We start from the raw sequence: 576,716 nt of genomic DNA, 5'->3' as shown, positions 1-576,716 counted from the left end.
GGCTTTCCAATTGTGAGTAGAATTAATTGCTTGGGTGACTTCATGTTGCAAAATTGTCACTTCAGGCATTTGTGGTATCATCTTGTATGTGTCTGTTTCTGCTGGTATCCACCATGCATGCCTGTTATGTTGTACCGGGTTTGACCATATGTTGCTCCAGAAGTGTTCCATGTCTGTTATGTTTGGTGGATTGTTTATTTCAATGTGTGTGTTATCTATTGTCTGGTAAAATTTCTTTTGGTTTGTGTTGAATGTTTGGTTTTGTTTCCTTCTATTTTCACTTTTTTGTATCTTCTGAGTCGTTTGGCGAATGCTTGTAATTTCTGCTTCTTTTCGTCTAATTGCTCTGTCGCTTCTTGTTGTGAGATTTTACCTAACCTTTTTCGTTTTTTTTCCAAGATTTCATTTCTTATAAATTGTGTTAGCTGTCCGATGTCTTCTCAGTTTTTCTATTTTGATCTGTAGCCTGTGTTGCCATGCTGGTTTTGTGGGTTTCTTCTGTGTGTTGGTTGGTTCTAATCTCTGCCTAGTGTGTATATTTAGTGTAGTGAGTGCTCCTATATATACCAGTAGTTGTAACTCTTCCATAGTTGTGTTTTCATTTATTTTGTTGTGTATGATTGTGTTGATAGTTTTTATTGTTGTTTCTACTTGTGGGTTATTTGGTGGTCTATGCAAGAATGGTCTAATGTCTGTATTTGTGTCTTTGTATTCTATATATGTTAGCTGAAATTTTTCTTCTATATCTAATATCTGTATCACTTTGTGTTCTATTTGTGCTTGTTCTGGTGGCTGCCTTAAGATTTCGTTTTCCTCTGATTGTTTAATTGGTGCGTGTTGTTCTTTGTTTGTTTGCTCTGGGATGTTAGAGTCCATTACTGTATTTTCTTCTTCTGATTGCACATTATTTTGTTCCAGTATTTGTTGTACTTGTTGTTTGATGTTATCTAATTCTGACTGGGGTATCCTGTTATTTTTTATTATTACACGGAACTGATCAGCTAGTCGTTGTTCTGTTAAAAATTTTAATTCTGGGTATCTGGTAATAAATGTTGTGTATACTTGTGATCTGTATCCAGTTGTGTTGGTTCCTAGGTTTGTTGCTTGGTAATAACAGAACATGAGGTGTCGATTAACTTCATCTGACCATCTCATCCTCTGTCTTTGTTTTCCTTCTAGGGTGGTTGCAGGAAGCATATCCTGCAAAACACCTCTTTTTGGATTTAAATCATTTTCCAGTTGGCTAGCAGTGTCGTTACCATTGTGGGCGGGCATAGGGTTCAAGCGTCGTCCCCGACCATGACGGCGCTTGTCCGAGGCTTCATTAGTTCTGGCCTGAACCAACTAATTACACTAAAAGGGGGGTTAGCCCTATTAGTGGTTTGTTCTTTTCGTCGCCTTTTACGACTGGCAGAACATACCGGAGGCCTATTCTTTTCCCGGGCCTCCACGGGATTTATTATTATTATTATTATTATTATTATTATTATTAGGGTTGAGGGGGCGCTCGACACTGTCAGTATACAAGACACACACAGCCACAATACGCTGAACTGAAAGCGGCACGCCCACAAACTTCACCGAATGGTGGATCCTTCTGCCAGAGGAGGAAGCCATGTGTGAGGGGGCTATGTCCGATACATGGTCTGGTAAGCAAAACCACCTTTAGCGGCGAGGCTGACACGATGTCCACCAAGCCTTTGTGGTCGATTTGAGAGACCGCAGTTCGTTGTCTGACACCTGCAACCATTCTGTCTCCCACTGACGCATGTGCATCTGTCAGATAATGAAGTAATGGTGTGCAACGGGATTGGACACTGACATCATCCAAACATGCTTCCTTGGCAGCTTTGTCAGCCATGTCGTTACCCTATATCCCAACATGCCCTGTTACCCAGCAAAAGATCACGTCCTTGCCACAGCATTGAAAACGCTGTGAAGAGTCATGGATCAGCTGAATCAGCGGGTCTGACCGATACATTTGGTGAAGTGCTTGCAATGCACTGAAAGAACAGACCAGAAAACTGGTACAGTAATGTCTGAACCCTCTCCAGTGCCATATAACCTCGCATCATAATTTGTAAATTGTTCTGTAACATGCACTTTAAAAACCCTGTCAGGTAAAATCATAGAACTGAGAGCATTCCCCTGCTGGGATCCAGCTGTATAAATAACGATAGAACCATGGTACATACTTAAAACAGCCAAAAACCAAGCTGTAAAAACCATAACTGGAGTACAACTTTTCGTGTACTGTATCAAGAGTAAAATCACTTTGGTCTTCTGAAGACACCTGGGCGGCGTGCGTTCCATCCTTGGGTGTGTATTTTCATGCTGAAGAGATCCAGATCTTTGAGACAGTCCATAGCACGTATGCCAAATGGCTGGGTCACCAGAAATTCAGATGGACGGACTTTTCAGTGGAAAAGCAGAAGCCATTGTCGATCCTCCAGGAGTAAAGACGATCAAGACGGTGCTGAAGGTGCCGTTTAGTGAGACAGGCCCATGAAGTGCAATAGATGGGAAAATCGTCAACAAAAAGAGAGCTGGAAATGCTCGGCGGGAGACAGGCCATTATAGGGTTAATGGCGATAGTAAAGAGGACGACGATCAGGTCTGAACCCTGAGGCACACAATTTTCCAGGATAAAGGTGTGACACGGCAGAACCCACACACACCCTGAAAACTCAGTCTTGTAAAAATGCCCAAAGGAAACAAGGCATATGGCCACAGAAACCCCACTTGAGTGTACGGAGGATACCACTTCTCCAGCAGGTGTCTTACACCTTCTACAAATCGAAAAAACACGGCCACAGTCTAGGATTTACACAGGCAGAAGAGGTTAAGTTGATTAAGAAGGTCAGCCAAGACGGCAGCTCTGTGACGGGTCCTGGGAAACCTCCAAAGCGGATAATGCACATTGAAGTCACCATGTAGTAAAAATGGGAGAGGTAGCTGCCCAATAAGCTGAAATACGTCTGGCCTGGTGACATTGAATGACGGAGGGACATACATGGTACAGTGGGATAAAGTCAGCTAGGGAAGGAAAAGGCGAACTGCAACAGCTTGAAGATGGGCACTCAGGGAGATGGGTCGACTATGAATGTCATCCCATATGAGCATGGCGCCCCATGAGATGGAATGCAGACCTCAGGAGGTCAAAACGAATCAATAAGTAATGTGAAAGCTCAAAGCAAGATGAGGGTGCAATTTCGTTCCCTGAAGGCAGATTACAATGGGATGCTCTGATGCTAAAAGCAGCCATAAATGCTCTTAGTGTGACCAAAGACCGCAAACGTTCCATTGGAGGACAGTCATGATGAACAGATATATGAGGTTGTCAACTCAGTGGCTGCCTAGTGACAGCCGGTGTGAAGTCGCTAATACATGGCACAGAAGCAAGAGGATCCTGCTCCATGGGGTCTGGACATTGGCTTGCTTATGCAGTCTGTCCGAGTGTAACGCTGAAAAACGGTTGGTGGTGCACACCAGTAATACAGAGGCCAGCCGGGCTAAACTACCGTGGAGCGACACCTTTTAACAGGATCTTGGAGTTGGTCAAGGAACAGACAGACTGCCTTTGTTGAGCATCATCGTGACTTTCTGGTTAGAGTAAGACTCGGCTGTTTTGCTACAGGGATGGAGGATGTCAACGCAGGAGTATTTTTCCTGTCTTTTCCGGCCCACCGGTTGTGTAGCTGGTGGCTTCGCCCTTTGAGGAGATAGTTTGACGGTTTGTTACACAGCTGCATGGGGGGTGGCGATACTACCTTTCACAACCTCAGAGCTGAATTTGAGGTCGCATATCTGTGTGGCCATGTCCTTCATGGAGTGAGGAGTAGCAAGAACGGAGCTACCGATGGCAGATAGGGGAACACAGGGTGACTAGCCAGTAGCTTGCTCGCTAGCTGGCTACTGAGTAAGGCACATTTCCCTTTATCACCATCTCTTGGAGAGCCTGTTAATCAAGATACACAGGACAATCCCGTGAAGAGGCAGAATGGCCGCCACCGCAGCTGATACAGCAGAGAGAAGGCGGCGGACAATCACCCTTGTGTACACCCCTACCACAAGTAACATTTGGCTGGGTTTCGTTAAGACGTTCTCGTGTGGTGTGAAATGATGACACTGGTAGCAGCGCATCGGGTTCGGAATGTATGGCTAGACTGTGATATTTTCGTAGCCTGTTTTGATTTTTGACGGCAGCACCACTGTATCAAAGGTGAGGAAAGGATTGCAGGTGGACACTAAGGAAGAATTTACCTTTTTCATTACAAAATGGATGGCAATGACACCCTGTTGTGAGAGGTAAGATCGGATTTCGGCCTAAGACAGTCGAGCAGCTAGGTGTAAATCACATCATGGGTAGAATTCAAAGTTCTATGGGCCTCGACACGAACAGGGTAGCCGTGAGGAAGCGAGGCAGCAAGCAGTTGTGCTTGAGAAATAGAAGCAGTCGTCAAAAGCAAAGTGCCGTTCCCTAAACGAGAGCAGGATTTCACAGGGCCGGCAATTGCATAAACACCTTTCTGGACAATAAACAGATTGACCATGGCAAAGGACTGTTTTCAGTACGTGACACCACGAGGAACTGTGGTGCAGCAGGAATGGTCTTTGAATCATTAGCCTCATTACGTCTACGTTTCGTAGACGTTGATGGGGAAGATGAGTGACTCACTGCGAGAAAATCCTCATGATTGCCAGCATCTCGAATGGCGCACTCCTTCCAACTGGGGGCTCCCTCACAAGGGGGCGCACCTGCCTTAGGTGATTGTTAACACCTCATTTCACACCTGCTGAACACATGACGAAGGTACCAATCGGAAGTTTCGGACGGTTGTAGCTCAGCCAATCACCCCTCCGTGGGTCTGGCCTGTACCACAGGTACGTGGAAACTCTACCTGTCGATCCAGGGCTGGGAATTCCACGTTACCCAGTCACCTGTTACGTACTGGATGCATGGGCTGGCCTCCAGTTGTGCACAGTGAGGAAGAAGAGAAAAAGAAAAACACTAAAGCGGAGGAACGAGAGGACAAGGGAAAGAGGAGAAGAGAGCGAAAAGAAAGGTAAGACTGTTCTGATATCAGCGATAGACAATGCAGAACATTCATATTAACATCCCAGACATGTTCTCCAAGGGAGGAGAAATAAAAATATCAAGAGGATAGACATGTAGCACGGAAGGGGGAAAATGCTGCAAAAGTTGGTCACCCATGCTAGCCAAGCACGAACCCACCAAAGAGTGGCTAGCCACCTGGGAGGGGATTGAGAATGGTGTTCTGTGGATTTGACACAGGAAGGTTGTTCACGTGGATTACATTCATGGAGTGATGGTCCAGAGGTAACGCATTTTGGGTTTAGTGTGCAACAAGATGATATATGACAAAAGCATAGGCAACAGAAGAACCTTAGGGGTGGTGTAACACGAGGTTTCACGTCACGTCTGTACACGATGACTAACTTTGTGGGAGGAGATACCCTTCAAAGGCTGAGATAAATGTGCCTGCATCTATTTAGTTAACCTTTTGACTTTGTAAGGTGTGTGAAAAAATGAATGCCTCAGCACCCAAGACTGCCCATACATCCTTATTCAGAGTTTAAGGTCTTTGAGGAAGACGATTCTTCAGACCATATTCAAAGACTTGTGTGGGGGCCATTTTCACTTTTGTCACACATTACTGAATAGCTGTAGACAGTGTGGCAGAGGCGGCTTTAATCCTTCAGTATCCAGGACACGTTTTTCCTGTAGACTTCTTTGCATTTATCTTCTGTACATTATTCTTATCAGTCCGACTATCTACTAATTACTTAAAAAATTAGTTGTCTCCTAGCTGTCTGGCATGCCCTCTTCCCATGGGGTAGCCAATCTGGGGAAACATTTTGGTTGCAGATATCTGCACTGATATCTGATAGGATGGCTACATCTAAACAGCCGTTGTTTTGACACGATTTAAAATATTTCATGTGCGGAACATCCTCTCTGATGGCAACTTCTCAGAAGGCTCTTCCCATGGGCTACACCCAGCTGCAGCAAAGAATCTGGCACAATGACCACGCCAGGGATTTTTTTTTTTTTTTGGTAGGGTTTAAGGGCGCTCAACTGCTGAGGTCATTAGCGCCCAGTCACTGGTGTCAGAGCACAAGGAACCTGCTAAAACTCAAGGGGATGGGGGGACATCAAAAGGACCGGACAAAGATGCAGATGGAATAAGTAAAAGGTTAAATGTCTTTGGTCAAGCCAGTTAAAGTTATAAAACGCAGAAGACGAGCAGCTGCTCGAGCGTCATCAGCTAAAACATCCGGTAAGGTAGATGGCAGGGACAGGACAACACGAAATTGACTAAAACGGGGACACGACAATAAAACATGGCGCACCGTTAATGCCTGACCACAAGGGCACTGTGGGGCTGGGTCACCAGAGAGTAGGTAGCGGTGGCTAAACCGGCAATGCCCAATCCGCAACCTGGTCAGAAGGACCTCCTCGCGCCGAGATGGTCGGGAGGAAGTTGTCCAAGCAGTTGGGAGCGGTTTTACTGCCCGGAGCTTGTTTCCTTGGAGGGATGACCAAGCATCCCACCACAAGGACACAAGCCTCTTACAGACATCCCCACAAACGTCAGATGACGGGACACGATGGGAGGCTGGGCGAGGCTGGAGGACTGCAGCCTTGGCTGCAGCATCCGCAGCCTCATTCCCAGGCACTCCCACATGTCCGGGGACCCACAGAAGGCTGACAGAACCGCCATTATCAGCGAAACTATGGAGGGACTGCTGTATTCGGTGAATCAAGGGATGGACCGGATAGGGAGCCCCAAGGCTCTGAAGAGCACTGAGTGAGTCAGTGCAGAGGACATACGATGAATGGCGGTGGCGGCGGGCATACTGAATGGCCTGATGGAGAGCAAAAAGCTCGGCCGTAAAGCTGGAACATTGGTCAAGGAGCCGGTATTTAAAGGTGGCGGTCCCGACGACAAAGGCACAGCCGACACCATCGTCAGTTTTGGAGCCATCGGTGTAAATAAAGGTGTGACCAGCAAGTCGAGCACGAAGTTCGACAAACCGTGAGCAATACACAGCAGCCGGAGTACCCTCCTTCGGGAGTGAGCTGAGGTCGAGATAAATACGAACCGGAGCCTGGAGCCAAGGTGGTGTCGGGCTCTCACCCTCTCTGAAGGTGGTAGGGAGGGCAAAATCCAATTGTCGAAGCAGGCGACGGAAGCGGACTCCGGGGGGCAGCAGGGCAGACACATATAACCCGTACTGACGGTCGAGAGAATCAGCGAAGAAGGACTTGTAAGAGGGGTGGTCGGGCATAGACAACAGCCGGCAGGCATACCGACACAGCAGTATGTCGCGCCGGTAGGTCAACGGTAACTCGGCAGCTTCAGCGTAAAGACTCTCGACAGGACTAGTGTAGAAGGCTCCGGTCGCAAGACGTATCCCCCGATGGTGGATGGAGTTGAGCCGGCGTAAGAGGGATGGCCGAGCGGACGAGTAGACGAAGCTCCCATAATCCAGCTTCGATCGGACTATGGACCGATACAAGCGAAGCAGGACAGTGCGATCCGCTCCCCAAGATGAACCGCTAAGAACTCTGAGGACATTAAGGGAACGTGTACAACGGGCCGCCAAATAAGAGACATGTGGAGACCAACACAGTTTCCGGTCCAACGTGAGCCCTAGAAACTTAGTTGTGTCCACGAATGGGAGAACAACGGGACCAAGATGTAAGGATGGCGGAAGGAACGCTTTATATCGCCAAAAGTTGATACAAACCGTCTTCTCTTCAGAGAACCGGAAGCCATTTGCCACGCTCCATGAGTAGAGGCTGTCTAGACAACGCTGGAGGCAGCGCTCCAGGAGGCATGTTCTCTGGGCACTGCAGTAGATCGCGAAGTCATCGACAAAGAGAGAGCCTGAGACATTAGGTGGAATGCAATCCATAATTGGATTGATCGCGATGGCAAAAAGGGCTACGCTCAAGACGGAGCCCTGAGGCACTCCGTTCTCCTGGAGGAAGACGTCGGACAATACGGAACCCACACGTACCCTAAACTTTCGATCCGTTAAAAAGGAATCAATAAAAAGGGGCAGACGACCGCGTAGGCCCCACTTGTGCATAGTGCGGAGGATACCTCCTCTCCAACAGGTATCATAAGCCTTCTCCAAGTCGAAGAACACGGCGACCGTTTGGCGCCTTCGCAAAAAGTTGTTCATGATGAATGTCGACAAGGTCACAAGGTGGTCAACAGCGGAGCGGCGGCGACGAAAGCCGCATTGGACATTAGTAAGTAGTCGTCGAGATTCAAGAATCCAAACTAACCGAGCATTAACCATGCGCTCCATCACCTTACAGACACAGCTTGTAAGAGAAATGGGGCGGTAACTAGAAGGAAGGTGTCTATCCTTCCCGGGTTTGGGTATAGGAACAACGACGGCGTCACGCCAACGCATGGGGACCTGACCTTCGGTCCAGACGCGATTGTAGGTACGAAGAAGGAAGCTTTTGCCCGCCGGAGAAAGGTGGGCCAGCATCTGAACGTGAATGGCATCTGGCCCCGGAGCAGAGGACCGGGACAGTGCAAGCGCACGTTCGAGTTCCCGCATGGTAAAGGGGGCATTGTAAGTCTCCAGATTCAGCGAGTGGAAGGAAGGTCGCCGAGCCTCGTCTGCCTCTTTCCTGGGAAGGAAGGCAGGATGGTAATGGGCGGAGCTTGAAACCTCCGCGAAAAAGCGACCAAAGGCGTTGGAGACAGCCACAGGATCAACAAGGACCTCATTACCTGAGGTCAGACCAGGTACCGAGGAGTGGGCCTTAATGCCCGACAGCCGGCGCAGGCTACCCCAAACTACGGAAGAGGGAGTAAAACTGGTAAAGGAGCTCGTGAAAGAGGCCCAGCAAGCTTTTTTGCTGTCTTTGATGACTCTACGGCATTGCGCTCGGAGTCGTTTGTATTCAATACAATTCGCCAACGTAGGATGGCGGCGAAAGGTGCGTAAAGCACGTCGTCGAGCACGGATAGCGTCCCTACAAGCCTCGTTCCACCAGGGGACGGAAACGCGACGGGAAGAAGAAGTAGTACGAGGTATGGAACGTTCGGCAGCATTGATGATAACAGCCGTGAGGTATTCGACCTGACTGTCACAACTGGAAAAATCGCGGTCCGGAAAGGTCGCCAGGGAGGAGTAAAGTCCCCAGTCAGCTTTCAGTATGTTCCAGCGCGAAGGACGTGGGGATGGGGTGTGGTGCAGGAGACGAACGACACAGGGGAAGTGGTCGCTCGAATAGGTGTCAGAAAGGACATACCACTCGAACCGACGGGCAAGAGTGGTAGAACAGATCGAGAGGTCCAAGTGGGAGTAGGTATGAGTAGAGTCCGAGAGGAAAGTCGGGGCGCCGGTATTGAGGCAGACAAGATTGAGATGGTTGAAGACATCCGCCAAGAGTGAGCCTCTTTGACAGGATGCAGGAGAGCCCCAAAGGGGATGATGGGCATTGAAGTCGCCAAACAATAAGAACGGCGGGGGAAGCTGATCGATCAGGTGCATCAGGTCAGCCCGACTAACAGCAGATGACGGTGGAGTGTAGACGGTACAAACGGAAAAAGTAAAAGCAGAAAGAGTAATGCGGATAGCTATTGCTTGGAGTGGGGTGGTCAATGGGATGGGATGGTAATATACATCGTCCCGAACGAGCAACATGACCCCACCATGAGCTGGGATACCGTCCACAGGGGCGAGGTCATACCGCTCCGAGGTATAGTGGGAAAAGGCAATACGGTCAGTCGGGCGCAACTTGGTTTCCTGGAGACCAAGGACGAACGGACAGTGCAGGCGGAGCAGCAGTTGTAATTCCTCCCGATTAGATCGAATACCCCTTATGTTCCAATGAAACAACGCCATTGCTAGTCAAAAAGTTGGGGGAACGAGACGGGGAAGAGCTGGTCACCTCGATGGCCGCGGAGGGCCAGGTTGCGAGGCAACAACGCTACAACTGACGGCAGGCGGATCCGGTTCCATCGACTCGTCGCCAGCTGCGGCCGCTGTCCCTGATTGTGTAGGAGGGGCCGCATCATTTGCCGACAAAAGGCCGGCGGAACGCCTGGCAGCAGAGCGTCCCGGCGAAACTGAGGACGGCCGGGAGCAGCGACTCACGGATGAAGCGTCAGATGAAACGCGCCGGGGTGGAGAGGGGGATAGAGATTTCTTCTTGGAGGCCTTCTTGGAAGGCCGAGGAGGTACAGGGATGGTGGGCTGGACCCGAAGAAGGTCCTCACGCGCGGGGTCCGTTTTGGAACGCCGGACCTCGGAAGCCGGGGTCCGGAACGTTTCCCCGATGGACGCCTGAGAAGAGGATCGCTTCTCAGGTGGCGTGGGGGGAGGAGGAGGAGGAAGGGTGGCCCCTGGAGCAGGGGGGGTGGGGGCCGCGGGGGAGGAGGATTTGGAAGGGAGGGATTTGGGAGGCGGAGGCAGAGCCCCCTGACGGGCAGAGGAGGCGGAGGGGGGACAGGATAGAGGTGAGGATACAGCGGAAGGAGTGGACACAACGGAGGCAAACGAAGTGGCCAGTGACACGGGATGAAGGCGGTCATACTTCTTCCTGGCCTCAGAATAAGAGAGCCGATCCAAAGTTTTGAGTTCCTGTATCTTTTTCTCCTTCTGATAGGCTGGGCAGTCCGGGGACCTAGGCGAGTGGACGCCAGGACAATTAGGGCACCGAGGTGGTGGGGTGCAAGTATGTTCCTCACGAAGAGGACGTCCACAGTCGCCACAAAGGGGCTCAGCCTCACACCGGGACGACATGTGCCCAAAGCGCAAACACCTAAAACAGCGCATAGGAGGCGGGACGTAAGGTCGCACGTCGCACCGGTAGCACATCACCTTTACCTTCTCCGGGAGAACGTCCCCCTCGAAGGCGAGGATAAAGGACCCGGTGTCGATGCGACGGTCCTTGGGGCCGCGCTGGACTCGCCGGACGAAATGCACGCCGCGGCGCTCCAGGTTGGCCCTGAGCTCCTCATCAGATTGTAGCAGGAGGTCACGATGAAAAATGACCCCCTGCGTCCTATTGAGTGCCAGATGTGGGACAATGGAGACTGGGATGTCCCCTAGGCGGTCGCACGCCTGGAGTGCCGCCGATTGTGTGGCAGAGGTGGTCTTGATAAGAACAGACCCCGATCTCATCTTGCTGAGAGCCTCGATTTCCCCGAAGACGTCCTCAATGTGTTGAACAAAGAACATGGGCTTGGAGATGGCGAACGTCCCCCCATCTGTTCGAGAACAGACCAAATAGCGGGGGAAGTACTTCGCCCCAAGCCGGCGGGCCTGTCCCTCCTCCCATGGAGTGGCCAAGGGGGAAAGGGCAGGAGAACCAGAACTAGAAACCGTACCTTTTCTTTTGGAAGACTCGGCCGCAGAGCGACCTGATACATGCTGACGTTTCATGTGCGAAACGTCCGCCCCGATACCACCCACTCCGACCAGGGGCTCTCCCCACGGGCGCCACCCAGCCGCAGCAAGGGCCACCTGGCAGGATGACCATTGCCGGGAGTCCTGATGCCCCAAGGAGACGGGCATCTACTCCTTGGCCAACGTGGGGAGGGTGTAGCTCAGGTATCGGCAGTACGATCCCTGTGTTGTCAGGGGGCTACAACCTAGAGGGTACATGACGACCCCACCACAACGGGCTGGCTACCGTGCTGGATTTCTGGTGCCATGGAAAGTCCATCATGATCGCTGGTGCAGATGGAGAGGCACTATGGGCGTAACGTGGACAACCCATCAGGCGTTTAGGCCCAATTTGAGGAATAAGGGGTATGGTGACAACGCCGGTGCAATGCTGAGTGCCAAGGTCTTAGTGCACTTAGGACCAGTGGTACACCATGTAAGGTGTCCTTCCCCAAAAGGCTCGTACTTCTGTAAAATTTTGAAAAATGGAGGTCAAACCCCAAGGGGGACCATCACATTAAGGCCAAAACATTTGAGACTCCTTTTAGTCGCCTCTTACGACAGGCAGGAATACCGCGGGCCTATTCTAATCCCCGGACCCGCAGGGGGACGCCAGGGATTCCCAGTGCCCCATCAAGACAAATCTATTCCTTGGCTTGCATGGGGAGCTATCAATGTGATCTCTGTTGTCACATGACTCAGCTGATAGGCTAAATAACACCACTGCATCGGACTGGCTATTGCGTTGTCTGAAGTGTAAATAAGAACTATATAGGCATTGTGTGCAGATGTTTCACACTGCATGCAGTAGCTACTTTTTAAGGTGATGTTCCCCAGTCAGCCGACACTATACGAGACTTTGGAAAATTGAAGTCTGACTGAGAAAAAGACCACAAATCACTTCAGCCAAAAGAGGAGTTTAAAAATATTGCAAGGAAAGAAGGCAGAACCTAGATACTAGCATGGTCGACATCAATGGCTACCAGCATGACAAAGAAAGCAAGCAAGAGAAGGAAGGACAGAGATGAGAGTTTCCAGCACAACGAAGTAGTGCTGGAGTAGCTTGGGGCCCCATGCTCACCTTACACACACTCACCGGAGGGGTTTAAACTGTGGAAGAGCTCTGCAGGAGCACGTGAAATGTTTAAGCAACCCTTTGGAGACACTGCTGTAGGTTATCCGTATCTATGACTAAGTGTTTCAAAATAAATGTATTGACGACGACTCCATTCTGGAAGAATATCATTCTCCAAAAAATCTTAAGAGCATCTAAGATTTCTTCAGTATCTTGGGGCAAGTTGTTGTGCATATGCACACTATATGCCAGAAGAATTGTTCATGATGAGGACTGCAGTGAAGTATGTCCCATGATTCCAAGACCATCATAACCAACATCACGTTGAAATCTGCAAAGAACTATGTACTAAAGATGATCTAAACTCGTAGAAGCCTTTACTGGTGAAGAAATTTTATATTGTCTTAGAACCTTGAAACTACGAAGCAATTATCGTAACGCAAAATTCTTCCACCTGACAAACTCGAGATGGAAGTCCTTTATTCGTTTTTCATACTGTCAAAATGTTCATAAGGAGGTCACCCCCCCCCCCCCCCCCCTGCAGACTGTCCAATAGTTCCTTCTATGTCAATATTAAAGACGATTCAGGGGTGATAGGAGGAAACGTCCGTACATGTCGGAACGACTGGGTACTGCACCCCGACTGGGTTACCACAGGCGGTCTACATTGTTCAGTAGACTTTACACTGTGGCACCTCTTCCCTAAAATGAATCAAGGTGAAGGGACGAAGCACTGATGCAGTAGAGCAAAGTGCAGTTGACATCTGAGGATAACAAGAACCGCACCAAAGAGACTCATGATGCAAATAAAATGGTAGGAACGTTGGGATCGTCGTATTCGTTTGTAGTGGACTAGTTTCTACGTTATTTTACTCTCATCTGACAACGATGTGTGGCAAATCTATGTACACATTTGGAGGCAGCAGTTCTTTGTGTTACGTCTGCTGATCGGTTACTGAGGAGCGTGTTGCTGCACTATACCCAGTGTATCCGCTCTTTCAAGCACTGGTTGGCCTAGCCGTTTATTGGCGGCTGTTGTCTCCCTCTAATCAAGGTATGGTGCAACCATGGCGATTGTGTGTGAATACCTCGTTGCCTGTATGCCATTAGCCATGTAGCTACGGCCTCGCCATGAACAAATGCGCTACCATCTTGCGCATTGTGATTCCTGCGCTATACTCTTACGCCGACGGTCAGTTCAAGATCTGACAACCCTTGTCTTGTTACTTGCTAAACTCTTGCCATCTAAGTAACGACAGAAACGCCCTCCTACCACCAGTTTAGTTGCCCACGGATGGAACTGTAGTTACGATATTTGACCTTTTTAGACTGAACGTGTCCATTTTGCACTACACAGCGCCTGTAGAAGAAATTAGTCCACATAGAAAATATAGCATTTTTGCAACTAGAATGAAAACTTTGTAGCCGGCAGAGAGCCTCCGGTTATTCAGGGTGCAGAATAGTACTAACGTTGTGTTCCAGGTAAATGTTACACAACCATTAGTAATACGCAGTGATTTAGGGTGCAATATCAGTTGCCATTCCTGCATTTTCATAGATTCAGACTATCATGACATGGTTTACAGATCTTAACAGTATCCAGACTGATGCACAGTGGCAATTATCTTCAGATACGCAGAATATTTCGGCAATTTATGGAATTTAGTCATTCAGTAGAGGAAAAAATGACTTCAGTCATGTAATAGGAAGGTTCGAGTGTGAGTGCCAAAATCGTGGTTTAGTCATCTGTTGCACAGCCAAATATCTAGGTTACCGTTTCTATAATTCTGTTCCTGCGAAATAGACTTCAGAGTGAAACGTGAGCCATACAGTGTAACAGGTTCAGTTATTTCTTATTTTGGGAAACCATTTCTGCCCTCATTCACTTGGTATTGGATACATATAATAAACAATGCAACCAATTACAAGCGCAGATATTGCAAGAAATATAGGACGAGTATTTCAGTGGATTTTATTTAAGTCATATGAAAAATACGACGGGAGTAACTGATCAAATAGTGTGAACGGAGGATCCATCAAGGAGGCTTCTGGGAAACTGCCGCTCGCCTATTAATATTTTTACGAAACTATTTCCACTAATACTGAACTACTGCTGTTGGGACTTCTATTAGGAGTAGAATGAGCGTATACACGGAAGTGTAGTATATATACTCGATGGTTCGACTTGGATAGCCTAGCTAATATTTAAATATTTACTGTAAGACAGTAAGGCATGTATCGGCTTGTTATAACTGAAGCTCATCTACTCGCCGAGGTCCAGTGTGGGCTATAATTTCCTTACGTCAGTGAAACTTCAAAGATATTCTAACTCTTAAATGAGGAACCGATGTACGCTGTAAAAAGATTATTTCCAATTAGGCCCATGGCCACCCAAACGCAAATATGGCGTTTTGAATGGAACAAAGACATATAGAAATGTTTCGATATGTAATGGATTAGAAACGGGACGTGAGAATAAAAGGTCGAACAAGAAGAGAGGCAAAATGTTTTATTATTAACCGTCGTTTACACAATTTGTTCAGTAGTGGCACCTCAGACAGGATGCTGCACAGCGCCCGACTTGCATTTTTCGGCCAAAATCTGAACTAATTTTTTCCAGGAAAAATTGTTTCCGTATTAACGCATTAGCATATATACTAAGTTTCTCTGTCGTAACAATTACGGCCCACACTGAACTTCCGTAAGTAGCTGCACTTTATTACCACCTTGCAATATGTACCTCGTGGTTATTACTAAATCCTGCTTTCTAAAGTAACTACGAACATTCTTCATTTCCTACGGATCACTTCCGTGGAGCTCCTGAAATTAAAATGTCAATATCAAAAGTGCGCTATGGGACGCAAGCGACCATTCTTATATTTCGACTCAAGCCACTAACTTAATTCTGAAATTGGGAACCTCGTAATGGGGTATTATCCAGTTACTGCCTCGTTAACTGGCGTTCAGGATTAGGCCTACTACTGTATTTCCGCTATGATGACACGCCGATTAAGTCAGATGTCAATCGATCCTACAAAATAAGCAGCTACAATATTTGGTGGAAAGGAATAATGTGATCAGCGATGTGTCTAATTTCTCACCAATTTAAAGACAGGTGAAGGAGCCCTATATTACCATTGTTTCACTGTTCTAAATCTCTAGGAGTAAAAGCTGTAGCTTAAGACTAATACATCCCGCAAATACTTGACGTAGGTTGCAACTACAACTGAGATGAAATTATTGGCGCAGGAAAGTAGTACGTTGCGGGTCGCAATGGAACCAGTCTGGACATTAATTACTAAAAAGAAAGCAAGATGTGACGAACGAGACAACGTTGAGGCATTTGGAATACAGGTTTCTGTGCTTCTGTAAAATACGAAGCCATATTTCCTCAGACAGTATTTTCATACTTTCATCCTAAATTAGAATCGAGCAAAAAATTATGAAGCTGCCTAAACACTAAGGTAACATTTTTAATAAATCAAAACTATTGTCTTAAGAGTTATCTGACACTGGGTTTGCAACTCTACTTTTCTGTTAGTAAACAGTGATCGCGAATTTTCATCTAATAATTTTAGTCAACATTACTTACTACACTGATTACTGCGTTTTTAGTAGTGAACCAGTGAACACATGATTCACTAAGAAATCCAACTCCCGACCATCTAACAGCTTCAGACATCTGTTTACTTTACAAATCAGTTACTGACTATTGTCGGACTAAGCATGTACGCTACAAAAAAATTTAGATAGGTTTGAAATTATGCCTGAAGTTTGTATGAAGTCGTTAAGGGCTGTTATTCTCAAATGCTGGATAGATATTCTTATGATCTGGGTATTTGCACGCCGTCAGTTACACTGCCTCAAATGGTTTAAAATGGATCTGAGCACTATCGGACTTAACATCTTAGGTCATCAGTCCCGTAGAGCGTAGAACTACTTAAACCGAACTAACCTAAGGACATCACACAAATCCATACCCGAGCCAGGATTCGAACCTGCGACCGTAGCGGTCGCACGGTTCCAGACAAGCGCCTAGAACCGCTCGGTCACAGCGGCCGGCTACGCTGCCTCAAACAGGCGGTTTCTGTCCATTACTTACTGCATTGTGTTGAATTTGTAACATACGATTAAGCTACTAACTGAACTGATAGCAGCATCTTAAATTTTAAAATTCTGTCAATAATTATGCGAAAACTGTAAATTAAATATCTGTTGTCCTTTGAAGATGTAAAAACCTGCAACTGGTATGTCCGAGATAGTGATTTAGTAATACAGATGAGCATCCAGTGGACAAATTTAAAAGTGGCAACTTTTCTTAGTAGTACTTTTAGTATTTATTCTGTAAGGCGCTCGGTATAGGTTTTATATCGGTTGTTTTTGATAAAGTCCAAGCCAACATTATAATAATTTGTCTGCACTCCGGTATAATCAAACTGCAGTAGGTGCTTGCCTGGATATTTTATAAAAATAGAAATTCTCACCACCTCTTATTATTTCTCCTAAAATAGCCCCATAAGCGAAGCAGAAAATACTTTTGCTGTTAAGTAGTTAAAGTTAAGTTTTTAAAATTACTAGGATTTACCAAAACATCTTAGTTCTGTGCAAGGAATCAGGGGAATTACATAATACAAGCTACGAACTCACTATGCATGCCCCAGTGTTTCGGTACACTCCGTTCAGCGCACATTGCTGAATATGGGACTTCCCAGCAGACGACTCATACGTTGAATCGACATCGCAAACTACAACTGTAGTTGGCACGGTCTCCTCGCGATTGGATCGTGGATCAAAGTATCACCTGGTCGAATGATGCACGCTTCTTGTTAAACCAGGTCGATGGTCGTGTCCAAATACGCCGTCAGCTAGGCGAACAACTGCTCGAAACAACCACCGCGCCATGGACTTAAGCCGGCTGGAACAGTATTATACAGTGGTATAATTCACCTGGGCTTCCATGGTGTCTGGGATCCGTGGTAGTAATCTCTACAAGGGGATTGTGCCTATTTCTCACGGATTTCTCTTAAATTTATTGTACATGCAGGGCTTGGGCATAAAAGAAAGTGACAGAAGTGGAGCTCCAGATGCCCAAGCCTTTAGATAAAACGATTTTTTTTGGCGTGAGTAGGGTGAGGCATGAACTATTAATGTTACGGTACCGTAGTTTCCATGCACAGTTGGGCAGCGGTAAGAGTTCAGGACGGTCGTCCAGAGGCCGAGTCGATCTGTGGAACCTTGTTTGTTTTCTGTTTTTACATTACACTACAAGTAACCTGAAATAAAGGTTCAATTTATTGTATTTATTAAAATGTTCATACAAAACATGAAAAAGGCGAACGAAAATTTGGAACTGGAAATAAATTTTCAGGAAGGGATAAAGTGAATACTAGAAATTCGTTTATAAAATGACATGTGCTGGTGTGATGTATAGTAAAAAGCAGAGCAATCATCTTCCACGTGTTATAAACGCCGCACGTTTACAAGTGCATAGCTCTTTCGAAGACTGTTCCCTCTCATGGCACATTCTGGCAGTAAACTGCAAGTACCTCATTTCTGTAAATATTGGTGAGGATAGTTGGTGGTGTAAAATGGACTTCAGTTTGATGTAGTCTTCTCGGTATGTGATTTTTTCTCTTATGTAATAAGAGCAGTTTTGAAGTTATTTGGTCGAACTCTATGCCTGACGATAAAAGTACACATCGCAGAGTTTCTGTACCTGAGTGCATTTGGTAGGAATCATCTTAATACCACATGACGGCAATCCATCGTTAAAAACTTCAAATAATTGTGGACTTCTCTACCCTACGAGTTTTAACGGAAGAACTAGTTTAACATGACGTTTTGCAGTTTCTGGCGAAGTAATAACATTCCTATATTTTACTGCGCAAGCATCCAGTGTTTTTTGAATCTTCAGTCCAAAAGCGCCAGCACTCTTGCAGGCATATGTAGACCCTTTGCAGTCTTCCAGGAAAGGTTACAGAATATATAATATATATTACACACATTTTGCTACTATTTGTTTTTCCCTGTGTAAGTAACGGTAACGCAATAATTGAAAGCATAGATATTGTAAAAATTTATGTTCCACATCTAAAACAACGGACCGATTTCAACCAAACACACTACACCTTTCACTTATTGTCTAATGAATCTGTTACTCCCACTTCTGTCTTTAATTTGTTGCCAAGCCCTCCCTCCACTATAATTTCGGACAAAATCGGCGATGAGGAAGCGCGTTCTCCTTGTAAGGCAACGTGAGCGCTGTAGACTATGAACACTGTGGTCCACTTGCATTCATTTCTGTCTCATGCCTTCCCGGACGGGGTTGGCGTAGTTCAGTAGGATAACTTTTCGTGTCTATGGCTATGATCATGCTGTAGTAGTTTGAGGAACATGATACTTAACTCACGTTTGTATTCGCCACTACATGTACCTGAATCTAAACCGATGGAACACAGCTGGGACGTTATCGGGCAACAACTTCGTGCCCATATATACAGATCCGTCACGCAACTTGTGACCTGTGCGTAGACATTAGTATCATACCTCCGCGAACCTGACGATTTATCGAATCCGTATCACGCAGAATTGGTGGTGCATTGCTTTGGGGGTTTGATCTGTACGCTTTTGAACAGTTAGAATGTTTTGCTGCATCAGTATCTAGCAAAGTTCTCCAGCATTGCTTTAAGTTTTTAAGTCAATTACTTTATCACATCTGTAATGGATTATGAACTCAAGGAACTGACCGTGACAAATATGGCATAGAATTATTCTTAAACTTTAACCACTATATACCTAAAGCAAGTTCGGATTTAAGCATTGTCATTTAACAGGCTATTTTTAATTGCGAAACAAGTTCATTACAACAGTGCGCATATGAATTTTGTAACACCCGAAAGCATTGCACTATTACCCACAAAACTTATGGCTAATTCTATTTACCTTTAAGAAAAAGTAGTTCTAAGCAGTTCGGATTCAATACCAGCCGACTGTTTCCTACATTTTTCTACGAAACCTTCCACCTAATTTTAAAATGTTTTCGATGTTGCTGAGCGAGTCCTGTAACACTTTTTAAAAGAACACACCGCCAGTTAACTATTTCTGTATTTCTGTACTACCTAGATTTCGACTTTTATGCCGTTATGAAGTACAATGCTGAAAGTTGTTAGAGAATAATAATGTTCAAAAACTTTTAGCACTGTACCTGATAATAGCATAAAATCCGAAATTCAGAGGGTACAGAACATAAATGCAGTTACAAATGGCGGTTTACTATTTTAAAAAGACTAGTTTCGCGGTGAGCTACAGAACAGGTTTGAGATTTCGTGACCAATGACTCGAGGTGCAATGTCTTGCATTTTCTGAAAGCGCGCGCAGGTGCACAAATAGCTGGATACGACTAAACTTTCAACAGCCAAAACCAATCTAATTAGTGTGGCAGTATTCAACTACGGACTACTATATTTATACTGTGCGCTTTAACGCAGCGACGGCTTGTAAAGATGATTTCGTTGAAAAGGGCTTAGTAGGTTTGACCTTACCGAAAGATAGGCACAAATATAATTCGATTTGAATTACTCTGGTGAAATTTCGCTTCGTCCTGCGTACCTAGGTGAAAATAAAAATCTTCAAATGCTATAGAAACATTTCCTTTTTTATATTGAGACCACAAACACACGGAGGCTTTGCGGGATAGCAATCTAATCCCATAAAAAGCACCAATAGCTTCACTATCTGCCAATTAATTGTAGTCGTTATGAAAAAGATTTGGGAAAGTGAAAACTACAAATATAGTTTTCTTAAAAGTTATCAAATAGCTTCCCTTTTCGCTTTCCGTAATTTATATACAATACTTTTACATAATACGAATCAACAGATTTTTCCATTATCTGATATAGGTTTGAGTCTAACTTGCAGTTTTAGTTTATTACTATGAAGAGCGGCAAATATAGCGCGAACTTAGATATTAGGCTAAGCTAGAGATTGGTGTGTTACCGCATGATTCACATTAGTTAACTTTGCCAACTCACAACTATACCATCGCCTTCCAACCTAAACTAATATTTGCTGAAGGCTATGGATCAGTTTTACCGCACCAAAGATTACCAGGGCGATCCACTTTCACTTTCGAGGCATCCCGTTGTACAACAGCAAACATAACTATTTTAGTCAAAATATTACTTTGATGCAGCTCTCCACTCTAATATATCTCATACAAACCTTGATCTTCGATTAACTACCGCAACCTATATCAATTTGAACTTACGGTATTCATCTCTTTGTTTCCCTCTACACTTTTTACCCCCACACTTCCCTCCCATTCCAAATTAACAAATTCTTGATGTTAGTGTGTTATTAATCGATCTCTTCTGAGACAGAAGTCTGACAGTTTCTCCTCTCCTCAGTCCGTCTCAGTATCATTCGTTATGCGATCTACCCATCTAATCTTAAACATTTTTCTGCAGTACCGTATTTTAAAACCTATTCCTTTTTTGTGCCAGTTATCAGTCACATTGCTCTTCCGGGCAAGGCCACGCTCCAGACAAATGCCTTCAAAAAAGTGTCTAAAAAGTTTACATTTGGTGTTAACCAAATCCTGTTTCAGGTTTTATTTTTTGCTACTCTTAGTCTACATTTTATATCCTCTACTTCAATTTTTTTACTCCAGAAGTAGCAAAACTCTTAGTGTCATATCCTAATATTCTCAGCAGCTCCCAATTTAACTACATTTCATTAGCATTGTTTTATTTTGGTTGACGTCTCTTTTTCAAGACACTATCCATTTCGTTCAACTACTCTTCCAAATCACCCACCGCCTCTGAATTTCAATGTCATCGGCAAACAATTTTTTTTGTCTCCCTGAACCTTAATTCCCTTTCGAAATTTCTCCGTAGTTTCCTTTACTGCATTCTCAACGTTCAGGTTGAAGGAAATCGGAGAGACTACAGCCGTGCCTCACTCCCTTCTCAATTACCGCATCCCTTTCATATCGTTTGACTTTTATAACTATAGTTCCGTTTCTATACGTGATTTATACACACGACGATAATTGACGCTTTTACTGTAACCACGGCAATCACTAAACATTTTTACATTAAATCCAAATCCTTTCACGACACAGCCAAATCCAGTTTTCATATTTACTACGTAGCGAACATACGTGCATATAAATATCGTTAGCTGCTCATATTAATCTTCAATTGTTTCCAGTTAAAGTTTAATATTGTATGAATATTTCGAAATTATCACGTTGGATCGATTGCCAATGTACAAACCAAATATGATTATTTATTGCCCGCACGAATAAATATTCCGTACGACTTAAATATACAAAGTTAACGAAAATAGTAGCAAGGCATTAGCTTTAGTAACATCGGGGCTCACCAGCAACAGGAAAACAGCAAAAACAGCCATATCGCCGCCACCCGTTCGACAGAGCAACACAGACGGCCACCTGATGCCCACTCGGCCTCTCGCGACGTGCCGATACTCACAGATATTACTAAACCCCGCCACACAACCAGCGTTGCATCCTTGAACACAAACATATAGCAGTTAAGCGAGTTTATGGCATATTCACGACCTTCTGCATAAGATGATTGTAGCTAAGGGTTTTAGTTTTACATCTTGAGAATCATAACTCAAAAAGCATGGACATCTTTAGCAGCAGCTGTTAAAGAAATTATTATTAGTTTCCCCGTCTTAAGCTTACTGCAATTTAATGAAATAGAATTTTATTCCAGACACGCTTCGCTTTTATTTATAAATAATCTTCTGTGGTTGTTCTGCCAACTGGATGCATACATTTGTACATTTTTGGTTGTTTTGGATCAAACAAAATACTGTTTTTAATTTAAAACAACCAAAAAATGTACAGACGTATGTACCCAGTTTCAGACTAAGCACAGAGGACGCTTTATCATTAAAAGCGAAATGCGTCTGGTGTAAAATTCTCTTTAATTAAATTATAGTAAGCTTAAGACAGAGAAACAAAGCAAGTACTCCTTCTTCTCTCTGTTCAGGTGCGTGTTATTTTCGATACTCGTTCCGAAGTGCGTAGTTTAGTTTTATTTTTTTATCTCTAAGGTTTCTCTCCTCGTATTCGCCTTCACTATTGTTTAATACTTTTCCTGGTTACATAAATCAGTTCCACATAAAATACATAATACAGTACGCTGGACGTTGCCTTTCATCTGAAATATGGGGCGACACGCGCAGGAGGCAAAAACAGCTTTAATGCAGAATTAATTTTAGGTGTGCAGCGGAGACTGAGCTGACCTGAAACTTCTTGGCAGATTAAAATTGTGTGCCAGAGCGGAAATCCAACACGTGACTTTTGGCGTTTGCAAAACGGCTCTGAGCACTATGGGACTTAACTTCTGAGGTCATCAGTCCCCTAGAACTTAGAACTACTTAAACCTAACTAACCTAAGGACATCACACACATCCATGCCCGAGGCAGGATTCGAACCTCCGACCGTAGCGGTCTCGCGGTTCCAGACTGAAGCGCCTAGAACCGCACGGCCACACCGGCCGGCTGGCGTTTGCAGCCAAGTGCTCTACCGGCTGAGTCATCCAGCCTTGGAAAGTAGCAGACGGGCTGCTGGTGGAAGTAAGGCTGTGAAGTAGTGACCTAAGTCGTGTTTGTACACTCAGCTGGTAGAGCACCTGACCTCGAAAAGCAAGTCCGAGAGCCAGTCCAGCACTCGGTATTAATCTGCCAGGAAGTTTCATATAAAATTTGTTGATCTGCTATTACATATGCGGTCCTCTCTGTTACAGCGATCGGAATCTTCTAATAAGGGGAGGCGACGACGTTGGGATCATGGATTTACTTCAAACTTCGTACACCTTTAGAACGCCATTAAAACAACATACTGTGCAAGAAGTAAGGTCCACTATTCTGGCCATTTTTTCGTCACTGGTCACTTTATTTAATTTATATTACATTTGAGAGGTAACATAATCAAAAAAACCACGTGCATTTTCATGATGTTGTAGTGAATTTCACATGTTTTTTTTTCTTATTTACTATTTGTAATTAAATTTTCAAGGACGAGGGACAAGCTTGGGAAGCCCAACTCAAACCTCGATAAATAACGATGTGAATAACATTGTTCCCCATTAGTAATATTGTATGTCACAATGTGCCAGACCACAAGAGTAATGTAAAATTACTCGTCGGATGTGCTCTCAACATCACACGTTGCAGCATGGTATTTGTCATACAGACATGGAAAACATAAATTGAAACTTCACGCAGATAAAAGTTGTGCTTTTGCATTATATTGCCTCTCAAATGTCATGTTGTTGTTGTTGTTGTTGTGGTCTTCAGTCCTGAGACTGGTTTGATGCAGCTCTCCATGCTACTCTATCCTGTGCAAGCTTTTTCATCTCCCAGTAACTACTGCAACCTACATCCTTCTGAATCTGCTTAGTGTATTCATCTCTTGGTCTCCCTCTACGATTTTTACCCTCCACGCTGCCCTCCAATACTAAATTGGTGATCCCTTGATGCCTCAGAACATGTCCTACCAACCGATCCCTTCTTCTGGTCAAGTTGTGCCACAAACTTCTCCTCTCCCCAATCCTATTCAATACTTCCTCATTAGTTATGTGATCTACCCATCTAATCTTCAGCATTCTTCTGTAGTACCACATTTCGAAAGCTTCTATTCTCTTCTTGTCCAAACTATTTATCGTCCATGTTTCACTTCCATACATGGCTACACTCCATACGAATACTTTCAGAAATGACTTCCTGACACTTAAATCAATACTGGATGTTAACAAATTTCTCTTCTTCAGAAACGCTTTCCTTGCCATTGCCAGCCTACATTTTATATCCTCTCTACTTCGACCATCATCAGTTATTTTGCTCCCCAAATAGCAAAACTCCTTTACTACTTTAAGCGCCTCATTTCCTAATCTAATTCCCTCAGCATCACCCGACTTAATTAGACTACATTCCATTATCCTTGTTTTGCTTTTGTTGATGTTCATCTTATATCCTCCTTTCAAGACACTGTCCATTCCATTCAACTGCTCTTCCAAGTCCTTTGCTGTCTCTGACAGAATTACAATGTCATCGGCGAACCTCAAAGTTTTTATTTCTTCTCCATGAATTTTAATACCTACTCCGAATTTTTCTTTTGTTTCCTTTACTGCTTGCTCAATATACAGATTGAACAACATCGGGGAGAGGCTACAACCCTGTCTTACTCCCTTCCCAACCACTGCTTCCCTTTCATGTCCCTCGACTCTTATAACTGCCATCTGGTTTCTGTACAAATTGTAAATAGCCTTTCGCTCCCTGTATTTTACCCCTGCCACCTTTAGAATTTGAAAGAGAGTATTCCAGTCAACGTTGTCAAAAGCTTTCTCTAAGTCTACAAATGCTAGAAATGTAGGTTTGGCTTTCCTTAATCTTTCTTCTAAGATAAGTCGTAAGGTCAGTATTGCCTCACGTGTTCCAGTGTTTCTACGGAATCCAAACTGATCTTCCTCGAGGTTGTCATATAAATTAAATAATGTGACCAGTGACGAAAAAAACTAGATTAATAATTAAGTGTAAGTGGCAGTGAACTGTCTCCTGATAGACATTCGTCTTATGAAGCTCGAACGCTAATCATTTGACCACTATGAACTACAACGTCTGTTACCTACGCAGGGATACATAACTCACATTGTAGACGCGTTATACTTTTCTTGCGATTTTTTTTTTCGGAATCGCTAGAGTAGTGCACCTTATTCCCTGCACATTATGATGTTTTAGTGGCCTACTAAAGGTGTACAACGTTTGAAATAAATGTCATCCCAGCGTCGTGGCCTCCCCTTGTGAGTGTGATAACAAAAATAAAATTTAGAGAACCACACAGAGAAATACTACGGTCTTCTTTACCTTTTCATAGTCCGGAGGGCTATCGTTTTCTCTATGGGATACTTAGAAATCCTCTGCGCCCCATTTCAATCGAATGGACACTGTACGTCCAATCGGGAGAAAAGCTGTTCAGACATTTATCTGGCTACCCAAGCTCCGATTTTAAGTGGTTTCCCGAAGCCGCTTAAGGCATATACTGGGGATGTCCATTTTAAACAAGATATGGCCGATTTTCTTCCCCAATTCGAGATGGTGTTCGATCTCTATCGACCTCGTCGTTGACAGGAGCTTAAACATTAATCTTCTTTCCTTCTTTACTGCTCCTGGCAGTGTGATTCAGTATTGGCTACCGCTTCGGCGTGCCACTGGCAGCGCCCAAATTTCTAGTTTAACTGACAGTAATACAAAAAAATAGTGTTTATTAACCGTATTATCATTTTAAGTATTATAAGGCGATGACTAAGTGATTTATACAAAAATATGAACGTATGTGCTCGCGCCACGACAATAATGTGTTTGTATGTATACGTCTGAAAATCTACTCATTCGAGCGTAAAGTGCCGTCCCACCGTCTAATATTACGACGTCAGTACCATTGAGTCAGCGGTGAAATATGATTACGTATTTTCTTTCCTTGATATCGTATGGGATAATATCATGGGCAACTAATGTAAGGCATAATGAATGATTTTAACCCAAAAGGAGCTACACGTGCCATATGAGGTGTTTTTCACAAAGCTCTGAGTATTCATTTACTTACCGAGCTGGGTATTCTTACAGAGATGTCACATCGCATCTGCTTGTTTATGACATACGTGATTGACTACATGAACGTGTTTAAAAGGAACACTACCACGTATTTACTGCTTTCACAAAATCTGAAGATCGTTAATGACGTGGGGCAGAATTTCAGTCCTAGATTGAAGTATTTCATTTTGGCAGACTTTTGCTCTCCGCAGGAACACTTGAGTTTCACTTAATTGTATTCTCGTTATTCTATCTCACAGAAACGGGCTGAAACCTAGGAAATTACAATTCATTTGTGAGTATCATCGGCCTGCAAGATCGCATTATGAATAAATCCTGTCGATGAAGTCTTTGGAAACTTCAGTATTCAAACAAATCTGACACGCTGTGTAAACATTTATCTAAGATTGTCACCATGAAAATTTACTTTAGCTGACCGCCAACATTCCACTGAGTAAAGTCTTGGATTGGTTGATTTGGGGGAGGAGACCAAGCACCGAGATCATCGGTCCTATCGGATTATGGAATGATGGGGAATGAAGTCGGCCGTGCTCTTGCACAGGAATCTGAAGCGATTTAGGGAAATCACAGAAAACCTGAATCAGGGTGGCCGGAAGCGGATTTGAACCGCAAAGTCGTGGAGCAATGAGAGGTTGGTGAAATGGTGGCAACAGGTCGTTAATTTTTGTCAATTTTGGTTTTCGTAAATTTTAACTGAAGTTTCTCAGTCACTCCCTTTTGCTTAACGAAATTAATTTTCTTCCTTTTAATGGCGACGACAACATTTTTTCTTCGGTTTGTGTCAGGGCCTTGTCGTACACGACCAAAATGTCTAACCGGTTCAAAATTGCTCTGAGCACTATGGGACTTAACTTCTGGGGTCATCAGTCCCCTAGAACCTAGAACTAATTAAACCGAACTAAGCTAAGGACATAACACACATCCATGCCCTAATCAGGATTCGAACCTGCGACCGTAGCGGTCTCGCGGTTCCAGACTGCAGCGCCTAGAACCGCACGGCCACTTCGACTGGCGATTCAGTTCCGTTCAGAATTAACGCAAGTACTTATAACAAACGATATAAATCAAAATAAAATAAAGTACAGAGCGTAATCTTACAAAGAACCATCCCAGCAACCTCTTGGAATGATTTAGTAATTCACAAAAGGCCTAAATCTAGATAACTGGGTAGAAATTTAAACCCTGTTGCTGTTTAGTATTAATTCAGTATACCAGTCTTCTTGTTGAACATTACTGGAAATGTACGCATTACGAAAGGCATACGCGATTTCATTTGTAGATAGCAGAGCTGCTGAATCGATCACTTATTGAGTTGTTGCATCAATTGTTGATCTGTTTACAATTACAACGTTTCTGAAGTACACATATAATCACAACGTTTCTCTACAACTGAACGCTGTTGCACCTTAATGTGTGTAGCAACCTCTCATTTATGCTTACGTAGCTAGTTATTCAATACCATACATTAAAAAGGTAACTACACTTCAGTTTTATCAAAATGCGTCAAATGAAAAGTTGTTCAGAGTATTATTTTCTTAATTGTATTCGCGAATAGAGGCTTTGCTTAAGTAAGTTAGTTAGAAGTCGTCTGCGAGACACGCAATCGCCATTATGTGATCTGAATCGGGCCAATCGGATTGAAGCACAGTGGCTTGACAGAAAAGTCGCCGTAACCGGTGTAATCTAACAGCTCGTATTATGGATATCCCTGTAACGGTTATTCTGCGAAGGAATAGGTGAAATAAAACATCGGAAAATTGCTAAGGGAGGAAGAAAGAAATATTCCATCCCATTACAAGAAAATTACCACACTCAAAAAGACACAACAGAAACATATGAATGGTTAGACATAGACATGAGAAAATACTTTTCACGGTTGTAAACTCTACGCAACAATTAACGTGGATGTGCAGTTTTTATTCTGCGCTGAAAACTGTTTTCAGCTTTGCAAGTGGAACAACAGCATCAGTACAGCAAGAGCACATGTAGAGCTTATCAACACACGTAGCCTCTGATGATGCCGCCTATATGTGTCTGCCAATAAAAATTCGTTGAACCTATGGTCGAGAGTCATCACTATGAGCATTTACAGTTGCTATAACAGTGTGCTTCCTTAATATTATTTGGTTTTCATTTATGATTGTCTCCTTGAAACACGCTTATTTTCAAGCTCACTGCAGGGAGCAAGATACGTCATTTTTTCTAAGAGACAAGGCTCATCTGTTCATATAAAAACTGTAATAATTTAAATTCTCAGAACTATATCATGGATGCAGAGAGCGTCATTGGGCTCCGTGAGTCTGCTACAGCACATTTGTAGCGTGTGTGTTGGTCGGGAGAATAGTGGTATCTATGGCTGTGTTCTCATCATCTCTCCTCTTGTGAGTCTGAATTAACTGTACCAATTATCATTGTTCTCTAGCAGATCACTCATCTGATGACCTTCTGTCCCAGGCGTCGGATTTCATTTCTTACAGCAGGTGTTCCGTCTCCTAGTAAAGGATTGATTAAAGGGATAGGAAGGAAGCTACAGACTAATGAAAGTCTGACAACGCGTCTATTCAGAACTGGACACATAAATGAGAGGTAGACCTGTCACACGTTTCCTAAAGTGACACTGACAAGACGAGTGAAGAATTTGCTGTAGTACAAGTAAAAAGAAGAAAAATTCATACAAACAAATAATTTCTTCAGTATAAAGGCCAGTTTCTGGACAGAGTGCCAAACGAATTAACATAAATCACTATAACAAAGAAGCTAGCCATGTGCCAAGAATGCCGTCACTGCAGCAGGGGTCGGAAAATAGAACTACGCCCCGTTGCATGTCGATTTTCATCGCCGGTATGTCGCGGTGCAAACATAACGAGAGTACAGACGCAACCATCGTAGTTGCACCGAGATTCGCAACTATAAACATCACGAGCAACTGGCTAACGCGAGGCTGCTCCCAAGGTAGCGAAATGAATGCGATTTCTATTGCGCCTGCATGGCAGTCGAGTGCCTTAACCACTGTATCACATATCACCTCTCTCTCAGTTCTGCGTCGAGATTATAATGGAGATTACTGCTGCATGACGAACCTCTCCATGTCGACACATTTAGTAAGTGTAACAGAATGTGATCTGCTCTCCGAACTATTTAAGGACTTATAAAATATATCCGCAGTAGCGAATATGGACAACAGTCAGCTGTATAACGGAATGACGACAATGAAACTTTGTGCCGGACCAGGACTCAAACCCAGATATCCCGCTTATTACAGTTTATCCCCATTATATTCGCCACGCAAACCCGAGAGAGAGGTGATACGTGGTATAGTGATTAAGACACCCGACTGCTATGGAGGCGATATGAAAATAATATTCATTTCACAGTTAAATTTCCGATTCCTTATGTTTCCTCCAAGCCGCTCTAGGTGAACATCAAAACAGTTTTTTTCGTAAGGTAAGTTGCCATTTTTATTTCTTACCTTACGTTCGACTCAAGTTTGTTACCGACTATACCGGCCTCATCGTCAACGCCATCTCAGAAACTAATTTCTTTCCTTCCTTCGTTCATCACGACAGCAGTGTTGCAAGAAATGGCTGCTTATACTCCTCTTCTGTGCCTTCTGCAGTCACTGCAGCTGTATCTTCAAGAAGGAGGAGTGACCCGTTTCCTCGAGGGATCGCTTTGAAGATGCTAAACATATTCCAGTGGTAAACGCTGCGAGAGGGGTATTGTGTATCATGGAGAAGTTTACTGATGCAAATATCAGAGGGAATACGTTACGGGTATTACGTCCGCTCACATACGTTCCACGAAATGACTGTAATGAAAAATTTGTGCCAATACGGCGGATTACAGATTGACATTCTTTCCATCCTCGTTGCAAAGTCACGTGGATGTGACAAGTAAGGAAGGTTGATTGTAGAAATGGTGACGATTCAAGCAATGTGTCGTTTATCTACAATGTACGAGAAATCATGGTTTGTGCACAAGCATATAGATAGTAATTTTTTCGCTCTCGTCATTAGCAAGTGGCTGATTTTAAATGATAGTAGATACTCCGTCATAAGGGCTATTTCTAAGTAATCGGTGTTGCCGAAATTAATTGTTTTCCTTTCTACCGATGTTCGTGATATGTCTTTCGTCTGAAAGACAAATCCAATACTAGTGACCTCCAGTAGGCGTCTAGATGCATTTAACCAGACAAAAAAATGTGTGTGAAATCTTATGGGACTTAACTGCTAAGGTCATCAGTCCCTAAGCTTACACACTACTTATCCTAAATTATCCCAAGGACAAACACAAACACCCATGCCCGAGGAAGGACTCGAACCTCCACCGGGATCAGCTGCACGGTCCATGACTGCAGCACCTAAGACCGCTCAGCTAATCCCGCGCGGCTTTAACCAGACAGCGTGATGTAATGGTATTAACGCTTTTTTGTTCAGGGAATATTCCTATTCCTATTACTCGTATCACAGGCGGTTACGTCGATACGTGCCACAGAGTTGTGCCCACATCTAGATTCCACTGCATGTGTGTAGGCGTAACTTCTTGCCATTTTAAAAACCAGGAAGGTTTATAAACCATGGACACTGCCACATGCGTCTCGGGGGTTGACCTTGGCGCGTGTTACAGAGGTATGTTCACATCTAGTTTCTCTGTGTAAGCATAACTTCCCAACGTTTTAGGATACCAATAAGACATCATTATTCTGGCTACTTTGTATTAGGTGTGTAAGTTGTGTGGGCAGCCAGTGTGCGTACCGGTCACAAACTGCCTGTAATCATATGCATGGGTTGCTGTTTCCGCTCACTGGAGGAAGTGACAATACTTGAGTAAGTTGCAGGCGCAAAGACGCGTCGCAAAGTTGCATCTCCCCAGAAGCGCAGCTGCCACAGACGTGAGTACGACCTTGTGGAGTGTGCAGCACGGCAGCGGCGATGACAACGGGCTAGAAAGACGTGAAATTTGGCTTATTCTGCAGAAGTCTCATGACACACTGGGCGACGTTGGCAGCATTCGCTGGTCGCTGTGAATGTTTTTAATAATGAATACATCGATATTGCTCCTGTCTTATGTGTTATTTACTGAGTGTGTAAATACCTGTCTGCAGTAAATGTGCCTGTAGTAAATGATCCTAGTAGCATTCTCCGCTGTTTTTCCATCACAGTAACTTCATGGTGTTAAGACTCGTCTTAGGCGCCCTGATAGAGATGTCACTGCTTTTGTAATGCAATAATCATGCAAGGGGGGAGTTCCTTACAGTTAAGCCCGCATCTCGTGGTCGTGTGGTAGCGTTCTCGCTTCCCACGCTCGGGTTCCCGGGTTCGATTCCCGGCGGGGTCAGGGATTTTCTCTGCCTCGTGATGGCTGGGTGTTGTGTGCTGTCCTTAGGTTAGTTAGGTTTAAGTAGTTCTAAGTTCTAGGGGACTGATGACCATAGATGTCAAGTCCCATAGTGCTCAGAGCCATTTGAACCATTTGAGCCTTACAGTTAAACATAGAATTAGTATGCACTATTTCTTAAAATAATACTCTGTGGTATTGTTAAACATTAAACTACTGGGATGTCAATGTACTTGATTCAATATTCCACTATATTGTTAACTGGTAAACAATTAAATCTCGCCTTTCTGTCTGTTTTTCGATGATGATACTGTAAAGTGGGAATTTTTGGCATACTGTGAAGAAATCGGTTAAATTGTTGCAAATTGTCCCAAAACTTGAAATAGCAATTACAGCTGGTCATATGTTGCAAAAAATTCTATTGTCCAAACTACTCTGCTGCAAACTGCGAAATCGAGATTGCAAATATCACATCATCTGTAGTGTTAAAGCATATGATGTAATTTTTGTGTTATAAATTATCTTAATTACAAATATTCAGCACACAACCTAGATGACTATGCCTCACCAACCTGTTTTCTTTTCCCGACCAATTTTGGGTCATACAATTGCCCCAGAGCCGTGGGTGTGGTCTTGCCATGTGCCAGTTTCGTTTTCCCGCCAATTTGAGGTCATACAATTACCGCCGAGGTATGGGCGTGACCTTGGCACATGCCAGCTTCATTTTCTTGTTATTCTCAAGTTATACTACAACCCTACAGGCAGTGACCTCGCCACATGCCATTTCATTTTTCCACCAAATTCATATGCTAAGAGGTCGTGCTAAAAGTGATGGCGCCAAAGTTTTCATGTGAAATTCTTAAAGATTTTAAAATAAAACAAACTGTAATAACACTCTACATATTTATTCTTCATGTCTACGTATTTATTTCTCAACATAGTCATCCTGGGGACGAGTACATTTCTCCAAACGAGAGACCAATTTGTTGATACTCTCTCTGTGGAATGTTTGACTTCGTCGAAAGAGCCAAGACCTTAACTAATAGTACCCTGGTAAGTATAATTAACATTTAAAATAATAGGTATCTAATCCTAGTTTATTATTCAAATTTCACAGATTCATAAAAAGAGCCATAAATAAATTTTAACATTTCATCTTACAAGTGATGGGACCAAATGGTATCGAGGATGATCAATGACAGTATAACCAAGGCGTCAGATTGTTGCATATGTCACAGCACTCTTGTGAAGTCTGGTATTGTCATGTTGAAGCAGAGGGTGCTCCATGTGTGGATGAACTCTTCGAATCCGAAATTCTATTACAGCAAGCTGTGTATGACGCACCGGCATAGTTATGTTGCGCACCACCATATTACACGATACATTTTGGAGCCCTCTGGTGGAAAATGACTGCAAAGAAGTAGAAATAAGAAGTAAAGATTTACTATGTTAATAACTTATATTTAATTTAAAAAATCCTTAAAAGTTTTCACATAAAAATTTCGGAGGAATTACTTTCCAGCACGCCTTCATACAATTGCTCCAGCAGTGTGGGCGTGTCCTTCTTGAAGGCCAGCTTCGTTTTCGTACGAATTTTAAGTCACACAATTTCCATACAGTCAGTGACCTTGACAAGTTTCACTTTTCGGTGACCCTTATTTTCCAGCCATTTTTAAGTGATACAGTTGCAGCGCAGATAACTTGACACGCCCTAGGGGAAGAGACGAGGGTCTTGTATTTTCAGTGAGCTTGAGATAAAATCGTTGTCTTTTGAGTAGAACCAGCACTTCTCCACTAGTCACAGGGTAGCACACTGTCAAAGGTTTCCTTCCCTAATCACGGAAGGTTATGTTCGGTTGAATCACCCTTCCGAAATCTGAACTGCTCATCAGGTAGTATCGCCTCTGAAGCAGCGTGAAGTTAAAGCCTCTTCAGAGACATCCTCTTGAAGACTTTGGATTGGGCTGCTAATAAGTTTATAGCTCTATAATCCAGGGTTAGACGTAGATCTTTGCTAATCTTAGGTATGGCCCCTATTTTTATATGTTCGAATGCTTATGGATAGTGATTAGCCTCGAAAATCTAATTGAATGTGCTGATTACAGATGCAACAACAGCTGGTGGAAGCTGGTACATGAGGGCATTTTTGACGTCATCGTGGTTTCCGATCTTCGTGATTTTGAGGTTGTGGACTACCTACATGACCAGTACAGCTGATACGATATGTTATCAAAAGTATCCGGACACCTGGCTGAAAATGACATACAAGTTCGTGGCGCCTTCCATCGGTAGTGCTGGAATTCAGTATGGTGTTGGCCCACCCTTGGCCTTGATGACAGCTTCCACTCTCGCAGGCATACATTCAGTCAGAAGCTGGAAGGTTTCTTGGGGAATGGCCTAAAGATAACGCATTGCGTGTTAAGGAGTGAATCTGTTGTGGTATACCTTCAATGATAACGACATCCATGGCATAAAGTTGCCCTCTATTGGAAAATGTGTTGGAGCGTAGGACCCCACCACTAAAGCCCTATGTCGTTCCGTTCGCTGGAATTTGTAAGTATTAGAGTGCCATGCCACATGCTTGAAGTTTAGGTCGTCTGTGATTAGAATCCTTCCACATAGGTTCAGAAAGGCTTGGAAATCAGTTGAGATGCAGGCGAAGAGGCAACGGCCCGTACGTTGCGATAAACGTTACACGTCCCATTCACATATGATCGATGATGCTCATGGCTTCCAGCTCTGTCAGTGGCGACTCCAGATGCTGGCACACACGTATACTGCTGTACCACCATCTGCCGTGTGACTGTCCATGCGTATAATTGTTGTTCCACGCAGCTATTGTCAGGCCATTCATGCTATCCGCCGGTCGGAGTGGCCGTGCGGTTCTAGGCGCAACAGTCTGGAGCCGAGCGAGCGACCGCTACGGTCGCAGGTTCGAATCCTGCCTCGGGCATGGATGTATGTGATGTCCTTAGGTTAGTTAGGTTTAAGTAGTTCTAAGTTCTAGGCGACTGATGACCTCAGAAGTTAAGTCGCATAGTGCTCAGAGCCATCATGCTATCCATAGTGCGGCTTTTGTGGTTGAAATATGGTGGCTGCTTGCATAGCTGACATCACTGCAACAGTAATCTGCAGCGCAAAAAGCTCTATCAGGTATTTTATGCTGTTCACCAGAGCAGCAACATGCCAAATTAAGGTGCTGAGATCATCGTCTGGGGCAGCTGCTATGACACTCGTGTTGGGTCCAGCTCCCTGCTCTGCTTCAATCGGAGTTGCTTCAATGGCGGTGCTCGTGTATGGGTTTACTTCAGTTTTGTGTTGATTCAGGTCTTCATCCTTCTTTCAGTCCCAGTTACGTTGTGACGTAGCGCTCGGCCACATCGGTTGAGTATCAAAAGTAAACTGCTGAACCGTTTAGAGTGGCTGCTGCAAAGAGGTGTCAGCATCTTTATTCCTGTGTGTGGTTTCTGTGGTGTTTCCCTCCTGCGTCGTTCTTCGACGGATGCTTCTCCCTGGCTGGCTCAGTCAACGTGACAGCTGCGGTGTAGGATACGCCACGGTATGCCGTGGTCGTCTTCCTTTGCTGCAGCTCGTTGGTTTGATCACGCTGGCGAGCTCTAGCGCACATCCAAATGGTGCAGCCGCAGTGGCCAGCCACATTTCCCTCCTTGCCACAATATGTACATGTCAGCCTCGAACCACGGGAGAGAGTGCAGGCACGACTTGTGTGGTTACCAGCACACTTCACACTTATCTGTCAAGGAAAAGTGCCGTGCAGTTTGACTGATGCCCTAACAGCAGTAGAATTGTGATGGAACATTTTATCACTTAAAGTTTCCGCTCGAACATTGAAGTTTTCGATGCGAATTAGTTGAAAACTCCGTTTGTTTTCCGGATTATCAGTTGCAATAGCCAAGAATATGTTGTAGTGTTCCGACAATTTTAGCTTTATGACCGCCCTTACGGTGAATTCATGAGCTTCAGTTCTTCCTTTATTCGATCAGGGTACATACTGAAGGGCAGATCACGGAGAACCAATTTGATTACTTTATTAGGTGTCGACGTGTGATTATAGTTTGGCAGCTTTCCTTCTAACTGTTCCTGTGTCACTTGTTGGAAATCTTCAGCGGTAAACAGTGATACACTGCATAGTTCTCTGTCAGGTTTCTTCACTTTCGGCACAGCGGTTGTCCGCTTTGTACAAGTTACTGTAGGGACCTGCAATTCTCTTGAAACAGAAGTACCAGCGATGGAGATGGTGGATCAGCTTTTGGCGCTGTTGAAGTGTGCTCTGAACCTTCCTGAAGTTTTGAGAACAGTGCAAATGAATTAAAATTTCTGTTGGGGTAGTGGTTAATAATTGTCCTCGCTGTGCAGTTCTTTTGGCCTGTGCAAAGCAGTTGCTCATCTTCCGAACCTGGGAGCGGTACTGTCAAGGCGGCCCTGTCTTAGTCGTAAACCATTGCAGTAACCGTTATCAGAGCTTAGTTCGTCCTGGTTGAAGCGGTCAGTTGGGACACTGGAGGGGCAAGCCCCGACAGTCAGTAATCGGCGACTGCACTACCACTAAATTCCGCATGCTTTCACTTCGCTAACTCCAGTCAATTATGATTTCCCGATCGTCTTTTCTGACGGTGAAATTTTCTTCTGCATTGCAATGCGCTACTGAATTATTTGTTTACCGGGTGACAACTGCAACAGTTAATATGTAAATAAATAATAAGTAATAGTACGAAGTTTCTTTGCAACTAAACGCTATTGTAAGTTGGAACCTATAGTGAGTTTTCTCTTTAAAAAAATTCGCTCCTCAGGCCAAATATTCGAATGGAAGGTATTCAGTTTCTTTTTTTACGTGGAAAGATCATAACCTTATAGCGAGGCATAAATCGTGAAATAATCGTGGACTTGCGGCATCTTATTTCAGCATATCTACGTAATTCGGGAACATGATCCCATGACGCAACTGCCAGCAAAATATGCGATATGCTGAAATGTAAAACGTGTTGCATGGGGAGATAGTTGTGGTAATTTAAGTTTAAGGGTTGGCTGCAACAAGGAATTTTATGATGTCAAGAACTGGTGATCGGTACATAGATTCCTGTAGGCGTCAAAATTTTTGTTTGGAACACATTAACCAGGGAAAAAGTTTTCGGCAGCACGCGCTGTGGGATGACGTGACGGTGCTTCATGTTATCCATTACACTTACTTTTTCAATTTATTTACCTAAATATTGATTTCATGTATGTCTTTATTATTGTTTATCACTTTGGCGTAATGAACTTCGAACAACATTACATAGTAGAGCTGGTCGTGTCCATCTTCAGACTTGCTCATTAAGCTGACAGCCGCCGTGTACAACCATGAAATTCAGTGGGGTAGGAGACGGCAATAAAAATTTGACGATGCAAGCCTGCGAGCTCCCGCTGCAGTTGTAAGACTCGTGAGGTTCGTAGACTGGCCTACTGGAGTACCGTTTGTCACAGTGCTACGACGACGAAAGGATACCTTCTACGAATGTGAGCAGATGAGACGTACGTTCTATTCGACAGACTCGGAATAAGCTGGATTATTTCCGCATGGGATAATTTCAAGCGACTAGTTATTTAATTTTACTAGGGATTTGCCTCCTTTCTTGTTAAATGAGCTAGATGCCCAAGACTTGGTTATTCAGTTTTCCTGTATTTTCCCTTTTTTACTCTTACAGCCATTTTAAAGTAGAGTTTTTAATTTTTATTTTCATAACTACTTTAGTTTCTGAACAGTGGTGGATTAAAAGTACAAAAACTGATGCCTTTCTTTCGCTCATCTAGTTTAAGTTAACTCGGTGCCACATAAAGCTCAAAAGATGAGTCACGTGGAGTATCATCTGTCGCAGTGCTATGACGACGAAGAAACACCTTCTGCGAATGTTAGCAGATGAGACGTACGTTCTGTTAGACAGACCCGGAATAAGCCAGAATATTTCCATATGGGATACTTTCAAGCGACTAGTTATTTAGTTTTCTTAGGGGTCTGCCTCATTTCATTTTAGGTGAACGAGATGTCCGAGACTTTGTTTTTCAGTTTTCTCTTACCAGCATTTGAAAGACGAGTTCTTCATTTTTATTCTAATATCTATTTTAGTTTCTGCACAGGGGTATATTAAAAGTCTAAAAACTAATGAATTTCATTCGCTCGTCTAATTAAAGATATCTTGGTGCCACATAAAGCTGAAAAGATCAGTCATGGGCGAAGGTTCAGGAATATCATCACATGTCCCACTTTATAACAGTTTTAACTAAAAAAAAAGAAAAAAGGAAACAAATTAGAAACAGTGTTCCTTCGAGTTAGAATTATACTTCATATTTGCTAAAAGAACTGCCCACTACTATCAGCGTGAAAACAGTGTGAAAATAATAATCGTAATATTTTCTGCTTTGTTTTCTTCTTGCTCTCTAATCTCGTAAACTTGCGTCCATTACTTTGAGGTGGGAAAAGAAAAACACAGATGTGTTCGACAGAACAAATGCTTATTGTTGCTATTTATAATTTCACATATTGCCTGAAAGGTATACTTCTGGTCCTCTGGGTTACGTTCAGTGCCAAAGAGAGGGATGCGAAGTGTTACTCATACAGTGGGATCACCACGAGCATGAAAGGACGTAAGTGCAAAATATCATATATTCGATACGGTAACAGTTTAAAAGAGCGATAAAGACACAATAAATGGCAAGGGCGTGATAATGTGTGCGTTGGTCTTTCATAAGAATTTAATCTGATTGGTGCCAAGCACGGCACAGTGACCGTTAAGGAGATTTTACCGTCTACAAGGACTGTGTGTGAACATATTCCAGATATAGCGAATGAAGTGCGATGTGAGATCTTGCCTAAACAAAAGAAGCCATTGACCAGAACTAAAGTATTATGACGGGTGGGTGATTATCGGACTGACAATTATTGGAAAACACATTACCTTATTGTCCCATCCCTTATTATTGTAAATTCTGAGGACGCAAGTGAAATGACAACAGTTTGTTCCTCACAGCATTGTTTCTAGATGTAACAAAAGGAAGTGAAAATATTCTTGTGAAATTACACGAAGAACTATCTGAGACAGATAAATCTCAAATGGAACCAAGCAGAGATATTTGTGACAGAGCAACGGCCGAGCATAAAGAAAGCTCTTGAACACAACAATCAGTGCAGTGCATGAACACAGCATTACGGCGCAGTCTGGATGAAAAGTTCCTCAGTGAATAATTGCCAGAGAGTTATAGTTTAATCCAGACGGATAGATATATGAAACACTGGTTTTATCGGAAAATTAGAAGGCACATTAGATAAAATTGTTGAAACCTTATGGAGTAGTATTTGCATAATGTTTAATTCACCTTATTCGCAAAAAACTGACATTCAAAAGTTCCTGTTGCATAAAATTAAACAGGAAATGACACCTTCATATCATCCTGATTAATTCCTATTTTTTTAAAGTAACCACAAACGACGTGGAGGATAAAACAGATCCAAGTCTGCCGTTTGTAGTGGCATGGTCATTTAGCTTGCTATATTAATGCTAAAGTGAAGACGACAATGCAGTACTTAAATAGCTGATAGAACATACAGAAAACGTGCTAAAATAGAAAGTTATTAACGTAATACAGGACTCTCATTACACTGTTACATTTCTTCACCCAATTTCGAGGAACACTTAGTCCTCGGTGAAAAAAAAAAAAAAAAAAAAAAAAAAAAAAAAAAAAAAAACAGAGAAAATACAAATGGTTCAAATGGCTCTGAGAACTTTGGGACTTAACTTCTGAGGTCATCAGTCCCCTAGAACTTAGAACTACTTAAACCTAACTAACCTAAGGACATCACACACATCCATGCCCGAGGCAGGATTCGAACCTGCGACCGTAGCAGTCGCGCGGTTCCAGACTGTAGCGCCTAGAACCGCTCGGCCACCCCGACCGGCCAGAGAAAATACATATCAAACTCTTCGTCACAAGTTAGGCAGCATAGATGTCGGTGACGAGAAAAAAGATCCGTAAGAGAAGCCCCGGAGCGGGTGATCATCAAAATCTAGAGGTAAAGATGAACCTGAGAGATACATGAACATCGATGGCAGAGGTGATGACTTCGGGGGGAGGAGTGTATCGTCTTGGTGGGAGGCCAATGTCTGTGCCTTCTCCAAACTCTCCGGAAGTGGCGAAACAAGACCAATGAATTACAGACAAAATTTTAGTAGGGGTAGTTTAGTTGTATCAGAGAATCGCCGTAACATCGTTCCATATACTGTCAATGAAATTATGTGAATTCATAACAATAAGATGGCGAAGAAAAGTATTTTGTGACGACTATCATGCTAGATGTAACACAAAGAGTCTTTGTGAATAGTCTCTGTTTATATATATACTTGAAATACACAGTTTTGTATTCTGAAGTTACTGTTACAAATAATCCCTTGCATTAGAGACATATAGCTGTCATACACTGAAGAGCCAAAGAAACATCTGCCTAATTTCGTGCAGGCCCCCGCAAGAACGCAGAAGTACCGCAAAACGACGTGGCATGAACTCGACTGTCTGAAGTAGTGCGAGAGGGAACGGACACCATGAATGCGTAAGAGTACGAGGGGTGGAGATCTCCTCTGAACAGTAGTTGCAAGGCATCCCAGATATGCTCAATAATGTTCATGTTTGCAGAGTCTGGTGGCCATTGATAGCATTTAAACTCGAAAGAGTGATCCTGGAGCCACTCTGTGGCAATTCTGGACGTATGGGGTGTTACATTCTCTTGCTAGAATTGCCCAAGTCCGCCGTAAGGCACAATGGACATGAATGGATGCTGGTGATCAGATCCTTATGATCATGTTACCTATCAGAGTCGTGTCTGGACGTATCAGGAGTCCCATATCTCTAACTGCACACGCCCCACATTATTACAGAGCCTCCACCAGCTTGAACAGTCCCCTGCTGACATCCAGGGTCCATGGATTCGTGAGGTTGTCTCCATACCCGTACACGTCCATCCGCTTGGTACAATTTGAAACGAGACTCGTCCTACCAAGCAACATATTTCCAGTGACCAACAGCCCAGTGTCGGTGTTCACAGGCCCAGGCGAGTCGTCAAGCTTTGTGTCGTGCAGTCATCAAGGGTACACGAGTAGTCCTTCGGCTCCGAAAGCCCATACTGATGAAGTTTCGTTGAATGGTTCACATGCTGACACTTATTGGTGGCCCAACATTGAAATCTGCAGCAATTTGCGGAAGGGTCGCACTTCAGTCATGTTGAACGATTCTCTTTAGTTGTCGTTGGTCCCGTTCTTGCGGGATCTGTTTCTGGCCACATCGATGTCGTAAATTTGATATTTTACCGGATTCCTGATATTCACGGTACACTCGTGAAACGGTCATACGGGAGGATCACCACTTCATCGCCACCTTGGAGATGGTGTGTCCCATCACTTGTGCGCCGACTATAACACTACGTTCAAACTCACTTAAACGTTGATAATCTGCCATTGCAGCAGCAATAACCCATCTAACAACTGCGCCAAACAATTGTTGTCTTCTATAGGCGTTGCCGACCGCTTGGCATATTCTGCCGGTTTACGTGTCTCTGTATTTGAATACGCATGCTTATACGAATTTCTTTGGCGCTTCACTGAACTCTTCGTTACGATGTCTTCGAACTCTACTGCATTAAAATAACTAGTACTACTTTATGAGCAATTTATCTGGTATTTTCAATGTTATTTTTATTTAAATATAATAAAAAATTTTGTCTTTCTCTGAACAGTCATCAAGTGACTTCATAACAACAGCAGACAGGATTTTGGAGTTTCGTTCCTGACTTTGCTCGTAAGTATGGTTTCGTCCTAGGCTGTATGTTGTATATGATCCCTACTATTTACTTCTTTGGCCTCTGTGTTTCCTTTGGAATCACCTGCTATGCGATACCATAGGTTGTAATCGTCTGGTTACTGTAGCCGGCGGACAGTAGTAATACACTAAGGTGACAAATGTTATAGGACAGCGATATACCCATATACTGATCAACCATTACATTAAGGCCACCTACCTAATAGCTGGTATGTCCACCTTTGGCACAGATAACAGCGGCGTCACGTCAAGGCATGGAAGCAATGAGGCCTTGGTGCGTCGATGGAGGGAGCTGGACCATATCTGCACACAAAAGTTAGCTAATTCTCGTAAATTCCCAGGGGGGGGGGGGGCTATGAGCTCTGAGGTCATGTTCAATCACATCCCAGATGTGTTCGGTCAGATTCAGTTCTGATGAGTTGGGAGTCAAGCAGATCAATTGGAACTGGTCACTGTGTTCCTGGAACCACTCCATCACACTCCTGGCCTTGTGACATTGCGCATTATCTTGTTGAAAAATACCACTGCCGTCGGGAAACATGATCGTATGAAGGAGTATGCGTGGTCTGCAGCTAGCGTACGATATTCCCTGGACGTCATGGTGCCTTGTACGAGTTCCACTGCACCCATGCATGCCTACGTGAATGTTCCCCAGAGCCGCCGCCAGCTTGTCTCCGTCTCACAGTACAGATTTCAAGGACCTGTTCCCTCGAAGACGACTGATTCGCGCCGTCCCATTGGCATGATGAAGAAGGTATCAAGATTCATGAGACTATGCAACGCTCTGCCACTGCGCCAACGTACAGTGCCAATGGTCACATATCCATTTAGTTGTTGTTGCCAATGTCATGGTGTTAACACTGGCACATTCCTGGGTCGTCAGTTGCGGAAGTCCATCGTTAGGAGTGCTTGGTGCATTGTGTGTTCAGACACACTTGCACTCTGCCCAGCATTAAGGTCTGATGTTAGTTCCTCCACAGTTCGGCACCTGCCCTGTTTTACCAGTCTTTCCAGCCTACGACGCCCGATATGTGTAATGAGGGCTGTCCGCCCAACCCCCGGCGTCTGGACGTGCTTTCACCTTGGTTTCGCTACGTGCTGTAGATGCTCACCACAGCACTCCTCGAACACCCTACAAGCCTTGCAGTTTCCGAAATGCTAGTGTCGAGCCTCCCGGCCGGCACAGTCCGAACTCAGACAGACCGCGCCATCGACATTCTACACATTAATAGCACGCTCACTGATAACTGCATGCACCGTGCTTGTGCTTGATTAGCAGTCACTCCTCGCCAGGTTCCACTGCTATCGCCTGGACTGGTTTATATCGGTAGTGGGTCGGTGGTCATACTGTTCTGGCTGATTCAGTGTATACGGATGGCGCATGGCGGTAGTATCGTGTGCACAAGGCATAAAAGGGCAGTACGTTGGTGGAGCTGTCATTTGTACTCAGGTGATTCATGTGAAAAGGTTTCAGAGGTGATTATGCCTGCACGACAGGAGTTAGCATACTTTGATTGCAGAATTGTAGTTGGAGCTAGACGCATGGGACATTCTATTTCGGATATCGTTAGGGAATTCAATATTGCGAGATCCGCAGTGTCAAGACTGTGTCGATAATACCATATTTCAGGCATTATCTCTCACCACGGACGACGGTCTTCACTTAACGACCGCGAGTACCAGCGTAGAGTTACCGCTGCTAAAAGACAAGCAACACTGAGTGAAATAACCACAGAAATCAATGTTGAACATACGACGAATGTGTCCGTTAGGACAGTGGAGCGAAATTCGGTGTTATTGGGCTTTGGCTGTAGACCGATGCAAGTGGATTTGTTAACAGTACATTGCCTGCAGCGCCTTTCCCAGGCTCGTGACCATATTGGTTGAACTCTAGGCGACAGTAAAACCATGGCCTGGTCGGACGAGACCCATTTTCAGTTGTTAAGAGCTGATGGTAGGGTTCGAGTGTGGTGCAGACCCCACGAAACCATTGAACCAAGTTTACAAGGCACTGTGCAAGCTGGTGGTGGCTCCATAATGGTGTGGGCTGTGTTCGCATGGGATGGACTGCGTCCTCTCGTCCAACTGAATGACCCCTGACTGGAAATGGTTACGTTCTGACACTTGGAGGGCATTTGCCGCGATTCGTGCACTACATGTTCTCAAACAACGATGTCATGTCACGGGGCCACGATTGCTCGCGATTGGTTTGCAGCTCATTCTGGGCAGTTCGAGCGAATAATTTGACGCCCAAAACGCCCAACTGCAGTTCCATATAACATTTATGGAGCGTAAGCGAGAGGTCAGTTCGTGCACAACATCCTGCGCCGGCAACACTTCCGCAATTATGGACAGCTATAGAGGCAGCATGGCTGAATATTTCTGCATTGGACGTCCAGTGACTTGTTGAGTCCATGCCACATCGAGTTGCTGAACTACACTGGGTGAAAGGAGGTTCGACACGATACTATGGGGTATATTACGAGTGCACCGGCAGACGCCGAGCCGAGCGAACGCGTCAGCAGCGGTAGCAGCAGCAGCGATTGCCTGTTACACAGTAATTTAGTTTACTTGCTGTTTTTTTTAATGTGCTTATGAAAATTAGTGAACTGTACCTGTGTATTAGCAGATTAATGCAAGTTTTTGTTTTTGCGTGCATATCCTTGTGCAAAGCGGCTTCCTAGTGTAATTTTCCCGCCGTCACACCGTCACGACAAGCCAATAAGTTTAAATCTCGTGCTGGTACATAACATACAGTTTAGATCAGTGTATTTTAGTTTGCATACTTATCTCCTGCAGTAGCTTTGGGGTAAGCAGAGTTTCTAGTAACAGGTAACTGTAGATACATCCACTTCAGTAGAGATACGAGGTTTGGAACTTAGATAGTGGCAGCTATTCATTCACAGCCAATACAAAACAGTTACATATTTTCACCTGTTGCTGTCCTTCAGCCGGCCGGAGTGGCCGAGCCGTTCTAGGCGCTTCAGTCTGGAACCGCGCGACCGCTACGGTCGCAGGTTCGAATCCTGCCTCGGGCATGGATGTGTGTGATGTCCTTAGGTTAGTTAGGTTTAAGTAGTTCTAAGTTCTAGGGGACTGATGACCTCCCATAGTGCTCAGAGCCATTTGAACCATTTTTGAGCTGTCCTTCAGAGTAGGCACCAGCGTTGTGTAGAACCCGCTGCCAGCAATGTGGAAGGCGTAGTATACCTTTAGCAGAGTCTGTTCTGTAGAAGGTGCGAATGGAGCTGTTTGCTGCCTGTCGAATCTCCAGAACAGTTCTGAAGCGAATGTTACGAAGTGGTTCCTTCATCTTCGGAATCAAATCAAAGTCACAAGGACTTAAGTCCGGGGAGTATGGTGGATGGTACAGTACTTCCCAGTCCCATCGACCGAACAGAGTAGCCAAAGCTTGCGCTGTATCGCCCACGCATTGTCGTGCAAAATGAAGGGTGGGTTGCGCAGAAAATTGTCGCCACTTCTTTCGCAAAGCTGATGATTGATGACACTGTCGTGCTGTACGACCTCTGGCACATTCAATCTTGATCCAGCTCCGTTGTTCCTGCTTTGAAAACATAGTGACACCGTTACGTTAGACTACTCGCTCACAAGTGTTTTCCTCGATTGTGAACATGCCGGTGACGTGGGACGGGCGAGTCCATTTGCTCGAAGGTAAAGTAGGTATGTCAACAACGTGTGCTATCTGCGACAATAGTAGATTCCATTGCATAGTGTCCCCACAGCAGTGTTGCCACTATTAAGTTCCAACCTACGCATTTACCTCTGTTTAATAATTTGCCGTCTCAGAGCAGTTTTTAGCGTTTGTTTATTCTCCTCGTTATGTTTTGCGTACATTTCAAACTCAGTAGTGCCATTTGAGGTCTTATATCTATTTTTACACACTAAGATATGCCTAAGGCGTGCTTGTTGTGAGCTGACACAAGAAGAATTGACTGCTGTCCGCAGACAGCTGGAAGCAGCGTTGGCTACCGTCGAAATGCTTCATGGCTAATGTTCAAAGTTACGGTGGCATTGGGGTGCCGGGGACGAGACCTGATGTTGATCTTTGGTGCCTTTGGAGTCCCCTGGTGATCTGGATGTCGCTGCATCTTCTGGTTCGCAACATCTGACCGGTCCGCCCTCACTAGAGAGTGGGTGACAGACAGTAGTGGGTTGGCATGCCACTTTACAGAAGGCGAAAGAGGGAGCAGGTCACACAGCTGGCTCCCCTACGCCTTAGCAAAAGGTATGACGTGCATTGATGATAACTCTGAGCCAGCACGGGATGCATCTCTTTTTGGGCCAGCGGACGATTTTCTTGCCCAGTCCGAACAAGTGCAGAGGGTGAGTGTACTGGTCATTGGGAGATTCAGTGTTAGGCGGGTGAGGGAGCCCCTCAGGGAAATAGGCGGCAAGGCGGGAAAGAATACCAGCGGGCACTCGGCATGTTCTCTGGGGGTTTCGTCTGTGATGTTGAAGAGGCCTTGCCGGCAGCTGTCAAGCGCACTGTCTGCAGCTGGCTGCATATAGTGGCACGTGTCAGAGCGAATTGCGGCCCTCTCACGGACGCTCCTAACCGCGCGACTGAGCGCGGCGGATCTGCGCGCGCGCCTGAACGCGCGCACAACTGTGGTGCTCAGTTGCGTGGAGGGAAGTTCAAGGACACGCTCTTGCGCGCGCTCAAGTCGACGTTCAGGAGTGCCCCGCGCAGGCGTCTGCGTGTAAACTGTGAAACCCGCGCGCAAGTACGCGCGCAAGCGTGGCGCGTGGAGTTTCGTCAGTTCTAAAATCTTGCGTGGTGCGTGCGCAGCGAGTGCTCTAGTTGCAGCCATGTTTCGTGCGAAAGAGGAACGAAGAAGTATTGTTCTCGCTACTACAGCTGTAGGTATTGCAGCTATGCGCATGACCACCAATAAAAAAAAGACGTGGTACTTGGGTTAAGGAATACAGGTACAGTCACAATCGCACTTCTTTGATTAAGGTACTACGAGAGAATTATCCAGATGACTTTCGAAACTATTTAAGACTGGATAGTGAATCATTTGATGCATTGCTGGACAACGTCAAGGAGAAAATCAGCCGGAGGGACACTGATGAGAAAAAGCATTTTTGTAGAGGAACGCCTTACAGCTACTCTCCGATTTGCCACAGGAATTTCTGCACCGTCGTTGTCAAATATAATTCCAGAGACATGCAAAGCACTTTATGAAACACTCTGGCCAGAGGTCATGAAGGTAAGCAATTAAAAATATTGACGATGTGTTAGTAATTATTATTTCAGAAGTACCCGTAGCTCATTATTACATGGTACAAAACTCACAAAAACATACTGGAACCATTATTTAAAAAATTAGAAAAAAACCGCCACTGTTACTAATCTTTGGTCATATAATGACCATATTGATCATAATAAGTGTTAATGGAAACAGTGCCTTGATCTGTAACAGAAGTTTGAGACCCTGCTGATGTAGAAGGAGATGAAGGAGAAATAGGTGTAGAAGCTTGGGATGGTGCTGACAACAGCCTGACTTTACAGATGTCATTATCACACAAATCAGTGTGTGGAGTTAAAGTTTTCAGCAAACCTCGTGTTAGCACTACATTAATTAATGATTCAGCATATATTTCTTGTATGGGCTCCATCCGTTCTAATTTCTTCGCCACGTTGATACCTGTAGCTTCATGTTCCTTCAGATCATCTCTTCTTATCTGCTGTAAAGCACTGGTGCACGTTTGCTTCATCTCAAATGTAGCCGATGCTATATTACTCTTCTGTTTCTTTTATTTTTTATTTTTCTTTGGCATTTCCGGCAAAGACATACATGTAGGTTGTGTTTGTTCTTGTTCTCCCTGTAAGAGGAGAAATATTAAATTCCTGTTTTTTGTTTTGCTTCAGTTTCCTACAACAAAAGAAGAATGGATAGACATAGCGAAAGGATTTGAAGAAAAGTGGCAATTTATAAGCTGCGGAGGAGCAATAGGTGGAAAACACATACGCATTGTGCCACCACCTCACTCTGGAGCACATTACTTTAACTACAAGAACTTCTAGAGTTTCGTTTTATTCCCTTTGGTAAATGCACATTACGAATTCGTATTTGTTGATGTGGGGGAAAATGGAAGAATGTCTGATGGAGGAATTCTTGAATACACAGAATTCTTTCATGCACTGCAGAACGAACATTTGAATTTGCCAGGTAATGATGAAATTATAAAGAATTTAAATTTTGTGTTTTTGGGTGATGAAGCTTTTTCGTTGAAAAATAACTTCTTAGAACCTTATTCTCAAAGAGAATTAGATCACGACAGAAGAATTTTTAATTAAAGATTATGACGTGCTCGCAGTGTTGTAGAAAATGTTTTTGGTATAATAACATCACGATTTAGAATTCTCTATGAACCAATCAACATGAAGATCGAAAAGATAAATTACGTTATTTTGGCCATACGTGCATTACACAATTTTTCACGCAGACGAAGTAAAGGATAAATTACATTTGCAGCATTGGACACGGAAGATTTGGTAGACTGTACAGTCGTGGACAAAACGAGCGAGACCCCTCGCCTTTTCGTTACGCTGATCCGCACGGCTTTAAAGTCTGCTACACAGCATAACAGGCAAGGCGACTAAGTGCTACCAACATACTATGCACAGATGTGAAATTGACAAACTATCTGAACTATTTTAGACTGTTTTCAATAATTTGTAAGACTATATTAATGCTGATTAGTGTGTTAAATACAACACGTAAATATAAGACAGAACTGAAAGAAGAAACACTAATTGGTATGAAACGGACCAATAAAAATGAATTTCAACTTATCCAGATAACATAACTGTTTCAGTAAGACAAAGAACCCCAGACCGTTACGAATTAGCAAAATATTATCCGCACTCGGCCGGGAAACGGTCTGTGTCAACGTTCAGACCACTCATACTGGATTACCGTTGCTGACCTACCATGAAAGTGTGCAAATTTAGCAATGCGTGGAGATTCATAACGAAATTCACTTAAAAATCATTCAGTGCCTCACTTCAGTCAATTCCATTATTGATAGAAGCGGAAAAAGGAGGCAGTAACATGTATGAAATTCTACAAGAGTGTCATATTGACATCCACAGGGCGCCAGTACAGAATAAAGGTAGCGATAAAACGTATTGGGGGCGCGAGAATTTCTTAAAATTGCTTTACTGATATTCTACCTGCCTCCATCGACATTAGAACCGAAAACAAACCAGACCTTCCTTTCACCATGCTAGCAGACAACCCAGGCAAACAGCCCTCTATTATTACCCCAGACATGAACAAGCCGGCAATTTGGCAATGAAAATCTGCAGTTTCTATTGCATAGAGGTTTCTGGACTCAAAAACATGAATTTTCTTCCTTTATGTCACCGCTTATGTGACAATCATTCGGGATGTTTATCGAAATAACAAAATACTGTTATTAGAGAGTAAATTTTGTAGGATAATTCTGCACCACCCCAGGAAATAAACGGCTACATAGCTGCCAAACGTATTCTACACTGTTTAGAAATATCCACTAAACTCGCCACAGCCAGAAAACGTTCATTAGCCGAAGTGTTTCTTAAGCTAGCTAGCAATGGGAATGTTCGCACTTCTAAAACGCGGTGGCATTAATACTGGGATGTGAATTACCACGTGTATAGGCAAATGGATTCTGTTTGCATTCCTGTAAACGTGATTTCGATCGAAAGCGTAGCTATGATTAATATGCTGATGTATCGACTGCAACTAGAACATTTCGAATAAAGAGTAGCGGGTGTTATTTATGCGGTCCTCATCTTCAGCAGCTGTCGTAGCTGTTTTCGTTGTTAGGATTTCGTCACCTAAACCGGTAAAAAAAGGAACCCTACTAGTCTCACTTTCTTGACCGTCTATCGGTCTACCCAACCCTTAAAACCCGTTTACCTCCAGAACGGGTGGACATAATAAGCGGAAATGTATCGCACTTCTTGCGGTAACCGGCCCCTTGGTAGTGTAAAAAAGTGAGCTTCTATGTCAACGCAATCTAAACATATGACCGTTTATGTAAAGAAAATTTACGCGAAAGGTCAAAAAATGGCTTCAAGAACTATGCGACCTAACTTTTACGAACCTACATTCAAACTTTGTTCGAAGTCCTCTGCAATATCCATTTATAAACACCCTAGGAACGTCGTATGCGATATCCACTCCTGAAGACGCTGGCAGATACTGCAGTACTATAACAAGTAGGTAAGAATTTATTGTTATAGGTCCATGTATGACGCTTTATTTCAATATCAATTTAACGCGCCTAGGTGTTGATCGTATATGGCTGAAATTAATGAACAAAAAGTAAATAAACAGCAAACAACTTCTATGTTCAAATCAAATGAAAGTCACATGTCGTAATTACAGCATAATTTCGTTGTTACATCTACATGACTACATGAACAGGATTTCTTTGCAATCCGGACTTACGTGCCTGGCAGAAGGTTCGGATTATTTCTCTACCGTCCCATTCATTAACAGTATGCGGGAAAAAGGACCACTTCAATCTTTTACATTATTACTGTGGTTTCTTCCTGTGTAAGTTCCCTAGGAAATAATGTTTTGGCATTCAGAACCGATGGTGGTGATTGAAATTTCGTGAAAAGATCTCGTGGCAACGAAAAACGCTTATGTTTTCATGAATGTTACCCCAACTCGATTATCAAATCTGGGATCTTCTCTCCCCTATTTCGTGACATTACAAATCGTGCTACCGTTCTTTGGACGTTTTTGCGTGCACAGTCAATCACGTCTGTCAAGGATATCATAGCAGTGGACGGACAAACGAAGTGTAGGCAGTGTTTTCAGTTGGCCTGTTGCGTATTCTTAATGTGCGGCCAATAAAACGCAGTCATTCGTTAGCCTTCCCCACAAAAGTATGTTTTCGATCGTTCCAGTTTAAGTTTCACTGGGTACTGAGATGAACTGACAGTGCTTCGACTTATGTTTTGTCATGTAACCGAAAGTTAATTATTGTTATTGGACGCAGCTTTCGTGTTTAATGTATTCCTCATTCAACAGAGTACACTCCTCGTACACCACACATAACTGTTTCAAAGTATTAAATTGTTACTGATCTTACCAAGTTGCAGTGGTCATCTTAACTTGGCGTTTTGAAACAAAGGAAAATATTTTAGCAAAATGTAGCAACTAAGAAGCGGAGTATCCAAACAAACAAACATTTCCGGTTTAAGTAGTTGCAGTAGGTCTACTACACAGTAACGTAAATTAGGAGCAAAGTCCATAAGTAGATCGTTATCAGGAAAACCAGCCCTCATAATGCAAAGTGCCACTACAAGAAAAACAGTTTCCAAACATGTCAATGAGTAGTCGAGGAAAGTGGACGCATTCTGTCTACTGAATCCCAACGCACGCCACTTACGAGGGGACACGGCAAGTGTCACACCCCGATCTTGTTGAAACTTCGCTCAGTGAAAGAGGGGACAAAATAAGTGAACACGTGTCTCGCCTTATCTGCTTACACTCTACCGCTTCTGAGAAAACGACGGTCAAAGTTTTCAATGCGTTGTTGCTATAGTGTAGATACCTCTTAGCGGTTAAGGATTCAACCGAAGCGGTGGCTCTGCGGCTACCATAGCGACTTCGGAACTTTGCGCTGCGAGTTCGAAACCCAGTTTTTCCTTTTTTCCCCCCTCACTCTCTGAATTATCTACGAATGTTTATTCCAATTTATGTTGAAACCTTGTTGTCGTTATTCGTCAGTTAATTTACCGTGTGAAGTAAAAAGTTAAAAAGGGAACACACAGTGCGTAGTGGGGAAATCACTCTGTTGTAGAAATAATTCAGAAGGCAAGATCGCTTAAATACTGTCTACTGGAAGGTGCCATCATCGGAACTGAATGTAGATTAACATTTATAAACCATTTGGATATAACGATACATGAGGCAGACCAGATGATTTTAGATCAGCTTGTCTTACTCGTTTATTATTTTTCTAATTCATTAATTACACATAAAGTTAATTGGCGAATAATGACAACATTATTTCAACATAAATTAGAAAAAAACATTCGTAGATAATTCTGATAGAGAGGCAGGAAAAAAAAATAAAAAAACCCAATATGTTCTCGAACACGGGAATCAAAGTTAAGAAGGAACGACGGTAGCCACTGAGCCACCGCTTCAATTGCGTTCTCGGCTGCAGAAGTTATCTAAACTAGGGCAGCAGCGCAGCGCGTTGATAACTTTGACCGTCGTTTTCTCGGAAACGGTCGAGTGTCTGCACATAAGCCGAAACACATGTTCGCTTATTTTTTCCTCTCCTTCACTGAGCAAAGTTTCCGGACAATCAGCCTATGACACCTGGCGAGTTCCCCTCGTTAGTCGAGTCGCTTCTTACGCCCGGCGAGAATTATATATGCCTCAGAGTAAACTGCGCCACTTGGAAACACGGCGAGCGGGGATAAACACGTTTTCCTTCTTATAAGGCAACCTTCTACAGATAAAATTCACGAAGTGTTCTTCAGGTTGCCTCAGATATTTCAGAAATGTTTCTTGCGTTAGGCCTGCCCCATATGCAAAACGTAAACATTTCATTTCATGTAATATTTGTCAGTATAAGACATGAGAAGAGTGGACCAGTCCCTTATGAGAAAAATTACAGATTCTAAGTTGCTCCACTATGTAATGATACGGGTACGGGCTTGCGATCTCTCGTTTATGCCATCGATTTCCGTGTTACACATACTTGGCACTTGGCCACTGCGTTGTGGCTGCCATCGTGGAGGAGGCAGTCTGTTTCCTGCCAGCGCTGTTTCCGCAGCCGATATTAACCGCGACGAATCATTCAGTCAACGCTAAACGGTCCATCTGGCTGAGGCAGACAAGGGCGCTATAATAGCACTTCATGCACAGGGATTTTCAAATGGCTATATAGCAAGAACTATGGGTCTTCACAAGTCGACGGTAGCCAGTGGATCAGACGAAAGGACGAGAGTGGTAACCTGAATGGGAGGCCTCATGGCCGTCGCCGCGAAACAACAGCAGCTCAGGATCAGCAGATCGCCGTTTCAGTGAGAACCACCCATTTATCAACGCACGACAAATTCAGCAAACTTTGGGTCTCAGTGTTAGCAGTAAGACCGTCACTCGTCGTGTAAGGGAAGGTGGACTGAGAGCAAGAAGCGCTGCTGTGAAAGAGACCTTGACTGTTTCCCAAAGAGAAGCTTGCCTTGCTTTTACTACTGAAAATGGCGACAAACCTCGCCAGTTTTGGAGGCGAGTGTTTTTCACGCACGAAAAAGTTTTCACTACGGCATCAACCGAAAAAGTACTTGTTTGCCGGCCTAAAGGTGCTAGGTATAATCGAAAATATATTTACAGTTGTCGAGGGAGTGGCAGGCAGTCGGTGACGGTATGGGCATGGATATCGGCCGAAGTGTGTGGGCTCCTGTGGGAAATGGAAGGAAGTTCCGATGCGCGCAATCACACATCAATTCTGGAGAACGTGATGTTGCCTTCTGTGGCAGCAAGATTTGGCGATGATCAGATCATGTTCCAACAAGATCGCTCGCCTATTCATATGGCACGTGTGGTTAAGAGGTGGTTCGACGACCATAGTAATATTACTATAATGGAATGGCCACCTAAAGGAGCTGACATGAAGCCCATTGAGAATATTTGGGCAGAATTGGTAAGAGTAATACGAGAAAAGAGGCAGTCACCGTCGACTCGCCGACAGCTTTCTGATGTGATTCATGGCGCTTGGAATGAGTTACTTGAATCTCCTAGTTATGTGGCTCGAGTTGTGGGCTCAATGCCCAACAGACTTCCAGGTGTTGAGGAACCCAAAGGAGGCTGGCTATACGCGGTACTAAGCAGCATCAGCAGAGGTGGTTTTTTTTTCAGCTCTTCACCAATCAGCTGCATCAGCTGTTTCTAGCTTTTTTTTCTTTTCTTTTACTTACAGACGTATATTTTATATAATTTCAAGGAAACGCAGTAAGTGGAATGTGGACTGATTTTGGAGGCTTCATTTTGTGACGCCTAAACAGTGCTGCATCATGGGACGCGCTATTTGTCCACATATGGCTGAAGATCAGAGGTGTAAAAAATTTTGAGAGGTGCCGAAGTTCTCTGGAAGAGTAACGTGTTTTAGACAAGGAGATGGTTTTTAGTTCATTTCATTTTAACCATTCACACTATGCTTTGACATTCTAATCTTTGATTTCATTTTATTATTATGTATCTTTTCTCCAGTGAAGGTCAACGGTAGTAAGTTTCAAGACATGAAGAATAACTGGAAGTTTTTAATTTGTGGAATAGCGTATTTGGCCGGCTGCGGTGGTCTAGCGGTTCTAGGCGCTCAGTCCGGAACCGCGGGACTGCTACGGTCGCAGGTTCGAATCCGGCCTCGGGCATGGATGTGTGTGTTGTCCTTAGGTTAGTTAGGGTTAAGTAGTTCTAAGTTCTAGGGGACTGATGACCACAGATGTTAAGTCCCATAGTGCTCAGAGCCATTTGAGCATTTGAATAGCGTATTTAACAGTTAATATTTTCAACAAATCTGTAGTTATAGGACATATTAAGAAGCAAGTCAAAAATGGCATTGTGGAAAGATCAGGTTTGTCTCTAAAGGGTAACAACGGTAAAATAGCAAATACGAAACTATGGGTAACAACTATTGTTGATGGTGAGTAGCCGTAATCGATATGCCACTTTTCTGTAATTGTATTTCTGAAGTTTATCGTCAGTCCTATGACTGAAACCGATACTCTGTTTTACGTAAAGAATATAACCTTCAAAATTTATTTAGCAGCGCAGAATATTAAATCACAATTTATAGATCAGGAACCTAGTCGAATTGCCTTTAATTTTATTTTCACGGATGACATTGAGACAGTAAATAACAAGAGAAATAACAAAACTCTCAGAATCAATATAGAGAATTCAAGTGTCAAGTGGATTCAAAAGTTTGCTATAATAGCGAATAATTGCTTTTACAGATTCCTTCATGCCTACGTTTCCTGTCAGACAATGTTTGAAACTAGGACTAACGAGGTAAACAATTTTTCCACAAATTGTCAAATTGGAAGTCGGAGAGCCAGTTACATAAATTACTATGACAACAAACGTTTTTCAAGTAAACTGATCACAGGAGGCATCCAACGCATTTATTGTGAGTTACATGCACATTATGTAAACTGGCAACGCCACCAACACACAATACCACTAACAGGGGAACATCCCCATCGCACCGCCCTCAGATTTAGTTATAAGTTGGCACAGTAGATAGGCCTTGAAAAACTGAACACAGATCAATCGAGAAAACAGGAAGAAGTCGTATGGAACTATGAAAAAAATAAGAAAAATATACAAACTGAGTAGTCCATGCGCAAGATAAGCAACATCAGGGATAGGGTGAGCTCAGGAGCGCCGTGATCCCGTGGTTAGCGTGAACAGCTACGGAACGAGAGGTCCTTCATTCAAATCTTCCCTGGAGTGAAAAGTTTAATTTTTTATTTTCAGACAATTATTATCTGTCCGTCCGTCCGTCCGATGCGAGGTAACTGCGCCGTAGTATGATGACGCTACACCTAAGAAAACATCGAAACACATGACGTCAGTCGACTACAGCGCACGGAAGAGAGAGTATTCCTGCTAACGAGGCTCCCTGGATGGCAGTTGACTGTTCGCTACTTTAGACGAGAGTGCATTAAATACGTGAGATGCATTGCGTGGGCAATATGAATCCAGCAAATATAGCTCGCAACTTCAATAACAATGTCAATGAATATTTTCCGAACTGTAAGGCATCGGAAAGTTCCTTAAGGGATCGAACGATTGTCGAACATTTGTATGATTATTTCCTACATTTGTTGATAAACAGTACGTGTGGTGATGATTGTCTGAAAATAAAAAATCAAACTACTCACTCGAGGGAAGACTTGAACCAAGGACCTCTCGTTCGGCAGCTGATCACTCTAACCACGCGACCACAGCACTCCCGAGCGCACACTGTCCTTGATGTTGCTTATCATGGACTACTCAGTTTGTATATTTTGCTTATTTTTTTCATAGTTCCACACAACTTCTTCCTGTTTTCTCGATTGATCTGTGTTCAGTTTTTCAAGGCCTATCCACTGTGCCAACTTATAACTAAATCTGAGGAGGATGCGATGGGGAGGTTCCCTTGTTAGCTATGAAACAACTGTAGCAAAACGGAGCATCCTCGTTATCCATGTGATGGATAAGACGACTAATTCGCAACATAAATGTCAATGTAAGCATCAGTTTCTGTTGGAACATGCTTCCTGGATTAAATAACATACATTTCCTACGTCTTCAATGCGAATCATGTAGCAAATGTAATTTAAACGACATAAAAATACCGAGTGAATTTACTAACATAATTATGAACCACTTACAAACATAAATCGATGGTCACATAGTTGTCAAAAGTGTTCTACAGTATTGCCATTGTCCACTAGACTAGCAGCAGGAAGAAAACGTTCGCTCAGATGTGCTGAGATATCTTGCACTGACGAAGCTCGCGCTTCGAAGACGCCACAGCATCGTCTGCCACCATTTCATGGGAAACGCAATATTCCAACTGTACAGTCTTAGACATAAAAGCTGACCGCCAGCCGGCCACCACAGAGACTAAGTCCGAGTCGTTCACTCAACGTGGCCAATAAAACTGACCGCCCCTGACAACTCTAAGTCCGGCCATCTGCACAATCTGGCAACACTGTTAGATGCGGAAGTCTTAGGAGGAATTGTTGTTTACTTCCGAGATGTTCTCGGATTGTGTGAGCCCATGGTCTAGTGACAGAGCGGGCGCCCTATTTGTGAGCACATTAGTCAAACTATGGCACCGCCGTCCGGACAGTCTGACGAGTTTGTTAATAGAAGAACTAGCACCGCCCTCCCTGTTGCCACCTGTGCCGATACACCACGTCCCCTCCTCGCTCTTCTACATCTGTGTCTTTTACCTCGAACTCAGTTACGTTCGACTTGCCTTACCAGCGACCCAACTGGCGATGGCAAGGACGGTTTATCGGGTCCTGCAACGTGGACGACCCGATAACGTCGTGGAGAGGAAGCACCCGAACATCAACTGGCGAGTAGTGTGGAGGCAATTCACCACGTAACACTTGACAATGACGTAAAGGCGATGTGGTATATCACTGTCAACGGTAAGCAGGTGACCAGATCAAGGCTACATGCGATCCACGTGGTAGACTCACCCACGTGCACGAGCTGTGGCGTTCAAGACGACGATGAACACCGTCTTAGCTGTGGTGAGTCGGCGGCAGTGTGACACTTAGTGAGGCAAATGTCAGCATACTACCTTCGAGTAACGCCGAATCATATCGACCCCAAGACTATCTTATTCCCGGATAAGACGTATTACCCATGCACTAAAACTAATGCAATGACGTGGCTTCGTGGACATGCACTGCATTAATTGTTTCAAGATGGCACTAAGGGTACTTTAGACTTTTGGAAATATTTGCAGGAACGACATTTAAAGAATCTTCGTAACCCAAAGTACCGACAATATTTTTCCAATTATTTGTGGAGTGCGTTCCACGACCCTCTACGTAGCTGGAACATCGCGGGTAAGAGAAGCTAAAATTACAAGACGATGATAGAACACTACACGGTACAACGTGGGATCTACCTTTGTCATTACGAGAAGTCATACCTGGATGATACAGCAGATGGAGAGTTTCGTCGTGAACCCTCACACTATGTAGCAGTATTTGCTCCATTTCCTCTTTTTGTCCCCGGCGTGATAAAGGTTTTCGCAGTTTTTGTTTCCCATGCGGTGCAAGATTTAGCACTGGTTAATGGTGGTATGGATTCCACCCTTCAGTTTTGTTTCATGGTTTCCTTAGCCCCGCACTTTGTTCTCTTTCTTTATGCCTTTTTCTCCAACCATTAGCATGTTTTTAGTTATGTGCGTCCCCAACTCGACGCAACGAGTGCACTTACTACTTTTCAGTTCCTTGCTGTTAAAAAAAAAAAGAAGAAAAAAAGTGGTAATCTTCTTGCATTCTAAACTTACGGTCGCCTGTTCGCGTCCAACTGTTTTTTTTTTTTTGTTTTTTTTTTTTTTACCACACTTCGGTCTAAAGTTATGAGTCTGATTGAGCATCGAAGATAATTCGCTAAACATTCTACCCTCCAGCAATAACAAGTATTCCAGAAACAGCTCCGCAGAACAGCTCGTGGATGCGTTGCGATCATAACAGATTACGCTCGAGCGTTTCCTCGCGCTGCAGCGGCTACCGGCCACCGGCCAGACGCCACCCGCCGCCTGAAATCCGGGGCCGCCCATGTGAACGCGGCGCCACGCTGTCGGTGTATGTATCAACTGTCATTTTCGAATTTGAAGTTCTAGCTATCGACTTGCAGTTAAGCACTGGATTCTGCATACTTGACAATCATGAAATACAGTTAAGCATTGTAAAACTGAGTCGCAAGTGGAAGTAGGTGTAACATCTGCAACACAACGTTTACTTTTGGTATAACAGAGGGGTGAATGCAGAGGAGGCAGCTTGAAAGATTTGAACTGTGTTTGGAGCGAGTGGTTTGGGAAAAATACGACAGAAAAAGATATTCGTGTTTTAACAAAGATCGTTCTGGCATGAATGATTTTCCACATTAAGGAAGTCTCGACTACTGATATATGTGATAGATTACCATTTTACCATCATGCGACATTTGTATTCAACAGGCAAAGTTCAGAAGTCTGGTGTAGGAGTACTGCATGCTCTAATTCGAAACAACAAAAATCAACGGAGTGACTATTATTGAACGTCATCAGGTCACTCATCGAGCATTCCTATGCAGTACTGTTACTGGTGACGTGTTATGATGCCTTTATCGTTAACTTCCTAAGAAGAAATGAAAGGCTGAGGCCCACCAAAAGACGTAAACTCGAGGAAAGAGTAGTGTGAACATAATATCTTACATCTGATAGATCCAAAACGGTGTTTTTGCTACGAATTCTACCCCCAGGGTGTGTGCAACACAGCTGGAATTTGTTGCCAACAACTGAGACACCTTTCGGTCGCAGTGTAAGAAAATCGAGAAACAAAACTACATCACCTGTGCTACTGCATGATAACGCACTATGTTGATTTGAGAAACAATACTATCCAGGAGATTGATAGGAAAGTCATCTCTCAGGCACTTGTATTGATAGAGAAGTCCTCTCTCAAGAACTTGTCCCTCTCGTCACATATTTGTTAAATTTTACCTTTCTTACTCTTGATCGATCAACCGTCAAGGCAATTCATTTCTAGACGAAAATACTCTTAAAACTATTCTGGTTTAATGACATCGTTAGAACCAGTAGGTTTCTACAGGCGTAGAATTTGTAAACAACTTTAGCATTGTCATATCGTTTTAGATATCGTGAAAGAAAATTCTGCTGCTGATTAATTTCTCTTTGATAATTACTGTTGCCTTTAGTAAACTAATGGAAAATGCAATTAAAATATTCACTGTACTAATACAAATTAAATTCAGCTTACTACAGAAACATCACGACGGCAGTCTATCTTAATAAAGCATTAAGTTTCTGTGAGACGATTGAGCCTATTTTAACACGAATTAGTAGGATATTACCGACTTTTGACTTCGAAAAGATCTGTATTTATTTCTTTTCCTGTACCATTCGTAAGTATTGTGAAAATGTGACATTTCATAGATAAAATTATGTATTCACAACAACAACAAAAATGTCGGCAGAAAACAAAAGTGGCATTATGAATCTGGCAGTACCGTAAGGTTTTCACTCTCACACTAAGAGTTACTGAAAGTAGCAAGACGAATTTTGCTCTAGCGTTGTCTTACGATTACTTTATTAAGTTTTTATCTGCGTGCTTGTAGCTGTGCTACAAAAGAATTAGAAATCTGGCTTTCAGCAAGTCTCGAAAGGAAAGGAGAACGAAAGCAGCTTGCACCTGGTTACTAAGCATGTTACCAGGGAACTGGTTTTTTCCTAAAGTGGGAAGATATCCTTTTGTGGTTCAATTGGCAAATGTCAGTCAGACGTGTGCCGTTAGTCTAACCGTTCTGGTGTGTTGAATTTGTACCAATAATTTTTCTACAGGTTTTATCAGAGAGATGAAGTCTCCCATTATTATTTTCATGTCGTCTTTTGAATTTTGCTCATCGTATTTTCGAGTGTGTTCCAGAATTTTCCGACATTTTCGGTGTTTTTCTTATTTTCGATGTTGGTGGGGACACGTGCATTGATGAGTGTATATTTTTCACTTGGGCTCTGAATGACCATAGTCATAAGTCGCTTGTTGACGGGCCGGCCGCGGTGGCCGTGCGGTTCTGGCGCTGCAGTCCGGAACCGCGAGGCTGCTACGGTCGCAGGCTCGAATCCAGCCTCGGGCATGAATGTGTGAGATGTCCTTAGGTTAGTTAAGTATAAATAGTTCTAAGTTCTAGGTGACTGATGACCTCCACTGTTAAGTCCCATAGTGCTCAGAGCCATTGGAACCTTTTGATTGTTGATGGGTGTGATTTATTTAACAGAGTTAATAGATCTGTGTTCGAGAAATGCAGTGCCGAAGATTGGTACGCCTTTCGCTACCTTTTGTTGTATTTTGCTCTTGAAGATGCAATGGTTTCTCTAATGCAAGGTTTCATTGTCAGTTAGTCGTGGTTCTTGAAGAGCAAGGATGAGAATATTTTGTCGGTCGATTTCTTTTGTGAGATTATTTAGTTTTCGTGTTTGGATCAAGGTATCGATGTTTACTTTTAAATACATGTTTTCTGTTTGTAGGGAAATTTACCAGAGATCTTCGATATTCTCTGTCGTGCTAATCTGGACTCCCCAGAATCCGAAAATGCAACTGCCGCTTCTCGACAGCCGGTTTGTGTACCACCTGGGACAAAATTGACTTTGCTTGCATAGTTCATGTTTGCTTGTGTTTCATTGTTTGTGCTTGGGTGATACCAGGACCGGACAGGACCAGAGGAAGTTGAAGCCTTTGAAAGCAAATATTTTCAGCCAAGTTCATTGAGCTAACAGACGGCGAATAGAGTAGTGGTGATTTTCACTCAGACGTATCTGGATTTTGGGTTCAACGGATTGAGTAGCCGTTCAGGATTGTGTTAGTATTTGGTTCACCCCTAGTATTTGATATCCTCAGTACCACCCATATGGGGGAGGGTTTCCCCTATCCGTCACACGCGATTATTATTATTATTATTATTATTATTATTATTATTATTATTATTATTATTGTCATTATGTCTCAGCAAATCCGATATGGTGTATCTCCCCATCACTGAAATGGATGTGTATTGTTCGATTCAGTATTTCCATCACATAAATGTGGGTTATAATTACATTACATTGCTACTAGTAGACATATTTGTCACTTTTTCTTAGACTGTTGCTACCTGTTACTCCATGATAGGAATTTATGTACGGAGCATTGTTGCAATACAGACGTTCAAATTATCCGATTTCTGTAATTTCATTTCGATACCAGATCGTTCTAATCGGATTCAGCCCGGTAGTCTTAATGTGGATATCTGACTACGACTCTAATCCTATGATAGACTGTGTAAACCACATTCTTAATCGGACTGTTAAATATAGATCACTTATCTATGACAGGGCCTGAATTCTTAAACACTGTGGAAAATAATAATCCAATGTGCTTATTACAAATACGTTATTTCAATATAAATATATGAACTAACGAGATAACAGTTTATTTACAGGAGCAGAACAAATGTTCAAATGTTCAAATGTGTGTGAAATCGTATGGGACTTAACTGCTAAGGTCATCAGTACCTAAGCTTACACACTACTTAACCTAAATTATGCTAAGGGCAAACACACACTCCCATGCCCGAGGGAGGACTCGAACCTAAGCCCGGATCAGCCACGCAGCCCATGACTGCAACGCCCCTGACCTCTCGGCTAATCCCGCGCGGCTACTAAAAGTATACTTGTCCACAAAACCCATGTGGACAATTATCTGATAATCGGTCAAGCTTTGCTTTGTCGCAGCTCTTTAGGATACAAGTCGATTTACTTTCAGGCTCCTCCTTACAATTCTTGCATTGCAAGGAAATTAAAAAAACTCGTCCACTCGACGCCAACTGAGGAACTGACTGGTGCATGTGTTGTTCAACACACAATAGTTGTCACCCTCACTGGAATCAATGATTGTGTGTGTGTGTGTGAGTTTTCGTGTTCATGCACAATCTGAATCAATACTATTAACATTAGAGAGACAACCGGCAATAAATATTGCATGAAATATGACTGTAAAGTATGTTAATGCGATGGGAAGTTACAAACTGAATTTTCAGCCAACCCACGTCCTGCATATTACGTTAAGTAAGATGTATTAACTCCATAGTATCGTTAGCAGAGACAGTGCGCTCTCGTTGTCGAGGCCTGCGACAAGCGCAGCGATCAGCAGTGCCCAATGCCGCCGCGATTTGTTTATGTTGGCTGAGCGTGGACACTGCAGCAGACGCTTCACCATAAACAGAAAGAAATCACCTTGGCTCTGACTGCAGTGAGCGGATATCACTGCCTGCGTGTTCTTATAATAACCAACGTGGGACTCTACTCTCAGGTGCCATGGAGCTCTTGCAACGTGTATCATGTCATTAGTCATCAGAATATTAACCAGTGAAGAAATGTCCACTCTATTTGAATCCCAAGAAAATAGGAACCTTCTCACAAAGGAATGTGAGGTGATATCAAAATTTATCCTACATACAAAAATTATAAGCTGAAGAAGAATAACAAATATAAGCAATGGTTTAAAATTTTTTTATCTATTGCCTTATGTGGGCTACAAAGAGGTGGACAGTTTTATTGATTAGAAGCAGAATACTATTCTTCCACTTTTTTTCATTCCTGGAATATTCTTTTACGTTGGTTCTAAAATCAGAACTGTTCTAATTTGGCATAACCCCTCCGGTTCAAAAACTTCTTACGTTTGTTGGAAAATAAATGGCTTCGTTACAGACCTCATATGCATCCATTGCATAATAACTTAAATTTTGAATATATTTCTGAATGAATGTTTGTTATTTATTTTTCCGTCACCCTGTTCACTGTTATAAGTTATGTTCCACAAGGAACGCACGCCACTGGAGGCGACAATCTGTAATTTATTTTACCTTAATTACTACCTCAATTTTGTTCTACAATTTAAAGGAATATATGAGTTGCAAACATGGAATACATGTGAATAATGCAGCTGCTCAGTGACAGGTATGGGGGAGGCATTGTGGCCAGGCCTCGGATTTTCGATCCCTGCCCTCTTTGCCTCCGCCTACCTGGTGCTGAAAGTCTTCTCAAACTTTAAAAAAAAAAATAATAATGCAGTGGTCAGCACGTCTGTCTAGTAAGCAGGAGGTCTAGGTTCGAAGCTCAGTCGGTCACAAATTTTCATCTGCCGTCGTTGCTGTATTTCAACGCGCTGTGACAGTGTGGACGTCGGTCCTTCGGTATTTTTTGAGGCGATAGAGGTGATTTGCGAACATTCGTCGTGCCATCAAAATAACGGGACTCCAACGGCATCCAATCCTTAGTCATACCTTCGTGCCGGCGCTAACCCATGTCATATACATGCGAATTAGATTGTAGTTCATATTTAGTCAAATAACGAATGGTCAGTATACAAGTATGCCGGCCAGGGTGGCCGAGTGGTCCTAGGCGCTACAGTCTGGAACCGCGCGACAGCTACGGTCTCAGGCTCGACTCCAGTCTCGGGCATGGATGTGACTGATGTCCTTAGGTTAGCTAGGTTTAAGTAGTTCTAAGTTCTAGCGGACTGATGACCTCAGACGTTAAGTCCCATAGCGGCCAGAGCCATTTGAACCATTTTTGAAGTATACTAGTATTTACAAACAGTAGAAGCAGGTTTGCAGCGAACTGATCACTTAACCAAGTGCAACATAGAGTACCTGTGTAATGAGTCATTCCAGCTGCATAGCTGAAGGTAATATTTTTTAAGCAATTCATTGCAGAATTAATGTAATACCCGCACGATGATCTCTGTAGTCATACTGTATCATTAGCAGCTCGCGAATGTAGTACAATGTTCGTTAAGTCGGATTACTCAAGCTGAGGCCAAATAAAGACAAGCGACGACGCCACAACACTATCTTTACTTAAGTAGGTAGTCAGCGCTAAATTATGTGCGCCACCATTAACGTTGCTGTAAGCAGTTTGACAGCATAACACCACCACAACTACTGACAACCTGAACCATTATCATCACGCAGTTGTAACTCGCAGTGATTACAAGTTTGTCATGTTTGTCAAGAATAACGGAAAGCGCCTCTGAAGTTCCATTTCCATTACGCCTAGGACGGAGAGAATCCTAAATATCAGTAATAGGTCACCTAGCGAAGAGAAGAGTCCACGTATTGTCTCAAGTTCTTACAGTTTGATGTTAATGCAGTTCCAGATGGTTTCACACTAACGGTTTCTTTTGGCTATCGGAATACTCATATGGGAATTATAGAAGTGTAATTGCTGGAACGTTCAACTGCCTTAATAAAACCTCATTCTGGGCTGAATACGACTCGGAAAGCAACGTTAATCTGACGTTTCCAACCATCTCCTGACGTCTTACTGAATGAAGTCTGAAGTGCACGCACAGTTATGTTGCCTGCCGCAAGGATTCTGTGAAGTGTTGTGGCAGCTGGCAGTCATTGCTGAATACAGACATGTGCAAATATCCTCACTGCTCTAGGGGAACTCGTCTTTGTTGCATTTTTTCCATACCGTAATTAGCACAATAACATAAGGCTTGTTCTGCTGAAGAACTTGATGCCCACAAGTCCTTATATAAGAATCTCCTAGCGTGAGTAATGTATGAAAGGAAACAGACTTTTGGACAAATGAATGGACAGCTCCCTGATTTTTGCGTTTCCGATAGCACCTACGATATTATGTTTCAGAACCCTAAACTGTTTATTTTTTTACCTCATACTAAAACAAAAGCAATGATATGAGAACAGGAAATGCCTTATATGCTTCTCAGGAACTTAAGTTTGTCGTGTTAATTTTCTCACTTCATTCTAAAACAAGGGCGTTAATATGAGAAGAGGAAATGAAATATACGCTTCCAAGACATAATATTTCCTTGTGTGCTACAACTGCATACATGAATGCCCTGCAGTTAATTTTTGTATGTTGGATAAATTTTGATATCACCTCACATTCCTTTGTGAGAAGGTTCCTATTTTCTTGGGATTCAAATAGAGTGGACATTTCATCACTGGTTAATATTCTGATGACTAATGGCATGATACCCGTTGCAATTGCTCCATGGCACCTGTGAGTAGAGTCTCACGTTGGTTATTATAAGAACACGCAGGCAGTGATATCCGCTCACTGCAGTAAGAGCCGAATGATTTCTTTCTGTTTATGGCGAAGTGTCTGCTGCAGTGTCCACGCTCAGCCAACATAAACAATTCGCGGCGGCATTGGGCACTGCTGATCGCTGCGCTTGTCGCAGGCCTCGACAACGAGAGCGCACTGTCTCTGCTAACGATACTATGGAGTTAATACATCTTACTTAACGTAATATGCAGGACGTGGGTTGGCTGAAAATTCAGTTTGTAACTTCCCATTGCATTAACATACTTTACAGTCATATTTCATGCAATATTTATTGCCGGTTGTCTCTCTAATGTTAATAGTATTGATTCAGATTGTGCAAGAACACGAAAACTCACACACACACACACACACACACACACACACACACACACACACACACACACACACACACACACACACACACAATCGCACACAGTCATTGATTCCAGTGAGGGTGACAACTACTGTGTGTTGAACAACACATGCACCAGTCAGTTCCTCAGTTGGCGTCGAGTGGATGAGTTTTTTCAATTACCTTGCAATGCAAGAATTGTAAGGAGGAGCCTGAAAGTAAATCGACTTGTATCCTAAAGAGCTGTGACAAAGCAAAGCTTGACCGATTATCAGATAATTGTCCACATGGGTTTTGTGGACGAGTATACTTTTAGTAGCCGCGCGGGATTAGCCGAGAGGTCAGGGGCGTTGTAGTCATGGGCTGCGTGGCTCATCCCGGCGGAGGTTCGAGTCCTCCCTCGGGCATGGGTGTGTGTGTTTGTCCTTAGGATAATTTAGGTTAAGTAGTGTGTAAGGTTAGGTACTGATGACCTTAGCAGTTAAGTCCCATAAGATTTCACACACATTTGAACATTTGTTCTGCTCCTGTAAATAAACTGTTATCTCGTTAGCTCATATATTTATATTGAAATAACGTATTTGTAATAAGCACATTGGATTATTATTTTCCACAGTGTTTAGGAATTCAGGCCCTGTCATAGATACGTGATTTATATTCAACAGTCCGATTAAGAATGTGGTTTACACAGTCTATCATAGGATTATAGTCGTAGTCGGATATCCACATCAAGACTGCCTGGCTGAATCCGACTAGAACGATCTGGTATCGAAATGAAATTACAGAAATCGGATAATTTGAACGTCTGTATTGCAACAATGCTCCGCACATAAATTCCTATGATGGAGTAACAGGTAGCAACAGTCTAAGAAAAAGTGACAAATATGTCTAATAGTAGCAATGTAACGTAATTATAACCCACATTTATGTGATGGAAATACTGAATCGAACAATACACATCTATTTCAGTGATGGGGAGATACACCATATCGGATTTGCTGACACATAATGACAATAATAATAATAATAATCGCGTGTGGCGGATAGGGGAAACCCTCCCCCATATGGGTGGTACCGAGGAAATTAAATACTGTGGGTGAACCAAATACTAACACAATCCTGAACGGCTACTCAATCCGTTGAACCCAAAATCCAGATACGTCTGAGTGAAAATCACCACTTCTCTGGTCACCGTCTGTTAGCTCAATGAACTTGTCTGAAAATATTTGCTTTCAAAGGCTTCAACATCCCCTGGTCCTGTCCGGTCCTGGTATCACCCAAGCACAAACAATGAAACACAAGCAAACATGAACTATGCAAGCAAAGTCAACTTTACCCCAGGTGGTACCAACCCGGCTGTCGACAAGCGGCAGTTGCATTTTCGGATTCTGGGGAGTCCAGGTTAGCACGACAGAGAATATCGAAGATCTCTGGTAAATTTCCCTACAAACAGAAAACATGTATTTAAAAGTAAACATCGATACCTTGATCCAAACACGAAAACTAAATAATCTCACAAAAGAAATCGACCGACAAAATATTCTCATCCTTGCTCTTCAAGAACCACGACTAACTGACAATGAAACCTTGCATTAGAGAAACCATTGCATCTTCAAGAGCAAAATACAACAAAAGGAAGCGAAAGGCGTACCAATCTTCGGCATTGCATTTCTCGAACAGAGATCTATCAACTCTGTTAAAGAAATCACACCCATCAACAATCAAAAGGTTCCAATGGCTCTGAGCACTATGGGACTTAACAGTGGAGGTCATCAGTCCCCTAGAAATTAGAACTATTTACACCTAACTAACCTAAGGACATCCCACACATTCATGCCCGAGGCTGGATTCGAACCTGCGACCGTAGCAGTCGCGCGGTTCCGGACTGAAGAACCGCGCGGCCACCGAGGCCGGCCCATCAACAAGCGACTTATGACTATGGTCATTCAGAGCCCAAGTAAAAAATATACACTCATCAATGCACGTGTCCCCACCAACATCGAAAATAAGTAAAACACCGAAAATGTCGGAAAATTCTGAACCCACTCGAAAATACGAAGAGCAAAATTCACCAAGATGACGTGAAAATACTAATGGGAGACTTAAGCTCTCTATTTGGGACAGATAAAACCTGTAGAAAAATCATTGGTACAAATTAAACACACCGAAACGGTTAGACTAACGGCACACGTCTGACTGACATTTGCCAATTGAACCACAAAAGGATATCTTCCCACTTTAGGAAAAGACCGGTTCCCTGGTAACATGCTCAGTAACCAGGTGCAAGCTGCTTTCGTTCTCCTTTCCTTTCGAGACTTGCTGAAAGCCAGATTTATAATTCTTTTGTAGCACAGCTACAAGCAAGCAGATAAAAACTTAATAAGGGAGTCGTAAGACAACGCTGGAGCAAAATTCGTCTTGCTTCTTTCAGTAACTCTTAGTGTGAAAGTGAAAACCTTACGGTACTGCCAGATTCATAACGCCACTTTTGTTTTCTGCCGACATTTTTGTTGTTGTTGTGAATACATAATTTTATCTATGAAATGTCACATTTTCATAATACTTACGAATGGTACAGGAAATCAAATAAATACAGATCTTTTCGAAGTCAAAAGTCGGTAATATCCTACTAATTCGTGTTAAAATAGGCTCAATCGTCTCACAGAAACTTAATGCTTTATTAAGATAGACTGCCGTCGTGATGTTTCTGTAGTAAGCTGAATTTAATTTGTATTAGTACAGTGAATATTTTAATTGCATTTTCCATTAGTTTACTAAAGGCAACAGTAATTATCAAAGAGAAATTAATCAGCAGCAGAATTTTCTTTCACGATATCTAAAACGATATGACAATGCTAAAGTTGTTTACAAATTCTACGCCTGTAGAAACCTACTGGTTCTAACGATGTCATTAAACCAGAGTAGTTTTAAGAGTATTTTCGTCTAGAAATGAATTGCCTTGACGGTTGATCGATCAAGAGTAAGAAAGGTAAAATTTAACAAATATGTGACGAGAGGGACAAGTTCTTGAGAGAGGACTTCTCTATCAATACAAGTGCCTGAGAGATGACTTTCCTATCAATCTCCTGGATAGTATTGTTTCTCAAATCAACATAGTGCGTTATCATGCAGTAGCACAGGTGATGTAGTTTTGTTTCTCGATTTTCTTACACTGCGACCGAAAGGTGTCTCAGTTGTTGGCAACAAATTCCAGCTGTGTTGCACACACCCTGGGGGCAGGATTCGTAGCCAAAAACACCGTTTTGGATTTATCAGATGTAAGATATTATGTTCACACTACTCTTTCCTCGAGTTTACGTCTTTTGGTGGGCCTCAGCCTTTCATTTCTTCTTAGGAAGTTAACGATAAAGGCATCATAACACGTCACCAGTAACAGTACTGCATAGGAATGCTCGATGAGTGACCTGATGACGTTCAATAATAGTCACTCCGTTGATTTTTGTTGTTTCGAATTAGAGCATGCAGTACTCCTACACCAGACTTCTGAACTTTGCCTGTTGAATGCAAATTCAAGTGGTTCATAATTATGTCCTTTAAATTACATTTGCTACATGATTCGCATTGAAGACGTAGGAAATGTACGTTATTTGGTCCAGGAAGCATGTTCCAACAGAAATTGATGCTTACATTGACATTTATGTTGCGAATTAGTCGTCTTATCCATCACATGGATAACGAGGATGCTCCGTTTTGCTACAGTTGTTTCATAGCTAACAAGGGAACCTCCCCATCGCATCCTCCTCAGATTTAGTTGTAACTTGGCACAGTGGATAGGCCTTGAAAAACTGAATACATATCAATCGAGAAAACAGGAAGAAGTTGTGTGGAACTATGAAGAAAATAAGCAAATTAAACAAACTGAGTAGTCCATGCGCATGATAAGTAACATAAAGGATTGTTTGAGCTCGGGAGCGCCGTGGTCGCGTGGTTAGAGTGAACAGCTGCCGAACGAGAGGTCCTTGGTTCAAGTCTTCCCTCGAGTCAGTAGTTTGATTTTTTATTTTCAGACAATCATCACCATACGTACTGTTTATCAACAAATGTAGGAAATAATCATACAAATGTTCGACAATCGTTCGATCCCTTAAGGAATTTTCCGATGCCTTACAGTTCGGAAAATATTCATTGACATTGTTATTGAAGTTGCGAGCTATATTTGCTGGATTCATTTTTCCCACGCAATGCATCTCACGTATTTAATGCACTCTCGTCTAAAGTAGCGAACAGTCAACTGCTAGCCAGGGAGCCTCGTTAGCAGGAATACTCTCTCTTCCATGCGCTGTAGTCGACTGACGTCATGTGTTTCGATGTTTGCTTAGGTGTAGCGTCATCATATTACGGCGCAGTTACCTCGCATCGGACGGACGGACGGACAGATAATAATTGTCTGAAAATAATAATTAAACACTCGAGGGAAAATTTGAAGGAAGGACCTCTCGTTCCGCAGCCGCCTACGCTAACCACGGGATCACGGCGCTCCTGAGCTCACCCAATCCTTGATGTTGCTTATCTTGCGCATGGACTACTCAGTTTGTATATTTTGCTTATTTTTTTCATAGTTCCACACAACTTCTTCCTGTTTCCTCGATTGAGCTGTGTTCAGTTTTCAAGGCCTATCCACTGTACCAACTTATAACTAAATCTGAGGGCGGTGCGATGGGGATGTTCCCTTGTTAGTGGTATTGTGTGTTGGTGGCGTTGTCAGTTTACATACTGTGCATGTAACTCACAATAAAGGCGTTGGATGCCTCCTGTGATCAGTTTACTTGAATAACGTTTGTTGTCAACGTAATTTATGTAACTGGCTCTCCGACTTCCAATTTGACAATTTGTGGTAAAATTGTTTACCTTGTTAGTCCTAGTTTCAAACATTGTCTGACAGAAAATGTTGGCATGAAGGAGTCTGTAAAAGCAATTATTCGCTATTATAGCAAACTTTTGAATCCACTGGACACATGAATTCTCTATATTGATTCTGAGAGTTTTGTTATTTCTCTTGTTATTTAATGTCTCAATGTCATCCGTGAGAATAAAATTAAAGGCAGTTGGATTAGGTTCCTGATCTATAAACCGTGATTTAATATTCTGCGCTGCTAAATAAATTTTGAAGGTTATATTCTTTACGTAAAACAGAGTACCGGTGTCAGTCCTAGGATTGACGATAAACTTCAGAAATACAATTACAGAATAGTGGCATATCGATTACGGCTCCTCACCACAAACAATAGTTGTTACTCATAGTTTCGTATTTGCTATTTTACCAACGTTACCCTTTAGAGACGAACCTGATCTTTTCACAATGCCATTTTTGACTTGCTTCTTAATATGCCCTATAACTACAGATTTGTTGAAAATATTATCTGTTAAATACGAGTACGTTATTCCACAAATTAAAAATTTCCAGTTATTCTTCGTCCGCAGCTCGTGGTCGTGCGGTAGCGTTCTCGCTTCCCACGCCCGGGTTCCCGGGTTCGATTCCTGGCAGGGTCAGGGATTTCCTCTGCCTCGTGATGACTGGCTGTTGTGTGATGTCCTTAGGTTAGTTAGGTTTAAGTAGTTCTAAGTTCTAGGGGACTGATGACCATAGCTGTTAAGTCCCATAGTGCTCAGAGCCATTTGAACCAGTTATTCTTCATATTTTGAAACTTACTAACGTTGACTTTCACTGAAGAAAATGAAATCAAAGCTTAGAATGTCGAAGCATAGTGTGAATGGTTAAAATGAAATGAACTAAAAATCATCTTCTTGTCTAAAACACGTTACTCTTCCAGAGAACTTTGGCACCTCTCAAAATTTTTTACACCTCTGATGTTTAGCCACATGAGGACAAATACCGTGTTTCATGATGCAGCACTGTTTAACCTATCAAAATGAAGCCTCAAAAATCAGTAAATAAAACTATTCTTCTACTGTTGCTCCGAATCGCATATACGAACCGCCCTTTGCTGCGACAACGACTCAAAGTCTATTGGGTATTTGATTTTTTTCTGCTTTTTCGGGCCTCCTTACCTCTCCTTCTAGCCCTATCTTTGTTCTCCAATTACGCCTTCATCGGCGAACTTCTCAATATTTTTAATTTGTGCTGCATTGTTTTGTACCCTTCTTGCATATACACGTGTCTCATGTATTTTATAGAGACTGCATGAATATATAAGGTGAGTATTTCTTCTCTTATCAAATTAAATATTACATATCTTGCTGTGAATTAATTTGTTTGTCCACATTCCACTTACTGCGTTTCCTTGATATTATATAAAATATACATCTGTAAAAAAAAAATAAATAAATAAATAAATAAAATAAAACTTGAAACAGCTTTTGCAGCTGATTGGTGATGCTGCTTAGTATCGCGTATAGCCTCCTTTGGCTTCCACAACACCTGGAAGTCTGTTGGGCATTGAGCCCACAACTCGAGCCACATAACTAGGAGATTCAAGTAACTCATTCCAAGCGTCATGAATTTGCTGAATTTGTCGTGCGTTGACAAATGGATGATTCTCACTGAAACGGCGTATCTGCTGATCCTGAGATGCTGTTGTTTCGCGGCGTCCCATTCAGGTTACCACTCTCTTCCTTTCGTCTGATCCATCTGTGTACTGTCGACTTGTGAAGACCCATAGTTCTTGCTATGTCGGCATTTGAAGATCCCTCTGCATGGAGTGCTATTATAGCGCCCTTGTCTGCCTCAGCCAGATGGACCGTTTAGCGTTGACTGAATGATTCGTCGCGGTTAATATCGGCTGCGGAAACAGCGCTGGCAGGAAACAGACTGCCTCCTCCACGATGGCAGCCACAACGCAGTGGCCAAGTGCCAAGTATGTGTAACACGGATATCGATGGCATAAACGAGAGATCGCAAGCCCGTACCCGTGTCATTACATAGTGGAGCAACTTAGAATCTGTAATTTTTCTCATAAGGGACTGGTCCACTCTTCTCATGTCTTATACTGACAAATATTACATGAAATGAAATGTTTACGTTTTGCATATGGGGCAGGCCTAACGCAAGAAACATTTCTGAAATATCTGAGGCAACCTGAAGAACACTTCGTGAATTTTATCTGTAGAAGGTTGCCCTATAAGAAGGAAAACATGTTTATCCCTGCTCGCCGTGTTTCCAAGTGGCGCAGTTTACTCTGAGGCATACATAATTCTCGCCGGGCGTAAGAAGCGACTCGACTAACGAGGGGAACTCGCCAAGTGTCATAGGCTGATTGTCCGGAAACTTTGCTCAGTGAAGGAGAGGAAAAAATAAGCGAACATGTGCTTCGGCTTATGTGCAGACACTCGACCGTTTCCGAGAAAACGACGGTCAAAGTTATCAACGCGCTGCGCTGCTACCCTAGTGTAGATACCTTCTGCATCCGGGAACGCAATTGAAGCGGTGGCTCAGTGGCTACCGTCGTTCCTTCTTAACTTTGATTCCCGTGTTCGAGAACATATTGGGTTTTTTTATTTTTTTTTCCTGCCCCTCTATCAGAATTATCTACGAATGTTTTTTTTCTAATTTATGTTGAAATAATGTTGTCATTATTCGTCAATTAACTTCATGTGTAATTAATGAATTAAAAAAATAATAAACGAATGAGACAAGCTGATCTAAAATCATCTGGTCTGCCTCATGTATCGTTATATCCAAATGGTTTATAAATGTTAACCTACATTCAGTTCCGATGATGGCACCTTTAGTTTGTTGAAACCGGCTATCCAGTAAACAGTATTTAAGCGATCTTGGCTTCTGAATTATTTCTACAACAAAGTGATCGCCCCACTACGCACTATGTGTTCCCTTTTTAACTTATTTCTTTACACAGGTAATTAACTTACGAATAACGACAACAAGGTTTCAACATAAATTGGAATAAACATTCGTAGATAATTCAGAGAGTGAGGGGGAAAAAAAGGAAAAACCGGGTTTCGAACTCGCAGCGCAAAGTTCCGTAGTCGCTATGGTAGCCGCAGAGCCACCGCTTCAGTTGAATGCTTACCCGCTAAGAGGTATCTACACTATAGCAACAGCGCATTGAAAACTTTGACCGTCGTTTTCTCAGAAGCGGTAGAGTGTAAGCAGATAAGGCGAGACACGTGTTCACTTATTTTGTCCCCTCTTTCACTGAGCGAAGTTTCAGCAAGATCAGGATATATCCTCGGGAACTTACACAGGATGAAACCATAGTAATAATGTAATTCAAGGCTCGCAAGAAAAGATTTTAGTGGTCCTTTTTCCCGCACACTGTTAATGAGTGGGACGGTAGAGAAATAATCCGAACCTATTGCCAGGCACGTGAGTCCGGATTGCAAAGAAATCCTGTTCATATAGTCATGTAGATGTAAAAACGAAATTATATTGTAATTACGACATGTGACTTGAACGGAAGAGGTACGCTCCACTAACCGGAGGCTATAGAGTGAGAACAATTATTTCTTTCATTTGAGACTTATTTCCACTAACCGGAGGCTATAGAGTGAGAACAATTATTTCTTTCATTTGAGACTTATTTTATTAAATTCTGATAAGTATTTAATAAGTTATGCATGAGAATGTGAAACGTGAAGTGTGTAAACCAGTATCGGACGGGATTCAGCTTGTGAAAAAAAAAAATTTAAAAAAATTTAAAAACACTTTTAAATGAATGGCAGACAATTATTACACACGGGGTTGCAGGGGTTGTTACCCCTGGGGAGGTGGGTGGGTGTTATTTCATTGTCATGATCAGATATCATGAAGAGACTTCACTGCTGCTGCACAAGTGTCTGCCGCTGGCGCGCGCGTGGTCTAGAGATCCTACCACGCGCGGACGGGATTCGCGCCAGCAAGTTGCTTTCGCTAAAAAACATTGAACGGAAGAGGTACGCTCCACTAACCGGAGGCTATAGAGTGAGAACAATTATTTCTTTCATTTGAGACTTATTTTATTAAATTCTGATAAGTATTTAATAAGTTATGTATGAGAATGTGAAACGTGAAGTGTGTAAACCAGTATCGTACGGGATTCAGCTTTTGAAATCCTAATTCCTGAATCATAATATATTTTATTTTGTCATGATCAGATATCATGAAGAGACTTCACTGCTGCTGCACAAGTGTCTGTCGCTGGCGCGCGCGTGGTCTAGAGATCCTACCACGCGCGGACGGGATTCGCGCCAGCAAGTTACTTTCGCTAAAAAACATTGAACGGAAGAGGTACGCTCCACTAATTGTGGACGCGCTTCCTAGATCCTAATTTCATTGTCATGACCAGATATCATGAAGAGACTTCACTGCTGCTGCACAAGTGTCTGCCGCTGGCGCGCGCGTCGTCTAGAGATCCTACCACGCGCGGACGGGATTCGCGCCAGCAAGTTGCTTTCGCTAAAAAACATTGAACGGAAGAGGTACGCTCCACTAACCGGAGGCTATAGAGTGAGAACAATTATTTCTTTCATTTGAGACTTATTTTATTAAATTCTGATAAGTATCATTGTCATGATCAGATATCATGAAGAGACTTCACTGCTGCTGCACAAGTGTCTGCCGCTGGCGCGCGCGTCGTCTAGAGATCCTACCACGCGCGGACGGGATTCGCGCCAGCAAGTTGCTTTCGCTAAAAAACATTGAACGGAAGAGGTACGCTCCACTAACCGGAGGCTATAGAGTGAGATCGCACTTGGCACCTCTTGATCTACAGTAAATAAAAGCAAGTCGTAGTACCACAAAGTTGGTACATAAATGTCATCGAGAGAACTGCCACTACGCTTACTGTCACAAACTTTCTTCAGCTCCTTTCTAAATGAGCTCCCTAAAGCTTTGTATTTTTCTTGCAACAAAGTCGTGGTTCGCTTCAGGAAAAACTGGTTTGCAAAATGCAACCAATTTATCATTAGCTTCGTTCTTTAAATTCTTACTTATGTAGTCTTTTGATCTCACTTTCCACAAGCACTGTTGCCCTTTGTAGATGTTTATAAATTCCGTCAAAAAGTCCTTCGTCAAGCAACGCGACGAGTACTGTCGGTTACTGACAACAACCAGCGGGAGAGCGCACAATAATTCACGTCGCTGTAGGCAACGCAGTGGAGCAGAAGCAGCACACGTGAGAACGCCACACGCCAGGCGTGTAAGTTTGAATGCGCTGGCGGGCAAGAGCGGGGTGCATCTAACCGCCGGCTTGACCGCGCACCTGCGTCTTGAATTTACCTGGAATCACGCGCGAGAGCGGTCTGAGCTGGCGAGGCGAGCGCATCGCTGCCGTTGCGCGCTTCGCTTACTCGGCCGTTGAGAGCTCGTGAAGAGGTTTTCTGTGCTGTGGGCGCCGCGGAGAGCAAATTGTCGTACGTTGTTTTTACAACGCGTGCAAATTGTCGTGTTCCGCGCCTCGCAGCATGGGAAAGAAGGGTGCGCAGAGGAAACCTGCCGCTACGAAGGGTCCTTCGGTTGTGCAACTCACCGAGTCTGCCGACCGTGCAAGGAACTCCCGAGAAGACGAGTCGCGGCCTGTCCCCCCTTTGTACATCAAGTGCAAAGGCGGGTGGACAGCGCTGTTCGACACCATGACGAATTGCGCTCGGAACGAGGCGGTCTACGAGTCTGTCGATACAGACTCGCTGATCTGCGTTCGAGCCGCAAACGTGGCCGACCACAGGGCGATCAAGGTCGCAGTGGCCGGCGCGTGAGAAGGCACCTTCCGGAGGAAGGATGAAGACGACTAAGGCACTTCTCAGGGGGTTACCTTGGTGCTGTGATGAGGCAGCGGTCCGGGAAGGGCTGCTGCGAGCCGGGTTTAGTAATGCAGCCGCAAGGTTGCACAACCGGACCAACAGGAAGAGGTCGACGGCGGGAGCGACATCTTCGACTTGCGGAAGTTGCTGGGCTTCCCGGTTACGACGGAGGCTCTCCCAACCGCCATGGACCCTCAGCCCCAGTGCTTCAGGTGCCAGGGCGAGGGCCATGTTGCGAAGTATTGCCGCAACGCGGCGCGGTGCGTCAAGTGCTCAGGTGAGCACGACAGCCGCGCCTGCGACCGCGGCAGCAACGCTCTGCCGACTTGTGTCCGGTGTGGCGGCCCGCACGTCGCCAGTTGGCGCGGTTGTGCGGCTTTCTCAAGCCGCAACCGTGCCGGGGGCGGCGAAGCGGCCGCGGCCGCACCGACGCAACAGCAGAAGAGAAGACGACGTCAGAAACGGCGTAGGGCGCAGAACAGCCCGGTGCAGCTGAGGGACGGCGCAGCAGCAGATCCACCTGCCAGGGGCGGGGACGGCCGCTCGGAAACGGGCTGCCAGGACGCAGCTCGCCCTCCCGTGAAGAGATGTGACCTCGAACTCGGCACCGCCGTGGAGGAGGCCACAGCAGCCCTCAAAGCCGTCATGGCGGCGGAGAGGGCTGCCTTCGCAGCCGCCTTGGCCGCAGAGAAGGAAGAGGCCTTGAGGCAACTGCGAGCAGTCTTCGCCCAAGGCCTCAGTGCAGTCGTACCTGCGAACACTCCTGCGACCTCGCAGAAGGACGTTCGCGCCCCTATCCCAGCTTTTGTTCCAGCAGCACCGCAGGTGAGAGGCGCAAAGAAGACAACCGCCGCCCCAGAGGAGCCGGTGGCGACGCCGCCCGCTGCGGGAGTGGCCCCCCCAAGGGACCGAGAAGACAGAAAGGCAGCCGTCATCGCGCAAGCGCGAGCGAACGGCGTGCATCTCTCCGACGCTGAAGCGGCGCAGATCACTGGACAAGCGGAGCAGCTCACAGCTGCAATGCAGAAGGGCTGCGCCGTGCAGTAGAGGAGGACGCTGTATGGTAGCCGTTCGCCGTCGTTCTGCGCCAGCCTGATGAAGCTGCACCAAGTCACTGACGACAAGGCGCAGCAGAGGACCTAACAGCAGCGCATGCGTTGCCGCGCCGAACTTTTATGTTACAGGGAGGAAGTCACTGCGGCCGGCCCAGGAGACTACAAGCGAGCCCAGCCGCAGCACCGGACTGGCCCAGCTAACGACCACGCAGTACATAGGTAACGTCGCACGATACCTCACGCTAACCACCCCTCACCTTGCATGCTCTGTCGCAGCTAGCAAGCCGCTACTGCCCTTACTGCCCGTCCTACTGTCGCAGAGGTTTTTTTCCCTTGGCGCTGGCCTTGGCACTTTTTTTCCTCTGCCCTTACAACCGCTACCCTTCAATCGTTTTCGACCACTTCTATCTCCTGATGGACCATGTTAATGAGTAATCCTACCCAGACGCATGGACAACATCACAGCCTGCATCCTGTGACGCCTGATTCAAAATCTAACATGTTTACGGAGGTGACAGTAGAACTTTTATGTTGGTCACCACGTTGGTGTGGGCGTGGAGGGGCCCCATCCTTTATTATTATACCTGCAATCACACGGACGCTCTTGCGTGCGGAACTGCGTGGCGCATCCTAAATCGCGCTGTTAGGAGCGTCTGTGTGAGGGCCGCTAATGACGCCTACTGCTTGGCTTCTGAGGGCATCCTGATTTGGTGAAGGCAAATATCATCGCACGCGGGCTGCAGGCTGAACTGTCTATTCCAGGGTTCCTGTCGTTCCCAGCGTTGATCGCGGTCCTCTGGTTTGGAGTCGAGTGGAAGGTCTAAACCAGACGCTCAGACGACTATAGGACGGTGCCGGATGTGAATTTCTCGACCACCGCTATCAGGTACAGAGTTCCAGGGTTCCTCCTAATAGGTCAGGCGTGCACCACACGCAGGAAGACACTACTAGGGTAGCGGAGTATATGTGGCGACACATGGGGCATTTTTTTAGGTTAGAGAAATCCTCCCTTCGGATCAAAGATGATTTGCCTGATAAATGAGCCACAGTGTCCTCAGAGAACTTTCGTCGTCGTAGATCAGTGTTAGAAAAGGTTAATGATTTTAACAAACTGCAGGAGCATCTAAGGAAAGGTCCCAGAATTAGTTTCGCTTTCCGAAGGTTATAACGCACAAACAGTATTAGGAACAGAAATTTGGTTGAAACCGGACGTTAATGACGAAGAAACCCTAAGTTCAGATTGGAATATTGGTCATAAGGGCAGGTTAGTCGCCAATGGTGGCGGCGTATTTATTGCAGTAAAGAGTTCGATAAAATCTAGTAAGTTTATCATAGATTTCGATTGTTAATTAATCTGGTTGAAGTTAATAAAGATCGGTCAAAAATAGTAATCGGAAGCATTTCTACACCGCTTTGGTCAGGAGCTCCAGTGGTAGAGCACTTCAGACATAACTTGCAGGATATCGTTAGTAATTTTCCTGATCATGCCGTTGTAACAGGGAATGACTTCATCTTGCCAGGTATATATTGTAAGTGTCATGCTTTCAAAACTGGTGGCTGAGACAGGGGACCATGTGACATTGTTCTGGATGTCTTGTCCGAAAATTACTTTGAGCAGATAGAGAACAAACACATGAGGGTAGCGTCTTAGACCTCCTGGCAACAAACAGATATGACCTAATCGCAGCAGTTAACGTAGATGACAGTATCAGTGATCATAAGGCTGTGATAGCATCTGTGACACCGGGTCTGACATAGCATGTTAGGAAAGGTAGGAAAATATTTTTACTTATCAAAAGTGACAGGATACAAATTTCATAGTATCTGAGCAGTGAGCATCAAATATTCGGTGATGAGGACGAAGATGTGGGAAATCAATGGAAAAAATTCAAAGGAATCGTTCCATATTCCCTAGACAAATATGTTCCGAGTGAGGTCTTGAGGGCCCGCCCGGTTAGCCAAGCGGTCTAACGCACTGCTTTCCGGGCGGGAAGGCGTGCCAGTCCCCGGCACGAATCCGCCCGGCAGATTAGTGTCGAGGTTTGGTATGCTGGTTAGTCTGTGGATGGTTTTTAAGGCGGTTTTCCATCTGGCTCGTCGAATGCGGGCTGGTTCCCCTTATTCCGCCTCAGTTACAATACGTCGGCAATTCCTGCGCAAACACTTTCTCCACGTGCGCGTACACCCTAATTACTCTACCACGCAACATCGGGTTACACTCGTCTGGTATGAGACGTTCCCGGGAGGGGGTCAACTGGAGGCCGAACCGCACAATAACCCTAGGTTTGGTTTGGAGCGGCGGTGGTGTGAGTGGATTGCTGTTGCCTGTTGCGGGGTTATGTATCACTGTGGGCTACGGTGGGGACGAAGCCTCTCCGTCGTTTCTAGGTCCCCAGTTCAATGCCATACAATACAATACAAGGTCTTGAGGGATGGGAAAGACCATGTTATAATAGCCGTATTAGAAAACTGCTACAAAAACAAAGAGAACTTTGCTTCACATTCAAGAGAAGTAAAATGGTTCAAATGGCTCGGAGCACTATGGGTCTCAACTGCTGTGGTCACAAGTCCCCTAGAACGTAGTTAACTACTTAAACCTAACTAACCTAAGGACAGCACACAACACCCAGCCATCACGAGGCAGAGAAAATCCCTGACCCCGCCGGGAATCGAACCCGGGAACTCGGGCGTGGGAAGCGAGAACGCTACCGCACGACCACGAGATGCGGGCAAGAGAAGTAAAAACCTAGCTGACAAACAAAAACTGAAGGTAGCGAAAATGAGCGCAAGGACAGCATAGAGTCAAGCGTTCAATGACTTTAAGTAAAACTTTGTCAACTCATCTGAGTAAAACCCTAAGAGATTTTGGTCGTATGTAAAATCAGTGAACGGGTCAAAATCATCTACTCATTCACTCAGTGACCATACTATCGCAGAAACACAAGATGACAGAGAGAAGGCCGAAATACTGAATTCCGTCTTCCACAACTGTTTCACCACGGAAGATCGTAACATGGTCCCTCCTTTCAATCGTCGTACGAACGTCAAAACGGCAGATATTGAGATAACCGATCGCGGAATAGGAAAACAACTACACTCGTTTAGTAGCGGAAAGGCGTCATGATCAGATGAGACACCTGTAAGATTCTACAAAGTTTATGCGAAGTAACTTGTTCCCCTTCTAGCAGTAACTAATCGTAGATCGCTTGAGCAACGATTAGTACCTGGAACCGACTGGAAGAAAGCGCAGATCACTCCCGTTTTTAAGAAGGGTCGTAGGACAGATGCACACTATTGTATAGGCACATATCCTTGACGTTAATCTGTTGTAGAATTGTGGAATTAGGTTTATGCTCAACAATTATGACGTTCTTGGAGAAGGTTCAAATAGCTCTGTGCACTATGGGACTTAACATCTGTGGTCATCAGTCCCCTAGAACTCAGAACTACTTAAACCTAACTAACTTAAGGACATCACACACATCCATGCCCGAGGCAGGATTCGAACCTGTGACCGTAGCAATCGTGCGGTTCCGGACTGAGCGCCTAGAACCGCTAGACCACCGCGGTCGGCTCTTGGAGAAGGAATACCTCTTCCATAAAAATCAACATGGATTCCGCAGACAGAGATCCTGCGAAATTCAGCTCGCTCTGGGCCTCCTTGAGATCCACAGAGCCGGTTGATACCGTGTTCCCTGAATTCAGGAAGCCATTTGACACCGTACCGCACTGCCGTTTAGTGAAAAGATACGATCTTATCGAGTATCGGAGCAGATTTTCAACTGGATTCAAGACTCCCTTGCAGAAAGAACTCAATACGTCGCTATTAACGGAACAAAATCGATATATGTAAAGGTTATTTCCGGTGTACCTTATGAAATGTGGTAGGACCATTACTATTTATAATATATATAAATGATCTAGTAGAAAGGGACGGATGCTCTCTAAGGCTGTTCGCAGATGATGAGGTTGTCTATAACAAAGTAGCAACGCCAGAAGATAGTAACAATTTGCAGAATGACCTCCAGGGAACTGATGAATGGTGCAGGCTCTGGCAGTTGACCGTTAACGTAAATAAATGTAACATATTGCGCATACATAGGAAAAGGAAGCCTCTACTGTATAGCTCACTATTAATGACAAACCGCTGGAAAGAGTATCTGCCGTAAAATATCTACGACCAACTATCCGGACCTACCCTAATGACCATGTAAAGCAAATAGTGAGAAAAGCAGATGCGAGACTCCTATTCATAGGAAGAATCTTAAGGTTCAAATGGTTCAAACGGCTCTGAGCACTATGTGACTTAACTGCTGAGGTTATCAGTCGCCTAGAACTTAGAAGTAATTAAACCTAACTAACCTAAGGACAGCACACACATCCATGCCAGAGGCAGGATTCGAACCTGCGACCGTAGCGGTCGCTCGGTTCGAGACTGTAGCGCCTAGAACCGCACGGCCACTCTGGCAGGTGAATCTTAAGGAAACGTAACTCAGCCAAGAAAGAAGTTCCTTGTAAGGCGCTTGTTCCACCCATTTTTGAGTATTGTTCATCCATGTGGGATCCCTACCAGATAGGACTGATAGAGAAGTTAGAAACGATCCGACGAAGAGCGTATGGAACTGCTCAACCAACTCGATTGGCAGACGTTACAAGAGAGGCAGTGGATATCACGGAGGGTTCTACTATTCAAAGTTCGGAGAGAGTACTTTCCGGGAAGAGTCGGAGAACATATTACTTCCCCCTACATGCGTCTAGCGTAATGAACATGAGGAGAAAATTCGAGAAATTTAGAGTAGATACAGGGGCTTACCGACAATCATTCTTTCCACGCGGTTTTCGCTTGTGTAACAGGATTGGAGGGCTCAGTGCTGCAAAAAGGACCCAACACCTCACACCATCATGAGGCTTGCGGAGTATGATGTAGATGTAAATCACAATACTTTTGTGACGTTACTGTACTACGTGAAGACTATTCACAAGAAACAGGGCTCTTCAGCAGAGTTAGTTGGAACAGTTGTAAAGCTGACCCTGTCGTAATAATGGCAGTAACAAAATATACGTTTCACAGGCGACTGACTAGCGAAGAACGCCAGCACATTGCGATAGCAGCGTCTACCGTGTAGACTGCGCGGAGTGCTGACTCAGTGGCAGGGAGGTGGGGCTGCCTTATCTGCTGCGCCGTTGGCTGGGCTGGCGCTACGGCGCGTTAACGGCGGCCATTTCCGTCCCTCAGCAAACCTGGAACGCTCCATAGCACGGCCTGATAGCGTGCCTGCTGATCACAGGTGCCTGGCCTCGCGCAGCCAGCGAATACACATAACGACCTTCAACAAGCCACTTCGTTCTTCCGCGTTACCAGGTAAAGATACTAGCAAGCAGAATACAATCAGTATGCAATACCTCCACAGTCCCATCATCAATGCGAAGGGTCACAATCCTAATTATATACTATTCATATATGCACTAAATGCTTAGCTGTTGAATCGTGTTTTTTTTTCCCCTTGAGAACAAAGGCATAAATTATGAATACATAAACTGCAGGAAGGGGCCTGGAGAATACGTAATAACCAAAAACAGCACTCTTGCTCATAGTAAATATCTATAGGAAATATTGAAGTTGTAGCTACTACGTCTGAGAACATTTATCGCTCAGTTATGCACTTAAAAACCAGTGGTGACAATTATCGTAAAAAGCAAGTCTATCCAACGCCGTGGAGCAAAATTAAAACTCAGTTTAGGTCTGTCAGCAAAGAGTAAACAGAAAACTTAAGAATATCGTTTTCTACCTTTCAATAATGTCGTACAGTCAACTTAAAAATATCATTTTCTACATTTTAATAATTTCGTACAGTCAATGAATTACTTACGAAGATTAGAGAGATTACTACATCAAATTAATTAGAAACGCATTAAGAAGTACCTGCTGAACAATGTAGTCTACACAGTGAAGAAATATTTAGATAACAAAGAGTATGTATTTGTTGGGAAATGTAACACAACTAAATAATATTAAAATACCAGAATAAATCATTCACTGGGTAGTGGAGTATGATATACTTTGAAGCTTCTTGCCTGGATGAAAGTATATGCTGAACCGAAGCAAGGTTCTACGTTCATGTTCGGTTCTGGCACACAGTTATAGTCTGCCAGGATGTTTCCACAATAAAACCCATCTGCCATTTCACAACACAGTTCCAAGCCCCTATGTTTTATTCTGCGAAAAATTACACCAAAGCTTAGCAGTGGATAATACTAATACCTGACACACTTAACGAGCTGATCAGATCACTTATTATTGAGAAAAACATACCCAGTTTTACAGGAGAGCAAATGCAAAGTCGCTCTGCACAAGATAGAACAATAAGATTCGACGATTAAGAGAGAATTGCTCTGAAAAAAAGTTCGTAAAGCATTGACACAGTCTAGTTCTACGGCTGTTCGGCCTGTGTATCGAAGATTCAGTGATGGTACGGCAAGAAAAAGGAATAAATGTGAGATAGTGTTAATACTTACATCCTTCTTTACCTCCTCTGCGATACTGCAGATGACGTGTCACTGAGCACATTTGTACTGTGCATGCAGTACATGTGAGGTGCCTAGTTGTTTCCATTGCCCTGTGTGGAATACATAAGTTCTTTTACACTTCACTAACCTGCTGTCTTCATGATGATGATGTCCCCAGCGCAGAAAACAGCACGCAGGTTGTGGATTCTTTTTCTTGAGGCTGAAATTAACTTCGCAAGGAACTGCTGCTACAAATAAACTATAACTCGTTTTGGATGCCACTCGCGTTTTTATTGATATAGACACGAGAAATTATTCTTGATCACAACGTATTGAACATATCTTTCCACAGTCATTATATCTGGCTAAAATAACATGAAATACATCCTGCCACGCCGGCCGAAGTGGCCGTGCGGTTCTAGGCGCTACAGTCTGGAGCCGAGCGACCGCAACGGTCGCAGTTTCGAATCCCGCCTCGGGCATGGATGTGTGTGATGTCCTTAGGTTAGTTAGGTTTAATTAGTTCAAAGTTCTAGGCGACTGATGACCTCAGAAGTTAAGTCGCATAGTGCTCAGAGCCATTTGAACCATCCTGCCACAGACAACATGTCTGTCTACTGGAACCGTCAGAACTGGAGAATAAAACTAAATGAATCAAATACTACTATTACAGACAAAATGTCTGTACCTAGCGACGGACGGAACTGTAGTAAATAAAATTGCATGAAACAAATACTGCTATAACAGACAACATGTCTGTCTACTGCAACGGTCAGAACTGGAAAGCCGGACTGCCCGACACACCTCGCGCGCCAAGCCAGCAAGGCGTGACCCGAACGCCACCGAAGTGCATCGGCAGTAATATCGTCAGTATTTTGTTTTAGTAATACTTTGATTTTAATAATTTTGAAATGACTGATTGATAGCTGGCTGTTGAGAGATGTTTATTTAAAAAAATGAAGTAATTTGGAAGACAGGTTTAATTAATAATAGCAACTAAAGTTTAACGTTTTGGCGCCCTACCGCCGAACACAGCAACCAATCACAGAGCAGCAGCATCATGCAGGCGGTCTTTCTCACGGGAATGGTACCGCATCTAACGTCTGTCACCGGTACCTCATATCCCACATTGCGTCATCTCTATGCTTCTTGCATCTCCACTGCCCTGGGAATAGCTTCCTGGAGCCTAATATGATGGCTGAATAAGCCAGAAATATTACACATCCCCTTCCTTCTGAGATTTCCAAAAACTGGGGTGTTCTCGAAGACAACACTCAATTTTGGAAATATATCAAAAAATAGAACCAAATTTTGATAAAACTGTGAACCAATAGGTAATCTCTCAAGAGCCAAGCTATCCACTGTCCCTACTTTAAAAAATCAACCTGTATACAAGAAGCTTGCTTTAACCAATCTGCCCTAATGTCATTATTAAAATTCCAAAATCTGAGAAGAAGGAAATGATGTGATGCCTGTCATAAATTCCAAAACAGTAACACCCTACACCACAAACATTGTCAACATAAAGTTACATCTTCAGCTCCTAACACAATAATATGAAGAATAAGTAAACATTTTAAAAATAGTATATCATCATGTGATTACACAAAACATGTGAGAAATAAACGAAGTTTCAAAGTAAACCACATAGTTATCTGAAACACAAGAAAAAATCAGCTTATATCTGTCGTTTAAATTTACCCAAAAAGATTATGAAGTTATCTAAAAAACATTAACAGCACACAAATGTTCACATTATTATCGGCTCATTGCCGTCCATTGAAACTGAAAAGAAATTACAGCATTACATAAATTGTATTAAAATAGAGACACCTTTTCGGCTCATTGCCGTCTTTTTCAAAATCACTATTCACACTTTCGAAAATAAATGACTGAAAATCTTTTACGTACACTTTCACTATTACAGGAACAAACGCATGTGACTCACAAGAGCAACAGGGGCTTCCATTGTCCATTAAGTGGTCTTGCACTGCGTAGTCCATCTCAAATGGTGTTGGATTTGACAAGTGACCGTCCATTTTCAGTCTCCAACTACAGCATGCAGGACCGGTACATTTTATGTAACAATACAAAATGCCTTATATTAGATTTTTAATAAAACCTAACTAATCCCTGAAATAACCTTTGAATTATACAATACAATGAATATGTACATGAATAGACGTAAAAAGTAAACTTCATTCTGTTTGAATGCAGTGCCACTGTTTATAAACAGGGACTGCTATCATATGGCTAGGGCGTTGCCCGCAGCGTATGATGGGTCGATGTCCATTCACAACATGTGACGTCCAGTACTAGCGCCGTGACTCATTCATGCAGACGCCAGCTGTTGCCTTACGCCTTAACTCTGACAGACAGCTCTGCGCCGTATAACTGTTTTATTACGCAGACTTATATGACTGCACCTCCAACTCATTCTCATACGTTATTTCTACATTTTTCAATACAGTATCATTTTTGATATTACGTAAACAGTTTTCTTAATCATTAATAAGCACACAGTTGTGATTGACAGATTGAGAGAACACTTCAGAATAACTCTCTTAATGAAAATTTTGGCTGTCAAAAACGTTGCGTCACTCAACAGTAAAAGTTACCATACCTTTCTCTTCTCATGTAAGCGTTGTTACTATTTCTATAACCAGTGAAACTGTATTAATGTGTTCATATGTGTACACTTCTGTTATCATTCCTGTGTCAAAAGTCGTATGTAAGTATTATGTGACTTCATGCAGGGGCTGTCTGAACTATTCATTGCTAGCATTGTAGTTTTCATTCTTCTTATTATAAACCAGTGAGCTATTCTCTATATCTTATATAATGTGGCCTTACCTTTAAATCGTAGTTGTATTGTGTCTGCGTCCCTTGGGATGTTCGTGCTGGTATTGTGTCTTGCTCATGTCAATAACAATACGTCTATTCTCTCGTACTTCATAACCGGTTGGTGGAACCATTTCGCCAATAAATACCTCCTTAATAATGGGCCAACTCACGCATCGCCTTGTACCTCCACTTCCTCATACATCATAAATAATGGGCAGACTTACACGTCGCCGAATAATTCTCATCTTCTCACTTCTTCATTTACATTTGGACGACTTACCTGTCGCCTAATAATATTTCTCCACAACATAAACCTCTTTGGCAGAACCATCCCTTGTCTACAAATACATACTCCTTTGCCTCAGCGGGAATTGCGTCACTGGCAATTCATACTTAAGAATATAATATATTTATTTCCACAAAACTTAACACAACTTTTGCACTAATAATCTCCTGACATCGTTTTCTGCCACCAAATCTCGTTCTTTCGTCATGTTCACTTACCTGGTTTAGCGTCGTCCTCTTCTTCAGCAACTGCTAGTTTAGGTCTGTAATAAGAGCCCATATTTCACTTATTTGCTACTTTTTCCAGATTTTTCAAACATAATGTGTGATGTGTAATACTTACTAGTTCTTAAAATTCAAAAATAAATCGTTCCACTGTATACTTTGTGATAGATGTAATGTCATTAAAAGCTTATACTGATGTTTCTTAAGGCAATGTAATACTGTGTCCTCTAGCTTGTGTATCTGTGATGCTATACTTTGGTGTTATAAAACTCGCTGTTCACATATTTTCCGACAATTCCTGTTTTACACCCATACAATGCAGATGTTAATACTGCTGGGTTACTATGCTGTCACTAATTACGTTTGTTGTCACAAATCGGGTAAAAAATTGTCATAGCCATGGATAGAGAAGAATGTAAAGAAGACAGAATATAGCTCAGAATGAAAGAAGAGGAAGAACGAACAGCATGAAAGAAAATGAAGTAATGCTGTCAGTTAACTTGGGTACCTGGTAGCCGTCATCTACCTAGCAATGCAAAGAACGCTATTGCCCCCTGAGGGCTACTAATGTTCATCGTATTTGTTGATGTCTACAATATTGTAGAGTCCTTTGCTTACACCCGTTTTTATGTTAGCTACTTCCACAGCATTGGGGTGTGGTATCCTAATTATTTTGTATGACCTTTCATACAATTCATGAAACTTCTTAATTTCTGAATTTATCTTAGAAGACCTGTTTCTTGCCTTTATCAATACCAATTCGTCAATTTGATACTTCCTTCTCTTAACCTGCTTGTTGTATTTACTCTGTCTTTTATCAGCTTTCTCTTTAATCCTGCTTAAAGCTAAGTCCCTTTTTTCATTAATTGGGAGATCATCTCTCGGTGGAAAACTTACCTGTTGTTCAATAATACTGGGTACTTTCTCAACTGTCAATAGTTCTTGTCGAGGTATTTCTGTGGTAGAGTGAGGCAACTCATTTATAACTCTCTCGAACTCTTCCACATAATCTACCCACATGTGATGCTTATTAGAACAGTATGCCCTAAACCGGGGCTTCACAACATACGTGCTCGCGGAGCAAGCTGTGAGCAGCAAGGCGCGAGCACGCACGGAGCAGCGCGAGCACGCTACCCCCACTACCGGACCAGAGCTGAAAGTGGGGAGAGTCACGTGGGGCACACAACAGCGGCCGCCAGTCAATGTAAATACTCGGCCACCAGCACGGATATCATTCACGAATTATTACTGCGACAAATGAAACAAATAAAGGAGACTGTACACGTGCCACATAATTTTATTAGCTTAGTGTATGCCTCTACATTCGTATTAATTTGTGAACTGTTACACAATAAAAGGTGTCACTGAAGTGTGAGATTCTCGGTTATCTTGTACTTTTTGTCCTTTACAATTGCGTTTATGTTCGGAGTAATTGTTCTGGTGCATTGTAGGCGCAGCGTGCAGTTTAAATTTCGATCAGACAATGCGTTTCTCAGGCGCGTCTTGTTACATTTCATTGCAGAGAAAAGTTGTCCAAAAACATACTTGGAACCGAACATTGATATTATTGTAGCCGCCAGTTTGTGCAAACGAGGAAATCTATCCTGAGGGAAGTGTCTGTAGAATTACAAAATGTTTTTCTTGTTCTGAAATTTGTCTCTATTCTCTGTCACACTGCCGGTCAATAATTTCTAGTTGCAGCTCAGGACGAATCTTTTCAATATTCGCTGAATATGGAGAGGCGAACAGATCAAAATCTCAGTCTAGTGCTGTCAGATCTTGAAAGTGTTGACCAAATTCTTCCTTAAAGGCAACTAAACTATGTGAATGACGTTCACAGTCTTTGTGAACATCTGCCATGGAAGATAATTTAGGAAAATGAGCTAGATTTCCTGTTTCCAACTGACTCACACAAAGTGTCAATTTCATTTTAAAAGCTCGTATTCGATCTATGAAATGAGTAATTAGCAGATCTTTACCTTGTAGTGAAATGTTCAAAGCATTTAGATGGCTAGTTAAATCTGCTAACAACGCGAGATCACATTTCCATGAAGGTTCTTTCAATTCAGGAACACACATGTTATTTATTTCCATGAACACATTTATCTCATCTAATAGGCAAAAAATTCGATTTAATAATTCGCCACGACTAAGCCAGCGGACCTCGCTGTAATAAGGCTTTCTACACCCTCAAGAAAGCTTTTAAATTGCCTGTGTTGTAGTCCATGCTTCCTTATATAATTGGTTGTACGAACAACAACAACCATCACATTTTTTAGAGTGATACTCTTTGCACATAAGTTTTCCTGGTGGATCACACAGGTTTTTGCATTTTCTCCTTCAACAGCGCAACGAAACCTGATTTCTTCCCTGCATTCGGCATGGTCAGTTTTTGCATTTTCTCCTTCAACAGCGCACGAAACCTGATATTTTCTCTGGCATCGCTGGTGCACCGTTTGTAGACACTGAAACTAACGAATTCCACGACGATCCTATATTTTCAACACTTTCTTCAACACTACTTAATATATCACCTTCGGTTGTAGTGTTCTTCATGGCTACTACATCGAGGAGCTCTTCCCTCACCTGAAGATCTCTATTAACACCTCTAATAAAAATGGCAAGCTGCGCTGTTCCAGTGATAACAACACTTTCGTCGAGAGCTAGAGAATACGCCATAAAATATTTGCAAGCTGGCTCTGTACGTCGTCTGCCATGTCCGGTATGTGACGCATAATGGTCATGTTGCATAATGGCACAATCCGAAACTGTTCAACTTGAGATGGACACATATGTTCCGCTGCAACTCCAAACATTCTTTTATTAAATCGCCATCACTGAAGGGGCGCTGGGATTTTGCTAAAAGCAAAGCAATTTTGTAACTCACACTGAGAGCTGCCTCAGTTGATTTTTCTTCGTCGTCCAGATCTTCTTCAGGTAGCTTCCTTTTAAGTTTAATAACTTCCTGTGCACGATCTGGTCCATCACATTTTTCACTTCCGTAGTCTTTCGCGTGGTACGACATATAATGTCGCTGCAAATTAAATTTCCTGAAAGAATTCAGCGTTTTGTGACATACTAAACATTTTGCAACACCATCTTTTTCTGTGAACAGATACAATTCCTCCCAATGGGGGTTGAACTGCGAAAGCATGGTTGGGGTTACACAACGGCGACTTGACATGATTCTTAACCAGCGCAATGACTGTTAGAGCTGATCGTACAGTCGGCGCGAATTCAATAGGCAAGCTGCGGTCCTATTCATATGTGCGCGCGCATTTCCCTTCCCCCCCCTCACTCCCTACTCCGCGACCTTGCACCAGCTCGCGAGCACGTCCCTGAGCAGACGCGAGTACTCGCGCTCAAAACCGGCCAGTTGTTAAGCCCTGCCCTAAACAGACTGTTTAGTTCTCTCATAATCCGCTCACTCATATTTGACTGGGGATGGTATTTGAATATGTAAATAGGCTCTAGTCGAGATCACGCAACATATTTTTCCAACACTCTGATGTAAATTGTGAGCCATTATCACTAATTATCCTCTCTGGTTTTCCCACCTTTATTACATGATCGTTCCTGATTTTGTCTGAGACTGAATTACCTGTTGCTCTTCTTAGTGCATACAGTTTTACGTGTTTTGACAACATATCCAACACAACAAACAAATATTTATAACCTCCTTTTGAAGTGGGGAGGTGACCATACAGATCGACACATATTTTCTCTAACACCTTGGTAGGGATCATACTATGCATCTCTGCTTTGTTACTAGAATTTGGTGATTTAGTTTTCTGACACAAAGTGCAGGATCTAAGAATTTTGTACACCCTCTTTTCTAAGTTATTAAAGTAGCAACTCTCCTTAATTGTGTCTGCACATTTCGTAGCACCAAAATGAGCATACATAAAATGCATAAACCAAACAAGCCTCTCAATCTCATGCTCTGGCCAATAGTTTTTCCACTGTTGTTTCTGTGGATCAGCCCTATGGTATAGTAATCCCTTGTGTATGATATAGTATTTCCTCACTTTGTCACTAGTTTTCCTACTCCATTCAGCTTTGATCATTTTTATGATGTTATCTCTATTCTGTTCCCTTCTCAAATTTTTCAGTCTATCCTTTATTTTATCTTCATGCTTTACTTTGGTTAGGTACAGTATGGAAACCTCTTTGTGCCCTGAATCATTGAAATCTGCATTATCCATACCCAATGGAAATCTGGATAATACATCTGCTACAGTGTTATTTTCCCCAGGTAGGTATTCTATTGAGAAATCATACTCTTGCAGCGCTAAAGCCCATCGTGTTAGCCGATTATGACTTAGCCCACAATCCATCAGAAATGAAAATGCCTTATGGTCTGTTAACACTTTAAGCATCCTTCCCATGACATAATATCTGAATTTCTTAAATGCCCATACCACAGCGAGCGCCTCTTTTTCCGTTACAGAATACCTTCTTTCCCATTTATTCAGTACACGACCAGCAAATCCAATAGACCTTCTTTCTATTGTGTCCCCGTTTTCTACAAATTGACAAAGATGAGCCCCGAGTCCATATTCTGAGCTGTCAGTGAAAATACAGAAAGGTAAATTTAAATCAGGATGTGACAAAACAATAGCATTACATAACTCATCTTTGATAGCTTGAAATTCTTGCTCACACTCCTTTGTCCAAATCCATGTGGCATTTTTCTTAGTTAATTCTAGCGGAGTTTTCGCATAAAGTGCTTGATTCTTCGCAAATTTGCGACAGAATCCGGTGAGACCGAAAAAGGCTTTCATTTGCTTCTTGTTCTTGGGTCTTGGAAAATTTCTGATAGCTTCTACTTTTTCTGGATCTGGTTTGATGCCTTCAGCAGATATTACATGCCCTAAAAATTTGATCTCTCTCTTTCCGAATTCGGACTTATCCAGGTCTGCACTTATATTGTTCCTCTCAAATTTCGATAGAACCTATTTTAAAATGTCATTGTGTTCCTTCCAACCTTTTGGAGCAATCAAAATGTCATCAATGTACACTGTAATTCTGTCCAACAACTTCTCACCAAGAACCTTGTCTAACATGCATATAAAAACAGAAATAGATATCTTCAGACCAAAAGGTAACACTCTAAATTCCTAGCTTCGTCCACCATAAACAAATGCAGAATATTTTCCACAATCTTCTACTAGAGGCACCTGCCAAAAGCTGGCGGTCAAGTCAATGCTTGTTAATACGAGGCCTGTTCAGAAAGTAAGCTCCGATTGATTGCCAAATTGAAACCACAGTGAACATCAGAAATGTTTTACTTGTAACAATTAGCTACACCTTTCAGCTACTTCTCTACGTAGTCGCCGTTCTGACTTAGACTTTTGTCATAGCGTTGTACCAACGTTTCAATAGCCTCATCATAGAAGGCAGCCGCCAGTGCTTTCCGCCAATTCTCCACGCTGGCCTACACCTCGTTGTCTGTGTCAAGATGTTGTCTTCAAAGACAGCAGTTCATGTGACCAGAGATGAAACTCAGGGGGAGACAATTGCGGACTGTATTGTGGGTAATCTCACATTTCCATATGAAAACGATGCAGGAGCATCTTCATTGCCCCTGCAGAATGCGGCTGAGAATTGTCTTGAAGAAGAAACAGCACAACAGTTATGTAATGTTAGCTGCATAGCTTCAGGCGAAATTTCTCACCAGGCCCTCGTACTTGGCGGCAGACACTATTTTCTAGACATCTTTACGCACTCACTGCGAGCTCAGAAATGAGAAGAGCGACGTGATGCTAACTGGGGTTATACTAGAGACACTGCCCAACACATCTGTGCAAAGCTTTATCGGATTTTCTTAGTCGTTTCCATTTCGCGACCGATCGGAGCTTACTTTCTGAACGCCCCTCGTATCTTGACGCCATAAAACTTCTGTACAAGCTCCTCTAGTACCTCAGGCCTATCCAGCTGTGGTAAAATAACTTTATTTCGTGCTCTGGCATCTAATGTTATCTGCACCGATTTATCTTTCTTGGGGACAATGACGAGAGGGCTACAATTACACTGAGAGCGCTCAATAATCTTGCACTCTAAAATTTTCTTCATTTCTTTATCTACTGCTTCCCTTTTTGCAAGTGGCATGGAATAAGGCTTAAATCTAAACAGATCATGTGGCTTCACCTTGAAACCATATTCGTAATCCTTCATGCACCCAGGTTTCTTTGAAAAGGCTTTTCTATGCTGCAACAATACATCTTCCAGTTCATTTGCCTCTATTTCATTTAACCCTTCAATATTTACGACCCTTTCGCGGATTCTGACCTAAATATCTACCTCGTCATTTGATGTTACTCCCAAAAACAAACATATGCTCTCTTCTGGTTCTACACTCCTGGAAATTGAAATAAGAACACCGTGAATTCATTGTCCCAGGAAGGGGAAACTTTATTGACACATTCCTGGGGTCAGATACATCACATGATCACACTGACAGAACCACAGGCACATAGACACAGGCAACAGAGCATGCACAATGTCGGCACTAGTACAGTGTATATCCACCTTTCGCAGCAATGTAGGCTGCTATTCTCCCATGGAGACGATCGTAGAGATGCTGGATGTAGTCCTGTGGAATGGCTTGCCATGCCATTTCCACCTGGCGCCTCAGTTGGACCAGCGTTCGTGCTGGACGTGCAGACCGCGTGAGACGACGCTTCATCCAGTCCCAAACATGCTCAATGGGGGACAGATCCGGAGATCTTGCTAGCCAGGGTAGTTGACTTACACCTTCTAAAGCACGTTGGGTGGCACGGGATACATGCGGACGTGCATTGTCCTGTTGGAACAGCAAGTTCCCTTGCCGGTCTAGGAATGGTAGAACGATGGGTTCGATGACGGTTTGGATGTACCGTGCACTATTCAGTGTTCCCTCGACGATCACCAGTGGTGTACGGCCAGTGTAGGAGATCGCTCCCCACACCATGATGCCGGGTGTTGGCCCTGTGTGCCTCAGTCGTATGCAGTCCTGATTGTGGCGCTCACCTGCACGGCGCCAAACACGCATACGACCATCATTGGCACCAAGGCAGAAGCGTATCTCATCGCTGAAGACGACACGTCTCCATTCGTCCCTCCATTCACGCCTGTCGCGACACCACTGGAGGCGGGCTGCACGATGTTGGGGCGTGAGCGGAAGACGGCCTAACGGTGTGCGGGACCGTAGCCCAACTTCATGGAGACGGTTGCGAATGGTCCTCGCCGATACCCCAGGAGCAACAGTGTCCCTAATTTGCTGGGAAGTGGCGGTGCGGTTACCTACGGCACTGCGTAGGATCCTACGGTCTTGGCGTGCATCCGTGCGTCGCTGCGGTCCCTTCCCAGGTCGACGGGCACGTGCACCTCCCGCCGACCACTGGCGACAACATCGATGTACTGTGGAGACCTCACGCCCCACGTGTTGAGCAATTCGGCGGTACATCCACCCGGCCTCCCGCATGCCCACTATACGCCCTCGCTCAAAGTCCGTCAACTGCACATACGGTTCACGTCCACGCTGTCGCGGCATGCTACCAGTGTTAAAGACTGCGATGGAGCTCCGTATGCCACGGCAAACTGGCTGACACTGACGGCGGCGGTGCACAAATGCTGCGCAGCTAGCGCCATTCGACGGCCAACACCGCGGTTCCTGGCGTGTCCGCTGTGCCGTGCGTGTGATCATTGCTTGTACAGCCCTCTCGCAGTGTCCGGAGCAAGTATGGTGGGTCTGACACAACGGTGTCAATGTGTTCTTTTTTCCATTTCCAGGAGTGTATATTCCAATACATCTGTTCCCTCATAATTGGCAGTCTAGCATCATTACAGCTACTTTGTGTGGCCTTATTTCCCTCGAACTTAAATTCTTGTTCCTCCTCTTCTTCTTTTATCCTCATCACACCTTTTGCAAAATCTAGCATTACTCTATTAGCAATTAACCATTCTGTTCCCAAAATTAAATTGACACAGAGCCTGGGAGCAACCATTGCACTCACTGAAAACTTCCTTGCATGGTAAACTCTAATAAAATTTGCTTCTTTATAACTTTACTTCTAGACCCACACGCTGTAACTACTTTGACCCCTCGAACTGATAACTCTGGGACATCAGTGTTTTTCTTTATCCTTCCATACAAATTACTTGAGGCAGCATTGATCTCACTACCAGAATCTTTAATCGCAACTGTTTTCATGCTCTGAATTTCAATTTCTATAGCTGGTTGGTAAACCTCCTTTATTTCCTGCCTATCTTCGTCCATGAGTGCATTTTTTATCTCATCCCTTTCGTCATAGCCCAAGAACCTTACTAGTGGTCCGTTACATTCTGCCGTTCGCGACTGGATCAGGTCCGAACCACCCACTAGTTTTCCGGCTACTCCTGATTCCTGTCTCTTTCAAGAGCATGATCCCTTCCATTGTTATGATCTTCTCTATTTCTACCATAATATCCTCCTCTATTCATACCTCTCTGAAAAGCACCTCTCCCTCTTCTCGAAGGACTGCGACTGTAATGAGGCGGCCTATTTTCCTCTCGATCGCGACGCTCGTCGCTTTTGTTTGTGCCTCTGCTTCGGCTTGACTCACGATCATTACGGCGGTCTGCACACCACCTGTTCCTTCTCCAGCCTTCCTGCACTTGCTTGTTGCTTGACAACGCATCTAACTGCTCGAGGACGTGCAGTAGGTTATTGACATCGTTTTTGTATACATTGATTAACTTCTCTAGTACAGACACTGATTATTTCTAAGAGGTCTGATTCTCTTAAAGGTTCAGTTAAGTGTAGATTCTTTTCCCAGTAGTGTTGAAAAAACTCTTTGTGGCTGTTACAACCACTACTAGCGAAACTCCTTCCCTCAAAAATTTCACTCCTGACGCTATTTTGTGTGATAGTAGACCAGTATTGATTTAAAAATGCTTGTACAAATTCCTTGTATGTGGTACATGTGTTACTGACACCGGTTCCCCATGATATTACGTCTCCCTGAAATCTACTTGCCACAGCTTTTATTTTTTGTTGTTCTGTTAGATTTTCAGGAAGTGTACCCTCAAACTGTTTAATAAAATCGACTTGATGTATGTTACCTCTACTAGAGAAAGGATGCTAAACAATAGTGGGATTTGTTACATCACTAGCATGTACACCCATTCTGTCCTTACTTTTGTCAGGAAATTGCTTAATTGCTTGCTCAAATTCCTTCAATTTATCTTGAATCGCATCTGTGGTACCTTTACAATGAGCACCTATTTGTGAAACCTTACGACTAAGTACCTGCTGCTCATCTTTAATGTTTTCTAACTCACTTAACTGCTGTTCATGTTTATCATTACATTCTTTAGCAGCCTTGCTTTGCTCGTTTATTATTTGGCTAACATTACTACTTATTGTTGGTATTACACAATCCGGAGCCCCCATATCATCATTCAGCTTTTTAAATTTACAATCAAACTTCTGATTTATCTCAAGCTTACATAATTCTAATTTCTGACTCCATTCTTTTGTTTCTCGATCTATTTTACTGGAATAAGCCTCAGTTTTAGCTTCAAGTTTTGATACCTTTTGTTCTAAAGCCTTAAAATTGCTATTGATTTGAGTCATTACTGCATATGCTTTCCGGACATCACCTTTTGTTTCTCTTAACTCGGCTTTTATTACTTCTTTAGTGCCATTTTGTCCTTTATCTATTTTTTCATTAGTTTCTTTTAAAAGTAATAATAACATAGATAACGTATTTTGCTCCTTGCTGATTTCTATCTCCCCATTATCTACTGTTGGCCATGTTTCAGCTGAAGCAGTGCCATGACTTCATCTGTGTGACTCCACTGTTAGCTCATTTACAATGTTGACGTCAGATTCAGTGTGTCTGACGTAGCTCATTTACAATGTTGACGTCAGATTCAATGTGTGTGATGTCATCATCTTTATCTACTACGTCGTTGTGGTCAGGAGCGACAGTGTCTACATTTTCAGTGCGATCATTTAACACAGAATCAGCATTTTCCGAAACATTTTCAGTTTCATTATCTAAACTTTGCAAATTATCTGATGGATCAAAAAAATGGTTCAAATGGCTCTGAGCACTATGGGACTTAACATCTGTGGTCATCAGTCCTCTAGAACTTAGAACTACTTAAACCTAACTAACCTAAGGACATCACACACATCCATGCCCGAGGCAGGATTCCAACCTGTGACCGTAGCAGTCGCGCGGCTCCGGACTGAGCGCCTAGAACCGCGAGACCACAGCGGCCGGCTCTGATGGATCATCAACAATGTTATCTATTTGCAAGTTTTGTGGCTGATCTGAAGAATCATTGCCATCAATATCTACTTGATCCCTTTCCCTACTTCTAAGAGGCTATCTTCTTTCAATTTTGTCAGACATTTTACACCTAATATAATTTACAAATTTTAGCCAAATATGATTAAAGCGATCAGTTTTAGACTTGGAAGTTACAAATATTCTACTGTCCGTTACAGAGATTAGCTATTAGCGCCAGAGTAACACTTACTCTTCGATGCTATTCTGCGTGCTGTCGTCGAGAAGCTCTTTCTTTGCTCTGGCTGCTGAAGCTGAAGTGTCGTACCGCTGCCTGGACTGCTAGAACACCATGTTCAGCGGCTGCTACTGATCTCGCCCGCTGCTGGCTGCCGATCCTCGCACCTGACGCGGAGAAATGCGGCCGCTGGCTCTGCCTCCCCGCGCTCCGTTGCGTCGCCTCGTAGCACGTCGAAATCTCGATGAAAATTAAACGTAATCCCATGGACCGCGCACGCGTATTTGATTTTCTGACAATTGCACTTTAACACTTTCAGCATCTACTATTCACGGACGTTATGTTCTCGTGAATAAAAAAAACTTGTCTGTGGCATCAAAAATCGAAGTTCAAAAATCATTTAAAACAGTTCCTACACATTTCTATTGTCATGAAGTAGCAGAACAGTCACTTTAGGTGTTATGAATTTTTCCAAGAATTCCTCACATTTCACAGTCCTCGCTAATAATCAAGCCTCATATCTTCAAAGCACTCAAACATTGAAGTTTTCTCCCCGCAAGGGATGCCATGTACGGCAAGGTTCAAATGGCTCTGAGCACTATGGGACTTAACATCTGTGGTCATCAGTCCCCTAGAACTTAGAACTACTTAAACCTAACTAACCTAAGGACATCACACACATCCATGCCCGAGGCAGGATTCGAACCTGCGACCGTAGCATGTACGGCAAGAAAAAGGAATAAAAGTGAGATAGTGTTAATACTTTCATCCTTCTTTACCTCCTCAGCATTACTGCAGATGACGTGTCACTGAGCACATTTGTACTGTGCATGCAGTACACGTGAGGTGCCTAGTTGTTTCCATTGCCCTGTGTGGAATACGTAAGTTCTTGTACACTTCACTAACCTGCTGTCTTCATGATGATGATGTCCCCAGCGCAGAAAACAGCACGCAGGTCGTGGATTCTTTTTCTTGAGGCTGAAATTAACTTCGCAACGAACTGCTGCTATGAATAAACTATAACTCATTTTGGATGCCACTCGCGTTTTTATTGATATAGACACGAGAAGCTATTCTTGATTACAACGTATTGAACATATCTTTCCACAGTCATTATATCTGGCTAAAATAACATTAAATACATTCTGCCACAGACAACATGTCTGTCTACTGGAACCGTCAGAACTGGAGAATAAAATTACATGAATCAAATACTACTATTATAGACAACATGTCTGTACCTAGCGACGGTCGGAACTGTAGTAAATAAATTTGCATGAAACAGATACTGCTATAACAGACAACATGTCTGTCTACCGGAACGGTCAGAACTAGAGAGCCGGACTGCGCGAGACACTTCTCGCGCCAAGCCAGCAAGTCGTGACGCGAACGCCACCGAAGTGCATCGGCAGTAATATCGTCAGTCTTTTGTTTTAGTAATTCTCTGATTTTAATAATTTTGAAATGACTGATTGATAGCTGGCTGTTGAGAGATGTTTGTTTAAAAAAAATGAAGTAATTTGGAAGACAGGTTTAATTAATAATAGCAACTAAAGTTTAACGTTTTGGCGCCCTACCGCCGAACACAGCGACCACTCACAGAGCAGCAGCATCATGCAGGCGGTCTTTCTCACGGGAATGGTACCGCATCTAACATGTCACCGGTACCTCATCCCACATTGAGTCATCTCTATGCTTCTTGGATCTCCACTGCCCTGGGAATAGCTTCCTGGAGCCTAATATGATGGCTGAATAAGCCAGAAATATTACAATGGACATCGATGAGAAGAGTCGTTGATGACATTACTACCCTCAGTGAAAGTGAAGGGGAATTGCAGGTCTTGTTGAATGGAATGAACATTCTACTCAGAGCAGAATCTGGATTCAGTGTAAACCAAAGAAAGATGAAATTAATTAGAAGTATTACATATGAGATAAGCGATAAGCTTCACATCAAAATTGGGAACCATATGGCAGATGATGTGAAGAAATTTTGATATCTCGGAAGCAAGGAGAATATAAGCAGCAGACTACCATAGGCCGTGGAGGCAACCGACGCCAAAGGAAATCCACTAGTACCAAATGTACGTCTTAATGCGAGAAAGAAATTTCTGAGATACTACGTCTGGAGCATATCATTGTTTGAAAGAGAATCACGGACAATGTAAAAACAAGGAAAAAAGAATCGTAGGATTTAAGATGTGGTGTTAGAGGAGGATGCACAGATGTGATGATATAATGAGGTTCTCCACAGAGTCGATGAGGGGAGGCATACATGGGAAAAGTGGCTAGAGGAAGGGACACAATTACAACGGCTTCTTTAAGATATCAGGGATTAACTATTGTTTAACTACAGATAGCCGCAGAGAGCAAAAATTCCAGTAGAAGTCAGAAATTGGAATATACCCAACAAACAGCCTAACTGCGAATGTTCGTGTAGATCCTACTTCGAGATCTCTGATGATGCAGGAGGGGTGTTCAATAAGTAAGGCAACACATTTTTGTCTCTGCCAATATCGGTGTCTACTATAATGCTGCATCGTGGTATATTCTTGCTTCAGCCCCCATAATTTCATGGAGTTCGTGGTGGCGCTATATCATGCCTTCAAAATCGCGTCTGAAACGGAGATTCTTGTGGTGAAAAACCAGAGCGTCGCATTCATTCATAGAAGCTTACAAAATATCTACGGAGGTCTGGCAGTGAACAAAAGCACTGTGAGACACTGGACGAGATGTCTGTCATGGTCACGTAAACCTTTCCAATAACCCACAAGCCGGCCAGACACACACAGCTGTAGGTCCTGGAATGTTGGAATATGCGATAGCTCTCATTCGACGTGATCGACGTATCACCAGTAAACACTTCGATGCACAGCTGGATGTTACTGTTGGTAGCGCTGGCATCCTCGTTCATCATTTGGGGTACTCAAAAGTGTGTACCCAATGAGTTCCTCGCCAACTAAAAGAAGACCATAAAGAACAACGATGGACGATCTGTGCGGAACTGCTTACACTTTACGAGGCTGGTCGTGGCAATTTTTTGTCGAACTTCGAGGCCACCAAACAATCACCGATCTTGATCGCTGATCTCCTGGCTAATTGCACATAGTATATCACAGATATGAATCAAACCATTATGACTGGCCATAGAAAAGGCTCCTCTCAGAGCCAACAGACGAGGCCCCTGGGACCTATCTTCAAGATTTGCCATATCAGTATAGAAGGAGGAAGCTGGGCAAAATGCCAAGTACTAAGTAAAATTTTATGTGGTGACAACATTGATCTCGTTGCAGTTCAGAAAACTCATGTTGAAGACGAAGACCAACTTAAATGGAGAGGTATGATTCCAGGCTTCAACTTAGTTGGCACATCGTATCATCGTGCATATGGCGTGCCTACGTATGTGCGATCATCGAATGGATGTGCACTTGTGCTCAGCAACAATGAATGGTGATATACATGAAGTTGTTGTCAAGACAGGAGATCTGGCAGTGAGCAATGTGTACAAACCACCAACCATCCCCTGGCCTCAGGATGTCCTGCCATACCTGCCACACCCAGCAATATACGTGGGGGGATTTTAATACCCTCTGTGGAAATATAGAACAGCTAATGGAAATGGCGAGGGTCTTACTAACTGGGCAGAGAGTAACAACCTGTTCTTAGTTTTCTACCCAAAGGACCAAGGAATATTTAGGTCAGCAGCTTTGAGAAAGGAATATAATCCAGATTTACGCTTCATGATGACTGGCGATAACCATACACCACTATGAACTACAAGACGTGTATTAACAGACTTCCCTCATAGCCAACACCACCCTGTCTTGATTAAAACTGTAATCAATATCCTAATAATAACAACCATACAACGCCCAAGGTGGTATTTCGGAAAGGCAAAGTGGGATATCTGTGTGGAAAAATTGGCTAAGTGCTTGGGATGGATTCACCCAAAAGTGAGTAATTATGACAGACTCATAGGTGCATTTAAAAGCGCAGCGCTAGCTGCTGTCCCAAGGGAGTTCCATAAGCAATATGTACCAGGATGGGACAAAGAGTGCGAAAATAAGGATCAGAGATTCCTTGAGAGTGGAGATCCTGAGACTGCAGACAACCTGCTGCACAGCCTAGACAACGCACGGCGAGAGAAATAGATTGAACCTGTTGAGTCGCTTGATTTCAAGATATCTAGTATCAGGCCTGGTCTCTCCTCCAAAAACTAGGTGGAGCTAACAAACTACATCATAACTCAACAGATATTTCTGCAAATAAGATTTCAGCTCATATACAGGTAACACCTAGAGCGCCAAAGAACAAGAAACACACAAGAATAATATCACATGAACTTAGTGTTCTTAAGAAAAACAGCACGCCTTTGTACCAGTATTCCTCGAAATTTACCACCAATGAAGTCAGAGAAGCGCTGAAGAGTGTCAGGGTGGGAAGGGCATCTGGACTGGATGGAACACACCCAGAATTCCTTCTTCACTATGGGGAATATGCCAAAAACTGGCTTGCAGAGTATTAGTCAACTATAATAACCACAGAAAACGAAGAACTTAAAGATCATTGTACTTTTTAAATCAGGAAAACCAAGCGATCAACTGAAGAGTTATAGGCCAATCGCATTGCTCAGTGTCATATACCAGCTGCTTGAGAGACTCCAGTATAACAGACTGAGCCCGAAAATACTAGAATCAATTCCAGACGAACAATCAGGACTTCGACCTAATAGAAGCTGCACTGATCAAGTACTGGGTGATCAAAAAGTCAGTATAAATTTGAAAACTGAATAAATCACGGAATAATGTAGATAGAGAGGTACAAATTGACACACATGCTAGGAATGACATGGGGTTTTATTAGAACCAAAAAAATACAAAAAGTTAAAAAAATGTCCGACAGATGGCACTTCATCTGATCAGGATAGCAATAATTAGCATAACAAAGTAAGACAAAGCAAAGATGATTTTCTTTACAGGAAATTCTCAATATGTCCACCATCATTCCTAAACAATAGCTGTAGTCGAGGAATAATGTTGTGAACAGCACTGCAAATCATGTCTGGAGTTATGGTGAGGCATTGGCGTCAGATGTTGTCATTCAGCATCCCTAGATATGTCGGTCGATCATGATACACTTGCAACTTCAGGTAACCCAAAGTCCAATAATCGCACGGACTGAGGTCTGGACACCTGGGAGGCCAAGCATGACGAAAGTGGCGGTTGAGCACACGATCATCACCAAACGACGCGCAAGAGATCTTTCATGTGTCTAGCAACACTTTGTTTTTATGTCATTTCAAGCATGTGTGTCAGTTTTTACCTCTCTATCTACATTATTCTGTGGTTTATTAAGTTTTCAAATTTATACTGGCTTTTTGATCACCCGGTACTTTCCCTGACAACACATATAGAGGCAGGCTACCAGAAAAAGCAAAAAACATCAGTTCCATTCATAGACCTGAGCGCAGCGTATGACACTGTCTGGGGACAAGGCAAGCAGCAATATAATCAGACTCGTCGATAACATATCTGCCAGGAGAGATTTTCAAGTGATAACTGGAGAACAAATGAGCTCTACCAAAATTCTCAACAATGGGCTACCACAAGGCTCAGTCCTTGCTCCATTGTTATTCAATCTTTATAATTCTGAGATCCCAAACACACAATCTAGAAAGTTTGGCTATGCAGAAGATTGGGCTATAGCTGCGCGACATGAATTATACGAGGCTACTGAAGATACCTTGTGCTCCGATTTGAAGCTGCTGAGTGAATATTTCCGCAAATGGAGACTGCAGCGAAATCCGACTAAGACTGAAGTATCATGCTTCCACCTTCGCAACCACTCAGTAAGAAGAGAGCTTAATGTCATCTTTGAAGGGAAACGCCTTAGCCATAACAGTTACCCCAAATATCTAGGAGTCACATTGGACAGGACGATCTCTTAAAAGGAGCACCTGACGACGACTGCAGATAAAATGAGGACAAGAAACAACATCACCTATAAACTGTGCAGCGCCACTTGGGGCTCCACAGCAAGCACATTCCACCCGCACATCAGCAGTTGGGCTTGTCTACTCAGACGCAGAATACTGAGCTCCTGTGTCGATTAACTACCCGCATACAAGAAGAATTGATGTGGTACTAAATGACACCTTGAGCATTATCAGTGGCACAATAAAATTTACGCCCACTGTATGGCTGCCAACCCTGAGCCATATACCATCCCCAGAAATTCGACGAAAAAACGCTATTATCAGTGAGTTCAACAAGATAACTAATAGCACACAGCTGCCCACACACAGCGATATAGCCGACTTGGAGTGCAGAAGACTTAAATCGAGAAGACAAGCATTACTCTCTGCTAAAAAGTTGACAAACTCCAACTTTGACGTCGACAATCTGTGGAAACAACACTGGTAAGAACACTGCCCACCAAAATGCCAAAGTTTCATTAACTATGTAGTATGTGCAGTGATAGCACTAACTTTGTACATTATGAACTTACTTCTTTGCAAGAATGTGTAAACAAACGCGGTATGTACACCAGATACAAATGAATTAATTTCTCACACTGTAAACTGGTTTACTTTGTATTTATGAAAGTAAAAGCTGTAATCCCATCTGGCCATCTTGAATTAGGGTTTTCGCTGTCGCTGTATATTACTTCCGGAAAATGCGATGGTGTCTAGTATAACGCTACAGCTGACTACCTGTTCCATTCACTTCCAACTAAGTCACGCAAAGTGTGGAAAACTGTAAACCGCATACGTACTGGCCACGGAAGATTTGCTGACGCCCTCTACAAATGGGAAACAATACCAACACCAAATTGCGACTGTGGCACTGAAAAACAAACAGTCCGGCACATAGTGGAAGAATGTCCGGTTCGAGCCTACAAGGGAACCTTTAAAGATTTCCTCGCTGCAACAGGGGAGGCAATTGATTATATTAAATGTCTTGATGTCAATCTGTAGTTAACTTACATATAAAATGTCTAAGGATTGTGACGTATACCATACGATAAATAATAGTAATCTGTCGATCTTCGTCACAGACGATGAAACTTGGGTTCATCACTTCGAACAGCAAACAAAATCTCAATTCATGGAGTGGCGCCATACCACCTCTCCTCCGAAGAAAAAGTTCAAAGCCACAGCCTCAGCCGCTAAAGTCGCGGCGATGGTCTTCTCCGACTCTGAAGGCGTTATTTTGTTTCATGTCCTCCCTCACGCAGCAACGATCAACTCTGAAAAATGTTGTACTATCCTCAGGAAATTGAAGAAACAACTTCATCATGTTCGTGACCACAAAAATACAAACGAAGTTCTCCTTCTCCATGACAACACAAGGCCTCACACAAGTCTGTGCATCGGAGAGGAGCTCACAAAACTTTATTGTATTGTTCTTCCTCACCCTCCCTACATCCCAGGGACGCGCACCTTCCGACTTCCATCCGTTGGCCCAATGAAGGTTGCACTCCACAGCAAGCAATGCGTGGATGATCGGGAGTTTACTGATGATGCAAGACGTTGGCTCCTAAGCTGACCAGTAGAGAGGTTACACACGGGCATACAGGCCCTCCCATTAAGGCGGAGTAAGACCGTCGTTTCAACGGAAATTAAATTGAAAACCAGGCTCTCGTAGCCATAACAGTAGGAAACAATATGGTGTATTGTATTCCTGAATGAAATCAACCTGCTTTCAGAAGAAAATGTGTTGCATTACTTACTGAAAGCCCTCATATGTAGTATGTGCAGTGATAGCAATAACGTTTTACATTATGAAGTTACTTCTTTGCAAGAATGTGTAAACAAACGCGGTATGTACACCAGATACAAATGAATTAATTTGTCATACTGTAAACAGGTTTACTTTGCATTTATGAAAGTAAAAGCTGTAATCGCATCTGGCCATCTTGAATTAGGGTTTTCGCTGTCGCTGTATATTATTTGAGGAAAATGCGACGGTGTCTAGTATAACGCTACAGCTGACTACTTTTTCCATCCACTTCCAACTAAATCCCTAAGTAGATATATACACTACGTCTTTACGTCTTATATTCTTAATCTCTAAGACCATGTCATGTCCAATTTCCTTGTACAAGTGATGAATGGGTGAATAAAGCTGCTGGTGCTGGTGCTGGTGCTGCTACTACTACTATTACTAACACTATTACGGCAGTAACTAAAACGACTGTTAACACTTCCAAATGTACCATTTTAATTAAAAGAATGGACAGATTTACTGATGTTCTATCTATACACACGAAATTCAGAACAGAACGAGCTATAGTCACCAACAGATGTTGCAATGAGAAAAGTTTCCACATTTTGAACATGTTGCACCCGCTTTTGTAGTAATGCAGTCAGAAAAACACTACCGTCTCTGGTACCAGCATAACCTCACTGTGGGCATCCTTATTCTACAGAACATAATCACTTGGGTTATCGAATATATATGTTTCATGTCTGTGTCCAGCAACATTAGATCCTTTCATGTTTAACTTCAGATCTTCATAGTGATGTCTTTGCGAAAGAGAATTTACAACACTGTCATAGGCTACACTCTTGAAAAATGGCACACCTGCCTAATATCGTGTAGGGCCCTCGCGAATACGCAGAAATGCCGCAGCATGACGTGGCATTGACTCGACTAATATCTGAAGTAGTGTTGGAGGGATTTAACACCACGAATCCTGCAGCGCTGTCCATAAATCGTTAAGTGCACAAGGGGGTGGAGGCCTCTTCTGAACAGTAGTTTTAACGCGTCCCTGATTTGCTCAATAATGTTCATGTCTGAGGAACTTGATGGGCATCGGAAGTGTTTAAACTCAGAAGAGTGTTCTTGGGGCCACTCTGTAGCAATTCTGGACGTGTGGGGTGTCGTTTTGTCCTGCTGGAATTGCCCAAGTCCGTCGGGGTGCTCAATGGGTATGAATGGATGCAAGTGATCAGACAGGATGCTTACGATCGGGTCACCTGTCAGAGTCGTATCTAGGTGCATTAGGGGTCCCATATCACTCCAACTGCACACGCCCCACACCATTGACAGACCGAGACTCGAACTCGGGACCTTCACATCTTGCGAGCAAGTGCCGATGCTGAAGTGTGGTATATGCAGCGTAATGGAATATATAGATAGGAAGACGACAGATGAGTATGACTCATTTCACATTACTATTGACAGTCATATGTTTGGTCATAAAGCGTTTATAGTAGGTCTTAATGGTGAAATGATGCTACAATTAACCTCATGTGACATGCATATACATTTAAAACAGTCTTGTGTTGCTAAACTAGAACGCCTATATTGTGTATTATCATTTGCTATTAATAGATTGTGGTATTGGCGTCAGGATGTGAGGGGAGTGTACCATGAATTTGTGTATTTGTGCAATAACAGTGTAAATACTAATCACATGGAGCAGAGTATGAATGCCTGTATTCTTCCTGTTCAAATGGTTCAAATGGCTCTGAGCACTATGGGACTTAACATCTGTGGTCATCAGTCCCCTAGAACTTAGAACTACTTAAACCTAACTAACCTAAGGACATCCATGCCGGAGGCAGGATTCGAACCTGCGACCGTAGCAGTCGTGCGGCTCCGGACTGAGCGCCAAGAACCACTAGACCACCGCGGCTGGCGTATTCTTCCTGTGCCAAAGCGTCTAAGTGTAGAGCCTGTAACTATAAAATCAGTGGAGGCTGACATCCTTGAAGGAATATCCATGTAAGTAATTGCACCTATAGGCTTCAATAGAGCAGAATGGGGCTAATTGAATAGAGGGGCTATATGGATAAATGTAAGTTTTTGCGCACAAGCCATGACAGCAGCAAAAAGGAAATGCCGTTAAGTGACTGATCGTTGTTGTCAGAAGTCTTGTGTGTCCAGTGAACACGTCTATTTTATTATTTTTATTTTTATTTACACGTCTAGTTCCGTAGCATCAAATTGAGGAGCAAATCTCCAATGTCGTGTAGGGTGTCAGTACATGAAATTACAACATAAAAATAATAACAGATAAAATAACATCTTTGTGAACCCAAAAAAGTCGAGCCACAAGTTAAAGTAAACGAAATCAACAATGTAACATAGGAATCAGCTTAACTTTTCAAGGAACTCCTCAAGAGAATACAAGGAGTGAGCCATGAAGAAACAGTTTAGTTGCAGTTTGAAAGCGCGTGGGTTATTCGTAAAGTTTCTGAATTCTTGTGGTAACTTATTGAAAATGGTTGTAGCAGTATACTGCACACCTTTCAACACAAAACTTAAGGAAGTGCGATTAGATTTCTGCCCAGTATTAACTGAATGAAAGCTGTAACTCTTCAGGCTTTCCCGGCGATCTAATGACATCTTGGGTTGTCGGGTGTTCTGCCAGGCAGAACACCCGACAACCCAAGATGAGTGAAAGCTGCTAACTCTTGGGAATAAGCTGATATTGTAACAAGAAATTACAGTGAAGAACGTACATATTGAGAGGCCACTGTCAGAATACACAGACTAGTGAACAGGGGCCAACAAGAGCCCCGTGAACTATACACCACTTATTGCCCAAACTGCCCGTTTATGAGCCAAAAATATTCTTTTAGAATGGGAAGAGTTACCCCAAAATATAATACCATACAACATAAGTGAATGAAAATTAGCAAAGTAGACAAATTTTCGTGTTGAACGATCACTTATCTCAGATACTGTTCGAATAATAAAAATGGCAGCATTATTTTCTGAACAAGATCCTGAACAGGGGCTTTCCACGACAGTTTGCTATCGATCTGAACACCTACAAATCTGAACTGTTCAGTTTAATGAATCATATGCCTAATCTCTGAAATTAAAACGTCGGGTGGTGTTGAATTGTGTGTTAGAAACTGTAAAAACTGAGCCTTACTATGATTTAGCGTTAGTTTATTTTCTACAAGCGATGAACTAATGTCATGAAATGTACTGTTTGAAACAGGGCCATTGTTGCACACAAAATTCTTTACTACCAAGCTAGTGTCTTCAGCCAAGAGAAACATCCTAGAAATAACTGTAATGCAAGAGGGCATATCATTTATATTCCCAATCGACGCGCAAGTCACCGAAGTGGCGTCAAATCGAAAGACTTGCACCAGACGAACGGTCTACCCGACGGGAGGCCGTCGTCACACGACATTTCATTTCATCATTTATATAAATAAGGAACAGGATGGCCCCAACACTGATCCCTGGGGCACCCTTCATTTGACCATACCCCACTCAGACCCCACGTCATAGCCATTGTCAACACTGTGAATAACGACCTTTTGCTGTCAGTTGTTAAAGTAAGAGGTGAACCAATTGTGAGCTACTCCCCGTATTCCATAATGATCCAACTTCTGGAGCAATATTTTGTGATCAACACAACCAAACGCCTTAGTTAAATAAAAAACCTTACCTATCATTCGAAACGTTTTGTTTACCCTATCCAGTACCTCACAGAGAGAAGAGAATATAGCATTTTCAGTTGCAAAACGACTTCTGAAGCCGAACTGTATATCTGATAGCAAGTTATATGACATAAAATGATCAAATATCGCTACATACACAGCTTTTTCAATAACTTGAGCAAACACTGATGACATAGAAATAGGTCTAAAAATGAATACATTATCCCTTTCTCCCTTTGATAAAGCGGCTTTACAACTGAGTACTTTACTAGTTCAGAAAACTGACCATTCTTGAAGGAAAAATTACAAATATGACTAAGTACAGTGCTAACATGTGCAGCACAGTACTTTAATATTCTACTAGGCACTCCATCGTATCCATGAGAGTCCTTAGTCTTCAGTGATTTCATTATTGACTCAATCTCCCTGTTGTCAGTATCACAGAGGAGTATTTCAGACATCAATCTTGAAAAAGCATTTCCTAAGAGAGTTATATGATTCCCTGTAGAAAGTAAGTTCTTTTTAATTTACCAGCAGTGCTCAGAAAATGATTGCTAAATACTGTACATTTATCTGACTTATCACTAACAGAAATATTTTTACTATAAACTGTCTTCATATCTTCGACCTTGTGCTGCGGACCAGACACTTCCTTCACACCTAACAATATAGTTTTATTTTATCCTGTGAATTAGCTATTCTATTTGCATACATCATACTGTTTGCCTTCCAAATAACATTTTTAAGCATCTTACAATACTGTCTGTAATGGGCTATTGTAGCTTGATTGTGGCTACTTCTAACATTTTGATATAATTCCTGCATTGTTCTAATGATATCCTTATCCCACTAGTCTGCCACTCAGACTGCCTTTTACTGCTAGTAAAGTACTGTATGAGAAATGTGTTGAGGAAAGCATTATATTTGTCATCTATGTTATTGGCAATATAAAAATCCTGCCACTCTTGCTCCTTATGGAGGTTTAAATAATTCTCTATTGCTATTGGATTAGCTTTCCTACATAGTTTGTAATCATTGCACGGTTTGTAAAACTGACATGGTATTCGCTAAGGATTTCTTGCACTTTCTAAGAAATGAAAGCCGTGACGTAAGTTGAGTCATGGTACTGGTTCCTTCCTGTGCTACATTAGTAAATGGTGCTGCCAGCTGTTGGTGTGCTGAGGCACTACTTCGCAACTGCGTTCAAATGTACTTTGGGGCTAAACGAATATCTAAGAACGGGACTTTAAGAATAAATAGGAACCAGCTGATTGAATATTAAGTACAGTGTATTTACAAAATATTTTCCGTTTGGTAATACTATTGTAATTATTCCGCCATCTTCTTCAGATGGTGAGGACGTATAAATGGAAAGGAGACAAAATGGAATGGATCGAGGGGTCGGTCGATGAAGCGTGCAGTTGAAGTGGTAATGAAATTGACATCACTATTAGAAACCAGTAAAACATATGGAGTGCCATTTACAAGTTTGTATCTAGATTATGTAAAGAACAACTATAATATTATGGGTGTTAGGAATTTTAAAAAAAATGTGGTAACCCTGTTGGACATCCAAACATTTTTTTCTATTGATTTGGAAACCTCTCCTGTCAACAGAATAATATATTTGGGAAAAAGATAATTTGGACTGATACTGAAAGTTGTGCGTACTGCAGCCTTCAAACTAATTGTCAGGGACAACGTTAAACACCCCTGGAAAGACTTAGCTGGTGAGGACTTGTGTGGTACATTCTGTAAAAGAAACAGTCTTTCGTTGAGGAAACCAGAAGATCTCTCAAAAGAAAGAGCAGCCGCACCATGGGGAGAGACTGTCAAACAGCACTTTGAACACAACATTGATGAAACAAGATTGTCATCCAACAATAGACCTCAGAAGGTAATTGCAGAGAAAGGAACAAAAGAAATCCTTTTTTCAATCAGTGCTGAAAGAGGAGAGAACATTACGACTATTGCTTGTTGCAACGCAGCAGGTGCATTTTTACCACCGTTTGTTACACTCAAGGGTCAAAGATACAGATCAGACTGTCAGTTAACTTGCCCGATTGGTCCATTTCATGCATGTGTGAAAGTGGATAGACAAATGAGGAAATATTTCTGAAATGGCTCAAATGTTTTCAAGAAAACAGAGTGCCAGGAAAAGTGATAATTTTTTTGGACGGGCATCTGCCACATTCTTCACTATTAGTACTGGCATTCTGCTAGGAGAAAGAGATCGAAATGTTCTGTTTACTGACACACACTAGCCAAGTGCAACAGCCCTTGGACAGATGTGTTTTCAAGACACTTGAAACAATATGGCAGCAAAGAAATCCCAACACAAAAATGGCGAAGTTCATTTCAGTGACATATTCAGCGAAGCATGGATGTCAACTGCGTCAGTCCGCTTCGCTGTAAATGGATATTCCTGTACAGAGATCTACCAATTTAACGCAGATGCTATTCAGCATTGGCGGTTTGCTTCTTCTGAAGCCCTAAGAACAAACACAGAAACAACCACAGAGAATGGTGCATCAAACGATAATATGTCCACAGGTACCCCAGAAGACTCGACTTGGGATATTCTTCCATCTCCACAAACGCTTGTCACGCAGCATCTCGAGAAAACATTGCTCTAGTGAGGGCAAAGAAAGTGTGGCCTGCTGATGTAGAAAGTAGCAAAAAAGAAAGTTTCTGAACCCAATGGTGGAGGAAAAATAAGTGCCAGTACCGGAAAAAATGGTTCAAATGGCTCTGAGCACTATGTAACTTAACAGTTGCGGTCATCAGTCCCTTAGAACTTAGAACTACTTAAACCTAACCAAACTAAGGACATCACACACATCCATGCCCGAGGCAGGATTCGAACCTGCAGTCATAGCGGTCGCGCGGTACCAGACTAAAGCGCCTAGAACCTCTCGATCACTGTGGCAGTACCGGAAACACAACTACTGTTGGCCCATTCAAGGAGACAGCTAACAAAAAGAAAAGGAAAGTTTGCAGACACAGATTCAGACTGCAGTGTCGACGATCTTGTGCCCCTAAATAATTCTGAAGACGAGGTGATGGAATGTGATTGCGGATTTTGCCAGGGGAAATGGTCACGTGTTTCAGATGAAGATAAACGTGAATAGATACAACGCCAAAAAATGTACACCTGGTATCATGAATACTGTGTTGGTGAAAAAGCTCGTAAGCAATTTTTCTGTGGACTCTGTAGATGATTTACAAGAACAGTAACACTTCACAAAGGCTACATTCCATTAGTTTGAAACTTGTATTACAATTATTAAGGCATTATTAGTGGTAATGAGTATTACGTAGACATTAACGTATTTTCAGCTACCCTTCCATGTAATTTAATTGTGTATCAGCCTATGATTTACCTCAGTCATTAGCCCCAACCACTACCCGAATAACCGCACTGATATGCACTTTTGTGCAGTTTGAAGGGTGAATCAAACACCAGTAAAACATAAATGTTTGACACTCGTGTACAGCTAACTTTCATCAATAGGATAGATATACCCGTAGAAGTAATACTACGTGCCTAAAACGATAATTCAGTGAATAACTTCCTGGAAAACTTTGATTAAAGTTGAAATTATTCTTATAGCCCGACTGCGCCTTACACATTTGGCTGAATTCAAAACATATAAAAATAATTATTTAGATCTTTCTGTAAATCTGAATAATTGTGTGTACAATAAAGAAATCTACACACATGAAATAAAGTTTTGTATCACCTCGGTTCCGAGACTTCCGGAACCTGTACAGAAAATAGGAATAGAGATCAACATAAACATCATTTCCGCCATTTTAATTGCTCATGAGAGCCACACATTGCAAGTTGTACCACGAAACACCGAGACCTTCAGAGGTGACGGTCGAGACTGCCGTACACACCGGTACCTCTAATACCCAGTACCACGTCCTCTTGCATTGATGCATGCCTGTATTCGTCGTTTCATACTATACACAAGTTCATGAACGTACTGTTGGTCCAGATTGTGCCACTTCTCAACGGTGATTCGGCGTAGGTCCCTCAGAGAGGTTGGTGGGTCATATCATCCATACATAGCCATTTTCAATCTATCCCAGGCATGATCGATCGGATTCATGTCTGGAGAACATGCTGGCCGCTCTAGTCGCGCATTGTCGTCCATGAAGACGAATGCCTCCCCGCCAATATGCGGCCAGTGTGGTTGCACTATCAGTCGGAGTGTAGGGAAGCAGCATACTCACGCCTTATAAAATTCACATCAGTCTTTCCATTGTGTGCCAGCCTAGTCCCTGTAACTAGCTCTGACGTCATAAATATTGCGCAATACTTTAAAGTTAAGTAAATAACCTGAAACGTTTCTAGCGTGTCAGGAGTAATACAAAATCAATATGTGTTGGATATCAGTTCAATAACTTCAACCATTTTCGAAATTTGGATGTTTTTCTGTAAAAATCATTGGCGCAACAGAAAAGAGCTAGAAACTTAAAAATTTATATTTAGATTCCTTTTGCATAATAATTTAGTAGAAACAGTATTATGGATCCCACAAAATAAAATTTTAGTTGAAATCCATGATTTTCTGGTTTTTATCTTAAAATTTAAGGAAGCAAGATAGATTAAGTAGGAGAATAAATAAAGCTAAGATGTTTAAATTTAAGTAGAAGGGAGATCCGCTATAATCATAAAGATGTGAGAAGTTTCAACTGAATAACTATAAAACTATAGCGATAGCGTATCTCCAAAGGGCAAGTTCAGAGCTCATCTACTGCGTGTAGTGTAATTAAATTAATTATCTCGCCCCAAATATTTGACTTAGCCACGTCAGACTTTTATTAGGATTACTTACCTGTGTGCTGATTGCACATTTAAATTGAGAGCTTCATCGGCCATCAGCAAAGGAAGCAATGATTTATTCGATAACTTAAAGTGGTGTGTTACTAGCCCAGCGGCTAGTCGGGAGAGCGGATTTGATCAGGCGTTCCCTTAGCCGTCCGCACCACGGCTTTATATGTAAGAACGCTGCGCGAGAAAAGGAAGGCCCCAGTTCTCTCCAGACGCTGATTAGCGCACCATCTGTGCTGGGAGTCGCGTCGCGTCGGTATCGTTGATATAAACAGCCTCAGATGCAGTAACTCGGGATACGCGTAACCATGAAATCGTTTTCGAGTGAAGTGTTAATTTTGGGATGACGTTAATGATCTATCTTTAGTTCGCGTATGTCGTATTTTCACGTGCCGCCGCAGTACAGACATTCTACCATTATTTAGCGTGGCGTTTGATGAACATTATAATCAAATTACGGCGAGCATTCACTTAAACATTGAATTTGAGCAGTTATAGTTGCATCAGCGCGTTAGACTCTGAACTGCTCTGGTAGTTGGATTGTGTGGATTCTTTTTGGTCTGTGACTTTCAGAATATAATGAACATTTTAGAGAGAATGGTTTTTGATTATGAATCCCAGACAATCTCCCAATTCCTCAGAGCTATAAGCTGTAGCTATAAATGTATTTCTTGGATGAAGTGGGCACTAGGAATTCTAATTACAGGCTTCACGTTTTGCTAATCACTTTCTGGTTGCCAATATTGTGGTTGGAGAGCCAGTGTTGAGAACGGTAAACAACAGCATTAAATAAATAATAGGAACATTAACAATTATTCCACCCACCACCGCACAGGAGGATGGCATTCATGTATCGTACAGCCGTTACGGCGCCTTCCATGACCACAAGCGGCGTACATCGGCCCCACATGATACCACCCCAAAACAGCAGGGAGCCTCCACCTTCCTGCACTCGCTGGACAGTGTGTCTAAGGCCTTAAGCCTGACCGAGTTGCCGCCAAACACGTCTCCGACGATTGTCTGGTTGAAGACATATACTCATCAGTGAAGAGAACGTGATGCTAATCCCGAGCGGTCCATTCGGCATGTTGTTGGGCCCATCTGTACTCCGCAGCATGGTGTAGTGGTTCGAAAGATGGACCTCGCCATGGGCGTTGTGTGTGAAGCTGCTCATCATGCAGCCTATTGCGCACAAAAATGGTTCAAATGGCTCTGAGCACTGTGGGACTTAACATCTGAGGTCATCAGCCCCCTAGAACTTAGAACTACTTAAGATTAACTAACCTAAGGACATCACATATCCATGCTCGAGGCAGGATTGGAACCTGCGACTGTAGCAGTCGCGCGCACAGTTTTAGTTGTAACACGACGTCCTGTGGCTGCACGAAAAGCATTATTCAACATGGTGGAGTTGCTGTCAGGGTTCCTCCGAGCCCTAACCCGTAGGTAGCGGTTATCCACTGCAGTGGTAGCCCTTGGGCGGCTTGAGCGAGGCATGTCATCAACAGTTCCTGTCTCTCTGTATCTCCTCCATGTCTGAACAACATCGCCTTGGTTCACTCCGAGACACTTGGACACTTCCCTTGTTGAGAATCCGTCCTGGTACGAAGTAACAATGCGGGAGCGATCGAACCACGGTATTGACCGTCTAGGCGTGGTTGAACTACAGACAACACGTGCTGAGTACCTCCTTCCTGTTGTAATGACTGCAACTGATCGGCTGTCGGACCCCCTCTGTCTAATAGGCGCTGCTCATGCACGGTTGTTTACATCTTTGCGCGGGTTTAGTGACATCTACATCTCTACATCTACATCCATACTCCGCAAGCCACCTGACGGTGTGTGGCGGAGGGTACCTTGAGTACCTCTATCGGTTCTCCCTTCTATTCCAGTCTCGTATTGTTCGTGGAGAGAAGGATTGTCGGTATGCTTCTGTGTGGGCTCTAATCTCTTTGATTTTATACTCATGGTCTCTTCGCGAGATATACGTAGGAGGCAGCAATATACTGCTTGACTCTTCATTCTCCATTGAGAATGACATGCTGCGTTCTATTCTGTTCCTAGATAACAGAACGCAGCATGTCATTCTCAATGGAGAGAAGTCTTCCGAAGTAAGAGTGATTTCAGGTGTGCCGCAGGGGAGTGTCGCAGGACCGTTGCTATTCACAATATACATAAATGACCTTGTGGATGACATCGGAAGTTCACTGAGGCTTTTTGCGGATGATGCTGTGGTATATCGAGAGGTTGTAACAATTGAAACAAACAATCCAAACTACTGTGTCTGTGATACAATATCTACAGTCAACGCCCATCTTCAGGAATTCTGGGAACCAGGGTGATGCAAAACTTTTCTTGATGAGTGTATGAAACTTCTTATTTACTTCCACCCTAAAATAATTAAAATGGGGAAAAGATAAAATAATAATAATAATAACACAGATTTGACGAATTAACTCATGGTTTATTACCAGGAACATTTTTTTTCAATAAAGAGATTGCATGAATGCACAATGATTATATTTTTACATAACAGCTACTGGTTATCTGTAGAAAATTTCACAGAAGCAGAAATACATTATAACAGTAACAACAGTTTCTTTTCAAAAAGAGATTGCATTAATGAACAATGATTTTATTGTACACGTAATGATATGTAGAATTCATCTGCGTAGACACAGATACAGACACATACACATACACACACACACACACACACCCACACACACACGCACACGTATTCACTCAAGTGAATAGACTGACAACAGGAGGGTTCAAATCCCATCTGCATAGATGAAGTTGAGCCCTAGAATCTCCACAGTCTGTGTGCCATTCGCTTCTTCTTTCATCAGGCCGATAACCTCCTTGTTCAGATATGTTATGCTGCAAGAATTATCGGTCGCAAATCCAGATGTGTCCAATTCCTAAGGAGTGCACCTAACTACTTCATATGCATGTAGAATTTATGCCTGCTTATTCTCTAGCGTTGTCAGTCAATTTTGGGATAGAACCATTTCGCAGAACTAGGCAGGTCACTGTGCATGTCATGGAAGTCAGTAAGATATTTCAGATCTGCCTCCAGGATATATCCCCTACCAGCATCAGCAGCCAACCTGATTCAAGATGTGCCTCCAAGACATATCCCCTACCAGCATCAGTAGTCACGCTGAGGATCTTATCCTTCAATCTCATGATTTCATCTTTCGACAGCTAGCGTCAGATGGCCTGTACTCCTCATTCAGTCGCTTTCGAATACCTGGCAGAGTCCCCAGCGAATCCCACATTCGAAAAAAAAGCAACATATCAACATCAGTCAACAGTTCGAATTTGGTATGTAACTGTTTTAACATTGCGTCCCACAAAAACCCCAGTGCGGTGTAACAAAAGTTATGAGCCAGACTGTATGTGCCCAGGCATACAATCTTAAATATTCTCCATATACAATTTATTACAATCCTCCAAATCAAAGCTGTGAAACTCCTGTCAAACATTCACCGCATTTCCGTACTCGGCATCTGTTATGGCAGTCCCTGTAAGTTTGCTGGTGAATGTAGTTATATCTGGTAACGTGGCCTCGCAGATTCTCTCCATAGAATCGGGTATTCATGTGGAAAGACCCCTTCTTCGTTACAAGCTGAAACTTGGCATCCCTGGGAAACACAACTCGAGTGATATGCATATCATCTCGATGCACTGTTTCAGCACGTTTCTGAAGAGGTGCCTGCATAAATCTTAATGAATCCATGAAGCAGATCGACATTCTTGTCGTCACTCACTTGGAGAATGAAATGTGTTTTTCTGCACTGTCAGATATGATATTGGCCCTACCATTCAACCCAAAAGTACCCAAGTGCTCAACAAGAAAGTGAGTAACATACCCACTCAAATTATGGAAGAAGAGGAGCATTCGTCATGACGGATTGTACTTCAGGTGACATGCACAGTGAGCTGCACTGCGGAACTTCCCTGTTAGATGACAGTGTTATCTACGTGGAGTTACAACTTTTCTGTCCAAAGGCAGATCACAAATATGACAATCAACTGCCTGCTTGTATAGGGCATCGTTCTTCTGAGAGTTGGTCATTTGAATGTTTCTGCTCTAAAGGCCATCAAAATTCCACATAAGTTTCTCGAGCTCAGAAAGCAACCATCTCCCAGGATTATGCCTGACATACAAGTCAAACTTGTGATTGGAATCATAAGAGCATACATTCTGATACACTGTCACACTCGGTATGTGTAGTTTTGAAAAAGTGGTATGACAAGCTTTGGGTTCATCTTCACACAAGTCACGGAAACTAGTAAGAGTCAAAATAAGTGTACACAACAAAGGGGCATCATGGCTGTTGGTAAGCATTCTTAAACTTTAAGAACATTTTATCCCCAGTGGGAATTTCCACACATACCACTATCGGATGTCTTTCTGAATACTCATGCTTAGTTAAAGAGATGAGAAAACGGGGATCTGCAGTTCGCTTGAGATAAATCTGAAGAAGGCTTTGATATTATGCAACCACGAAAGACATGGTGTGCTGTGAATATGATCCCGTTGTGACAGTTCTGAACCTGGTGGTGCTGTATGTCTGTAAGTGATGAATATAATTTAAATTCATATTTAATCTTGTACATCTAAAACATAAAACAGTAAGCCAAGTGCACTAAAATATCATCATGCTAGGTCCCCTGTCAGTTTTATGTCAATCAGTGAAAACATAGAAAACAGTGGGTATATTAGGCGAGAAATACCACACACTTGACCACAGTAATATCGTATAGGTTGTTATATCATGGGAGGGGGGTGGGGGGTGGGAAGGGGGGTGGAACCTATAAAGTTATTAAATTTACATGTAGAGAGAAAATACACAAGATATACTTTGGGAATAATTAGAAAGTCAACAACCATGGAAGCAATTATAAGTGCTAGTTCGAACCATCCACAAGAACAGAAAATGGTGTCTTCCTATGTTCTGCCTAATTCTGAAATTGCATATAGCTAATCAAGGCAAAACGAAGGTCTACATTTTGAAGCTAATTGCGAAGACTAACTATTGGGGCAACTAAACGCCTATATAAAAGCATGGAAAATAAGATTAACCAAGAGTTAGGTGAAAAAAAGTAATTTAAAATAAACGTGACTTATATGGGAGGTATCTCTGATTAAACAGCAAGATTGTTTTCGGAAGGAAAAGAATGAAACAACCTTCATAACTAAGAGCTCATTGTGTAACATGCAGGGAAAAATCGCCGGATTCAGGTGTTAACAAAATTCCCTGTAACGAGTGTAACAGTTACTACTGGACAAGCGGGGCACAGCTTTCTGACAAGGTTTAAAGAACACACCGTAGAGACAACTAAAGAAAAATCGACCTTTCGTAATCATCTTATTCAAAATCAAAATACGATACAAGACTTAGAAATTCATCTTGAAATTCTGAATATTGCCCCCAAGGCCCACTGATGAAGACCTTGAAGGGGGTGTAAATCTATAGCCACAATGAAAAGGAGAACATATAAGCTACTGAACGATCAAACACACCTGAGGTAAAAGCATATATTAGTGCTTGTATTATGTCGACATTTGCTTAATTTAAAAATGTACGGTCACATCGATGTTTTATAGTGGCATAAACAGTATACAACGATAAATGTAAACTTGACTAAACAGATTTCCTAATTTGCTTCTAATCTTTTATTACAGCGGAGACTATTTCGTTAGGCATTCCTTAATTTCAGTTGATATGCTGTTTTTGAATATATTTTCAGTGTCTTTTTAAGAAGTAAAAAAAGTGAATCTTTCTACATAGGAGACACACTTACCACTGCTGGCCACAATTCACTTTTATTTAAAACTCAACATTGGACTTACATTTTAGCATTTGATACACCAACTTGGGAAGAGAGCGTGACGACTTCGTGCCAAGGTTAAGGTGCTACACATAAATTTGAAGGCTGTGAATCGAAGGACAGACAGACGACGGTTGCTAGTAGGCACTGAAATAAAACAATGGAGAAAGTCAAAAATTTATGCTTATCTGGGACTAGGACCCGTATTTACCACTTCTCAAGAGCGGCTGCCTTAGCTGCATCGGACATACGGACATGCCCTTTATCGATGCAAATTTCCAACTCGTCCTCACACTACTGACGTAGGGTCGCTGCCCTTTAAGGCTGTATTATCGCACCATTCGCTGATTCCCTTATGAGTTGGAGCGTTTGTGTACATCTACACAGAAGAACATATTAGAGCCGTCGAGCCACATACATATATATATTGTCACCTAGAGGAAGGTGTAAGTAGATGAATGACGAACACTAACTTCACCTAACGAAGGTTTATTCAGCACTTAGACATACAAGAGCGCGGAGCGAACTGCCTCCGGACAGAACACATACGGTATATATACAGCTACAAATGGTTAAAATGGCTGTGAGCACTATGGGACTTAACTTCTGAGGTCATCAGTCCCCCAGAACTTAGAACTACTTAAACCTAACTAACCTAAGGACATCACACACATCTATGCCAGAGGCAGGATTCGAACCTGCGACCGTGGCGGTCGCGCGGTTCCAGACTGAAGCGCCTAGAACCGCTCGGTCACTCCGGCCAGCATACAGCTACAGACCATTCCAGTACAATGATTCTTGCCATTTGTGGATACTTCTATAATGTACTCGAACGGAATATAGAAATTAAAATGCTACAGTGCACATGAGTTTCGAACTCACGACCCTCCACGCAACAATCCAGTATCATAACCATTATACTACGGCGACTGCGCTACTCTGCTGCTTCTGCGGCATTGCTCCCTGCTTAAGAGAACAGCGTCTCGGTGTTGCGTCCTCCTAGTTCGGGAACGAGTCATCGGTCCTGCATACTCCGATTCCCGATGACTGACGTTCGCCCTGGCGGTGATCTTCTTAGAACTTCTCTTGCCGCTAAGTTCTTCGGTACCTTTTCGCTTCTTGCCTGTCGCTGGAGCTTCGAATTTACCCTGGGTCGCAGGATCCTTATAGGGCTTCATTCGAACGACGTGGACCGTATCTCTGATCTTTCGTCGTCTTGTGTCGGGGTCTAAATCTTCAGCTTCATAAGTAACATCAGACAACTGTCTTACAACCTTATAAGGTCCAAAGAATCGCCTGAGTAGCTTCTCAGAGAGACCAACCTTCCCAACAGGAGTGAAGATCCAGACGAGTTCACCAGGTTGTTAGACAACAGGGCGGTGGCTCGCGTCATACCTTCGGCGATCGTTTTCTTGAGCCTGCAGTGTGCGGAGTCGAGCTAAGTGCCAAGCTTCCTCAGCTCTGGTTAAAACCTGGCCGATGTAGTCGTCGTCCACGTCATCAGGATGTAACGGAAACACAGTGTCCATCGTCTAGTCGCCTCACGCCCATGCACAAGGAAAAATGGCGTAAATCCTGTGGTGCCTTGTTTGGCGGTGTTGTAGGCAAACGTCACGAAAGGTATCATCTCATCCCAGTTGCTCTGCTCAACACTGACGAACATTGATAGCATGTCGGTCAAGGTCTTATTAAGGTGTTCAGTACGCCCGTTAGTTTGCGGATGGTAGGCAGTCGTCATGTGATGAGTAATGTTGCACCGACGGTTTATCTCTCTCTCAAGATTCGATTGAAAAACTTTCGCTCGATTAGTAATTAACAGCCTTGGGGCACCGTGTTTTAATACAACGTCTTCTACGATGAATTTGGCTACCTCGAATGCTTCGGCTGTTTTCACAGTTTTTGTAATGGCATAGCGCGTCAGATAATCAGTGCAAACAATAATTCATTTATTGCCACTACCAGACGCTGGATATCGTCCGAAGAGGTCAATCCCAACACGCTGAAAAGTCGTTTAGGCTGGTGGAATTGGCATGAGTCAGCCAGGTGGTTTCTGAGGAACTGCCTTTCTCCTCTGGCACTCTTGACAGTGCGACACATAGTGACGAACACTCCTAAATAAACCTGGCCAGAAAAATCTCTTGCAGACCCTATCGTACGTCTTAATAAATGCTAAACGTCCGACCTCAGGTGTGTCATGGAATTTCTGTAGAACATATAAGCGCATGTGTTTAGAAATCACTGGTAGCCACCTCTTTCCAAACGGATCAAAGTTTTTCTTGCAATGTAATCCATTAACTACCTTAAATTGTCCTTTCACATCTTCTGACTGATTTAAGTTTTCCGAAATTCCTACACCAGGGAAGACGAATGGAATATTCCAGAATTTGAAACACGAACAGCTGCGAGCATGAGTTTCTTAGAAGTAGATGCGTTAGGGGTTTGGAAGCAACTCAAATCGCTAGATACGGGGAAGTCTTCAGGTCCAGATTGTATACCGATTAGGTTCCTTTCAGATTACGCTGATACAATAGCTCCCTACTTAGCAATCATATACAACGGCTCGCTCACCGATAGATCTGTACCTACAGATTGGAAAATTGCGCAGGTTGCACCAGTGTTTAAGAAGGGTAGTAGGAGTAATCCATCGAACTACAGACCTATATCATTGACGTCGGTTTGCAGTAGGGTTTTGGAGCATATACTGTATTTAAACATTATGAATCACCTCGAAGGGAACGATCTATTGATACGTAATCAGCATGGTTTCAGAAAACATCGTTCTTGTGCAGCGCAGCTAGCTCCTTATTCGCACGAAGTAATGGCCGCTATCGACAGGGGATCTGATTTCCGGAAATCTTTTGACACCGTTTCTCACAAGCGACTTCTAATCAAGCTGCGGGCCTATGGGGTATCGTCTCAATTGTGCGACAGGATTCGTGATTTCCTGTCAGGAAGGTCGCAGTTCGTAGTAATAGACGGCAAATCATCGAGTAAAACTGAAGTGATATCAGGTGTTCCCGAGGTAAGCGTCCTGGGACCTCTGCTGTTCCTGATCTATGTAAATGACCTGGGTGACAATCTGAGCAGTTCTCTTAGGTTGTTCGCAGATGATGCTGTAAATTACCGTCTAGTAAGGTCATCCGAAGACCAATATCGGTTGCAAAGTGATTTAGAAAACATTGCTGTTTGTGTGTGGCAGGTGGCAGTTGACGCTGAATAACGAAAAGTGTGAGGTGATCCACGTGAGTTCCAAAAGAAATCCGTTGGAATTCGATTACTCCATAAATAGTACAATTCTCAAGGCTGTCAATTCAACTAAGTACCTGGGTGTAAAAATTACGAACAACTTCAGTTGGAAAGACCACATAGATAATATTGTGGGGAAGGCGAGCCAAACGTTGCGTTTCATTGGCAGGACGCTTAGAAGATGCAACAAGTCCACTAAAGAGACAGCTTACACTACACTCGTTCGTCCTCTGATAGAATATTGTTGCGCGGTGTGGGATCCTTACCAGGTGGGATTGATGGAGGACATCGAAAGGGTGCAAAAAAGGGCAGCTCGTTTTGTATTATCACGTAACAGGGGAGAGAGTGTGGCAGATATCATACGCGAGTTGGGATGGAAGTCATTAAAGCAAAGACGTTTTTCGTCGCGACGAGATCTATTTACGAAATTTCCGGCACCAATTTTCTCCTCCGAATGCGAAAATATTTTGTTGAGCCCAACCTACATAGGTAGGAACGATCATCAAAATAAAATAAGAGAAATCGGAGCTCGAACAGAAAGGTTTAGGTGTTCGTTTTTCCCGCGCGCTCTTCGGGAGTGGAATGGTAGGGAGATAGTATGATTGTGGTGCGATGAACCCTCTGCCAAGCACTTGTGAATTGCAGAGTAATCATGTAGATGTAGATGTAAGGCAAGCAAAATTTGAGATGGCTTTGCGTCCTTCTTCTGCTCAGTAAAGAGATCCTGGAGTTCAGCGAGACAGTCACCCTCTTCATCAAAGTTTTGATGGTCTTGCGCAGGGTTTTTTGAGAGACAGTGGGCATCTTGGTGTTTTCTTCCACTTTTATACACTATGGTAATGTCATACTCTTGAAGACGTAGTGCCCACCTGGCGAGTCGTCCTGTTGGATCCTTAAGACCTGTCAACCAACAAAGTGAATGATGGTCTGTAACAACTGTGAATGGCCTTCCATAGAGATACTATTGAAATTTGCACATGGCCCATATCACAGCAAGACATGCTCTTTATGTAGTTGAGTAGTTTCTCTCGGCTTTTGTAAGTGTCCTAGAAGCATAGGCTATAATATTCTCTTTTCCATCCTAAATCTGCACCAGAACAGCACCGATCCCATACCCACTGGCATCTGTGTGTAATTCTGTAGGTGCTCTCTCATCATACAGACCAAGTACAGGGTCAGTCGTCAGAGCCTTTCGCAGCAAATCGAATGAATATTGTTCAGCTCCACCCCAGATAAAATTAGCATCGGCTTTTAACAATTCTTTGAGTAGTCTGGCTTTGATACAAAAGTCTTTGATAAAACGACGGTAATAAGAACACAATCCGAGGAAGCTTCTCACATCTCTGATACTTTTAGGAATAGGAAATTCCGTTATAGATCTCACCTTTTCTGGGCCTGGCCGCCCACCTTCGTTTGACACAAGGTGCCCAAGTATTTTGATTTCTTTCGCTCCAAAGAGACACTTCCTTGGATTACGTTTCAGTCCGGCTTGTTGGAGACACTTAAGAACGGCCCTCAGTCTTTTTATGTATTCATCAAATGCCTCTGAGACCACTATAATGTCATCTAAATAACAAAGACACCTAGTCCACTTCAGGTGCCTTAGAAGATTATCCATCATTCGCTCAAAAGTTGCTGGTGCATTACACAAACCAAACGGCATTACCTTAAACTCATACAGGCCCTCAGGGGTGATGAATACAGTTTTCTCACGATCAGCCTCATCTACATCGATTTGCCAGTATCCTGAGTACATTTCTGTGGTAGAGAAAAACTTATCCCCCATCAGACAATATAGTGTATAGTCAATTAGTGGAAGAGGGTAAACGTCCTTTTTAGTTATCTTGTTAAGTTTCCTGTAATCAACACAAAAACGCCAACTACCATCCTTCTTCCTGACGAGAATCACTGGTGACGAACATGGGCTCTGCGAAGGCTGAATGATGTCATTCTCCATCATTTTCTCTAGCTCATCGCAAATTATTCTACGTGCCATTGCTGACACACGGTTGCTCTCTGACTTATTGGTTGATGGTCTCCAGTGCTAAGGCAATGCTTCAACATCGATTTGTCTAATTTGCCCTTCACCTGTCGATTGCAGCATTCAGAGAACTCTTTAAGAATGGCAGGTAGTTTCTTCTCTTGTTCCTTAGTGAGATCTGGTGATAGTCGAGCTAGAAGATCTTGTCTCGACGTGGTAGCATTAATTTCGCCCACAGACTCATGGGAGGTTTCTGTGACGCCCAGCTTTTCTTCAATTAACGGGTCAGTGTTTGCTACACTCATGCGTCGTGGAAGGATCTGCGGTTCTCGGTGACAGTTAACTATCCACAATTCGCCGAATCCGTTCTGAAACGAGACAACAAAGGCTGGGATGACCAAGCTATTCTTCAGCGGTATGCTTCTCTTACATTCCATTACAAGATCCATGGGTTGATGCATGGTGTGACACATGACTGCTACATTTCTAGCGCTGACTGCAGGAATGATCACTTCATCCAGCACACATAGTCTCCATACACTCGAATGCGAATCTTCCTGCCCACTGTACCTCATCTCGTCTAGCATAATCTTCGAGGGACCGCAATCTATAACTGCTTGAGAAGCTTTCAAAAAGTACCATCCGAGAATGACGTCATGACTACACTCTTGTAAGACGATGCACTCTAAGGGCTGTGTATGGCCACTTATACCCACACGAATGACACGCTTCCTGTAGGTTTTACGTATTTCCCATTAGCCACCTTCAGAACAGGTTTTCTGCAACTTGCCACGGTACTTCTCCGAAATGACTGAAGATGATGCTCCAGAGTCCACAAGAGCTTGGGCTGGTCGGCCACCCATGAGGATATCGACGTAGTTTCCTATCATTTTTGTAGTGATCGTCGGCGGAGGATTTTTCTCTTCGGCGGCCTCACCTCCAAGGAACGTCGCACCCTTTAGTTTTCCAGGTTTCGGCGGCTAGATAATTGGCTGGAGTTTCTACACCGCGATGGAGACCTGCATTGGCGTGTTGGGGAGCGTCCTCTCCAGCGGCTAGCTTGCGGTGATGGTGACCTACATCGTCCTGTACCCACATCTTGTTCATCTTCGTCGTCCCGGAGTTGACGTCGGCTAAGATCGGTCTGCTGTCTTCTAGCGGGGGCGTCATCAAATATCCGCCGCCTTTCCCGACAATAGCGCACCATATGTCCCGGTCGTCCGCAGTGGAAACATACTGGTTGATTATCCTGGGTCCTCCACACATCAGTCTTCCTTGGTGCCCAAACAGGTTCCTCATGCAGCATTGTAGGAACGTAACTTCGCCTGAGTCTCGACTTTTTCACCGTTTTAAAGGGAAATGAAGGACGAAAGATTGGATTCAATGTCTGTTCCACTTCCTCCCTTATGACCTCTTGCAGCGTCTCGGTTTATTTCTCGCAGTGCAATCCAAGTGCCTTCTGAACTTCCTCTCTCACTATCTGACGAAGAACACTTGTGAAATCAGTTTCTTCCTCCATCACAGACATCGATACGACTTTTGGAAGCCGTTCAAACTTCTTGCGTGTAATAATTTTTTGATGCATTTCACAATATACTGGCACCATTTTATGAAGTTGTCTGCTGTCGAAACGTCCTTCAGAAGTAGGGAATGATACATGTCGTCAGCAACGCCCTTCATGAGATGTGCAACCTTATCTTCCTCCTTCATTCGAGGATCCATTATTTTACACAGTTCCAAGACGTCTTGAATGTAGGATGCTATAGTTTCTCCTGGACTCTGTGCCCTGCACTTTAATTTATTTTCAGCCTTGCACTTCTGTCGTTGAGTGTCGCCGAAATACTTGCGCAGTTCCGCCTGGAATACTTCCCAGCTTGTGACCTCCTCCTCGTTGCTCTCATACCATTGCTTGGCAATGCTCTCCAAATAGAAAAATAAGTTAGCCAAACCCATGATGTCATCCCATTTGTTAAATTTGGCTGTATGCTCATATACCTTCAGCCGCTTGTTTGGATCTTGGCCATCGTCACTAGAGAACCCGGAAGGATGTCTCATGTGGTGGCACACAGTTGCTGTCATCGTAACGTCTTCTTCTTCATCTGTCTCCGATAGATTGCGATCTGTTGAAACTGGCTCGAACCCGCGTTTCTCGCCACGTAAACGGCGGCTCTGTCGTGACCTGATGGGAGCCACTGTGTCGTCGATAATGTGCGTTATCACAAGTTCCAATACCAAGCGCCTCCACCAGAATAATATCACGTAGAGGAAGGTGTAAGTAGATGAATGACGAACACTAACTTCACTTAACGAAGGTTTATTCAGCACTTGCACAAACAAGAGCGCGGAGCGAACTGCCTCCGGCCAGAGCACATACGGTATATACACAGCTACAGAATATTCCAGTACAATGATTCTTGCCGTTTGTGGATACTTCTAGAATGTACTCGAACCGCATATAGAAATTAAAATGTTCCAGTAAGTTTTGAACTCGCGACCCTCCCTGCAACAATCCAGTATCATAACCACTTTACTACGGCGCTTCCGCTATTTGGTTTCTTCTGCGGCAATATAGTGACGATTCTTTCGTATATGACCGAAAGAACGGTCATCATGTCTACAACGTATGTTGACTGTCATAGAGGATAAGATTTTGTAAATTTCTCATGCATTATTATTGTAACTATGAGACAGAATTTTTTGTCATAGGATGGCCTGAGGTTGGTACTGAGTACCGAAACTTGTAATCAGTAATAAAACTAAATACATTGCGACTGTAGACTAAAAGCATGTACTTTCTCAGAAAATGTATCGTTCGTTGTGCCACTTAGAGTATGTCGGGAATATGTCGTAACTTTCTTGGCAAATTGTGGTGTCACCGCCAGACACCACACTTGCTAGGTGATAGCCTTTAAATCGGCCGCGGTCCGTTAGTATACGTCGGACCCGCGTGTCGCCACTATCAGTGATTGCAGACCGAGCGCCGCCACACGGCAGGTCTAGAGAGACTTCCTAGCACTCGCCCCAGTTGTACAGCCGACTTTGCTAGCGATGGTTCACTGACAAATTACGCTCTCATTTCCCGAGACGATAGTTAGCATAAACTTCAGCTACGTCATTTGCTACGACCTAGCAAGGCGCCATTATCATTTGCTATTTATCTTGTGACGCATGTACCGTCAGACCGATGTTTACCAATTATGGATTAAAGTTAAGTATTCCAGAAGCTATGTACTTTTTTTACTAGACTCAACTCCTTTAACTGTTCCAGACCTCACGCCAGCCTGCGTGAGCTTAAACGCGTGCCTTTCGGCTATCTCATAGTGGCTTGGCTGTCTTGCCAAGTCACAACACAAATGATGTAAAGAAAGTCATCCAAGAGCTACACACATATTCCGATTTCTAATTCATGCAGAAGCTGTTATGTCCACTTGAAAAACTATTGTATTGTATAAGATGTGGAAATCTATTAATAATAGTTGTAGTTTGCACGTTTTGGGGTTTACTGAACTTTCGGTTTTGTGGACTGATTCATTGTTGTGTAGTTCGTAGCCTTGAGGAAACGGCAGGAATCTGAAACACTATAAAAATAGAAACAGATTTCGAACTTCTTAGAACACTGATAGCGTGGGTACCATACAAAACACTCAAGTCAAGAAGACAGAAGAGGTGTAGAACTATGCGTAACTGAACTGTCAAGTGTAGCTTTTCTGAGTATTTCAGTTTATAACATTATGACTGTCGTTCCAAGGACATGTGGAGATAACCGGAGATGTAACGTCTTCCCCAGTTGCTACTGGATATATGGTTGTGGCTGCAATCGACACCTGCTGTAAAGTCCCTACTAAATTCAATAATTGTCTCCCATGGGGACTGGGTGTTTGTGTTGTCCTCATCATTTCATAATCATCATCATCATTCGTGACAGATGCTATATTCAATTGAGTTAAAAATTGGACTGTGTAAAAATGGGGACTTTGTACCAGCGCTGATGACCGAGTAGTTGAGCTCTCCCCATACTAAACATCTTCATCATCATCACAACTGTCTCCAGGATAACGCAACATTAACCACGCTGCCCACATTTCATACTACAACGAAGACACATTGTAGTTAGCAGTACAACAGCCCTCTGCGCTTCATCAGACTCAGATCCAATCAGCGTAGCCTCCACAGCTTCTACAATTTCGACATCTAAAACAGTCTCAGCACACATACTTTCAACAGGTCAGAGAGCTTCAACAGTGGCTACAGCAACAATACCAGAAACAACTTAATCCTACATGTGCTGCTGCCTCGTGACAGAACAGTTCTTAGAAGCAGAAAATGGAGAAGCACGAGCTGATAAACTGAATTACTTACACTATCTGATCAAGTTTCAGAATACACATACTGACATAGAGAGCTTTTTGAACTAAGTTGTAATTCACTTTATTATTATTTAAGTAACAAATTTCGTCATTCGAGGTGTCAGCAGAGACCAGACACCACCGACACCACCCTTAGGTAGAATAAGACGACGACATGGAAATAATCTCATAATTAATTGCTATTTTCAGTCAATTTGTTGCAATTTTTACCGATTTTCTTCCAAGAACCTACATGTCTAGCACAAATAATACGATGACATGTTACCTAATTTGCATAATTTAATTACAAATACAATAATTAACTGCAGTAACTGTTTGTAGTGATGTGTCATAAGTGTACGTTTATCATCCAGAAAATTATGACCACCGACTTGCTATCGATATAATCCCATTCAGGCGACAGCAGCGTCACCTAATGAGGAATGACTGCCAGTCAGGCACACTCATGGTGCAAGTAGTATCAATGAACGAGCTGTCCGTATGTAGAATGGGGAAGGTGTGAAATCTATCTGAATTTGACTGAGAGCAGATTGTGATGGCCTGGAGGCTGAGCATTTCAAAAACTGCACAACTCATCAAGTGGTCGAGGAGTACTATGCTGTGCGTCTTCAACACATGGTGAAAACAAGATGAAATACACACCCATGCCCGAGGGAGGACTCGAAACTCCTCCGGGAGACTGGTAAAAAAGGACAGGTGGCGAACTGTGGTGGAATTAACCTCAGCCTTTACTTCTGGGCAGAGTACAAGTGTGTCTGAACACACAGTGCACCAAACACTCCTAATGGAGGGCCTCCGCAGCCAATGACTCATGCATATGCCAGTGTTAACACCCTTCGCAACTACAACCAGGATGGGTACGTGACCATCAGCAATGGACGCTGGCGTAGTGGTAGACAATTGCATGTTCTGATAAATTCTGATACCTTCTTCATGCTGATGTGAGGGCGGAATCCATCAAGTTCCAGGGATAATAGCTCCTTGACACCTGTACTGCAGGATGGAGGTAAGCTGGTGGCGGCTCCATTATGCTCTGGGAAACATTCACGTGGCTATTCATCGGTCCAGTGGAACTGTTGCAAGGCACCATGATGGCCAAGGAGTATCATACAGTGGTTGCATACCACGTACATCCGTTCATGATTATCACGTTTTCTGATGGCAATGGCATTTGCAACAAAATAATGGACCATGTCACAAGGCCAGTAGTGTACAGAACACAGTGACGAGTTCCAACTGATGTGCGCCCCCTCCCCCCCCCCCCCCTCCCGTGCAGTGTCATTTTGCCTGTAATAAGAGGTCACTAATAGTAGTCTTTCTGTTTGGTTACGTTTTTCCCTTGCTCTTTTGACTATACTTAGGAATTCTGATGGTTCTCGCTCCTTTTGCTTCTTTAACGCTTTTTCGCTCACCTTTTTGGGATTTTTGAATTCTGGTCTCCATTATGGGTTTGACCTCCGCTTTCCAGAATTTTAGAGAAATGCTGGCCTTCGGGGAAAGATGCCTCACTGTGATGCATTAACTCTCCACTGTGTACTGTTATATTTTGCACCTACCAATCAAGTTGATCTACCTCTGCACCCAAACTCCAGTGTGGTAGCTAGACCATCATGGTGGGGTTGTCATGTACATTCTAGGAGGTAGCTACCTGGCAATGCAGGGATCACACTGCCGATGCCTGAGCTGTAACCTCTCTTTGTCAGCCAAGGAGTAGGTGCTTATCAACTTCAAGATACTGGGACTCTGGGCGACATCTATTGTGCTAGGTGGCCTTAGCGTCAGTGGGGTGGCGCCCATGGGAATACCTTCCAATCAGAGTGAGTAGCACTGGGTCAGATGGTCCGTATGAATTAGATCAAACTTAACGGTGGCTGTGCCTACATGACCGTTTCAATGGTCAGGATAATGATTTTAATGCAGAGATTTACAATCCTATGGCATTTCCTTCTTTGACCATGCATCAAGGCGAGATTCAGGTAAGGAGAAATCGAAGTGGACAGTTTTCTGAGTTCTTGGCTTGTACCTGAAATTATGGTGGATCATACACCACAATTAAGCCACTGTTTTTATTTGAAATTATTGAAGATCGATTTGGGGAGGTTGTGGCAATAGAAAAGATGAGAAATTGATCTTTACTGATCAAAACATCGCACGCCAACCAATCGTGGGCACTTCATACCTGTATAAATATGGGAGATATACCAGTCACCATTTCTCCTCAGAACATGCTCAACAGAATTCAAGGTGTTATCTTCAGCTGGGATGTAATGCTAAAAACCAATGAAGACCTGTGTACTATTCTGGCACGGTGTGGGGTCCCTTTTGTTTGCTGCATCCGGTATGGATCCAAAGATAATAGCTGGCCGAAGTGGCCGAGCGGTTCTAGGCGCTGCAGTCTGGAACCGCGCGACGGCTACCGTCGCAGGTTCGAATCCTGCGTCGGGCATGGATGTGTGTGATGTCCTTTGGTTAGTGAGGTTTAAGTAGTTCTACGTTCTAAGGGACTGATGACCTCAGAAGTTAAGTCCTATAGTGTTCAGAGCCATTTGAACCAAAGATAATTGATTGGACACTGGAACTTTTATCCTGGCCTTTGACAGTAACATTTTAAATCAGAAGGTTAAGGTTGTGGTTTATAGGTGTGATGTCAGATCTTATTTCCCTTCTCTGATGAAGTGTTTCAGGTTACTGAGGTTTGGACACATGCCTGCCACTATTCTAGTGAGGCTATCTTTTGGGCACATGAACAGACATCCCATGATGTCAGCCCTCGAACCCGACCCCCTCAATGTGTCAACTACCTGGAACCGTACCCTCCTCGTTCACTACAATACTCAGTGTTCAAGAGAGAGAAGAAAATTCAAGAGTATGAAATACCTGAGCACCTGTCTGATCAAGATGCAAAGAAAAAGTCTGAAAGACTTCATCCGACTGATATGGTCTCAAATTTTGCGACTGTTGTGTCACAGTCCATACCTCACGCGATGACAAGGTCTCGCATGACATCCCCTGGCCCTGGTCGTATTCCATGGCCTGTCCCATAGTTGGAGGAGGGAATGTTAGCTCCCACGCCCCCTACCCCTGTAGCACTGGTGGTTGCCACACAATTAGTGAGGCCAGAGATGTTTAGTCATCCTCTGGCACCATCAGGTATGAGGACACCTGTCAAGGTGTGCCCTCTGTAGACAAATACCAGCAGCCACAGGCTGTGGGCTAAAGAAAAGCATGGTTCTCTTCGACCCTGGAAGATAAAATGGGGAAATCTTCACAGAAACTGAAGTCTCAAAAGGATAAGATGGATGGGCAAAAAGATAAACTACTTTCTGAGGCTTTGGATGTTCTGCTCCCCACCCCCACAAAGGTCGAGCCTATGCAGCCTGATGATGAATAACACAACAGGGTGCATTGCGAAATGGTAGCAAAGTAATCACGAACATCTATTCCATTTGTCACTTTCTGAGATGTGACTTAAACGCTCCTTCAATGGAACTGTAGTGGCTACTATAGCCATCTAACCAAACTCTGTCACTTACTAGTTACTAATTGGCATAGCACTTCAGAAAACCTCATCTCCCTGCTCTGAAAAACTACAAACCCTACTGTATCAATCGCATTAATGTTGAGAGGGCGTCCGGTGTTGTTTGTATCCTCATAAGCTCTGATATTTTCAGTGAGGAGGTGCCCCTTACTCCTGAAGTAGAGGCTGTGGTCGTTAGTGTCTACCTGTCAATTTGGATGACAATCTACCCCTAGACAGATCTTGCCATTATTGCGAGCTGTTAGAGTTAGTGAAACAGCTACCACCCCTCTTTCTCTTACTGGGGGATTTTAATGTCCACAATCCTCTGGGGGTAGCGACACTCTGTCTTCCAGAGGCAGGGTACTCTAACATAACCTTTCAGATGTGGATGTCTGCCTATTCAACACATTTCAGTGCGACTCACAGAACGTACTCAACCATTGATCTCACAGTTCCCAGCCCCAACATCTTACCCCTGATTAAGCGCCACGTCCATGGCAATCCTTGTAACAGCGACCATTTTCCTATCGTTCTCTCCCTCTCCACTCACAGATATCTGCAACATGTTCCACATTGGTCACTTCGGAAAGCTGATTGGCAGGCATTCTCCAGTAAAGCCACTTTTGCAGCCTGTCATGTAACAGATATTGACAAAGTGGTGCAGAATATATTCATAGTATTATGTATGCTGCCACAGTAATGATACCCCACTCCTCCACCTCATTCTGAAGATCGTCGATGCCATGTTTGTTACAGCATAAAGTCAAGCGCCGGCACGTCAGTCGGGAACGATATAGCGGAGATGGCTGTGACAAGACGTCAGCAAAACTGCACGCTGACTGACCCCTCTCCAGGATGACAACGCGACAGCAGTGGCCACTATGCAAAGAGATCATAAGCGCCACATCAGACTGGTTGCAGCTCAGTTCTACAGAAGCCTCAAGACTAGCGACCTGAATTTAGGAATTGTATGTACTGAAGAAGCTTATTTATTTTGCATGTCTCCCTTTCCTCTCGTGACACACCTATGTAATTCTCAAAGTTAAGTATTCGTAATAAAACTCATTAACACGATGTGTTTGAACTGTTTGTCTTGCGATCCGAGAAAGCAGGTTCCCTTGATACCCTATGTTCAACGGTGGGCGTTGCAGAAATTTTCTTTGCTCGTGTACTTATTTTTATTGTTTGCTTTGTCTGTTTATTGCATTTGCATAGTCCAAAATGACCAACCCACCTCTACCGCCCATTGCTCAGGCGCCACAGCTGCAGGTGATAGATGCAAAGCAGCTAACACAGATGTTTCGGTTTCAGACCCAGCAAATCGGTACACTGCTAAACAAAGTACAGAAGCTCGTCACCACTCAAGCAGCCACCGCAGCCCAAATACAACTATGGCTCCAAGTGCCTACCACCTTTCCTCCAGTTTAATGACAAACAAGAGGAGTGGCTCAAGTGCTTGCAACAGTTTGAAACCCATGTAATTGCTCACAGTGTACCAGGTACTGTGAAACTACATTACTTTTTGTCAGCAGCAGGAAGTGTAGTGTTTCACCTCATTCAGAAATTGTTCCCCAACTGAACTCTGAGTGAACTTTCCTATGATCAGGTTGAAGATTCGCTCACTAACTATTTTGACCAACAAGGGACTTTGGTAGCAGCTAGGCATCAATTCTTTCATTGCAAGAGAAGGTCAGATCAAACTTATCGCAAGTGGGTAACAGATTTGCAGGGTATGATGAGGAAATGAAACTTCAAATGTGCTTGAGGTGCTATAATTCAGATGTTATATTGCATGATACAATCGAGTACAGTTCAACTGATTTCAAACTTAGAGAACAAATTTTGAAACAGTAAGAACCACCATTTCAACACGTAGTGCAACTACTAGATCAGTACGATTCAGGTGCCATGTCGGCTGATGAATTTGAGCAGCCACCAATTTGTTGGGTCGAGTTGGTCGTTGATCGCGACTGGCCCTGCAGGCAGCGGCAGCTTGCATGCGCCATGCTGCGTAAACAGTTCTCTCCGCCATGTAAACAGCTCTTTAAACAGGCAAACGGACTTAAGTCATGCCCTCGATGATATTCATAGCACAAACGCCAAGACTGCCCGTCCAGACAATCACAGTGTTACGCTCGTGGCCAGAAAGGTCAAGTACAATCCGTATGTTTGCAATGGAACACACATAACAATTCTGTCCACTCACAAAAATCTAGTCACAAGGCCCATGTAATCAATGCAGTGTATTCAAAGCCTGCAACATGCATCAGCAGAAATAGCAAGCAAACAGTTACTTCAGTGCTACACCAGTCCAACAAACTTTTTGTACATTTGCATATTAGTGGAAAACGTGGAAAATTTCAGTTTGACACGGGTGCCTCTGTTACATTGCTGAATTGTAACACGGAGGAGCTGTTAGGCTCCCCACCCTTGTCTAAGTTCAAATCCGCGTCCCGCCATCCTGATTTAGGTTTTCCGTGATTTCCCTAAATCGCTTCAGTCAAATGCCGGGATGGTTCCTTTGAAAGGGCACGACCGACTTCCTTCCCCGTCCTTCCCTAATCCGAAGAGACCGATGACCTCGCTGTCTGGTCTCCTCCCCCACAAAACCCAACCCAACCCTTGTCCAAAACTAGCACTCACCTGACGGCTTATGATGGACAAAAGATTCCCGTTCTCAGAAAATGTACTTTGCCTGCCATGTATCGCTTGTATACGGGACCCGTAACTTTCACTGTGCTACAATCAAGCGATTGTGAGAACATATTTTGCCTTCATTCGTTTGATTTGTTTGGCTTTCAAATTCTGGTCAATGTGTTGTCAGTGACTGCATTCAATGCCAAAGATAGCGCAGAATTCCCTGAACTTTTTTCTGAATGTTTAGGCAAGGCTAACAATTTAGTTGCACTTATTACTATGAAAGACAATGCTCAGCCGAAATTATCCGGGGCCAGACCAGTTCCTATTGCATTACGGGACAAAGTCGTTGCTGAACTTAAAGAACTGCAATATAGTAGAGCTATTTCACCCATACAAGCTAGTCAATGGGCAAGTCCACTGGTTTTGCTCCGAAAGCCTTCACGTCGCATTCACCTCTTTGCTGAGTTTTAAGTCTACAGTCAACCCACAAACCGTGACTGATACTTATCCACTGCCACGCCAAGAGGATCACATGGACAGATTAGGCGCTGGTCGCTACTTTTCAGAAATTCATTTGCACGACAAATATCTTCAAATACCTCTAGATGAAGACTCTCAAACCGTGAGTGCTGTGAACAATCATTTGGGCCTGTTTAAATATTTGGGTTTGCCGTTTGGCAGTCTTTCCGCACCCACCATTTTGCAATGGTATTTGGAACAGCTGACTACTCAAGTACCAAACTGTTCAGACTATTTTGACGATACTGTCGTAGCAGGTAGCACACCTGAAGAACATACTGAAAATTTCCATGTCTTGTTTCGTGTGCTTTTTGACGAAGTGTGATTTTTTTAATCCTGAGTGGCAGTATCTTGGTCATGTCATAAACAGTCAACGTGTACATCCTCTTCAGTCCCTTTAGCCATATGCGATCTGCCATATCCTCGCAATGTCACAGAATTTTAGTCAGTCTTAGGGAAGCTGTGTACATCCCTTTCAGTCACATTTGTTAGCCATACGTGATCTGCCTCGTCCTCGCAATGTCACAAAATTGTAGTCAGTCTTAGAGAAACTGAACTATTATATTCGGTTCATACCGTATGCTGCACAAATCGCAGCTCTATTGCATCGCTTGCGTCGCAAGTACGTCCTTTTTGTTTCGACAGATGAGTGCCAAGAAGTTTTTTAGAAACTTAAAGATGCATTGCTCAGTGATCGATGATTGGTCCATTTTGATCCTGACAAACCAGTTGTGTTACAAGTTGATGCTTCCTCTTACGGAATCGGTGCAATGCTTTCGCATAGATTTGGTAATAAAAGACAGGATTATTACTTTCGCATCGAGTGTGTTGTCCAAAGCTCATTGTAACTATTCACAAATAGAGAAAGAGGCATTGGCTATTGTGTATAGTGTCACCAAATTCCACCACTATTTGAATGGCAGAAAATTTTACTTAGTAACGGATCACATGCCATTGCAGTTCTTGTTTCATCCAATGAAACCGGTTTCTGTACGAAATGCCCAAAATTGCCGCGATCGGCTTTGTTGTTGTCTCAATACCAGTACGAAATTATGTATCGTCCGACAGCTGAACATGGTAATGCGGAGGCACTTTCAAGTCTTCCGATCGGCCCTGATACGGACTTCGACTCTTGTGCTGCATCTTGTTGTCACATCGATGTTCAGAATTCTGAATTTCTTCAGTCCTTTCCTCTGAAGTACAGGGTGCTGCAGAACCGACTAAGCAGTTTTAAGGAGCAATAAAAAGTAAATCTTCTGGATATATAGAGAAAAAATGTTTTTTTTCTAAAGTAGTACAATTTACCATTATACATTCATTTAATTTTGAAAATAATCTCCTCAACATAGCGGCCGCTAGCATCAATACATTTTGTAGACGATTCCTGAAGTTTCGAACAGCTCTTGCACATATATCGCGGGATATGGCATTCACTTCGTCAATAATCCGCTCTTTTAAATATGGTAGGGAGTGGCGGCGGCTTTTGAAAACCTTTTCCTTCAGATATCCTCAAAGAAAGTCGTCACAAATGCTCAAATCTGGTGACCGCGCCGGCCACCCGACATCACCCCTCAAAGAGACGAGGCGTCCCGGAAACATTTCTCTCAAAACATAAGTGAAATTCGAGATGTGTGAGCAGCAGCTCCATCGTGTTAGAACCACATGTCCCCCAGTCCATGTTCTTCAACAATCTGGTCCATTATGGGTTACAGAAAATGTTGCAACACTGAAATACAATGTGTGGAATTCACTGTCACGGTCACTCCTTCCTCCTCAAAAAAGTAGAGGCCTACCACGCCTAATTGTGATATGGCACACCACACTGTCACTTTATGAGAATGTTACGGCCTAACATGAATAATTCGGGGGCTATTTTCAGCCCAGTGGCGAAAGTTTTGTTTATTCGCGCACCCACTAAGATGAAAATGTGCCTCATCACTACTGAAGAAAGTTGCATTCGGAGAGATCTGAGCAAGCATTTGTTCTCACAGATTTTGACGGTTGGCGTAGTCTGCTGGGCGTAATTCGTGAGCAATCATTATTTTTAAGGGATGGAACTTCAAATCGCATTGCAGAATCCTTCTCAAACTGCGGTCTGAAACCCCCAATGCAACAGCATGTCGTGGAGCAGAACGTTGCGGCGATTGTTGAACTGCTGTGCTCACCCGCTGCACACTTTCTGGCGTTGTGATGGACCTGCGACGGCCATGTGCATCTATTGCTAGTGTGCTGTCAGTTTCCTGGAACTGCCGAACCCAGGACCGAATTGTGTTTGCATTAGGAACTGCATTGTTACGTGGAATGTTGCACTGTCGCCGAAAAGCTCGTTGTGTAGCGATCACAGAGCTGTTGTTATCATAATATGCGCGAACGGCAAAATCACGGTGTGCACCGGTCCATACCATTTTGGCTACTGAAATGGAGTCAGTGACTGATCAAAGGCTTATCACGTGATACTGCCTACCCCCCAGCACAGTCCCAGGGGTAATCGATAGAAAATGCTTAGTCGGTTCTGCCGCACCCATATGAAAGTTGCACAGGCCACGGAAGGACATTGAGATTTGAACATTTTGCTAAGGTACCAGGTGCATTCAAGTTCTAAGGCCTCCGATTTTTTTTCTAATTAACTACTCACCCGAAATCGATGAAACTGATGTTACTTCTCGACGTAATCGCCCTGCAGACGTACACATTTTTCACAACGCTGACGCCATGATTCCATGGCAGCGGCGAAGGCTTCTTTAGTAGTCTGTTTTGACCACTGGAAAATCGTTGAGGCAACAGCAGCACGGCTGGTGAATGTGCGGCCACGGAGAGTGTCTTTCATTGTTGGAAAAAGCCAAAAGTCACTAGGAGCCAGGTCAGGTGAGTAGGGAGCGTGAGGAATCACTTCAAAGTTATCACGAAGAAACTGTTGCGTAACGTTAGCTCGATGTGCGGGTGCGTTGTCTTGGTGAAACAGCACACGCGTAGCCCTTCCCGGACGTTTTTGTTGCAGTGCAGGAAGGAATTTGTTCTTCAAAACATTTTCGTAGGATGCACCTATTACCGTAGTGCCCTTTGGAACGCAATGGGTAAGGAATACGCCCTCGCTGTCCCAGAACATGGACACCATCATTTTTTCAGCACTGGCGGTTACCCGAAATTTTTTTGGTGGCGGTGAATCTGTGTGCTTCCATTGAGCTGACTGGCGCTTTGTTTCTGGATTGAAAAATGGCATCCACGTCTCATCCATTGTCACAACCGACGAAAAGAAAGTCCCATTCGTGCTGTCGTAGCGCGTCAACATTGCTTGGCAACATGCCACACGGGCAGCCATGTGGTCGTCCGTCAGCAATCGTGGCACCCACCAGGATGACACTTTTCGCATTTTCAGGTCGTCATGCAGGATTGTGTGCACAGAACCCACAGAAATGCCAACTCTCGAGGCTATCTGTTCAACTGTCATTCGGCGATCCCCCAAAACAATTCTCTCCACTTTCTCGATCATGTCGTCAGACCAGCTTGTGTGAGCCCGAGGTTGTTTCGGTTTGTTGTCACATGATGTTCTGCCTTCATAACTGTCGCACCCACGAACGCACTTTCGACACATCCATAACTCCATCACCACATGTCTCCTTCAAGTGTCGATGAATTTCAATTGGTTTCACACCACACAAATTCAGAAAACGAATGACTGCACGCTGTTAAAGTAAGGAAAACGTCGCCATTTTAAGTATTTAAAACAGTTCTCATTCTCGCCGCTGGCGGTAAAATTCCATCTGCCGTACGGTGCTGCTATCTCTGGGACGTATTGACAATGAACGCGGCCTCATTTTAAAACAATGCGCATGTTTCTATCTCTTTCCAGTCGGGAGAAAAAAAATCGGAGGCCTTAGAACTTGAATGCATCTCGTACATTCGCACATCTTGGCATTGCTCATTGCATAGCATAGTGCACTCTGTAGTGCGCCGGTACTTTGCACGTCGGCATAGCTTCGCTATACAGCAAGGTATGATTCTTGTTCACAGTGACAGTGGACAGTCACGTGTGTTGATCCCAAAAGCTTTGCAAAAAGAAGTGTTACAGTTACTTCACCAAGGACATTGGGGGATTGTTCGTATGAAACAGTTAGCACGTCAACACTGTACTTGGCAGGGTATAGACACTCATATAGAACAGATGATGTCACAGTGTCATTCATCTGCAGAAAATCAGTCCGCTCCATCACAAAAACTCTCAGCTTGGTCTAAGTCATAATCACCATGGCAACGTGTGCACATAGACCTTTTTGGAACACCCGTTGCGTGATTGTGATCGGCTCTTATAGCAAGTTTCCTTTTGCTGTGCCAATGAACTCGACACCGTCACGTAGCACGTTTCATGCGTTGTCCTCTATTTTTTGCCTCGAAAGTTTGTCTGAAGTCATAGTGCCAGACAATGGCCCTCAGTTCACGTCAAATGAATTTGAACCATTCTGTGAACGCAATGGCGTATAGCATCTAACTAGTGCACCGTTCCATCCACAGTCCAATGGCGAAGCGGAACGTTTTGTCAGAACATTAAAGCAGCAGATAACCAAACTTCGCGCCACAAACATCAGGGATCAAGCACTGCAACTGTTTCTTGCCTCCTATAATTCGCATCCACGAGATGGACCATCGCCGACGACATTGCTTCACGGCCGCCGCCATCGGACACTGCTCCACCTGCTCTTCCCTCCTCAGCATCCGGCGCTGAAGGAAGGCCGCAACTATCGCTTCGCACCGCATCTTACTGTCTTTTAAAGGGTTTTTAGCGGCAGCAGAAGGTGGGCGTGAGGCGAGATCCTTCGTCGACTTGGCGCACGTATGTATCTCATTTCAAGTCCAAACTGATTGCAGGGCCGACATCGCAGTCAAATTCGCCACTGTCATGTGCACGGTGATCCTTCTGTCTCTCATCCCCCAGATTCACGGATATCGAGGACAGCGCTGCCACAGCAGCGTGGCAGAGGGTGTCATCGCGACACCGTGGGACGACCCCATGAGGACGGAGCCTTCGCGTCCTCCGCCTTCTGTTGTCCTACCGATGGAGCTGGATACGCCCACGCAGCAGCAGCCGACGCCTTCTACATCTTTTTATGGGCCTTAGGAGATGGACACGTACCCTCCTGGTCGTTTTACGTGGGACGTTTCCACCAGAGCGCAGGTCAGATGGTGGGGTACGACTGAAAGTTAGTCGATCACAGCATCAACGCTCCTGCCTCTCCCGCCGTTGTCGTGCTTCCTATACAACGGCCGTCCGTCGCTTTCACGGGAGGGTGGCGCGGGGTGGGTGGGGGAGGAATGTTACGGTGTAAAGTGAATTGCCGGCACGCCAGTCAGGAGCGATAGAGCGGAGAGGGCTGTGACAAGACGTCAGCGAATTGCATGCTGTTCGACCCCTCTCCAGGATGGCAACGCGACTGCAATGGCCTCTATTCGAAGAAAACATAAGCGCCGCGCCTGACTAGTCGCGGCCCAGTTCTACAGAAGCCTCAAGGCTAGAGACCTGAACACAAGCGTCAACTGTATTACTTCACTTCTATTAGGAATTTTATGTACTGAAAAAGCCTATTTATTCTGCATGTCGCCCTTTGCTCGCGACACATCTATGTAATTGTCGAAGTTAAGTATTGTCATTTACTTTTCATAATAAAATTCATTAATACCATTTGTCTGAAATGTTTGTCAACTGATCCGAGAAATCAGGTTTCTTAGACACCCCATATTCGACGACTTGGCAGAATTCAACAATGGTGCTCTGAAAATACAGCCACAGCAATCGCAGTGGGCGCTTCAGCGGCACAAGCGCCTTCCATGTATGGATTATTTATTTGCATTCAAGAAACTACAGGCGAAAGCGTGATTTTTAATAGAGAAAAGGAAGCAGGAGCGTTGGGAGCAACATGTATCATCTGTGCGATCCCACACCTCATCGTCCCAAGTATGGACTAAACTCCATTGCATTTGCAGTCATCCACCACTCACGGCAGTCCTGGAATCCTTGTCAATGGTAACATCTGCTCTGATCCTATGGTACTTGCCGAATGTTTTGCAGCATACTACGCTGAAGTGTCCGCTTGCAGTAATTACTATCCTGATTCCCTGACCCAAAAGCACCTCATCAAGTGCCGCTCGCTGTCCTTCCATGCACACGCTTCTCTGTCGTGTAGCGTCCCTTTTAGTGAATGGGAGTTTCGTAGTGCTTTGGTAGAGTGTCGAGATATGACCCCTAGACCCGACAAAATCCACAACCAAATGCTGAAACATCTTTGTGTTGTCAGCATAAAACATATCCTCACACTTTATAGTCGTATCTGGCCGGAAGATATTATCATTCCATTCCTGAAACTGGGAAACGATTCACATATTTTAACTACTTACTGGCCATTCTCTCTGACAGCTGTTTACGCTATTCGAATGCATGGTCAGCTGCCGTCATTGTGTCTTTGTTGATGCCTTGGAGCTAGGGGGTGGGGGTGGGGGGAGGGGTTTATATCACATTTCCAAAGTATCTTTCGTGCTTTCCGGTCCACCATAGATCATGTAGTTCGTCTGTAATCTGTAGTGCGTCCCCTAGAACTTAGATCTTCTTTAAACCTAACTAACGTAGCGGTCGCGCGGTTCCAGACTGAAGAGTGAAGAAATTAGTGAACCTATATCGAGTTTGGAGGGAGCTGCAAAAAAATGCACAAAAAACCCAAAAGGTATTTGGGCAGCGCCTACAAGAATTTGTCAACAAGCTAAATGATTTGTTCAACGTTGCCCACGCCGATGCACTTCAGTTAATGAAAATAAATGAAGATACATTTTTTTTACAGTGACAGAGAGAGCCAGGTCGGCCTGGTCACTTAGCTGGAGTTGACAAGAAACTGGCTAATAAAGAGGAAAGGTCGCGCATCAGAACTATTGAGGAAGAAAACCGACGTGCTAAACATTTTTCCACGTCAGCTCCTTCGACAGCATCTAATGAAGCATTACAAAATGACTCATCTTCAGATTGTAATGAAAATGAGATGTGTTTTCTGCAAGAAAATTTCCCATCTGTAATTGAGAACATAAAATCTGTAACCAGTAAAACAACTATGCGGATAATTTTCATTACTCCAAAATTAGTGACAGCGCTAGATAGGTGTTAGTTGAGTGTGAGAGATTCGGTGTATATTCTTGAAGCTACCATTGAGGCTCTTGGATATAATACTGAAGACTTACCTATAAGTAAGTCTTCGATTCAAAGAATTCGTACAGAGAAATAGAAAGAGCGTGCGGAAGCTATAAAAGTTAATTTTCAAAACGAGGTACCAGATGTTGTGACTGTTCATTGGGATGGCAAACTGTTGCCTGCTACACATGACCGGGAATTAAAAGAAGAACGTCTTCCGATAGTTATTTCATATAGAAATAAAGAGCAACTTATTGCTGTGCCAAGGTTGGAAAACTTTTCAGGATGTGAACAGGAGAAAGCTGTTTGGAACGCGATTGTGGACTGGAATCTCGAAGACAAAGTGAAGTATCTTTTATGTAGTACTACGGCTTCAGGTACAGGTCATAGCAATGGTGCCTGAGTGCTACTTGAGCAAAAACTTAACAGAAGTGTCATTCTTTTTCCTTGCCGCCATCAATTGTATGAACTAGTGCTAAAAAACGTGTTCCATGTAAAAATCAGTTCAGTGACAACAAGTCCTGATATTCCACTCTTCAAAAAGTTCCGAGATAACTGGAAAAGTGTAGATCCAGATAACATAAAGTGCTACAAAGAAAAGGTCACAATGCACCTGACTGTTTCAGAAATTGACAATATGCTTTAGTTTTACAGCACTGAACTGACAAAAGAAATAATCAGAGATGATTACCGAGAGTTGATAGAGCTTTCTGTTACATTTCTAAGTGGATATACTGACAGAAAATTCAAGATACGGCTTCCAGGTGCCATACACCTAGCTAGATGGATGGTGAAAGCTATATATTCTCTAAAATATCATTACTTTGTGCTCAGTTAAAAATTTCGAGCAAGGAGAAGGTAGCGCTGTTTGACGTTTGCCTGTTCATCGTGACATCCTACGTCAAGTCACGGCTCCAGTGTATTTTGGCAGTAAAGGCACCCTACCAAGATTTGTGCTTTTTAAAGTCAATGAAGGCATACGAAAAAATAGATAAAGACATCTCAAAAGCAGCTCTACAGAAGATAAGCCAGCATTTATGGTATTTGACTGATGAAGTTTCTGTCTTGTCACTATTTGACGATGATGTGGATCTAGAAACGAAAGTAAAAATGGTTGAAAATTTAACCAAAGATAATTTATCAGCTCATGGTAACCGTTACATCCCTTCGAAGGAAGAACTTTGTAGTCCATTGTATGGTGAGTTAAATAAATGAATAGAGACGTTGTTTCCTTAGTTTTCTGTTTACATCACAATTTTGTTAACTGGTTTGCTCTCTCTTAATTACAGAGAAAAACATCTACGACTTCATTCCAGTCAGAAGCAAGTCATTGTTACATCGTCTTAAAATGGATGACAGTTTTCTTCACGTATTTCCTGCCATATGGTCAAACAATGCTTCCTTTCAAGAAACCAAAAAGAAGGTTTCGGTAATGAGAGCAGTGAATGATACAGCTGAAAGAACGGTCAAGTTGATGCCACACATTCATGGTTTAATCTCGGTTGAGGAGGAGCAAAAACTATTTTTGTTACGTTGCGTACAAGAACACCGAAAGATTTATCCTGACTGCAGAAAACAAACTTTGAAACGAAAATTTAGAGAATGATGTTTTTACTTGTTAAATAGTGAATAAACACGATTTAGGCGATTTGGTGTTTTATTTACCAAACAACCATTAAGTTGTGATTACGTAGGCTTTCCCGGCATAATAAGTCATGAAAGTCTCTTCGGGTTTGCTGCCGGATCCTAAATTCAACTTGACTCGATATTTCGGTGATCCAACTGGTCGCCATCTTCAGGAAAATGCTGCTTCTGCTGATGAGTCCCGCTGAGAACTGACGCCTGGTTGCAGATCGATGTCCTATATAGGCCACCGTACAGTACACGGCGCATGCGCCGCCCATCACGGTTTCTGCCTTCCAAAACAGGGAGGTGGCGCCGCCCTTAGTGAAACACTGCTGGCAACGATATATCGCAATCAAGGCCGCACCGAAGAACGTTCAGTTTTGATGCGAGATAATACAGGATTCCACGTTTTGCTAAAAGGAAACACATTGTCTCTGTTGATTAAATTATCAGCCAACCTAATCTCAATCGCCTCTTTATACACACTGTTCCAGAAACCGGAAATGTTGGCAACCACAACAGTTTCGTCAAATTTAATTTTGTGTCCCTCATTTAGGCAGTATTTCCGGTTTCTGGAACAGTGTGTATAAAGAGGTGATTGAAATTAGGTTGGCTGATAATTTAATCAACAGAGACGGGTTTCCTCTTAGCAAAACGTGGAATCCTGTATTATCTCGCATCAAAACTGAACGTTCTTCGGTGCGGCCTTGATTGCGATATATCGTTGCCATCAGTGTTTCACTAAGGGCGGCGCCACCTCCCTGTTTTGGAAGGCAGAAACCATGATGGGTGGCGCATGCGCCGTGTACTGTACGGTGGCCTATATAGGACGTCGATCTGCAACCTGGCGTCAGGTGTCAGCGGGACTCATCAGCAGAAGCAGCATTTTCCTGAAGATGGCGACCAGTTGGATCGCCGAAATATCGGGTCAGGTTGAATTTAGGATCCGGCAGCAAACCCGAAGGGACTTTCATAACCATTAAGTTCCAGAATCCCTCCATTCCCTCATAGTAAACGTTTTCAAGTCTCATATTTAGCGTCAAGTCGGCACATGTTATAATAATTTAATTGTAATAATATTTAGTATGTGAGTTACTGAGGTCAAATAGAAAAAAACAGAGGGTATGCGTTTTCAATTTCACGAAAAAATCCCCGTTATATCTTGGGACACCCTACTGTGCACCCACACCCAGAAATTTATCTTTGTGACCAGTTACTTGAAGTCGTTGAAACTTGTCAATTCTTAGATATTTTACTTAACAACAAGCTAACTTGGCTGCCACACGACCGCTGCCTGAAGGCAACTAGCATGAGGAGGCTAAATGCTCTGTTTTCTTATTAATTACTTGTGGAGTGCGAACCGCATATTTCGTCTATGATTTTACAAAGCTGTGATTTTATCCATCTTGGAATATGAATGTGTTGCCTATGGGTCGGCTGCACCGTCAGTACTGAGCTTGCTGGATCCTGTCCACTACTCTGGCGTGCGGTTGGCCATGGGGGCTTTCTGCATGATCCCTGTTGTCAGCCTCCTGGTGGAAGCTGGCGTCCCACCACTCCTGGTTAGACGACAGCAGCTACTGGCTAATTACACAGTCACAGTCTGTCAGGCGCCTATTCTCCGATGTCACTCAATTGTGTTCCACAACCAGCAGTTCAGACCGTTTGTAAATGGCCCAAAACTGCATAGACCAGCTAGGATCCGACTTAATACTCTACTGAATCACCTCCAACAGCCTCCTTTAGTATGTGCTCCTAGCGCTCCCTCTAGACACCCCCTGTGGTCTGTACGCTGCCCTGTGATACAGATGGACCTCTTTTGCGGCCCCAAGAAGGACGCTAATCCTCCCCTTCTGCGACTCATGTTTCGTTCGATACTCCACGATTATTCTAATTCAGCATGCATCTTCATGGATGGATAGAAAGTCAACGACACGGTTGGATACGCTTTTGCTCATGCTAGGGGTCATAGAAGAACTCTCTGCCAAGTGCCTGCAGTGTATACACTGCAAAGTTGGTCGTCATGTCTCAGGCTTTGCAGTAAGTCAAATCCCTAGCCGCGACGAACTTTCTGATACATAGCGATTCCTTGAGTTCCTTAAAGGGCATATACCTGTGTTATCCCAAAAATTTTTTGATCCCCAACATCTAGGACCTGTTGGTTGACCTCTAAATCTCTGGAAAGTCAGCGACCTTAATCTCAACACCGACCCGTATAGATATTCCAGGAAATGGACTTGCCGAGTGGCTATCCAAAGACATAACTACAGGAGATAATTCGACATAGGAATGCCGGGTACAGACTTGCGGCTTCAACTCTGATGCAATATTTTGAGGCTCTGAGAACTAGAATGGCAGGTTATCACGACCGAAAACACCTTTAGAGCGATTAAGTGGTCCACTAACGAGTGGCATACATCTTTCCAGGCACCTCGGGAAGATGCCATTATCTTGTGCCAACTACGCATCAGCCACACGAAAATCTCTCCCAAGATCTTTCTGTGTCAGGAGGATTCTCCTCATTGCAGCAGCGGTAGTCTACTGACGATAGCTCATGTTCTTGAGTGCACCCTGAAAGCCGATCTGCAGCACAGTGTCAGCTTGCCTACCTCACTGTCTCAGATGCTTGCGGATGTAGAGACAGTCACTACCAAAGTGTTGCATTTCCTGAGAGAGAGCGGATTTTGCACTAAACTCTAATACTCAATCACTTTCAGTGTTAGCGGTGGTTGTGTAGGGTGGGAGAGGGAACCTCCATGTGTGCGGAACCCCACATGCGACTGCAGATAACTTTCTTCCACCTCACCTTGTTGTACCTTTAGACCTTCTGTTGCACAATGCTGACTGTGTTATCCCAATTTTTTGTGTGTGTTACAGCTACTGTCACGCTCTTTTTTAAACTCTTCAACTTGCCTCTATAGCTGGAGCAGCCAAGTCCTCACTCTTTTGCGTTTTTACCTTTTTACGTGTTTTTCTCATGAAATGTAGTGACTAATGAACCAGTACTTTAGTCTTTTTAAACACATAATCATCATCATCATCCAACTGAAGTGCTGGTCCCCAAACTAACCAGATTTTAATCCAGTCGATCATATAGGGGATGTGATTGAATGTGGCATCAGAGGTCTTAGCCCCCTCACCGGAATTTACGGGAACTGTGTGATTTGCGTGTGTAGATGTGGTGTCATCTCCCTTCAACGACCTACCAAGGCCTCATTGATTCAAAGTCATGATGCGTTGCCACTGTTATCCATGTCAAACGTGGACATACCGGCTATTAGGTAAGTGGTCATAATGTTCTGGCTGATCAGTGTATGTACTCTGATTTATCTATGGTTTTTTATGAATCTTTTAGTGACACCACAGGCTAATAATGTACCTGTGTAGCAAGAGGTGTTTGAGTAAATGTTGTGTTGTGGCAGGTTAATTGATTTTATGTTTATTTTTGTTCTGCTTGGGAGTGCTGGCTGACAAAAACTATTGATGCCCATGCATAAGCTATAGTATTAAAGGCAGCTGGTGACTGCATAGGCACCAGTGGGTTATGACAGGTTTGCTGTTGTTAACATGGCTGGCATACCACTCTCTTAGTGCTTTGTATACTAGTAGTATCTTTTCTGGTACCAACCAGGTTGGCCACATTGGAAACATTTACACACATTTCGTTTAAATAATGCAAGTTTCCCAGGCATTCCTGGGGAGATTGGCTGGTGATGCTGATACTGGTCACTTCTTTAGGAGCATATTTTTAGCATTATGTTAATTCTTATACACTATGTGATCAAAAGTACCCGGAAACCCCCAAAAACCAACGTTTTTCATATTAGGTGCATTGTGCTGCCACCTACTGCCAGGTACTCCATAGTAGTCATTAGTCAGTAGACATCGTGAGAGAGCAGAATGGGGCGCTCCGCGGAATTCACGGACTTCGAACGTGGTTAGGTGATTGGGTGTCATTTGTGTCATACGTCTGTACGCTAGATTTCCACACTCCTAAAAATCCCTAGGCCCACTGTTTCCGATGTGATAGTGAAGTGTAAACGAAAAGGGACACGTATGCCACAAAAGCGTACAGGCCGACTTCGTCTGTTGACTGGCTGAGACCACCGACAGTTGAAGGGGTCGTAATGTGTACTAGGCAGACATCTATCCAGACCACAACACAAGAATTTCAAACTGCATCAGGATCCACTGCAAGTACTATGACACTTACGCGGTAGGTGAGAAAGCTTGGATTTCATGGTCGAGCGGCTGCTCATAAGCCACACATCACGCCAGTAAATACCAAACGACGCCTCGCTTGGTGTAAGAAGCACTAACATTGGACGATTGAACAGTTGAAAAACGTTGTGTTGATTGACGAATCACGGTACACAAGGTGGCGGTTCGATCGCAGGATGTAGGTATGGCGAATGCCCAGTGAACATCGTCTGCCGGCGCGTGTAGTGCCAACAGTAAAATTCGAAGGCGGTGGTGTTATGGTCTGGTCGTGTTTTTCATGGAGGGGGTTTGCACCCCTTGTTGCTTTGCGTGGCACTATCACAGCACAGGCCTACATTGATGTTTTAAGAACCTCCTTGCTTCCCACTATTGAAGAGCAATTCGGGGATGGCGATTGCATCTTTCAACACGATCGAGCACCTGTTCATAATGCACGACCTCTGGCGGAGTGGTTACACGAAAATAACATCCGTGTAATGGAATGACCTGTACAGAGTCTTGACCTGAATCCTACACAACACCTTTGGGGTGTTTTGGAACGCCGAATTCGTGCCAGGCCTCATCCACCAACATCGATACCTTTCCTCAGTGCAGTACTCCGTAAAGAATGAGCTGACATTGCCCAAGAACCCTCCCAGCACCCGACTCAACGAATGCCTGCGAGAGTGAAAGCTGCCATTAAGGGTAAGGGTGGGCCAACACCATATTGGATTCCAGCATTACCGAAGGAGGGCGCCACCAACTTGTAAGTCATTTTCAGCCAGGTGTCCAGATACGTTTGGTCACATAGTGTACACATTTTACTTATATTTGTCTCTCACTGACAATCTTGGAAACTGGTAAAACTACAGTGCTTACAGAATTTTGCTATGACTTCTCACGCTATGTCTAACATCATACATCTTCTTAATATTTAATGATATTTTTCAGAATATAGTCTGACATTATTTCTACCAACAGGGGAATGAGCTCATTTAACACATACATTATGAGATTCACGCATACTAATAATGAAGGGATGGTTTAGCAAGAGTTTATTTGTTTATCTGTCACACTGTGATCCATCTCCAACATTTAAAGACTTTGCAAGAGCATATTTCTTATTAAATTATGCACTGCAGTAATTTGTTGCCATTGTATTTAGGATAGAAAAGTTGGTAGTTGAATAAAAATAGGTAAAAACTACAACAAATAAATTCAATAAAGCAATTAATTATAAGATTACTCTCATGTCATCTTCTTCTTCTGCCTGGGGGTAATGGCTGGTCACTGATGGCTTCTCGAATGACTAAAATCGTGTGATTAGAGTAATAATACAATTAATGTGTTAATTATAACGATTACCCACACTGATCATCTGCCGGCCTGTGTGGCCGAGCGGCTTTAGGTGCTTCAGTCTGGAACCTCGCGACCGCTACACATGCAGGTTCGAATCCTGCCTCAGGCATGGATGTGTGTGATGTCCTTAGGTTAGTTAGGTTTAAGTAGTTCTAAGTTCTGGAGGACTGATGACCTCAGATATTAAGTCCCATAGTGCTCAGAGCCATTTGAACCATTTGAACTGATCCTCTCACTACCGAGCACATTCTTTACATGGCGAGGAGCAGATCATGACTGGTAAATAATTCAGATTTTTCCATAGCTTTGGGTACAGTTTGCAGTGTGACTGACTGAGAGCATCGTGATGTTGACATAACATTGCGTTGACATGATGTCAAGAGCAGTGGGATAAACCTCATTTAATTGTAATAAAAAATTAACTAATTATTTATAGCAATTACCCACATCCTTACTCCAAACAACCCTGGACCTCTGCCTATGGTACACAGGACAAGACTGCCATTGCCCAATCAATTGCTCAAGTTATAAAGGATGCGGAGGAGGGAGGGGGTTGAATTTTATTGGTCCAGGAGGGAGAAGGTAGGGCTGGGGTATGTGGACAGGATGATAATTCTATAGGGTGACTTCACATAACTGCCTGAGGTGTGTGGGCTGGAAGGCGGTTCCCCAGGTGAAGGGAAATGTGGGGCGATCTCACTCAACTACCTCTGGTTCAATCTGACACTGGAAATCATTATCAGTGACCTTGAGATAAGGTCATTATCGAGATCATAACTTGAAAGGAGAGACAGCATTGGTCGTATATTTTTGTTTACTATCGCAAAATCGATTTTCGGTCACTTAGTGACCATCTTCAGCGCTAGAAGTTAAAATTTTTTTCACATTACGATCAGAGAGTATAAAACAGAAAATCACAATTACATCTGCATATGAACATAACACTTGTTAGGAACATACCTGTAATATATAACTTAAATTAGTAAGCACTGGTGTCAATAAGCTTACGGCAATCACATAGACTGAGGTCGCTGTTTACATGCACTTGTTCAGCAGACCTCGGTGTGACGGGGCTTGACACGCCCTCTATGTGACATGTGTCAAGTGAAGACATAGTATTACAGGTTGTGCGAGATATTAACACTAAATAACACTTGTGCATTTGTGAATCGTGCAGTAATTCAAATTTAAAATGTACGTACAACACATAACAGACGAAGTGGGAAGGAAATATCTAAAATACATTGGCGTATTGTTTTTTTAAAAAAAACAATCTTATAAAACATGAAACAGATCGATGATAAGTTGTCAGAGTGCAGGACATATAAAAGAGCAAAAGATAATGAAAAAAAAAAATCTAGAGGGTTGGATCCCCTCATTCGAAGGCGTCCGATTGCAAAGCCTGGGCTACTCTCAGGTTGGAATCTCCGTCTTCGAAGTTTGTGTCTGTCTGCCCGTCTGCCCGCTGCTTACTGCTGTAGCTGTTCGTTCGTCCGTCCGTCCGTCCGTCCGCCTGCCTGCCTGCCTGCCTGCCTGCTCGCTGTCCGTCGCCGCCGCTACCGCTGCTTCCTGCAGTCCGTCCGTCCGTCCGTCTGTTTGCCGCCGCCGCCAGCCGGTGCTCGCCGCCAGCCGGTGCTCGCCGCCGTCGCCGCCAGCCGGTTCTCGCCGCCGCCGACGCCTGGTCGCCTCCGCCGCCGCCGCCGCCGCCGCCGTCGCCGACAGCCGGTGCTCGCCGCCGTCGCCGCCAGCCGGTTCTCGCCGCCGCCGACGCCTGGTCGCCTCCGCCGCCGCCGCCGCCGCCGCCGTCGCCGACAGCCGGTTCTCGCCGCCGTCGCCGCCAGCCGGTTCTCGCCGCCGCCGACGCCTGGTCGCCGCCGCCGCCGCCGCCGCCGCCGCCGTCTTCGTCTTCCTCCGTCCTCGTCTTCCTCCGTCTTTGTCTTCGTCTTCGTCTGTCCCCTGTCTGTGTCCTTTCCTTCTGTGCGTTCTTTCTCCCTGACGTCATGTCCACCGCCACCGCTACCACCACCGCCACCGCTACCACCACCGCCATAGTTTACACTTCCCCTTCCGCCGCCTCCACCACTATAACGTGGTGTGCCCAGTCCCACCCCCCTCCTTCCATCCCACCTCTTCTCACTCTCCCTTCGCCCTCGCTCTTTGTCGCCCCCTCTCCAGCTTCTTCCTCCCGCTCCTCTCGATGTGATCCTTTCCCCCCACTCCCCCAGCCTGTCACTGCAGCTCCGGCTAGGGCGGTGGCCCGTCGGGCCACTGTCCATGCCCAGCTCTCCCCGTCGCCTTCGCCATCACCGCCGCCACCGCCACCGTCATCGTCATCGTCACCGTCACCATCTCCGGCGCCGACTCCAGCCCCGGGACCTGCCACTCCCCGTCACATTCCTGTTGTTCCCATCCACCACACCTCCTCCGCCGCCGTCAAGCGCCCCAGTGGCACCCCTGCCTCGTCTGCTCCAAAAATGGCTCCGCCTCGTCCCCCTTCCCCCTCCCCTGATGCCATGGATGTATCCCCACCCGTCCCTGCCCCCTCCTCCTCATCCTCTACCCCCTCCTCCTACCGCTACCTTCTCTCCCGTCCGGATCCCTCCCTCCTTGAAGCCCGGAACCTCACCCTCTTCCTTCGCCAGAATTGTCCTGGTGCCCCCATCTCCCTCCTCACTCCTCGCCGTGATTCGGTACTCATCTCCTCCCCCAGCCCTACCCTCCACACAGACCTCCTTTCTTGCATCCCTGTCACCCGCTTTGGCCCTCATGCCTCTCTCACACCTGCTCCCTCGCCACCTCCCTCCCGCCAACCCCAGCCTCCGCATCACCCGCCGACCCTCACCGCCGTGATCACTCGGCTCAGTCCAGTGATCACGGAGGAGGAGGTGTTGGCGGAGCTTCAGGCCCATCCCCTTCTGGAGGAGCATGCGGTTCGCCGGATCCATAACGCTGCCGGCCCCACCTGCCTTATGCGGCTTTTTCTGAGCACGCCCCCTCCATAGACCTTCTCCTGAAGGAGTGTGCCCTACTTTTTAACCAGCGTTATAAGGTTGACCCCTCCCGTTCCCCTACTCAATCCCTGCGCTGCCAGAGGTGTCTGCACTATAACGCGCACCCCACAGCTGAGTGCCGCGAGGCCCCCACCTGCCCGCATTGCAAGCAAGCGCACTTCCTCAGGCAGTGCCCTAACCTCCAATCCCCTCCTTCCTGCAATACCTGCAATCTCCCCCATCCCACCTACTCCCAAAAGTGTAAAGCCCGACCCCCTCCAACCACTCCTGAACTCACTGTCCCTGTCCGTCCCCTGGACGCCCCCACCCCTCCTGGCAATTCCCTTCGTCCCCCCCCCCACCGCTGAGGACATCATCAGGTTCATCACCATCATCCTTCAAAATGTTCACCCCTTTCAGCGCCCCCACACCCTCCAGCAGATCTCCCTTGCCGCCCGTTCCATATTCCAACTCAAGATGTACGCCACCTACTCCAACAACCAGGCCCATTTCACCTTCTCCCGTCTTGACACCCTCTTCTAAATCCCTGTCATGGCGCGACAGCAACGTATTCTTTTCAACAATATCCGCTCCCTCTCCGCCAACAAGAACCTCTTCCTGCACACCCACCACGTGGATGCCTTCCTCCTCAATAAAACCTTCCTCCAACCCCACCACTCCATCCACACCTCACCCTATCTCCTCCACCGCTCCGATAACCCCCTCCCAATTGCACATGGCGGAGTTGCCATTGGTCACCACCGCCAGATCCCCGTTCGGCTCCAACCTCTCCTTCCCGACCCCACCGGACACCTGATCCTTAGTCTCTTCTTCCCCGGCCTTACCGTTACCTGCGCCACCATCTATGTCCGCCCTAACGCCCCTCTTCCCTTCGACTTCCTCTCCCACATTGACCGTACCTTCTCCTCCTACGTGATCACCACTGACCTCAACATCCATAGTCGTTCCGCCGCCCAGTTACGGCGGTGGCATCGGTTCCTCTCGCCCCTTCAAGGCGACCTCATCCCAATCCCCCAGCACACCCGTCCCGAATCCAACTCCACTCTTGATGTTATCCTCTCCTCCCCCAACCTCCTTGGCCGCATAACGGTGGATGTCCTGGAGCCTATTGGTAGCGACCATCTCCCTGTCCTCCTCACCGTTTCAGACGATCGTCGCCATCGCCCCGACCCTTGTACTGACCCTCCCCCTAAGTATGTCCACAACTATTCCCGTGCCGACTGGAATGCCAACCGGGATACCCTTTCCACCCAGGTCGATAGCCACCCCTTCACCTACCACCACCCTGACGATGTCACCCATGCTGCCCCCTTTCTCCAGCAGACCTTGTCTGAGGCCGTGGAGGCCCACGTCCCTACTGTCGCCATCCATCCCCACCGTCCTACCTTACCCCCACAGGCCGTTCTCCTCCTCCGTGAATCCCGTCGTCTCTACCGTGCCTTCCTCCGCACGCGTGACCCGGACACACTACGACGCCACCGGCAACTCCAGCGACACATTCGTAATTTGCTCGCGGCTAAGAAACGCCTGGACTGGCGACAGACATGCACCCGTTTAAATGCTACCCTACCAATCAACTCGTCCAAGTTCTGATCGGCCTTCCGTCGCCTTACTGGAACTAAACCCTCCCCCTATTATCCTCTTCTCCATGATGATCACCCTTTCCCTGACACCCTTAGTAAGGCCAATCACTTTGCCTCCTACCTCTCCGATGTGTTTTCCATCCCCGATGATCCCCAGTTCGATTACTCCCTCTTACCAGATGTCCGCGATCGAACTGACACCTCCGTCCCTCCCCTCACTCCTGGTTTCCAGTACTTGGACAACATTGCACGCACGGAACTCAATGCCCCTATCACTACACTGGATCTCACTGCTACACTACGCACAAAACGCAACACCGCTCCTGGTCACGATCGTGTCACCTACCGTCACCTTCGTGAAGCTCCTGCCTCTTTCCTCTCCACCCTGGCCAGGCTCTACAATGTAGTCCTGTCCACCGGTTACTACCCCGACCTGTGGAAGACCTCATGTATCCTCAAGTTCCTTAAACCTGGCAAACCGCCGTCCGCCATCTCCTCCTACCGTCCCATCAGCCTTACCTCGGTCTTCAGCAAGGTCCTGGAATCTATCCTCACCTGACGCATCCACCAGCATCTCCGCCAGCACCGCCTCCTTCCCGTTACCCAGTGTGGCCGCCACCGCCGCCGTCGCCGTCGCTGTCGCCTTCATCGTCACCATCTCCGGCGCCGACTGCTGCGTCCACGCCGGGACCTGTCCCTTCCCACCACCTCCCTATAGCTCCCGTCCCTCATAGCACCACCCGCCCTTCTGCCGCCATTAAACGCCCTAGTGGCTTCAACATCTCCTCCGATACAAAAAAGGCCCCGCCCCGTCCTCTTTCCCCCCCCAGGATGCCATGGATGTCTCCCCACCTGGCCCTGCTCCCTCCGCCTCCCCCTCCTCCTCCTCTCCCCTCCTTATACAAATACCTCCTCTCCCATCCCGATCCTTCCCTTCTCGAGGCCCGGAATCTCTCCCTCCTCCTCCGCCAACACTTCCCTGGTGCCCCCATCTCCCTCCTCACTCCCAGACAGGATTCTGTTCTCATCTCCTCCCCAGGCCCAACCCTCCATACTGACATCCTCTCCCCCCTCCCCGTCACCCGTTTTGGCCCCAACGCCTCCTTCACCCCTACTCCTTTTCAATCTCCTACCCGCCAACCCCAACTCCCACGTCGCCCGCCGACCCTCACCGCTGTGATCACTCGGCTCAGTCCGTCGATCACGGAGGAGGAGGTGTTGGCGGAGCTCAAGGCGCATCCCACGCTGGAGGTGCGGGCGGTCCGCCGCATTTTCAACTCGGCGGGCCCCACCCGCCTTTTGCGGGTTTTCTCCGAGGATGCCCCCTCCATTGACCGTCTCCTGAAGGAGGGTGCCCTCCTCTTCAACCAGCGCTACAAGATCGACCCCTCCCGTTCCCCTCCTCAATCCCTGCGCTGCCAGAAGTGTCTGTGCTATAACGCACACCCAACAGCTGAGTGCCGCGAGGCCGCCACCTGCCCGCATTGTAGGCAAGCGCACTTCCTCCGGGAGTGCCCTAACCTTCAATCCCCTCCCTCCTGCAATACCTGCAATCTCCTCCATCCCACCTACTCCCAAAAGTGTAAAGCCCGACCCCCTCCGACCACTCCTGAACTCACCGTCCCTGTCCGTCCTCTGGACGCCCCCACCCCTCCTGGCAACTCCCTTCGTCCCCCCCCCCCCCCCCACCGCTGAGGACATCATCAGGTTCATCACCATGGTCCTTCAGAATGTCCATCCCTTTCAGCGCCCCACACCCTCCAACAGATCTCCCTCACTGCCCGTTCCATTTTCCAACTCAAAATGTACGCCACCTACTCCCACAACCAGGCCCATTTCATCTTCTCCCGTCTTGACACCCTCGTATAAATCCCTGTCATTGCGCGACAGCAACGTATCCTTTTCAACAATATCTGCTCCCTTCCCACCAACAAGAACCTCTTCCTGCATACCTATGCCACCCACCGCATGGAAGCCTTCCTCCTCAATGAAACCGTCCTCCACCACCACCACTCCATCCACACCTCACCCGATCTCTTCCACTGCTCCGATAATCCCCTCCCAATTGCGCGTGACGGAGTTGCCATTGGTCACCGCCGCCAGATCCCAGTTCGGCTCCAACCTCTCCTTCCCGACCCCACCGAACACCTGATCCTTAGTCTCTTCTTCCCCAGCCTTACCATTACCTGCGCCACCATCTATGTCCGCCCCAACGCCCCTATTCCTTTCGACTTCGTCTCCCACATCGACCCCACCTTCTCCTCCTACGTGATCGCCGCCGACCTCAATATCCATAGTCATTCCGCTGCCCAGATACGGCGGTGGCATCGGTTCCTCTCCTCCCTTCAAGGCGACCTCATCCCCATCCCCCAGCACACCTGTCCCGAATCCTACTCCACTCCTGATGTTATCCTCTCCTCCCCCAACCTCCTTGGCCGCATATCGGTGGATGTCCTGGTGCCTATTGGTAGTGGCCATCTCCCTGTCCTCCTCACCGTTTCCGACGGTCGTCGCCCCCGCCCCGATCCTCGTAATGATCCTCCCTCCACATACGTCCATGTCTATTCCCGTGCCAACTGGAATGCCAACCGGGATACCCTTACCACCCAGGTCGATAGCCACCCCTTCACCTATCACCACCCTGACGATGTTACCCATGCCGCCTCCTTTCTCCAGCAGACCGTATCTGATGCCGTGGAGGCCCACATCCCTACTCTCGCCGTCCAGCCCCACCGTTCTACCCTACCCCCACAAGCCATCTTCCTCCTCCATGAATCCCGTCGTCTCTACCGTGCCTTCCTCCACACGCGTGACCCGGACACACTACGACGCCACCGGCAACTACAGTGACACATTCGTAATTTGCTCGTGGCTAAGAAACGCCAGGACTGGCGACAGACATGCACCCGTTTAAATGCTACCCTCCCAATAAACTCGTCCAAGTTCTGCTCGGCCTTCCGTCACCTTACCAGAAGTAAACCTTCCCCCTATTATCCTCTTCTCCATGATGATCACCCTTTCCCTGACACCCTTAGTAAGGCCAATCACTTTGCCTCCTACCTCTCTGAAGTATTTTCCATCCCCGATGATCCCCACTTCGATTACTCCCTCTTCCCGGATGTCCGCGATCGAACTGACACCTCTGTCCCTCCCCTCGCTCCTGGATTCCAGTACTTGGACAACATTGCACACACGGAACTCAATGCCCCTATCACTACTCAGGATCTCATTGATACACTCCGCACCAAACGCAACACCGCTCCTGGTCACGATCGTGTCACCTACCGTCACCTTCGTGAAGCTCCTGTCTCTTTCCTCTCCACCCTGGCCAGGCTCTACAATGTAGTCCTGTCCACCGGTTACTACCCCGACCTGTGGAACACCTCCCGTATCCTCATGTTCCTTAAACCTGGCAAACCGCCGTCCGCCGTCTCCTCCTACCGTCCCATCAGCCTTACCTCGGTCTTCAGGAAGGTCCTGGAATGTATCCTCACCCGACGCATCCACCAGCATCTCCGCCAGCACCGCCTCCTTCCCGTTACCAGGTGTGGCTTTCGGCCGTCCTTCTCTTCCGATGACCTTATCCTTGACCTCACTCATCTCCTTTCCGAACCGCTTAATTCCCGTCGCTCCGCAATCTTCCTCTCCCTGGTCCTCGAACGTGCTTCTGACTGCGTATGGCCTTCCGGTCTCCTCTTCAAGCTCCAAACCTTCGCCCTTCCCATTAACTACGTCCGTCTGATCGGCTCCTTTCTCTCCCGCCGTCCTTCCTACGTCACCGTCCATAACACAGATTCCTACACCTTATTCCCCCTCTGCCGGTGTGCCCCAAGGCTCCATCCTCTCCCCCCTTCTGTACATTTTGTACACGGCGGACATGCCTCTGCCGTCAGCCCCCGTCCACCTTCTCCAGTTTTCTGATGACACCGCCTTCCTTGCCCTTGCCCCCACCCTACAGCGCTCCCAACATCTTCTCCAATCCCATCTTGACCGGTTCACCACTTGGTGCAACCAGTGGTTGCTCAAGTTCAATCCCTCCAAAACCCAGGCGATCATTGTAGGTAAAACCACCCCTTCCTTCCGCCTCCTTGATTTCTACATCACCATCTATGGCCGTCCTATCGCCCTCACTCCCACCCTTAAGTACCTTGGCGTCACCATCGACCGTCGCCTCTCCTGGACTCCCCACCTCCGGACAATCCAAGCCAAGGCAAGCTCCCGACTCAGTCTCCTCAAGCTCATCTCTGGCCGTACGTGGGGTCTGGACTCCTCCACCATTCTCCACACCTATAAATCCCCCATCCGCCCTATCCTTTGTTATGCCCATCCGGCTTGGATTTCTGCCCTCCCTACTTTTTACAAATCCCTCCAAATCCTTGAACGCCATGCTCTCCGCCTCGCCTATCGCATCTGTCTCCCCTCCCCCACGCGGATCCTGTACAATCTCATCCCCTTCCCCACCTCCTCCTTTTCCTTGAAAGGATACGGATCCTGTACACCTCCCGCAAGCTTGATCCTCCTCACCCGCTCGTCTCCCCAATCCTCTCCCACCCCCGCCCGCTGCCGCGCCTATATTCCCACGTCCCACCCGGTCTCCATCTCTCCACCCTCCTTACCCTCTCCCAAGGTGGCTTCCGCCAGCTCCCCCTCCCTGAAGATGTCCTCCTCCCCTCCATCTACCCCTCCTATCAACTTTGACCCTGCCCCACCCCCCCACTTCCGGTGTCCTTTCCTTTAGGCACCCTCCCTCCCTTCTCTTCCCTTCCCTTCTCTGTCCTTTTCCCACGTCCCCTCCCTCCGCCCCTCTTCCCCCGGGTTTCCCCTCCCCCTTCCTCCCTCCCCCCTATCTCCCCTGCCCCTGGCATCTCTGCTCTCCCCTCTCGCTCTCCCACTCCCCTTCCTCCTCCTCCTCTCTTGGCAGGTCCCCGGACTCGCACACGCATAGTTAACATTCGCGCGCCAGAGATCATCGCCGTCAGTGTCTCGTGTGTGTGCTTCGTTTTGTGTTTCGTGTTCTTTCGCAGTTACAACTCTACTGTTCACATGTGCCGTCGCCGTTCTCCGTGTTTTGTGCGACGTGTCAACAAGTGTCAGTGTTTTTATCGTCCAGCGTGAACGGCTTCATGTTTATTGTTTTTTGTCTCTACTTTTTTTGCCCGCCATTTTCATTGTATTGTCTATCTCGCCTCTTTGTCATATGAATGTACCACTGGATATCCTGCATAGCCTGTGTTTAATTTCTCTAAAGTACGATGTATATTTTTGGTATAAGTGGCACTATTACCTGCCCTTCCGCATGATGGTTTCTCGATGTTTGATGTATACTACCTGTTCGCGCCTTATATTTTCAAATGTATTTCAAATACACAATTAGAATTATAGGTACTTCTTAAGTCTGCTTGTATTTCATATGGGTCCCACTACTACTATAAGTATGTAAAATCAAATTAGTTTATTAATTTTCAAAACTGGTTGCTTGGCAACTTCATTACTGTTTTATCAACCTGTGAATGTACATATGGATTCTGACCCAGTGCTTATGTGGAAGCGTACAACCAGTGATGGGACGAATGATATGTACATTATCACGCCGTCAAATATGATAACAATATTGATACTCTACACCCTCGAAACTTTTTTTAATATTATTTAATGGCATATGAATTGTTACTTAGTGGCTTTTTCGGACCATTACTATTTTATAAATTTGACTTCTCAGTTTTAACGTAATATTTACGTAAATCAAGAACCATGTACTTCTAACCTCCCACGCCAAATGATGGGGCTATGTTTTACAGTAAGCAACCGTGTATATTTGATGTCATGTATGTATGGGTTCTGACCCAGTGCTTATGCGGAAGCCTATAATCACTGTTATAACACTGCTAGCTTGCCCAAAGGGACGAACGAGACGTGCATCAGCATGTCGGTTAAATATGATAACAAAATTGTTTATCCACACCTACAAACATTTTTGTAATGAACATTGTGTTTCACGGCATTTTAGTTATTAAGTAATGGCAGTTTCGTACTGTTATTATTTTTTATATATTTGACTCCTTAGTCTTCACGTAACATTTTACGTAATCACGAACGTTGTACTTCTAACTTTCCACGCCAGATGGTGGGTATAATGTTTTTTTTTTAAACCTGTGTTACACCTCATTTCATGTTATTCATTTATTATTATTTTTTCATTATCTTTTGCTCTTTTATATGTCCTGCACTCTGACAACTTATCGTCGATCTGTTTTATGTTTTATAAGTTTGTTTTTATAAAAAAAACAATACGCCAATGTGTTTTAGATATTTCCTTCCACCTTCGTCTGCTATGTGTTGTACGTACATTTTAAATTTGAATTACTGCACGATTCACAAATGCACAAGAGTTATTTAGTGTTAATATCTCGCAAAACCTGTAATACTATGTCTTCACGTGACACATGTCACATAGAGGGCGTGTCAAGCCCCGTCACACTGAGGTCTGCTGAACAAGTGCATGTAAACAGCGACCTCAGTCTATGTGATCGCCGTAAGCTTATTGACACCAGTGCTTACTAATTTAAGTTATATATTACAGGTATGTTCCTAACAAGTGTTATGTTCATTTTCTGTTTTATACTCTCTGATCGTAATGTGAAAAATTTTTTAACTTCTAGCACTGAAGATGGTCACTAAGTGACCGAAAATCGATTTTGCGATAATAAACAAAAATATACGACCAATGCTGTCTCTCCTTTCAAGTATACCCATTATATGGTCGTAGTGCACAGGACACTATGGAGTCGCCAATCAATAAGACCATAACTGGTACTAGGTAAGTACTACTTATCAGTAATAGCACTATCTTATCATGGGAAGTACTTATTGATCAATGACTCTTTCTTTAGTACTATTGAAGTGTTTTGTGATCCAGAAACTACTTTACTACGCTACTAACAATAGCTGTTCATTAATTCCCAGTCTTGGGTTGTGCTTTGTATTTAATAAGTCATCTGTGTACTATCCAAATATTGGTGTAGCACTATTTAACTTCGCAGTGCAGTTTCAGATTGCCAAAGAGTCAAATCCACTTGACTCGATACGAATTAGTGGCTGTTGCTTATCGTCAGTATCACTCAAGATATTCACAAGTGAATGATACTTAGAAACGGAAAAGGGATAATTAAGAAAACATCAGTGGTGTGGCAATATGGTAAGAAAACAGAGGGGGTTAAAACATAACTAGAGGCCGGTCGCAGCTGTTCATCAATGCTGAAGTGCAGAATGGCTCAAAAAACAGCTGCAATTCTCCTTTTCAGTAGTGGAAGGAAGCACACCATTAAACATTCTGCTTTCCACTAGTTCCAGACTTGCTGTACGAGGAAGAAAGGCAGAAAGTTAAAATATGGACTCAGAATTGAGTCACCAGTGAGTGTGATAACTCCCCATTAATTACGATTACATCAACAGCCAATGATCAAATCCAGCAGAGATGCAATGTGAGTAGCATGAAATGCAGTGGCATTTGCGGCAGAGATCATAAACACTTCTTTGCTGTGGAATGAACGACATGGAATTTAACTGTCTCTTTTAACTTAGCTCAAAGAGAAGTTAATCTCTCTTAACACACATTAGCGTTCTCGCTATGGTTGCATGGAGAGTACACTTATTTTTTCGGCATCAAAACTACTGACTAAATATTGAATAGTAACTCTTAGGTTCAAATTCCTTTCAATGTATCATTCACCTTCAATGAGAAACTCAGAGTACTAAACGTAAGTGCTATCTCCAAAAATTGAGTGAAAGGTAAATTGTAGAAAAAATGTTCATTACTTGAAACAGATCTACTAAGAAAAGAAACGAAATAATGAGAAGCATCGCTTTAAATATTTTATAACGGGAAGGCAAGAATATATCCAGTTTCGAAGGAGTACTTGAAGGTATAAAGTGCTACATTCTGTAAAAAGCATATAACGCCGCGGCGTGAGAATTTACGCTCAGCTGGGAACTGTTAGACGTCATTTCAAATCACATGTCAAGAGAGATCACATGGAAATAAGAGGCAGAGAACTGTGGTTAGCCACTACTTCATGACAGTTGCCAGATAGGTAAGAGGAGAAGGTAACTCATCCTAGCAGTGTGCTACATCCCTGTGGGAGGGAAAGACTGCATGGTGCATAAGGTGGGTGACAGGAGGCACAAGTCACGGTGCTTTTAGCAGTAGCTGCATTCATGTTCTCAGGGAATCATCTTGAAGAACTGTGCGCATTTAGCAACACGTGATGGCTGCCTGGCATGGTCCACGCTTGAGATAGTGTAGTGCAATGACCATCCTGTAGCTGTAGATTGACAAACGTCCCTCCATGCACGAATACCAATGCCATTACAAAATGTTCACCATCCAGGAATATTTTCTGATACCATAGCAGTTTAGCATTTGAACTGAAAACTCTTCACTGCAAACATCTGAATTTTTTCTTGCGAACTTGTTGAGTTTCTACGTGAAGTCGCAGCAAATACGAAATTCAAAATACACTCCTGGAAATTGAAATAAGAACACCGTGAATTCATTGTCCCAGGAAGGGGAAACTTTATTGACACATTCCTGGGGTCAGATACATCACATGATCACACTGACAGAACCACAGGCACATAGACACAGGCAACAGAGCATGCACAATGTCGGCACTAGTACAGTGTATATCCACCTTTCGCAGCAATGCAGGCTGCTATTCTCCCATGGAGACGATCGTAGAGATGCTGGATGTAGTCCTGTGGAACGGCTTGCCATGCCATTTCCACCTGGCGCCTCAGTTGGACCGGCGTTCATGCTGGACGTGCAGTCCGCGTGAGACGACGCTTCATCCAGTCCCAAACATGCTCAATGGGGGACAGATCCGGAGATCTTGCTGGCCAGGGTAGTTGACTTACATCTTCTAGAGCACGTTGGGTGGCACGGGATACATGCGGACGTGAATTATCCTGTTGGAACAGCAAGTTCCCTTGCCGGTCTAGGAATGGTAGAACGATGGGTTCGATGACGGTTTGGATGTACCGTGCACTATTCAGTGTCCCCTCGACGATCACCAGTGGTGTACGGCCAGTGTAGGAGATCGCTCCCCACACCATGATGCCGGGTGTTGGCCCTGTGTGCCTCGGTCGTATGCAGTCCTGATTGTGGCGCTCACCTGCACGGCGCCAAACACGCATACGACCATCATTGGCACCAAGGCAGAAGCGACTCTCATCGCTGGAGACGACACGTCTCCATTCGTCCCTCCATTCACGCCTGTCGCGACACCACTGGAGGCGGGCTGCACGATGTTGGGGCGTGAGCGGAAGACGGCCTAACGGTGTGCGGGACCGTAGCCCAGCTTCATGGAGACGGTTGCGAATGGTCCTCGCCGATACCCCAGGAGCAACAGTGTCCCTAATTTGCTGGGAAGTGGCGGTGCGGTCCCCTACGGCACTGCGTAGGATCCTACGGTCTTGGCGTGCATCCGTGCGTCGCTGCGGTCCGGTCCCAGGTCGACGAGCACGTGCACCTTCCGCCGACCACTGGCGACAACATCGATGTACTGTGGAGACCTCACGCCCCACGTGTTGAGCAATTCGGCGGTACATCCACCCGGCGTCCCGCATGCCCACTATACGCCCTCGCTCAAAGTCCGTCAACTGTACATACGGTTCACGTCCACGCTGTCGCGGCATGCTACCAGTGTTAAAGACTGCGATGGAGCTCCGTATGCCACGGCAAACTGGCTGACACTGACGGCGGCGGTGCACAAATGCTGCGCAGCTAGCGCCATTCGACGGCCAACACCGCGGTTCCTGGTGTGTCCGCTGTGCCGTGCGTGTGATCATTGCTTGTACAGCCCTCTCGCAGTGTCCGGAGCAAGTATGGTGGGTCTGACACATCGGTGTCAATGTGTTCTTTTTTCCATTTCCAGGTGTGTATTTAGGCCAATATCGTCGGAACTCTGCGTCTTCAGTGGAAACACAGCAGAGGCGCATCAAGATGACACATCTGTTAAACAGTAAAGTACTGGGATGTGCTATAAAACACTGCAGCTTGGATTTCAGGTAGCACATCACATGCACAAATGTACAAAGACCGAGTGCGTGATAACTTCATTGAACAGAAGTGCAGTAAAGTTTACCACAATGGTTCAAAAAGTTCTGAGCACTATGGGACTTAACGTCTGAGATCATCAGTACCCTATAACTTAGAACTACTTAAAATTAACTAACCTAAGGACATCACACACGTCCAGGCCCGAGGCAGGATTCGAACCTGCGACCGTAGCAGTCGCGCGGTTCCGGACTGAAGCGCCTAGAACCGCTCAACCATAACGGCCGGAAGTAAAGTTTACCCTGACATAAAAATTACAAAGAAATGCAGAAGGGTAACAGTCCATTCGAAAGTCGTAAGGGACGTGAAAATCAATATTTTGAATTTTTGTAACACCTCGAAAGAAAGAGGGGAAATACTTGCTTCAAAACAGAGACAAACCTAACTACAGAAAAATGCAACATTAGCTACAGAGAAATCGTTGAGAATTACATGTGTAATTATTCACGTAAAATATTTAAATGGAGTTTATTCTAGAACGGGCAGTGAAATGAAAACGAACCAGACCATAAAAAAGTAAGTAAGTTGTTTATTTCAAAAGTAATCGCCATAACTGTTAATACGCTTATCCCACTGTGAGACAAAACGGTCAATGTCTTCATTGAAAAATGTTTTCCGTTGCCTATGGAAGCATGATTGTATCCAGACAAACATCTCTTCACCCGAAGCAAATCAACGGTCATTGTTTTCCGTCAGAGCTCCACAAACATGAGAAACGTATGGGGAGAGGTTAGGTCTGTATCGAGGATGTGTATAAGCTTCCGAGAGAGCTTTCTGCAGTGCAGCCCAAACAACCTTGGAAATATGCGGACGGGCATTGTTATATACCGTAATGATACCGTCCATCAGTATCTGTGGACATTTGGACTTGATGATGTTCTTCAATTTTTGCAAAGTGTCCAAGTAGTGTGATGCCGTCCATTAACATTACAGGGCTTTTTTTACGTGGACACTTTGCAAAAGCTGAAGCACTCCATCAAGCAAAAACGCCCAGAAATGTTGACAGATGGCATAATTCTGTTGCAGGACAGTGCCCACCCACATACTACCATGGTTTTTACCACTACGGTGCAGACGTTTCTCTGGGAAGCCCTCACAGGCACTCTGTACAGTCCCGTTCTCTCCGCATCCGGTTTCATATTTTTTGAGCCCTGAAGGTAGACATTTGTGGCCATCGATTTTCTTCAAATGAAGAGTTCCATGAGTGGGTGCTATCCTGGTTCCGTAGCAAACTACCTATACATCACAGATGAAATTGGAAGACATTTTGATTTACAATTATACGACGGAAAAGGGATACACATTGTCGATAGTCAACAAACCGATCGAGGTATCGACTGCACTGTCAGCAATAGCCCATTCATACTTAAACCAAGACCACTATTGCATATGTTGGCCATACTTTAGCTCAGTTGTTTTGTTAATCAGTTCAGTTCTTACTTGCAGCTGAATGTGATGTACGTACTGCCGTTTATTGCTTTTGTTCTGTGTGTTGTTGTGATAGTTTTTAATTACAAGTAAGTTTGTAACGAGAAAGAAGAGGAGAAGCAATCTTGATTCGTCCACTAGAGTTACGGTAAAATAAAAATATGTATGTGCTAATAGCCTAATTATCTCTCTATAGGAATTTAATGCTAGCACTGAAGACGTTATATGGAGACTGGTAGCACTTTGGGGTTGCAATATTTCAGCATTTAAAATGGCCGCAGGGCGGTAAACATAACGAGAAATAACATTAAATTAAAATTAGTGGTTGGTAATACTCTTGGATTTGCCTGTTTCGCCAAAACATCACGTTTATCAACAAAAATATCGCCCAAACAGCAATGGTTGCTTAGCTTTAAAAAAATTGCTCAAAATTCTATCATTAGTTTCACTAATGGCAAAATATCGCGCAATATCTTCTTCTGTGAAATGTATTACTCGTAATATCATTGCAACAGTGAGTCTAACCGTCACAATTCAATGTGTTTGTAAATAAACTTCGTATTAGCGGTAACCAGCGGCACAAGAGCAGGTGAACACTGTAATTTTCGACACCTTGCGGATTTATTAGTTAGTTCTCTTTCATTGCTGTTAAACATAACATAGATGCGGCAATCTGAAAGATACAGCAGTTAAATGTACTGCGCTACAGCTCTTTTAGACTCTGTGAAACTTGGCATCAGGGTCGCCAGCACACCTCCAGTTGTGCACGTTTTAAGGAGCTTTTGCGCATGCGCAATTGGGGTGACGTAATTGCCTTAGGGGCCAAATACATACGGATTTGATAAAGAACTTGCACCGTTCACGATGTGCACAGCTTGCCCTTACCACTCAACTGCAAGTTTACATCAGTGCCACCAGGTATTGCATTACCCATTTGATATCCTCATATACTTTATATCCTCATCTTCAGCCTGCGACGTTGGCATGTGTACAAAAATTATCATTGCACACTGCGGCAGCCTTGTACCCCTTTCGCTCGGTATAAACCACGCTAGGTGATAGCACACTCCTCAGATATGCCAATTCACTCACTATATAGTAAAATTAGATCGGACGTCAGTGTATGCTAAGTTATACTGAGAGAAAAACCTATTTTGTGGGTTTCTGAATCAGTTATAATACATTACGTTCTTAATTTTATCATACAGTAATCCACTTGAGTCGCTGAGAATCATAACAGCCTAAATCATATCACTGTTGATTATGAGACTGTATCATTTATTCATGCCTCTCAAATCTGTTGATCTTATGGTGGGCCAGGTTTATCTGTGCTGCAGGAGGCCCACATCGTAAATATGAACATTGACAAAAAGCTGTCTCACTGGTTTCCTTGATATTCACTTAAATGTGGGATCGACGACGGTGTGCTTAAGATCCTAATGATTCTCAGCTCCTCATTTGTATTCTAGTCAAGTGACCATGTTGATAGACATTACTACTTGAATTAATCATTTCCACAAACGGCAGTTTGTGTTTGGAATCGCTGTGTACTGTTCAAGGACTGGCCTTCATGTGCAGAGTAAACATGAACTATGTTGAATCTATTTTAAATGCTAACAGAAAAGTCCGGCACGGTAGTTCAGCGTGTTCGGTCAGAGGTCTGCGTGCTCTCTGTAATAAAAAAAGGAAAAAAAATTGGCATCAACGATCAAGTTCAACGGATGACTTGTGACGTCCGCCCAGACCAAACGCAACGAACTATATCGAACAAAACAAAAAAAAAAAACATCGGTAGAGCACTTTCCCGCGAAAGGCAAAGGACCCGAGTTCGAGCCTAGGTCTGGCAGACAGTTTTCATCTGCCAGAAAGTTGTATATCAGCGTAAACTCCGTTGCAGAGTGAATATCTCAGTGATACCGTGCGGACAGGTTCGGTGCCACGGGCAGCGCTCTGCAGGTGTTGTTACCCGCTAGCTCGCGGTTGCGTCGTTGTATTGCCTTATAGTACCGATACAGACCCGCCATGGCGTTCTCATATCGATAAACTACAATCAAACTAACGTTCAACGCATCGTACAGGATACCGAAGGCCCATGAAACTGAACTGTTTCTTCGAGTCATAATGCACATAGAACCACGAGAACTGATAGGCATTCATTTGTCTATTGTATCCAGCACAGTGTACCTCAAATAGATTGACGAAGCGGCTTGCGACAGACTCCTCCAACTATCTGCAAATGGCTTTCGCTACTGTCACTCTGTCGGTAATGTGAGCGTGATAGGAGTTGACCATGCTGGTCTGGGGGTGCGTATGGTGCACATCTTTGAACTACCATTCGAAGTTCCTGCCAACCTTGTCGCTGTCCTTGTGGCCATACTGCACAGTTCTGAGCCACACAGGGTAGAAATGGAACACATTCGTAACGTACCCTATCCTTAACGGGGTACGACAAGTGAGCATAGAACTTAAGAAGCACGTTGCATCATGTTTTCGTTGGTGGCTGCCGCGCAATGGCCGAGGCTTTGTCGAGCCCCGCCCTCCAGTGGATGTCAAATCTCAGACCCGCAGGCATAAATCACCCAAGCGACACAAGAAGAGGCGATTGTCTGTTTAAGAATGGAACAGGGATGTGAAGCTGGCGGAAGACATCGACTTCGTTGACGCGTCTACAGCTGCAACGAACTCCAGTGGCCTCATTCACCTGAAGGCGCCTGAAGATAAGGAACACTCTCCTACATCTGGTGGCCCTGAAAACGAGGTGCATCGCGTCGACGCTGTGACGTCCCTTCCCTCCTTCTGCACTCGTCGGGAGGAGACGCGACTCGTAATGATGGTCGTCCCCGTCAGTATGACGTGGAACAGCACCTGTAACACTCGTAAAACATAGCTCCTCGCGTAGTTAAGAAATATTCTATTGTTCGTCCGTAACAGTCTTATCAGTTTGTGTTAACTGACCAGTTGTTTATCTTTTACCTTATGCCCGCTTAGTTTCGTTGAGCAGTGAAATCTTGGTTCTTAATCCTATCATTACGGTCGTTTTTCCCATCATCCTTAGCGTAATTCCGTTGCTATGCCTTTGCTACGTAAAATTATTAACAACGGTCCAACGTAACTCCAGAGATCACTTACGTTGAAGTAACATCCTTGTAACACGCCGTAATGCTGATTTTTATGTTATTCACCTCTCACTGTCTGTTATTCCTGTCTACACGCAGTCATTTAATATGTTTAAAAGACTCAATCACTAGCATGAACATACGTAATATTATTCCTTGAATCATGTAGGCGACACATCTGATTTATCTCTTGACTAATAGTTTATTAATCTTTTTGTAATTAATTGTTTGTCCCTATTACGCACACACACCGATATGTCATTCAAGCTTAACTTCTCATCAGTCCAGTAATAGTGCCGATGACAACAACTTTTGATTGAACGGCGTATTGGTTTTTCTTCATGACTTTGTATTATTGTGTCCTACTCAAGACTACGAATAAATTTCGCGTCACTGATTCATTACTATCAAGTTCGCAACTGTTCTTCCGTCCGAAGGTTAAGTCCAGTAAATTAGTATCACTGAATTAAAATTACCGTTGCGTTGATAACGGTAAAGATTACTTTATGCAGTCGAATGACTGAGTAAGGCTTTAGTCTCTCTCTCTCACGAACTGTCGAACTTTCACAACTGGAACAATGTAATAGCGTTTGCTTCCACAAGACTATCGCAATAGTACTCAAGAGCAACTAAGTAGACATTTCCATATCCGAGTTGCCTTATAGGCGCATTGAATTTTCTTTTCAAAAAAAATATTCAAATGGCTCTGAGCACTATGGGACTTAACATCTGTGGTCATCAGTCCCCTAGAACTTCGAACTACTTAAACCTAACTAACCTAAGGACATCACACACATCCATGCCCGAGGCCGGATTCGAACCTGCGACCGTAGCAGTCGCGCGGTGAATTTTCTTTTCGATGCGGCTACAGCTCTCTTCCATGGTAAATGTTATCTTTGACTGAATTACCTCCTTGGATTTTACCTTCGTTCATATGAATTTAAAATTATTCTATAGGTGTTTAAAAGATAATGCATGACGACCCTTTCCTTTTATCTCCTCTTCTGTATGTTACTCTCAGAATTTGAGTGTTATAGTTGTTAATCAAAACATTATGAGTGTAACTTTTTTTATCACCAATAGTTGTTGTCACTGTCAAGATGACTCACTTCCCGACTTTAAGTTTTCACAAAGTTTGTTAATTAGGGTTTTCTGTCTTTCGGGCGTTACAACTGCCAAAATGTGGGCTCCTGTGAAAGCGACCAGCCACCACTGACCTCACAATACTCTCTTGGTGTTTGGGATGGAGGATGTGGAGACCGATGGTGCACAGCACACATCGATACCTCCACCAGGCCCATGGCTGACATTGAGCCCGAAGGGCTCTGCCAGTCAGGGGATTATACGGCACAGTAATGCACGGCATGCGGCTGGATGGCTGTGTGGTGTGCGAGAGCACCGTGCGCTTACACCAGCACACTGCCTCCACCACTTGATATGTCTCAGCCATACCGTGTGGGAACAGTCAATGTCAATGGTGTCCACTCCGCTGTCAAGACCCGCATGTTACACGACATGATCAGAGCGGCAGACTTGGACATTGCCATTCTACAGGAGGTCCGTCCCGAACTGCATTTACACCTACAGCCTACCCTCTGGTGGTGGCGCAGGAGAAACGGGCGTCCTTCTCCGAGATGGCATAGAAGCGACGGACGTGACATACTTGCCGAACGGGCGAGGCATCGCTCTCACACTTTGCGCAGTCCGCCTTGTTAAAGTCTACGCTCCTTCCAGTAATTCGCACCACGGTGACAGGCACGTCTTCTATTCGGAGGAGGTACGCCCCCCCCCCCCCTTTTGGAAGGAAATATACATCATTACATAGTGGGTGGCGATTTTAACAGTGTTCTGCGGCCCGAGGACCAGATACTGCATTACGTCCCATATCCGGCTCTACAAGCACTGATACGTCTCCTCGAGCCCCACGATACTTGGCTCCTACAACATGGGTACCAGCGTTGGTATACGCATTTTACCAGCCACTCTGCCAGTCGTCTGGACCGGATATACGTCTCGAGTGCTCTCCGCACAGCAACCCGTGATGCAGAACTCTGGCCGACGACCTTCAAGGATCATCTCGCGTATATCTGCACTATCACCTTACCTCGACAATTCACAAGACGCAGCAGAGGCCCGTGAACGCTGAACGTCTCCCTCATTCGCGAGGAAGCGTGTCGGCAAGCAGTTACTGACACGTGGCGTCGTTGTTTCAGGCGCCTGCCCATGCATGCTTCCACGTTGCTGTGGTGGCTGCGATGTGTCAAACCTGCACTCCGAAAGACCCTGATGGCCTACGGGTGTGACAGATCGAACTCGCAAAGGACAACATCGGAATTTTACTATACAGCGTTACGTAAGCTGAAGACGCAACTGCCGTCTCCCGAACGTCAGATGCCCGTACAACGCATCATAGCTCGTCTACTTCGTATCAGGGCAGAGCAGCTAGAAGGTGTCCGCATCCGTGCGCGAGTGCATGACCGCATCCCCAATGAAACAGCATCAGTCTATCACATAGTGCGCGAGAGGCGCCACCAGAGACGTCAGCCCGACACTATGGGACCGTGTACATGGAAGATGGACGAAACGTAGGTGATAATGACGAGCTGTTGCACGATTTTCCCGACCCTAGGGACGTGGCACTCGATGATACTCTGCTGTTACCCGTTCCATCCGACGAGCTGACATCGGCCTTGGCACGTGGTGCACCGAACAAATCGCCTGGGCCAGACGGTTTACCCGTGGAATTATACCGCACTTTTTATGACCTTATTGGCGACAAGTGGCTCCAAATGTTCCAAGAACTGATCCGCCCTGATTTCACTGTCCCCACAGAATAAACAGACGGCATCTTGATCCGAGTACCGAAACCGAATTGTGGTTGTAGGCTGCAGGACTTTCGCCGACTAACACTCCTCAACAACGACTACTACAAGAGCTTCGCCCGCATCCTCCACGAGCGTCTCCACACCGCTATCGGGAAAACCATCCTCACCGATCAAACATGTTTAGGTGGTGTCAGCAACATGCATACAGCGTTAGGATCATACCGCGACGTAATTGCTTTGACGGCGGCCTGCAAAACTCGAGGCGCCCTTGTCGCCGTAGATTTTGACCACGCATTCGATCGCGTCGACCTCGGCTTCCTACGCGCAATTTTGCAACACATGGACCTCTCTCCAGAGTCTGCACAGGTGGGCCTTCGACTGGTCCACGGAGCGCGCTCCCCCTTGATGGTCAACAGTTACCAGTCGGGTCACATTGTTGTTGGACGGTCAGTGCGACAAGGGTGCCCCTTGTCGGGTATATTATTTGCAGCAGCGCTTGAACCAGCTTTACGCGGTCTACGGCAGTAATTAACAGGCATTTCCATGCGGGACGTGACCTTTAGTTGTGGTGCATTCGCCGATGACGTGGTGTTCCTGGCAGATCAGAGGATGAAATGCATATGGCGCTTCAGTGGCTACGCCACTACGGGGCGGTCTCTGGGAGCGTTATCAACGTGAAGAAGACAAAATACATGGATCTGGACGAGGGCTTTTCCACGCAACGGCGGTGCGCTTTGATAAAGTGTCCGTACTCAAATGTTTAGGAGAGCGGTTCTATAGCAATGTTTACGGCACGGCGACCTCGTACCGCCGGCTCCTACACCAGACACGTGCTCTGCTGCAGGACGACAAATTGTGTCGCATGGATATGCTCATCAGACCACGTTATGTCAACACCTATCTTGTCTCCATACTGAACTATTTTGCGCATGTCCTTCCCTTGACGGCTACGATGGCTGACAAATTTCAAGCAGCATGTGGACATTTCGTAAGCGCCGGCCTTGTTTTTAAAGTCCGATACGCCACCCTGACACTGCCGCAGCGGGCGGGCCGTATCGGTTTAATTCATGTATATAACCGTGCGCGATCGCTTTTTTCTCAACACTATGCGTCACACGTGAGCCTCTGCCCACGCCACTCTGACAGGCACCCTGATAGCGGAAGTGGCACCACACTCTCTGCATCCCCCTGTTTCTATAGGACACATTTCACCGGCACTCGCCCACATTAGAGAGTTCTTGATTGACTACAGCTACTTACGGTCAGACCTTCCGACAACATGGATGCCCAGCACGAAAGACTATTATCGCCTCTATTAACAGCAGCAATCTATAAATACGGTCGCCCAGAGACATCCTGAAATTGCCTGGAACACGGTGTGGCGAGTGGTACACACACCTTTTCTACCTACGACGGTGCGTTCATTGTGGTACGTGGTTGTGAATGGGAAGTTCGCTACTCGTCAGAGACTACATTCTATTCATCTGACAGACGACCCCCTTGTGTCCGACATACTCAGTCATTGACTCGGATGCACACCGCCTGACTTGTGCCCTGACAGGCAAGTGCTGGCTACTGACGCAGCGCATGCTGGCATTACTCTTGCGATGATTGCCAGAGTCTGTCTCCCCTGATGATATATTGCGCCCCGACGGCGTATACTTTCCATCGGCCAGGACGAACGCCGTTAACTAGCAGAAACGCATAGCCCCTTACAACATATTTTGCGATGCTCATAAAGGTACACTGGACTTTTGGTCCCTACTGATGACGACATATGCAGCTTTCAGCCGCCACCCGAAGTACAGAACCCGTTTCGCAAATTCCTTAGGTTCATTATTTGCGGATCCTCCCACTCACTGGGGCGTTCCGGGTATGAGAGCTGAAAGTGAAGAAGAATCCTGGAGCATATTGATCCTCTACGGACGGAATAGGGGGGAACCCCTCCCAACAAACGAAGAGACGACTCGGACGATCAGCTACGGGAGTTGTAGGACCTTTTTTTGTAATGAAACAAAAATAATTCAGTAAATACAAGACAAGAAACTTCCTGGGAGATTAAAACTGTGTGCCCGACCGAGACTCGAACTCGAGACCTTTGCCTTTCGCGGGCAAGTGCTCTACCATCTGAGCTACCGAAGCACGACTCACGTGCGGTACTCACAGCTTTACTTCTCATTCTGGAAATACAATACAAAATAAAAATAAAAATGTTATAAAAATTAAATAAATAAATAAAAGAACATAGACAATCCGCTACATCCTCTTCCAGATCCTTCGATCCTCGAACACGTTTCTTGGGCATGGCGGCGGGATGGCCAGGCCTCGGGTGTCGACCCCTGCTCTACCCGTCGTCCTGCACCTGCAGCGGTTCCTTACATGAAGAGAAAAAAAAAAATTGGTAGTGCACTTTCCCGCGAAAGGCAAAGGACCCGAGTTCGAGTCTAGGTCTGGCAGATATTTTAATCTGCCAGAAAGTACACTCCGTTGCAGAGTGAAAATCTCATTCTGGGAACAGATAAGTAAATTACCAGGAAAAGTTAGCCGAAAAGGAACTATAACCTCCCAGATGACATTCGTTGATTGAAAGACTGACGAAACCAAGTAAGTGTGACTACAAACGGACATTTAATTAGGAAGTGTACATTTAGAGTGAATTGTGTGAGTGTAACGTAGGAATATCTGATTTTCAGCCCGGAGGTAAATTCGTGGACTAATACATCTGTTACGGATCTTGTACATCTGTCCGGAAAAAATGAAAAGGCATTAAAACTTCCACTTCCACAAAAATGACTAACGCTGAGTTGCGAAAGTTTAAACATTATTTCGGTCTTGCCCTAAACTGTATTTAATTCTGTACAAAACAACAGAATCCCAGAAAAATTGCTTCTTTTGTCAGATAAGTTATGCATATTATTGGCTGTAGTTTCATAAACTTGTTGATAAGCATAACTATTATACAGCAGATGCTACTAATTTCACACTCTCAAATTTATCTGAATTTGTGAAGACCCAGAATGCATACTCACGAGCAGCCATTGACTATAACGTATGATGTACATCGCAGAGCAGTTTATCAGCATAAAGAGTGTGTAATCATATTATCATGGATAAACGGAAACTCATTAGCAACGTCACATAGCGCATACGTTAAAAGTTTATTTGAATTCAGTGCGTGAATCAATGTTAAGATCCCAAAACTGTAGCTCATAATATTTGTGTTATAAATATATTTGGTTGTTGTAGTTTCAAGTTGACTATTGAAGTAATAATTTAAAAAGAACTTCTTGATCGCTTAAGGAAACTGAAGGATTTTAATGCATTGAAAGATATTTAAAGTCAGAATAAATTCAGAAACTTGGAATGCTTTGATGTGTTGAGGGAATTCTGACGTGGTTTCAGATAACTTGGAAATTTAAATACTAGATTGTAGTACGAGAAACATACCTGCTCTCAAAAGAGCTTCAAGCCCTTTAGCATCATACATTATTCAGTCCAACGTTAAGATTCTTCTGCTCTGTGTTAGTGAACCTCGTATTAGAAAATTACTAAGGTGACGGAAGTCATTTGATAACAATATGCACATATACAGATGGCGGTAGTATCGTGCACAAAAGATATAAAAGACATGTATTGTTGGAACTATCATTTGTACTCAGGTGGTACATTTGAAAAGGTTTCTGACGTGATTATGGCCACATGAAGGGAATAAACAGACTTTGAATGCAAAATGATAGTTGGAAGTAGGCGCATGGGACATTCCATTTCCAAACCGGTAGGAAATTCAGTATTCCGAGATCCACAGTGTGACGAGTGTGCGAAGAATACCAAATTGCAGTTATCACCTCTCACCACTGCCAACGCAGTGGTGGACGTCCTTCACTTTATGAGCGAGAGCACTGGCGTTTGCGTAGAAGTGTTAGCGCTAGCTTACAAGCGCGCAGTAAGAGCAAAATCGGTATGGGACGTACGAAGAACATATTCGTTAGGCGATATTTGGCGTTAATGGGCTATGGTAACAGACGACCAACGCCAGTGCCTTTGCCAACACCATAACATCGCCTCCAGTGCCCCATCTGGGTTCGAGACCATACTGGTTGGACTCCAGACGACGGGAAAACCGTGGACTGGTCTGATGAGTCTCGATTTCAGTTGGTAAGAGCTGATTGTAGAGTCCGAGTATTGCGCAGACATTACGAAACCTTTGGCCCAGGTTGTCAGCTTGGCACTGTGTAAGCTGATGGCTCCATAATGATGTGAGCTGTATATTACACACATCAAAAAAAAAGTTTTGTATCGCCCCAGTTCCTAGAACTCCTGAAGACAGACGTTCACTGTGGATATTATATCACAGAGACATTCCCTTTGACTGTTCAGAAATGTCACTAAACCCACCAAAAGTTGTGAACAATCATGCATGAGTAGCGCCTATAAGACGGAGGGGCTCGACAGCCTACCAGTTCCAGTCTTTTCACCAGGAAGGAGGTACATCGTTATGGTTGTCTGTAGTTCAAACATGCCTAGACGGTCAATATCACGGTTCGATCGCGTCCGCATTATTACTTTGTGCTGGGAAGGGCTCTCAACAAGGGAAGTGTCCAAGCGTCTCGGACTGAACCAAACTGATGTTGATTGGACATGGAGGAGGTACAGAGAGACAGGAACTGTAGATAAAATGCCTCGCTCAGGTCGCCCAAGGGCTACTACTGCAGTGGATGACTGCTACCTACGAATTATGGGTCGGAGGAACCCTGACAGCATCGCCACCATGTTGAATAATGCTTTTCGTGCAGGCACAGGACGTCGGGTTACGACTCAAAATATGCGCAATAGCCTCCATGATGCGCAACTTCACTCCCGACGTCCATGGCGAGGTCCATAGGTCCATCTTTGCAACCACGACACCGTGCAGTGCGGTACAGATGGGCTCAACAACACGCCGATTGGACTGCACAGGATTGGCATCACATTCTTTTCAGTGATGAATGTCGTACATGCCTTCTACCAGACAATCGTGCTTGGAGACAACCCAGTCAGGCCAAACCCCTTAGACACACTGTCCAGCGAGTGCAGCAAGGTGGAGGTTTCCTGCTGTTTTGGGGTGGAATTATGTGGGGCCGATGTACGCCGATGGTGGTAATGGAAGGCGCTGTAATGACTGTACGATACATGAATGCCATCCTCCAACTGACAGTGCAACCATATCGGCTGCATATTGGCGAGGCATTCGTCTTCATGGACGACAATTCGCGTCCCCATCGTGCACATCTTGTGAGTGACTTCCTTCAGGATAACGACATCGCTCGACTAGAGTGGCCAGCATGTTCTCCAGATATTAGCCCTGTCGATCATCATGGGATAGATTGAAAAGAGCTGTTTATGGACGACGTGACCAACCAAACACTCTGGGGGATCTACGCCCAATCGCCATTGAGGAGTGGGACAGTCTGGACCAACAGTGCTTTGATGAACTTGTGGATAGTATGCCATGACGAAACAGGCATGCATCAATGCAAGAGGTCGTGCTACTGGGTATGAGAGGTACCGATATGTACAGCAATCTGGACCAACAACTCCGAAGGTATTGTTGTATGGTGGTACAACATGCCATGTGTGGTTATAATGAGCAACAAAAATGGTGGAAATTTTGTTTATGTTGTTCTCTGTTCCAATTCTCTGTACAGGCTCTGGAACTCTTGGAACTGAGGTGATTCAAAACTTTTTTTGATGTGTGTTCATGGAATAGACTGGATCCTCTGTTCAAACTAAAACGATCATTGAGCAGAAATGGTTATGTTTGGCTACTTGGATATCATCTGGAGCAATTCGTGGACTTCACGTTCCCAAACAACGACAGAATTTTTATGGATGACAGTACGCCAATGTACGAGGCCACAGTTGTTTGTGATTGATTTTAAGAACATTCTGTACATTTCGAGCGAATCATTTGGGCACCCACATCACCTGACATGAATCCCATCAAACATCTATTGAGCATAACTGAAAGGTCAGTTCGTGCACAAAATCCTGCACCGGCAACACTTTCGCAATTGTGGATGGCTATTGAGGCAGCATGGCTTAATATTTCTGCAGGGAACTTCCAATGAGTTGTTGAATCCATGCCAAATCGAGCTGCTTCACAACGCTGGGAAAAAGGAGGTCCGACACGATATGAGGAGGTATCCCATGACTTTCGTCACTTTGGTATATTAAGTCGTTTGGCAACAAAGTGAAGTTATCATACTGTCAAATAAAAATATATTTATTTGTGCATTTTGGTATTTCTTATATATTGTTGAGAATGTGTGTTACACAGGCTGGGGCAAATAAATGTGGTCCGGAGAACAGTGTTCCAGGGTAGAAAGAAACACAGCAGAGGAAAGGAAATACACTACTAACCTGAATATAGCAGATGTTGAAAGTCGCCACCATTCATCTCTTGGTACTTTTGAGCACTTGTCAGAAAGTTGTTGAAGGCAGATCGACGCTAGATTGCTGGAACTGCTGCAGTCTCTTCCGAAATGTTCTGCTGCAGTTCTTGAAAGCGCTATGGGAGATGTTGCGATACACCTTAGACTCGAAGGCTCCCCACAAAAAATAATCGCATACTGGAAGATCAGGTGACCTTGCTACCCAGCTAGGACTGTGACGAGCCTTACCTCTGCTAACGACTCTGTCAGGTGTGAAGATTTTGTAAATGTGCACCAGGGTTCGGCTGGCTGTATAGGCAGTTTCTCCAACCTTTTGGAAGTAACTGTAGGTCTTTTCCTCCTCCATTAATGCTGCCACAAAATAATGGTTTCAATATGTTGGCAATGTAATGCCCCAAAGTCAGTGTCTAATGAAAGAAGATGGGAGCAATAATGTGGCATGCAGACACTGCACACCAAACCCCTATCTTCCCATCATGCAGTGGCGTTTTGTGCAAGTTATGTCGATTCTCCAGTACCCAGAGCATGTAATTCTGTAAATCAACGTAACCACTCAGGTGAAACCACGCTTCATCAGACATAAAAAACAGATTGAAGCCATTCATTGTTATCTCAGTGAACAGCCACTCACAAAACTGGAGGCGCTGAGGAGCGTCTGCTGGTTTTAAAGCATAAACAATAGACACTAGGTTGATTTGCTAGAGCTCTGAAGCAGTTTCTGATGAACTGCACCCACAGTTTTTGGTATGCCGTCACGTTTCGGAATGTTTTTTGATTTGTTCAAACAAATCCAGTCTGACGCCATTTTCGGACTAAGCGCTGCATGCCACTCTTTGCTGGCACTTTCAAACCATTAAACTTCTCAGCAAACAACTGAACAGACCATTTCCACGATTTTGTTGGCACATAACTTTCCACAACGAACACATGATACTTCACTGTGAGGTTCATCGTCCCCCTTGCATTGCTCCACTCACACTGACACAGCCTTCACTGTGCTCTGAACCAGTGTGGATTATTTGGTAACTATACATGTGGTATGCGTGTCACGGGCGTGGTTACATGCAAACCTTCACGTCCAATCATATCCACTCCTCTAGGACACTTTCATTTGCTCCACACTGTACTTATTTAAGAAAAGTTTTCTTGCTTAATTTTATAGACTAATACTATTTGTATGGAGGTCTCCCAAAGGCAAATTGTGTACATAAAAGTTAAAAAGTAAATAAATTTGCTTTCAGAATAAATAAAAACGTGAGCGTTTTTAAGATCCTCTTTGACAAACCAGAAAACTCGCCTTTTGAAAAAATCCGGGGTACATCCTTGGAATTGCATGTCAATTTGGGACCAACACGTCTCTGACCTAGCTTAGGTAGCAGTCGGCTCAACCTGAGTTTCTTAAGCATCACTGACGGCTCTCTGGCTCTTCATGTGGCGACTTTGACGGAACATTTCTCTAAACTCACCGCTGAAAGCGGTTTTGAATTTCCGACATTAATTTTGTGCACCATGAATTCAACCTATTCGTTCCCTGATCTGGCAGATTACTCAGGATCCTAGTGATTTCAACAACTGCAAGTGTGTGATGCAGCTTTAGAGGTGTGTGCACCTGAGACCTACAGTCACTTACTTCCCACGTGTAATCTGATAGACTATACCAAGATTGCAGTAATTAGTGGTATTGGAGATTCTAACTACGAAGGTATGCGAATTTTCTTTTGGTGCCTTGATACTTGCATTGCATTTGTTTTGGTGCTGAAACGAAAACTCGCTTCCAGCACAGTTTAACACGTCTTGGGCAGTTCTTGAAAGGAAGAAACGTCAAAACCTAGTCAGGTATTCGTGTCCGTCAGTGCAAGTACACACATGAGTGAGCTTCTGGATGTCATATAAAATATAATACCCTTGTTCAACGACTTTGCATCTCTGACACATGGACTTGGCAAATCATCACCCGTAAAGTGGCGTTTTAGTGACACAAACCTCAGTTATGTCATGTATTGATGTTGTCGAAATTGCATGGATAAGCCCAGGTGAGCCGGCCGGAGTGGCCGAGCGGTTCTAGGCGCTTCAGTCTGGAACCCCGCGACCGCTACCGTCGCCGGTTCGAATCCTGCCTCGGGCATGGATATGTGTGATGTCCTTAGGTTACTTAGTTTTAAGTAGTTCTAAGTTCTAGCGGACTGATGACCTCAGCTTTTAAGTTCCATAGTGTTCAGAGACATTTGAACCATAAGCCCAGGTGACAAACAGCAAATTCTGGTGGCAGCTGTCATATAATGTGAATGTTACAACAGGCAAGGTGGCCCAGACAGCATGCAGTGATGAGACGAGGCAGGAAAGTGGTGCATTCTGTGGCAAGGCAGGCATTCAGTGGCCTCATGACTGGTAAGGAATTCGGCAATACAGTGGGCACAACACGGAAACGAGGTGTTGGCAACGCTGGATCAATGACTGGCGAGGAGTTACAGGTGGCTTCATAGTGAGTGTTGTAAAAAGTCGATTTGTTCGCTGTGTGTGGAAACAGTGTAGCTACCCTCCCTTCTGTTGGCGTCAGTTGGCTTCAGACATGACTGTTATAGCAACGATTTTTAAATGTATAGTCTCCCTTTGGACCAAAAGGTGATCCCACTTCTGACAGCAGTGTATACAGGTATAGAGAGAATCGTGCTCTCATATGCCAGTTGGGCGGGGGACACGGGTGTGTAGCCACATTTTAAAAAAGCTAAAAAGCACATGTAACACGAGGGCGTGCTGGAAAGTAATGCCTCAACATTTTTAATATGAAAAAATCTTCAAGCATTTTAAATAAAACAAACGTTACTAAAATTCTACATCTTTATTCTTCGTGTCTATATAGTTATTCCTCGACATAGTCACCCTGCCGATGAAAACATTTCTTCCAATGAGAGACCAGTTTATAGATACTGCTACGCCCCAAGATAGTATCCCTGGCGGACACTAAAAATTCGTCCAAGTTCTGCCTTGGCAGCTCTCACAAAGCCGAACTGCCTACGTCGGCTAACAGTATTAGGGGAAAATGCTGAGCGAGTTACTGCAGACAAGGAAGCTATTGAAGCACGTGGGAATGACCGAGCTCCCAAGTCGTCAAGCGAAGCGTGACATCATGGAAGCCAAGAGATATCATCCTCCTAATGACAACGCAGAGTGTCGTGAGGAGGCCTAGCAGCAACGCAACTATAAGTATTCAGGTGTCAATCCAGCGGGCCTCTTAAGGGTGCAGGACAGACATAGCGAAGAAGACCAAAAACAATCAGTACTAAAGTTGTAAATTGTTGTAGCTGTGTTGGGAAAAAACCAGAGCTCTCACTGAAGCTCAAATCGCTATAGGTATCAAAATCTGGCTAAAGCTGGAGATAAGTTCAGCCGAAATTTTTACAAATTACCCTAACAATGCTAAGAAAGGGTAGATTTAATACAGTTGGTGGTGCAGTGTTTATTGCTGTCTGAACCAGTTTAACTTGTAGCGAAATCGAAGTAGATAGATCCTGTGATTTAGTATGGGTAGAGGTTATACTTAACAACCCCCTCCCCCTAACTCACATGATACAGTTGCCGAACATTTTAAAGAAAACTTGAGTCTCATGTCAAATAGGTACCGCACTCATACAATTATAGTTGGTGGTGACTTGAATCTACCCTCGATATATTGGCGAAAATACCTGTTTCAAGTCGGAAGTAGGCCTAAAACGTGGTCCGAAATCGTTTTGAATGCGTTTTTAGAGAATTGTTTTGAACAGTTGGTCCAGGAGATAACTACTTGAAATGTAAATGGTTGCGAAAACATACTTGACCTCATAGGGACAAATAATCCTGAGCAGATAGGGAGCATCGTGATGGATACAAGAATTAGTGACCATTAGGCTGTTGTAGCGAAACTGAATGCCATAACATCCAAACTCACCAAAAGTAAACTCAAAATACATGTGTTTAAAACGCCGGATTAAAATTCGCTTGCCACCATCTTAAGAGACAGTCTCCATCCTTTCAATCTGAATATGCAAGCGTCTGCCAGGTGCGGTTTAAATTCAAAGAAATAGTATCGACAGCTATTGAGAGACATATACCAAATAATTTAATAGGAGATGGCACTGATTCCCGACGATACATTAAACAGATCAGAACACTGTTGCAGAAGCAACGAAAAAGGCGTACCAAATTTAAAAGAACGCGAAACTCTCAGTAATGCCAAAGTTTCACTGAAGTTCGAAATATAACGCAAACTTCAATGCGAGAAGCTTTTACTACTTGCCACAACGAAACCCTGCCTCAGAATGGGCAGAAAACCCAAAAAGATTCTGGTCATATGTAAAGTACACCACCGGCAAGACGCAATCAATACCTTCACTGCTCAATAACAATGACGATGTTACTGATGACAGTCGAACTAATTAAACACGATTTTCCGAAATTCCTTTGCCAAAGAAGATGAAGTAAATATCACAGAATTTGAAAGGAGAACAACTGCCAAATTAGAAGCAGATATCCACGGTGTAGCAAAGCAGCTTAAATCACGTAATAAAGACAGGGCATCTCATTTTGCGTCCTTTATTGTATAATTATATGTATAATGAAAAAAAACAAATTTTGAATTGGCTATATTATCTTTTATTGATTTTAATATAACTACAAGCTCTGAACCTACATTGTGTGTCAGTCGTCTGAGCACAAAACATTTAATGAAAACAAAATATAAACAAAGAGTGAAAACTTTACTTTTCTAGCCTTTTCTCAGCAAACTCTCTATAAGCTTAGCAAAATCTAAGTTTTCTGCAACTTCGTTTTCATCGGACAGTCATGCCAAATTGGTCAGTCTTGTTTGAAACATTATAGGCCGCAAGTACGTATTTATCGACTTCAGTTTGGAAAAACTGCATTGGCTTACAGTCACTGGTATTGTTAACAGAGGACGTAACGTTATCCAGACGTTGGGATATAACTTTTGACGATTATGCTTTTTGATAAAATTTAAGGCTTCAATAGGCGTTTTCTGTCTTCGAGATAATTTTACAGGCTTTAAATTTCGTCGCACAACTAATCGCCATCAATCTCTGATCTCATGCTGCCAGTTAACTTTTCTCGTAATTTAGAACAACGTTATATTATTTCTTCTTTATTTTTATTCTTTATGTTAAACAAGAAATTCCATGTCGCTGAAAAATCTTGCATCTGTTCAAATATTTATTTCATAGCACATTGTCCAAAAGAGCATTAAAAACTGTACTTCAAATTTCTTTTTTGGGTCAATTATTTGATCATCAACAGCCTCTTCACCTAATCTATGGTTAATACGACTTAGTCGGTATTTGTGGTTTAAATAATGGCTGTGTATCGAGATGCGACTCTAATTCAGTTGCTGTTACGATAACTTGTTCGAAACCTGTTTGTCTATATGTTTCCAAGTAAGACCAAGATTTATAAAGGATTTCGATAAACTCAACAAAAGTTGGTTGTGGGTGAGTGACTTGCTTTACTCATAACGTTAATTTCAAACAGAACATAATACCGTGTCACTAGAGAAACAAGGAAGCTGAAGTTTTTTAATTAATCTCTTAGTGATGTCGCTTTGTGTGACGTCACAACATTGCTTTGTTTGGTAACATGGCCAAGGAAACCAAGGCATTATAAATTTCACATAATTGATAACTAACCGCTTTGATGCTTTCAATTCGACCTTCCCAGCACGTTTCACTTAAATTTTTCAGCGTCTGTATTTTCAAATGTTCGGTCAAAATTTTCCATGGCGTCCACATGGCACCAAAAACCTAGCGGATTTAACTTCGAAATTCTGTTCTGAACGCTTTTATTTTTCCCCCGCCATCCTCTGTTATGCCAGCGCATCTTAAAGTTATTGCAAGTTGTTCTTTATACTTTATATCGCAAGTAGAATCAAATATGATTGCATAATACTTTGAACCCTTCATGCAGTATGATATTGGAGACATAACCTTTGATATCATGAGTTCTATTAGTTCATTTTGAATATTTTTGCAGCAATTATGGTCAGCCAAATCACCATTCACTGCCAATCTGACATGCCCAACCGTGATGGGATCAAACTTTGCCAATAATTGTACAAGGCCAGAGAATTATTCTCCATTATTTGGAGTAAATAATTTATCTGATAAACTTCTGAATGCAATACTATTTTCAGCCAAAGACAAAGTTTTTGCATCGTCTTTGAAGCACATTGTTCCATCGTAAATATTTTTTGAAGTTAGCTTTCGTTTTTCCTTGTCAATGGTTATTCCAGCATTAGACTTAATTTCAGCCCAGTCCATTGAGTAAATGGTTTTGTGGTTAGGACTATTTTCATGTATTATGAAAGCTGCACTTAAATGTTCCCAATTTTTGAAACCCTCAGTGGTAGTCAAATTAGCAGCTGACTTTATGCCACACAGTCGACAACAACAACAAAACACACTGTCGTTTGATACTGACTAAACTAGCCACCATCGTCTGATAATTTCTTCATTTGATAGTTTTCTTGTGCAATGTGTTAAAGAGAAATGACGCCCATTTTCATCTTTTGGAAAATTATTTAGATATACTTGTGAGGGTCCACATAGTATAATATGTTCTATCTCTCTCGCATTAAGTACTTTTGGCCACATACCTACATTAGAAACATTTTGTTCTGTTATTCCATGTACGTTGATACTTTCATCAACCACATGAGTCATACATTAATTTTTACTAGGAGAAATCTCAAGAGGATTCATGCAAGAATTTACTGGGGTGGTCAGTTTGACCATCTTTAATAAATGATTGTATATTTTTAGTGCCTAATTGTTCAGAATGTCATGAAATATTGGCTGATACATGGACTTCTGACTCAATATCTGATGTACAGATACAGACTAAATATGTATTAAGATGAGTTAGAGAGGAAAAAATTCTTTTTTCACATTTTCGGATTTTTGTCTCATTATAAAGTCTGCAATTTCTGAATAAAATTATGTATATATATATATATACATAATTTATATATATATATATATATATATATATATATATATATATATATATATATATATATATATATATATATATAATCACTTATAAACTCACATGCGAAATATTTTATTTTATTTTTCAAATATAATCTACACTGGTTGAAAATGTTAAAATTTTTACGTGCATTACTTCAAGATCTAATAAAATCGGTTATTTTTTATACAAAAGGCTTTGGATTGATGTATTGTAAAGGTTAAATTACGTGTTTGTATTGGTAGCACTGTCAAAAACCGTATCGCAATATTTCGTAGTATATACATGAGTTGTATATCTAAGTGCTAACATTTTCCCAAGGAAAAGTGATGAATAGATTGTTAAATCTTTAAAAAAGTAAAGTATGACGCCAAAACGTAGTGTTTTTAACAAACGTGGGCTTCATGGTAATAGATTTTTGAATAAAGGGAAATATTGTGTTCAACATGTGGCATGTGAAGTTGCAGACAATGAAATAAAGGCAGACTCGTCAGTGTCTAGAGAACCACCAATTAGTGCTGCAAAGATTAAAATAAAAAATTGTGATACCCTTGTTAGGAAGTTTTCTCAAAACAAAAGTGATGGAAATTGTAGGTCAGATTATATTCTGATAGAATTACACTTCCTAACAAGGGTGTTAGGTGAATTTGTCTATTGTAAAATATGTGCAAGGTCAGTTAGTTTACATGAAGACAGGGAGGTATCAAATGGACAAGCCAGGAAACTTATCATTAATTGTGCCAGTTATAAATGTACTTATTCATTTTGGAATTCTGATTAGTATAATGATAATTATTTTGAAGTAAATGTTATGTGGCTTTATGGATTGAGATGTATTGGCAAAAAACACACTACGTCAGAAACAATGTGTGCCATGATGAATATGCCATGCCCACCTTGTAAAATTGACAAGTATACAGGATTTATTGGAGGTGCTGTGGAATCTGTTGGCTGTGAGTCAATGAAGGGTGCTGCAAACGAAGCTGTTGAAATAAATGATAGTGAGACTGACATACTAGTAGCTTTTGATGAAACTTTGCAGAAGCGCTGTTTCTATTGTCGAAGCTAATAGATTTCCAGATTTTAACCAAACATTGTTATAAGTGTAAATCATGGAAAGAAGAGGGGCACATCTGTGACAGAAATTATGATGGAACAAGTGATGATATGGAGGCCTTTGCATGTATTGAAATTTTTAGTCGATCTGTGAACGAAAGGGGAGTGTGTTACATTGATGGTGATGGAGACTCAAACGTATATAACAATGTAGTCGCCCCTCAGCATTATGGTAAGAAGATTATCACAAAACAGGAATGTGTTCATCATGTCTAAAAGAGAATGGGCACCAGGTTGGGGAAGTTGAAGCAAAGTTTGAGAGACAAGAAACTTTCTGATGGTTAAACCGTAAGAAGCAGGCTGACAGACAAAAGATTGATGAACTACAGCAGTATTATGGGATGGCCATTAGAAATAATAGTGAGGATTTGTTGAAAATGAAGCAGGCAGCATAGGCTACCTTCTTCCACAGACTGTCAATTGATGAAAAACTAGTATACTACCTTTGCCCTAGTGGACCTGGTGCAGTTACCACAATGCCCAGTACTCAAACAGTTCATACTGCCATAAACATTCCATCCCAAAAGCAGTCATGGATATCATAAAACCTATTTACAGAGACCTGGCAAATCCTGAATTATTGAAGAAGTGTCTACATGGTCAGCTTCAAAATCCCAATGAGTCGTTCAATAATCTTATATGGACTCACTTACCAAAAATGTTTTTGTTGGAATGAAGGCACTAAAGTGGGGGGGGGGGGGGGGGTGTCAGTGATTCTGTTATTGCTTTTAATGATGGCAACATTGGTAGGGTGAAAGTGGTACAGCATCTGAGAGGTAATCCAGGAGCAAACTGCATCAGAGAACTTGAACAGATGGACAAGGTTCACATTGATAAAGCAAAGTATACAGCACAATTGGCCACTAAGGAGTCCAGAAAAATTAAAAGAAGAGAAAACTTGGAAAGAGATCAAGAGGATGATATACAGTATGGTGCAGCGTGTTTCTGAGTGACTAAGAATAAAAACTTAAGGATATACTAAGTGAGTTACAGTCTTTTGAAGCTTTAGAAGGCATTCCTGGAAATTTACATTTTCTGTTGCATTTTTCCCTAAATCTCAGAAACAACTTTGAGTAGAGTATTCAAATTTCCAGGGAGTAATAATATACGTATTCTGAGTCTATTGAACCAAAAGAAGAACATAATGCTATGTATAATTAAAATTATCAAGGTTAACGTACAAAAAAGTACACAAAATTTTAACTGTGTAGTTAAAAAATTGTATTTCCGAAAGCAGTGGCTGAAATGCAATAAAATTATTGTAGTTCAGTAGACTCAGAATACACAGTTTAATGTCCTGTAAAAGTTTCATGTCAATGGCTATAGTGGTTCCTGAAATACAGGGATGTCAAGTCACTAAATTTAACATTGTTGAGATAGGGCGTTCCAATTCCCCTTAATAATTTCAGATCAAAGGGTTGTGGAGCTCTAATGTTGTTAGAAGACCTACAGAGATGCCAGAATGGAATTGTTACGATATGTTTGTGCATAGAGATACAGGTTGGTATTCAGGTATGGAAGGTCCAATTATTCTTGGTAAAAGCCGAAGTTAATGAATGTCACTGGGAAGTGTTAACGCCATATCCACATTTTCTGAGAGTAGTCACACACTAGGTCTAGTCAGTTTTTTCACCAGAAGTCGTCACAGTCAACTGTTGTGAACACGAGAAACAAGATGTATGAATAGGGCAGAAATACGGCTTAGCAGAACAATAACAAACGGTATGACCTGTTTCTTCGCGGGTGTCACATTACATCTGCCAGCTCCGATCGCTATTATGACCACACTTAAGTGGGAACAACCTCTGTTGTACTGGCCCAATAAACCGCTACAGGTGCTGCCTATGCAAAACTTAACCTCTCTAAATTATAACTTGAATCCAAATATTTTGGGCTCGTTGGATGAACTAGTAATAACGCAAAAAGGAGGAATTGCAGCCAAAAAATGTTCCTGCACTTACAGGAATACTAAGGCAGACAACATCACAGTATCACAACTATAAGAGATATCTATGATTGCTGTGAGTAATTGTGTTAGTGTGTAAGAAACGATTTCTGCGGAGACCTTCGTGTTCGATTCGATGTATCAGCAGTAGAGAATCATGTAAATTAGCTGTATGGTAATGAAAGCATAACTAAAGATTTATAATATATGACTATTGGTGCAAAATAAGTAGGATCTGGTTATGAAGAGTACTTCAAACTGAAAAATTTGAGATGAATTTTCTAAAGGAAGGGAGAGATGTTATGCCTGCAGAAAGCATCGCAGAATGACATAAACAATTCGTCCAAGTTGTAAATAGGCAACTCTGCAAGATAAACTGCTTGTGTCAATACCATTAGACTGCCAGAGGGGGACATGCTGAGCTAGTTATGGCAGACATGGTGGCTATTGCAGCATGTGGGAACGACTGAGCGACAAAGTCAGGAAACACGCATAATGACATCATGGAGGCCGAGAGGTACCATCAAACTAGTTACAAGCAGAGTGTTGTTCGGGTGCCAAACCAGCAGAAAAGAACCTCTGAAAGGTCAAGTTGCGAAAGTCTCAAGTTACTAGGAGAGCTGACAGCAGGGGTTAACCTGGACACATGATGTCATTGCCATCCCCACAGCCGCAGAGCACCATGGGAAGACGGGAAACACCAATACAAAAAACTCATCCTTCTTAATATATGTCTAATTGTTGAGTGCTGATTGCTGACTTCCTAGTATGTAGTCTCAGTCATTGTGGCAGTTGCTGCTATCCAGTGAGAGGGGAGGCAATGGAGGTCATGAGTCTGGCTGGAAGGACGCTGCTGCCGCCAGCTGCACTGTCAGCTTCTGAGGCAACACAGATGGGGCCTGGAACCTGAGAGCCGATCCCTGTTAGCCAGCAATTAGTCCAGGCGGATCTGAGGGCAGCACCCCTGAGTGCATATCTTCATGAGAGCACTTTGGGGATCGATACATAGAGCTGGAGGCCACTGGCGTCAATGGCCCAATGGCTACCATATGATGTAACAGCCACCACCTGACGCTTCGCTGCACTGCTGAAACTGCAACTGCGGCACATGCCGGCCTTCTCTGTTGATGATCCTACTGTTCTGCTTGCCCAGCTGTGGCACAGCACTTTGGAAGACAACCCTGTATTACTGCCTAATAAATATGTTTGTTATTGCTATTGATATTTTCTTGGTGCTTTCAAGCATAGCTAGGTCTTCACCAGTGCACCATTCCTGGCTTTCTGCTGATGACTGTAGCAGTCTGGGACTAGACTCCTATATCACTGTCACTGTAGAATGTTTGACTTCGATGATGGAGCCACTGGTTTATCTGTTTTTGCACAACATCATTACACCTTAAAAGTGGCTTTAAGTTTTAATAACAGATGAAAATCAGATGGGGACAATATGAGACTTCAAATGGTTCAAATGGCTCTGAGCACCATGGGACTTAACATCTGAGGTCATGAGTCCCCTATAACTTAGAACTACTTAAACCTAACTAACCTAAGGACATCAGACACATCCATGCCCGAGGCAGGATTGGAACCTGCGACCATAGCAGTCTCTTGGTTCTGGACTGCAGCATCTAGAACCGCTTGGCCACCGCGGCCGGCCGAAGATGAGACTGTATGGAGGATGATCGATGACAGTGAACCCATGCATCAGATCGTTTCAGATGTTGCAGCATTCATGTGTGATCTGGCATTGTTGTGCTAAAGGAGAGGATCCACTGTGTATGGACAAGCTCTTCAAATTAGAAACTCGATTACAGTACACTGTTTCTCATGCAGCGACTCTTAATTTACACTCCATCATGTTGCACGCTATAATTAGGAGCCCTCTGCTGTCAGATGGCTGCAAATATACAGCTATGAAGAAGAAAGATGGATAATGTTAATAACGTTTCTTTTATTTAAGAGTTTTCACATAAAAAATTCTTAGGTATAAGTTTTCAGCACACTTCATATTTCAGGTCGAATGTGGGATAGCGGGGATGGGCTCTGTACTGCCCTTGAACTTTGATCTGTCAATGCAGTACACATATAGTGACATGTGTATCTGATTGCAAAGACTAGGTACTGAATGTAAAATATTACTGAGACAGAAAGAAAATTAAAATTACTAATTTCTTGGAGTCCACGTCATGATTGATAACTGGTGTGGAATGTTCTAATGCTGGAGTTGTGTCTTTACCATACACAAATTGAAATTATCATCTACTTAAAGAAAAATTGTACAGCTATGGTAAACAGTATTAGGGCTATATACAGAATCCAGATGTTGGGATGCGTACTATATTGAGTTGATTCATGTTCAGTTCATTGGAAATGGTTCCATAAATGTTGGGCACATTCTGTATTAAGGTGTACCACACAGAATAAGGACAGGAAAAATATATACATCTAGAAATAACTTAAGGCTTACTTAATCAGATCCTATCTACATAATGTAATACAATATGCGTAAAATTGACATTTTAGAGTGCCATTTTTGAAATGAGAACATCCTCAGATACTACAGTGTACATGCATTCATATGTGTATATTGTCTAAATGTTACAGTACTTTATAATAGGTGATTCTAGTCATTCTGCTCTCGTCTTGTTTTCCCCAGTTATCTTGAAAACACATAGCATACTGAAAGTAACTATGAAAAGGAAGAAGGATGGTGAATGCACTAAATTAAAATAAGTGGTGTGAGTGAAGTCGTGTTAATAAAGTGGAATTGTATGTATTGTGTTTGTGTGTGTGTGTTTGTGAGAGAGAGAGTGAAAGAGTGAGAGAGAGAGATTAAATTAGACCCGTATTATAATCTGTGTTCATCTTATGCATTTCTATATCATTGACATTTTTGTAAAATGTTCTAATGTATTGTAAACTGTGTACAAAGTTATTGTTCCATAATTCGCAACAAGTGTTTCTATGCACTAACATCTAGAGTAATCCTCAGTCTAGGACAGCTTTCCATGTAATGAAAGGTAACACAATTTTATGAGTAGTTATAAGAGAAAACATATGAAAGTAATTACACGCAATGTGGAACAAATGAGTTACTTTATTGTGGGTGGTCTGCATTACTTTTATGATTAATTATGTGCAAATAATTTGAATTAAATTTGGCCTAGATGTTGTCTAAACATTTGTACCAGAATTTTTAAGTATAACAGCTGAAGACGCAAATGACAGTAGTAACAAGAGTCATTAATTCGCAATAAGATGGGTTAGATATGCTTCCCATTATCCTCTCTCTTTACAGTGGCCAAAGGAAAAAACTGAAGCTCCCCATAGGACATGATTAGATGTCAATGCAACTGCAGGCATGTACACAACATTGGTTGATGGTTAAATGATTAGAGTTGTAATTCTTTCTGACAGGTAAAACAGCCACCAGAATGCATTAGGTTTGTTCAGGTTTACTTTGTTACCTGGCCTGATAGGATAAATAAAGGATGTTAATGGTATCAGATGCAGAGTGATTACCATGAAAGATATGTATTCGTGTGAGACAGATTTATCAGCTCCTGACAGAGTTTGAAAGTGGTCTTATTGTGGGTCTCTATTAAGGTAGCTGATCGTCTCATTCAGTATCCAGAATTATGTGAAATCTGGGAGTGACAGTGGCCTGATTTTGTACTGCATGGGAATGTGAGCGGAGTCATACTCATCATCAAGATCCCAGTCAATCGTAACCCCTTCACATATGCACCTGTCATCTGAGAAAAAGTAATTGACTCCATGTAACACTATACGTTATACGTCATACCATACTTTTTGTCAAAGAGTAGAAGCAGGTAAACTAAGGATGTACCATCCCATTCGTAGGCTGCCATTAATACTACAGCATAAACACATGTATCTGAAGTTGTGCTGTGAGCATGATACATTGCCTGCTAATGAATTGTGCTGTATTATGTTGAGTGATGAATTGCAGTTCTGCACTATGATAGTTGGTCATCATTGGTGAATATGGTGGTGACAGGAGAGGTCCGTTCTTTGTTCTTACAACATTTGAGAGAGACACAATGGTATTGTCCCATTCTTCAAATGTTACAGGGAGACACGATGGTGTTGCTCCTGACATCATGGTGTGGGGAGCCACTGGGTATGGCTTCTACTGATAGCTGGAAGTGATAGAAGGATCTCTGACAGTACAATGGTGTGTCACAAAAACCCTCTTACCTGTGACGTCACAATATTGCAGCACCATTTTTCAGCATGATGATGCTTGCCCATACAGGGCAGGAGTCTTTATGAACTGTGGGTGTTGTGTTGAGATACTCCTGTGGCCAACAAGAACCCCAAGTCTCTCCCCAATGCAACAGGTGTGGGACCGGCTCAGACATCAGCTCTGTTCCAGTGCCAGTATCCAGGATATCAACGACCGGTTTCAACAGCTGTTGGCCCTCTTGTCTCAGTAGAGGATACAACAGTTTACAAATGATTCAGTGTATCTATCTGGGTTAGAGGGGCTGCAACTTCATATTGTTAGATGAGCACATACTACCAAGTTCTTTGTAAATATGACTCAGTTTTGTAATCATTGCAGTAACACCACATAACCCCGAACCAGTTACGCTGTATTTGATACAATCCTCCCATTCTGAGAGCTTCACCTTTTTGTCAGGCAGTGTATTTCATTAGCCCATTCAGTCATACGCAGTATGATGTACCAGGCGATACTGGAGTTTATAAGAATTTAGTGTTTGCAATGAAAAATAATAATGTTCATATGTACCTATATTAAAGTTCCAGTATTCACTTACCAGATCTTTTAAATGCAGTTACATTTAATATACTCACATCAAAAAAGCTTTTGCATCACCTCGGTTCCGAGAGTTCCGGAACCAGTACAGAAAATTGGAATAGAGATCAACATAAAATCCATTTCTGCCCTTTTTATTGCTCATGAAAACCACACATTGCATGTTGTACCACCATACAGCAAGACCTTCAGAGTTGGTGGTCCAGATTGCTGTACATACCGGTACCTCTGATACCCTGTAGCACGACCTCTTGCACTGATGCATGACAGTATTCGTCATAGCATACTATCCACAAGTCCACCAAGGCACTTTTGGTCCAGATTGTCCCACCCCTCAATGGCGATTCGTTGTAGATCCCTCAGAGTGGTTGGTGGGTAACATCATCCATAAACAGCCCTTTTTGATCTATCCCAGGCATGTTCGAGAGACTTCATGTCTGGAGAACATGCTGGCCACTCTAGTCGAGCGATATCGATATCCAAAAGCAAGCCCTTCACAAGATGTGCATGATGGGGAAGCGAATTGTCGTCCATGAAGATGAATGCCTTGCTGATGTACTGCCAATAAGGTTGCACTGTCACTTGGAGGTTGGCATTCTCATATCGTATAGCCATTATGGCGCCTTCCATGACCATTAGCAGTGTACGCTGGCCCCACATAATGCCACGCCAAAACAGCAGGGAACCTCCACCTTGGTGCACTCGCTGGACAGTGTGTCTAAGGCGTTCAGCCTGACTGGGTTGCCTCCAAACACGTGTTCGATGATAGGTTAAAGGCATACACAACACTCATTGGTGAAGAGAACGTGATGCCATTCCTGAGCACTCCCTTTGGCATGTTGTTGAGCCCATTTGTATTGCACTGCATGGTGTCGTAGTTGCAAAGATGGACATCGCCATGGACGTCGGGAATGAAGTTGTGCATCATGCAGCCTATTGCGTACAGTTTGAGTCATGACACGACTTCTTGTGGCTGCATGGAAAGCTTTATTCAACATGGTGGAATTGCTGTCAGGGTGCCTGCGAGGCATAATCCGTAGGTAGCGGTCATTCACTGCAGTGGTAGCCCTTGGGCGGCCTGAACGAGTCATGTCATCGAGAGTTCCTGTCTCTCTGTATCTCCTCTATGTCCGAACATCACTTTGGTTCACTTAGAGACACCTGGACACTTCCCTTGTTGAGAGCCCTTTCTGGCACAAAGTAATGATGCAGAAGCGATAGAACCGCGGTATTGACCATCTAGACATTGTTGAACTTCAGATAACACTAGCTGTGTACCTCCTTCCTGGTTGAATGACGAACTGATCAACTGTCGAACCCCCTCCGGCTGAAAGGTTCTGCTCAAGCATGGTTGTCTACATCTTTCAGGAGGTTTTGTGACATCTCTGTACAGTCAAAGGAGCTGTGTCTGTGATACAACATCTACAGTCAACGTCTATCTTCAAGTGTTCTGGGAACCGGGGTGATGCAAAACTTCTTTTGATGTGTGAATGTTTCGAATCATCGGGCAACATGTAGAACAGTTTTATTCCCATATTGCTTGCACGATTCTAGCATAAACACATATTAGTTGAGATTACATGCCTATCTCATTTTAATCCTGAATTGTTAGTGTGTATGTCATAATCGTGTCTCATGCAACTATTTGTGCCAGTTACATTTTTAAATATTCGTTAGTTTGTCTGTAACATTCATGCATGGTAACAACAGCGCTTGCAATGTTTTAAACAATCGTTTATACAGCTGTCTATCTCTGCTTCCTATAACAACACTACCCAACAGCCATTTTACATCTGCCATGTGATACATCAACTAGTATATACTCTAGTATGTAGAATCCGAATATACTTTTCAAAATGTTCTAGCATGTACTGTTTTTGAGTTTTTAAAGATTTTTTTTTATTTTTTGTATTCAGTACTTCGCTTTTTGCTCCTCTTCTGTTTTGATGTTTAATTGTTCGTTTTTGATTTGCGCAGGAGAGGTAGAAGACCTACAGATCGTCAGTATATGGTTGGTATGGTAATTCAAGGGTGTGGAAGAGATCCTCAGAGACTGTTTCCTGTGAAAGATAGTGCAAACTTTTTGTGTTAGAAACTTGCACCAAGAAAATGGCAACTAGCAAATCTTATTGCTGTCCAAACCACCCTAACAACTTTTGTTATGTGTGTGGGAAATTCACTCCAAAACTCAAAGAAAACCAATCACTGATATGGTTAAGAAGGCTTACAAAATGTACGTTGATTGTCCTGTTGGTGATCAGAAAGTATTGAATATATAGAAGAGTACTGCACTCAATATCATGACACCTCTCCTCAGCTCTTTAATCAAAAGGAATTGAACGATTTGGTTCGCGATCTAAAACTTTCGAAACACCAAGCTGATCTCTTGGGGTCGAGACTGCAACAACGGAATCTTCTAGTTCTGGGGACCACAATTTCCTGTTCCAGATTAAGAGGTGCTTCCTTCGCTCAATATTTCGATATGCAGAATTTCGTGTGTGTATGTAGAGATGTCAATGGTGTGATGATGCAGCTAGGTGTACAACAAAACCCACATGAGTGGCGACTACTTATTGACTTCAGTAAAACCAGCTTGAAAGCAGTACTACTGTATTATGGCAATGCATTTCCATCGGTACTGGAAAATGGGGTGAAGTGATACAGTTCGCAAATTAAGAATATATTAACACACATAATTTTTAAAAAAAATCTATTTATACCAGTGGCTGGTTAGATCTATGTTTGGAGTATCTGTCCATGTAATCCTTTTTAATTTTCTTATTTCCTTTACCTATTTTTTTTAAAGAAAACCCTTGTACTTCACCCCAGGTAAAGGGGTGAAGTGATACAATATATGAAATGGCTGCTGTATCATGTACTGACAGTGCTGGGGTGAACTGAAACAAATAGTATGTTTTTAAAAAACTATTTATTCACAAAGAAATTAGAAAACATTTTTTGGAAATTGAAGGTAACCATAGTGAAGAGTCGCTGGCTTTGGAATACATGAAATAACTTCATGATGGTATACAATACTTGACTCCTTGATTTCTGGCCATGCAAAAGTGTCTCTATAGCATCTATACTGTTTTAGAAAACTTACTTCTATAACCCTGTTACTACCACTACTGGTTTCTGACACACCTGAGACTTGCGAACAATATAACTTATCCTTTTTTGTTATTTGGTCTTTTAGTTTTACAAGCAAAAAGTTTCCTACAGTGAGGGTCATGCAATCAACTTCTGTGGTGGGCTCAACTACTTCACAGTTTCTTTCTGACTTTCTTCTGGGGCTGCCATATGGTATGCTTCGTCTTTGTCATTGCTGTCATGAGACGTCTCCAGTTCTTCTTCTGATTCTGGTTCATCTTTTCCAACGTTCTTGACACTTCTTTCTGGTTCAACGTGGAGTTTTCTGTCCACCTGGTTCTTGGTCTAGGTTTTTGTTTCCCATAGTGTAGCTCCCGAAGCAGACTTTTTACAGATTCATCCAGGTTTTCTTCAATATCAACAGGATTTGCATGCACAACTTTTACAAGAAATTCAGCTTTATTGAAATGTAGGGTATGTGTTAGTTGAGTAAAGTTTCCAGTATTCTAAAAAAAAAGCACAACATAACCTGTCGCAGTAAACAATTCAACTGACCTGAAAAATTGCCACGAAAAAACAGTTGACTGTCACAGGGATTAGGACAGACCTAGATGGTCGAGAAACATCATTGTAGCCAACATTTACTTTCAGTTGCTAATACAGAAATATATTATAGCAAACGTTGCATTTTGTCTCAATTCACCCCATTGTATCACTTCACCCCAGATTATGGTACCTTTGGCTCACGCAGTAGACATGAAAGAAACTTGTGAAACCATGGCTTTGCTGCTAGAGGCAATCAAACTTAAGGATCGTGAATGGCAGCTTTGCTATGATTTGAAAGTTGTTGCACTCTTTACAGGTTTACAGGCTCGATTCACGAAATATTGCTGCTTTTTGTGCCTTTGGGACAGCCATGACACCATGAACCGCTATACAGTCCAGGAATGGCCTATAAGGAAGTCATATGTTCCTGGAAACGTAAATGTGAACAATACCCCATTGGTTGAACCTGATAAAATCATTTTGTCTCCCCTTCATACCAAGTTGAGCCTTATCAAGAACTTTGTCAAAGCTCTGAATAAAGATCGTGAGGCCTTCAATCCCTTAAAAGAAAAGTTTCCCAAAGTAAGTGAGGTAAAGCTGAAAGAGGGTATATTTGTTGGACCACAAATAAGAAAATTTCTGAAAGATCCAACCTTTGATACCAAACGCACACAAATCCAATTAGGTGCTTGGTCTTCTTTTAAAGCAATTGTGACAGGCTTTTTGGATAACAGAAAAGAGAAAACTATGTTACCATTATGAAAGAACTGTTAGAAAATTATAAGAATGTTGCTTTTTACATTCTCACCTCGATTTCTTCCTGGAAAATTTGGGAGCCGTAAGCGATGAGCATGGAGAACGCTTTCACCGAGACATTCTTACCATGGAATACTGTCACCAAGGCCACTGGAGCCCTTTGATGATGGGTGACTACTGCTGAGGTCTTGTTAGGGAGAGTGATGAAACAGCAAACAAAAGGAGAGCTCTGGCATCGAATTTTTCAAAAACCAAAGACTATTAAAGGTGAAAATATGTGCTGAACTAATTGGGACCTTTTATTGGCATCATGCCCATATATACATACCAAATAGTATTCATTTCAAACGTTCTGAATGTGTATTTTTGTTTGACTTAATTGTGTCTATTTTTGCTATTACCAATTTTTATCCTGCTGTGTATCTAGGAAATGTGACACCATAGAGAAAAACTGATTCTACCAGTGTATTCAGCACCCAAAAATTAGGTAAATTTACAAACCAGATACAGGTAAGCACACATTAGTATTTGTTTGTTCCTAGATCCCTTTAGACACATTAAAATTTACTAGTCTGTTCACATACTGGAATTGATGTATTTAATGTGCTTATCCCTTTATGGCCACATTCTATCTAAATACCAAGACCCTTACTGCTTCTTTATTTACAATGGGTTGACTGTTGATGATGACGGCAGGTTAATGCAGAATACTGTTTTGACTACTATGGAAATTTATTAATATTATTTTCTCAGGGTTTGTAGTGAATTGATATATTGTTAACAATTTACTGAGCTGACGTATAAAAGAGCTAACTACATATAGGGTATCTGCATTTTGAACTGCTTTTGTTAATAATATTGTTTTATGTAAATCAGTATGGACGTTCGAGTCACTGATATGGATCAGGAGAAGTACAATTTCCATTAATGATCCTTGAGGTGCCTGAAAGCTGACTGACCACTCTTCTGAGAAATATCTTGTGATCTTTAAACAGTAACAAATTTTGTGACTCTACTTGTCTTGCCTTATACCTATTTTTTGTGTGTGACTGAAAAAAAAACAAATTAATCCATTAATCTACATCCAGCATTGGTGAAACCGATCTTTTTATGGCTATACCCATCCATTAATTAAAAAATTGTGTCACAAAATATGGATAAGGAGAGAACCATTAGCGAATAGAGTTCAGAATACAGTTTATTTCACTTCAAACATTTTACATGCTATTGGTAGAAATATTTATATATAAGGCTAAGAGAAATGAGGTACATAAAATTTCATGATATTTGCATCAGTGGAACATCATTACCTATCATGTGAAAATTGTATATGCAATAACCTTTTAAGCAATGATTTCTTACAACTTTGTCTGACAGTAATTAGTTAGAACTTTGAGTCACTTAAGTCTGATTCCTCATACTCTGTTATGGAGCAGCATGCTGTCCTCTCAATCCAATCTTCTAAAACAGTTTTGAATGTACTGTAGCTAAGACAATGGATAGCTTTTGAAAGTCTATTGAAAAATCTGGGTCCTAGATATTTGTGGCTATTGTGAACCTTAACTAGCTTACTGTGAGTGTATCAACTGATTGTCCAGTTCTTGTGTTGTGTTCGAGACCAGACATCCTAAGGTTAAAATCATAAAATTTATCTTTAACATTGAGAAGGCAAATTTACATATAGAGGCTAGGAATTACAATTACACTACGATCTTTGAAGTAATCTTTACAAAATTCTCTTGTGGTAAGTGCTGCTATACATCTGGCACCCTTTTCTTGCCATCTGAATACAATTTTGAGCTGGGGGAGTTACCACGTAGAAGAGCTCCTTTTGTAAGGCAACAGTGGAAAAATGTGAAATGTCCATACACTAATAGGTTTATGCTTAATTATTCCTCAGTTTGTACAACAGATGAATCACTCAAGATAATTTCGAGCACAGTTTTTCTATGTGACTCATCCAGCTGAGTTTCTGGTACATGTAGAAACCCAACAGGTTAATTATTTTGTAATCTTTATTGGAGACACTAAAACTGAAAACAATGACTTCTCTTTTATTATAATTTGTAAACACCTTATCTCAAACCAATAATAAATTTGTCCATTGCTCCTCCAGATCATCAACTTGCATAATTAGAGTTGTATCACCTGCGTCTAATAAGAACTCAAATGGTAAAAATGAGGGTAAATCATTCATACACACAGTTAATAAGAAAGTACAGAGTACTGAGCCATGTGGGGTTCCTTTTGTAGCAGATCAGCATTCTGATCTTTGAGTAAAGTTACTGACTGTTCTCCCTTGCTTTGCTGTGACTCAGCAACATGAAGAGGATTCTCTCCAATTCTGTAGTATTGGCACTTTATGCTGTGGGAGTCAGTATCAAACATTTTTCTCAAATCCAGAAGAGTTTCAGAGGTTATTTCTTTAAACTTAAAAGAAACCACGTTGTTAAGAGCTAAGTATGGTATTCTCATTCAAATGCTGGTCCATCTGTTTGTACATATAATATTCTATTGTCTTTGGTATTATTGGTGTGAGTGAGATGACATGGCAGTTATCAGGGGATGCTTTATCACCTCTGATATGAGTAGGTATTAAAATAGTAATTTTTGACCATCTGGAGACATCCTGTCATGAAGTATTTGGTTGATGATTTGAGTTAGTGGCTGTAAAATTTCTTTATTAATGTTTGTATTACATAGTTTGAGAGCCCATAGAAGCTTTTGGTTTTTGAGTTGCTAAGTTTGACAACTGCTTCACATACTGTTCTGTAAGTTACACAAGACCAGCAGAAATTGTCAATAGCTTGCTGTCTAGAGCTGGGACCAAAGATTTGGCATTATTTACATCTTCAGCGAGATTTTTTATTTGTGCCAGGACTGGTAAATTGTGCATTTAGGTGCCTAATTAGATTCAAATGTTGTGTTGAATTTCAGATATTACTTTTGTTTTAATAACTTTCCATCCTACTTCACACTTTGAGTTGAGTATACAGTTGTCATTAAGTATCCTCTGACTGTTCTCATTTCTAATCTATACATCCTTCTTGTTTCTGTCTAAGCTTCCTTCTCAGCTGGATTCTGCTGCAATCTGTCGCAGTGTTCAGTCATTTCCTCACTAAGTTGGCTCAGGTGTGGCATGTCCCAGTCCCTCAGTTCTTGAGGTTTATTACACTGGTTCTGTTTTGTGTGTTTTTTGTTATAGATGGGACATGTGACAATGTTTTCTACAAGTAATTTTAAAAATTTCTGTGTTGATTCGTAGGCAAACATAACATTAGCGACTACTGTACCCCAGTTGATGAAGCTAAGATGATTTTTTAACTGATTCAATTCATGTTCATTGCCTGGTCTGATTTCCCTTCCAAGTTAAGGTGAAGAACTGTCTATTTTTTTGCTTAGAGGGTGGCCTAAGCCATGGTTCAGCATGGTCAGAAATCGTGAGGTCTGTAGTATTAAATACAATTTTATTTGGTTGAAAGTTGCAGATTATATTATCTAAGCTTGCATTGAGCCTGATGGGATTATCATACAGACAGTAGTAGTCTAGTGATCTTAATATGTCTAATAGGTACAACATATGTTTAGTCTTATACCTAATGTCTATGTTAATATTACTAAATATTATAACTCTGCCATTATTATGCACCAGGAAAGAATTACCCAAATAGGATGGATATCGATAGATGTGATTTGCATTTACAGAGAAGTAAATTATTACAATTTCGGGAAAACTGAATGAGTTATTTGAGAGACAGAGCCTTACAAATTGAGGAAATCAGAAATTCATTGGTTCACCTTTAGCCCTTCTGTAAGCAGTTATTTAGTTTGGCATTGATTGACAGAATTGTCTGTCCTCCTGAGGAATATTGTGGCAAATTCTGTCCAACTGGTGCATTAGATCACCGAAATCCTGAGCTGGATAGAAGGGACTGTTCATAATGCTCGAAACATTCAATACTTGTAAGAGATCCAGCGTCCTTGCTGGCCAACGTATGGTTTGGAAGCATGAAGACCAGCGATAGAAACTCTCATTGTATGCATATAGGTATTATCTCGCCAGAATGTAAGCTCAGGATGGCTTACACTGAAGGGCAACAAAATGGCGCATAGAATTTAGTTGATGTACTACTGTGCTTTGAGGATTCCACAGATGGGAACCAAAGGGTGGCTGCTATGAAATGAAGTGGCACCCCTAGCCCGTCATACCCACTTGTCAGGCCATATGGTGGATGACAGTCCAGTTGATATCCTGCTGCTGTCCAGGTTGTCTCCACACATGTATTTGCTGCCCTTTGGGCATCAGTTCAAAGTGTTACTCATCCCTGAAGACAATTCTACTCCATTCATTGCGATTCCTGGCTGAATGTACCCGACACTGCTGCAAATGGGCTTGCTGGTGTACAGAGGTCAATGGCATTTGGGGCAAGGCACACCATGACCTCAGCCCCTTTTCGGTGAACTACCTATTAATAGTTGTTGTGGTCACTGAAAAAGCGGTTGTATGTCTGATCAATGATAATGTTGCATCCAGGGCTCTGAGTGCCTCTAAGAATTGTTCAGTCTTCACTTTCTGTCATCTCCTTAGCTCGACCACTTCCTTATTGATACTATGTTTGACTATGGTTGACCCATTCCTGCTGAAATTGTCAAATAATCTCATTGCCACTATTCAAATGTTGAGCATTTCACCAATAACTCCAACCAATTTCTTTGAGCCCAACAACATACCCTCTCTGAAATGCTAACATCTGCATGTATTGTTTGTGCACCTGTCTGTGAGGCATAGTTACTGTCCACTTGATTACACAGTATGAAATTCACGAAGACTTTATGCCCTGATACTGGCATGTCCTGAGTTTACTATACTTGCCAGCTGCAGGGTGAAATTGTGGTGCAGCATCATATATTCATCCACTGGCTGCCAAAGTTTACGATTTTGTATTTTCCGTCAATACCTGTACGAATTTCAATTGTGACCAATTTACATAGCTCCTTCCTGGTGTATCATTTTTTTTAAATTTTTATAGTATTTTAAGAGAATTCTAATCATTTTTTCAAGGTCTTCTAGAAATAATTCCATGTTATTACTAGGAGAGCGTTATGTTGATACAGCTATTAGTTCCTGACTTAGAATCAGCATTTTTGAATCTTCAAAAACTGCTTCTACACTTCATATTCTAAATTAGTGGGTTGTTTGATAAAGATTGAAACACCATAATACTTCAGATTTCCTCTACAATAACATGTGGCTAATTAGCACTGATAAGGTACACTTAATCCATGTTCACTATGAATTAGCCAGTATCCCTTTACTGAATAAACATCACAATTTAATTCTTGTAACCAGTACACCATTTCTGTAAGTTTATTTTTAAGTCATTTACATTAAAAGGGATAAAAAATAAAGTTTTTGCATTGATATCTGGTATTGGCAATTAGCATATACTGGGTTGATGAATAAATTCGAACAGAGTTTTTGGTTATCTCTAATGTATGCTCCTTCACTATTTACAACAGTCTGCCAATGCTGTGATAACTCTTTGATTCTGCGACTATAGAAATTATGTGATTTTTAGTTGAAGAACTCATCAAACCATTTTCATAGCATATCTTCATGCAGAAAGGACGTTTCCTGAAGGCTGTTCAACAGAGAGTGGTAAAGGTGAAAATCCGAGGTCGCAAGACCTGTGTGGTGTTTTTTGTCAGTCTAGCAGAATGCTGGCGGGCGTTACTGTGAAGCAGCATCAGTTCACGTGGTCTTCCTTATCACTGTGCATGGATTGTGTCTGCAAGACATCTCAGCTGTTGGCAATAAATGTCAACAGTGATGGTTACACCTTGGGGAAGCAATTCCTAGAACATCACACCATCGCTGTCTTACCGGATGCATAACATTGTCTTCTGTGGATGCACTTAGGTCTTTGTGCAGGGATTTGGTGCTTTGTTTGGGCTCAGTCATTCCTTTCTTTTCTCTATGTTAGCATAAAGACAACATTTCTCATCACCAGTAATGATACAGGATAGGAATGGTTGGTGTTGTTCATGACCCAACTGATGACGAGGGAGCAGAGATGACCACTCACTGATTTTTGTGATTTTGGCTTAGAGCATGCAGTACCCATACACTTGATTTTGAACCATCCCCATTCTTTGGAAATGTCTCAACATGGTGGAATCATAACAGTTCATCAAATTTGCTAGTTCTCAAGTACACTGATGTGGGTGACTGTAGATTAACATGTTTAAATGAATGTGGGGTGTCACTAATGTCAAAACAATTGTCCTTAAAATGGGAAAAACATTTTTTAGCCGTACTTTGTCCAATGGCACTATCCCCATACACAGCACAAATGTTTTTGGCTGCCTCCACTGCTGTCATCCCTCTCTTTGAACTCAAAAAAGAAGAATATGTCAGAAATGTTCCCACATGGCATTCCATTTTCTAGTGTCCACAGCTCCACTCACTACCTCCAATTGAAAATATTACAATATGTAAACTCAAATAGTAACAGTGAACTACAAATAAAAAATGGCAATCAATAGAGACATCCATAGTATCTGGAATACCATCATAAGAAACAAAAATGTTACAAACTGAAGCAATGTCCTTATATGTTCAAGACAGATAGGTATCCACACATTTTTGAACGGATAAGATTCTGACAGCTATACTGACTTTAGACAGAATTGCAATGACCTTTATTCATTTCACTGGACTGAGCTGCTAGAGAATATTAATTTCTTTGTTTATAATTCTTGTCATGTTCCATATAATTTTTCCTGTGTCATTGCTCACAGCTATAATTAAGACGCACAACTTACCATTGAACCTGGTCAACATTTTGATACTGAAGATAAGGAGAGCAGTTCAAGATGTGTTCAGTGAACTCAAAAGCAAACTTTTATTATTCCAACTGACCAAGTATCTGAATTAGTTTTGGTCTTTCACAAATTCAGTAAGTGGTTCAAAGTTACGTACTCAACTGCTCAGTAACGATATTGGGGTGAAGGTGGCAGATGATAGATATAAAGCTGAAGTATCAAATTTGGTCTTTCAAATTTTTTTCACTGTGGAACTTTGTAATACAGTTCTTCATTTACTCCTTGCATGAAAACCACAATGCCAGATAATGATGTAGTCATCACAGAATAGACACGCACCTACATTGTTCTCTTGTGTCAAGAAATTGGGGAGTGATAAGTACTGTTAATATTCTATACAGTTCATGCAAATGAAGTTGCCCCCTTCTATCAACAGATCATTTCAGGTTACTGGAAAAACTAATGATGCTGTGTTAAGCAATTAGACAATTGCTAGCCGCTAACAGTTTTAAGAAAAAGTTTATTGGAGGATGAAGATATTAACAGGCTCATATTATCTGATGCAGAACTATGGAATTTATTTTTCGATCATCGATTATGACCTACTTGTAGAAAAAATCTCATCTACGGCAAACAACACAGATTCTTCATACAGAGATCCTTGAAACTTAATTTTGGTGTCTTCTTTTTTTTCTTTCCTATGATAATATAGTATACACTATATTTTAAACCATATATATCCTGCAACTATAATATTTTAATTATGAGCATAGGAATCATAATAATAGTAATAATATTAAACAAAAATTATCTGTAATAGGACAAAAATAATTTCAAAAGTTAAACATACAAACTACATTCAGCATAAACTGCAAGGTGAAATACATTAGCAGTCTGCTAAGATAGTACAAATACACTATCACAACACCATGTCTTTGATGAAACATACACTGCCTTCAAAGCAGATTCTCATAGTATAATATATGATAAAGAAGATAATGATTATCTTCAGAAGCTTATTATAACTCATATTTGAGATTTCTGAATGTGGAGTAAATTTTTTAGGATAATGTTATTTTGAAAGACTTTAATATCAACTGCTCAAAGTGGCCCCCTTGCATTTTCCAAACATTTAGTAACTCACTGAATCACGCTATTCTGAAATATTTCAGACATACTTGCATACACAGTTACATGAGCAGTTGGATGTTCTTTACTAGTTCTTGTACATTCTTTGTCAATTGAATAAATGTGCACACAAGGACAAGTGCCTCTGGAGGAACAAATATACAGGAATTTGGCAAATACAGAGGCTATGAAACTGGACTTATGTAACTAACCCATTTCCAGGAATGGCTGTACATATTCCTTCCAGATTGCGCAAGTGCACCATTATGTTGTAACTACAACCTCCTCTGAATGTAAAATGGAATACTTCCAGCACTTCAGGCAAATTGTTTATGAGAAATGGGTGATGGTTCAAATGGCTCTGAGCACTGTGCGACTTAACTTCTGAGGTCATCAGTCACCTAGAACTTAGAACTAATTAAACCTAACTAACCTAAGGACATCACACACATCCATGCCCAAGGCAGGATTCGAACCTATGACCGTAGCGGTCGCTCAGCTCCAGACTGTAGCACCTACAACCGCACGAAATGGGTGATGCAGTCAACTGATTTAGGAAGTGGGGACCTGAAATACAACTTCCTATACATTCAGACTAAAGCAAATCTGATATACATGATTTTAGGAGATGTGCAAGCTGTCTGCACACCAATAGTGGCATTATGCATATTGAAGTTATCGTCACCTATTGCTACTGCTTCATCAGACCATATTAAAACTTTTAAGAAGTTATCACCCGGTTAATATGATGGTTGAATCCATCCACAAACTGCATCTGTAGAAGGTAATCTTCTGGATGCAGGTGTTGAATTATCAAATAGTGATTCATGTGGATCTCTTCACCATGCAACATGTCAATTACTATTCTTTGCAAGATATGCTACTGTGTTACGTCATGTGTACTTAGCTGGGTCCTTCATGTATATCTTCAAAAATGGCACCTCTTGTAACTGTGCTATGGCTAGTGTATATGTGGCATCTGTTCAGTGATAGTCAACTAAAACAATTGGTCTCTCAAAGGCAAAAACCATATGACAAAATCAATTTTTGTGTGGATAACATTGACCAGGATACCTAATAGCATATTGACAAGCAGGAACTTTAGCCATATAATCTGATGCACCAAGGCCCAAAAGCTTATCAAAATATTTGGCATTTTTTTATGCCATAAATGGAACTGAAATGAGCATTTGGTGTCATTGGCTGGGAGGCCCCTTGCGGGGCAGGTCCAGCCGCCTTGGTGCAGGTCTTCTTACATTCGACGCCACCACCTGCGTGCTGGATGGGGATGAAATGATGATGAAGACAACGCAACACCCAGTCCCTGAGCAGAGAAGATCTCTGGCTGTCAGGTAAAGAACCTGGGCCCGTAGGATGGCAATCCGTCATGCTGACCATTCAGCTATCGGGTCAAACTTTATACTATATAACTCTCTATACTGTTCTGTAATAAACACAAGGGCAAAGTACAGCATGTACTAATCCCCATCTATGGAACAGAACATGTATACACTTCATTCATCAAAGGGGGCCACTGCCCTTAAGAAACATCAACACTGGTACAGCTTGTTCTTTGTGACATACAGAGTTACAAATATCAACATAGGTTTTTTTTTTTTAATGTAACTCATATCCTGACAATATCCACTATGTACAGAGTTTTCAAAACAATTTTGCATCAATGGTTCTCAAAAGGAGTCACATAGCTATCTAGGTCATGATGTCAACAATGTATTCACGAAAGGCTTAAGATTCCAATTACATTGTTTTCTTGACAGTAATAGGCAAAATAGGTCAAGATTTCCATCAATGTAACTAATAATAACAATGACTGGACACCCATACAAAAATGGTCTGCAATTATTAGACTGAATAGTTAAATGTATAATTAGTTGTTATTCAGTGTTGATGATTGTGATGATAAAAATAGGAAGAAAGTTTGGCAATTATCTGTAAAATGGCTTATTTACCCTATGGACAATGCACTATCCTAATGAACATAATGTGTAGGAGACATGAAAGTGGCATGCATTATAGTTGTTACTAATCAATGGAAGAAAGGTTTGAATGTATTAGGTGAACATACACACTTAGATAGTGTGGTTATAGGAGGTGGACAATAACATGGAAACACAAAAATACAAGACATTATTTCACCTAATACAGTGTAGGAAAACTGCTGGTACTGAAAAAGCTACTAATCATATCAAAATGGCTAAATACAGGTGGTCCTGCACAGTTTTCAAGTGAAGCTTAAGTAATGTTGAGTGATTAGCTGAGAAAAGTATGTAGTCTATAAAAAAAATTAGTGTGAGAGTGGAATGAATTTAATGGCAGCCCAATCTATAACATTTATTATATCACTGAAGTGGGTAATGGAATAAGAAGAATCATTCATACATAAAACAATAAAAGTTTTCCTGTTTTATTTTAAACTTTAGATAATACTTGAGTGACTAGGTGCTATTTTGTTGCAAACATAATTGAGTGCAATGAATGAATAATTTCTTAAGTCTTAAATATATGTGCCATATTTCATACAATAGTTGTTTCATCATTACAACATTGAATACTTAACAAATTACATATTCTGAGTGTTCATTGACATACAGAAGACAAACAGATTAAAATTTAAAAAATGTCTTACATATGGCAAGTGAAGAGCCAACTAATGTGACAAGGCAAAATATTTTTACTACATATTTGATGATCCAGTGGTAAAAACTGTTACTAATATGGTAAAGACATTAACGCATTTCAGTATAGAATTTTTCCTAAAATTAACACTTTTGTGGCTGGCCTACAAGGAACAAGCAGCTAAAACATAATTAAAACCTTTCTGATAAACATTGTATCAAGCAAACTCATGTGAACACACATGATGAAATGTGGAGGCATATGGAACAATAAAATGTAAGCTTTCTACTGAATGATGAATAAAAGTTTTCCATCAATTAGTAAACTACACAAAATCAAAGAAATATTACTGCTACACTCATTGTGATGCTGGCTTCACTCCAAGTGTGTGTTTTGGGTTTCTCTATACTCAAGAAACTGTATCTGTTATTAGACTGCACTCATGCTTCAGCTCCACACCTTATTCTGTGCCCTTTGTACAACACCCTCCAGGCACTGCATTAACCTGAAACAGAGTGTCCATAGTAGTTCAGTACCAAGTATAATCAAAAACTAAAGGATGGAGACAATTTGCTTCTGCCTTTAAAAAAAACTCATCATTTCTTACAATAATTCTGTAGTATTTGGTTGTGTTGGTAATTTCCTCACTTTGGTTATGGAGATATCTACAGCTTCCATATAACTGCTGTAATTTCATTTTACGTAATGGTAGATGGTCCTGGGCAGAGATTAATTTGTTAATTGTGACAGGGAATTGGTCTTATTGGGTTTTTAAATGCAGACATAATGATCTGTCTATGACAGATTATTGTACTATTAACCAGCATGCATTAACGAGTATCCAGTGCTTGTTGTTTACTACCCTGGAAAGGTGACCCACAAATCTGCAGTATTTTCATTATTTTCATTTCAGTGAGACAAATTTCTATTGAATTTGTTGTATTTTATGACAAGAAAGAGCTACCAATGATTATTATGTGACATGTTTTTAAGTCCTGTACGACATCACAACTCTTTATCAAAATATTATATGGTTGTCATTGTGTACTACAGAATAACAGGTCTTTCCATTTTCCTTTTTTATCTTAGTTGTTGAGCAGTTACAGAAGTTTATGGTAAAAGAGGATTTTTCTCAAGATTCTTTTGATTTTGTATTTGAAACTGACCTTTTAAATTCCCCAGATGATTCTTTTTAAGAATACCATATTGTAGTTGCATAAATTATGGTGTACAAATGCAGTGGTATGTATCAGAGTAATAAATCAGCACAACAAACAATTTTTGCTATTTTAATAACAGATCACCATCATCTCATTTTATGTACCGCATTCATGGATGCTATTAACCCACCAGTATCATACTTCATCAGCAGGTGTCAATATTCCCAGTGTTTATATCTGCTGGTGAATCTCAGAATATTATTGTATTGGTTGTGGTTGATCCACACTTTAATCAGATCATCCAAAGGGCAATGAACTATCAGAAGGAATGATGGGTTCTGTACTACCAAGTGGCCATCTAGATTTTAGTTTTCAATTATTGCCCTTTATTAACTAAGACAAAGGCTGTCATGATTGGTTTTCAAAGAACGCAAGTGATTTTCTTACTCATTTTTACCCTATTCAGGTTTTGCCCCATCTCTAATGACTTTACTGTAAATAGTCATTAAATCATAATGTTCCTTCCTATTTCCCTAAGATCAAAATACAACAGTTTAAGAATATCTTATTTCATGACTTCATATTACCATCAACAGTTGCAAGAACTTCAGAGTGGTGTGTTATTCAGCCCAACACAATAATAGTAGTAACTGCCTATTTTAAATGCATTTTACTCTGTTACTTTCCAGATCAAAAAATATTTATATCAAATAACCTACCTCATCAATAGCTCAAAATCTTAAACATGGCTGTGAAACAGCAACTGTGTAATTCGGAACAGATCGAAAATTCAGCCAAAAGCAGTGCCCTCTGTAGACCAGTTTTTCCTGCTCGCTTGAGCCTGTATATTTCTAGCAATTGAATTAGTCTCTGGCATAAAGTATATGTAATTTATGCATATATTTTATTTTGAGACACCTATTCTGTTTATATGATAACAAGAGCCTCTACCTGTGGGCATTTGCTGAGTAGTCTTTCTACAGTACGATACATGTAATCTCACGCTATCTAAAGCTATGGCTTGTGGTAACTCTTGTTTCACCAATTTCATTTATGACAAGAGGAGCTCAGCTTCATCTAATCAATTGGTGCAACATGTGATGTAATAAATGAGTACATTTACTTCAGAAATGTTTTTCTATTAATATTTCTTTGCTGTTAGTAAAAATCATTTTGTAACTGCTGTATACATTTTTAGTGCCAATGCTTCTGAAGAAGATATTTTTACAAATATTGAAACCATGATCAAGGGATAATAAACCTTTATTTTCAATTGGTTGGCTGATTTTTCGCATCAATATATACTGTTCTGGAGCCAAAGTACAACATAGCACAATTTAAAATAAGAGAGTTGACTGTTGTATCTCTTCAAGGCTGTTAACACCGCATAATCTGCCCTATCACCCATAGCAACTTTTGTCTGAAGCATTTTTGTCAATCACTAAAAATGCTCATGTTAATCTTGCTATCTGTTTTACATGCTTCACTCAATGTTTAAAAATCAGACAAAAAAGTAAGAATAGTGAAAGTGACCAACTCGGTTAACAAATATACCAACTTAATGTCCAAAACTGGAAAATTACAGTTTGGCATACATTATTATATGCAGCTTAGGTAGTAACAATTGGAAGGCAGCACTTACGCAAACTGCATGAAGAAGAGAGCAAAATGCAAACGATGACATCTATTAAACTGAAATAAAAGTAGCAAAGAGAATTTTAAGAGACAGGCTATGAACACTACGGGATCAAAAACCGATTCTGATAAGCAAACAACAAAGGCATGACCTTACTGAATCTTTTTGTGTTCCGTAAATAAAGAGAGCCAAAAACCAAACAGGACTTACAGTAAGATCAGCAATACCACTTCAAATGCTTTTTTTCCTCACTATTTATGGTCTGGAAAGAAACCACTGTACAATGCACAAAATTCATGTAAGCAAATGGGGCAAATGACTACTCAGCCAGAATACCAAAGTGTTAGTGAAAAATGTTTTCTCTAGAATTCAGAAATGTTACACAATTTATTGACCAACTACAAAGGAGACCTACAACTTATTATTCCTACTTACTTATTTAGGTGCAGCAGCAGTATCACACAAAGAAACATTGATTACACAAGAAAGTGTTCAGAGAGGAGCAGCTGTAATAACAATTACAGGAGGTGAAACAACACAGCCAGAAATTGATAAAAAATGAAACAGTGAGAGTGACAGCATATTCAGCTAATGAAAGATCTACATCATCAGATGATCTACCCACAAAGAGAATGCAAGTTGCTTAAAAAAAAAAAAACTACTCATTGAGGAAAATGTATATGTGAGAAAGATGGTATCAACAACTGTTGCTTAGAATCTTTTAAAAAGTTAAAAAAACAACCCGACTTTGAAATTTGTCCTATAGAACGAACATCATTACAAATATTCATTGCATGCCTCTTCAGTAGGCCAAATTCAAACATAAATATATTCATTACAATGAAATGAATACCCCTAGCTGTATACAGGCGTTGATATAAGTCAACATGGACAGTTGAAAATCTGTGCCCCGACTGGGAATCAAACCCAGGGTCTCCTGCTTACATGGCAGATGCCCTATCCATCTGAGCCACCAAGGACACAGAGGATAGTGCAATGGCAGGGACTTATCTCTGGTATGCCTCCTGTGAGACCCACATTCCCAACTTCTTGTCCCACACTATATTCATAGCACCCCTGCCCATTATACTCATTACTCACAGTTTTTTGCTGATTCCTGGAAGAGTTCTGGCACTGTTTGTGCATCCCCACGAAAGAAGAAGATGGTCAAGTGGCCGGTGACCTTTAACAATATATATATATATATATATATATATATATATATATATATATATATATATATATATATATATGTCCAAAAGAACAGATACCATCTTCATACATATAAATACCTTTGTTCACAAACTTGAAGGTAGTCTTGAAGGTGTCTTGAACAAAACAAGGGCTCCTACTGGTGGAAGCAAAGCTGTGAGGACAGGGCGTGAGTTGTGCTTGGGTAGCTCAGTTGGTAGAGCACTTGCCCATGAAAAGCAAAGGTCCAAGTTTGAGTCTCGGTCCGGCACACAGTTTTAATCTGCCAGGAAGTTTCATGTCAGTGCACATTCTACTGCAGAGTGAAAATCTCAGTCAGTGTTACAATTGTTTCAACAACCACCAAACCAGGGCATTGTTACCTCTCACCAAACAGATGAACACTCTAAATCACAGATCAAGTACTATGTTAGCACTGAAGATCATGATATGAAGCCTGCCACCCCCTTAATTAACTGTGCTACATCAACAGGTGTGCACTGTGTAAAATGGCTGCCTGCTGCCATCTCCACCTCCCACCTAACCAGTGCTAGTAATATACTGATCAGTGACACTGTTAATGAACTACAACCCATTCACTTTCATTCTAATGATTCAGTGCATACTGACATTATGGACAGACATACTCCAGAGTACTGCAACTGTTGACCAACAATCGCCACCATATATGACCACTTTTCACTGCAGAGAACTGATATTTGCAGGTTATTGCAGACAAATCCATCCTACAAATGACCTACCTATGCCAGACCATGCTCTTCCATGGCCTACACCTGAACTTTACATTCTATGTGATACCATAGATCACCCGGGTGACGTCACACTTGGTAAGTTTGTACTGTGCCCCACGTCACGTCATCACGACGACGTCACATTGACAACAGCCGTATCTTGCTCTGGGCCACACCTGCCACATGAAGTCACTCAAATAGCAGGCATACCGTGTCTACCTGCAACTGCACAGAGTTTTCACACCTCGTGAGAACAGCATATCAGTATGGCGAGCCTGACTGCAACTACGAATCACACACTGTGTGAACACAAGGACTACCTTCAACAGCTGCCGAGTTGGGTGATCTACACTGATGTGCCATCTGCCACCCTGTCCACCGCACTGTACTCCTTGCTTCCCCACTACTACACCATCCTTCATGACGCCGATGCACCAGCTGTGGCACCTGTGCCACATTCTGTGATAACTGGTCACGACTCTCTCATTACAAATACACCTACCGCAACTACCATGCTGCACCTCCAGCCGCCGCCTTTATCAGTGCCACCATAAGGTCTTCATGAATCTTCACCATGTACTTCACATGATTACAACCTCGTACAGGTCCTGGTCACTCGCCACCAGGCAGATTACCACCGGCCACACACTAAGTTACATCTGCCACCGCTACAAGTTGATTCCCTGGAAGAATGGTTCACACTCCGTGAGTGCATGATGCAGTTGGCCAGGATCACAGACGACTGTGACAAGTTTTTGGTGCTATTGAACCACCTCCCTACCAACATCAATCTTATCAGTGATGTCCTACTGCATGCACCAACCACTGGCAGATATGAGACAGTGAAGATGCTCATACTGAAATGCCTATCGCATTCACCTGCCCAACAACTCCATAGCTGAGAATTAATACTACCCTAGGTCCACTGGTCCGACACCAGCCCCACCACCTTGTCCCTCATAAACTAAAGGTGGCCGAGGCCATGATCAAGGAACTGTCAGTGCATGCGCCTCACTGACTACAATGAGAATGGAAAAAGATAAAATGTGGTGCGTGTGCAGAGACTACAGACATTTGAACACGCACACCATCATTGATAATTAGCCCATGTCCAATATTCACTACTTCCTCCGGCAACTGGCTAGTGCAACCATACTTAGCATGATCGACTCTAAAAGAGATAGTTGGCAGATCCCAATGGCCATGAAGGACATCACAAAGACTGCAATAATTACACCCTTTGGCCTAAATGTTCCTCTTTATGCACTTCAGACTAAAAAACGCAGCCCAGACTGGCCAGTGGTTCATTGACGGGTTGTTTTTTTACCATGCTCTTTTGCTATTGTTACTTGGATGATGTACATATATTCTTAGAAACAACTCGAGGTCATGAGAAACACCTGCAAGTGGTATTCAACAAACTAGCAGAGCAGGGTGTTGTTGTCAATGAGGACAAATGCCAATTCTGGCAAAAATGTGTTACATTCATAGGCCAGCTCGCCAACACTTCGAGCATCCACCCCACCCCAGAAGAGATAGACCAAGTACGGACCTACCACCAAGAACGGACTATCACAAGTTGCGCCTTTTCTTAGGGGTAATTAATTTTTAATACAACACCTCCCCCATGTCGCAGAGATACTCGTCCTGCTCACAGAGTCACTCCGTGGCAAGAACACATCAGCAAACATAAGCTCACTTGTATTCCTGATTTGCAAGGAACTTTCGAGAACATCAAAACAGAGCTTGCTCAGATCACTGCCCTGGCACTTTCATCCATGGACACTCATATGGTTATGATAGCCGACACCAACGACCGAGCGATTTGGGCAGTGCTACAATAGGAAGTCCCCAGTGCAACACAACCCCTATGGCTTTTCTTGTGGAAACTTTCTGACTCCCAGAAGATGTGGTCAACTTTTGACTGTGAGCTTTTGGCGATATACAAAGTGATTTGATACTTCCCACACGACATCCATGGCTGGCAGCTTACTATCTACACAGACACTGTTAAATACCTGCCACTCAATACCTCCTCTTGACAATTCTGCCACCTGAACTTGATTTCAGAATATACCAATATACTACAGACTTACGCTATGTATGAGGGAGCTGACAACACGGTGGCTGACTTCGTCTCATGACTCACTGCCACATCGGCACACCATTACTTTGACCAACTATTGGAGGCACAAGCAACTGACACCAACTTTCAAAACCTACTATCTGGACACACAACAGGCCTCCCGCTCAAGAAGTGCACCATTGCAGGCACAACAAAACTAGTTTGATGCAACGTATCCCATGGTAGGCAATGACCTGTCATCCCACAGAACTTCAGGAAGACAGTTTTTGATCACCTCTACAACTTGTCTCACCCCGGAGTACGCCCGACACTAAAACTGGTAACAGATAGTTTCTTTTGGATTAACATTAACTGGGACAGTACTGCATGGACGAGAGCCCGCAACCAATGCCAATGGGCCAAGACAGAACGTCATGCCCAGCCACGCTTCGGGAAATTCTCCAGCCTGAAGGGCTGTTTGCAACATGTCCACATAGACCCGGTGGGTCTCCTCCCACATTCAGACAGATACAAGTACATGTTCCATAGACAGGACAACTTGATGGGTGGAGGCCACACTCTGACTGATACCTTAGTCGACACCGTCGCCCGAACTTTCATCACATTATGGACTGCACACTTTGGCTTCCCAGAGTCCCTGACAACTGACCAAGGCCAGCAGTTTTAGTTGACCCTGTTCTCTGAGCTCTGTCACCTCTGTGGGTGCCACCAGTTCCACACAACGGCCTCCCATCCCCAATCCAACAAACATGTGGAACAGTGGCACTGCACCCTCAACACATAACTCATACACCACAACCAGGAGTGGACGGAGGCTCTCCCCTGGGTGCTGCTGGGCATATGAGCTGTCTACAAAGATGATCTGGGTGCCCCTCTTTAAGAGGTGCTCTATGGGGAACCGATCACCCTCCCAACAGAGTTTGTACCACAAACCACCGGCCCTGTGGATGACAACCTAGTAAAACATGTCAGGAACCACATCCACCACATCCACATCCCATCGCCATCCCACCACAACAAACCAACCATCTTTGAGAACAAGGACCTCCAATCATGTACACATGTCATGCTCAGGTGCAAATTAAACAATAGACAGTCAGGCTATAGTATGGTCTTGAGGTCATTAGAGCACTGCATGCCCCTTCCACCTACGACTGACACAGCAGGTCTGAAATCTACTCTTTCTTTGGAGGGCTACCTGCTCATGTCGGCCCCAGAGAATTTTATAATACTGGATGGCGCACTAACAGCCACCAACACCTCAATGGGCATCACCACTGTGCCAATGGCACCACTGCTTGACATCACAGGCCAGCCACACTTTACGGGCACCCAAATACCTGGCAGACTACAATATGTTGGCATTACCCATCGCCAGCAGGACAACACATTATGATGTACACTAGTCACCGTGCTGCACTCTTGTGATTTGAGGGGGGGGGGGGTCCTCTGGGGGGATTTAGAAGCACTCTATCCCCCAATAACATCGCTGCCCTACCACAGCAAGAACAACTGTATCTTTGTCAGATCAGTTTTCTGTAGTACATGCTCTATGCTAACCGCATTGTGTATATGTTGCAAGAATAAAAGTACTCACATTAAGTGCTGGGAATGCGAGTGATCACATCATTGTAATTACAACAACTGCTCCCCATTACCTACACAGTTATTAAAAAACCAGTTTTCAATGACAGTATGAAACTTACGAATAGCCTTAGGAGATAGAAATTGTTTTTAATGACAAGGTTGGAACAAAATCAGAGTCAAGACAAAGGAGCAGTAGGCAGGAATGTTAGTAGTGCTTGCGGTCCATCCCGAAGTTTCGGTCACAGAGGATTATCAGGGGGAATTATTAGTATAGTTTGTTACTAACCAAGCTTTTTGAAGAAAAACTAGAAAAATGCAACAGGGAACTGAATAGAAATTGCGGAAGGGGGGGGGGGTAGAATTGAGGCATTAAAAAGCAAACTAAATGAAGATTTGATTGGTAAGATTAAAACAATAAAAATGTGATAGGGGTGGTAAAATCACTGCTAAAAATGACAAGTTAAAGGAGTTGAAGGATGAAATTTGGAGACTAGCATTCAAGTGCCTGAAACAATAGGGAATCCTAATAAATATAAATTAGTTGCACACTCAGGGGACAAATGAATCAATGAACAGATTGATTCTGTTATATGTGAAGTGACTGAATTTAAAACAAAATTGTCCTGATAAAGTTGAGAAAATTGGAAAACTTTTGAAATAATGCACAATGTGATGAAACAAGAAGGCCAGGTATTAAGATCAGAAATGGATCAAAATGACAATAATCTTGAATGTAAAATTAATAGCTTGAAAAGTAGGTAGTTAATGATAAAGTTATTGCACTAGAGAAAGTTGTAATGTAATTCCATGTAATTGTAAAGTAGTTAATATTCTTAGAAAACTATCTGAATTGGAGGAAAATTTTGTAACTAGAAGTAACAGTAGTGGGATGAGCACCAATGTGCCAATTAAAAGTTTTAGAGGAAATAATAACCTTAACCCAGTTGATTTTAACAACATTTTTGTCATAATTTTGATAGTTGTTTGACTGATTTGCTTAAGATAAATTTTGTAAAAGAGTCTTTGGATGAGGAAGCACTCTCTTGGACTAACCAATATATTCATGCAGAAATGACATATTGTGCTTTTGAAAACAGCTTTCTGAATAAATTGTCAGAAACTGAACAAGCTAGTATCAAAAGTTAATTCATAAAAGGACCAATTAGTGAGAAGTGAATGGTAACATGAAAGATTTTTGAGAGAAGCACCTGAGAAAATTAATAATCCTAGATCAATCATTTGATGAGCTCACACAAAAAGGTGTATGAAAGAACAGATTACCAAGGAAAGTGCAACAGGGTTTAGTTTATGGGGCAGACGATTCTATTTTGATTTCTGAAATAGTGTGACTCAGCGCAAGAGTGGGGAATTACAGAAGGAAACGGGGAAGAAATTATCGGTATAATTATGAGGGAAGACGTCAGGAAAGTGATCCACAGTCGAATGACAGAAATATTAATGAGAAAGAATACAAGAAAATTTAAACAGATCATTGGAAGGAAACGCCAGACCATTTAACTACAGTAGATATGAATATAGGGGTACTGATGAAGTGCATTAGGGATCCTCCAACTGAGATCTAGCCACTTTGGTGTGGGAAAAAATAGAAGAAATCAGGCTAATTATCACAAAGGAATTATAAGAGAAGGATAAACTTTGAACCATACAAGCAACAAGATAAAGACAGGAATAGATATCACATGAATAGATTAAATTTTGATAGGAAATTCTGGGAAACAATGGGCATTGGTATATGTGGGGAAAATCAGGACTAGGTTGCATAGAAGAGTGCAGTGGTATCCCATTACAAACTGACTTCAGGATCATACGGAGCAACAGAAATCGGAGATGTCACCAGCACAAGTCACTGGGTCATAAACCTTCGATGGAGCAATATGGATGAGGAGATGAGGCAGGAGATGCTGTATGCATGTCCACACCTGAGTGTAGACCATGAACAAGCTCCTAAGCAGTCAGTTCATCAGTGCATCTAATGATCGCAATGTGGTTGCTCACTGAAATACTGTGCTCACTGGACACTGATGTCTGGCCATTCACCTGTAAACTACATAAGATAAAGTTGAAGATCCACAAGTAATGGACTATCTGCAACATTCTATGTCATCCTGTACCACTGGTCAGAGGAAAGCAACAGCTTGAGTAGGGATATGCTGTCCTTTGTGTGGACTGCTAAAACACCACAACACAAACAGTTGTGTCAGGAGTGGTGCTGTACCAGGTAGCTTTGACTGCTGATGAAAGCTGTCACATTATGTTCAGTGATGAATCGTGGTTCTGCACTACCCTAGATGACCATTGTCAGCAAGTACCTGAGGAATTCTTCCAATTTCTTAGAGAGGCACAGTGGTGTTCCTCCTGGTGTGTGACGTGTGGGACATATGCAGTTGGAGTGATATAGCACCCCTAATGTGTCTAGATATCACTCTGACAGGTGACATGTACATAAGCATCCTGCCTGACCACCTGCATCCACTCATGACCATTGTGCATTCTTACAGACTTGGTCAATTCCAGCAGAACAATACAGCACACCACATAAAAAGAATTGCTACAGAGTGTCTCCAAGAACATTCTTCTGATTTCAAACACTTGCGCTGATCACTAAACTCCCCAGACATGAACAGTCTTGAGTGTATCTGGGATGCCTCGCAATGTGCTGTCCAGATGAGATCTCCACCCCTTAGTCCCCTTAGAGATTTATGGGCAGCCCAACAGGATTCATGGTGTCAGTTCCTTCCATCACCACTTCAGACATTAGTCGAGTCCAGGCCACATTGTGTTGTGGCACTTGTGCATTCTCGCTGGTGCCCTACATGATATTAGGCAGATGTACCAGTTTCTTTGACTCTGCAGTGTTTAATCAGTGTGTGTGTGTGTGTTACTACTTTTCTATATATTACTGAGCAAGGTGGCGCACTACATAGCACACTGGACTCCCATTCAGGAGGATGATGGTTAAAACCAATGTCCGACCGTCCAGATTTAGATTTTCCATTATTTCCATAAATTGCTCCAGACAAATGCTGGGATGATTCCTTTGAAATGGCACAGCCGATTTCCTTCCCATCCTGAATGCAGGCCAAGCTTGTGCTCTGTCTCCAATAAACGTGATGCCAACAGGATGTTAAACTCAATCTTTCTCCTTTTCTACAGAAAAGCGGAAAGATTGGGTTTAAGCTAGTCTACAGATTAGCTTGAAAGTAAGATATCTGCATAAGTTTCTAGGTCTCAAATAGGTCCCTTAAAATTCTGTTCCATGGCAAATCAGTCATGACATTAGTGCATAAATTAACAAATAAAATTATTTTTATATCTTCCTTATGGAATGAGCTTTGCACAGTGTCAATTGAAGAGTAATAAAGGATTTTTTTTCTTCTAGTATGACATCTATGAACATCGTACTCATCTCAAATCCTGATTGAATTTTTATGATGAAGTTCATGGGCTAATAGACATATTGTGAAACAGTTAATATGAAAAATTCCTTGAAAAGGTATTTACAAGATACTCTTGATAAACATGACATATTATAGAGTAGGATATTGATAACCTGATGTGAATCAATTGAAACAGTGATTATATGAAAGGGTTTCAGTCAATAAATTTAAATTTGTACATCATACTTTTCCGCTAGTGACCACTAGTTCTTACCTGAACTCAATCCTCTAATCATCATCCATGAGTGGCATTTTAGCCTTCACTTGAAATATGTTGTAGTTATACTGTTCACAACAGTTAACAAATGTAAATGAGTTGTTCTCAATATTTCCAATAAACTTAAAATATTTGGCCAACTGAGGAATGGTGCTAGTGGATCAAGCTTAGCTAGGGTATATGGCATGCCACAAGAATGGATATTAAAAAGAATGTAACGCTATTACAAAATTTGCCAAGTGACTTGGCAGTGAAGATGGAATCTTACACAGAAAAATGATGAAAATGGCAGAAAATCAGAATATAGACACTGCAGTGTACACTTGGTTCACGCAGGTACAGTCCATAAGTGGCCCTTTGAGTTATGAAAAAGTGCTTCACTGAATAAGAAACTTGGGGATAATACTGACTTTAAAGTGACTACTGGCTGGCTTGTTGCTTGTTGTTGTGGTCTTCAGTCCAAAGACTGGCTGGATGCAGCTCTCCATGCTACTCTATCCTGTTCTTCCCTCTTCATCTCTGAGTAAATACTGCAACCTACATCCTTCTGAACTTGCTTAGTATATTCGTCTCTCGTTCTCTCTCTATGATTTACTTCCCTTCAATACTAAATTGGTCATCCCTTGATGCCTCAGAATGTGCCCTACCAACTGACAACGGATCCTTTCTTCTAGTCACATTGTACCACAAACTGCTCTTCTGCCCACTTCTATTCGGTACATCCTCATTAGTTACATGATCTACCTATCTAAACTTAAGCATTTTTCTGTAGCACCACATTTCAAAAGCTGCTATTTCCTTTGTGCCCATGTTTCACTTCCATACATGGCTACACTCTGTACAAATACTTTCAGAAAAGAATTCCTGAAACTTAAATCTATACTTGATGTTAACAAATATCTCTTCTTCAGAAATGCTTTCCTTGCCATCACCAGCCGACATTTTATATCCTCTCTATTTCAAACATCATCAGTTATTTTATTGCCCAAATAGCAAAACTCATCTACTTCTTTAAGTGTCTCACTTCCCAGTCTAATTACGGATTTAATTCTACTACATTCTATTATCCTCATTTTGTTTCTGTTGGTGTTCATCTTATATCCTCCTTTCAAGACACTATCCATTCTGTTCAACTTCTCTACTAACTCCTTTTCTGTCTCTGATAGAATTACAATGTCTTCATCAAACCTCAAGGGTTTCATTTCTGCTTCCTGGATTTTAATTCCTATTCCAAATTTTTCTTTTGTTTGTTTTACTACTTGCTCAGTACACAGATTGAATGACATCAGGGATAGTGTACAACACTGTCTCCCCTGCTTCTCAACCACTGCTTCCCATTTGTGCCGCTCAAATCTTTTACTGCTTTTTGCTTCCTGTATTTTATTCCTGTCACCTTCAGAATTTGAAAGAGAGTATTCCAATCAACATTGTCAAAAGCTTCCTCAAAGTCTACAAATAATGTAAATAAGATAGGTCTTAGAGTCACTATTGCCTCAAGTCTTCCTACATTTCCTTGGAATCCAAACTGATCTTCCCTTAGGTCAGATTATATTAGTTTTGGCATTTGTTTATACAGAAATCGAGTTATAATTTTGAAACTGTGCCTCGTTAAACTGATAGTTCATGTTATAACTTCAAGTTGAACAAATATATTTCAAGGACAATGCAATACATGAAAGTCACAGATCAAGTAAACAGAGTAAGATGTGTGTCACTTTTAACAGTTAAATCATAACTGAGTCCAAGTCTCGCGGCCGCTGGCTGGCTGGCCGCTTAGGTGGCGCTGCTGCTGCATGGCTGGCAGACAGCGCCACACATAGAGGATGCATGTAACTGCACAGCGGAACTTTGAAAGATTGGCGAGTCACAACAGTTCACTAATTTTCACACCAGTCAGCACCTTCTTTCTTAGGAAGTGGAGTTGTTACATTCTTCTTAAAGTCTGAGGGTTTTTTTCCTGTCTCTTACATCTTGCTCACCAGATGGAAGAGTTTCGTGCATGGCTGGCTCTCCCAACGTTATCAGTAGTTCTAATGGAATGTTGTCTACTCCCAGGAACTTGTTTCAACTTAAGACTTTCAGTGCTCTGTCAGATTTTTTATGCAGTAACATACTGCCCATCTCATCTTCGTCTACGTCCTCTTCCATGGACATTATATTGCCCTCAAGTGCATGGCACTTGTATAGACTCTCTATATAATCCTTCAAACTTCCTGCTTTCCCTTCTTTGCATAGAACTGGTTTTCAATCTGAGCGCTTGATATTCATACAGGTGGTTCTCTTTTCTCCAAAGGTCTCTTTAATTTTCCTGTAGGCCGCATCTATATTAATCCCAGTGATATATGCCTCTACATCCTCACATTTGTCCTCCAGCCATTCCTGTTAGCCATTTTGCACTTCCTGTTGATCTCATTTTTGAGATGTTTCTATTCCTTTTCACCTCCTTCATTCACAGCATCTTAATATTTTCTCCTTTCATCAGTTAAATTCAATATCTCTTGTGTTACCCAAGGATTTCTACTAGTCATCATCTTTTTACCTACTTCATCCTCTGTTGCCTTCACTATTTCAATTCTCAAAGCTACCCATTATTCTCCTGGCTGGATTACGCACTTTATATCTAGGCATTGAATTGGGGAATTGGACACTCAAGGTGAAGCACTGTTTGCTGACACTGAAGCAGCAGATTGTTTCAAAGAGACTTTAAATAAATTTATCACCAAGTGCTATAGCAAAAAAATATCTACAAATAGATGAAATCTCTGTGTATCGGAAGAAAATGCCAACAGAATCACTAGTTTCCTAGAAAGAAGTGTCAGTCCCTGGTTATAAGGCAAGAAAACCTTGCATCATTTCTATGGTGTGCAGAAATGTTACCAGAACACATAAGCTACCCTTTCTGTTCATAGGGAAATCCAAGACTTGACACTGTTTTATGGGAGTAAAAAATAGTTGGTCACCTACAAGAATCAAAAGAATGCAAGGACAGATGCAAGCATTTTTACAGAATAATACCACCCTGTATTTATTTCTGAAGTGTAAAAGCAACGGAATGCAATTGGTAATTCTGAAAATGTTTTGTTGTCCCCAAGTCATCCCTCAAACTGTTCAATGCAAAGACAAAATGGAAAGTCTAAAGTTATTTTCTTGCCTCAGAACATTACTCCAGTCCTCTGGCATTAACCTGTAGGACACTTCGCACACAGCAGTAGACATTCAGACTGCTGTTGAGGACACTACTCTAGCAAAATATTGGAACAAACAACATCCATCAGATGAGCCCCTCACTGGAACTGTAGAACCACCAACCAGACATCTGTATTGCAACAGCATGGGCTGGTTAAAGGATCTTCAAGATTTGGAGATTATGAACAGAAAAACATTCAAGACTGGTTCAAATGGGATGCCAATGCTCCTGGTTATCGATTACTGACAGATGATGAGGTCATTGGCAACGTCACCAATGACCAAGACGCTTGCAGTGACAAGATAGAGGCTAGTGATGACTGTACCATAAAAGAACCACACAGTGAGGAAGTTTTTCACTGTCTTGCAAACTTGTAGAGTGTGATGTCGTGCAGCTGTTGTGTTTAAGATGTGCGTGAGATTTAGGACAATAAAAGCATGTTTCAGGTCTGGAGAAAATGTTAATTTAGAACTCCTTTTCATAGATGGTAGGGATGCTTTAATAGAAAATGAGTAATTTATGTAAGCTAGGTACAGTATTTGTAATACATACAAAAAACGTGCACTTTTGTATTTAATACACAAATCTGTTTCTTCATTTCATATTCCTCCAATGATAGTAGTACTTTTTTTTCTAAAAAATGATTAGTTATGTAAAAAATCAGTTATCTGAACACCCCCAGCCCCAAATTGTTTTGGATAATTGATGCTCTACTTTACTCACTACTTGCTTTTATGCAAAAATACTACCCTTATAAATGATCGTTTACCACAGAAAATTATGTCATAAATATGAAGAATATGTTATGATTTTTGTCTGTTTCTTTCAAACATTCGTAATTATGTGAATGACAATGCTTCCTAAACTTGTTGTTTGAGCAACTCAGTTATACATTTCTTCCACTTCCAGGTTTTCATCATTACATTCACCAAAAAATTAGAAATATTTACTAACTGCCATTCTGGGATTAAAATGCATATACCTACACCTTCTTTGGAAATATTTTAATTTTTCCTGTCTTGAGACAAAAATAACCTAGACAGTATTCATCTATATAGATCTAAAAATGGATGCAAAATACCCAATTTTTTAGTGTTTCTTCTTTGTATTCTTGATTATTACTGGCTAAAGTGCAAAGCTCAAAACAGAAGTAAGAAATGCTTGTAATGCATTCACACCATCAAAACTACTGTATATGATTTAGGGACCTTGCCAGACATGCAAATGGAAGATATGAACATGTCAATTTGTGTGACATTGCCTACATCCAGCAAGGGAGCCTGCAGCCACCAGTACAATAGGTTGGTCAAATAAACTTCTGTAAATGGCAAACATAAGATCAACCACTGGCTAGATTGCTCTCAGTTGCTATAATCCAACTTTTCCTAAGCAAGTGAACTATGACCACCACTGACGTTTATGTGGACAAATTTACAACTGTGTTGTATAGTGCTTTGACAGCTGAGCGATTGGTTTCCAGCCCCTCTAGTCATAGGTGGAACTTTGCTTCATGTTATAATTTCAATACACATGCATCATAAAGAAGTAGTGCTTGGATTTATATTATATTCAAACAGAAACTTTTGCACTTTCATTTCTATCAGGAACTAAGGCTTATATTAATTATCACCAAGTATTATTGTTTGATTTCATGGACTAATAGACAATTGAAACCGATTGTTACAGAAAGTTTATTTGTGTTTAACAAACTGTGATGACACTATATTTGAGCTTATAGTATGTGACCCACAAGGATTTCATAGTTCAGTTAAATTTCTGTGGCTGCCTTTCTTCATAACCAGGATAAATAAGTAACAATTTGCAGCCAGTATTTCAGCAATATGCCTTGGGTGAGGTGGTATTTTCATTTAATTTTTGTTTTGTAATCTTGCTTATTTTTTGAAATTTCATTTTTGAGCCTTACATATATAATCTGTGCTAATAAAATAACTGCAAGTATCATTATAACCTTCTTCATCTCTTTCACAGTCTAACTTTGAATCACAGTGATATTATTCTCTACTGTCTAATGCATCTTCCTCACTGCATAATTAATGTAATATACAAGGTGTTTCTCATCACCATTTAAAAATTTCCAAAGTGATACAACTAAAACATACAATATTCCATCACAAGTAAATGGGTATAAGCTTCCATACTGCATTGTTACCAGTAAATGATTTATGTTTTCTTTACTACATAATTTCTGTAAACAGAAAAAAGGAGGAAAAAGGAAAGAAGCACAAAATAAAAACAGCTTTTACTTGGTTACAGAAAGGACCATAAATTTACAAATTCAACATTTACAACAGACCACATTCACAAAAGATGTCTGAAATTTGCACTGTTTGCTTTAGTGCAAGTACTACATCACTCAATAATCTCTATATGCCCTAGGCCAACCGCTGCATGTGCAATGAGGTATGCCATCTGGTGATGTCAGATGTTCAGTATTTCTCATTCCTTTTTGGGGTATTTCCTGACTTTTGTAACTCCATGTGCCTTATATTAAATTACTTGTCTCATCATCATCTATGGCACTTCTGGGGCTTTTAAATGCTGATAAGAATCACCCGGCATTCAGTGTAGTTTTCAGATATTATTCTTATAAACGTATGAAAACATGGTGATCATAACACTTTGATCATAACCAACAAAAGGAATCACAATTTGAACTGAGTAGCACTTCTGGTAAAATAATAATAACTTGAAATTAAATTATTTATGTGATGAAACTCATGGGATTGATCACATCAGAGTATTGTAGTATACCATGCAATAGCATGGATGAAAGAGAATATGACTTACTCTATTCAGTGTTTAGGGAAATATTGAGTACATCAAAGGTGCAAATGTCAAGTACTGTTGGATGGCAAAAAGTGGAATACTTCAAACCCCCTGATTCAAAATTTAATTACCACGGGTTCAGAATTAGAGAACCTTAAGAAATGTTGGTATAAAGCACATCTAGGATGCAATGCAAGGCAGACTGCCACCCATCAGCAAACATCTCTCTTCCAGATCCACAAAACCAAAATCTCAGGACTGGAATCAATTGCCAATAGTACTTCTGAACTAATTTATTGCAAGTATGATTGGTAGCTGGGAGAAACTATTTTGTCTGCTGAACTTTTGTTGTTGTTTAAGATAGTTTCCAGGTTTTTACTTCTTTTTAAATGGGTAGTTTTTCAAAATACATGGAGTCGGCTCTGTTCAGTTTCTCGAGTCGACTCGGTTCAGTTTCATACATTTTCTGATTAATGGCTTATCTTGTTCTGTGAACTTTCAAATACTCTTTTCAAGTTATGCACATTAATTATTTGAGGTTTTTTTATACACTAGTATAGTAATAGCATGTCAGATGCCTAATGTTTCTGTCTACTGTGGAAATGATTTTAGAAACTCACAGTAACAACTTACCTCTTCCAGTTGGGGATTCCTCTGATGTATCTGCATCTGTATGTATTGCAGTAGCAACTCCCAGTGAGCTACTACTACTAGCATATAATGGAAGACCAATGTAGTACTCAACATCCTGTGGTGTTGGGAGAGGCCATTGTAGCAACTCTTCCTCAGATCTCCGCAGGATGCTAAGAGGTGGCAGTGGTGAAGGCTGCTGGGCACTGCTTACTTCTGCCTGCTTGTCTCTGTATCATACAAAGCAGATCAAGATCAGAGGGCAGCAGATTTGTTTGAAAGGAAGAAAGGAATGAAATAGAGGTGAGTGTCTAATGTTTAGTTGAGAGTAAAATCACTAGGTACAGGACTCTAGCTTATGGTGGATGAATGACAAGGATGGAGAGGCTGGATGTGGTCTTATCAAAAGACTCAACCAAATATTTTTGTTGCATGATCAATAGAAACTAAGGAAAACCTACATTGTGATGGAGAGGCAAAAATAGAAACCACTTGTTGCATGTGTGAATCTAATACCCCATGTGCATGCTCTCCTTTAGTCCTGTATGAAATTTGACAGACTGCCCAAGGATCTCTGAGTATTTACAAACATACTGGCCCTTATCAATCATGGGCCAGAGAACTAAGAACCACAGCTATGCTGGAGAGAGGACAGAGCTATTGCCACAGCTAATGTAACAGCTGGTATTCCATGCAATCAGGAAGTCATCCGGCCATTGCCATGAAAGATAAGCACAACATGGGAAAGATGCAGTATAACAACAAACCCCATCAAAGCCAAACTGTGTGACACAATGGCATAGTACACACCATCATGGAGGTTGTGCAGACAGCAGGTGAATAACAAACTAGGATTACCTCAATTCAGGAAAATTTGTTATCCACAGAATGAGCTACCATTGGTAACACTGTGTTGATAATAATGGTTACAACTAAAAATAGTGAGCAAACTTAAAGGAGAGGAAGAGTGGGCCAGTGTCTGATTAAGTGAGATAATATGGAGGTAGCACATGTTAATTCTTTCACAAGATGAAATCGTTAGTTGTAAGGAATAAAATGATTTTGTCAACATTTTATAAAATTTTAATATACAAGACAGGCACAGAGTCTAAATATTTTAACATTCTCAAAAGAGACAATGACAGAAAAAAAACATGGTAAGGCTCTACACATCAAGTGGCACAGTTGGTCTAAAAAATGTGCCTGGGTGAACAGCTAAGCATTTGGTGAATGACCTTCTAGCAATGGTGAAAGTGCAATGAAGCAGTCTGGTAGTGGCAGGGACTCACAGTGGCAGTGACATAGATGTAAAGTATGCTGCAGTAAGGTATTGAGGGGTTAATGCAAGCAAACACACTTCACCTACAATAATTACTGTTCTGCTAGAAGCCTTAACAGCAGCATTATTTGTGAATTTCCTGTTGCATACATTTCAGAGGAAACACTGCTTTGACCTTCATTCTGTTGTATTATACTGCATTTATTGTATTGTATAAAATCTGAGTTTGCCATGGACAGTTACAGAATACAGAAATGAAGATAAGTACAGTCATATACACGGTGCTTATAATTAAACTTTCCCTAGTTGAGAGATCCCCCACGAAAAACTAGTGAGCATACAACAATTAAACTTAGTGGGAACATTTTTAAGGATTTGTGGAAGATGAATAATTTGTAAACCATTGAAAGAAAGACATTTAATTTCCACATTAGAGAGGAACATCTGTTAATTACATACCATTTTTATGTTCCAGGTTACAAACGTTTCTCAATACTGCGACTTTTTGCTACCAATACAGCCTGGAACTGTATTAGGGATACCAATTCATAATTTTTCATATTACTTTTCAAACGGTGGACCATGAAATGTTCAGCTGTTGTGACACAGCCTGTGAACTGATTGAAGATTGCACATTGCATCCACAATTCTCAGCCACATAACAGTAACTTGTTCTGGACCACAATTGTCCATCAGCCTCTCCCAGGAGCAATTTCCAAAACACCAGTTAATACGAACTTCCTAATAACATTCTTCAAGAAAGAGGACCTGACCATATTCCTTTAATGAGTCAATATTCATGAAGAATATGCTGCTTATTTTGATAAAACAGCTTTATGAATGAAGCCTTGCTCACCTAGTCCAAGCTCATGTTGACTGACTGCCACTGAAGTGCAAACTGATGGTTGTGTTTCAGTCCTGCTTCACCATACCAGTATCAACACCTAACAACAAGTCATTACACTAGCACTACAAACAATGCAAATCTTGCAGCACAGAGCCTGAACATCATACTTATAAAACTGGATACCTCTACACTAAATAGTTTTCCTTCTACACTGGCTTGTCATCCTCAGCCCACAGGCATCACTGAATGCAGATATGAAAGAGCATGTGGTCAGCACCCTGCTCTCCTGGCCACTGTCAGTTTTCATGACCAAAAATGCTGCTTCTCAACAAAGTATCTCCTCAATTGACCTCAAAAGGGCTGAGTGCACCCCACTTGCCAACAGATAGTCACCAGTTCAAGTGTTAACCAACGCTAACAGCATTTCACTTCAGTGATATGACTGGAACTGATGTTCCCACTGCAGCACGGCCACTGATAGATAATTATACACGAAAATAATTAATTAAATGATTAATAAATTCTTGTAATTTATCCTAAATTTCATTATGGCATTCAGACATAGATAGAAGTGGATTCACATTGCATAAGGAGAATGGTGTACATGTATTTTTCTACATTTCTATCAAGCAATATTTTCTATCAGGCAAAATCTCATTCTTTTAATTGATCCATCTGTGGTTTCTTGGTAAATACTGTATATCATACTAAGTAAATGAAAGACTCTTTTAGTCTTGCTTCAAAAACTTCATTCTTACTGTATGACATAGGTTTCAGGAAAATAGGTTTATAACCTGAAACCTAGGTCATACAGTAATACTGAAGTTTGTGAAACAAGGTTAAAAAAGTGTTTCACTTGGTTAATACAAAATCACATTAGTTCTTGTTGTAATCAAAAACAGTGAAAGTATTCCTAGCTAAACTGTAAAACATTGTATGGTTTTCAGAGTAACAGTTTGTTGTTATGCCTATCTATAAGTAGTCAAACTTCACTCAAAATTGTCAGTTTGCAGTTAGATAGCTCACAAGTAAGAACTCAAGAACTTTAACAATTAATAGCTTTTGAATGATTTCTGGAACCTAAATTAATTAACATTTCACTCAACCTGTACTGTGATAAGCAAGAGTGAAGAATGTTACTTACATCAAAACTAGTCACAATTGCACATGGTGTTTCCCATTATAGACTTGCTTAAAAGAACCATCAAAGCGTAACCTTTTTCTAGTGAATTACTACAGAAGAATGCTAAGTGCAAGTTTTGGCATGTGTAAATGTGAAATGTTCTTTGTGCTGCAATATAACTTCACTAACATAATTGTAGAGCAGATGTGGTTCAATAAGCTAGCAAATTTCTGTAATTGAGAAATTAGTCACTGTTTCTAATACCAAACTTAGTGAAGAACAAATGAGTGTGTTAGTTCAATGTAAACAAGGGTGTTGTGTACATCTTTGAGTAAGTACCATCTTGCACTCATTTATACTTTTCAGCTTTGTGCCGATCAAAAGGGGTGCTACTGAGGAGAGACTATGAGAACCAGGTTAATATTGGTAGAGCTACAGAAGATGGTACACCTTCCATACCAGTTCCTCCAAGAAACATGTACTGAAGTCAATAAACATCTTAACTACTTATTTCACCTCAGATAACTATTTACATAACTAAAATTACGAAAGTGAACATAATTACTGTATACCTGTTCACCTGTAATTAACTTGAAAACACCAATACATCAGAAAAAGTAACTCAATATGTGTTTATATTTAGACATTAATGAGGATAAACTTTCTCTCCTTCTGATTGCTTCTCGGTACATTCAGTTGGTGTCCTGCCTGGCATTGTGTCATTAAAGGTGGATGCAGATACTGTTTCAGCCATAGCTGACACAGACACTCCCATTATCCTCTGTTCTGAAAACCTAGAACCATGAATAAGCATGAGACAATCTGGGCCACAGTGTGTGTAGGAGATTGTTTTCTTACCCTTTATGTTGCTTATTCATTTATATTCTACACCAGTTAAAAATATAAAGATACTTGGATACCTGTTTCTACATATGTAAAATATAAAAAATGGTATTTTGTGTAGGAGGGATAATACAAGTTCAGGTTAATGGCAACTCTTAGCCTCATCTTTCATAAACAACAGAAATTTTACAAAAATCATCAAAGTATGTCAGTGCTTCTCTCATGCAATGACAAACACTTACATATTTCAAAACACAATTGGCAGTACTAACATTATTATGGAGAGGATAGTAAAACAAGCGAGAGCTCATTGGAGGTAAGAGTTGAGGTGGCAGTGATGACCATGTGCTGCTTAGATAGAGGCTAGTCTAGGTCCTGCAACCAAACTGCACAACCCTTTCTTCGTGTTGCGATTTTTTTTCTGTCAGTGTATTTTAATCACGGTATCATAATATTAAACCAAGTTTAAGAACTGCTTATGGCTTAAGAAAAGTAGTTTTTACTTCTTTAGAAGATGTTACAACTCAATCCATTTGGACAATCAATAAAAACTTAGTGTTCCCAGTTGTTTTCAAAGATTGTTTATACTGTTCCCAGTTGTTTTCAAAGATTGTTTATACACTGCAATGTGCAACAGAAGCCAGATGTATCTGTAAATACAGAAGTTGCATGTCAGTACACACATTCCATTGGAAATTAAGAGCTAATTTTGTAGACCTTCAGTCAACTTGCAGTTTCTGTTATAGGCCTTCATCATTGCAGTAAGGCATCTGTGCAGGCCTGTGGCCTGTTATAGTAAGGAACAGACATAAATACATGTTAACTAACAAGGGAACGTTCTCAAGTGCCACTAAATGATCTTGATGAAACTTGGCAGGTATGCTGAGGGTGAAAAATGATGCAATTCTTCACGGTTTCACTTTTAACAAGTTAAACACACCCCACAAGGGAATTCGGTAATTAGGTTTTGAGGTACTTTCATCAAACTGATGATATGTAAAAAATGTTTCTCACATGAAAGGTAATATGTAGTTAACCTTCTTGAGAAGTTTATAATTAAATTTTACAAAAATTTGAAGTTTTTCAGAATACCCCACCATCATTAATTAATTTTCAAAAGTGGAAACTTTTGTTAACACATAAATCAAAGACGTTTTGAAGCTACAAACATCCATGTGTAATAATGCTGGTTTTTAGCATACAGTTTTTGGAAAGTAAGTAATACACAATGTGCTGTCAGAGCATTTTCAGCAAATATAATTGAAACATGTAAACATTCATTATTAGTCTAGTTACTTATTTCACTTACATTTCATGCAGCACAACAAATAATATGTCAGGATAACCAAAACATTGATGCTCTAACTGAAACTAAATTTCCTTTGATTCATATTCAAGAAAATCTTACAGGGAGCTCTCATAGTACATCCCTAAATGCAAAACTAGCCAAAATTAGCTATGTAGTAAGATTGTTTTGCAATAACACCAGTGCAGAATTAGTTTGGGCTATATACTTTGCTCATGTACACTCATCAGTGAACTGCAGTATCATTTTCTGGAGAATGTGAATCAAACCAAGACAGTTTTCAGGAAACAGAAGCCAATTATAGGAATAATTAAACAAGCAAGCAGCAGAAAATCATGCAAAACTAACTTAGAAGATCTAAAAATTTTACACATTTCCTGCATTTATATATTTAAAGTAGTATTGCAAGTTAAAAAAGTTTAATGAGAAAAGAAAACACTTTTATGCAAAACATAATTGACCATGATTACAGTAACAGATAGCACAGTAATATACATATTAACCATGTTGTTGTTGTGATCTTCAGTCCTGAGACTGGTTTGATGCAGCTCTCCATGCTACTCTATCCTGTGCAAGCTTTTTCATCTCCCAGTACCTACTGCAACCTACATCCTTCTGAATCTGCTTTGTGTATTCATCTCTTGGTCTCCCTCTACGATTTTTACCCTCCACGCTGCCCTCCAATACTAAATTGGTGATCCCTTGATGCCTCAGAACATGTCCTACCAGCCGATCCCTTCTTCTGGTCAAGTTGTGCCACAAACTTCTCTTCTCCCCAATCCTATTCAATACTTCCTCATTAGTTATGTGATCTACCCATCTAATCTTCAGCATTCTTCTGTAGCACCACATTTCGAAAGCTTCTATTCTCTTCTTGTCCAAACTATTTATCGTCCATGTTTCACTTCCATACATGGCTACACTCCATACGAATACTTTCAGAAATGACTTCCTGACACTTAAATCAATACTGGATGTTAACAAATTTCTCTTCATATTAACCATTGCAACACATTTTTTTTCCAAAAAAAGGCTTATACCATGCAAGAGAAAAAACTAAGTCACAAATATCCAAGACAAATAAACCTCATCTTGAAGAAAAAATTTAAGTCTGTGACAGCTTACCTACTGCAAAACTGCTTTTATTCAATCTTGTGCTATTCTATGCACAAAACCATGTAATTCATGCTTTTAACTGTAGAAATAAGTTGTAAATGTACAATATGTAGTCTGATTTGTTACTATTCGCTTTAGGGATCCAATATGTTATAAAAATTAATAAGATATGTTTGACATTTGCAAAACAACATCTACAAAAGTTATTTTTGTCAATTACCTGAACTGGAGATTCTGGCAGGGTTAGTGAAGTTAATCAGGGAATGTTACAGAATTAGTGATGACAAGATTGTTTGTTAGATCGAGGAAGGAGAAGAAATGGGGACATTACACAAATTATATGGAAGATAATGATGATTCCATATTTATATAAAAATTCCGTACCAATACTTTTCGATCTCATGCTTGAGAAGCTGGAGCATGTAATTGAAATGTGATACAATTTTCCTAAAATAAAACTTTTTTCCTGTAACAAGCGTTATAGACATTAGATATTGGTACTTCGAGAAATACATTCTGTTGTGTTATTTATGTAAATGAGGTAGATAGAAAGGCCATTTATGCCAATACAGTCTGGCTTATAGATTCTTTCGCAGAAAGTAAAGGACAGTGTGTAAAGCCTTAGCTACATTAGAGAGGAAAAAATGCTGGGACCTAAGGACTGAAGAAATATATATGTCATAGTTGTCTCTTGCCTTTACTGGTTTTATGTTTCCTATATTTATTTTTCTGTTACACAAAGAGAAAGTTATTAGCTATAAAGCAATAAAGAGTGCAAATTTTCTGAAGAGTTCTTATTCTCCCGGTCGTATATAATACCAACCAGTATTAATTGTTGTTTTTTTTATTTATTTATTTATTTTTTTAAAGGGATTTATGATGTCAAACTGGCTGACTGGGAATAGGATAGGCACCACAGGATATTTTAATTCCCACTGTCCCTGAATATAAGTCTGACAGCTTCCATTACAAAATATTGACTTTTTAATCCCACAGACTGAAATACAGTGATGTGTGATAGAAGAGTGATGTGTGAATATGCCTGGCACCTCACTTTGTCACACTTAAGACCAAACAACTTGTTTTACATTTTCTGGAACATGTATGTTTTACATATCAGACTCTTGAGAGAGATGTGCACTACAAAATGAACATAATTTTCAAAAACCATTTTTTTTTAATTTTTTACTTCCTAAGTCAAATGCTCAAAGACATTTTTGCCCCGGCTCAGACTATCCTAGATTTGGGGCTGACTCCATTAATCCTACCTGGTAAGCATCCCAGACTGCTCAGCAGTACTCCAAAAGATGAAAGACAAGTGTAGAGTACGCAATTTCTTTAACAGTCTGTTACACTTTCGATGTGTTCTGCTAATAAAATGTAGTATTAGGTTTGCCTTCCCCACAACATTTTCTATGTGTTCTTTCCAATTAAAGTTGTTCGTAATTTTAATTCCTAGGTATTTAGTTGAGTTTCCAGCCATTAGATTTGACTGATTTATCGTGTTAACAAAGTTTAATGGATTCCTTTTAGCACTCATATTTGGATGACCTCATACTTTTCATTATTTAGCGTTAGTTGCCAATTTTGGCAATATACAGATATATTTTCTAAATAGTTTTGTAATTTGTTTTGATCTTCTGGCAATTTTACTAGATCATAAACGACAGCACGATCTGCAAACAACCTAAGATGGCTGAGCGGATTGTCTCCTAAATCATGTATATACATAAGGAACAGCAGAGGGTCTGTAACACTACCTTGGGGAACGCCAGAAACAACTTCTCTTTCACTTGACGACTTTCCATCCATTACTATGAACTGTGACCTCCCTGGCAGTAAATCACGGATCCCGTCATGTAACTGAGACAATATTCCATAAGCACGCAGTTTCAGTACAAGTCACTTGTGTGGTACAGTGTCAAAAGCCTTCTGGAAATATAGAAATACTGAATAAATTTGAAATCCCTTGTCAATAACATTCAAAAATTTGCATGTGTAAAGAGGTGGTTGTGTTTCAGAAGAACAATGTTTTCTAAATCTTTGCAGCATATCGACGTTAATGATATGGGCCTATAATTTAGTGGATTACTCCTACTAACTTTCTTGAGTATTGATATGACCTGTGCAACTATCCAGCATGTGTATTGCACATAAATAGGAAAAGAAATCCACCACTGTATAACTACACCACTGATTACAAACTATGTGAAACAGTATCTGCCATAAAGTATATACGAGTAGCTATCTTTATTTTGTTTTATTTAAACGTCAAGTTCCATAGGACCAAATTGAGGATCAAATCTCCAAGGTCATGGAACATGTCACAACATGAAATTACAACTTAAAGGTAATAAAAGATAAAAATAAAATGTTTATGAAGAAAAAAAACGGTCAAGCAATAAGTATCAGGAAACTCAGTCAAAAATATAACATAAAAATCAGCTTAATATTTCAGGGAACTCCTGAAGAGAATAGGAGTGACCCATGAGGAAATTCTGCTGTTTCAATTTGAAAGCGAGAAAATTACTACTAAGAGTTTTGAATTATTGTGGTAGCTTATTGAAAATGGACGTAACAGTATATTGCACTCCTTTCTGCACAAGTGTTAAGGAAGTCCGATCCAAATGCAGGTCGGATTTCTGCTGAGTGTTCACTGACAGAAAGTTGATTGTTCTTGGAAATAAGCTGATATTGTTAACAAGAAACAACAGTAAAGAATACATATACTGAGAGGCCAATGTCAAAATTCCCAGATTAATGAACATGGGCCGACAAGAGTTCTGCAAACTTACACCACTTACTGCACAAGCCGCCCATTCCTGAGCCAAAAATATCCTTTTAGAATGGGAAGAGTTTCCCCAAAATATAATACCATGCAACACAATTGAATGAAAATAAGCAAAGAAGACTAATTTTCATGTTGATACCGTTGAATAGTAAAAATGGCAGCATTAAGTCTTTGAACAAGATCCTGAATGTGGCCTTTCTACAACAGTGTACTATCTACATGAACACCAAGAAATTTGAACTGTACAGTTTCACTAATCATATGCCTATTCTGTGAAATTAAAACATTGAGTTTTGTTGAATTAAACTGTAAAAAACTGGGTCTTTCTGCGATTCAGTGTTAGTTTATTTTCTACAAGCCATGAATTTATGTCATCAACTGCACTGTTTGAAACAGAGCCAATGTTGCACGAAACATCCTTTACTATCAAGTTAGTGTCATCAGCGAACAGAAATATTTAGGAGTTACCCACAATACCAGAGGGCATAACATTTATACAAATAAGGAACAGGAGTGGCCCAAACACTGATCCCTTGGCACCTTCACTTGACTGTACCCCACTCAAGACCCCACATCATAGTCATTCTCAACACTGCGAACAATGACTTTCTGCTGTCTGTTCAATTATCCTCACATAAAAAGCCTTTTCAATAACTTTAGCAAACACTGATGGCATAAAAATAGATCTAAAATTCTCTGTATTATCCCTTTCTCCCATTTTATAAAATGGCTTTGCTACTGAGTACTTAAACCGTTTAGGAAACTGACCTTTCCTTAAGGAAAAATTACAAATATGACTAATTACAGTGCTAACATGTGCAGCACAGTACTTTGATATTCTGCTACCCACTCCATCATATCCATGAGAGTCCTTAGCCTTCTGTGATTCAATTACTGATGCAATCTCCCTCATGTCAGTTTCACAGAGGAGTATTTCAGGCATCAGTCTCGGAAATGCATTTTCCAAGAGAGCTGTATGATCCCCTGTAGAAACTAAATTTTTATTTAATTCACCAGAAATGCTCATAAAAGTATTGTTAAATATTGTAAATATATCTGGTTTATCAGTAACAGAAATATTTTTACTACGAACTGACTTTATGTCATTGACCTTGTGCTGCTGACCAGATTCACAAGTGACCGTATGGTTTTAACATTATTCTGTGAATTAACTATTTCATTTGCTCACCACATACTCTTTGCCCTCCTAATAACATTTTCAAGCATCTTACAATACTGTGTGTAATGGGCAACTGTAACTTGATTGTGACTACTTCTAACATTTTCATATAATTCCCTCTTTGTTCTGCACAATATCCTTATCCCACTGGTCAGCCACCCAGGCTGCCTCTTACCCCATTTGGAATGTTATAATTGAAAGTAACTCACATAGAGCATGAGAAATGGGTTAAGGACAGCAGTATATTTGTTATCTATGTTATCAGCTGTATAAACACCGTGCCACTCTTCTTCTTTGATGAGTTTCAGAAAACTCTCTATTGCCATTGTATTAACTTTCCTACATAGTTTGTAATTATATGTGACATTTGTTTGAGAATAAAAGCCTCTTAATGTTAAAAATTGTGCATCATGGTCTGAAAGACCATAACTCTTTTACTAACACAGTGCCTATCTAGTAACGAAGAATGAATATAAAGATTGTCTATGGCTGTGTTACTGTTCCTCTGCACACTGACAGGAAAAAACACCGTCCACATAAGACCATATAAATTTAGGAGATCTACCAGCATCCTTTTTCTGGAACAATCATATTTGAAATGAATATTGAAGTTGCCACATATAACTAATTTCTATCACTTCCTAAAGTGAATCAAGAACCGTCTCTAACTTGAGCATAATTGCTCTAAAATCAGAGTTAGGGGACCTATAATCAACAAAAATTAGAAGTTTAGTTTCATTAAATTCAACTGCCTATGCTCAACATTCAAATATCTGTTCAGTGCAGTGCTGTGGTATGTCTAGGGTCTCAAATGGAATATTAATTTTTACGTACATGGCCACTCCGCCACCCCACAAGGAACTCCTTGATAAACAGCCAGCTAATCTGTACCCTGGTCTGAAGCAACCATAAGTAGAATAACCACATAAAACAAATTGTAAGAAAAACAGATGCCAGACTCAATTCGTAGGCAGAATCTTAAGAAATGTAACTCATCCACAAAGTAAGGGCCTCGTAAGGCACATATTCCACCGATTCTTGAGTATCGTTCAGTATGGGATCATTACCAGGTAGACAGATAGAAGAGATCAACAAGACCATTGAAGGGGGGCATATTTTGTCATGGAATCATTTATTTGGTGCATGAGTGTTACAGAAACGCTCAGCAGACTCCATTGGCAAGCATTAAAAGTGAGATTTACTGTTGAAATTTTGAGAGAATACTTTCCGGGAAAAGTTGGATGACATATTACTTCCTCCCATATAAATCTCATGAAATGACACTGATGAGAAATTTCAAGAAATATTATCTAATACAGAGGCTTATTGACAATCATTCTTCCGATGCACCATTAGGGAGTGGAACAGGGAAGGGGGGATCAGTTATTGGTGTGAGAAGTACCCTCTGCCACACACCATTAGGTGGCTTGAGGAGCATAATGTAGATGCAGATGTATATTTTCCCTTATGAACACTGATACTGCAATCCTAAAGGAACAAAAAGACAGGCAAAGTCTGATTAATTATCTGTAAGCCCAGTACATAGTACAATATTTTTCAGGTGACCTAACTTGTTCTGTGTCATTGCTGCCTATTAAAGGACAAACTGAAATGTTGTCCCAGACTAATTCATGTTTATAGGTATTCTGAATATAGAGGAACATGAGTGATTATGTATGTAGCAGCTGACTCCCAATTCCTGTGATACTACATCCCAATCGCCATTGATTAAACGTGCCAAGAAACGAATGAGAGAAGGGTAAGTTGTTTTTCAAATTTTCAGGCAATAAACAGAGGACTTGTAATCATTTTAAGTTACCTGTGTGACTCCTAAAAAAAGTAGAGAGTTATAGGCACACCCTTTTACGTTTACTTTTATGATTTTATAAAGTGTTTCTGTGAACTTAACAACTTGGTAGAGTAATTATGGAAGAGTTATTAACTTCCCATGCAACATTTATCAGTTTAATAGTCATCCATTTCAGAAAATCTTTCATTCTAACCTATCTACAGGGAAGAAAGGATAGCTGAGGTACATTAACTGCTAGTGATTTATCACTGTTTACTAATATAAAATACAGATGTATTCTATTTAATGTCGAGTGTTCATTTTTTCTAAATTTCAACATAGGCAGTACATATTATTTTCCATAATTCCTGAACATGTTTAGGAATAATTTTGTATGGTAGCTTCAGTTACAGATGACAAAGTAGATTATTATTTTCCTAAGCCTTACGGAGGATCTCAAATCTCCAGTATTGAAAGAAGGCAGTTTAGGTTGCACAGGTTTCCTAGTGTGATCAGATTTATTTAATCTCCTTCACAGTAGATATATTCATTCTCTGGTCAGGCATTATAACGTATTTGTACAACACGTATGCCAAGAATAGAATTTAAGTGGCTGCCAACCATCGACTGTACTACTGGCCCTAGTATTGTGGCATCCTGGCAAAAATTTTGTGTCAAAATCTCATTTTCTTGGTTACACTGAGGAGGAAATAGGTAAACTTTCTTAGCTGTTATTCCTGTTAGTCGTTTTTTCCACTCTGGCAGCTTGAATCTCTGGATTTCACTAATAGTTATAACAACGCCCATCACTGGCACACTCAGTCAACCACATAAACAAACAGCGATTGCATTCACCCATTCGGGTTTATTCACCTCAGCTCATATAGCCCCATGATCTTTTGTCTACAGAAATTTTTTACTTCTTGATGTGACAGAGATTCTCCTGGCAGAGGCATCACATACGCTACGCACGCATTAAAAAATAAACTTATGATTAGTTCAAAAATCAACTTAGAATGTGTTCAAAAACCAAAGGAGTGTATAGAGAAAGTTCAAAGAAGCGCAGCACATTTTGTATCATCGTGAAATAAGGGACAGAGTGTCACTGTCATAAAACACGATTTGGGGTGGACATAATTAAAACAAAGGTATTTTTCATTGCGGTGGTGTCTTATCACGATATTTCAGTCACCAACATTCTGCTCCGAATGCAAAAATATATTGTTGACGTCAGCCTACATAAGAAGAAATGATCATCATAACAAAATTAGTCAAATCAGAGCTCTCACGGAAGGATATAGCTGTTTGCTTTTTTTTCCCCCCCCACGCAGTGTTCAAAATTGGAATAACAGAATTATTGTGAAGGTGGTTCGATTAACACTCTGCCAGGCACCTAAGTGTGATTTTCAGAGTATCCATGTATATGTAATTGCAAATGAATATGTTACATTTATTAGATCATTTATTCACACTGTAAACAGAAATGGCCCTATCACATTTCCCTGGGGTACACTGGAAATTACTTTTACATCTGTTAATTTTGTTCTGTTAAGGGTGACATGCTGAGTTCAGTCCACAAGGAAGGCTTGAATCCAGTCACAAATCTGTTTTGATACTAAATAAGCTCATAATGTCAGATGCCTTCCAGAGGTCAACAAACATGGCATTAATCTGTGTGCCATTGTCTGCAGCACTATGTATCTCATGGAGGAACAGAGTGAGCTGAATTTTGGAAGATCTCTGTTTGACAATCCATGTTGATTTTTATAGAGGAGAGCTTCATTCAACAAAAATGTCATAACTCTTGAGCATAAAACTTGTTGCATAATTATGCAACAGATACATCTGCCCTATGGGCCTTCCTCAAAATATGGATAACCTGTGCTTTTTTCCAGTCTTTAGGTATTGTTCTTTGGTCCAGTGAACTATGATAAACAGCTTCTAGAAGGGATGTATGGTTTTTTGGCATAACATTTGTAGAATCCTATAGCTATCTTATCTGGTCATAATGCCTGTCCACTACTAAGCAGTTGTAGTTATTTTTCTGTTCCATGCTCAGTTATGTCAATATCTGCCATTTCGACATTTGTACAATGATTGAAAGGAGAAACCAAGTTGGTTATCTAAGTATCTGCTCCAAGTAATTTTCAGACAGGACATTCTGAGTGATGTCGCATGAATTCATCTCTAGCACAAATTTTGATCACATGACCCTCTGTATCTGTACCTGGCAAGTTGAAGTTAACCCCTTAACCCCCCCCCCCCCCCCGCCCATTACAACAGCATGATCAGGGTATCCAGCAAGTTCCCACTCAAGTGCTCTACAGCTCCTGACCCATGATGTTTATAAAAGCAAGTGATTGGCGTTTTGGACCTATCTTTGTTGCTTAACTTATCCCAGATTAATTCACATTCAGTGATACCATTGCTAGATATTATTGAGTTCCTTACTGCAATAAACATGCTGCCACCATTGGTGACTAGCCTATCTTAAGAATAAATATTCCAATCTGAATTTAGGAATTCGCTGCTGTTCACTTTCCTGCTTCCAGTAATAACCTTCAATAAGCAATACTAATTCTTGGACAAGGACCTATCCTTTGATGCTCCTGCTGCTTATTAATATTATATCAACCTGATCCATGAGAACAAGCATTTTCTAAGAACATAGTGGCTGTTGTAACTTCAATTTTGGAAGGCAATACATCTCTTATCCAAAGGGGAGATGCGTTTCTCTAACATAAAAAAACCCATATGTATGCCACACACACTCTGGTACCCTAGTAACCATTTCCTGCATTTAGTTCATGACTATCCTGTTAAGGGGAGCCCTACAATTCTGTACTCATAGTGGAGGCTGAGAAATGTGCATCCAATATCATCACAGAGACATCCGAACCTCTGTTTTAGAACTTCCCCTCTGCTCCAAACCAGAGGATTGTGATCAACCATGAGTATGATGCAACAAATAGTCAGCTCAACGTGCATTCTGTGTGATGCACCAAATTAGCTGTACACTGAGAGAAACCAAGGACAGACTCAGCATCCAAGTGGCAGTCATCATTCATGCCAACATGTGCCACTGTTTGCAGCCGGTTGTACCTGAGATCCCACAGCAAACATACTGAGTGCACACTGGCATTCTTTCCTACCTTGCATGCTATTTCTATGAGGAACTCTGTTACACAACTGCCATTGGAGCTCCATATGCTGAACCAACAAGTGGGGCAAATTGTGTAGCCTCAGAAGTGTCACAAACACAGGTATGTTCTCCTGTGAAACTTGCAGAACTAGCACTCCTGGAAGAAAGGATATTGTTGAGATACAGCTTAGCCACACCCTGGAGGATGTTCCCACAGTGATTTTTCACTCTGCAGTGGACTGTGTGCTGGTATGAAACTTCCTGGCAGATTACGAATGTCTGCTGAACTGAAACTCAAACTCAGGACCTTCGTATTTCACAGGCAAGTGCTCTACTGACTGAGAATTCCAAGCATGACTCATGACCCATCATCACATTTTTACTTCCACCAGGACCTCATCCCCTCTATTCCAAACTACTGGCAACATGCACAAACTGGGCTACAGCATGTCTCCACAACATCCTTTGTTCCAGGCCTGCTAGCCCTGCAAGTTTTGCAGTAGTAATTCTGTGAAGTTTGGAAGTTAGGAGATGAGGTAGTGGTGGAAGTAAAGCTGAGATGACAGATCATGAGTCATGATTGGGTAGCTCATTTGGTAGAGCACTTGCTCACAAAAGGCAAAGTTCCCAAGTTTGAGTCTTGGTCTGACAGACAGTTTCAGTCTGCGTTTAAGTTTCATATCAGCACACACTACTGCAGAGTGAAAAATTATTCTAGAAAGTTCCAAAAATTAATGTAAGTTCACTATCTGGTATTGTACATGTATGTAGAGCAACTTGTCCTTCTGCCATTTGTTTCTCAGTATATTCAGTTAATGATCCCCCAGGTATTTCGTCAAAGCAACTGACACATTTCTTCTGCGTTTTGGGAACTTATAAGCATTAACAGTCATCAGACAACCTGTCCATGAGTGCATGCTGTACACTTAATGTCAACATTAGTACTTGAATAGGTAATAAGGCTAACACAAAATAGTAGGCTTCCAAGTGTGGTGCTAATGCAGAATGCTCAACAGAGTGAAGGCAAGGAAGCTATGTCCTTCAAAGCTTAACCTACACACAAGAGATGCATAAATTGGCCATATACTGAGATATGATACTATCATTGAGGCGACAGTATAGCAGAAGAACACAAGAAGTACACTGAGACTTCTTACAACACACACCAGCCGACCACTTTTACCTTAGGTGACTTAGTGGTGGCCCAAATTAATTACTCACAAATAGAGTGAAAGTATTAGTGATAGCATATGGGATTATGATATTTCACATATATCTGTAAGGAACACAATGTTACATAATTCGAGATGATAAGCCACTCATAGCTGTTATAAGCCTCCAGTCTAAGTTCCCACAAAAGTAATTACAATAATCGCAGTAATGGGGCTTATTCCCAAGCGCAGAACTGCTTGACATTCATTATAGGCCCGGCTAATGAAAATTCTCCATCCCATGAAACTTCATGGACCAAGTTTCATAAGTACAAGGCAATGCATTTACAAATAAATAACAATGTGTAATCTATTCTAGTAGCACTTCCTGTTACTTCTCACCACATAGACCCATGTACTCAGGGAACCACGCTACCCTGCAGAGTCGCATCATCAGTTAAGTATGGGTTGCCATATCAGCTACAGAAAAGATTACTGCCAGCTTTTATAACATACTTCCCACTACAACATAGGGTCAACACAACTAGTTTCATAATGTTGCTGGTTATGCGGATGGCAACTGTAGTTTTATCGTCTTGCCTACATCCCAGCCATTGCTACTCCAGTTACTGGAAACGTCACTTTGGGGAATTATACACATGACAGCATCACATCATGTTTGTTGGACAGGCATTGACACTGAGACTCAAAAAATGGTGCAAGCCTACAGTGCATGTCCTCAGACTCTGGTTGTGTTGTGCAGCATATTTCCCCCTGACTCAGATGTGACCACTCTTCGGAGTAGGTTCACACTCATTCAAGGGAACTATATGGTTACTGGTCGTGGAAGCCATCTCAAATTTCCTATATGTGATTCAGATGACTATCATCACCAGTAGTTTTACAATCTTGGGTGTGGGAAAAGTATTTTCCATGAAGAGAACACACCATATGATGGTTTCTGATGACTACCCACAATTACCTTCCTCACACTATTGGAGCTCCTGTAAATGCAGCAACAGTTATAGTCAGCATCTTATTACCATTTTGTTCCATGCAGTATTTAATTCCAAAATGTGACAAATTGTCCAAAGAAAAATTATGGTATCAACAGTGACTCAGGAAGACCTAACAGTCTTCTTTGCAACATAGTATCCCATCTCCATTAATTGTGACAGGCCTGTAGATCAGTTGCACATGCTTAGGTTTTTATTTTGTTCAAAGTGCCATATCCAACCCAGCATGCCCATAGCCCACTGTCACAAAAATATGAGGACATGAGCTCACATATCTCTATGTGGATGTGAAATCAGGGTGTTATCATTGGCTATTGATGGTACCAAAGTGTCTGAAGGCAGAGTCAGCTTATCCTCCATCATAATCAACAGTTATAATGACACAAATGGGTGACTGACAGACTGGCCAGCACTGGCCAATAAGTAGAGGCCTTGTTCACCACCTCTGACTCCATGATCAGATCAGTATAAGGATAGCGTTGCATAGCTATATCAATGTCTCACCAGAGCTAGAGATACTCTCTCACCACAAGGCAGATCACTGCTGACCATGGAAGTGTAAGCCATACCAATAGTTACTGTCACTGTGACATCATGAGACTGTTAAAAGTTGCCGTCATAGACTGCATACTTCACATGATGTTCAATACTCATTACACTGCTTACTCAAGCTGCCTGCCTGACTACTCTATGGATGATGGCCCTGAGCTACCTGGGCTGCATTTCTGGATGTTATTTGGATTGACTGTGACTATGCTACTGACGTCTTGCTCTGCACTGGTTTAAAGAGTCCTACTATGGACTGGTAACTGAACAAATGTGTTATCATTTGTTGTGATGTTCATGGCTGCAATGGCTTTTATGGATTTAAAAAGAATAATGAGCCAGGGTAAATAACTGTTTAGTGACAAGCTGCATGAGACATTACGTGTGGACTGATAAATAACAGCTCAGATGTTGATATTTTAAATACTTGGCAAAGATAAAAGTCATTGCAGGGACAGCAATTAAAGCATCTACAAGAGCTACTCATTGTTGTAATGTGGGAATATAATGATTTATCTCACATCCAAAAGGGCATGATCATTGGTTTTTAGATCAAGAGTGGAAGCATTTCCATAATGGCTAATTTTGTAAACTGTTTGCATGTTGCTGGCATTAAAGTACACCAGAATGGCAAGATGGTACTATAAGAAACCTGTGCTAAGGCAGCTCTGGTACACCATGAGCCATAGATGAAATGGGTGAATGATGGTTGCAGAGATGTGTATAGGTAAACAGATATGCAATTTTTGAGCAGCAAACTACCCAGATGAACCAATGGGATACCAACAGTCTCTCTTCAATGACAGTTCATCAAACATTTCTGCATGTGGGCCTTTGCAAAAGGCACCTGGTTTATGCAACTATACTGACTGCTATTTATCAGCAAAGAAAGGTAGAATTTTCACATGAGTACCACAACTAGATGTCCACTAAGTGGCAACAAATGGCCATTCCAGAAGAATCACATTTTGTGCTGACTGAGACAGATGGTCATTGACGTAAACAGGATGAAACATCTGAAATCAAACACCCTGCAACACATAGGATGGGTGTGAGCTGAAGGAGGGAGCGTTATGGTCTGGGGAACGATCTTGTGGCATTCCCTGGGTGATCTATTCACTATGGAAGGCACAATAGATACATGTATGCTTTGGGACCATTTACACCACTACATGCAGTTTTTTCCCCTCAGAAAGATGGCATCTACCAGCAGGACAAAGTAATGTACCACACAGCGTGCAGTGTACACTGAGCAGCCAAAACATTATGACCACTGCCCACCATAACGCTGGATGGCGTTGCAGGCACGTGATGAGGTAACAAATGTATGTAAGCAGAGAAGACATGCAAGGGGGATCACCCTAGTGAAGATATAGGCTGAAAATGGGGAAACCCACTGACATAAGCGACTTTGACAAAAGAAAAATTATTACTTAGCAGAGACTGTGAAGGAGTATCTTGAAAACAGCGACGCTGGTCAAATGTTGACGTGCAAATGTCATGAGCATCTACAACCACAGACTGTGGGGTTTGGAGGCTCATCTGCTCTATAAAATAGGATGTATTGTGATTTGTGGCACCTCTGCCAAAAGATCACTGGTGTGCACACTGGTGTGCACAGAAGAGTTTTGGAGCACACTATTCATCATACACTGTTAAATGTGGAGTTCCACAGCAAGCCATCCCTACATGTTTATATGTTGTGCCAATGGCATCATCAGTTATGATTGCCATGCCCATGGGACCATTGGGATTGATAAATAGAAATTATTGTCTGTTTGGGTGAATCACACTTTTGCTATATTAGGTTGCTGGTCATCTCCACAGACACTATTAAGGTGAAGGTGGCTGGAAACATGCAGCAGGCCACAGATGAAGGCTGGTAGGAGCAGTATTATGGTATGGGAGACATTATTCTAAGCTTTTGTGGGGCCTGTGGTAGTAATCAAAGACACGCTGATAGCTGAAAATCACCTGAATCTCTTCAAACCTGATGTCTTCCCTGACGGCGATGCCATCTTTCAGCAGTATAATTGTCCATTTCTCAGTGCCAAAACCTTGATACAGAAGTGTTGTTGCGAACTCATGCTGATGTCTCAGCAACCAAATTCACCTGATGTAAATCCTGTGGGACCCACCTGTGTCGCAATCAGCGGCATCACTGCATACACAAATCAGTGGCCCATTACTAGCATGAATTACATGGACTATGAATAGACGTCTAAAGCCATATACCAGCACAAACCTACCAAAAAAGTGTCAGATCCCTGATACACAGAATCAGTGATGTATTTCATTCCAGACTCATCAGTGTATGTGCTTGGTTTGAAAAGCACAGCTGATTTAAGCCGAACCGAGAATCAGTAGGACCACATTGATCAGGCTGTTTGCGCTGTGGATCCTCAACCCAGAACCATAGTACAGCTGGCCACAGTGCTGGAGTTGATTATAGTTCCACATTCTTACCAGTACCTTCCAAAATCTCATCGGCATATTTCATAGACAGCCAAAAGGGAAGAGGTAGTTATATGGGCTTTTGACAGGTATTCACATTAGTGTGACTGAACAGTGTAGTTGATGCAAGAGTAGAAATTCTGAGTTACAACTTACAAACGCAAAAATCTCCTTTAGCATAGATAACATCCACTGCACTGCCACCATATTTGGTAGCCACATATGGCTTGAAGTCTTAATATGTAAATAACAGCAACAGAATTTTACAGTTTTTGAGGTGTCAGACAGTGTCAGTCAAAAAGCCTACTTTTTGTTATGGACTGGACGTTATGTGTTTTATTCACTACATGTGCTAGTCCCAGTAGCCGGCCCAGAAACATTGTCATTTGTATAAACGTGATTGTCACTAGCAGCATACTATCATCACTAACAGACTGAGAGAAATTAGTATATAAATATCCCTTTAGATGTCAATAATCTTATCCACCATATATGGGCGCTTTTTTTCATAACAGACTCATGCAGTATGAGCCAAATGGAAGAGGTATGACACAATTCCTTAAAATTACAATTGAGCAAGGACTTGATATCTAAGCAGCAAGCATTTTAAGCAATTAATAAGCCATTCTGAACAGAAGTAGCCTTCTTGCACACAGTGCTTTATTGAATATGAATGCAAACATTGCTTTATTGTAATACACTCTACCAGTATTGCAGCATTGCAGCATGTTTCAATACTGCTGAAGGCCTGGATTGATTTTCTTTATTTATGGTACGTTTGCAGAGCCTACCAAGTCGATTAGTGTTTGCTGCATCTTCAGTTCAGTATGCTCTGCAATATGTCTGCGTGAAAAGCTTGTCAAAATCAATTACTGAGCTTTGACAATAAAGTGAAAATGAAACCAGAATATAGTGTATATCATTTCATTAATTAGAGTGCTACATTTATGTCCCTTTATGCATGATGAATCAACTGGGAATACAAAGCAGTGATGGAAGATAATAAACAATGGAGCAAATTTAGTTAAGTAGCTTTCTACTACAAACAGACCCAACGTTTTCTAATATTCATCAAACATCACTTAGAAGCCAAAATACAAAATTTGAAAATTTTCATCAATACCTAAAATTTTGTAGTAGAATGTTATACATCATATAAAATGTAAATGATATCAGTAAACAGCCATTATCATTTCAACTAGACACAAGTCCAACAGTAACATTATGTAACATGGTAATATACTACAGAACAGGTTTACCACCATTGTCACTAGCTGACAACCGTATAACTTTATGTTACAAGAAAAGAATACGAGTCAAGCTTATGTTCAGAACAGAAGCCAGTCAGAAGCAAGTGTGAAGAGTTAACCAGGTAATTTTCCTCAGAATGTAGGTTCACGTGTTTGGGCATATAACTTTCTCAGGTGTGGAGTGTGCCAGTTCCTCATTTCTTGAAGTTTTTTACAACATTTCAATTTTCTGTGTTTTTTGTGTTATTTGGGACAATATGAGTAATCTTTTCTACCAATAACCATAAAAATTAGTTAGTTGACTTATAATTTGTAAATCATCACAAACAGTAGCAAATTATGCAAATTTGCTACCTATTTCATTTGTATGGCATCAAGCTTTTGGTGAAACATGTGTTACAGTAAAAACAGTTGTGTAAGGAAGAGGAGGTATAACTGATGTTAAAGCCAGAGAGGAAAAATATCTTTCTCATTCTTCACATGCACACTCATTATGATGCCACCCCCACACCTGAACCAAACAATAATCAAACTGGTACCTTCCCTCAACTTTTCTGTCACTGTACTGGCTAATAACCCCTGTAGATCTGTACATTGAATGGGTGAGATTTAGATCCCTGTCTTGACATCTAGAGTTTGATATTCTGTGGATTCCCTACATCACAACAAGCAATTACTAGAATGTCTTCACAAAAGGATTTGTTCTCTAGCCTAGTAAACTCTACATCTCAAATTATCTATGTACTCTTCAAATCATCATACAGTTTGTAGTGGATACAGTACCAGTATCATTTTACTCCCTTCTTGCTCCATTTCCAATTAATGTGTGAGAAGAATGACTTTCAATATGCCATTTAGTAGGAAGGAATTTATCTAATTGTGCAGTAATGGTTACTATGCTAAGTATTTTTACAACATTTAAAACTTTTCTAGGTTCATTTCAGAACTCTGAATTTTAAAACTTGTGAGACCCTGATGAAGGATAATAATAATGTTAGTGATGAGCTCTTGCAGACTACTCAGGCTTATGAGTGTTTCAAAACTTTTCCTTCAATATTCTGCATCTTCTACATAATTCAGTTTGAACAAACTACAAATGACAAAACATACAGTGCCACTGAATGTGCATGTAAACTGTACTCCTCCAATAGCTTTGACATTGATAGAACATGACTAGTTTTTGGGGTGTTTTACACAAACACTGAATCCACTGCAGTGTAATCAATCTCTTCAATGACTATACACAATTATTCAAATCATCTACTATCTCCTAAAGTCAGTTTTCCATTACAAGTAACATAAAATTCCAAGTGCTGCATCATTCAGTACTCTGCAAGCAAAATAGAATATTTCAGTTTGAGAGCATTCTTACTCCACAGCTCCACACAAAATAATGAAGTTGACACCTTTGTCTCAGAGGTTAATAATCTGACAGAAACACACTGAATATTATGTAGAGAGCCCTTTTGTCATTATTATTGCTAGTGAATTTACCTATCACATACCAAAAAACATTTGAAATGATAGTCTTAAAATGTAGCCAGTGTTTCAAGATAGAAGCTGAATCCTATTATTCTAATAGCGTCCATATTATGGGACAAAGGTAGCGAATGCTGAGATAATCCTGTTACATAAGTTGCACAATATATGGACAGGTCCACAGGTAACAAGAACCCATTTCCTGCCGTCCACTGATGAGATAGGTTTTCCTTCAGGGTGCCTTTACTGTACTTTGATTATCTATTGTATCCTTACATTACTACAGGAAAATTTTGTTACGGTTCCTCTCAAAGGAAAATAGCCAATGGCCTTCCCCATCCATTTCCTACAAGAGTTTATAATCTGTTTCATTGTCAATACATCTTTAAATGCTAGTGCACCTCCTTTCCTTTCTTATTTTGTAAATGATGTTTCAGGTATTTAACAACTTTTTAATTGAGCCATACGGTAAAATCAAGTTCTGTTTCCTTCTAATAAAAATCAGGGGCAGATGCTGTTCTGGGGGGGGGGGGGGGGGAGGTTTAAGGGGGACTAAACAGCGAAGGTCATCAGTCCCAGGTGCTGTTCTGATTCAACACATATAAATGATGCAATGTTATGTAATGTATCAGGTAATTAGTGATTTGTGGGATCTTCAAGTAGCTGGATGTCTGTTAGAGATGAAATGTTGCGGGGTTGTACTTCAACTTATAAAACAGCCAAGAAGGGGGATAAAATCTGTTATGTCACTTCATGTGACTATTTCAGAATGACTGATGAACTGAATGAACTGACTGAAAAATCCTGCCTTTAATCCCAAAACAATTTACTGGAGATACATAGATGAATGGTGTGGTAGCAAAATTCTTTCTGCTTGTGCTTTAATGTGAATAGAGAACCACCCATGTGTGAGCATGTGCCACAATTTAGAAGAAGAGTTAGTAATCGCATCAGAATTCTATCAAAAATCATTTTCTGCTCTGAGTCATTATTTTATACATATAACTCTTAAAATGAAGAACAAGTGTGTGAGTGGAAGACTGGCATCTCAACCCACGTTAAGTAAGCAAAACTGGAAAGAACCTACATGTGAGCAATATTGTTGTGTTTCCTTTGTTTCTGATGTTAAGGGGATTTATTCGCTATCAATTTATTGCCCAAGATACCACAATTAAAGAGCATTAACACATTCAAATGGTTAAACAGTGGAGGCTTAATTTTGACAATAAAAATTATGATCCTACACCAAATCAATGCTCCTGGCTACACAGTGGTGACAGGTAGCACTTAGCAAAAAAGGGAATAGAGGTTCCTTTTTTATTTTCATTGCTGTACAAAATTATATAACCCTACCACAAAGGAGCATTTTTTATATTAAATAGCTGAAGCACAACTCATTGGAGACACTATTCAGCAAGAATATAGATAACTACTACTGCCACTGGGAGTTATTTTTGTGATAACCAGACACAAAACTTGCTACCATATGGGTACACTACTATGATGCATGAAGACACTCTGACAACTTTCATATTTTCTAACGGTGGTGGACATGCAAATAAGATAATAACTGTAACAGATGGCATTACTACACAGAAACTAATCACTTCTGGTCTAATTGTAATTTATATATTTCTTCTTATTTCTGCACAGATAATATTACAGGAAAGACTGACCCAGTATTTGGTGCATGTCCCATACCATAAACAGAGCTAACATAAAATCTAAGGTGTAGCATCCAGTAATTTTAATACACTTACTGGACGATTTCCAGAGGAATGAACTTGTATATTGGTCTTGCATCTTGCACACAATTAGGGAGGAGCTTCTGTTTGGTTGTGGTACCTTACCCCGTACTGGATCCATACTCGTGGGTAGAACTAATTGTAGCTGCACCCTCTATTGAGCCACCATCATGTGATGTACTGCTGCTCTTGCACACAGATGATAGCATATACATGGCTTTCCGTGGGATGGGGAGAGGCCCTAGCTGTGGAGGCAATGAGGGGGCCACCTGGAATGGGGGTATAGGTTGCCTAACACCAGCTAGCGAAGGCCCTGCTTGCTCCTCCCTGCAACAGCACAAACACATCCATGCCACTCTGCCACTTAAATAAGTGTCACATCCAGTAATTTTAATACACTCTCTGCACAATTTCCACAAATGAGTTTCCGTTGTGATATTGCATCTTGCACAAAATTAGGAAGGAGCACCTGTTTGGTTGTGGTGCCTTAACCTTTACTGGATCCATGCTCGTGGGTAGAACCAATTGTAGCTGCACCCACTGTTGAGCCACCATCACGTGATGCCCTGCTACTCTTGCACACATTTGATACTGTATACACAGCTTTCCGCAGGTTGGGGAGAGGCCCTCGCTGTGGAGGCAGTGAGGGGGCCAACTGGGATGAGGGTACAGGTTGCTTAACACCAGCTGGCCACAACCCTGCTTGCTCCTCCCTGCAACAATACAAACACATCCATGCCACTCTGCAGTTCTGCCACTTCAATAAGTGTCACATCCAGTAATCTTAATACACTCCTTGCACAATTTCTACAAATGAGTTTGTGTTGTGATATTGCATCCTGCACAAAACCAGGAAGGAGCTTCTGTTTGGTTGTTGTGCCTTACCCTGTATTGGATCTATGGTAGTGGGTGGAACCAATTATAGCTGCACCCTCTGTTGCGCTGTTGCACACAGATGATACCGTATACATGACTTTCCGTGGGATGGGGAGACGCCCTAGCTGTGGAGGCAGTGAGGGGGCCAACTTGGATGGGGGTACAGGTTGCTTAACACCAGCTGGCCACAGCCCTGCTTGCCCCTCCCTGCAACAGCACAAGCACATCCATGCCGCTCTGCAGCTCTGCCACTTACATAAGTGTTGCATCCAGTAATTTTAATACACTCTCTCCACAATTTCCAGAAATGAGTTTGTGTTGTGATATTGCATCTTGCACAAAAAAAGGAAGGAGCTTCTGTTTGGTTGTAGTGCCTTACCCCATACATGATTTTGGCTGGTGGCTAGAACCAATTGTAACTGCACCCTTCTCTGAGCCAAAGTCATGTGATGTACTGGTACTGTTTCATAGAAAAACTAGTTTATACATGTCATTTTGTGGGATGGTGGGAGGCCCCACCCACAGAGGCAGTGAGAGGGTCAACTTGGATGGTGATAGAGGCTGCCTAACACCAGCTAGCCACAGCCCTCCTATCTCCTCCCTTCAATACTACAAACACATCTATGCCTCTTTACAGCTGTGCTCGTTATTTGAAGTTTTACAAGCAGTAATTTTAATACATTCTCGGCACAAGTTATGGAAGAATAGAATCACCACTTTGTGTTTTGGATTTTCACCTTGCACAATATTATCAAGGAGCTTCTGTTTAGTTGCAGTGTCTTACCCTGTACATTAGCTTTTCTGGTGGGGAGAGCCAATTATAGCTGGAGACTTTTCTGACCCTTCTTCATATGACCAACTGGCTGTGTTATGTAGGGACACTTTAGTAGACGTGTCTTCAGATGCAGTGGGGACAGGTCCCAACCGCCTACCCAGTGAGAGGCCCAATGGGATTAGAGGTGGAGGCTGCTTAACAGTAGCATGCCGCAGCTCTGCTTGCACCTCCCTGCAACAGCAGAATCACATCTATGGCACTCAAAAGTCCTCAGCTTAAGTGCCCCATTCAGTAATTTTGATGTGTTTTGGTATTCCATCTCACATAAAACTAGCAAGGAATTCTGTTCAGTTGTGGTGCCTTACCTTGTACAGGACCTTTTCTTGTGGGGAGACCCAATTATAGCTGCAGACTTTTCTGACCCTTCTTCATATGATGACCTAACACTGTTGTGTTGGGACACTGTAGTACATCTGACTTCTGATGCAGTGGGGATACGTCCCAACCGCTTACCCAGTGAGAGGCCCAATGGGATTAGAGGTGGAGGCTGCCTAACACCAGCCTGCCGCAACCCAGCTTGCTCCTCCCTGCAACAGAACAAACACATCTGTGCCATTTGGCAGCTCCAGACCTTAGTTAAAGTGTCACATCAAATAATTATGACGTGTCTGGGTATTTCATCTTGCATGAAGTAATCAAGGAGTTCTGTTTGGATGTGATGCCTTACCTTGTACAGGGGCTTTGTTGGTGGATAGACCTCATTGTAGTTGGATGCTTATCTGAGTCACCTTCTTGTAATGCAAAGCTGCTGTTGCACACAGACACTGAAGTATACAAGGGTTTTGGTGCATTGGGGACAGGCAGTGTCAGCTATCACATTATGCGGGCTGACTGAGGTTTGGGTAGAGGCTGAAAATTATCAAGGTGTTCATTTCAGTTGCGGTGCCCTACCTTGTACTGGAGCTTTGCTTGTGGGTAAATTGAATTGTAGCTGCATGCTTTTCTGAGCCATGTTCATGTGATGTAATGCTGCTGTTGCACAGGGACATCTCAGTATATGGGGCTTTTAGTGGGCTGGGGAAAGGCCCCAGTAGGAGAGGCAGTGAGGGGGCCAACTGGGAAGGAGACATAGGAGGTCTAACACCAGCTGGACACAGGCCTGCTACCTTCTCCTTGTGACAGCACAAATACATCTATGCTACTCTGCAGGTCTGGTCCTTTGGAGTGAATAATAAATCTCACTAAAATTATTTACCTGTCTAAATTTCCTTCTCCTACATAATTTCAGAAGAATGGAATTCAGTTTAATGCTAACTATGAAGGACAGTTATTAAATTTTTAACTTCACCTCAAAAAATAAGTTTTCATAATTATTTTTCTGTTTATTTGCAGGTGCATGTCCACAGACTCAGTACACACTGAAAACCACACACTACAATAATCCCTATCATAGCACACTTCTTGAAGAGAGAAAACAAAAGGGTATAGACCATAAATAAAGTGGAGCATCATGCAATGATTTGTTGATTTCTTTTGTACATTTGAACAGAAGAAACATGGCGACAATCTATATAGAGTTCACATAATCAAGGCAATAGTGGATAAATTGGATATAAGTCAATGATCTGTTTTTAGTATCTTATACAATGAAATATTGAATATGAAAAATATTGCTACCTGTTGGTTCCACAGCTATTCACACCATAACAAAAAGCATGCCAAACTGAAACCACAGCAGAAATACTGCAGCAGTCATGGTCATCCAATTGCCATCTCTAGTCACCCAGTCACCTGGATAAGTGTATGGTATATCACTGTGACCATGAAACAAAGGTGTCTTGGTGTGGTACAAGCAGCAAACTGGTGAACTGTCAAATGAGCATATTACCAAAATCTCCTGTTGAGGTAGGGGGGCTGGCAAATGAAGAATCATGGGAAGCAATCTGAGTGTGTGTTTTTACACACACTGCTTCTTTGGGCTATCAAACATTGCCATGTACTGTCTTGACATGTCAGCCTGTGAGATTTTCCATTTCTTTGGATGAAGAAATCATTGTGAGCATTTCCAGAAAGACCTGTTTTCAAGGTGAAATGTTTCCTGAAAAGCCAAACACAGAATTATACAGAATATTCAGAGAATTTCAAACACAATCAAATTGCTGCAAATCATACATTGACTTGTTCTAAATAATCCAATTTACACTTACACTACACTAGTCACCAAATCTCAGTCATAAGTAGGGTGAGAGAAAAATGGAAATGTGCACTGTCACTGAAAATTATTGTATCTTTTAGATAGGAGTACATCATACTTCCTATATGTACATGATTCATCAGTGATATAAATGATTGCATGAGACCTACAGTAGCTTAGCCATTATTTGCTTGTTCTTCGTAGGCACTGTGTTGACTCCCAATGAAGTTTGGAAGATACCATTACACATACGTCATCTGCTCACCACTCCATGTGGTAGAATCTTTGGAAAGCTTGAAGTAGGTGAGATACGCACTGTAGTCTTAGTAACATTTAATGTTGTACAAAGGTTTCTGAATTTAATTTTCTGAAAAACTGGAAATGTTAATTTTGGGACAGTGCAAGGTTGACTCATCAACATAATTTATGTCTGTTGTTTGTGTAGGATGTAATCCAATGATTTCTGTTATCTTGGGCTATGCTGAAAAAAATGAAATGACACAAATTCGATAAATTGGAGCTGGTTTCATAAATGAATTGCTCATTTCCCCATTTGTTTATTGATTCATTCATTGTACTTTCTCAGTGTTGCTGACGCCATGTTTCTAGGATACAAACTGTTGGGTGTGTAGTATATGGATCAACTAATATGAGCCTTCAGGAGGAGTTCACTTGCAAATTCAATGCCTGCAGCAAGTTCTTACTCTTTATTGACCTTGTTATGGCGTGTGAGGAAGACTTCCTCTCTCCCAGAAGTGTTGCCCAAGGTTTTAACAGTATCTGTGGATGCACTCTGTGACACACTAAGCAGTGATTAGTTTTCACTTTGCCAATGGGTAGCTTTGTAGGATTATGATTTTTTTCTGTAAACAATATGAATTGTATGCACATTGTCAACACATAAATGTACGCAATACAGATACATAAATGTATAGACAAACACATGTAATTTAATGCTTTTTATTTGTGCAGCATATTATATTCAATAATTGTAGAATGTCTCTTAACCGTAACAGTTAATAATTAGCAGAATTGTCACCATAATCTATGTGCCAGTTCAGGCAATCTTTGAAGGTACCTGTAGATACAATTTTCTAGTAGGTTTTTAGGGTATTCCTGAATGAACGTGTTTTTCTCTTAAGTCTCTGATCACTTGTAAAAGTTTGTTGTAGTACGTAATTCCACTGTGTAAGAAACCATGTTGTATTTTTGCTTTGTTTTTCCTACTGAGAAATAAGCAGTCGCTGGATTTGGTTCCATATCCATCCTTTAGTGTCCCTGGGAAGCGGCCTGTCTTGAAAGAATCATTTATGATTTGCACTAAAGAGTTTTTCACACTGACTGTACAGTTCTTCTGTATGCACAGAGGCCCTTCATTTTTTAGACTGTGCTTAAAAGCGCATAGTTGTACTGTAGTGTTGGGTCACAGAATTATTGTATTTGGTGAGTTTTTGTTCAGACTGTGTTTTGTCAAATGTCTGTTGTATGTAGCTTGGTACCTATGTTTCAGAAGTATTGAACTGCAATGTGTGCTCCATTCCTGGGATCATATATTGTGGTACCATGATACTTCAATGGTATGTTTCTTGTGTTTTCTTCTATTTGTCTCCTCTTTGGTGATTTCCAGACTGCACTGATTTTGTTTTCTGATAGTTTTTCGAGATAACTTTTTAATAATTACACATCAAAATATTCAATCAATCGAAAACAAACTCTTAAACTCACAAGTAGATATAGAAAGCAGTGGTATAAAAACTACTGTTCTCTGTGTAACTGAGCATTGGCTAAAAAACAATGACATTACTTGTATAAACTTAGACAGTTATAAGTTAGTATCATACTTTTGCAGAGAGAATTTTAAAAATGGTGGTAGCTGCATATTTGTTAGAGATTGTATCTCCTGCCCTGTAACTGCAATTCCATTCGAAAGGTATGCAATTGAAAAACATTTTGAGTGTAGTGGTATAAGTATTGAACTGCAAAATGCAACCCATGTAATAATGTCTTTAAACAGAGCTCCCAGTGGTGATATCAGTGTGATAGGCAGCTATCACAATTTTGGGAGAACAAGTTAATTTTATGTGGAGACTTGAATACTAACTCTCTGAATCAAAATATAAAACGGAGCTAGAGAACTTACTTATAATGTATGGTTTACATAACACAATACAAACTTATACCAGAATAGGTATGAACACTCAAACTGCCATTGATTACATAATTACAAATATTCAGTCTGGCAGACATAATTGCCTTATAGAAGACATGAATTTATCAGATCACCACTCACAGACAGTAACAATAAAAGAAGTAGGGAAATTAGATATACTCAGCTTTATCCCATACAGAGATATGAGAAGTTCTAACACAACAGACCTAAAGTAGAACTACAAAATGGGAAGTGGCCAGAAATGTACTTAAGTAATAGTGTTAATGATAAATATAACAGTTTCCTAGATATCTATTTAAAAATCATTGAAGAATGTTTGCCAACCAAAACTAAACCAATAAAGAAAAAGAGAGGAAATCTGCCATGGCTAACAAAAGATCTATTAGTATCCTGTAAAAAGTTGAAACTTCTTCACACAATTTTGAAAGCTCCAGATAGGCCTATTCATTTTGTTGAATATTATAGAGCCGATAAGTAGATTTACAATAAAACTTAAATAGCTGCAAAAAACTGTATAATGGAAATGTTATTACACAAGCTCCCAACAAAGTCAGAAACACTTGGAAGATAATAAACAGAGAAACAGGAAAGTCATCAGGAAATAACAATAAAAGCTTAAGCCGAAAAATCAATAATGTTGTAACAGAAGATGCAATAACCACTAGTAACACTTCCAACCAATATTTTACCAGCATCTGCCAACAACTTACACAGGGTAACAATAGCGATTCTCTGCAAGCCCAAAAACTAGTTGAGAATAAACAAAAGTCACCCAGTAACTCATGTTACCTGTACCCGGCAACTGAACAAGAGATAAGAAAAGTAATAGAGAAACTGAAAAATAAAGCATCCACAGACATAAATGACCTGTCAAAAAAAAAAAAATTGAAGCTAACCATTTGGAAAATTGCTAAACCCCTCTGCCACTCAGTAAATTCATGTCTCAAAACAGCAATCTTCCCAGATAGAATGAAGATCGCCAGAGCACTATCACTATTCAAAAAATTATGATCACATGTGCCCAAATAATTAGAGACCAGTTAGCCTCCTTCCCACTTATCGAAGATCATAGAAAGAATAATATTTGTTAGGTTAATGGCATCTTTTGATAAAAACTCTATCATAAATGGTAGACAGTTTGGGTTCCAGAAGGGAAAATCTACAGTGTCAGCTGCATTTCAACTTATTAATATAATCTCTGCAGGCCTAGATCAAGGTCAAATCCCAGTTGGTGTTTTTCTAAAGCTTTTGATCTTGTCAGTCACCACATATTAATAATGAAGCTACAGCACTATGGAATTAGAGGAAGTGCTCTTGATATCATAAAGTCATTCTGCAGAACAGAAAACAAGCAGTGGAAGTGTCAATCAAGGGAAACAGCTATCAGAACTACAAGATATAAAACATGGGGTGCCATGCCACAAGGTACTATACTTGGACCCCTCCTTTTCTTTATATATGTAAATGATTTACCTTGTAACATAGACAGTGAATTGATACTATTTGCAGATGACACAACAAGAATAACTGTGAGACCGAGCTTACAGGAGGCCATAAGTGAAAGTAATCAAACAGTTGAAATAATCACCCACTGGCTTGAGGTGAATAGGTTAATTCTCAATTATGAGAAAACTAATGCAATCCTATTTAGGAACAACAAAAGAAAAACAAGTTAACCATCAAATTTGCAAGAGCTAGATGTAAGAGTAGTTGAAAGAGCTAAATTTCTAGGGATCACTGAGGACAGTTGGTTAAGATGTAAAGATCATATTTCCAATATAAGCAATAAAATTAGCAGTGCTGTTATTGCTCTGAGATAAATTAAGCCACTAATAACTGAAGATGATGTGTGCATGGTGTATTTTTCATACTTCAATGTTATAATGAGCTATGGTATAGAAATCTGGGGCCACTCAACTCAGCCAATTAAAATATTCAAATTACAAAAGAGAGCAATTAGAATAATGGGAAACAAAAGATCAAGAGATAGTTGCAAGCTTCTTTTCCAAAAATATAAGATTCGTACATTCTACAGCTTGTATATATATAAAATTCTGCTCCTTGCTTGGGATCATAATGATAAATTCAACAAAAATGAAGATGTACACCACCACCACACCACCAACACCAAGAAATTAAGAATTCCACAGCAGAACACAACTCAATATGAGAGAAGCAGTGGTTACAGGGTAGTAAAGTTGTACAACTCTTTATCACCACACATCACTAATGACAAATCAAAGGAGAAGTTTAAACAGTCAATCAAACAACTGCTATTAGAAACCCCTTGATATTCAATCAGAGAAATTCTTTCAAATGAAAATAACTGAAGCAAACAAACATAGTACACGAAAAGAAAAATGTACACAGGTACAGAGAAAAAGAAAAAGTAAAGTGTATTAACTTCTTAACAGCATTGTTTTATCCAAAGATTTTGTTTTTCTACAGTATTATTGCTGTTAAATTTTTTTTATGAATGTAAACAAAACAGGATATAGAATATGTATGTGCTATGTGACTGTATTATACCGTATATATAAGATGATGGACCCATAGCATAAAATAATTGAAATTCAATGTTCTGTAATTTAGGTACATAGATTATGTATGTCTCATAAAATCTGTTCAGTTTATAGTATCTAAAATTTTGTAATGATGTTTTTAATTTCCAGAAATGTTGTGGCTAAAATTTATTACTTATCTTAGCAAAACTACAGTTAGAATCAGTAAAAGTAATGTATTTTATTGGAAAACTGACAAATCAAATATGTACTTGGACTTACTCCATAAATGTACACCATAAGCTGTTAAATAAATAAATAAGTTTCTTTTTGTATGAATGGTATTGGTTACAAAATGCAGCATTGTTATTGTTGTTTTTGATACTGCTAAGATGGTTGATGATTACAGCCTTCAATATCCCATTAGTTACCCAGTTATTTTTATTTTGTGTTTTAATAGCTCTTAGTACTTCTTCAAAACTGAAATTCAAAACTGAATTTAAATATTGAAATGAACTTCGAAAATAGCCCATTCATGCTAATCTCCATGTACAAGTGTTTCCAAGTTTAAATGTTCATCTTTCTGACAGATCTGACTCTTTTTGGCATAAAGAATACCATTATGTATGTGAGTATTTTAGTTTTGTTTTTTACACCTATGTTAAATTTTAAGATCTGATGCAAGTGATTTGAAAGTTCAGAGTTATCTACAATGACATCACATCTTAATTTCTCTATATCATTTACTTTATGTTCAATGATTGATGCAGAATGCTTGGTTATGCCTGTGACAGTGTCAATCAGTGGTCATAGTCCATAGCTGTACGTAATATTAACTTCACCAAGAAGTTTAGTCCTATTTATGATGAAAGTGCAAACAAGAGTGAGACAATCATCTTTCCAAATAATGATAAATGTTTACTGTATTTGTAAGTAACTTAGATGCCCCAAAAAAATTATGCAATCCCATAAATATCCAAATTACTGACATTAGGTCACAGAAATATTTTTGGGAATCATATAGAAAAATCCAAGGTAATATCAGTGTTCTATGGTTCCCTAATTTAATAGAAAACATATAAAACTTCAAAAATATTTCGTGCTCTCTTTTAGGTTTCACAGAGGTTTCAGATAGAATTTACCCTTCTCATGCTTCTTTATTGGAATATTCAATCATTGGTTGTGATGGTGTGTCCAAATAGGTGGAAAAGTCTCTTAGATCAACTGCTGCTGCCAATGTCAACGGAGCATCTACCACAGCTTTTAGTCCCAAAACCAGTAAGTAAGAATTAGCTTCTGACCAGTTGGTAATAATTACAAACTGCCACAATTTCTACTTTAGCACAAGACAATGTCATTGAGCAACTAAGGCTACATAATGATTTTTGTAACTTTCAAGTCTTACTTGTCACACATTTCAGATCATGAACTCCAGCAGCATTGTAATAGTTACAAACATAATTTGTTTTGCAAATTAACATTAATTGTATGACCTTTCTCATATCTGCTACTGTCAGCTGGCACCACACAAGGAACAGTTCACTGTGATGAGTACAAAATACATGTCCAAGGATGGGTGAAATGTAGTGAAAGACTGATAGAACCATCCCTTTCCTGGAGGATTTTTCCTGGCTGATGTATAACACAATGATATTGTCTTTCTTTCTCACTTGAATTACAATATCTCTTGCAGTGCCCTGAGCCACCATTGGTTGGCACTCATTGTAGTTTCTGGTGCCTCTTAGTTGATACATCTGTGACAAAATTCACAAACGCACTAGATGTACAATACGTGATCAAAAGTATCTGGACATTCCCAAAAAGGTACGTTATTGATATTAGGTGCATTTTGCTGCCACCTACTGCTAAGTACTCCGTATCAGCGACCTCAGTAGACATTAGGCATTGTGAGAGACCAATGCACTTCAAACGTGTTCAGGTCTTTGGATGTCACTTCTGTCATATGTCTGTACAAGAGATTTCCACACTCCTAAACATCCCTAGTTCCACTGTTCCCAATGTAATCGTAAAGTGAAAACATGAAGGGACACGTACAGCACAAAAGCATACAGGCCAACCTTGTCCGTTGAGTCATAGAGACGGCTGATGGTTGAAGAGGGGCGTAATTGTAATAGGCAGTTATCTATCCAGACCATCACACAGGAATTCCAAACTGCATCATGATCCACTGCAAGTACTATGACAGTTAGGCATGAAGTGAGAAAACTTGGATTTCATTGTCAAGCAGCTGCTCATAAGCCACACTTTGCACCGGTACAAAACAAAACAACACCACACTTGGCGTAAGGACGATTGAACAGTGGAAAAACATTGTGTGGAGTGATGAATCACAGTACACAATGTGGTGATCTTATGGCAGGGTGTGGGTATGGCGTACACCCTGTGAACGTCATCCGCCAGTGCATGTAGTGCCAACAGTAAAATTTGGAGGCGGTGCTGTTATGGTGTGGCCATGTTTTTCATGGAGGGGGCTTGCACCCCTTGTTGTTTTGCATGGCACTATCACAGCACATGTCAACACAGATGTTTTAAGCACCTTCTAGCTTCCCATTGTTGAAGAGCAATTTGGGGAGGGTAACTGCATCTTTCAACACAATTGAGCACCTGTTCATAATGCAAGGCCTGTTGTGGAGTGGTTACATGACAATAACATCCTTGTAATGGGCTGGCCAGCACAGAGTCCTGACCTGAATTCTATAGAACAGCTTTGAGATGTTTTGGAAAGCCGACTTTGTGCCGGCCTCACTGACCAACATTGATACCCTTCCTTAGTGCAACATTCTGTGAAGAATTGGCTGGCATTCCCCAAGAAACTTTCCAGCACCTGATTGAACGTATGTCTGTGAGAGTGCATCTGTCATCAAAGATAGGGGTCAGCTAACACCATATTGAATTTCACCATTACCAACAGAGGGTGCCACGAACATGTAAGTCATTTTCAGTCAGGTGTCCGGATGCTTCTGGTCACATAGTGTACATGGAGGTAATGTATCTAGCGGCATCATTGCATACAGAGGTCATCAGAAATCTTTGTCTCATAAACATAACTCTGAAGGAGACACTTAACTCTCTGACAGAGGCAGGAGTCCATTGAAGAAGATTGCTACCATTCATAAAAGTCAGTTATCATGAAAGAAACTGTTGAACTTAGAAAACATTCAGAGAAAATAGTGTCAATGAAAGCTATACTAGGGCAACAGTATCAGTAAAATGATTATTGTATTACTTTTGTGTCGGAGATTTCTTATACAGTGTGAATGCAAGGAAGAGTCTTCAATGGGATAAGAAGCACAAACCATGCAGTACCTACCACGGAAACACAGTATGCTATTAAACATGATTCTCTTCACAGTTCTGCCTGCAGCAGAATGTGCTTGATTTTGAAGAACGTCATCAAGACCAAACTAGCAGAGGTTTTGCAATGGCTTGAGGAATCGTATCATTTGACATGTTATGGCAAACAAACACACAGTCTAATGATGAAATACAAGATTAATAATTATCCTCAGTATTTGCAACATGCAGTCTTTCATAGTTAATGAGAGATTAATCTGTGAAACAGAACATGCTGCAAGCAGAGTCCACAAGCTCCGACTATGTGGAAACCTGTATCATCCTTAACAAAAATGAAAAACTATTATGAAATATCAGGTGTAGACCATAAGACAATCAGTTGTAGACCAAAAGACAGACAGTGAAACGAATTTGGGAGCGTGCAAAAATTTTTCCAAGATAGTGCAAGATTCAAAACTGCTAGTTTCAACATAATTGATTAAGTGATTGTGAAAATTATGCCCCATGAACTAAATTTGACAAAAAGTACACAAAACTTGCTGTACCTTGAAAGATGGACATTTGGATATTTATTTCCTTAGTATTTTGAAGGCAGATTATTTTTGTACCTAAACAATAAATATATTCAAAAATATCTACTTATATTACTAAGATGAATATATATGTGATATTATGATTCAACTACTATATCTGAAATTACATTCTCATATCATTAAATGTAGAACATCCAACACATTATGAACTAAAACTAGAAAATATTCACAAAAATGATTTATTTTAACTTGCATAATGTTAGGTGGAATTGGAAAATTAAAAATCTGAAATAAGAAAAAAGTCAGAATGAGAGAGAAAATCCTGTTGGATGACAACAGAAATGTCACATTAATATCCATAAAAGTGGAGGAACAGGAAATAAACTTTTACAAAAGTTTATTCTAATCTGTTATTGCTTGTAAGACTTTGTCTATTTACGAGACTTCACATCTGTTCACATTAATGGACTTACTGCATTATTTTCATAATTCCTATTTTTTAGTGTTGGATGGAATAACTGAATTTGAAGAAAATGTGTTTTCAATCTGTATTTTTTTATTAAAATTGTAGCCTAGGGCGAGCCAGTATATGACTAGATGAATGTGGGAAACCTCCAAAAACAATTGTCAAATTGGCAGGTAGAATCAACTTTTAGCAACATAGGACAGCGCCAAGGTAATCCTTATCCCTCCTGTTTGTCACATTATTGTGAAGGATGCTAACTGGAATTTATAATTCATAGCTGCATATGAGGCTGTATTTCACCAACAGACAAAAGGTCCCAATCCTGGAGAGCATATTTTGATGACCTTGGAATTTCACAATTTTCTCAACTAAAATTTTGTGGATGAAGTATCAATTTAAGCATACACAAGTTAGCGTAACTGTGTTCTTCTTACTGTACTATGATAGGTCTGTTTGTAAAACTGAATGGAGAAGCAGTAGACCATCATGGGTTTTATTTTCCAATAGATACATGGTAAACTACTATCGTGCACCAGATGACTAGATGGAGGGGTGTCATTACAGGAAATGCGAGTAGATGACAGGCACATATACTGCTGCCAAGCTTATGTGGTGAGAACTGGAGAGAGAATCCATGCACCATGGTGTTAGACTAGCTCCTTTCTGCAACTCAGTGAGTGCTGAATGAGGAAATGACAGAAGAAGACTGAAGACATTATCCTGGCAAATTACAGCTACCTCAAAGAAGTGGTATGCTTATCTGTAAAAAGAGTGACAAATGAGAAAACCCAAAAAACGTAGTGATTATGTACCTGTTGTTGTGGTTGGCATTGTTAAATCTGCAGTTTGGGGGTGTTGCAGGCAATGACTGCTATAAATCCGGTATGAATAAAAAATTGGTACCTATTTCCAGGAGGGTGCATGCCTATGGACATGGATAACAAAATTTTCTGTTAAGTAAGATAGAGGGAACTTGTGGATTATGGTGAAACATCACTAAAGTATGTAATGGATAAAGATTGAAAAACAACACAGATTATAAGTCCTCTTGAAACCTTGGTGTGACACAGGAACAGGTTTTATCTTACATGTTTCAGCTTGTATATTGGCGTTTGCCAGTAAGAAGAGTTGTCCCAGTTACTTGGTATGGCCACTGGAGTGGATAATGCTGCTGTCACATCCTCTGTGTTCCCAAAACCTAAACTCAACTATTAGGCACAGATTTCCTATCCTACAGTGGCTTACTGTTGTACTTCAATAGGTGATAATGCCACAGAACATGTGAGGCTGTCAGATGATTTGTGTTGTGTTCCTTACATATGAATTTCATAAAAACAATGTTTTTTCAAAAGTCTGCAACTGTGTCAGTATGAATTTAAACAACAAAATATAGTGTGACTTATTGGTACATTTTTTCAAGTGCTGTAAATTACCAAAACACATGAAAATGCGAAGAAATTCCTGATCTACATGATGATATGCATGATAAAATGTAGCTAGAGCACTGTTCTATTGTTTGAATCTCTTTGAGCGTTGGTGACTGTATTATTATCAGCCATCCATAAGGCTTGTTGGCTTTGGTAAATTAGGTACTGAGGATTGGCTACTCACAAAGGGAATAGTGTAGTGGGCTTCATGTGTCTGTGATGAGTGACATGAATATCAGCTTCAACATACTGGTATTAAAACCTCATTTCTGTTTTTTTCGATCCCTTGGTCCAATGATCATGTTTTCTCTCTTATTTTTCCTCTGAATTAAGCAATCTCTGGAAGAATCCAGAGCTACCATATGTCTATGTATTTTGTGCTGATGTGTTGATCAACAGTCACCTAAAACTTTACACAAATGTTGCTAGTAGTTTGTGATGTTGTGTTGATGTACAGTCACTGAAGACTTTATAGCCCTCAATAAGTTGAAATCACCTTTGAAAACAGTCAAAAACCTACAAGGAGCACCTGTATATACCACACACATCATTCTACCCTTTCTAATTGTTTGAAAAGCTTTATTAAACTTTATCAGCTTTGTAAGCTTTCACATCCTCCTTAAGAAGATATATACTTAGCGTAATAATCCAAAGAAACAATTTGTTTCTGTTTCCTGCTGTTATGATACTGTTTCTTCATCTATACTAAAATTTAAGCTCCAAATCACTCATCTTGCTGCATCTTAACATTTTGGTTAGTAGCTTGTGATAGATCCAATACACTGAAATAGTTTGATGTGTTATTTCTATGATTTCAATGCTAATTTCATTTGAAATACAGCAGTGCTTAAAATTGTAACATGTTATCAGCACTTGTACACATAAAAAATAACTGTAAAGGGTAAACACTGACAGCCAACTTTGCAAGTGAAGCCACCATAGTTATTTCTTTTTAATGATTTTCTTTTAGTTATGTCATGCTGTAATTCGTTTAGGGCATCAAACAACTTGTCAATATGATGCACTTAAACAGACAAATGGAAATATGTGGGAAATAATATCAAAGGAATAGTATTTACTACTTGACACTGAAGTCAGCGCAGCACTGGCAGCATGTTCATATCCTTTAAATTTCTATTGAATGTAGCAGTACTGAAAGAATGTGGTGATGTTCTAGGCTGCTTCTTACTTTTTTTGCCAGACGACGTACATTTGAAAAATCTCTCATGAGCATTGAACCCATGTTTTGGACACAGGCATAGCCAATACAATAGATATCAGTAACACACATTTTAGCTGTCAATTTAACTGGTATCTAACAGACTAACAGAATGTCAGCTGTAAGTAATCCACGTGTCCAGCACATAGTGCCTTATCAGCGTAAGATAAGATTATTCTGACTCTACAATATTCATGTGTGAGAGATGTAGTGAACTGTAAGTGGACATTTTGTATTTGTGTTTGTATTGTTCACAATGAGGACTGATGCAAACAAGATATTATGAGGTTTTATACCAATTTAATTACCATCTTTATCATGTGAAGTACTTGAAGAGGAAAGAGACAATGCAAACACTATTTTGGTTTCATCAAGAAACTTGAAAATGTCACTATCACTGAAATCACAGAGAATGAAGAACTGGTGCAAATGCCTTCCAAGGCCATTACTGATGTTGAATCAATTTATAACACTTTTAGTGATGATTGCAGCAAAAAATAAAGAGTGGTCATTTAAAAGAATTATGCATCACTTCAGAAAAGTCAAGGATGGCGACTATCTGTCTCATTATCAGAGATAATAGGAACAACAGAGAAAAACGTGAAAAACTGTAGTTCAAATCACGTGTACTTTCCAAGAGGCAAGGGCCAATTCCACGACTGTGCATGATGTTGATATAAGGCTGTTGGCATACACAAAAGCTAGAGTGATTGGATTGACACATTCCAAAGCTTAACCTAACTGAGTGTGGAATTTTGAGGCAGTTCACAAGATTCTGTGCCACAGATTTATGCAGTATATAAACTGCAAACATGTTCAGGTACAAGAAGAGATGGAGAATTCTGTAATTGCCATTGGTATTAAATTCACGGATGTGTTATTGTTGTACAGTCAATACCATTACTGAGGACTCCAAAGTTGGCAGATCAAGTGCAGTTGCCATTCACCAGCAGTCACCACTGCAGTGATTGCTGTCCAGCCCCAAGCACCAACCGGCTCGTATCCCCTGCGGAGCCACTTAGCAGCACAGTGATGTACATTGGTATTCAGTGTTTACTTCATCTCAGAGATGTCAACTGATGGCTGGGGCAGTTATTTTTATGAAACTCTTGACTTCAGTCAGCACAACTGAACTATTGTACAGAGATTTACAATTGTACATGTCAACACCATCCGTAAAGAAAGGACTGCACCCCACACCAGTCTTTAATTTATAAACTGACTACTCTCAATATAACTACTTTCAAATGTTCAAATGTGTGTGAATTTGTAAGGGACCAAACTGCTTAGATCATTGGGCTCTAGACTTACACACTACTTAAATTAACTTATGCTACGAACAACACACACTCATGGCCAAGGGAGGACTCGAACCTCCAGCAGGAGGGGCCACGCAGTCAATGAAATGACGCCTCTGACTGCACGGCCCCTCCGCATGGCATAACTGCTTTAAATGATGTTTGTTATTCATTCTCTGTTTGAGTTATGCTTCAATTCCTGTGCACCTTCCTGAACAGAATTGTAATTTCTATGCATGTCTACCACTAAGAAACAAATTGTTCAATGCTGACACTAAGAGCTACAACATCTGGCGACAAGGAAAAATAAGGTTTAGAAAGTGCTGCTGAAATTTTGGAAAATTTGTGTCTGTTTGAGATCTGGCTGTTGCCCACCAGTATTTAGGTGTACTAACGTGTTCTTTCTACAGAGTTCTGGCTGAAGACTGCTTCCGGTATATATACTGTATTTTATTGTTGTTCAGTACTCTTATTTTACTTGTGCTTGGAATTAGTCATTGCTTGCACCTTTACACCTAAATTTTTGTATGCCATTCTATTCCAGAAATGTCACTTAAACATGTCGCTCCATCTCAGGCACTACAGATCCAGCAACTTAGAAATAGTATGAATAGACTTTTGGAGTTTCAATCAAACATAACAGCATGGCGTCCTGCTACTAAGGCCACACTGCAGAAATCTAAATCTGCCTGTGGATCTAAGTTCTGAGAATTTTATGTACAGCAGGAAGACTTGATGGGTATTTTTTACAGCTGCAGGCACACTTTTCAGTCTATCACATACAATGTACAAAGTAGTTTTCTCCTTTTCTTTCAACAGTTGGTGTTGACACTCACCAGCATTGTTGTAAACTGTTTCCTGCACCTTGCACTGAGAATGTTGCTTATGACAATTTAGTAACTGCTTTAGAGAAGCATTTTGATGAATAGATTTGTGTAGCAGCTGCAAAGTATAAATTTTTTTACACTGCTAAGGAAGCAAGAGCAAAGTAACAAACAATAGGTTGTATATTTCATTCTTAACCAGCCAGTGCAAATTTAAATGTGAATGTGGTTAATATTATATTGACGAGATGTGGCATGATGCCATTACCCAAAATGTGGCAGACAATTCTCTTAGAGCTCAAATTATCATATTCAAATATCCTACTCTCAAGCGGGTTGCTGATTTGTTGGATCACCAAGACATATTTGGTAGACTGACGTTCAAGCTAGTGGCAGTAGTAAACAGTGTATGCATGCAGGTTATGCACCATGGCCCAGTGAGGAATGTTCAAGACCAGCCTGGCCCGTGCTACGTAGTGGAAGTAGTAAACACCTGCCTCACACTAAGCAAGCAGTAAACAAAGTAAAGTCATGTCCATAATGTCTCAAAGTACATAAATGGCTAGCTTGTCCTTGTAGAAAGGTGCAATGTTTTAAATGTGGCAAACATGGAAACATTCAATCATTTTGCGTGCAAAACAATTTCAGAACAAGTCAAATGTTTGTTCATTAAAAAAGAAAGGTAAGAGTGTGAATGTGATTGTGTCAAAGCCAGTTCCTGAGGCAAACATTGTTAAGTCTGTCAGTTCCAAGTCTGTAGCGAAGTCAGTCACAAAGTCATAGAATTGGTCCTCAATGCAGAGAAAAGCTAAGTTATTCATGCCTTTGAACATTTCTCAGCAAATTTTGTATCTGCAACTAGACACAGTAATATCAGTCACTGTGTTAAACAGGCTTACATATGAACATTTACATTAGCCAAAACTTTCAGAGTCACAAATGGTACTGTCCATTAACAATGGAGGTGACATTCTGATTCTTGGCATGTCTAGTTTACATGTCACTTTTAAGAAATAACTAAAACAATGTCATTTGTGCTGCTATACACAAAAGACAGCATCGAAATATTTTTGGCATTGGCACTTTTGACTTGTCTGGCTTACATATTTAGGAAAATTCTTCATCTGTCAACACATTTGTACCTAATGACATTTTATCTCAACTGTGCAAAGAATTTCAGGATGTCTTTCAAGACTCTTTAGGTAAGGCCAACGATTTTGAAGCTCTTATTACTCTGAAAGCAAATGCACAATCAATAATCTCCCAGGCATAGCCAGTTCCATATGCCATAGATAGAGAGATGAAAAATGAAGTGTATTTGGCTGTCGAGATGGCAGTGAATGAGGCTGTCAATGACTACCAAAACCCAAAGAAACTCAAGTTATATGAAGACCATCAACAACACCAGTGTTAGTGTTCACACACCCATGGATAACCAAAGAACTGAAAGCAGAAATACTGAACTGAATGTTCAAATGACTAAGGAATTTACAACTGAATTAGATCTCATTTTCACTATAATATATCACATATCCCTTAACTTTAAACTAGGCCTATGACTAAAAAAGAGCACAGTTCACACCTGCGTACATGAATGATAACAGAAGCAATCCAGAAAACTACCATTCAGTCTCACTGACGGCCATCTATTGTGGAATCCTTCATCATATCCTGAGCTCGATCATTACAAGTTACCTGAAACAAAATGACCTCCTCCATCTCAACCAGCATGGATTCCAACAACATTGTGCATGCAAAACCCACCTGAGCATTTTTCATGTGACATCCTAAAAGTCATGAATCAAGGAAATCAGATGAATGCAGTATTTACAGACTTCAGAAAAGCATTAGACTCAGTACCGCACCAAGGTTGACTAATTATGAATATACTGAGTATCAAACAAAATTATTGACACAGTTGAAGATATCTTGGTAGACAGGAAATAGTATGTTATCTTGGATGAATGGTCTTCAACAGAGGTCCTAGTACTTCAGATGGGCCCATGCTAGAAACAGAACCTCAGACGTACCCCGAGTGGTACAGTTATCTGTGTGAAGTATTCTTTGAAAAAAGCTACAAGAACATTAGTCAAACCTTAATAAAATTTCGAGATGGTGCAAAGATTAGCAACTTGCTTTAAATGTACAGAAATGTAAAGTCATGCTCTTCACAAAATGAAACAAAGTCATAATTCTCTGTGGTTACAATATCAGAGAATTGCACTTAATATCAATTGACTCATACAAATACCTAGGCGTGACTATTGGTAGGGTTACAAAATTAGTTAACAGTAAATATGGCTTTTGTGGGACGAACAAATGACAAGGATGGTAGGGTTATGAAATTAGTTAACAGTAAATATGAATTCGGTGCAATGAACAAATTACAAGGAAGCACCACAGAAAACAATATCACCATCTAATACAAGTGCAGAAGAAGAGATACCAGGTTGGACAGAAGATAAAAACAGCAGATCACAATGAACCACCAGGCACAGGACAGCACCCGAACAACACATGAATGATTTTTTTATGGTCCAATTCACTGCAGAAGGATACAACCAAGGAGAACTGCAGGACTCCCAGGAGATGAAAATCAAGACAAATGAAAAGAAGACCAGCGTCTACTCTTCAAAGAATTAACCTAGCAAGAAATGTACCTCTCATAGAATTGAATGATTTGGTAACTCTCCCATATCACAATTTACACGGCCTAACCAGTAACTTATATGAGCTACAGGTACTTTTGAATGATAACCTAAAGGAGATTTCAGTCTTGTGTGTAACTGAACACTGGCTGCAAGAAATACAAAAGTGTGCAGCTGGAATTACAGACTTTGCAGGGAAACATACAGAGTGGGTGGAACATGTACATATGTAAAAATGGATATTAAACCAAAAGAAATTAAGTTTAAAAATATCTACTGTATTGAAAAACATTTTGAATATGGTTTATGTTAACTAACAGAAAGCAAAATTATAATTGCATCTATAAATAGGCAATTTTGAATTGTTCTCTGAAAGTCTGGAAAACCTTCTGAACTGTCTAGATAGTCAGTCAAAGTACATAATTATGCTTATGGATTTCAATGTTAATATCAAGGACAACTGGAAAAAACGGCAGAAACTGCTTAATGTACTAAAATGATACAATATGGACACATGTGCAGAAGATATCACCAGATATGGCAGCAGTAGTGAAGTTGCTATTGACCAAAAATTCATTGATAAAACAAAATGCGGCTTTAAATGTGAGGTATTGGATACAGGTTTCTGTGATCATCAAGCAATTAAATTAACTTAGATACCTCATGTGAAAAGTGTCAACAAGAGATATTCTGAGAGAAGATTAATTAATGATCACTGCACTACTACTGTCACAACTATATAGTTATGGTGTCCATGGTGTTTCCTATCAGTGGTTCAAGTCATATTTAACTGATAGAAAACAAAGAGTGCAAATATCTCAGGATGGTAACGTGAATCATTCTGAATATAATAAGAGTTAATTATGGGGTGTCCCAGAGCTTGATAATAGGACCACTGTTATTCTTGGTTCTTATTAATGACCTACCACAAAGATTTTCAACAGCTGATACACTATATTGTTTGCTGATAAAACCAGATTCTTTATAAAATGGAAGAATGGTTATGAATGCAGAAAGAAATCGAAAAAACAGCAGGAGTGGCTGAAAATGGTTTAAAGGTAATTATCTAGGTATCAGTGACAAGAAAACTGTAAGGATGATCTTCAACCGTATAAGAAACAAAAATAGGACAAATGTAAAATTCAAATTATCAAATAGCCAAACTCAGCAAAAGAATCACATAAAATTTTTAGTATTACAGATGGGTGAGCATCTGAGATGGGAAAACATGTATAAATGCTCAACAAGAAATTAAGCAAGCAATGTTACATTTGAAGAGTTCTTAAAGATTGCTGCAATACTGAAACAGTGTTAAGTGCTTATTACACATTCATGCATAGTCTACTGAGGTATGGTATAGTATTCTGGGCAAAAGCCCCTGTGTGCAAAGCCATATTTTAAACTTCAAAAGAGAACTGTAAGATTAATAAGTGATATTGCTTGCAGAGAATCATGTAGAAGTATCTTTAAGGAACTAAAAATTATGACCTTACCATCTATATTTATATATGAATTCATCTGCTTCATTAAAAACCAAGCATTCTTTACAGTGTATTGCCTGATAACATCAAAAAATACCAAGCTTTAATACATTTAAAAATTATATAAAAATGCATAAAAATCTACTAATAAACAATAGCTTCAACAGCATTAATGAATACCTGTAATTCTGCTCAAATCTGTAGGTCTGCTCATAATCTATCTGAGCAAAAATTCATAGCTATGAAAATATTCTTGTATAAATCTAAACTTCTTTTGTCAATGTATGTATCTGATTATGCACCTAACTTTAGTGCCATATGTTACTATGCCTATTTCAGTAAAGTAGTCATATTTAATAGTTTTAGTAAAATCAATCAAGGTGATTCACTAGCTTTTATCAGTATGTACATATATAATTTTATAATCTAATGAAACAGAATAATGTTTCTGTTATAAAGATTTGTTGATAAGATTTTATAAGTGATGAAAACATATAGTATTTTATACTGTTTTGTACTTTGAAACGTCCAATATCATGCACATGATAATAAGAGTGCTAAATAAATAAAGGCTTACATATGCTCAGCTGTAGGTGACACAGGTGGCAGAATACTGGGAAAATGCAGTCAATGTCAAAGGAGAATGCTTATATGTCACCTGTGCATCGAATCTTAGAATATTGCTCAAGTATATGGGACCCACACCAAATAGGACGAACAGGTGATTTTCAGTGTATGCAAAAAGGTAGTGTGAATGGTCACAGGCTTGTTTGACTCACGAGAGAGCAGAAACAAATGTAAAAAAAACCTGAATTGACCGACACATTCAGATATACTGAAAGTATTAGACAAAAGATTACACGCTAAATTTTAGGAATATGTATTAAGTGGATAATCTAGAGATATTCACCTTCCCCTATGTATCACTTATGTAGGGGATGTAAAAACAAAATCACACTAATTATAGCACACAAAAAAGCATATGAGCAGCCGTTTTCCCGTTCTCCATACTCAACTGGAGCCAGAAGAAACCTTAACCTGTTGCCTACTATTCTCTGTATCCACTTCCATGCGCTTTGCAGAGGTCTGCAGAGTATATGTATAGATATGGCAGTTACTTGAGTGTTATAATTATCGTGCATTATACAGAAGCTGAATGCCTTCACAATCTGTGCCTGTTCTATACAAAACTCCAGCAGAATGGTCTAAAACGTAATTTAGATAAACATGAATTCTTCCAACCTTGAGTGGAATACCTATGCCACATCCTTATCAGTAGAGGCACAGGACTGATTCAAAACATGTTGAAGCTGTCACTTACTTACCATTGGCAACAAACCAGAGGGAACTCTAAGGCTTCTTAGGAAAAGTAAATTATTACTCCAAATCCACATTATACACATGTGAGTTTGGAACTGGTGATAACCCTATACTTTTACAGGTACAGCACTTTATTACCAATGGCTGACCTGCAAACCTACCTTCCACATCAGCATTGGAACTCTGCATAAATCAGTCTCTCTAGCATCAATTACAGGATATACCTGAAACCATCAGACATCGGTAATGGTCCTACGAGATCCACATGTATGTGACGGAAGTGGCCTTTCATGATGTCGAATTTACCTAGACAGGGCTGTGTGTGCCTGCCAACTTTGCTGCACTGGCACTGTAAATAAGCACTAGTAGTGCAGCGGAGTTGTAACTTGTCATTATTCATCTTGACTCCGTTATGTGTCAATAAGTCCTGTATCATGGCCAGATGGAGTTCATGTTCCCTGTCAGAGGGGGAGAAAATTAGTATGTTGTCGAGGTATGTGTAGCAATATGTGTAGTTAAAAAGAAGTGAGTCTATAAAACGTTGCCAAGTTTGGGCCGCATTTTTGAGACCATAAGGCATGTAACAAAATTCGTACGGACCGAAAGGTGTGATCAATGCTGTCTTTGGTATGTCACTCTGTTCCATTGCTATCAGTAAATATGCCTTGCGGCAGTCCAAGACACTCAAGATGCATGCTCCGCTAAGTACTTGTGCAAAAGTATTGTATGTGAGGTATCGGGTAATTGTCTAATACCGTCCGCGCATTGAGGTGATGACAGTCGCCACAGAGGCGCACAGTGGTGTCCTTTTTGGGGATTAAATGTATCGGCGAGCACCAGTTACTGTCCAATGGGCGAACAATACCTACCAATAGAAGTCTCTCCACTGCGGCTTTAGCAATGCATAGTTTATGTGGTAATAGTCGGCGAGTTTTATGGCGCACTGGAGGCCCATCTGTCATGACAATTTTGTGTGTTGTGCCATTCATGATAGCGTACAGCTCAGCTGGTGAACTCGATCGGGGGTGTCGTGAACGGGAATCAGTAGCACATAAGAGTCACTAACCTGATGTGCCGGGGAAGCTGTCTGCATTGGTGGCGACAAAGTTCCACGAGGTGCATCTCCGGTGTTGGATGGTGGCAGTGTTGACAGGCATTGTACGAGGCATCGTGCCTCGGTGAGGGCTTGTGTAGCCGACAATATGGCACGGTTTAGTTCGGTGTTGTGAGCACAGAGACCGGCGATTGCAGGGCGTTCAGGCTGGAGCTGGGCAATGGAAGTTGTGAGGCTGTCCGCCAATGAAGAGCACTCAATGGGAGCTGTGCCGGAGTCATCGGGCAGCTGACAGGGAAGGGGGGCCGAAGAAGTGACTGAACATGCAAAATGAGTGGACGAGGCGTGGTGCAATAATGCAGCTGACTAAAGATCAGGAGACAGTCCGAAGTGGAAAACGAAGTCAATGCCTAATACTGGATCTTCGACATCAGCCACGTAGAAGGACCAAGTGAACTGTTTGTCAGGTATCAGTTCAATAGGTAACTTGGCCAAACCCTCGACACGAAGTATCAACTTATTTGCTGATCGTAGGGACAGTTTGGTTGGTGTCGTGTCCTCTACAGAAAATGTGGGAGGTATGACACTAATCTCTGCTCCGGTATCAGTGAGAAAATACCGGTGCGAACCTAAATCCAAGGCGTACAGATGTCCTCGTGGGATGGGGGATCTCATAGAATGCAATGTCTGTGGGTGCCCCTGCATGTATCCGCGGGCTGTGGGCCTACTGCAGCCCATGTGCGGCGTTTGGGAACGAGCAGGGTGGACGGCAGTTGCGAGCAGCGTCCCTGAAAGTGGTGTGAAACCAGCATATGTATGAGTCAGCTGTACCTGGCCCACCAGCCGAAGCGTCAGGTGGGGCGGGCCGGCCCTAGCCCAGTTGGGGTGGGGAGAGGCTGTTGCCGACCTGCTGGCAGTTCCAGGTCTTGGCGGCTAGATGGCTGCTGTTCCGTGTGCTGTCCGCAATACGCACGCGCCTGGTTTCTACCGCCAGACGGTGGAATTTATAACCCCAGGATTACCAACCTTGGTGGTATTATGCACTGTGCTGCGCAGAGGGAGGTGGCTATGTCGAATAATGGTGTATACCTGGTCTGCCAGCCATAGTTTATCCTCGAGTGACACTGCGGTATGTGGAAGCAAATGTAACTGTAGTTCTTGCGGCAGCTTCACCAACCACGATGCCCAGAGCACTAAGTTCGAAGAAGATCTCGGTACTGACCTGTGCACACAAGCATCCCCACAGCTGTGAGGGTGTTCTGTCACCTAAAATCTCGTCGTAAATTATGTTGTGAATTGTATCGGCCAGCAGACGAGAGAGGCACTTGATGAGTAATGCACGAGCAGAGACATATTTGTTGCTCTGAGGTAGGTTCCGCAATAAGTCACTGATGAGATCAGGTTGGTCATGCAGGTGGATCACTAAACACACAAAACGAGTGCTGTCACCCGCAATACCGTGTATGTCCAACATGTAGTCCACCAAGGTAAACCACGTCACTGGGTTTTCCGGTTCTAATGGCGGCAGCTTCGGAAAATGGCTGGGGACCAGTGCTTGCGGGGCTGTAGGAAAGGCACAAAACATACGGGGATTCTGCACGGTGTTCACTGGTGCAAACTGTGCCCCATTGGCAGGCGATGTGTTGCGATGAACATCCGTTAGCTGTTTAGGCGAGACATGGTATCCAGTCCTTGTTGTTGTTGTTGTGGTCTTCTGTCCTGAGACTGGGTTGATGCAGCTCTCCATGCTACTCTATCCTGTGCAAGCTTCTTCATCTCCCAGTAGCTACTGCAACCTGCAGGCATGGAATCTGTATGGCCACACGATGAGCACAGTGCAGCAGGTGCAGGCTGATCAACTGCTAATGCAGCCAAAATCTCAAGCAGAGGTGCGAGATCGCGATTGAGCGCCGAGTGACAGGGCGGAACCATGGCAGGTGCGTCGCCCGAGGTGTGTGCGGGGCAGCAGGATGGATAGGCGCATAAATGGCTCGACACTGTTGGACTGAGTGTCCATTTGACCAGCGCTGAGGGGGTCACGTTAAACGGCGGTCGTGCGTGTGGACCCATAAACTAGACAGCAGCATGGTCCATGTTGTGCGGTAGAAACTTGGGACTTCCGTGGTCCTGTGCTGGAGGAGCATTCTGTCAAGTGTAGAATGCCGTAGAAGGTATCCACAATTATGTGTACAGTGCCCGGTGTGGTATGCCGTCAGAGGTTAGGGTCGTCTGGCCAGGTGAGGCAAACACGGGTGATTTGAACATTCCCAATGTATTAGTAGCAAACGAGGTAAACCGTTGCGCTTCACAGTCGAATGTCCATTCTGCGGTCGTGGCGTCATGCACTGCCGTAAAAACTGGAGGCTACGACATTGTCTATTGGTGCGAAACTGGTGATACACAGCGAGTGACTGCAACGTATTTTCGCGACTCGGGGTCACCAATGTGGGTTTTTTTGGCTATAGTGACGGACCACGCACCGAAAACTCCAACTTATTACGATAAGACACTTTTATTAATGTTCCTATAATTACAGAAACACAAGAAAAACAATGCAGAATTTCACGACATGTGTATCACTCAGTCAAGTAGCAGACGGGACTGGCAAAGAATCTCGAGTCTCCAAAGACCGTTTACTCTGCGCTTCGCCAGTGAAGTTACTGGCGGTCGACAGCAGCCACACTCTCATGAAACTCTGACATTGCAGAATTTACAAAATACTGTTAGCTTATCAGGAACACATAAACCACCGATTTCAAATTCTCTTATCCTTTTGTCAGCGGTTACTGTAGGCTTCGTCAATGTGATGTGTTTGTGATAGATTTTCATTATGCCATTGCTTTGAAACGTTATACTGTGGCTCATACACTGAAAAAGAAATAATCGAAATTCGCACAGTGGTCATTCGTTTGCGCTCGCAAAAGTCGATAGTCGAAAGGCCACTAGTGACGTCACAACTACAAAAAGTAGTACGACGATGGAACATGGATCATTTCAACGTTAAATATGTTTCTGACATCATTAGATTTACGAAACTTCTTACGAGGACACAGAAAAATATTGTTGAAAAACGCTGATTTTGCGTTACTTCTTTAACAAATGCCGAATTCGCGTTACTTCCTTAAAAACTGCCGAATTCGCATTACTTCCTTAAAAACTGCTGAATTCACGTTATTCGTCGTGTTATCGTTTGAATGAACTTTTCCTGTCCGTACTCATGGTAAAATTATCAGTTTTTTTCTACAAATTTTCATATTTATGGTTAATATTGCTAATTATAAGGAGATGGATGAGCTGCTCACATTTCATTTTTCAAAGGACACTTGCTCATTTATGTTAGCGAGTTAGGTTGACAATGCTTACAAAACCAAAGTGATTGTTATATGATACTCACACAACCTGTCAGTCTTCCCTGCTAATTTCATAACAAACATTTATAGTTGTTAATAGATTCCTTGATTACGCACAGATAGTGTTTTGTATTTAATATTCTGAAATAGTACTTAGTCATTATGCGTGAATATTTCTCTACTTCAGTAAAAATCGTTGACAATGCTCAATAAGTTTATTTAGTTTTGTAAAGCACTGATGAAAGGCACTCTCCTCTCTTTTATTTGTGGATGTATTCAATTGACAGCTTGCGAAATGGTGTTTGGTGGATGTTACATGCAGCCACTGGACAGACTGCTTCTCCTTTGGCCAATTTCATTACTTCTGCTTTTTGTTGTGGGAACCTATAAGCATGAAGTAGACTGAGAAACCTGGCAAAGATTGTGTGCAGCTGAATGTCGTTATTCTATTACTACTATGTTATGACAGCATAGAAAAAGTAAGCTTCTTGTCTGATTAATGTGATGTTCTAGGCTTACGTGAGTCTTTGGTTAAGCTCTTTGAATCCTCACAATGGTTATGTTACTGTCCATTAAGCATAATTCACAATGTAATGAACCCAGTTTTGAGCTTTTTAGTGTGAACTGAATCTATCACCACCACCTTCTCTCATGAATGTTCCAAGGCCTCTTTTGGCCGACTTTGCACGAGTCTTAGATTTTACAGGGAGCTTGGTATATTAATATACTTCTCTGCTGTTCCAATTTATTTTTCTTTTTGAAGCTAATAAAAATATCTTGCAACTGTGTTTCGAGTGCAGGAATATGAAAACTCTACAAAATTATCCATTCTGATACTTTTATGAGTAGTGTAAGTGAAAGTAAGTAAAATCATAAATTTTAAGAGATGGAATAATTTTGCACCCCACATTGATACACGAGTACTATTTTTATTGTACACAGTGAGTAACACAGTTTATATTTCTATGTTCATAATTCATCTACCGTATGTCAATATCCTAGGTTATGTCACTGCACCAAAATAGGCAGACATGTTGTACACAATTAGTCGAATGCTGATCATTGTATTTGTTGGGAGTTTGAATTTGGAACGGAATGCAATATTTGTTGACCTTTTGGTGTGATTCAGAACAGACATGTCAACATAGCTTTGGATGACAAATCATAATAGATTGAAAAGTTAACAGCAGAAGGAATACTTACACCATTCGCCAAAATCTAGGCCTCAGTAATGGAAATCCCAAATGGATTGTTGCAGCCCTTTTATGACTGCTGTCAGTGAATGATAAGTAATTCACCTTCTCCCTATAAGAAGACTACTCAGAAAATTGTCTACATAAATGCAACATTAGTGGTTTACACTATGATTGCATGGTACCTTAATACCTTTCATTTATTGATTTCCTTGTCTAACTAACACATGGTAGCTGTGTTGGAATTTGGTGCTGCTGCCAGGGTCTGAAAATCATAGACTTAAATTCTAATTATTATTGTGTTTGTCAGCAGCATATATAAAACAATTTCCAAAATGTGTACAAAACAGTACAAGATCACTACAGAAGAATAATGTGCATAGAACATGAAAAATTCAGACAAACTGAGCTAGAATAGACTCACATTGTCGAAAACAGTTAGTAAACTGTCCTTCAGCAGGAAAGATAAGAGACTTTACACTTTTTTTAACTATTTTACACTTCTTTACACTTTATTTTGGACTATCAATAACCGTAACAAAAATGGATCGTGAGAGAAATTTAATTATAGTGGGGTGCACGAAGAAGAAAGGAAAATCAGGGTTTAACATCCCATCGACAACGAGGTCATTAGAGATGAAGCACAAGCTTGTGCTATGAAAGGATGAAGAGGTAAATTGGCTGCGCCCTTCTCAAAGAAACCATGCTGGCATTTCCCTCAGGCAATTTAGGGGAATCATGAAAAACTTGAATCAGGATGAGTGGACAAGGATTTGAACTATCATCCAAATGTGAGTCCAGTGTGCCAACAACTGTGCCACCTTGCTTGGTAGGATGCCAGGAAATATATTACATCAGCCTGGTTCAGAAGAAGTCAATACCCCTGATTCAACAAAAGTGTTGAGTGGATTTGCAGTTCGGCAGAGTAAGTTGGATGCAAGCAATAACAAAAGCCTACACCCAGTTGAATTCGAGAGTTTTACAAATTTCAAAGCAGAAGCAGCGAACAGGTTTGATCTTTCAAAGTAGAGAACAATGCTAAGTGAACACTTAGATGCAAAACTTCATGAAAAAAGTGAGAAGCTAGATGCACGATTAACACAAAGCAACAGTGGACACTCTTAGGCTTTTAAATGAACTTAGTAGGTGACAAATTCGATGAAATTGAAGGTAAAATTCTGACAATACCCTACCAAAGACAAAAATCTTTCTTATACTAGTTTATATGGGATCAATTCCAGAGTACCTACCATAGAAAATAAATTAATCGTTTTAGAAACTGAGTTTGTTAAAGAAAGTATTAAATGGGATAAAAGTTTTATAAAATCAGTTCTATTATTAAACAGGAATGATAAGGTAAAAGGAGAGCAGTGCAGGGTCAAAGGTACCTTAGAAAACAAAAGGAGTAGCTTAATTATTGAAACAGAGAAAAATCTTAGTGATTTAGATGCACATTTAGGTGATGTCAAAAACAATGTATAACTAAAGTTGTGATTGTGACAGGAAATGAGTTGCGTAATGTTAGCGAACATCTAGTACAATTTCCAGAGGGTACACTGCCTAAACATCTGTGTGCTAACATTAGTGTTATATGGGCCAATATTCCAGAGAAAAGTTTTCATTGTAATGTCTTACGCCCTATAGTCTTATCTTCAACATTGTAAACATAACTTTGTGACTGGTCTGAAAGACAGTTCAAAAATTAAATCTGTTAAGAAGTTTTTTGAAGTGGAAGATTTATCTTGGCAAACCAAAGTTTTGGTCAGAGAGTAACTTTTGCTGAATCTGACATGGGGTTTTTAAATAAGTCTTTGTCAGAGTTTGAACAACTCAGAACCTAGAGTAAATTTTAAAATGGACCTAACTACAGAGGAAGAAATGAGAATGAAGGAATTTTGCAAAAACTGGTTAAAAAGGTTAGTACATTTAGACAGGTCGTTTGACGAAATGACACACAATGGTAGATTCAAAACGAAACTATACCACACAGGATACAATGGGATTTAATTTATGGACCTTATGACCCAATGGAACAATTTTTAAGGTATGTGGACAAGCTCGATAGTGTTTTGGAGAGGGGTAATAGATAAAATACCAATCACAGATATCATCAGTGCCGGATGGAATTCAGACTTTAATGGGGGGAAGCCAAGGGAGTAGAGAATATGAAAGTCTAAGGAATGAATATCATAATGGTGGAATTAATAGAGATTATAATGGGACTGGTACAGATAGGAACTATGGAAGGGATTTTGACAATAGAAACCAGGGACAGACTGCAAACACATGAAATGCCAGTTAACAGAAGAAATACATCAGTCAGTTGAGGATCACTTCAATCAGGGTCTATAATTTTGAGCAAGTGGAGTAGATAAAACTTGGATCACTGAATTTAGTTGGAATGTTAAAAAATTTTCAGGGCAGATTTGTTGAAACACAATGTGTTGGAGTCATTATCCAGCCAGAATGTACCTGGAACATGTACTGAGAACAAAGCGAGAGTGGTGCAACTAATGTTAATTTCACTGTGAATGCCATTTCAAGACAAACAGTCCTAGGCACAACCTTATACTAATCTATACCCATTACATACCCTAGATTTCTTAATACTGGCACTTAATTGATATGTCTATCTGTGTAATGGAGCAGGATGCAAATTAGGACTGCAAAGATCTTTATCTAGGGGGAAGGGGATGGGGGAGGGGAGTGCCACTCATACAGTAAGTGTTTTCTACAAAGCATAACGCTGGAAGACATAAAAAGTGATTTCCATCAATGGGTATAACTTTGACAGAGGGTAAGTGCAGTATATCTGATAAACACTATATTTTAAACCATGCATTGTTGTAAATGGCGTGTGAAATACAAAAAATAATAACTTACTAATTGTAATTTCTTTTGGATCCCCAATCTTATTTCATTGAGGTAGCTGCCCAGCACTGTGTGAGCTTTGTTGAAGACAACTGCTGTAAAGTGTCCATGCTTCGAAGCTCTTGCTCTGTTACACCTGACTGGAAGCTCCACATAGACAAGCTACAGCTGACCGGATGGCAAATTGCATGTCTATTGTCTGTTCTCAGTAACAGAATCTGCATTTATTTATTTATTTTTCGACTAACCAGATCCACTGGTCTTGGTACAATTTCTAGAGGAACGAACTTGAGACTCTATTTTGGTACCATATTTAACACAAAATAACATGGAGTTTCAGTTTAGTTGTGTCCCTTACCTTGCACATGCGCTTTCCTGGTGAGTAGTCCCCATTGTAGTTAAAGATTGTAGAGCGTTTCCTGGGTCATGTTCATGTGACATACTGCCACTGTTGCACAAGGACAGCTTGGTATACACTGCCTTGGATGGAATGGGAAGAGGCCACGGCAGCAATGTGGACGTGTTATCTGGCACAGCTGGACGTTGTCGCCCACCAGCTAGCCACAGTGCTGCTTGCTTCTCCCTACGACAACAAAAACACATCTGTCCCACTCCGCAGCTCTGTTCCCTGGCTAATCCTTAGCTGTGGACCATTATTCTCCCAGCAGTTATTTACATATTTTCTCCTCTGCTTGCTTCTCCATTTCTAGAGAAGTGGAATGCAGTTTGGAGGTAACTAGGAGGTACCAGTATAACATAAAGTTTTAATTATGACATGAAAAATACAGTTTGTTTACATGTAACATGTCTGCAGTCCCGGTACACTGACAGACACTGTTATAAATTCGCAAGAATTCTGTAACGAATAAGAAACCTATCCTCAGATACTAGAACGGGGTAAGTGTCGCCTCTCGCCACCCTTGGCAGATACCTGTGTAAATGAGTTTCAGTAGCACACCATCTCACTGTGAAGAACAGCAATCACAAGAAAAGTGTAGGCCCTGGTCTTCGAAGACCAGCATGTGTCAATCAAAGCAGTAGTGGGAGAGTTGAAAATCTGACAAAGATCAGTCTTAAATATCTCACACGCCTTTTGATCACTACGTAGTTCAACACCTGTTCGTCTCCATGACTGTTTACGACAGTTGCAAAACCACATCAAAACAATAGGGCTTACAGCAGCTATCTCAGAATAGTCCAGATGACTTCTTCAGCTAAATAATCACATGTACAAATGCTCTGCATATTACTATGACCCCAAAACAAAGAAGAAGAGGAAGCAATGGAAACATGTGAATTCGCCATTCCCAAAATAACGTCAAGACTGAACAATAATCAAGAAGTTGCTGAATTTTTTTTTTTTTTTGGGGGGGGGGGGAGAGGGGGCTTACATAGTGTGGTGCAAACTGATTACACTCAGAACGGACAATCGTCACTGAAGCATACTTTCAAAATGTCCTGACAAAGTTACTGGAGGCTGTTAGCACAAGCAAGGGAAGCTGTCCATGGGGTTAATCTGTTCCATATCAGTGTCGTAGCTCATTCTAGGCACGACACAGTCACACATGCAGCTTCTTTGTGTCATCAAATTTTGTCTCACCCCCAATGTCCTCTTGTTATGACACTCAGTGACGTCTTCCCCTTTCCTCAGATAAAGAAACTACTGTGGGACTAGCACTTCCAGAATGACAAGGAGGTGCTTTGCGAGGTACAACATTGCTTGAACAGCCAAAAATCAGGCTTCAGACAAGGTCTTCGCTTTTCCAGGTATTATGGGTACCCCTTATGTTTTTCTATAAGAAATGTATCATCGTATCTTGTTATACTGTTTTAAATTCATACAAGACATTGATTTACCTTTTCACAATAACCTGAGCTACGCTAGTGAATAAGCTTTAAGGGTAATAGAGATAGGAAAAAATGAAAAGGACTGCACCAGAATGTACCAGTCAATATTTTCACTATCTTTGTAAGCACAGTGTTGCTGCCTGATGAAGTTTCTGGAGACAGTGTTACGAACACGCTATCTGCACATCTCTTTGCATGGTAGAATCTTCAGACGAATTTTATTTTGCTGAATGACAGGAAATGTTGGTTGAGACACTACAAGGCTGATTCAACGTCACAACTGGTGTCCCTTTAACTGTGTAATGTTATCTAATGATATCTGTTTACCTCGATGTCTACTGTCGAGAGAAGAATTCTACAACATGATCTGAATAGCCCTTTCCTTCCTTCAGTCATTGTACTATATATATGTTACACGTACATTGCTGCGTGTGTCGGGTACGTATCAGTTACTCTGAGCCTCAAGCACACATTTGTAATGCATTTCTTAATTTCGTCGTGATTACAGGTAGTACCGGTACCACGGAGTTCTTCCTCTTGGTCGACCTTGTTATGGCCTATGAGGAACACTTCTTGTCGGTCGAAAATGTCACTCAAGGTTTAAAATGGAGTTTTGAGGGATATTCAACATTACTGAGACCGTAATCTTTTTTATTTTTATTTTATTTATTTTTTGATCTATGTCGAAGCGCCTAAGCGATCGCCCCTACTAAACAGAGTCCACATGACGTGACTGTAATGGATTACTTGTGAAATTCACCTAGAGGCTACACTGTTCATAACTGGGGTAGTAATACGTGCGATGCATTTTTGAGTCTCTCTTCCTTGCGTTACGTTCGAATTTCGTGTTTACCCCTTTCCTGTACAGATCCCATACTTCAGATATGGTGTGAAACTGCAGTTATTGTTTAACTTACGGTTCGATATTTTCATTTTCTATGATACTTGTCTTTCCGTTTTCATTTTTTCCCATTACGGTAGGAATTTTTTGACACTAACAGTGGAAAACACAAATTCCTATAGGATATGGAGCATAAAGTGCAGCGCATTTCGGTGTAGGTGCTCGAATACGCACTTAACTAAACTGCCTAATAGCAAAATTCTATGGTGCAATAAACATGTGTAAATTTGTATTGAAAATTTTTGGACACTATCAGCAGAAAACTCGTATTTGTATCGATGCTGGTGACTTAGAGCATAAAATATACACATTTCGGTGTAGGTGCTCGAATACCCACTGAACTACCGTATGCTGCCAAACAGCCGAATTATATAGTGCCACTAAAATACGTAAATTTGTATTTCCAATCAACAATACGTAAAAACTCGTGAAGTAAGTGCAATGGCAGTTGTTTATAAGCAGCCAACAAAAGTTGAAATCTATCTAGAAAATACATGAACAGCCAAATCACGTATTACAGGCACACTGCGGATGCTACTAAACCAAAGTAGGGCGAAATGCTAAAGGTAATCACTTAAAAAATAATTATTTAGCTACTCACATGCGCGGTTGTCCAGTTTGTTCCAGATATTATGTAAACGACATCACCCACACGAACTGACTCATAACGTATTTATTCATTGAGTAATGGAAGGAGCAATGATAAAAGAAATGGATGTATGTACTTACCTAAGAAGCAGAGTAAGTCATATATGACAGATGCTTAGATTCTGTATTAAAATTATTTTCAAAAGAGGCGAAAAGTGTACCGTACTATATTTTATTGGCGCAAACGAAGTTATCACTCGACGCAGTGGCTGATGGGAGTGATCGTAAAAGAGAAATGCCTTTAAGGTCTCTCCCATCAGCCACCACACCGAGTGTCAACTTCGTTTGGGCGTGTAATACAAAGCCAAGATTGTAATTTGCACACGCAACGGACTGATTGGCTATCTTCAATGTTAATTAACTGAGAAACGGCGCAACGCATCGAATTTTTATCTTAATAATTATTTCTCAGCACAGCATACCCTGCAACACCCTGACAAGCTTTCCAGCCTGTTAATGACCACTGTGTATAAATTGTTGTCTGTATTTATGTTCTACACCTCCTCCTAAACCACTGGACTGATTTCAACCAAACATGGTACACGTATCACTTACCATTTGGAAAGAATCACTGTGAGGATAAGAACCAGCTACCTATAAAACAGATAGAGATGGGGGTGAAAAGTAGTATAGTCCATGACTAACAAATACTCATATTTTACTGATCCAGTATCTGACAATAAGACCACTTTGTGACCTGCGACAAACTTTACACATAATTTCAAATCTTTTTGAATCTGTTTCCGCTGACAACACCCACAAAACGACGAAAGGGAAAATTTTATCACATTCTACATTTTCGCCGTTCACATATAAAAACTACCGCATGAAGCATGACGTTTTAAGTTCTTACTTCTTTATTACTAACTGCATTCGCAACACATTTTGCAGACAGTATTTACGTGTGCAACTTAATGTACGACAAAAATTGTGTCATTGTACGATTGACACTTCAGGACATACGACGTCATAAACACTGAGATGCGTGAAAAACTGCGGCATCATGCATGACGTTTTAATTTGTTAATTCTTTACAAGTAACTCTAGTCACAACACGATTCGCAAACAGTATCCACATGTACCACTGGACTTACCTGCAAAATTACATCATTGTATGACTCACAGTCCAGGTTATATATCGTCATAAACACAGAGTTGTGTGGAAATGAAACTATAGGGTGAAATTCGCTAGAGAGACAGGTGAAATATGTGTAACAACACATGTGAAATATGTGTGAAATATACTTGACATGTGTGTACACAGGAAAAGTCAGGGGTAAAACATTCGTCTTAAAGCTGTGGAACAATTTCAACCACATATTAGCAATGATCTGTAGAGAAATACTGTGGGGGTAAGAACCATCAGCCTTGTGTTGTGTTGGGAGTTATAACATGGAGAGAGTAGGTGGGAGGAGGAGGTGACCAGACAGAAAGGGGGAAGGAGGAGATGGACAGACACAGGGGCGAGAGAAGATGGACAGGGAGAGGGGGAGGAGATGGGCAAAGAATGGAAAGAAGAGGAGATAAACAGCAAGATGGGGAGGCGGAGATGTACAGAGAGATGGGGAGGAGAACGTGGACAGAGAGGGGGGAGGGACAAAAACGAGGAAGAGGAGATGGTGTCAGACAGGCGGGAGAAGATGGACAGAGGAAGACGTAGCTGATGGACAGAGGTAGGGTTGAGGAGGAGGTACAGAATGACAGGAATAGATGCGCTGAGAGTGGTTGGAGGGGGTGGGGGAATTGGATAGAGGTAGGGGATGAAGAAGATGATGAGAGAGAAGGTAAAGGAAGAGATTGACATAGAGGTGAATGCGAGAGATGGACTAATACAAGACTGGAATAATTATATATGCAGCCAGCACTTGGTACTCAGCTCAAACCAATGAAATTTGTTGCGTCAGTCCAGGTATGAATGCCTAGGAAGAGCAAAAACTTAATAAGAACACATGAAATACATGTGCAAGGAAACACATGCAATATCCTGAAAAGAAGCAAAAGTGGTTTTTTCAGCAGTCTTCCTGACATCTATGATTCATAAGCAAGCCCACAATCAATTGTTAACAAAAGATCCTAAAAGGTTACATAGGAAGAAAGAAATGCACAGTAATGTATTATATGCCTTGCGTTTCTTAAGAATGTTAATAAAACTTTAAAAGGTAAGACTGTCGTTTTTTAGGCTTGTTGATTTAGTTACTTAATATATCCATCATGTAACTTCATTCATCTGTTTATATTCACTGTGTTTCGAAACAGATGCATATTAGGCGCATTACTTAAAACGTAGTATTTCTACAGACAACGAATTGAGAACGTTGACAAGGCATTCTGCACACATACAAAAGGCACCTGTTTTTCGCGTTTTGTTTCTCATTGCAAACGAAAGCGCACGAAACTAAAGCAATACAGGTTCAAAAGACGTCCTCTGCCGTGGAATGGAAGTACTGTGTGGCGCAACAAGCTAACTCGCAATCGGCCATTTGACGAGAGTGGTGATGCGTGTCGGTAATAACATAACAGTGGCAGCGCACGATTGAGTGTTTTAGAAATGTACAGTTCGAGAATGTGCTGGGGAGTTTCTCTACATCACTGGCTGACTGCGGCGTCCTGGCTCACTATATTCTAACTTTACTGGTTATCACAATCAAGGAGCTAAGAACCTCATTTTGTAACTTTTCATGTGCTCGAGAAACTTGGAAGTGAATGTGGACTACATTTAGAACTGATAGTAGTGCCCTGAAGTCGGGGCACCTGCCACTCCTCATAAGGCTTCGGCGGGACTTGCTCATGACACTCACAAAATTTGGACATTCTGCGACAGTTCTTACATCTGCTAACACTGGTCCGTTACTGTCCGTTTTGCATAATCAACTAACAGACAGCATTAACAGTAACCTCAGACTTTTTACAGATGATACAGTCGTGCATAATGAAGGACTAGCCGAAACAATTTGCATAAATGGCTCAAATGGCTCTGAGCACTATGAGACTCAACATCTGTGGTCATCAGTCCCCTAGAACTTAGAACTACTTAAACGCAACTAACCTAAGGACATCACACACACCCATGCCCGAGGCAGGATTCGAACCTGCGACTGTAGCGGTCACGCAGTTCCATACTGACGTGCCTAGAACTACACGACCACACTGGCCGGCTTGCATAAATGTCCACACAGTTCCTGATAAGATTTCAAAATGGTGCAGAGTCTGGCAACGTGTTTTAAACGATCGTAAATGTAAAACTGTGCCCTTCAAAACATGCAAAAACGTTGTATCCATTGACTAAAATATCATTGAGTTACAACTGGAAATAGTCAACTCATTCAGGTACCTGACTGTTACAAACTATGGAGATAGTTTCAGCCTTAGTTGTACCTGAAAGCTGACTTCAGTTCAGTAATAGGATAATGCAAATTTGTCACATTAGGAGATGGTTAAAGCAGTGGCAGATGCAGAAAAACATCAAGGTGGGTGCGCTAAAGATACCTTTAGGCTACTTTTACTGCAATAAAAAATAATCAAGTCACATGCAAAGTTTAAGAAAGCATTTTTTAAAATGATTACACACATATGCAAGACAATGGCATCTTATGATATAAAATAGTTACAATTGTGGTTCTCTCCCTTAAATGATGAATTCTATGCTCCTATTCTTCCTGGCAAATTGGATAATTACATCATCAATAGGACAATCAATGTCAGGTTGAGTGTTCAACAGAGCTAAGCCATTAAGGCGATTCTCCCTCATTGTCAATCTCAGCCATGTATTTGTATGCCACAGTGTTTAAAAACTTCTTTCTACTGTAGGAATAGATGCAGCTAGACAAGCAAATATTTTGTACAGCATGTACAAAGTAGGATAGTCAGATCAAGGACAAACAGACAACACTTGCATAACAGAATCAGTATATGTTAGCTATCTATGTGCCAGAGAGAAACGTATAAAATATGATGGCATGGATGCGCGTGCTACATAGGAAAGTACAACTACTCGACTCAGTCGAGTTGATTGACGAAAGAAATGAATGAACAGCATGTGGGCTGACTGGCATGGGTGGCAATGTGGTTGCCTCCGCAAGGGGGGGGGGGGATGAGGGGGGCGCCACGTGCCCTGCGCGCCCCCAAATATATCCACCACTGGGTTAGAGATCATGGCTCCTATGTTACACAAATTGTTGATGATGTACAGTAGCCACCCTAAAATGCTGGTTACTGTACACCATCAAAAATTTATTCATAGTATTCTTGGAAAATGCATTCAATCTACATAGGAGACTGCTCATAGAATACTTGAATGATCCATCCTACGATATTACTCAAGTGACTGGGATCCACATCAGGCATTATATCAAACGTGCAAAAAGAAAGGCAGCATGAATAGTGAAAAGTTTGTTCGATTCATGGGATAGTGTCAAGCAGGATTACCAGAACTGGTAGTACTTGAAGGTCCTGCGAAAGCCTACATACAAAGTTTCAAAACAAATACATGAATTTACATGATTTTAGCACTAACTACTAACACTGGGTCTATGTTTTGGTATCAGTGGGCTAAACAAAATTTATAAATGTACATTCTGACATTTGCACAGACTCACTCACACAAGTGTCTACACATTATTTAAATTTTGTTTTCCATGTACTGACTGACTCAGTCTTTGTGTACAACACTTGTTTCTAGGAATGCATAATATCATAAATTACATTTTATTGAACCATAGGCTGATTGCATTTCTGAAACAATGACACAAAACACAGGACAACTGAATAACACAAAATCGCAATGTACTGTGAGGTAAAGGTGCTTAGCTAATTTGGTATAGCTAGAAAATGGCTAAAAAGATACCAGAATGGTCAGCTGTCATTTATTATATTAAACAGTTGTTTAGTTTCATTACATGTCGAGACACAACAATTAAATTTTATAGGTGACACAAATAACTTACTGTATCCAAGAGATATGGTCATCCGCTACCTACCAGGAAATCTGAGCATGTTAAAGCACTGCTTCGAGGATGAGTGGTGCACTGGTCCTGGATAGAGCTGGTCAGGAGGTTTAACAATGAGTGTCAGTGTGCTGGTCAGTCTGGAAGTGATTTTTAGGCAATTTTCCACATCCCAGTAGGTAAGTCCCACCTCAGTTATGTGAGTCATAAATATTTGGAAAATTTCCATTCATTTTCATGTGAATAGCACTAGACACAGACAGTTAAGATACATTAATTCCATCTCAGTGGATGGCAACAGAAAGAGTATCCAGGAATACCCTAAAATAAACTTGCCCAATCTGCTAATAACCATGCCAATCCTGTGCACATGCAGGACAAAGGCACAAGGAAAAAGTCAAAGCTTTAATTATACACTCATTTCTAGAAGTTAATGTGAATTTTGTAAGGAATAAAAATTCTGTACTCCAGATTACATACAATTATAGCATGCATTTATACAAAATGCTTAATAAAGTATCAGAATCAGATCCTTACCAGTTTGGCTGTTTTCTATGACTTTCTAGATATCTCTTTTTCGTTCTGAACATAGTTTAATAGTTTTAGTGACCCAAAGTTTCCTTGATTTATTTACTTTCACAGGAAAATGATTTTGAAAATGGTTAAAAACTTAATAAGATGAACATTGAATTTGGAGCTGGTATTAGGCTCTTTGTAAGCTTCACTCCAGTCAATATGTTCTTATGTTTTCCCTTAAAATCTTCATTGGTTTGTCATTGGTCATCTTTACTGCCTCCATTGAGTTTTTATGGACTTTAATGTAGCTACGTTATGTAATGTATCTATCACAGGGAAGATTTGTGTTTCTTTAACTTCAGCTCATTGTCTGAATACATTATCTGTCAGTGTACTATTATCATGAGCCATGCAAGTAGGTAAACTTAGATGTGACAGTAAACTGACTAAGTTTAATAACATCAAACCTGTAAGATCCCTTTAAGAGATTTGCATTAAACTCACTACAAATCAATAATTCCATCCTTCAGTCTGACAGACAGCACATTAGGATATCTCAATTTTTTATGAAACTGTACAAATTACCCTGTGGTCACCTGTATACTGTAACAATAATATTGTTATTATATTGTTCAGTATTAACTGACGAGCACTTGCAACTATATCATTGTCTACAGAAAGTTCAATTATTTCTGTGCTTTTGAATTTACAAGCATTTTTGTGAAACTCCTCCTTTCTCCATAGACAATCGACATGAATAGGCAGGTAATATGTAGCCACCTACTACAAATATCTCTCTCTCAGTGGTTACATTGTGTTCAGAGAGACAAATGATATAATTTTCTTACCAAATGCTGAAATCTTTGAAACAAACTAACAACTCATTTATTTTATTTCTTACCCCCCTAATATTCGCATGAATCACACTAATTTCCTGATTCACTCTACTCTTATGTGACAAAGTGAAAGTGTGCACATTTTTATTTTCTTGAATGCAGTCTGATTTTTTAATTTAACTGAAGTACATTTGTCTCACCTGACCCCAATGGCCCCAGAGAATTCACTCTGTATGTTTGTGAATTCACTTGCTAAACTCCCTAAGGCACACATTTATTTTCTGTAACTTGGCTAAGACTAGCATTTGGTTGCACAAACCTTGTGACTATATACCCTGAATGTAAATTTATCTGTAGCTGCTGAACTGCATCTCTCATAGTAAAATAGGGTGATATTAAATTCAATTTGCTTTCACAAGAGAGTACACTTCAACATTGATTCCTTACTTAGCTTGTGTTTATCATGAACATCTTATCTATCACAAAGTCTCAGGCAATGGAAAAAAGTAAAGGTGATTACATACATGACCAGGACATAATTATGAACCAACTATATTAGAGACAATTTCCTTAACATTAGTTTGCTGCAGAATTCTGGAGCTTATTCTAACTCTGAATGTAGTAAATTTCCTGAGAGAGAAAACCCTCTACCCACAAATCTGCATGGATTTTGAATGCATCGGTCTCCCTAAAATTACCTTGCCCTTTTCTCACACAATATTCTGTGAACCATGGATGAAGGGCAGTAAGAAGATTCCAAATTCCTGGGTTTCTGGAAAGTATTTGACACAGTGCTCTACTACTGATTATTAAGAAAGGTCCAAGCATATGGGATCAGTTCTCAGGTATGTTAGTGGTTTGAAGACTTTTTAAGTAGCAGAACAAGGTACTTGGTATTGGACAGTGAGTGTTCATCAGAGACAAGCACATCACCTGGAATGTCCCAGGGAAGTATGATCTGACAGATAAGGTGAGCAGGCAATGTGTGACTGTTAGCTGATGTTGTAGTGTACAGGAAAGAGTCGTCACTGAGTGACTACAGTAGGATATAGGATGAACAAAGGAAGCCTGTTAACACTGATGTAACGGCTGTGTCTTGATCTGTGAAACATACAACCCAAAGATTAGATTCATATTCACTCTGTTTCTGATCTCTACTAGTCATTCCTTTCCTGCTATGCTCACAAATGGAACAGACAAAAAGAATGTATATATGCCTCAGAATGTGTCCTAATTTCTCCTAGCTTCTTTTTTTGGTCCTTGTGCATGATGTGCAGTCAGTCACAAATAGTGTTCCTCCAAACTTTCTTCAATAATTTTTCATGAAAACAGCATTGTTTTCCCTTCCGGGCTTTCTGTTCGAGTACACAGAGAATTTCCGTAATGCCCATGTGTTAAACAATCCTACCAGTAACAAATCTACCAGTGTTTCTCAGAATTGCTTCAATATCATTCTTTAGTCTTACCTAGTGGGGATCCCAAATGCTTAAGCAGAACTCAAGAAAGGGTTGCATGAGTGTTCTATATGTTGTTTCCTTTGTAGATGAGCTACACTTTCCTAGAATTCTCCCAGTAAACTGGAGTCAACCTTTCATCTATCCTACAACTGACCTTGTTTGGTTGTACCAGATCATATCACTTAGCAAATGTACCCCCTGATACTTAATCAATGTGACTGTGCCATGAAGTACATTAGTAAAACTATATCCGAACAATGCAGGATTGTTTCTCCTACTAATGTGTATTAACTATATTTTACACAGTTACAGCAAGTTGTCATTTATCACACCAAAGAGGAATTCTTTCTGAGTCAGTATATGTAATCATTTGGTCATGAGAACTTAAGTTTTTGGGCAAATAGTAACTCGTGTAGCTTAGAATTAATTTCTTTAATTCATTTTAATAACTAATCACCATTTAGAGATGACACTTCAACCTCATGCCAATCTTCTGGTACTGTACTTACTGGCTTGTTAATGCCTCAAAAGTATGCCTATGTTAACATAAATATCAGGCATTCTCTGAATAAACAGTAAATATTAAAATTAATTTACAGCAGCCTTCGGAAACGTTTTTTCTATACATATGTATGTATAAAAACAGCATTCATTGCTAACCTGTCAGCTGTTACACTGGTATGTAACTTGCTTGATCATTTAGGCTGGTCGGACATTCGGAGACATTTAAACCTGCACTTGGGCTGAAATCACAATTGTCTGAAATAAATGAGTAATAATTTACAGTGCAATGTAGTACCACTAAACTGATATCTTACCACTCTCTGACTGTATTAACTATTATTTGTTTTGGACATGTGTTCATGAGAGGCATGTCAGTCACATTATGCTATAAATCGGATTTTTTCTTCAAAAATCCCACGCCATTTTATTTTCCCATCACAATTAACCATATTTTATAGCTGTATAAACACTCTTCAAGTCATGTACTTTCAAAACTGTTAGCCCTCTATTGTCTGTTTCATACATACCTCTGTTTAAGTTAATAAATCTTTCAAATTATTCTGTCATTTAAACTCTATAGTTACCATTTTATATCTAACCAACTCAAATTCCTTCACAGAAAAAGCTCCAAAGCTAATACAAAACGAAATATATGCTAGGCACGTTTAGGCCTTATCTAAGTTATCAAAATGTGCGTAAAAAGTTCAAAAATGAAACTTCCTGACAGATTAAAACTATATGGTGGAGCAAGACTCAATCATGAGACCTTTGCATTTTGTAGGAGGGGCTCTGCCAGCTGAGCCACCCAGTCATGACTCACAACCATTCATCACAGTTTTAACGCAGCTGCTTCGTCACCTCCTACTTTACTAACACCGCTGAAATTCTGTGAAACTTGCAGAACTGGCACTCCTGGAAGAAAGGATATTGTGGAGACATGGCTTAGCCACAGTTTGGAGGATGTTTCCAGAATGATTTTTCATTGTGCAGTGGAGTGTGTGCTGATATGAAACTTCCTGGCAGATTAAGGCTGTGAGCTGAACCGAGTCTTAAACTCAGGACCTTTGCATTTCACAGGCAATTGCTTGACTGACTCAGAAACCCAAGCATGACTCATGACCCATAATCAAATTTTTACTTCTGCCAGGACCTCATCTCCTACATTCCAAACTTCTGGAAACATGCACAAACTTTGGCTAAGGCATGTCTCCACAACATCCTTTCTCTTCCAGACCCGCTTGCCCTGCAAGTTTTGCCAGAGAACTTCTGAGAAGTTTGGAAGGTACAGATGAGGTAGTGGTGGAAGTAAAGCTGAGATTATAGATAATGAGTCATATTTAGCTGGTAGAGCACTTGCCCACAAAAGGTAATGCACATACAAATAAATAACAATGTGTATTTTATTATAGTGGAATTCCCTTTTACTACTAACAATATAGACCCATGTACAGGGGTAACCATGCTACTCTCCAGAGCCGCATAATCAGTTAAGTATGGGTTGCCAGTTCACCTGCCAAAACAATTACTGCCATCTTTTATAACATACTTCCCACTAGAACATAGGGTCATTGCAACTAGTTTCATAATGTTGTTGGTTATGGAGTATGACAACTGTAGGATTATTGCCCTGCCTTGATCCCAGCCATTCGTACTCCAATTATTGAGAAGGTTACATAGGGGAATTATACACATGAGAGCATGACGTCATGTTTGTTGGACAGGGAGTGACACTGAGACTCAAAAAATGGTGCAAGCCTACATGCATGTGCTCAGACTCTGGCTGCCCTGTGCCACATATTTCCCCCTGGCTCAGATTTGACCACCTGTGGGAGCACGTGCACTCTCATTCAAGGGAACTATATGGTTACTAGTAATGGAAGCCATCTCATATTTTCTGTATGTGGTTCAGATGACTGCCATGACTAATAGCATTACAATCTTTGGTGTGAGAAATATATTTTCCATGAAAAGAAAACGCCATATTATGGTTTCTGATAACTTCCCACAACTGCCTTCGTTAGACTTTTCGAGGTCCTCTAAATGCAACCACAGTTACAGTCAGCATCTTATTACCATTCTGTTCTATGCAGTTTCTAATTAAAAATGTAACAAATTGTCTAAAGAAGAAAAATGTTACTATCAACTGTGTTTCTGTGGCTGAAGAAGACTTAACAATCTTCTTTGCAACATATCATTTCATCTCCATTAATTGTGACAGGCTGTAGATCAGTTGCATGTGCTTAGGTTTTTATTTTGTTTCAGTTGCCATATCCTACCCAACAAGCCCATGGCCCACTGTCACAAAAATATTACTTACCACATGAGCTCACATATCTGCATGCATTTATGAAAGCAGGGTGTTTTCAGTGGCCACTGATGGTACCAAAATGTTTGAAGACAGAGTCAGCTCATCTTTCATCATAATCAACAGTTGTAATAACAGAATCATAATTCTGAATCCCCTATAATACAAAAATGGATGACCAACAGATACCAGACAAGGCCTGCCTTCCTCCAACTACTGGCCAGCACTGGCCAACAAGCAGAATCCTTGTTCACCACTCTGACTCCATAATAAAATCAGTACAATAATACTGTTGCATAATGATATCAATGTCTCACCAGAGCTAGAGACACTCTCTCACCAGAAGGCAGATCTTTGCTGACCCTGGAAGCGTAAGCCATAGCAATAGTTGGTGTCACTGTGACATCATGACACTGTTAAAAGTTCCCATTAGAGAGTGATCACTTCACATGATGTTCAGCACTCACTCACACTGCTTACTCAAGCTGCCTGCCTGACTACTCTACGGATTATGGCACTGAACTACCTAGGCTACATTTGTGGATGTTATTTGGAGTGACTGTGACCATGCTACTAACAACCTGCTCTGCAATGGTTTACAGACCCTTACTTTGGCCTAGTAACTGAATGAACACGTTAAAATTTGTTGTGATATTCTAGCCTGCAATGGCTTTCATCTGTTTAAAGAGAATCATGAGCCAAGGTAAATAACTGCTTGGTGATGAAATGCATCAGACGCTATATGTGGACTGACCACTAACAGTGCAGATGCTGGTATTTTACGGACTTGTAGTCATTGCAGGAACAGCAACTGAAGCAGCTACAAGATCCACTGCAAGAACAACAAGAATAACAGAACAAATACATGGTCCATTCACATTAATATGGCTACCTCCCGTATTTGACATCAATAAGCAATAACCACCCACAGGTGGCAGGTGCAAGCACAAGCAGTGGAGGGTACATAAAGAATGGTGGGGGATGTGGAAAACAGTGAACTCAGTGTAGTAATGTGGAAATGTAACAATTTATCTGACATCCAAAAGGTCAAGATCATTGGTTTTCTGTTTGCATGCTGCAGACATTGAAGTACACCAGCATGGCAAAATGGTGCTATACAAAACTGGTTCCAAGGCAGCTGTGGCACAACATGGGCCATAGGTGAAGAGAGTGAATGATGGCTGCAGAGACATGTATGGTTAAACAGACATGCAACAACTGAGCAGCAAACTACTCAGATGAACCACGGAGCTACCAACAGTGTCTCTTCAAAGACCATTCATTGAATATTTTTGATGTGGGCCTCTGCAAAAAGGGTCCCAGTTTATGCACCCACACTGACTGCTGTATATCAGAAAAGAAAGCTAGAATTGACACACCAGTACCACAGCTGGATGTCTCCTAAGTGGCAACAAATGGCCGTTTCAGAAGAATTACGTTTTGTGTTCCATCAGACAGATGGTCACTGACGTGTACAACATTAAAAGTCTGAAAGCAAACACCCTCGAACAATCATAGGATGGATCCAAGCTGAAGGAGAGAGCGTTATGGTCTACGGAATGTTTTTGTGGCATTCCCTGGGTGATCTCATCATTAAGGAAGGCACAATAGATGCATGTATCCTTTGGGATGTCCATCCCTATATGCAGTTTCTTTTTCCCTAAGAATGATGGAATCTACCAGCAGGACAATGCAATGTGTCACACAGCATGCAGTGTACACTGAGCAGCCAAAGCATTATGACCGCTGCCCACCATGATATCTGATGCCATCTGATGGCATTGCAGGCATGTGATGCAGAAACAAAAGTACGTAAGTGGAAAAGACATGAATGGGCAATCAACCTAGTGAAGGTATGGGCTGCAAATGGGGGAACCCACTTAGATAAGCGGCTTTGAAAAATGGCAGATTATTATTATGCATAGCCTGTGAACAAGTATCCTGAAAACATCAAAGCTGGTAAAATGTTCACGTGGTACTGTTGTGAGAATCTATGGAAAGAGGCAGAAGGACAGTGAAACTACCACCAGGCACAAAATGGTAGGATGTCCATGACTTCCACTAAATGTGGGGTTTGGAGGCTTGTCTGCTCTGTGTAATAGGATACATGGTGATCTGTGGCACCTCTGCCAAAAGAGCACAATGCTGGTGTGCACACAAGTGTTTTGGAGCACATTGTTCATCATACATTGTTAAATATGGAGTTCCACAGCAGACAATCCCTATGCATTCACTTGTTGAGCCGGTGCCATCATCAATTACGAAACCAGTGGCCATGGGACCATAGGGATTGAACTGTTGGTCAATGGAAATGTGTGAGCTCTTTGGGTGAATCACATGTTTGCTACACTAGGCTACTCGTCATCTCCAAAAACGCCATCGTCAAAGTGAAAGGTGGATCTAAACATGCTGCAAGCCACAAATGCAAGCTGGTGGGAATAGTATTATGCTATGGGAGACATTATTCTGAGCTAGCATGGGACCTGTGGTAGGAATCGAAGACATGCTGACAGCTGCAAATCACCTGGATCTCTTTATGCTTGATGTCTTCCCTGACGGTGATGTCGTCTTTCAGCAGTACAGCTGTCCATTTCTCAGAGCCAGAGCAATGCTACATGGTTTTAGGAGCGTTATAGTGAACTCATGTTGATGTATCATCAACCAAATTTGCCTGATGTAAGTTCTGTGGAACCAATCTGTGATGTTATCAGCTGCATCACTGTGTACACAGACAATCGGCCCATTATTAATGCGAATTAGATGACCTGTGAAGAGACATCTAATACCACATATCATCACAAACCTACCAACAAAGTGTTAGATCCCTGATACACAGAATCAGTAATGTATTTCATTCCAAATAAGGACAAACAAGCTATTAAGTATATGGTCATAATTCTTTGGCTCATCAGAGTATGTGCCTGGTATGAAGAGCACACCAAATTTAAACACAATTGAAAATTGGTAGGACCATGTTGATCAGGCTGTTTGCACTGTGGATCCTCAACTAAGAAACTTAGTACAGTTGCCAGCAGTGCTGGAGTCTGCATGGCTCCACATTCTTATCAGTACCTTCCAAAACCTCATTGACTCTGTTGCAGCATGTTTCACAGATGGCCACACTTGAAAAGGTGGTTATTCGGGCTTTTCACAGGGTGTAACATTAATGTGACTGGATAGTGTAGTTGACAGAAGAGTAGATATTCCTGAGCTACATCTTATAAATGCAGAAATCTCCTTTAGCTTAGGTATTATTCATTGCACTGCCACTGCAACAGAATTTTCCAGTTTGTGAGGTATGAGGCAGTGTCAGTCAAATAGCCTGCTTTTTGTTGTGGACTGGACAAGAAGTGTTTAATTCACTACATATGCTAGCCCCAGTGGCAGACCCAGAAACATTGTCGTTTGTATAAATGTGTGTGTCACTAGCAGCATACTATCATTACCAACAGATTGACAGAAATTAAGACATAAATATTTCTTTAGATGCCAATAATCTCAGACAACATATATGGGTTCTTTTATTCATAATAGACTCGTGCAGTATGAGACAAATGGAGGAGATATGACACAATTCCTTAAAATTACAGTCCCCTTTACTACATCAAGTATTACCAATAACCACAACTAGAAATAGTGCTAATGTGCAGATTACATAAATGTACTGCAGATACTTGGCACATCAGACAAGAGCTGAGACTGGCAGCTGCAGCAAACATGCCCCAGGCATGCACCACACTAACTAAAGAATTGAGTGTGGACTTGGTATTGGAGCAGCAAGCATTTTAAACAATTAATAAACCACTCTGAACAGCAGTTGCCTTCTTGCTCATGAACCACAGTTGCCTTCTTGCATGCAGTGCTTTATTTAGCGTGAATGCAAACATTGGTTTATGTAATGCAATCTACCAGCATTGCAGCTGTCTCTAACCAAAATAAAGCATGTTTAAATATTGCTAAAGGTCAGGATTGATTAACTTTATTTATGGTAAGTTTGAAAAGCCTGCCAAGTCAGTTAGTGTTTGTTGAATCTTCATTTCAGTGTACTCTGCAATCTGTCTGCATTAAAAGCTTGTCCAAATCAATTAAGTAGCTTCGGCAGTAAAGTGATGATGAAACCAGTGCGTAGCATACGTCATTTCATTAATAAGAGTGCTACATTTATGTTCCTTCATGGAACGCAAAGTAGTGAAGGAAGATCATAAACAAGCACCTCTGCAACAATGGAGAAAATTTAGTTAAGTAGCTTTCTACTTCAAACAGATGCAATGTTTTCTAATATGCCTCAAACAAAATACAAAATTTGAAATTTTTCATCAATATATAAAATTTTGTACTACACTGTTGTACACCATATGAAATTTCAATTACATCAGTAAACAGCTATTATCATTTCAAGTAGACACAAGTCCAACAGTAACGTTATTTAACGCGATAAAAAACAGGTTTACCACCACTGTCACTAGGCGACAACTGTATAACTTCTCTTAACAAGAAAAGAATACCACTCAGGCTTATGCTCAGAGCAAAAGCCAGTCAAAAGCAAGTGATAAAAAGTATCCAGTACTTTAAGGTGTAATGTGGTATAAGATATTCATTTTCTCAATTTGGAGGAACTTTGTGAAGGCCTTTGAGATCTACCTTGGATGTTCTGATGATTTCAAAGCCCATATTACATTTAAACCAACAGCAAATACTCAGCCTTTTGGAATAGTCTTTGTACTAATTTCTCTTGAACCAATAGTAAAAAAGGAGTCAGAGTAACTCCAGAATCTCTGTGTTGTCAAATCTGTAAATGTGAGATAATGGGCCACACATATCATATGCACAACAAATAAAGGGAAGTATTGTGGCTTTGTGCACATTTTAACACTGTAATCAATGAATAGCTCTTAGTACAGGCTTATCTCATTATGTAGGCAGAAGATAGCCTAGCAAGGTGATTTCTGTAATGTAATGAAAGGCTTTAAGTAAGTTGAATGCTACTCCACGATAAGTGTTACATTGAAATTTGGCCCACCGTCATCTGCAGAGCTATAGTCCATATACCTGGATGCAGTGAAATTATGTAAGGGAAGGGAGGAAGTCTTTGATCTTGCATTGGAAAAAAAGTCACAGACTGAGAGCAGCTCTATGGTTTAATGTTGACTAGTAAAAATAATTAGAACTACTGACGGCCTTGGGAGAGCCAGTCCTGACAAAACTGTACCATCTGGTGAGCAAGATATATGATACAGGCGAAATACCCTCAGACTTCAAGAAGAATATAATAATTCCAGTCCCAAAGAAAGCAGGTGTTGACAGATGTGAAAATTACCCCACTATCAGTTTTATAAGTCACAGCTGCAAAATACTAATGCGAATTCTTTACAGATGAATGGAAAAACTGGTAGAAGCCAACCTTGGTGAAGATCGGTTTGGATTCCGCAGAAATGTTGGAACACGTGAGGCAATACTGACCCTAAGACTTATCTTAGAAGCTAGATTAAGGAAAGGTAAACCTACGTTTCTAACATTTGTAGACTTAGAGAAAGCTTTTGACAACGTTGACTGGAATACTCTCTTTCAAATTCTAAAGGTGGCAGGGGTAAAATACAGGGAGCGAAAGGCTATTTACAATTTGTACAGAAACCAGATGGCAGTTATAAGAGTCGAGGGGCATGAAAGGGAAGCAGAGGTTGGGAAGGAGGTGAGACAGGGTTGTAGCCTCTCCCCAATGTTGTTCAATCTGTATATTGAGCAAGCAGTAAAGAAAACAAAAGAAAAACTCGGAGTAGGTATTAAAGTCCATGGAGAAGAAAGAAAAAGTTTGAGGTTCACCGATGACATTTTAATTCTGTCAGAGACAGCACAGGACTTGGAAGAGCAGTTGAACAGAATGGACAGTGTCTTGAAAGGGGGATATAAGATGAACATCAACAAAATCATAACAAGGATCAGGGAATGTAGTCGAATTGAGTTGGCTGATGCTGAGGGAATTAGATTAGGAAATGAGACACTTAAAGTAGTAAAGCAGTTTTGCTATTTGGGGAGTAAAATAACTGATGATGGTCAAAGTAGAGAGGATATAAAATGTTGACTAGCAATGTCAAGGAAAGCGTTTGTGAAGAAGATAAATTTGTTAACATCGAGTATAGATTTAAGTGTCAGGAAGTTGTTTCTGAAAGTATTTGTACGGAGTGTAGCCATGTATGGAAGTGAAACATGGACGACAATAGTTTGGACAAGAAGAGAATAGAAGCTTTCGAAATGTGGTGCTATAGAAGAATGCTGAAGATTAGATGGGTAGATCACATAACTAATGAGGAGGTATTGAATAGAATTGGGGAGAAGAGGAGTTTGTGGCACAAATTGACAAGAAGAAGGGACCGGTTGGTAGGACATGTTCTGAGGCATCAGGGGATCACAAATTTAGCATTGGAGGACAGCGTGGAGGGTAAAAATCGTAGAGGGAGACCAAGAGATGAATACACTAAACAGATTCAGAAGGATGTAGGTTGCAGTAAGTACTGGGAGATGAAGAAGCTTGCACAGGATAGAGTAGCATGGAGAGCTGCATCAAACCAGTCTCAGGACTGAAGACAACAACAACAACAGTAAAAATATGCTCCACAGTGAAAGCACATGGCTTTTATGTACAAGATGTGTTTTACCAGTTTGCAGACTCGCCTTTTGGTTTTTGTTTTAGCATTTGTGTCTTCATAAGTGGATGGTGTCAGGTACTAAAAGATGACTTACTGTTCAAACTAGCAGTGTATATGGGTGATATCCTGACTGCAAGTCTCATTTGGAAAGAGCGCAGTCAATCTACCAAGGAAGCCTTTTAGAAGCAGAAAAGCAAAGAGGCATGAGAATATATTTAAAAATGTACAAAATTTGTCAGTAAGGTTTGAAAGGTCAGTCATAAATGGACTAGTAATTGTGAAAGATAATTTGAAGTTGCATCCTGTATCTACTTCATGTGGAACATTACAGATCTCTGTGAAGGACAAATTGTTGATGTCTGCTCAGCTGATGTTTTTATGACTTTGAGCTCTAATCTATAAGAGGCATGTAATTTTATCTGTATCTGGTGTGATCACATATCTCAAAATGAATGATAAATCTTTACCTGCTAAGCACAATAGTGGAGGGAAATCTGAGCACCTTAATAAAAACAGGCCATAAATTACGATTCCTATCAATAACAAGATAACAAGTAAAATATAAGAGAGTACTGAGATCAAAATTTATCTACAGAGCAGGTTGTGCAATATGGATTTATGATGGGAAATATTTGCAAAATTATTGTGGTGTTTCTGCCAGCACACAGGTCCTACTCTAGTGGCATATGGAAGCATTTAATTTTATTCAATGAATCTGACACTTGAGACATTAGGAACTGATAACATACAAAAAACACCAGTGAGTGTGCCCACTATAAACTGTGTTCTTCTTCTTCTGAAGCGTGGTGGAGGATCTGTGATGGTTGTTGTTAATGTTGTTGTTGTGGTCTTCAGTCCTGATACTGGTTTTATGCAGCTCTCCATGCTGCTCTATCCTGTGCAAGCTTCTTCATCTCCCAGTACCTACTGCAACCTACATCCTTCTGTATCTGGTTAGTGTATTCATCTCTTGGTCTCCCTCTACAATTTCTACCCTCCACGCTGCCCTCCAATACCAAATTGGTGATTCCTTGATGCCTCAGAACATGTCCTACCAACCGATCCCTTCTTCTAGTCAAGTTGTGCCACTAACTTCTCTTCTCCCCAATCCTATTCAATACCTCCTCATTAGTTATGTGATCTACCCATCTAATCTTCAGCATTCTTCTGTAGCACCACATTTCAAAAGCCTGGTATGAGTATGCTATGTTAAATTACTTGAGCAATAAAAAATTAAAATAAGAGTTCAAAAAGTATCAGAAATACTATGTAGACCACCTAATTTTGGAGAAACAGAAATATTTTGAAATTGCCATTCAGAACTCAAATAATATCTCTGAAACATCATGGTCACCAGCAAATAGAGAAATAGGTAAATCTAGGAAACATGCAACCACTTGCTAATAAATGGCACAATAGAAACTGATCAGAATAAGATAGCAGATCTATTTAACAATTACTTTGCTTCTTTTGGCTCAAGCGTAAACAATCGTGTTAAAAATCATAAATACAAATTCAGAGGAACACCAGTGTCAGGAAGTATATTTTTGACACCAACAAGTAAAGAAGAATTAATTAAAATAGTGATTAACTTAAAGAATTCCCATGCTGCAGGCTATGATGGTCTTAGTCTGGACACTCTTAAGAAATGTATACATGAAATTGTATCACCTTTATCCACAGTTATCAACTCTCATACGGAAAATGGTCTATTTCCAGATGAATTGAAAATTGGTAGGGTTGTCACTATTTTTAAAAAAGGAAACAGAAATTGAGTAGAAAACCTTTGACCCATTTCTGAATATCCAAAATCTTTGAAAAAGTAATATACATAAGAATCTGGAACTTCCTGGTATGCAAAAAAGTGATTTCTCAGGGGCAGTATGGGTTTGCCAAGGGATCATCCACCATTACAGCAGCATCCAACTGAATCAAAGGTGTCACTCAAGCAATAGATAACAAAGAACATGTATGTGGCATCTTTCTAGACTTACAAAAAGCATTTGACTGTGTTGATACGACCATATTGCAGGAAAAACTGAGGAACTATGTCATTCGAGGCACAGCTCATAATTTGGTGAGGTCCTACTTGACAAATAGGAAGCAGTTTGTGTCTTTACGTTCCTAAACACAATATTGGAAGAAAACTGAGTATACATTACCAACAGAAGGGAAACGATTAGGATTTTCATGTTTAAAGGAGGTACATGGCTACAAGGGACTACTTGGCTTAAAATCTCTCTAGAGAATAAGCCCCATCTATACACAAAGAGTGTCAGTATGCAGGTACAGAAAAAACTGCCTTCTTACCATTTGGTACCATGATGCAGGATCTGACATGGTTAGGGAAAAAATTAAGTCTTCTATGTGTCTTTGATTACAAAAGACCACAAAGCATCTTCTAAATTATCTGGAACAATTAAAAATTTTTAATAAATATTGAAAAGGAAAAAAAACTGCTCATACATCCATGAACTGAATCTAATTAAATATAATCCGCCTAATTTTTATTAGACCCCAATATGGAAGATCTTGCAGCTGGTTTTCACCAATGTGGGCAACACCAGTACAAGATTCAGCTTGTGCTCCCATTATTTCCACTGGAAAACCTCACGGGTAGTGGTTTGAAGAAAAGAAAGAAAAGTCCTTTGGCATATATAAATTAAGTGTAATGATCAGCCTTTAGCAGTTACAAAGACACAAATCATAGTCCAGTGTCCAATGAAAATGTGTAATGGTGTCTGATGAATTTGTTTGCGCATTGTTTTCAATACTAATAGCAGTTTACACCAAGATAACAGCAGTAAGTGTTCATCTTATGGGCTGCCATCTCCTAATTATGGTGAGCAAGAGGAGTCTGGTTTGTCAGTGACATGCTGATATGTATTAAATCACAAATATTAATGTAGTTAATATGAAGAACAGGTCTACAAGTTCCTGTATTGAAGGCATGAGTACTTAGCAATGACAACTAAACTGGCACAGAAGAGAATCAATGAACAAAACCAAAGTTTGAAACCACTAATCACAGCAACAATCCATAGAATATTTTATTTAAAGTCCATAGTGGAAATGAGTTGACATTAATAGTAGAAGACTGGTGGGTACTTCACATGAGCATAGCAACAAGCTTATGGTTACTGTTCAATTTGGGTGTCATATGTTGGTGTCAGTCGATGCATGTCCCAGTAATATGAAGTTGGCTGATCAAGCCATGGTGGTTTCATGGCCTGAGGTGCCCTCTTGTTGTTAGTTACCTCCAGGTCTAGTGGCAGCTGTGATACAGCATTATTGTGAATAACGTTATCTGACATGAAAACCCTCACCCAAACGGAAAGCAAATAGGCCTAGAATCAACTTGACTGATAGTGACTCCGACAGATTATTAATGTGCTAAGTATGTGGATGTTCAGTGTTGGAGCACTGTTCTGACAGTCTGTGTTTATAGGCATGGAGATATCAGGGTAGTTAGACTGGTAATTGGCAGAACCTGCCAATAGACCACCCTCCACTGGATCTCCCTAAAAGAATCTTTCTGAGAAATACTGTTTTACTTGAAGGTGCCACCTGTATGGGGTGCTGTCCTTGGTTGTGGTGAAGCTGTTGGTCCAGTATCACATATCATCTGTGATGTCTGGTGAAATTTTTCATGGGATATTATTTGATGGTGTTGTTGTTCTTCATTTGTTAGTGGTTAGTTGGCAAGACCACCATAGACAGAGATAGTTTTGGTGGTGCCACAGACATCTATCCCAGGTGGCTGCATTGAACATGATCTGGCCATGGGTGTTCTCTACTGCTGCCAGAATGAAGGTCTTTGGGTGCAGGATGGAGATCGCTGAATGTGGAGGAGGTGTAGTAACATTTATTGGTTTCCACCATAAAATATCTCTGTTGGGATTTTCAGGTTATTTGTGTTGTGTGGTATGTGAGTAGGCTTACCTCAAACATGAGCAATTCCTGGCCAGGTTGGATATTTCCTCTGCCCGGGGACTAGGTGTTTGGGTTGTCCTCATCATTTCATCATCATTTGTAACAGTGGTTAGATTGGATGATGTAAAAATTGGACTGTGAAAAAATTAGGACTTTGTATGTGTGCTGATGGCCATGCAGTTGAGTGCCCCACAAACTAAACATCATCATCATCAAATATGAGAAAATTACTTAGGCCTCAGATTATATGATCTGTAGCAACTGACTGCATGTTGGTGATGTATGGGTAACTAGACACTGTGCCTGCCACCACCAACCATATATACTTTAAAAACAGTTCCAAATTGTCCAGGTGAGTGTGCCAGGGATAACAGATACTGACCATAATTCAAATTTCCACAGATATTTGCTGTGGAATAACTATCTGACATTCTTCTGGATTCAGTGAGACTATCAACATTCCATTAGCTAATGATAACTGGTGATGCTGCACAAGTTGTGATGCACTCTCGGTGAATGTTTGAGCCACACCTGTTGGGCCCTTTGAATCACTACCACTAGGATGTGATTCTTGTTAGTAGCTAGAGCTACATTTGTGTCTACTGGAAGTTTGAATAGAGCATTAGAGGTGGTACTGTGGATGACTATCTTATAAAAAATCTTATGTTCGTATGCTTCTAGAAATATAGTCCATCTTTGTTATTGTTCAGGTGTCTGCTTTGGTACCATATTACATGGGACAAATATGGTTATTAATGCTCGATTACAAGATCCATTAGATGGAAAAACTTGTTGTCATGGAAATAGACATGGAACTTCTGGGTTGTATATACTACTGCCGATGTCTCTGTGCCTAACTGTAATTACATTATACTTCTTTGAGTGAATTAGATTCAAATACAATAGTGCTCAAGGCTACATGCTGGTAAGCCATACACTCAGTGAAATGTATATATCTGTGTTATTCATATTTGCTAGAGGGTGGAAAACCACTGGCAGGGTAGTATATGAAGATGCTAACACACTCTGTTGTTACATATTGCACTGAGACAGAGTACATCATTTTTTTGCTTTAGTATGGCAAGCCACAGCCAAGATGATGACTCACAGAGGAAACAGTGTGACTTGTTTGCATGAAAAAAATGTACTAAGGACTGATACAGAAGCCAACCATTTTGACAGCGAATCCTCTTGCGATGAGTGTTGTAGATGTAGCTTATCGACAAAATCCATGTGATTAGAGGTAAGCAACAACAAAATATAATTATGTGGCATGCTATACTGAAGCATGTGACAATGTGGGTTACCATGACAGTGGAGAAAGCTCTCAGTACTTAGAAATTAATGGAATTGTGATGTATGGGACATTTCCAAGATATCTATATGGAGCCTATTAACCATGAACAGTTTTACACTGGTTATGAACATCTCTAGGTGCCTGCTATAGGGGTTATTATGGATTTCCATTAAATAGCTGTTAAAATGTTAAACTGATCTAGTAATGTCACAATATAGATGTTAAATTGCACTATTTTTCATTGTAGGTTCATAGGTTGATTCTCTTCATTATTTTTAATTTTTTTCCTTCCACAAAGAGGGAGACTCAGCATTTGTTGTTAGAGAGCTGGCCATCTCACCCGTTAAGGATTGAAGGTGTTGATGATGGCAGCGAATGCCTGAATTGAGAGAAGGGCTACTGACCACAGTTGAAGAGCGTTAAAAATGATATCATTTTACTGAAACAACACCAATTATTAACATTATTAATTAGGAGAGCCAGAACAGAATAATACTGTATTAGTACTGTTATTACTTGCAACATAATTTTTTTCATAAACATGTTATAACACAAATGTTATTTTCCTTTTTAAGAGTCAGAATTACACAATGATGCTATAAAAATGAAATTAGCTGCAAAAGAAATGGGATATCCATGTCCCTGCCATCAGAAATGGATGATGAAGACAGCAGAACCAGATTTCACAATATTACATGGAGTCTGGGACTTAGTGAATGTTGATACACAAAACAACTACTCCTCTTTGTGTATCTCAAATGGCACCTGCTAAACACTCCTATGAGAAAAAATCTGGTAAGCCTTCCTGGAAGATCACAACTATCTGCACCGTTAAGGTGCAAGGTGAAGATATCAAAATCTGTAAGCCTGTGAATAGAGAGAAATGCTTTTCTCTCCATTCACAGGCTACACAAATTGAGAAGAAGAGTGGAAAATGTTGCAAAGAAAGTCAGTAGTATTAAAGAGTTTGTAAAGACATGACTCCCATGAGGTACCGCCTTATCATAGCACTGTCCATGTAGGCGGGAGAATTTATGTGCTCCAAGGAAGCTGAGAGCTATATTGGTGATAGCGTAGCTACTGGCAGGTCAAACCTAGCCGGGCAGGTCTCAGCAGAGGAGCCAGACAAAGTGTGCCTCACAATGACCTGTCTCATATCCTATATCCTATATGTCCTATTCCCTACCCTCTCCTCAGTTACCATTCCTTTTCTTTCTCTAATTACCTTAACACACCACCGCCTTGTGGTTACTCTCAGGAGGGATGAAGGCTAAGGGAGAAAACCCTGAAAGAAAATCTGGAGTGGGCCCCCAAAGGCAGTTGGAAGACACACTACGTCCCCTTCCGGCAGCTCCTGCAACCGAAGTGATACCAGACGTATTGGTTTGCCTTTCCTCTGGATATTATCATTTAGGTCGAGAGGGAGACTGTGATGATTGGGCAACTCACGAGTCTTCATATTTATCGCTCAGGCTTGTAGCACCCTGGAGAGGACACTGCAGTAATGTCCAAGAACTTCAGCACAACACGGGAAGAGGCAGTTACCAGTTATAAGCTCTGTCTGATTGGCGTAAGACTCGAGTGCCAGGAGCAACTTCCGACGGTGGTAGACATCATTGCATCTCATTGGACAGCTGCCATCCGCTTCAAGCTGGGCAGCCCCCAGACAATAAGGTGCTGTCCCGCCACTATCCGCCTGCTTCACGGGGTTTGTGGAGCTTAGAAGTAATCTTTGACAAGCGGGTTGGTATAGTACACCTACCAACAACAAAAATGAAATAATAAAGAAATCACTATTTCGTATTGCCACCTGGAATGTTAGGGCCATGTGTCCAAGGTACATTGACGATGCCCAAGAGGTTGATTTCAACCGTAAGACTGCCGTAATTGACAGAGAGCTCCATCGTTTGAATATTGACATCGCAGGACTGCAGGAGACGCGGCTTCCAGGACGTGGGCTCTATCAGGGAGGATAATTACACATTCTTCTGGCAGGGGAAGTCTCAAGACGAGCCAAGACTTCATGATGTAGGAATTGCTGTTGAAAACACCCTCCTGGATTGTACTGTGCCACCATCCGGTGGAACAGAGAGAATTATTGCTTTGAAAATATGCTCCTCAAGTGGCACTGTCAACATCCTAAATGTGTACACTCCCACCTTATCATCCAGCATGGAAGAGAAGGATCTGTTTTATGATTTACTCAGCGACAGAATAGCCAAGGTACCTAGCACCGAGACACTATGTATTCTAGGGGACTTAAATGCTAGAGTTGGATCAGATATTGACATATGGCCAAATTGCCTGGAACATCATGGGGTGGGAAAAATTAATGAAAATGGCCAGAGACTGCTTGAAGTTTGCTGCTTTTGTGACCTCTGTATTACAAACACATATTTCCAGCTTAAGGATCAGCACAAGGTGTCTTGGAGACACCCACACTCTCATCACTGGCATCAAATTGACTTAGTCATAGCTAGGCGTACTGGTCTCAAAAATGTGATACTGACACGAAGTTATCATAGTGCTGATTGCATCAATGACCACGCCCTGGTGGCATGCACATTGAGGCTCACTCCTAAGAAATGTCACCATGCTAAACCGAGAGGTCATTCCCGTATCAACACAGATCATGTTCATGACACACAAAGAAAGCAGGATTTTGCCAGTAATTTTGAAAGTGCTTTCCCAGGAAACGTGCAAGCAGAAAGGAATGTTGATAAGAAATGGGCAAAACTCTCAGGTGCAATCTACAACTCAGCAGTATTGGCCTATGGAATAAAAGGAAAAAGAAATAAGGACTGGTATGAGCAAAATTTGGAAGAAATGGAACCAGTCACTGAGGCTAAACGGAAAGCCCTGCTTGCTTACAAAAGAAACCCAAATGAAAGAACTCGAGATAACCTATGAGAAGCAAAGAACAGGGCACAGCAAACATCCATGAGATGCGCAAATAACTACTGGCTGAATTTATGTACAGGTATACAGAAAGCGGCCAATTCTGGGGATGCTAAGGCAATGTACGATGGTATTAAGAAAGCAATTGGACCAACTGTCAGAAAAACAGTTCCTCTGAAGTCCAAGACAAGTGAAGTCATTACTGATGAAGGCAAAAAAATGGAATGCTGGGTTGAACACTACCTCAAGTTGTATGGAGCCTAGAATGAAGTTAGCAAGGATGCATGTAACGCCATCAAACAAATGCCAGTTTTGAAGGAACTAGATGCAATGCCTACTATGGAATGACTTAGTAGAGAAATAGATTCTCTTGCTAATCGAAAGGTCCCAGGTGAAGATGGGATCCCTGCAGAGGTTATTAAGTATAACAAGTCTGTTCTTCTCAAACATTTATATTCACTTATTACAACCAGCTGGGAAGAAGATTATGCAGAATTCAAGGATAGTTACTCTATATAAACAGAAAGGGAACAGAAACAACTGTAGCAATGACCGAGGCATTTCATTACTAAGTGTAGCCGGGAAAGCTTATGCAAGAGTCATCCTAATGCGATTACAAATCTTAGCTTCCAGAATCTATCCAGAACCTCAGTATGGCTTCAGGCCCGGCCGATCAACCGTAGATATGATCTTCTCCTTAAGACAGCTACAAGAGAAATGTCATGAGCAGCAGAGGCCACTTTATATTGCTTTCATTGACCTTGTTAAAGCATTTGATTTAGTGAGCAGAAATGAGCTTTTCAAACTGTTGCAGAAGATTGGATGCGCACCTAAACTACTACAGATAATTGTCTCTTTCCATCAGAAAACACAAGCAACAATCTGCTTCAACGGTAAAACAGCAGAAGCATTCCCTGTTAATAGCGGTGTGAAACAGGGGTGTGTGTTAGCTCCAATATTATTTGGGATTTTCTTTTCCCTTCTGCTCAGATTTGCCTTTGAATTCTGTGAGGAGGGAGTGTATCTACATACAACACCTGATGGAAATCTTTTCAACATCGCTCGCCTCAAGGTCAAGACCAAAGTAAATACAGTTCATATCCGTGAGTTGTTATATGTGTATGATGCAGCTCTAGTATCGAACATAGAAGATGAGCTGCAGTATATAATCAACAAATTATCAAATGCCTTTGAAAAATTTGGTCTACTCATCGACCTTCAAAAGACTAAGATCATGGCGCAGAGCACTACCAACTTTCCATCCATCAGCATTGATGGCAATCCTCTCCAGGTAGTTGATAAGTTTACCTACTTGGAATCCACAATATGTAGCAACTTGTCCATGGACACTGAAATTACTAACAGAATCGCAAAGGCATCGTCTGTCATGGCTAGATTGAAAAACAGAGTATGGAACAACGGACTGCTTACCACAAAAACTAAATTAAAAATCTACAACGCTTGTGTTATAAGCACCCTTCTCTATAGCTGTGAGACATGGACAACTCTTTCTAGGCAAGAATCTCGACTCAACAGCTTCCATCTTCGCTGTCTCCGGAAGATCCTTCAGATCTCCTGGGGAGATAGAGTACCCAACACCAAAGTCTTTCATCATGCAAGCACAACCAGCATCTTTGCACTCCTGAGTCATCGACGTCTTCGATGGTTGGGACACGTCAGGTGCATGGATCCTGAACGGATACTGAAACAACTGCTGTGCGGAGAACTTTAGGAGGGTGTGAGGCAAGTGGGACGACCGCATCTTCGTTTCAAGGATGTCTGCAAGAGAGACCTGACCAAGACCAGAATCAATCCAAGTCACTGGGAAAGCATTGCAGATGACCATATCAAGTGGCGAGTAACTGTGCGCAATGGCGTCAAGCTCTCAGAGGACGAACGCACACAGGAACAAATCGGGAAGAGAACAAAACGAAGAGACAGAGCGGCTTCTGTTCGAAGTCCCTCAAATATCACATGCCCAAACTGCAGTAGGGACTGCCACTCTTGAGTGGGACTTTTTAGCCACAGCAGACGCTGCAGACTCTGAACCAAGCATGCTACACCATCATCCCTCAAGGATGGACGGATGCCATTATGTAAAGACAGACCAGAGTTGGCACCATAAAAAGCATCAGAAATATCCACCTGAAGTGACAGAAGGAGTTCACAAGCACATTCAAAGCATTCTGACCTACCAAGGTCACTAAAGCAATTATGAGAATCCCAAAAAGGTCTATCTTCATTGGGAGATGACAATCAGTACTTTATACTGGAATCACTTTGTACCCTACTGTGAGGGATAAAAACAGCCATTATTAAAGAGGTTAAGTAGAAACTGATTCAATATTGTGATCATCTCAACTGGTTTGTTGGAGTGCTCTTTACAAATGAAAACAACAGGTGTACAACATGTATAAATATGACTGTCAAGCAGGCACTGGACTCATGTACATGTGGACTGAGCATGTTCCAAGAACCAGCAGTGATACGATATGGAGCTATATATTTAAATTTCTATGGCCAAACAACAGTGCTTCCAAAATAATATACTATTCAGGCAACTGTGCTGGACAAAAAGAGAATTGGACTCTTATGTGCATGTCATCATCACTACTATGTAAAGACATATGCAAAGAAACTAAAAACAGGTTTTGATTTCTGGTCACACACAACTCCTGTGATATAGAAATTTTGCGAACATTGAGTAATACTGAAGAAGACATGCAAGCCAAGTTTCCTCGCCCACTGAGTAGTTTGATATTGCCAATAAAAGCAGAGCAGAAAAGAAATTAGCCATGACAGTTATAACACAAGATGATTATCTAGAGTTCAGCAAAATTCCTCATCAGCACATAACATTAAAAAATACAGCAAAAAATAGACAGTATATTATAGTAACTAATCAGAAGCTACTGTAATCAAATTTTTGGTCTCAGATCCTGATTCAGTTTTCCTGAAACACACTGTTCAAAGAGACTTTCATGACATTAATGTTGAGAAGCATAGATGTCCAATATAGATTTCACAGATTATGACCAGATTACTGTCGGCCTATTCTTATGCAGCATGAGAAATTGTCTATCATCATGGACCTGCTTCCCTATATACCTGTAGTGCATCACAGATATTATTTATCCCTTACTCAGTACAAAGCCACAGAACAGGTTATTCAATCAACATTAACTGATGGCCGTATTTCATATTACACTTAATACCAATTGGTAAAGCCAAATTTTGGCACTGAATCTTTTGTGATATACTATCACAAGCCAGAGATCTGTATCTATTCCTTATACTTAATATTGTTTTTCATAGCATGCAGTAGTTAAAAATGTTTTATTTCATGTGAGAAGAACACTGTAACATATGTAGAATCTTACATTATAAGAAATACACCTGTTATGTCCATTACCTGATTTATGAACTTTATGAACATTCAAATGACTGTCCTGCAGAATTAACTTAATATGGCTTACCATTATCTTGCCCTAAGTGCCTCAGTTTGTTGTATGGAATTGTGTGCACTGGTGTGAAAGAGCTGTGCATGTTCCATATTGATGTGCACCTCCTTATACTGTCAAGGGCTTTCCACACACATTATGTGATCAAAAGTATCCAGACACTCCCAAAAACTTACATAGGTGCGGTGTGCTGCCACCCACTGCCAGGTAGTCATTACACATCATGAGAGAGCAGAATGGGGTGCTCTGCAGAACTCAAGGACTTTGTTCGTGCTTAGGTGATTGGGTGTCACTTGTGTCATACATATCTTCATGAGATTTCCACACTCCTTAACATTCCTAGGTCCAGTGTTTCCAATGTGATATACCAAGCAAAGTGGCACAGTGGTTAACACACTGGACTCACATCTGAGAGGATGATGGTTCAATTACACATCTGACCATTCTGATTTAGGTTTTCCATGATTTCCCTAAATCGCTTCAGGCAAATGACAGGATGATTCCTTTGAAAGGGCATGGCCAACTTCCTTCCCCATCCTTCCCTAATCTGATGAGACCGATGACCTTGCAGTTTTGTCTCCTCCCCAAAATTAACCCTCAACCTTCAATCTGATAGTGTAGTGGAAACGTGAAGGGGCACATACAGCACAAAGGCATACAGTCCTACCTTGTCTGTTGACTGTCAGAGGCTGCTGACAGTTGAAGAGGGCCGTAATGTGTAATAACCAGGCTTCTATCCACACCATCAAACAGGAGTTCCAAACTGCATCAGGATCCACTGCAAGTACTATGACAGTTACAAGGGTGGTGAGAAAATTTGGATTTCATGGTCGAGCGGCTGCTCATAAGCCACACATCACACAGGTAAATGCCAAATGACACCTCGCTTGATGTAAGGAATGTAAACATTGGACGATGGAACAGTGGAAAAACGTTGTGTGGACTGACAAATCATGGTACACAATGTGGTGATCCGATGGCAGGATGTGGGTATGGTGAATGCCTGATGAATGTCACCTGCCAGTGTGTGAAGTGTCAACAGTAAAATTCAGAGGTGATGGTGTTACGGACGGTGTGGCCATGTTTTTGATGGAGGGGGCTTGCACCCCTTGTTGTTTTGCAATGCACTATCACAGCACAGGCCTACATTGACGTTTTAGATACCTTCTTGCTTCCCACTGTTGAAGAGCAATGTGGGGATGGCGGCTGAATCTTTCAACACGATTGAGCACCTGTTCTTAATGCGTGGCCTGTGGCAGAGTGGTTATATGACAATAACATCCCTGTAATGGACTGGCCTGAACGGAGTCCTGACCTGAATCCTATAGAAAACCTTTGGGATGTATTGGAATGCTGACTTTGTGCAAGGCCTCACTGACCCACATCGATACCTCTCCTCAGTGCAGCACTCCATGAAGAATGGGCTGCCATTCCACAAGAAACCCTTCAGCACCTGACTGAGTGTATACCTGTGACAATGTAAGCTGTCAGCAAGGCTAAAGGTGGGCCAAAACCATATTGAATTCCAGCATTACTGACAGAGGGCACCACAAACTTGAAAATCATTTTCAGCCAGGTGTCAGGATACTTTTGATCACATAGTGTATGTAGTTTGCCAAATAGAGAGCCAAGTGAAACTTGCTCGTGACTGTTAAGAACGCTTGATTCTTTAAATAAGACCATCCAAATTGTACGGTTTACATATTAATAAATAAAGAGGCCTCAATCTCTTCACAGCTCTGGAGATACAGTATTCATTTCCTAATAATGTAATATTGGTGAGGTAAGGAAGGGTGTCAATTGCTGATAAATGTTGCTTAGATGGTGCAATGCTAATTTCAATACATACGTGCCTTAAATATGTGACTTATTTTAGTATGGAGCTGTTTTTGTTGGGCCAGCACTTTATTCATGCACACTGGAGGCAGGACAGGATCATGCTGCCATTTATTTGAAATATTGCTAATGCATATGTGATAGTATGACTAAAGGGTGTGTTAAATATTATTATTCATTTGTCGGTCTCTTATCCAATGGTGACTGTAAATATTTAATTTTGAGATACAATTTTTAAAAACATTGTTCTCTTGCTCATATTGACAGAAACTCTTCTGAACTAGTTATTGAGTGCGTTTATATTACTGACTACGAATTTGTAGTTGCCTTAAAGTCTCTACAAAGCATTTGAGATCCCTTGGGTCACTTAACTGTCATCAGTTCCATGTCCCACATAAGTATCAAATTATTGCTTACTTTTGTCCTTGAGCATGAGCTATATGCTATCTGTCTTCTCTGTATAATGTCCATAAAGTCATATGTGTCCACAAAGATGGAGGAGAGGACACAAAAGAGGGGCACTTGCTCTCCCCCCCCCCCCCCCCCATGAGATCTGGAATACAGATTTTTAATTTCCTACTGAATTCTCTGAAATTCAAATGATTTCACTATAACTCTCATTTAACCAGTTGTAGCATTATGTGGCTGGTCATACTGGATAACACTACAGCTTTTACAATTGCTGTATATCTTATGATTGTTTGGATGTCACTACGTCACAATTTCAGACCATGAGATTAAAAATGTGCCACTTCCATAATAATTATAATAATACAGAGAGGTGTACTTTGAAGACAGTTTGAAAGAATGCATATCTTTTAAGTATCAAAGTAGTCTACCTGGAATAAATGTTGAACGAATGACAAGAAATTATTTGGTATACAATGAATTGTGTGTGTGTGTGTGTGTGTGTGTGTGTGTGTGTGTGTGTGTGTGTGTGTGTGCGTGTGTGTGTGTTTGTGTGTGTATGTGTGTGTGTTTTTGTGGGTGTGGGTGTGTCATCTATAAATTTATTTTTTGTAGCATAACATGTCTTGAAACTGGCCAACATTTTTATACCAAAAAGAAAATTTTTGTCTTGTCCCCCTACTTCTATGGGTAAATTTTTGCAAATACCCACCCACGCATGTTGCTTTTTGGTTTAACTTAATATAATATTCAAAATTGTCAAAAAGTACTAGGACTGGTACAAAAAGTGTGGGGAATTCACTGCATGATCTGTCTTAGGTTTCTGTGAAATAAGGCCTGCTGTATCTTTAGTATCTCCATCAGACTGTAATATGAAGCTCATAATTATTCATATGCCCCAAAGATGCTACACATGTGAGACTTCAGACACCACCTCAAATGGTACACTGATCACAACTTGGAGGCAGCAGCCATGTTTGTGGTATGTGCATGAAGCAAGTACCTCTACAGTCTGCAACCAGTGTTCACTGAGAATTTGTGTATGCCTTGTCACTGCAGCAGCTATCAGATCATTGCTATGGACTTGTTGTCTCTTGGACTTCACTTCTGTTACTTACTTGTAAGTTTGGTTTTACAACTTGTGTTATTGTGTGATTTTGCTTCAAATGTTCCTACACTAGATCATAGTTTAGACTATGATTGCAGTTCTGCTCTAGCCTTGTCATTGCTTCCATCTGTATGCATTCCTCTGGGATCTCTACTATACAACAGTAAAAAACAAAAATGTTACAACAGTTAAATAAGTGTGTGCCTCTTTCAGTTGGCAAAATCAAAGCCCATAATGGATTCTGCAATCACACTCCTGAAACAACAAAAAGCAAGAACTTCAACTGATCCTATAATAGCAGGCAGAACAAGAGGTGCTATAAAAAAAAAAAAAAAAAAAAAAAAAAAAAAAAAAAAAAAGAACTGTTGAAGTGGCAGCTACAGAAGAACCAACAATAGCAGCAAATGTTCAATCAGATCTTGCAGCAGCAAGGGCAAGCAATTCATCAAACCCCATCATTCTAGCAATTTCGAGAGTGTCATGATGAATATTAGGACTAGTACTCATAAACTCATCACATACAGAAATATAGATTATCTACATCTACATCTATACCTCATAAACCACATTATGGTGTGTAGCAGTGGGTACTTTCGGTACCTCTCTATTTCCTCTCATTTCTACACAATTTTTGTAGTTATGTTTCTATACGAGCTGTAAGTTATATAATTGTCTTGGTGTAATAACTCTGCAATACAAATATCAAAGGAAAAAATATGTTTTCCTGTTTTTCTTGGAGTGCACACTGTCAGAAATTCAACAGTAAACCCCTCTGTGATTCACAATGCCTGGCTTGTAGCATTTGCCACTGTACTATGTCGAGCATCTCTGTAACGCTCTTGCACCAATTACACAAAATAAGATGATAAAAACTACTTAAAATAGAGCAAACTACTCTCCATGTGAACTTCTATTCTCTTCTATTCATCTAACCTATTAAGATCCTAGACCGATGAGCAGTACTCAAAAATCTGCCACACAAGTAAAATGTAAGGCACTTCTTTCATGGAAGTATAGTATAAGCTCATTATCATGAATTTCAAAGGATCAAAAAATGAAGGGTTTGTTTAAAAAATTGTATTAAGTGAAAAACCCAGATTTTAATATGTACGCATATACTGTAGTACAGTAGTGTGTAATACACTATATTATCAGTCACATTATATTACTGTAGACATATAACACCATTAAGTGATTGTAAAAGTACAACTACTCAAAAATTACAGTATCTTCTTGAAAAAAATTCAAGCATGGTTCATTGATGTCAACAGGAACAAAAATATCTTGTAATTTCACAACCAATTGTAACTATAGTGTCCATAAACCCAGCAGTGATGTCAGATGTTGAAGCAAATCATTCCAAACTGTCCAAGAGTGTACACATCTCCTAATGGGTGGGTGGGATGGTATCTGTATTCTCCTCTCCCTCACTTTCATCTGATGATCCTTGTTGCACCTCAGTCACAGCATTTGACACATCAGATGCCACTGAAATGCATACAGCAACAATGTTGTATGCACTAACGAATTTCCCAAAACTAATCCCTGGATTAACAACATCTTGCAGAACTCTCCATTCATCAGGTGAAATAGCATCATCTAACTTAAGGATATCTTTAGTTTTGCTATGTCTCCATGCTCTGTTAGAGCCTTTCTGTATATGATGTGGTGAAGCAGAGTTTCAGGTTGCTGTGATTGCTGTTACTGCATCAAGTAAATTACAGCAAAAACTGCAGCTCTTACAAATCTCACGTGATAACCTCTCTTCCTGAGAGAAATGATGCCTTGGTCCATGGGCTGACTTGTGCCTTGTTGCATCTGGTGGAGAAAACTGAACCTTTATGTTGGTTAGGTTCAGATCCTGTACATTATGGGCAGTATATCTGTCCAGTATAAGAAGAACACATCTGCTTTCAGAAACCATTTGACTGTTGAGATGAAGAAGCCACTTGTGATATGATGCACTGTTGATCCAAGCTTTCTTATGGTGAAAGATGTAAGGTAAAATATCCATATTTACATTTTAAAACAATACGGTTTCTCAGAATTATTGCTATTCCAGGGATAAAACTTCTCATTGTCATCCACATTACATCCAGGGGCAACAGTTAAATGTTGTTTGCTGAGTGATCCACCATAAAACTTAGCACTTAGCACAGGATCACGCTTCATTACAGGATCATTTAGTAATCATGAAAACATTACGGAGATGATAGATGAACTCCAGTGGAAGACTCTGTAAGAGAGATGCTCAGTAGCTTGGTACGGGCTTTTGTTGAAGTTTTGAGACCATATCTTCACCGAGGAGTCAAGCAGTATATTGCTCCCTCCTATGTATATCTCACGAAGAGACCATGAGGATATAATCAGAGAGATAAGAGCCCACACAGCGGCATACCGACAATATTTCTTTCCACAAACAATACAAAACTGGAATAGAAGGGAGAACTGATAGAGGTACTCAAAGTACCCTCCGTCACACACCGTCAGGTGGCTTGCGGAGTATCGATATGGATGTAGATGTAGATGTAGATTTTATCTCGAGTGTGTGATTTGAGAAACGTTTGTAGAAAAGTCCAGTTTCATCCATATTGAACATATCACATGAGGCATAGCTTCTCCTCACTCAACCAAATTCATGCAATCAGCTGTTCTCACTTTCTTAATCAACTTTATTTGCTTCACCAAAAACCTGTACAGATGAAACTGAATGTCTGTTTAGGAACCAATACAGCCAACCAGCAGAACTACTGAAGTATGATGAATATATTTTTGGCAATCTTATTTTCTTTTGATTGAATCACAGGGCCTCTTAAAGATATGTTTGGTGCATGCATATGATTGAACCATACTAGCACTAACGTCTTGATGTCCTTGTACTAAGGGCCACATAAGTCATTTAGATTTGTTTCAGGAACCTGATGGAGCTTCATTAATCAATTTTTCTCAATTATGAATTATCGTAGATAAAGTAGATTGGGAAATTCCAAACTGCTCTGCAATTTCTGTTTTCTGTGTATCACAGTTCCCTTCACCTAGAATCTCAGAGTTTACCTGTACAGTTAGAGCTCCCTGTTTCCTCTTTGCAATGTTGCACGTGCTACTATTTTCTGATTTTTATTCTGTATTCTAACTCCATTTGGTTATGAAAAAAAGAACACCTGGCACTAAATACTTTTGTAAATGTTTATTCACATATTAATGAGTTTATTTAAATGTACTGTACACAGTGATTGTTGAGGTGATAATCGTAGCTACCAACTACAACATGTTATAAACAAGACAACAATGGGTAGTTAGCTTTGTAGTTTCCTTCCTTACATTCAATCCAGAAAAAAATTAACAATTAAAAATACTGTAACATCAGAAATTTGTCTTACAATTAAATTTAATTACACTAGGTACTTAAAAATTGTTTGTAAATTATCTTAACCAGAATTGCTATTAACCAATAAAACCTCCCATAAGAACAATGTATTTCTGTTGGGGGCAACATTTTTTATGATTACCAGTTCATGCTATTGAGTTAATACTGTATTACATTTCCTTAAGATTCTGCTAATGTATCTTATCCGGACCTCTGTTTTCCTACAGTTTGTTTTATGTGGTCATTCCACTTGAGGTTCTCTATATGGTTACTCCTAGGTATTTTATAGTAGTTATAATTTCCTGTGATTTGTTACCAACCACATAATCAAACAGTAGTGGATCACTTCGTGTATTCATGGGCAATATGTTATAGTTACTTATTTCCGGGTTCAGCAACCAGTCTCTCTACCAGCTGCAGGTCTTCCTCCATTTTGTTACACTCATCATGGGTAGCAGCCATCTGACAGATAACACTGTCATCCGTCAATGATGTCATGGAGCCATCAGCAGTGTCAACTAGATAATTAATGGTCAGTTTATTAGAACAGTACTGGCCCTGCCATACCCTATTGGGGTGCTCCTGAAACTACATTTACATTTGTCAATGTTATTTCTTTAAAAAGGTGAGTTGAGTACTTTCAGCAAGGAATGCTTAAATACAGTCACAAATTTAGTCTGACACTCAGGAAGCTTATTTTTTCACTAACTGGTAAGTATCAAATCGGGACTGTATCATATGTCTTCCTGGCATCAAAGAATGTGGAAACAACCCAAGCACCTTTGTCCATGACATTTTGGATCTCAAGGATGAACGGTGTGTGCTGAATTTCATAAGATCTCTGCCTGTGGAATTCATTTTGATTTTAATGGAGCATAAAACACAAATCTACAACACACTTATATCAGTGATATAAGTATACAATTATGTCTGGTGATCCTTCGTGAACATTGGAATTACAGGCACTTTCCAATCACCAAGTTTCCAATGAAAGACGCAAAAATTAGGACTATTTCCAAAAATGTGCTTCAAAGCAGAATATGAAACTGAAAATATTAAAAATGTTTTAGATTTGACCATTACAAGAAGTCCAACCATCACTGATATGAAAATTGGTAACCGATCATGAGAAAGATGTCAACACAATTTCAGATTTGATATGTCATAAGGTATTTCAGATACTTAAACAGGTGGTGGTCACTAACAACTGCAAACAGAAGAAAATATGTAAACTGTGTGACAGATTGACTGCAGCACAACTCTAAAAGCAAAGATAAAATGGAGTAAAAGACAAATATTTAAAGCAGTCCTGTAAATGTAAAGTACATAATAAGGTAGCAAAACTCTTTAGGAACATGAATGCAAAGGTTCTTCTTCACAACAGATATATTAGGCACTGGCTTATAGAATGTTATGAAAAGAAGAATTGATTACCCATTTCAACCAACAGGTGTGTATAGTGTATAATAGGGAACATGTTGAAAGTTAAAAAGGTAAAAAAGGTAGGAGACAAGGTACTGGTGGAAGTAAAGCTGTGAGGATGGGACATGGGTCATGGCTAGAAAGCTCAGATGGTAGAGCACTTGCCCACAGAAGGCAAAGGTCCCGAGTTCGAGTCTCCTTCAGGCACACAGTTTTAATCTGCCATGATGTTTCATATCAGCATACACTCTGATGCAGAGTGAAAATTTCATTATACGTGTTATACATTGGACAAACTGGAAGTAACTTTAAAATGTAGTACAAGGAGTACCAGAAGTATACTATTACCAAAATTATCATAAAGTACCAGTCTCTGAAACCTAAGCCTTGACAGTGTGAGTAGACAACACAGTATAAAAGTTCTGCGCAGAGTAGGAAAAGATAAATTACTTGATGTGTTTGAAAAGCTGGGAATTTTTGCTTGCAAAAAGACAAAACCTGAGTCACTACTCAAGGAATTGGATGACTGCAAAATAAATTGTTTTAATCTATCTTTCTGACCCCACTGTAGTGAAAAATAATAAGTAGTCCTTCAGGTTCAATGCACAAACATGAGTCACAAATAGAATGCCACAGGAGTAGCTCAAAATGGTGGAACATGAGGGACGTGCAGTCTGTCTGTCTCTGAGTGTCTGCGCATGCTGTATGCAAATAAGCATGTATGGGAAGTCACCTGCATGTGGAGGTCACTATTCTTACATCAGTGCAAGACAAGGAGTACCTTTCAACAATACAGAAGTGCACAGTAATCTCTTTTTTGCTAATTAGCTGATTTACTTTATTGTCTTAGTTGCTATTTGATCATAATATACATGTTATAACAACTATAATTGTACATTCTTTGTCTACACCATCTTGCTCTTTCTAATGTCTCCTTACACAATCTCTGTGGTGATGTGGTTGCTTCATTGTTATTTGTAACTATTTTACTAAGTCAGTTATCTAAATAGACTTACTGTAGGATCTGTACATTGTCAATAAGCTTAGACATTGGATTCTTCTAGGATACTTGATAATGCATGCTTGGCATGTGAAATGGGTAGTCAGTAAGCAGTAGTGTAGAAGTGAGACTGTTTGCTGCATACTATACGCTAATTTCTTTCTGTTGCTCTGTATTAGCATGGAAAAAATATTCACAAACACATGTAGCAGCAGTGAGGCTACAATTCAGGCAGCCTTAGAAGAAAGATTCACAGTCATACTCAACACGAAAATGAATAACTACAATCGTAAAACCAGGAAACCAACTTGGGAATTGTGCACAGGATGAATTAAAGAACTTTCACACATTTAGCATCCCCACTGCCCTCCATTCACAATTTATTTATTTATTTTTACACATATAGTTCTGTAGGACCAAATGGAGGAGCAAATCTCCAAGGTCTTGGAACGTGTCAGTGCATGAATTTACAACATAAAAGTTATAATAGATAAAATAAAATGTTTATGGACCCAAAAAAATAAGCCATAAGTTTATGAAAACATAGTCAACAATGTACCACAGGAATCAGTTCCTCACCAGAATATCAGAAGTGTCACATGTGGAAACTCTTCAGTTTTGATTTGAAATCACATGGATTGTTCCTAAGATTTTTGAATTCTTGTTGTAGCTTATTGAAAATGGGTACAACAGTATACTGTACACCTTTCTACACAACAGTCAAGGAATTGCGGTCCCAATGTGGATTTGATTTCTGTCTGGTATTGACTGAGTGATAGAGTCTAATTCTTGGGCATAAGCTGGTCCCCCAACTAGTGAACAGGGGATGACAAGAGGTTCATGAACTTACACCACTTATTCCCCAAACCTCTCACTCGTTTCTGAGCCAAAAATACGCTTTGAGAATGTGGAGAGTTACCCCAAAATGTAACACCATATGTCATAAGTGAATGAAAATAACTAAAATAGACCACTTTTTGTGTCTAACTATCACTTACTTCAGATACTGTTCGAGTAGTAAAAATGGCAGCATTAAGTCTTTGAACAACATTCTGAATGTGAGCTTTCCATGACAGTTTACTATCTATCTGAACACCAAGAAATTTGAACTGTTCAGATTCACTAATCATATGCCCATTCTGTGAAATTAAAAAGTCTGGTTTTGTTGAATTGTGTGTTAAAAAATGTAAAAACTGAGGCTTACCGTGAATTAGCATTAATTTATTTTCTGGATGCCATGGACTTGTACAATGAATTGCACTATTCGAAACAGTGCCAGTGTTGCACACAACATGCTTCCTTACTGCCAAGCTAGTGTCATCAGCAAACAAAAATATTTTAGGATCACCTGTAATACTACAGGGCATATCATTTATATACATAAGGGACAGGATAGGCCCCAGCACTGATCCCTGGGGCAACCCCTATTTGACTGTACCCCATTCAGACCCCATATCACAGCCATTCTCATCACTGTGGATAGTGATTTTTTGCTGTCTGTTGTTAACATAAGCGGTGAACCAATTTTGAGCTACTCCCCGAATACAATAATGGTCCAACTTCTGGAGAAATATTTTGTGATCAACAGAATCAAACGCCTTAGATATATCAAAAAATATGCCTAGCATTCAAAACCTTCTGTTTAACCAATCTAGTACCTCACAGAAAAAAGAGAAAATGGCATTTTCAGTTGTTAAACCATTTCTAAAAGTGAACTGTACATTTGATAGCAAAATATATGAAATAAAATGAACAATTATCATTACATATACAGCCTTTTCCATAGGTTTAGCAAACACTGATGGCATAGAAATACGTCTAAAATTGTCCATATTATCCTTTTCTCCATTTTTACAAAGGGACTTTACTACTGAGTACTTTAATCGTTCACAAAACTGACCATCCAAAAAAAAAAAAGAAGTTACAAATATGGCTAAGTACAAGGCTAACACATGCAGTACAGTACTTAAATATTCTGCTAGGTACTCCATCATATCCTTGAGAGTCCATAGTCTTCAGCGATTTAATTATTGACTCAATCTCCTGCTTGTCATATTCACAGAGAAGAATTTCAAACGTCAGGCTCAGAAAGGCATTTTTCAAGAGAGTTATATGATTTCCTGGAGAAACTAAGTTTTTAAAAGTTTTGTCTATGGCTGTGCTACTGTTCCTTTGCACCCTGTTTGGAAAAAAAACACTCTGCATCAGATCATATGAATTTAAGAGATCTTCCAACATCTTTTTTTCTTGCACAATCACACACAAAATTAGTACTGAACTCACCACATATATCCAATTTTTGATACTTCCTATAAAGTGAAACAAGAACCCTCTGGGGCTTAAGTAGAAATGCTCTGAAGTCAGAGTTAGGGGACCTATAAACAACAACAATTAGCAGTTTAGTTATGCTAAATTCAACTGCCCCTGCATAACCACGCAGTGCCGAGAATATTTCTACAGACTCAAATGGAATACTGTTTCTTACACACTTTCACCCGTGACAGGTTTCATTAATAATTTTGATATGCACTGCATAAAATCTTCCACTTGCGTGACCCTGGTGCTCCTCTCAAGTAGGTTCCCTAAGCAACTGCTACAAATTGTAATATGTCCTGTGTAGAAATCTTACAGCTGTAGTGCCTCTATTGTCCCTCTCAGCTTGTCACCGAAGCAACAGTTTGTGTTGCATAGCCGGTTGCTGTGGCCGAGTGGTTCTTGATGCTTCAGTCCAGAACCTCATGCCTGCTACGGATGCAGGTTCAAATCCTGCCTCGGGCATGGTTGTGTGTGGTGTCCTTAGGTTAGTTAGGTTTAAGTAGTTCTAAGTCTAGGGGACTGATGACCTCAGATGTCAAGTCCCATAGTGCTTAGAGCCATTTTGAACCATTTTTTGTGTTGCTTGGCCTTCAACTGGTTCTGAGGCCAATACCTACTGAAATAGCCATAGCTACACAGATTACTGAATGCAGCAAAGTTTAAGGAAGTCAAGTTATAGCGAAAAGTCACAATTTCCTTAACTCGAGTGAAGGTGTGGTCTCTTGTGATGAGATTAAGAATAATGATGAGGCAGATAGAGATGGGGATTAGTAATTATGATGTCATAATAATGATTTTGGTTACTAAAGTTGATAAATCAGACAAGACGGCTATAAGAGTATTTCTGCTAGAAATAGCAGATTGTTAACATCCCACCTAGACAATGAATTGGCATAATTTAGTTCCAGTACAATGGATGTAGAGGAATTATGAGCAAAGTTTTAATTGATTGTATATCATACTCTGTCCCATGTAAGTGGAGTAAAGATGGAAAACATACACCATGGTTTAACAATGAAATTCGGAAATTGCTGAGAAAGAAAACGTTGTTGCACTCTCAATTCAAATCAATACATGCAAATGATGACAGGAAATTTTAATACAAATTTGATCGTCTATAAAAAGACTGATACGCAAAGCTTACAACAACTAAGACCATCATACATTACCAATAGAGCTTGCCAAGCAGCCAAAGAAAATTCTGGTTCTACATAATATCATTAAGGGGACCTAAGCCTTCAATCCAGTCAGTCATTGACCAGAATGGTGTGGCTGCAGAAGACAGCAGAAGTAAAGTTGAAGTTTTAAATTGCACATTTAAAAATCATTCACGCAGGAGAATCACAGAAACACACTCATTTGATCATCCCATGACGTTGGTGGTGGGGGCAGATGCGGTGAAGGGGACCCAATAGTGAGGTCATCAGACCCATGAGATAGAGAGGATATAGTAATGAGCACCCATGGTGTACAGAAATAACTAAAAGAGTTGAAAGCAAATATGTTGCAGGTCCTGATGGAATCCCAGTTTGGTTCAACAAAGAGTACTGGTTCAACAAAGAGTACTCTACAGCATTGACTCCTTAGTTAGCTTGCATTTATTGTTAACCTCTTACCCAGCACAAAGTCCCAAGTGACTGGAAAAAAGTGCAGGTGGCTCCTGAATATAAGAAGGTGAACAGAACAGACTCACAAAATTAGATACCAATATCATTAACATTCATCTGCTGCAGAATCCTTAAACATATTCTCAGTTAGAACGTAATGAATTTCCATGCGAGGGGAAAGCTTCTGTCCACGAATCAACATGGTTTTAGAAAGAATCACTCATGTGAAACACAGCTTTTTCTTTTCTCACATCGAATCCTGTGACCCATAGGTGAAGGGCAACAGGTGAATTCCATATTCATATTTTTCTGTAAAGCATCTGACGTGATGCCACTCTGCTGAATGTTGGTGAAGGTACGAGATTCCCAGGTATGTGAGTGCCTTGAAAACTTCTTAAGTAGCAGGGCCCAGTATGTTATCCTCAACAGCATGTGTTCAAGACATGTACATCGTCAGGTGTGGCACCAGGGAAGTGTGATAGGACTGCTGTTATTTTATATACAAATAAGTGATTTGTTGGACTAGGCAAGTAGAAATCTGCAGCTGTTTGCTTCTGACGGGAGGTGTCATCTTAGAGTGACTGTAGGAGGATACAAGACGACTTAGACAAAATTTCAAGTTGTTGTGATGAATGGCACCTAGTTCTAAATGTTGAAGAATGGAAGTTAATGCAGATGAGTAGGAAAAACAAAAACCAATAATGTTAGAGTACAGTATTAGTAGTGTGCTTCTTGACACTGTCACATTGATTAAATATCTAGTCATAACACTGCAAACCAGTATGAAAGCGAATGAGCATGTGAGGACTGTAGTAGGAAAGGCAAATGGTTGACTTCAGTTTATTGGGAGAATTTTTGAAAAGTGTGGTTCTTCTGTAAAGGAGACTGCATGCAAGACAGTAGTGCAACCAATTGGTGGGTATTTCTCGAGTGTTTGGGATCTACACCAGGTCGCATTAAAGGAAGATGTTGAAGCATTTCAAAGGTAAGCTGCTAGGTTTCTTACCATTAGGTTTGAACAACACACAAATATTAATGAGATGCTTTGAGACCTTAAATTAGAATCACTGACTGAAATGTCACATTCTTTAACGCTATTGAGAAAATTTAAAGAACCAACATTTGATGTTTACTGGAATGATTCTGCTGCTTCTAACGTACATACTGAATCAGGTTAATGAAGATGAAAGTAGAGAGATTATAAGTCATAGGGAAGAACATGGACAGCTTTTTTTTTTCCTCACTCTACCTGCAAGTGGAACAGGAAAGGAAATGACTAGTAGCAGTACATGGTATCCTCCACCATATTGTGGCTTGTGGAATATGTAGGTAGGTGTAGATGTAGATGTAGAATTTCTTATATACTGCAGGCATATGGACATTAGGCCATATTCTAAGGTGTGTTCCTGCACCTAACATTTTGCCTCTCAATATTGGAGACATCATCAGAAACTATAAAGATACAGTCAGTAGTTTCAAACACCAACAAGCTCAGAAAGTCAAACTGTTTATACATAACTGCACAACAGTTGGGTTGTGATGTCATCCAACTCCTGCTTGCGGCCATGGATTTAGCCAATTTGTGTTCTTGGACTCGTACTCCCAAAAAGTCAGCTATGTTTACTTTATTTAGCAGTAAGTTCCACGTGAACTTGTCACTGCAGACTGGCAACAGCTAAACAGCTTTCTCTAGTACAATAGGTTTATCAAGGTGCAATCGTAGCTATGCTGTGATGTAGGGAGAGAGACAATAGAAATTAAAAATACACAAATAACTTTAAAAGGAAAGAAGAAGGATTCGACATCAAGGCAACTGCGTCAAGTCTTCCAGTGTACAAGCTCCAGAACTCTGTGATCATAGGCAATTCAGAAGCTTAAAACCTTCAAGTATAGCTCCAGATCAATCATAACTTCCACTCTAGTAACAAGCAGGTCAGTCACATAGAGTACTGATGGTACAAAAAAAGGAGGCTACACCACAACAAAGATTGGCACAAATTACAGCAGAATGTCAAATTGCCAACCACCACTATTGTGACCACTAAAAGATAAATGCTATATTCATAAATAAAAACATGGAAGAGAAAATCAAGAAATCATCAGAGGTTTCCATGCTTGTTTTGTGTAGTGAGTCTAAATTTGACCCACCAGAGAAACAAAGGAATGTGTAGCCTGTTGGAGAGAAACAACCAATCTCTGCTCGGGAACATCAATTGCCATGTGTCTGAAATACCAGCAGCAAGATAAGATGGGAACATACAAAAATTATTAACCAACTGGTTCCCATACTCAAATGCAATATGAATGGGATCAGGACACAAGTGAATGAGCTGAAATTATTAGTATAGGGAAGGCATTTGTGCTTATGCCTACAAGAGATGCAATTTAAAATGAATGTTACAACCATGTTAGGAAGATAAAGCCTCCATCAAAAGCAAAACTTCACTGTCAGCAAGACTACTGTTCTGTGAGCATATTTAACAACAAGGAAATCCATTACTTGCTTCTCCTCCTTAACACTAACTTGCAATTAGTTGCTGTAATGGCAAGTGTGCCATACAAAGAGACACTACACTCTGTACACAATTTATCTGTATAACAATTATGAAGTGACTTTATGGAATGGTTCTCTTCAATTTGCTTCTCACTTTTAGGATTTGATGATCAGTACCCAGTCATCAGTTTCCTAAAGAAATTCTCAAAAACTCAAGAAAATCATTTTCGAATAGAAGAAAATTTCCAACAATTGGTAAAAAATTGAACTGTATTAAATACATCAGCAATAACTGAGTGCTTAGCATGTAAGTCTCATAACTCCAGTGTTACTAGTTTGATACTCACAGGCAGTATGTTCTTCTTTCATTTAATTTATTTATTTATCATCCAGTCAAAATGTTTATTAATCAACATTACTCCATATTTTGTTAGTAAAAACACATCTTTTTACTCTAAATACTAATGGCTGGTAAACTCCAATATTCACAAAAAAATTAAAATTTGATACAAAAAGTGAAAAGAAAATGTCACACTTTTTTATTACATTATTACTGATTTGTACACACACACACACACACACACACACACACAGAGCATTTTGCTTATGTGTATCAATTTTTTTAAATTACATGGTGTAGAACTTTGCTTCTGCCGTTTTTCCCCAACATTTGAGTCTTTAATTAAACGAATTGGCTACACATGTATCATTCAAAGTACTTTCCATCGCTGGTCACCACTTTCTCCTATCTTTCAGGCAGTGTACGAATCCAATGTCGTAAAAATTGTTCATCTTTTGAAGCGATCCACGAATCGATCCAATTTGTGACTTCTTCATGAGATCGGAAGTGTTGGTCAGCAAGGCCATGCGCCATTGATTTAAACAGGTGATAGTCAGAGGGAACAGTGTCTGGAGAATACGGGTTGGGTAGTACTTCCCATTTTAACGTTTCCAAGTACGTTTCCACCTATTTTTCAACTTGGGGTCGAGTGTTGTCGTACTGCAAAGTCACTTTATCGTGCCTCTCACTGTATTGCGGCCATTTGTCTTTTAATGCTCTGCTCAAATGCATTAATTGCGTTCGATAACGAGCACCTGTGATTGTTTCACTTGGTTTTAACACCTCATAGTACACAAGGCAGAGCTGGTCCCACCAAATGCAGAGCATGATCTTGGAACCTTGAATATTCGGTTTGGCTGTTGACGTGGAAGCATGGTCGGGATATGCGCATGATACTTTGCGTTTAGGGTTGTAATAATTAACCCATTTTCCGTCCCCAGTCACAATGCGATGCAGAAATCTCTTCCGTTTTGGCCTCCGAAGCAACAGTTCACAAACACAAACGCCGTTCACCGTCTCTTGGTTTTAGCTCACACGGGACCCAAGTTCCTTCTTTCTGAATCATGCTCATAGCCTTGAGACGGTTTGAAATGGCTTGTTGTGTCAGTACCACTAATCATGCCAATTCTTCTTGAGTCTGACGCGAGTCTTCACTCAGCAAAGTCTCCAAATCTGCATCTTTAAAACATTCTCTCTTCCACCACTATGCTAGTGTATGACGTTAAAATCACCATTCTTGAAGCGTTGAAATCACTCACGACACATTCTTTCACTAACAGCATCCTTACCATACGTAGTTGAAACCATTCGTTGGGGCTCAGCTCCTGTTTTCTTCATATTGAAACAAAACAGTAACACCTCCCGCAAATGACGAGAATTCGGCTCATAAATTGACATTTTCAATCAAGAACAACTGTATGATGCAGGCACAAATCGACTAATGTTCGAATGAGGTTGTGTTGACCAAGGTCCAAGCTAACTGCATGACGTTTGCAATCTGTTTCTTTGTCTGTAATCTGTTTCTTTCGACTGTTACTTAGGCCGTGTTCTATGTGAGTGACAGAAGCGAGCGACTTCTTGATATGTGACACTCCAACGAAAAGCAGCAGCATCGTGCGAAAAACTTGGGTGTCCTGCATGCGAGCGACCATGTCGCGATACAAGATGGCTGCTTAGAGCCAATCAGCTGTTTCTATAAAACGGTGTCCCTAGCCTGTAGAATTCTGTAGTGGGAGAGTAAGGCTACAGAATTACGTTTACTTAAGAAATTCAAGCGAAAAGGAATGCCGTGCATGAAATTTACAAAGGGAGGAATTTCCATGGAAAATTTTATAAATATCTTCAACTGCAAAGATCACCAGACAAATTCTTCGATTACATGTGAATAAGCAGAGGAGCATTCGACTATCTCATCAATAAATTAAATATGGATGATTTTTACTTGATCAAGAACTTTTAACCGTCCAATAAATGCGGAGGAATGACTACTACATGACTAACTATCCTCTGTTCGATTCCCCCCCCCCCCAATTCTTATATTTTTACTGACTCATTAACAATTCTCTACACTAAGTTTTATGTATACTGCTTACCCTGCATCGCTAAATATATTTTTAAGGTCTTGCCAAAGAGCTTTATCTTCACACCTATCCCAGTATATCACACACATTTAATTCCTAATAAATTACAATGAACCATGAAATTTTACAGATATTTGATGTTTCGAACATAATTCATCAGCAGTCAATGTTAAGGCTAAGCCTTTAAATTACTCTAATTAGTCTGTAAAAGTAAACCTTACAATTTTGTGTAATGATTTGTCTAAAAGTGTGAAATAAAACATTAGGGAAATGTTTAGTGCACCTCTTTTTCTGTTCATGGTTTCGAGCATCAGTCAAAGGTACGTAGAATGTTTCTCTGATTTACTTATTCCTTTTACACAAATCATTTCATAAATTATTTGACTGATTTCTTTCATTTTTCAGTTCCAAGTTTTATTCCGAAAGCATGATCTTAATGACTCGTCGCTTGCCTTCCTAACATACCTGATTTGAAGGAAGCCTTTTTGACATTTAAATACCGCACCAATATATCTTTTTAAGTGCAAAATAGCTAGGTCTTGAACAGATAAAATTTTTGACACTCCATTTACATAGCGTGGGAGCAGCTTTTCATGAAATATTTCACTTTTTCCTCAGCTTATTAATTAAGTTTTCGTTTATTACCCTAATTACTTTCAAGCAGTTAAATATTTTCATGCCAAACTAGACCTCATGCTGGTCACTTTGATGTCCTGTTTACCTGTTCCTCTCCCTTTGTTTGGCTATGAAAATGGAGACAAAACCTCATGTGTAAGATATAGGGAGTCTTGTTTTCGCTCTGCTCACGCGTTTACAAAACCATTTCGAGTGTTAATCATATGAGAAAATAGTCCATTCTGATTGCTGTCATTTCCAAAATTCGTCGTTTCGGTATCTTGAATCTTTTATGAGATACGACGATTTTTACGACCACTAGTCCTTTTTGGGTACTGTAATTTCCAAAATTCGTCGTTTCTATATCTTGAATCTTTTATGAGATACGACAATTTTTTACTACCTGAAGTGCAGGAAAGGTTCGGACGCAGCGCGAGCGCCCCGTCTGCGGATATAATAACCAATATCTCAAGAATGAAGAGAGATATCATTCCGGTCTCAACTTTAAAAACAATTGAGATATATTGGTTACATTTCATACGCATTAATGTATGGTCTTGAATGAACTAAATGGAAAGTCTACACAGTGTGACTTTATCTCAGCAAATTCTTAAAAATTTCGTGCAGCCATGTAGGGGAGAATGGGGGAAATACACGCACCTAAGGAAAAACTGACGTGAACCATTAAAACCTACGAAAATAAGTACATACCATACAATGGACATTTCTCCACATATTACAGTCGTCTGTAAATAGTTATAAACAGTACCTTAATTTTGAACATTAAAATAAAAAAATGTGCAAATGCGTGGTATTCCCCACCCCTTAGGGTAACAACGCGCAAAGTATTGGGTAATAACACGCGAAACAAACAAACCATAAAAATGTACAATACTTGCTATTTTTATTTGCTTATTAGTTACTACAAACAGTAAACAGTATATTTAAGAACGAAAGAATGTAATTCTACAAACACCTCTTATAATTTTCGTTTTTTACACTTTTATTGATGTGAAAAGAGTTCATTTTCTCATACATCAAAGATCGTACTTGTAACCTTTTGGAGCGTTCCAGCCACTATATTCTTCATGACTCCATCTGCTACAAGTAATACATCGGTACCATAGTTCTCCATCTTTCCCAAACTATCTAAAAACTAAACAGACATCTTCTGAAATCGCCAATGGATCAATATCATCCATTTCATCACAAATGTTCTGCAAGTCCAGATTTAGGTCATCCCCGCTGCTACTTTCTCTTTCTAGGCGGTGTTTCTTCTTATATAATGTCTGTTTCTTCTTCGAGACTTTTTTGAGCTGCAGATTTCTGTTCTTATCTGCTTTACCCTTAAGATTTCTTTTCTTATTTCCTTCAGCTTTCTTTTTCACGGCTTCTTTTTGTTTCTTTATTGATAACTCCGTTATCAGTTTGTTCTTCTCTTGAGCTGCTGTAACGATCACTGACTTTCCCATAGGCTTTCCTATGGCTTGTTTCATCTTAGGAAGAACTAGTTTTTGTTTTGAAACAGGAGATACGTCAAATACACTAACTTGCTTGACCCATGCTCTTTTAGTTGATGTTGTTGTGACCTCTTCTAGGCCTACTAGAAGTGGAACATCTTCTGCTGAAGATCAAAGAAAACATCTCTGAAGATCTCACATTGTTGTAAATCGTCATGCTGAAATTTGTTTGTATTGAAAGGGGAAATCCCACTTACCTTAAACCCTGACTGCCCTTTGTCCATAGTAAAGACCTTTATATATGCCTTATTAAAAAGTTCTGCTAACTCATATGGTGTAATTTTTTTGATACACATGTGACTTCATATACATGTCACATTCACGATTGAAGGCTGATTTCAAAGAAGAAAAGAATATAACATCTAGTGGTTGAAGCTTGTGTGAAGTGTGTGGAGGTATGTTTACCATGACAATAGAATGTTTTTTACAAAATTTAAAAAATATCAAGTGAAATGTGGCTGCTGTGATTATCTAAAATCAGCAACACAGGGTCAACAATAGTTGATTTTACATTGTTCTGAAAATATTGGATCCATTCGAAAAATAATAGCTCATTGGACCAGCCATTGATGGAACAACCATATATTGCTCCAACTGGTCCACCTTTACTTAAGAGATTTGACATCCTCTTCCTGGGGATAAACATAGGGGGGATGTAGGTACCAGCAGCACCGGAACAACGTATCACAGTCACGTTTTTCCCCCTTTCCCAAAATTCTCTCGGCCTTTAGTACAGTATTTATGACCGTTTCATCAGCGTTGAACACTCACCCCTCTTTAAATTTATATTTTTCAAAGACATCTTCTAAGTTTTTAAAATATGCATTAATCTCTTCTTCATTAAATGTCTGTATTCTGTTAATGCTAGTTGCTTCAGGTTTTCTCATGCTAATAATTCTTTTTAAAAATAGAGCTAGTCAATCCTTTCCAGCTAACTTATATGACTTATCAAAATTGTTTGCAATGTTGTTAGCCTCTGCATACTCAAATGCAATCTTTCACAGCTGGATGCATGTAATGCCATAGAACAGCTTGGCCATTCCTATAACATGATTCATAATCTCATTTTTCTGTTCTGTCGAAAATGTTGGGTTTCTCCCAAGTTTTGGACCCTCGGTATTTAAATGTTAATTCTCGTTTGCAGAGTGGCTTCATGAATCCTGAAAGCTCTTGACACTTCTCTTATTTTTCTTCCGGATTTGATGGTATCGAGAGCCTTACAAAGTTCCTCTTGCATCCATTTTGCTTTCTGGGTTTTTCTTTTATAATATCTACCTACCTGAAATTAAAAAAAAAAAAACTCGTTAGTTTTGAAAATATAACCTGCAAGGGGGAATACCATGCACTTCAATAGCTGCGTGGCATTACCCCACTGTAAGTTTGATGACTAATCTAAGCATAACTCAGCACCTAATTCAAATAGCGGGACAAATCTACAATTAAATTAAAGGTTTCATCTAGGGTTAGTAGTTGATATGCAAGAAGTATATTAAAGCAACTTATAGCAGCACTTAACCTGCAAAATACAGCTGACCAAAATTACATGATACACGCCAAAAATAAACAATACTTTACTGCTCCAACAATGCCACTGAAAAATGGCTGGTGTAAATAACATAGTAGTTGTTACTCCTACCGGCAGGGTGTAGCACCAACTGGGAACAGCTTGCGCCATTCAAACTGCGTAAATCACCCTGCATGGGATTATCCACATATATGTAATTCCCCTCCTTCCTCTACCAAATTTCGTGCAGCACAGTAACTATGGCGAATACCGAAAATACATTGACATTTATCGTTTGAAGAAATCAACCTGTAAGTTGCGGAAGAATCAAATTTTTTCACTGAATAATTTTCCTAAAATCACATGTTAAGTAACTCATAGCTGTCATCGCTTCCGCTCCACTGCTTTGCCGAGAAGACACGTGGCTGTTGCTCACTGTCGCGTGTGCTGCAACAACAAGATTAAAACATGTTTGAATTCAAACATCGGTAGTTGCAGCGAGAGACAGGCAGCAACACAGATGTCGCTCATGTAGGACTCTTCTGTAACTACACGTGTGGTTGTGTTTTGTCACCTGAAGCTGTCACTCACTTCTGTCACTCACGTTGGACATGGCCTTGCTGTTGTCGCCAACTCTCAGCAAACAGCAGAAGCAAAGTAGTACACCTTGTAGTTTCAAGTTATTAGTTATTAAAATCAGAAAAAAGTTATTTTAAGAAAACAGTTATGATTTATTGTTACTTAACCGACATTTCCATTCAATAATAAATCTAACATTTAAATAAGAATGAAAGAATGCTGGGGACAGGAAAGTTACAACGAGCACAATTGACAAAATGGTAATTTCACATGTGTTGTGTTGTGAAAGTGAGAAGGCTATGTACAGTAAAGTTAAAGCAATATGAAATATAGACACTTCAAGAATGCAGCAGTTGTGTCAAGAATTTTATTGTTTAAAACACCATAAAACTAAGGATATGGCGAATAACATAGGTGCTCTATAGAATATAATATTTGAATTAAATCATCTCCAGTCCAGAAAGACATCAGACAACATGCTCAAATTCAAGATACGGTCTATTTTGCTAGACAAATTCATATAGTTTTCTTTAACATAAGATTCATAAGTCAATGGTGAGTGAATAGAGCAGAGAAAATTTAACAGGATGGCTCGTAAGAGAAGACGAACAATTATCCAGAGGATAGTAAGCCTTTGGTGTTCATTTTAACAAAAATAAAAGAAATTTTCTAATTTGTAACAATTTTGGTGGATGTGCACATTTTGCAGGAGAATTCAAAAAATGTATGAAGAAAGAACATTGTTTTCTATGGAAGAAAATTTTCACGAAGAAGAGGAGTGCCACTTCAAAAACAAAAATGAAGTTTGAAATTCAAAAATGAAACCTTCCAAGGTTTTCCTTCACTGCAAAAGGTCAACGCATAAGGAAAAAATGTTCTTTAAGAACAAAGAGAACATAAAAATAACATTTTACCTAAAAGACATCAAGAAAGGAAGAAAGAAAACATTAATGACAAGAAGAGAGAAGTCAGCACTGAAGAGAATAAGGAAGTAGATATCAATAAAGGAAAAAGAGGATGAATACAGACCAAAATATAACTTATTTGATTAACATGTTAAGTAATGTAGATTGGAACAATATTCTGACAACACATTACGGTTATGGTAAATTCTGAAGTGAGTTATACTACATTCTCAACCAAGCTGGCACATTAATAAAAAAGAGAATTCAGTCCCTACTGTGACCCAGAACTCGATATCACATTCAGTCACTGAGGCTAGAGAAAACTAAGATGGTGTGAGTATGCTACGTTAATTGACTTGAACAATAAAAAATTAAATGAAGAGTTCAAAATGTATCAGAAATACAATGCAGACCTCCTAAATTCCGAAAAACAGAAAAATTTTGAAAGTGTCATTCAAAACTCAATTAATATTTTCAAAACGTCATGGTCGCTAGTAAATAGAGAAATAGATTAACAGGTAACTCAGCAAAACATACAACAGAATATCACTTGCTGATAAGTGGTACAACAGAAGCTGATCAGAATAAGGTAGCAAATCTATTTAACAATTATTTTGCCTCTGTTGACTCCTGCATAAACAATCAGCTTAAAAATCACAAATACAAATCCAAAGGAACACCAGTGTCAGCAAGTATATTCTTGACACCAACAAGTAAAGACGAAAGAATTAAAACAGTGAGTAGCTTCAAGAATTCTCATGCAGCAGGATATGATGGTCTTCATCTGGACACTCTTAACAAATGTATGTCTTTACCAGCAATTATCAACTCTCTAATGGAAGATGCTTTATATTGAAATAAGTTGAAAATTGTTCGAGTTGTGCCTATTTTTAAAAAAGGAAACAAGAGTCTAGTAGAAAACTATTGATCCATATCTGTTGTTCCAATGATATTCAAAATCCTTGAGAAAGTAATGCACAAAACAATCTGGAACATCATCATAACAAAAGAGGTAATTTCTAAGTGGCAGTATTTGTTTGTCAAGTGGCACCCACCACTACAGCAGCATCCAGCTTAATCAAAAAAGTCACCCAAGCAATAGACAGTAAACAACATGTATGTGGCATCTATCTAGACTTACAAAAATAATTTGACTGTGTTGATATGAGCATATTGCTGGACAGACTGTGGAACTATGGCATTCAAGGCACAGCCCATAATCTGAAGACATCCTGTTTGAAAAATAGGAAGCAGTTTGTTTCTATTAGTATTAATGAGGGTGCATACAAATCAGACAGCACAAACATTAATTTCGGCATCCCACAGGTGTCTATATTGGGACCACTTCTTTTTATTATTTGTGTTAATGTTATTCAGTCTATAACAAACTCTGCTACAGTTATCTTATGTGCGGATGATACCATATTAATATGCCATAATTCTAGCTATTCACAACTTGAAATGGAACCTAATATTGCACCAGGCATAATGCTGCAGTATTTTAAAGTAAAAACACTAAAATTAAATACAAATAAATCAGTCACTGTTGAATTTCATCTTGGGAGGCAAAAAACTCATGTAAATTTTAATGGTCAATGATTACATTAAAAAAGAATACTTGACCAAGTTTCTTAGCCTGAGACTTGATGCAGAGTTAATTTGGTCTGATCATTTAAATGCCGGCGGTGGCGGCACTTCAGTCTGGAACCACGCAACTGCTTCAGTCGCAGGTTCAAATCCGGCCTAGGGCATGGACGTGTGTGATGTCCTTAGGTTAGTTAGGTTTAAGTAGTTCTGAGCTCTAGGGGACTGATGACCTTAGATGTTAAGTCCCATAGTGCTGAGAGCCATTTTGATCATTTAAACATTATTAGGATAACCCTATCTACTACCATATATGTCTTAAGATAACTGACACCTTTTTGTAACATTACTGCTGTGAGGGAAATATACTTTGCACTATTTGAATCTCATCTAAGCCATAGGGATCCAGCAGTAATGGTAATAAGAAAAGAGTACTTATCTTACAGAGGAAAGGATGTAGGAGTATGAGAAAGTAAAATGCCAGTGAATTATATAGAAATTTGTTTAAAGAATTTAAAATACTAACTGTTCATAGCCTGTATATATTTAAGAGAATCATTATGGCAGTAAACAGTAACAAAAGACCTAATAAAGAAATACACGGCCATAACACTAGAGGTAGAAAGAGGCTTCACAATATCTCTCATAGAACCATATTTACGAGGAAAGCCCTCACTATATAGTGAGATTATATGAGTAGATCCTTTGCAGTTTTGAAATAGGACAATGTTCATAATTTGTACTGTAAAAATCAGGAATAATATCTTAGTATATCTGTGTGTATCACCCTGTTAGTTCATTTCCTTTTTATTGTTTTGAACTCTGATTATTAATGTTTCATATGTGAACACTTTTTAATCACACTTGACATAAATCCTATATAACTGGCATAGAAAAATTAATAGGGAGAGCATATCTGGTGTGATGTGAAAAAGGTATTGAACAGCATATTTAGTACAAAAAAACAGTGTTTCAGTATTTTATGTGGATGCTAGACAGGAAGTTGCTTATCTTTTGGAGTGCATGATGAGAACTCTAAGGAGGAAATTGAACGATGTGGGTGGATCCACTCGCCACACTGCTGTATGGCTGTATCCTGCTGGATCAATTGACTTACAAGAGGTCATAGTTGCTGGGTGATGTACTCGAGCATCTGTCAGCTACATCTGTTTTGTGAATTGATTTATGTATAGATGCTGATTTGTATAATAGGTATTTTTCTTATTTTTTCTGTAATATGTTATGTATCAGATACCTTTATACATCTATTTCTATCTTTGGCATCGTTTTGTACACCTTTTGGCAAACCTTGTAGTCTGTCACAAAATATGGTAAACACACTGTTTCCAAATTTTGTGAGGGGGATAATGTAATGGGACACCCTCTTTTAACATCACCTTTCTTTACAGAAATAGGAGATACCAAAAAAAAGTATTCCGAATCTTTAATAGGTTAAAATTATGTCAGCTGTTTCACCAAAGGAATTTCATATGAATTTGTATACAAAGTGTTATATTTCAGGCCAAAATATATAACAAGAAGTTAATCTGTTAGAACTCTGTACGTACAGTTAAAATTACACTTCTTTTAGAATATTTCAGGACCCATTTATAAAATAATGATGTAACTTGGTGATGCTTCTTCTTTTGTCAAGTTAGTATTGCCGAATGAGTTAATAGTAGTGGGCATGCCACTGATGGAAACACACTTGTTTTTCAATTTTGTCAATATCACTGTAATTGTTTGTTTCACGAAAATGAAGATTGTGAAGTCAGGGTGATATGGAAGAATGAGAGACAATAAAAGGAAGTTGTAGCAACAGAAACAATTTCATCAATATTTCAGATCAACTGGAACCCACAAAATTAATATTTCAGCCTCAGGAATGTTCCCCTAGATGCGAGAACTGCAGCCAACAACAATAGAAAATGAAGGTAAGTAAAAGGTTCTTCGTTTGTATGTATTACACCTCTTAAAGCTTTCAAAACTTTTGCAGAGGCAGAGTAATTTTATGGTGATGTGTGGGAGGGGAGGTAGATTACACCACACAACTCATTTGAATGTCAATCAGAGTAAAAATGGAGCAGAATTCACATTGAAGTATTGTACATTAGTATTGTGTGAGTAAGTTGAGAATTTTGGTTTGACAGGAGGCATTCTATGATAGTCTGTGTAGTTGCAATGATCCCTCTGTTTGGATGCCTTTGTGGTAATAGCATGCGTCAAGTAAGTAGAAGACCTGGGTTTGAATCTTAGTTCAGCATCAGTTTTAAACTTCCCCCATTAATTTCAATCAATGTCTGCTTTGCAGCAAGTTTCTGTAATTCCATCTTAACAACAAAATTAGTCACCCACTTCCAGCAACATTCATCTGTTGCACACAAGAAGAGAAATGGGAGACCAATCACTCTCTCTTTACCACAGTCGTGCGCACACTGCAGAAGGCAGATATCTTGCTCTAGGTGTGAGACACACCTCTCAGGCTCTCAAGTTTCAGAGGGGGATTTTTAGTTGTGTGAGATAGTTCGTTCCTATGTTTTCTTTTCCAGAAATATGTACACCATTTTCTTTGATTGCCAAGCATTCTGCACCAAAGAAAATTAGTTTACCACAAAGAAATTTGCTTTTTGATGTTCTATAGTGGTCATAATAGTGTGGATGCTTGTGGCAATGTCATCCTACATTGCACAACACCATAATATGAGCTAGATATAACTTCAGCAAAATGGTTAATTGGAAACCACCACCACTACATTATTGGGTTGGCTGATGAGTCATTGGAGGCAGCTGTGAACAGATTACACTCGGTTATACCACAAGAGTCATGTGTGTTCACAAAAGGTTTGGAGAAACTGGAGTTAAGGATTTGTTGGTGGAATGTGATGTGTATAATACTTAGGGCAGCAGATGGCCCTCACTTCATGCACTAATACTGAAAATGTGTCTTGGCAAATATGAGCCAGTGACTGCTCAGTTAAATGTGAAGTTGTTTGGTTAATGGAGATGTAATTGCCATTTGAAAGAGTTCCCATTTGGCACTAATAAGCATAAAGCACCGTGTTATTCAGCAAAGAAAAGAACATGAACGTGTTATAATATTTTTATAATCAAATTTATATACAGAATATTCTTACTTGTTTGTTTGGTTATTCTACTCGGTAATAATTACATAGAACATTTTTGTTGCTCATGTCTCAGTCCAAAAAGTTCACACCTTTGTTTCTGAAATAAGATCGTGCCTTTGTTGCTCCCTTCATTACAATCAGAAATAGGTGGATAACTACATCACCCAGCACACAAAATTAGTGTAATGAGAGCAGTTTCCTTGAAATGAATTGACAGCCTTCATTAGTCTGATTTATGTGACCTAATTGTATATTTCAAATATAATTTGAGCTATAAATAGCTATCAACAGTAATTGGTCTCTACTTAGAGGAATATACTGCAGAAGTAGTGGGATTCTGAATAATTTACAAATCAACTTACATAGTTTAGGTGAGTGAGTTTACAGCACTCATTTCAAGGAGCTAACGCAGAAACGTAAGATTAATCACCACTCATCTACTCCTATTTTGAAAGCTCCAGTTGTGGAGTGATTCAATAGAATTCTTAAGGGTAAGATGATTAATACTTTGAGGGCCAGTCAGTTAAAAAAACATCAGACCCATAAAACCAGCCATTTGTAGCATTATTTAAAGTGTTACTTGCACATATGTAATTGATACATCTTCAGGATGAAACAGAAGAAAGAAACTTCCAAATACCGCGATCGCTCTAGTAGCTCATTAATTCAGATTACCATTTTTGGCAAAACGATCTTACCATCTTTTAATCTTATGCACTACAATTGAAAGCATCTCATCCACGTATACAACACTGTACGACATGCTCTACTAAAGTAATCATGGTAATTTGAAGTTTGTTACTTCTGTTTTCATATCAAACTAAATCACCTACAGAATGGAATAATGTCAAGCATATACAGTATCTTTAAGAGCAATATTTACTAGAAAAAGACAAAGCTTCAGGATTTATTTTTCATATTTGCTTTAATTCCCTGATAGATTACAAATTTTAAAATAATGATGACAGAAAGTATAATTACCTTATATATTAAAAAAAAAAATGAAACTGCAAGGCGAATTACAGAGCAATTTCTTCCTCTTGAGCTTCCAACATTTCTTGCATACTCCTCAAACATGATGCATTTAAGGCAGAATTACAGAAAACTATTAAACTTAATACACTATGTGATCAAAAGTATCCAGACACCTGGCGGAAAAGGACTTGTGGCGCCCTCTGTCGGTAATGTTGGGATTCAATGTGGTGTTGTCTCACCCTTAGCTTTGATGACAGCTTCCACTCTCGCAGTCATAAGTTCAATCAGGTGCTGGAAGGTTTCTTGGGGAACGGCAACCCATTCTTCATGGAGTGCTGCACCGAAGAGTGGTACCAATGTTGGTCGGTGAGGCCTAGCGCGAAGTCCGTGTTCCAAAGGTGATCTGTAGGATTCAGGTCAGGACTCTGTGCAGGCCAGTGCATTAAAGGGATGTTATTGTCATGTAACCACTCCGCCACAGGCCGTGAATTACGAACAAATGCTCGATCTTGTTGTAAGATGCAATCGCCATCCCCAAATTGCTCTTCAACAGTGGGAAGCCAGAAGGTGCTTAAAACATCAATGCAGGCCTGTGTTGTGATAGTGCCACGCAAAACAACAAGGAGAGCATCCTCCTCTATGAAAAACACGACCACACCATAACACTACCACATTCAAATTTTACTATTGGCACTGCACACGCTGGTAGATAACATTCACTGTGGGCATTCGCCATACCCACATACGGCCATCGGATTGCCACACTGTGTACCGTGATTCGCCACTCCACATAACGTTTTTCAATCGTCCAATGTTTATGCTCCTTACACCAAACGAGGCGTTGTTTGGTATTTACCAGCATGACGTGTGGCTTATGAGCAGCAGCTCGGCCATTCAGTCCAAGTATTCTCACCTGCTGCCTAATTGTCATAGTACTTGCAGTGGATGCTGATGCAGTTTGGAATTTCTGTGTGATGGTCTGGATAGCTGTCTGCCTATTACACATTACGGCCCTCTTCACCTGTCCTCAGGGTGGCCTTTGTGACTGAGCAGTTCTAGGCACTTCAGTGCGGAATCGCGCTGCTGCTACAGTCGCAGGTCCGAATCCTGCCTCAGGCATGAGTGTGTCCTTAGTTTAGTTAGGTTTAAGTAGTTCAAAGTCTGGGGGACTGATAACCTCAGACGTTAAGTGCCATAGTGCTTAGAGCCCTTTGAACCATTTGTACTGTCGTCGGTCTCTGTCAGTCAACAGATGCGGTCGGTCTGTATGCTTTTGTGCCCTACATGACGCTTCACGTTTCCACTTCACTGTCACATCGGAAACTGTAGACCTAGGGATGTTTAGGAGTGTGGAAATCTCGCATGCAGACGTATGACACAAGTGACACCCAATAATCAGACCACGTTCGAAGTCTGTGAGTTTCGTGGAGTGCCTCTTTCTGCTCTCTCACTATGTCTAACGACTACTCAGGTCGCTGAAATAGAGTACCTGGCAGTAGGTGGCAGCACATTGCAACTAATGTGAAAAGCGTATGTCTTTGGGGGAGTCCGGATACTTTTGATCAGATATCGTAGTTATGGGCACAGAAAGCTGGCTAAAGCCGGAAATAAGTTCAGTCGAAATTTTTTCAAATGATCTAACAGTGTTCAGGAAGGATAGATTAAATATTGTTGGTGGTGGAGTGTTTATTGGTCGGAAGTAGTTTACTTTGTAACGGAACTAAAGTAGATGGTTCCAGCGAAATAATATGAGTAGAGGCTATACTTGACAATCGGACTGAACTATTTATTGGATCGTTTTACCGAGGCTCCCCGGCTCAAAATATATAATTGCTGAACAGTTCAAAGAAAACTTGAGTCTCATTTCAGATAGGTAGCCTACTCATATACGAGAGGCAGTTGGAAAACAAGTTTCCACTTTCGACTGTGGGCATAATTGTGTGATATGGGCGAAAGACAACATGGCAGTTGAATGCGCACGTGCAAGACACCGATACACCATTGGGTAGAGGTCGACCGCGATCAAGCAGATGGCAATGATCTTCGGTTTCGGATTGTGACGGGGGATGAAACGTTGGTCCACCACTACACACCCCAATCGAAGGCCGCATCCATAGAGTGGAAACATCCGTCATCACCTGTCCGATAGAACTTCGAAAGTACTCCATTTGCAGGTAAAGGGCTACTCACCGTTTTCTGGGGCGCCAAAGGAGATTTGCTGCTGGACTTTCTGGAGGATACAACCGTCAATGCTGCGCAGTACTGTGCCACTCTGTCGGAATTGAAAGAGGTGATTCGGAAAAAGCGGCCTGGCCTTCTGAGATCTGGCGTTCTGCTGTTGGATGACAATGCGAGACCACACACGGCGACAGCACGACAAACCATATTGCAACTCTTGGTTGGGAGCGCCTACACCATCCGCCTTACAGTCCGTATCGGGAAGCCTAACACACACATCATAGTGGTCCAGAACCACTCGGAAGTGACGTTAAAATGAAGTATACGCAAACGCTTTGCACACTTGTCGATTGATCGAGATCTGTGGTCGAATCGAGTTAGCGCGCAAAGCGTCACCTGTGTTCTTCACACTCCACTAATTTCACTTCTATACTGACCGTGTATCGTGTTTGGTTGCGTGCTATCTAGCGAACGAAATGTGTCGGGTGTATGAAACCATCATCCACGACACTCTGAAAGATTTCAGAGGATGGCCTGATTTCGGACTATTGTAATTCGTTGGAGGAGGTAATAATAATTTTATGTTAGAATTGGCTTGGCAAAAGTGTGCCCCTGTAGAGACATTAGGAACTTTAGAAAATAACTTTTTCCTGCTGCCAGTTCAGATTTCATTTTGATAACTATTATATGTCGCTTTCCGCGATCTGGTTCCAAATTTTTAGGGTTTTTTTGGTGTATTATAAAGTTTTTTCTTTGTTTTCGATGTGAGGTGCTGAATTGTTCCATTGTTAAGTTACCTTCAGTGTAATACATTCAGGTAGAATATTGTAATTAATTATCGCTATTTAGGAAGTTAATGTTAACTTTGTTCCAAAATTCGCCGTTTCTGTGTTCATCTATGTACTACAGTAAAAGAAACTGAACATAGCAGCAGCTCACACAAATATCACCTCTAGTAAATGGCATAATTTAGAAGAGACACACACATGAAAATGGGACTCAGGTCCTGGAAACTGTTGTGCAAAAGGAAAATAAAAAGCACATATATTTGCAACCAATGTGATTGCCGGAGTGTGGGCATCCGTATTCCACATAATTGTATCCTGAATTTCCCAGGAATTTTATGTAGTTCTTTCTAACTGCAGTATCAGTTCCAGTGCATAATTGCACAAATCCATTACTGCTGTTATCTTTGTGCTGGAACTGAGCTGACTTTCATTGAGGTACTGAATTCAAAGTCCCATAAGATTTGACACACATTTGAACATTTTTTTTGTTTAGGAGGCTGCTTAAGTATGTGTGGATAATGTTCGAACTGTATTGGGATTATTGTATCATATCTGTAGCTAAGACCATCAGGTTCCAAAATTTTCTCTGCACCACACTGGAATTTTGATGATAGTGGAAGCTGTCTTAATCGTTAGAAACGCTCATTGGTGAGTATGGGTCCTCATAGAGTATAGAACCTTAAGACACTTTGAAGCCCTCTAAGTTAAAATTCTCTTAGAGGTGTTCTTTCACATCTACACTTTTTTCTTATTGCCCTGCTTGATTTTATTTTAATTTCTTCTATTAATCTGACTTTATACTTGAGATGTTGATGGGAGTGTGTAATTACATCATTGATTTATTTTTCTTAGTTTTTCCTCTTGCAACATAGGACTTGGCATGAGGCAAAATGCCTTCTGGAGATGTTATCTCAGTTCTCCTACCGGCTGGTGTTGACTTATTTAGGAGGAGGAATGTTGAGGCCTGCATCTATAACCTTGTGAGGAACACCAATAGTAGAAATAGATGGCAAATTAAAGTTGGGAGTCTGTCAGTCAAAAAGCCTTAAAGGTGCTATTTTATTTCTCTTGGTGATGACTAGTAGGAATTCCGTGTTAACCAGCCCAGATTGTTATTAATTTTTGCTCTACATGTCATTACATAATTTTCTTTATCATACAATAACTTAAGACAATAAGTTGTAGCTTATGGCTTCTATGATGTGGCAGAGTATGATAATTATGCTATTGTTTTTTTTTCATTTGATAAGTGTGCAGAATAAGTTGTGGTCCTTAATGAGAGTGTCTCATGTATGTAACGGAAGTTTCATGAATTCTGTGAACAGTTCGTCCTCTCATGTTCCCCTTCCCAGGTCTTTGTTGCAGATTTCCATCCCTTTGCAAATTAATGTGCCAAGGTGCATGCAGGTTTCGTGATTAAGCTTAATAGATGTTGTATTGAGAAGTAATGTAGTCAGAGGTCTTTCTTCCACTTTTGTTATGAGTTTGACAGCCTGAAACTGATATTTTCAATTCTAGGAGAAAAATCTGTTTGTAATTTCTACAAAAACTTTTTCATGGACGTATTAATCAGTTCCAGCTTTCATCAGTTCTACTGGATAATTATGATTGGTGATTGTCTTATTCTTTGTATGTAAAACCTGCAGTCCATAGTATGCATAATTATTATGCTTAATAAAGCTTTTGTTGACATAAGGGAAGGCATGCTTGTAATGGGGTTAACTGAAGTACAGAGCAATTAACCCCAAAACTAGGTCACTTAACTTCATGTGCACTTGGAAAATATTTTTCATCATCATAATCACAAGAGAAAGAACATTTTGTGATCACAATTTTAATTGAAGTCAGCAGTAACATAAATCATGGTCAGTGAATAACAATAGAATAAAAGCAAAAGAGCAAACAATTAAACTCCAAACCTTGTTAACTCATCAATGGTTAATAACATAACACTTACTTACTTTTGCTGTCAAACATCAGATGCGATAACTGAATTTTGTGAAGACTAAAATGTCCCTATTCATTTTTTTTTCAGTTAACCTTCAGTGTAGTTACTCTCAGTTTACGCTGCTGCTTACTTTATTCTCAGGTGAAAATACTTCTCGATCAGTTGAAAAGTGTGGGGGTTTTGATACTGTGTGAGGAGTAGTCGTTTTAAAGAGCCCTCTTCAGATCTTATGAAAAGTAAGTGAACTGCTGCATTAATTACTTTCTGTAGTTTGCCGTTTTATTTCAAATATGTATACTTGAAGGAAGAACTTAGTTTGATGGAATTATTGATAGTATATATACTTTAATTAGACATTTCTTTCTAAGTTGCTTTAACAATTGATGGAATTGACTCTTTTGTTATTGTTAATAGCTTGTGTGATATGCAAAGCAGAATTGTACTAATTATTTTCCTCTATGTTGTTGACTTATTTGTCATTTGTTATCGATTTTCACATCCATACATGCAGTAATTTTTGCACACTTGCGTTCGATAATAGTCTGATTAAAATTATTTGTTGGTTGACAATTCCCATCGGACTTGGTTTCCCCCAATCAGAGTACTCAATACGTCATGTCCAAACTATCTCTATTCGCCATTTCCAGACTGCCACAATAGGTGATCAATCCACTTCCATTTTCTTGTCTAACTTTCTTGGTGTGTTTGAACACCATGCAATCATTTGCTGCCGTGAACCAGATCAGCCTTACACAACATCTTAAGACAGCAGGCATAGCTACCTAGCTGAACAATATCTTTATGACTCTAGAACTAGCTTTAGCGTCAACACATTGTAAAAGGCTGATCTGATTCAAGGCAGGATCGTTGGGATCAAATAATCTTAAATGAGTGCAATGTAAAGTGGTGGCATAGTGTAACGGAACACTCCTGATGCATGTGAGGATGTGGATTTGAGTCTTGTCAGATTCTTTGATATTTCTTTGTATCAAAATCCTATCAAAATTACTTCATTATTTTTATTCAGTTAATATGTTTGAATGCAATTTTATTTCTTACTCGTTGTCGTTTTTGACATTGTATTCACTTTTTATTTCTTTATATTTCTTCTTCATATCATTCTTTTCTCATTTGGAATCAACTTGTCACTTGTAACCCGTAGCTAAGTGCAAACCAGGACTGCTCATCAGTTGGTAAGTTGGCAGTTCATGCAGCTTGTGTGAGGGTAGTTTCAGGTGCCATAATTAATGAAAAGAAGAAATTAGTTTGCATTTAGCACTGAAACAGAATTCTTTTGTCTTGACTTCGCTTAGAGAATAGCTTCAGCTAGTTTCCTGCCTCATGCTTAGTGTTGGATGTTTCACCATCAAGCTAGGCCAGGCGATGGCATTAGTGGTGAGGCTCTGCTGTGACTGCCTGTGGCCACATGGCATTATATGTATTAATTGTTGTGAACAAAGTGAACATGATTACAGTTCTTCTGTAGAATGCTGACAGTCATTTTCTAGGATATATTGCGCATCATGAGGTTATCAAATGAGTTTAAATTCAGGGCTGTAAAATGTCATATCTGCCACAGTTATGCCATTGGTCACTCCAAAGCCAGTTGTCGGAATAGCATGTCGTATTCCTGCCATTTCATAATGGCCACTTGCAACTCTGCACAGAGTTACATGTATACGTCTCCCATCCTTTCATAATCCCAATCTGTGCTCTGCCTCTACTGAGCTTAACCTACGTTTTTTTTTTTAACATCAAGATTAAATTGAACAGCACTTGCTGAGTGACCCTCTCTGTTTGTTGTCTACAATTCGGCAGCAGCCAGTGTGCCAATACTGTAGTAACAAGTGACAGATGCCAACTAACAAATAATTTTAATGAAGCTATACCGCAGTGTTCATGTTGAAATGGTTTCTATGGTTTTCGATAATTGGGGTGTTTATGTGTAAAACAGTAGTCAGCTCATTGAACCTATTGACAGGGCATGTCTAGCATAATTGTCTTCCTAGTTAAGTTTTTTTTTTGTAAATCCACATTTACAGTAAATAGATTTACTGTTCTTCAATCTCCTTCGTTCACAAAGGATATTAATTCCACATTTACTGGAGTCACAAAAAAGCACTTCACTTGCCCAAAAGTATTATGGTATCCTCATTTGACAAGGCAGATAATTCCATTTCTTTGCTAGATACAATAGGTGTGACATCCAGCAAAATTTTGCTCCAGCACTAAGTAAAATATATAGACAATCAGCTTCCATCAGTTCATAACTTTATATTTGACAATACATGTGAGCTTCATTCAATGTTTCCTTTTATTGAATTAAGTTAATTAACAATAACATGTTAATTATTTAACAATAACAATATATGTGTTTTTGTCTGTGAGAAATATACTATCAACTGTTCCAGGTAAGACAAAATATTTCTTTAAGCAAATGCAAGGACATGTCCCTATCCCCTTTTTTGGTTCTGCATTTCCTGTTGTGTGAGTGTGTGTACGGTTCAGACACTGTCTTTCCAGGCCAAAATATTATAAAAGTAAAGAGTCTGGTGTACCTGAGCACTTGGTGATATCGTGTTGTGTTAAGATATACTTACTTTCCGTAAAATAAGTTTGTTATAGGGAAAGTCTATTAAATAAATTTTATAGTAGTTCTTTACCCTCTTTGGGAAGACCATGTGACTCCTCGGAAGAGATTGAGGATCATGGATACAAGGAAAAGCAATTGCCCAGCTACTTTAAACATGAAATGTATGACGGTGTATCCCGACTGCATTATGCAGTCGGTAACTGAACTGAGGGATAACAAGGCAAAAGTGAGTATCCAATCTGGGTTTGGCTTGGAGAAAATTTTGCATGTTCAGTTAACAGTATACTTAAAAAAAAATTTTGTGCTCTTAATTAAGTAATTGCTACATTTTTGTCTTACAGGTTCTTGCAAGACTACATAAGGATTTAGCATTGCCATGCGCAGCTAATTAGCAAGTGGGTACATACATCCTTCACTTCTAAAGGAAATAAAACATTTAGTACTCAATGGAACGACATCTCTAATTCATTAAGTTGGCTCTAGATAGATTTGTTGAAAACAATTTCACTGGGACACACATACGAGGTGAACTGAAAACTACCTTCCACACCACGGAGAAAATGATTTACAGTCACATTTATCAGACCCTGTATGGTACAAATAAAGTATTGTTTGACGGGACTTGACTGCAGAATCAGGTTGATGAGTGGCACAAGGAATTGAGTAATCGCATGATTTACTTTAGACATTGTACAGGTGCCAATGGAGAAGGGAAACCATTACTTTTTGCTACCAGAGGTGTTAGCAGAGAGATCTGTTGAAAAAGTATGGGGATAGTTGTTTGTTAGATGCAACATGCGAAACATATGATATTCCTTTAATTTTTATAGCTGTGAAGAGTAATGTGGGCTATATGGTTGTCGCTTTTTTATTCTATTATTCAGGTTGAAAATGCAAGATCCATTCATGAACGCTAGACATTTTCAAGGACTGGAACAAGCATTGGAATCCCCTCTATTGGGTTACTGATTGGGGAAGATGTTTAAAAATAAAGATAATCTACACCAAACGACATGAAGACATTTCTTGATATACGGCAAGAAATTTCAGAATCACCAACAGAGAGAATTTAGAATCGTGTAGAAGAGTTGCGAATGCATGAGGTTTCGCAGAGAAACAAGCGTGCCTGGCCATACTTTAAATAGTAATGGCTATCAGTGTATGGAATATGGGTGAATGCATATGAGGGCAAGACTAGATTTGCAACCAATGACGCTACAAATGGAGTTGAAGCAATGAACACGGTCGTAAAACATTTTTTCCTAATACTCAATGTAGACAGCACTTTAACGGGCGTTACTAAGGTAATAATAAATCAGCATCTTGCAAGCCTAATGAGAAAGTGCCGTCCGCAGAATTCTGTTGTGAAATCATATAATAAAGATCTTCCACTGTTTCTGCATAAAAAGCAAATGAGCTTGTGAAAGATCAGTGAGTAGGAGATCGGACAGTTTATTTTTTGTGGAGAGTGCAATGCCCAAAAATTTTAATTATGTCGTGAACTTTGATATACCAGATTGCACATGGGAAGATTGTCTGAGATATAAATACCCATTCAAGCAGTTCTGTGCAATATTTATATTTTACCCAGAATGGCATTTGGATAAAATGCCAGAAAGTTACAAGAATAGCCCATTAATCTGTCTCGATGCAATGTATGACGTTTGCTTCAGAAGTGGCTCTTCAGTAATTTCGTATGAAGGCAAATATAGTTGGTCTCGTTGAAACCCCAAATATTCTTTTGCAGCAGTTTGCAACAAGGGAGCTGTGTACATACAACTGTAGCAACAGTGAAACATTAAAAAATCACTCAGCAACTGTGTGCAAGATTTGAAATTAGTAAAATCCTGAAGTTGTTGGTCTCCTATTAGCAGTGCCATCAAGTTCCAAACAATAGAGAAGAAAGATGCCAGAAACGATACATGATCTGTCTTAAACACATTGTAACTTTCCATTTGAAGGGTAAGAAATGACAGTTTATTTGTATTTTACATAGCTCTTTGTGTATGTAAAATACAAATAAGCTCTGTGATTTCTGATCCTCAAGATGGAGTGCTATGAGGCCATAATGTTAGTCTGATTTTAAACTTTGTTGCACATTTGAATTTCAAAGTAGCGGTAGATAAAATATTATAAAAAGCGTAATTGCTACACTTGTGTGTGTGTGCGTGCACACATACACTTTTGAAAAGGGTCTTGTTGCCCAAAAGATAATGTTCCAACAGTCTTTCTGGTGTGCTTTTGTGCAACCCAGCATCTTCACTATTTGGTGAGTAGCAACAACTACCCTTGTCATAATATTGTTACAGTCCATCCCGGATTTTTCATTGTTCATCAGATAAGATTTTTCTCAGGAACTAGACAAGATGATAGTGTAGAACGAATTTTTAAAATATGAAGTGAAAGATTTTAACTTTAAAGTTAGGGCATTCAAGTATGGCACAATTTTGAGATTTGAAAAGGCGTAAAAAAGAAAATAGATGTATCTTAAAGCGCCATTAAAACGTCATATAACTGATGTAGGAAAGATGTTGCAAGTAAGAATGCACTTGCTTCAATACATGTCTAGTGATTCACATGAAACAGAGGAAAATATAAAGACTGCCCTGTTAATTAACATGTGAGATGGCTCAATAACTCCGGCAGAAGAGTATAGAGTTTCCTTGATATAGTATCTGGTCAGCCAAGTCATTGGGGACCAAATTAGGTAAGAATTCAGTTTTTTTAATCGCATTGCAAGCATAATGTGTATCAGTTACATGCATATTAGATACCTGCCTTCGTGGTTCTAATGTTCTTAATAACTTTACAGAGTTACTGCAGATACGACACACAGAAGCAGATGCTGTTACTGGAATACCAGTAATGTTTATTAGATTCAGTTATAAGATAGTTCTGAGCATTGCAGCTGGTGAGCAATGTCATCAGGCACCAAAAGAAGAGTATTCAATTTTGGAATTGTGCCTCGCAAACTTCATGTGTATCATGTTACATGACTGTTACTTGGTCTTAATGTTGTTAATTTATTTGTTAGCTTCAGTTATGATCGATTTCTGGGCAGTCAATCCATGGGAAAATTCACACCAGATTGCATCAAGGCTGTTCTATTACAGGGATAACTTGGAAGATTGATAGTGTTGCTGAAGGAAAACAATGCATTTAGTGTTTCACTTGTGTATCAATTTGTCATTTGTTGTTGGACATAAATGTTTGCAACTTGATTGTAATTTTTGAACAGTTTCTCAGCAATCCAAGAATCTCTTGTAATGAGAAGTATACATCGTTACTTGGGTAAAGGAAATATAAATCAGGGTCAAACAACTACCTTATTGACTTTCCGCAGAGAAGTATTTTTCACTACTGCTACTTAAAAAGTCACATGTGCGATAAAGTTTACTTACAGAACTTGGCATAAAGATCTCCCTTATTTGTATTTCAGATAGATCTTATTGTTTGACCTTCAAATAGAATGCTATGACCTCCACGTGATCTATTCTTTGGTAGTTAATTATTTATTAAGGCACAAATACATGAACATTACAATGAGAGCGGTCTTTCTGCCAGGCCCTGTAAAATTAACGGCAAACCTACTTAATATTATTGTTGGGAATTAGATGGCACAGCTGTGGGGATACCACAAGCTTCAGGGTTTGCTAACTGCAAATCTTGCACACAGTTCCTGAGTGATTCAAGTAATTTTTATAATGTTTCACTGTTGATATAGTTGTATGTGAGATTAAAAACCTGTTTACAAAACTCCCTCACTTCAAATTGCTGCAAAGAAATGGTTAAGGTATCATTGTGATGCTCTATATTTGTTTCCTCGACTGTATCCTCATTGCTACTGTCTTCATGTGAAATTACTGCAGAGACAGTTCTGAAGCCAAACCCGCACATATCATGAAGACAGATTTGTGGCCTATTCCTGCAGATTTATGGTATTTTATCAAAACCCCATTCTGGAGAAGAAATAAAGATTGTACAGAAATGCTTGCATGGGTATTTATATATCTGAAAATTTTCACCCATGCAGTTTGGTAGAGCAAAGCTTACAACATATTTACAGTCTCTGAACATTGTACTCTCCATACAAGACAAACTGTCCAACCTCACATTCACTAATCTTGCAGTTAACTCAACTTTTGCTGATGGATATCACTGCATGACATGTTTCACAAACTTGCTTTTTTCAATGCAAAAACAATGGAACATCTCTGTTATGATTTGATGGTAGTATTCTGCAGACAGTACATTCTAATTAGGCTCGGAAGAAATCTATCTCTTATATCCTTAGTAACCCTCTTCAAGGTCCTGTCTGTATTCCATTTTAGGAAAAACGTTTAAAATCTTGTTCATGGCTTCAGTACCATTTGTAATGTCAATGGTGTCAAAATTGCCCTTGTCCTCATAAGCTTCCACCCTCTTTTCATGAACTGATAGCCACTGCTGTTAAACACACAGTGATGCATTTTTGTTTCTCTGAGAAGCCTCATTATCTCTGCTGTATCATCTGTTAATTCTCTGTTGGTGATTTTCAAATTTCTTGCCACATGGTCAGGAGTCTCTTCACGTCATTTGGTATATATTCAGCCATCTTCCTCAAGCCGGTTTCTGACAGAAAAGGCACAAGTAAACTTTTGTCTGAGGAAATGCTTGTTCAATGGCATTGGCGGCCAAACTCCCCGAATGGGGCCTCTCGGCCAATAATGCCATACAATCATTTCCATTTATCTCCGACTATGAAAAATCAGTAACCCTGTAAATGGGTTTCCAATCATTATTCCGATCCTTAAAAATGGCTAGCATTTCATGACTGGATCTCCCATTTTCAACCTGAATGAAAAACAAAATCAAATAGCTCGTTTACAGCTATAAAAAAATAAAGGCATATCATACGTTGTTGTTGTTGTTGTTCTTTTGTATGTTGCAAATAACAAACAACTATCCTTGTACTTTTTCAAAAGATTTTTTTGCTAACAGCTCTGATATAAAAATGTAATGGTTTCACTCCTCCACTGACATCTGTACCATGTCTGTAATAAATCATGTGATTGCTTGATTCCTTGTGCCACTCATCAACCTGATTCTGCAATACAGCCTCGTCAAACAATGTTTTATTTGTACATCACAAGGTCCAAGATGTGTGACCATAAATATTTTTCAGTGGGTAAACTGTAGTATTTATTCTACCCAGTGAAATTATCAACAAATGTGTCTAGAGCCAACTTACTAGCTATATGATATCATTCCATTGTGCACCTGAATTCGTATTTTCTTTACAAACTTTAATTAGAATGTGTGTGTGTGTTGATTGGCTGAAGAAGCAAAGAGAGAGTCAGAGAGAGTCTTTCAGCTATCTTTAAGACTGTTAAAGTAGCTGCTTTAGAAATGAGTTTCCTGATTGATATGAGAAACCGTTTTCAAATTTTCTCTAAAAACTGTAAACAGTTCCTCAGTTGGTGATTGTGGAGGATATTGCCATAGACACTGTATTGATCCACTGTCAGGTGGTAAACCTAGGATTTCCTTCCAGTATGAGCCAAGTCAAGTAAAACTGTGGTTGGAAAAATGTTTTCCATTCTTGAACTGAGTATTTGTAATGCATTACGTTGGATTGCAGTCCATGTGTCAACACTTAAAAATGTTTAGTGCTTCACTGATGACTATTTAAATTTTTGAAAGCTATTCCGTGTCAAGTAAGTTAAATTTTGAATTAACCATTTGAGTTTATTATTTTCTGTGCAGAAGATGGATTTATGTTCGTGTAATATTTCAAATGTTGATACTGGTAAGGTGTAATCATATGTAAATGCCCTATAAAATAGAGTGATTTTTATTTTTTTTTTTTTTTTTTGTTTCTCTATAATAATCTCATAGCTTGGTGACCTGATTTGTGGCTATAAGATATTATCATTTCATGGGAAATGAGGCAATAACAGATCAGAAATTGTGTACATCAGATAACTAATTATCAGTGCCTATAATCAGCTAAAGGTCTGGATTTCATTATAATTTCATTCTTCGAGAGCTGCAAGATCACCAGTGATATCTGTACAGATACCAGCCTCATATAAATTACTAAGGTTTTTACTGACAATTATTCACCAAAGCTGACAAAACAGCCTGCATTCAGTAGTAGTACTACATTATGGTGATGCCTCAGTAAAAACCTTGAACCTTTTAACAGATTTAGTTTAGGAGGAGCAAAGCATATTCTTCAAGTTATGTTTCACATGCAATGAAGGAACCTTTCAGCCTTGATGTCATGTAATTTTGCCCTGTGCTGCTAAGTTTTCCTTTTAGATTTATTAAATTTCGTAGAGAGGCTTCTGTTACAAACACTAGCGATCCACATATGTACCATATGTGACTTATATTCCTTACGTATCACAACCTTATTTCAGTTTCACCCTGTCATTTCTGGGAATACCATGGAAGAGTAGATCTGTTACTCCAAATAGTAGCCACATTAAGGAAGATTAAGAAAAGTCATTTACAAACTAGTGAAAAGGAGGCAGGGTTCCCCAAAAGTATAAAGGTTGCCACTGGATACCTCACTGCAAGTGGCTTGGTCGTGAATCCAGTTTGTGTAACAGCTACCGGTAGGTGTAATAGACTAACCAAAACCCTTAGTGTTATATGACCAGAGCAGAAAATGCTTTATTAAATGCACAAAGCACTGGTAAGCAACTACCTTTGTTTATGGACCATTTTCAAAAAAAAACATACACATTGTGTCAAGGCATTCCGATTGTACATCATCTTTCTGAATATTTTCATTGTAGCAGGAAGAATGGGGATTGTTTAACTTACCTTCATGCTAAGGTGCATTAGATTGTATATAAAATTCATGCAAAACAGTAGAGTCTGAGTATGAGCTCTTACGTCACCTGATTACTATAGTGAGAGAAATTAATTTGAATATATTATAGGAGACAGATGAAGACTAGGTGGGAGATGGACTAAGAGACTAATTCCACGTGGTGATGAAAGACCTGCACCCAAACAATGCACCTGAAGTAGACATTCCCTCTCATTTGTAGAGATCCTTCAGACAGCCAAATCAAAGTATTGCATGTGGTATGCTAGATAAGAGACAAGCGAAATACATTCACATCTCAGAATGAAGTAATAATTCCTATTCCAAAAAGCCAGGCACTGGAAGTTGTGAATATTACAGAACTATCAATGTGGCAAGTCATGGTTCTAGTTTGACACGAATTAACTGCAGAAGATTGGAAAAACTGGTAGATGCCAACTGACCTCAGGAAACATCGCTTTGGTATCTGGAAAAAAGTAGCAACACATGAGGCACTATAGATCCTAAATTCTGCAGGTTGCAAGGATAAAATACAAAGACTAAAATTTGCACACTGATGAAACAGTAATATGTAAAGACATGGAAAGTGTGAAGTACTGGGGAAGGGAGTGAGATAGGGAGTGAAGTATTGTAGAAGATGAAACCACCATTTACAGTATGTGTGTTTAAAGGGATATTGTTCCTGTGCAACAGGAATTTTGTGTACAGTCCTTACTGTGATCTGTATTACTAATCTTTTGAGGGGAATGGAAATATTAAAGTAATGGTATACAAATTCAACAAAAGTTTTTTACTCGTCAGTGTCATCTTCAAGTTCAAATGATTCAACATCCATTTAAAATGCTTGGCGGTCTATTATGACACTGTCTGTAGTTCTTGCCAGTTCATTACACATAATTCGAAGATTCAACAGAGGAAAGAAAGACCTGACATACAAGTAGCATTCACTGAGCTATTGGATATGACAGTTGTTCTACCCTGACAATATTTTACGTCTAAATTACAGCCATAGGAGTTACTTATCAACTGAATTGGGTGTACACAGCTACAATCAACATAATAAACACACAATAAATACGAGTGGTATCTTTAAGTACTCATCTTAGCAACTGATATGGCTACACATCTATGCTGATAACTGTAGCCATGTTTAACATTCTCGGATGGATTTCACTACATTAGATTCAGTTCTTATTCTATAGACCCAAAAATGGGACAGTTCTTATGGATGTGGAATATGTCAAAGGATAACATAAAAAACAAACAACATATGAATATAACACTTCCCTGGTCATTCATCAGGAGACTGTCAAGGTATGTGCATACATTACAGTACACTGGAACTGCGATATTTACAGAATTAATACACTCAGATTGAAACAGTTATGCACTTTTAACAAATTCATCATACACAAAACACCTAATCTAGACTGTTGTGACCAACTGCTGTAAAACCAAATTTAAGACAATTTTACTTAAGCTGGTCTAATAGTCCCTGTTAAGATACTCATCTATAGAGTAGGAGCTGCCTGCCTAAAAATCTTTCAAACTGTTTAAACCGTGCTGTTTCTGAAACAAAGTTTTTAAAGGTTGCTGGCAAATTATTGAAAATGAGTGTTCCTGTATACTGGACCCCTGTTTGGACCAAGGTAAGCAATTCAGGTCTTATTGTTCCTAGTATTTTACTATGTGCTGAGCTATTGTTTGGAGTACACACACATTATTTGCAACAAATTTTTTTAAGCGATAAATATACTGAGAAACATTGGTTAGAATACCCACTTCCTTGATCATGTTTGTACATGATTATCTGGAATTTACACCACAAGTGAGGAAACTAATATACTGTGATATGTCAAAGGCATTTGACTGTGTAAATTACAGTATCCTTTTAAGTAAATTAGAATATTTTGGTATTACAGGAAATGATGCAAAATGGTACAAATTTTAATTCTGGCAGGAAACAAAGGGTGTTATTATGAAAGAGAGATGTATTAAGCTATCAGGCATCATCCAACTGGGAACTAATTACATGTGGAGTCCCACAAGGTTCCATCTAAGGGCCTTTACTTTTCTTGTGTATATCAATGATCTTTCATCACTAACAATACCAGATGTCAAGTTTGTTTGTTTGCCAATGATACAGACATCAAGTGAAGTCTTAGAAAGATCGGCTGATAAGATATTTGTGGACATTAATCACTGGTTCCTAGTCAATTCCGTGTCACTAAACTTTGAAACATTACACTACATTCAGTTTAGAACTTGTAAAGTGTGTCCCACAAGTATATGCCTAACATACGATGACAAGCAGATAGAAGTGGACAGTGTTAAATTCTTTGTATTACAGCTTGATAATAAATTGAACTGGGAGGAGCATACCACAGAACTGCTGAAGCATCTTAACAAATCTCTATTTGCAATGTGAATGGTGTCAAAGACAGGGGACATAAAAATGAAAAAGCTGGCATACAATGCTTGCTTTCATTCCTAACGTCACATGGAATTATTTTTTGGGGTAATTCATAAAGCCAAGCTAAAGTTTTCCATGCACAAAAGAGTGCAATAAGAGTTATATGTGGTGTGGACGCAAGAACATCCTGCAGAAGCTTGTTTAGGGAACTAGGGATACTAACTACTGCTTCCCAATATATTTATTCCTTAATGAAACTTGTCATTAAAATTATATCACTTTTTTAAACCAACAGCTCGGTTCATGGAATCAATATCAGAAATAAGAATAATCTTCACAAGGATTTAAAGTCACTTACTCTTGTACAAAATGGTGTCCATTTTTCAGGAACAAACATTTTTCAGCAACTTGCCAGGAGCCATAAAAAGCTTAACCGATGAATTTCAGTTTAAGAGAAGCCTAAACGATTTATTGGTGGCCAACTTCCTGTACTCCACCGATGACTTATGGGACATGTAGAGGCTACTGAGTACATAAGATTTTGAATACGAACCCATTTTGAATAGGAACCCATGTCTGGAAACATATCGTTTCCATTCTACAACAGTTTCAATGCAGATGAATATCTCATCCACACCCACGTTAGGAATGTACTTGGGCGTGATCCAGTACAATTGTTGCAATCTATTTGAAATGAATACTGACTCGTTCCCTTATTACTTACGCATTTGTATTACAACTTACACCATATGGTTTACATTAGTCGACAACAAGAACCCAGCATCTACGGCTCCAGCCGCAATGTAGCCATGCATTACAACAGCGGCTCTATGTCGCAACCACCAACGTTCTTACACACATTGTACCTCTGAAGCATGTTCTGATACACTCTCTCCATCCCACCTGGTGTCTCTTCAATGTCTTGTGCAGCGGCCAGAACTCGTGCCAGCAGATCTTCCTCTGTCTCTACAGGTGTCTCATAAATTAGGCTCTTCATTTGACTCCACAAGAAGTACTCCATAGGGGTTAAATCTGGCGATCGTGGTGGCCACGCGGTTGGACCACCACGGTCTACCCACCTTTCACCATATCGTCTGTTGAGATGTCTCCGGACAGCCAGTGAAAAGTGAGGTGGTGCTCCATCATGCTGAAACCACATTTCCTGGCGGACATTCCTGACGGACATTCAATGGCACAGCTTCCAATAACGGGTCCATTACGTGTCATAAGAAGACTAAGTATGCAGGACCAGTGAGCTTGGATGGAAGGACGTATGGTCCAATCACATTACCGTCCAGAATACCTGCCCACACGTTAATTCCAAACCTGTCTTGAAATATCTGAGCATGCATGGCATGTGGGTTTTCGTCCACCCAGACATCGCTTTTTCGAGCATTCAGAACACAATCCCTTGTGAACCTACATTCATCTGTGAAGAGAACTCAACGTGGAAACACGGGCGCGTCCATGCAACGGTGCAGGAACCATGTGCAGAAGGCGACGTGTTGTGGAATGTCTGCTGAACCCAAAGCGTGTACTCTTTGTAAGTGGTACGGATGTAATTGTTGCTCATGCAGGACGTCCAAGATGGTACTGTGACTAACAGCCATTGCACGCGCAATTGTCCGTGGCCTCGTTGACGGGCTATCTTCAATGCAACGCAGCACACCTTCTTCAAATTCGGGAGTGCGGCGTCGCCGTGGAACACCACAGTCCTGCCTCCTCACGGGAAAGGTACCCGTTTCTCGTAGCCGTTGTGTAACATGGGCAAACAGTTTATGTGATGCCGTGTGACACTGCGGAAAACGTTCGTGATACAGCTGACTTGCAGCTCTTCCGTTACCTCCAGCTTCGCCTTACACAAGGAGCATGTCTGTGTATTCCGCAAACGTGTACTGCACCATGTTCCTCTATCAGTGACGCACAGGTATTGACTTGCTCTCACAGCAAAGCGCACATTAAGTGACATCTGGGGATCGTTTCACGTAGAACACGTCATCGTGTCTACCCTCTTGCATACCAGGACAGGGAACTTTGAAACATTTCTCTTGCCCTAAGCAGACGTTGACGAGGTACACATCTGAATTGAAACTGTCGTAGAACGGAAACGATACGATTCCGGACATGGGTTCCTATCCAAAATGTTCTGTACTCACTACCTTCTACATGTCCTAGAAGTTTGTAACGGGAATTTCCGACCACACTGTATATAAGTACAATCTAACTTCTGCACCATTTCAGTGCAGTAAAGTGTTCATTATAAATAAGTATTGTAGTAGTTCTATTATATGTTTACTACCTTATAAATAAAAAAACATTTTTTAAATTCAGTGCATTAATGCGACCTTAGTAAATGAGTGTTTGTAAAATGATTCTTTCATATAGTGTTCATTAAAAAAAATATGACGATAATTCCACTTGGGACCTGTGAAGGTACCTCAGCTTATTTGTTTCAGTTGTAAATATTTGTCATGTATTATTGTTTTTCTGAAATGTTCTACTTCGTGGAGCGCCTCCTCACTACGGATCAATTGGAATGAAAGTAAATCTGATCTAATATTATTACATGCTTCTGCAGTCTAAATGTTTTTGCTCAGTCTGACGAGGTACCTCAAAATATGAAAGCAAACAAAGTATGCAAGAGTCTTCTATTTATATCTCTTGCATCTGACATCATTCACATCGCAAATACAAACTTGTGAACTTGTGAATTGCTTCAGCAATTTTCTGGCACACCCCTTCCTAACTGAATTTATTATTGAGTTGTAACACCATACATTTAACACTGTCAACCGCTTCTATTTGCATGTCTTCATACATAATACACATGTTGGGAACAAATATTTTACAGGTTCTTATCTGCACATAGTGGGCCTTTTAAAAGTTTAATGACAGCGAAAATTTGATTAGTAGCCATTTCTAAACCTGTACTTGACTTGCTATTTATTGCATTGTTTGTGTCATGTGCCAACAAAACAAACTTAGCATCTGGCAGTTTAACAGACAAGAGGTCGTTACTGTAGACAGGAATAAACAACAGATTCAAGATGGTACCTTGAGGAGCATCACATGTAATTTCTTTCCAATCAGATGAAGACAATGTGCTTACTCTGCATGTATTTGCAATGACAGTCTTTGTTTCCTGTTAGTTAGGTCAGTCTCGAACCATTTTGCAGAACTGCCAGTGACATCACAATATTATAATTCTCTTGAGAGAAAGCTGTGATTCATAGTCAAAGGCGTTTGACAGATCACAGAAAATGCCAGTAGCATCTAATTTGTTATCTTATGAGTTAGTCCCACAGTATGAGTAAATACTCTTCTCTATATCAGTAAGCATAAGGAACCCAAACTGTGACTTGGATATGTTGTTTGCAGTTGGATGCTTAAGAAGATTCTTAGACACAACCTTTTCAAACATTTTTTGGAGAAGCCAGCAAAAGTAAAAATGACCAAAATTTGACAGTATCTCTTTAATCCCCATCTTGTAAAGAGGCTTAACTTAAATATATTTTAGCCAGTCTGAAAATGTTTCACTGATAAGAGATTGATTACACAAGTAACTTGAGGCACAACTCAACTCACATTAACACTCTTTTAATAACTTCACTAGAATACTTTAAGAATTTTGTAATGGATGCTACTTTTTACGGACAAGTGAGTGTCATTTCCATTTTACTGAAGTTATTTGCAGGGAGTGGTCTCAGATGGTCAATTGCACTGTTATCTAAACCTGATAACCTCTACCTGTCAGTAACAGAAACAAAGTACTGTACCTATTTAAGAAGTTTGCAACACTACATGCATTTGTTACTAACGTCTCATTTATTTAATTTGAAGTGTTACTGGAATTTTCAAAATGCAGAACCTGTATGTATCACAGCATCAACAACAAGTTTAAATAATGCACGGCTTTATCTCAATAGGAAGTCAGACTGCTACTTACTTTGCAGATGACAGCAGAAACTATTTTCTTTCACTGTTATCTGAAAGGTAAACAGTAGCCTGTCTTCCTAACCACAGTTAATGTAACATAGCTGTTACTGCAGTCTTTTTAAATCTGGTTATCTTGCTAGACAGTAGTGTATCCAATTTTATCATTATTTAGAGGATACCAGATGCAAAGCAGTAGTAAAACATGTGTTTTCTGGAGACCGTCTCTTAATCAAAATTGAGTCGCACAATAAATACCTTACACTTCACACCATTTGAACATCTGAATCAAATCTACAGTGACTTTGCATTATGTGGTGCATATCGTAGAGGTACCATGATACTGGAAGGCTGCAGAACAAATTTTTATATGCTCTCACAGTAAGAATGCTTTATGAAAAGCTTCATAGTGTTCTGTCGTTTGTTAATTGTTAGTAAAATTTTCAAAAACTCAACAGTCACAGCCATATGAGAAGAAAGTCCACATGAACTGGATTCATATACAAAATGAAATATTTCATTCAGCTGTGAAGTGTGCATATTTAACACTTTCAACACTGCCCTCTTTACACCCGGCACTTAGCTGTGATCTGGCATATTTAATGGATGTCTGAAATTAAATTACAAATAACAGAAAAATGATAGGAATATTGTTATTGCATCATTTAAAAGGAAAAAGTAAGAGCTTTACATGAATGTGAGTGTATTTTACAATATAAAATACAAATGGGTGTTATAATTAAAAAAAGGAAACCTAAAAATGTCGTTCATAAAAAAGTTTTACGTGATCTCTCTCTTGAGTAATGCCATTATTACTGTATCTAAATTTAAAACAAAATATCACTGGGCTGTCCAACTGCAGGTACCTGTAAACTAGAGTATTTTAATAGTTCAGATGTAGTTAGCCTTTGTGTGAAAATCCTGGAAACACTGTGGGAGCAAAGGCCAAAGCCACAGGCCTTGCACCACCATCTGTTTTCCTTCCTGATGCGCTTACCCGTCTCTTTCTTACCCCTGTCTGAACATAATTTGCAATTCCTAGTAGTATTCACCTTGTTTGCAGTGGGTGGGACCTTCTCTGGAAAGTGCCTTGCAAATGTCCTCTCAATTTGTAAGGATGAAGCGGCTTGTTGGTGAAAAATATTTTCGCCCTTCTCAGCTAATTTCTTCCCCACTCTGTAAATAAAGTCTACTAGGGATACATTCTTCCTAGTGTTCTCTTTACATAAAATAAAACTGTTGACAGTTGACGTGATAAACAAGTGGAAAAACAGCTTTTACCACCACTTTAAAGTTATCGGGCAAACGGATAATAGCTGGAGAACTGATCTGCTCTGTCAACCCAGCTTTATTCTTATTGTAATCAATAATAACGTCTTACTTTACAATTTCTGCTATTCCACCTTTGGCCCTCACTTGAATACTAGTGCTGGTATACTTATGCTTTGTGGAAAGATAAACAACATCTCTTTCTGACTTCCACTTCACTGCCAAGAGATGGAATTTCGTTTGAAAAACTAACTTTTTTTTTTAGTTTTAGTGTTCTGAATATTCGTCGCAAACCTTTCCTGTTTTTCATTACAGTTCCCACTCCAAGAGCTTTATTTTCCCACAACATGTCCAAAAGAGATGGACAGGTGTAGTACCTATCCATATAAATGCAATGTCCTTTGCCGAAGTACTGTGAACACAACCTTTTTACAAGTCCCTGGATACTATTGTCTCTCATGCCCGGGTTCCCGGGTTCGATTCCCGGCGGGGTCAGGGATTTGCTCTGCCTCGTGATGACTGGGTGTTGTGTGCTGTCCTTAGGTTAGTTAGGTTTAGGTAGTTCTAAGTTCTAGGGGACTGATGACCATAGATGTTAAGTCCCATAGTGCTCAGAGCCATTTGAACCATTTTTGAATACTATTGTCAACACTGCCTGCAGAACCTGTACATGCATCACAGTTTAGCATTTAACCGGTTGATGAATCGCAGAGAGCATACAATTTTATTCCATATTTATTGGGTTTGTTTTCATGTATACTCTGAAGATTTTTCTACCACGAAAGGGACACTTGCCTCATCTATTGTCAGATTCATGCCTGGACGAAAACTAATTTTGCTTTTATTCACAACGAAATCAAACAAAGGCCTCACTTTGTGAAGTGGGTCGTGCTTTTCTTCGCCTCTGCTAGTGAACATAGCATTGTCATTCAAGTGTAACATCGACAATGTAGCGCAAAATCGATCGCGACTCAACAATTTACTCGCAAATCCTGTCTGCGGAAACGGGTCTGTTGACCAATAATCACTGATTTTCGGCAATTTGGCGACGCACATATGCAAAATAATACTGAGAGACCAGTAAATCTCTTGCAATTTTACTGCAGACCACTTATGCCAAACAGAGTTTATTTTCAGGCTACCTCTGCGTTTCATTGTCGTAATAACGTTTCCAGCGTACAGATTCGTTTCACTTTTGATGAGCCGAATAAGGTCGTCATCAAAGAAATAACTAAAATATCGAAGCTCCTCAGCGGCATCTTAAAACTGCGATGCTACGCCGACTACTTCCTGGAGATCCCGCAGTGCTGGCTGAACGTCTAGTTCCGACTAATCTTGCTCTTTGTGCTCAGTGAGCCACACACGACCAGGTACCGCAGATGGTGACTCATGGTCTGTACCATTGTCAGGATAGGAAGAAAAAAATGCTAAGATTGGTACTAATAGGTACTAAATGCAAGTGAAGTAATGAACACTACTCACAATACAAAATGCGGCAATGAACTCTTCACTTTATGAACAACTGACACATATACTTACCTGAATCATCACTTGTACTTTCGTCTGGAGAGTACGAATCCTCGTTGTCAGAATCGCCAATTTCACATCCTGCATCCCCATAAAGAATATCTAAGATCTCTGCCTCCGTCAAATCACTCTGCGATATTTTCACGATCGTAAACACCTGTGAATGAACTGCAGGTAACTTCGTCTTTGCAGTGCTCACAGCCGCTCCCAGGATGAGATGGCCGATAAGTGCTTGCCTCTTACGGAAGAAGAATGAAATACCTCCACATTAGTTGACGAAACTGCTTCGGAGACGCGCTAAACGCGCTTACAGAGCCAAATAGGGGCTCGCCCGCACGGTATACGGGCGCTGTCGCCAACGTCAGGGCGGCCGCGCCCGTATGGCGTACGGGCACCGTGCTGTAAGTGTTAAATTGCCAGGAAAGTGGAAATAATGTGAAAGGTTTAAGATAACACCCTTTCTAACACAGCTTGTCATTTACTCTTCTTTCTTCCTGCTGAGAAAGCTGTGAACTCCGTAGCAAACTGCCTTTTAGCTTGTGAAGTCACGTCATTTACCCATTCTTCTTAAATGGATATACAGTTTTTGTGAGAGGACACCGCATTTCATTATTCAAGCACAACACACAAGTATTCTTACTAATTTGACTGTGGTAGAATGAACACAGGAAGAAGTTTTGTAAAGAATTTTGTGTTGCCATTGGAGGTTTCTTGCATGATCCTTTAAAGCCGTTTTTGCATCATCAAGATTCATTTCTATGACCATAGAAACCATTACTAGTAAACAAGATTAGAAGCTGTCCTGTAAGGTATGTAGCCAAGCAACCACCACTTACATGTATAACAAAGGCTGCTTTTTCTGAAAAGTTGCTTAACAATTAACTAAGATGAGTGCAAAAGGCATTCACTTCCCGTGAGGCATAATGTAGAAAACATATCTACTTTTTAACGCAAGTAACAGCTGAATTGCGTAATCGACAACAAATGCTGTTTCTAGTAAGCAATGGCAATGTTTAGCTTCTCTCTACGGTTATACACGATGGTTTATGGAATGTGTTACGGAAATACTGCATTTATTGTTAAGGTGTAAACGTGACGCACAGCTTTTATGCCACCTATTTGGTCCTCGACGGAATAGGCAGATCAATCACAGCATGGTCAAGAAACAGGTAAATTCCGATAAGGTGACAATGCGTACGATTTATTTACTTGTACGTAATTTATAAATATATTTCCAGTTCTCCGCTACAGTGTACATGCGATAACAGCCACATCTCTTTCACATTACGGTCATATATCAGCGGATCACACTCGTTTCAACATCATTCAGCAGACACGTACCGACGTGTTAAGAAACATTCCAGTGTGGTTCGAAAAATTTCACCTAACTCGATTCGACCACGGATCTCAATCAGTCGACAAGTGTGCAACGCGTTTGCGTATACGTCATTTTGACGTAACTTCCGAGTGGTTCTAACCACAATGATGTGTGTGTTAGGCTTCCCGTCCCGATCGCGCACCAAGTGACTTCCATCTGTTTCCTGCTTCGAAGAAGACTCTCGGCGGAATGCGCTTTGGCAGCAATGCTGACGTCAAACAAGCCGTTCAACGTACGCAACGCCATGATTTTTCCCTGGAAGGGTTTTTGAAGCTTATAAAGCGGTATGACAAATGTTTCAATGTATTGGAAATTATGTAGAAAGGCCGGCCCAAGTGGCCGTGCGGTTAAAGGCGCTGCAGTCTGGAACCGCAAGACCGCTACGGTCGCAGGTTCTAGGGGACTAATGACCTCAGCAGTTGAGTCCCATAGTGCTCCGAGCCATTTGAACCATTATGTAGAAAAATAAAGATATGTCTTATTTTTAATGTCTCACTCGCTTTTTTTCCTTTCACACACAACTCTGACCACAGTCGACAGAGGAAACTTATTTTCCATCTCCCCGTCGTATTTATAGTTGATGATAACTTCAATCTACCTCGATATGCTGGAAAAATTATACTTTTAAGGGGAGTTGGAATGCCGGAAAATGGAAAAAATTCACATTTTCAGTTTTTAACCTTATAACTTAATTTGAAATTTTCTGCTTAAAATGGTGCAAAATTTGTTAAGAAATTCCAATTGGAAGTATTTTTATTTAATTTTTCAAAATTACATGTGCGCCCAGCAAAGTTACCCATCTTGTGATTTGTACACATTTAAATCTTCGCATTTCCGAAAACATTACATATAGAAGGCTGTGGATTTCACTCTTCAGTTGTAGAATCTTTGATCCTTCCATAGGTACCATTGTTTTTACGACTAGCTGTGTTTATTGTTCAGTTTTTGATCTGTGAGTGTTTGTTTTGAGCCTCGAGTTTAGTTTGTCGCTCATTTGGAGTTTGTTATCTGTCTTGTTTTGACTTTCAGTGGTGAGTGCGTAGTTTCTACGATGCCTAGGAGTGCATCATTATTTAAAAAGCGAAAGTTTCGCGGTAATAGATTTACAAATAACGTTTGTTCAAGTGATTCTGCTTCAGCACCTGTTGATGCTGGTGAAAGTTCTGACGTTTGTACAGCTGAGATGTGTGAAGGAGACACGCCCACCAGTGCATCAAAAAAGAAGTTATCAAACTGTGCAAGTGAAATTACAGATGAAGCTTCTAATGAACAATATGTTTTAGTCGACTTTCCTGTTTTTACTGAGTTTATGAAGAAATGTTTGTGTTGTGATCTTTGTGGAGGTTCTTTTGATATGAACATAACAAAATCTATAGGACTTTCCTGCAAAATTGCTATAGTTTGTGCCAGTTGTGAAAATGAGACCTGTTTTTGGAGCTCTAAAACATGCAGTAGCAATTTGTTTGAGAGTAATATCAGGCTAATGTATGCAATGAGAGCAATTGGTAAAGGACATACTGCTGCTCAAACATTTTGTGCCATAATGAATCTTCCACCTCCACCTGCTAAAATTGACAATTACACTGAAGTGATAGGAGATGCTGTTCAGTCTGTAGCAGATTTATCAATGAAAGCTGCTGCCAGTGAAGCAAAATATATAAATGAAGGAAACCCAGATATCCCTGTTGCTTTTGATGGAACCTGGCAGAAAAGGGGTCACACATCCAAAAATGCTGTTGCTACTGTTACTAGTGTGGACAGCGGTAAAGTTTTGGACTATGAAGTGCTCACTAAACATTGTTACCATTGTGCATCTGGTAAGATAGAAGCAGCTCACATATGTAGCAAGAATTATGAAGGTACGAGTGGAGGCATGGAGGCTGCCGCTGCTGTGAAAATGTTTAGCAGATCAGAAAAAGAACGGGGAGTATTTTACACAAAATTCCTTGGAGATGGGGACTCCAAGGCATACAAAAGTGTTACAGAATCCATGCCATATGTCAATAAGACAATAACTAAACTAGAATGTGTCGGTCATGTTCAGAAACGAATGGGCACTCGTCTAAGGAAACTGAAACAGAATCTGAAGGACAAAATTTTGTCAGATGGTAAAACCATTAGAGGTCGCCTGTCAGATAAAATTATAAATGAATTACAACAATACTATGGTATGGCAATAAGAAATAATGCAAATAATTTGCAGGAAATGAGACAAGCTGTATGGGCCACATATTTACATCGATCATCAACTGATGATAATCCTCAACATTTTGCTTGTCCAGATGGTCCTCAGTCATGGTGCAATTATAGAAAATCTCAAGCTACTGGGGATCCTTATCACCATAAAAATTATATTCCATTGGCTGTTATGGAAGTAATTAAACCAATATATAGAGACTTGGGGCATCCTGATCTTCTGCGAAAATGTCTTCATGGTTGTACCCAGAATCAAAACGAGTCGTTCAACAACCTCATTTGGACTCGTGTACCTAAGAATGTATTTGTTGGGATAAAAACATTGAAATGGGGAGTCAGTGATGCTGTTATTTCATTCAATGATGGTCATATGGGTAGGCTAAAGGTCATGGCAAGGCTCGGCATTGCTCCTGGTATCAACACCATCAGAGGTCTTCAGCTTCTGGACAGCGTGCGAGTAAGGAAGGCTCAGTATGCAGCTGAATTTAATACAAAAAAAGCAAGGGCAGCAAGGAGAAGAAAGCTTCTAGGTGAAGAAGAAGAACTAGAAGATGACCCTGATTACTCTGCTGGACACTTTTGATAATAGAATAAAAGGTATTTGTGAATTTTCATAATAAATTACTTTAATCGCATTTTCTGGCATTTGACATTTTTAGTGTTACATGTACCTTTATCTCATAAACCACTCAACCAACAACATTCAAATTTTCAGAAATGCTGCAAAACAGTTCAAAGAGGCCACTGAACTAGAATCATGACAAGAACTGGCTTATTCTCTGAACTAGGGAAGTTTATGTTATACTTTTTCCAATAAAAAATGGCTTAATGGTAAAAAATTCATAAATACTATACCAACAAAAAGAAAACATTGGTTCTAGTTCAGTGGGCTCACAATATATGCTGAAAACCTCTGCCAGAATTTCAAAGTTCTGAAGATAATAGTTCCAAAGAAAAAGGTACACAAAGTTAGCAAATTTAACATTGGCGAGATAGGGCATTCCAACTCCCCTTAAGGCTGGCGGCAGCCATAAAACGTCATCCGGAATTGTACTGAATGCTTTCTCAGAAAATTATTTTGAACAATTAGTTCATGAGCCCACTCCAAGCGTAAATGGTTGCGAAAGCATACTTGACCTCTTAGCTACAAATAATCCTGGACAAATAGGGAGTATCGTGACGAATACAGGGATTAGCGACCACAACGCAGTTGCTGCTAGGCTGAATATCGTAACATCTACAGCCATCAAATACAAACGCAAGGTATATCTATTTTGAAAAAAGCTGATAAAAATGATCTTAACGCCTTTTTAAGAGACAGTCTTCACTCCTTCCGATCTGATTATGTAAGCGTAGAGCACATGTGGAATGATTTCAGAGAGATAATATCGATGACAGTTGAGAGATATATACCACACAAATTAATAAGTCATGCTACTGATCCCTCATGGTGCACAAAACAGGTCAAATGGCTGCTGCAGTAGCAAAGGAAAAAGCATGCCAAATTTAATAGAACGCAAAATCTCAAAAATTGGCAAAGTTTTGCAGAAGTTCGAAATGTAGCGTGTACTTCAATGCGCGATGCTTTTAATAATTTCCACAACGAAATTCTGTCTCGGAATCTGGCAGAAAACCCAAAGAGAATCTGGCACACCAGTGGCAACACGCAATCAATACCTTCACTGCGCGATAACAACGGTGAAGTTCCTGATGACAGTGCCACCAAAGCAGAGTTATTAAATTCAGTTTTCTGAAATTCCTTCACCAAAGAAGACGAAGTAAATATTCATGAATTCCAATCAAGAATAACTGCCAATATGAGAAATATAGAAGTAGATATCCTCGGTGTAGCAAAGCAGCTTTAATCACTTAATAAAGTCAAAGCGTCCGATCCAGATTGTATATCAGTCAGGTTCCTTAGAGAGTATGCTGATACAATAGCTCCATATTTAGCGTTTATATACAACCCTCTCACTCACAGAAAGATCCGTACCTAAAGACTGGAAAATTGCTCAAGTCATACCAATACCGCAAAAGGTAAGCAGGAGTAACCCGCTGAATTACAGGCCCGTAATACTAACGTCGATTTGCAGCAGGGATTTGGAACATATACTGTGTTCGAACAATATGAAGTACGCCTATGTCGAAGAAAACACTTTATTGTCACATAGTTAACACGGATTCAAAAAATATCGTTCTTGTGAAAGACAGCTAGCTTTTTATACTCATGAAGTAATGAGTGCTATCGACAGGGGATGTCAAATTGATTCCACATTATCAGATTTCCAGAAGGCTTTCGACACCGTTACTCACCAGCGTCTTCTAACCAAACTGCGTGTCTATGGAATATCGCCTCAGTTGTGCGACTGGATTCATGATTTCCTGTCAGAAAGGTCACAGTTCGTAGTAACAGACAGAAAGTCATTGAGTAAAACGCCCAAGTAATATCCGGCGTTCCCGAAGGAAGTGTTGCAGGCCCTCTATTGTTCCTGGTCTATATTAACGGCATAGGGGGCTAACTGAGTAGCCGTCTTAGATTATTTGCAGATGATGTTGTCATTTATCGTCTTTTAAAGTCATCAGATGACCAAACCGAATTGCAAAATGATTTAAATAAGATATCTGTATGGTGTGAAAAGTGGCAATTGACCCTGAATAAAGAAAAGTGTGAAGTTATTCACATGAGAACTAACAGAAATCAGTTTAATTTCGATTAGGAGACAAGTCACACAATTCTGAAGGCTGTAAATTCAATTAAATACTAAAGGATTACAATTACAAATAACCTAAATTGGAACGATGATATACAGTAGATAATGTTGTGGGTAGAACAAACCAAAGTCTGCGATTTATCGACAGACCACTTAGAAGGTGCAACAGGTCTACTCAAGAGACTCCTTATACCATTCTTGTCCTCCCTATTCTAGAGTATTGCTGTGTGGTGTGAGATCGGCATCAGGTGCGACTGACGGATAACATCGAAAAACTTCAAAGAAGGGGAGCTCGTTTCACATTATTGCGAAATAAGGGAGATAATGTCACAGACATTATTCCTGAATTAGAGTGGCAATCATTAAAACAAAGGCGTTTTTCGTTGCGACGGCAACTTCTAATGAAATTTCAATCACTAGTTCTCTCCTCAGATAGCGAAAACACTCTGTTGGCACCCACCTACGTAGGGATAAATTATCATCACGGTGCAATAAAAGAAATCAGGCCTCGCAAAGAAAAATTTAAGTGCTCGGTTTTCCTGCGCGTCGTTCAAGAGTGTAACGTTAGAGAGACAGCTTGAAGGTGGTTCACTGAACCCTATGCCAAGCCCTTTATTGTGAATAGCAAAGTAATCACGTAGATGTCGATGTACATGACCCACCAAAATGGTTCAAATGGCTCTGAGCACTATGGAACTTAACATCTGAGGTCATCAGTCCCCTAGAACTACTTCAACTTAACTAACCTAAGGACATCACTCAGATCCAAGCCCGAGGCAGGATTCGAACCGTAGCGATCGCGCGGTTTCAGACTGAAGCGCCTAGAACGGCTCGGCCACACCGGCCGGCCCATGACCCAGCAATGAGATTGCGTCTATCTGTATATTGTAACACTAAAAAAGTATCTTGAAAATGAGCAGTTAAAAGAAATCATATATTGTCCACATGATTGAATGAAACAGGATGTATAATGTCCACCATTTACATTTCAGTTTGCTTTTGTTTCATCTACTTTGACACTACTGTTGAGTTTCACTTTTGTCAATGCTTGTGACTTGTGCCTGACTGTTCAAAGTTTTAGTCAGCATTGTTGCCTTCTGGTATTGTTTGACACTGTTTTAGCAAAATCATTATTGTTAATACTGCATAGCAGCAGTATTCTTTTGTGTTTCGTGTGTACTGCATCCAGCGGATTTAGAAGAGGAAAGTGCGACTCTACGGGAGGAGTATAAAGATCGTGGAACAAGAAAAAGAATGAAGAAGAAATGACAATAGAAGCGGAAACTGAAATCAGGTAAATCTTCTGTTTATTCCTTTTTACTAGAAAAATGGAATTTGTTTCCATAACATCCATCAGTAAATAATGCCATGATAAATAGTATTTTCTTATTCTTTTTGTCCTAGAAATCGTGATAATGATCCTCATTTAATGAATTTCGATACTCCCTGCCAACATAGAGAGGGTCGTTGCAATTGCTGTTCTATCCCAGTAAACATTCTATGTAGAACCAAAATAAATGTGTTGGTTACGCCAAATAAAAACATGAACCTCCAGAAGTTAGTATCTTCTGGACATAAGCATTCCTAAGCATTGGCGTATTCATGGAGAGAATGCCAAAGTAAAACCAGCAGCTGTTACAGTGAAATATCACGTAAGCCGGGGGTTTGATACAGATTTACCCTATTTTTCATTTTAATTTTTCTTCGTAATGAAGAGTATCTCTGCAGATAATAAACAGGAAATGATCCAACAGACTTTCGAATACTTGCAGTTAATGTTCCTACATGCTAATCTAAACAAAGAACATTATTATTTCAGAAAGTTAAGTTAGTAGCCTAACTATCACACGCTAAGAAGGATTTTTGTAAGCTGCAGGAGATATCAGGGAGTGAGAAAATTATTGTACGTGCTGCAATTTTATTTTTTTGGAAACGCTTCGGTACTGGACAAACAAGATTAAATAACATTGCAAAAGGAATTGCATCTGGGAGATGACTAACAGATAGAGAGCGGGCGGGGGGTTGATCATAAGATTACGAAGTATGAAACTAAAAGAAAGCATATGGTAGAACTAGTATCAAAACTGGAAGCCACCGAAAGTCATTACAGTAGAAACGAAAGCCAACGATTGTATCTTTTGTATGGATTAAATATAAACAAGCTTTTAAAATTAATGTGGAATCGAATTCGATATCCCAAAACGGAATTAACTGTGAAAACGGCATTATGTTCCATTGAATAGTTTAGTATATATCAGTTTTTCGCTTTTCCTGAAAAATTTGAATCAACAGAGTTTATACGTTTTGGTTTGTTGCTTCTCATATCTGCTGGGATATTACATGTCATGAACTACAGTAGAAAATTTCTCCAAAATCAGAATTACAAGTAACTGAATACCGATTCACCTAATTGCAAAAATCATATGACAAAAGGAAACAAAACTTTCATAAAATGTCTGACTCTTGATAAAACACATAAGCCCTGGATTACTTTGTGAGAGAGTGCATGTTTTGGCTGCATACGCACAATGACTTGCAGATGCTATGCAGATGTGTGTGTGTGTGTGTGCACTGGTGAAACATCCTGCTGCTCTCTACACCTTCACCTGCCACCGTTAGCTTTTCACAATCATATGCATTCGTTACTGATTGGCTCTTTTGTTTGTAAGCGCATTGAGATACTTTTGGGCATGACATTAAAAGAACAAGATAGTAGTTCTGAGTGATTGTTTCGATCACACATGTCAAAATGATTGGATATTTTTGAGCATGAGCAATATGGAAACTCTGAGCTATTACTGACTGGCTTTACACAATTCAGGTCATTCAGATAGATTTGAACATGGCACCAATTTAAATTAGTCAGATCATTCAGATACTTTCGTGCAGAGTGCCAGTCAACTCTATTCAGATAATTCAGATACATCTGAATATGCCCTAGATGGCAGCTTTACAACTATACAATGATTGTCTATTTCGTTTTAATGGCTGCTAGCAGAAGTGGGCTAGTTTCACCATCTTGGATCGTTACAGCAGAGGCATTGCAACTTATTATTGGGTCCATCTACCAAAAAGTAAATTCAACACAAGACATAACTGAAGCCTGAGAGAAAACCTGAGATTACTAGTAAAAATGTCACCCACTCATATTGCTCATCAAGCTAAGAGATTTTAATCATCCCACAATCGACTGCTCTATTTACATCATTGAGAATTTCCACAAGAAATTGGTATGAATGACCATGAGGCAGCTGTAGGAATAATGATTTTCAAATTATGTTTTTCTTCGTCTTGTTTTTCTTCTTGTTTTTGCCTTTTCCTATTTATTCTAAGCGGTCAGCTCTGTGGTATGGGTTGAGGCAATGTTGGTTGTAATTTGTGCACATGTGCCATTCCTGACACCACCACTCCCTCCAGAAGGGAATATGTGCATCTTTCTAAATATTTGTGCACCATGTGTCTGTAGCAGGATGTTAGTACGTGCTTCGTATTTAAGTAACTGGATGTGCAAAAATGCGTAAAAACCACATACAGGTTTGGTTGCACTGCAGAAGCAAAGTTGCTCATTTTGTTTGCTAGGTATTCAATGTGTGCCTGCCAGTTCAAATTTTTATCTGAATTTAGACCTAAGAATTTGACTGAATCAGCTTCCTCTGTACGTTGATTCCTGTGTACAATCTTAATCTGCTCACATTTTGACTGTTTGATTTTGATCTGCATCATGTGAGTCTTAGATATGTTTAGATTCAACCTGTTTACCTGAAACCAAGTTCCTAAGGTACTGAGGGTTCTGATCACAGATTTGGGAATTTTCTCCAAATCATGATCTTCAACTAAGACAGAAGCATAATCTGCAAACAGAATTCGTTCAAAAATGGCTCTGAGCACTATGGGACTTAACATCTGTGGTCATCAGTCCCCTAGAACTTAGAACTACTTAAACCTAACTAACCTAGGGACATCACACACACCCATGCCCAAGGCAGGATTCGAACCTGCGACCATAGCGGTCACGTGGTTCCAGACTGAAGCGCCTAGAACCGCATGGCCACACCGGCCGTCTAAACAGAATTGATAGGGAGCTTATACTTAATGGTAAGTCATTAACATAGAAGAAAAATGTGACTGGACTTAATATCGAACATTGTGGAACACCCTGAGCTATATTTTTCCAGTCACAATAATCAAATGAGCCATTTGAAGAGATGCTATCTCTTTGTTTTCAGTTTGATAAGTCGGGCTACTGCCATATTTTTCAAGTTTGTAACAAGCAATGCATGGTTTACAGAAACAAATGCGTCTGTGAGGTCGCAGAAAATTGCTGCCACCTTATTTCTCTTGTCTAATGATGTACTTATTTTCTCAATGAAACTGTTTACTGCATCTGTGGTGTTTTCCCCCACTGAAAACCAAATTGGTTGTTTAGAGTAACAGAATATTTTGCTATGAAGTTTTGGATTTGTTCAACAGCAAGTTTTTCAAATATTTTAGATAGAACTGCGAGAATCGACATAGGATGATAATTTCCCACGATCTCTCTTGATCCCTTCTTGAAGAGTGGTTTGACTTCAGCATACTTTATTACCTCCGGGAAACAGCACTCTTCAAAATATTGACTTATTATTTGAGCTGGCGGGTTTCCAATTCTGTTGTGCACCACTTTAATAACTTTGATGGGTATTCCATCCCAACCTGCAGATTTTTTGCTTTTTAATGTTAGAATAGTATTTTCTACATCCTCCACAGAAACTTTTAAGAATTTTGTAAATTTTTCTGAGTTTTCACCTGAGCCAAAGGGATTTACTTTGTTGTGATAATCTGTTCCATCTACATCAGACTTTGCTACATTTATAAAGAATTCATTAAAGTACTCTGGTATATGAGCTGTACTAGTTAATTTGTTTTAATAATCTGTTCTGTGCTATTCAAATTCTTATTTAGACTATAAAAAATATTCAAATATTTAACTGTTATTATCATAACAACTGTACAAGAACTTCTGTGTGACAAAAACACAGGCAAAATGAAAGTTATAACTTAGGCACTGACTAAAGTTACAGAAGAAGAGTAATTCAAGATTATGTTTGAATGCTAAAGGACATTGAAGATCTACAAGGATATTGGGAGCTGCAACTGGGTTGGCAATGGTGAACCACCAGTATAACAACCATGAGGTGCCACTGAGCAGCAACAGCCCTTGGAAGGCAGCTGGAAAACACAACAAGAGGCAGCATCGACTACACAGCAGCAGCAAAATTGGTGCACTAGTTTCAAGCAGCAGTACTCCACAAGATAAGTATAAACAATAAAAATTGAGGTGTCTGGTATAGAGGTATGTTTTTGAAACTTGAACTTGGTTTAGCAAGAGTGTCAAAATGAATAAATCAAATGGATATTGCGTTAATTAAGTCATCAATGACTGTAAATCTTCAGAGAATGAAAACAGCATATGTTCTGGGAATAGCTCTGAAATCAAAGTGGATCACCAGAATTTAATATTGCAAGTTTTAGAGAAAATGAATGGCCAATTGGATGAAATAAACGAAAATGTAAAGAATCAAGAAGCAGAAAATATTAGTAGTACCAAGTCAATGAAAAGTATATTAACCAAGGGAGACACTGATGCTAAAAACAAAGTTAGGGATAGAATGTAACTCAAGTGAATACTTAAGGCACGTTAGCTTTCAGTGAAAGCCTCCATCAGGAAACGAAACATGCACACACATTCATTCACCCAAGTGAGTACACCTCATTCTCATATGACAGCCACCTTCAGCAGCTGAAACCAATATACTCTAGATGGCGGTCATACGTGCATGGATTTTGCTTGCTTGTGTGAATGAGCGTGTACGTGTGTGTGTGATTTTCCGTTTCTGATGAAGGCTTTGGTCAAAAGCAAATGTGTAAGTGTCTTTTTGTAGTACCTGTCTTCATCTCAATGTGTCTTCTTTACAGTATCAGCCTATCTATTCCACATGTTATTTCCATGATGAGTGCTTTATGATTGGAATTCATACTCTTCTTAAGGCTTTATCTTTATCAAGGTGAACCTTTTTGTGCAAAATTTATTTATTTGAGGTGGAATTCCTATCCATTGTATAATTATTATGAATGCTGAAAAGTGGCACATAATGAGTTAATACTCACAGTTACAAATACACAAATGCAAAGGAACAGGGTAAATACTTTTACTATTGTCTAGAACTGATCTATATATATTTTTAAATTGATTTTAGGTACATTTTCATTTATTATGATCATTAAACGTTTGTTTGTTGGAATTCATATCCAGGGAAGGCCACACAATGAAGCTACTCATAGGCAGCTAATACTAACCAGCTGATGTACGCCTTTCATAGTAAAAGGGTAAATATTTTAAAACAGCTTTTAGCTTTTAACTAATGTTTTTGTTATGATAGTTTAGTAGCTGAACACCTTCACCATTTCATTATTATTATTATTATTTTTTTATTATTATTATTATTATTGTTACTGTACACAACATTTTGTTTCCTGTGCCTGTGAATAGCTCTAAAAAAATTTACTTTGGTTTTTTCCATCATTATTTGCACACTAGAAAGAGGCTGCCTTTTTAAAAATTTTGTTGTTCGTATTATTTGTTGCAAAGTTTTGGGTGTTATTGCGATGACATGACTCACAGTCTCCACTTAGATGTATTAAGTAGTTAAAAATGTGGTCACAGATGTGTGTTACACTGTTATTATATAGTGAATGCAACTTCTATAGCTTGTGTACATGACATCAGGCAGTTTGTACTTGAAGAGAGTCTGAGCACAAGGAGAAAGACTTATGCTGTTTGCAGCCGTGACGATATCAAGTTTGAATAGCATGGTGCTAGCCAATATTTTTAAATATATAGGTTATGCACAAGCTCAACTTTTATTCAACTTATCATGGGAAATAATCAGATATTTAACTGTTATTATCATGAAACTGTAATAGATCTTCATACCCTGTTTCTGCTTTCTCAGTCTGATTCCTGTACTGATTCATATTTTGACTTTGCTGTCCATTAGTAATTCTCATGAGCCCTCACTCTGCTCTGTTCCAGTTACTTCAGGACAGCTTCATCTACTCTGCTCCTGCATAGTTGCAGTACACTGCATCCTATGCTACTTTTGATTTTTCCTTGTCATACTTCTCCTTTGGAGAAGACACTCTGACTATCCTTTGAAGTTCAGAACATTTAAAAATAACCTTCTTGAATTATCAGTAAGCCTGACTAAGTAGCCTAGGCCAACTTATAAACAGCTATAAACCCATAAGAGAACTAATGTTCAATGGCTGACATCTGTCAATCGTTCACTGCGTGTCAACCATTTACCCAAATGCAACTGTTCATTGCACCAACTGCCACACATTATCACCCACAGACCACCAGTTCTACTCTATTGGCAGCTGATACAACACATGTATGATATCATACTAGCATCCTACAATCTCAGGCATTCTACTGTGTCAGCCCACTAAAATCACGTCAAAATCCAAGTCCCTCTATATATTATACTGACTTCCTCGTTTTAATAAAGCATGTTTGAAGTTTCTATCCTTATTTGGTTCCCAGTGGCACAAATCCAGGCTTAAAAATCTTTTTCTTCTGAAAAGAGGTAAAAAGTAATTTTATTCGCAGTGTAATTTCAACTTACCACATCCTGCAAGCAGTTTGGATCATTATACAGCAATAGCATCCATGTCACTACAACAACATCTTACTGGGTGATAGTTACACCATTTGAGGAGCTGTCATGCAACTGAAACTTAGTGAAGACTTGCATGGAGCATAAGGAATGTACACATTCTCTGCACATATTATTGCTAACCTACATATGAGACTTTGATGATGAGAAACTCCAGAATGATTAGGAAAAGCTATTTCTGATAATTTCTACATGTTCTTAATATGCCTTGGAAATATTTCTCTCTAAAGCTAAAGCTACATCTCCTGGCATTGTCAGGTCATTGAGTACCAACTAATTGCCAAGTCATCCCCTACCAAAGGTGTCACTGAGATACCATATGGAGGGCATGGGATCAGCATACCATTCTCCTAGCCTTTGAAACCTTCCCAGACCTTGGAGTTACTACTTCTCACTCAAGCAGAACCCCAGCTGCCATTACAAAGCTGGGTCCACACTGTTCCAGTACTCCTACTGAGGTAGTAGCCACAAGTTCAACACATATCATATGTACTGCAAAATTAGCTATGGAGGCAGACAAATGTTTATTTCTGCTTTAGAGGATATACTTGAGCTGTGCACATTAAATTTTTCAAAGGCAACTGCTGGTGGTGTCTGTTGATGAATTACATTGGCAATCTATTTAAATACAAATTCTTTCCTGTGTGATAATTCGCAAAATTTCTAAATATTACCTGTTCATTGGGTCAACAGATATTTGTGAAAGGCGATTTCTAGGCTACTGGTATTACTTAACACAGATAATTTTAGATTTAAGATCATAAAAGAGACTTCAATCATGATGTGTCAATATTTCTCTAATCCAATAGAAGAAGCATATAATGCTCAGTAACTAGCTATAGTTTTGTAGATAAATGAGTGATGAATTACTCTCCTATTTTCCATTTTGTCTTGTATTCAATTGAAGGCTTGCTATATGGTATCATATGGATTCCAGATGCAGGCACTGGACAAGGTGCTTCTCTGCTAGTCAACATAATTCCTCCAATAGTTTGGTGTTGTTGAAACCTAGAAGCATGAAGTAGACAGAAAAAAATCTGACAATGATTATACCCAATTGAATACTGGTATTCTGTCACTACCATATTATCACAGTGTAGAGCAAGTAAGCTAATTTTATGGTTAATGTGATGATCTGGGCTCACATGATTCTTTGGTTGACCTCTTTCCATCCTCAGAATGGATGTGTTACATCCATTGATGCTAATGTCCATGACCAACCTTTATCCCCTAATTAAGGTAAGTTGTAAAGCCTTACTCAGATCTAATCTTGTCAGCTGGCTACATCCAAGAGAGCAATGATTAACCATAAAATCATATTCAAATGTGCATAAAATATTTAAACTCGCAAAAAATTGTTACTTATAAGGATTTCCCTCCACACTTACCGTTCACTTCTATTGCAATATCTCTGAAATTATTTTGAGTCACTAGTAATTCAATGATTATTGTGGTACTTTTTTATCTAAGGTATTCTGGGATCTTACAGATCTTCATCAAGGGTAAATTAGCATTGCTTGCTCAGCTGGTGTGTCATTGTCCTTAGTCACATATTTACAAGGGCTTGTAATGCCACATATGCTTTGCATTCAGATGACACTAAGAAACTGGTCTCTCATACCATGTTTATTTGCCTGCACTGTCTACCATTCCCCATAGATTTGCATTGGAGAGGACTTGTGTGCCAGTCTACAACTGATCAGCTAGAGTTTGTTTCTCTGTGGAATCCAGCACCAACCCTTACATACAAAATTGGTCATTTGGACCCAAGATTCACGGGTTGCATATTGCGATTGAAGCTGACTGTCTCCAAATGAGCTAGAAGACTATAAGACTGTTTTCCATGAGCATGAAGTTTCTCCATATCTCATTAAGAAAACTGTGCAAGTCATGCCTCAGTAGTAATCAAGAGTCAAGGAAGAAGAAGCAAATAGAGATGTTGTCAGTCCTACAGTGTTTTTTTTCCCTGTGTAAGAAGCCATTTCTTAAAAATAGTAAGGATCAAGGTGTTAAGTTTGATACGGGTGACCTTTCTGACATCAGAAACTTCTCTGGGAAAGGTCAGAGAGAATCTACAGTGAAAACCAAGGATCTGTGTCATTGTGATAAATATTATATATTGGCCAAACCACACAAACTGTACAAAAACAGCAAAATGAACTGAGGCAGCTGATATTTTCTTCTTCACCTGAATGAATCAGGAATGGCTCAGTATTGCACCTCTGCTCACCACTGTTTTAACTATGAACACTTTCAAAAACTGTCCACCATTACATCTTTCTGGGAGTGTCAGCTTAAGGAAGCAGCGAAAAACAACTAGCAAGAAATATAAGCAATCAATATGAGGGTTTCAAATTAGACAATTCCAGTACTTGGATTCTGCTCATATCTCTTATATGCTGTCATTGTAATTTCTCTTGTGAATCAAAAACTTGTCATAATTTGACTGACTCAGAAATTAATTCATAAGATTTATTGACCTCCATCATCCACATTCAATTCTATTTTTAATTATGGTTATTGCAATTTTTGAAGACTTCCTTGTATTACGATACTGGCACTTAAAGGAACAACACAACAGTGAACTCAGAAGACAATGGAAGACACTCCATAACAATGACTATAGGATTTATAGTTGAAATATCAGGAGAAATATGTTGGAACACTACAAAAGAACTAATTGCAGAAACTATTTCACTGAATGCTCTATATTAATATGGCCTGAACAAATCATTGAAATGAAATGGTTATTTTCAGTTACTTGGAGACCATTTGTAGTCGTTAATGAACCGCATCTTTCCAAACATCAATGAAATTTTTGCAGGTGATAATGTGCCATGTCACAAGGCCACAATTGTTCACAGTTCAGTTGAAAAACATTGTGGACAATTCAAGCAAATGATTTGGCCACCCTGACTGCTCAACATGAATGCAATAAAACATTTAAACGATATAATCAGGAATTCAGTTACTACAAAAATCCTGTACTGGCAACACTTTCACATTTATGATTGACTACAGAGGCAACATGGCTCAGTGTTTCTGCAGGGGAGTACCTATGATGTGCTGAGTCCACACGACATTTACGTACTGCAGTACACTGGGCAAAAGCAGGTCTGAAACAATATTAGGAGGTATTGTGTGACTTTTGTCACCCCAGTGTAATGTTAGAGAAGGAGTACATAAAATGTTATGATATCTACTTCAATAATACAGTGTTACAGGTAACATCAAAATTATGTAAGCAGGAATCTGTTAACAAACCATTTGATGTAGATTATTTGAATCTGCTAGTATTCTCTAGTATTACAACTTAATGTGCGAGTAATTTATCAGAGATTAATGTCATTTAAAATTGATTTCTTCTGTTCTTTTTTTGAGTAGTATACTTTTTCTTAAACCCCTCAGATAAAATAATTTTAAGTGCACTGTAGGCAAAAGAATGGACTACTTTTTGGACTCTGTTGAAATATCTGAGGCCAAGATATTTGTGGCCTGTTAAGAACATTAGCAAGCCTGTTGTGGGGAATATCATTTGACTGTCCAGTCCCTGTGTTTTCTTTCTGTATGGACATCTTAAGGTCAAAATTATTTAAATTCTCTTTAATACTGAGGAGATAACTATAGATATAGAGGCTAGGAACTGTCATAATATTAAGATCTTTGAAATGAGTTTTACATACTTCTCTTAAAAATTGTTACTATAAATCTGATAGCCTTCTTGTTGCCACCTGAAAACAATTTCTGAGCCAAAGCAGTTACCCCATCGAAGAATTCCACAGGTAAGGTGAGAGTGGAAAAATAAAAAATATGCATATACCAATAGGGCTTTGCTTATGTTATTCCTGAATTTGTTCATCAGATAAATCACTCAAGACAGTCTGGAGCACAATTTTTCCGTGTTATTCACCTAGGTGAGTCTCTGGTCAGTGTAAGGACCTAACAGTTAGATTATTTTGTACTCTTCACTGGAGACACTAAAACTGAAATAGTATCTTTAGTTTTCTTATAATTAATTTGCAGGCAATTTGTCTGGAACCAAGTAGCATGTGTGTCCATTGCTGTATTTATGTTGTGCCACAGCTTTCTATATAACAAAAATGGTGTAATTAAAGTTTTATCATCTGGGCATAATAAAGACTCATATGGCAAGAATGAGCGGAAACTACCAAGTAGTGAGCTCTTTGGCATACCTTTGACAGCAGATACACAGTCTAATATTTTATCATTGTTACTAACTGTTCTATGGCTCAATAAGGTGAACAGCATTCCCACCAGCTTTACAGTACCAGCACTTGATGATAACTGTACTGTGGGAGACAGTGTCAAGATTTGCTCAGGTGTGGAGCGTGCCAATTCTTTATTTCTTTAAGTTTATTACACCAGTTCAATTTTCTGTTTTTTTGTGATATTTGGGACAAAAGGAGTAATCTTTTCTACCAAAAACCATAAAAATTTCTTTGTTGACTTATAATTTGTAAACCATCACAAACAGTAGCCAATTGTGTAAATTTGCTACCATCTTCATGTGCACGGCATCAAGCTTTTGATGAAATAGATGTTATGGTAAAAATAGTTGTGTAGGTAAGAGGAGGTATAATTGATGTTATAGCCAGAGAGGAAAAATATCTTTCTCATTCCTCTCGCACACATTCAATATGATGTCACCCCCACACCTGAGCCAAACAATAATCAAACTGGTATCTTTCCTCAACATTCCTGTCACTGTACTGGCTAATAATTACATTGATAATGTCGCAAGTCCAATACAAACAGTGCATTGGTACTTGTTGTGTGGCTCTTGATGACATTCTGCACAATTGCTGAGATAGCTGTTTCTGCTGTTCCGCAATCTGAAATACTAGGAGTATACACTGACATGAAATGACCTGGTCGTAATTTTTCTGTGGTATGCTTGTATGAATGTTAGGGTAAGTGTTTATTCATGTAGTATTCTACTGAGTCATTCATTTGAAACATTCAGGAACACTTACACAAATTTTTACTCTGCTTCAATGTGTTTTAGGAAGAAACCAACCTCAATAATAACAGTAGTTGTGGAATCAAAGGCACAGACAGGGTTATTCAGGACTCTGATGATAAACCTTCTCACGCTCTTCAGGGATACCTTCTGAGTATTTTGGTTCTGGGGATCAGTGGTTTCTGGCAGTTCATTACAGAGTTACTGCATTTTGTTTTCTTTCTTGTTCCAATTAGTTTAGTGTCTTTATTGCACTGAAAACAGTGCTGACAGCAGTAGCAGCAGTAATACCCTTCTTACCTCATTGTCCTCAAGATTGCTTCCAGTACCGCACAATTCCACCTAGGATTTTGTTTTCCAGCAGTTTTAGTTATGCAATCATGATAATACACAGCAGTATTAAAGGTATGCTTACTGATGATGAGTTGGATGATATGCACTAGGTTTATGAATTCACTGAATGCAATGTGAGAACTGCACAATGAAGCTGTGATAATAGCTTATGTGTTCTATCTTAACGTTGTAGCATTATCTGTGTTGTGTGGGGTACGCTTCAATCACTGCATATAACATACTTCTTCATTGTTCTGAAGGTATTTTCACAGACACAAGAGTGGCTGCATTAACAAACCAAATAAATTATAATAACATTATTACTCTGTAATGAATCACCAGAGACCATGACACCCTCATACCAAAATATTAAAAAAGTATCCCTGGACAATCTCTTAAAGCTTATCAGTGGAGTTCTGGTTAACGCTGTGTATTAATAAAGCAACCAAATGGTAATATATTTATAACAACAACAGAACTATTGACAGGATTTGACAAATTGTAACAAAGAGAAATATTTCTATTATATTATTCACTCATCTTCAAATATTTTACATGTCACTGGTGTAAATATTTACATATCAACTGAGGTGACCAAAGTAATGGGATAGCGATATGCACATATACACATGGCAGTACTATAATGTACATAAGCATAAGAGAACAGTGCACTGGAAGAGCACTCATTTATACGCAGTTGGCTATGTGAAAAGGTGTCTGACATGAATATGGCCACATGAGAGGAATTAACAGACTCTGAATGTGGAATGGTAGTTGGAGCTAAATTCATGGGACACTCCATTTTTCAAATCACTTGGGAATTCTATATTCCAAGATCCACAATTTGAAGAGTTTGCTGAGAATATCACATTTCAGGCACGACCTCTTACCGCAGATCAAACCATGGCAAATGGCCTTCACTTAATGATTAAGAGCAGTGGAGTTAGCAGAGAGTTGTCAATTTTAACCGATAAGCAACAATGCCTGAAAAGACCAAAAAATAAATGTGAGATGTATGACAAATGTACCTGTTAGAACAGTGCAATGAAATTTGTCATTAATGGGCTATGGCGGCAGATGACCAATTTGAGTGCCTTTGCTGAGTGACATTAGCTACAGTGCCTCTCCTGGGCTTGTGACCTTATCACTTGGACTCTAGATGACTGGAAAACTGGCCTGGTCAGATGAGTCCAAGTTTCAGTTATTAAGAACTGATGGTAGGGTTTGAGTGTGGCCTAGACCCCATGAAGTCAAAGACACAACTCAATGAGGCACTGTGCAAGCCGGTGGTGGCTCCACAATGGTGTGGGCAGAACCAATCATTGACAGGAAATTGTTATTTTCTGTTACTTGGAGACCATTTGCAGCTATTCATGAACTTCATCTTCCCAAAAAGCAATGGAATTTTAGTGGGTGACAATGCACCATGTCACCAGGTCACAATTGCTCACAGTTCAGTTGAAATATATTGTGGATGATTTGAGTGAATGATATGGCCACCCAGACTGCTTAACGTGAATGCAATCAAACATTTACAGAATATAATCAGGAAGCACCAAATACTGCACTAGCAACATATTCACAATTATAGTTGGCTATAGGAACAGAAGGTCTCATTATTTTTGCAAGGGACTTCCAATGACTTGTTGAGTCAATGCCAAGTTTAGCTGCTGCACTACACTGGACAACAGGAGGTCAGAAACAATATTAGGAGGTATACCATGACTTTAATCACTTCAGCATAAAGCTAAGTGAAGTAGAACATAAAATTTCATGACATTTACTTCAACAATATTGTGTCCCATCTAACATCAAAAATATGTATGCAGGAACCCATTAACAAACTATTTGATGTAGATTATTTGTATCTGCTAGTAGTCTCTAATGTGACAACTTGGTGTGGGAGTAATTTATTAGAATGTAATGCCACTTGAAATTGATTTCTTACATTCTTTTATTTCTTAGACCACTCTGATAAAGTAATTTTAAATGCACTATAAGCTATAGAATGAGTTAGTTGTGGAAGTCTGTTGAAATATCTGAGACCAAGACAATTGTGGCTGCTACAAATATTAGCTAGCCTGTTGTACAGCAAATGAACTGATTGTCCAGTCCCTGTGTTGCCTTTCTGTATGGATACCTTAAGGTTAAAATTATCTAAATTCTCTTTAATACTGAGGAGATAACTATACATGTAGAGGCTAGGAACTGTCATAATATTAAGATCTTTGAAATGAGTTTTACATGCTTCTCTTAAAAATTGTTACTATAAATCTAGCAGCCTTCTTATTGCCACCTGAAAGCAATTTTGGAGCCAAAGCAGTTACCCCATGGATGAATTCCCTGGGTGAGGTGAGAGGGGAATATTACAAAATATGCATATGCGAAGAGGGTTTTGCTTGCATTATGTCTGAATTTGTACAACAGATAAATCACTCAAGACAGTTTGGAGCACAATTTTTATGTGTTACTCACCCAGCTGAGTTTCTGGTCTATGTAGAGACCTAACAGTCAAATTATTTTATACTCTTCATTGGAGACACTAAAACTGAAAACAATTCCTTCAGTTTTATTATAATTAATTTGCAAGCAAAACGTCTGGAACCAAGTAGCATGTCAGTCCATTGCTATATTTATGTTATGTCATGGCTTCTCTATATAATCAAATTGTGTAATTAGAGTTTTACCATCTGTGTACAGTACTGACTCATATGGCAAGAATGAGGGTAAATCGTATTTGATTATAATTACTAAGTTATCTCTCTGGCTTAGGCATGACCCAATAAGGGGAAGAGCACTCCCTCCAGCTCTGTAGTACTGGCAGTTGATGATAAGTATACTGTGGGAGACAGTGTCAAGAGCTTTCCTCAACTCCAGAAGAGTTGTGCAGCTTGTTTCTTTACACTCAAGAGAAACGATGTTGTGAAGAGGTAAGTAAATTATTTTCCTTAAAATGTTGGTTCATCTGTTTGTGCACATAATATTCTGTTATCTTTGACAATATTGGTAGGAGTGAGACGGCATGATAGTTATCAGGGGATGCTTTATCACTCCTGTTACAGATAGGTGTTACACTAATAATTTTTGGCAACCTGGAGAGATCCCTTCATGACAAATTTCATTGATGATTATAGTTACTGGCAGTAAAATTTCTTATTGCATAACTTGAGAGTTCACAGAAATCTTTGGCTTTTGATTTTCTAAGTTTGGCAACTGTTTCACATACTTTTCTGTAAGATACACAAGACCAGCAAAAATTATCAACTGGCTTACAATCTAGAGCTTGGAGCAAAACTGCATCTTTATTTACATCTTCAGTGAGATTTTTATTTGAGCCACAACTGGTAATGTGTGTATTTAAGATGATTGGTTAGATTGGAATTTTGTGCTTCCTTTTAGACCTTATTTTTGTTTTAATAATTTTATGCACTACTTCACACTACTTTGTTGAGTTGAGTATATAGTTGTCATTTGCTTTCTTTCTGGACACTCTAATTTCTGACCTGCTGTGTAAGTTTTCTTCTTAGATTGACTGTGATGCAATTTGACATAGTGCACAACCTTTTCATCATTGAGTTTGCTCAGGTGTGGAGTGTGCCAGTTCCTCACTTATTGAGGTTTATTACAACAGTTCAATTTTTTGTGTTAGTTTGGACAATATGAGTAATCTTTACTACCAATAACTGATAAAATTTCTTCGTTGACTTATAATTTGTAAACCATCACACATAGTAGACTGTTGTATGAATTTGCTACCTTTTTCATATATATGGCATCATGCTTTCACTGAAATGGATTTTAAGGTAAAAACAGTTGTGTAAGTAAGAGGAGGTATAATTGATGTTACAGCCAAAGAGGAAAAATATCTTTCTTATTCTCCTTATGCTGTTCAATATGATGTCTCCCCACACCTGAACAAAACAATAATCAAACTGGTATCTCTTCTCAACATTCTTGTCACTGTACTGGCTAGTAACCTCCGTAGATCTGTAAGTTGAATGAGTGAGATTCAGATTCCTGTCTTGGCATCTAGAGTTTGATATTCTATGGATTCCCTATATCATGGCAAGCAATTGCTGGAATCCCTTCACAGCTGGATTCTTTCCCTATCCTAGTAAACTGCACATCTCAAATTATCTATGTACTCTTCAAATAATCATACAGTTTCTAGTGGATACAGTATCAGTATCATTTTACTTCCTTCTTGTTTCATTCCCAAGTAATGTGTAGGAAGAATGTCATTCAATGTGCCATTTAGTATGCAGGAATTTATCTAACTGTGCAGTCATGGTTTTTATGCTAGGTATTTTTGCAACATTTTAAACTTTTCTAGGTTCATTTCAGAATTCATTTTCTCTGAATTTTAAAACGTGTGGGACTCTGATGGATAATGATCATTTCTGTGATGACCTCTTGCAGACTACTCAAGCTTGTGAGTGTTTCAAAACGTTTCTTTCAATATTCTGCATTTTCTACATAATTCTGTTTGAGCAGACTACAAATGACAAAACATACAGTGCCACTCAATGTGTGTTTAAACTATATTCTTCTAATAGATTTGACATTCATAGAACACGAGTAATTTTTAGGATGTTTTACACAAACACTGAATTCACTGTAATTTAATCAATCTCTTCAATGACAATACACAACTATTCAAATCATCTACTAACTCCATAAGTCAGTTTTCCGTTACAAGTAACATAAAATACCAAGTGCTAAATCATTCAGTACTCTGCAAGCAAAATAGGATATTTCAGTTTGACAGCATTCTTACTCCACAGCTCCACACAAAATATTGAAGTTGACACCTTTGTCTGAGAGGTTAATAACATTACAAAAACATATTGAACATTATGTACAAAGCCCTTTTGTGATTATTATTTCCATGAAATTACCTATCATATAACATAAGATATTTGAGGGGGTAGTCTTAAAATGCATGCATAGTTTCAAGATAGCTGTTGAGTACTATTATTCTAATACTGTCCATATCGTGAAACAGAGGTAGCGACTGCTGAGATAAGGTCCACAGGTAACAAGAACCCATTTCCTGCAGCCTAGTGATGAGTTCTACTTCAGGGTGTATTTACTGTACACTGCCTTTTAATCAATAAAAAAAAACTGCCATCCAGAGGGAAACATTAGCTTCTGACATCTCGAAGTGCTTGTTTTCATAAGTCAAGGTTTTGGTTATCTATCGTATCCTTAAATTATTACAGGGCAATTTGGGATTGTTACTCTCAAAAGCAAACAGCCAATGGTCTTCCCCATCCGTCTCCTACTGGAGTTTATAATCTGTTTCACTGTCAATTGGTCATTAAATTCTAATGCAGCTACCTTCCTTTCTTATTTTGTGAATGATGTTTCAGGTATTTAACAAACTCTCAGTTGAGCTGTGCAGTTAAATCAAGTTCTGTTTGATGCTAATAAATATCGGGAGAAGGTTCCGTTCTGATTTAACATGTGTAATTGAGGCAATGTTAAGTAATGTATCAGTTAATGCGTGATTTGTTTGTTCTCCAAGTAGTTGGATGTCTGTTAAAGATGAAATGTTGTTGGGATGTACCCCAACTTATGAAACGGCCAAGAAAGGGATAAAATCTGTTATGTCACTTCATCTGACCATTTCAGAATGTCTAATAAACTGAATATGAATTGACTTAAATATCCTGAATTTAATTCCACAACAATTTATTGAAGATACATAGATGAAAAGTGGCAACAAAATTCTTTCTGCTTGTGCTTTAATGTGGATAGAGAAGCACCCATGTGTAAGCATGTGCTACGGTTTAGAAGAACGGTCAGTAATCAAATCTAAATTCTATCAAAAAATCATTTTGGGCCCTGAGACATCATTTTATACAAATGACTCTTAAAATGAAGAGCAAGTGAGTGAGTGGAAGACTGGCACCTCCACCTAAGGTAAGAAAACAAAGCAGGAAAGAACCAACATGAAAGCAATATTGTTGTGTTTTCTTTGTTTCTGATGTCAAGGGGATATGTTCGATATGTGTTTGTTGCCCAAGGTACCACAGTTAAAGTGCATTAACACTTTCAAATGGTTCACCAACTGAAGTTTACATACATATGTGTTAGATAGGATTTAAAAGAAAAAAAAATGGTCCTTTTTTTTATTTTCATGGTTGCCCAAAATGATATAATCATAGACAGGAGCATTTTTTAGATTGAATAGCTGAAGCACGATTCATTGGAGACTCTATGCAGCAAGAATGTTTGTGGAGGTTCCCTTTCTGATAACCAGACCCAAAAACTTGCTACTATATGGGTACACTAGTATGCTGCATGAAGATGCTCTGAAAACTATTTGGTGCATGTCTCATGCCGTAAATATACCTGAGATAAAATCTAAATGGTCACATCCAGTAATTTTAATACACTCTCTGCACAGTTTTCAGAGGAATAAACTTGTGGTTTGGTCTTGCATCTTGCACTAAATTGGGAAGGACATTCTGTTTAATTGTGGTGCCTTACCCTGTATAGAAGCTTTGCTGGTGGATGGACCCAATTGTAGCTGCACAGTTTTCTGAGCCATCTTCATGTGATGCACTGCAGCTGTTGCATAGGGACACTGCAGTATACACAGCTTTTGATCCAACAGGGACAAGACCCAGGAGCAATGCTGTGAGGGACGCAGTGGGGTTAGAGGTGGAGGCTGCCTGACACCAGCCTGCCACAACCCAGCTTTCTCCTCCCTGAAACAGCACAAACAAAACTAAGACACTGTGCAACTCTGATCCTTAACTGAAGTGTCACATCCAGTAATTCTGATACATCCTCTACACAATACATGGAAGAATGAACTTGCCACTTTGTATTTTGGAATTTCACCTTGCACAAAATTAGCAAGGAGCTTGTGTTTACTTGCAGTGCTCAACCCCATACAGGAGCTTTGCTGGTGGGGGAAACCAAATTGTAGCTGTATGTTTTTCTGAGCTACCTTCATGTAATTTACAGCTGCTGTTGCACACAGACACTATAGTATACACAGGTTTTGGTGCATTGGGGACAGACTGTGTCAGCAAACACATTGTGGGGACTGACCAGAGTCGGGGTAGAGGCTGCCTAACACCAGTCTGCCACAGCCCTGCTTGCTCCTCACTGCAACAGCTCAATCACATCTATGGCACTCTGCAAATGTCCTCAGCTAAAGAGTCACATCCAGTAATTTTGATGTGTTTTGGTATTCCATCTCACAATAAATTAACAAGGAGTTCTGTTTAGTTGTGGTGCCTTACCATGAACAGGAGCTTTGCTAGTGGGCAAACCAAATTGTAGCTGCATGCTTCTCTGAACCATGTTCATGTGATGTAATGCTGCTGTTCGTCTTTTAGTGGGCTGGAGAAAGCAAGAGTGGCAGCGGGGGGGAGGGGAGGGGGCAACTGGGGGGGGTCTAACACTAGCTGGACACAGGCCTGCTGCCTTCTGCCTGTAACAGCACGAATCCATCTATGCCATTCTGCAGCTCTGGTCCTTCGGTGTGACTCATGAATCTCAAAGAAGTTATACACCTGTCTACATTTCAGAGAAATGGAATTCAAGTTGATGCTAACTATGAAGAGTAGTCATTGAGTTTTAATCATACCCTCAAAAAAATAATGTTTCATAATTAGTTTAGTGTTTGGAGGTGCATCTCTGCAGTCTCAGTATACACTGAAAACACCACACTACAATAATCCATATCGTAATATGTTTCTTGAGGAGACAAAACAAAATGGTGTAGACCTGTAATAATGTGGAATATCATACATTTACTTGTTTTGTACATTTGAACAGGAGAAATGTGGCAACAATCCATGTAGAGTGCACACAATCAAGGCAGTAGTGGAAAAAGTGGAAATGAGTATGAAAAATATTGCTACTTGTTGGCTCCATGACTATTCACATCATTACAAAAAGCATGCCAAACAAAAACCACAGCTTAAATATTGCAGCTATGCCATGGTCATCCAAATGACATCCTTAGCCACCTTGTCACTATGGATGGGTGTTTGGTGTATTACTATGACCATGACACAAACTTGTCTTGGTGTGGTGCAAGCAGCTAACAGGCAGAGTGTCAAATGAGCATATTACCAAAATCTCTTGTTGAAGTAAAGGGGCAGCTGCTAAATGAAGAATCATGGGAATCTGTCTGAGGGTGTGTTTTACTCCATGATAACACCTAATATAATTAGACATATACATTTGACTATCAAATATTGCTCTGTATTCTCTTGACATGTTATCCAGTGACGTTTCCCATTTCCTTCAATGAAGAAATCATTACGTAGCAAGCATTTCCAGTATGACAATCAGGTGTTTTCAAAGTGAAATGTTTCCCAAACAGTGAAACACAGATTTCTACAAAATATCCAGAGAATTGCCAACACAATGAAATTCCTACAAGTCACACATTTACTTGTTCTAAATAAACCAATTTGCACTTACACTACACTAGTGACCAAATCTCAGTCATAAGTGGCGTAAGAAAACAATGGAAATGTGTACTGTTACTGAAAATTGTTGTATCTCTAAGATAGGACTACACTGCACTTCTTATATGCACATGATTTGTCAGTGATAAAAATGATTGCATTAGACCTACAATAGCTTAGCCATTATTTTCTTGTTCTTTGTAAACACTATGTTGACTCCTGATGAAGTCTCCTTTTGAGACAGCGCAAGGTTGAATCCTCAACATAACTTATGTCTGTTCTTTGTGTAGGATGTAATTCAGTGATTTCTCTTATCTTGAACTCTGCTGAAAAAAGTGAAATGACATGAACTCAGTAAATTGGAGCAGGTTTCATTAATGAATTGCTCATTTCCTCATTGATTTATTCTTTCTTTCATTATAGTTTGTCAGTATTGCTGGATCCATGTTTCTAGGATACACACTGGTTGTATGTGTGGTATCTGGATCAACTACTATGAGCCTTCAGGATGCAGTTAATTGAGAAATTCTATGCCTGAGGCAAGTTCTTAATCGTTATTGGCCTTGCTATGGCCTATGAGGAACATTTCCTCTCTCCAAAAACTGTTACCCACAGTTTTAATAGTAATTGTGAATGTACTTTGACACATTGAGCAGTGATTAGTTTGCACTTAGCTTCTACTGAATGCAAAGAGAATCTTCATAGCACTATGATTTTCTTTCTGCAAACAATATGAATTGCATGCATATTGTCAACACATAACTGTACACAATACAGATACATCAATATATAAATGTATACAAGTACAGACATAATTTGATGCTTCACTATGTTATGTGTTTGTACAGCATATTATAATGAATAGTTGTAGAATGTCTCTCAATCATAACAGTTAATAATTAGCATAACTGTCGCCATAATGTATATGCCATCTCAGACAATCTTTGACAGCAACTGTAGAAACACTTTTCTAAGAGATTTTTAGGGTATTTCTGAACTAATGAGTTTTTCTCCTCATTCTTTGATCACCACAAAAGTTTGTTGTAATCTGTAATTCCACTGTGTAGGAAATCATGTTGTAGTTTTTCTTTGTTTCTCCTACTGAGAAGTAAGCAGTGGCTAGATTTGGTTCTATATTCATCCTTTAGTGTCTCTGGTGAGCAGCCTGCCATGAAAGATTCATTTATGATTTGCACTAAAGAGTTTTTCATATTGACTATGCAGACCTTCAGTATGCACACAGGCACTTCATCATTTTTTAGACTGTGCTCAAAGCTGCATAGTGCTATTTTAGTGATGGGTCACAGCATCATTGTATTTGGCATATAGTTGTGTGTGTGTACAGGCTGTTTTGTCAAATGTTTGTTGTACTTAGCATGGTACCTATGTTTCTGAGTATTGAATTGCAATGTCTGCTTATTTCTTGGGACCATATATTGTGGTACCATGATACTTAAATGGCATGTTTCTTGTGTTTTTTTTCTATTGGTCTCCTCTTTGGTGAATTCCAGACTTCACTGATTTTGTTTTCTGCCTTTCCTATAAATTTGACTACTTTCAAGATAATTTTCCTGTTGGTAATGCTTTTCTATGTGTCTCTTTGTATGAGTGGTATTAGTTACAAAATGTGGCATCATTTTATTTGTTTTTATGATGCTGAGATGTTTGAAGGCTACAGCTCTCTGTATCTCATTAGTTTGTTATTTTTGTTTTGTCTTAGTACTTTACGGAAGACTTCTTCAGACCTGAATTAAATAATGATATGAACTATTGAAGTTTCCCATTGATGCTGATCTCCAAGTACTAGTGTTTCCAAGTTTAATTGTTCATCTTTGTGACAGATCTGACTATTTTTAGCTTAGAGAAAACCCTTATGCATGTGAGTATTTTAGTTTTCTTTTCTACAGAGCATAGTGTCAATGAAAACTATGCTGTTGGGACAGTTGCAGCGAAATTACTATTGTATTACTTTATTTCCCAGAGATTTCTTATACAATGTGAATGCAAGGAATAGTCTTCAGTGGGATAAAAAGCAAAAACCATGCAGGACCTATCAAGAGAAACACAATATGCTATCCAGCAAGATGTTTTTCACAGTTCTCCCTGCAGCAGAATGTTCTTGATTTTGGAGAAAGCCAGGAAGACCAACTAATAGAGGTTTTGGAATGGCTCGAGGAATCATATCATTGAACATGTTATGGCAAACCAACAGAAAACCCAATGATAAAATACAAGATTAATAATTCTCCTCTGTATTTGTAACATGCACTCTTTCACTTTTTATGACAGATTAATTTGTCAAACAGAACATGAAGCAAGTAGAGTCCATAGAGTTCTGACAATGTGGAAACCAGAATCATCCACAACATAAATGACAAACTGTTATTAAATATCAGTTGTGGAGCAAAAGATAGACAGTGATATGAGCATGGGCATCTGCAGAAATTTTTCCAAGATGGTGCAAGATTCTAAATTTGCTAGTTTGAATGTAACCAATTAAGTGTGTATGATAATGTATTAAGCCCTATGAACTAAATTAGACAAGAAGTACACAAAACTTACTATACCTCAAAAGCTGGAAATTCGGGTGTTTATCTGCTTAGTATTTTGATGGCACATTAATTTTGCACCTAAACATTAAGCAATTTTCAATAGTATATGCTAAAAACATCTACTTATATTATTAAGATTAATGTGGATGACATCTTATGATTCAACTACCATATCTGAAATTACATCCTCTTATCATTAAATGTAGGATGTCCAACTAATTATGAACTAAAGCTAGAAAATATTCACAAAAATTATTTATTTTGACTTGCATTATGTTAGGCAGAATTGGAAAATTAAAAACCTTATATAAGGAAAAAGTCAGAATGATAGAGAGAATCCTGTAGGATGACAACAAAAATGCCACTTTTACAAAGGTTTATTCAGCTCTGTTACTGTCTGTAAGACTTTGTTTGCTTACAAGACTTCATATCTGTTCACATTAATGGACTTATTGCGTTATTTTCATTATTCCCATTTTTAGTGCCGGCTGGAATAACTGAATTTGAAGAAAATTGACTTTGATTCTGCATTTTCTTTTGGATAAAAGTGTAGCCTAGGGCCAATATCCCACTGTATGAATGTGGAAAACCTTCAAACACCATTGTCAGACTGATTGGTAGAATCAACTTTTAGCAAGCTGGGACTGCATCAAGCTAATTCATATCCCTCCAATTTGTCACATTATTGTGCAGTATGCCAAATATGCCACATATGGGGCTGTGTTTTACCCACAGACAAAGGTCCCAATCCAGGAGAGCATATTTTTATGACCTTGGAATGTCATACTTTCCTCAACTAATATTTTTGGGATAAAGTATCAATTTAGGTATCCATAATCTAGCATAACTGTGTTCTTATTACTGTACTACAATAGCTCTTTCATGTCAAATTGAGTGGAGAATCAGTAGACCATCATGGATTTTCTTTTCCAACAGACACTTGGTAAACTATATCATGCACCAGATAACCAGATGGAGGGGTGTCATTACAGGAAATGTGAGTAGATGAAAGGCATGTATAACGCTGCCAAGTTTATGTGGTGGGAATTGGTGACAGCACCCATGCACCATGCTGTTAGACCAACTCCTTTCTGCAACTCGGTAAGTGCTGAATGAGGAAGTGACAGAAACCGAATTCCAGGTTCCATAAAGATCTGTATCCATCTTGACCACAGATCAGCATCAAAATCAGAGCTACCTCAAATAATTGGTGTGCTTTTCTGTAAAAAGAGTGACAACTGTGAAAACCCAAGATACACAGTGATTATGTAGCTTTTGTTGTGGTTGGCAATGTTAAATCTGCAGTACCCAGATTCCAGGAGGGTGCATGTCTATGGACATGAAGAAAAAAAATTTCTGTTAAGTAAGATAGAGACAACTTGCAGATGATGGTGAAACAAATGTGTGTGAAGTCTTATGGGACTTAACTGCTAAGGTCATCAATCCCTAAGCTTACACACTACTTAACCTAAATTATCCTAAGGACAAACACACACACCCATGCCCGAGGGAGGACTCGAACCTCTGCCAGGACCAGCCGCACAGTACAAGACTGCAGTGCCTTAGACCGCTTGGCTAATCCCACGCGGCGATGGTGAAACACCACTAAAGCATGTAATGGATGAAGGGTGAAAAACAACACAGATTAGAAGTCCTCTTGAAACCTTGATGTGACACAGAAACAGGTTTTATCTTACGTGTTTCAGCTTGTATATTGGCATTTGCCTGTCATAAGTGTTGTCCATGTCATTTGGCATGATCACTAAAGTGGTTGCTGCTGCAACCACATCCTCTGTGTTCCCAAAAAGTAAAATCATCTATTAGTCATAGGTGTTCTGTCCTACAGCAACTTGCTGATTGTAATTTAAAAGGTGATGATGCCACGGAACATGTGAGGCTGTCAGATGATGTTTGTTCCATTCCTTACATATTACTTTTATAAAAACAGTGGTCCTTCAAAAGTCTGCAACTGTGTCAGTAAGAATTTAAATAATAAAATATGGTATTACTTACTGGTACATTTTTTCAAGTGCTAGACATTACTGAAAATGCAACAAAACTCCTGAGCTGCATCATGTTAAGCATGCTAAAACATAACTAGGGCACTGTTCTATTATTTGAACTATTTTGGGAGTTGTTAACTGCAGTATTACCAGTCATCCATAAGGCTTATATGTTTTGGTAAATTAAATATTGAGGATTGGTTCCTCACAAAGGGAATACTGTAGTGAGCTTCAGGTATGTGTGATGAGTGATAGGAATATCAGCGTCAACACGCTGATATTACCACCACATTTCTGTTTTTTCCTCCTCTTGATGCAATGATCTGGTGTTCTCATTTATATTTCCCTTGAGTTAAGCAATCTCTGGAAGAATTCAGAGCTATCTTATACGAGGGTGAGTCAATTAAAACTTTAAATTTGTAATAACAAATGTAAATTTCGGCGCTGTTAGCCTGTAAGTTGGTAAGCGTGCTACAAACAGCGTACATAATGGCCTGTAGGTGGCAACATAGTTCAGATGGGCCACATACCGTTGCAGTATCAGTATAAAGATGGCCGCCCCACTTGCGACTTGCACCAGGGAAGAACAGCCTTCCGTTATTCGGTTTTTGCGCAGTGAAATTCATCAACGAATGAAGGTTCAGTACGATGATGCATGTTTGTCTTAGCAGAAAGTCTATGAATGGAGTAGGATGTGAGGTGTGACTTCAGTGGAAGATGCTCCTCGTCTAGGTCAGGCACAACGAATTGTGACTCCACAGAACATTGCAGCAGTTGAAGCCATAGTGAGGGAAAACCGCCGAGTGACACTGAATGACATTGCAGCATGTTTACAGATTAGTCATGGGTCAGCACACCACATTGTGGAGTTTCACAAAGTGTCTGCAAAATGGGTGCCACGGCAACTGACTCCTGAAATGAGAGTATGACATGTTGATGCTTGTGAACTTCTTCAGCACTTTAAACGAGAAGGTCATGGTTTCCTTGCAAGAATCGTTACTGTGGACGAAACCTGGGTTCACTTCCACCAACCGGTAAAGAAGAGAGTGAGCAACGAATGGCACCTTTCCTCGTCACCAAAACCACAGAAGTTTCGAACAGAACCACCAGCAGGGAAGGTTATGCTGACACCCTTTTGGGACAAAAAACGCGTCATTTTGGAACGTTACATGCTTAGAGGGACCACTGTCACCAGTGCATCCTATACAGATCTCCTAAAAAATTATCTGAGGCCTGCAATCAAATCAAAGTGACGTGGATTGCTGTCAGCAGGTGTCCTTTTGCAACATGACAATGCAAGGCCCCACACTGCCCATACAACAGTTGCAACAATTACAGACCTGGATTTTGAGTGTCTTCCTCATCCACCATACTCACCAGACCTGCCCCAAGTGATTTCCATATGTTTGGACCACTCAAAGACGCAATGGGAGGAAAGAAGTTCCGTTCTGATGAAGAGGTACGCCACGCGGTGCATGAGTGGTTGCACGAACTACCAAAAGAATTTTTTTCTAAAGGAATGTATGCACATTGTAAACTCTGGAGGACTTGCATTGACCATGGGGGACATTATGTTGAAAAGTGATACAGCTTTCTACCACTTCTGAACAATAAATAATATTTAATAAAATATTTAAGGTTTTCATTTGACGCACCCTCGTATATCTATGTATTTTGTGTTGTTGTGTTGATCAAAAATTGCTTAAAACTGTACGCAAATGGTAAGGTAGTTTGTGTTTTGTGTTGATCTACAGTCCTCAATAAGATCAAATCATCCTTGAAAACAATGAAAAACGTACTAAGAACACCTGAACATATAATTTCACACTTACTAATTATGTCTGAGCTCTGTTCTATTTTGTTTCTTGAAAAGCATTATTAAACTTTCTCAATTTTGTAAGCTTTCATATCCTTCTTATGAAGCTCATCGTGGCATATGAATAGAGTTTAAATCCAGTGACACATTCTGTTTCTGTGTGATGCTGTTATGATACAGTTTCTTCTCTTTACTAAAATTTAAGCTCCAAATCACTCATCATGCTGCATCTTAACCTTTCTGTTAGTAGCTTGTGGTAGATCCAATACACTGAAACGGTTTGGTGAGTTATTTCTGTAATCTGAATGCTAAGTACATTTGCAGTACTGTAGTGCTTAAAATTGTAACATGTCAACAGCACTCGTATAGGGGACAAACATTGACAGCCAAGTTTGCATAGCGCCAAGTGAAGCCACTATTATTATTATTATTTAATGCTCTTCTTTTAGTTAGCTATGTAATACTTTAATTCTCTTAGGGCATAAAACATCTTGCCAATTTGATGCTCTAAAACAGACAAATGGAAATATGTGGGAAACGGTATCTAGTAACCAGACAATTGGAGATGTGGGAGATTAGTATTTACTACTTGACACTGAAGTCGGCACAGCACTGGCAGCATGCTCACATCCTTTGAATTTCTGCTGACTGTAGCAGTACTGGAAGAATGTGGTGATGTTCTAGTCTGGTTCTTACTTTTCTGCCTGGCAAGTTACATTTGATTAATGTCTTATTGGCAATGAACTTGTGTTTTGTACACAGGCATAGCCAATCCTATAGATATTAGTATCACACATTTTAGCTACCCATTTAACAAAATCAGCTGCAGGTAATCGATTTATGCAGCACATAGTGCCTTGGCAGTGCAAGAGAAGCTTATTCTGAGTCTATAGTATTTGTGTGTGGGTGATGTAGTGATCTGTAAGTTGACATTTCATATTTGTATTTTGGACAGTGAGGACAGATGCAAACTAGGTGTTAGAGGTTTTATACCAATTTAATTACCATCATTGTCACATCACGTATTTGCAGAGAAAAGAGAAGAGACACCTGCAAACTTTATCTTTGGTTTGATCAAGAAACTTGAAATTGTCACTATCACTGAAATCCTGTAGAATTAAGAACTGGTGCAAATGCCTTCCAAGGACATAACTGATTTTGAACAAATTTATGAGACTTCTAGTGATAATTGAAACAAAAAAAAATGGGTGGTCATTGAAAACAATTATGCATCACTTCAGAAAAGCCGAGGGCAGGGACCTCTGTCTCATTACCAAAGATGTTATGAACAACAAGGAACAAAACGTGAAACACTGAAGGTCATATCAGAGTACATTTGGTGTATTATCCAAGTGGCAAGCCGGCCAGTGTGGCCGAGCAGTTCTAGGCACTGCAGTCTGGAACCGCATGACCGCTACGGTCGCAGGTTCGAATCTTGCCTCGGGCATGGATGTGTGTGATGTCCTTAGGTTTAAGTAGTTCTAAGTTCTAGGGGACTGATGACCTCAGATGTTAAGACCCATAGTGCTCAGAGCCAGCCAATCCAAGTGGCAAGGGTCAAGTCCATGGCTGTGGATGATCTCAATACAAGGCTGTCAGCATAGGCCTACACAAAAGCTAGAGTGCTTGGACACAGGGGGCCATCATCATTGAAGACTCCAAAGTTGGCAGACCAAGTGCAGTGGTCGTTCACCAGCAGTCGCTACTGCAATGAGTGCTGTCCAACCCCAAGCAGCAGCCGGTCCCATCACCAGTGCAGCAGTTCCACCTCAGCATGAGGCTTGACCACATGCAGAGGCACCATCTGCAGTGGCAGTTCCAGCTACTTTCCAGTTACTCCTCAGTTATGTTTGGGATCCACCCATTATAGTTCTCAATGACACCAGGGAGCCACTTAGCAGTACAGTGATGCACATTGCTAATCAGTGTTTACTTCATCTCAGAGACATCAACTCATCCATGGCTAGTACAATTATCTTTCTGAAACCTTGACCTTAGCCAGATGCAATTGAACTATTGTGCAGAGACTTACTATTGTACATGCCAATGCCATCATTAGGCAAAAGACTTTTTACTGCACCACAGGCCTATCTTCAATTTGTAAGTTGACTATTCTCCGTATAACTTTTTTAAAATGATGTTTGTCATGCTCTGATTGCCGTGCACCTTTCTGAACAGAATTTTGTTTTGTATGCATGTCTACCTCTCAGGCACACATTGATCGGTGCTGACGCTAAGAACTACAACATCTGGTGACAAGGAAAAATAAGATTTGGAAACTGCTGTTTGAATTCGAGAAAATTTGTGCCTGTTTCAGATCTGGCTGTTACCCACCAGTATTTACATGTACTTAGATGTTCTTATCACAGAATTCATGCAGAAGACAACTTCCTGAGTATATACTGTATTTCATTGTTGTGCAGTACTCTGCTTTCACTTTTCTTAGAATTAGTCATTACTTGAACTTTTACTTGTCATTGTTGTGCCAGAAATGTCACTTGTACAAGTCGCTCAGTTTCAGGCACTAAAGATCCAAAAATATAATGGATAGTATGAATAGAGTCTTGGATTTCCAATCAAACATAACAGCATGGCATCCTGCTACCCAGGCCACGCTGAAGCATTTTAAATCTGCCTGTGCACCTAAGTTCTGAGAATATGATGTACAGCAGGAAGATTGCACTGAGTATTTTGCACAGCTGCAGGCACATTTCTCAGTCTATCACATACAATGTACATTTGCTCATTTTCTTTCAACAGTCAGTGTTGAATCTCACCAGTGGTTTTGTAAACTGTTTCCTGCGACTTTTACTGAGAATGTTACCTTTGACAATTTAGGAGCAGTTTTAGAGAAGCATTTTGATGAACAGATTTCTGTGGCAGCTGCAAGGTTTAAATTTTTTTGCATTGTGTAGAAAGCAGCAAACTATCAAACAATAGCCTGCATATTAGAGAGACTTAACCAGACAGTGCAAATTAAAATGTGAATGTGGCAAATATTATAGTGATGAGAGTTTCATGATGCCATTGTCCAAAATGTTTCAGACACTTGTCTTAGAGCTCAAATTCTCAGACTCCCAGGTCCTATTCTCAAGCAGGTTGTCGATTTGTTGGGTCACCAAGACATATTTGATATAGTGATGTTCAGGCTAGTGGCAGTAGTAAACAGCCTATGGATGCAGGCTATGTACCGTGGCCCAGTGTGAACTGGCCCAGCCCAGCATGTCCTGTGCAATCAGGTGGAAGTAGCAAACACCTGCCTCTCACTAAGGAACCGATAAACAAAGTAAAGTTATGTCCACAATGCTTCAATGCACGTAAGCGGCAAGCTTGTCCTTGTAGAAAGGCACAATGTTTTAAATGTAGCAAATGTAGACACATTCAATAAGTCTGCATGCAAAACAATTTCAGAACAAGTCAGGTGTTCGTTCATTAGAAAAGCAAGATTATAGTGTGACTATAATTGTGTCAAAACCAGTTCCTGAGGCAAACATCGTTAAGTCTGCCAGTTCCAAGTCAGTAGTTAAATCAGTCACAAAGCGATAGCATTGTCCTCAATCCAGAGAAAAGCTAAGTTATTCATGTCTTAGAACGTTTCTCAACAACATCTGCATAAGCAACTAGACACAGTAGCATTAGTCACTGTGTTAAACATATTAACAATTATGTAGTCACTGTGTTAAACATCTTAACAATTATGTAGTCACTGTATTAAACATATTAACAATTACGTTAGTCAAAACTTTTGAGAGTCGCAAACTGTACTGTCCACTTACAATAGAGGTGATATTCCGGATCTTGTGATGTGTGCTCTACCTGCAACTTCTAAAAAAGAAACTAAAACTGTGTCATTTGTGGTACTATGCACAAAAGACTGTCCAAATATTTTTTGTATTGATACTGTAGGGGTAATTTCACTACATAAAGGAAAACACTTGTGTGGAATTTATACCATGAACGACCACCTTTATTGCACCGCACAAACACACTTGATACATACGTTAACGCGGGAAAACGAACACTCATCGTGTCCTCCAAAGAACCCCGCTCGTAGAGAGAATCTCTCAGTGTCTTGTCGACTATCGACTTGTCACTCCCACACAGTCCCCCCCCCCCCTGAAGTGCGGAGCACCCGGTATGGTGGGGTACTTAAACTTCACCTCTCAGCCTGCCCGAGTGCGGATAGTGCGGGTGTGGGTGCTGCTTGCTGATTCTGTTGCTGCATTAGGCCCCCTGGTGTGGGGCTCATGTGGGACACAGCTGTCTGGTTCTGCGGAAGGTGTGGGTTCGTTGCAAGTGGTGTTTGAAGTCGTCTGTGAGACTGTCGTCGGTGCTGTCATTGTCGAAGTGGGTTTTACTCGCTCAGTGGAAACTTTGGTCGACTTTCCCTGGAGGAGGATATCCATTGTGTGTGTGTCCCATCCTAGCACTTGGTATGGTCCAGTGTACGGTGGCTGTAACGAATGACATACCAGGTCTGTGCAGAGCATGATGTGGGAACAAGTATCGAGGGACTTGTGTATGAACACTGGATGCGTGCCGTGCTGAGACGTTGGGGCTGCACGTAGTGTCTCTGCCTGCTTCCTCATTTGTTGCAAGAGGTGGAATAGTTGTGTGTCATCTGTGAGAGGAACTGGTGCAAGGAATTCTGCTGGAACTTGGAGTGGTTCTCTGTATACCAACTCTGCCGAGGAACAATTGATGTCTGTTTTTAATGGGGTCCGTAGCCCCAACAAAACCAATGGCAACGCTTGAGTCCATGAGTCCTTGTGGCACATCAGGGCAGCCTTTAAGGTCCGGGACCACCTTTCCACCAAACAGTTGCTGGCCGGGTGGTAGCTAGTAGTACGGTTTCGTTGGAAGCCACAGAGTTTTGACAGTTGTTGGAACAGTGTTGACTCGAACTGGCGTCCTTGGTCGGTGGTAACGAAAAATGGGCACCCAAAACGAGCCATCCAAGTTTCCAAGAATGCGCATGCAGTAGTCACTGCAGACATGTCCCTGATTGCTGTAGCCTCTGCCCACCGCGTGCAACGATCCACTGCCGTAAACAAGTACCTGTAACCTTCTGAAGGGGGGAGGGGTCCAACCAAGCCAATGTGTACATGCCCAAAACGTGCCGTTGGGTTTGGGAATTGTCCTACTGGAGCGTGAACATGGCGTCCCACTTTGCTACGTTGACACTGATAGCAGCTGCGGGCCCACTCCCGTGTATCTTTCTTGATTGAAGGCCTCACAAAATGGTCCCTCACTAATTTCACTGAGGCATTGGTTCCCAGGTGTGCCAGGTTGTAAATGCTGTCGAATACCTTTTGTCGGAACTGGGGGGTGATGTATGGGCGTGGTCTAACCGTGGAGGTGTCGCACCATACCTTACATGGGCTGCAGGGGACGTCCACAAGTTGTAAACGTAGGCCAGTGGACGGGTCCATCAACAAGGATTGCAGCTGCGTATCTGAAGCCTGAGCCCTTGCCAATTCGGAATAATCTAACATTGGACTTATCCCATTAATACGTGAGAAATAGTCTGCCACAATGTTTTCGGCACCATGGATGTGACGCACGTCTGTCGAAAACTGGCATATAAACTCTATATAGCGGGCCTGGCGGGGGGAACGTGAATCGCTGACTTTGTAGAAAGCTGCCACAAGAGGTTTGTGGTCGGTGTATATGGTGAATTGCCTGCCCTCAAATAAGGGGCGGAAGTGCCTGACGCTTTCATACATTGCGAGGAGTTCCCTGTCATATGCACTCCAACGAGTTTGATTCATCCGTAGTTTTTGTGAGAAGAAACTTAGTGGCTGCCAATGACCCTTCACTCTCTGGTGCAGTGCTGCCCCGATTGCGACTTGGCTTGCGTCCACTACTATGGCTAGCTGAGCTCCTCGTGCAGGGTGTGCAAGCCCCACTGCGTTGTGAAGGCTGTTTTGCAGTGCCTTGAAAGCCAAGTCCATCTCGGGTGTCCATGGGAGTGGGCGCTTGCCAATTTTGTTGTGTCCGGCCAAGGCATTGTTCAGTGGCGTCTGGATTGCTGCTGTTCCGAGGAGGTGGCGACGATAGAAATTTATCACCCTTAGGAACCGTCAGAGATCGTGGTAGGTTTGAGGCCGTGGTAGGGTACGCAACAACTCCAGCTTCTCTGGCAGTGGGAAAATACCCTGAGCTGACACTTTATAACCCAGGAAGGTTACAACAGGTTCCCCAAACACGCACTTGTCCTTGTTAAGTGTAATTCCATGAGCACTAAGCCTGCTTTGCTCCTCGCTTACGTGTTTCTGATGCTCAGAAACATTCTCCGAAAACACCAGAATATCGTCCAAATAGGCGAAACAATATGGTAGTCCTCTTAGTACGCTGTCTAGGAACCGTTGCCATGTCTGGGCCGCATTTTTCAGCCCAAATGGCATCACCAAAAATTCAAACAGCCCGAATGGGGTTGTCACTGCAGTCTTTCGTATGTCCTGCTCTGCCATTGGGATCTGATTATAAGCCTTACGGCAAACCAAAACACTGAATATGGATGCTCCGGCCAGTGAATGGGTGAAATCCTGTGTATGTGGTACAGGGTATCTGTCTGGAACAGTTCGGGAATTCAAAGCTCGCTAATCACCGCATGGGCGCCATGACCCACTCTTTTTGCGGGCGAGATGCTGAGGAGAGGACCACGGACTGTTGGGTGGCTGTATAGTTCCTTCCTGTAGCATCTCGTTGAAAATGGCCTTGGTTTCCCGCAAGCGATCAGGTGCAAGTCTGTGAACATGTGAGGAGTCTGGTGGGCCCGGAGTTGTACGGATGTGGTGCACCGTCTCATGCTTCGCCCTGCTCTTTCTTGTTCCCTGTTGTGGTTTGGGTGTCGCCTTTGTGTTTGAAACAGCAGGAGCCTGTTGTTGTGTCGTTAACTGTTTTGATGTCGTTTGAGCCATGTGCCGGTCAGCTTCCTTCGTTGCTATGGTGTCCTCCCAGGTGGATGCACTGAGGTTATCTACCCTTTGGCATGCATGAGAAGTCGGACGTCCTTGTATTCCCAGAATAACAAATCCATTGACAAAATGGACGAGTTGTGACTCGTGTAAATCCATGGACAATGCATGTTTTGCCAGGAAATCAGCACCTAGTATAGGTTGGTCGATATCGGCCTTAACGAAGGTCCAGTTGCATTCTTCTGGTAGCCCAATGTCCACTGGCAGTGTTTTCTGTCCATATGTGTGGATGACTGAGTCGTTGACTGCTTTCAAAGTGGTCTCTTCAGTGCGTTTGTCTGAAGGGAAGAAATTTACAGGCAGAGTGCTGACATCTGAGCCGGTGTCGACCAAGAACATTCATCCTGTAGAGCGATCAGGAACGAAAAGTCTTTGTGAAGCAGCGTACCTTACAGCTGTGGGAGAAGTCGATCCACATAACGTAGGCTCGTGCTGAAATGGGGATGTTCCCCTTTCATGCAGTCTGTGAGTTTAGGCGCAGTTGCTTGTAGTCACGGTCGGCTGCGCCTAAAGCAGGCCGTGGGATGCGTTTGGGTGCGAGCACGGCGTCTTACACTTCGTAACTTGCGCGCCGAAGCGCTGGTGGAACCAGCAATAACCGGTGCCGTTGTTTGCGTGACGCGGCAGTCGCGTCGGCTGGTGACGACGCGTGTGTGTGTCAGCCGCTGCAACATCACGTGGCTCTAGTCGCTGCAGCTGGGCGGTCAGCTGATCGATGGCAGCGCGGAGAGATCGGAAATCTTCGGTCGCGTCCGGCGCTCGTCGTGCGGTCGTGGCAACACAAGCTGGAGGCGCCGCGTCGACCAGCTCCGGCCGTGCTCGGCTGGTGTCGTTGGCCGAGGTGGTTGTGGCGGCGGCCACTGTGGCGCGCGCGTCGAACAGGGAGTGCGCTCTATGAGCTACTTGCAGCAACTCGCTTAATGGCCGAACTTCGTAAGCAATTAAGGTTAAGCCCACCTGCGGAGGTAAATGCTGTTGCCATATGTGCAAAAGTAATGTGTCTGAGAACACGGAAGGGTCCACCATAGCACGTAAATGCCGGTAAAAGTCTGAAGCCGACCTGTCACCGCGTTTGTCGTGGTACAGGAGCTGTGATATCCGCTGATCCACAGGTTTTGTACAGCGCGAAATTAAGGCCGTCTTGAGAGTGGCGTAGGCTTGTTGTGGTGGGGGTTGCATAATTATATCCGATACCACTGACAACGCACGTTGGTCCAGGTTGCATATGACTAGCGTGAACTGTTCAAAATCGTTTACTATTTGTTGCTGCACGAAAATGTTCTCCATAATAGTGAACGAAATTTCTGGACGCTCGGGAACGAAAGGTGGGGGTCGAATTTGTAACCGCGACGCGGGTGGCCCACGATCACTGGCGAACGGAAAGTCCGATACTCGTGGGAACGGTACCGACGCGGGTGATGAAAACGGGAGCACTTTGGATCTGATATCGGCGTGTCCTGCGTGCTGGTTGTGCGAGGCAATGTCCTGTGGCGGCTGAGCGGGACCCGCCGGCACACGCGGCGCGGTTGGAAACGTAACGTCGTGGGCGAAGTCGGTTTGAGATATAGGCGTCAGTGGCACTGTGAACTGAGGGTTTCGCTGCATCGTGTCGAGCTCCTTTTTGATGTTTTGGATGACGCCGTCGATATCGCGGAAGAGGTTCTGTGCAGACGACATGTCGATACAAGACGCCGCGGAAAATATCTCAAGAAACTTGCCTACTGTCACACTGCTTAGTTACGGGGTCACCACTTATGTAGGGGTAATTTCACTACATAAAGGAAAACACTTGTGAGGAATTTATACTGTGAACGACCACGTTTATTGTACCGCAAAAACACACTTGATACATACGTTAACGCAGGAAAACGAACACTCATCGTGTCCTCCCAAGAACCCCGCTCGTAGAGAGAATCTCTCAGTGTCTTGTCGACTATCGACTTGACACTCCCACAATACCTTAGATTTGTCTGGCATGCAAATACAGGAAAATGTTTTGTCAGTCAACACATTAATACCTAACAACATTTTATCTGAACTGGGCAATGAATTTCGGGGTCTCTTTCAAGACTCATTTGGCAAGACCAATGATTTTGAAGCTTGTATTACTCTGAAAGCAAATGCACAATAAAAAATGTTCCAGGCACAGCCAGTCCTATACGCCATCGGTAGAGGGATGAAGAATGAAATGTATTTGGCTGTCAAGACGGCAGTGAATTAGTCCATTAACGCCTACCAAAACCCAAAGAAACTCTGGTTGCATGTAAAGATTGTCATTGAGGCCAATGTTAGTGTTTACAAACTTATGGATGACCAAAGAATCGAAACTGAAGGTATTAAACCAAAATCCACACCAGTAGAAAGATGGGAGCTATCAAACAAGGATGCAGGATGCAGTGGGATCTCTGTCAGATTGCATATGGAGTTTACAGCTGAATTAGCTCCCATTTTCACTATAATATATCATACATCTATTAACAACAAACTATCCCTATGATTACAAAAGAGCACAGGTCACACCTGTGTACCTGAAGGGTAACAGAAATGATCCAGAAAATTGTCGTTCGGTCTCATTGACAGCCCATCTATTGTAGAATCCTTGAACATGTCCTGAGCTCAATCGTTGCAAGTTACCTGAAACAAAATGACCGCCCCCATGGCAACCAGCACGAATTCCAAGAACATTGTTCATGCAAAACCTACTTGTGCTTTTCTCATGTGACATCCTGATAGCCATGGATCAAGGAAATCAGATGACTGCAGAATTTATAGACTTCTGAGAAGCATTTCACCTAGTACCATACCACGGTTTACTAATTATGAATATATTGAGTATCAAACAAAATTTTTGACACAGTTGAAGATAACTTGGTAGACAGGAAATAGTAGGGGAGAGTGGGGCACTCTGAACCACGGGGCACAATGAATCAGGTACCATAATTTCAGTATAAGGTGGTAAATTATTTTTTCCTCTGTGCGTGTGTGTCAGTACTGCTCTACCAAGTGCCACTTGTTTTCTGCAGCATCTAGTTCCCGCCATTAGTGTTGTACTGGTGATATGTTAGTTTTGCAACAGTGAAGTAATTTTTGGGGACATAGATAGTTTGAATTTTGTTCAGCCCTTTGTCACCAAATTTTAGAGAAAGTATGTCATTGTAACAATATCAATACTGTATTTTAATGATAAAGATCTTCAAATATTAACAATGTTTATACATAACATCACATGAGCTTTGTTTGAAATATGTACTGTAGGGTCACATTGAACCAAGCTCTCCCGGGGCACAATGAGCCATGGTGCATTGTGCCCCAGGAATCTTTTAATTGTCCAATACAGGCACTCTGTACTTTGTTTCCTTAGCATGGGTAAAACATATGTGTAGGAATTTAAAGCTTTTAAATCACAGACGTTCAGCAGTCCTGTTTTGTATTATCAGGTTTGAAGGTGGTTCTTTCATACTGCAGAAAGACGGACAGAGGTAAAACTGACCATTACGTTATGCACGAAGCTGTACAGGATGTTTTTAATAAGAGCATGGCAGTTCGCCAAGCAGCTAAATGTCATTTAATACCTTACCCAACTGTACATTGATATGTTCAAGACATTAAATGTGGCTCCAGAGAAAGATTGACACCAAACTATGACAATCGTAAGGTATTTTCTGTGGAGCAGGAGAAAGAATTAGGTAAAGAATGAAGCTTTTGTTCCAGATAGCAACATACGTTATGTGCTCCCACGACTTGCTACTGATGATGTGACAAAGAGGCAAAAATCATATTTCAAATTTGGAATCAGCTTTGAGTCCACTGATGTTCGGTAATTCCAAAATAAGTAACATGATGGTGTGCCTACAGATTTAATTATATGATTCACACATGGAATGTATGTACGCATTATGTTTAAAGTATATTTACACTTGCTTTGTATGCTAAATAGGTTCTTTCAATGAACCTGTTTAGAGTGGTTCATTGTACCCCAAATGTGGGGCACAATGAACCATTTACCAAATTTTCTTCAAAGGCCTGCAGCTAAAAAACAATTAATGACAATGCAATCATATAAGGTCATTTGATACTTGAATGATTAAACTGCAACATCTGTAAATCACAACTCTGCAGTAAAATTATTGGATGAGTAACACAGAGAAATATTTTTTATGGTTCAATGTGCCCCACTCTCCCCTATGTTACCTTAGATGAATAGTAATCAACAGAGATCAAAGAACTTGAGATGTGCCCATAAAAGTGTGCTGGAACATTTATTGTTCATGTTATATGTTAATGATATGGCAGACAATATCAAACCAGAACCTCAGACTTACCCCAAGTGATGCAGTTTTCTGTGTGAAGTATTCTCTGAAAAAAAGGTACAAGAACATTCAGTCAAATCTTTATAAAATTTTAAGGTAGTGCAAAGATAAGCAATTTGCTTTAAATGCACTGAAAAGTAAAATAATGCTCCTCACAAAATGAAAAAAAGACATAGTATACAATATCAGTGAAACACACTTAGTACTAGTCATCTTGTACAAATACCTTGGTGTAACAATTGGTAGGATTACGAAATCAGTTAACAGTAAATATGCATCCTATGGAATGAACAAATGACAAGAAAGCAGCACAAAAGACAATATCACCATGTAAAAAGACTGCGGAGGAACCTGTACCAGAGTGGACAGAATATAAAAACAGCAGATTGCAACAAGAACCCAGGCAGAGGATAGCATCCAAACAATATGTGAATGATTTTCTTATGGCCCAAATTCACTGCTGAAGAATACAACCAAGAGGAATTCCAGGGCCCCCAGGAGGTGAAAATGAAGACAGAAATGAAAAGAAGACTAGCGTCTGCTCTTCAAAGAATAGACCAGGCAAGAAATGTGCCTCTCATAGAACTGAATAATTCATTAACTCTCCTATTTCAAAATGTACAGGGCGTAACCAGTAAGTTATATGAGCTAGAGGTCCTTTTCAATGACACATCCAGTTGATCAGCACCTTTTGCAGGGAAACACACAGAGGGAGTGGAGCATGTGTATGAGTATCAAAGGAAATCAGGTTTAAAAATATATGCTGTATTGTAAAGGATTTTGAGTATTGTTTATGTGAATTAACAGAAAGAAAAATTGTAATTGCATATGAATATAGGCAAATCTGAGTTGTTCTCTGAAAATGTGGAAAATCTTCTGAACTGTCTCAGTAGTCAGTCAAAATACATAATTATGCTTGGGGATTTCAATGTTAATTTTAAGCACAACTCTTAAGAAAGGGCAGAAACTGGTCAATCTACTAAAAACATACAATATGGACATATGTGTAGAAGATATCACCAGATATGACAGCAGAAGTGGAAGTACTACTGATCAAATAGTCATTGATAAATCAAAATGTAGTTTTAAATCTCAGGTATTGGATATAGGCTTCTCTAACCATCAAGTACTTAAATTGACTGTAAATGAATCTTATGAGGAAAGAGATATATTGAGAGAAGAGTAATTAATGACAACAGCATTAGGGTCTTTAATCTTATGTTAAAAAATGTGAAACGGAACATCGAAACCAATACTTCTGTAGACATAAAATTCATCAAGTTCCTGTCAAATTATAAATACTGTTATGATATTTCAATTTTTCTGAGAAAAACAAAAATAAACAAAAACTCAAATTCATGGTTAACAAGTGACATTAAAGAGTCATCAGAAAGTCATAGAACGTTATATAGCATGCAAACCAAAATATCTTAAAACCTTATGTAAAGTATTATAGAAAAAAAGCAGAGGAAAGCTATAGTTGCTGCAAAAAAAGAAGAACAATGATTCCTATATCAGAAAAGGAGACATCAAAATGAAATCTGTGTGGGAAGTTATGAATAATCATACAGGGAAATATGAAAATACAAGTATTAAAATCAACATAAAGCAAATAAATGAAGTTCTTGATCAACCAATTTTAATAGGTAATGATAGGAAAACCATCACCACAAGTATATATAATCCAAAGACAAAGGTAATAACTCCAATAAATAAAAAGACAATGTTCCTATATCCCGTAATACTCGAAGTAGTACAAAGGGCTATCAGTAAAGTAAAGAGTAAAATGACCTGCACATTTGTTTGTATCACTGACGAAATTATGAAACATAGTGCCGATAATGCTGTCTCTCAACTTGTGTAAATAATCAATAACTCCTTTGAAATTGGTGTGTTTCCAAGTAAACTTCAGTAGTCAACAGTAATAACAGTTTATAAAAGTGGTGACAAGTTTGACATTAAAAATTTCAGACCACCATCACTATAATCCACATTTTCGAAAATAATTGAAAGAATAATGTATGACAGATTGCTAGGCTTCCTAAACAAATATAAAATTCTGGTAAAGGAACAGAATGGTTCAGAAAAGGGAAATCTACAGAAACAGCTCTCTTCAATTTCCTAAAACTTGTTTAGAAAGCTATAGAGGAGAAGAAACTGGTCTGTGGATTGATTTTCGACGTTTCCAAAGTGTTTGATCTTATAAATCATAATCTACCACTGTCATAACTATATAATTATGGTGTCCATGATATTTCCAATCAGTGGTTCAAGTATTTAACTAATAGAAAGCAAAGGGTGAAAATTTCTCAAGATCATAATGTACGTCATTCTGAATATGAAAGAGTTAATTATGGGGCGCCCCTGAGCTTGGTAATGGGACCATTGTTATTCTTGTAACAATTTTTAATGATGTTTTCTTGGTGCTTTGAAGCATAGCTAGGTCTTCACCAGTGCATCATGCACGACTTTCTGCTGGTGACTGTAGGAATCTGGGACTAGACTCCTATATCACTGTCACTGTAGGATGTTTGACTTTGATGATGGAGCCGCTGGTGTATCTGTTTTTGCACTACATCATTACACCTTTAAAATGGCTTTAAGTTTTAATAACAGATGAAAATCAGATGGGGACAAAATGAGACTTCAATAGGTTCAAATTGCTCTGAGCACTATGGGACTTAACATCTGAGGTCATCAGTCCGCTAGAACTTAGAACTACTTAAACCTAACTAACGTAAGGACATCACACATACCCATGCCCGAGGCAGGATTCGAACCTGCGACCATAGTAGTCACTTGGTTCTGGACTGCAGCACCTAGAACCGCTTGGCCACGTTGACCGGCCGAAGGTGAGACTGTATGGAGGATGATCGATGACAGTGAACCCATGCATCAGATCGTTTCAGATGTTGCAGCACTCATGTGTGATCTGGCATTGTTATGCTAAAGGAGAAGATGCACTGTGTATGGGCAAGCTCATGAAATTAGAAACTCGATTACAGTACACTGTTTCTCACGCAGCGACTCTTACTTTACACTCCACCATGTTGCACGCTACAATTAGGAGCCCTCTGGTATCAGATAGCTCCAAATACACAGATATGAAGAATAAAGATGGATAATGTTAATAACGTTTCTTTTATTTAAAAGTTTTCACATAAAAAATTCTTAGGCTTAAGTTTTCAGCATACCTCATATTTCAGGTCGAATGGGGAATAACGGGGATGGGCTCTGTACTGCCCTTGAGCTTTGATCTGTCAATGCAGTACACATATAGTGGCAAGTGTATGGGCCTGCAAAGACTAGGTACTGAACGTAAAATATTACTGAGACAGAAAGAAAATTACAATCATTAATTTCTTGGAGTCCACGTCATGATGGATAACTGGGGTGGAACGTTCAAATGCTGGAGTTGTGTCTTCACCATACACAAATTGAAATAATCATCAACTTGAAGAATAACTGTACAGCTATGGTAAACATTATTAGGGCTATATACAGAATCCAGATGTTGGGATGCTTACCATCTTGAGATGATTCACGTTCAGTTCATTGCAAATGGTTCCATAAATGTTGGGCACATTCTGTATTAAGGTGTACCGCACAGAATAAGAAGGACCGGAAGAATATAAATATCTAGAAATAACTTAAGGCTTACTTAATCAGAACCTATCTACATAATGTAATACAATATGCATAAAATTGAAATTTGAAAGTGGCATTTTTGAAATGAGAACATCCTCAGATACTGCAGTGTGCATTCATTCACATGTGTATATTGTCTAAATGTTACAGTTTTTTATAATAGGTGATTCTGGTCATTCTACTCTCGTCATGTTTTCCCTAATTATCTTGAAAATACATTGCATGCTGAAAGTAACTATGAAAAGGAAGAAGGATGGTGGATGTACTACATTAAAGTAAGTGGTGTGAGTGAAGTCGTGTTAATAAAGTGGAATTCTATGTACTGTGTTTGTGTGTGCGTGTTTGTGAGAGAGAGAGAGTGAGAGCGAGAGATAGATAGAGAGATTAAATTAGACGAGAATTATGATCTGTGTTCATCTTATGCATTTCTATATCATTGACAATTTTGTAAAATGTTCAAATGTATTGTAAACTGTGTACAAAGTTATTGGTTCATAATTTGCAACAAGTATTTCTATGCACTAACATCTAGAGTAATCCTCGGTCTAGGACAACTTTCCATGTAATGAAAGGTAACACAATTTTATGAGTGCTTATAAGAGAAAACATATGAAAGTAATTACACGCAATGTGGAGCAAATGAGTTACTTTATTATGTGTGATCTGCGTTACTTTTATGATTAATTATGTGCAAAAAATTTGAATTAAATCTGGCCTAGATGTTGTCTAAGCATGTGTACCAGAATTTTTAAGTATAACAGCTGAAGACGCAAATGATAGTAGTAACAAGAGTCATTAATTAGCAATAAGATGGGTTAGATATGCTTCCCATTATCCTATTTATTTACAGTGGCCAAGGGAAAAAACTGAAGCTCCCCATAGGACATGATTAGATGTCAATGCAACCGCAGGCATGTACATGCCATTGGTTGATGGTTAAATGATTAGCGGTGTAATTCTTTCTGACAGGTAGAACAGCCACCAGATTGCATTAGGTTTGTTCATGTTTAGTTTGTTACCTGGCCTGATAGGATAAATAAAGGATGTTAATGGTATCAGGTGCTGAGTGATTACCGTGAAAGATATGTATTCGTGTGAGACAGATTTATCAGCTCCTGACAGAGTTTGAAAGTGGGCTTAGTGTGGGTCTCTATTAAGGTAGCTGATCGTCTCATTGAGTATCCAGAATTATGTGACATCTGGCAATGACAGTGGCCTCATTTTGTACTGCACCGGAATGTGAGCAGAGGAATACTCATCATCAAGATTCCAGTCAATCGTAACCCCTTCACATATGCACCTGTCATCTGAGAAAAAGTAATTGACTCCATGTAACACTATACATTATACGTCATATCATACTTTTTGTCAAAGTGTAGAAGCAGGTAAACTATGGATGTACCATCCCATTCGTAAGCTGCCATTGATACTACAGCATAAACACATGTTTTTGAAGTGGTACTGTGAGCATGATACATTGCCTGCTAATGACTGGTGCTGTATTATGTTGAGTGATGAGCCGGCCGCGGTGGTCTAGCGGTTCTAGGCGCTCAGTCTGGAACCGCACGACTGCTACGGTCGCGGGTTCGAATCCTGCCTTGGGCATGGATGTTTGTGATGTCCTTAGGTTAGTTAGGTTTAAGTAGTTCTAAGTTCTAGGGGACTGATGACCTTAGAAGTTAAGTCCCATAGTGCTCAGAGCCATTTTTTTGTTGAGTGATGAATTGCAGTTCTGCACTATGATAGTTGGTCATATTTGGTGAATATGGTGGTGACAGGGAGAGGTCCCATTGTTCCACTGTTTGAGAGAGATACAATGGTATTGTCCCATTCTTCCAATGTTACAGAGAGACACGTTGTTGTTGCTCCTGACATCATGGTGTAGGGAGCCACTGGGTATGGCTTCTATTGATAGCTGGTAGTGATAGAAGGATCTCTGACAGTACAATGGTGTGTCACAAAAACCCTGTTACCTCTGAAGTTACAAATATTGCAGCACCAATTTTCAACATGACGATGCTTGCCCATACCAGGTAGGAATCTTTATGAACTGTGCGTGTTGTGTTGAGATACTCCTGTGGCCAACAAGAACCCCATGTCTTTCCCCAATGGAACAGGTGTGGGACCGGCACAGACATCAGCTTTGTTCCACTGCCAGTATATCAACGACCAGTTTCGACAGCTGTTGGACCTCTTGTCTCAGTAGACGATACAACAGTTTACAAATGATTCTATCTGGGTTAGAGGGGCTGCAACTTCATATTGTTAGATGAGCACATACTACCAAGTTCTTTGTAAATCTGGATCAACTACTATGAGCCTTCAGGATGCAGTTAATTGAGAAATTCTATGCCTGAGGCAAGTTCTTAATCGTTATTGGCCTTGCTATGGCCTATGAGGAACATTTCCTCTCTCCAAAAACTGTTACCCACAGTTTTAATAGTAATTGTGAATGTACTTTGACACATTGAGCAGTGATTAGTTTGCACTTAGCTTCTACTGAATGCAAAGAGAATCTTCATAGCATTATGATTTTCTTTCTGCAAACAATATGAATTGCATGCATATTGTCAACACATAACTGTACACAATACAGATACATCAATATATAAATGTGTAGAAGTACAGACATAATTTGATGCTTCACTACGTTATGTGTTTGTACAGCATATTATAATGAATAATTGTAGAATGTCTCTCAATCATAACAGTTAATAATTAGCATAACTGTCGCCATAATGTATATGCCATCTCAGACAATCTTTGACAGCAACTGTAGAAACGCTTTTCTATGAGATTTTTAGGGTATTTCTGAACTAATGAGTTTTTCTCCTCATTCTTTGATCACCACAAAAGTTTGTTGTAATCTGTAATTCCACTGTGTAGGAAATCATGTTGTAGTTTTTCTTTGTTTTTCCTATTGAGAAGTAAGCAGTGGCTAGATTTGGTTCTATATCCATCCTTTAGCGTCTCTGGTGAGCAGCCTGCCATGAAAGATTCATTTATGATTTGCACTAAAGAGTTTTTCATATTGACTATGCAGTCCTTCAGTATGCACACAGGCACTTCATCATTTTTTAGACTGTGCTCAAAGCTGCATAGTGCTATTTTAGTGATGGGTCACAGCATCATTGTATTTGGCATATAGTTGTGTGTGTGTACAGGCTGTTTTGTCAAATGTTTGTTGTACTTAGCTTGGTACCTATGTTTCTGAAGTATTGAATTGCAATGTCTGCTTATTTCTTGGGACCATATATTGTGGTACCATGATACTTAAATGGCATGTTTCTTGTGTTTTTTTTCTATTGGTCTCCTCTTTGTTGAATTCCAGACTTCACTGACTTTGTTTTCTGCCTTTCCTATAAATTTTACTACTTTAAAGATAATTTTCCTGTTGGTAATGCTTTTCTATGTGTCTTTTTGTATGAGTGGTATTAGTTACAAAATGTGGCATCATTTTATTTGTTTTTATGATGCTGAGATGTTTGAAGGCTACAGCTTTCTGTATCTCATTAGTTACTCTGTTATTTTTGTTTTGTCTTAGTACTTTACGGAAGACTTCATCAGACATGAATTAAATAATGATATGAACTATTGAAGTTTCCCATTGATGCTGATCTCCAAGTACTTGTGTTTCCATGTTTAATTGTTCATCTTTGTGACAGATCTGACTATTTTTAGCTTAGAGAAAACCCTTATGCATGTGAATATTTAAGTTTTCTTTTCTACAGAGCATAGTGTCAATGAAAACTATGCTGTTGGGACAGTTGCAGCGAAATTACTATTGTATTACTTTATTTCTCAGAGATTTCTTATACAATGTGAATGCAAGGAATAGTCTTCAGTGGGATAAAAAGCAAAAACCATGCAGGACCTATCAAGAGAAACACAATATGCTATCCAACAAGATGTTTTTCACAGTTCTCCCTGCAGCAGAATGTTCTTGATTTTGGAGAAAGCCAGGAAGACCAACTAGTAGAGGTTTTGGAATGGCTCGAGGAATCATATCATTGAACATGTTATGGCAAACCAACAGAAAGCCCAATGATAAAATACAAGATTAATAATTCTCCTCTGTATTTGTAACATGCACTCTTTCACTTTTTATGACAGATTAATTTGTCAAACAGAACATGAAGCAAGTAGAGTCCATAGAGTTCTGACAATGTGGAAACCAGAATCATCCACAACATAAATGACAAACTGCTACTAAATATCAGTTGTGGAGCTAAAGATAGACAGTGATATGAGCATGGGCACCTGCAGAAATTTTTCCAAGATGGTGCAAGATTCTAAATTTGCTAGTTTCAATGTAACCAATTAAGTGGGTATGACAATGTATTAAGCCCTATGAACGAAATTAGGCAAGAAGTACACAAAACTTACTATACCTCAAAAGCTGGAAATTTGGGTGTTTAACTGCTTAGTATTTTGATAGCACATTAATTTTGCACCTAAACATTAAGCACATTTCAATAGTATATGCTAAAAACATCTACTTATATTATTAAGATTAATGTGGATGACATCTTATGATTCAACTACCATATCTGAAATTACATCCTCTTATCATTAAATGTAGGATGTCCCACAAATTATGAACTAAAGTTTGAAAATATTCACAAAAATTATTTATTTTGACTTGCATTATGTTAGGCAGAATTGGAAAATTAAAAACCTGATATAAGGAAAAAGTCAGAATGATAGAGAGAATCCTGTAGGATGACAACAAAAATGCCACTTTTACAAAGGTTTATTCAGCTCTGTTCTTGTCTGTAAGACTTTGTTTGCTTACAAGACTTCACATCTGTTCACATTAATGGACTTATTGCGTTATTTTCATTATTCCCATTTTTAGTGCAGGCTGGAATATCTGAATTTGAAGAAAATTGACTTTGAACCCGCATTTTTTTTTTTTTTTTTATAAAAGTGTAGCCTAGGGCCAATATCTCACTGTATGAATGTGGAAAACCTTCAAACACCATTGTCACACTGATTTGTGGAATCAACTTTTAGCAACCTGGGACTGCATCAAGCTAATTCATATCCCTCCAACTTGTCACATTATTGTGCAGTATGCCAAATATGCCACATATGGGGCTGTGTTTTACCCCCCAGACAAAGGTCCCAATCCAGGAGAGCATATTTTTATGACCTTGGAATGTCATACTTTTCTCAACCAATAGTTTTGGGATAAAGTATCAATTTAGGCATCCATAATCTAGCATAACTGTGTTCTTATTACTGTACTACAATAGCTCTTTCATGTCAAATTGAGTGGAGAATCAGTAGACAATCATGGATTTTCGTTTCCAACAGACACGTGGTAAACTATATCATGCACCAGATAACCAGATGGAGGGGTGTCATTACAGGAAATGTGAGTAGATGAAAGGCATGTATAACGCTGCCAAGTTTATGTGGTGGGAATTGGTGACAGCACCCATGCACCATGCTGTTAGACCAACTCCTTTCTGCAACTCGGTAAGTGCTGAATGAGGAAGTGACAGAAACCGAATTCCAGGTTCCATAAAGATCTGTATCCATCTTGACCACAGATCAGCATCAAAATCAGAGCTACCTCAAATAATTGGTGTGCTTTTCTGTAAAAAGAGTGACAACTGTGAAAACCCAAGATACACAGTGATTATGTAGCTTTTGTTGTGGTTGGCAATGTTAAATCTGCAGTACCCAGATTCCAGGAGGGTGCATGTCTATGGACATGAAGAAAAAAAATTTCTGTTAAGTAAGATAGAGACAACTTGCAGATGATGGTGAAACAAATGTGTGTGAAGTCTTATGGGACTTAACTGCTAAGGTCATCAATCCCTAAGCTTACACACTACTTAACCTAAATTATCCTAAGGACAAACACACACACCCATGCCCGAGGGAGGACTCGAACCTCTGCCAGGACCAGCCGCACAGTACAAGACTGCAGTGCCTTAGACCGCTTGGCTAATCCCACGCGGCGATGGTGAAACACCACTAAAGCATGTAATGGATGAAGGGTGAAAAACAACACAGATTAGAAGTCCTCTTGAAACCTTGATGTGACACAGAAACAGGTTTTATCTTACGTGTTTCAGCTTGTATATTGGCATTTGCCTGTCATAAGTGTTGTCCATGTCATTTGGCATGATCACTAAAGTGGTTGCTGCTGCAACCACATCCTCTGTGTTCCCAAAAAGTAAAATCATCTATTAGTCATAGGTGTTCTGTCCTACAGCAACTTGCTGATTGTAATTTAAAAGGTGATGATGCCACGGAACATGTGAGGCTGTCAGATGATGTTTGTTACATTCCTTACATATTACTTTTATAAAAACAGTGGTCCTTCAAAAGTCTGCAACTGTGTCAGTAAGAATTTAAATAATAAAATATGGTATTACTTACTGGTACATTTTTTTCAAGTGCTAGACATTACTGAAAATGCAACAAAGCTCCTGAGCTCATCATGTTAAGCATGCTAAAACATAACTAGGGCACTGTTCTATTATTTGAACTATTTTGGGAGTTGTTAACTGCAGTATTACCAGTCATCGATAAGGCTTATATGTTTTGGTAAATTAAATATTGAGGATTGGTTCCTCACAAAGGGAATACTGTAGTGAGCTTCAGGTATGTGTGATGAGTGATAGGAATATCAGCGTCAACACGCTGATATTACCACCACATTTCTGTTTTTTCCTCCTCTTGATGCAATGATCTGGTGTTCTCATTTATATTTCCCTTGAGTTAAGCAATCTCTGGAAGAATTCAGAGCTATCATATACGAGGGTGAGTCAATTAAAACTTTAAATTTGTAATAACAAATGTAAATTTCTGCGCTGTTAGCCTGTAAGTTGGTAAGCGTGCTACAAACAGCGTACATAATGGCCTGTAGGTGGCAGCATAGTTCAGATGTGCCACATACCGTTGCAGTATCAGTATAAAGATGGCCGCCCCACTTGCGTTTTGCACCAGGGAAGAACTGCGTTCCGTTATTCGGTTTTTGCGCAGTGAAATTCATCAACGAATCAGGGTTCAGTACGATGATGCATGTTTGTCTTAGCAGAAAATCTATGAATGGAGTAGGATGTGAGGTGTGACTTCAGTGGAATATGCTCCTCGTCCAGGTCAGGCACAACGAATTGTGACTCCGCAGAACATTGCAGCAGTTGAAGCCATAGTGAGGGAAAACCGCCGAGTGACACTGAATGACATTGCAGCATGTTTACAGATTAGTCATGGGTCAGCACACCACATTGTGGAGTTTCACAAAGTGTCTGCAAAATGGGTGCCACGGCAACTGACTCCTGAAATGAGAGAATGACATGTTGATGCTTGTGAACTTCTTCAGCACTTTAAACGAGAAGGTCATGGTTTCCTTGCAAGAATCGTTACTGGGGACGAAACCTGGGTTCACTTCCACCAACCGGTAAAGAAGAGAGCGAGCAACGAGTGGCACCTTTCCTCGTCACCAAAACCACAGAAGTTTCGAACAGAACCACCAGCAGGGAAGGTTATGCTGACACCCTTTTGGGACACAAAAGGCGTCATTTTGGAACGTTTCATGCCTAGAGGGACCACTGTCACCAGTGCATCCTACACAGATCTCCTAAAAAATTATCTGAGGCCTGCAATCAAATCAAAGTGACGTGGATTGCTGTCAGCAGGTGTCCTTTTGCAACAGACAATGCAAGGCCCCACACTGCCCATACAACAGTTGCAACAATTACAGACCTACATTTTGAGTGTCTTCCTCATCCACCATACTCACCAGACCGGCCCCAATTGTTTTCCATATGTTTGGACCACTCAAAGACGCAATGGGAGGAAAGAAGTTCCGTTCTGATGAAGAGGTACGCCACTCGGTGCATGAGTGGTTGCACGGACTACCAAAAGAATTTTTTTCTAAAGGAATGTATGCACTTTGTAAACTCTGGAGGACTTGCATTGACCATGGGGGACATTATGTTGAAAAGTGATACAGCTTTCTACCACTTCTGCACAATAAATAATATTTAATAAAATATTTAAGGTTTTCATTTGACGCGCCCTCGTGTATCTATGTATTTTGTGTTGTTGTGTTGATCAAAAATTGCTTAAAACTGTACGCAAATGGTAAGGTAGTTTGTGTTTTGTGTTGATCTACAGTCCTCAATCAGATCAAATCATCCTTGAAAACAATGAAAAACGTACTAAGAACACCTGAACATATAATTTCACACTTACTAATTATGGCTGAGCTCTGTTCTATTTTGTTTCTTGAAAAGCATTATTAAACTTTCTCAATTTTGTAAGCTTTCATATCCTTCTTATGAAGCTCATCGTGGCATATGAACAGAGTTTAAATCCAGTGACACATTCTGTTTCTGTGTGATGCTGTTATGATACAGTTTCTTCTCTTTACTAAAATTTAAGCTCCAAATCACTCATCATGCTGCATCTTAACCTTTCTGTTAGTAGCTTGTGGTAGATCCAATACACTGAAACGGTTTGGTGAGTTATTTCTGTAATCTGAATGCTAAGTACATTTGCAGTACTGTAGTGCTTAAAATTGTAACATGTCAACAGCACTCGTATAGGGGACAAACATTGACAGCCAAGTTTGCATAGCGCCAAGTGAAGCCACTATTGTCATTATTATTTAATGCTCTTCTTTTAGTTAGCTATGTAATACTTTAATTCTCTTAGGGCATAAAACATCTTGCCAATTTGATGCTCTAAAACAGACAAATGGAAATATGTGGGAAACGGTGTCTAGTAACCAGACAATTGGAGATGTGGGAGATTAGTATTTACTACTTAGCACTGAAGTCAGCACAGCACTGGCAGCATGCTCACATCCTTTAAATTTCTTCTGACTGTAGCAGTACTGGAAGAATGTGGTGATGTTCTAGTCTGGTTCTTACTTTTCTGCCTGGCAAGTTACATTTGATTAATGTCTTATTGGCAATGAACTCGTGTTTTGTACACAGGCATAGCCAATCCTATAGATATTAGTATCACACATTTTAGCTACCCATTAACAAAATCAGCAGCAGGTAATCGATTTATGCAGCACATAGTGCCTTGGCAGTGCAAGAGAAGCTTATTCTGAGTCTATAGTATTTGTGTGTGAGTGATGTAGTGATCTGTAAGTTGACATTTCATATTTGTATTTTGGACAGTGAGGACAGATGCAAACTAGGTGTTAGAGGTTTTATACCAATTTAATTACCATCATTGTCACATCACGTATTTGCAGAGAAAAGAGAAGAGACATCTGCAAACTTTATCTTTGGTTTGATCAAGAAACTTGAAATTGTCACTATCACTGAAAACCTGTAGAACTAAGAACTGGTGCAAATGCCTTCCAAGGACATAACTGATTTTGAACAAATTTATGAGACTTCTAGTGATAATTGAAACAAAAAATAATGGGTGGTCATTGAAAACAATTATGCATCACTTCAGAAAGGCCGAGGGCAGGGACATCTGTCTCATTACCAAAGATGTTATGAACAACAAGGAACAAAACGTGAAAAACTGAAGGTCATATCAGAGTACATTTGGTGTATTATCCAAGTGGCAAGCCGGCCAGTGTGGCCGAGCGGTTCTAGGCGCTGCAGTCTGGAACTGCGTGACCGCTACGGTCGCAGGTTCGAATCCTGCCTCGGGCATGGATGTGTGTGATGTCCTTAGGTTTAAGTAGTTCTAAGTTCTAGGGGACTGATGACCTCAGATGTTAAGACCCATAGTGCTCAGAGCCAGCCAATCCAAGTGGCAAGGGTCAAGTCCATGGTTGTGGATGATCTCAATACAAGCCTGTCAGCATAGGCCTACACAAAAGCTAGAGTGCTTGGACACAGGGGGCCATCATCATTGAAGACTCCAAAGTTGGCAGACCAAGTGCAGTGGTCGTTCACCAGCAGCCGCTACTGCAATGAGTGCTGTCCAACCCCAAGCAGCAGCAGGTCCCATCACCAGTGCAGCAGTTCCACCAGAGCATGAGGCTTGACCACATGCAGAGGCACCATCTGCAGTGGCAGTTCCAGCTACTTTAAAGTTACTCCTCAGTTATGTTTGGGATCCACCCAGTATAGTTCTCAATGACACCAGGGAGCCACTTAGCAGTACAGTGATGCACATTGCTAATCAGTGTTTACTTCATCTCAGAGACATCAACTCATCCATGGCTAGTACAATTATCTTTCTGAAACCTTGACCTTAGCCAGATGCAATTGAACTATTGTTCAGAGACTTACTATTGTACATGCCAATGCCATCATTAGGCAAAAGACTTTTTACTGCACCACAGGCCTATCTTCAATTTGTAAGTTGACTATTCTCCGTATAACTTTTTTAAAATAATGTTTGTCATGCAATGATTGCCGTGCACCTTTCTGAACAGAATTTTATTTTGTATGCATGTTTACCTCTCAGGCACACATTGATCGGTGCTGACGCTAAGAACTACAACATCTGGGGACAAGGAAAAATAAGATTTTGAAACTGCTGTTTGAATTCGAGAAAATTTGTGCCTGTTTCAGATCTGGCTGTTACCCACCAGTATTTACATGTACTTAGATGTTCTTATCACAGAATTCATGCAGAAAACAACTTCCTGAGTATATACTGTATTTCATTGTTGTGCAGTACTCTGCTTTCACTTTTCTTAGAATTAGTCATTACTTGAACTTTTACTTGTCATTGTTGTGCCAGAAATGTCACTTGTACAAGTCGCTCAGTTTCAGGCACTAAAGATCCAAAAATATAATGGATAAAATGGTTCAAATGGCTCTGAGCACTATGGGACTCAACTGCTGAGGTCATTAGTCCCCTAGAACTTAGAACTAGTTAAAACTAACTAACCTAAGGACATCACAAACATCCATGCCCGAGGCAGGATTCGAACCTGCGACCGTAGCGGTCTTGCAGTTCCAGACTGCAGCGCCTTTAACCGCACGGCCACTTCGGCCGGCTATAATGGATAGTATGAATAGAGTCTTGGAGTTCCAATCAAACATAACAGCATGGCATCCTGCTACCCAGGCCACGCTGAAGCATTCTAAATCTACCTGTGCACCTAGGTTCTGAGAATATGATGTACAGCAGGAAGATTGCACTCAGTATTTTGCACAGCTGCAGGCACATTTCTCAGTCTGTCACATACAATGTACAGAGTGATTTGCTCATTTTCTTTCAACAGTCAGTGTTGAATCTCACCAGTGGTTTTGTAAACTGTTTCCCGCAACTTTGACTGAGAATGTTACCTTTGACAATTTAGGATCAGTTTTAGAGAAGCATTTTGCTGAACAAATTTCTGTAGCAGCTGCAAGGTTTAAATTTTTTACATTGTGTAGAAAGCAGCAAACTATCAAACAATAGCCTGCATATTAGAGAGACTTAACCAGACAGTGCAAATTAAAATGTGAATATGGCAAATATTATAGTGATGAGAGTTTCATGATGCCATTATCCAAAATGTTTCAGACACTTGTCTTAGAGCTCAAATCCTCAGACTCCCAGGTCCTATTCTCAAGCAGGTTGTCGATTTGTTGGGTCACCAAGAAATATTTGATAGAGTGATGTTCAGGCTAGTGGCAGTGGTAAACAGCCTATGGATGCAGGCTATGTACCGTGGCCCAGTGCGAACTGGCCCAGCCCAGCATGTCCTGTGCAATCAGGTGGAAGTAGCAAACACCTGCCTCTCACTAAGGAACCGATAAACAAAGTAAAGTTATGTCCACAATGCTTCAACGCACGTAAGCAGCAAGCTTGTCCTTGTAGAAAGGCACAATGCTTTAAATGTAGCAAATGTAGACACATTCAATCAGTCTGCATGCAAAACAATTTCAGAACAAGTCAGGTGTTCGTTCATTAGAAAAGCAAGATTATAGTGTGACTATAATTGTGTCAAAACCAGTTCCTGAGGCAAACATCGTTAAGTCTGCCAGTTCCAAGTCAGTAGTTAAATCAGTCACAAAGCGATAGCATTGTCCTCAATCCAGAGAAAAGCTAAGTTATTCATGTCTTTGAACGTTTCTCAACAACATCTGCATATGCAACTAGACACAGTAGCATTAGTCACTGTGTTAAACATATTAACAATTACGTAGTCACTGTGTTAAACATATTAACAATTACGTAGTCACTGTATTAAACATATTAACAATTACGTTAGTCAAAACTTTTGAGAGTCGCAAACTATACTGTCTACTTACAATAGAGGTGATATTCCGGATCTTGTGATGTGTGCTCTACCTGCAACTTCTTAAAAAGAAACTAAAACTGTGTCATTTGTGGTACTATGCACAAAAGACAGTCCAAATATTTTTTGTATTGATACTGTAGGGGTAATTTCACTACATAAAGGAAAACACTTGTGTGGAATTTATACTGTGAACGACCACCTTTATTGCACCGCACAAACACACTTGATACATACGTTAACGCGGGAAAACGAACACTCATCGTGTCCTCCAAAGAACCCCGCTCGTAGAGAGAATCTCTCAGTGTCTTGTCGACTATCGACTTGTCACTCCCACAATACCTTAGATTTGTCTGGCATGCAAATACAGGAAAATGTTTTGTCAGTCAACACATTAATACCTAACAACATTTTATGTGACCTGCGCATTGAATTTCGGGGGCTCTTTCAAGACTCATTGGCAAGACCAATGTTTTTGAAGCTTGTATTACTCTGAAAGCAAATGCACAATAAAAAATGTTCCAGGCACAGCCAGTCCTATACGCCATCGGTAGAGGGATGAAGAATGAAATGTATTTGGCTGTCAAGACGGCAGTGAATTAGGCCATTAACATCTACCAAAACCCAAAGAAACTCTGGTTACATGTAAAGATTTTCATTGAGGCCAATGTTAGTGTTCACAAACTTATGGATGACCAAAGAATCGAAACTGAAGGTATTAAACCAAAATCCACACCAGTAGAAAGATGGGAGCTATCAAACAAGGATGCAGGATGCAGTGGGATCTCTGTCAGATTGCATACGGAGTTTACAGCTGAATTAGCTCCCATTTTCAACATAATATATCATACATCTATTAACAACAAACTATCCCTATGATCACAAAAGAGCACAGGTCACACCGGTGTACCTGAAGGGTAACAGAAATGATCCAGAAAATTGTCATTCGGTCTCATTGACAGCCCATCTATTGTAGAATCCTTGAACATGTCCTGAGCTCAATCGTTGCAAGTTACCTGAAACAAAATGACCTCCCCCATGTCAACCAGCACGAATTCCAAGAACATTGTTCATGCAAAACCTACTTGTGCTTTTCTCATGTGACATCCTGATAGCCATGGATCAAGGAAATCAGATGACTGCAGAATTTATAGACTTCTGAGAAGCATTTCACCTAGTACCATACCAAGGTTTACTAATTATGAATATATTGAGTATCAAACAAAATTTTTGACACAGTTGAAGATAACTTGGTAGACAGGAAATAGTAGGGGAGAGTGGGGCACTCTGAACCACGGGGCACAATGAATCAGGTACCATAATTTCAGTATAAGGTGGTAAATTATTTTTTCCTCTGTGCGTGTGTGTCAGTACTGCTCTACCAAGTGCCACTTGTTTTCTGCAGCATCTAGTTCCCGCCATTAGTGTTGTACTGGTGATATGTTAGTTTTGCAACAGTGAAGTAATTTTTGGGGACATAGATAGTTTGAATTTTGTTCAGTCCTTTGTCACCAAATTTTGGAGAAAGTATGTCATTGTAACAATATCAATACTGTATTTTAATGATAAAGATCTTCAAATATTAACAATGTTCATTCATAACGTCACATGAGCTTTGTTTGAAATATGTACTGTAGGGTCACATTGAACCAAGCTCTCCCGGGGCACAATGAGCCATGGTGCATTGTGCCCCAGGAATCTTTTAATTGTCCAATACAGGCACTCTGTACTTTGTTTCCTTAGCATGGGTAAAACATATGTGTAGGAATTTAAGGCTTTCAAATCACAGACGTTCAGTAGTCCAGTTTTGTATTATCAGGTTAGAAAATGGTTCTTTCATACTGCAGAGGTAAAACTGACCATTACGTTATGCAAGAAGCTGTACAGGATGTTCTTAATAAGGGCATGGCAGTTCGCCAAGCAGCTAAATCTCATTTAATACCTTACCCAACTGTACATTGATATGTTCAAGACATTAAATGTGGCTCCAGAGAAAGATTGACACCAAACTATGACAATCGTAAGGTATTTTCTGTGGAGCAGGAGAAAGAATTCGGTAAAGAATGAAGCTTTTGTTCCAGATAGCAACATACGTTATGTGCTCCCACGACTTGCTACTGATGATGTGAGAAAGAGACAAAAATCATATTTCAAATTTGGAATCAGCTTTGAGTCCACTGATGTTCGGTAATTCCTAAATAAGTAACATGATTGTGTGTCTACAGATTTAATTATATGATTCACACATGGAATGCATGTACGCATTATGTTTAAAGTATATTTACACTTGCTTTGTATGCTAAATAGGTTCTCTCAATGAACCTGTTTAGAGTGGTTCATTGTACCCCAAATGTGGGGCACAATGAACCATTTACCAAATTTTTTTCAAAGGCCTGCAGCTAAAAAACAATTAATGACAATGCAATCATATAAGGTCATTTGATACTTGAATGATTAAACTGTAACATCTGTAAATCACAACTCTGTAGTAAAATTATTGGATGAGTAACACAGAGAAATATTTTTTATGGTTCAATGTGCCCCACTCTCCCATATGTTCCCTTAGATGAATAGTAATCAACAGAGATCAAAGAACTTGAGATATGCCCATAAAAGTGTGCTGGAACATTTATTGTTCATGTTATATGTTAATGATATGGCAGACAATATCAAACCAGAACCTCAGACTTACCCCAAGTGATGCCGTTTTCTGTGTGAAGTATTCTCTGAAAAAAAGGTGCAAGAACATTCAGTCAAATCTTTATAAAATTTTAAGGTGGTGCAAAGATAAGCAATTTGCTTTAAATGCACTGAAAAGTAAAATAATGCTCCTCACAAAATGAAAAAAAGACATAGTATACAATATCAGTGAAACACACTTAGTACTAGTCATCTTGTACAAATACCTTGGTGTAACAATTGGTAGGATTACGAAATCAGTTAACAGTAAATTTGCATCCTATGGAATGAACAAATGACAAGAAAGCAGCACAAAAGACAATATCACCATGTAAAAAGACTGCGGAGGAACCTGTACCAGAGTGGACAGAATATAAAAACAGCAGATTGCAACAAGAACCCAGGCAGAGGATAGCATCCAAACAATATGTGAATGATTTTCTTATGGCCCAAATTCACTGCTGAAGAATACAACCAAGAGGAATTCCAGGGCCCCCAGGAGGTGAAAATGAAGACAGAAATGAAAAGAAGACTAGCGTCTGCTCTTCAAAGAATTAACCAGGCAAGAAATGTGCCTCTCATAGAACTGAATAATTCATTAACTCTCCTATTTCAAAATGTACAGGGCGTAACCAGTAAGTTATATGAGCTAGAGGGCCTTTTCAATGACACATCCAGTTGATCAGCACCTTTTGCAGGGAAACACACAGAGGGAGTGGAGCATGTGTATGAGTATCAAAGGAAATCAGGTTTAAAAATATATGCTGCATTGTAAAGGATTTTCAGTATTGTTTATGTGAATTAACAGAAAGAAAAATTATAATTGCATATGAATATAGGCCATTCTGAATTGTTCTCTGAAAGTGTGGAAAATCTTCTGAACTGTCTCAGTAGTCAGTCAAAATACATAATTATGCTTGGGGATTTCAATGTTAATTTTAAGCACAACTCTTAAGAAAGGGCAGAAACTGGTCAATCTACTAAAAACATACAATATGGACATATGTGTAGAAGATATCACCAGATATGACAGCAGAAGTGGAAGTACTACTGATCAAATAGTCATTGATAAATCAAAATGTAGTTTTAAATCTCAGGTATTGGATATAGGCTTCTCTAACCATCAAGTACTTAAATTGACTGTAAATGAATCTTATGAGGAAAGAGATATATTGAGAGAAGAGTAATTAATGACAACAGCATTAGGGTCTTTAATCTTATGTTAAAAAATGTGAAACGGAACATCGAAACCAATACTTCTGTAGACATAAAATTCATCAAGTTCCTGTCAAATTATAAATACTGTTATGATATTTCAATTTTTCTGAGAAAAACAAAAATAAACAAAAACTCAAATTCATGGTTAACAAGTGACATTAAAGAGTCATCAGAAAGTCATAGAACGTTATATAGCATGCAAACCAAAATATCTTAAAACCTTATGTAAAGTATTATAGAAAAAAGCAGAGGAAAGCTATAGTTGCTGCAAAAAAAGAAGCACAATGATTCCTATATCAGAAAAGGAAACATCAAAATGAAATCTGTGTGGGAAGATATGAATAATCATACAGGGAAATATGAAAATACAAGTATTAAAATCAACATAAAGCAAATAAATGAAGTTCTTGATCAACCAATTTTAATAGGTAATGATAGGAAAACCATCACCACAAGTATATATAATCCAAAGACAAAGGTAATAACTCCAATAAATAAAAAGACAATGTTCCTATATCCCGTAATACTCGAAGTAGTACAAAGGGCTATCAGTAAAGTAAGAGTAAAACGACCTGCACATTTGTTTGTATCACTGACGAAATTATGAAACATAGTGCCGATAATGCTGTCTCTCAACTTGTGTAAATAATCTCCTTTGAAATTGGTGTGTTTCCAAGTAAACTTCAGTAGTCAACAGTAATAACAGTTTATAAAAGTGGTGACAAGTTTGACATTAAAAATTTCAGACCACCATCACTATAATCCACATTTCCGAAAATAATTGAAAGAATAATGTATGACAGATTGCTAGGCTTCCTAAACAAATATAAAATTCTGGTAAAGGAACAGAATGGTTCAGATGGGGTATCTGTTTTTGCACTACATCATTACACCTTTAAAATGGCTTTAAGTTTTAATAACAGATGAAAATCAGATGGGGACAAAATGAGACTTCAATAGGTTCAAATTGCTCTGAGTACTATGGGACTTAACATCTGAGGTCATCAGTCCGCTAGAACTTAGAACTACTTAAACCTAACTAACGTAAGGACATCACACACATCCATGCCCGAGGCAGGATTCGAACCTGCGACAATAGTAGTCACTTGGTTCTGGACTGCAGCACCTAGAACCGCTTGGCCACGACGACTGGCCGAAGATGAGACTGTATGGAGGATGATCGATTACAGTGAACCCATGCATCAGATCGTTTCAGATGTTGCAGCACTCATGTGTGATCTGGCATTGTTATGCTAAAGGAGAAGATGCACTGTGTATGGGCAAGCTCATGAAATTAGAAACTCGATTACAGTACACTGTTTCTCACGCAGCGACTCTTACTTTACACTCCACCATGTTGCACGCTACAATTAGGAGCCCTCTGGTATCAGATAGCTCCAAATACACAGATATGAAGAATAAAGATGGATAATGTTAATAACGTTTCTTTTATTTAAAAGTTTTCACATAAAAAATTCTTAGGCTTAAGTTTTCAGCATACCTCATATTTCAGGTCGAATGGGGAATAACGGGGATGGGCTCTGTACTGCCCTTGAGCTTTGATCTGTCAATGCAGTACACATATAGTGGCAAGTGTATGGGCCTGCAAAGACTAGGTACTGAACGTAAAATATTACTGAGACAGAAAGAAAATTACAATTATTAATTTCTTGGAGTCCACGTCATGATGGATAACTGGGGTGGAACGTTCAAATGCTGGAGTTGTGTCTTCACCATACACAAATTGAAATAATCATCTACTTGAAGAATAACTGTACAGCTATGGTAAACATTATTAGGGCTATATACAGAATCCAGATGTTGGGATGCTTACCATCTTGAGATGATTCACGTTCAGTTCATTGCAAATGGTTCCATAAATGTTGGGCACATTCTGTAGTAAGGTGTACCGCACAGAATAAGAAGGACCGGAAGAATATAAATATCTAGAAATAACTTAAGGCTTACTTAATCAGAACCTATCTACATAATGTAATACAATATGCATAAAATTGAAATTTGAAAGTGGCATTTTTGAAATGAGAACATCCTCAGATACTGCAGTGTGCATTCATTCACATGTGTATATTGTCTAAATGTTACAGTTTTTTATAATAGGTGATTCTGGTCATTCTACTCTCGTCATGTTTTCCCTAATTATCTTGAAAATACATTGCATGCTGAAAGTAACTATGAAAAGGAAGAAGGATGGTGGATGTACTACATTAAAGTAAGTGGTGTGAGTGAAGTCGTGTTAATAAAGTGGAATTCTATGTACTGTGTTTGTGTGTGCGTGTTTGTGAGAGAGAGAGAGTGAGAGCGAGAGATAGATAGAGAGATTAAATTAGACGAGAATTATGATCTGTGTTCATCTTATGCATTTCTATATCATTGACAATTTTGTAAAATGTTCAAATGTATTGTAAACTGTGTACAAAGTTATTGGTTCATAATTTGCAACAAGTATTTCTATGCACTAACATCTAGAGTAATCCTCGGTCTAGGACAACTTTCCATGTAATGAAAGGTAACACAATTTTATGAGTGCTTATAAGAGAAAACATATGAAAGTAATTACACGCAATGTGGAGCAAATGAATTACTTTATTATGTGTGATCTGCGTTACGTTTATGATTAATTATGTGCAAAAAATTTGAATTAAATCTGGCCTAGATGTTGTCTAAGCATGTGTACCAGAATTTTTAAGTATAACAGCTGAAGACGCAAATGATAGTAATAACAAGAGTCATTAATTAGCAATAAGATGGGTTAGATATGCTTCCCATTATCCTATTTATTTACAGTGGCCAAGGGAAAAAACTGAAGCTCCCCATAGGACATGATTAGATGTCAATGCAACTGCAGGCATGTACATGTCATTGGTTGATGGTTAAATGATTAGAGTTGTAATTCTTTCTGACAGGTAAAACAGCCGCCAGAGTGCATTAGGTTTGTTCATGTTTAGTTTGTTACCTGGCCTGATAGGATAAATAAAGGATGTTAATGGTAGCAGGTGCTGAGTGATTACCGTGAAAGATATGTATTCGTGTGAGACAGATTTATCAGCTCCTGACAGAGTTTGAAAGTGGTCTTATTGTGGGTCTCTATTAAGGTAGCTGATCGTCTCATTGAGTATCCAGAATTATGTGACATCTGGGAATGACAGTGACCTCATTTTGTACTGCACCGGAATGTGAGCGGAGGCATACTCATCATCAAGATTCCAGTCAATCGTAACCCCTTCACATATGCACCTGTCATCTGAGAAAAAGTAATTGACTCCATGTAACACTATACATTATACGTCATACCGTACTTTATCTCAAAGAGTAGAAGCAGGTAAACTATGGATGTACCATCCCACTCGTAAGCTGCCATTAATACTACAGCATAAACACATGTTTTTGAAGTGGTACTGTGAGCATGATAATTGCCTGCTAATGACTGATGCTGTATTATGTTGAGTGATGATCCGGCCGCGGTGGTCTAGCGGTTCTAGGCACTCAGTCTGGAACCGCGCGACTGCTACGGTCGCAGGTTCGAATCCTGCCTTGGGCATGGATGTTTGTGATGTCCTTAGGTTAGTTAGGTTTAAGTAGTTCTAAGTTCCAGGGAACTGATGACCTTAGAAGTTAAGTCCCATAGTGCTCAGAGCCATTTTTTTGTTGAGTGATGAATTGCAGTTCTGCACTATGATAGTTGGTCATATTTGGTGAATATGGTGGTGACAGGGAGAGGTCCCATTGTTCCACTGTTTGAGAGAGATACAATGGTATTGTCCCATTCTTCCAATGTAACAGAGAGACACGTTGTTGTTGCTCCTGACATCATGGTGTAGGGAGCCACTGGGTATGGCTTCTAGTGATAGCTGGTAGTGATAGAAGGATCTCTGACAGTACAATGGTGTGTCACAAAAACCCTGTTACCTCTGAAGTTACAATCATTGCAGCACCAATTTTCAACATGACGATGCTTGCCCATACCAGGCAGGAGTCTTTATGAACTGTGCGTGTTGTGTTGAGATACTCCTGTGGCCAACAAGAACCCCATGTCTTTCCCCAATGGAACAGGTGTGGGACCGGCGCAGACATCAGCTCTGTTCCAGTGCCAGTATATGAACGACCAGTTTCCACAGCTGTTGGACCTCTGGTCTCAGTAGACGATACAACAGTTTACAAATGATTCTATCTGAGTTAGAGGGGCTGTAACTTCATATTGTTAGATGAGCACATACTACCAAGTTCTTTGTAAATGTGACTCAGTTTTGTAATCATTGCAGTAACACCACATAACCTCTGAACCCATTACGCTGCATTTCATAGCATCCTCCCCTTCTGAGAGCTTCACCTTTTTTGTCTGGTAGTGTATTTCATTAGCCTATTCAGTCATATGCAGTATGATGTACCAGGCAATACTGGAGTTTATAAGAATTTAGTGTTTGCAATGAAAAATAATAATGTTCATATGTACCTATATTAAAGCTCCAGCATTCACTTACTAGATTTTTTAAATACAGTTACATTTAATATACTCACATCAAAAAAAGTTTTGCATCACCTCAGTTCCCAGAGTTCCAGAACCTGTACAGAAAATCGGAATAGAGATCAACATAAAAATCATTTCCGCCCATTTTCTTGCTCATGAAAACCACACATTGCATGTTGTACCACCATACAGCAAGACCTTCAGAGCTGGTGGTCCAGATTGCTGTACGTACCGGTACCTCTAATACCCCGTAGCACAACCTCTTGCACTGATGCATTCCAGTATTCGTCATAGCATACTGTCCACAAGTCCATCACGGCACTTTTGGTCCAGATTGTCCCACTCCTCAACAGCGATTCGCCGTAGATCCCTCAGAGTGGTTGATGGGTAACGTCATCCGTAAACAGCCATTTTTGATCTATCCCAGGCATGTTCGATAGGCTTCATGTTTGGAGAACATGCTGGCCACTCTAGTCGAGCGATGTCGTTATCCTGAAGGAAGTCACTCACAAGATGTGCATGATGGGGACGCAAATTGTCGTCCACGAAGATGAACGCCTTGCTAATGTACTGCCAATAAGGTTGCACTGTCACTTGGAGGTCGGCATTCATATATCGTACAGCCATTATGGCGCCTTCTATGACCACTAGCAGTGTACGCCAGCCCCACATAATGCCACCCCAAAACAGCAGGGAACCTCCACCTTCGTGCACTCGCTGGACACTGTGTCTAAGGCGTTTTGTGTGGTTGGGTTACCTTCAGACATGTCTTCGACGATTGGTTAAAGGCATACGCAAAACTCATTGGTGAAGAGAACGTGATGCCAGTCCTGAGTGATCCCTGCGGCATGTTGTTGATCCCATCTGTACTGCACTGCATGGTGCCATGGTTGAAAAGATGGACATTGCCATGGACGTCAGGAATGAAGTTGCGCATCATGCAGACTATTGCGTACAGTTTGAGTCATAACAAAACTTCTTGTGGCTGCATGGAAAGCATTATTCAACGTGGTGGAATTGCTGTCAGGATGCCTGTGAGCCATAGTCTGTAGGTAGCGGTCATTCACTGCAGTGGTAGCCTTTGTACGGCCTGAACGAGTCATGTCATCGAGAGTTCCTGTCTCTCTGTATCTCCTCTATGTCCGAACAACATCACTTTGGTTCACTCCGAGACACCTGGACACTTCCCTTGTTGAGAGCCCTTCCTGGCACAAAGTAACAATGCAGAAGTGATCGAACTGCGGTGTTGACCATCTAGACATTGTTGAACTTCAGATAACATGAGCTGTGTACCTCCTCCCTGATGGAATGACTGGAACTGATCAGCTGTCGAACCCCCTCCGGCTGACAGGTGCTGCTCAAGCATGTTTGTTTACATGTTTCAGGATATTTTGTGACTTCTCTGTACAGTCAAAGGGACTGCGTCTGTGATACAATATCTACAGTCAACGTCTATCTTCAAGTGTTCTGGGAACCGGGATGATGCAAAACTTTTTTTGATGTGTGAATGTCTCAAATCATCGGGCAACATGTAGTACAGTTTTATTCCCATATTGCTTGCACCATTCTAGCATAAACACATATTAGTTGAGATTACGTGCCTATCTCCTTTAAATCCTGAATTGTTATTGTGTATGTCACAATTATGTCTCATGCAACTATCTGTGCCAGTTAAATTTTTAAATATTCGTTACTTTGACTGCAACATTCATGCATTGTAACAACAGCGCTTGCAGTGTTTTAAACAATGGTTTATACAGCTGTCTATCTCTGCTTCCAATAACAACACTAGCCAACAGCCATTTTACATCTGTGATGTGATACATCTACTAGAATATATTTTAGTGTGTTGAATCCAAATATACTTTTCAAAATGTTCTAGTATGTACCGTTTTTGAGTTTTTAAAGCTTTTTCATTTTTTGTATTCAGTACTTCGCTTTTTGCCCCTCTTCTGTTTTGATGTTTAATTGTTCGTTTTTGATATGCGCAGGAGAGCTAGAAGATCTACAAATCGTCAGTATATGGTTAGTATGGTCATCCAGTGGTGTGGCAGAGATCCTCAGAGACTGTTTCCTGTGAAAGATAGTGCAAACTTCTTGTGTTAGAAACTTGCACCAAGAAAAATGGCAACTAGTGAATCTCATTGGTGTCCAAACCAACAGCTTTTGTTATGTGTGTGGGAAATTCACTCCAAAACCCAAAGAAAACCAATCACTGATTTGGTTAAGAAGGCTTATAAAATATGTTTTGATTGTCCTGCTGGTGATAAGATAAAAATTTTGCACCTCATATTGCCTGCATAACCTGTACTACAATCTTAACTGAGTGGTTGAAAGGAAAACGCCGAGCTATGCCATTCACTGTTCCAATGGTGTGGTGTGTTCCTAATGACCATTATTCGGACTGTTACTTCTATCTTACAAATATTTTGGGGCATTCAAGCATAACTAGACGTAAAATAAAGAATCCAAACCTATCTTCAGTTCATTTATCTGTGCCCTATGATGAGGGGTTGCCTGCTCCTGTCTGCAACTGGAAAGCCACTGAACCAGACACCATGTCAAGTGAACCAGAAAGTATTGAATATATAGAAGAGTACTGCCTCAATATCATTACTCCTCTCCTCAGCTCTTTAATCAAAAGGAACTGAACCATCTGGTTCGCGATCTAAAACTTTTGAAACAGCAAGCTGAATTCATGGGGTCGAGACTGCAACAACGGAATCTTCTAGTTTCGGGGACCACAATTTCCTGTTGCAGATTAAGAGGTGCTTCCTTTGCTCAATATTTCGATATGCAGAATTACGTGTGTGTATGTAGACATGTCAATGGTGTGATGATGCAGCTAGGTGTAGGCCTACAACATAATCCACATGAGTGGTGAATACTTGTTGACTTCAGTAAAAACAGTTTGAAAGCAGTACTACTGCATTATGACAGTGCATTTCCAACAGTACTGTAAAATGGGGTGAAGTGATACAGTTCGCAAATTAAGAACATATTAACACACATAATTTTTTTAAAAAAATCTATTTATACCAGTGGCTGGTTAGATCTATGTTTGGAGTATCTGTCCATGTAATTCTTTCTAATTTTCTTATTTTCTTTACCTATTTTTTTTTAAAAAAACCTTGTCTCACTTCACCTCAGGTAAAGGGGCGAAGTGATACAACATATGAAATGGCTGCTGTATCATGTTCTAACAGTGCTGGGGTGAACTGAAACACATAGCATGTTTTTAAAGAACTATTTATTCACAAAGAAATTAGAAAACATTTTTTGGAAATTGAAGGCAACCATAGTCAAGAGTCGCTGGCTTTGGAATACATGAAATAACTTCATGATGGTATACAATACTTGAATCCTTGATTTCTGGCCATACATAAGTGTCTCTATATCAGCTATACTGTTTTAGAAAAGTTACTTCTATAACCCTGTTACTACCACTGCTGGTTTCTGACACACCTGAGACTTGCGAACAATTTAACTTATCTATTTTTGTTATTTGGTCTTTTAGTTTTACAGGCAAAAAGTTTCCTACAGTGAGTGTCATGCAATCAACTTCTGTGGTTGGCTCAACTACTTCACAGTTCCTTTCTCACTTTCTTCTGGGGCAACAATATAGTATTACTCATCTTCGTCATTGCTGTCATGAGACGTCTCCATTTCTTCTTCTGATTCTGGTTCATCTTTTCTAACGTTCTTGACACTTCTTTCTGGTTCAATGTGGAGCTTTCTGTCCACCTGGTTCTTGGTCTCGGTTTTTCTTTCCCATATTGTAGCTCCTGAAGCAGACTTTCTACAGATTCATCCAGGATTTCTTCAATACCAACAGGATTAGCATCCACACCTTTTACAAGAAGTTCAGCTTTATTGAAATGTATGATATGTGTTAGTTGAGTAAAGTTTCCAGTATCTTAAAAAAAGCGCAACATAACCTGTCAAAGTAAACAATTCAACTGACCAGAAAAATTGCCAGGAAAAAACAGTTGATGGTCACAGGCATTAGAACAGACCTAAATGGTCAGAGAAACGTCATTGTAGCCAACATTTACTTTGAGTTGCTATTACAGAGACATGTTATAGCAAACGTTGCATTTTGTCTCAATTCACCCCGCTGTATCACTTCACCCCACTCACGCAGTAGACATGAAAGAAACTTGTGAAACCACAGCTTTGCTTCTAGAGGCAATCAAATTTGAGGATCATGAATGGCAGCTTTGCTGTGATTTAAAAGTTGTTGCACTCCTTATAGGTTTACAGGCTGGATTCACGAAATACTGCTGCTTTTTGTGCCCTTGGGACAGCCATGACACCATGAACCCCTATACAGTCCAGGAATGGCCTAAGGAAGTCATATGTTCCTGGAAACGTAATTGTGAACAATACCCCATTGGTTGAGCCTGATAAAATCATTTCTTCATCTTCTTCCTCTTCAGTAGCTCTACAGCCCTTGGTCAGCCTTGGCTTCTTCAACAATCTTCCTCCACACTTCTCGGTTATTTGCTGCTCTTTTCCACCCCAGGACTCCCATATTGCTGATATCCATTATTACCTCATCGATCCACCTTCTTCTAGGTCTCCCTTTTCGCCTACCTGAATGGATCATACCTTTCATCATTTTCCTTGGAGTTCTATCCTCTGCCATTCTCTCCACGTATCCTAGCCATCGTATTCGCTGTGATTTCACAAATTTTACTATGTCCCTGCCTTGTATTAACTCTTGTAATTCGGCATTGTAGCGTATTCTCTAGCCTTCTTCCTCCCTTATTGGCCCATAGATTTTGAATAGTATTTTCCGCTCAATGCTTCTTAGAGCATTTTTATCGTGTTCTGTCAATGTCCATACCTCTGAGCCGTATGTGATAACTGGGCGGACTAGGGAGTTATATATTAGCAGTTTAGTTTTTCTTGTAACAAGGCTATTTTTGAAAAGCGGCATATTTGCAAAGTAAGCTCTGTTTCCTGCTTGTATTCTTTCCCTTATAGCCTTTCCAATACTGTTATCATTTGTTATTAGGGCTCCCAAGTAGTTAAAAGAGGACACTCCATTGAAGCATTACCCATTGATGTTTAGGTTTTTAGGGGTTCTTCTGGCCTCAGATTGTGATATTACCATATATTTTGTTTTGTTTTCATTTACTATGAGGCCAATTTTTAAGGCTCCTGTTTCCATTGCCCAGTATGTTTCTAGGAGTGTATTGGTATAGCAATGTCATCAGCGTATGCACATATCTCGCTAAATTGCATAAATATGGTGCCTCTTTTGTTGATTTTACTTACTGCACTATGCAGGGCTATGTTGAATAGGACAGTGGAGAGACTATCCCCTTGCTTCACACCTTTATTAAAGTCAAAGCTATCACTTGTTCTGCTAAGGACCTTTACTTTCGCTCTTGTCTCTGTCATTGTCATTCTGATTAGTCTTATTAATTTAGCACATATACCAACTTCTTTCGGTACTCTGTATAGTTCTTGCTGATTTATGCTGTCAAAGGCTTGTTTGAAATCGATGAATAAGAAATGCAGATCTATATCATATTCATAGAACCTTTCCATCATTTGCCTTATCACAAATATTTGATCAGTTGTTCCTCTGCCTGGTCGAAAGCCACACTGATATTCCCCTAGTATGCCCTGCACACTTCTGTATCCTTTCGTTTAATATAGTTGTGAAGATCTTATAAGCTGTACTTAGGAGTGTTACACCTCTATAGTTTTCACATGCTGTTCTGTCCCCTTTCTTATAAATGGGGACTATTATTCCAATTTTCCAATCATCTGGCATAGTTTCTGTTTTCCATATATCTGATATTAATGTGTGCAGTTCCTTTATTACAGCCTCACCGCCAGTTTTTATTAATTCAGCAATTATGCTGTCTTCCCCAGGGGCTCGGTTGTTTTTTGACTTCTGCACAGCCTGGGAGACCTCTTGTAGTGTTGGCTTTCTTGCCTCATTGGTTTCATTGTCTACTTCCAGCTCCACTCTTCCCTCCTGTGCAGCTGTCTCTTCATCTTCTAGGCTGGTGCTTAGTGTATCTTTGAAATACTCTGCCCATCTTCCCACTATCTGTTCTTCCTCCCTTATCATTTTCCCATCTTTACTCGAACAGGCCGTTGTTTTTGGTTGGAATCTATTCTTCATTTTGCCTATGGCATGATAGAACTTTCTTATTTCACTCTGTTCCTTTAGTTCTTGAAGTTCTTGAAATTTCTTCTTATTCCACTCTCTTTTCTTTCTCTTGCACAGTCTGTTAGCTCTTCTCCTTAATTCTCTATATTGTTCCACATTATTTCTGGCTTCTCTCTGTAGCACTTTTGTTCTTGCCCTGTTCTTTTCCTCTATTGCTGACCTGCAATCTTCATCAAACTACTCCTGGGTTCTTCTGTTCATTATTTCCTCTGCAGCATCCTTAATGGCTTTTTCAAACCGGTTCCACCTTTCATCTGCTCCTACTGTGGTCTCTTCATTGCTCAACTTTCTGCTTAGTGTTATTTGGTATTTTTTTACTTCATCAGGAATGTTCAGTTTGTCTGTATTCCATTTCATCATCTTTCCCATTCTGTTGCCCTTTGTTAGTGACAGTTTCTCTCTCAAGACTGATTTTATCAAAAAGTGGTCTGAATCACAGTTTGGTCCTCTGCAGCTCCGTACATTCATAACTGACGTGGAGTGGAGTGCAATCACTAAAATATGGTCAATCTGATTGACTACTCCATTGGCTGCAGACTTCCAAGTACCCAGATGGATGCTTTTATGTGGAAAACAGGTACTTTTAATAATCATATTATTCCTTGCTGCGAATTGGCATAGTAAGTCTCCATTCTCATTGTTTTCTTCATGTAGTGAATATTTTCCAGAAACTCCATACGGATGTTCATTCCTCCCTATTTTTGCATTAAAATCTCCTATTACTAGCATCAGGTCATATTTAGGTACTGCACAGCATACTTTTTCCAAGTCTTCATAGAACTGTTCTTTAATTGTATCCTCTTTTTCCTCTGTTGGTGCATGTGCATTATCTATTGATATATTCCTAAATTTACCTTTTAGTCTGAGTCTGCACATCCTTTCATTTATCGGTTCAAATTCTAGAAGGCTTTTCCTAACTTCTCTGGTTATTATAAACACTGTTCCAAGTTGGCCTGTTCTTTCTTCTGGTCCACTATATACCAATGAGTAATCAGGTTTATCTATCTGCCCATTCCCCTGCCATCTTATTTCCTGTAGCCCTACAATATCATATTTGAATTTTAAAATTTCATTGGCTATTTCTTTCATTTTTCCAGGTTGAAGCATTGTCCTCACATTCCACGATGCTACAGTTAGATCCTTTATCCGTTTCCTTTGCCGGGGTCGTGATACATGCTTTCCATCCAGTTTCCGAGGCTTCTGTTGAATTTCCATAATATTCTTTTTTTAACAGTATGGGGTTATTAGCCCCATGCCCAACCCCCAACCTGGAGGACCAGGATTTGTATGATGTTTACTCCTCTAGGGAAGCTGGCTTCACTACACCTCTAGAGCCCTCCCTGCCCTATGTTGTGGGACACACTTTGTCTAGCTCCTCTGTCGAGACTAGTCCAGCTTGGGAGACCCTGCCAGTAGCTATGCTACCGCCGGCATAGCTCTCGACTTCACCGAAGCACACAAACCCTCCCACCCGGCACTGAAGGTGCGTACTATAAGGCAGTGTCCCCTGGGAGGGAATAAAATCATTTTGTCTCCCCTTTATACCAAATTGAGCCTTATCAAGAACTTTGTCAAAGCTCTGAATAAAGAAGGTGAGGCCTTCAATACCTTAAAAGAAAAGTTTCCCAAAGTAAGTGAGGTAAAGCTGACAGAGGGTATATTTGTTTGACCACAAATAACAAAATTTCTGAAAGATCCAAGCTTTGATAGCAAACTCACAGATATCCAATTAGGTGCTTGGTCTTCTTCAAAGCAATTTTGAAGGGCTTTTTGGGTAACAGAAAAGACAAAACTATGTTACCATTATGAAAGAACTGTTAGAAAATTATAAGAATGTTGCTTACAATTCACTTTTTACATTCTCACCTCGATTTCTTCCTGGAAAATTTGGGAGCCGTAAGCGATGAGCATGGAGAACACTTTCACCGAGACATTCTTACCATAGAATACCATCACCAAGGCCATTGGAGCCCTTTGATAATGGGTGACTACTGCTGAGGTCTTGTTAGGGAGAGTGACGAAACAACAAACAAAAGGAAAGTTCTGGCATCGAATTTTTCAAAAAACCAAAGACGATTAAAGGTGAAAATATGTGCTGAACTAATTTGGACCTTTTATTGGCATCATGCCCATATATACATACCAAATAGTGTTGATTTAAAACGTTCTGAATGTGTATTTTTGTTTGACTTAATTGTGTCATTTTTTGCTATTACCATTTTTTATTCTGCTGTATATCTAGGAAATGTGACATCATAGAGAAAAACTGATTCTACCAGTGTATTCAGTACCCCAAAATTAGGTAAATCACCCATTTACAAACCAGATACAGATAAGCACACATTAGTATTTGTTTGTTCCTAGATCCCTTTAGACACATTAAAATTTACCAGTCTGTTCACATATTGGAATTGATGTATTTAATGTGCCTATCCCTTTATGGTCACATTCTATCTAAATACCAAGACCCTTATTGCTTCTTTATTTACAATGGGTTGACTGTTGACGATGGCAGGTTAATGCAGAATACTGCTTTGACTATTATGGAAATTTATTAATATTGTTTTCTCAGGGTTTGTAGTGAATTGATATATTGTTGACAATTTACTGAGCTGACTTATAAAAGAGCTAACTACATGTAGGGTATCTGCATTTTGTACTTCTTTTGTTAATAATATTGTTTTATGTAAATCAGTATGGACGTTCAAGTCACTGATATGGCTCAGGAGAAGAATAATTTCCATTAATGACCCTTGAGGTGCCCGAAAGCTGACTGACCACTCTTCTGAGAAATATCTTGTGATCTTTAAACAGTCACAAATTTTGTGACTCTACTTGTCTTGCCTTACACCTATTTTTTGTGTGTGACTGGTAAAAAAACAAATTAATCCATTAATCTACATACAGCATTGGGGAAACCGATCTTTTTATGGCTCTACCCATCCATTAATTAAAAAATTGTGTCACATAATATGAATAAGGAGAGAACCATTAGCGAATAGAGATCAAAATACAGTTTAGTTCACTTCAAACATTTTACATGTTATTGGTAGAAATATTTATATACAAGGCTAAGAGAAATGAGGTACATAAAACTTCATCATATTTACATCAGTGGAACATCATTACCTAGTATGTGAAAATTATATACGCAATAACCTTTTAAGCAATGATTTCTTACAACTTTGTCTGACAGTAATTAGTTAGAACTTTGAGTCACTTAAGTTTGATTCCTCATACTCTGTTATGGAGCAGCATGCTGTCCTCTCAAACCAATCTTCTAAAACAGTTTTAAATGTACTGTAGCTAAGACAATGGACAGCTTTTGAAAGTCTACTGAAAAATCTGGGGCCTAGATATTTGTGGCTATTGTGAACCTTAACTAGCTTACTGTGAGTGTATCAATTGATTGTCCAGTTCTTGTGTTGTGTTCGAGGCCCGACATCCTAAGGTTAAAATCATATAATTTATTTTAACATTGAGAAGGCAAATTTACATATAGAGGCTAGGAATTACAATTACACTATGATCTTTGAAGTAATCTTTACAAGATTCTCTTGTGGTAAGTGCTGCTATACATCTGGCAGCCTTTTCTTGCCATCTGAATACAATTTTGAGCTGGGGCAGTTACCATGTAGAAGAGCTCCTTTTGTAAGGCAAGGGTGTAAAAATGTGAAATGTCCATACACTAATAGGTTTATCTTTAATTATTCCTCAGTTTGTACAACAAATAAATCACTCAAGATAATTTCGAGCACAGTTTTTCTATGTGACTCATCCAGCTGAGTTTCTGGTCTATGTAGAAACCCAACAGGACAATTATTTTGTAATCTTTATTGGAGACACTAAAACTGAAAACAATGACTTCTCTTTTATTATAATTTGTAAACACTTCATCTCAAACCAATAATACAATTGTCCATTGCTCCTCCAGATCATCAACTTGCAGAATTAGAGTTGTATCACCTATGTCTAATAAGAACTCAAATGATAAAAATGAGGGTGAATCATTCATACACACAATTAATAAGAAAGTACAGAGTACTGAGCCATGTGGGATTCCTTTTGTAGCAAATCAGCATTCTGATCTTTGAGTATAGTTAGTGACTGTTCTCCCTTGCTTTGATGTGACTCAGTAATGTGAAGAGCATTCTCTCCAATTCTGTAGAATTGGCACTTTATGATTAGTGTATGCTGTGGGAGTCAGTATCAAACATTTTTCTCAAATTCAGAAGAGTTTCAGAGGTTATTTCTTTAAACTTAAAAGAAACCATGTTGTTAACAGCTAAGTATGGTATTCTCATTGAAATGCTGGTCCACCTGTCTATACATATAATATTCTATTATCTTTGGTATTATTGGTGTGAGTGAGATGGCATGGCAGTTATTAGGGGATGCTTTATCATCTCTGGTATGAGTAGGTATTAAAATAGTAGTTTTTGGCCATCTGGAGAGACCCCGTCATGAAGTATTTGGTTGATGATTTGAGTTAGTGGCTGTAAAATTTCTTTCTTAATGTTTTTATTACATAGTTTGAGAACCCATAGAAACTTTTGGTTTTTGAGTTGCTAAGTTTGACAACTGCTTCACATACTGTTCGGTAAGTTACACAAGACCAGCAGAAATTGTCAATAGCTTGCTGTCTAGAGCTGGGACCAAAGATTTGGCATTATTTACATCTTCAGCGAGATTTTTTATTTGTGCCAGGACTGGTAAATTGTGCATTTAGGTGCCTGGTTAGATTCAAATGTTGTGTTTAATTTCAGAGCTTACTTTTGTTTTAATAACTTTCCATTCTACTTCACACTTTGAGTTGAGTACATAGTTGTCATTAAGTATCCTTTGACTGTTCTCATTTCTAATCTATACATCCTTCTTGTTGCTGTGTAAGCTTCCTTCTCAGCTAGAGTCTGCTGCAATCTGTCGCAGTGTTCAGTCATTTCCTCACTAAGTTGGCTCAGGTGTGGCATGTCCCAGTCCCTCAGTTCTTGAGGTTTATTACACTGGTTCTGTTTTGTGTGTTTTTTGTTATAGATGGGACATGTGACAATGTTTTCTACAAGTAATTTTAAAAATTTCTGTGTTGATTCGTAGGCAAACATAACATTAGCGACTACTGTACCCCAGTTGATGAAGCTAAGATGGTTTTTTAACTGATTCAATTCATGTTCATTGCTTGGTCTGATTTCCCTTCCGAGTTAAGGTGAAGAACTGTCTATTTTTTTGCTTAGAGGGTGGCCTAAGCCATGGTTCAGCATGGTCAGAAATCGTGAGGTCTGTAGTATTAAATACAGTTTTACTTGGTTGAAAGTTGGAGATTATATTATCTAAGCTTTCATTGAGCCTGATGGGATTATCATACAGACAGTAGTAGTCTAGTGATCTTAACATATCTAATAGGTACAACATATTTTTAGTCTTATACCTAATGTCTATGTTAATATTACTAAATATTATAACTCTGCCATTATTATGCACCAGGAAAGAATTACCCAAATAGGATGGATATCGATAGATGTGATTTGCATTTACAGAGAAGTAAATTATTACAATTTCAGGAAAACTGAATGAATTATTTGAGAGACAGAGCTTTACAAATTGAGGAAGTCCGAAATTCATTGGTTCACCTTTAGCCCTTCTGTAAGCAGTTATTTAGTTTGGCATTGATTGACAGAATTGTCTGTCCTCCTGAGGAATATTGTGACAAATTCTGTCCAACTGGTGCATTAGACCACCGAAATCCAGAGCTAGATAAAAATGGAAATGTCGTGTGGCTAGGGCCTCCCGTCGGGTAGACCGTTCGCCTGGTGCAGGTCTTTCGATTTGACGCCACTTCGGCGACCTGCGTGTCGATGGGGATGAAATGATGATGATTAGGACAACACAACACCCAGTCCCTGAGCGGAGAAAATTTCCGACCCAGTCGGGAATCGGACCCGGGCCCTTAGGATTGACAGTCTGTCACGCTGACCACTCAGCTACCGGGGCGGACAAAGAGCTGGATAGAAGGCCCTGTCCATAATGCTCAAAACATTCTATACTTGTAAGAGATCCAGCGTCCTTGCTGGCCAACGTATGGTTTGGAAGCATGAAGACCAGCAATAGAAACTCTCATTGTATGCATATAGGTGTTATCTCACCAGAATGTAAGTTCAGGATGGCTTGCACTGAAGGGCAACAAAATGGCGCATACAATATAGTTGATGTACTACTGTGCTTTAAGGATACCACAGACAGCAACCAAAGGGTGGCTGCTATGAAATGAAGTGGCACCCCAGCCAGTCATACCCACTTGTCAGGCCATATGGTGGACGACAGTCCAGTTGATATCCGACTGCTGTCCAGGTTATATCCAGACATGTATTTGCTGCTCTTTGAGCGTCAGTTCAAAGTGTTACTCATCCCTGAAGACTATTCTACTCCATTCATTGCAATTCCTGGCTGAATGTGCCTAACACTGCTGCAAATGGGCTTGCTAGTGTACAGAGGTCAATGACATTTGGGGCAAGGGACACCATGACCTCAGCCCCTTTTCGGTGCGCTATCTATTAATAGTTGTTGTGGTCACTGAAACAGTAGTTGTATGTCAGATCAATGATATTGTTGCATCCAGTGCTCTGAGTGCCTCTAAGAATTGTTCTGTCTTCACTTTCTGTCATCTCCCTAGCTCGACCACTTCCTTATTGATACTATGTTTGACTATGGTTTACCCATTCCTGCTGAAATTGTCAAATAATCGCATTGCCACTATTCAAATGTTGAGCATTTCACCAATTACTCCCACCAATTTCTTTGAGCCCAGCAACATACCCGCTCTGAAATACTAACATCTGCATGTATTGTTTGTGCACCTGTCTGTGAGGCATAGTTACTGTCCACTTGATTACATAGTGTGAAATTCACGAAGACTTAATGCTCTGATACTGGCATGTCCTGTGTTTACTATACTTGCCAGCTGCAGGGTGAAATTATGCTGCAGCATCATATATTCATCCATCGGCTGCCAAAGTTTACAAATTTGTATTTTCCATCAATACCTGTATGAATTTTAATTTGTTACCAATTTACGTAGCTCCTTCCTGGTGTATCATTTTTCAAAAATTTTATAGTATTTTAAGAGAATTATAATCATTTTTTCAAGATTTTCTAGAAATAATTCCATGTTATTACTAGGAGAGTGTTATGTGATACAGCTATTAGTTCCTGACTTAGAATCAGCATTTTTGAAACTTCAAAAACAGCTTCTACACTTCATATTCTAAATTAGTGGTTTGTTTGATAAAGATTGAAACACCATCATACTTAAGATTTCCTCTACAATAACATGTGGCTAATTAGCACTCATAAGGTATACTTAATCCATGTTCACCATGAATTAGCCAGTGTCCTTTTACTGAATAAACATCACAATTTAATTTTTGTAACCAGTACACCATTTCTGTAAGTTTATTTTTAAGTCATTTACATTAACAGGGATAAAAAATAAAGTTTTTGCATTGATATTTGGTATTGCCAATAAGCATATATTGGGTTGATGAATAAATTCGAATATAGACTTTGGTTATCTCTAATGTATGCTCCTTCACTATTTACAACAGTCTGCCAATGCTGTAGTAACTCTTTGATTCTGCGACTATAGAAATTATGGGATTTTTCGTTGAAGAACTCATGAAACCACTTTCATAGCATATTTTCATGCAGAAAGGACGTTTCCTGAAGGCTGTTCAACAGAGAGTGGAAAAGGTGAAAATCTGAGGTCGCAAGACCTGTGTGATGTTTTTTGTCAGTCTAGCAGAATGCTGGCGGGCGTTACTGTGGAGCAGCATCACTTCACGTGGTCTTCCTTATCACTGTGCATGGATTGTGTCTGCAAGAAATCTCAGCTGTTGGCAATAAATGTCAACAGTGATGGTTACACCTTGGGAAAGCAATTCCTAGAACATCACACCATCGCTGTCTTACCAGATGCATAACATTATCTTCTGTGGATGCACTTAGGTCTTTGTGCAGGGATTTGCTACTTTGTTTGGGCTCAGTCATTCCTTTCTTTTCTTTATGTTAGCATAATGACAACATTTCTCATCACCAGTAATGATGCAGGATAGGAATGGTTGGTGTTGTTCATGAGCCAACTGGTGACGAGCGAGCTGAGATGCACATATGACCACCCACTGATTTTTGTGATTTTGGCTTAGAGCATGCAGTACCCATACACTCGATTTTGAACCATCCCCATTCTTTGGAAATGTCTCAACATGGTGGAATCATAACAGTTCATCAAATTTGCCAGTTCTCAAGGACACTGATGTGGGTGACTGTAGATTGACAAGTATAAATGAACGTGGGGTGTCACTAATGTCAAAACAATCGTCCTTAAAATGGGAAAAACATTTTCTTGCCATACTTTGTCCAATGGTACTATCCCCATATGCAGCACAAATGTTTCTGGCTGCCTCCACTCCTGTTATCCCTCTCTTTGAACTCAAAAAAGAAGAATATGTCAGAAATGTTCCCACATGGCATTCCATTTTCTAGTGTCCACAGCTCCACTCACTACCTCCAAATGAAAAAATGACAATATGTAAACTCAAATAGTAACAGTGAACTACAAATAAAAAATGGCAATCAATAAAAAAATCTATAGCATCTGGAATACCATCATAAGAAACGAAAATGTTACGAACTGAAGCAATGTCCTTATATGTTCAAGATAGATGGCTATCCACACATTTTTGAACAGATGAGATTCTGACAGCTATACTGACTTTAGATTGAATTGTAATGACCTTTATTCATTTCACTGGACTGAGCTGCTAGAGAATATTAATTTCTTTGTTTATAATTCTTGTCGTGTTCCATATAATTTTTCCTGTGTCATTGCTCACAGCTATAATTAAGACACACAACTTACCATTGAACCTGGTCAACATTTTGTTACTGAACATAAGGAGAGTAGTTCAAGATGTGTTCAGTGAACTCAATAGCAAAACTTTATTATTCCAACTGACCAAGTATCTGAATTAGTTTTGGTCTGTCACAAATTAAGTAAGCGGTTCAAAGTTACATACTCAACTGCTCAGTAACGATATTGGGGTGAAGGTGTCTGATGATAGATATAAAGCTGAAGTATCAAATTTGGTCTTTCAAATTTTTTTCACTGTGGAACTTTGTAATACAGTTCATCATTTGCTCCTTGCCTGAAAACCACAATGCCAGATAAAACTGTAGTCTACTGTAGTCTACTGTAGTCTGTACTGTAGACACGCACCTACATTGTACTCTTGTGTCAAGAAATTGGGGATTGATAAGTACTGTTAATATTCTATACAGTTCATGCAAAAGAAGTTGCCCCCTTCTATCAACAGATCATTTCAGGTTACTGGAAAAACTAATGATGCTGTGTTAAGCAATTAGACAATTGCTAGCCGCTAGCAGTTTTAAGAAAAAGTTTATTGGAGGATGAAGATATTAACAGGCTCATATTGTCTGATGCAGAACTATGGAATTTATTTTTTGATCGTCGATTATGACCTACTTGTAGAAGAAATCTCATCTACAGCAAACAACACAGATTCTGCATACAGAGATCCTTGAAACTCGATTTTGGTGTCCTCTTTTATTTCCTTTCCTATGATAATATAGTATACACTATATTTTAAACCATATATATCCTGCAACTATAATATTTTAATTATGAGCATAGCAATCATAATAATAGTAATAATATTAAACAAAAATTATCTGTAATAGGACAAAAATCATTTAAAAAGTTAAACATACAAACTACATTCAGCATAAGCTGCAAGGTGAAATACATTAGCAGCCTGCTAAGATAGTACAAATACACTATCACTACACCATGTCCTTGATGAAACATACACTGCCTTCAAAGCAGATTCACATAGTATAATATTTGATAAAGAAGATAATGATTATCTTCAGAAGGTTATTATAACTCATATTAGAGATTTCTGAATGTGGAGAAATTTTTTTTAAAATAATGTTATTTCGAAAGACTTTAATATCATCTGCTCAAAGTGGCCTCCTTGCAATTTCCAAACATTTAGTAACTCACTGGATCATGCTCCTCTGCAATATTTCAGACATACTTGCATACACAGTTACATGAGCAGTTAGATGTTCCTTTACTAGGTCTTGTACATTCCTTGCCAATAGAATAAATCTGCACGCCAGGACAAGTGCCTCAGGAGGAACAAATATAAAGGAATTAGGCAAATACAGAGGCTATGAAACTGGACTTATGTAACTAACCCATTTCCAGGAATAGCTCTACATATTCCTTCCAGAGTGCACAAGTGCACCATTATGTTGTAACTACAACCTCCTCAGAATGTAAAATGGAATATCTTCCAGCACCTCAGGCAAATTGTTTGTGAGAAATGGGTGATGGTTCAAATGGCTCTGAGCACTATGTGACTTAACTTCTGAGGTCATCAGTCACCTAGAACTTAGAACTAATTAAACCTAACTAACCTAAGGACATCACACACATCCATGCCCAAGGCTGGATTCGAACCTACGACTGTAGCGGTCGCGAGGCTCCAGACTGTAGCGCCTAGAACCGCACGAAATGGGTGATACAGTCAACTGATTTAGGAAGTGGGGACCTGAAATACAACTTCCTATACATTCAGACTAAAGCAAATCTGATATACATGATTATAGGAGATGTGCAAGTTGCCGGCACACCAATAGTGGCATTATGCATATTGAAGTTATCCTCATCCATTACTACTGCTTCATCAGACCATATTAAAACTTTTAAGAAGTTATCATCCAGTTAATATGATGGTTGAATCCATCCACAAACTGCATCTGTAGAAGGTAATCTTCTGGATGCAGGTGTTGAATTATCAAATAGTGATGCAGGTGGATCTCTTCACCATGCAACATGTCAATTACTATTCTTTGCAAGATATGCCACTGTGTTGTTACGTCATGTGTACTTAGCTGGGTCCTTCATATATATCATCAAAAAGGCATCTTTTGTAACTGCGCTATGGCTAGTCTAAATGTGACCTCTGTTCAGTGATATTCAACTGAAACATTTGGTCTCTCAAAGGTAAAACACCATATGACAAAATAAATTTTTGTGGGGATAACATTGACCGGGATACCTAATAGCATATTGACAAGCTGGAACTTTAGCCATATAATCTGATGCACCAAGGCCCAAAAGTTTATCGAAATATTTGGCATTTTTTTATGCCATAAATGGAATTGAAATGAGCATTTGGTGTCATTGGCCGGGTGGCTCCGTGTGGGGCAGGTCCGGCCACCTTGGTGCAGGTCTTATTACATTCGACGCCACCACCTGCATGCTGGATGGGGATGAAATGATGATGAAGACAACACAACACCCAGTCCCTGAGCAGAGAAGATCTCTGACAGTCAGGTAAAGAACACGGGCCCGTAGGATGGCAATCCGTCACGCTGACCATTCAGTTATCAGGTCGGACTTTATGCTATATAACTCTCTATACTGTTATGCAATAAATACACGGGCAAAGTACAGCATGTACTACTTCCATCTATGGAACAGAACATGTACACACTTCATTCATCAAAGGGGGCCACTGCCCTTAAGAAACATCAACACTGTTACAGCTTGTTCTTGGTGACATACAGAGTTAGAAATATCAACATAGGTTTTTATTATTTTTTTTTATGTAACTCATATCCTGACAATATCCACTATGTACAGAGTTTTCAGAACACTTTTGCATCAATGGTTCAAAAAAAGGAGTCACATAGCTATCTAGGTCATGATGTCAACAATTTTTTGGCTGTGTGTGTGTGAGTCACAACTTACAGAAAAATAGCTTTCTTTCTACATTGTCCAACCCTACTCCACCATTCATGAAAGGCTTAAGATTCCAATTACATTGTTTTCTTGACAGTAACAGGCAAAACAGGTCAAGATTTCCATCAATGTAACTAATAATAACAATGACTGGACATCCATACAAAAATGGTCTGCAATTATTAGACTGAATAGTTAAATGTATAATTAGTTGTTATTCAGTGCTGATGACTGTGATGATAAAAATAGTAAGAAAGTTTGGGATTTATCTGTGAAGTGGCTTATTTACCCGATGGACAATGCGCTATCCTAATGAACATAATGTGTAGGAGACATGAAAGTGGCATGCATTATAGTTGTTACTAATCAATGGAAGAAAGGTTTGAATGTGTTAGGTGAACATACACACTTAGATAGTGTGGTTATGGGAGGTGGACAATAACATGGAAACACAAAAATACAAGACATTATGATACCTAATACAGTGTAGGAAATCTGCTGGTATTGAAAACAGCTTCTAATCATATCAAAATGGCTAAATACAGGTGGCCCTGCACAGTTTCAAGTGAAGCTTAAGTCATGTTGAGTGATTAGCTGAGAAAAATATGTAGCCTATAAAAAAATTTTAGTGTAAGAGTGGAATGAACTGAATGGCAGCCCAATTTATAACATTTATTATATCACTGAAGTGGGTAATGGAATAAGAAGAATCATTCATAAATAAAACAATAAAAGTTTTCCTGTTTTATTTTAAACTTTAGATAATACTTGAGTGACTAGGTGCTATTTTATAGCATACATAATTGCGTGCAATGAATTAATAATTTCTTAAGTCTTAAATATATGTGCCATATTTCATACAATAGTTGTTTCATCATTACGGCATTGATTATTTAACAAATTACATATTTTGAGTGTTCATTGACATACACAGACAAACAGATTAAAATTTAAAAAATGTCTTACATATGCCAAGTGAAGAGCCAAATAATGTGACAAGGCAAAATATTTTTACTACATATTTGATGATCCAGTGGTAAAAACTGTTACTAATATGGTAAAGACATTAACACATTTCAGTATAGAATTTTTTTAAACATTAACACTTTTGTGGCTGGCCTATAAGAAACAAGCAGCTAAAACATTTAAAACCTTTCTGACATATATCTTATCAAGCAAACTCATGTGAACACACATGATGAAATGTGCAGGCATATTGAACAATAAAATGTAAGCTTTCTACTGAATGATGAATAAAATTTTTTCATGAATTAGTAAACTACACAAAATCAAAGAAATATTACTGCTACACTCATTGTGATGCTGGCTTCACTCCAAGTGTGTGTTTTGGGTTTCTCTATACTCAAGAAACTGTTTCTGTTATTAGACTGCACTCATGCTTCAGCTCCACACCTTATGCTGTGCCCTTTGTACAACACCCTCCAGTCACTGCATCAACCTGAAACAGAGTGTCCATAGTAGTTCAGTACCATGTATAATCAAAAAGTGAAAGAGGGAGACAATTTGCTTCTGTCTTTAAAAAATCTCATCATCTCTTACAATAATTCTGTAATACTTGGTTGTGTTGGTAATTTGCTCACTTTGGTTATGGAGATATCTTCAGCTTCCATATAACTGCTGTAATTTCATTTTACCTAATGGTAGATGGTCTTGGGCAGAGATTAATTTATTAATTGTGACAGGAAATTGGTCTTATTTGGTTTTTAAATGCAGACATAATGATCTGTCTATGACAGATTATTGTACTATTAACCAGCATGCATTAACCAGTATCCAGTGCTTGTTGTTTACTACCCTGGAAAGGTGACCCACAAATCTGCAGTATTTTTGTTATTTTCATTGCAGTGAGTCAAATTTCTATTGAATTTGTTGTATTTTATGACAAGAAAAGAGCTACCAATGATTATTATGTGACATGTTTTTAAGTCCTGTACGACATCACAACTCTTCATCAAAATATTATATGGTTGTCATTGTGTGCTATAGAATAACAGGTCTTTCCATTTTCCTTTTTTACCTTAGTTGTTGAGAAGTTACAGAAGTTTATGGTAACAGAGGATTTTTCCCAACATTCTTTTGATTTTGTATTTGAAACTGACCTTATAAATTCCCCAGATGATTCTTTTTAAGAGTACCATATTGTAGTTGCATAAATTATGGTGTACAAATGCAGTGATAGGAACCATAGTAATAAATCAGCACAACAAACTATTTTTGTTATTTTAATAACACATCACCATCATCTCATTTTATGTACCGCATTCATGGATCCTATTAACCCACCAGTATCATACTTCATCAGCAGGTGTCAACATTCCCAGTATTTATATCTGCTGGTGAATCTCAACATTATTGTATTGGATGTGGTTGATCCACACTTTAATCAGATCATCCAAAGGGCAATGAACTATCAGGAGGAATGATGGGTTCTGTATTACCAAGTGGCTATCTAGATTTTAGTTTTCAATTACTGCCCTTTATTAACTAAGACAAAGGCTGTCATGATTTATTTTCAAAGAACGCAAGTAATTTTCTTACTCATTTTTACCCTATTCAGGTTTTGCCCCATCTCTAATGACTTTACTGTAAATAGTCATTAAATCCGAATGTTCCTTCCTATTTCCCTAAGATCAATATACAACAGTTTAAGAATATCTTAATTCATGACCTCATATTACCATCAACAGTTGCAAGAAGTTCAGAGTGGTGTGTTATTCAGCCCAACACAATAATAGTAGTAAATTGCCTATTTTAAATGCATTTTAATCTGTTGCTTTCCAGATCAAAAAATATTTATATTCAATAAACTACTTCATCAATAGCTCAAAATCTTAAACATGGCTGTGAAACAGCAACTGTGTAATTCAGAACAGATCGAAAAATCAGCCAAAAGCAGCACCCTCTGTAGACCAGTTTTCCTGCTCGCTTGAGCCTGTATATTTCTAGCAATTGAATTAGTCTCTGGCATAAAGTATATGTAATTTATGCATGTATTTTATTTTGAGACACCTATTCTGTTTATATGATAACAAGAGCCTCTACCTGTGGGCATTTACTGAGTAGTCTTTCTACAGTACGTTACATGTAATCTCACGTTATCTAAAGCCATGGCTTGTGGTAACTCTTGTTTCACCAATTTCATTTATGACAAAAGGAGCTCAGCTTCATCTAATCAATTGGTGCATCATGTGATGTAATAAATGAGTACATTTACTTCAGAAATGTTTTTCTATTAATATTTTTTTTCTGTTAGTAAAAATCATTTTGTAACTGCTGTACACATTTTTAGTGCCAATGTTTCTGAAGAAGATATTTTTACAAATATCGAAACCATGATCAAGGGATAATAAACCTTTATTTGCAATTGGTTGGCTGATTTTTCATATCAATATATACTGTTCTGGAGCCAAAGTACAACATAGCACAATTTAAAATAAGAGAGTTGACTGTTGTATCTCTTCAAGGCTGTTAACACCGTATAATCTGCCCTATCACCCATAGCAACTTTTGTCTGAAGCATTTTTGTCAATCACTAAAAATTCTCGTGTTAATCTTGCTATCTGTTTTACATGCTTCACTCAATGTTTAAAAATCAGACAAAAAAGTAAGAATAATGAAAATGACCAACTCAGTTAACAGATATACCTACTTAATGTCCAAAACTGGAAAATTACAGTTTGGCATACATTATTATATGCAGCTTAGGTAATAACAATTGGAAGGCAGCACTTACACAAACTGCATGAAGAAGAGAGCAAAATGCAAACGATGACATCTATTAAACTGAAATAAAAGTAGCAAAGAGAATCTTAAGAGACAGGCTATGTACACTAGGCGATCAAAAGCTGATTCCGATAAGCAAACAACAAAGGCATGAACTTACTGAATCTATTTGTGTACTGTAAATAAAGAGAGCCAAAAACCAAACAGGACTTACAGTAAGATCAGCGATACCACTTCAAATGCTTTTTTTTCCTCACTATTTATGGTCTGGAAAGAAACCACTGTGCAATGCACAAAATTCATGTAAGCAAATAGGGCAAATGACTACTCAGCCACAATACCAAAGTGTTAGTGAAAAATGTTTTCTCTAGAATTCAGAAATGTTACACAATTTCTTCACCAACTACAAAGGAGACCTACAGCATATTATTCCTACCTACTTATTGAGTTGCAGCAGCAGTATCACACAAAGAAACATTGATTACACAAGAAAGTGTTCAGAGAGGAGCAGCTGTAATAACAACTACAAGAGGTGAAACAACACAGCCAGAAATTGATAAAAAATGAAACAGTGAGAGTGACAGCATATTCAGCTAATGAAAGATCTACATCATCAGATGATCTACCCCCAAAGAGAATGCAAGTTGCTTTTAAAAGAAACTGCTCATTGAGGAAAATGTATGTTTGAGAAAGATGGTATCAATAACTGCTGCTTAGAACCTTTGAAAAAGCCAGAAAAACAACCCGACTTTGAAATTTGTCCTATGGAACGAACCTCATTAAAAACATTCATTGTATGCCTCTTCAGTAGGCCAAATTCAAACATAAATATATTCATTACAATGAAATGAATACCCCTATCTGTATACAGGCGTTGATATAAGTCAACAGGGACAGTTGAAAATGTGTGCCCTGACTGGGACTCAAACCCAGGATCTCCTGCTTACATGGCAGATGCCCTATCCACCTGAGCCACCAAGGACACAGAGGATAGTGTGACGGCAGGGACTTATCTCTGTTATGCCTCCTGTGACACCCACATTCCGAACTTATTGTCCCACACTATATTCATAGTGCCCCTGCCCACTATACTCATTACTCACAGTTTTTTGCTGATTCCTGTAAGAGTTCTGGCACTGTTTGTGCATCCCCACAAAAGGAGAAGATGGTCAAGTGACCGGTGAGCTTTAACTATCTATCTATATATATATATATATATATATATATATATATATATATATATATATATATATATATATATATATATATATATATATATATATGAAGATGGTGTATGTTCTTTCGGACATGTCCAAAAGAACAGATACCATCTTTATATATATAAATATATTTGTTCACAAACTTGAAGGTAGTCTTGAAGGTGTCTTGAACAAAACAAGGGCTCCTACTGGTGGAAGCAAAGCTGTAAGGACAGGGCGTGAGTTGTGCTTGGGTAGCTCAGTTGGTAGAGCATTTGCCCGTGAAAAGCAAAGGTCCAAGTTCGACTCTCGGTCCCGCACACAGTTTTAATCTGCCAGGAAGTTTCATATCAGTGCACATTCTACTGCAGAGTGAAAATCTCATTCAGTGTTACAATTGTTTCAACAACCACCAAACCAGGGCATTGTTACCTATCGCCAAACAGATGAACACACTAAACCACAGGTCAAGTACTATGTTAGCACTGAAAATCGTGAGATGAAGCCTGCCACACCATTAATTAACTGTGGTACATCAACAGGTGTGCACTGTGTACAATGGCTGCCTGCTGCCATCTCCACCTCCCACCTAACCAGTGCTAGTAATATACTGATCAGTGACACTGTTAATGAACTACAACCCATTCACTTTCATTCTAATGATTCAGTGCATACTGACATTATGGACAGACATACTCCAGAGTACTGCAACTGTTGACCAACAATCGCCACCATGTATAACTGATATTTGCAGGTTATTGCAGACAAATTCATCCTACAAGTGACCTACCTATGCCAGACCATGCTTTTCCATGGCCTAAACCTGAAATTTACATTCTATGTTATACCATACATCACCCGGGTGTCGTCACACTTGTCAACTTTATACTGTGCCCGAGGTCACGTCAAGACGACGACGTCACATTGACAACAGCCGTGTCATGCTCTGGGTCACACCTGCCACATGAAGTCACTCAAATAGCAGGCATACCATGTCTACCTGCAACAGCACAGGGTTTTCATACCTCGTGAGAACAGCATATCAGTATGGCGAGCCTGACTGCAACTACGAATCACATTGTGTGATCACAAGGACAACATTCAACAGCTGCCGGGTTGGGTGATCTACACTGATGTGCCATCCGCCACCCTGTCCACCACACTGTATTCCTTGCTTCCCCACTACTACACCATCCTTAATGACGCCAATGCACCAGCTGTGACACCTGTGCCACATTCTGTGATAACCGGTCATGACTCTCTCATTACCAATACACCTACAGCAACCACCGTGCCACAGCTCCAGCCGCCGCCTTTATCAGTGCCACCAAAAGGTCTTCATGAATCTGCACCATTTACTTCACATGATTACAACCTCATACAGGTCCTGGTCACTCACCACTAGGCAGATTACCGCCAGCCACACACCGAGTTACATCTGCCACCGCTACAAGTTGATTCCCTGCAAGAATGGTTCACACTCTGCGAGTGCATGATGCAGTTGGCCAGGATCACAGATGACTGTGACAAGTTTTTGGTGCTATTGAACCACCTCCCTACCAACACCAATCTTACCAGTGATGTCCTACTGTATGCACCAACCACTGGCAGATATGAGACAGCGAAGATGCTCAAACAGCAATGCCTATCGCATTCACCTGAACAACAACTCCATCGCTGAGAATTAATACTACCCTAGGTCCACTGGTCCAACACCAGCCCCACGACCTTGTCCCTCACAAACTAAAGGTGGCCGAGGCCATGATCAAGGAACTGTTACATGAGGGCACCATTAGGCCATCACACAGTGCGTGCGCCCCACTGACTACAATGACAATGGAAAAAGATAAAATGTGGTGCATGTGCAGAGACTACAGACATTTGAACGTGCACACCATCACTGATAGTTAGCCCATGCCCAATATTCAGGAATTCCTCCGGCAACTGGCTAGTGCAACCATACTTAGCATGATCGACTCTAAAAGAGATAGTTGGCAGATCCCAATGGCCATGAAGGACATCACAAAGACTGCAATAATTACTCCCTTTGGCCTATTTGTTCCTCTTTATGCACTTCAGACTAAAGAACGTAGCCCAGACTGGCCAGTGATTCATTGACGGGTTGTTTTTTTACCATGCTCTTTTGCTATTGTTACTTGGATGATGTACATATATTCTTAGAAACAACTCAAGGTCATGAGAAACACCTGCAAGTAGTATTCAACAAACTAGCAGAGCGGGCTGTTGTTGTCAATGAGGACAAATGCCAACTCTGGCAAAAATGTGTTACATTCATAGGCCAGCTCGTCAACACTTCGAGCATCCATCCCACCCCAGAAAACAGAGACGAAGTATGGACCTACCATCAAGAATGGACTATCAAAAGTTCCACCTTTTCTTAGGGGTAATTAATTTTTAATACAACACCTCCCCCATGCCGCAGAGACACTCGTCCTGCTCACAGAGTCACTCTGTGGCAAGAACACATCAGGCAAACATAAGCTCACTTGTATTCCTGATTTGCAAGGAACTTTCGAGAACATCAAAACAGAGCTGGCTCAGATTACCCCTCTGGCACTTTCATCCATGGACACTCATATGGTTATGATAGCCGACACCAACGACCGAGCGATTTGGGCAGTGCTACAATAGGAAGTCCCCAGTGCAACACAACCCCTATGGCTTTTCTTGTGGAAACTTACTGACTCCCAGAAGATGTGGTCAACTTTTGACTGTGAGCTTTTGACGATGTACAAAGTGATTCAATACTTCCCACATGACATTGAGGGCTGTCAGCTTACCATCTACACAGACGCTGTTAAATGCCTGCCACCCAATACCTCCTATTGACAATTCTGCCACTTGAACTTGATTTCAAAATATACCAATATACTACAGACTTACACTACGTATGAGGGAGCAGACAACATGCTGGCTGACTTCGTCTCATGACTCGCTGCCACATCGGCACACCATTACTTTGACCAACTATTGGAGGCACAAGCAACTGACACCAACTTTCAAAACCTGCTATCTGGACACACAACAGGCCTCCAGCTCAAGAAGTGCACCATTGCAGGCACAACAAAACTAGTTTGCTGCAACATATCCCATGGTAGACAATGACCTGTCATCCCACAGAACTTCAGGAAGACAGTTTTCGACCTCCTCTACAACTTGTTTCACCCCGGAGTATGCCCGACACTAAAACCGATAACAGATAGTTTCTTTTGGACTAACATTAACCGGGACAGCACTGCATGGACGAGAGCCTGCAACCAATGCCAATGGGCCAAGACAGAACGTCATGCATAGCCACCCTTCGTGAAATTCTCCAGCCAGAAGGGCTGTTTGTTACATGTCCACATAGACCCGGTGGGGCCCCTCCCACATTCAGACAGATACAAGTACATGTTCCATAGACAGGACAACTTGATGGGTGGAGGCCACACTCTGACTGATAACTCAGTTGACACCGTCGCCCAAGCTTTCATCACATTATGGACTGCACACTTTGGCTGCCCAAAGTCCCTGACAACAGACCAGGGCCAGCAGTTTTAGTTGACCCTGTTCTCTGAGCTCTGCCACCTCTGTGGGTGCCACCAGTTACACACAATGGCTTCCCATCCCCAGTCCAACGAACTTGTGGAACAGTGGCACTGCACTCATACACCACAACCAAAAGTGGACGGAGGCTCTCCCCTGGTTGCTGCTGGGCATACGAGCTGCCTACAAAGATGATCTGGGTGCCCCGCTTGCAGAGGTGCTCTATGGGGAACCAATCACCCTCCCAACAGAGTTTGTACCACAAACCACCGACCCTGTGGATGTCAACCTAGTAAAACATGTCAGGAACCACATCCACCACATCCACATCCCATCGCCATCCCACCACAACAAACCAACCATCTTTGAGCACAAGTACCTCCAATCATGTACACATGTCATGCTCAGGTGCAAATTAAACAATAGACAGTCAGGCTATAGCATGGTCTTGAGGTCATTAGAGCACTGCACGCCCCTTCCACCTACGACTGACTCAGCAGGTCTGAAATCTACTCTTTCTTTGGATGGCTATCTGCTCTTGTCGGCCCCAGAGAATTTTATAATACTGGATGGCGCACTAACAGCCACCAACACCTCAATGGACATCGCCACTGTGCCAATGGTACCACTGCTTGACATCACAGGCCAGCCACATTTTACAGGCACCCAGGTACCTGGCAGACTACAATATGTTGGCATTACCCATCACCAGCAGGACAACACATAATGATGTACACTAGTCACCATGCTGCACTCTGGTGATTTGAGGGGGGGGGGGTCATCTGGGGGGATTTAGAAGCACTCTATCCCCCAATAACATCGCTGCCCTACCACAGCAAGAACAACTGTATCTTTGCCAGATGAGTTTTCTGTAGTACATGCTCTATACTAAACGCATTGTGTATACGTTGCAAGAATAAAAGTACTCATATTAAGTGCTAAGAGTGCGAGTGATCACATCATTGTAATTACAACGACTGCTCCCCATTACAGACACAGTTATTAAAAAACCAGTTATCAATGACAGTATGAAACTTACGAATAGCCTTAGGAGATAGAAATTGTTTTTAATGACAAGGTTGGAACAAAATCAGATGCAAGACAAAGGAGCAGTAGGCAGGAATGTTAGTAGTGCTTGTTGTCCATTCTGAAGTTTCAGTCACAGAGGATTATCAGGGGGAACTATTAGTATAGTTTGTTTTGACAACTAACCAAGCTTTTTGAAGAAAAACTAGAAAAATGCAACAGGGATCTGAATAACAATTCGGGAGGGGGGGGGGGTGTAGAACTGAGGCATTAAAAAGCAAACTAAATGAAGATGTGATTGGTAGGATTTAAACAATAAAAAGTGATAGGGGTGGTAAAATCACTGCTAAAAATGACAAGTTAAAGGAGTTGAGGAATGAAATTTGGAGACTGGCATTCAAGTGCCTGAAACAATAGGGAATCTTAATAAATATAAATTAGTTGCACACTCAGGGGACAAATGAATCAATGTACAGATTGATTCTCTTATACGTGAAGTGACTGAAATTAAAACAAAATTGTCCTGATAAAGTTGAGAAACTTGGAAAACTTTTGAAATAATGCACAATGTGATGAAACAAGAAGGCCAGGTATTAAGATCAGAGATGGATCAAAATGACAATAATCTTGAATGTAAAATTAATAACTTGAAAAGTAGGTAGTTAATGATAAAGTTGTTGCACTAGAGAAAGTTGTAATGTAATTCCATGTGATTGTAAAGTAGTTAATATTCTTAGAAAACTATCTGAATTGGAGGAAAATTTTGTAACTAGAAGTTTCAGTAGTAACAGTAGTGGGATGAGCACCAATGTGCCAATTAAAAGTTTTAGAGGAAATTATAACCTTAACATAGTTGACTTTTCTCAACATTTTTGTCATAATTTTGATAGTTGTTTGACTGATATGCTTAAGATAAAGTTTGTAAAAGAGTCTTTGGATGAGGAAGCACTCTCTTGGACTAACCAATATATTCATGCATAAATGACATATTGTGCTTTTGAAAACAGCTTTCTGAATAAATTGTCAGAAACTGAACATGCTTGTATCAAAAGTTAATTCATAAATGGACCGATTAGTGAGAAGTGAATGGCAACATGAAAGATTTTTGAGAGAAGCACCTGAGAAAATTAATAATCCTAGATCAATCATTTGATGAGCTCACACAAAAAGGTGTATGAAAGAACAGATTACCAAGGAAAGTGCAACAGGATTTAGTTTATGGGGCAGACGATTCTATTTTGATTTCTGAAATATGTAGATAAACTGGATAGGGGATTTGAGAGAAATTATGTATATAGTTTTTAATCAGATTTTCCATAGTGTGACTCAGCGCAAGAGTGGGGAATTACAGAAGGAAACGGGGAAGAAATTATCTGTATAATTATGAGGGAAGGCGTCAGAAAAGTGATCCACAGTCGAATGACAGAAATATTAATGAGAAAGAATACAAGAAAATTTAAACAGATCATTGGAAGGAAACGCCAAACCATTTAACTACAGTAGATATGAAAATAGGGGTAATGATGAGGTACATTAGGGATCCTCCAACTGAGATCTAGTCACTTTGGTGTGGGGAAAAATAGAAGAAATCAGGCTAATTATCACAAAAGAATTATGAGAGAAGGATAAACTTTGAACCATACAAGCAACAAGATAAAGACAGGAATAGATATCCCATGAATAGATTAAATTTTGATAGGAAATTTTGGGAAACAATGGGCATTGTGGGGAAAATGTGGGGAAAATCAGGACAAGGTTACACAGAAGAGTGCAGTGGTATCCCATTACAAACTGACTTCAGAGTCATACAGAGCAACAGAAATTGGAGATGTCACCAGCACAAGTCACTGGGTCATAAACCTTCGATGGAGCAATATGGAGGAGGAGATGAGGCAGGAGATGCTGTATGCACGTCCACACCTGAGTGCAGACCATGAACAAGCTCCTAAGCAGTCAGTTCATCAGTGCATCTGATGATCGCAGTGTGGTTGCTCACTGAAATACTGTGCTCACTGGACACTGATGTCTGGCCATTCACCTGTAAACTACATAAGATAAAGTTGAAGATCCACAAGTAATGGACTATCTGCAACATTCTATGTCATCCTGTACCACTTGTCATAGGAAAGCAGCATCTTGAGTAGGGATTTGCTGTCCTTTGTGTGGACTGCTAAAACACCAAAACACAAACATTTGTGTCTGGAGTGGTGCTGTACCAGGTAGTTTTGACTGCTGATGAAAGCTGTCACATTCTGTTCAGTGATGAATCGTGGTTCTGCACTACCCTAGATGACCATTGTCAGCAAGTATGGTGCCTACCTGAGGAATAAGCCAATTCTTCCCATTTCTTAGAGAGGCACAGTGGTGTTCCTCATGGTGTGTGACATGTGTGGTACATATGCAGTTGGAGTGATATAGCACCCCTAATATGTCTAGATATCACTCTGACAGGTGACATGTACATAAGCATCCTGTCTGACCACCTGCATCCATTCATGACCATTGTGCATTCTTACAGACTTGGTCAATTCCAGCAGAACAATGCAGCACACCACATAAAAAGAATTGCTACAGAGTGTCTCCAGGAACATTCTTCTGATTTCAAACACTTGCACTGATTACTAAACTCCCCAGACATGAACAGTCTTGAGAGTATCTGGGATGCCTCGCAATGTGCTGTCCAGAGGAGATCTCCACCCCTTAGTCCCCTTAGAGATTTATGGGCAGCCCAACAGGATTCATGGTGTCAGTTCCTTCCATCACTACTTCAGACATTGGTCGAGTCCAGGCCACATTGCGTTGTGGCACTTGTGCATTCTCGCTGGTGCCCTACATGATATTAGGCAGGTGTACCAGTTTCTTTGACTCTGCAGTGTTTAATCAGTGTGTGTGTCACTACTTTTCTATATATTACTGAGCAAGGTGGCGCACTACATAGCACACTGGACTCCCATTCAGGATGATGATGGTTAAAACCAATGTCCGACCATCCAGATTTAGATTTTCCATTATTTCCATAAATTACTCCAGACAAATGCTGGGATGATTCCTTTGAAATGGCACAGCCGATTTCCTTCCCATCCTGAATGCAAGCCAGGCTTGTGCTCTGTCTGTAGAAAAGGAGAAAGATTGGGTTTAAGCTAGTCTACAGATTAGCTTGAAAGTAAGATATCTGCATAAGTTTGTAGGTCTCAAATAGGTCCCTTAAAATTCTGTTCCATGGCAAATCAGTCATGACATTAGTACATAAATTAACAAATAAAATTATTTTTATATCTTCCTTATGGAATGAGCTTTGCACAGTGTCAATTGAAGAGTAATAAAGGAATTTTTTTCTTCTAGTATAACAGCTATGAACCGCGTACTCACCTCAAATCCTGATTGAATTTTTATGATGAAGTTCATGGGCTAATAGACATATTGTGAAACAGTTAATATGAAAAATTCCTTGAAAAGGTATTTACAAGGTGTTCTTGGTAAACATGACATATTATAGAGTAGGGTATTGATAACTTGTTGTGAATCAACTGAAACAGTGATTATATGAAAGGGTTTCAGTCAATAAATTTAAATTTGTACATCATACTTTTCCGCTAGCGACCACTAGTTCTTGCCTGAACTCAATCCTCTAGTCATCATCCATGAGTGGCATTTTAGCCTTCACTTGAAATATGCTGTAGTTATACTGTTCACAACAGTTAATAAATGTAAATGAGTTGTTCTCAATATTTCCAATAAACTTAAAATATTTGGCCAACTGAGGAATGGTGCTAGTGGATCAAGCTTAGCTGGGGTATATGGCATGCCACAAGAATGGATATTAAAAAGAATGTAACACTATTACAAAACTTGCCAAGTGACTTGGCAGTGAAGATGGAATCTTACACAGAAAAATGATGAAAATGGCAGAAAATCAGAATTTAGACACTGCAGTGTACACTTGGTTCACGCAGGCACAGTCCATAAGTGGCCCTTTGAGTTATGAAAAAGTGCTTTACTGAATAAGAAACTTGGGGATAATACTGACTTTAAAGTGACTACTGGCTGGCTTGTTGCTTGTTGTTGTGGTCTTCAGTCCAAAGACTGGCTGGATGCAGCTCTCCATGCTACTCTATCCTGTTCTTCCCTCTTCATCTCTGAGTAAATACTGCAACCTACATCCTTCTGAATTTGCTTAGTGTATTCGTCTCTCATTCTCCCTCTATGATTTACTTCCCTTCAATACTAAATTGGTGATCCCTTGATGCCTCAGAAAGTGCCCTACCAATTGACAACCGATCCATTCTTCTAGTCACATTGTACCACAAATTGCTCTTCACCCCACTTCTATTCAGTACATCCTCATTAGTTACATGATCTACCTATCTAAACTTAAGCATTTTTCTGTAGCACCACATTTCAAGAGCTGCTATTTCCTTTGTGCCCATGTTTCACTTCCATAAATGGCTACACTCTGTACAAATACTTTCAGAAAAGAATTCCTGAAACTTAAATCTATACTTGATGTTAACAAATATCTCTTCTTCAGAAATGCTTTCCTTGCCATCACCAGCCGACATTTTATATCCTCTCTATTTCAAACATCATCAGTTATTTTATTGCCCAAATAGCAAAACTCATCTACTTCTTTAAGTGTCTCACTTCCCAGTCTAATTACGGATTTAATTCTACTACATTATATTATCCTCATTTTGTTTCTGTTGGTGTTCATCTTATATCCTCCTTTCAAGACACTATCCATTCTGTTCAACTTCTCTACCAACTCATTTTCTGTCTCTGATAGAATTATAATGTCTTCATCAAACCTCAAGGGTTTTATTTCTGCTTCCTGGATTTTAATTCCTATTCCTAATTTTTCTTTTGTTTCCTTTACTACTTGCTCAGTACAAAGATTGAATGACATCAGGGATAGTGTACAACACTGTCTCCCCTGCTTCTCAACCACTGCTTCCCATTTGTGCTGCTCAAATCTTGTACTGGTATTTTCTTCCTGTATTTTATCCCTGTCACCTTCAGAATTTGAAAGAGAGTATTCAAATCAACATTGTCAAAAGCTTCCTCTAAGTCTGCAAATCATATAAATAAGATAGGTTGTAGAGTCACTATTGCCTCAAGTGTTCCTACATTTCTTTGGAATCCAAACTGATCTTCCCTTAGGTCAGCTCATACTAGTTTTTGCATTACTTTATAAAGAAGTCGAGTTATTATTTTGAAACTGTGCCTATTAAACTGATAGTTCATGTTATAACTTCAAGTTGAACAAATATATTTCAAGGATAATGCAATACATGAAAGTCACAGATCAAGTAAACAGAGTAAGATGTGTGTCACTTTAACAGTCAAATCATAACTGAGTCCAAGTCTCGCGGCTGCTGGCTGGGAGGCCGCTTAGGTGGCGCTGCTGCTGCATGGCTGGCAGACAGCGCCACATGAAGAGGACACACGTAACTGCACAACGGCACTTTGAAAGATTGGCGAGTCACAACAGTTCACTAATTTTCACACCGGTCAGCACCTTCTTTCTTAGGAATTGGAGTTATTACATTCTTCTTGAAGTCTGAGGGTATTTTTCCTGTCTCATACATCTTGCTCACCAGATGGAAGAGTTTCATGCATGGCTGGCTCTCCCAACGTTATCAGTAGTTCTAATGGAATGTTGTCTACTCCCAGGAACTTGTTTCAACTTAAGACTTTCAGTGCTCTGTCAGATTTTTTATGCAGTAACATACTGCCCATCTCATCTTCATCTACATCCTCTTCCATTGACATAATATTGCCCTTAAGTGCATGGCACTTGTATAGACTCTCTATATAAACCTTCAAACTTCCTGCTTTCCCTTCTTTGCATAGAACTGGTTTTCCATCTGAGCACTTGATATTCATACACGTGGTTCTCTTTTCTCCAAAGGTCTCTTTAATTTTCCTATAGGCAGCATCTATATTACTCCCAGTGATATATGCCTCTACATCCTCACATTTGTCCTGCAGCCATTCCTGTTAGCCATTTTGCACTTCCTGTTGATCTCATTTTTGAGACGTTTCTGTTCCTTTTCACCTCCTTCATTCACAGCATCTTAATATTTTCTCCTGTCATCAGTTAAATTCAATATCTCTTGTGCTACCCAAGGATTTCTACTAGTCATCATCTTTTTACGTACTTCATCCTCTGCTGCCTTCACTATTTCAATTCTCAAAGCTACCCATTATTCTTCTGGCTGGGTTATGCACTTTATATCTAGGCATTGAATTGGGGAATTGGACACTCAAGGTGAAGAACTGTTTGCTGACACTGAATCAGAAGATTGTTCCAAAGAGACTTTAAATAAATTTATCACCAAGTGCTATAACAAAAAAATATCTACAACATAGATGAAATTTCTTTGTATTGGAAGAAAATGCCAACAGAATCACTAGTTTCCTAGAAAGAAGTGTCAGTTCCTGGTTATAAGGCAAGAAAACCTTGCATCATTGCTATGGTGTGCAGAAATGTTACCAGAACACATAGGCTACCCTTTCTGTTCATAGGGAAACCCAAACTTGACACTGTTTTATGGGAGTAAAAAATAGTTGGTCACCTACAAGAATCAAAAGAATGCAAGGACAGATGCAAGCATTTTTACAGAATAATACCACCCTGTATTTATTTCTGAAGTGTAAAAGGAATGGCATGCAATTGGCAATTCTGAAAATGTTTTTTTGTCCCCAAGTCATCCCTCAAACTGTTCAATGCAAACACAAAATGGAAAGTCTAAAGTTATTTTCTTGCCTCAGAACATTACTCCAGTCCTCTGGCATTAACTTGTAGGATGCTGTGCACACAGTAGTAGACGTTCAGACTGCTGTTGAGGACACTACTCTAGCAAAACATTGGAACAAACTCCTTCCATCAGATGAGCACCTCACTGGAACTGTAGAACCACCAACCATACATCTGTATTGCAACAGCATGGGCTGGTTAAAGGATCTTCAAGATTTGGAGATTATGAACAGAAAAACATTTAAGACTGGTTCAAATGGGATACCAATGCTCCTGGTTATCGATTACTGACAGATGATGAGGTCATTGGTAACGTCATCTGTGACCAAGATGCTTGCAGTGACAAAATAGAGGCTAGTGATGACTGTACCATAAAAGAACCACACAGTGAGGAAGTTTTTCACTGCCCTGCAAACTTGAAGAGTGTGACGTCTTGCAGCTGTTGTGTTTAAGATGTGCATGAGATTTAGTGACAATAAAAGCATGTCTCAGGTCTGGAGAAAATATTAATTTAGAACTCCTGTTCATAGATGGTAGGGATGCCTTAATAGAAAATGAGTAATTTAGGTAAGCTAGGTACAGTATTTGTAATACATACAAAAAACATGCACTTTTGGAATTAAGACACAAATCTGTTTCTTCATTTCATATTCCTAAAATGATAGTGGTACTTTTTTTTCTAAAAAAGGATTAGTTATGTAAAAAAATCTGTTATCTGAACACCCCCAGCCCCAAATTGTTTTGGATAATTAATGCTCTACTTCACTCACTACTTGCTTTTATGCAATAATACTACCCTTATAAATGATCGTTTAAAACAGAAAATTATGTCATAAATATGAAGAATATGTTACGATTTTTGTCTGTTTCGTTCAAACATTCATAATTATGTGAACGACAATGGTTCCTAAACTTGTTGTTTGAGCAACTCAGTTATACATTTCTTCCACTTCCAGGTTTTCATCATTACATTCACCCAAAAATTAGAAAAATTCTGTACTATTTACTAACTGCCATTCAGAGATTAAAATGCATATGCCTACACCTTCCTTGGAAATACTCTGATTTTTCCTGTCTTTTGACAAAAATAACCTAGACAGTATTCATCTATATAGATCTAAAAATGGATGCAAAATACCCAATTTTTTAGTGTTTCTTCTTTGTATTCTTGATTATTACTGGCTAAAGTGCAAACCTCAAAACCGAAGCAAGAAATGCTTGTAATGCATACACGCCATCAAAACTACTGTATATGATTTAGGGTCCTTGCCAGACATGCAAATGGAAGATATGAACATGTCAATTTGTGTGACATTACCTACATCCAGCAAGTGAGCCAGGAGCCACCAGTACAATAGGCTGGTCAAATAAACTTCTGTAAATGGCAAATATAAGACCAACCAGTGGCTAGATTGCTCTCAGTTGCTATAATCCAACTTTTCCTAAGCAAGTGAACTATGACCACCACTGATGTTCATGTGGACAAATTTACAACTGTGTTGTATAGTGCTTTGACAGCTGAGCGATTGGTTTCCAGCCCCTCTAGTCACAGGTGGAACTTTGCTTCATGTTATAATTTCAATACACATGCATCATAAAGAAGTAGTGCTTGGATTTATATCATATTCAAACAGAAACTATTGCACTTTCTTCATGTTATAATTTCAATACACATGCATCATAAAGAAGTAGTGCTTGGATTTATATCATATTCAAACAGAAACTATTGCACTTTCATTTCTATCAGGAACTAAGGCTTATATTAATTGTCACCAAGTATTATTGTTTGATTTCGTGGACTAATAGACAATTGAAACCTATTGTTACAGAAAGTTTATTTGTGTTTAACAAACTGTGATGACACTATATTTGAGCTTACAGTATGTGACCCACGAGAATTTCATAGTTCAGTTAAATTTCTGTGACTGCCTTTCTTCATAACCAGGATAAATAAGTAACAATATGCAGCCAGTATTTCAGCAATATGCCTTGGGTGAGGTGGTATTTTCATTCAATTTTTGTTTTGTAATCTTGCTTATTTCTTGAAATTTAATTTTTGAGCCTTACGTATATTATCTGTGCTAATAAAATAACTGCAAGTATCATTATAACCTTCTTCATCTCTTTCACAGTCTAACTGTGAATCACAGTGATATTATTCTCCACTGTCTAGTGCTTCTTCCTCACTGGGTAATTAATGTTATATACAAGGTGTTTCTCATCACCATTTAAAAATTTCCGAAGTGATGTAAATGATGCTGAGCGAATTAATTTAAGACACATGGGATTGCAGATGTCACAAAATATCCCAAAAGTGGGTGACAAATGTTCAACAGATGATGTCACCACCTGGAGTACTTCATTGTAGATGCACCAGTTGAACCTATCAGTTTGTTGCACCTGCTCATCTCAACCCTACTCAAGTATTCCCGTCAGTGTGGTTCTGGGCTCCCATGCATGACTTCAGTGCACGGGGCTCAGAGTTTGAGTCTTGTGTCTGGCGAGCAGTATTTTTTCGTTCCATTAAACAATTATGTGTTTACATTGAAGTAAGGTTTATTATTTAATTTACTGGTCTTGCAGTCACCACTCATTAATACAAAGTACAATACAACAAAAACATACAATATTCCATCACAAGTAAATGGGTATAAGCTTCCACACTGCATTGCTACCAGTAGATGATTTATGTTTTCTTTACTACATAATTTCTGTAAACAGATAAAAGGAGGAAAAAGGAAAGAAGCACAAGTTAAAAACAGCTTTTACCTGGTTACAGAAAGGACCATAAATTAGCAAATTCAACATTTACAACAGACCACATTCACAAAAGATGTCTGAAATTTGCACTGTTTGCTTTAGTGCAAGTACTACATCACTCAATAATCTCTTCATGCCCTAGGCCAACTGCTGCATGTGCAATGAGGTATGCCATCTGGTGATGTCAGATGTTCAGTATTTATCATTCCTTTTTGGGGTATTTCCTGACTTTTGTAACTCCATGTGCCTTATATTAAATTACTTGTCTCATGATCATCTATGGCACTTTTGAGGCTTTTAAATGCTGATAAGACTCACCCTATATTCAGTGTAGTTTTCAGATATTATTCTTATAAACATATAAAAACATGCTGATCATAACACTTTGATCATAACCAACAAAAGGAATCACAATTTGAACTGAGTAGCACTTCTGGTAAAATAATAATAACTTGAAATTAAATTATTTATGTGATCAATCTCATGGGATTGATCACATCAGAGTATTGTAGTATACCATGTAATAGCATGGATGAAAGAGAATATGACTTCCTCTGTTCAGTGTTTAGGGCAATATTGAGTACATCAAAGGTGCAAATGTCAAGTACTGTTGGATGGCAAAAAGTGGAATACTTCAAACTCCCTGATTCAAAATTTAATTACCACGGGTTCAGAATTAGAGAACCTTAAGAAATGTTATTATAAAGCACATCTAGGATGTGATGCAAGGCATACTGCCACCCATCAGCAAACATCTCTCTTCCAGATCCACAAAACCAAAATCTCAGGACTGGAATCAATTGCCAAAACTACTTCTGAACTAATTTATCGCAAGTATGATTGGTAGCTGGGAGAAACTATTTTGTCTGCTGAACTTTTGTTGTTGTGAAAGATAGTTTCCAGGTTTCTACTTATTTTTAAATTGGTAGTTTTTCAAAATACATGGAGTCGGCTCTGTTTAGTTTCTGGAGTCGACTCGGTTCAGTTTCATACATTTTGTGATTAATGGTTTATCTTGTTCTGTGAACCTTCAAATACTCTTTTCAAGTTATGCACATTAATTTTTTGAGGTTTTTTTATACACTAGTACAGTAATAGCTTGTCAGATGACTAATGTTTTTGTCTACTGTGGAAGTGATTTTAGAAACTCACAGTAACAACTTATGTATTCCAGTTGGGGATTCCTCTGATGTATCTGCATCTGTATGTACTGCAGTAGCAACTCCCAGTGAGCTACTACTACTAGCATATAATGGAAGACCAATGAAGTGCTCAACATCTTGTGGTGTTGGGAGAGGCCATTGTAGCAACTCTTCCTCAGATCTCTGCAGGATGCTAAGAGGTGGCAGTGGTGAAGGCTGTTGGGCACTGCTTACTTCTGCCTACTTGTCTCTGTATCATACAAAGCAGATCAAGTTCAGAGGGCAGCAGATTTGTTTGAAAGGAAGAAAGGAATGAAATAGAGGTTAGTGTCTAATGTTTAGTTGAAGGTGAAATCACTGGGTACAGGACTCTAGCTTATGGTGGATGAATGACAAGGATGGAGAGGCAGGATGTGGTCTCATTAAAAGACTCAACCAAATATTTTTGTTGCATGATCAACAGAAATTATGGAAAACCTACATTGTGATGGAGAGGCAAAAATTGAAACCACTTGTTCCATGTGTGAATCTAATACCCCATGTGCATGCTCTCCTTTAGTCCTGTATGAAATTTGACAGACTGCCCAAGGATCTCTGAGTATTTACAAACATACTGGCCCTTATCAATCATGGGCCAGAGAACTAAGAACCACAGGTATGCTGGAGAGAGGACACAGCTATTGCCACAGCAAATGTAACAGCTGGTATTCCATGCAATCAGGAAGTCATCCGGCCATTGCCATGAAAGATAAGCACAACATGGGAAAGATGCAGTATAACAACAAACCCCATCATAGCCAAACTGTGTGACATAATGGCATAGTACACACCATCATGGAGGTTGTGCAGACAGCAGGTGAATAACAAACTAGGATTACCTCAATTCAGGAAAATTTGTTATCCACAGAATGAGCTACCATTGGTAACACTGTGTTGATAATAATGGTTACAACTAAAAATAGTGAGCAAATTTAAAGGAGAGGAAGAGTGGGCCAGTGTATGATTAAGTGAGACAATATGGAGGTAGCACATGTTAATTCTTTCACAAGATGAAATGGTTAGTTGTAAGGAATAAAATGATTTTGTCAACATTTTATAAAATTTTAATGTATAAGACAGGCACAGGGTCTAAATATTTTAACATTCTCAAAAGAGACAATGACAGAAAAAAAACCATTGTAAGGCTCTACACATCAAGTGGCACATTTGCTCTAACAAATGTGCCTGGGTGAATAGCTGAGCATTTGGTGAATGGCTGTCTAGCAATAGTGAAAGTGCAATGAAGCAGTCTGGTAGTGGCAGGGGCTCACAGTGGCACTGGCATAGGTGTAAAGTATGGTGCAGTATGGTATTGAGGGGTTAATGCAAGCAAACACACTTCACCTACAATAATTACTGTTCTGCTAGAAGCCTTAACAGCAGCATTATTTGTGAATTTCCTGTTGCATACATTTCAGGAGAAACACTGCTTTGACTTTTGTTCTCTTGTATTATACTGCATTTATTGTATTGTATAACATCTGAGTTTGCCATGGACAGTTACAGAATCCAGACATGAAGATAAGTATAGTCATATACACGGTGCTTATAATTAAACTTTCCCTAGTTGAGAGATCCCCCACGAAAAACTAGTGAGCGTACAACAATGAAACTTAGTGGAAACATTTGTAAGGATTTGTGGAAGATGAATAATTTGTAAATCATTTAAAGAAAGACATTTAATTTCCACATTAGAGAGTAACATCTGTTAATTACACACCATTTTTATGTTCCAGGTTACAAACGTTTCTCAATACTATGACTATTTGCTACCAATACAGCCTGGAACTGTATTAGGGATACCAATTCATAATTGTTTGTATTACTTTTCAAACGGTGGACCATGAAATGTTCAACTGTTGTGACACAGCCTGTGAAGTGATTGAAGATTGCACATTGCATCCACAATTCTCAGCCATACAACAGTAACTTCTTCAACAATCTGGACCACAATTGTCCATCAGCCTCTCCCAGGAGCAATTTCCAAAACACCAGTTAATACAAACTTCCTAATAACATTCTTCAAGAAAGAGGTCCTTACCATATTCCTTTAATGTGTCCATATTCATGAAGAATATGCTGCTTATTTTGATAAAACAGCTTTATGAGTGAAGCCTTGCTCACCTAGTCCAAGATCATATTGACAGACTGCTACTGTAGTGCAAACTGATGCTTGTGTTTCAATCCTGCTTCACCATACCAGTACCAACACCTAACAACAAGTCATTACACTAGCACTACTAACAATGCAAATCCTGCAGCACAGAGCCTGAACATCAGACTTATAAAGCGGGATACCTCTACACTAAATAGTTTTCCTTCTACACTGGCTTGTCATCCTCAGCCCACAGGCATCACTGAATGCAGATATGAAAGAGCATGTGGTCAGCACCCTGCTCTCCTGGCCACTGTCAGTTTTCATGACCAAAAAAGCTGCTTATCAACAAAGTATCTCCTCAATTGACCTCAAAAGGGCTGAGTGCACCCCACTTGCCAACAGATGGTCACCAGTTCAAGTGTTAACCAATGCTAACAGCATTTCACTTCAGTGATCTGACTGGAACTGATGTTACCACTGCAGCACGGCCACTGATAGATAATTATACACAAAAATAATTAATTAAATGATTAATAATTTCTTGTAATTTATCCTAAATTTTAATATGGCATCAGGCATAGATAAAAGGGGATTCACATTGCATAAGGAGAATAGTGTACATGTAATTTTCTACATTTGTATCAAGCAATATTTTCTATCAGGCAAAATGTCATTTTTTTAATTGATTCATCTGTGGTTTCTTGGTAAATACTGTATATCATATTAACTAAATGAAAGACTCTTTTAGTCTTGCTTCAAAAACTTCATTCTTACTGTATGACATAGGTTTCAGGAAAATAGGTTTATAACCTGAAACCTAGGTCATACAGTAATACTGAAGTTTGTGAAACAAGGTTAAAAAAGTGTTTCACTTAGTTAATGCAAAATCACATTAGTTCTTGATGTAATCAAAAACAGTGAAAGTATTCCTAGCTAAACTGTAAAACATTGTATGGTTTTCAGAGTAACAGCTTGTTGTTATGCCTATCTATAAGTAGTCAAACTTCACTCAAAATTGCCAGTTTGCAGTTAGATAGCTCACAAGTAAGAACTCAAGAACTTTAACAATTAATAGCTTTTGGATGATTTCTGGAACCTAAAGTAATTAGCATTTCACTCAACCTGTACTGTGATAAGCAAGAGTGAAGAATGATATTTACATCAAAACTAGTCACAGTTGCACATGGTGCTTCCCATTATAGACTTGCTTAAAAGGACCATCAAAGTGTAATCTTTTGCTAGTGAATTACTACAGAAGAATGCTAAGTGCACGTTTTGGTGTGTGTAAATGTGAAATGTTCTTTGTCTGCAATATAACTTCACTAACATAATTGTAGAGCAGATGTGGTTCAATAAGCTAGAAAATTTCTGTAATTGACAAATTGGTCGCTGTTTCTAATACCAAACTTAGTGAAGAGCATGTGAGTGTGTTAGTTCAATGTAAACAAGGGTGTTGTGTACATCTTTGAGTAAGAACCATCTTGCACTCATTTATACTTTTCAGCTTTGTGCCAATCAAAAGGGGTGCTACTGAGGAGAGACTATGAGAACCAGGTTAATACTGGTACAGCTACAGTAGATGGTACACCTTCCATATGAGTTCCTTAAAGAATCATGTACGGAAGTTCATAAACATCTTAACTACTTATATTAGCTCAGATAACTATTTACATAACTAAAATTAGGAAAGTGCACATAATTATTGTATACCTGTTCACCTGTAATTAACTTGAAAACACCAATACATCAGAAAAAGTAACTCAATATGTGTTTATATTTAGACATTAATGAGGATAAACTTTCTCTCCTTCTGATTGCTTCTCGGTATATATTCAGTTGGTGCCCTGCCCGGCATTGTGTCATTAAAGGTGGATGCAGATACTGTTTCAGCCATAGCTGACACAGACACTCCCATTATCCTCTGTTCTGAAAACCTAGAACCATGAATAAGCATGAGACAATCTGGGCAACAGTGTGTGTAGGAGATTGTTTTCTTAGCCTTTATGTTGCTTATTCATTTATATTCTACACCAGTTAAAAATATAAAGATCCTTGGATACCTGTTTCTACTTATGTCAAATATAAAAAATGGTATTTTGTGTAGGAGGGATAATACGAGTTCAGGTTAATGGCAACTCTTAGCCTCATCTTTCATAAACAACAGAAATTTGACAAAAATCATCAAAGTATGTCAGTGCTTCCCTCATGCAATGACAAACACTTACATATTTCAAAACACAATTGGCAGTACTAACACTATTATGGAGAGGATAGTAAAACAACTTACACTCTTCCTCTTTGTTTTTTACATGGTGTTTCACAGAAGGAGGAAGCAGTCAATACAATTGCTGCTTCTCCTACAGGAGACCTATTCACTTGCTTTCCTCTTTGTTATGAATGCCCAGAACCATTGAATAGCCTTAGATAACATGGTGAAATGTCTGCACTGCAAATTGTCACTCTTTGTACATTAATAGACAATGGTACTATGAAAATACAGGGCTTTCAAATGATGTGTGTGTGTGTGTATGTGTGTGTGTGTGTGTGTGTTTGTGTGTGTTGTTCTGGGCTTCTTCAAGGCTAGCCAGACTTTGGTAAATCTTTTTGCACTTTGTGGACGACAATGTCATCACAAGTAAAGCGTAATTGCCACAAACATCCTTTTCTCACTGATAAACATTAATTGTGAAGTTTTTTCAGATTTAGTACTGTTAATTGAATCCACAAAATGGCACAAATTAGTGTAGTGAGCCCCAGAATAGTTTTCAGATGACACTATTTTGAAGAGAGCATGTCCGGGTGAGGGGTAACCAATAAGATTTTCATGTTATTACCACTACTTTCTGTAAGTTGTTTTCTGAATCATCTATTACACATTGTGGTGCTCTTTGGTTTTTCCCTTGATCCACAACAAATTTGAAAGCGTGCTGAAGAATGAGTAAGCTGTTGGCCTTGTGTGTTTCCTTGATCTATAATCATGTGGAAGCGTATAGACTTTTAAGAAGCATGAATAGTCTATTACAGATTATTTGGTGCCTCTGTGGTAACAGTAAATGGCTACTAACGATATCTCCGTCTATTGTATCTAATCTTCAGATCTGCATAAAGTTAGCTGGATAAATGTATCTGCTTTGAAGAGGATCTGAAATTCTGGAAAGAGAGAAAATGGTTTTAAAAAGATTTTTACCTTTTATGTGATGTCAGTTCCATTCAGGTGTCATCTCGGCTTAAAATGTGTCTAAGGAACACAGTTCCAACAAAGTATTTCCAACTGTGTTAACAAATATATGTATGGTAACCTTGCTGCTGGAACATTTTACCATATCAGAAAAATGCAAATTAATGATTCAGTTGTTCAAAAAACCTGAATACTGCACTATATTACTGTAGCAGCGTGCTACCTTGCCCAGCATTTGAGTTTTCACACTTTCGTAATACAATGTACACTGATAGAAAAAATTCAAAATACAAGCAAAGAATTGTGTGACATAAACAAAAGTTGGTAGGCAAGTTTCGACACCTGAAAGATGATGTCTGTTCAAATTTCATGGGAACTGCATAAAAATAGCACTTACAGTATCACTATGATGATGCAGGTTTGCTTTAAACACATGCTGTAATGGTCAAGAGTGTTAGGTGCCTTTGAGATTGAATGTAGTGAGTTGATGTTAGTCAAGAATGCATTTAAGGCAACATAAATGCCATTGTCAACACCACATTGAGTATTTCCAACTGTGTTAACAAACATATGTATGGTAACCTTGCTGCTGCAACATTTTACCATATCAGAAAAATGCAAATTAATGATTCAGTTGTTCAAAAAACCTGAATACTGCACTATATTACTGTAGCAGCATGCTACCTTGCCCAGCATTTGAGTTTTCACACTTTCGTAATATAATGTACACTGATAGAAAAAATTCAAAATACAAGGAAAGAATTGTGTGACATAAACAAAAGTTGGTAGGCAAGTTTCGACACCTGAAAGATGATGTCTGTTCAAATTTCATGGGAATTGCATAAAAAAAGCACTTACAGTATCACTATGATGATGCAGGTTTGCTTTAAACACATGCTGTAATGGTCAAGAGTGTTAGGTGCCTTTGAGATTGAATGTAGTGAGTTGATGTTAGTCAAGAATGCATTTAAGGCAACATAAATGCCATTGTCAACACCACATTGAGTTTGAATAAGGCCATGTAATAGGTCTGTGAGAAGCTGGATATTCCTTCTGAGATTTTGCAGCAAGATTTGTCAGGAATGTAACCACTGTAGATCATTGCTGGTGATCATGGTCACAAGAATGTATAGTCGCAAGAAGTCCAGGCTCAGGACAGACACTTGGCACTAGCAGGAGGAAACACCTTTGTGTTCAGCAGAAGGTCCTGGCATATTGTGCTGCAATTTTAACAGTACTCTGAGCACCAGTTGGCACAACAGTGACACAACGAACTGATACAAGCCAGTTACTTCAAGAACAGCTGTGAGCCAGATGCCCTGTAGCCTGCATTCCACTGATCTCAAACCACCACTATTTCTGACTTAAGTGGTGTCAAGCGAGAGATCATTGGAGGTAAGTGTTGAGGTGGCAGTGATGACCATGTGCTGCTTAGATAGAGGCTACTTGAGGTCCTGCAACCAAACTGCACAACCCCTTCTTCGTGTTGTGATTTTTTTCTGTTAGTGTATTTTAATCACAGTATCATAATATTAAACCAAGTTTAAGAACTGCTTACGGCTTAAGAAAAATAGTTTTTACTTCTTTAGAAGATTTTACAACTCAATCCATTTGGACAATCAATAAAAGTTTCCATGTATCGGAAGGGTGCAATGTTTCTAAGTACAAGTGAAGGCCAGAGCTGACCTTCGTTATTGTCTGTTTCATGTGAAACAACACTTTAAAACTTAGTGTTCCCAGTTGTTTTCAAAGATTGTTTATACACTGCAATATGCAAGAGAACTCATATGTATCTGTAAATACAGAAGTTGCATGTCAGTACACACATTCCATTGGAAATTAAGAGCTAGTTTTGCAGACCTTCGATCAACTTGCAGTTTCTGTTATAGGCCTTCATCATTGCAGAATGGCATCTGTGCAGGCCTGTGGCCTGTTATACTAAGGAACAGACATAAATACATGTTAACTAACAAGGAAACGTTCTCAAGTGCAACTAAATGATCTTGATGAAATTTGGCAGGTATGCTGAGGGTGAAAAATGATGCAATACTTTTCTTCTGTCCAGTTTCACTTTTAACAAGTAAAACACACCCCACAAGGCAATTTGGTAATTAGGTTTTGAGGTACTTTCATCAAACTGATGATATGTAAAAAATGTTTCTCACATGAAAGGTAATATGTAGTTAACCTTCTTGGGAAGTTTATAATTAAATTTTACATAAATTTGAAGTTTTTCAGAATACCCCACCATCATTAATTAATTTTCAAAAGTGGAAAGTTTTGTTAACACATAAATCAAAGACGTTTTGAAGCTACAAGCATCCATGTGTAATAATGCTGGTTTTTAGCATACAGTTTTTGGAAAGTAAGTAATACACAATGTGCTGTCAGAGCATTTTCAGCAAATATAATTGAAACATGTAAACATTCATTATTAGTCTAGTTACTTATTTCACTTATATTTCTTTCATGCAGCACAACAAATAATATGTCAGGATAACCAAAACATTGATGCTGTAACTGAAACTAAATTTCCTTTGATTCATATTCAAGAAAATCTTACAGGGAGCTCTCACAGTACATCCCTAAATGCAAAACTAGAAAAAATTAGCTATGTAGTAAGATTGTTTTCTGGAGAATGTGAATCAAACCAAGACAGTTTTCAGGAAACAGAAGCCAATTATAGGAATAATTAAACAAGCAAGCAGCAGAAAATAATGCAAAACTAACTTTGAAGATCTAAAAATTTTACACATTTCCTGCATTTATATATTTAAAGTAGTATTGCAAGTCAAAAAAGTGTAATGAGAAAAGAAAACCCTATTATGCATAACATAATTGACCATAGCACAGTAATATACATATCAACCATTGCAACACAATTTTTTTCCAAAAAAAGGTTTATACCATGCAAGAGAAAAAACTAAGTCACAAATATCCAAGACAAATAAAACCTCATCTTGAAGAAAAAATTTAAGTCTGTGACAGCTTACCTACTGCAAAACTGCTTTTATTCAATCTTGTGGTATTCTATGCACAAAACCATGTAATTCATACTTTTAAGTGTAGAAATAAGTTGTAAATGTACAATATGTAGTCTGATTTGTTACTATTCACTTTAGGGATCCAATATGTTATAAAAATTAATAAGATATGTTTGACATTTGCAAAACAACATCCACCGAAGTTATTTTTGTCAATTACCTGAACTGGAGATTCTGGCAGGGTTAGTGAAGTTAATCAGGGAATGTTACAGAATTAGTGATAACAAGATTGTTAGTTAGATCAAGGAAGGAGAAGGAGCTGGGACATTACACAAATTACATGGAAGATTATGATGATTCCATATTTATATAAAAATTCCATACCACTACTTTTCGATTTCATGCTTGAGAAGCTGGAGCATGTAATTGAAATGTGTTACAAATTTCCTAAAATAAAACTTTTTTCCTGTAACAAGCATTATAGACATTAGATATTGGTACTCCGAGAAATACATTCTGTTGTGTTATTTATGTAAATGAGGTATATAGAAAGAACATTTATGCCAAAACAGTGTGGCTTATAGATTCTTTTGCAGAAAGTAAAGGACTGTGTGTAAAGCCTTAGTTACATTAGAGAGAAAAAAATGCTGGGACCTAAGGACTGAAGAAATATATACGTCATGCTTGTCTCTTGCCTTTACTGGTTTTATGTTTCCTATATTTATTTTTATGTTATACAAAAGAGAAAGTTATTAGCTATAAAGCAATAAAGAGTGCAAATTTTCTGAAGAGTTCTTATTCTCCCGGTCATATATAATACCAACCAGTATTAATTGTTAGTTTTTTTTATTTATGTATTTTTTTGTTTCTAAAAGGGATTTATGATGTCAAACTGGCCTACTGGGATAAGGATAGGCACCACAGAACATTTTAATTCCCACTGTCGCTGAATATAAGTTTGACAGCTTCCATTACAAAATATTGACTTTTTAATCCCACAGACTGAAATACAGTGATGTGTGATACAAGAATGATGCGTGAATATGCCTGGCACCTCACTTTGTCACACTTAAGACCAAACAACTTGTTTTACATTTTCTCAAACATGTATGTTTTACATATCAGACTCTTGAGAGAGATGTGCACTACAAAATGAACATAATTTTCAAAAACGATTTTTTTAAATTTTTTACTTCCTAAGTCAAATGCTCAAAGACATTTTTGCCCCGGCTCAGACTATCTTAGATTTGGGGCTGACTCCATTAATCCTACCTGGTAAGCATCCCAGACTGCTCAGCAGTACTCCAAAAGATGAAAGACAAGTGTAGAGTAGGCAATTTCTTTAACAGTCTGTTACACTTTCGATGTGTTCTGCTAATAAAATGTAGTATTTGGTTTGCCTTCCCCACAATATTTTCAATGTGTTCTTTCCAATTAAAGTTGTTCATAATTTTAATACCTAGGTATTTAGTTGAATTTCCAGCCATTAGATTTGACTGATTTATTTTGTTACCAACGTTTAATGGATTCCTTTTAGCACTCATATTTGGATGACCTCATACTTTTCATTATATAGTGTCAGTTGCCAATTTTCGCAACATACAGATATCTTTTCTAAATAGTTTTGTAATTTGTTTTGATCTTCTGACAACTTTCCTAGATCATAAACGACAGCACGATCTGCAAACAACCTAAGACGGCTGAGCAGATTGTCTCCTAAATTGTGTATATACATAAGGAACAGCAGAGGGCCTGTAACACTACCTTGGGGAATGCCAGAAACAACTTCTGTTTTACTTGACAACTTTCCATCCATTACTATGAACTGTGACCACTCTGGCAGGAAATCACAAATCCAGTCATGTAACTGAGATAATATTCCATAAGCACGCAGTTTCAGTACAAGTCACTTGTGTGGTACACTGTCAAAAGCCTTCTGGAAATATAGAAATACTGAATAAATTTGAAATCCCTTATCAATAACACTCAAAAATTTGTATTGTAAAGAGGTGGTTGTGTTTCAGAAGAACAATGTTTTCTAAATCTTTGCTGCATATCGACATTAATGATATGGGCCTATAATTTATTGACTTACTCCTAGTAACTTTCTTGAGTATTGGTGTGACCTGTACAACTTGCCAGTCTGTGTATTGCACATAAATAGGAAAAGAAATCTGCCACTGTGTACTACACCACTGATTACAAACTATGTGAAACAGTATCTGCCATAAAGTATATACGAGTAGCTATCTTTATTTTGTTTTATTTAAACGTCAAGTTTCATAGGACCAAATTGAGGATCAAATATCTAAGGTCATGGAACATGTCACGACATGAAATTACAACTTAAAGGTAATAAAAGATAAAAATAAAATGTTTATGAAGAAAAAAAAGGTCAAGCAATAAGTATCAGGAAACTCAGTCAAAAATATAACATAAAAATCAGCTTAATTTTTCAGGAACTCCTGAAGAGAATAGGAGTGACCTATGAGGAAATTCTCCAGTTTCAATTTGAAAGCGAGTAAATTACTACTAAGAGTTTTGAATTCTTGTGGTAGCTTATTGAAAATGGACGTAGCAATATATTGCACTCCTTTCTGCACAAGTGTTAAGGAAGTCCGATCCGAATGCAGGTCGGATTTCTGCTGAGTATTCACTGAGTGAAAGTTGATTATTCTTGGGAATAAGCTGATATTGTTAACAAGAAACAACAGTAAAGAATATATATACTGAGAGGCCATTGTCAAAATTCCCAGGTTAATGAACATGGGCCGACAAGAGTTCCGCAAACTTACACCACTTACTGCACAAGCCGCCCATTCCTGAGCCAAAAATATCCTTTTAGAGTGGGAAGGGTTTCCCCAAAATATAATACCATGCAACACAAGTGAATGAAAATAAGCAAAGAAGACTATTTTTCGTGTTGATACCGTTTGAATAGTAAAAATGGCAGCATTAAGTCTTTCAACAAAATCCTGTTTGTGGCCTTTCCACAACAGTGTACTATCTACATGAACACCTAGCAATTTGAACTGTACAGTTTCACTAATCATATGCCCATTCTGAGAAATTAAAACATTGAGTTTTGTTGAATTAAACTGTAAAAAACTGGGTCTTACTGCGATTCAGCGTTAGTTTATTTTCTACAAGCCATGAACTTATGTCATCAACTGCACTGTTTGAAACAGAGCCAATGTTGCACACAACATCCCTTACTATCAAGTTAGTGTCATCAGCAAACAGGAATATTTTGGAGTTACCCGCAATACCAGAGGGCATAACATTTATATAAATAGGGAACAGGAGTGGCCCAAACACTCATCCCTTGGCACCTTCACTTGACTGTACCCCACTCAAGACCCCACATCATAGTCATTCTCAACACTGTGAACAATGACTTTCTGCTGTCTGTTGTTAAAGTAAGCGGTGAACCAGGTGTGAACTAGTCCCCGTATTCCGTAATGGTCCAACTTTTGGAGCAATGTTTTGTGATCACACAATCAAACACCTTAGCTAAATAAAAAAAAAATATGCCTAGCATTCGAAACCTTTTGTTTAACCCATCCAGTACCTCACAGAGAGAAGAGAATTTTCAGTTTTTAAACGACTTCTAAAGCTGAACTGTACATTTGATAGCAAATCGTGTGATATAAAATGATCAATTATCCCCACATACAAACCCTTTTCAATAACTTTGGCAAACACTGATGGCATAAAAATAGATCTAAAATTGTCTGTATTATCCCTCTCTCCCATTTTATAAAACAGCTTTGCTACTGAGTACTTTAACCATTCAGGAAACTGACCTTTCCTTAAGGAAAAATTAGAAATATGACTAATTACAGTGCTAACATGTGCAGCTCAGTACTTTAATATTCTGCTACGCACTCCATCTTATCCATGAGAGTCCTTAGCCTTCTGTGATTCAATTACTGACGCAATCTCCCTCATGTCAGTTACACAGAGGAGTATTTCAGGCATCAGTCTTGGAAATGCATTTTCCAAGAGAGTTATATGATCCCCTGTAGAAACTAAATTTTTATTTAATTCACCAGAAATGCTCATAAAATTATTGTTAAATATTGTAAATATATCTAGTTTATCAGTACCAGAAATATTTTTACTACGAACTGATTCAATGTCATTGACCTTGTGCTGTTGACCAGATTCACAACTGACCATATGGTTTTAACATTATCTTGCAAATTAACTATTTCATTTGCACACCACATACTCTTTGCCCTCCTAATAACATTTTCAAGCATCTTACAATACTGTTTGTAATGGGCAACTGTAACTTGATTGTGACTACTTCTAACATTTTCATATAATTCCCTCTTTGTTCTGCACAATATCCTTATCCCACTAGTCAGCCACCCAGGCTGCCTCTTACCCCATTTGGAACGTTATAATGGAAAGTAACTCACATAGAGCATGAGAAATGTGTTAAGGACAGCAGTATATTCGTTATCTATGTTATCAGCTTTATAAACACTGTGCCACTTTTCTTCCTTGATGAGTTTTAGAAAACTCTCTACTGCCATTGGATTAACTTTCCAACATAATTTGTAATTATATGTGACATTTGTTTGAGAATAAAAGCTTCTTAATGTTAAAAATTGTGTATCATGTTCTGAAAGGCCATAACTCTTTTACTAACAGAATGCCTATCTAGTAACGAAGAATGAATATAAAGATTGTCTATGGCTGTGCCACTGTTCCCCTGCACACTGACAGGAAAAAACACCGTCCACATAAGACCATATGAATTTAGGAGATCTACCAGCATCCATTTTCTGGAACAATCATAATCAAAATGAATATTGAAGTCACCACATATAACTAATTTCTATCACATCCTATAAAGTGAATCAAGAACCCGCTCTAACTTGAGCATAAATGCTCTCAAGTCAGAGTTAGGGGACCTATAATGAACAAAAGTTAGAAGTTTAGTTTCATTAAATTCAACTGCCTCTGCTCAACATTAAAATTTCTAGGCGTGCAGTCCGGAACCGCGCGACTGCTACGGTCACAGGTTCGAATCCTGCCTTGGGCATGGATGTGTGTGGTGTCCTTAGGTTCGTTAGGTTTAAGTAGTTCTAAGTTCTAGGGGACTGATGACCACAGATGTTAAGTCCCGTAGTGCTCACAACCATTTGAACCATTTGAACCAACATTCAAATATCTGTTCTACATCTATACTCCGCGAGCCACCTTACGGTGTGTGGCGGAGGGTACTTATTGTACCACTATCTGATCCCCCCTTCCCTGTTCCATTCACGAATTGTGCGTGGAAAGAACGACTGCTTGTAAGTCTCCGTATTTGCTCTAATTTCTCGGATCTTTTCGTTGTGATCATTACGCGAGATATATGTGGGCGGTAGTAATATGTTGCCCATCTCTTCCCGGAATGTGCTCTCTCGTAATTTCGATAATAAACCTCTCCGTATTGCGTAACGCCTTTCTTGAAGTGTCCGCCACTGGAGCTTGTTCAGCATCTCCGTAACGCTCTCGCGCTGACTAAATGTCCCCATGACGAATCGCGCTGCTTTTCGCTGGATCATGTCTATCTCTTCTATTAATCCAACCTGGTAAGGGTCCCATACTGATGAGCAATACTCAAGAATCGGACGAACAAGCGTTTTGTAAGCTACTTCTTTCGTCGATGAGTCACATTTTCTTAGAATTCTTCCTATGAATCTCAACCTGGCGCCTGCTTTTCCCACTATTTGTTTTATGTGATCATTCCACTTCAGATCGCTCCGGATAGTAACTCCTAAGTATTTTACGGTCGTTACCGCTTCCAATGATTTACCACCTATGGCATAATCGTACTGGAATGGATTTCTGCCCCTATGTATGCGCATTATATTACATTTATCTACGTTTAGGGAAAGCTGCCAGCTGTCGCACCATGCATTAATCCTCTGCAGGTCCTCCTGGAGTATGTACGAGTCTTCTGATGTTGCTACTTTCTTGTAGACAACCGTGTCATCTGCAAATAGCCTCACGGAGCTACCGATGTTGTCAACTAAGTCATTTATGTATATTGTAAACAATAAAGGTCCTATCACGCTTCCCTGCGGTACTCCCGAAATTACCTCTACATCTGCAGATTTTGAACCGTTAAGAATGACATGTTGTGTTCTTTCTTCTAGGAAATCCTGAATCCAATCACAAACCTGGTCCGATATTCCGTAAGCTCGTATTTTTTTCACTAAACGTAAGTGCGGAACCGTATCAAATGCCTTCCTGAAGTCCAGGAATACGGCATCAATCTGCTCGCCAGTGTCTACGGCACTGTGAATTTCTTGGGCAAATAGGGCGAGCTGAGTTTCACATGATCTCTGTTTGCGGAATCCATGTTGGTTATAATGAAGGAGATTTGTATCATCTAAGAACGTCATAATACGAGAACACAAAACATGTTCCATTATTCTACAACAGATTGACGTAAGCGAAATAGGCCTATAATTATTCGCATCTGATTTATGACCCTTCTTGAAAATGGGAACGACCTGCGCTTTCTTCCAGTCGCTAGGTACTTTACGTTCTTCCAGCGATCTACGATAAATTGCTGATAGAAAGGGGGCAAGTTCTTTAGCATAATCACTGTAGAATCTTAAGGGTATCTCGTCTGGTCCGGATGCTTTTCCGCTACTAAGTGATAGCAGTTGTTTTTCAATTCCGATATCGTTTATTTCAATATTTTCCATTTTGGCGTCCATGCGACGGCTGAAGTCAGGGACCGTGTTACGATTTTCCGCAGTGAAACAGTTTCGGAACACTGAATTCAGTATTTCTGCCTTTCTTCGGTCGTCCTCTGTTTCGGTGCCATCGTGGTCAACGAGTGACTGAATAGGGGATTTAGATCCGCTTACCGATTTTACATATGACCAAAACTTTTTAGGGTTCTTGTTTAGATTGTTTGCCAATGTTTTATGTTCGAATTCGTTGAATGCTTCTCTCATTGCTCTCTTTACGCTCTTTTTCGCTTCGTTCAGCTTTTCCTTATCAGCTATGATTCGACTACTCTTAAACCTATGATGAAGCTTTCTTTGTTTCCGTAGTACCTTTCGTACATGATTGTTATACCACGGTGGGTCTTTCCCCTCGCTTTGGACCTTAGTCGGTACGAACTTATCTAAGGCGTACTGGACGATGTTTCTGAATTTTTTCCATTTTTGTTCCACATCCTCTTCCTCAGAAATGAACGTTTGATGGTGGTCACTCAGATATTCTGCGATTTGTGCCCTATCACTCTTGTTAAGCAAATATATTTTCCTTCCTTTCTTGGCATTTCTTATTACACTTGTAGTCATTGATGCAACCACTGACTTATGATCACTGATACCCTCTTCTACATTCACGGAGTCGAAAAGTTCCGGTCTATTTGTTGCTATGAGGTCTAAAACGTTAGCTTCACGAGTTGGTTCTCTAACTATCTGCTCGAAGTAATTCTCGGACAAGGCAGTCAGGATAATGTCACAAGAGTCTCTGTCCCTGGCTCCAGTTCTGATTGTGTGACTATCCCATTCTATACCTGGTAGATTGAAGTCTCCCCCTATTACAATAGTATGATCACGAAACTTCTTCACGACGTTCTGCAGGTTCTCTCTGAGGCGCTCAACTACTACGGTTGGTGATGCAGGTGGTCTATAGAAGCATCCGACTATCATATCTGACCCACCTTTGATACTTAACTTAACCCAGATTATTTCACATTCGCATTCGCTAATAACTTCACTGGATATTACTGAATTCTTTACTGCTATAAATACTCCTCCACCATTGGCGTTTATCCTATCCTTGCGGTATATATTCCATTCTGTGTCTAGGATTTCGTTACTGTTCACTTCCGGTTTTAACCAACTTTCCGTTCCTAATACTATATGCGCACTATTTCCTTCAATAAGAGATACTAATTCAGGAACCTTGCCCTGGATACTCCTGCAGTTTACCAATATTACGTTAACTTTTCCTGTTTTTGGTCTCTGAGGACGGACATTCTTTATCAACGATGATAATGTCCTCTCTGGTAAGCCGTCAGGTATTTTATCGTTTCGCCCAAGGGGGGGGTCCCTCTAACCTAAAAAACCCCCGTGTGCACGCCACACGTACTCTGCTACCCTAGTAGCTGCTTCCGGTGTGTAGTGCACGCCTGACCTGTCTAGGGGGGCCCTACAGTTCTCCACCCAATAACGGAGGTCGATGAATTTGCAACCATTATAGTCGCAGAGTCGTCTGAGCCTCTGGTTTAGACCCTCCACACGGCTCCAAACCAGAGGACCGCGATCGACTCTGGGCACTATGCTGCAGATATTAAGCTCATCTTGCACTCCGCGTGCGATGCTGGTTGTCTTCACCAAATCAGCCAGCCGCCGGAAGGAACCAAGGATGGCCTCAGAACCCAAGCGGCAGGCGTCATTTGTTCCGACATGTGCTACTATCTGCAGCCGGTCACACCCAGTGCGTTCAATAGCTGCCGGAAGGGCCTCCTCCACATTACGGACGAGACCCCCCGGCAAGCACACCGAGTGCACACTGGCATTCTTCCCCGACCTACCTGCTATTTTCCTGAGGGGCTCCATAACCCGCCTAACGTTGGAGCTCCCTATAACTAATAGGCCCGCCCTCTGTGACTGTCGGGACCTTGCCGGAGAATCGGCCACTGGCCCAACAGGCGAGGCACCCTGTGGTGGCTCGGAAACGATGTCATCACCACTAGGAAGCACCCCGTACCTGTTGGAAAGGAGTAAGGCAGCTGCCACGCGGCCAGATCCCACCTTCGCCTTTCGGCCAGGCACGCGCGAGCCCACCACTGTCCGCCATTCACCCTGGAGTGATGGCTGACCGGTAAGATGCTCACTGCCGGAAGACGCAGCGACATCAGGGGTTCCATGTGATTCCAAGGCCACCGAAGTAGGCATAGGTCTCACCACAGTTGCCCCAACGCCACTACGAGCCGACGCCTGCGCCTCGAGCTCGATGAGCCTAACAGACAAAGCCTCCACCTGCCCCCGAAGAGTGGCCAATTCTCCTTGAGTCCGCTCACAACAACCACAGTCCCTACACATGACTATGTTTACCCTACTCTATACGGTGACAAATTCCCAAGATAATCTTCTGATGAGCTACTCTGATAATCAAGAAACACTCACTGAAATACGAGACGCGAAAACTACGCTAGGTTTTCCCAGAAAAACTATTTAAAAGCTAAGCGCAGCAAATAAGTACAAAAACGCTTTATACAAACAGTACTCGCTGCTGCTGGTGCTGTCGCTCTGGCTGTCACAAGACAACTGCTGATTCAAGTGACTAGTGGCTAAAGGCCGCGAAACAAACAAAAGACGGTTTTAGGGCGCTTTCTGTTCTAAACGATCAAGAAAACACTAAGAAATCTAACACGAAAACTACGTAAAGTTTTATCAAGAACTGTTAGTTACTATGCAGAGCAGATAAACACAAATAGAATCCCTTCCTTAGTGGAAGGTCATAAACAAAATGCAAAATAAACGCTTTATACAAACAGTACTCGCTGCTGCTGGTGCTCTCGCTCTGGCTGTCACAAGACAACTGCTGATTCAGGTGACTAGTGGCTAACGGCCGCGAAACAAACAAAAGACGGTTTTAGGGCGCTTTCTGTTCTAAACGATCAAGAAAACACTAAGAAATCTAACACGAAAACTACGTAAAGTTTTATCAAGAACTGTTAGTTACTATGCAGAGCAGATAAACACAAATAGAATCCCTTCCTTAGTGGAAGGTCGTAAACAAAATGCAAAATAAACGCTTTATACAAACAGTACTCGCTGCTGCTGGTGCTGTCGCTCTGGCTGTCACAAGACAACTGCTGATTCAGGTGACTAGTGGCTAACGGCCGCGAAACAAACAAAAGACGGTTTTAGGGCGCTTTCTGTTCTAAACGATCAAGAAAACACTAAGAAATCTAACACGAAAGCTACATAAAGTTTTATCAAGAACTGTTAGTTACTATGCAGAGCAGATAAACACAAATAGAATCCCTTCCTTAGTGGAAGGTCGTAAACAAAATGCAAAATAAACGCTTTATACAAACAGTACTCGCTGCTGCTGGTGCTGTCGCTCTGGCTGTCACAGGACAACTCTCAGTTCAGTGCAGTACTGTGGTATGTCTAGGGACTCAAATGGAATATTAATTTTTACATACATGGCCACTCCGCCACCTCACAAGGAACTCCTTGATAAACAGCTAGCTAATCTGTACCCTGGTCTGAAGTGACTATAAGTAGAATAACCACATAAAACAAATTGTAAGAAAAACAGATGTCAGACTCAATTCGTAGGAAGAATCTTAAGAAATGTAACTTATCCACAAAGTAAGGGGCTCATAAGGCACATATTCCACCGATTCATGAGTATTGTTCAGTATGGGATCATTACCAGGTAGACAGATAGAAGAGATCAACAAGACCATTGAAGGGGGGCATGTTTTGTCATGGGATCATTTATTTGGTGCATGAGTGTTACAGAAATGCTCAGCAGTCTCCATTGGCAAGCATTACAAGTGAGATTTACTACTGAAATTTTGAGATAATACTTTCCAGAAAAAGTTGGATGACATATTACTTCCTCCCATATACATCTCAGGAAATGACACTGATGAGAAATTTCAAGAAATATTATCTAATACAGAGGCTTATTGACAATCATTCTTCCGATGCACCATTAGGGAGTGGAACATGAAGGGGGGATCAGTTATAGGTGTGAGAAGTACCCTCTGCCACACACCATGTATGATGTAGATGCAGATGTATATTTTCCCTTATGAACACTGATACTGCAATCCTAGAGGAACAAAAGGACAGGCAAAGTCTGATTAATTATCTGTAAGCCCAGTACATAGTACAAAATTTTTCAGGTGACCTAACTTGTTCTATGCCATTCCTGCCTATTAAAGGACAAACTGAAATGTTGTCCCAGATTAATTCATGTTTATAGGTATTCTGAATATAGAGGAACATGAGTGATTACATATGTAGCCAAAGAAGCTCCTGTAGCAGCTAACTCCCAATTCCTGTGATACTACATCCCAATCGCCATTGATTAAACGTGCCAAGAAACGAATGAGAGAAGGGTAAGTTCTTTTTCAAATTTTCAGGCAATAAACAGAGGACTTGTAATCATTTTTAAATTACCTGTGTGATTCCTAAAAAAGTAGAGAGTTATAGGCACATCCTTTCACATTTACTTTTATGATTTTATAAAGTGTTACTGTGAACTTAACAACTTGGTAGAGCAATTATGGAAGAGTTATTAACATCGCATGCAATATTTATCAGTTTAATAGTCATCCATTTCAGAAAATCTTTCATCCTAACCTATCTACAGGGAAGAAAGGATAGCTGAGGTACATTAACTGCTAGTGATTTATCACTGTTTACTAATATAAAATACAGATGTATTCTATTTAATGTCAAGTGTTCATCATTTTTTCTAAATTTCAACATATGCAGTGCATATTATTTTCCATAATTCCTGAACATGTTTAGAAATAATTTTGTATGGTAGCTTCAGTTACTGATGAGAAAGTAGATTATTATTTTCCTAAACGTTACGGAGGCTCTCAAATCTCCAGTATTAAAAGAAGGCAGTTTAGGTTGCACAGGTTTCCTAGTGTGATCAGATTTATTTAATCTCCTTCACAGTAGATATATTCATTCTCTGGTCAGGCATTATAACATATTTGTACAACACGTATGCCAAGAATAGAACTTAAGTGACTGCCAACCGTGGACTGTACTACTGGCCCTAGTATTGTGGCATTCTGGCAAAAATTTTCTGTCAAAATGTCATTTTCTTGGTTACACTGAGAAGGTAATAGGTAATCTTTCTTAGCTGTTATTCCTGTTAGTCGTTTTTTCCACTCTGGCAGCTTGAATCTCTGGATTTCACTAATAGTTATAACAATGCCCATCACTGCCACACCCAGTCAACCACATAAACAAACAGCGATTGCATTCACCCATTCGGGTTTATTCACCTCAGCTTGTATAGCCCCATGCTCTTTTGTCTGCAGAAATTTTTTACTTCTTGATGTGACAGAGATTCCCCTGGCAGAGACATCACGTACATTACGCACGCATTCAAAAATCAACTTATGATTCGTTCAAAAATCAACTTAGAATGTGTTCAAAAACCAAAGGAGTGTATAGAGAAAGTTCAAAGAAGCGCAGCACGTTTTGCATCATCATGAAATAGGGGACAGAGTGTCACTGTCATAAAACACGATTTGGGGTGGACATCATTAAAACAATGGCATTTTTCATTGCGGCGGTATCTTACCACGAAATTTCAGTCACCAACATTCTGCTCCGAATGCAAAAATATATTGTTGACGTCGACCTACATAAGTAGAGATGATCATCATAACAAAATTAGGCAAATCAGAGCTCTCACGGAAGGATATAGCTGTTTGCTTTCCCCCCCCCCCCCCCCCACGCAGTGTTAAAAATTGGAATAACAGAATTATTGTGAAGGTGGTTCGATTAACACTCTGCCAGGCACCTAAGTGTGATTTTCAAAGTATCCATGTATATGTAATTGCAAATGAATATGTTACATTTATTAGATCATTTATTCACACTGTAAACAGAAATGGCCCTATCACATTTCCCTGGGGTACACTGGAAATTGCTTTTACATCTGTTAATTTTGTTCTGTTAAGGGCGACATGCTGAGTTCAGTCCACCAGGAAGGCTTGAATCCAGTCACAAATCTGTTGTGATACTAAATAAGCTCATAATGTCAGATGCCTTCCAGAGGTCAACGAACATGGCATTAACCTGTGCGCCATTGTCTGCAGCACTATGTATCTCATGGAGGAACAGAGTGAGCTGAGTTTTGGAAGATCTCTGTTTGACAATCCATGTCGATTTTTATAGAGGACAGCTTCATTCAACAAAAATGTCGTAACTCTTGAGCATAAAACTTGTTGCATAATTATGCAACAGATGCATCTGCCCTATGGGCCTTCCTCAAAATATGGATGACCTGTGCTTTTTTCCAGTCCTTAAGTATCGTTCTTTGGTCCAGTGAACTATGATAAACAACTTCTAGAAGGGGTGTATGGTTTTTTTGCATAACCTTTGTAGAATCCTATAGGTATCTTATCTGGTCATAATGCCTGTCCACTACTAAGTAGTTGTAGTTATTTTTCTGTTCCATGCTCAGTTATGTCTATATCTGCCATTTCAGCGTTTGTACAATGATTGAAAGGAGAGGCTGAGCCTCTGTTTTAGACCTTCCTCTCTGCTCCAAACCAGAGGATTGCGATCAACCATGAGTATGATGCAACAAATAGTCAGCTCAACATGCATTCTGTGTGATGCACCAAATTAGCTATACACTGAAAGAAACCAAGGATAGCCTCAGCATCCAAGTGGCAGTCATCATTCATGCCAACATGTGCCACTGTTTGCAGCCGGTTGTACCTGAGATCCCACGGCAAACATACTGAGTACACACTGGCATTCTTTCCTACCCTGCATGCTATTTCTATGAGGAACTCCATTACACAACTGCCATTGGAGCTCCATATGATTAGCGTACACATCCTCTGCACTTGTCCAGATTGGGCAGGAAAACTAGATGCTGGCCCAACAAGTGGGGCAAATTGTGCAGCCTCAGAAGTGTTACAAACACAGGTATGTTCTCCTGTGAAACATGCAGAACTAGCACTCCTGGAAGAAAGGATATTGTGGAGATACAGCTTAGCCACACCCTGGAGAATGTTCCCACAGTGATTTTTCACTCTGCAGTGGACTGTGTGCTGATATGAAACTTCCTGGCAGATTACGAATGTGTGCTGGACTGAAACTCAAACTCAGGACCTTCGCATTTCACACGCAAGTGCTCTACTGACTGGGAAATCCAAGCATGACTCATGACCCATCATCACATTTTTACTTCCACCGGGACCTCATCTCCTCTATTCCAAACTACTGGCAACATGCACAAACTGGGCTAAAGCATGTCTCCACAACATCCTTTGTTCTAGGCCAGCTAGCCCTGCAAGTTTTGCAGTAGTAATTCTGTGAAGTTTGGAAGTTAGGAGATGAGGTAGTGGTGGAAGTAAAGCTGAGATGACAGATCATGGGTCATGCTTGGGTAGCTCATTTGGTAGAGCACTTGCTCACAAAAGGCAAAGTTCCCAAGTTTGAGTCTTGGTCTGACAGACAGTTTCAGTCTGCGTTGAAGTTTCATATCAGCACACACTCTACTGCAGAGTGAAAAATTATTCTAGAAAGCTCCAGAAATTAATGTAAGTTCACTATCTGGTATTATACATGTATGTAAAGCAACTTGTCTTTCTGCCATTTGTTTCTCAGCATATTCAGTTAATGATCCCCCAGGTATTTCGTCAAAGCCACTGAGTGTGTTAATTGGAGAGGCTGCTTCTGCCATTTTTGATGTAACCACACATTTCTTCTGTGTTTTGGGAACTTATAAGCATTAACAGTCATCAGACAACCTGTCCATGAGTGCATGCTGTACACTTAATGTCAACATTAGTACTTGAATAGGTAATAAGGCTAACACAAAGTAGTAGGCTTCCAGATGTGGTGCTAATGCAGAATGCTCAACAGAGAGAAGGCAAGGAAGCTATGTCCTTCAAAGCTTAACCTACACACAAGAGATGCATGAATTGGCCATATACTGAGAAATGACACTGTCATTGAGGCGACAGTATGGCAGATGAACACAAGAAGTACACTGAGACTTCTTACAACACACACCAGCCGACCACTTTTACCTTAGGTGACTTACTAGTGGCCCAAATTAATTACTCACAAATAGAGTGAAAGTATTAGTGATAGCATATGGGATTATGATATTTCACATATATCTGTAAGGAACACAATTTTACATAATTCCAGATCATAAGCCACTCATAGCTGTTATAAGCCTCCAGTCTAACTTCCCACAAAAGTAAGTACAATGATCGCAGTAATGGGGCTTATTCCTAAGCGCAGAACTGCCTGACATTCATTATAGGCCTGGCTAATGAAAATTCTCCATCCCATGAAACTTCATGGACTAAGTTTCATAAGTACAAGGCAATGCATTTACAAATAAATAACAGTGTGTAATCTATTCTAGTAGAACTCCCTGTTACTTCTCATCACATAGACCTGTGTACACAGGGAACCACGCTACTCTGCAGAGTCACATCATCAGTTAAGTATGGGTTGCCATATCAGCTACCGAAAGGATTAATTCCAGCTTTTATAACATACTTCCCAATACAACATAGGGTCAACACAACTAGTTTCATAATGTTGCTGGTTATGTGGATGACAACTGTAGTTTTATCGTCCTGCCTACATCCCAGCCATTGCTACTCCAGTTACTGCAAAGGTCACTTTGGGGAATAATACACATGATAGCATCACATCATGTTTGTTGCACAGGCATTGACACTGAGACTCAAAAAGTGGTGCAAGCCTACAATGCATGTCCTCAGACTCTGGTTGTGTTGTGCAGCATATTTCCCCCTGACTCAGATGCGACCACTCTTTGGAGTAGGTTCACACTCATTCAAGGGAGCTATATGGTTACTGGCCATGGAAGCCATCTCAAATTTCATATATGTTGTTCAGATGACTATCATCACCAGAAGTTTTACAATCTTGGGTGTGGGAAAAGTATTTTCCATGAAGAGAACACACCATATGATGGTTTCTGATGACTGCCCACAACTACCTTCCTCACACTATTGGAGCTCCTGTAAATGCAGCAACAGTTATAGTCAGCATCTTATTACCATTTTGTTCCATGCAGTATTTAATTGCAAAATGTGACAAATTGTCCAAAGAAAAATTATGGTATCAACAGTGACTCAGGAAGACCTAACAGTCTTCTTTGCTACATATTGTCTCATCTCCATTAATTGTGACAGGCCTGTAGATCAGTTGCACATGCTTAGATTTTAATTTTGTTCAAAGTGCCATATCCAACCCAGCAAGCCCATAGCCCACTGTCACAAAAATATGAGGACATGAGCTCACATATCTTTATGTGGATGTGAAATCAGGGTGTTATCATTGGCTATTGATGGTACCAAAGTGTCTGAAGGCAGAGTCAGCTCATCCTCCATCATAATCAACAGTTATAATGACACAAATGGGTGACCAACAGACTGGCCAGCACTGGCCAATAAGTAGAGGTCTTGTTCACCACCTTTGACTCCATCATCAGATCTGTACAAGGATAGTGTTGCATAGCAATATCAATGTCTCGCCAGAGCTAGAGATACTCTCTCACCACAAGGCAGATCACTGCTGACCATGGAAGTGTAAGCCATACCAATAGTTGCTGTCACTGTGACATCATGAGACTGTTAAAAGTTGCTGTCATAGACTGCATACTTCACATGATGTTCAATACTCATTACACTGCTTACTCAAGCTGCCTGCCTGACTACTCTATGGATGATGGCCCTGAGCTACCTGGGCTGCATTTGTGGATGTTATTTGGATTGACTGTGACTATGCTATTGACGTCTTGCTCTGCACTGGTTTGAAGAGTCCTACTATGGACTGGTGACTGAACAAATGTATTAACATTTGTTGTGATGTTCATGACTGCAATGGCTTTTATGGATTTAAAAAGAATAATGAGCCAGGGTAAATAACTGTTTAGTGACAAGCTGCATGAGACATTACATGTGGACTGATAAATAACAGCTCAGATGTTGATATTTTAAATACATGGCAAAGACAAAAGTCATTGCAGGGACAGCGATTAAAGCATCTACAAGAGCTACTCATTGTTGCAATGTGGGAATATAATGATTTATCTCACATCCAAAAGGGCATGATCATTGGTTTTCAGATCAAGAGTGGAAGCATTTCCATAATGGCTAAGTTTGTAAACTGTTTGCATGTTGCTGGCATTAAAGTACACCAAAATGGCAAGATGGTGCTATAAGAAACCTGTGCTAAGGCAGCTCTGGTACACCATGAGCCATAGATGAAATGGGTGAATGATGGTTGCAGAGATGTGTATAGGCAAACAGATATGCAATTGTTGAGCGGCAAACTACCCAGATGAACCAATGGAATACCAACAGTGTCTCTTCAATGACAGTTCATCGAACATTTCTGCATGTGGATCTCTGCAAAAGTCACCTGGTTTACGCAACTATACTGACTGCTGTTTATCAGCAAAGAATGGTAGAATTTTCACATGAGTACCACAACTAGATGTCCACTAAGTGGCAACAAATGGCCATTCCAGAAGAATCACATTTTGTGCTGACTGAGACAGATGGTCATTGACGTAAACAGGATGAAACATCTGAAATTAAACACCCTGCATCACATAGGATGGGTCTAAGCTGAAGGAGGGAGCGTTATGATCTGGGGAATGGTCTTGTGGCATTCCCTGGGTGATCTAGTCACTATGGAAGGCACAATAGGTTCATGTATGCTTTGGGACCATTTCCACCACTACATGCAGTTTTTTTCCCTCAGAATGATGGCATCTACCAGCAGGACAAAGCAATGTACCACACAGCTTGCAGTGTACACTGAGCAGTCAAAACATTATGACCACTGCCCACCATGACACTGGATGGCGTTGCAAGCACGTGATGAGTTAACAAATGTATGTAAGCAGAGAAGACATGCAAAGGGGATCACCCTAGTGAAGATATGGGCTGAAAATGGGGAAATCCATTGACATAAGCGACTTTGACAAAGGACAAATTATTACTTAGCAAAGACTGTGAACGAGTATCTTGAAAAGAGTGACGCTGGTCAAATGTTCATGTACTAAAGTCATGAGCATCCACATCCACAGATTGTGGGGTTTGGAGGCTCATCTGCTCTATAAAATAGGATGTATTGTGATTTGTGGCATCTCTGCCAAAAGATCACTGGTGTGCACACTGGTGTGTGCAGAAGTGTTTTGGAGCACACTATTCATCATACACTGTTAAATAGGGAGCTCCGCAGCAAGCCATCCCTACATGTTTCCATGTTGTGCCAATGGCATCATCAGTTATGATTGCCATGGCCATGGGACCATTGGGATTGATAAATTGAAATTATTGCCTGCTTTGGTGAATCACACTTTTGCTATATTAGGTTGCTGGTCATCTCCACAGACACTATTAAGGTGAAGGTGGCTGGAAACATGCAGCAGGCCACAGATGCAGGCTGGTAGGAGCAGTATTATGGTATGAGAGACATTATTCTAAGCTTTCGTGGAGCCTGTGGTAGTAATCAAAGACACGCTGATAGCTGAAAATCAACTGAATCCCTTCAAACCTGATGTCTTCCCCAACGGCGATGCCAGCTTTCAGCAGTATAATTGTCCATTTCTCAGTGCCAAAACCTTGATACAGAAGTGTTATAGCGAACTCATGCTGATGTCTCAGCAACCAAATTCACCTGATGTAAATCCTGTGGGACCCACCTGTGTCGCAATCAGCGGCATCACTGCATACACAAATCAGCGGCCCATTATTAGCATGAATTACATGCACTATGAATAGACGTCTAAAGCCATATACCAGCACAAACCTACCAAAAAAGTGTCAGATCCCTGATACACAGAATCAGTGATGTATTTCATTCCAGACCCATCAGTGTATGTGCATGGTTTCAAAAGCACAGCTGATTTAAACCCAACCAAGAATCAGTAGCACCACATTGATCAGGCTGATTGTGCTGTGGATCCTCAACCCAGAACCATAGTACAGCTGGCCACAGTGCTGGAGTTGATTATAGTTCCACATTCTTACCAGTACCTTCCAAAATCTCATCGGCATATTTCATAGACAGCCAAAAGGGAAGAGGTAGTTATATGGGCTTTTGACAGGTATTCACATTAGTGTGACTGAACAGTGTAGTTGATGCAAGAGTAGAAATTCTGACTTACAACTTACAAACGCAAAAATCTCCTTTAGCATAGATATCATCCACTGCACTGCCACCATCTTTAGTAGCCATATAAGGCTTGAAGTCTTAATATGTAAATAACAGCAACAGAATTTTACAGTTTTTGAGGTGTCAGACAGTGTCAGTCAAAAAGCCTACTTTTTGTTTCGGACTGGATGTTATGTGTTTTATTCACTACATGTGCTAGCCCCAGTAGCAGGCCCAGAAACATTGTCATTTGTATAACCGTGATTGTCACTAGCAGCATACTATCATCACTAACAGACTGAGAGAAATTAGTATATAAATATCCCTTTAGATCTCAATAATGTTATCCACCATATATGGGCTCTTTTATTCATAACAGACTCATGCAGTATGAGCAAAATGGAAGAGGTATGACACAATTCCTTAAAATTACAGTTGAGCAAGGACTTGGCATCTAAGCAGCAAGCATTTAAAGCAATTAATAAACCACTCTGAACAGAAGTAGCCTTCTTCCACACAGTGCTTTATTGAACATGAATGCAAAAATTGCTTTATTGTAATACACTCTATCAGTATTGCAGCATGTTTCAATACTGCTGAAGGCCTGGATTGATTTTCTTTATTTATGGTAAGTTTGCAGAGCCTACCAAGTCGATTAGTGTTTGCTGCATCTTCAGTTCAGTGTACTCTGCAATATGTCTGCATGAAAAGCTTGTCAAAATCAATTAATGAGCTTTGACAATAAAGTGAAAATGAAATCAGAATATAGTGTATATCATTTCATTAATTAGAGTGCTACGATTATGTTCCTTTATGCATGATGAATCAATTGGGAATACAAAGTAGTGAAGGAAGATCATAAACAATGGAGCAAATTTAGTTAAGTAGCTTTCTACTGCAAACAGTCCCAATGTTTTCTAATATTCATCAAACATCACTTAGAAGCCAAAATACAAAATTTGAAAATTTTCATCAATACCTAAAATTTTGTAGTAGAATGTTACACATCATATAAAATGTTAATGATATCAGTAAAAAGCCACTATCATTTCAAGTAGACACAAGTCCAACAGTGACATTACGTAACATGGTAATATACTACAGAACTGGTTTACCACCATTGTCACTAGCTGACAACCGTATAACTTTATGTTACAAGATAAGAATACCAGTCAATCTTATGTTCAGAACAGAAGCCTGTCAGAAGCAAGTGATACAAAGTACCCAATACTTTCAGGTTCCCTGTGGTATAAGACATTTGTTTTCTCAATTTAGAAGAACTCTGTGAAGAACTTTGAGGTCTATCTTGGATGTTCCAACAATTTCAAAGTCCATATTACCTTCAAACCAACAGCAACTATTCAGTTTTTTGGAGCAGGCTCTGTACCAATTTCCCTTCGAGCAGTAGTAAAGAAGGAGTCAGAGAAACTACAGAATCTCTGTATTGTCAAATATGTAAATGTGAGCAAATGAGCCACACTTACTATATGCACAAAAAATAAATGGACTATTGCGGCTTTGTGCACATTTTAATATTGTAGTCAACTACATTTGCATTTAGATTATACTTTACAAAGATAAATAATCATTTTCCTTGCAGTTAAGCTTCAGAGAATGAAATCAGTATATCTTCTATGAATGACTCTGAAATGAAACTGGATCACCAGAATTTAATATTGCAAGTTTCTGTGAACATTAATGGCTAGTTGGATGAAATGAAGGAAAATATAAAAAATCAAAGGGCAGAAAATATTAGTAGTATCAAGTCAATGGAAAGTATATTAACCAAAGGAGGCACTGATGCCAAAAACAAAGTTGGGGATAGAATGTAACTCAAGTGAATACATAAGTTTTAATGTCAAGGTTAAGAATGTAATTTTCAGAATAGATTGCAACTTAGAAACTAAATGTTCTCCATTGGAAGACAGTCAAATATGTGAATGTTTGCAGTAGCCAGATAATGTGAATGAGTGTGATATAATGAATGTAGCAGTGACCAATGTGCATGTTGATGCAGAGCAAAGTTATATTATTTTAAAAGTGAAAGTTATTTATTACGACAATTTGTTGTTGTGTGGTATTCAACTTCTCCCAGCATTATTCATGATGGATAGCTCACGGGTCAATGATCAGATGTCATCCAACAGGCACAATTTTCCAACATTGCCTTCATCACCTCATGATGTAAACATGCTAATTTTCTGAAATATTGGGCCCTCATTGACCCATTAAATAAAGAACTATTTCATCACTGGCGATTCCACTGTTTTGTTTATGTAAATAATGAAGTGAATGGCATAGAAGCAGTTGGTAATGGAGTTGGTGGTGATTTGAACAGTGACATAACTGATTTTTTTTATAATGTAGAAAATGTTAATGGGGCTAACGTCCTTGTGGTGGTGAAGTCAGATACAATAGCTGGGGAAAAAATATGATACTGTAAAATCAAGGGGGTTAAGATCAAACATGTGTTCATCACAAGAAAGTGCTTGGTAATAGAAAGCATGTAGCACTGGTGATGCTGAAAAAATAACGTGTATTTAACACTAAGACATAATGATCAAGAAATTGCAGGAAGTGCATGATTCAATGGAGGGATTCCCATGGTTTTATAAACCTAGAAATGCCAGCTGTAAGATGGACTGGGAAGAGTTTACTTATCTGTGCTTGTAGAGTTGTGTAAACTATTGGAAAGCCAATAAATTCAAGTTAGCAAGGGAGTTGTTATCTAAGGTAAATGAGAACAAGTGATGGAAGGAGACTGATAAGTATGGTAAATATTTGATGATGATTTTAAAATATAGCCACTGGAAATGGAGTCTAGTATAATCATCATACTTCCTGTTTCTTTTGAAGTAATTTTTTAAAAAACTATATATTATTTGTTTATAGAAAGAGAACAACTGTGCAAGAAGAAAACATAACACAATAAAAAGTTAAAACAGATAGATTGACACTGAGAGCAAGTTTTATGTAGAATGAAAAGGAGTCACATATATCTTCAGGTTTATGAAAGACATGTAACTATTTTAGTGTATGAAAGTGACAAAATGTACATTGAAGATAAATGAATGGTATAAGTGTGTGGTGTGTGTCTGTCTGTGTGTGTGTGTGTGTGTGTGTGTGTGTGTGTGTGTGTGCATGATTTTATGATTGATATAGTTTTCCTGCAATTGACAATGCTTACTCTAGAAACTTAAGGGGTAGCACTAAGTGTTTTTCATGACTAAACAATGATGGCTGTCAGAGTATTCTGTGCATATGTGAAATATGTATTGATGAATGGTAAGTAGGAATAAAATATAAGCTTTCCATGAGATGACTGAGGAGATGTGGTTGGCATTATTTTTTTGAACATGTAGATGTAAAATTTGTTTGCTACCATGTAGAACAGGTAATGTTAAAAGTGGTATGGGGGCATGGATATTTATCACCAACATAGTTCTAGCTCTATTATGAATACATTGTTTTTATTTACAAGTGCTCCTTTAAATAACAGTTATTTCTGAATGCTGAATAGTAGACTTGATGCTAATGTGGCATGATTTGTATGTCTAATGAACTGAAGCTGTCCTGAGCCAGAGCACTGAAGTTCCCACAGGAGATTCAGTTCTGGTCCAGTGTAGCAAGAAAACTGACTACACAACATTACAAAAATTTATTCAAAAACTGAAGAACAAGGTAAGCAAGTGTGGCAAAAGTGCTCTTTGAAAATGTGCAGTGAAATAATTGACAGAAACACCTTTATCTGTTATGAAATCAAGCAACGGAATTTCCAGGTTGGAATTTTGATCATATAAGGAAAAGGTACATTGATACTCACTGTGAAACTAGGGGGAGCAGTGTGATGATATGATTCACAGTGTCCACTTACATGCAGTAAAAAGTAAAAAAATGTGGTCCCAGATGTGTGTTACACTGTTATTAAGTAGTGAATCCAAATGACATCAGGCAGTGGGTGCAGAAGGAGTGTCTGAGAGCAAGGGGCAAGCATTCTGCTGTTGGTGGGCCTGATGGTATCAAGTTTGTATAACAAGGTACTAGACAATGTATTTTAAAAAACAGGTTCTGTACAAGTTTTATTCAACCTGCCATGATAAATATTCAGATACTTACATTTTATTATCACAAAAGTGCAATAGATCTATACACCCTGTTACTGCTTTCTCAGTCTGACTCCAGTACTGACTCAAGTTTTGACTTTGCTGTCAGTGAGTTATTCTAATGACGTCTCAGTCTGTTCTGTTCGAGATACTTTAGTACAGCTTTTTCTGTTCTGCTCCCAGAATAGTTACAATGCACTGCATTCTATGCTACTTACGATTTTTCCTATGTATACTGCCACTTTGGTGAATGTCTGACAGCTGTCAATCATCCACTGAGTACCAACCATTTACCCAAATTCAACTGCTCACTGCAGCCACCCTGCCCACATTATTACCCATGGACCAGCAATTCTACACTATCTGCAGCTTATACAACACGTGTATGAGTTCAGGCTACCAACACAGAACTCTAGAGCTCATAAAATCCTACTACCTCAGACACTTTACTGTGACAACTCACTCAAAGCATCTCAAGATCCTGGCGCCTTTATGTATTACATTGACTTCTCTATTTTAATAAAGTATGTTTGAAGTTGCTATCCTTATTTAGTTCTAGGTCCCACAATCTTCTTTTCTGCAAAGAGATGAAAAGTAATTTTATTCACTGTTTAATTTGAACTTACCACATTGTGGTAAGCAGTTTGGACCATTATACACCAATAACATCCATGTCACTGTAACAATATCTTACTGGGAGACAACGATGAACGTTATACCATTGGGATGTTGTCATTCAACAGAAACATAGTAAAGGCGTGCATGGAGCTTAGGGAATGCACACTTCCTCTACACACATTGCTCCAAACCTACATATGAGATATTGATGATGAAAAGCTCCAGAATGCCTAGAACACTTATTTGTGAAATGTTCTACATGGGTTTAAAATGCCTTGAAAGTATTTCTTTCTAAATCTAAAACTATGTGTACTGGCCGTGTCTCGTCATTTACTACCAAATGACTGCCAAGTAATCCTATGCCAATGGTGTCATTCAGATGTAGTACAGAGGGGCATGGGATCAGCATACCATTCTTCCAGCCTTTTAAACCTTCCCAGACCTGGGAGCCACTACTTCTCACTCAAATAGATCCCCAAATGGCATTACAAAACTGGATATACTATGTTCCAACAGTATCACCTAGCTAGAACTCCAGGCAGTATTGGGAATCTAACACAAGTTCTCCACATATCAGACATACTGAAAAATTAACTTTGGAGGCAGGCAAATATTTATTTCTACTTTAGAAGAGATGCATGAACTCCTCACATTTCATTTTTCATAGAAAACTGCTGGTGGTTTCTGTTAATGAATTAGGTTGACAATGTTTATAAAAACAAATATTTTCTTGTATCTTTCTGGTGAAATTTCTACTTATTCCCAGTTTATTGTGTCAACATATATTTGTGAAAGAAGATTTCTCAGCTACTGATATTACTTAACAGAAATAATTTCAGATTTAAAGAGACTTCAATCATGATGCGTCAATATTACTCTAATTCACTAGGAAGCACACATAATGTTCAATAACTAGCTTTAGATTTGTACAGCACTGAGTAAAGACTTACTCTCCTCGCTTTAGTTTTGTCATGTATTCAGTTGAACGCTTGCTAGTTGGTTTCATTTTGATGCTGGATGCAGTCATGGGGCAGGTTCCTTCTCTGCTGGTCAACATAATTCCTCGCATTGCTTCATGTCGTGGAAACCTAGAAGCATGAAGTCGATGGAGAAATATGACAATGGATGTATCCAACTGAATATCAGTATTCTATCACTATTATATTACATCAGTGCAGAACAAGTAAGCTTGTTGCATGGTTAATGTAATGATCTCTGTTCACATGATTGTTTGGTTGACCTTTATGCATCCTCAGGACAGTTGTGTTACCATCCTCTGATGCTAGAATATATAGCAAACTTTACCCGCTAATTATCATAAGTTGTGAAGCCTTCCTCAGATCTAGTCTTGTCAAATGGCTGTATACAAGAGTGCAGTTATTTTTTATTCAGTGTGATTAATCATAAAACCATGTTCAGATTTGAGTAACATATTTCAGCTCCCAAAACATTTTAATTTTTAAGGATTTCTTTCTGCACTTATTAGCTAAGTAATAATACTGAGATACACACCACCAGTCTCTGCAGTACAAATACCAAACAAAACACATAGAACCCAATAACCAAAAAATAACAATAATACTTATGTACTGACTCGAACCAAATGTAATTACAGTGAGGGACACATGGTATGGCGTAAATATAAGTCTAAAGATGCTCTGAATGTATTAAATGTTTTAATTTTCATTTTCCTGTTTACAATTGGAATTGTTTTTACAGTGCACAAAAGAATGTTGTTAAGTGCCCTCTTACCTCTGGCTATTATACTGTATAGTTTTAGTAATTTAAACTTAGTAATGCCCTACATTTGCATGTAGATGACGTTTTATAAACATAAATAATTATTTTCCTTATACATAAGGTAAGATGATTCATTCAAAGAAAATAGTGATTACATTTGTAAGTACTACACACTATGTTACTAAATCAGGGACTGAGTCAGTAAATCACGCATTATAATTTTTGTACAAACATTGTGAAAGTCATGAGGCACATCATTTGTTAAAAGGAATTAAAAATGAAAAAAACCTTAAAATTACAGGACATCATTGGGATACAGATGTTCTTTGCATTGAAATGACACAAAGAAACTGGTCTCTTTTACATTGTTTATTTGCCTGCACTGTCTATCATTTCTAACAGACTTGTATTTGAGAGGACGTGTGTGCCAGTCCACAACAGTTCAGTTGGGTTTTGGTTCCCTGTAGAATCCAACCCCATCCCTTACACATATTGTTCATCTTTTGAAACTGAAATTCATAGGTTGCATATTGTAATTGAAGCTGACAGTCTCTAAATGAGCTAGAAGGCTAAAAAACTCTATTCCATGAGCGTAGATTTTCACCATATCTCCTTAAGAAAGCAGTGCAAGCCATGCCTCAGTAGCAATCAAGAGACCAGGAAGAAGAATCAAGTAGAGATGTTGTCAGTAGTTACATGATTTTTTCAATGTGCGAGAAGTGATTTCTTTTCTTTTTTTCTTTTTTTTAAAAAAAAAAAAAAGAAGGGAAGGATCAAGGGGTTAAGTTCAATATGAGTGACCTTTCTGACATCAGAAACTTCTGTGGGAAAGGTTAGTGACAATATACAGCAAAAAGCAAGGACTGGTGTCATTGTGAGAAATATTACGTATAGGCCATACCCAACAAACTATAAAAAAACAATTTAATGAACTTAGGCAGCTGGTATTTACTTCTTTGCCGGAATAAATCAGCGTTGGCTGAGTATTGCACCTCTGCTCACTACTCTATGAGCACTTTCAAAAACTGTCCGCCATCACATCTTTCTCGAGAAATGAGGTTAAGGAAGTAGTGAAAAATAACTAGCACCAGATATAAGCAGTCTATGTGAATTTTTCAAATTAGAAAATTTCAGTACATGGATTCTGCACATATCTGTTATATACTGCCATAGTAATTTCTCTTGTGAATCTGAACCTCGTCATAATTTGACTGACTGAAGAGTTGATGCTTAAGCATTTTGACTTGCATCTTCCACATTCAGTTTTATTTTTAATTATGGTTATCACATTTTTATAGTGACTTCCTCATTTAATAACATGTCCATCTTAAGGAACAACACTACAGTGAGCTCAGCAGACAATGGAAGGATCTGCATGACAATCATTGTATGAATTATAACTGAAATGTCAGGATCAATAGCTTGGTACATTACAAAAGATATAATTGCTAGCACTGTTTTCTTGACTACCACAAGTCCAATACAAGCAGTGCATTGGTCCTTATACTGTGTCTACTGATGACATTTTTGCACAGATACAGAGATAGCTGTTTCTGCTGTTCTACAATCTGAACTACTAGAGGTGTACACTGACATGGAATGACATGGTCATAAATTTTCTGTGCCATACTAGAATGGATATAGGGGTAAGTTTTTATTCAGGTGCTATTCCATAGAGTTATTGTTTCAAAAAATTCAGTGACACTTAAAGAAAATCCTACTCTGGTTCAATGTGTTTTAGGAAGATACCCACAGCACTAATATCAGTGGTTCTGAAACCATAGGTACCCACAGGCTGAACCAGAAGTCCCGTGACAAACATTCGTGGATACCTTCCAAGTATATTGGCATTGGAGATCTGTGGTATCTGGCAGCTAACTACAGAGTAACTGCACTTTGTTTTGTTTATTGCTTGAATTAGCTCAACATCTTTACTGCACTGAATATAGTGGAGAACCGTGCAAATGAGGACAGTTTGACCTGTGTGTCTTGTTTTGATTTGGTCATGGTACCTGCTGTTGACAGCAGTAATTCACTCCATATCACATTGTCCTCAAGTTTGCTTTCAGTACTGCACCATTCTGCCCAGGATTTTGTTTCCCAGCAGTTTTAGTTGTGCATTAATGACGATACACAGCAGTATTAAGGCTAGGCATACCAATGAAAAGTTGGACAATCTGCACATGGTTTACGAATTCACTGAATGCTATGTAAAAATAGCATAATGAAGCTGTGATAACAGAATAAGTGGTACTTCTTGTGGTTGTTGCATAGTCTGAGTTGTGTGATGTACATTTTGATTACCGCTTATAACAGACTTCTTCACTGTCCTGAAGGTATTTGCACAGACACAAGGATGACTGCAATTAACAAATCAAATTAATTACAATTACATTAATCACCCACCAGAGGGAATGAGCCCTTATACTAAAATTTTAAAAAAGTATCCCTGAACAATCTTTGAAAGCTTATCAGTGGAGTTCAGGGTCAGGTGATTATGTGAAAAGGTGTCCGACATGAATATGCCCACACAAGAGGAGTTAACAGACTTTGAATGCCGAATGGTAGTTGGAGCTAGATGCATGGGAGACTCCATTTTCCAAATCGTTTCAGAATTCATTATTGCAAGATCCACAGTGTCAAGACTGTGCTGAGAATCGCACATTTCAGGGTTTACCTCTCACCTCGGATCACACAGTGGTCAATGGCCTTCACTTTATAACTAAGAAATTTTGCATATTTGTGGGAAGGTCATAAGGGACCAAACTGCTGAGGTCAACTGTCCATAGGCTTACACACTAGTACTTGACCTAACTTAAACTAACATATGCTAAGGGCATCACAACACCCATGCCCGAAGGAGGACTTGAACTACTGATGGGGAAGGCGCGTGAACTGTAACAAGGCAACTCAAACCGCGTGACATAACATGTCTAAGAACAGTGGTGTTTGCGTTGATTTGTCAGTGCAAACAGACAAACAACACTGCCTGAAATCACCAGAAAAATATATCTAGGATGCATGATAATTGTACCCGTTAGGACAGTGCAGTGAAATTTGGCATTAATGGTATATGGCAGCCGACAACCCATGTGAGTGCCTTTGCTAACAGCTTGACATGATCTACATTGCTACTGCTGGGCTTGTAATCATATCAATTGGACTCTAAATGACCAAAACCTGTGCCTTGGTCAGATGAGTCTAAGTTTCATTTGGTGGGAGCTGATGATGGGCTTCAAGTGTGGCCAAGACAACATTAAGCCAAAGAGTCAGGTTGGCAATGAGGCACTGTGAAAGCTTGTGGTGGCTCCATAATGGTGTGGGCTGAATCAGTCATCACTGCCTGGAAATGGTTATTTTCAGTTACTTAGGTTTCAGCAGCTAGAATTAGCTCTTACACAACCTTAGAGGAATAATAATCAGAATGTACAACGTGGTAATTTTAACATTAAATTTCCTTCAGATATAACAGTTATAAACAGCTGGAAACATTGTTGTCAACTTTCAACCTGCTCCCAAGGGTCCCATTCTCAAGAAGAGTATACTGGCTTAGAAAGATCTTGATTGATAATCTGTTTATGGACCCCATGAATTACAATGACATGGAAACACAAGCCATAGTAAAAGGTATGTCTGATTATGATCGTCAAATCACAATGTGTAAACTTACCGGAAGGAAAAGAGTAAATTGCCACATGCTTCGTAAACATGTTATAATAATAAATAGGGAATCTACCAATCACTTAAAAAAGAGCTTACACTTTTAACAATGGGAGGAAGCACATGAGGAAGACACAGAGAATCAGAAATTCAATTCATTCCTGGACATAATTGGCAAACATTTTGAAATCTGCTTCGTCCAAACAGGAGTTAAAATGAAATCATCCTTTTATTGAAAAAAGGAGTTGGTAACAGCTGGCATCAAAATATCATGTGCTAAAAAGAGGGACCTGTATGCAGAGCAAAAGATGACCACTAACCTGGAACCTGCACTAGAGAAAAAAGAAAGTACTCTAAAATTCTAACATGTGGAATCAGGAGGGACAAACAAACACCCCATGCAGAAAAAAATAGGAAATCTAACAATAAAGTAATAACCATATGGAACATCAAAAAAAGTGAGTCAAGTAGGAACATAAAATCTCAACAAGCGGAGACTCCACTATCCTCTGGCAGTGGCTCACACAGCAACAATCAAAAAGCTGAAGCCTCTGATTGTAATAGCTTTTTTCTCACAGTAGCTGAAACAACAGGGAGCTATCATAAAAAAATCTCCAAAGGAGCCACAGAGCTACTAAATCATATGCAAATCACACCAAATATAGCACTTTATTTCAAAAGCACAACTCCTAAAACAACTGAATAAAATCATAATGTTCTGGATATGATGGAATATCAAACAGGATTTTAAAATCATGTGAGGACTTATTCAGCCACATATTATGCTATTTATGTAACCAGTGAATGAAAACTGGGACATTTCCAGATAGACTGAAACATGGATTAGGGTTGTACATCCATATAAGTGGGGCAACAATTATACTATCCAATTGTCGACTCATCTCTTTGCTGCCAGTGTTCTCAAAAGTGTTTGAGACAGTAAAATGTGATAGGGCTTATGATACAAAATGGCTCACTAACTTCTGCATAGTTTAAATTTCATAAGAGATGCCCCACACAGAGAGCTATATTTAGCATAGCAGATGAAACTGTAGGTGAATTAAATCCCTGAAGGTACCCAATGGGGATCTTCTGTGACACTTCCTGTGCACCACAGCTCCATCAGCAAACAGCCACAGATTGCTACATATATAAATGAACTGATCGATATGGTGAGCAGCAGTCTGTGAGTCTTTGCTGATGATGCTGTGGAGAGGGGGAAGTGTCACCACTGAGTGACTGTAGGAGGATACAGAATGGCTTAGTAAAAGTTTCTAGTTGAGTTGAATAATGGCAACTTCCTCTAAATATAGCAAAATAAATGTTAATACAGATGACTAGGGAAAAATGTCCTATAATGTTCAAATACAGCAATACTAGTGTGCCGCTTGACACAATGACATTGATTAAGTATATAAGTTTAACATTGAAAAACAACATGAAATGGTACAAGCATGATAGGACAGTTTCATAGAAAGTGGTTGGTCAACACTGGTTTACTAGAAGAGTTTTAGGAAAGTGTGGTTTCTTAAGTACTGGTTGCATGTTACGAGTTCCTGCCAGCTTGGATTAAACAAATACATTGAAGCAATTCAGAGGTGGGCAGCTAGATTTGTCACTGGCAGTTTCAGTCACTATGTGAGTATTATGGAGATGCTACATGAGTCCAAATGGGAATCCCTGGAGGGAAGATAATGTTCTTTTCACAAAGCACTACTGAAGAAATTTAAACAACCAGCATTTGTAGTTGGCTGTAGAGTAATGCTACAGCCACCACTGTACAATTCTCGGGAGCATCACAAAGACAATATAAGAGAAATTTGGCTTTGTGCAGAGGCATAGAGGTAGTGGTTTTTCTCTTGCTCTGTTTTGTGAGTGATAGAGGAAGAGAAATTACTAGCAGTGGTACAATTCTCCACCATGCATCTTTTGGTGGCTTGCACAGTATGTATGTAGATGTACATGAAGAGGAATATACCATAATCCTGTATATACTGCTACTACATGGATCAGAAAGATGAACTCTAACTAATTCCTGCATGTGGGTCTTTGAGCAGTGATTCTAACTTTGGTGCACACCCAAATGGTGCAGTAAGAATCCCTGATACTAGCCACAATTAGGAATATGCAGAATATAGATATAGATGTATATGTATATAAAGTACTTAGCATTTGTGAAAGCAGCAGACAAATTGCCAGTATTCTGTGCAACCCTCACATGCTTGTGTCAATGACAGTCATGACTCAAAGTATACACAGTGGGCTGCAGGGTCAGCAGTAGTGTCATGGTCACTGTAGGAGAATTGTCATGGTGGTAGCTGTCTCCAACTTTAATGGCATTCTTATTCACCATGATATTGTCAAACATCAAAGTCTGACCAAGTATGGTAACATTTGTTTCATGTAGCTTAAGGAATAACAAAGAAAAAAAATCTGCTAGGGCTGCTGAAACAATTTACACTAGCTCATATAAGTCACTGAAGATCGCAAAAATAACAATTAAGCAAACACATATGAATGAAATGTAACGAAATCCAGAAAATGCGACATAGCAATAAAGCACCCACAATCTAAAATCGACATAAGGGTGACCTCTGAATTTCATTTTCATCTGAAAGTGTGAGTATATGATCCATTCTCTGATTTTGTGAAGACCTACACTTTTCTGTACCAGTCACTCTTGTCTTCATGTATCTCCCTGTAATTCTTAGTTTTATGATAGCTATTACCATGGATTCAAATACGTTTTTTTTTTCTTTTCAAATGTACAGGGGTGAAGACAGTTGGGTAACAAAAATTGGTGAAACTTAGTGTGCTATGACAGGCATACAATTCAAGTCTGTTCTTCTTTTTTTACTGCCTTTTCACTGAGGTAATGCTAACTATAAACTACCTTTCTTTCTGTGGTTATGTTCCTCAGATAATATGTAAACATATAGAATATTTGAAGAATCGGTAAAAAGTCTTACTTACTAATATAAAAGGCTGATAAATGACTTACTGCGCTGGAGACTGTATCTGATACAATGCAGATACCTCCTTCGTCGTCCCTTTTCTGTACTGGCCCTCCACAGCAGGTACATCTTGCACAGCAGCTGCTTTTCTTTCATTACACGGTCGAAGGACCAGAATGCTAGAAACAAACTTTGGCCTGCAACCACTGGGTCTCAACTGTCCATATTTATTTAATTATTTATTTATATTTATTCATCCAGGGATCATTTCACAATGACATCTGAACTGTCGAGTTTGTACAATGAAAATCAGTTCATCAAAACACACAAACACACAGAACATATAATTATGCTTTATGAGGGTGGGAAAGATGATCAGCTGTGGCCTTAATGAAGGAACCATCCTTGTATTTGCCTGAAGACATTTAGGAGAACCTGTGTTAACGGAAATCAGGATGACTGGACAGAGCATAGTGCATCCCGCCAAATGTGAGGATGCAGCTGCACAGCCTCATTCAGCTGGATGCTATCATTCAATATGTTTTGATTTACACACAACTTGATTCAGATAACCTACCCTACGGAACAGAAATGTGGATACAGCTACAACATCTCCACTAAGCTGTGACTGTGTGACTTCTTTTATTTTACCATGATATACCCATATGAATAATTTGTGTACATGTGCAAGTGCCTGTGTGTGTCTGTGTGTGTGTGTGTGTGTGTGTGTGTGTGTGTGTGCGCCTGATTTTTTGATATATATTATTTTACTGTAATTGAGAATGTGTTCTACACAAATATATGGGGTATCATTAAGTGTTTTTCATGACTATTCAGTGATGGCTGTTAGTGTGTTCTGTGTGTATGTAAAATATATGTTGATGAATTGTAAGTGAGAATAAAATATAAGCTTCCCATGATACGACTGAGGAGATATTGTTGTCATTATTTTTATGAATCATGTAGATGTAGAATTTGTTTGCTACAATGCAGAATAGGTAATGTGTAAAGTGGTATGAGGGAATGGCAACTCATCACCGAAATAGCTCTAGCTCTATTAATGAATACATTATTTTTATTTGCAAGTGCTTTTTTAAATAACAATTATTTCTTAATGCAGGATAGTAGACTTGGTGCTAATTTGGCTAGATTTGTATGTCCAATTAACTGAAACTGTCCTGAGCTAGAACACTGACGTTCTCACAGCAGGGTCAGTTCTGGTGCAGTGTAGCAAGAAAACAGACAACAGGATGTTATGAAAGTACATTCAAGAACTGAAGAACAATTTAAGTGAGTATGGCGAAAGTGCTCATTGAAAATTTGCAGTGAAATAATTGACAGAAACATCTTTTTGTTGTGACAGTGCCACATGATTTAAAACTGCCGCTACGTCTGTACGCGAACACGGCGATAGAGGCGCTCCGTAGCTCGGCCGAGCGCGGGAGCGCCACCTGGCTATGAACGGCGCTGGCCGCGTGTCACGGCACGGCATTGGAGTGACTGATTCGGAGTTGGTAGCATGTAACTCGCTATTGCTCTACGTTGTATATCCACGCAATTTATTAGGATTAAAGATTATAACACTTTTTGGCGACGAGGTCAGATATTTTTTTTCCTGCGTTGTGGAATTGTGTGTTCGTGTCGGGGCAGACATGGAACAGCTTATGCAAGCGCTCATTGACCAACAAACACAGCTCACGGCTGCTATTCAGGCGCAACAAACACAGCAGACGGCTGCTATTCAGGCGTTGTCGACGTCGCTTACTCATCGTCTGTCTTCCTCTTCTCCGCCTCCATTCCCTCCTTACGACGAGGCCGCTGAAGACTGGGAGGATTATGAGAAGCGTTTGCGGCAACACTTCTTGGCTTTCGGCGTTGTCGACGCTCCTATGTGGAAGTCGTTATTTGTATCTTGGATTTCCCCACGGATCTATCAGCTGCTATCTCAGTTAGCCCCTCTGCGGGAACCTGCCTCTCTATCATACCAAGAAATGTGTGACTTATTGTCTAACTATCACCGAAAAAACACCCACGTCGTTGCTGCCCGCATGGCGTTCTACCGGTATCGTAAACAGCCTCATCAATCTTACCGGGCTTGGGCGGCGGAACTACACGGTCTGAGTAGGAGATGTCAGTTTGTCACGGACACTCATCATGTGTCTTATGCTGATTCAATGGTTCAGGACACTATTCTACGGCTTGCTCCTGTTAAAGAAGTTCGGCAACGTGCTTTACAACTGCCAAACCCGTCGTTGTCGGAAGTTCTCAGCATCGCTCAATTTTTTGAAGTGTCTCATGCTGCTGGTGCGGAAATAGACGCGTGGTGTGATGTGGGTGCTGAACAGACCACTTTCGACGCGGACAATTTGCCTGTTTCACAGGGGAACGACGATGTGGCAGCGGTGCACTCGCATCAACAAAGTCGCGTCGGGCCACCACGCTCGCAGCGAAAACAGCAACCACCGAAGCAGGTTCGTTCCGCACTTCCTTCTTGTCCACGTTGTTTCGTACAGCATGACAGGGCCGCATGTTCAAAACGTTGGGCCACGTGTAATTCATGTAGGAAAAAAGGCCACATTGCTTCTGTGTGTGAGTCCCCTAAAGTTCCTGTCGACGAGGACGAGGCATTGGACATGGATGTTAACTGTGTGCTTTCTCAAACAAATAAGTTGTTTGTTACTGTTCGTGTTCTGGGTAAAGACATTTGCATGCAAGTGGACACTGGCTCTGCAGTAACTCTCATTAATTATCGCACGTATTTGGAGTTGGGCTCCCCTCCCTTGTCTCCCGTTATGCGGAATCTGTGAACTTATAATAAGCAGAAAATTCCTATCGTTGGGCAGTTTAATGCTTCCACTGCCTACAAGTCTGTTGTTATGCCCCTCACGTTTTATGTGGTGGATCATGCGGGCACGGAAAACCTGTTCGGTTATGATGCTTTTCAGTTGTTCGGGTTCTCCATTGATGATGATGTGCACCTCATATCTGAGGATATTCCGTATCAACAGCTGGATGGATTGTGTTCTGAATTCTCGTCTGTGTTCTCTGCTGGTCTGGGTCATGCCAAGGATTTTGAAGCCCACATTACTCTTAAGCCTACGGCTCGCCCTAAGTTTTTCCAGGCACGCCCTATTCTGATGGCGTTGCGCTCACCTGTCAAGGCTGAGATAGACAGGTTAACAGCTTCAGGGATTCTCCTTCCTGTTACCTCCAGCGAATGGGCATCGCCAATCATCGTGGTTTCTAAACCAAACGGGAGTCTGCGATTGTGTGGTGATTTTAAAGCCACTGTCAACGCTCAGAGCCTCATTGACACTTATTCTCTTCCCCGTCCTGAGGAGTTATTTACCAAGCTCGCTGGGGGCCAGTTCTTTTCCAAACTTGACTTATCGGAGGCATACCATCAGATGCCGTTGGATGCGTCTTCCAAGGAATTTCTCGTCATCAACGCTCATGGGTTGTATCAGTACCAGCGGTTACCATTTGGCGTCGCTAGCGTGCCGGCCATTTTTCAGCGGTTTTTGGAATAGCTCACGGCTTCCGTTCCTGGCTGCATCAACTAGCTGGATGACGTTATCACGGGAGCCTCCACTGAGGAGCACCTTCGCAATTTGCGTTCACTGTTTCGGGTTCTGCATTCGGTTGGGTTGAAGTGCAATCTGGACAAGTCACAGTTCTTCCAACCCTCCATTGTGTATCTTGGTTTCCACTTGTCCCATGAGGGTATACGTCCTCTACGACAGCACGTTGCGGCTATTACCGCTCTACCCCGGCCATCTACGGTCAAAGAACTTCGGGCATTTCTAGGCACGATTGCTTATTATCACAAATTCATTCCATCCGCAGCGGCGGTGGCTCATCCTCTGCATCAGCTGTTACGCAAAAACGTTCCTTTCTGTTGGTCCGACGAGTGTGAGCAGGCTTTTGTCCGCCTGAAGGCTCATTTGCTGTCGGCGCCTTGTCTTGCCACATTCCATCCGGGTCAGCACTTGGTTCTAGCGACTGACGCATCACAGTATGGCCTAAGGGCTGTTCTCGCCCATCGGTATGAGGATGGGTTGGAACGACCCATCGCCTACGCTTCCAAGGCCCTCAACGATGCCCTACGGCATTACTCTCAAATCGAAAAGGAGGGGCTCGCTATCATTTATGCTCTCAAAAAGTTCGGCGTTTTTTTGTTTGGTTCTAAGATTCACCTCATCACCGACCACAAGCCGCTGGTCTCTCTGTTCAGCCCCTTGGCGTCGCTTCCGGATAAGGCAGCTCACCGCCTGCAATGTTGGGCCTTATATTTGTCTCGTTTTCACTATGAGATTCACTATCGCCCCACGGCCCAGCACGCCAACGCTGATGCGTTGTCGAGTTTGCCGATGGGCCCCGACCCGGTTTTCGATCGAGATAAACTACTCTGTTGCCACATTGATGAGGAAGAATGTTGTGCGGTCGAGGGTTTTCCATTTACAGGTTCGCAGGTCGTGTCGGCTACTGCGCGGGACCCGATCCTGCGTCAGGTGATTGGTTTTGTTCAACGGGGTTGGCCGGATAGGACCAAGGGCCGGGCATCAGATCCCCTTCGCAACTACCATGCCTTGTGCCTTCGTCTGTCTGTTCGTGAGGGTGTTGTTCTTCTGGCCACGGATGGCGCATCTCCTCAGGTCGTGGTGCCAGCATCTCTTCGCAAAGATGTTCTCAAACTATTGCATGAAGGCCATTGGGGGATTTCTCGGACTAAGTCCCTGGCCTGCAGGCACGTTTATTGGCCCAGTATTGATTCAGACATCGCCCACATGTTCGCTTCATGTGGTCAGTGGGCTCAACAACTGGCTGCACCCCATACAATGCCCTCTCCATGGCCTGACCTGGCGCAGCCGTGGGAACGGTTGCACGCTGACTTTGCCGGCCCCTTCCTCGGCACTTATTGGCTACTGTTGATTGACGCCTTCTCGAAGTTTCCGTTTGTTGTTCGATGTCTGTCGCCCACCGCTGCGGCGACGACGCTGGCTTTGTCCAAAATCTTTGCGCTAGAAGGTCTTCCATCCACTATTGTCACGGACAATGGCCCTCAGTTCTCTTCGCAGGCCTTCCGTGATTTTTGTACTGAACAAGGGATTCATCATGTTACAGCACCGCCCTTCCATCCGCAATCAAATGGGGAGGTCGAGCGCCTTGTCCGCACTTTCAAAAGCCAGATGAAAAAATTCCTTAGTGATTTTTCCACAGATGACGCTCTGTTGCAGTTTGCTGAACTCTTGCATGGCCGCCAACCGCACACTCTACTGCACCTGCTTCACCCTGTCAGGCCTTGTACTGTGTCCCCCAGTGCGGGCAAGTACTCGGTGGGCGCCGACGTGTGGGCACGAGGGTATGGATCTCGCCCTACATGGATTCCAGGGGTGGTCAAGGCTCTTCGCGGCCTCCGGCTTTGTGGAATACGTATGGACGACGGCATGGTTGTTCGCCATTACTACCAGATGCGCCCACGAGTGGTGGCCACGCTGGTGCCTCCGCCCCTTCTTTCGCCCCCACCAGCCCGAGAAGCCAGTCCTGTCCCTGCTGCCGATCTTCCGTGCGTGTTGCTGCAGCCAACATCGCTACCGCTTCCGAGTACGGTGGAACCGGCCCAGTCACAACGCCACCTTCTCCAGGACCCATCTTACTGGAGCACACCCCCAGGTCCATGACACCTATGGATGCTGCTTCGGAGTTTTCACCCATCATCTCGTCCAGGAGGCCCGTTCCACGCGCAAGCTTCTGTCCTGCACATTTTCGACAATACTCTCGTGTTTCTCCTCGGGATCTTCTTGGGGCCTCCCGAGAGGCCATGGATGTCTCCGCACTGTCCGTGTCTCCAATGAAGTGAGTTTTTTTTCAAGGGGGGACAAGTGTTGTGACAGTGCCATGAGATTTAAAACTGCCGCTATGTCAGTACGCGAACACGGCGATAGAGGTGCTCCGCAGCTCGGCTGAGAGCGGGAGCGCCACCGGGCTATGAACGGCGCTGGCCGCATGTCACGGCACGGCACTGGAGTGACAGATTCGGAGTTGGTAGCATGTAACTCGCTATTGCTCTACGTTGTATATCCACGCAATTTATTAGGATTAAAGGTTATAACACTTTTCAATGATGAAATCAAGCAATGGAAACTTCAGGTTGGAATTTCGATCATATAACGAAAATATACATTGCTACTGACTGTAAAACTGACCCTCTGAGTTACAGATAACAAAAAGACACATCACCTTACCGTGTAAGCACTCATCAGGAAACGAAACAAACACACATTCATTCACAGAAATAAGCAATCCCTTGTTTACATACAACCACCACCTCCAGGAGCTTTTATCGTGATGCTCAAGATGGCAGTCATATGTGCACGAAGTGTACTTGGTTTTGTGAATGAGTGCATGCGTGTGTCTCTGTTTTTTATTTTCTAATGAAGGCATTGGTCAAAAGTAAATGTGTAAGTGTCTTTTTGTTGTGCCTGTCTGCATGCAATGAGTCATGTTCACAGTGAGTAGCATTGTATTTTCTCCATATGTTATTTCTGCGACGAGTACTTTATGACTGGAATTCACACTCTTCTCATGGTTTTTCTTTATAAAGGTGAACATTTCAGTGAAAAATTAATTTTGTTGAGGTGGAATTCCTATCAATGATATAATTATTATAAAAGCCTTTATGTATTACTTTGACTTCTCTATTTTAATAAAGTATGTTCGAAGTTGCCATCCTTATTTAGTTGTATTTCTCAAACTCTATTTCTCTGCAAAGAGCTGAAAACTAATTTTAGTCACAGTTTAATTTCAACTTACCTCATTGTGGTAACCGGATGGATCATTATACAGCAATAACATCCATGTCACTATAACAACATCTTACTAATGAAAGTTACACCATTTGAGGAGTTGTCATTCAATAAAAACATAGTGAAGCCACGCATGGAGCTTAGGGAATGCCACTTTCTCTACAAACATTGCTCCAAACCTACATATAAGATTATTTTAACAAGATATTAATAAGTTGTCGTCTCTTCCTCTATGAATAGATGATGAATGCAGCTAGCCGCTAACTTTGTGTAATGTCTTGTCTGTATAGACGTGTATCTGTTGTCTTTAAGACCCTTTCACCTTCACACATAAATCTATACAGTAATGTAATGTGTCTTGGCTGATCCGTGATACAACAGACAAAGAGTTATACTAATGGAGGATTATTAATATTATCTCTATTTTCATTCGCTCTCTCTCTTTCTCTCCTTTATCTATGTACAGTTTTTATTATAATATTTCATTACGTGAAATCAGCCAAATAGGATCTTTGGTGGAAAACTTCGTCTTGGTAATCAGCGGCTGGCTTGCTGTAAAAGAGCTTTACATTTATTATTACTGTTAAACACTGTATTCAGTCGGGAGAATCAATCGTATGGACAATTTGTTCCTTTTACGAAAGATTTCGAATTCCAGATGTGTACGAAGCCTTTTTGGACGATTTAACACAGACTCAGTGATTGCAGGCTCTCTTCGACACAGCTGAAACTTCCCCACTAATTACAGGGCCAATGTGATCATCAAATGGTTCAGAAAAAAACTCATTCGTTCATTCACTCCGGAACAAAAAGTCACGAACCTTATTTATGAAGGAAATTGTGTATTAAATCCATCTCCATTACATGTCCTGATCTCCGGTGATTCCGCGTCTTAATTATTTTCCGTCTACACTCTCTTTCTGTTCAAACAAACCGTTAGTGGCACAAAAGTTAATTCGCTCGATTTAGCGAGAAGAAAATCATAATATGTATCTCTCAGAAATACGTTAATCCCTCAATTCCTACTCCAGAAGCCGTCCTAGTTACCACTCCAATAACCATGGAGAATGCATATATGCATCTCTGTTATTTCAAAGAATAAACGCGCTAGAAAATACTTTGGTGTCGTCTAGCTGTCGCCGCATATGTTACGAGAAAATCAGATCAGATACTTTTCCAAAGTGAATGAATGTGGATGGTTTGATTGACAATGATTAATTGATGCGTGGTAGAGGGTATTTTCTGTGGGGACGTTACAATGCCCCTCGCAGCGAGCGAAGTTTGTGAGCCTAATTTTGATTTATCGAACCCACTTCGCGAGCAATCTATTAGTGTGGGTAACCCGGAAGTGATGAGTGTCAGTCCTCCGACTGAAAAAGATTAATTATGTTTATGACAGACGAAGAAAATAAACATTGGAAACAGAAGAAATGAAGAGACAGGTACCGCGGCTGTATTGCTTTTACGTGCATCAAGGTGTTATGTTTGCTGTGCACAACCAAGGAAGATGATCTTTCATGAGACTGTTATCAGGGTCTACCCATTCGGGAACTTTGTTAAGCAGGGAAACCTTGGAAAACCTTTTAAGCCTAGACCCCCAGCCTACGGTACATAGAAGATAGGAAAGCCTACAGAAGAGAAAAAATAATTTTGAAATTGATCTCTAAAGGAAAGATAGGGATCGATTTATATAACGATTTGGAGAAGAGTGATTTGTGCCTCTACCAAGAAAAAAATTACAGTAAATAACTCGAGTTTCTTTTTTTACAATCTTGTTCCCAGGACAATACCTTGCGATGCTGAAACTCCCCCTGATCTTGCATGTCCCCGACGTCCACATTTGTAGTCAGTCTTCTACGCGGCCCACAATGGGAAGAGTAGAAGGAACTGGGATACCAGATTTCACATGCAACATTCATTCCAAAACAATTAGCAATGACCGAAAGGGAAACTCTTCCTGTAAAAGAACTGGTTAGGTTCCACCGTCCAAGATTCTCCTTTTTGAAAACAAAATCCTTATGGCTTCATGCATCCTTTTTCTTACGACATACTGCAAGGAATTTAGCCATTGACTTAAAGTTTCCATTTATCCATTGACTAATGCTGTTGCGAAAACATCATAATATTTACTCTAGTTTGAATTTTCATTTGGACTTCGCATCACCACTTGTGCTTGTAAGTCCAACAATTCTGACACATTTTCTGTCAATGATTTGTTCTTCGTAATTTAAAGGATTCATGCAGTAGATTTTGGATTCAAATCATCGAATATTGGAAAGTGTGGTTCATTTTATACAAAGACATAATCCATCATTTCCTTTAAAAGTCATATCATTTATCTATACTCATAAAAATTTTATCCTAAATACATATATTTCTCCACTTGATTGCTGTAATGTAAAAGTTATAAGTAGTGAGGAATGTGGATTCTCTTCTTTCATTTATTCTCTGATTCATCCGGCATTCATACATGCACATATATGGAAATGGATTTTCAAACAAAATTCTAAAGTGAACAAGACCCATTAAATAACTACTAATTCTATGAATCTTAGTTTCTTTTGACATTCAACAATAAATCAAGAACTCTTAACGTCTAATTATGACACTTTTTTGAAGTTCAACATCAATCAGTTTCCCCTCGCATTTGATGCGAGTCTCTTACAAAACAATTCTGTGTCGTCTATATCGATTCTAACTCTCGCGCCGGTGTCAATTGTTTTGCGCTGGAAATTATCCTTGTGTCGTTAACCGTCACTCATGATTCACTGCCTAAACGCATCACTTCACACGTTTACACATCTAAGCGTGCACTTGAAAGTATATATGAACATTCACTGGGAACCTCTTTTGATTATGCAGCGTCATTTTCGGGAAACATTTCTTTCGTCTTGAAGGTCATTCAGATTCCTTATAAATCTTGATGACATTAGCAATGCTAAAGTTCCATATTTACCCAAACACAGGTGAAGCCTATCTCCACTGTCTTCCTTGCAGCACTCGATAGTAATACTCAGTCACTATTTCTACAATCTGTGTCACTGATTAATTATTTCAGTTTAAAGTTTTCTAACACTAAACACACACAGTTTATTTTTATGTTTTTTCGAGCGTTCATCTCTGTCACTCGCAGCACCATTCCTCCCTATCTTCTAGTCTTCATTAAATTTTTTTCAAGTCGTTATGGGAAAATAACCCTTTCATTTTGTTAGACCCCGGGTATGCTAACAGATAAGCCCCAGGGTCCGGAATTTGTAGAATGATGTATTGGCCAGTATATAATAACTCCCCTTTCTTTATACTCTTCTCTATTAAGGATGATTTGGTATGTCTTTTGACTAGTACCTTCTCTCCGACGTGGTACGCCTGTACCCTTTTTATTAATTTGTCTTATTCTTGTTTTCTCTAATCAGCCTTTTGTGTCATATTTATGATGGCTTGCCTTATTTTTTCTTCCCAAGGCATCTCAGTTTCCTGAGTTTTGGGCATATGTTCAATCCAGAAGTTTTCTTCTTTTGCCTCGAACATCAATTCATGAGGTGTATATCCAGTGGAGGAGTGGGGCATGTTGTTGTATATCTGCTCAAATTCTTCCACATAATTTGCCCACGCAGTCTGCTTATTATGGCAATAGGTCCTCATAAATCGATTGAACTCTCTAAAAATTCTCTCAACCAAATTGCCTTGTGGGTGGTAAAATGATGTTAGTATGTGTTTCACACCGACTTGAGACAAAGCCTGTTTCCATCGGAGTCCCGTGAATATCTTAGCATTGTCTGTCATTATCGCCTTAGGTATACCAACATGTGGAAGATAATCCCTTGTCAATCTTAATACAATTACTTTGGCTGTAGCCGACTTTGTCGGGTATAGCTTTACGTATTTCGTACACACATCGAGAAATGCCAACACATATCTAACACCTCCTCTTGAAGTAGGTAACGGTCCACACAGATCGCACGAAATTAATTCTTTTGGTTCTCGGACTAATATAGAGGATAATGGGTGCTTACTCCCTTTTGAATCCGGCTTTGCTTCTTGACAGATTATGCATTTCTTCAAGACCTCATGCACTCTGCGCTTTATGCTGGGAAAATAACAGTACACACTTATCTTGTTTGCACATTTTTCGCACCGAAATGTCCCCAGGTTAAATGGGTGAACCATACGAGTTTCTCTATTTGCGTCTCAGGTATACAAACACACCATCGGACTTTGTTTGGCCTTCCACAGCGGAAAAATAATACGCCATTTACCAGCTTGTAATAATTTGCCATCTGATCCGAAGGTTGCTGTTGTAACCTTTGAATGACACTTCCCCATTGAGCATCTCTTTTCTGTAACTGTGCCATATGCGCACACAAATTGACGTAGTACATCTTATATGGATTTTCCTGCAGCAGCAATACAGGGAATTCTGAGTTATTATTTACTTCAATCTCTTTGGTCAAACCCTGTGGTGACCGTGATAGAGTGTCAGCAATAATGTTTTGCTGTCCTGAGACATGCACGATCTTAAATTGGTATTGTTGCAGAGCGAGAGTCCATCTAGCCAGTCTGGGGTGTAACAGTTTACACGTTTGTAAAAACGTTAATGATTGATGATCGCAATGTACGATAGTCTTTGACCCATATAGATACTAATGAAATTTTTTAAATCCCCAGATGACCGCAAGAGCCTCTAATTCTGTCGTCATGTAAATTCGTTCACAGCTGGACAAAACATGACTAGCAAACGCAATAGGACAGAAGGTGAGTTTTCCATTTATCTTGCGTACTTGGAAAAGGCACGCTCCAATACCCACATTCGAAGAATCTGTTGACAAGTAAAATTCTTCTTGCATGTCCGGATGCTACAAAAGCGGTGCATTTACTAATTGCTTCTTTATCTCTTTGAATGGTTCTTGACACTCTAATGTCCAGAGCCAGGGCACATCCTTCTTCAACAGATTATTTAGAGCCGCTGCGTTCATCGCCTGATTTGTTATGAATCTTCTAAAAAATGAGGCAAGGCCCATAAACCCTTTTAATTGCCTCCTATTCCTGGGTGTTGGAAACTTACTAATCGCAATTAGCTTCTCCTTGGTTGGTAAAATTCCCTTTGCGTCAATTCTATGCCCCATGAACTTGATTCTGTTTACTGCAAAATGGGATTTCTGTAGGTTAGCAGTTATTCCCATGGTTTTGAACACGTCCAACACTCGGTTCAGTAAGGTAATATGCTCCTCCCAAGTTTTCGATGCAATAAGCAAATCATCAACAAACACTGTTATCCTGCTTCTGAGTTCTGGGCCTAGTGCATAATCTAGAGCTGCTATAAAGATTCCGGCACAAATGTTGAGCCCAAAAGGAACTACAGTAAATTGGTAACTTCTTCCATAATAAATGAAAGCCGTATACTTCCTTGATGACTCATCCAGCTTGACTTGCCAATAAGAGTTCCGCAAATCAATGCTCGTCAAATATTGAACATCCTCGAACCGTTGTATAAGTTCGCCTATGTTTTCCGGATGTGTTCTCACTGGAATTATGATTTTATTTATTTTTCTGGCATCGAGTACCAGTCTAACAGTCCCATTTGCTTTTGGCACGACTAACAATGGGGAGCAGTATGGGCTTGTAGAGGGTTCGATCCAACCCCATTTCAACATGCGATCTATTTCCTTTTGAACTTGAGCCTTTAACCTCCAGGGAACAGGATAGAAAGTTCTACAATACATATCGTGCGGCTTATCGTAGAGACGGCATATGTATCCCTTAATGACTCCTGGCCTTTCATCAAAAACGTTTTCATACGTTAATAATAATTCATTGAGCTGCTTCTTCTGATCTTCGATAATGCAGTCAGATTCATTTATCTTTTCAAACACTAATTGACCGAAATCTTCTTTGACTTGGAACTCATTAATTACGTGCTCGTTCGAATTTTGGGCCGTCCTGATTACTTGCACACTGATCCCACAATTATATTTTCTCATAAGGCTTTTTTTTCTGAACAACTCCAACTCAATTTCTAGTTTATTAACATTCAACCAAATTTTTCCTGTTTTAAAATCTATTCTGCATCCGTATTGACGTAGGCTGTCGACTCCAATAATGCAATCTACCACCAACTTTTTCACAACAAGGAATGTGCTTAATATTGCTACATTTCCGACTTCCACACCAAGTAGTGACTGCACCTTTACATTAGCCGATCGAGCCCCAACGGCGCCTATTATTCTGCAATTTTGAACTGGAAAAATTGGTACTCGTCTTATATTTCTGATCCTGTTGAACAGTGCCTCCGAAATAACATTTGTGGTTGCAGCTGTGTCTAAAACTGCCACTATAGGTATGGTCTCCATAATGACTTGCACTTCGGCTACTGCCACCTGTTCCTTATCCTCATCTTGTGGTTCTAAGCCCTCGGTCACTTCATCAGCTAGTAATCGTCCACCATTATACGTTAACATAGGTACACATATCCTGTTGCCCCTCAACCATTTGTTGACCGCTCCTCCGGGGCACGAGTGGGTCCTTACAAGTTTGTTGGATTTTGATTTGTCTGCTGGTTGACATCATCCATCACTTCGGTAATTACCGGTTGATTCGTAGTTGTCCATCTCCACTGATGTTGGCTATTTGAATTCATTCCTCCCGGTTGATTCCACTTCCTATTATCGTTATTATTCCAGGCTTGGGGTCTGTAATTTCTTTCGTTCCTACACACGGGATTGTATCTTTTCCCGTTCCTGTTGTTCCTTGAATAGCCCCTCGCAAGACTATTGCTGGGATTACTATTGAGATTTTTGAGATTTTGAGGGGTTCCTCCATTATTTAACGATCTCTGTTCATTCCTTCCAAGTGTCGATTGATCGCCATTGGCATAACACATACTTCCACCTTGCCTACCATTTGGCGGAGGTTCTATCTCCCTATATTAGAATCTGTTATTACGGGCTTTCTGGTTGTTCTCTTCGGTAATATCTATATGGTCTAACGTCGTGAGGAACGACTCCAAGTCTTTGTCGTTGCCATAAATCAATTGATTCCGGATGCTAGTTGGTAGTCTTGCCTTAAGTATGTTTATTATGTCTGGCAAAGGCATAGGTCTGTCCCAGTATCTCGTTTTATTTATATATTTTTCGAAATACTTTCTAAGGCTTCCTTTCGAAAAGGAGAAAGGCTCTGGGTAGAGCACCTCCTGCCTTAGGCGTTCCTGTACCCCTTCTGACCAGAACTTTGCTAAAAACGCCTTCTCAAAATCGTCATATGTCGAGCAAACAGAAGTCATGTCCGAGGCCCAGATCGCCCCCGAACCTTGTATATATCCTGTAACAAAACTGATCTTCTGCCACTCCGACCAATTTCTGGGTAACATGCCCCTGAAACTTCGAATAAAAACAAATGGATAGACCCCCCTTTTGTCAGGGTTAAAAATCTGGAATGGCCGATGCTTTATCATTTTTTCTTCGGCATGGCAAAGGCTTTCGTAATCTCCGTTAGATAAGAATTCACGCGAACAGCCCGGTTGTGGCAATTTAATGTTTCAATTACTTACAGAAGTCGGTATTGTGTGCGAATGGGCAGTAACTGGCTCTATAGTCGCTGCCAACTTCTGCTGCTGCCCTGTATTCATTTGTTCTGAGCTTTGTTGTGAAGCACGCATTGACTCTTCTATCGTTTGTTTCCAATGCTCCTAATCAGCACCTAATTGGTGTCGCACCTCCTCAAGTCCTTTCGCAAACAAATTCTCTTCCTGTTTGCCAGATAAACTCTGGAATGCTGCCTTAACATTTTGCTCAACGTTTTCACACATTAGCCTTTTGTTTTCTAATGTGATTTCGGATAATTTACCCGTTAATACGTTAATTTGGTGGTCTATAACGTCTTGACGCTCTGTCAGATGTTCGACGCTTTCCTTTAGGTTAGCCTGTGTACGTGCCAATTCAGGAAGTTGCGCAATTGCACATGACATGGCGTCTTGCTTTTGTATTAATTGCGGAACCATTTCCACTTGTTCCCGTACAGTATCTATCTTGATAGCCACATACTCCTTCATTTCGACATGTACACGGTGAGTAGATTCCTCACATTGTACTTTCACCAATTCTATTTGTGCAGTTAATTTTCGTTCCGGCTCTTCGGCCTGATCTATGAGTTCCTTGGTCTTTGCCTCTATCCGCTGCTCTAATTCGGAAAAACTGTCTTGTAACTGCTGCTTAATCTCAGTCTGGACTAATTTCATTTCTTCTTGAGTTTGAGTGACTGTCACTAATTGTGTTTCAATATCGGTTTTCAGATTTTCCTGCCCTTCAGTAACTGAGGCTAATTTCATATTCAAATCATTTTGCCCTTCCGTAACTGAGGCCAATTTCGCGTTAATGTCGGTTTTCAGATTTTCTTGCCCTTCAGTAACTGAGGCTAATTTCGTATTCAAATCATTTTGCCCTTCAGTAACTGAGGCTAAATTCGCGTTAATGTCGGTTTTCAGATTTTCCTGCCCTTCAGTAACTGAGGCTAATTTCGTATGAAAATCATTTTGCCCTTCAGTAACTGAGGCTAATTTCGCGTTAATATCGGTTTTCAAAGTATACATGCTCTCGGTTATCATCTGCATCTGTCTCATGATAATTACCAATGGATCTAATCCCTGCTGTGTACTTGCTGTTACACCTCCAGTCGTGTCTACAGGGCGTTCTATTGCGCTATCTGTAGCCATCGGTCCTACACCACTACTTACTACGTCATTATTATCAGTGCTAACAGCTGAAGGCTGTTGCATGCTGCTTTGCTCTGCTTGACTCATCCTAAACATTGCCCTAGTTAAAACCATATAAATGTTCTACTGTCACTATATATAACTCCCTTCTACTGTCACTATATGTAACTCCGTTCACACAAAAGTACTTCTGTGTCTACCTTCTTAATGTACATATACAGATAAATGCAACTGGGACAGGTCAATGAAAATACATCTAACATGAACAGAGTTAATCAATGTTCAAAAATCCAATAACACTAAACAAAAAAGCGTATACTCTAACAATACTAGCAAGCCATAATAATAAAAATATAGATCTGGCCTTTTCTCTGCGCCCAGCGTGCTGTCTTTCGGCTTTATTTGTAGATCCAATTATATCACCTGCGAGTCTTTCCTGTCTTTTCCAAGCGTCAGTTAGGTTAGCTCGTCGTAGTTGACATGAAACAGAGAACAAAATTATTTTAGCATCGTCCAAAACCGTGTCCTGTCACGGTCGCCATTTTAACAAGATAATAATAAGTTGTCGTCTCTTCCTCTATGAATAGATGATGAATGCAGCTAGCCGCTAACTTTGTGTAATGTCTTGTCTGTATAGACGTGTATCTGTTGTCTTTAAGACCCTTTCACCTTCACACATAAATCTATACAGTAATGTAATGTGTCTTGGCTGATCCGTGATACGACAGGCGAAAAGTTATATTAATGGAGGATTATTAATATTATCGCTATTTTCATTCGCTCTCTCTCTTTCTCTCCTTTATCTATGTACAGTTTTTATTATAATATTTCATTACATGAAATCAGCCAAATAGGATCTTTGGTGGAGTCCTTCGTCTTGGTAATCAGCGGCTGGCTTGCTGTAAAAGATCTTTACATTTATTATTACTGTTAAACACTGTATTCAGTCGGGAGAATCAATCGTGTGGACAATTTGTTCCTTTTACGAAAGTTTGCGAATTCCAGATGTGTACGAAGCCTTTTTGGACGATTTAACACAGACTCAGTGATTGCAGGCTCTCTTCGACACAGCTGAAACTTCCCCACTAACTACAGGGCCAATGTGATCATCAAATGGTTCAGAAAAAAACTCATTCGTTCATTCACTCCGGAACAAAAAGTCACAAACCTTATTTATGAATGAAATTGTGTATTAAATCCATCTCCATTACATGTCCAGATCTCCGGTGATTCCGCATCTTAATTATTTTCCGTTTACACTCTCTTTCTATTCAAACAAACCGCTAGTGGCACAAAAGTTAATTCGCTCGATTTAGCGAATATGTATCTCTCAGAAATACGTTAATCCCTCAATCCCTACTCCAGAAGCTGTCCTAGTAACCACTCCAATAACCATGGCGAATGCGTATATGCATCTCTGTTATTTCAAAGAATAAAAGCGCTAGAAAATACTTTGGCGTCGTCTAGCTGTCGCCGCATATGTTACGAGAAAATCAGATCAGATACTTTTCCAAAGTGAATGAATGTGGATGGCTTGATTGACAATGATTAATTGGTGCGTGGTAGAGGGTATTTTCTGTGGGGACGTTACATTATGATGACGAGAACCTCCAGAAAGAATTGGTACACTTATTCCTGAAAAATTCTACAAGTCTTAAAATGCCTTGGAAGTATTTCTTTCTAAAGATAAAGCTATGTCTACTGACTGTGTCAGGTCGTTTAATACTGACTGACTGCAGAATCATCCCCTGCCAGTGTTGTCACTCAGATGCAGTACAAACGGGCATTGGATCAGCATACTGTTCTTCCAGCCTTTTAAATCTTCCCAGACCTTGGAGCTACTACTTCTCTCTCAAGTAAATACCCAAATCGCATTACAAAGCTGGGTACACTATGTTCCAGCACTCCCACCTGGCTAAAAGTACAGGTTTTACAGGGAACCTAACACAAGTTCTCCACATATGAGGCATACTGAAAAATTAGCTCTGGAGGCAGGCAAATATTTATTTCTACTTTAGAGGAGATGCATGAGTTGCACACACTTCATTTTTCAAAGGAAAGTGCTGGTGATTTCTGATAATGAATTAGTTTGACAATGTCTATAAAAACAAATTCTCTCTTGTGTCTTTCTGGTGAAATTTCTAACTATTAAAGCTTTATTTTGTCAACAGATATTTGTGAAAGAAGATTTCTAGCCTACTGATAGTGCTTAACACAAATAATTTCAAATTTAATATTATAAAAGAGACTTCAATCAAGATGTGTCAATATTACTCCAGTTCAGTAGAAAACACACATAATGCTCAATAATTAGCTTTAGTTTTGTACAGCACTGAGTAAAGACTTACTCTCCTCTCTCTAGTTTTGTCATGTATTCAGTTGAAGGCTTGCTAATTGGTTTCATGTTGATGCTGGATTCAGTCATGGGGCAGGCTGCTTCTCTGCTGGTAAACGTAATTCCTCTCACTGTCTCATGTTGTGGGAACCTAGAAGCATGAAGTAGACGGTGAAATATGACAATGACTGTATCCAACTGAATAACAGTTTTCTGTCACTATTATATTACATCAGTGCAGAACAAGTAAGTTTGTTGCATGGTTAATGTAATGGTCTCTGCTCACATGATTCTTTGGTTGACCTCTTTGCATCCTCAGGACGGTTGTGTTACCATCCTCTGATGCTAGAATATATGGCAAACTTTATCTGCTAATTTCCACAAGTTGTGAAGCCTTCCTCTGATCTAGTCTTGTCAACTGACCCCGTAAAAGAGTGCAGTTACGTTTTATTCAATGTGATTAATCATAAAATTATGTTCAGATGTGAGCAAAATATTTCAGCTCCTGAAACATTCTTACCTTTATGGATTTCTTTCCACACATACCTAGTATGTATTAAAACTATTTATTTTTTTTCCACTTGTATTGCAATATATCTGAAATTGTTTTGAGTCACTAGCAATTTTCTGATTAATGTGGTATTTTTCTTTAATTTAAAGTAATGTGGGAACTTAAAGATCTTTATCAAGTGTAAATTTCTATTGCTTGCTCAGCTGGTGTGTCATTGTCTTATCACACAGTTACCAGGTTTTTTTTATATCTCTTACATTATTGTGAAGAAATTTTTTAGTTATAAATTTCTTTATCTGTTAGCCACTGGAAGTATAACTCGATATTTTATTAGAAACTACAGGGAAGTGAAGAGGATTTTTATCTCTTGTAACAATTCTAGTACCAATAAGCGATTTGTGAGAAAACACAGAGTCAAAGAAAATGTAGTGACAGAAACAGTATGACAAAACTGCAGTATTTTAACTAGGAAAAGGCATTTCCGCGAATTTAGTGGAGTATCCTCCTGAGAATCTAGGTTGTTAGTGCAGACGTAAAAGAAAGAAAATTTATAAGTCAGTTGTACCAAAGACAAAAAGTACCAATGACAAAACAAGTGAGTATTAGAAAGTAGGCGTTAGGTAAAAATGTCTTCTGTCACTAACACTTTTCAATATTTGTACTGAGAAACTATTGAATAAATTATTTATAAAATCAAGAGGCAAAATAATAGGAGAAGAAAACATAACCATAATGAAGTACATATATGAAGAAATAGTCTTGACAAAATCAGGGGAAGAACTACAATTTCAGAGGAACAGGGTTGAAAAGTGTATTGAATGTGTGTAACTGAGGGAAAAACAAAAGAGATGACCTTTGGCATATATGAATTCCAGTTCAAGCATGACTGGAAGGGAACACCTTTCAACAAATAAAATAGTTTAGTTATTTAGGACAATTGGTGATAGAAAACAAAAACTGTTCATAGGAAATAAAAGGCAAAACATTCATAGGTCAAAGAGGAAAGGTATGTTGACAGGAACAAATTTAGAAAAGTAGATACTAGAAGGACTAAGAAAGAGATTCAGCAAGATCTGTGTTTAGAATATATCATAGTGAATCACTGACAGCCATAAAGTAAGAAGTAAACTACTTGGGAAACCTTGATATGCCCATTGTAAGAAAACTGTATAATGTAAAAGGGTCTGGCAGAATGAGGGATGAATCATTACTTATAAGAACAGCAGGGTGAAAAGAAACTAGTGGAAAACATCACCAATGGGACATACACAGTGAAAAAATTTGCCTGTTACAAAGAGTCATCAAATGAAAATTGAAGGAAGAGCGAGAGAGATAGGGAGACAGAGAGACAGAGAGAGACAGGGAGAGAGAGACAGAGAGAGAGAGAGAGAGAGAGAGAGAGAGAGACAGAAAGAGAGAGTGTGTGTGTGTGTGAGAGAGAGAGAGAGAGAGAGAGAGAGAGAGACAGAGATGTGGAATGATGGATAAGGTTAAAAATATATGATGTTATCAACAGAGTCAACAACTAGGACAGGAAGAGTGAACTGGAAAGTGCACAGTATCTCTCATAATAAAAAGAATTAGTAGTACCAGATGGCACATATTCTATGTGTATGCAGAGATGAGACTTTAGTGGTACATAGGGACCAACACTTCAATTATCAACAAAAGAAAACATGAATTATGTCCAATTAGTGTACTTTTATGCTCTTCCCAAACTAATCATATATTTATATACAGAGATGACAATAAAACAATGTATGCAAAACTGGCTGCTTCAAATTTGATACATGGAAATTTTTGTGTTATTGCTCCATCTGGTCTAGAAGAAAGACACTGTGACTGGGTTAACAAAAGATGCCTCAACCAGGGTGATGCAAGGCAACTCAGTAACAGGGCCAAGTAAGTGTCTTGCATAAGAAGCTATATTCAGACTATGCTAACACTGCAGATGTTACTGCCCAAGGCTTCAGAACAGTGAAACTGCTACACTATTAGGGAAGATCAGAGCTACCATTTCAGAAACACAGGCAGTCTGAATTCATACAAACATTACCCAGTAAAGACCGGCAGCATCAATTGGCATCATAAAGCAGCTACAAGATAATTATGATGAAAGATATAATTAAGAAATCAGTTATCAAGTTGCTACTGCCAGTCACTATCATTACTAGATGTCGGTTTGCTGTCAGTAAAGAGTATGAATGCTTCTGGCTTGGTACATTCCAGCTGGTGGCCTTCCTGCTGGCTAATATCTATCTCTTGTCACATGCTTGGTTTGCGGTTTCGTGTTGCATGGCTTGCCCAGATAGCTGCCATAATTAAAATTACAGGACATCATTGTGATGCAGATGTTCTTTGCATTGAAATGACATGAAGAAACTGATCTCTTTTACACTGTTTATTTGCCTGCACTATTTACCATTTCTAACAGACTTGTAATTGAGAGGACGTGTGTGCCAGTCCACAACAGTTCAGTTGGGTTTTGGTTCCCTGTAGAATCCAACCCCATCCCTTACACACATTGTTCATCTTTTGAAACTGAAATTCATAGGTTTCATATTGTAATTGAAGCTGACAGTCTCTAAATGAGCTAGAAGACTAAAAAAACTCTATTCCAGAAGTGCAAATTTTTATCATATCTCATTAAGAAAGCAGTGCAAGCCATGCCTCAGTAGCAATCAAGAGACCAGGAAGAAGAATCAAATAGATATGTTGTCAGTAGTTAAGTCATTCCTTTAAAAAAAAAAAAAAAAAAAAGAAAGGATCAAGGGGTTAAGTTCAATATGAGTGACCTTTCCAACATCAGAGACTTCTGTGGCAAAGGTTAGTGACAATATACAGAGAAAGCAAGGATTGGTGTCATTGTGAGAAATATTACATATAGGCCATACCTAACAAACTATACAAAAACAATTCAATGAACTTAGGCGCCTGATATTTTCTTCTTCACCTGAAAAAATCGGCAATGGCTGAGTATTGCACCTCTGCTCACTACTCTATTAACTATGAACACTTTCAAAAACCGTCCACCATAGTAATTTCTCTTGCGAATCTGGATCTCATCATAATCTGACTGACTGAAGAGTTGATGCTTAAGCATTATTGATCTGCACCTTCCATATTCAGTTTTATCTTTAATTACGGTTATCACATTTTATTGGTGACTTCCTTGATTAATAATATTTCCATCTTAAGGAACAACACTACAGTGAGCTCAGCAGACAATGGAAGGATCTTCATGACAATGATTGTATGAATTATAGCTGAAATCTCAGGAGAAATAGGTTGGTACATTACAAAAGATGTAATTGCTAACACTGTTTTACTGACTGTCACAAATCTAAAACAAGCGGTGCATTTGTCCTTGTACTGTGTCTACTGATGACATTGTGCACAGTCACTGAGATTGCTGTATCTGCTGCCATGCAATCTGAAATACTAGAAGTATACATTGACATGAAATGAAATGGTCACATTTATTTCTGTTGCATGCTAGTATGGATATAGGGGGAAGTGTTTATTCAGGTGCTATTCCATAGAGTTATTCATTCAAAAAATTCTATAATACTTCAAGATAATTCTACTCTGGTTCAGCGTGTCTGAGGAAGATACCAACCTCAATAATAACCATGGTTCTGAAACCATAGGCCCATTAGGGTGTACCAGAACCCCACTGACACACTTTTGTACGCTCTTCAGTGTTACCTGCTGTATATTTTGGTATTGGGGATCCTAACATATCAAATAAATTACATTATTACTTTGTAATGACCCTCCAGATGCTATGAAACCATTATAATAACATATTTAAAAAGTAACCCTGAACAATCTCTGAAAGCTTATCGGTTTTGGTTCAGGTGACTATGTGAAAAGGTGTCCGACATGAATATGGCCACACGACAGGAGTTAAGAGACTTTGAATGCTGAATAGTAGTTGGGGAATTTGGGAATTCATTATTCCAAGACCCACAGTGTGAACAGTTGCTAAGAATACTACATTTCAGGCACTATCTCTCGCCTGGAATCACCCAGTAGTCAAGTGCCTTCACTAAATATCTAAGAAATTTTGGATATTTGTGGGAAGGTCTTATGAGACCAAACTGTTGAGGTCAACTGTCCCTACGCTTAAACAGTATACTTAACCTACCTTAAATTAAGATACACTAAGGGCATCCCACACACCCATGACCAACGAACGACTTGAACCTCTGATGGGGGAGCATCGCGCGAACTGTGACAAAGTGTCTCAAACCGAATGGCTACCACGTGCAGCGGTGATATTTGATCAGAGATGTCAGCGCTAACAGACAAGCAACACTGGCTGAAATAACCACAAATATTGATCTGGGATGTATAACAATTGTACCCATTAGGACAGTGCAGTGAAATTTGGCATTAATGGTCTATGGTAGCCGACAACCCATTTGAGTGCCTTTGCTAACAGTGTGACATCAGCTACAGTGCCTCTCCTGGGCTTGTGATGATATCAATTGGACCCTAGATGACTGGAAAACCGTGCCTTGGTCGGATGAATCACAATTTCAGTTGATAGGAGCTGATGACAGGTTTCAAGTGTGGCCCAGACAACATTAAACCAAAGAGTCAAGTTGTCAATGAGGCACTGTGAAAGTTGGTGGTGGCTCCACAATGGTGTGGGCTGACCAAATCATTACTGACTGTAAATGGTTATTTTCAGCTACTTGTAGTTCAACAGCTAGAATTTGATCTTACAGAACCTTAGATGAATAACGATCAGATTGTACTACGAGGCAATTTTAACATTAACTTTACTTCAGATACTAACAGTCATAAACAACTGGAATCATTGTTGTCAGCTTTCAACCTGCTGCCAATGGTCGCATTCTCAAGAAGACTATAGTGGCATAGCAAGACCTTGATTGATACTCTGTTTCTGGACCCCACAAATTAAAATGACGTGAAAACACAAGCCATAATAAATGGTATGTTTGATCATGATCATCAAATCACAATCTTAAAACCCACCAGAAGGAAAACAGTAAATGGTTACACCCTTGGTAAACATGTTATAATAATAAATAGGGAATCGACTAGTTTCCTTAGAAAGAGTTTACACTTTTATCACTGGGAGGAAATATACCAAGTAGACACAAAGAATGAGAAATTCAATTCATTCCTGGACATAATTGCAAAACATTTTGAAACCTGCTTCATCCAACCACAGGTTATAATTAAATCATCCTGCTGTTGAAAGAAAGAGCTGGTAACAGCTGGCATCAAAATATCATGTGCTAAAAAGAGAGCCCTGTGTAAACAAATCCATCATGCAGAAAAACTTAGGAATTCTCACAATAACTTAAAAACCTAATGAAACATCATAAAATGTGAGACAAGAACATAACATCTAAACGAGCGGGGACTCCACAGTCCTCTGGCAGTGGCTCCCACATCAACAATCCAAAAGCTGCAGCCCCAGATTTTAATAGCTTTTTCCTCACAGTAGCTGAAATAACATGCGGAGCCACAATAAACTGACCCGAAAGAAGCCACAGAGCTACTAAAACATATGCAAATCACACCAAATTTAGCAGTTTATTTCAAAAGCACAACTACTAAACGAACTGAAAAAAAATCATAAAAGATCTGGATGTTCTGGATATGATGGAATATCAAACAGGATTTTAAAATTATGTGGGGACTTATTCAGTCACATATAATGCTATTTACTTAACCAGTGAATGGGATGCCCATCCATATAAATGGGGCATGGAATCCACTATCCAATTATTGACTCATCTACTTGCTGCCAGTGTTCTCAAAAGTGTTTGAGTCAGTAGAATATGATAGGACTTATGATCTGATTGACGTGATGAGCAGCAGTCTGTGAATCTTTGCTGATAAAGTTGTGGGGATGGGAAATTCTTCTCAATTAGTGACTGTAAGAGGATACTGGAAGACTCAGGAAAACCTACTAGTTGGTGTGGTTCATGGCAGCTTGCTTTAAATATAGAAAATATAAGTTTGTGGCGACTATCGACCAAGTCGTGTGTAATATCTTTGCTTTGGCAAGTTCTTTGCAGCAGTTTGTGCCTGCGTGCAAAAGAGTACACAGGTGGACAGAGAATCAGGAATGTATTTAACTGTATAAGTGTGCTTCCAATTAATAAAATAGTGCTTATTATATGTGGTATAGTGTGCATCATTGGATTTTGCATCCTGCAACACTAAAGCCCATACTGGTGTCTCCAAATTTTGTTTGTGAGTGCTACAACGAACTTTTGTACCATCAAGCAGTACACAATGGATCGCTTGCCACCCAGTGCTCCGCACATGTGCCAACTAAATTTCCCAACGGATGCTTCGTCACGGTTTTCCAACTATCCACCTTGTGTTCGCAATAGTTTGATGCAGTTCCCGAACACACCTACTAGCTGTACTCAATAGGACAGTGCTTCTGCATTTCCACAGTCGCGTGTGCTGGCATCAAGTACGAACAATAACTTTCCATTATCGTACGCGAGTCAGCAGTTGTGTGGTAGTGTTCCGTACCAACCGAACGTTTTTTGCCCACAAAACTTCGAATGCGAACATTTTACTTCGAATATGAACTTTCCATGTGTTCTGAGTTATCAACAATGATGAACGAAATGTGCTCAAACCCCAGTGATTATGTTTATGGGTTTCCCAAGTGCCAGTGTGAACTTTCCACCCAAATCAGTGGTGGTACAAATTGAGCCGGATGCTCAGGATGGGAAATTTCATGTTTATCCCAGAACTCTGCATTTTGCACCAGCTCCCCCCCCCCCCCCCCATTACCAGTGTCTGCTATATGAGTGTTTCCAATGGCATACACCGTTCCTGCCACATCCACCTCAGGTGTTCCACCAGTATATGGTGATTTTTAACAATTTAAATGTGCCTATTGGGGGGGGGGGGGGGTTCCCAGATGTTGTACTCCGTCGCTCTCCACATATCGGTCGACTATTGTGGATTCTACATGCCAGTCCATTCTATGCCTGTTGGCAGTACTCCGCCAAATGATGCAAGATTCGTTGACTTCTCGACCAAGGTCAAATCAGCCACGCCTACTGTGCTGCGTGCCACTGACAGTGTCGAAAGCTGGTGCACCGCTACTGCACCTGAGCCATTTACGCTGCAGAACTGTGGACAGGGAGTGACAGTTTCTGATAAACAGTTATGTCAAGACTTCCCCATCCATTGGCCAAAGCTACCACCCCTTTGCAAGGACCACCCACACATATGGTTTGCCTTGTTTGACCAAGTTCTGCAGCTACACAGCGTCGCCAATGACAATTCGAGGTTCCATTGCTTACTATGTCACCTCCATGATGAACTGGACCTGATCTGTGATACTTTGGCTTTGCCGCCGCTACGGAAATATATGTGTTTGCCCAACGCATCATGCTTGGGCGACTATCCACATCAACAGAGGAAGCTATCCGCCTCATCAGTCACAGGTCACTGGGTTCCAGATCCCCGTCACAGTTCTGGTGTCTTCTCTGCCTCATGATAGACACACATTACATGCCAGACGTTAAACTTTGGTTCATCTGGTTGCTCAAACGTCCTGTGGAAGTTCAAATTCAACTTCTCCATGTTACTTTAGCCCCACCAGACGGCAAACTGAAGATCGCAGACAAGGTTTATAATATTCTGCCCCCCCCCCCCCCCCCCCGCAAAGGCCCCCAGCCGGCCCTCTGGCCTCAGGGGTTGGCACACCTGTGCGGCAGCTTCCATCGTGTGGCACAGAGCGCACACGACTCGCTCGGCGCATGTGCTCGGACCCAACGCTGCCCGGCAGCCACCTCCGTATTTCCTCTCCTATCAGCACTACTGCAACGCCGCCATCGGCGGAACCTACAAACAAGACCCTCTCCACTGTCACTTGAACTCAGCCAGCACAATGTATGACGCCACATGCCGTCCCAGTTGGTGTTATTTCCATTCTCACCATGGTGATGTGGCTCTGAAATGCTGTTCTCCATTAGCGTTCCCAAACTAATAACGTGATCCGATTCAGGTGCTCTGGGCTCCGTAGCACTGCACAGATGCCTATCATTTAATACTTCTTCACCTCATGCACCAGGACGCTTGTATGTGAAAGACGCAGTGTCTTACCTTTTATTTCTAGTCAACACAGGGACCGATGTTAGTGTGATACCTCTGTCTGCAGGAATTAAATTCAAGCATCGGCCTTGCCCCCCCACTTCGAGCTGCAAATAAGTCCCTGATCCAATCTCATGGAATAACTAATTTAAGCCTTAAACTGCAGGACATTAATACCCCCTTACAGTGGACTTTTGTTATCATGGAGGTGGATGAACCATGCTCATGGTAGATTTTCTCTTAGCCCACGCACTGTCACCCAACCTACAACAAGGTACTAACCTTTAATTTGATAGACTGTACCACCGGTTCAGGTACCTCTTCCCTCTCATCCGAGAGCGCCACTCTATTGTGTGAGCTACATGAAACTGCTGTTGCACTGCTCCCTCTTAGATCACACAACAACGAACATCAGGACAGCAATGATGCCCCCTGCTTACGCATCGCCACCATGCAAGCCAAGCTCATGGACCCTCATGAGCAGGTAACCCAGCTGTCACACACGGCCACGCCCCCAAACCCCTCACCACTCTCTCGCACCTGCCGCCGACACTGCATAACGTTTCCATTGCCAGACAGAAGCTGTGCCCGCAACACTACCAAGTACCCCACCAAACTTTACGACAAGGACTGCTGGTGGATCACTGCCACTGCTGTTGACCCGCCGACCTGGGACCCACAAGTGTGTGCATTACAGGTTAGTCATAGTGCACTGCGTGCGGGGTCATCACCCCATCGATGTTTGCGATCAACAATGGTACTGTCCACAGATTCACTACCACAGAAGACCCACTGGTATGTGCAAAGGCTAGGAGTTTAAATCCAAAAAAACTTAAACACCGTAACTTTCAGATAGTAAGACTATTCGCTTTCTTCTTGTAGTTGGTCGTCACACATTCATTTGGTGCCCAAGAAAGGTGACACATTCTGCTTCTGCTGTGACTATCGGGTGCTTAACAGCAGAACAATTCTAGATAATTATCCCATCCCAAATATTCAAGACTTTGCTTCCCAACTGCATGCAGCACAAATTTTCAGTGTAATTGACTGTCACAAGGCGTATCACCAACTGCCAATGGCACCGGAGGACATTGAAAAAACCGCTATCTTCACCCTGTTTGGGTTGTTTGAGTATTTGTTTATACCGTTCAGCATTAAGAATGCTGCACAGATGTGGCAATTCTTCATCGACTCATTGGGTGGAAAACTGGACTTTGCATATGCCTACCTGGATGACTTGTTAATTTTTCTTCCTCACTTGAGGAACATGAACTCCATTTAAATACAGTGTTCCAACTATTAAAAGCAAATGGTGTTGCAGTGAACAATGCTAAGTCACAACTCTGCCGACTAGTGTCACTTTTCTGGGCCACGGGGTTTCTTCCAACAGCATCCGTGCCCTACCCCAATGGGTCGAGGCTATTATTATGGTGCCCTTGCCCAAATATTTTCAGGGCCTCCACCGCTTCCTTGGAACAGTAAATTACTACCACAAACACATCCCCCACAACGCTGAAATACAAGCCACACTGACGGATGCTCTTGCAGGAGAAAACCCTTCAGGGTCTCAGATGATCACATGGACTCCAGATATGCGTCAGGCATTTGATAACCTAGAGTCAGCCTAACAGATGGCTGTAACACTCACTCACACCATTCCTGATGCTTCCATCTCACTTACTACAGACACGAGTGATACAGCAGTGGTACTTCAGCAATCCATGGATTCTGTTGTACAGCCACTCAGATTTTTCTCCCACAAATAGTCCACTTCCCAACGTAAATGGTCGACCTCCGACCTGGTACTGTTTGCCATTTAAGCCACTATGAAATATTTCCAAGACAATATCAAAAATCGCCATCTCGTGGTATTTACTGACCACGAGCCATTGGTATATGCTTTCTGTAACCCAGGCAAGGACTCATGTGCTTCAGCATGTGGACGTTATATGTCAGTTTATGAACAACACATGTTACGTCAGAGGGGCAGACAATTTCGCCGCCGATTTTCTATATTGGGTGTTGGTTTTAACTTCAAACTGGATGTCAGTGGACTCCCTAAATCGCAGACAGAGGATACTGAACTAACTGCATTGGGCTCCAATGTTAAAAACGGACTTAACTAGAGTTATGGACACTTCCTGGGTTTTCATCACCCATCTGGTGCGACATTTCAACAGGACGCATACGTCTGGTGATTCCTGCACCTCTCCACTGGGACATTTTTAATAGTATCGACGACTTGGCACACCCTGGCATTCGTGCCACCCCACATCTGGTATGTGAATGTTTCGTTCGGCCCAGGTGATGAAACAATGTCGCAGTTGGGCACGAGCTTGTATGACTTGTCAGCACGCAAAAGTAGGACATCATGCACAGCCCCCCATGGGTACGTTCGATGTGGCAAGAAGAAGATTCCAGCACACATGCATCGATATTGTTGGGCCCTTACCCCCTCGGGCCCCTCCCATTACATACTGTCCGCCATTGACAGGTTTACCCACTGGCTAGAGGTAATTCCTCTCACTAACATCAGAGCCGACACAGTGGCCCAAGCCCTTTCATTAATGTGGACCTCGAGCTTCAGCTGCCTGGTTTCAATCACCACTGACCAGGGCCGCCAGTTCAAGTCCGCCCTCTTCTAACAGCTTTGTGAACTATGTGGGGTGAAACGATTTAGGACGACAGCATACCACCCCCAGAGCAATGGGCTTGTCAAATGCTGGCACCGAATTCTTAAAGCTTCCCTGATGTGCCACGGAGGTGAGTGGGCCGATGCCTTACCACGGGTAATGTTAGGCATTTGGGCCGCATACGAAGAGGACCGTGGCACATCCCTGGCAGAAGTACTGTACGGAGAACCCCTCACACTCCCAGCAGAGCAAGTTGAGCCTTCACTTCCTCCAGATCAAATGTGTGACTCGACATTCATCGGGCATGTTAAGGAGCTAATCACTAACATTCGCGTGCCTCCACCTCAACCACACTCCCTCCCTCCCGTATTTCTGCATAAGACTTGGAATTGTGCACTCACGTCATGGTGCATGATGACACTGTCCGACCGGCACTCAGACCTCCATACTCGGGCACATGTAGAGTCTTATTGCAGTGTACCAACACATTCAACATGCTCATTAACAGCACATCTCAAACGGTATCTGTCTGCCACCTCAAACTGGCATGGTCCCTGGGAGAACTGCCCGATACCCCACCCAGTCAGCACTGACCCACTGCTACACCCGCCTTGCACAAGGCATCTACCGACAGTCCACGAATGAGTGACGCCCATTCCTGCACTTGTGATGTTACCCACTTCCAATCAGGTGACAGTGCTACGGGTGCGTCCGCAGCTCATGGTCGTGCGGTAGCGTTCACGCTTCCCGCGCCCGGGTTCCTGGGTTCGATTCCTGGCAGGGTCAGGGATTTTCTCAGCCTCATGATGACTGGGTCTTGTGTGATGTCCTTAGGTTAGTTACGTTTAAGTAGTTCTAAGTTCTAGGGGACTGATGACCGTAGATGTTAAGTCCCGTAGTGCTCAGAGCTATTTGAACCATTTGCTACTGGTGCGTGTGACATTCCCACATACAGTGATGCGTGTGAAGACTCCCCCTCCTACAGGCAGCCCCCCACCTCTCCCCAATTAGGATTCAGTGACGTATCAGGGGCCAGCCTCGGAACGTGTGATGTCACCAACAACGACTTGTGTGAAGATTCGGTCAACCCATATACGGAAGTGGTAGTGAATGTCAATACAGATTTTATTTGCAACTATAAAGTGTTTTTTGTTATGCAGCCAGATAATGTGTATATCTTCTACGAACAAGCCATCTCCCCCAATGACAAATTAACCAACATTCATCTTCTTCAGTCTGTCCGCTTGCCTGTTGTTACTGACCCATCAACGATAAAAGTGTTACGTACCGGCAACAGGCAATCACCTCTGCTACCGCGGCTCATCACAACCCATTGTCCCCTCCCTGGAACCCTCTGCTGCTGTACAAGGATTCAACCGGTCAGGCAGGACCATCCCCTCCCTCACTCTTTCGAAGACTTCAGGGATGTAATGTAATGTAAGGAATGATATCGGTTTAAAAACCCTCTCCTTCCCCCCTGCGTGTTTCCTTTCCATGTATGCCTAAATATTTAAGGTTTGGTGCTCCACAATCTAAAGGGTGGCTGGGGGGGGGGGGGGTTGCTAATGAGGTGACTATCGACCAAGTCACTAGTAATATCTTTGCTTTGGCAAGCTCTTTGTGGTGCAAAAGAGTACACACGTGGACAGAGAATCAAGACTCTATATAACTGTATATGTGTGCTTCCGAGTAATAAAATATTGCTTATTACATGTGGTATAGTGTGCATCATTGTATTTGGCAATCCTACAACACTAAAACCCATATGTTCATGCAGATGACTAGGAAAAAAAGTCCTATAATGATCAAATAGAGCATTACTAGAGTGCTGCTTGAGACAATCATATTGATTAAACATATGGGTGTAACACTGAAAAGCTCTATGAAATGGAACAAGCATGCAAGGACTGTTCCAAAGAAAGTAGTTGGTCAGCAATGGTTTACTAGAAGAATTTTAGGAAAGTGTGGTTTCTTGAGTACTGGTTGCATGTTACGAGTTCCTGCCAGCTTGGATTAAACGAAAACATTGAAGCAATTCAGAGGTGGGCAGCTAGATTTGTCACTGGCAGTTTCAGTCACAATGTGAGTATTATGGAGATGCTTCATGATTCCAAATGGGATTCCCTGGAGGGAAGATGGTGTTCTTTTGACAAAGCACTACTTAAGAAATTTAAACAACCAGCATTTGAGGTTGGCTGTAGAGTAATGCTACAGCCACCACTGTACAATTCGCAGGAGCATCACAAAGACAAGATAAGAGAAATTTGGGTTTGTGCAGAGGCATAGAGGTAGTGGTTTTTCCCTTCTCTGTTTTGTGAGTGATACAGGAAGGGAAATCACTAGCACTGGTACAATTCTCCACCATGCACCATCTGGTGGCTTGTACAGTATGTATGTAGATGTACATGAAGAGGACTATACCATAATCCTTTATATACTGCTCCTACATGGATCAAAAAGACAAACTCAAACTAATTCCTGCATGTGTGTCTTTGAGCAGTGATTCTACCCATGGTGCACACCCAAAAGGTGCAGTAAGAGTCCCTGATACTAGCTACAATGAGGAATATGCCGAGTATGGATGCAGATATATATGTATATAAAGAACTTAGCATCTGCAAAAGCAGTAAACAAACTGCCAATATTTTGTGCAACCCTCACTTGTTTGTGTCAATGATGGGCATGGCTCAAAGCATACACAGTGGGTTGCGGAGTCAGCAGTGGTGTGACGGTCACTGTAAGAGAACTGTTGAGATGGTAGATGTCTCCAACTTTAATGATATTCTTATTCACCATGGAATTGTCAAACATCAAAGTCTGACCAACTATGAACACATTTTTTTCATGTAGCTTAAGGAATAACAAATAAACAAAATCTGCAAGAGCTTCTGAAAAAATTTACACTATCTCATATGAGTCACTGGAAGATCACAAAAATAACGATTAAGCAAACACAAATGAAGGAATTGTAATGAAATCCACCAAATGTGACATAGCTAAAATGCACCCACAAGCTAAAATTGACATGAGGGTAACGTCTGAATTTCATTTTCATCTGAAAGTGTGAGCATGTGATCCCTTCTCTCATTTTGTGAAGACCTACTCTTTTCTGTACCAGTAACTCCTGTCTTCATGCATCTTCCTATAATTCTTAGTTTTATGATAGCTATTACCATGGATTTAAACACACGCCTTTTTCAAACGTACAGGGGTGAAGACTGTTGGGTACAAGAATTGGTGAAACTTAGTGTGCTATTTTGCTATTATGACAGGCTGAGCTTAAAAAAAGTCCAGTAGTATCTTCGATAAATATTTATCTAATTTAATATTACTCCCAACAGGTCACTGAATTAATTACAACACTAATACCATAGAACTTTGCACTAATATGATGTGTCCTGACATAAAGTGGAAGCCCTCCAACAGAGATCTAGTTTCATGTGTTACATAGTTCTCTAAATGATTACTCAAGTGGCAAGTTCTTTCAAACGGACATGACTGATTATCTTCCCCATCTACATACAATTCAAGTCTGTTCTTTTTTTACTGCCTTTTCACTGAGGTGATGATAACTATAAACTACCTTTCTTTCTGTGGTTATGTTCCTCAGGTTCTATGCCAACATGTAGAATATTTGAAGAACCAGTAAAAATGCTTACTTACTAATATAAAAGGCTGATAAATGACTTACTGTGCTGGAGACTGTATCTGATACAATGCAGATACCTCCTTCGTCGTCCCTTTTCTGTACTGGCCCTCCACAGCATATACATCTTGTACTGCAGCTGCTTTTCTTTCATTGTATGGTCGAAGGACCAGAATGCTAGAAACACACATTGGCCTGAAACCGCTGGGTCTCAAATGTCCATATTTATTTAATTATTTATTTATATTTATTCATCCAGGGATCGTTTCACAATGGCATCTGAACTGTCAAATTTATGTAATGAAAATCAGTTCGTCAAAACACACAAATACACAGAATATATAAATATGCTTTATGAGGGTGGGAAAGAATATCTGCTGTGGCCTTAGTAAAGGAACCATCCTTGTATTTGCCTGAAGACATTTAGGAGAACCTAGGTTAACTGAAATCAGGATGACTGGACAGAGCTTAGTGCATCCCGCCAAATGTGAGGATACAGCTGCACAGCCTCATTCAGTTGGATGCTATCATACAATATGTTTTGATTTACACACAACTTGATTCAGATAACTTACCATATGAAACATAAATGTGCATACAGCTACTACATCTCCCCTAAGCTGTGACTGTATGACTTCTTTTATTTTACCATGATACACAATATGATTAATTTGTATACATGTGCAAGTGTGTGTGTGTGTGTGTGTGTGTGTGTGTGTGTGTGTGTGTGTGTGTGTGTGTCTGCCTGATTTTTTGATTTATATTATTTTGCTGCAATTCGTAATGTGTACTCCAGAAATATAAGGGATATCATTAAGTGTTTTTCATGACTATTCAGTGATGGCTGTTTATGTGTTCTGTGTGTAAGTAAAATATATGTTGATGAATGGTAAGTGAGCATAAAATATAAGCTTTCAATGAAATGACCGAGGAGATGTGGTTGGCATTATCTTTTGAATTATGTAGATGTAGAATTTGTTTGCCACCATGCAGAATAGGTAACGTGTAAAGAGGTATGAGGAAATGGCGACTCATCACCGAAATAGCTTTAGCTCTATTAATGAATATATTATTTTTATTTGCAAATGCTTGTTTAAATAACAATTATTTCTTAATGCTGGATAGTAGACTGGATGTTATTTAGGCATGATTTGCATCATGAAGTGAAGTTGTACTGAGCCACAGCACTGAAGTACTACCAGGAGGTTCAGTTCTAGTGCAGTGTAGCAAGAAAACAGACAACAGACAATTATGAAAGTACATTCAAGAACTGAAGAACAATTGAAGTGAGTGTGGCTAAAGTTCTCTCTGAAAATCTGCACTTAAATAATTGACAGAAACTTCTTTTTCTGTGATGCAATCAAGCAATGGAAACTCCACATGATAATTTTGATCATATAAGGAAAAGATACATTGCTTCTCACTGTGAAACTGACACATTGAGCTACAGATAGGCGCAACAAAAAGACACCTTAGCTTTCAGTGGAAGCATTCATCAGGAAATGGAACATACACCTCCAGAAGCTTTTTTCGAGATGCTCAAGATGGTAGTCAAATGTGCATGAAGTGCGCTAGCTTTTGTGAATGCTTGCTTTTGTGAATGAGTGTGTCTGTTTCCCCTTTTCTGATGAAGGCTTTGGTCAATAGTAAATGTGTAGAGGTCTTTTTGTTGTGCCTGTCTGCATTGAATGAGTCATCTTTACAGTGAGTAGCGATCTATCTTCTCCATATGTCATTTCTGTAATGAGTACTTTATGACTGGAATTAATACTCTTCTTTGTGTTTTATTTTATAAAGGTGAACATTTTGGCGAAAAAATTATTTAGTTGAGGTGGAATTCCTATCCATGGCATAATTAATACGAATGGTTTAGACTGGCACATAATGAGTCAATACTCACAGTTATGCAAAGGTACAGGCTAAATATCCTTTACTATTATCAATAACTGATCTAATTATTTTGTTTAAGATTGATTTTGGGTACATTTTCATTTACTGTTTGTCTGTTGCATTTCATATTAAGGGAAGGTGACAGAATGAAACTGCTAGTTGCCAGTGAAAACTAACCAGGTGACATATCACTTTTATAAATAAACAGTAAATATTTCAAAAGGGATTTTATTTTTTAACTAATACTAAAGCTATGATGGTTTAGCAGCTGAAAATCTTCACAATTTCATTATTATTATTATTATTAATTATTATTATTATTATTATTAGTACTATCATTGCCATTACTGTGTCATTTTGTTTCCTGTGAATGGTTTAAAAATTTTTATTTTGGACTTTCTTCCTACATTATTTGCATCCTAGACAGAAGTCACTTTCTTGTATCAAGATTTTGGGGGGAGGGGGGCACTGTGATCTAATAAATCACAGTGTCCACTTAGATGGAGTAAATAGCAAAAAAAATATGGTCATAGATGTGTGTTATGCTGTTATTACATAGTGAATGCACCTAGTAGAATGCACCTGGTGTACATGACATCAAGCAGTGTGTGCAAGAGGAGTGTGTGGGAGCAAGGAGCAAGCATTTTGCTGCTGGCGGGCTTGATGGAATGAAGTCTGTATAGTGTGGTGCTATTCAATGTATTTTAATTAATAGATAGTGAACAGGTTGAACTTTTATTGAACCTGTCATGATAAATATTCATATATTTACCTTTTATTATCATAAAACTGCAATAGATCTTCATACCCTGTTACTGTTTTCTCAGTCTAAATCCTTCAAGTTTTGACTTTGCTGTCAATGAATTATTCTCATGAGCTCTCACTCTGCTGTGTTCCAGTTACCATAGTACAGTTTTTTCTGTTCTGCTCCCATCATAGCTACAGTACAATGCATCCTTTGCTACTTTTGATTTTTCTTTCCTATACTTCTGCATTGGAGAATGGCTAACAGCTGTCAACCATCCACTGAGTGTCAACCATTTACCCAAATGTAACTGCAGACTGTGCCACCCTACCACACATTATCACCCATAGACTGCCAATTCTACACTATTGGCAGCTTATGCAACACATGCATGAGATCAGACCACCAACCTAGCACACTAGAGCTCATAAAATCCTAATAACTCAGCCATTTTACTGTGACAACATACTCAAAGCACCTCAAGATCCAGGTACCTTCATGTATTACATTGACTTTCCTATTTTAATAAAGTATGATCGAAGTTGCTATCCTTATATAGTTCTAGGTCTCACCATCTTTTTCTCTGCAAAGAGATGAAAAGTAATTTTATTCAAAGTTTAATTTAAACTTACCGCACTGTGGTAAGCAGTTTGGATCATTATACAAACAATAACAAACATGTCACTTTAACAACATCTTACTGGGTGACAGCAATGCAAGTTACACAGTTTGAGTTTGTGTTCAACAGAAACATAGTGAAGGCATGCATGGAGCTTAGGGAATGCTCACTCTATCTATACACATTGCTCCAAACCTACATATGAGATTATGATGATAAGAACCTCCGGAATTATTGGAAACACTTATTTATAAGAAGTTGTACATGAGCTTAAAATGTCTTGGAACTATTTCTTTCTGAAGCTAAAGTTACACCTACTGGCTGTGTCACATCATTTAGTACCAACTGACTGCCAAGTAATCAGCTGCCAATGGAGTCAGTCAGATGCATTACAGAGGGACATGGGATCAGCATACTATTCTTCCAGACTTTTAAACCTTCCCTGACCTGGGAGCTTCTACTTCTCACTGAAATAGATCCCCAAATGGCATTACAAAACTGGATATACTATGTTCCAGCAGTATCACCTAGCTAAAAGTCCAGGCAGTACTGGGAATGTAACACAAATTCTCCACATATCAGACATACTGAAAAATTAGCTTGGGAGACAGACAAACATTTATTTCTATTTTAGAAGATATGCATGAGCTGCTCACATTTCATTTTTCAAAGGAAAGTGCTTGTGGTTTCTGGTAATGAATTAGGTTGACAATGTTTATAAAAACAAATTCTTTCTTGTGTCTTTTTGGCAAAATTTCTAACTGTTCCCTGTTTATTGTGTCGACAGATATTTGTGAAAGAAGATTACTAGGCTACTGATACCGCTTAACAGAAATAATTTCAGATTTAATATCATAAGAGAGACTTTAATCATGATGTGTCAATATTACTCTAATTCAGTAGAAAACACACATAATGCTCAATAACTAGCTTTAGTTTTGTACAGCACAGAGTAATGACTTACTCTGCTCTCTTTAGTTTTGTATTGTGTTCAACTGAAGGCTTGCTAGATGGTTTCAAGTGGATACTGGATGCAGTCATGGGACAGACTGCTTTTCTGCTAGTCAACATAATTCGTTCCATTGCTTCACAATGTGGAAACTTAGAACCATGAAGTAGACAGAGAAACCTGACAAATGAATGTATGCAAATTAAAGCAGTATTCTGTAACCATTATATTACATTGGTGTCAAACAAGTAAGCTTGTTGTATGGTTAATGTAAAGATCTCTACTCACATGATTGTTTGATTGGCCTCTTTGCATCCTCAGGATGGTTGTGTTACCATCCACTGATGCTAAAATATATGGCAACCTTTACCCACTAATTACCATAAGTTGTGAAGCCTTCCTGAGATCTGGTCTTGTCAACTGGCTACATTCAAGAGTGCAGATATTTTTCATTCAGTGTGATTAATCATAAAATCTTTTTCAGATGTGAGTAAAGTATTTCAAATCCCAAAACGTTCTTACTTTTAATGATTTCTCTCCACACTTATCTGGTATGTATTAATACTGATTATTCTTTCCACTTGTATTGCAATATCTCTGAAATTGTTTTTGGGTCACTAATAATTCTATGATTATTGTGGTACTTATTTTGATTTAAAGTAATGTGGGAACTTAAAATCTTTATCAACAGTAAATCTGCATTCCTGGCTGAGCTAGTGTGTCATTGTCTTTAGTCACATATTTACAATGGTTTGTAAATCTCTTACATTTAGTGTGATGAGATTTTTCAGTTACAAATTTCTTTATCTGCTAACCACCAGAAGTTTAACTCAGTGTTTTAGTATGAACTGGAGGGAAGTGAAGAGGATTTTTATGACTAGTAACAATTCTGCTACCAATAGGATACAGTGACAAAGAAAAAGTAGGGAAAGAAACAGTACAGTGAAAATGTAGTATTTTAATTGGGTTTAGGCATTTCCAATTATTCACTGCAATATCCTGCTGAAGATATGGGTAGTTATTGCAGACTTAAACAAAAGAATATTTATAAGTCACCTATATACAAGACAAGAAGTAGCAATGACAAAACAAGTGATTATTAGAAAAAAGTTGTTGGGTAAAAATGTTGTTTGTCACATGGCTTTTCAATATTTGTACTGAGAAACTATTGAACAAACCATTTAAAAATGGGAGAGCCATAATAATAGGAGGAGAAATGATAAATACAATGAAGTACATATATGAAGAAATAGTCTTGACAAAATCATGGGAAGAACTACAATTTAAGAGTAATAGGTTTGTAAAAGAGTATTGAAAAAGTACAACTGAGGGAAAAACAATAGAGATGACCTTTGGCATATACAAATTCTAGTTAAAACATGACTGGAAGGGAACACCTTTGAACAAATAAAATGTTTTAGTTATTTAAGACATTTGGTGATAGAAAACAAAAACTGTTCACAGGAAATAGAAAGTGAAATACCTATAGGTCAAAAAGTTTTCAAAAGATGAAACATTTCTTGACAGGGACAACTTTAATAAACTAGAGACTAGAAGACTAAGAAAGAGAGCTATGCTTAGAATATATCATAGTGAATCATCGACAGCCCTAAAGAAAGAAGGAGACTGCTTGGAAAACTTTGATATGCTCTTTGAAAACATCTCCAATGGGACATACCTTGTGAAAAAATTTGCGTGTAACAAAAGGTCATCAAATATAAGATTGCAGGGAAGAGAGACAGATAGATAGATAGATAGATACATAGAGAGAGAGAGAGAGAGAGAGAGAGAGAGAGAGAGAGAGAGTGTTATGGAATGCTAGATAAGGTTAAAAATATGAAGTTATCAACAGATTAAGCAACAAGGACAGAAAGAGTAAACTGGAAAGTGACAATTATCTCTCATAATAAAGAAGAATTAGTAATACCAGATGGCATATATTCTGTGTGTACGCAGAGATGAGACTTTAGTAATACACAGGGCCCAAAACTTCAATTACCAGCAAAAGAATACTTGGATTTTTGTCCAATTAGTATACCTTTATGCTCTTCCCAACCTAAGGATATATTGATATACAGAGATGACCATAAAACAATGTATTCCAAAGTGGCTCCTTCCAATATGAAGCATGGAGGATGGTTTCAGAATCTTTGCCAAAATTTACTTATGATACTCATGAGTCTTATGCTGGCAATGAAGGAAAATGCATCAATTTTTGTTGTGATGGCCCCACCTGGTCTAGAAGAAAGACACGTGATGTGCTTAACAGAAGATGTCACAACCATGGTGATGCAAGAAAATTCAGTAAGAGGGGCAAGTTGGCGTCTTGTATAAGAAGATATATTCAGTCTATGCTGACAATGCAGATGTTACTGCTCAGGGCTTCAGAATGGTGAAACTGCTACAATATTTTGGAAGAAATGTGCTGCCATTCAGGAAAGAATGACAGACTGACATCATCTAAACATTACCCACCATCAATGAGCATCACAATGCAGCTACAAGGTAATGACGATGCCAGATATAATTAAGAAACATGTTATTGAGCTGCTACTGGTAGCCACTATTACCACTAGCTGTGGATTTGCTGTCTGCACAAAGTATGAATGCTGCTGACTTCGTAGATTCCAGCTGGTGGCCCACCTGCTGGCTAATTTCTATCTCTTGTCACATTCCTGCCTGCCTTGGGGTTTTCTGTTCAATGCCTTGACCAATTAGCTGCCATGCCCTGTGCTGGCAAACTCTGCTCTTTAATTCTCTGTGTGGGGAAAACTCGACTGCTCTTTGAAGCCCCAAGCAGGCACATTCTCTCATTGATTGTCCTGTGTTTGAAAATTCACTACAAGCCCTTGCAGTCTGGAACAGAACCACAGTTTGGCTCTGTATGCTTCGGAATTCCCATGCTAAGCTGCATATCAGTATCAGTTTGATATCACAGCCTACTCAAGCCACACATGCTATCCTGCTTTGGGTTTGTGCCACAAACGTAGTATGACCCGTGGCCTACTACACAAGTAATGACACTGCAAGCCAGCCGTGACATATGGCCTCCTGTTGATCTAAGAGTGCTATACTGACTGTGACCAGCCGGCAACTTAGTAACACAACACATGTATTTTGCCACAAAGTAAGTGTAAATAAGAAATTGGTTTTTGTGTGACTGAATATTGGACAACCATGTGATACCTATCCCCCTCACCATTGCAACAGTATGATGGGTGGAGAGGAGGAGGGCTTCCTGACAACTAGCAACCTGTTTCCACCACCCACCAAAGAGATAACACAACCCCAGTCTCTGCAATACAAAGGTATAAGAAAACACACACAATCCAATAATCAAAAAATAACAATAATACTTATGTGCTGACTCGAACCAATTGTAATTACAGTGCGGGACGTGTGATATGGCATAAATATAAGTCTAACGATGCTCTGAATGTATTAAATGATTTTAATATTCATTTTTGAATTTGTAACTGGAATTGTTTCTACAGTGCACAAAAGAATGTTGTTAAGGGCCCTCTTACCTCTTGCTGTTATATTGTATAGTTTTTATTTTTAAACTACATAATACCCTGTATCTGCATGTAGATGATATTTTATAAACATAAATAATGGTTTTCCTTGTAGGTACGTTAAGGTAATTCTGTCAAAGAAAATAGCGGTCACTGATGCCACTATTGTAAGTACTACACACTATGTTACTAAATCAGAAACTGAGTCAGTAAATCATGTATAATAATTACTGTATAAATGATGTGAAAGCCATGAGATACCTTAAGACACAATAAAACATAAAAAAGCCTTAAAAATTACAGGACATCATTGAGATGCAGATGTGCTTTGCATTGAAATGACACTAAGAAACTAGTCTCTTTTACTCTGTTGATTTGCCTGCACTGTCTATCATTTCTCACAGACTTGCATTTGAGAGGAGTTGTGTGCCAGTCCACAAATGTTCAGTTACACTTTGGTTTCCTGTAGATTCCAATCCTTCGGACACAATGTTGGTCTTTTGAAACTGAGATTCACAGGTTGAATATTGTAATTGAAGCTATCAATCTCCAAATGAGTTAAAAGACTAAAAAACTGTTTTCTAAGAGTGTGAATTTTAACCATATCTCATTAACAAAGCTGTGCAAGCCATACCTCAGCAGCAATCAAGAGCCCATGAAGGAGAAGCAAATAGAGATGTTGCTAACTCTACAGTGTTCTTTTTTCTGTGTGTGAGAACTCATTTCTCAAAGAAAGGAAGGATGAAGGGGTTGAGTTCAATATGAGTGACCTTCTTGACATCAGAAACTTCTCTGGGAAAAGTTTGTGAGAATGTACAGTGAAAAGCAAGGATTGGTGACATTGTGATAAATATTATATATAGGCCAAACTCCACAAACTGTACAAAAACAATTCAATGAACACAATCAGCAGTGAATTTCCTTCTTAAGATGAATGAATCAGCAATGGCTGAGTATTGCACCTTAGCTCATGGATTCTGCTCATATCTCTTATATGCTGCCATAGTAATGTCTCTCGTGAATCTGGAACTGATCACAATTTTACTGACTGAGGAGTTGGTGCTTTAGCATTATTGACCTGCACCTTCCACCTTCAGGCTTATTTTTAGTTATGGTTATCGCATTTTATTGATGACTTCTTTGTTTAATGACATTGTCACCTTAAGGATCAACACAACAGTGAACTCAGAAGACAACGGAAGACACTGCATAAGAATGGCTGTATCATTCATATCTGAAATATCCGGACAAATAGGTTGGTACATTACAAAAGGTCTAATTGCAAAAGCCGTTTTGCTGATTTCTACGAGTTCAATACAAACATTGCATTGGTGCTTGTACTGTGTCTACTGACTGAGACAGCTGTCTCCGCTGTTCCTCGATCTGAAATACTAGAAGTATACATTGACATGAAATGACATGGTCATAATTATTTCTTTTGCATGCTAATATCGATATAGGGGTAACTGTTCATTCAGGTGCTATTCCATAGAGTTATTCATTCAAAAAATTCTGGAATACTTAAAGATAGTTCTACTCTTGTTCAGTGTGTCTGAGGAAGATACCAACATCAATAATAACAGTGGTTCTGAAACCATAGGCCCATTACGGTGAACTAGAACTCCACTGACAAACTTCTGTACGCTCTTCAGTGATACCTTCTGTATATTTTGGTATTGGGGGATCTGTGGTTAGTGGCAGCTTGTTACAGAGTTACTGCATTTTCTTTTGTTTTCTGCTGCAATTAGCTTAGTATCTTTATTGCACTGAATATAATGGACAAAAGTGCAAATATGAACAGCCTGTGTGTCTTGTTTTGGTTTGGCTATTGTACCTGCTGTTGACAGCAGTAATTTGCTCCTTACCACACTGTCCTAAGGTTTGCTTTCAGTACTGCACAATTCTTCCAAGGATTTTGTTTTACAGCAATTTTAGTTGTGCATTAATGGGAATACACAGCAGTATTACGGCTAGGCATACCGATGAAAAGTTGGACAATCTGCACTTGGTTTACGAATCCACTGAATGCTATGTAAAAGCAACACAATGATGCTGTGATGACAAAATACATGGTACATCTTGTGGTTGTTGCATAGTCTGAGTTGTGCGATGTAAATTTTGATTACTGCATATAACAGACTTCTTCTCTACTCTGAAGGCATTTGCACAGACACAAGGGTGACTGTACTAACAAATCAAATAAATTACAATTACATTATTATTCTGTAATGACCCTCCAGAGGCCATGACGCCATTATACTAACATATTTTACAAGTATCCCTGAACAATCCCTGAAAGCTTATCACTGGAGTTGTGGTTCAGGTGATTATGTGAAAATATGGCCACATGACAGGAGTTAACTAACATTGAACACTGAATGGTACTTGGTGTTAGATGCATGGGACACTCAATTTTCCAAATCACAGTGTAAAGAGTGTGCTGAGAATTCCGTATTTAAGGCATTACCTCTCATCTCAGATCACACTGTGGTCAATGGCCTATAATTTATAACTAAGAAATTTTGGAAATTTGTGGGAAGCTACTATGGGACCAAACTGCTACACTTTCACACTGCCATTTAACCTAAATTAAACTAACATACGCTCAGGGCATCATGTACAACCATCCCCAAAGGAGGATTTGAATCTCCAATGGGGGGAACCATGCAAAAATGTGACAAGGCACCTCAGAGCACACGGCTACCCCATGCGGCATGACTAAGTGCAGTGATGTTTGCATAGAGTTGTCAATGATAATAGACAAACAACACTGCCTGAAATACCCACAAAAATACATCTCGGATGTATGAAAATTGTACCTGTTAGGACAGTGAAGTGAAATTTGGCATTAAAGTCTATGGCAGCAGAAAAACCATGTGAGTGCCTTTGCTAACAGTATGACATCAGCTACAGTGCATCTGCAATGCTTGTGACCATATCAATTGGACTCTAGACGACTGCAAAACAGTGCCTTCGTCAGATGAGTCACAGTTTCAGTAGGTAGGAGCTGAGGGTCGGCTTCAAGTGTGGCCCAAAGCCCATTAAGCCAAGGAGTCATGTTGACAATGAGGCACTGTGAAAGCTGGTGGTGGCTCCACAATGGTGTGGGCTGACCAAATCATCACTGACTGGAAATGGTTATTTTCAGTTACTTGGAGTTCAGCAGCAAGAATTTGATCTTGCAGAACCTTAGATGAATAACAATCAGATTGTACTATGTGGCAATTTTGTCATTATCTTTCCTTTAGATACTAACAGTCATAAACAAATGGAATCATTGTTGTCAGATTTCCACTTGCTCCCAATGGTTGCATTCTCAAGAAGAGTATACTGGCATAGCAAGACCTTGTTTGATAATCTGTTTCTGGACACCACAAATTACAATGACGTGAAAACCCAAACTATAATGAATGGTATGTCAGATCACGATGGTCAAATCACAGTCCTAAAACTCGCCAGAAGAAAAACAGTAAATGGTCACAACCTTGTTGAACATGTAAGAACAATAAATAGAAAATCTACAAATTTGTTTAGAAGCTGTCTCGACTCTTAAAAATGGGAGATAGTGTTCAAGATACACACAATGAATGAGAAATTAAATTCATTCTTGTACTTAATTTTCAAACATTTGGAAGCCTGCTTCATCCAAACACAGATTAAAATGATATCATCATGTCGTTGAAAGAAAGAGTTGCTAACACCTGGCTAAAAGGATATACCTGTATATAGAACAAAGGACAAGCATGAAACCAGAAGTGGAACTATATATATACACTGTAAAATTCTAACAGGTGGAATGGGGAAGGACAAGCAAATGCATTATGAAGAAAACATTAGCAAGTCTAACAATAAAGTAAAAACCATACGGAACAGCATAAAAAGTGAGACAAATAAGAACATAACATCTAAACTATTGGGGACTCCACAGTCCTCTGGCAGTGGCTCACACTGGAACAATCAAAAAGCCGCAACCCTACATTTTAATAGCTTTTTCTCACAGTAGCTGAAATAACAGGGAGCCACAATAAACAGTCTCCAAAGGAGCGATAGAGCTACTAAATCATATGCAAATCACACCAAATATAGCTCTTTATTCCAAAAGCACAACTCCTAAATGAACTGAAAAAAATCATAAAAGCTCTGTATGTTCTGGATATGATGGAATATCAAACAGGATTTTAAAATCATGCGGGGACTTCTTCAGTCTCATACTATGCTATTTACACAACCAGTGAATGAAAACTGTGACATTTCCTGATAGACTCAAACATAGAATACGGATGTCCATCCACAAAAGTGGGGCAAGGAATGTACTATCCAATTATCGACCCATCTCTTTGCTGCCAGTGTTCTCGAAAGTGTTTGAAAGAGTACAGTATGATAGGACTTATGACACAATATGACTCACTGACATCAGTATAGTTTGGCTGTCATATGGGAGTCTCCACACAGAGAGCTATTTTCAGCTTAACAGATGAAACTCTAGGTGACTTAAATCCCTGAAAGTATATAATGGGGACCTTCTGTGACACTTCCTGTAGCGGATCTGGAAGGCTTTTGACACGGTATCACACAAGCAGCTCATAGTGAAATTGCATGCTCATGGAATATTGTCTCAGTTATGTGACTGGATTTGTGATTTCCTGTCAGAGAGGTCACAGTTCATAGTAATTGATGGAAAGTCATTGAGTAAAACAGAAGTGATATCTAGGATTCCTGAAGGCATTGTTATAGGCCCTTTGCTGTTCCTTATATATATAAATGATTTGGGAGACAATCTGGGCAGCTGTTTTCAGTTGTTTGCAGATGATGCTGTCATTTATCAATTAATAAAGTCATCAGAAGATCAAAACAAACTGCAAAATGATTTAGAAAAGATATCTGAATGGTGCAAAAAGTGGCAGTTGACCGTAAATAACAAAAAGTGTGAAGTCATCCACATGAGTGCTAAAAGGAACTCATTAAACTTCGGTCACATGATAAATCAGTCTAATGTAAAAGTCATAAATTCAACTAAATACCGAGGTATTACAATTACGAACAACATAAATATGAAGGAACACATAGAAAATGTTGTGGGAAAGGCTAACTGAAGACTGTGTTTTATTGGCAGACACTTAGAAACCTATTAAGGAGACTGCCTACACTATGCTTCTCTGTCCTCTTTTAGAACACTGCTGCGAGGTGTTGGATCCTTACCAGATAGGAATGACGGAGTAGGGGAGAGTGGGGCACTCTGAACTATGGGGCACAATGAATCGGGTAGCATAATTTCAGTATAAGGTGCTAAATTATTTTTTCCTCTGTGTGTATGTTGTCAGTACTGCTCTACCAAGTGCCACTTGTTTTCTGCAGCATCTAGTTCCCGCCATTAGTGTTGTACTGATGATATGTTAGTTTCGCAACAGTGAAGTAATTTTTGGGGACATAGATAGCTTGAATTTTTTTCAATCCTTTGTCACCAAATTTTAGAGAAAGTATGTCATTGCAACAATATCAATACTGTATTTTAATGCTATAGATCTTCAAATATTAACAATGTTCATACATAATGTCACATGAGCTTTGTTTGAAATATGTGCTGTAGGGGCACACTGAACCAAGCTCTCCCGGCACACAATGAGCCATGGTTCATTGTGCCCCAGGAATCTTTTAATTGTCCAATCCAAGCACTCTGTACTTTGTTTCCTTAGCATGGGTGAAACATATGTGTAGGAATTTAACGCTTTTAAATCACAGACGTTCAACAGTCCTGTTTTATATTATCAGGTTTGAAGATGTTTCTTTCATACCACAGCAAGACGGACAGAGGTAAAACTGACCATTACGTTATGCAAGAAGCTGTACAGGATGTTCTTAATAAGGGCATGGCAGTTCGCCAAGCAGATAAATCTCATTTAATACCTTACCCAACTGTACATTGATATGTTCAAGACATTAAATGTGGTTACAGAGAAAGACTGACACCAAACTATGATAATCGTAAGGTATTTTCTGTGGAGCGGGAGAAAGAATTAGGTAAAGGATGAAGCTTTTGTTCCAGATAGCAACATACTTTATGTGCTCCCACGACCTGCTACTGATGATGTGACAAAGGGACAAAAATCATATTTCAAATTTGGAATCAGCTTTGAGTCCATTGATGTTCGGTAATTCCAAAATAAGTAACATGATTGTGTGCCTACAGATTTAATTATATGATTCACACATGGAATATATGTACGCATTATGTTTAAAGTATATTTACACTTGCTTTGTATGCTAAATCGGTTCTTTCAATGAACCTGTTTAAAGTGGTTCATTGTACCCCACATGTGGGGCACAATGAACCATTCACCAAATTTTCTTCAAAGGCCTGCAGCTAAAAAACAGTTAATGACAATGCAATCATATAAGGCCATTTGATACTTGACTGATTAAACTGAAACATCAGTAAATCACAACTCTGTAATAAAATTATTGGATGAGTAACAGAGAGAAATATTTTTTATGGTTCAATGTGCCCCACTCTCCCCTACAGAGAAAAAGTTCAAAGAAAGGCAGCTCGTTTTGTATTATCGCAAAATATGGGAGAGAGTGTCACAGAAATGATACAGGGTTTGGGCTGGGCATCATTAAAAGAAAGGCATCTTTCATTGCAATGGAATCTTCTCACGAAATTCCAGTCACCAACTTCCTTCTCGGAATGCGAAAATATTTTGTTGACACCAACCTACATAGGGAGGAACAATCACCATGATAAAATAAAGGAAATCAGAGCTCGTACGGAAAGATATAGGTGTTCATTCTTTCTGCGCGCTATACGAGATTGGAATAATAGAGAATTGTGAAGGTGGTTTAATGAACCCTCTGCCAGGCACTTAGATGTAATTTGCTGAACATCCATGTAGATGTAGATGTAGACATACATTACCACATCATCAGCAAACAGCCACAGGTTGCTACATTCGTAAATGATCTGATCAACTGAGTGAGCAGCAGTCTCTGGCTCTTCACTAATGATACTGTGGTGAATGGGAAGTGTCATCATTGAGTAACTGTGGGAGGATACAGGATGGCTCACGCAAATTTTCTAGTTAGTGTGATTAATGTCAGCTTGCTCTAAATATAGAAAGTGTAAGTTAATGCAGATGGCTATGAAAAAAAGTCCCATATTGTTCAAATTTAGCAGTAGTAGTATGGTGCTTGAGACAGTCACATTGATTAAACATATAGGTGAAACACTGAAAAACGATATGAAATGGAACAAGCATACAAGGACAGCGGAAAAGAAGGTGGTTGGTAGACACTGGTTTACTAGAAGAATTTTATAGGAAACTGTGGTTTCTTGACTACTGTTTAAGTGCTTGGGGTCCCCTCCAGCCTGGATTAGAAGAAGACATTGAAGCAATTCAGAGGTGGGCTGCTATATTTGTTACTGATAGTTTCAGTCTCAATACAAGTATTACGGATATGCTTCATGAACTCAAATGGGAATCCCTGGAGGGAAGATGCTGTCCTTATCAGCAGACACTACTTGGAGATTTAAAGAACCAACATTTGCAGCTGACTGTAGATTGATGCTACAGCCACCACTGTACAATTCTCGGAACCACCACAAATACAAGAAAAGAGAAATTTGGGTTTGTGCAGAGGCTTAGAGATGGTGGTTTTCTCCTTGCTCTGTTTTGTGAGTGATACAGGAAGGGAAATTACTAAGAGTGGTACAATTCTCCACAATGCACCATGTGATGGCTCGGACAGTATGTATGTAGGTGCATATAAAGGGGACTATATCTTAATCCTGTATGTACTGCTCTTATGTGGATCACAAAGACAAACTCATACCAATTCCTGCAGGTGGGTCTTTGAGCAGCGGTTCTACCCTTGGTGCTCACCCAAATGGTGAAGTAAGAATCCCTGATACTAGCTACAATGAGGAATATGCAGAGTATGGATGTAGATGTGTATGTATATAAAGTACTTAGCATCTGCAAAAGCAGTAGACAAACTGCCAATATTTTGTGCAACCCTCGCATGCTTGTGTCAATGACGGTCATGGCTCCAAGCATACACAATGGGTTGCTGGTTCAGCAGTGGTGTCATGGTCACTGTAAGAGAACTGTGTTGATGGTAGCTGTCTCTAACTTGAATGACATTCTTATTCACCATGGAATTGTCAAAGATAAAAGTCTGAACAAGTATGGTAACATTTCTTTCATGCAGCTTGAGTGACAATAAAGAAAATAAATCTGCTACGGCATCTGAAAGAATTTACACTAGGTCCTATAAGTAACTGAAAGATCAAAAAAATAACGATTAAGCAAACACATGTGAATGAAATGTAATGAAATCTAGCAAATGTGACATAGCTAAAATGCACCCACAGCTCCTATAAGTAACTGAAAGATCAAAAAAATAATGATTAAGCAAACACATATGTATGAAATGTAATGAAATCTAGCAAATGCGACACAGCTAAAATGCACCCACAATCTGATTAACATGAGGGTAGCCTCTGAATTTCATTTTAATCTGAAACTGTGCACATGCAATCCTTTCTTTGATTTGATGAAGACTTACTCTTTTCTGTACCAGTAATACCTGTCTTTATATATCTTCCTACAGTTCTTAATTTTATGCTAGCTATTACCATAGATTTAAACACTTACCATTTTCCACTATAGAGGGGTAAAGACTATTTTGTTATGAAAATTGGTGAAACTTAGTGTGCCATTTTATTAGTACAATACGCTAAAGTTTATAATAAGTCTAGCAGTTCTTTTGGTAAATATTTATCTAATCTAATCTAATCTCTCAACAGGTCACTAAAACAATTACAACACTAATGTGATGTGTCCTGAGATCTAGTTTCATGTGTTACATAGTTTCTCTAAATGATTGCTGCAGTGATAGGTTCTTTCAAATGGAAATGACTGGTTCTCTTCCCATCAACATAAAATCTCAATCTTGGCTTAAATGTTTATTACCTTTTCACTGAGGTAACTACCTTTCATTCAGTGTTGGGGTTGCTCAGGTGTTATTCTAACATCTAGAATATTTTAGCAACCAATAGAAAGGCTTGCTTACTAATATTAAAGGCTGATAAATGACTTAATGTGCTGGAGATCGTGTCTCATATGATGCAGATACCACCTTTGTGGTCCTTTTCCTGATGTGTCTACCCACAGCATGTGAATCCTCTATAGCAGCTGCTTTTATTTCATTCTTAGGTCTAAGGTCCAGAAAGCTAGAAACATCCACTGGGCTGAATCCACTGGGTCTCAGCTGTTCATATTTATTTATTTATTTATTTATTATTTCATATTTATTTATTTATATTTATTTATTTATGCAGGGATTATTTCACAATGACATATGAACTGTCATGTTTATACAATGAAAACCAGTTCATCAAAAGACACGAACATACAGGAGGTGGGAAAGATGGTCAGCTGTGGCCTTAATGTAGGAACCACCCGTGTATTTGCCTGAAGACATTTAGGAAAACCTCTGTTAACTGAAGTCAGGATGGCTGGACAGAGCATACTGTATCCTGCCAAATATGAGGATAACAGCTGCACAGCCTCATTCAGCTGGATGCTGTCATATGATAAGCTTTGATTTACACACAACTTGATTCAGATAACCTGTAATATGAAACACGAATGTGCATACAGCTACAACATCTCCACCAAGCTGTGACTGTGTGACTTTTACTTCTACTATGATTCACACATCCGAATAATTTGTGTACAGGTATGTGTGTGTGTGTGTGTGTGTGTGTGTGTGTGTGTGTGTGTGTGTGTGTGTGTGTGTGTGTTGTAGACGATTTTTTGATTGAAGAATGTGTACTACAGAAATACAAGTTTTTCATGAGGAAACAGGGATGGCTCTTTGTGTTTTCTGCGAGTATGTAAAATATATGTTGATGAATGGTAAGTGAGAATAAAATATAAGCTTTGCATGAGATGGCAGAGATGTGGTTGGCATTATTTTTATGAATCATGTAGATGTAAAATTTGTTTCCTACCATGTTGAATACGTAATGTTAAAAGTGGTATGGGGGAATGGCAATTTATCACCCAAATAGTTCTAGCTCTATTAATGAATACATTGTTTTAATTTGCAAGTGCTTGTTTCAAAATGGTTCAAATGGCTCTGAGCACAATGGGACTTAACATCTATGGTCATCAGTCCCCTAGAACTTAGAACTAATTAAACCTAACTAACCTAAGAAGATCACACAACACCCAGTCATCACGAGGCAGAGAAAATCCCAGACCCCGCCGGGAATCGAACCTGGGAACCCGGGCGCGGGAAGCGAGAATGCTACCGCACGACCACGAGCTGTGGACAGTGCTTGTTTAAATAACAATTATTTCTTAATGCTGGATAGTAGACTGGATGCTAATTTTGGTTGATTTGTAGGTCCAATGAAGTGAAGCTGTCCTGAGCCAAAACATTGGAGGTCTCACAGGAGGTTCACTTCTGGTGCAGTGTGGCAAGAAAATGGACAACAGCACATTATGATAGTACATTCAAGAACCAAAGAACAAGTTAAGTGATTGTCGTGAAATTGGTTTTCGAAAATGTGAAGAGAAATTTTTGACAGAAATACGTTTTTCTGCGATAAAATCTAGCAATGTCAATAATGAATGGAAAATATACATTGCTACTGACTGTAAAACTGATATACTGAGTTTCAAACAGGCATAACTAAAAGATACATTAGCTTTCAGTGAAAGCCTTCATCGGAAACTGAGCTTAGGGAATACACACTTTTTCTACGGACATTGTTTCAAACGTACATATGAGATTTTGATAATGAGAAACTCCCGAATGGTTATGAACACTTATCTCTGATAAGAACTATATTTTCTTAAGATGCCTTGGAAATATTTCTTTCTAAAGCTAAAGCTAAGTCTACTGGCCATGTCAGGTCATTCAGTACCAACTGACTGCACAGTCAGCCCCTACCAGTGGTGTCACTCAGATGCAGTACAGAGGGGCATGGGATCAGCATACTATTCTTCCAGCCTTTTAAATCTTCCCAGACCTTGATCACCAAGTGATATTATGAATCTGCGCACACACTGTTCCAGTATCCCCACCAACGAAAAATTCCAGTATGTACTGGGAATCCAACACCAGTTCTCCACATATCAGACATATTGAAAAATTAGCTCTGGGGGCGGACAAATATTTCTTTCAACATTAGAGGAGATGCATGAGGTGCTCATGTTTCTTTCTTCAAAGGCAACTAGTGGTGGTTTCTTTTAATGAATTACATTGAAAATGTTTATAAAAACAAATTCTTTCTTGTGTGTTCCTGACAAAAATTCTGAATATTCCTTGTTCATTGTGTCAACAGACATTTGCGTAAGATGATTTCCAGGCTACTGATATTACTTAACAGAGATAATTTCAGATTTAAGATCATAAAAGAGACTTCAATCATGATGTGCCAATATATCTCTAATTCAATAGAAGAAACATAACTGGGATTAGTTTTGTACAGAACTGAGTGAAGACTTACTCTCCTCTCTTTCGTTTTTGCTTGTTTTCAAATGAAGGCTTACTCGATGGTATCATAAGGATTCTGAATGCAGGCATTGGACAGGGTGCTTCTCTGGTAGTCAACATAATTCCTCCCATTGTTCTGTGTTGTGGAAATCTAGAAGCATGGAGCAGACAGAACAAATCTTACAATGATTGTATCCAATTGAATAATGGTATTCTGTCACTAACATATTACTACAGTGTAGAAAAAGTGAACCTGGTTAATGTGATGATCTGGGTTCACATGATTCTTTGGTTGGCCTCCTGGCATCTTCAGGATGGTTGTGTTACATACATTGATGTTAATGTCTATGACCAACCATTAAGCCCTAATTAATGTAAGTTGTAAAGCCTTAATCAGATCTAATCTTGTCAGCTGGCTACATACTGGAAATCAATGATTTTTTACAATGTGATTAACCATAAAATCATATTCAGATGTGAGTAAAATATTTCAACCCACAAAAAATTCTTACTTTTAAGGGTTTCCCTCCACACTTACCTTTCACTTGTATTGCAACATCTCTGAAATTATTTTGAGTCACTAGTAATTCTATGATTATTGTGATATTTTATTTTATTTAAGGTATTGTGCTATATTACAGATCTTTATCAAGGTTAAATTAGCATTGTTAGCTCAGCTGGTGTGTCATTGTCTTTAGTCACATATTTACAAGGGTTTGTAATGCCACATATGTTTTGCATTCTGATGACACTAAGAAACTGGTCTCTCTTACCATGTTTATTTGCCTGCACTATCTACCATTTCCCATAGACTTGCGTTTGAGAGGACTTCTGTGCCAGTCCACAACTGTTCACCTAGATTTTGTTTTTCTGTAGAATCCAGCACAATCCCTTACTCACAGTGTTGGTCATTTGGAACTGAAATTCACACATGGCTTATTGCAGTTGAAACTGCCAGACTAGGAATGAGCTAGAAGACTAAAAAACTGTATTCTAGGAGCATGAATTTTCTCCATATCACATTAAGAAAGTTGTGCAAGTCCGGCCTCAGTAGCAATCAAGAGACAAGGAAAAAGAAGCATATAGAGGTGTTGTCAGTTCCACAGTGTTTTTTTCCATGTGTGAGAAGCCATTTCTTAAAAATAGAAAGGATCAAGGGGTTACATTTGACACAGGTGACCTTACTGACATCAGAAACTTCTCTGGGAAAGGTTAGTGAAAATCTACTGTAGCGGCACCACCGTTTAGGACAGGGAAAGTTAGTTTTGTGTGATATTCGGAGCACCAGTTACAGCCAGGTGCGGGCCGGATTACAGAAGTTATGCATACCAGCAATTGCGAAAGCAAATAGAGGCCACAGGGGCATAGAACTGCTGGAGAGAGCACACACAGCGGTTTCCATGGCGCAAGTCACAGGCAGAGGAAGGCCAATGGCCAACCTAACTGTTATGCATACGTGACACAAAGCAGTACACTTGGCATAACAGAGGCACACAGCCAAGTATAAATAGGTGCTGTTTTCTAATGGGATTCATTCAAGTGTGGCAGCTCTGCTTGATGGCGGGGTGTATCACATTGCCAGGCTACATGCAGCAACAGATGGGGCACCAGCATTGCAGTCCACAGCAGGTCATTGGTTCGACCCTCTGAGACCAACGCAGTGTCTGCAGCCAGCCAGGGCGTGCCACTCCTTTGCCTGCTACCCCAGGCAATTGTCTTGGCTCCTGACACATGCCGGAGACATCCCGAGGTGAGGACCACAGATACAGATGCAGGATAGCAGGCGCTTGTTGTTTGCTGCGATCTCAGCCACGCCGGCGAGGATAAGGACACAGCTGGCTGCCCGCGGCTCACACCAAGCAGTGCTGAGTCGGCTGCTGGAGCAGCCATCTTGACATAATCGGAACTCTGCAGCTGGCATACAAGGTCAGCACGACACAGCATTGGGTTGCACAAGCCACTGGGGTGCTTCCTCAGGATTGAGGGGCCCTGTGACACAGAACGAGGTGAATGGAGCACTATAGTAGGAACAACTAAATCATTTGGAAAGTTCTCGCCGAGTTTCAATATGCCACATTTGGCGTCTTATACTACAACACTTAAGTGAAAAGCAAGGATCTGTGTCATTGTGATAAATATTATATATTGGCCAAACCACACAACTGTACAGAAACAATACAATGAACATAGGCAACACTGTCTTCTTCACCTGAATAAATCTACAGTGGCTAAGTATTGCACCTCTACTCTCCCTCTTAATTATGAACACTTTCAAAAACTAGCCACCATCACATCCTTCTGGGCTGGTGAGGTAAAGGAAGCAGTGAAAAACAACTAGCAAGAAATATAAGCAATCAAGATGAGGGTTTCAAATTAGATAATACCAGAACTTGGATTCTGCTCATATCTCTTATATGTTGTCATAGTAATTTCTCTTGTGAATCTAGAACTTGTCATAATTTGATTGACTCAAGAATTGATGGATAAGATTTATTGACCTGCATCTCCCACCTTCAGTTTTATTTTTAATTATGATTACAGCATTTTTTTAAGTTTTCCTTGCATTATGATTTTGGTACCTTAAGGAACAATACAACAGTGAACTCAGAAGACAATAGAAGACGCTCCATGACATGACAAAATAGGATTAATAGTTGAAATATCAGCAGAAATATGTTGCAACATTACAAAAGAAATAATTGCACAAACTGTTTCACTCACTGCTCTATAATAGTGTGGCCTGAACGAAAAATTGAAACAAAATTGTTACTTACAGTTACTTTGAGACCATTTGCAGCCTTTAATGAACTGCATCTTCCTAAACAACAATCAAATTTTTGTGGGTGACAAAACGCCATGTCACCAGGCCACAATTGTTTGCAGTTCAGCACAATTGTTTGCGGTTCAGCTGAAAAACATTGTGGACAAATCGAGCAAATGATTTGGCCACCCAGACTGCTCAAGATGAATGCAATAAAACATTTACAGGACATAATCAGGAATTCAGTTCCTGCAAAAACCCTGCACTGGCAAAACTTTCACTTTTATGGTTGACTACAGATTCAACATGGTTCAGTATTTCTGCAGGGGACTTCCTATGATATGTTGACTTCACACCACATTGAGTTGCTGCAGTACACTGGGCAAAAGTAGTTCTGAAACAATATTAGACGGTATCACATGACTTTGGTCACCTCAGTGTAAAGTTAAGAGAAGGAGTACATAAAATTTCATGATATTTAATTCAACAATACAGTGTTACATGTAACATCAAAATTATGTAATCATGAATCTGTTAACAAACCATTTGACGTAGATTATTTGAATCTGCTAGTATTCTCTAGTATTACAACTTAATGTGGGTGTAATATATCAGAGATTAATGTCATTTAAAATTGATTTCTTCTGTTCTTTTTTTGAGTAGTATGCTTTTTCTTAAACCCCTCTGATAAAATAATTTTAGGTGCACTGTAGGCAAACGAATGGACTACTTTTTGGACTCTGTTGAAATATCTGAGGCCAAGATATTTGTGGCCTGTTATGAACATTAGCAAGCCTGTTGTAGGGAAAATCATTTGACTGTCCAGTCCCTGTGTTATCTTTCTGTATGTACATCTTCAGGTCAAAATTATTTAAATTTGCTTTAATACCGAGAAGGTAAATAATAGAAATGCCATGTGGCTTGGGCCTCCCATCTGGTAGACCGTTCACCTGGTGCAAGTCTTATGAGCTGACGCCATTTCAGCAACTTGCATGTCGATGGGGATGAAATGATAATGATAAGAACAACGTAACACCCAGTCCCTAAGAGGAGAAATTTCCGACCCAGCTGGGAATCGAACCCGGGCCGTTAGGTACAACATTCCATTGTGCTGACCACTCAGCTACCAGGAGCGGACACTGACAAGGTAACTTTACACGTAGAGGCTAGGAGCTTTGAAATGAGTTTTCACATGCTTCTCTTAAAAATTGTTACTATAAATCTGATAGCCTTCTTGTTGCCAACTGAAAACAATTTTTGAACCAAGAGTGGAAAAATACAACATTTTTGCTTCCATTATTTCTGAATTTGTACATCATATGAATCACTCAAGACAGTCTGAAGCACTATTTCTCTGTGTTACTCAACTAGGTAAGTTTCTGGTCAGTGTAGAGACGTAACAATTAGATTATTTTGTACTCTTCGCTGGAGACACTAGAAGTGAAAACAATATATTTGGTTTTCTTATAATTAATTTACAGGCAATTTGTCTGGAACCAACTAACATGTCTGTCCATTGTTATGTTTATGTTATGTCACAGCTTCTCTATATAATCAAACTGTGTAATTAGATTTGCAACATCTTTGTATAATAAGGACTCATATGGCAAGAATGAGGGGAAAGGACCAAGTACTGAGTTGTTTGGCATGCCTCTGGCAGCAGATAACCAGTCTAAGCTTTGATGATTGTTACTAACTGTTCTATGGCTCAGTATGGTAAAGACCATTCACTCCAGCTCTGCAGTACCAGTACTTTATGATAAATCTACTGTGGGAGACAGTGTCAAAAGCTTTCCTCAACTCCAGAAGACTTGTACAGGTTGTTTTATTACACTCAAAGGAAATCACGTTGTGAAGAGTTAACCAGGTTATTTTCCTCAGAATGCAGGTTCACGTGTTTGGGCATATAACTTTCTCAGGTGTGGAGTGTGCCAGTTCCTCATTTCTTGAAGTTTTTTACAACATTTCAATTTTCTGTGTTTTTTGTATTATTTGGGACATTATGAGTCATCTTTTCTACCAATAACCATAAAAATTAGTTTGTTGACTTATAATTTGTAAATCATCACAAACAGCAGCCAATTATGTAAATTTGCTACCTATTTCATTTGTATGGCATCAAGCTTTTGGTGAAACATGTGTTACAGTAGAAACAGTTGTGTAAGGAAGAGGAGGTATAACTGATGTTAAAGGCAGAGAGGAAAAATATCTTTCTCATTCTTCACATGCGCACTCATTATGATGCCACCCCACACCTGAACCAAACAATAATCAAACTGGTACCTTCCCTCAAATTTTCTGTCACTGTACTCGCTAATAACCTCCATAGATCTGTACGTTGAATGGGTGAGATTTAGATCCCTGTCTTGACATCTAGAGTTTGATATTCTGTGGATTCCCTACATCACAGCAAGCAATTACTAGAATGTCTTCACAGCAGGATTTGTTCTCTAGCCTAGTAAACTCTACATCTCAAATTATCTATGTACTCTTCAAATCATCATACAGTTTGTAGTGGATACAGTACCAGTATCATTTTACTCCCTTCTTGTTCCAATTCCAATTAATGTGTGGGAAGAATGACTTGCAACATGCCATTTAGTAGGAAAGAATTTATCTAATTGTGCAGTAATGGTTACTATGCTAAGTATTTTTACAACATTTAAAACTTTTCTAGGTTCATTTCAGAACTCTGAATTTTAAAACTTGTGAGACCCTGATGAAGGATAATAATAATGTTAGTGATGAGCTCTTGCAGACTACTCCGGCTTATGAGTGTTTCGAAACTTTTCCTTCAATATTCTGCTTCTTCTACATAATTCAGTTTGAACAAACTACAAATGACAAAACATACAGTGCCACTGAATGTACATGTAAACTGTACTCCTCCAATAGCTTTGACATTGATAGAATATGACTAGTTTTATGGGTGTTTTACACAAACACTGAATCCACTGCAGTGTAATAAATCTCTTCAATAACAATACATAATTATTCAAATCATCTACTATCTCCAAAAGTCAGTTTTTCATTACAAGTAACATAAAATTCCAAGTGCTGCATCATTCAGTACTCTGCAAGCAAAATAGGATATTTCAGTTTGACAGCATTCTTACTCCACAGCTCCACACAAAATAATGAATTTGACACCTTTCTCTCAGAGGTTAATAAGCTTACAGAAACACACTGAATATTATGTAGAGAGCCCTTTTGTGGTTATTATTGCTAGAGAATTTACCTATCACATACCAAAAGACATTTGAAACGATAGTCTTAAAATGTAGCCAGTGTTTCAAGATAGACGCTGAATCCTATTATTCTAATAGTGTCCATATTATGGGACAAAGGTAGCGAATGCTGAGATAATCCTGTTACATAAGTTGCACAATATATGGAAAGGTCCACAGGTAACAAGAGCCCATTTCCTGCAGTCCACTGATGAGATAGGTTTTCCTTCAGGGTGCCTTTACTGTACTTTGATTATCTATTGTATCCTTACATTACTACAGGGAAATTTTGTTATGGCTCCTCTCAAAGGAAAATAGCCAATGGCCTTACCCATCCATTTCCTACTAGAGTTTATAATCTGTTTCATTGTCAATACGTCATTAAATGCTAGTGCACCTTCTTTCCTTTCTTATTTTGTAAATGATGTTTCAGGTATTTAACAACTTTTTAATTGAGCCATACGGTAAAATCAAGTTCTGTTTCCCTCTAATAAAAATCAGGAGCAGGTGCTGTAATGTTATGTAATGTATCAGGTAATTAGTGATTTGTGGGTTCTTCAAGTAGCTGGATGTCTGTTAGAGATGAAATGTTGCTGGGTTGTACTTCAACTTATAAAACAGCCAAGAAGGGGGATAAAATCTGTTACGTCACTTCATCTGACTATTTCAGAATGACTGATGAACTGAATGAACTGACTGAAAAACCCTGCTTTTAATCCCAAAACAATTTACTGGAGATACATAGAAGAATGGTGTGGTAGCAAAATTCTTTCTGCTTGTGCTTTAATGTGAATAGAGAACCACCCATGTGTGAGCATGTGCCACAATTTAGAAGAAGAGTCAGTAATCGCATCAGAATTCTATCAAAAATCATTTTCTGCTCTGAGTCTTTATTTTATACATAAATGAAGAACAAGTGTGTGAGTGGAAGACTGGCACCTCAACCCAAGGTAAGTAAGCAAAACTGGAAAGAACCTACATGTGAGCAATATTGTTGTGTTTCCTTTGTTTCTGATGTTAAGGGCATTTATTCACTATCAATTTATTGCCCAAGATACCACAATTAAAGAGCATTAACACATTCAAATGGTTAAACAGTGGAGGCTTAATTTTGACAATAAAAATTATGATCCTACACCAAATCAATGCTCCTGGCTACACAGTGGTGACAGGTAGCACTTAGCAAAATAGGGAATAGAGGTCCTTTTTTGATTTTCATTGCTGCACAAAATTATATAACACTACCACAGAGGAGCATTTTTTATATTAAATAGCTGAAGCACAACTCATTGGAGACACTATTCAGCAAGAATGTAGATAGCTACTATTACCACTGGGAGTTATTTTTGTGATAACCAGAAACAAAACTTGCTACCATATGGGTACACTACTATGATGCATGAAGACACTCTGACAACTTTCACATTTTCTAACTGTGGTGGACATGCAACTAAGATAATAACTATAACAGATGGCATTACTACACAGAAACTAATCACTTCTGGTCTAATTGTAATTTATATATTTCATCTTATTTCCACACAAATAATCTGATTGGAAAGTCTTAGCCATTATTTGTTGCATGTCCCATACCATAAACAGACCTAACATAAAATCTAAGGTGTTCCATCCAGTAATTTTAATACACTCACTGGACGATTTGCAGAGGAATGAACTTGTATTTCGGTATTGCATCTTGCACACAATTAGGAAGGAGCTTCTGTTTGGTTATGGTGCCTTACCTTGTACTGGATCCATGCTCATGGGTAAACTAATTGTAGCTACACCCTCTGTTGAGCCACCATCATGTGATGTACTGCTGCTCTTGCACACAGATGATAGCGTATACATGGCTTTCCGTGGGATGGGGAGAGGCCTCAGCTGTAGAGGCAATGAGGGGGTCAACTGGAATGGGGGTATAGGTTGCCCAACACCAGCTAGACAAGGCCCTGGTTATTCCTCCCTGGAACAGCACAAACACATCCATGCCGCTCTGCAGCTCTACCACTTAAATAAGTGTCACATCCAGTAATTTTAATACACTCTCTGCACAATTTCCACAAATGAGTTTCTGTTGCGACATTGCATCTTGCACAAAATCAGGAAGGCGCTTCTGCTTGGTTGTGGTGCCTTACCCTGTACTGGATCCATGCTCGTGGGTAGAACCATGTGTAGCTGCACCTTCTGTTGAGCTGTTGCACACAGATGATACCATATACATGACTTTCCGTGGGATGGGAGACGCCCTAGCTGTGGAGGCAGTGAGGGGGCCAACTTGGATGGGGGTGCAGGTTGCCTAACACCAGCTGGCCACAGCCCTTCCTGCTCCTCCCTGCAACAGCATAAACAGATCCATGCCACTCTGCAGCTCTGCCACTTAAATAACTGTCACATCCAGTAATTTTAATACACTCTCTGCACAATTTCCAGAAATGAGTTTTTGTTGTGATATTGCATATTGCACAAAATTAGGAAGGAGCTTCTGTTTGGTTGTGGTGCCTTACTCTGTACAGGATCCATGCTCGTGTGTAGAACCAATTGTAGCTGCACCCTGTGTTGAGCCACCATCATGTGATGTCCTGCTGGTGTTGCACACAGGTGATACCATATACATA

At 40.4% G+C, this 576,716-nt stretch overlaps 1 long non-coding RNA gene across 2 annotated transcripts; it reads right to left on the bottom strand.

Annotated features, from left to right (window-relative positions):
* Positions 1 to 208,690: 208,690 nt before the first annotated feature.
* LOC126469569 (uncharacterized) lies at positions 208,691 to 516,213 on the bottom strand. Of its 2 annotated transcripts, none has more exons than XR_007586020.1 (3): positions 508,743 to 508,931; positions 457,098 to 457,143; positions 208,691 to 208,792 (listed from the first exon to the last, which is right to left on the bottom strand). It is a non-coding gene; the product is annotated as an uncharacterized LOC126469569 (long non-coding RNA). The 2 variants fall into 2 exon arrangements; XR_007586019.1 differs by lacking the exon at positions 208,691 to 208,792 and adding an exon at positions 516,194 to 516,213 and having other exon boundaries at positions 457,066 to 457,143; positions 508,743 to 508,880.
* Positions 516,214 to 576,716: the final 60,503 nt, after the last annotated feature.

Source organism: Schistocerca serialis, chromosome 3, assembly GCF_023864345.2.
Source record: "Schistocerca serialis cubense isolate TAMUIC-IGC-003099 chromosome 3, iqSchSeri2.2, whole genome shotgun sequence".
Lineage (NCBI taxonomy): Eukaryota > Metazoa > Arthropoda > Insecta > Orthoptera > Acrididae > Schistocerca > Schistocerca serialis.
The sequence above is the reverse complement of the archived record's forward strand: the minus strand, read 5'-3'. Positions and strand labels throughout refer to the sequence as shown.